At 37.7% G+C, this 541,874-nt stretch overlaps 3 protein-coding genes, 2 non-coding genes and 4 pseudogenes across 11 annotated transcripts; 4 read left to right on the forward strand and 5 right to left on the reverse strand.

Moving 5' to 3' along the window:
* Window positions 1-25,343: 25,343 nt before the first annotated feature.
* On the reverse strand, window positions 25,344-132,960 carry EPC1 (enhancer of polycomb homolog 1). Of its 6 annotated transcripts, XM_053923325.1 has the most exons (16): window positions 104,554-104,670; window positions 59,691-59,978; window positions 57,120-57,279; window positions 47,635-47,780; window positions 46,482-46,688; window positions 46,017-46,165; window positions 45,034-45,193; window positions 43,621-43,800; window positions 43,450-43,539; window positions 43,220-43,368; window positions 38,424-38,773; window positions 30,628-30,746; window positions 30,461-30,547; window positions 28,950-29,091; window positions 28,482-28,845; window positions 25,344-26,728 (listed from the first exon to the last, which is right to left on the reverse strand). In XM_053923325.1, exons 3-16 carry the CDS (start codon window positions 57,217-57,219, stop codon window positions 26,656-26,658), a joined length of 2,316 nt encoding a protein of 771 aa, XP_053779300.1. In that variant the 5' UTR covers window positions 57,220-57,279; window positions 59,691-59,978; window positions 104,554-104,670; the 3' UTR covers window positions 25,344-26,655. The 6 variants fall into 6 exon arrangements, 5 of the variants coding, with proteins under 5 accessions (XP_053779300.1, XP_024430642.1, XP_024430640.1 ...); XM_024574874.3 differs by lacking the exons at window positions 59,691-59,978; window positions 104,554-104,670 and adding an exon at window positions 132,679-132,960; XM_024574872.3 differs by lacking the exon at window positions 59,691-59,978 and having other exon boundaries at window positions 104,554-104,970.
* LOC112317789 (polyadenylate-binding protein 1 pseudogene) lies at window positions 39,782-43,011 on the forward strand (annotated as a pseudogene).
* Window positions 49,358-56,616, forward strand: LOC112317684 (small ribosomal subunit protein eS24 pseudogene; annotated as a pseudogene).
* A 5,782-nt stretch (window positions 132,961-138,742) lies between the features above and the next one.
* LOC112317898 (U6 spliceosomal RNA) lies at window positions 138,743-138,849 on the reverse strand. The gene has a single exon (XR_002976148.1). It is a non-coding gene; the product is annotated as a U6 spliceosomal RNA (small nuclear RNA).
* A 42,469-nt stretch (window positions 138,850-181,318) lies between these two features.
* Window positions 181,319-390,005, forward strand: CCDC7 (coiled-coil domain containing 7). The gene is made up of 14 exons (XM_053923457.1): window positions 181,319-181,597; window positions 182,982-183,074; window positions 209,566-209,646; window positions 221,555-221,575; window positions 221,918-221,950; window positions 233,016-233,182; window positions 236,351-236,412; window positions 237,732-237,788; window positions 266,783-266,858; window positions 273,831-273,861; window positions 282,402-282,491; window positions 295,967-296,032; window positions 327,192-327,422; window positions 389,937-390,005. Exons 1-14 carry the CDS (start codon window positions 181,319-181,321, stop codon window positions 389,940-389,942), a joined length of 1,293 nt encoding a protein of 430 aa, XP_053779432.1. The 3' UTR covers window positions 389,943-390,005.
* Window positions 244,940-245,065, reverse strand: LOC112317918 (U6atac minor spliceosomal RNA). The gene has a single exon (XR_002976167.1). It is a non-coding gene; the product is annotated as a U6atac minor spliceosomal RNA (small nuclear RNA).
* LOC112317653 (eukaryotic translation initiation factor 1 pseudogene) lies at window positions 385,954-386,300 on the reverse strand (annotated as a pseudogene).
* Window positions 390,006-438,351: 48,346 nt separating the features above from the next.
* Window positions 438,352-486,407, reverse strand: ITGB1 (integrin subunit beta 1). 2 transcript variants are annotated; one of them, XM_024574775.4, is made up of 16 exons: window positions 486,257-486,407; window positions 469,570-469,636; window positions 466,783-466,868; window positions 461,987-462,209; window positions 460,074-460,244; window positions 459,074-459,312; window positions 456,280-456,435; window positions 455,417-455,512; window positions 455,023-455,112; window positions 454,112-454,252; window positions 453,735-453,934; window positions 448,930-449,168; window positions 448,488-448,710; window positions 447,618-447,850; window positions 445,787-445,953; window positions 438,352-439,585 (listed from the first exon to the last, which is right to left on the reverse strand). In XM_024574775.4, the coding sequence occupies exons 2-16, from the start codon at window positions 469,634-469,636 to the stop codon at window positions 439,520-439,522; spliced, it is 2,397 nt and encodes a 798-aa protein (XP_024430543.1). In that variant the 5' UTR covers window positions 486,257-486,407; the 3' UTR covers window positions 438,352-439,519. The 2 variants fall into 2 exon arrangements, with proteins under 2 accessions (XP_024430543.1, XP_045039641.1); XM_045183706.2 differs by lacking the exon at window positions 486,257-486,407 and adding an exon at window positions 485,857-486,217.
* A 34,106-nt stretch (window positions 486,408-520,513) lies between these two features.
* On the forward strand, window positions 520,514-521,025 carry LOC112317739 (high mobility group protein B3-like; annotated as a pseudogene).
* The last annotated feature ends 20,849 nt before the right edge of the window (window positions 521,026-541,874 follow it).

Here is a 541,874-nt window from a genome sequence, read left to right on the forward strand (position 1 = left end):
ATAGGCATTTAATGTTATAAAGTACTTGGTAAGTACAACTTTATCTGTATGCCTCCATTTTGATATGTTTATTTTAATTTACTTTAAGGTATTTTTGATGTCATTTGTAATTTTTTTGTTTTATTCATGGGTTATTTAGAAGCCTATTGTTTAACTCCCATATATTTGAGAGATTTACAAATATCTTTCTGTTACTAATTTCTAAAATAATTACATTTTGATCAGAAGGCATAATTTATTTCTTTCCTTCGAGTTTGTTAAAGCACATTATGGCCCAGAATATAGACTTGCTGTACAGTTCAGGAGTGTTCAACCTGTCGCCTGTGGGCCGCATGCAGCCCAGGATGGCTATGAATGTGGTCCAACACAAAATTGTAAATTTACTTAAAACATTATGAGATTTTTTTGTGATTAAATGTTGTAATATCATGCAAAATAAATATACGTATACTCTCGCTATTTGTATGTATGTATGGCTTCAGTTTTACAGTGATGTGTGGCTTCCAGTGTGTTATCTTCTAAGCACAGACAGTAGAATTGACACCATCAGACATTACATGTGCTTGTGGTGACTTAGCGAGGCAGCAATTATCAATAATATTTCAATCTACCATTGCAACATTATGTGTTTAATGTTATTTGAAAGTCAGGTAAGCATTCTTATTTGATTATTAAAGGTACTTCGACGCCTCAGTGGTGCCTCACACATCACCTGCCATGCTTTACAATCAGCCTTCCACCTTGCCCTGCGTTAGCAGCTGAGAAAACAGTAGAAGGGCCCAAACCTTGCTTTCTATTTTCCTGTCAATTCATTTTGATAATAAAAGTAAATAAAGTCCCTTACCTATTATTATTTTTTAATCCTGGCATAGGTTCTACAACATCTCAAAAGAAAAAAGAACCTCCAAAAAGAAAAATTATGGATGAAGGAAGATTGTTTAATGAAAAGTGGAAAGATGACTACTTTTTTGTCGAGGCAAATAGTAAGGCACTCTGTTTAACTTGTAGGGGATTTGTGCATGTTTTCAAAGACTATAATTTGAAAAGGCATTATATGCAAAAACATGCTGCCAAATTTGATGCATATGAAGGACTGTGTTGTAAGGACAAAATAGCAGAACTGAAAAAAGTCTGTCTTCTCAACAAAATTTTTTTCAAAAAGTAACAACTCAGGCAGATTCCATTGTAAAAGCTAGTTATGTGGTAGCATATTTAATAGCAAAAAATCTAAACCATTTACTGATGGTGAGTTTATTAAGAAATGTATAGAATGCATGGCAGATATAATTTACCCTGAAAAAAAGGGGGATATTTCTAAAATCAGTTTGTCTCACAAGATTATAGCCAGGCAAACTGAAGAAATTGGAAAATCTATTGAAAGAAGTTAGGAGAGTAAAGCTGCTAATTTTAAATTTTATGCTTTGGCGATGGATGATAGCACTGATACTACACATATGACTCAATCTGCCATTTTTTATTAGAGGTATTGATAATGAATATAATGTCATTGAAGAAATGGCTTCTTTAGTACCATTAAAAACACAACTAAGTCAAGAGATTTATATGAAGCAGTAAAAAATATGTTGAAGTGACTTTCTTTGTCCATCATCAACATATCTGGTATAGTGACTGATGGTGCCTTGGCAATGGTAGGTAAAAGAGAGGGACTTGCAAAATTAACAGAAGACAATGCAATTGCTGCCCCAAACTCACATTTGATGAAGTATCATTGCATAGCACATCAAGAAAGTCTATGAAAAAAAGTTTTAAAAATGGATAACATCATGCAAATCATCATCAAGACTGTGTGTTTCATAAGAGCCAAGGGATTGAATCATTGCTGATTCCAGGAATACCTTAAAAGTATTGATGCTGACTATGACGACATCATTTACTTTTTGGAAGTAAGATAATTAAGTCAAGGCCAAATGTTGAAAAGATTTTGCAATTTCCAACATGCTATCAAGTCATTTATGGTATCAAAAAACAAATTTGTGCTGGAACTTGACAATGAAAACTGGCTTACAGATATAGTATTTTTAGTAGTTTTAAGCCCTCATTTAAATGAGTTAATCATGGATCTTCAAGGTGAAACCACTTACCAACACCATGTTCCAAACCATAACAGCATTCCAAATGAAACTGAAATTATGGCAAGCTTAAATTAAGGCAAACAATTTTGCGCATTTCAACACGTCAGCTAAACACAGTCCTCAGAACAGTGAAAAATATTCAGCCTTGCTTTTCAACTTGATACAAGAATTTGAAAACAGATTTCAAGATTTGTGGGAAAAAAAATCAATATTTTGCTATATTTGCAACTCTGTTTTTAGTTAACATAAATACGATACCTGCCAATTTTCAAATGGAGTGCATAGAGCTGCAATCTGACATTCAACTTAAAGAAAAATTTGATCATGTCTCTTAACTGGACTTTTATAGGTCCTATCCCTTGGGTAGTATGGACATTTTGATAATGTTAATTCTTCCAATCATTGAACACGGTATGTGCTTCCATTTGTATGTATCTTCCTTCGTTTCTTTTTTCAGTTATGTGTATTTTTCTGAGTACAGGTCTTTTACCTCCTTTGTTAGATTTATTTCTAGGTACTTTATTTTTCCTGTTGCTATATCAAATGGGATTTTTTTCCTGTTTTCTCTTTCTGATATGTCATTGTTGGTATCCCAAAATGCCTTTGATTTTTGAATATTGACTTTGTATCCCGCTATTTTGCCAAATTCATTTATTAGGTTGAGCAGTTTTTTGGTGGAGTCTATAGGATTTTCTATGTACACCATCATGTCATTTGAAAGCAATGACCATTTTGTTTCCTCTTTTCCAATTTGGATGCCTTTTATATCCTTTTCTTGTCTGATTGCTGTCGCCAGGACTTCCAATACTATGTTGAATAGAAGTGCTGAAAGTGGACAACCTTGTCTTGTTCTTGAACTTTGTGGGAAATCTTTATTTTTCCCCCATTGAGTATGATGTTGGCTGTAGGTCTCTTGTATATGGCCTTTATTAGGTTGAAGAATGCTCCCTCTATTCCCACTTTGCTGAGTGTTTTTATCATAAATAGGTGCTGTACCTTATCAAATACTTTTTCTGCATCTGTTGATATAATCATGAGATTTTTATCTTTGCTTTTGTGTTGGGAACCACCCTGCCTGGTTTCAGAGGCTGTAACCCCCCATGGTTAAGGCTGAGTCAGAGTTGGGATCATAAGCCACTAAGGAGACAAAGCTTATCTCCCTGGCAGGTGTGCCACCTCTGCCCACTTCACCCTGCTTGGCCCTGAGCTTGACCAGTTAGCCACTGATGGGTAAGATTCCTCAAGGGAGGAACAACCTAAGACAGGCTCTGGTCACCAGGAATAAACTCGCAGGGAAGGACTCGGGGGGCTGTGGAAAAAGGGGGTGATGGACCCTCGCCCCTCGGCTTTGAAATAGCCTGAGTCCTCATTCTGTCTGCAAGAAGTCTCCTAATCTCTTGGCTGCCTTACTTCCCTTGCCTGACTTAAGCCTGAAGCAATAACAGAGGGCGGTGCAGTCCTGTGCCGGGAGGGGCGGATTCTCTGGGGAATCAGGCCTAAGAAAAATACATACATTCCTGTGAAACCTACTTAATTTGTACCCTCAGTTTAAGAGATAAGGGTCCAGACCTCAGATGAGTCTGGTGCCTAAAGTTTTATGGCCTTCTAACTAATTGGCTGTAACTCAGAATAAGCCCTCAAAGTTCTCTGTAAATCTTGCATTGTTTAACCCTTACTGGCTGACAATGATTGATAAGCTTTATCTGTATTCCTGTGCGAATGAACCTAATAAAAGCCCCTGGAGAGAGAGGCTCTGGGCCCTTCTCCCCTTGAGAGAAGCGGCCACCTCTCCTCCCCAAGCAGATCATGTCTTGGTAGTCTTTTTCTTCATCCATGGCGGACCGGGGGGTTGCGTTAAAGCCCCCCGACAGGGGCCGAGCCACATTTCCCATGCTTGGAATTGTTCCCCACAACCTATCATGAGGAGTGGCTAGTTGAGTGAAATATCACAGTTATTGCTGTACTTCTCCAAAGGATCTCCTATTTGTTTACTAATTCTTTGTACTTTAAATCCCACAGAATACTCTCCCGCTGTCTTACTCCATTTAGCCTTCACCCTGCCCCTAATCAGTTCAGTAAGGAATTTTATTTTACTGTTTTCTCTCTCCTTTTTTTTTTCTTTCTTTTTCACCCTCTCTCAACCTGGGCTTTACTCCTTATTCTTACTAGCTTGCTTCACCCATCCTTTCAAAATCATTTTTCCTTAATGTAGACATCTCATATTTACTTTTCCACAATATTTTTATTCCCATTCCACCTTTATTAAACTTCATTCAACTGTTGTTGCTATTGACCCTGCTGTTGTTTTTCTGCAATTTTGCTCCCTTTGGTCCAGTTTCTTTTCAGTTTTACTTCAAACCTCATAGTACACTCTTCCCTCTTCTTACCCCGTTGTCTCCATCACCCTTTTGTGTTTTACTTATGTTGTAAATTTTACTCTACTCTCTCCCCGCCATCGCCTTGGTTTTGTCCCAACTCTTATCAATTCTCCTCCCTCTTACCACACACCAACATTTTCCCCCATTTAGTCATCCCATATTTCCTTTGTCATATCATAAAACATCTGCAATCTCCCTCCAACTTTATCAATCTTAGTTCAATTGCAGTTGAGACTGCTGATATGATAAGGGGTTCTTTTTGCTAGCATAGGTTTGGTTGTCTGGCAATACTGCTTTGTTAACCAACACCTGTACAACAGCATACAAGACAAGTGGGGGGTTGTGAATACCAGTAAACCCACTGGAGGGCAGAACCTACCACCAAAGGATCTACCAACAGGTAAAACCCAAGTACAAGAAGAGAGCCCACACAAATGGAGGAAAGGGCAAACCTAGAGCATCCAGACAAGGAGATCAAAGAGACCGCACCACTGAGTCCCACAGAACCCCTACCACAGAAATTCACACTATGAAGATGCCTGGCAAAGCAGAGCATCGAGAATCTCAGAGAAAAACAAAAGGAGTCACCTAAAATGGGGAGACAAAGAAAGAACCTGCAATCAAGTAATGGAAGATTCCCCACTAAAAGAGCTAAATGAAATGGAGGCAAGCAAACTATCAGATATAGAATTCAAAAGAATGGTTATAAGGATGCTCTAGGAACTCACTGACAACTAAAAGGAAAGGAGTGTGAACTACGACAGTATGAAAAAGGAAATAGAAAGTATGGAAAAGAACCAGGAAGAAATGAAGAATACAATATCTTAAATAAAAAATACACTAGAAGAAATTAAAACAGGCTGGATGAATCAGAGGACCAAATCAGTGAGCTGCAAGGCAAGGTAGAAAGAAACAACCAGGTAGAGCAGGTACACAAAAATAAACTAAAAAAATATGAAGATAGCTTAAGGTAACTGCAAGAGAACATGAAAGAGAACAACATTTGAATCATAGGAATACCAGAAGGAGAAGAAAAGGAGCAAGGGATAGAAAACCTCTTTGTAAAAATAATGACAGAAAACTTCCCTAACCAGGAGAGAAGAAAAGCCATTCAAGTTCAAAAAGAACAGAGTGTCCCAATCAAGATGAACTCAAAGAGGCCTACTCCAAGACACATCATAATGAAATGCCAAACTTTAAAGACAAAGAGAGAATTTTAAAGGCAGCAAGGAACAAACAGAGAGTAATATACAAGGGAGCCCTGATATGGCTGGCAGCAGATTTCTCAATAGAAACACTACAGCCAGAAGTGAATGGCAAGAAATATTTCAAGTAATGAAATACAAACACCTGCAACCAAGACTACCCTATTAAGCAAGGCTCTCAATTAAAAGGTGAAATAAGGAGTTTCCCAGACAAAAGAAGGCTAAAAGAATACACCTCCACCAAACCAGCTCTGCAAGAGATGCTAAAAGGACTGCTTTAAGAAGATGAAGGAAAAGAGTGAGAGATAGTGGAACACAGGTATAAAGGGGAGAAATGGCAATGATTAAGTACCTATCAGTAATAACTTTAAATGTAAAGGAATTAAGTGCTCTAATCAAAAGTTACAGGGTAGCTAAGTGGATAAGAAAACATGACTCATACATATGCTACCTTCGAGAGACCCACCTCAGAATGAAAGACCTACACAGACTGAAAGTGAAGGGTTCGAAAAAAATATTCCAAAAAATGGAGAAGGGAAAAAGTGTAGTAATGCTTATATCAGACACAGTAGACTTCAAAACAAAGACCATATAAAGGGACCCATAAGGATATTTCATAATACTCAAGGGAAGAATCCATCAAGAAGATAAAAACATTGTAAACATATATGCATCCAACATAGGAGCACTTAAATATATAAGGAAAATCCTGGAGGACTTCAAGAAAGACATAGACAGCAACACACTTATACTAGGGAATTTTAACACCCCACTGTTAACAACGGATAGATCTTCCAAACAAAGAATCAAGAAGGATATTGTGGCACTGAACCAAGATAAAACTGACAAGCCTTTACCCAGACTCATCAATAAAAAATGATAGAGGACCCTAATAGATAAAATCAGAAACAAGAGTGGAGAAATTACAATTGACAACACTGAAATACAAAGATTATAAGAAATTACTATGAAGAACTATATGCCACAGAAATTTGAAAATTAGGGTGAAATGAGAAATTTCTGGAAAAATATAATCTTCCAAAACTGAATGAAGAAGAAGCAGAAAGCCTGCACAGACTGATAAGAGCTCGTAAAATGTAAGCAGTATAAAGAAACTCCCAGCACACAAAAGCCCTGGACCAGATGGTTTCACAGGAGAATTTTACAAAACATTTAAGGATGAGCTAACCTCTATCCTTCTCAGACTATTCCAAAAAGTCTAAGAAGATGGAAAACTCCTAAACTCTCTTTATCAGGCCAGCATCATCCTAATGCCAAAGCCAGATAAAGACACTAAAAGAAACAATAATACAGATCAAAATCACTAATGAACATAGACACTAAAATCCTCTACAAAATATTGGCAAACTACATCCAGCAATACATTAAAAAGACCACACACCATGATTAAGTGGGATTCATCCCAGGGATGCAAGGATGGTACAGTATTCACATATCAATAAACTTAATACAGCACATAAACAAAAGGAAAGACTAAAAATCACATGATCATATGGATTGATGCAGAAAAGACATTTGATAAGGTACAGCACCCACTTATGATTGAAACTCAGCAAAGTGGGAGTAGAGGGAACATACCTCAACATAATAAAGGCCATATGTGAGTGACCTACAGCCAACATCATACTCAATGGGCAAAAACTTAGAGCTTTCCCACTAAGATCAGGAACAAGACAAGGATGCCCTCCCTCACCACTCCTATTCAACATAGCATTGGAAGTCCTAGCCACAGCAATCAGACAAGAAAAAGAAATAAAAGGCATCCAAATTGGAAAGGAGGAAGCAAAATGTTCATCGTTTGCAGATGACATGATGGTGTACATAGAAAACCCTACAGACTCCATCAAAAAAACCACTCAACCTAATGAGTGACTTCAGCAAAGCAGTGCAATACAAAGTCAATATTTAGAAATGAAGGCATTTTTGTACACCAACAATGAAATATCAGAAACAGAAATTAGTACAAAATCCCATTTGCTATAACAACAAGAAAATAAAGTATCTATGAACAAATCTAATCAAGGAGGTAAAAGACCTGTAATCAGAAAAGTACATAATACTGAAGAAAAAGAAATTAAGGAAGAGACAAATAAATGGAAGCATATGCCATGTTCATGGATCGGAAGAATTAACATCATCAAAATGTGTGTACTACCCAAAGCAATGTATAAATTATATAAATTCAACACAATCCCTATTAAAATACCATTGACATATTTCACAGACACATAAAAATCATTTCAAAAATTTATATGAAACCATAAATGACTCTGAAGAGCCTTAGCAATTTTGAGAAAGAAGAACAAAGTAGGAGGGATTACAAAACCTGATATCAAACTATATTACAAGGCCTTGGTAATCAAAACAATCTGGTACTGTTTTGATTAAGAACAAACACATAGATCAATGGATCAGAATAGAGAGCCCAGAAATATACCAAAGTTGACAAAGGGGGCAGAAGCAAAAAATGGCATAAAAATACCCTCTTCATCAAATGGTGTTGGGAGATCTGGACAGCTACAGTGAAGAAAATGTTGATTAGGTTCCAATGAACTCCTACTGTTCTCAACAACATGGATGGAACTGGAGAGCATTACGCTAAGTGAAATAAGCCAGGTGGTAATAGAGAAATACCATATGATCTCACCTATAAGTGTAATCTAAACAACAAAACAATGGAACAAAATAGAATCAGAGACATGGAAATGAAGAACAAACTGACAGTAACTAGGGAGGAGGGGGAGAGTGATAATGGGACAGAAAAGGGGAAGAGTCATCAAGGAACATATTTGTATGTTCCTTGTCTTTGTATGGAGAAAGGAAACAGGTTGGGGGGCACTAAATCTGGGTGGTGGGTGTGGGTAGGGCGGGAAAGAGTAATGAGGGCAAAATGGGGACAACTGTAATTGCACAACAGTACAAAATAAAATAAAATAAATTCAAAATAAAATAGGTTTAAAAACCTTAAAAAAACAAATAAAGATTTTATTTATTTATTTTTAGAGAAAGGGGGAGGGATGGAGAAACAGAGGGAGTGAAACATCAATTGGTTGCCTTTCATAGGTCCCCTGCTCGGGAACAAACCCACAACCCAGGCATGTGTCCTGACCAAATCTATTCCGTCAACCTGCAACCTTCTGGTTTCCAGGATGACACCCAATGAACTGAGGTCAGGGCTGTGTCTTTATTTCTTAAAAACATTTTTGAAGCGTTATATTGACATAGTAACATTTCTAGAGATAGTAGACCTGCTTCCTCATTTCCACCCCCTTTTGTAACACAAGTGGAAGTACCATTTTGCATTGTCACCCAACATGCATTTCATTTTCCACCTTTTCTGAACAATTCTGGGTTTGCACCTCCTCAAAATTTGCCACAAGGGGACACCAATGATTTCATCCTAGTACTCACAGTGCATTGAGTTGTCAAGTTGCCAAATTAGTAAGCAACTAACCAGTGTTTGAAGAGTCAAAGGAGGTTTTATCAGCCAGACTTTACCACCTATATCCTCCAAAGATCTGGATCTTTTGCCTCTAATTATGTCATGATAAATCCTAGAACCGCTGAGTTGGGGCCATTGATAATAATCAGAGATTTATTTGCATAGAGATGTGGGGTGTGCGGGCTTGGGCCAGACTTGGGGACTTCTGCATGAAGGATTTGGTCTGGGCTGTCCTGGGCAGAAAGGACAGCTGTGAATAATGCAGTTTTGAATAGGCTCAAACACAGGCTTGCAGGCTTGACACACTTTCCCCATCAGGTCCAAGTTTTCACATCTCTTTCCCTTGGGGTCAATGAAGAGAAATAGCACTCTTCATGTGATCTCAACACCCACACCCACCCTCCTCTCTGAGCACTATCAAAGGGGCTGGGAAAAGAAGGGCTGCCCTGTGCTGGTGACTGGTTTATTGTTCAGTGGCAGAAAGGGCCCAAATGTACATCTATGCTAGATCTAAAGGTACACTGGTATAATTTAACTACCAGCACTCCAACTCCTAGAAACAACTAGGAACAACTAAAACAAAGAAACAACTACTGTTAGTGCTTACCAGTTTCTGTGAGGGTGAATACTACCATCATGGCTGATTTCAAGCTATCAGTTTGGGAAGAAATATATAGAAGCCCACCTGTCTACCATAATAAATACAATCGATGTAACCTCAAAAGCATAGATTATAGTAAATATAACTAGGAATTGGTGAGGTTTGAGTGTTTATTGTCTTTGTAAAAAATTTTTAAGTCATGGTAAAACACACATGACTTAATACTTACCATCTTAACCATTTTTAAGTGTACAGTTCAGTAGTGTTAAGTATATTCATGTTGTACACTTAATCTCCATCCAGAACTGTTCTCATTTTATAAAGCTCAATCTCTGTACCTATTAAACAAATCTCCATTTCTCTCCTCCCCCAGCCCTTGGCAACCACCGTTCTACTTTGTCTCTATGAGTTTGATACTTTAGATACTTTATATAAGAGGAATCATACAGTATTTGTCTTTTTGTGACTGGTTTATTTCACTTAGCATTATGTCCTCAAGATTCATTCATGTAGCATGTGACAGGATGGCTTTCTTTTTTATTAATCCTCACCCAAGGATATATTGTGGGTATTTTTGTTGTTGTTTTTATTTTACTTTAGAGAGAGAGAGGAAGAGAGAGAGAGAGACAGAGAGAGACAGATATGAGAAACATCGATTGGTTGCCTCCCATATGTGCCCCTTCTGGGGATCCAACCCACAACCTAGACTTGTACCTCAATGGGGAGTCAAACCCACAACCTTTTGATGGATAGGACAATGCTCCAAACAGCTGAGCCACCCAGCCATGGCCGTCTTCTTTTTTAAGGCTTAAGAGTATTCCAGTGTTTGTATATAACACATTTTTCTTCATCTACTCATCTGTTGATGAACCTTTGGGTTGCTTCCAACTTTGGCTATTGTGAATAATGCTGGTATGAATATGGCTGTACAAATAACATTTCCAGTCTTGCTATTAATTTTTATAAATATCCAGAAGTGGAATTACTAGACATATGGTATTTCTATTTTTAATTTTGGGGGAATTTCCATACAGCTGCACCATTTTACATTGCACTAACAGTGCTCAAGGTTTTGATTTCTTCACATTCTCACCAACCCTTCCTATTTTCTGTTTCATTTTTTATATAATCAGTATCTTAATGGGTATGAGGTGATATCTCACTGTTTTGAATTTCTCTAACACTTAGTGATGTTGAGCACCTTTTCATATGCTGTGGCTATTTGCGTATCTTCTTTAGAGAAATCTATTCAAGACAAGTCACTTGCCAAATTTTTTTTTAATTTATTTTTTTATTTTATTTTTATTTTTTTAGCAACCCCACTTGCCAAGTTTTGATTGGAATATTCATTTTTTGTTGTTTCTGAGTCATGAGTTCTTTATATATTTTTGATATTAACCCCTTTTCAGATACATAATTTGCAACATTTTCCCCCATTCTATAGTTTGCCTATCACTCTGTTGATTGTGTCTTTTGATGAAAAGAAGTTTTTAGTTTTGATATAGTTCAATATATCTAGTTTTTACTTTTGTTACCTGTGCTTTTGGTGTCATATCCAAGAAATCACTGCTAAATTCAATATCATAAAGCTTTTCTGTTCTGTTTTCTTTTAAGAGTTTTATAGTTTTAGGTCTTACATTTGGTTTGGTCCATTTTGAGTTACTATTTAATATATGATGTAAGGTCCCACCAGCAGTTGCTGAAGAGACTATTCTTTCTCTCTCAAATGGCCTTAGCACTCTTGTCAAAGATCATTTGGCCATATAAACAAGTGTTTATTTCTGGACATTCTATTCTATTCCATTAGTCTTTATGTCTGTTTTTATGTCATTACCACATTTTTGATTACTGCAGCTTTGCAGTAAGTTTTGTAATCAGGAAGTGTGTTTTATTTCATATTTTTATTAAAATATAGTTAATATACAATATTGCATTAGTTTCAGGTATACAACAATTATTCAACATTGGTATACCTAATGAAGGGATCAACATGCTAAGTCTAGTAACCATTTGTTATATACAGGTTATATGATATTATTGAGCATATTCTCTATGGTGTACATTGGTGTCATCTTTAATTTCTTTCAGAAATGTTTTGTAGTTTTCAATGTATAAGTCTTTTACCTCCTTGGTTAAGTTTATTCCTAAGTATTTTATTATTTTGCATGCTATTGTAAATGGAATTATTTTTTAAATTTCCTTTTCTGTTGCACTTATTTTTGTTTGTTGGTTTTGCACCCTGCAACTTTGCTAAATTTATTAGTTCTAAGAGTTCTTTAGAGGAATCTTTAGGGTTTTCTACATATAAAGTCATGTTATCTGTGAACAAAGATAATTTTACTATTTCCTTTCTAATTTTCATATCTTTTATTTATTTTTCTTGCCTAATTGCTCTGGCTACAACTTCTAGTAGTAAGTGGGATAAAACTGGTGACAGTGAGTATCCTTATTTTGCTTCTGATCTTATAGCAAAAGATTTAAGTCTTTCACCATAGAGTATAATGTTAGCTGTGAGTTTGTCATTTAGGCCTTTATTTATTTTGAGGTCATTTCCTTCTATTTCTAGTTTGTTGAGTGTCTAATAATGAAAAGGTGTTACCTTTTGTCCAACACTCTTTGAATTGAGATGAATATGTAGTTTTTCTCCATCATGCTGTTAATGTGGTATATTGTATTGATTGACTTTTGTGTGTTCAACCATCATTTTTCCAGAAACAAATCCCATTCGGTCATGGTGTATAATTCTATTAATGTGCTGGTGAATTCTGTTTACCAGTATTCTGTGAAGACTTTGCATTGATATTAATTCAGGATATTGTTCTGTGGTTTTCTTCTTTTTATATTATCTTTATTGTTACATAATTTATTTACTTGTATGTTTATGTAATTTTCTTCTTAATAGTGGCTGTTTAATAACAGTTTATACAATTCCTGAAAATTTAACAATTGATTCTGGTGACTCATTTTGAGCTGGCTCCAGCATATTACTGGCTAGATATTGCATGGGTTTTTTTTCCTTTTGCAATTTGGATCACAGTGAATTGAGAAACTTGCTCAATTTTTTCATGATAATAGGAAAAGCAAGATATGAGTATGTCAACCTATTTAGCAAACAAACAGAAAACCAGAACAAGTATTAAGCTATGAATTATTTTCCTGGTTCCCACCTGCTTGCATCGTCTTGATAATAAAAAATTCAGTCCTTTTTAGGGGAAAGCACTATAGTCTTTCTCTTTTTTACTTTTTTAACATTGGCCTCAGTAAATACTGAGTGATCTCATTTAATTCTCCCAACAATGTAGGTACTACTATTTTCCTTATTTTAGAGATAAAGGCACTGAAGTTTAAAGACATTAAGTAACTCACACAAAGTTCATACAACTACTTAGTGGAATAGCCAGAATTTGAACCAGAGCTTCCTGGGCTTCAATTTTCATCTGGTACATGCTAGGGTATAGACTTCCTCATCTGATCCTTGGTGCTGATACATAACTGTGTCCCTCATCTAATGCAGTCTTTAAAGGTCTGGTTCAATCTGAGCTCCTTTTAGAAGCATGGGGTAAATCTCAGCTGCCATACAGTGTCTCTCCTGGACCATGACATGCTATGTAAGTATCTGAGGCATTAGCCACCTAGATATGCCACACAGTTATTTTGGGGGTGATTCCTACTTGGTCACATGTATATATTGTATATTCATATATATTGTTGTAATTGATTTGATAAAAATTTTAAAGATTTTTTTGTATTTATGTTCATTGATGAGGCACATTTGTCTGTAGTCTTCTTTTGTTGTAGCTTAAAAATATTTTTTAAAAATATTTCTTTTGGAGGGAGCTTTGGTAATTTGTGTCTTTTAAGGAATTTTCCCATTTCAACTAAGTTGTCAGATTTATTGGCATATAGTATTTAGTATTTCCTTATCATTTTAATTTCAGTAGAATCTGTAGTGATGTATTCTCTCATACTCATGATATTGCTAATTTGTATCTTTATTTTTAATATAGTTAGGCCAGAAGTTTATCAATATTATTGATTTACTCCGAGAACCAGCTTTTGATTTTATTGTTTTACTTTTTTTACATCTTCACTCAATAATATGTTTATTGACCTTAGAGAGGGAGAAGTTACCTTCTAGGCAGATGATACAGTCTGCATTCCAGTCCACTCTCCTTGGCTGCCAAGTTACATCAATGTTGCACCAATGGTTCTCATTATATTAACAATGGCTGGAAATTTTATGGGCAGGCCTTGTATAATATGGACTGGAATGTGCGTGTGTGAACAATGACCAACTCACTGCACTATTTAGTGGGAGTGGTAGATGCTGTTAAGCAAGCATGTGTACTGTGTGGCCATCACATTCATAATGACTGAGCAAGTAGAGCAATGAATCAGCAACAAATTTTGTGTTAAGCTTGAACATTCCTCTGTGGAAACTATTCAGATGATTCAGAAGGCCACAGCTATAGGCTACTGGTGATTGGCAGCTTCATCATGACAACACGCCCACTCATGCATCACGTCTCCTGTGGTTTTTTGGTGAAACATCAAATCACCCAGGTGACTCAGCCTCCCTATAGCCATGGTTTGGTGCCCTGTGACTTCTGACTTTTTCCAAAACTAAAATCACCTTTGAAAAAGAAGAGATTTTGGACTGTTGATGAGATTAAGGAAAACACAATGGAGAAGCTGACGGCAATTGGGAGAACTGTGTGAGGTCCCAAGGTTCGAAGACGATTGAGGTGTCATTGTCCAATGTACAATGTTTTTTGTATCTTGTGTCTTCTTCAATAAATGTCTCTATTTTTCATATTACATGGTTGGATATCTTCTGGAGAGACCATCTCTCTCTCTCTCTCTCTCTCTCGAAACATCACCTGACCGGGGGTTAAACCCTCAACCGTTTGGTGTATAGGATGACACTCCAACCGAGTCACCTTGCCAGGGCTTTAGGCCTATTTTATTTTGTAAAATTTTCTTGATTTTCACTCTGGTCCTCATTATTTCCTTTTTCTGTCTGCTTTAGGTTTAATATACACTCTGCATTCTCTTAGGAGTTAGTTCAGGTTATTGATTTATTTTAATTTTTTTGCTATAAATTTTCCTCTAAGATGTTTTAGCTATATCTCACAACTTTGATTGTGTACTTCCATTTTCATTTAGGTCAAAGTATGTTCTAATTTCTCTGACTTCTGCTTTGAGCATGTTATATTTAGAAGTTTGTTATTTAGTTTTCTAGCTCTCTTTCTGTTAATAATTCTAACCTAATTCTATTGTGGTCAGATAAAATACTTTGTATGATTGAAATCCTTTTAAATTGATTGAGATTTGTTTTATGGTCCACACTATAGTATAGCTTGGCAAATGGTCCAAATGTACTTAAAGCAAATGTATACTCTGCATTTGTTGGATAGAATGTTAATGTCAATTAGGTCAAGTTGATTGATAGCATTGTTCCAGTCAAGTTCTCACTCACTGGCTTTTCTGTCTACTTTTTCTATCAAGTATTGAAAAGGGGTTATTGAAATCTATAGTTGTATGGAGAACCAAGATGGCAGCGTAGGTAGACACACTGCGCCTCCTCGCACAACCAGAACTGACAGAAAATCGAACGGCAAGGAAGTCCCACACCAAGGAAATAAAAAATAAACATTCATCCAGACCAGTAGGAGGGGTGGAGACAGGCAGCTAGGGCGGAGAGGACTCACGTGGCCGTGGCGGGACCGAAACTGGCGGAGTGTGGGACGAATGGGGCAGGCAGTCTGACCACTAGCAGACCATGCAGCCCCACATTCGCGCAGATAAACCGAGAGGGCCAGACTCAGAGTGGCAGAGAACGGGGCAGGTAGAGCGGCGGGTAGCACCCCGCGGCCCCACATTCGCGCACAGATAAACCGGACAAACGGTGGGGAGCAAAGCAGACCGCATAACCCAGGCCTCCAGCATGGGGAAAAAAAGCCTCAAACCTCTGATTGAAAATGCCCGTGGGGGTTGGGGTGGCAGCAGGAGAGACTCCCAGCCTCACAGGAGAGGTCGTTGGAGAGACCCACAGGGGCCTAGGGTGTGCACAAGCCCACCCACTCGGGAACCAGCACCAGGGGGGCCCAGTTTGATTGTGGGTAGCACAGTGAAAGATTGAAATCCAGTGGAGAGTGGAACAAGCGCCAATGCTCCCTCTCGGCCCCTCCCCCAGGTACAGTGTCACAGAGCAGCGACCAGCGTTACCCCGCCCCACCCCGAGAACACCTAAGGCTCCGCCCCTTTAAGTAACAGACGCGCCAAGACAAAAAAAAAAAAAAAAATGGCCCAAATGACAGAACACTTCAAAACTCCAGAAAAAATACAACTAAGCGAGGAAGAGATAGCCAACCTATCGGATGCACAGTTCAAAACACTGGTTATCAAGACACTCACAGAATTGGTTGAATTTGTTCGAAAAGTAGATGAAAAAATGAAGCCTATGCTAAGAGAAACAAAGGAAAATGTACAGGGAATCAATAGTGATGCGAAGGAAACTGGGACTCAAATCAACAGTGTGGACCAGAAGGAAGAAAGAAACATCTGACCAGAAAAGAATGAAGAAACAAGAATTCAGAAAAATGAGGAGAGGCTTAGGAACCTCCAGCACATCTTGAAACATTCCAACATCCGAATTATAGGGGTGCCAGAAGGAGAAGAGGAAGAACAAAAAATTTAAAACTTATTTGAACAAATAATGAAGGAGAACTTCCCCAGTCTGGCAAAGGAAATAGACTTCCAGGAAGTCCAGGAAGCTCAGAGAGTCCCAAAGAACCTGGATCCAAGGAGGAACACACCAAGGCACATCATAATTCCATTACCCAAGATTAAAGAGAAGGAGAGAATCTTAGAAGCAGCAAGAGAAAAGGACACAGTTGCCTACAAAGGACTTCCCATAAGACTGTCAGCTGATTTCTCCAAAGAGACCTTACAGGCAAGAAGGGGCTGGCAAGAAGTATTCCAAGTCCTGAAAGGCAAGGGCCTACATCCAAGATTACTGTATCCAGCAAAGCTATCATTTAGAATGGAAGGGCAGATAAAGTGCTTCTCAGATAAGGTCAGGTTAAAGAAGTTCATCATCACCAAGCCCTTATTATATGAAATGTTAAAGGGACTTACCTAAGAAAAAGAAGATAAAAAATAGGAACAGTAAAAATGACAGCAAACTCACAGTTATTAATGACCACACCTAAAACAAAAACAAGAGCAAACTAGGCAAACAACTAGAACAGGAACAGAACCATAGAGATGGAGATCACATGGAGGGTTGTCAATAGGGGAATGGGAAGGGGAGAGGTGGGGGAAGGTACAGAGAATAAGTAGCATAGATGATAGGTGGAAAATAGACAGGGGGAGGGTTAGAATAGTGTAGGAAATGTAGAAGCCAAAGAACTTACAAGTATGACCCATGGACATGAACTATAGGGGGGGAATGTGGGAGGGAGGGGGTGGGCAGGATGGAGTGGAGTGAGGGGGGGGAAATGGGACAACTGTAATAGCATAATCAATAAATATATTTAAAAAAAAGAAATCTATAGTTGTAATTATATATTTGCCTATTTCTCCTTTTTACTCCATTACTTTTATTTTCTGTTTTAAGTTTCTATAATTAGATGCATATTTATAATCATTATGTCTTCTTGATGAAGTGCTCCTTTTATTATGAAATGACCTTCTTTAGTCCCTAGTAATATTCTTTGCTCTAAAATTTATGATAGTAATTTAGCCACTCTAGATTTCCTTGATTAGTCTTAACACGGTATATCTTTCTCCATCTTTTTATTTTATCCTATTTGCGCTTTTGGATTTACAGTGGGTTTCTTATAGGCAATGCACAGATGGGTTTATTCTTTTATATAATCTGACAGTCTTTGCCTTTTAATTGGATTGTTTAGACCACTAGCACTTAACATTATTACTATTGATATGGTTTGGTTTAAATTGACTATAATCATATTTGCTTTCTATTTATCTTTCTGCTCCTTTTTCTTCTCTGCTGTCTTTTGGGCCAATAGGATATTATTTATGACTTTATCTTCTTTCCTGGCTTATTAGCTATAACTATTTTGTTATTTTAGTGGTTGGGTTAGGATTTAAGTTTTCATCTTTAACTCATCATAGTTTAATTTCAAGTGATAATATACAACTTCAAGGTATTGACTAAGGCCCTTAAGCCCCCTCCTTTCCCTGACTTTTGTGTTACTATGGTCACACATTTTCTTTCTCCTTATGTTATAATGCCATAATATACTGATCTTATTTTCTGCTGCAAAAATCAATTATTTTTTAAAAATAAAATGTAAGAAAAACGTTTTTTGTATTTTATACATATTTACCATTTCTGATGTTCTTTGTATAAACCTGTCCTGCAGCCATTCAAGTCTGGGCAGGCTCACACTGGGATTCGGGCAGACGTAAGAAAATTCATGGAGCTGTTGGGATGCCTGACATGCCTTTATTCTGGGATGGGACGATCCACATGCACCACAAGCCGCGAGTTGCACTACAGGAAGTCCCAACTCCCTTATATACTAAATGTCAGAAAGTTGGCAGGGTGCCAATACTGACCTTCAGTTATGTAACAGAGCTTCAGTCTACGTATGCGGACCTTCGCTCAAGGCCACATGAACAGTACCAAGTCGCAGTCACCCGGGCATCCAGTTGAGAGATCCTGACTGACTCCATTTTCCCTACAACATCCAAAATTGAGAATAATGAAAATGGTACTACAGGATGTTTTTATGCCCAAATTGTTGAGTTTCCTGGAATGGTCAACAAGTCAAAGATATATTGCTTCACTTTATAAAAGGGAGAGCAGTTGTGAAAATTTCTTCCCGTTTCCAACTTTATATATAAAGAGGGAATATTTCTTTCTTGAAGTGAAGCCTCTTTAATTTTTAAAACTCTTAACTTTGAATACATAATCTTCTACATGTGGTCTGTATTATTTATCCACAATTGCACAATACTTTGCACTTGTTCTCACTGAAGCTAACCTGCCATTTTAAACATGTGGCCTTCATTTACCTGTGTGGACTCAGGAGTTAAAATAGCTTGGAGTTACATCTCACCTGGGCAGGTTGCTTTTTCCCTCTGATTACTCATCTATAAATTGTTTTATTGTTTTTTGTTTTTGCCATTTACATGGGACCATATAGTTAATATCAGAAAACCTGTATAACTATACCCACTGACCTTGGTTATGAGGGTTACACGAAATAGTGAAAACAGAGGTTAGAGCAGTGCTGTGCTTAATTAGTGGTTAACAAATGTTAGCTAAGATTAGGGATGGAGTAGAGAATTGTGACAAGGAAAATGGCCAAAGATGGTCTTTGTAAACCATGCGAAGACGTCTGGAATTCACCCCAAAAGCATTAGTCAGATTTGAGTTTTAGAAAGGGTACTCTAGCAGCAGAATGAGATGAGGAAAGGTTTAGAGAAACTGCAGCCATGGTCCAGAAGACAGACTATGGTGGCTTAAACAAATGTAGCAGCAGTGGATACGGAAAGCATACCAGTTGAACACATAAGAAAGTTAAATAAGCATTTTGCCTGATGGATGTGAAAAGTTAGGTAGGAGAAAAAATGATGATGACTCGGATTTCTGGCTCAGTAAGACGGTGAAGAACCAAATTGCACATGTGGGTTCTGTTTTAGTGATGAGGAGGAAGAGTTGATCTTAGCGTGGAACATGTTGAATTTGAAATGTGTTGAACACATCCAAATGGAAATGATCAATAAACAGATCATAAGAGGTCTGTCTGGAAGGTATCTAGCCATATGAAAAACAGAGGCATTTATTGAAGATACAAGAAACATTGTACATAGGACAATGATGCCTCAGTCCCCTACCAAGTAGGCACCTTGGGACCTCACACAGTTCTCCCAGCATATCTTCCACTGTTCAAAACACTGCAAAATCCTTTGTTGGAATTGCCATCAGCTGCCCTGTTGTAACCTGAATCTCATTGACGGTCTGAAATCTCTTCTCTTTCAAAGGTGATTTTAGTGTTGGGAAAAGCCAGAAATTGCAGGGTGCCACATCTGGGCTAATAGGGGGGCTGAGTCACCTGAGTGATTTGATGTTTTGCCAAAGAACTCTGCACAGGACATGATACATTAGCTGGTGCATTGTCATGATGAAACTGCCAATCACCAGTTGCCCATAGCACAGTTGCCCCAAAACAACTGTGGCTGTTTTTGTTGTATTGTATCTCTCAACTGACAAAGAATGTTGAGGTAGTATTCCTTATTAATTGTTTGGCTTGGAGGGGCATACTCAAGATGGACAACACCTTCCCAATCAAAAAAACAGTGAATGTGGTCTTAATCTTGCTGGAACTTGGCCGCACCTTCCTTTGGGAGTGGAGAACCAGGTGACTTTATTTGAGATTGGCCCTTCATTTTTGGATCATAGCCATAGACTCATGATTCATTTCCGGTTATGACTTTCTTTAGGAAATCTAGTTCATTAGTAGTTGTTTGAATCAAGTCATTAGCAACTGCGTCACGATATTCCTTGTGCTGTGGTAGCAGAAGCCATGGAACAAATTTTCCCATGAAACCTCTCATGCCAAAATCTTGCGTCAAAATCTTGGACAGTTTTTGGAATCCCTGGATCATCTTCTAGTTCTTGCACTGTCAGTTGCCAATCTTTGTGGATTGCAGCCCATAGACGTTCAACATTCTCAGGCATTCTGCTTGTTGCAGGCCTTCTAGAACGTGGATCACTTTCAACAGATTTTCAACCATCTTAGAAGTCTTTGTGCCACGTTTATTTGTGCTGCACTCATTGCATCATCCCTGACAGCGATTTGAATCATCTGAACAGTTTCTGTGAAGGAATGTTCAAGCTTAATGCAAAATTTGATGCAGATCCATTGCTCTACTTGTTCAGTCATTATGAATGCAAGGGCCATAGAGGACACATGCTCACTCAACAGCATCTACTACTCCCACTTAGTAGAACAGGAAAATCGTCATCGTTCATACATGCACATTCCAGTCCACTCTCCTTGGCTGTCAGGTCACATCAATGTTGCCTAAACCACTCGTTATATTAAAATTGGCTGGACTCTTTCTGGACTGACCTAGTATATTTATTTGGCTTTGGAACACCACTGTTTAATAGAACTTTCTGCAGTGATGTTAATGTCCTATATATGTTTTGTACAATATAATGGTCACTATGCCAAATAACTTTAAAGCATTTGAAATGTGGCTAGTGACCTTAAGACGCTGAATCTTTATTTAATTTAAATTAAGTATTCATGTGGTTAATAGCTAGCATATTGAGCAGCACAAGCTTGGGAGTTTAGAGTCAATAGGGCAAATGATAAACAAAATTTGATGAGTCAAATCAGATTAGTCCAGTGATTTTCAACCTTTTTCATCTCATGGCACACATAAATTACTAAAATTCTGCAACATACCAAAAATATATTTTTTGCCAATTTGACAAAAGAAAGTATAATTTTAATTCATTCACAGCAGATGGCTATTGTTGTGTTGGCTGTTGTCATCTTTTATTTGGCAACCAAAGGGAAAAGAGGTCAGTGCCATGGACTAGTCAGGTAGTGCATGTTTTAAAAATTCTTGTGTCACCAGTTGAAAATCGCTGTCAGTCTAATGGAAATTAGAGTTGCTTTTATGTTTACCTTGGAAGTAAGATTTATCTAAAGAATCCCTAATTTGACTATAACAACATTATCAACTTTCTTATATACATTAAACCAACAGTGAACTTTTACTTAACTTCTAAGGACTATCCATACCTTAAATTCATTTACTGTAAACTTGCATAGTTCTTACAACAATCATAAATATTTCCCCAGAATCAAAATTGTGGATGGGTGAGGAGGGAACGCTCTTGTTCCCACAATTTTGGTATTTGTTGAACAAAATCAATGATTATTCTAACTATATTCCTTGCAATGTTTTGAGTCATAGCCTGCCTCATCTTTCTAGATTGTTTTCAGGCAATCCACAATTTTCTGTGGCAAAAATATGTGCAAATGATAATCCCCAGTGAATATTACCTTGTATGGCAAACAATGATTAAATCAAGGATCTCGAAGGATTTATTCTGGATTATCTGGGTTTGCTCCACATGTAATCACATGTACCCTTGTAAGAGAAAGGCAGAGATTTCAGACACTCGGAGGAGAAGACAATGAACGTGAAAACTGTGGAGTGATGCCATCATACACTAAGGTATGTCAGGCAGGAAACGGATTCTCCCCTAGAGCCTCCAAAGGGGGCATGACCCTCCTGACACCATGACTATAGCTCATTGAAACTTATTTTGGACTTCAGAACTGAGACTAAATTTCTGTTTTAAGCCAGCACTGTGGTCATTTATTAGTGCAGCTACAGGCAACTCATTCAGGTGGTCAGAAATAGTTTTCAGTAAAGACGAATGCTCTATAACACTGATAGTCTACAGACCAACACCTTTTTGTTTTATGGAACTACAAAAGTAGGGCAGATTATTCTCTAAGACTGGATTCTCTTGCAAGATGCATGGTTTTACATTTTGCCTGTGTAATTTGTTCACAATATAATCTGGTGAGAATATACTGAAATTGTTGTCTGATCCTTGCAATAATATATTCCACAGATAATTTCCAAAGCTGGATAAATGTTATATACTTATTTTGAAAGTCTGAAGATGACTACATTAGACATTTTATGTTAATACTAATTTTAATGTTTGCATAATTTTGCCTACATTACTCTTCAGTGCATATCCTACTATCAATACAATGTCAGGTGCATGAAGGCAGGAACTTCAATTATTGCTGTCCCCTACAATAGTGCCTGGCATAGTTAATAAATATTTGTTGAATCAATGTATGATGCCTCTATTAATTCCTTTTGCTGTTACTTTCAAACATCAACATAGATTCTTTCTTTGAAAGAATTCATGTAGATCAATACATAAAATAGACAAAAGATCTACTCTACTAAGTATTAGTGAGGAATGTGAAATCCTGCTTACCTGAATGTAACTTATTACACATTAACATTGTAGCATATTCTACATTGTTATAATATTCATGGGGGGGGGGAACCCTCCTACATTTGCAATTCAGAAAACAATGTCGTTGGGGGGAAACACAGTTTATACCTAGGGTGAATTCATAGTTTGGGAGCTTTTTGGCCTTCTGCTCATGAAATGGACACTAGCATAATAACGCCAGAGTAACAGAATCAACAATACCAATTTCTTTAGGAACAAAACAGGGAAAAAGGTTACTAAGAAGTTATATTAGAAATCTGTTTCCTGGCTTACCCAGTAAGTAGGGGGATACAAATGGCAGCAGCTTTGGAATCTGGCCGATGAGTTCAAATCCTGGACTGTCAATCACTGTGTAATCAAGTAAATCTCACATACAATAGGTTGATAATCCTTAGCAGGGTGGTTGTGAGGATTAAATGAGATAATCACTATGTAGAGGATGTTACATTGTAAGTACACAGTAAGTGGTAGTTATTAACCAGACTAGATGTCAAAGTTCCCTTGATGACCTGGTTTCTCCCTTTTCCTAATATCTTAGTGTTTATTTTACTCCTTTACATTAAGTCCTTCACCTCAGGCTAATACAACATTGGCGTAGGGTGTCAAACACACAGCCCGCATGCTGCCTAGAACGGCTATGAATACAGCCCAACCCAAAACTGTAAATTTACTTAAAACATTATGAGATGTTTTTGTTTTTGTTAGTGTTTGTGTATTTAATGTGTGGCCTAAGACAACTCTTCTTCTTCCAGTGTGACCCAGAGATGCCAAAAGGTTGGACACCCCTGGTAGAGTATATGGAAAAATGGCAAGGAACTGAGACCAAAGATGCAGTTTTGAGTAAATTTCCTTATTATAATGTGAATGATACTAATTTGCATCTCAGGAGTTGGTATGGTCAAGTAAGAGAGTAAATGCTACATGGGTGTTGATCACCACTTGACTATCTGCTGCTTCAACCCTCACCCATGCAACTCATTTCAAATGGGTATGCTTGATGAGGACTCATTTTCTTGTTCCCCAATCCAGTAGGCATTCTGGGCATTTTGTGGGCCCAGGCCTGATTCTATCTGCTAGGTTTCATTTAGAAATTTTAATTCTAATCCTAATTATTTGAGTACATTTGAACCAGCAGTTTAAATTTTTAGTCACATTGATCAGTTACTATGTTCTTAAAGAACATAGAACAGAATAAACAGAAGTTATCCAAACTGTACAGGGAATTCTCTTAAAAGTGAGAAAACACTCAATCGATGACAGCTGTGTTTACTACACCAAGATTTAATCCCACTCTTGATCTCACCCAGATTCATGGTTTTTAAAAACATCTATGAAGATGACTCAAGTTTTGTCCTCCAACCCAGACCTCTCCTCCAAGTATCAAATTTATATATGCCAACTGCGTACCTGACATCTCTAGTTGGATATCTAATGGAGACCTCCAACAGCCCAAAACTGAGCTTCCTCCAAACTCACTCCTCCCACACTGCTTTCCAACTGTGGCCAGTTGCTCAGGCCAAATACCTTGGAGTCATCCTCAAATCATAGTTTTCTCATGTTCCTCACACTTAACTCAGTGAGCAAAGTTTACTGGGTCAAATTTTAAAATATAAACAAAATCCAACTACTTACCACTACTGTCTCTCACTTCGATTATTATACTTTACAACCTAACTGGGCTCCCCCTGAAGTCTGTCTGAACACCAAAGACAGAATCAGCCTGTTCAGATCCCATCATTCCTCTGCTCCAAACTCTTTTCTCAAGTAGAGGAAAACCCAAAGTCCTCAACATCACCTCCCAGGCCCTCTACAAGCAGGCTCCTGACCCACTGACTTCCTGACCCATGGACTATTCTCTTTCCTGCTGCACCAGCCACACTGCCGTTTCTTTAGTAAGCCAGGCACTCTCACTTCAGGATCTCTGTCCCTATTCTCCCTGCCTATAATGCTTTCCTCCCAATTCCAAGTCTCTGATCAAATGGAATCACCTTCCTTTCCCACCCTCCACTCCATCCTGGCACTGCTTCTCCCCCTTCCTTGCATTACTTTCCCCTTTATGCCATAATACCATTTAAATCGTACTTGTTCATTTTGGTTTTAATTACCTAATAAGATTATAAACTCCATGAGGGAGAGCAAGAAATTTTTTCACTGCTATAGGACTGAAAGTAGTCCCAAGCAGAGTAATCATTCAATAAATAATTGTTGAAAATAATAGATCAAGTCTTCACTCTTATTTGCATGCCCCCCTTTGCTGAATGTTTTTTAAATAAAAATCCTCACCCAAGGACATGCTTATTGACCTTAGAGAGAAGGGAATGGCGGGGGAAAGGGAGAGAGAAAATGTGAGAGAAAACATCGATTGGCTGCCTGTCAAATGTGCCTTGACCAAACCACAACCTAGGCATATGCCCTGACTGGGAATCAAAACCACAACCCTTTGGTTTACAGGATGACACTCCAACCAACTGAGCCACACTGGCTCACTCTGAAGAATATTTTTAAATTAAAGTCAGACAAAAGTTCTTGGGGTGAAAATAAAAGCAAAAGACCACCAGACATTAGTTTGTCAACATGTAATGCCCTGGGTTTATTTTGTGAGAATTCTATCACAATTTTTCCAGGTGGGATTAAAAACCTTAAGGATAATGTATGCCATTGGACTGGGCATTCAGACTTCGGTACTGACAAAGCACTGGTAGTAGTCTGTTAAGTACCATTCTCTTCACAGAAGAGAGGTCAAATATTTCCAAAGGAAGGCACCCGATATTTGTGGTTCTGGCCTTGCAGCCTTCTGGAGAATCTTAAAAGGAAAAAAGCTGGCTGGCTGTTTTTAGAAACTGGAATGATGATACACGTACAGCAACTACTGCATTCTTTTCCCTTATATCCTTTTTGTAAGAACAAGTAAAGAATGAAGTCTTTTAAACAATTCGACAATAAAAGAAGTACAATTTCTTTTGTGCTAAAAAAAAAAAAGGGCAAGACAACATAAACTCCAGTTGTAAGGACTCCATTTGCATACTTGATTTAACACTTTTTGGTGTAGAAGGAAATGGGACTACTGGGCTGTTTGTAGAGCAGCAACATAACATTAGTGCTTTAAGTACCAGAAACTGCCCACAGCTTTGTGGGCAAGTGGGGAAGGGAAGATTCAAGAGACTTCATTTTTAGCTTGTTACTTATCCTAATGATAGTAGACCAGGATGATCCCCATTTAATAGTACATTCCCCATTTTTTGTTTTTTTAAACACTGATGCCTTTTTTTTTTTGTAAAATTCTGTATGTATGTCACCATTTTTTTTTTCACACGATACACAGAAAACTCAGGGACCCAGAGGGGAACCAAGTTATGTTATACCATTTACAAAATACCAAGGAGTCCACAGCTACCTAACACATTTACTACAGCACAGGAACCAATGAAGGTACAGTGTACAAAAAACTGTAAACACGGCACAATAAATAGATAAAACAGCAGGTTCCGCACCATGCACATGATGTGATGACACTTCATCTCTATACAATCTCACATCTCACACTCTTTGTTGCAAGTTATTTCCCTCCCACCCCCCACCCCCAAGTGCAAAGCATCACAAATGAACATTTCTGTATTCAAGTAACATATATACAAGGGTATTACAAATATGCAGTACTGTACAGATAATTGCTGTATTCTTAATTTACAGATGTGATTTTTCCTATTAACAGTAAGAAAAGAAAAATTGAAGCATGAGAGATGAGCATTGCTGTCAAGTCCCCACAGCTGCACAGAAATTCATGTGCTGCATCCCATCATCCCCTGCATTCAGAATGCTCCTGATGCATAGCACCTAATCAAGTCCCAGGCTGCAGCCCCACTCCTGAGAAAGCTACGTCACCTCCATCGCAACTGTCTTGTCTGCTATGTTGTTCAGTGCTGGCTTCTCTGATTCATGATTTTCCCTGTTGAAATAAAGTTCAATAAATTACTTTTCTGCAACAAATCTAACAAATATAAATTAAATAAACCAAGACCATTTTCCCAATAAAAAGTTTAAATATTTTTAATAATAGAAAGAAATTTAACTCTTTTGGGACAAGATAGCATGTAGAGGAATATAAACTTTTAATTTATTATCAGAAATACAAAATCACAAGTCAGACTTATAAATTCCATGATCAACTATATTATCAACAGAACTGTAGTACTATACCACTCAAGCAACCCAGACAGTAAAAACACAAAGAATTCCCAAGCTTTAGTTTTTGGTTTCAACTTCTTCCTCTATTAAATCTTTCACAAGAGTTTAAAAAAAGGAACATACATGTCAGGACTTCAAAGGTTTTATTTACAGAGTAGAGCAGGACAGCTACTGAGCTGGGAGTCAGAAGACCAGGGTCTTAGTTGTTCCAGCACCCAGACTGCTCAGTGCACTTTGTCAATTAACTTCTCTGGATCTGTTTCCTAGCTTTAAAACAAAGGGACTAAAATAAGCTATATAAAAAGTTTTCCATACACTGCAAGTGTTCCACGGCTATACAATTCTATAGTGACAAAAGCCACATAGTATATATTTAAGAACTATATAATTGATTGACTAGCTGTGACTAAACCCAGGATACTAATAAGAATGGATTAGTATTGAGCAGACAATGACTACTAAGTTCAGAAACAGACAGGGATACATGGGTTTAGAAACTAAAGGCTACAGCCTGTTGCTAACAAACCCTGCTCCTCCTTCCAGGCCACTGCCAGCTGAGGAAGTCTAAATATCAGTCTGGCCTTTTCCTACCACTCCAACTTCAACTACGTACCTTCCCAAGCCTCTAGAAAAACTAGTTTACTTGTAAACCTCTATATACACTTATATTTCCAGAGCTCTCTGTCTTCCTCTTCTCTGCCCAACCAAGATCAAATCTAATCTTATTATGTAGAACATTGCCAGAACACTCCTGGTATGAAAAGATGTCTCCTTATATTGAAATTATAGTCATAATCTATACAATAAGCTTGACAAAGCATATAATGTTTTGTGATACTTCTAGAATTATTTTCACCTATTATTTATGATCAACATTATTTAACTTTTCACCTTTATGCTGTCTTCTAACTACACCGAAAACTTGTCTTTGTTTTTATTTTCCCATAGTACTCTGTAATTATGAGGACTTTAATTACCATTAATATTTAAAACAGAATAGAGATTGAGCAAAGATTCTAAACAGTCTATTGAAACCCAAGAAGACAAGTTAGCACAGAAAACAATGGTTTGATTAAAAGACGACCTGGCATGAAGACTGTAGGCCTTTACATTATTAAGAGCAGCTTAGCATGGTAGCCATGTGACTTCTATCAGTTCTGTCTACACAAAAGCAGTGGGAGAAATCACAGACAAATAAGTATTCAAAAGAGAACCCCATCCATCCAGAGCTAGAGGAGTAAGAACATTATAAGCTATTGTCACAGTAAGAAAGTGATGACCAAATCACAACTTATATATGTAATATTCACTATACCATTTAGTCCAAATTTTCAACAATACTGAATTATATTTATCTCTTTAGTTCTTAAATAAGTAAGGAATTCTCTTCTATACATTTTTAATGTATATAAAGAAAAGTATAAAAACCACAAAGCAATACGTAGAGAGCAATGCCTGAGACTTTAAGTTAGAATTCATTTTTCAAACATTTTAATCTTAAAATGACTGCTCACCTTGGAGCTGAATCTACAGAGGATGAAGACGAAACCTTGGAAACTTGACAGTTTGCTGTGGCAGCCAGCTTTAAGGCAGATGATGGAACAGCACTTAAAGTCCTGGGTATGTGCCGTGCATTTACGGGGGTGATAGAGTTTACAGCGGCAACTGACGAAGGGACAGTTAATCGAATGTTGTTCCCAATCAGAACCTGAGTTGTTGCAGAATTGGCAGCAGTTACTGGATGACTCAGTGCACTGTGGGAACTTGAAGTCTGTGTCATGTTTGAAGGTTGTAACAAAGTTGAACCTGCTGCTGATGGACTCATATGTACTGGTGTTGTTGGTGTAGTACTACTGAGGTGTAAGCCCTTATATACTCCTGGAGAAAAAGAGAGAAGCATCTAAACAATTTGCAACTTGGCTGTTTATTAGAGGAACGTGTTACAAATCTTATCAAAACCACTCAATTGTCTTTATCCTTACCTGAGGCTGGAAGGACGCCATTCACCCCAATCCCAAGCACCACATCATCCTTCATCTTGAATCCCATCAGTTGTTCTGATGTCACCAAAGCAGAAGCAGCAAATTGAGCACTAGCAGAATCCAAAGTCTTAGAAACAAAACCCTAAAGAGAAAATAAAAACAAATCTATTCATCATCACTTAGTTTGAAATTAATATTAAAGCTACACAGGTATAGCAAAATCAGTTTGAATATAATCAAAAGTGGCGAACCACTAAAATACTGGGTTGGCCAAAAGTTCGTTTGTTCCCCCCCCCCCCGCCAAAGATGGCTTTAGTAGCGCTTAGCTGTCTTTAACTTCATTTGAAACAATTTTGTTAGACTATACTGTGACAGCTGTCATATCAGCATGCATTTAAAAAAGAAACATTAAAATCAGTGAATTTTTGTATAGTCATTTTAATATTGAAGATGGAAGAAAATATGCAACATTTGAGGCATATTATGCTTTATTATTTCAAGGAAGGTAAAAACATAACTGAAATGCAGAAAAAGATTCGTGCAGTGCATGGAATAGGTGCTGTGACTGACTGAACATGTCAAAAGTGGTTTGCGAAGCTTTGTGCTGGAGATTTCTTGCTGGATGATGTGCCATGGGTACATCACGAGTAGATCCGTAGAAGTGGATAGCAATCAAATCAAGACATTATTTGAGATCAATGTTATAATATGTGGCAGATAGCGCACACACTCAAAATATCCAAATCACTAAAGTTATTGGTAAAAATGAAAAATTTATCTTTTCTTTTATGGAAAAAACTATACGGACCTTTTGGCCATCCAATTTCTTTCTTTTGACAAGTCATAAATATGAGAGATGTTTAAGGAGTCTTATAACTCAAGTGCTATAAATTTTGATCTTCATATGTGACAATATATAACATGGAAAAGTCAATTACCAAAATCAAACTTCTACAGTGTGGAAACAATAAACCTCCAGCATAAAATGTTGAACAAGAAATAAGCTTGTAAAACATTTCAGTGATTAGCAAGTACATATAATGAATAAATGAGTAAATAGCTTTCACCTAATTTACCATATATATACACATCACCAAACGTACCTTTGGGATAGTAAGATTACCACCCCTTTAGAATGGAAGTAACAAAATATCAGAATTTAGCCTAGAAATTATGAAGTCTCTTAATTTTTTTACATGAATTTTTCTTCCAAGATGATAAGAGGCTCAAATCTGAGTTGTTAAGCCTTAAAAGTGTTTAAATGGCAAACATTTATCATGCTTTAGGTTTAAGTGATTTTTTCTAAGAGAGGTTATTCTAGTATGATAATTTTAAATTGTAGTACTAACTAAAATAATAAGATAATGAGCTAGGTGTAGGTAAGGCTATATATTAAAGACATACATCACAGACTGTAAGTCAGACTTGAAATAGGATCTCCATCTCATTTAACTATGCTTTTTAGTTTTACTTTTTAAAATAGGGAGCAGAGCAACAGCTTCCATACTCACCTGTAATGTTCTTTCTAAACCCTGTATAGAATGGTTATGATGTAGATTCAGGCGAAAGCCACTTTTCTGCTGGTTAGATGCAAGGTTCTATGACAACAGTTGGTAATTAGAGATGAACTCTGGTGGGAAACAATGAGGGATAATCATAAGACAGACAAATCCCTCACCTGTGAAGTGTTGGTGGAGGAATTACTATTTGCTTGCTGTTGCTGAATTTGTGCAAGCTGCTGTTTCTGCATTAGTGCCAGTTGTTGTTGATGTTGCTGGTATTGTTCGGCTGTAAATGCTGAACGTAAGATGAGGAAACATTTTATAAAAATGCACAATATCATACACATGTTACAATACTAAAATTCCAGCATTAAAAAAATTGTGGAAAATTAAAGCATTTGACAAAAGCTCATGGTCCTGCCAAAGATCACCTTCAAATGAAAACTTAAGCATTTTTACAACTACATTTAATAAGAGTGGCTTAAGTATAAAGAAAAACAGTATTAAACTTCTTGAGTTAAACATAGGCAAGAGAATTGCTCACTTCACAAGTTGTGTAAAAAGGTAATACCAGATTTTTTAAAAATCTACATATTTGAAATTTAACTTTGCACTAAGCTTGAGAAGATATCTGATAATTACCATTTGGTTTTTAGTTTACTTATAATATTACTGTCCCAATGCATTCAGATGACCCCTAACATAATACTAACTGTTCTACATATTTTCTGATTTTAGCCATTATAAACATTTCCTGTATATATGAAACAAAAGGTTTGGTTTATTACTTTTTTTTTTTTTTTTAAGAACCCATCCTTTTAGTTTAACAGGAAGAAAAGAGGCTCCAAATGTTAAGATTAATTCATTTTCCCCACCCAATTAACCCACCTGGAAAAAATCCAGTCAATAAGAACGAAGTTGTTTATGTTGATTTACTGTACAGAATGATGTCTGAGGAAAGACACTGTGTTATGCTACTTATGTTTGTCTATGGAGAGCTCAGTTCTAAAAAAAACAAACAAAAAAATGTTCATTTATTACCCCCCCAAAAGTGTGTTCAGTTTTTAAAAAGGAAACCTTTTTCTTTTTTCATTTTGCCAATTAAAAAAAGAAAAAAAAAGCACATACAATCACAACATCTGACCTTAAAGGCTTCTTTAAGAAGCTGTGATGTTTGAGTAAGAATCATTGCAAAACAAAACAAACAAACAAAAAAAAGGGTTATCATGCATCCCTGGGTACCAGGGAATCTATAAATCATGATAATTTCTGCAATCTCAAGTTTAACGTTTTAAAAATACTGCCAACCTAATTTATTGTTGTCTTTAACTGCATTTTGATAATTTATTTAGAATATCACTTTATCAAATTTTGTAATTTTCACTTACAACTCCTGAAGAATCTTCACCTAACAGTATAAGCTTCCAACTTGTATAACTACAAAATGTTTAGGTAGAAATTCCACCATATCTTGAATGACTCAGAAAATTGTGAAAGAAGTTATTAGTATGTATATAGACTCTTATACTTGAGTTGAACTATGTTTTGGGGCTATAGGCGCAAAAAAAAAATCTCTTGTTGAGAAAATTCTATTGATTTTTTAAAGTTTCTGTGTTACAAATCTATTTAGTGGATATCTGTCCTTTGATGAGTTTCTTTTTCTATGTTTGAAATCCTCAGAGCTGATTTCTACAGGGAAGATTTTTATTGATAATAGGATAATCCCCCAATATTGACATAAAAAAGTAACTTTCTGTCAACATGACCATTTCCATAAAACAGAAATGTGTTGAGTCAAAACTTGAAGAAAATCTACAAAAATGTATTATGTTCTGAATGCTTATTATTGACATAATATTTCTCTTTATGTTTAAAAATACATTAAAAAAGCAGTTGTTTAAGCCTAAGGATCCTTAACTTATTAGTTTTGCTAACTTTTTTTTTTTGAGATTTACACTTTAAAATTTTCCAAGTTTCAGTGACTTGCCTAAGTCTTGCATTTCCTCATAGGGAATGCTCAGTAAATTTTTATAAAAGGGACTATTTCTGGAAGGTCAGGTCATTACAGATCTGGGAAATCAATAATTTAGCATTCACTGAAGATCTATGTGTAAAACTCCATTTATGTGAATGGAAATATTCTTTGCTGATGTTTTTCTGTGTATGTTTTTCCCTTTGTTCAATGTCTACTTTTTCCTCATCTGTATTTTTTTATTTATTTTATTTTATAAACAAGATTGTATTTATCTATTTCCAGAGAGGGGAAAGGAAGGGGAAAGGAGGGATAAGGAGAGGGAGAGAAACATCAATGTGTGGTTGCCTCTTGTACGCCCTCAACTGGGGACCTGGCCCACAACCCAGGCATGTGCCCTGACTGGGAAATGAACCGGCAACCCTTTGGTTCACAGGCCGGCACTCAATCCACTGAGCCACACCAGCCAGGGCTGTATTTTTTTAAATAATTAATTTTTTTTTTTCAATTACAGTTGACATTCAACATCATATTAGTTTCAGGCACTCAGTGGCTAGAGATTTATGGTTGTGTGTTTTAATAAAATATTTTGCAACAGTAAGTAGGAATTTGATATGTATAAAGGTTCCAAATATTTCTGCTGTATTTAAATCAACATTTTAATCCTTGGTCCCTGAGGCTCTCGTGAACTTCACTTTTTAGTAACTGTTAACTTCCTACTAATAACAGATTTAAAAGTACAAATGCAATAGGGGAATAGGGGAAGGGTTTGTGGGGAACTATTATAAAGGACATATCGACAATAACAAAAGGGGGTGGAAACAGAGGAGGGAGGTGGGGAGGGCTGGGGTGGTGAGGAGGGGTGGGGGGAAAAGGCAGAAAACTGTACTTGAACATTAAAAAAATGTTAAATAAAATAAAAATGCAGCTGACATTTTAGATCACTATGCAGGCCTATTTCTTAGATATCTCTATATTTTAGAGTCTAGTTATAACATTTTCCCTGGATATTTTTGATAAATTATCTAGAAGAATTGTACAGATAAAATGAGTTACAAGCAACAGTAGTAAAAACCATGGGTTTGGGGGCCAAGAGATCTTGTTATTTTAGTTCTGAAGACTATCATAACTAGCAGAGTATACCTGGTGGGCAAATTACTTATAAACCTTTTGGGATTCAGTACATTCATCTAAAATAAAAAAGAGATTAAATAGGTGATCACTGTAGTCCTTTTCAGCCACGAGATGCTAAAATTTTAAATTTCTACTGAGATATAAAATTCCAATCCAAAAGGCTGTGTGAATGAAAGGAAAGCTTGGTAAAGTAGTAAACTGGATCAAGTACAACCTGAACTGGGGTTTACATTATTATTTATACAGAAAACAAAGAACAGCTTGGATGCCAGTAAAATTCAAAGTGTAACCAGATGCTAAGTGGAAATAAATAAAAATGACCATATTTCCCTAAATCTCTATCAAAGTAGAAAGTTTTTAGGTTGTATGTCTATCTCCATCTGTGGTGTGGTGGTCAAGTTTGCAATTCACACAAAAATGGACAAGATGGTTTTGTAGACAGAATTAGAATCACTTCATAGAACCAAAAAATTTTAGACCAGGAGGGATCCTTAGTGATTTCCTCCTACAACCTCATAATAGAGATGAAGAGACTTTTGTCTGAGGTCTCAAAGATATTTACTAGTGGAAGGGGGGAAAACCCACCCCCAAACCAATGAGATTTTAAATAAAAAATAAACAAAAGTTTGTTTGACTCAAGTGCTTAAAAAATCTCATATATATAGCCCCTACAGGAGTCTGGAAGTCAAGAGTCATGTGAGGGACAGCATTAAAAGCTGAGAATTGTGAAGGAGCATGACAGGACTTCACATATTTGAAGGCAGGTTTTGTTCAATATATGGACAAACTTCTAAACAAGACTCCAACTGTAAAATAACCTGATCAAGAAAGTTGTTGAATTTGCCCTCAGTAGAGGAGTCTAGGCAGAAGTCATAAACTACTGTTGTTTTGATAGCTTCTTACAGTTCTCTGGGGTAGGACTTCAGATAAAATAATCTAGGATTTTACAAGCCCACTGCTTATACGAGGAAACTGCCATGGGGTGCACCAGTAGCTGGAGTAGAGTAACCGAAATGATCAGAGAAGTGCAGGTGGGGAAGGTGACAGGTACTTAGGAAAAAAATTAACAATTTAAAAATTCAGTTTGAGAACTGGATTTTAGATTACCCAAAGGTATACTTCATTAAAAAATAATAAAAACAAAAAACCTTAACAAACCCAAACACCTATTTTAAAAGACACCCCTCAATTATAAACTTCTTTGAGCAGAACACAGGCAGGAAACAATTTTAATACAGAAAAACATTAACTTTAAGTGGAGGAGTGGGGAGAAAATGCAGACAACTGTAATTGAACAATAAAAAACAAAAAAAGAAAAACATTAACTTTTAAAGAAATGAAATGATCCCTGACAGTATTAAAGTATGAATTCCTAATCAGTAAGCTTGAACTGATAGTTTAGAATGAGGTTTTTGAACATTTACCAGCTGCTACCCAGAACTGGATTCAGAAATCCAATCTGAAAATGGAAGTTTGGTGATTTACTTGATGGCACAGTATAACTGAACCTGAATTCACTTGGCTGATTTGAATATGACATTTTTTGTGGTCAAACATTCCATTTAGTGAGACCACTCCTGTATGTCACTGTAAAACTGCAGGACTACTATTAATGTATTTTACTATGGTACTACTTGAGACTGCAATTCTGAGTTCTGAAACATATTTGGAAGGATTATGGTCTCACAGATTTATAAAATCCAACAATGAATAGCTCAAATCTAAAGTTCTTTCTCTATGGTAAGATTATAATTTATGTTACAAACTGAGGTAAATTGCACTGAGTAAGCTACGGACATTGATTCTTAGAATATGTCATTCTAGCTACAAATTTCCTATTCGCTTAAGTCTTTAGTGCAGATATATGAGCTTAGAAAACTTAGAACGCTGATGAAACTGCATTGGGAACTAGGAATTCAAATCCTGAACATATAACGGTGGTTTAAAAATCACTTTTACTGTTTTCAGTCTTTCTGAATTATAAAGAATCCTTTCTAATTATGATAAAAGGTATTAATTCTGACATGTTATTTCCCAAACTCAAATACATGCAAATGATACTCAGTCACTGAATGAAGAGTAAATTTTCAAAGGTGCTTTTATAGATTAAAAAAAAAACACACTAGGATTTGGAAACTGTCCAAATCACATATTAAGTAAAGATTATTAAAAATACATAATTTATCCTTAAGTGCTAAAACCTAGTCCTGAAAATTCTAAGTACACATATAGCAAGTCCTCCCAAGTTCCTCAACATTGTATATCACTCTGCTGTGTAGTATCTAGAGGACACAGAACTCTAGCACTTGACTAACCAGATGAACTTTTTAGCCATACAACTACGCAAAATGGCCAAGATTGGGAAGCAAACACATTCTGAGCAATTGAAACAGAGGCAACAAAAGTTGCTGTGTTAAAGTTCATTCCCCTTATTAAAAATAATGGTCTCCTGATACCCTCATTTAGAATAATTCTATTTGAAAATGAGAATAAATAGGCCCTTACAAATGATTATTTAGAAAAATGAAAATTCAGTCCAGAGGGCATCACAATGTCACAGCACACATATAATATTTAAAACAATGATAGAATAATAAAAAATGGCTAAATCAAAACCCACCTATTTGGCTTAAGCAGCAGGCAAGTATATAAACTGACTCATCTATACAATGATTAAGTTCTAAAGTCAGGATAGTATAAAATAAAATAAAAAATAAATAAAGTCAGGATAGTAAAAATTAAGCCTTAAAAATTCCTTAAGAGTACATCATGTGACAAAGACCCATCTCTTTCAATAAGCCCAATACAGTCAAGTTTTTCTTCTGACATCAGACTAGATCAGAGTTTCTGTGGCTGAGTTGCAGATGAAGTAGTATTTGTGGGCCACATTATAAAAAAAATCTTAAAAACTGTAATTACACTGCCTGAGGTGAGGTGCTTAGCCTACGAATGAAGCATCAATGCTGCCAGGAGAACAATGAATATTCACTCCTCCTGCTCCCACAGAGGTCTACTCTGCAACTATATTCTTTCAGGAGAATTGTATTCAGAAGCCTGTATAACATCTGAACTACTAACTTTTAATTTTTTTCTCCAGGTGTCTACAGTTAAATTCATTTAAATGTATATACGTTGTAACTCCACTGTAAAGCACTTTACAGAGCATAAAGAGATAAGCTTTTGATTTCTGGAATATTCACAAATGTGAAAGAACAACATGCTACTCAACAGCAATCTGTAGGCATCTACTCTCTAAGCATAAGTAGGACCTAGTAAAATTGAAGGAAAAATCAAAAACAATTAAGTGCAACAGAACAAAATTGATAAACCCGGTTTTTAAAAGTTATATCACATATATAAGGGAAGGAAATAATTAAAAAGAGAATTACAGAGTTACTGTAGTTTTTTTTTTCAGCTAAACTTTTGGTAACACAGTACTGCTATTCAATGTTCACCTTTCAATATTCTTTGACCAACACAAATCAAGTTAGTCTTACAATATCAATGTTTACTTAAGTTGTACAGAAAAACAATTCTACATAAAAGATCACTACAAGATCCTAAGGATGGTTACAAAATTCAACTTCGCCATTTTAAGAGGTGGAAAAGATGGGAACTGATGAAACACGCCAATTTTCAATGAGAAGTCTCGAAGAATATTACACATCTTGAAAATCTCCATCAGGGAAAACACACTACAAGTTTATCCTTTTATAATCTCTACACTGACACTATAAATAAGTCCTCCTTCATTTTGATTAAGAGTATAAAAACAGAGACAAACTGACTCTATGATACAGATGGAAACTAATGGGATTCTAAATAATCTGTTAGGCCTCAGATAACTTAGATTATCTTCTAGTTAATTTCTAAAACATGATTATTCTTCTTATGAGCTGAAAAACTTCCACTTCATCATAGTACTTTTTTTCTAACCACAAAGTAAGTTATTTATAAAATCTTTTCTGGAGGTCTTTAAGAATAAGCAAATTTTCATACTTATTAGAAGGTTTTACGGTAGCCTTGCCAGATAATTAGGGAAACAGAATAAATATTTTTATAGTCCTTTCAAAATTTTTATTTATTTTTACAAAAATCTGTAGTAGCATAATTTTTAACAGTGGACTTCTATAATCTACATGCCTCAACACATTTATGCTTTAAAATAGATAGCTAAATTTTTAGAAATATTTTAACTAGACAGCATTTATTTCAGAAATATTTCACTAAATAGCTATAATGCTAAAATAAATATTATCTAACAATGTTTACAAAATTAAAATAATCTTTTAACCTAAATACTGTTCTATGAAAAACTAGTATGTGTCTTATAAATTATTCTGAATTACTGTGACAGATAAAGCTTTGGGTATCTACTGACTTGCTGGTCTACTTTTATGCAAACGAAGTGAAAGAGTAGAGAAGTGTCCAAACATAAAAACAGCAACATTTTATGGTCCATTTTTTTCATATTATTTTGAAAATATAATTGCTTAATCTTGTGTTTCTCAGACTGCACCCAGGAAAGAATTGTTATACATTAAATACAGGGTGGACCAAAAGTAGAATTACAGTTATGAGCATGTGAAACACATTATTCTTGTATTATTATTTATTATTGTATTATTTTCCATATGAACAACTGTATACCTACTTTTGCCCACCCTATAGTAATAAACCACACCTTTCTATCTGAGTATGTTTAAATGAAGACACATGTATGAACAGGATTCAAATAAATGTAGGTCTTTCTTTTTTTAACTATTTTGAGAGAAAATGACTCAGCTATAAGAATAAATCACATATTCAAAAAATTGATAAACCTGACATTTCCACAGCAATGTATATCACAACAAATAAACATACCAAAGTGTGCTGAACCACTGCTTTTACTTTGTGTAGAGGTACTGCATGACGGGGTCCCAGGCTGTGCTGTTCCTGTTCGAGTTATACTCCTATATAGTTTTCTACAGGAGAGTTCATCATTGTCACTGTCATGTAGGGATGGTGTCCGAGGCCTAAAATGCCGCCATCTACACGATTTGATATTGACTAGTATCTGACTGAGGTCTTTAGAGAAAGATTTGTCCGAGGTATTTGTTTCTGAGGTATTGGCAGACTGATTGACTGGAGAATGTTGTGTTGAGGACAGCAATTCCAAATCCAGATGGCGAAACACACTGTCATAGTCTGAGTAAGCTCTGTCCAGTAAGACCCTATTAAAAATAAGGCAGGAAACATGTTTGTAAAATAGTTATTCAAAAATGATATAAAAAAGGGTTTTCTTTCTCTTCCCACTCCATAAAGCCATCTCATACTTAATATTTAAATTTGACTGTTGCAGTATTTAGCTCTATAAGCTAAAATGCCAGTATCTGATAAAAGGTTCTCTTTTATGTTATTTATAATGATCTCATTTACCTCAAAGAATAAGGTAAATATTTTACAACAGTAAGAGTTGTAATTCTACCGGGCGGCCTACCAGTATAAGTTACTGATAACACATGAAAGTATTTTACTTTTTAAATTATTTTTAATATAAAGATTTGTCACTGCCATTACAAAGCACCAAAACCCTTTATAAAATGTTGCTAACATATCTGTTCTCTATGTAAAAACATCGTATTTTTTGAAGGGTGGGGAGGGATAGGAGAAAAGCGGTAAAAGATATGTTTAAAATTTCTAATAAATAAAATATTTGACATGTTACAAATATAAACTTTATAAATGACTCCATCTTAACATGCTATCACTGATTCATGCTAGTATAAAATACAATATAGCAAACATAGAGACTTCTTACTACTACTGATATCAATGTAATGACATAGGAAAAAGTGCTAAATAAAATATATTTTGGATACAGAATCAGATTTGACTTTGGGTGGTGAACACACAATGCAATACACAGATGATGTATTATATAATTGGACACCTGAAACCTATAATTTATTAACCATCATCATCCCAAGAGTTTTAATAAAATTAAAAACAATATGTATTTTGATGCCTAGATAATTCTAAACTAGTGTTTAAAGTGGTAAGAACTGTGCCCTTCTCCCTGGTGGTTAGTGCTGAGAGTGTGGAGTGTGTGCTCTGGGCTCGGAACACACATTTATTATTAAAAAAACAAAAAAAAACCAAAAAACAACCCAAAAATCTAAACAAATCTTTTAAAAAACAAAACAAAAATTTACAAAAAATCCGCGACTCCCCTGCTGGAGACTTTTATTTTTTTCTTCCTTTTTATAAAATAACCCTCAGCTGGTGAAACAGCTGAGACCCACCCACCCGCAACCTTGCAGCAGCTCCAAGGAAGAACCAGAGATCGAGGCCTTCTCGCTGCCCGGAGGGCACCGTCACCCTTGCTCCCCAGCCTCAACTGAAAGCCAGTGGCCAGCAGTAGCGGATCGACCTCGTTCTGCAGCTGTTGAGTAGTTTTCAATTCCAGTTGACTTTTGTTCCTCTGCGCTTGTCCTGGCTCCCCTCCCCCTGGCTCCAGCACTAGCTCTCCTCTTACAGAAAGGTTGCAGCTGGTGGCCCTGCGGGCAACTGTGCTGAGATGAACCCCAGTGCCCCCCACTAGCCTATGGCCTCACTCTACGTGGGGGATCTACACCCCGACATGACCTAGGCAATGCTCTTTGCTCTAGGAGAAGTTTAGCATGGCCAGGCCCATCCTCTCCATCCAGGTCTGCAGGGCACTATCTATCACCCACTGCTCCTTGGGCTACGCCCATGTAAACTTCCAGAAGCTGATGGATGCGGAGCGTACTTTGGACAGCATGAATTTTGATGTTATAAAAGGCAAGCCAGTTCGCATCATGTGGTGTCAGCATGATCTATCACTTCGCAAAAGTGTAGTGGGAAACATATTCATTAAAAATTTGGACAAATCTATTGATAATAAAGCACTACATGATACATTTTTCTGCTTTTGGTAACATCCTTTCATGTAAGGTGGTTTGTGATGAAAATGGCTCCAAGGATTATGGATTTGTACATTTTGAAACACAGGAAGCAGCTGAAAGAACTACTGAAAAAATGAATGGGATGCTTCTAAATGATCGCAAAGTATTTGTTGGACAATTTAAATCTCGTAAAGAACGAGAAGCAGAACTTGGAGCTAGGGCAAAACAGTTTACCAACATTTTCATCAAGAATTTTGGAGCAGACATGGATGATGAGCGCCTCAAGGATCTCTTTGGCAAGTTTGGGCCTGCCTTGAATGTAAAAGTAATGACTGATAAAAATGGAAAATCCAAAGGTTTTGATGTGTAAGCTTAGAAAGGAACGAAGATATATAGAAAGCTGGGGATGAGATGAATGGAAAGGAGCTTAACAGAAAACAAATTTACGTTGGCTGAGCTCAGAAAAAAGTGGAATGGCAGATGGAACTTAAGTGCAGATTTGAACAGATGAAGCAAGAGAGGATCACCAGATACCAGGGTGTTAATCTGTATGTGAAAAATCTTGATGATAGAATTGATGATGAACGTCTTTGGAAAGAGTTTTCTCCATTTGGTACAATCACTAGTGCAAAGGTTATGATGGACGGTGGTAGCAGCAAAAGGTTTGGTTTTATCTGTTTCTCCTCCCCAGAAGAAGCTACTAAAGCAGTTACAGAAATGAATGGTAGAATTGTGGCTACGAAGCCATCGTATGTAGCTTTAGCTCAGTGCAAAGAACACTACCAGGCTCACCTCAGTAACCAGTATATGCAGAAAATGGCAACTGTGAGAGCTGTGTCCAAACCCATAATCAACCCCTACCAGCCAGCACCTCTTTCAGGTTACGTCATGGCAGCTATCCCACAGACTCAGAACCATGCTGCATACTATCTCCCTAGCCAAATTGCTCAACTAAGACCAAGTCCTAGCTGGACTGCTCAGGGTGCCAGACCTCATCCATTCCAAAATATGCCCGGCCTTATCTGCCCAGGTGCTCTTAAACCACCATTTAGTACTATGAGACCAACTTCTTCATAGGTTCCACGAGTCATATCCACACAGTGTGTTGCTAACACATTAACACAGACAATGGGTCCACTTCCTGCAGCTGCTGCAGCTACTCCTGCTGTCCGCACTGTTCCACAGTATAAATATGCTGCGGGAGTTCACAACATGTTAATGCACAGCCACAATACCACGCTGCAACCTGCTGTTCATGCACAAGGTCAGGAGCCTTTCTTTAACTGCTTCCATGTTGGCATCTGACCCTCCTCAAGAGCTAAAGCAAATGCTGCAGGAAAGGCTGTTTCCTCTCCTTCAAGCCATGCACCTTACTCTTGCTGGTAAAAAATCACTGGCATATTGTTGGAGACTGATAATTCAGAACTTCTTCGTATGCTTGAGTCTCCATAGTCTCTCTGTTCTAAAGTTGATGAAGCTGTAGCTGTACTACAAGCCCACCAAGCTGAAGAGGCCACCCAGAAAGCAGTGAACAGTGCCACTGGTATTCCAGCTGTTTAAAATTGAGCAGGGACCATTAAAAGAAACTCATGCTTCACCGAAGAAAAATATCTAAGCATGGGAAAACCTTAAAATATTATGGGAAAAAACATTGCAAAATAGAAAATAAATAAAAAGAAAAGGAAACTTTTGACCTTATATACCGAGCAAATGCCAGGTCTAGCAAACATAATGCTAGTCCTAGATTATTACTGATTTAAAAACAACAACACCCCCCCCCCCAAAATAGTAAAATATAAAAACAAATTAATGTTTTATAGACCCTGGGAAAAGAATTTTCAACAAAGTACAAAAATTTAAAGCATTCCTTTCTTCAATTTGTAATTCTTTACTGTAGGATAGGTCAGAATATCAATTGTTTTAAATAACAAAATTGATAACTGAGCAAGGAATCATAATTTGGATTATAAAATTCTTGCTTTAATAAAAACTCCTTAAACAGTGGAAAAAAAAATAAAGTGATAAGAACTGTAATTAAGATTCAAAAATGAAACAAACATATGTGCAAGCCCTTAATTTATCATAAATCATACCCTTAGGTTTCTTCCTGAAAGTAACTTGATATCTGTTTTGCCTTTTACTTTTTTTTACATTTTACTTGAAAGCTTTTTTTTCCTTTGCTTTTATGTATTCTCCAATTCCCTCCCTTCCCCCATACAACTTCTCACACAAAGGCATCTATCTAGAGTATGAAGGAGTACTATTAGGTTTAAAAAAAGAAAGAAGAAAAATTTGATCCTGACAAACTGGGGTGTCAAGATTAGGTCATACATGGAACATGAAGCCTTTTCACTGATGAATTAAAGAACCCCTTATATTATATATTACATTCCTTAGCTTACTTAATCTTTTTTGTCAGTATCTTCCAGAGTTCCTGAAACAACTTTTATAGTTTACCTTAATCAATTTATGCAATCATGATTTACACTTGCCTTTACCTGGTGCCTTTTGTTAGAATTCTATCTGTAGGACAGATATGTGAGGTTTTCAAACTTGGGAAGAAAAGCAGTTCCATTAGTTATGCATTAAAAGAGGGTTGTGTAAGAACCAGGTAGCAAGACAAAAATATCAGTCAAGAAAAGCAAATGGGAACAAATGAACTGTTGAGAAGGATTACCTCAATTTAAATTTTAAATTCAATTACCCTACTGTGGAAAATATCCCTATGCTTAGGATACAGAAATACTTTACCTTCCACCACGTCCAACCCGTCTTCGTGCAAATCCAATACATCTTTGGGGTACGGTGAGGGTAGTTAAGCAGTATCTATATCGCACATCCCCTATTCCTCCGTCTTTAGGACTTGTCCAAGGCCAGTTGCCAGTCTGGTCTAAGTGAGGCTTAAAAAAAAATCCAAATTATTTTATTTGGTCAGTTAAAGGTAGACAGTTTGTGATTCAAAAAGAGAGCCTGAAACTTACAGCATAGTACTGACAGCCCGCTTTCCTACGGAAAGCAAAGGGACCATCTGGATCATTTTCTTCCTCGGCTTCCGAAGAACCAGACAAAACCTTTAAATAAAATGTAGTGAGTCAAACCATTTGACTTTTTACATTCTTCCTCTATATTCATGGAAAAATTCTTATATTTACCTGGGAGAGAGGTTCTTCATCTGAGCTGGGGAAATCATACTGATTTAAATCTTTAGCATTAAAGACCGGCAGTGCAGCAGGACCCGTCTGTTGAGGAGGAGGAGCAGTAGCAGACGATGGTAAGACTTTAGGCTTCTTTTCATATTTACGTTTAGGTCGGATAAGATCAGCTTTATCTTGCTACAATAAAGTCATGAATTAATCAAACATTAGGAAATTACATTGAACACACACAGTTTTAGGGAAGTTTTAAAAAGAAGTTTACTGTTATAATAAAGGCATTCATATTCATAAGAGATACAAAACTCTCATGTTTTGTCATCTTGTATTATAAAGTCTTAGAGTTGGTTAGTCTCTGCGAAAACATGAATATGCTCCTACAACTTAAAACACAATCTGATAAAATATTTTATTTCAATTAAAGGAAAAGAATAAAAGTCATACAGCTTCTGAAACCCTATAAATGCAATTAGTATTTACTGCTGGCTCCTGTTTCATTTTAATTTTCTATAAAAATATTGCCCTGGTTGGGTGGGGTCAGTTGGTTAGGAGTGTCATCCAGTACACCAAATGGTTGCAGCTTCAATCCCTGGTTGGGCATGTACAAGAAGCAACTGATTGATGTTCCTCACATCAATGTTTCTCTATCCCTCCCTCTCTTCATCTCTCTCTCTCTCTCTCTCTCTCAATAAACATATCCTCGGGTGAGGATTAAAAAAAATAAAAATACTAGAAGAGAACAAAAAAATGGGTATTTAGTCTTTATTCTAAAGAATTAAGAAATCAATATGGGGAAAAATAATGAAAATAACTTGACATATGTACAGAGCAGACTTCAGATTACTATTAACACAGTGGAAAATAAAGCCATAATGCTAAGGTGTTATGGAAATAAATAGTAGTAAAGATTTATTACTAGCTAAACAATGAGGGCATTCTGGAGTGGTGAATTTTGAGCAGCTTTAGGGGATAAGGATATTAACTTATTAAACAGGGGAAACGCAAGGATAAACTATACAGGCAACTTTGACTGAGTTAGAAATATGTATGGCAGGGATGGCAGAGGCCAGGATTTGATATGTAGGAAAAAAGGTAAAAAAGATTAGAGGCAAAAATGGTATTTGTTGGGAAGGAAAAGATCATGGCAAGTATCATAATTATGTAAATATGCTAAATATTTCCATCAAGTTTTACACAGTTTATGGCATTATGGTGTTTTGGGAAAAGTTAATTACAAAATTAATTATTATTTACAAGCTCTACTGTTGTATCAACAGGCATGATTTGAATCAAAAGCTGGCTTTGCAGCATATTTCATGGTAGAGTTTATATATAATTTTATGTTTCACTTTGATTCTAATGATAAAATACTACTCCATTATCAGCTATTATAATCACAAAACTTTGTATCACCTTATTAATTTTAAATTCTTTCACATCCACTGCTTCCTGATGTTTAAACTGACTGCTATTAGAAATAGGGATGATGGGGATGGCATAAGTAGGTTTCACTGGCTGTCTCTGTGCCATAACCTCAGACATAATCTCTCCATTGTAGTCACCCAAACTGTACCTGAAATTAAAAAAAGAGAGTTTAAAAAGTTAGTTCTGTAAGTACTTACACCCTTATGACTATTAATTATAAACATTGATTAGACTTGGTAAAATTATAGTTAAGGTAGGATTAATGGTGAATGCTTATTAAAATTAAAGATAACATAATTCCCTTTGTTTCTTCCTTTCACTTTTTGGCTTATACCTTTATCTTGGCACCATAAATAGATGACTGTGAAAAAAAACAAAACAAAAGAAAAACCACCAAAGGTTTGAACGTTAACTTAGAAATTTTGGTGAAAGATTTGCTGGAGATGTTGAAATTAATGCTTGAAATGATGCTGAGGAACTTTCTGCTAATTTGAATTGCCTGTGCTATAAAACTAATTTTTCTGAACTGAATATAAGAAATTTAATCGTGTTTTTTGGGGGGCGGGGATAGGAACTAAGTGATAAGGGACCAAGACTTCCAAGTTTTAATTGTGTACCTCGCTGAATGGGTGATTTGAGTGTTAAAATCATAGGCCTTACCCTCTCCCCTATAAAATAAAAACTTTACATTAACAAATGTTCTTTCTTATAGCTCTGCAAACACTCACATAAGGACAAAAGAGTAAGATTTCAAAGTGAAAATACCTAGCATATTTTAATTTTACTGAACGCAATCACTTTGAAAGAAAATGAATAGAGACATATGCGTAAAATTATACAAAGTTTATCGTGCCACACACTTAAAAGAAGGTATTTCTGGAGTTAAAGATAACTGCTTAGGAAATAAATTAATGCAGTATACAAAATGCTAATAGTACCATACTTTCTAATGCTATTAAAATGTACTGTACCTCTTTTCCATAATTTCCAGTGTTAAGTGCAATAGTTCCCTTTTACTCTTTTCTCTTCTTTTTATCATCTCTAGAATAGTAACAGCTCGACTTAGATCTCGACGCAGCTTGAGCATTTTTTCATAAGAGGCTTCATCATTTTTGCGATTCTGCAAATATAAAGTTGAAATAAGAATTCTAGTTAGTGGCATTCTGTACATAGATACTAATGTATATAAAAATATATGTATTTGAAGGGCTAGAAGAACACCAAAAGGGGGCATGGATCACTAGGAAATCAATTCTGTATATGATTTTAAATGGTTGAACATTAAAATATACCAATTTAAAATTAATATTTTTCATTTTACAGTATAGAAAGTCTATTTGAGCACAAAACACGGCCTCCAGATACTGAGGTATTCATAGCTATAAATAGTTTTTCTTACATAAAAAATGATTACAAAATTTCCTCAATTCACTTACTTTTCGAGTCTGCATTTTTTCAGTGCGTCTTCTAAAAGCCACATAAGGATCATTTGTGCTGGAACCATCTCGTTTCTCTTGTTTTACTGATGGGATAAGAGATGGCCCTCGACAGCTTTTTCTCTTTTTAATCCAGTATTCATATACTTCTCTAATTAATTCGTCGTCTTCTTTTAGCAGTAATTTGGCTTCCTGCAGACTGACTGGCTAAATGTAAAATTATTATGTCATTTTCATATAAGACATATATAAGCTTCAAAGGTACTTCCAAATTTAAATGACATCAACATAACAGTATTTACAATAGCAAACACATAGAATACCTTAGATACATTAGTCATGGAGCTAGAGGCTTTATATATTGTTTTATTTTTAATTTTCACTACAATCCTGTGATATCTACCAGCTCTATTTTACAGATGGGAAAATTGAGGCACAGAGAAATTTAAATATCTTGCTCAAAATTATACAGGTTATAGTGGGAAGAGACAGGGTAAGACTTAATGCTCACTGACTCACAAGCCTGCTTTGCTCACTTACCCCTCCCCAACACTGTACTGGATTGGCCAAAAAGTTCATTTGTTTTTTTTCCATAAGCTGGCTGTAGTAGCACTTAGCTTAACTTCATTTGAAACAATTTTGTTAGACCATATTGTGACAGCTGTCATATCAGTATGCATTTAAAAAAATCAAAATTGGTGAATTTTTGTGTAGACATTTTGATATTGAAGCTGGAAGAAAATATACAACATTTTAGGCATATTACACTTTATTATTTCAAGAAAGGTAAAAATGCAAGAAATGCAAAAAAAGATTTGTGCAGTATATGGAGAAGATGCTGTGACTGATTATGTCAAAAGTGGTCTGCAAAGTTTCATGCTGGAGATTTCTTGCTGAATGATGCTTGACAGTCAGGTAGACCAGTTGAGGTGGACAGCAATCAAACTGAGACATTAACTGAGAACAATCAATGTTATACCATACAGGAGACAGCCAACATACTCAAAATATCCAAATCAATAAAGTTATTGGTGAAAAAAGAAAAATGTGTATCTTATTTTATGGAAAAAACAGAACAGACTTTCTGGCCAACCCAATACTATTTCCATATAAATATACACAAACACTTTTTATATATACATTGAAGTTGTACCTGCTGACCACTGCCTTTTTCTAGACGGTCAATCATCTCCTCAAATTGTAATGGGCAAACGTCCATTTTCTTTTTTAATTTATTCACAAATATTTCATCTTCAGAATCCAAATCATAGTCAGGCTGCTCAGCATCCAAACTAAAAGCTAACAGAAGAAACCATAAGCAATCATTTACTGTGTGACTCCACTGACAAACCTTCTAACAGATGTCCAGATAAAAACATGACCTAGACTTTCTAAAGAAATAAGAAAGTTTTTTGATTTTGTTTTCAGATATATAATCTAAGCTTACAGATGTTCCCCACATTTAAAGTTCAAAGAAATGAGATTATCTTTACTGTTAATATAGATATGTGATAAAAGACAATGGATGTGGCCCCACTCCCAAAAGCAAATAAACTAGAAGTCCATTATTAAGAACACAGAGATTATAAAAAGTATTGGCTTGAACTATGTGAAAGTTTTATAGTTTAAAACCTGATAAATTATCAGCAATTTCAATATGGTTTGATATAATCTAAAAAGATATGATTTTTAAAATAAGATTGTTTCTGGAATATTTAAAGTTCCATTTTATAAATGCCTTAACTACTTTACCAAAAGCTTACGGAGTAGAGTTGATCTGAGGTGTTAATTAGAAGCCACTGCCAAGAGCTGTAATAATCATCACTCAGTGAGTGCACTCTGGGCTGAAGAGGTTTGTGCCCAATTACGTATTTGTGTACTCATGAGACTCACTGTCATGGTGACAGAAATGTGAGGTGTTTCCTATATTTGTCAATATTTGAAAAAAGGGGCAAGAACCACTGCTCTATATTATCAAATGTCATTTAATTACTTATCACCATGAGGGAAGGCTGACCAAGATATAGTATTAAGTAGTTTTATATCATAACTTGCCTCACATCTTTCTCTTGCTTAAATTCCTCCAACTTCCCATCACCTTAGAATCCAAATCCTTACAATTATGAGGCCCTTTTTGATCTACTTTGTACAGTCTCATTAGTACCATATTATATAACCTAGCAACATTAAATTTCATCTCTTATACAGGAAGCTATTTCATGTCTTCAAATTTTACATTAGTTGTTTTCTGCCTGCCCAATATATGATGACTATTTATTCTTTTCAAAACCCAACCTGACATCTACTCCTATGAAGTACAGCACAGGGAATATAGTCAAAAATACAGGGTAGGGCAAAAGTAGGTTTACAGTTTTTATATGGATAATTCAATAATTAATAAATAATACAAGAATAACCTGTTTCACATACTCAAACTGTAAACCTACTTTTGCCCCACCCTGTATTGTAACAACTATGTATGGTGCCAGGTGGATACTAGACTTAACCAGGGACCACTTTGTAAATTATATTTGTCTAACCACTGTGCTCTATACCTGAAACTAATATAAAATAATATTGAATGTAAACTAATTGAAAAATAAAAACAATATATTATACCACTGTTTCATTTTCTATTTTGACCCATATCACACTTCTATAACATTCTTAATTAAAGTAAATGAATATTAAGACTCCCTCATAAAAACCTATATGTTAACACATCTTTAAAAAAATTTTCCCCCTCGTCCGAGGATATTTTTTCATTGCTTTTACAGAGAGAGGAAGAGAGAGAGAGAGAGAGAGAGAGAGAGAGAGAGAGAGAGAGAGAGAGAGAGAGAGAGAGAGAAAGAGTACATGCCCAAACCAGGGATGGTATGCGCCAGGACAAGAGATGGAGCCTACAACTTAGGTACGTGCCCTGACTGAGAATCAAACTCCTAACCTTTTGGTTATGGGATGATGCTCCAACCAACTAAGCCACACCGGCATATATATGTTAACATCTTTGCATTCATGTTTCTTGCAACCACAGGCCCAATGATTTTTCATGATCTAATTATTTGTTATTGCTATGTAAACAGACCTTTTAGATATCTCAAAGTAGATTAAAACTTTGTTGGATTAAAAACACTTGTTTTTCTTGTCTCTAACCAGGATAATCCATATTTGTGTTGTTAAATAGGGTAACCACTAGCCACGTGTGTCTAATTAAATTTAAATTAATTAAATTTCAGTACCTCAGTCACATAGGCCACATTTCAAGCCACAAATAGTGACATGTGGCTAGTGCTGTACTAGACGGGAAAGATTATAGAACATTTCCCTCATATTAAAAGTTCTATTAAAGAGTGGTGATGTAGATAATTCAGAAAACCAAACTGATAAACTGGTAGAGACCAACTGGCAAATGTCCTGCCTTCTTAAGGGCATATTTTACATATTTTTAGGGTCTCATTTATACATTACTTCTGCATCCTTCACTATAAAGTTGATTTTTCCTTAGACCAAATCACATTTACAAAGCTTAATTATTCATAAAAACTAACCAAGCTCACCTAATACCAATTTACTTTTACATTATCAAAATACATTTGACATACTTCTATCATACATTTTATCATCAATGTCAAGTCACATCCAACATATCGGGCAGCAGAATCAAGACAGGAAAGGAAAATTCCCATACTAGGGATCTGAGTGTGTTTTCTAGTGAAATTAACAAGTATCTGAGAGTCAGATTGCTCTAGCCTCTGCAGGAAGCTATTCTTTTACTTGGTACAAATACATCTAAGATTTTAAATTTTATATAAAGAGAGCCAAATTTTGATCACATATAAAATACTGAAACTACAGAAAAAAGTTAGCATTAAAAAAATTCACTTTGGGACTTCATTTGACCAAAATCAAATTACAGGCAATGATTAAAGTGTAATTTAGCTTCAGCGAAACCTGTAATTCTAATTAACAGTTCAACCACAGCTGATAAAGATATATTTATCATGGTCCTAGAAATAAGAGTGTCTTCAAATTTTCTGGGCCACATTACTATGTTCCAAGTAGAAAACAGGCTATGGAGAGAATTAGGCCAATGTGTTGCCTCTTGTAATTAAGAACTGACAACTAGAATGAGACCTAGCTAGCCAATAATTATTAAATAATGGGAGCCATACTGTAGAAGCTGACTCCTTTAAAAATATTTAATAGAGACAAAGATATGCGTGTGGTTAAACAAAATGAAGTATAATGTACATATGGAGAAAATGCAATAGAAAATAAACCTAAGCAGAAAGAATACCATACCCATAAATTGAATATTCTAAATCAAGTGGTACAAGCCATGGTACTTGCACTCAGATTTAAGAGTCCAGTGATAGAGATGAAATGTATATAAATGTTTATGTAAAAAATGCCATTATTGTGGCTCACACTAACTATATACAGGTAAGTATGCCTACCACTCCAGGAAGTATTTTTAAAATACAAAAAGCAAATAATGAAATAATATTTGGGTCCATGAAATGGCACAAAATGTGGATTAGGAACAGAATATAATCCCTGATTATGAAAGACACATTAGCCAAGGTTGAGGAGAAATTTCTCAGAACAGGAATGGTAAATAGGTATCAACTCAAGTAGTAACTCTCAATGACTACTTGCAAAACTCCTGGAATAAATTCTGAGCAGCAGAAAAGACTCCACAATAGTGATATTTACTATGGAATGGCAGGTATTTGACATCTTTGCCTTTGACTTAAGACAACAAAGCTATCACTGGCTAACCAGACAAGGAACTTCTCTGAATGTACTTTGGGAGAGTAAATGGAGAAACCTGCATTTGAAAGTTCTGAAACTCTTTTTTAGCCATCACCATGGGGTGGCTAGGTCGGTTGGGTGACATCCCACAAAGCAAAAGGTTGCTAGTTCCATTCCTGGTCAGGACACCTGCCAGGGTTGCCAGTTTGGTCTCTGGTTGGAGGACAGACAAGAGGCAAGTGATTACTGTTTTTCTCTCAGATCAATGTTTTTTGCTCTCTCCTTCTCCCTCACTTCCCCTCTCTTGAAAAATAAGTAAAATAAAATTAAAAAAAAAGAAAAAAAAATCTTTTGTTGATAAAGCTCTGTGGCTCATGCAATAGATTTTTCCTGTCAGAAAGTAGTACCAGAAGAATAATGCAGGAGGAATGTATGTATAGTGGGATGTGGAGGCAGGCAAAAAGGAGAATATGCATTCTTTCAGAATGAGGGCATAAAGACAGGATACATATATATCTGATAGGCAATAAAAAAGTAAGCTGTATGTGGATCTACTTTTAAAGATATTTTAATTTATAATTAAGTTTAAACTTCTAGAAGCTGCAAAATACTACTACTACGAGAATACGTGAAAATTTTTTTACCCAAATTCACCCACTGTTAAAATATTTTTATCATTTGCATGTGTGCAAGCACTCTCTCTCCACACACACACACTTTATTTTTTGAGCCATCAGAGTAATATACATTGTTCCTTACTGCAAAATATACTTCAGAGTATATTTCCTAATAGATTACTTTATATAATCACAGTACAGTCATTAACTTCATAAATTTACATTCATACAATGTAACCTCCTGTCTATATTCCAATTTGTCAGCTAATCTAATCATTTATAATGTTCTCGCCCTCCAGCATAGGACCAGTCTAGGATTAGGTATTATTTTCCTTGTTGTCACTATAGCCAACTGTAATATGGAACCTTTCTACAGCCTTTCTTTGTCTTTAATAAAAAATGATTTTCAATCACAGTTGACACTCAATAATATTTTATATTAGTTTCAGGTATATAGCATAGTAGTTAGACATTTTTCTTAAGTTATAGTGGTCCCCCCAAAAAAGTCTAGTACGCACCTTGCACCATACAGTTATTACAATATTATTGATTATATCCCCTATGCTCTACTTTATACCCCCATGCTTTGTCTTTTAAGACACTGATATTTTTAAAGAAAATATCCCTCTTCCCAGGATATTATTTTATTTTTATTTATTATCATCACATTCCTCATTTGTGCCTGATTTTTTCCCATTGTTAATTAGTTTAGGCACTGTTGGCTGGCATACTACATACTCAACTTTCTTATCTTCCTCAGGATATCACATCTAGAGGCACATAATGTTCATCTGTTCATCATAAGTGATGATAAATTTTATTACCAGTCAAGAAATTGCCTGATTATTTCACTGTATTTTTTCCCATCCTTGTAACTAATAAAGCAGTTTGTGGGAGAGCTTAATATCCTGTGCCTCATCCAAATTTCATCTTATATTGAGCACACATTGATGATTCATATGTGATCCAATCATCATGGTGATTGTGAAAATAATTCCCCAACTCCAATCCTCTCTTCACATTCAGCACTTGGCACTCGCCTGTAAAAGCATGAGAGGTACTCTTCTCCACTACTCATCTGTTTATCATCACTTTGGACTAAAGAATTCCTACTTTTTCAATGGCTTATAATTCATCATTGTACTTATATATTCCCTTGTTTAGATTGTCCCAGAATTAGCCAATGGAAATTCCTATGTCCCTGTGAGAGCTTAATTTCTGGCATGACAAGATATTCCAGGTTCATCTTGTACCTACCCTGCCCCAGCCCTGCATCAGCCATTTCTCCACAGTCTTGGTTCCATTTAGTAGGGAATGGATTAAAAAATAGGTGCTAGGTGTGCTCATTGTGGCTGAAAACTTTTGCTTCTTGGCCCTTCCAGTGGACAGAACTAGAAATGCATGTATCTGTAACTATACATACACATATACATATATAAATATATATCAAGACCTTTAAAAAAAATGTTTCCTTTGAGGATTAACAGCAGAGCTTTGAAACCCAAGTGCATGGGGAAGAGGGAGAGAGAACAGTCTTCTGGTCAGAACTGTTTTGTCCTTTCTTCCAGTATAAATAGGAAAGGAGAAGACCTAGCTGTATAATCTAGAAGCTTTACAGGTCACCAATCTAAAGAGAAAAAAACATTAAGACTCTTTGGATCAGGAAATGATGAATAATACTCAGGAAAATAGCTTAGAAGGTACCCAAAGTCTGGAAATAAAGAAGGAGATAATGATTTTTATATGGGTTTCTTTCTTCAGAGCTCTGACTAGGATGATCTCTTTCCTAAGCCAGTTGAAGAAAAGAATAGAGTTGAGAATGTCTAAACTAATGTTGAATGAAATGTTACCAGATAACATGTAATGAATACATCAGAAAATGCTTGGCTAAAATAAACATTTTTTTTTTAGCCACAAGACTCCCAGAGCCTATAAATATAGTAATACAGGGTACAGCAAAAGTAGATTTATAGCTGTTTACATGGAAAATAATACTCTGGGGGTGAGGAGGGGAATGCAATACACAGTAATTCTAACATGTCTGGTCATTGCTTTTTGGGGGACATACTAATTATCATCTTTAAAACTCAAAAAAACAGTTTATGTCACTTGTTTAAGAGCTTCAAATAACAGAAATTTGGGGAATTGAAACGAACCACTCCATATATGTAATTTGAGGCAATTTACTAGACCACCTAGCAGTCAAGATGCAATGTTCACTTTGCAGAAATTTATTCTATAATTAGCTTCTTATTCGTTATAGTATATTAAAAGCCAATGTCAATTTTTAAATTAACATCAATTTCACACTATCTTTTCCAGGAAACAGAGTAAGAACAAATTGCTTAATAAAATTTTACAAATCCCACCCAACAATGTATAAAAAAAATAATACACCATATCCAAGTGGGATTTATTCTAGGTGTGTAAGGCTGGTTTGTGTATTTGAATATCAACAGTGTAACCTACCGTTATCAACAGGCTAAAGAAGAAAAATCACATGATCCTACCAATCGAAAAAAATGCATTTGACTTTCTTTCCAAAGACCATACTCTTCAAAGTTGTACTGATTAAAATTTTTCTTTCCAAATAAACTACAATCACACTGCCACTTTATTACTATTATTTGATTACAATGTCAGCAAAGTCAATTCCTTTATAAATTTAGTACCTTTTGACTTTTCTGACCAGAATTTAACTCATTAGTTACCAGTAAAATGTGTTGTGGAATTTAGATATTGATAAACAGTTTATATTTGTAAAACATGCAATTTTTTTCTGATAGTAATGCTAATGTAAATTGATTAATGTAATTTTATCTTACTCAATCCTACTTAAACCTAAAAGCATGCATCTGGAAGGTAATAGAGCTTGTGGCTACAGAATACAATGTGGCTTTAATAAATCAATATAGAAGATCAGATTTACAACTTTTACCTGATATGATTTTCCGGAGAACCAACTTTTAGGTTCTAGAGTTGGTTAAATTTCTATAGAATGTTTGTGTCTGTGACTTATATGTAATGAAACATGTGAGTGTGCAAGAAAACACACTTCTTTGGTTCACCTCAAAGTCAACTTTAGTAGAATGAAATTAACTATCATTTTTTTCTGAAGGAAATCAATAAAGTCAGGTACAAGTCAGAATTAAAGATAAAAAAAAAAAATCACACATTAAAAATATCAAATGCTCCCTTCCACCATGTGAGGATACAAGAAGTCTATGGTCTGGAAGGCAGCCCTCCTCACCAGACCACGCAGGCACCCGGATCTTGGACTTGCAGCCTCCAGAACTATCTCTGAGGGAATAACTAGGACCTGAAATGTTATGAATCAAGACTTGGTGAAGCAAAAGGCACTCCAGACTCAAGAAGGGAATCAGGTATATTCACTCTGACTATGATGGTTTCAGGTATAAAACATAATGAAATAGACATGAGATAGCTCTTTTCCTCACTGACTACTTGAAGATGGGCTGCCATCATAAACAACACAATAACTATCCAGACAAGGAAGTTCATGACCAACAAACTACTTCAGAGGAAACAAATGGTCATCGATGTCATTCACCCTGGGAACTATGACAAAAAGTTGGGAAAAACTAGCTAAAATGTACATGGCCACACCATGTCATCTTTGTATTCGGATTCATAACCCATTTTGGTGGTGGCAAAACAACTGGCTTTGGCATGATTTATGATTCCCTGGATTATGCAAAGAAAAATGAATCCAAACATAGACCTTCCAGACATGGCCTGTATGAAAAGACGACGTCAAGTAAACAGCAAAAAGCCCTGGCTGCGTAGCTTAGTTGGTTAAAGCATTGTCCAAATAATGCCGAGGTTGTGGGTTCCACCTCCGGTCGGGGCATATACAAGCAGCAACCAATGAATGCATAAATAAGTGGAACAACAAAATTGATGTTTCTCTCTCCCACTAAAAATCAACTTAAAAAAAAAAAGGAAGAAAAACGAACTAATTGTGTACTCTATGTGATGACACAAAATTCTTAAAAAAAAAAAAACAGTAAAAAAACACAAGAACGGAATGAAGAAAGTCAAAGAGACTGCAAAAGCCAATGGTGGTGCTGGTAAAAAGTAGGAATACATATTTTTCAGTGACTTTATTTACAGTGATTGTGCAGATTTTTCATGAGAGGATTAATAAACTAAAAAGTTTAAAAAAATCAAATGCCAATATAGTTCTGATAAGATCCAATATGGCCACCATGTTTACTTTTGGTTTTCACATTTAAGAAATAATAAATGTTTAAAATTCAGAACGGAAACTTGCTTATATGGAGAAAAAATTAAATGAGTTAGAAAGTAGTTAATGAGTTAAAAACTAGATTCTGTATGTCCTTAGAAAGAACAATAGAAACAAAATAGATTTGTATTGTCCTGAAAAATGTCTAGAAAGGCTCCTGGAAAAAACCTTAGTTATAAATGTCAATAAGAAAACAATGAAAGTTGTGGCAATTTTACCTTGTTAACTTTTCAACTATATTTTTAAGTTGTCAACCTAAGGGATTGAGACAATGAAATATACATGTACTCTTAAATGTACAAGCCCTCAGCTGTTCAGCATTATATATGATAGCTACCATAACATCATTTCTAATGAAGAACTTATCACTACCAAGAGAAACAAGTTACCAGTTAGAGCACTAAAACTAAAAAAATTAGTAGAAATACAGATCAAGGGTTGGCAAACATGGCCCATGGGCCAATACTGGGTTGCCATCTTTTTTGTCAATAAAGTTTTATGAGAACACAGCCATGCCCATTTGTTTGTATATTATCTATTGTTGACTGTGCCTTAAACAGCAGAGCTAAGTACTTGTGACAAATGACTAAAATGACTCACAAAGCCTAAAATATTTACTATCTGAACCTTACAGAAAGTTTGCTGACTGCTAACATTAAGAAGTTCTTTAAGACTGTTAACATTACCATTTCTGAACAGTAAGAAACCCGTTTCTATATCTGAGGCATATTCTTTATCTTATTTGTCTAAAGTAACATAAGATTCCATGCTGAGATGAAACCAAAAACCTAGAATAAAATGCTATCTTTTTTTGTCAGGCAAAAATCTCACGCACAATTTTAGAAGTTGAAAATGGGCTCTAATAATGCTCATTTCTTCCATGCTGGTCAACGAAATGTGTACTGAAAATGACCTTGAACAGATAGAAATCTGTCAAGAGTTAGACACAGAAAGATGATAGATATAGAAAATATAATTACTAAGAGAGTAGTTACTTACGCTGTATGTGAATGAGCTGCTTTGGCATCTTAAATTCTCCAGGATAAATAGACTCATAGTAAGCAATATTACTTTCTGCCTCTGGGACAGGTATAACCATATTATCCCTCTTCTCGCCATACACTTGCTGTGCTGAAATAGCCCGTTGAAGATGGTGTTCCTAAAAAGAGGGAAAAATAGGTAAGTTTATATATTAAAAATATAGCAAACAGAATGTATAGTCTTCTAAAGAGGTTTTTGTTCATTCGTTAAATTTAATTTTTTTCAACTTAAGAAAAAGTACTACATTGAAATTGAGAGTTAAAGTATACAAAAAAATTCCAAAAGTCGACTAAAACTGTTAAAGTTTGCATTTTACTGAGGAGATTCAAAAGAAAATGGTTAAAAACATTTGAATTTGTATGAACAAAGCAGGGTATGGATGAAAAATATTTTGCTGATTTTTAATCTATTCAGTACTTTCATACAAATATGATCTTTTCAAAGAAAGGTAGAGATTTAGCTCCATTTTTAGCTGATGAAACTGACACAGATTCAAACCTGGTCCTTCGTCAACCTTTTTAAATGAACCTCCAGACCCCTTTCAAACAGTAGTACAGACAGTGTAAGGCTTGAAAGCACAGGTTCTGGAGTTTGAGTCTCTTGGCAAGCTCCTTCATTCAATCTTCTAAATTTATTTCCTCCAATAAGAGAAAAACAGAATCTACCTGACAGGGTTGGTTGGAGATTTAAGTAAGATAAATAGAGATAAAACGTTTAGTATAATGTCTAGCGTAACAGTTGCTCAAAATAAGCTTTGATTTAGTCTGCACATAGGAAGATTTTGATAGTTTGTGATATTACCAGCTGCCATAAAAATATCAAGTTCTCTTCCAACCCTATAATCAATGAATTTGGGTTAAGTATTTTATTAAATTTAACGTTTTTCTTAAATACCATATTTTGCCATGTATAATGCACACCATTTTACCCAAATCTTTTAGGGAAAAATAAGGATGCGCATTTATACACATGTAGTACTAATTCCATATCTATATAAATGTTTTTAATTCTTTTATGCTTATGCATTAAAAATGTAACTCTAGAAAGCAATTAACAGTATTTGCATGCAAAATAATACCCTGAATACTATAATTGGTTTTGTTTCTAAACATAAATAAATGAATTGAAAATTTAAAATGAAAAATTTTTTTCCTGAAAGTTTGGGCCAAATTGTGTGCGCTCATTATATATCGTAAAATATGGTACATAAAATACAAGTTCAGGGATGAAACTTGCATGAAAACAAGTATGAAACAGTATGAAAACAAAAAAATCCCAGTCCTCATAAGCAGCCTGTATTAAATATACATGTTTATATACATTTAAATGCACATATAGTATTCTACTGTGCAACACACAGAGCTTTATCCCTAGAACTTTATCCCTTGGTTCACTTGATATAGTCTGTAGATCTTTCCATAGTGACACTTCTACTACAATTTTTACAACAGCTGCATTGTATCCACTATATGGATGGACCATAATTTATTTAACTAGAACTGATAGGAAACTTCCCCCCTGGAAACAACCTAAATGCCAATCCTTCTTCCTGAATACTGCAAAAACCACTTCTGTACTATTACATACAAGACATTTTATGTGGACTTGTGAAAGCATCTATAAAACAATTACAAATGGAAGTGCCGAAAGGGTATATATAAGGTTACAACAACATATATTCGTATCATTCCTTGTAGCAACTTAACATCCCCTTTGAATTTTAAAATCACCAATCTTGTTAATTTTTTTACAATGATGTTTAAGTTTTCCTTCCCTTAAATGTTGCTTTTTGCTCATTTTTTCTCTTGATGTTTAAATACATGAGTAACTTCCTTGTTAATAGTAAGAAAATTAGTCCCAAGTAATACATTTTACAAGTATTTTCCTGAAGTCTGACTTCTGATTTTGATTAGAATATTTTTTCCATGCAGGAAAGTTCAATCACATTTATTAATCTTCTTCTTATAGATCTGTCAGGCCTAATAACAGACACAGATACAAGTTGTATAGTCACAAACCAGGGTGTATAAACAAATACTTCCCTTTTTATACCTCATTATTATCTTTGATTCAGGTTGCCTAAGGGCCCCAGAGAGCTGGTAGAAACTAAAAGTGTAGGGCAGGGGCCTACAACCGGTGGGCCCCAGACAAGTACCAAGCTGGGCCTGTCAGGACTGGGCTGCTCACCAGGAGGTGAGCTTGAATGTTAAGATGCTTGCATCATCCCGAAACCATTATCCCCACCCCTGGTCTGTGGAAAAATTGTCTTCCATAAAACCAGTCCATGGTGCCAAAAAGGTTGGGGATCAGTGGCGTAGAGGGTGGGAGGTATGACCAGTGGCTGATTATATTTTCTCATACTTGGGTAGTTTGTTGTCCTGTCTACTGACTGACCTCCTACTGCCCACTGACACAGGATGCTTCTGTGAGACCCAGCTGGGAAGTCAGTCACATGTATATGAGGTCTGTCCAGAAAAAGTTCAGTCATTGTTAATATAATGAGAACGGTTTGTGTAACATTGATGTTACCTGGCAGCCAAGGAGAGTGGACGGGAATATGCATGCATGAACAACGACGACTTCACTGTACTAGTCAGTGGGGGCAGCAGAATTGGTTAAGTGAGAATGTATACTATGTGGCCACCACATTCAAAATGACTGAGTAGAACAATTCTGCATTCAATTTTGCATGAAGCTTGAACATTCCTCTGTGGAAACTATTCAGATGATTCAGAAGGCCACAGCTATAGGCAACTGGTGATTGGCAGCTTCATCATGACAACACGCCCACTCATGCATCACGTCTCCTGTGGTTTTCTGGTGAAACATCAAATCACCTAGTTAACTTAGCCAAATCCCCCTATAGCCCAGATTTGGTGGCCTATGACTTCTGGCTTTTCCCAAAACTAAAATCACCTTTGAAAGGGAAGAGATTTCAGGCTGTCCATGAGATTATGATGGGGCAGCAGATGGCAACTGGGAGAACTGTGTGAGGTCACAAGGTGCCTACTTTGAAGGTAACTGATAGATCATTGTCCTCTGTACAATGTTTCTTGTATCTTGTATCTTCTTCAATAAATGTCTCTGTTTTCATATTACATGGCTGCAACTTTCTGGACAGATCTTGTATTCTTCTGTTCTGATACCCTCAAAAGTCCAAAAAATTTTTCTTTGACCCATCCCCCTCATACACACACACACACACACCAAACTCAAGCAGGGAGTGGGGAAACAAGGCACATTACTCACGCTTTGCATTTTGTTCCTAATTTAGAATGCTCAATCTATTATCATTTCTTTGTGTAGGTAACACGAGAGGCATGATTTATCTTTTGAATTTTTGTTGTATAAGGAGAGATAGCGGACATAAATGTCTCATGCATAAATCATCTATTTTCCTTAATCATTAAAAATGTCCTTTTATCAGATAGTTCCAAGATGGCTATGGGGTAGCTGGAAGCTCTGTCCATTGGCTCCCAGACCCAGACCAGTCTTGAAGCTAAACCAGAGCAATCAACTCCAAAATCAAGCTACCGTGTGTAAGAGGGTGTGTGAATGAGCGGGTGTGCATATGAGTACCTGTACGCCTGTGAGAGCACTTTGGGGTGAGCAGCCCAGACTCTCCTGGCAGAGCCACTGCTACCCCCACTACAGCCACTGCCCAGCCTGGTGTTTCTGGCTGCACAAATTTGGAGCAGTAGCCATTTTGTGAAATTTACAATATTCTCCCCAGGAAGAAGCTGCCAGAGCGGCTGTGCCTCCATGCCTGGTCTTGCCTCTGTGATCGCCAACGTCCGCTGAGAACCGAGATCCTGGGGACTATAGTACTTGCCAAGGAAGGTGCTACAGCCTCCCTTGGCCCCAAGCACTGCTGGAACTGTGAATGGGACAGAGTCTGACTGAGGTGGCTATGGATCCGTGGAGGACCTGGGAACGCCAGCTGGCAGAGAGAGGCAGCTGGGACTACGGCAGAAGCGCAGTGACAGAAGCACAGTGGAGGGAGGCTGAGACCTATTGGAGGTTCATGCCACCACCCCATGTTATAGTTTTGCTGCTGGACTCTTCCCTCCCCCCCACCCTATCAGGACAATATGGGACTTAAAAGAAGGCTATTCTATTGATTTGGGAGAGGGGTAGAGGCATTGGTATGAGAGAGAAGAGTGGATAGGTGGCCTCCAGTACATGCCCTGACTAGAGATCCAACCCACAACTAGAAGCCTGCTTAAGGCAGAGGCAGGTGTAGTTGGGGTTGAGTCCCTTAGGCAGCCAGACAGGGGAAAGTTTCCACCAACAAATTGACCAATAAAAATCAGGTCCCAAATACTACAGGAGAGTCCACATAACCGACATAAAGGACATTTCTTAAGCACCCAGATCCTTTAGAAAGAGACAAAAACTGCTGGAGATAAACCCATCATCTTATTTTTTTGTTCCTTAAAGGGGCAAAGCACAGGTTGTGCGCTTGCAGCTACCGACCTTGGGTCCTGGCAAAAAGAGGGTGGCATAGATTGGAGCTGTGCAAGGACAGTCTGGAGTGGGAAGCACAGGAGAGAGTCTTGAAGCGGCTGTGAAATTTTTGGGGCCCTGAGCTAGACAGCAGCCAACATTCTTGACAAGAGGTTACCCACCCCTTGCCTCCCAGCCCAGAGGAAAAATCAATTACCTTACTTCGTGGGATACTGCTCCTTCCACTCTCTGGAAATACCCTCACCACAACCTCTGACATCCTGTTTGCTCCATTTAGCAACTTTTTTTTGTACTTTTTTCAGTTTTACTCTGCCATGGTGTTCTGTTTTGTTTGTTTTTCCTTTTCTCCCACCTTGCATCTTAAGGAAACAGCAACATAAACAGACTCGGGGTCATCAGAGACTGGTGATAGGGCACAGCCAATCCATACGCTATCCTGGGAAACAGACTGGTGATTCCCCAACACGGGAGGGTCACAGAAACACCCAGTGTCTGACACCCAAAATTTGGACACCAGAAGCCTCCTGGGGGCCCTGCCACACTGAGTAAAGGAAAATAATCCTGGACAGACCCAGGCGAGTGCCTTAGTGGAGGGGGGGGAAAAACAACAATCTTCCTTTAAGTCTGAAAGGCATCTACCATGGGAGATCCAGGAATCTCAGCCCCCTGTTTCTGCCAGAAGCCCTCTCAGAAATAGCTGGGTCTACAACTGGTATAAGATTGACAGCAGACCAGTAGACAGAGACAGGCAGAGGTGGATCCTGTGTTGAGTTGGGACATTTGCAGACACACCCTTGGACCCAGTGCTGATAAAAGCCAGCTTTGCAGAGCAGCTTGGCCCACTCTGGGAGCAGCCAAAACTGGAGGAATCAGTCACAAACTATGGATGTCCTATAGCTTCAAAAAGTCTGCCAAGGGCCAGACATGGACAGCACCTGCCACTGGCATTGGCTTACAGCAGACTAAGACACCAGAGCACTATCCAAAGGGAGAAACCAAAAGGTAAGATCTACACTTTGCTGAGACAAGCACCCTTGGATCTTTCCTCATTATCTTAGCTATTTTTAGTTTTTTCATAGCATTTTAATTTATTTTTAAATCTATTTTTTCTTTTACTTTTAGTGCTCTAATTTTTCATATCTCCTATTCTACTCTTATATGTGACTACTCTTCTGTTCCCTTTTCTCTTATTATTTTTTTACTTTTTTGTGTGTTCCTTTTCCCTGTTTTCCTATTTCAATTCATTACGAGTAGTAGTTCTCTTCCCCTTTCTCCTCTCATCATCACTTTTCATTGGTCCTCTCATATTTTTTTTCCTTTCCCCCTTTCTCTACTATTCAATTTCTCTTTCCACTTTTAATACCCTTTGCTCTCTTCTTGTTCATACTGCTGTGGTGGTCAGGGTGGCTTGATTGTTTTGGTGCTGTTTTTCTGTTGTTTTGCTTTATTCTCCCAACACCTATACCACAGCATACGGTGGTGGAGGCTGAGCCTCTCAGCCAGCCAGATGGAGTGGCGTTCCACCAACAAATGGGCCAATAGCAATCAGGACTGAAATATAACAGGCAAGCCCATATAACCAATACACAGGACATTCCTAGAGCACCCAGATCAGGAGATCAAGGAGGGTGCACCACTGAGGCAAATAGGACTCGTAACAAACAAGGCCACTCCATAAACAGAGTCCAAACACAATCTGATACATACAAAGAAACACAAAGGGACAAGTAAAATGGGGAGAAAAAGAAACCTCCAAATGAAAGAAAAGGAGGAATCTCCAGAAAAAGAGCTAAATGAAACTGAGGCAAGCAATTTATCAGACACAGAGTTCAAAGTAATGGTTATAAGGATGCCCAAAGAACTTAGTGAGAACTACAAGGAACTTAGTGGGACCTATCATCAGCATGAAAAAAGACCCAGAAACCTTGAAAAAGAACCAGATGGAAATGAAGAATGCAATATCTGAAATGAAGAACACACTAGAAGGAATTAAAGTCAAGCTAGAATAAGCAGAGAGTTGAATCAATGAGCTGGAAGACAAAGTAGAAAAAATACCCAGTCAAAACAACAAACAAAAAGAGACTAAAAAAGAATGAAGACAGTTTAAGGAAGCTTAGGGACAACATGAAATATGACCATGTTCTCATCATAGGAATTCCAGAAGGACCAGAAAGTGAGCAATGGATAGAACCTGTATGAAAAATAACTTGTTTAAGGAAAAAATCATGCAAGTCCAGGAAGTACAGAGGGTCCCAATCAAGATGAACCCAAAGAGGCCCACTCAAATACACATTATAATCACAATGTCAAAATTTAAAGACAGAATCTTAAAGGCAGCAAGGGGTTAACAGTTAGTAACATACGAGGGCAGAAACACCACAAACCACAAGGGAATGGCAGGAAATATTCCAAGTAATGAAAAGCTGGGACCTGCAACCAAGACTACTATATCCAGCAAGGCTATCATTTAAAACTGAAGGTTAAAAAAAGAGCTTCCCAGAGAAAACAAGGCTAAAGGAGTACATCTGCACCAAGTCAACACAGAAAGAGATGCTAAAGAGACTGATTTAAGAAGAAGGAGAGGGGGGGAGCAGAGACAAAAGGAGTAAAATGGTAATGAGTAAGTATCAATAATAACCTTAAATGTAAATGGATTAAATGCTCCAATGAAAACACATAGGAAAACATGACCCATATATATCCCGTCTACAAGAGACCCATATCAAACAAAAGATATATGCATGCTGAGATAAAGGGATAGAAAAAATATTCCATGCAAATGGACAGGAGAAAAAACTAGGGTAGCAATATTTATCTCAGACAAAACAGACTTCAAAACAAAAGCCATAATAAGAGACAAAGAAGTTCAATACATAATACTTAAGGGAGCAGTCCAACAAGAAGATATAACTCTTATAAACATATATGTACCCATTATGTATATTGAAGGTACATTTCAATATTATAAAGAAAACATTGGAGGGCTTTAAGAAAGAGATAGACAGCAATACAGTCAACGTAAGGGATTTTAACACCCTACTGTCAACAATGGGTAGCTCTTCCAAACAATCAACAAGGATATTGTGGCTCTGAACAACACTCTAGATCAAATGGACTCTATTGATATTTGTAGAACATTTCACCCAAAAGAAGCAAAATACATTCTTCTCTAATGCACATGGATCATTCTCAAAGATAAAGCACATGGTAGGACACAAAACAAGTCCTAATAAATTCAAGAAAACTAAAATCATAGCAAGCATCTTCTGGGATCAAACTGGATTGAAACAAACCACAAGAAAAAAAGTCAAAAACATTCCAATACATGGAGGCTGAATCACATGTTATTAAATAATGAATGCATTAACAATGAGATCAAGGAAGAAATCAAACAGTATCTGGGAACAAATGAAAATAAAACACACAATAGCCCCAAACCTATGGGACACAGTGAAAGCAGTCCTGAGAGAGAAGTTTATAGCAACTCAGGCCTACCTAAAGAAGATAGAAAAATCTCAAATAAACAACCTAACCCTTTATCTGAAAGAAGCAGAGGAACAACAACAAATAAAGTCAGAGTGAGCCCTAGATGGTGTGGCTAAGTGGAATGAGCGCACCCTGCAAACCAAAGGGTCACTGGTTTGATTCCCAGTCAGGGCACATGCCTGGGTTGCAGGCAAGGTCACCAGTAGGGGGCATGTAAGAGGCAACCACACATTGATGTTTCTCTCCCTGTAAAAATAAATAAATAAAACTTAAAAAAAACTCCAACAAACCCGAGTGAGTAGAAGGAAGAAAAATAAGAGCAGAATTAAATGGCATACAGAACAGAAAAACAATCCAAAGGATTAGTGAATCCAGGAGTTGGTTTTTTGAAAAGATAAACAAAATTGACAAACCATTAACCACATTCATCAAGAAAAAAGAGAGAGGACCCTAATAAATAAAATCAGAAATGAAAGAGGAGCAATTACAACCGATACCACAGAAATACGAAGAACTGCAAAAAATATTACGAACAACTATATGTGAAGAAATTGGACAACCTAGTTGAAATGGATAAATTGCTAGAAACACACAATCTGCCAAAACTGAATCAGGAAGAAGCAGAAACCTAAATAGACCAATAATTAGCAAAATTGAAGGACCAAACAAAAAATTACTCACACACAAAAGCCCTGATCCAGATGGCTTCATAAGCAAATTTTATCAAACATTCAAAGAAGAACTAATATCTCCCCTTCTCAAACTATTCCAAATAATTCAAGAAGTGGGAAGACCCCCAAATCTTTTTAGAAGACCAGTTTTATCCTAATTCCAAAAACAGTTAAAGACACAAGAAAGAAAATTGCAGGCCTTTATCTCTGATGAACAGAGATGCCAAAATTATCAACGAAATACCAGCAAACTGGATCTAATAACATATTAAAAAGATCATCCACCATGATCAAGTGGGATTTATTCTAGGGATGCAAAGATGGTACAATATTCACAAACCAACAAATGTGATATCTCACACTAACAAAATGAAAGACAAAAATCACATGATTGTATCTGTAGATGCAAAAAAGCATTTGATAAAATCCACCACCCATTTATGATAAAAACACTCAGCAAAGTGGGAGGAGAGGGAGCATTCCTCAACATAATAAAGACCATCTATAAGAAACCTACTGCCAACATCAAAATCAATGGGCAAAAACTAGAAGCTTTTCCCTTATGATCAGGAATAAGACAAGGATGTCTGCTTTCACCACTCTTACTCAACATAGTACTGGAGGTCCTACCCACAGCAATAGGACAAGAAAAGGAAATAAGAGGCATCCAAATTGGAAAGGAAGAAGTAAAACTGTAATCATTACCAGAGGACCTGATAGTATACAGTGAAATCTTTATAGGCTCTAGCAAAAACACTACTCAACCTAGTAAGTGAATTCAACAAAGCAGCAGAATACAAAGTCAATATACAGAAACTGATGGCATTTCGTATGCCAACAATGAACTACCAGAAAAAAATCCCTTTTACAATAGCAGCAAGAAAAGTACCTAGGAATAAATTTAACCAAGGAGGTAAAAGACCTGCACTTGGAAAACTATAGAACACTGAAAAAAGAAACTGAAGGAGAAACAAATAAGTGAAAGCATGTATCATATACATGGACTGGAAGAATTAACATCATCAAAATATCCATACTACCCAAGACAATCTACAGATTCAATATATTTCCTAATAAAACACCAAGGGCATAGTTCACAAATCTAGAACAAATACTGCAAAAATTTATATGGAACCAAAAACAACCCCAAAGAGCCACAACAATCTTGAGAAAGAAGAGCCAAGTTTGAGAGATTACAATATCCAGTATCAAAATATACTATAAGGCTACTATAATTAAAAGTCAGGTACTGGCATAAGAAGAGACACGTAGATCAATGGAACAGAATAGAGAGCACAGAAATAAATCCATGTCTCTATGGACAATTAATATTTGACAAAGTGGTCACGAGCATACAATGGAGTAAAAATAGCTTCTTCAATAAATGGTGTTGGGAGAACTGGGCTGGTACATGCAAAAAAGTGAAGCTAGACCACCAACTTACACCATACACCAGAATAAACTCAAAATGGGTAAAAGACTTAAATAGAAGTTGTACAAGTACTGTAAAAGTCCTAGTGGAAAACATAGGCAATAAAATTTCAGATATCCCACATAGCAATATTGTTCCAATATATCTCCCAGGGCAAGGGAAATAAAAGAAATAAGCAAATGGGACTATATCAAATTAAAAAGCTTGTACATGGCTATAGAAACCAGCATCAAAATAAAAAGGCAACAGACTGTATGGCAGAACATATTTGTCAATGATATATCAGACAAGGGTTTGATCTCCAAAATATATAAAGGACTCATATGACAGAAACCCAGGATGACAAAAAAAAATCTAATTTAAAAGTGGGCAAAGGACCTGAACAGACACTTCTCCAAGAAGGACATACAGATGGCCCATAGCATATGAAAAGATGCTCAACATCACTAGCCATCAGAGTAATGAGAATTAAAACCACAATGAGATATCATTCATACTTGTTAGAATGGCTATCATTGATAACTAAACAAGCAGCAAGTGCTAGAAAGGATGTGGTGAAAAGTGAACCTAGGGTTCTGTTGTTGGGAAGGCAGACTGGTGCAACCACTGTGGAAGAAAACAGTATGAAATTTCCTTAAAAAAAAAAATTAAATTTAAAAAAGGGAGTTCTGGCCAAGACGGAGGTGTAGGTAGAAACCCTTCGCTTCCTTGCACAAGCAACAGGAGAAAAACCACCAGTCTAAAGTCAATAAACAACCAGAAGTGCCAGAAAATCAAACTGCATGGAACTCCAACCACGGAGTTAAGAAACAAAGAGAACCACTAGACTGGTAAGGCAGCGAACAGAGAGAAACTGCGGTGAGGGGGCAGGCCTGGTTACCCCACAGTGGCAGGCTGTGCTGGAGGGGCTGGCTTAAGGGGAAACAGACTCAGAGGTGGTTGTGGACTACCATGGTTGCCGCAGTGGGAGAAACTCCCAGTCTCACACAGTTCATTGAAAAGTGCGTTAGAGACAGCAGGTAAAATGAATTGTTCACTCTCTGGCCCCTCCCCCACAGGCAGTGCTATACAGCACAGCAAGGAGGTTTGTCCTGCCTGGGTGAATTCCCAAGGCCCTCCTCCTTACAACTTATCAGGGGCCCTGAACAAAGAAATAGGGCCAAAGTGAAAGGACAGTGCAAATCCTCAGAAAGACAGCTAAGCCAGGAGGATATAGCCAACCTATCTGATGGAGATTTGAAGCCCTGGTAATCAAAATGCTCACTGATCTGATTAAGTGTGGTCGAAAATGAAATAACAAATGAAAGATACCCAAAATGAAATAAAGCAAAATATTCAGGGAACCAACAGTGACATGAAGGCAATCGGGACTCAAATCAACAATTTGGAACAAAAGGAAGAAATAAACATCCAACCGGAACAGAAAGAAGAAACAAGAATCCAAAAAAATGAAGAGGGGCTGAGGAATCTCTGGGACATCCTGAAATGTTACAATATCTGAATTACAGGGGTGCCAGAAGGAGAAGAGGAAGAACAAAAAATTGAAAACTGATTTGAACAAATAATGAAGGAGAACTTCCCTAATCTGGCAAAGGAAATAGACTTCCAGGAAATCCAGGAAGCTCAGAGAGTCCCAAAGAAGTTGGACCCAAAGAGGAACATACCAAGGCACATCATAATTAAGTTATCCAAGATTAAAGACAAAGAGACAATCTTAAAAGCAGCAAGAGGAAAGGAAAGAGTTGCCTACAAAGGAGTGCCCATAAGGCTATCAGCTGATTTCTCAAAAGAAACCTCGTAGGCAAGAAGGGGCTGGAAAGAAGTATTTGAAGTCATGAAAGGGAAGGACCTACATCCAAGAATACTCTATCCAGCAAAGTTATCATTTAGAATGGAGAGGAAGATAAAGTGCTTCCCAGATAAGGTCAAGTTAAAGGAGTTCATCCTTACCAAGATATTATTATATGAAATGTTAAAGGGACTTATCTAAGAAAAGGAAGACAAACCAAAAATTTGAACAGTAAAATGACAACAAACTCACAACTATCTACAAATGAACCTCAAAAAATAAAGAAAAACAACAAAAACTAAGCAAACTACTAGAACAGGAACAGAATTGGAGAAATGGACATCACATGGAAGGTTTTCAGTGGGAAGGAAGAGGGGAGGAAGAAGCGGGGGAAAGGCACAGGGAAGAAGTAGTATAATTAGTGGGCATTAAATAGATGGGGAGAGGTCAAAAATGGTATAGGAAACAGAGAACTCAAAGAACTCATATGTACAACCCATGGACATGAACTAAGGTGGGGGGGGATCCTGGAGAGTTGGGAGGTACAGAGTGGAGGGGGGATAAAGGGGAAAAATTGGGAAAACTGTAATAGCATAATCAATAAAATATAATTTAAAAAATGTAAAAGAAATTAAAAATTAAACTGCATTTTGATCCAGCGAGCTCCACGATGCTGGGAATATACCATGAGAATCCCTGAACACCAATTCTAAAAAACTTACGCACATCTATGTTCATAGCAGTGCTATATCCAATAGCCAAGTGTTGGAAACAGCATAAGTGCCCATCAGTAGATGGATGGATTTAAAAAAATGGAATACTATTCCACTGGCAGCAGAAAGAAAGGATTTCTACCCTTTGCAACAGCATGGATGGAACTGGAGAGTATTATGCTAAGTGAAATAAGCCAGGTGGCGAAAGACAAATGCTGTATGATCTCACTTATAAGAGGAATCTGATGAACAAAATAAACTACCAAGCAAAACCAAACCTGAGACATGGAAATGGAATAGATTGGCAGCTGCTACTGGAAAGGGAGGAGGGGGAGAATGGTGGAAACAAAGGGAAGGGATTAGTCAGAATGACCAAAGGGTGTGGGCATGGACTGTGGGAATGGGGGATGTGGTAGACAGAGGAGGGCAAAGGGGGAAAAATTGGGACAACTGTAATAGAAAAAGGATTACAAATAAAAAATTTAAGAAGTCCCTGTATCATAGAATAAATTCCCCTTGCACTTAGAAGTATTCCCAAGTTCTTTTTTCCTACCCTATTTAACTGTCTCCTACACCAGTATTTAATGTATTTTGAACAATGTAGTTTCGTACTACCTTTTATTATTGGGTAAGACAATCATCCTCCCACAAAATTCTTTCTCAGAACTTTCCTGGATATCTCATATTATTTTCCTAGATGAATCATTATGAAAATTATATTTTAGGTGTGAAATTGGACTCCCAAAAGTTGATTTTTACAAGCAATACTATATGGTGCTTGAGAACATGGACTTTTGTCATCAAGAGTGCCTCAGGACTTGAATGTTGTCTCCACAGTTCAGTAGCGGTATGACTTTGGGACTTGCAACAAGATTATTGTTTTAAAGTGTATTTTACTGATTGTGCTAATACAGTTGTCCCATTCTCCCTTTATCCTCCTCTGCCCTGCGTACCCTCCTCCCTCCAGCATTACCCCCTCCTTAGTTCATGTCCATGGATTGTACATATAAGTTCTTTGGCTTCTCCATTTCCTATACTGTTCTACCTCCCTCTGTCTATTTTGTGCCTAACAATTATGCTTCTTATTCCCTGTACCTTTTCCCCCCCATTCTCTCTCTTCCCACTGATAACCCTCCATGTGATCTCCATTTCTGTGATTCTGTATCTGTTCTATTTGTTTGCTTAGTTTTCATTTTTTAGGTTCAGTTGTTGATACAAGATATTTATCCCAGCCAAATTTTATTACCTGTAAATGTTCATTTACGTGAGACATACTAAATACCCAAAACATGGTAGCAAAGGAATACTTTTCAATACTAAAGAAGCTAGAGTTTTCTATATGCTCAGTCTTTCTAGTGTGAACAGTGTTCTGTAGAAAAATATTTCCTTATGTTTATATATATCTCCATAATTATGAAATCAAATGTTTTATCAATATTATAGTGAATATTTACTGGTTTAAAAAAATCTTGTTTCTTTGTTTTATAAAATATTTCACACAATTTCCTCTTATCTTTAACAGTCAAAAAAATGATTTCCCCTTAATACATGACATTTAGGGGTAAAGTGCCATGATGTGTGCACTTTTCCAATGACTTAATCAAAAGCCATTTTCTTATTATAGAATAAAAAATACTGTAAAACAGTAATTACAGAATCTAGGCTGAGTAGTTGTTCATTGTATTATTCATTCAGATTTCCTATAAGTGTGAACATTTTCTTAATAAAAAGTGATGGAATAGAGATCCAAGATGTGTACAACAGAAAACAGACATGGTTAAGTTCTTCTCTACATCTTAAAAATCATTCCTCAACAACTGGGGTATAACTATAACCTTACTTACTCCCTCCCATATATGTATGAGGACTCAATGGCTAGGAGGCCAGAGAAGACCAGAGTGGCTGGAACAAGGTAAGTGAGAGGGAAAAATGACAGACACATCTGCACAGGATGTTAGTACCAAATCATAGAGTCATGGGTCATGTTACGGATTTTTTGTTAAGAGCAACAGTGAGTGAAGGTCTTTAAAAGATCACACTGGTTGCTGTACGGAAAATGAACCATAGCTATAGAATAGGATATATGTAACCTTTAAATAGTTCAGAATAATAGTTGACAATATGAACCCCCCCCCACCAATTTATTAAGTAAAAAAAAAATCTGAAAATTGTGTGCTTAGAGTATTTGTATTTAACCTTTTTAAAAAGACACAACTGAATATACGTATACATAGAAAGAAGTTTAGAAGTAGATGTGCATATATGTAATAATCCTTTTCTTTATACTCCTTTATTCCTTTCCCTGCTTTATCATCCTGACATGTCATACACTTCATTACTGCTGTCGCCCCTCCCACCCCACCCTACCCCCCATCCCAAAGGCGCAGAGAATTTTGTCTGTTTTGTTCACTGCTGAATAGCCATCCTAAAACAGCACTGGGAACAATGCATGGTGCTCAAATATTTGTTGAATAAATGAACATGAATATGTTATCTGGGTATGTCCATATATGCATGCATGCACACACAGTTTCAAAGTACATAAACCAAAAGTAAATAGATTATATCCAGATGGTATGATTTTGAAATGCTCCTCTGTAATTTTATTTCCAATGTTTTCTAAAATGGACTTGTAATACAAAAAATCTGAATATATTTCACTACATGACATAAAATTATTTGGTTCAGTAAAACTTCTCCTATTAAGTCAGAAGCAATCTAGGTGCCCATCAATAAATGAATGAAGATGTGGTATATACACACAGTAGACTATTATTCAGCAATAAAAAATGAAATCTTGACAATTTGCAACAACATTATGCTCAGTGAATTAAGTCAGGCAGAGAAATACTGTACGATTTCACTTATATCTGCATATAAAAAAAGCAAAAAGAAACAAAAACAGACTCAGATACAGAGAATTGACAGTTGCCAGAGGGGTGGGGGTTCGGGTAAAAGATGTAAAGGGAAAATAGAAGCACAAATTTCCAAATAAAATAAACAAGCCACGGGGCTATAAGGTACAGCACAGAGATACAATCAATAATATTGTAATAATTTTGTATGGTGGCAAATGGTTACCAGACATATCATGGTGACCACCACTGTAAGGTATATAAATGCAGAATCACTATTTTGTACACCTGAAACTAATATAATATTGTATATCAACTATACTTTAGTAAAGTAAATAAACTTAAAAAGTAAATAACAAAATTAAAACATCATACTCATAGCTTTTCAGGTAAAGAAAGTATTTTTAAAACCCAAAACTATATACATCTATTTCTAAGAAATAGAACATTAAATTATATAATGTTAAATTATAAGTGAAAGAGATTTTTGCTTTGAGTAGGAAAATGTAGAAATAAATGAGAAGTTCTGAATTCAGTTCAATAATTATTTACTGAATGCCTTGACTAAATACCTGAGACAATCCAACTCCAACTTATAATTATATAAAGGCTTAGACATTCCTTCAAGATAATATTTGTCAGTGAAATTTTAAGAGTAATCAACTTGCAGCATTGAGTACATCAGCATTCCCAAACTGTATTCACTAGAATACTTAATTTCAATTTATCAACAGATAGTCCAACAAAGAGTCTGATAGTAAAACAAACAAACAAAATATCAACCAAACAAAAAACCCAGAATGCTAGATTCTGAATTTAGATTTTTCTACTTCAGAACTTCTAAGAGATTTAACATGCTAATGTAAATTGTGGTTCTTCATGAGGGAGAATATAGTCATTCCAAACCTATAATAGAATCATTTTTTTTCAGAAAACACCTATTTAATAGTTCATGGAGAACTTTTGTTACACAGTTTGGGAAATGCTGGTATAGAACAAAAACCAGAGATGCTGGAGAACATCTTGTTCATTAATTAACTTAGTCTATATTTATGGAGTGCTAATTATGTCTCTGGCATTGGGATTAACAAAAGTAAATAAAATAGACACAGTTCTTGACATTTTAGTAGGGGGAAGAGATACTAATAGAATATCCCTCAAAGTAAATTGTAAATCATGATAAGTGCCATAAAGGAAAAGTACAATGTGTCAAGGGAAATACAAATAGGAAAAAGATCTCAAGGACAGTATATATCACTTTCACTAGTACATACTGGCAGTTAATCTAAAATCTGAAGAAATGGGAGCTAGTTAAAAGATTGTTTAAGAAAAAAGAATAAGCTATGCTAAATACCACTCACTAGTTTGACACCTTGGGTAGGCAGAATTAATTTATTTATATTATAACATATTTATAATAATTAGGTTCAGTTGCAATTTAAGAGTTAATCATCAAAATACCAAGAACAATTCCAGTTTTTCATAAAATAACAGACATAAACTCTTGAATAAATCTGACAGGAACAAAGTAAATAAAATTAAACAACCAAAAGAATTCTTTCATATTCACTGTAATCAGATGAACTGTAACTTATGATTTAACAAACAACTTTAAAAGCCTCTTGCACTGCCCTGGCTGGGTGACTCAGTTCATTGGACTGTTGTCCTTTACACCAAAAGGTTGTGGGTTGGATTCCTGGCTGGGGTAAGTGCTGGAGGCAAACAATTGACCTTTCTCTCTCACATCAATGTTTTTCTCCCCATCCCCCCAAATCAATAAACATATCCTCAGGTAAACATATTTTTTTAAAGCCTCTTGCACTGAAAGTATTTACAGATGTTTTCTACACAAAGCATTATGAACAATTAAAAAGGGGGACATAAAAAAGATCAAACAATAACCTTTATGAAGTCCAGAGGCACACTTTCATGTCTCCATGAACCTTGCTAAATGGGCTCCAAAATCATTCCCTTTTATTACTTCAGCCTGCCTAGTACATTGGAACAGCATGAGCTTTAGAGACAGAGACCCTAGAAAGAATCTCAGTTTCTTCATTAGACCCCAAGTCCAGTAACTGACTTTGCTGCCTGTTTTTAAAATTGTATTATGTATATATATTTCTCACCCATCTTTCCTTCTCTCCAGCAGTTAATGTTTACTCTTTTACTGTCCTTTTTGTTACTTTTGCTTACCCTATAAAAATCTTTCCAGTGCCTTTTTATGGTCTCTTTGTTAAACACATTGGTAGTTAATGTTAAAAGATTAACTGGCTTTAAACAGGGCCTATCACTTCAATTTGAGAAATCAGAAAACATTTTTATCAGTAAGAGTGGCATTAGCTATTTGTCAAAAAAAAATCTGAAGGGACAGTATTGCAAATATGTCTTCAACATCTATTCTGTGTCTTTGCTCATAAGGAGAGATACCTCTGCTGACATTACCATTCAATGCCTCCAACCTACCATGAAAAATTGCCACTTGTTCTTCAAATTCTGGTTTAAAATGATCTTTCCTCTACTTCACCTAATTTGTCCTTCTAAAGTACATTCTCCCCTTAGAAACTGTGCTGCAATTACTTGTTTACAAGGTCCAACATGATTTGCATTCCCCTTTCACTGTTACCTGTCTGGCATCATTTACTATTCTCTTTATTCTGCTCTTGTCACACTAGGTTCCTTGTTCTTTGTCAGTTTATATGAAATAGCTTGCTAACAAAGGAAGGGAGAGAAAGGGAGGAAGGGATAGCTTGCTCCCTCACCTTTTTCAAATATTTGTTCAAAGTGATCTTTGCAGACCAACTATTCCTTACTATATACCTGACACAGTGGCTAAAACTGAAAGGCTAACATCAAATGATGGTGAGTCTGTGGAATAACTAGAACTCTCATACATTGTTAGTGAGAAAGAAGTGTGGCAGAATCTTATAAAACCAAACACACATTCCACACATGGCCTGCTCCTGGGTATTTACCCAAGAGAAATGAAAACACAGCCCACAAAATAACCTGCATAAGAATGTTCACACAGTTTTATTCATAAAGTTCCAAAGTGGAAACTACTCAAATGTCCATCAATAGGGCAGATGAACAAACTGTGATATAATAATAGAATGGAATACTATTGAGTTACAAAAAGAAATAGGCTATTTACAACAGGTATAAATTCCCAAAACACTGGGTGAGTAATAATAGCTTTATACAAGAGTTGATACTCTTTGAGTCCCTTTATATGAATTCTTATAAGCAGCAAAATTAAATTTATGGTGAAAAAATCAAAACAGTAACTGCTTCTGGGGAGTGATGGCAAGAATTGACTGGGAAGGAGAATGAATTTTCTGGGATGATGATAATGTTCCGTATCTTGATGGGGGGTGGGTTTTGCAAGTATATAATTTTGTCAAAAGTCAGTGAATATACACTAAATATCTGTTTATTTCTTTGAATGAAATTTTGTTTTGAAAACATTTACTTATTTCTAGAGAGCGGAAGGGAGAGAGAGAGAGAAACATCAATGTGTGGTTGCCTCTGATGTGGCCCCACTGGGGACCTGGCCCACAACCCAGGCATGTGGCCTGACTGGGAATCGAACTGGTGACCCTTTGGTTTGCAGCTCTTGCTCAATCCACTGAGCTACACCAGCCAGGGCTCTTTGAACGAAATTTAATCTAAAATGAATAAAGTAAACAAAACCTGAACTCAAATTAATATGGATGCTGAAACATTTAGGGAAACACGAATTGATACCTGCAATTTATTTTGATATGCATCAAAAAATGAGAGTGATTGATAGATGGAGAGATGTGTGATAAAGCAAGTAGAATCTAACCTGTGGGTATTTGGGTGGTCATGGTAAAAATCCTTGAAATGTTACTGCATGTTTGAAAATTTTCATAATAAAGTACTGCAAAAGAATATCGAATCTCTCCCATCTCAACCCTAGAACACTTATTCTCTACCCCCCCACCCTACTTTATTGTCTTCTATAACATTTACCATCTTATAGACTACAAAATTAATTATTGTTTTATTTCATGTCTGTCTCTTCTCCTGGAACACAAAATCCATGAAGGTAGAAACTTGTTTTTTTGCTTTGCTCTACCCCAAATCTAGAATTGTACATAACACATACAAGTACCCAAAAAATATTTGCTGCATAAATGAGGCAGAATAGACTGTATAAAAAACCCAAGATTAAATTTCACAAAAGCAAAGAAAAATTAAGATGAACACATTTTGGTTTTTGTATTTAAAAATCTCAGGGAAAATAGTTAAAAAATAGTTGAAGAAGGACAGAACATTTGACAAGAAAAAGAGCAATTCAATACTTATTTTCTACAAGAAATAAATGTACAAGAGCCTAAGACCATAACCCTCTACCTCTCCTCCTACTTAGAGCTCAGTACTTAGAAATTACTTTTATTTTTAGGGTAAGAAACAGTAAAGGAAGACCATTGCTAAGGTATAGGTAGAACAGTCCAGTGTTGTTATTTCTCTTCAGTGTGAAATATTTGTCAATTTAGTACTTTCCTTAGAAAATATTCAGGGCTTATAATTACTAAGTAGCATGTAAAAGGCAGGTATAGAAAAAATTAAGTTTTAATTCTGATCCTTGCCTTCTCGTGTCCTTTATTTGTACCCCTTACATCCCTTTAGACTGGGTTGTTTGAGCTTGCATGCCCAGTGTGATGTTTGGCTAAATGAAGGAAAGGGACTAATATTAGTTTCTTTCTACTCTCATAAAAGTCAATCTCATTGGAATGTTTTCCTGAAATTAAATTTAAAAAGGCTCAAAAAGGTCTTATTTTTGGTTATAATCTTTATACTAATGATTTTTACAGCTCCCTCCAATGTACCCTTAAGAACTAGACATCTGCCATTTAATACCTTTTAATTCATGCAGTCAAGTAAAACTCATACGATATTTCTGTTTTTTCGGATTCAAGCAACATCTAAAGCAACAGCACCAAATAAACTGAATATCTAATTTACACTTGTCGAAAACATGTTTAGATAATCCAATACAAACAAAGCTGTACCAAGTCTTAGGCCTTAGCCCTTGTACAATACACTCTTGCAATTTCATCCACTATCATGGCTTTAATTACCATTTGTATGCTGATGACAGGATTCAAAAATCTTAACTTCTAGCCCAGATTTCTACTGAACTCTAGTACATGTATATCAAATGATCTTTTACTATATGCTCCACAGGCATCTCTTAAAACATCAATGTTCCCATCCACTGACTCTTCAAATCTGTTCCTCCTCCCGTTTGACCCATTTCAGTTAATTGAAAACAATCATATATCTAGTCACCCAGGCCATAAGTCTTATTTTTCCACTTCCCCCTTGCTTCTTACTTCCCCATTTCCAAATTATGTACAAGGTCCTCTAGTTATCTCATTTTCTATCTAGAAATTATTCAGTGATTTTTTTTTCCATTCCATTCTCACAGTTCATGTAGCATCTAGCATTTCAATGTCATGTATCACACTATTCTCCAATTACCTTCTACAGTCACTGTCACTGGTCTTTCTAAGTTTGATCACACCAGTCTCATGCAATCTTTGGCTCTTTACTGCTTTTGTAATAAAATTCAAACTTCTGGACATGGCAAACAAGGACTTTCATGATCTAGCTCTACCTAATTCTTCTAGTCCAACACCTTACCACTTTCCACCCAGAATTTCACACTTCAGCCATAGAACTTTCTCTATAACACCTATTGGTGATGCTTCCAGTCTAAGTTTTTAATCATCTAAACCTCTGTATTCTTTGTAATTCTAAAATGTCTACTTATCTTTTAGAAAGTCTTTCGCAAATATTACATACACTACCACAAAGGTGACTTAGAAAACAGGTAGTGGTGATTTTTTTTAAATGTCTATTTCATAAAGATTCAGTTAAAATCCCCATGAAATTGAAAATGGAGCAAGTCAGAATCTAGCAAAAATAAAAATTCTGATAGAATTTTCACTTCTAAACTACCTGCCTCATACATACTAGAAGGGGCAGGGCACAAGGTGTAGGGAACAACTCCAAAAGTAAGAACAAGCTCAATAATTAAGATATTTAAAAAAGGTATTCATCTTGGATAAAGTATTAATCTACTTGGAAGAAATGACTTTATGAAGCCCCTTTTAGCTTTGGGTACTAAATCTTTAAAACCTCACTTAGGCTTTATTATAATACCTATTAATTCATCTTTCCAGGATTAAAATAATAATACCTAACATGTACTGTGCATTTATCACATGCCAGGCCTGAGCTTCACAAATCTTACTTCATTTAAAGTTTACAATACTATTACACACACATGTAGAAAGCATTGGCAACTATCATCCATGTGTCACAGATCAGTAAACTTGTCTGGGTTCATTCATAGCTAGATTCAAACCCTGCTGTGAGTATGAGCTCTTAACTTCAGTATAATGACTCTCAAAAAAATGTAGATTCCCCACAGAATGCTCCTTAGTTGTAAAGGAAAACTAGTAACAATACAGTGGAGAAAAACGGCCACAAATTGATTGGGTGATAAAATTAACATTAATGAGGAACAGATAGATATATGTGCCTCCAGATGTAATGACTTGAGAATACATCCCTTCTGTAATATTCTAGCTAGGAATGCAGAACCTGAATCTAACTGAGAAAACTTCAGACAAATCCCAAATGCTATCACTCTATTTTAAAAACAAATCAAAGGGTCTATAATCTCAAGAAATGTCTACATCATAAAAGATTAAAACCCCACTGAAGTATTTAGGGTCATGACATGGGCAACTTATTATCAAATTGTTTGGAAAAACATGTGTGGGGGAATAGCAGAAAGTGTGTGAAAAAACGTAATAAAGCCAATGGGACAAAATGTTAACAGTAGGTGTATATGGGTATACTAATCTTTTTTTTGCAGTTTTTCTGCAAGCTAAGAGAAAAAGGAAACTTAAGAAAAAATAGACTCTTTAAGCAGAGATACAAGTACTTCTTCCAGAATTGCTGCCAGGTAACTGTATAATCTTTGTAAGTCAGTTAAAGTTTCTGGCTCTTAATTTCTCGATCTAAACTAGATGGTCTCAGACTACTGTCTTCTGAACAGTAGTTCTAGGGATACCAGTAGGTGTTAGGTAAGGAGTTCTGTGATAAAATAATTTTGGGAAATGCACAGACAGAAATAAACAATGTTGAGCAGTTTTTTAATAGAATTCTCAGATTTTACAATAGTCAAAATGCACCATGACTTTCCAAAAGAATATAGAAGTCAACCTCTTCTTATTATTGACAATTATTAGTGTGATTTAATATTAAAAAACTTATTTTGTTTATGCAATAAGAGTTGTTCCTAGTTTTTCTCCTTTTTCCCTATCTTCACCCACTCCCCTCCCTCAGTCAATCTCCATATAATTGTCCATATCCATGGGTCACACATATAAATTCTTTGGTTAATCCCTTCACCATCTTTCATCCAGCCCCCAACCCTGTTCCAGCACTTGGCAAAATATTGTCCAGGTCCATCCAGGTTGTTACAAAAGGTAAGAGTTCCTTCTCTTTCACCATTGTGTGTTATTTCACCGTGTAAATGTACCACACTTTTTTATTCACTCATTTACTGATGGGCACTTAGGCTGTTTCCAGATCTTGGCTATTGTAAACAGTGCTGCTATGATCAAGGAGTGCATGTGTTTTTTGTATTGGTGTTTCAGGTTTCTTAGGATATATTCCCAGAAGTGGAATCACTGGGTCAAAAGGGAGTTCTCTTTTTAATTTTTTGAGGATACTCCATATTGTTTTCCACATTGGTTGCACTGGACTGCATTTCCACCAACACTGCACTAGGGTTCCCTTCTCTCCACATCCTCACCAACATTTTTGTTTGTTGATTTATTGATGGTAGCCATTCTGACAGGTGTGAGGTGATATCTCACGGTGGTTTGAATCTGCATTTCTCTATAGAGTACTGATGTTGAGCACTTTTTAATATGTGTATGGGCCATCTGTATGTCCTCTTGGAGAACAGTCTACTCAGGTCCTTTGCCCATTTTTTAATTGGACTGCCTGTCTTCCTGGTGTTGAGATATGTTAGTTCTTTGTATATTTTGGAGATTAAACCATTATCAGATGCATCATTGGCGAAAATGTTCTCCCATACAGTGGGTTCCCTTTTCATCTTGATGATGGGTTCTTTAGCTCTGTAGAAGCTTTTTAATTTGATGTAGTCCCATTTATTTTCTCCTTTGTTTCCAATGCCGTAGAAGATCTATCAGCAGTAATATTACTACATGAGATAGCTGACTGCCTATGTTTACCTCTAGAATTTTTATGGTATTGTAACTCATGTTTAAGTTTTTTTTATCCATTTTGAGTTTATTCTGGTATATGGTCTAAGTTGCTGGTCTAGTTTCACTTTTTTGCATGTACCAGTCCAGTACTTCAACACCATTTACTGAAGAGACTGTCTTTACTCCATTATATTGCTCGTGTCCCCCTTTGTCAAATATTGATTGACCATAGAGACATGAATTTATTTCTGGGCTTTCTATTCTGTTCCATTGGTCTATGTATGTGTTCTTATGCCAATACCAGACTGTTTTGACTACAGTCTGGTGTAGTATAGTTTGATACTATGTTATACTACGGCCTTGTAGTATAGTTTGATATCAAGTATTGTGATTCTTCAAAACTTACTTTTTAATACTGAAGGACAAATTAGAGACCTTAAGCTCAGAAGAGAGAAAACATGGCCTACTGAAGTTACATCTCTTAGTCATCTTTAAGTCTGTTCATCAAATTATTTCTGTCTTCAGGCACACAGTACAATTGTACTTTTCTGGCCCTTCTGTGGCTGGCTGCTAGCATGAGGTGACTATTTCTGGCCAATGAGCTGTGAGTCAAAGCATCTTATGTTATTCCTGGACCAGAGTATTTAATTGCTGGTAAATGATGTGAAATCCTTTAAAGCACTCCTTCCACCTGTCACCATCCTGGAGATGCTGATTGCTGCACCAGACTGGTTGGTTCCCCAGCTGACCCATGAAAAAATATCACATTAACAAGAAATAAGCTTTTGAGGTTGTTTCTTATCACATCATAACCTAGTTTATCCCAAGAGACATAAGTTGGTCACAGAAGTAAGGTACTGTTATTATACAAAGACTAAAATATGAGGTCTGTCCAGAAAGTATGCAGCCATGTACTATGAAAAATAAGAGATGATTCTTTAAGAAGATACGAGAAACATTGTACATAGGACAATGCCACATCAGTCCCCTTCAAAGTAGGCACCTTGGGACCTCACAGAATTCTCCCAATCACCATCAGCTGCTCTGTTGTAGTTTCCTGAATCTCACTCACAGTCTGAAGTCTCTTCCCTTTCAAAGGTGATTTTAGTTAAAGAAGCCAGAAGTCACACGGCGCCAATATGGGCTATAGGGGGGCTGAGTCACTTGGATGATTTGATGTTCCACCGAAAAACTCTGCCTGAGACATGATGATGAGCGGGCATATTATCATGATGAAGCTGCCAAAATCACCAGCCATTTTCATTGTATTGCATCTCTCAACCAATGAAGAACATTGAGGTAGTACTCCTTATTAATTTTTTGGTCTGGAAGGGTGTACTCATGTTGGACATCTTCCCGATCAAGAAACACAGTTAACATAGTTTTGATCTTGCTGTGACTTTGCCATCTTGTTCAGTTGTGGAGAACCAGGTGACTTCCATTAGGACAACTGGGTCTTGGTCTCCAGATCATAGCCACTGACCCACGATTTATCTCTGGTTATGACCTTCCTGAGGAAATCTGGTTCACTGGTAGCAGTTTGAATCAAGTCATTAGCAACTGTAGCACAATGTTCTTTCTGCTCTGGTAGCACAAGTCATGGAATGAACTTTGCCACAACACATCTGATGCCAAAATCCTGTGTCAAAATACTGAGGACACAGATAGTTTTTGGAATTCCTGGATCAGCTTCTCGTTCTCATACTGTCAGTTGCCAATCTTTGTTGGTTGCAGCCTGTACACGTTCAACATTCTTAGGCATTCTGCTTGTTGCAGACCTTCTAGAACGTGGATCACTTTCAACAGATTCTCCACCATCTTTGAAGCATTTGTGCCACATTTTTATTTGCGCTGTACTCATTGCATCATCCCCAAAAGCCTTCTGAATCATCTAAATAGTTTCTGTGGAGGAATGTTCAAGATTAATGCAAAATTTGATGCAGATTTGTTGTTCTACTTGGTCAGTCATTTTGAATGCAATGCCCATATAGTACACATGCTCACTCAACAATGTCTACCGCCCCCACTGACCAGAACAGTGAAGTTACCATTCCAGTCCACTCTCCTTGGCTGCCAGGTTACATTGATGTCATACAAACTGTTCTTGTTATATTAACAATGGCTGAACCTTTTCGGATCAGACTACATATATGCCATTAGTTTGGGGACCAAGGAGCAAGGAAACTTCTAAGAGGCTGGAAGATTGGCAATTCATATTAGGCAGCACAAAATATTGGTAAAAATCAGTTATGATGACTTGAAAAGCAGATAATGTATTTAACAAACCTGAGGCTTTAGAAGAGTTAAAAAAAACCTGAACATTAAAATGGTATGTTAGTTGCTCAAGAAATAAACAAATTTTAAAGACTGACCAGTTTGTAAGCAGGAATAAAAGGGAAAAGTCCAAAAACTTGGAGACTTGCAATGTTTGAAGAGTGTTCCTCAACCCAAGCCATAAGTTAAAAAATCAAGATGGCCTTTGACTAACAAAGAAAGATAAATCAACCTTGAGGGTAAGGTTCAAATGAAAGGTATGGCTATGATAGTTACAACATTGAAATGAATTAGAATCTTAGAGCAGAGACCCAGTTATATCTTCCAGTTGAACCAAATGCTCAGAGGAAAAAGACTGACAAAGACACTAAGGGTGTAGCTCTTCCAGCAAGTTAGCATTTACGAGACAGATGGACATCTAGTAAAGAACTGAGTACAGGCTACTGGCATGCTGAGCAAAATGAAACACATTAGAAGCCTACGAAGTTGTGCTGCCAACAAACACATTATCAAGAGCCCAATTAAAATCTGATTGATTTAAAAATACACTTTGATCTCCAATTTTCTACAGACAGGAAGCAGACTATAGAGCCCCCAAACCTAAAGGATATTATTTTCTAATACCTACATAAGATGAGGCTAAAGAAGCTGAAGGGAAAGGAACAATCACCTAGCTATCAATGCCCAAAGCCGTAACGAACAGTGGACCGAGGAGCCTCTCCAAGGACAGTAGACTTAGTACCTAAATAAGAATATTCCCCACATCCAGAGGAAAGGGACCCTTAGAAAATTGGCCTGGTGAGATTTTTGAGTTGTTTTGGATTAGGGACTGCTGTGTTTCCCTCAGTCTTCTGTTATCTGAAGGGAAGCGCTTACTGTGGTTACCATGTCCCTGTTATTCCAATGTATATTGGGTGTGTGTGGAGGAGAGTGGTGCAGAGATAGTATTTTCATTCACAGATCATCTCCAGATCAAGAGGAAACACATCCAAACCGGATGTAGAGAACTGTATGTATTACCTAGAAATCCTAATACTTCAAAAGCTTGATGCTATTTAGCTGGGATTTTCAGGTTGGAATCACTGGGAAGGTGAAGAGACTCTTTTGTCTGTGAGAAGGAGCGTGATCCAAATCTTTGGCTAACCAAAGGGCAGATCTGTCATTACTGCAGTTTGCCAAGTATTTTTGTTTTTTGACTTCTGGGTCATATGGTACAATTAGACCTCCTGGTTCTTTTGTCGTTAGGTGGACCTATAAAACTTTTTTTGGCTATCAAGCTCTGAGCTGAAGTGACATGTAATTTCTGAACAGATAATCTGAATAACTGATACAAGATACAAGATATTCCAGACTCTTTCCTCCATTACAATGTCTATCAGTGTTTAGGATGGAGGCTGCTCCATCAGCTGGATCCTGGAGTGAGGTCATGTGTTATCAGAACCCCCAAATTAACCCAATGGACAATGCAATGTTATCAACTAATCTGTTATAAAGCCAGTATGATTTTAGGATTGTGTGCTTACAGCACAACCTTGCCTACCCTGTCTGATAGTTGGAGGGAAACCCTTAATGTCACTGAACATTTGCGTCAGAGATAAACTTATAGATCAGAAGTTTCTTTTATAAATGATAAAAGTAAGATCTAGCAGTTAAGTGACTTGTCTAACCACACAGAAACAACATGGTAGAAGAATGTGATGGAACAATCATTGTCGTACTAAATTACAGTGGGAGTTATGCTCCAATCTTTGAACACAGCTCTGGACTGTAGTTTAAACTAAACTACATTAAACTAACACGAGTTAATTAACAACAAATCTAGTCACTCATTCAACAAGTAATAGAAGCATTAAGCTCTGAAGCTAAAGGTACTTGGTGCTTAGAGTCATGTGGTAAAGATGAATCAAATAACCACATAAATGAAAGTAACTGCTAAGAACAAGTGATTATTACGAGCATGTGACAGACCTACCCTAATGGTAGATACCTTGAGCTGAGTTCTGAAGGATCAGTGAGAAATAATGGAAGTCAACCCACAGAGGAATATTTTAGTAATGGGAATAAACAAGAATGATCCTGTGGTTTGTGAAAACTGGAAGGCATTGGAGGGAACAAAAGGAGGTAGGGGCCAGATTACATAATAAGGCTTAATATAAAAGCCACTTTGATAACATAACACACTATGCTACATATTTATATCACAAGGGTTACTCTTGCCAGGCCCCAGAAATATTTTTTAAAACTACACATATATTGGGAATAGGGGTCATTTGCTTTCATGACATTTCATATAGTAAACATTAGACTGTATTCCATTATTTCCCAACTGATAAGGCAGGCTACCTAGTGAAAATTTTCCAGATCTGAATCTTAGAAATCACAGATGTTTTTTAATCCAAATTAAAGATTTATTCCAGGAAGGATTTAAGATAGCTGAGCCCAGAAATAGAGGAACATTGTAGTTATTTAACTGGTTTCTTAGTAATACAAAGTATTAAGGCATCCATGAGAAATAATTCAGTTATAAACAAAAATTTTAAATTTTATATGAAAAATTCAATCCTAAAAACATAAATGCCAGGAAGAAATGTTAATTCTATCACAAGTATTTCTTTTTTCTGCCCCATCTTCAGAAAAATTTTTTTTCCATTACTATAAAAGTCAGGAGAAATTTCTGAAGTGTATTCTAGAAAATCACAACATAAAAGTCCAGACAAAAAATAAAATACCACTGGCCGGGTGGCTCAGTTGATTGGAGCATTGTCCTGTATACCAAAAGGTTGTAGTTTTGATCCCCAGTCGGGGTGCATACAAGAGGCAACTGATCAATGTTTCTCTCACATCAGTGTCTGTCTCTCTCCAAATCAATAAACATATCTTTGGGTGAGGATTAAAAAAAAAGATAAAATAGAATGCAATAGCTATTTTTAAAAAGTATATTGAAAAGTCAATACAAAGGAATCAAGGAATACATTTTTATGGAGTTGATTCTATGATATTTCCTGGTATACAGAAAAATATTGTTTTTAAAAATTGGAACTGCACTTTAAAGAAAAATTTAACAAGGGGGAAAAATTCATAGAAATTCTCATATATAGTGTCAAGATGTCACTTACAGTAGATGAAAAGGAAATTTCAGCCTTGGCAGGTGTAGTTCAGTGGATTGAGTGTGGGCCTGTGAACTAAAGGGTTGGCGGTTTGATTCCCAATGAGGGCACGTGCCTGGGTTGTGGGCTAGGTCCCCCGTATGGGGCATGCGAGAGGCAACCACACACTGATGTTTCTCTCCTTCTTTTTCTCCTTCCCTTCCCCTCTCTCTAAAAATAAATAAAATCTTTTTAAAAAATTTAAAAAAGGAAACTTCAAAGAAAGTAATAAAAAGGTAATTGTAACCAAAACCTTGATTTTCATAACACTTTCAGATCAGAGAGTAGGAATTTTAATATAAGAACTTTTACAGTAAAATAACTGATTTTGATTTTATGTGATTTTACTTGTATTTACTTTAAACAGGAAAAAAAAGATGACTCTTCTAGAACTTAATGTTAGCAGTTGACTTACAGAGTTATTAGACTCCAAGTGATAGCACAAACTACTGAAAGTAAAACTGGATATTTCTAATCGGGCTGAGTGACCAATAGCACATGGCAGAAGTGATGGTACGTGACTTGCAAGAATAAGTTATAAAAAACTGAAGCTTTTTTCTTAGGTGCTCTCTTAGTCACTTGTACACATTCTTTGTTTTGTCTCTTTTGCTCTGGGAAAGCCAGATGTCAAGTTCTAGGGACACACAGGCCTGTGTGTGAGTGAGCCTAGAAGCACATTCTTCAGTAGAGATGTCTCTAACCCTGAACAGTATTCTGCAGACACTGAACCAGAACCACCCAGTAAAGCCAGTTGCACATTCCTGATCCTTAGAAAATCCGAGACTGTTGTTTTATGCTGATAAGTTTGGGATAAGTAATTATGTAACAATACATAACTAACACATAAGTTGGTACTGAGAATTCTCTCTGTATAATAAAAACCTAAACTGTTGGGATAGGTTTGGAACTAGACCATGGCCCATGAGGACAGTATTAGTGAGCCTGTTAATAAAAAACTCATGGTATTTTACAAGACTGCAGGTGAGGGCAGAAAACTTAATAACACTGTTACCTTTAGTTATGTGAAAACCAGAAAATTTACTTAATGAACTGGGTGATTTTCAACCATAAACTTCAAAATGCTGCCTTATTTTTCCGCAAAAATAGTAAAAACGAGAAGAAAGAAACTGAACTGTTAAAGAGGAGTCAAGACTTGATTTTGAAAACTTGTAGTCTCTCTAGATTGCAAACAATGCTAACATTCAGCAATGGATTCTGAGCCAAGATCAAATCTTTATGTTATTGACAACAAACAAACAAACAAACAAAACGGTCCAAAAACCTAAGCTGAGGGAGTGACTAAAAATCTTCTGTTTAAGACCTCAGAAAGATCAGAGATGCGCCTCAGACAAAAGGCCTGCTAAAGAGAACTATGTGCTTTAAAACTTCTCTCGAACAATACTACTACATTTTAGGAAGCTTAAGGGTGTTGTCTCTCAGCAGAAGGTCAAGATAGTAAAAGGCTTATTTCAAAAAGATGTATGGGTGTGGTTTTCAACTAATGGAATGGACCTCAATAAAATTCATAGAAGACTCATAGTTTCTTTTTTTTAAAGAATTATATATTCAGAAACATTGCTAGCTTGAACTGAAAAAGACAAGAGATGATACAAAATATTGGGTTGGCCAAAAAGTTCCTGTGTTTTTTCTACAAAATAAAAGACACATTTTCATTTTCACCAATAAGTTTATTGATTTGGATATTTTGAGTATGTCAGCTATCTCCCACCTGGTATATCACTGGTTGTTCTCAATTAATGCCTCAATTTGATAGCTATCGACTTCAACTGGTCTACCTGATGGTGGAGCATTGTCCAGTGAGAATCTGCAGCACAAAACTTCCCAAACCACTTTTGACACATTCATTCAGTCACGGCACCTTCTCCAAACACTGCACAGATGGGTTTTTTTTTGCATTTCAGTTGTGTTTTTACCTTTCTTGAAATAATAAAGCACAATATGCCTAAAATGTATATTTTCTTTCATCTTCAATATCAAAATGACTACACAAAAATTCACGTTATGTTTTTTTTTAAATGCACACTGATATGATAGCTGTCACAATACAGTCTAACAAAATCGTTTCCAATGAAGTTAAAGACAACTAAGTGCTACTAGAGCCATCTTTCGGAAAACAAATGAACTTTTTGACCAACCCAAGAAAAAGAGGCTTTCAGAGTCCAAAATTTGGCAGGAAGGTAGCTAAGAAAACTCAATAGTAAACAAACATGTTCTACCTTCTGTGAAAAAGGTAAGGTGACTAGAGGGTAGAACCAAATGTACAAAGGGCAAAGCTGAGAACCTTGAGCAAATTATCCCCAGGAATTGATGCTCAACCAAGGAAGTACCATCATATTTGCCTGACTGTATTTCAGAAATGCTGTTTACCAGGGACCCCCTTGTGCCTACCATGCCCACCTCTGCCTTCCTTTGAACAGGAATGTTTTCTAGCAGTTATCCTAAGCCTAACCCAATGTTGTATACTGGCTTTGTTAGGTAGGTATGGGAAGATAGCTTTCTTTAGGTTTTTAGGTTGGAAGAAATTTGTACTTGGAAAGCTGTACCTACAGAACTGCATCTGAGAAGTCTCACTGTACCTGAATCCAATTTAGGTAAGATTTTGGACTGTGAGCTGGTACTGTAATGGGATGATGCTTTGGGAGGCCTGAAAACATTCTGCATGTGGAGAATGTGGTAGCTAGCCTCTAATGATCCCCATCTCTGGGCATTCACTGCCTGTGTAGTTAGTTTCCTCCTACATTTTTACCAGGGTTAGTTTGTATAACCAAAAGCATATGACAGAAGTGAAGGTATGTAACTTCCAAAATTAGGACTTTTATGTGATTTCTGCCCTGAGTGCTCTCTCACTCATGCTCTTGTTTTATCACTTCCTTGGGGTGGAGCCTGCTGTTATGTTGTGATGACAGTGATACAACAATAGAGAAGGTCATGACTAGAGGCCTCCCCTTAGCAAGGGATTGAGATTGCTAACAATGATGTGAGTGAGCTCAGAAGTGAAATTCTCGACTCAGTGAAGCCTTTTAGAAGACTGCAGCCCTTAGCACCTTGTGAAAGACCCTCAGTCACTATCACTCAGATAAGCTGCTCCCAGATTTCTAGCTCTCAGAAACTGTGTAACATAATGGAAGTGTCTTTTGTTTTACACTGGGAAGTTTGGACTAATTAATTTGTTACGCAGCAATAAATAGCTAGTATAGGGCATGAAGGTTAAGGTAAAGCCCAGATACGGAGGCCAAGGTCATTAAACCCCAGTAAGGAGATTTGCAGTTCATTCTATCACACACACAAAACCCCCACAAAAAAACAATTTAAAGATTTTTAGATTAACAAATTAACAACCAGACTCACATATTTAAAAGAGCCCCCAGATAACTTTGTGGGGGCTGGAAATGTGAAAACTAGAGTGGGGAGACCAGTTAAGAAGAATTTACAAACCTTTCAGAATAAAGAGGGTATCCTAATCTTTTTTTTTAAAGTCCTCACCTGAGGACATTTTTTGTTTTCATTGATTTTAGAGAGAGAGAGAGAGAGGAAAGAATAGAGGAAGAAAAACAGAAAAAATGATGGATGCCTCCCATATGTGCCTGTACCAGGGATCAATGCCTGGACCAAGATCTTACACATCTAGACAGGGGGTCGCAAGCGACTGTACCCAGACAGGAATCTAATCCGCAACCTAGGTATGTGCCCTGACCAGGAATTGAACCAGCAACCTTTTGGTTGCAGGAGACACTCCAACAGAGCCACACCAGCCAGGGCACAATGGGAATTCTTAGACCCAAATGCATTAATGGATTTATGTGTAGGGTAGCATTAAAAGAACTAAATATCAATGAAATGTACACAACCTCTTAAAATGTGTAGAAATTTTTTTTTTTGCATGTGACAAATTCTTCAAAACACATTTTATACACCTTAAGCAGCCATCAAGAAAGCAAGCATATTTAAGTTGAGAAAACAATCCATTTCTGTTGACATCCTTCTCTAATGAATGCCATGCCTTTTGATACTTTGCTTAATATCTTACATTCTATCATAAATACAACTAGTATGTGTAAAAATCAGTATCCACTCACTATCGAAGCACTCCAGAACGAAAATCATTTGGTAGGAAGAAAATCTGTTGAAAAATTTAAACTTGAAAGACACAATTTCTATCCTTCTAGAACTAAAAATGAAATTTACTATTAAGTTAAAAGGATTTGAGCATTTACTATATGGTAAGGCACCATGTTATATACTTTACACAGGATCTCGTTTAATTCTTACACCACACTTAAAAGAGACTTGAGGTAGGCCGCACAACCAGAACTTAATTCCATAGTTCATGGAGTTGTTTTCAACACTATCAGATCTAACGCTCCTTTCTTTTCAAATCCCTCACTATTTTACTTATACACGTTTTTCAAACAACCAATCCAAAAACTTGACTGCAAAACAAAACAAATATAAGTAATGTTTGTAAATCCTCACCCAAGGACATGATTTTAGAGAGAAGGGAAGGGTGGGAGAGAGACAGGGAGAGAACCATCAATGTGAGAAACACTTGACCAATTGCCTCTCACATGTGCCCCGACTGGGAATCAAACCCATGACCTTTTGGGTTTATGGGACAACACTCCAACCAACTGAGCCACATGGGTCAGGGCAAAAGGAAAATAATTTTTAATAAAATAGGTATTCCAACATGTAAATGCTTGGGGTATGTACTCAGAAGACAAAAGAATGTAACAGATCAAAACCCAGACTTATGCAGGCTTTTACTATGATTGAGTCAAATACCACAAATGATGCTGATGAAGTTACTTCTAAAATGGTGACATCTCCTGCAAGTTGTGAACAACAACAAAAAGAGTACAAAATTCCCTTACTTTATGTTTTGTTGCAGTCCTGGAAATTTTTGCCTATCAACTATACAAAAAACACTTTATATGTTAAATGGAATTAAGTCCTAGCCTCATAATTTATAAGTGGAAATTTCAGCCACTGGTATGTTTTACAGAATAGTTGAAAGTCATGTGGGTGATTCTTTATTTTGCAGGACCATCCTTTGCATGGTGGAACTTAACACTGCTCCTGGCCCCAACAGTGCCTCTCCCAAATTATGACAATCAAAAGCATCCCCACAGTCTTCCAGAAGTCCCGAGAGTGAAAAGAATCCATTGAGAACCACTGCAGAGAAATAAGGAGAATGTGAAGACATCCCATAGCAACCCTAAAGGTCCTGAAGCAAGTATGCTGTATAAAGATCCTTCATTGTAAAGATATTTACACAACTGTGGAGCAGAAGTAATACATACTCACTGGAGTTCATCGGGCCACCAATTTCTACCTAGTGGGGTTGTCTGTCCTTCAGGAGTGGTCCTGTACAGTTCAGAGTATCTAGTAGAACAGTATCCTGAACTGTCTGTGCATCTGAGGTTGGCTGAGTAAATCTCATCATTCCTCATATCCATTATCAACCAAGTTCAAGACTTAACAGCATCACCCTCCCTCTTATCACCATTCTCACCTCAATATTCCCTAATCTGTCCCAATTTTCTCCCTTTCCCCATCTTCCCAAATTCTTCCACTCTGTTGTCTTAGAATAAAGATGTATCAATAAAATCCTCTTTATAGTCTCAACTTCTTCCAATGCTCTCATCTTCTTGTCCTAACTGAAGCCTGGCAGTCTCTTCTAAAAACAGTACTCTCTATAGCCCTTTAAGCAGAAGCTGTTGATTTTCCCATGCCTTACATACTAACAGATGGGGGTAAGTGTTCATTCCCCTTACTTCCCATGGCTAGTTCTTTCACTGTTATTTCAAAAATCATTATCAATCAGTGTCTCTCCTCAAAGCTGTCATACACTCTCTTGTTGTTACTCACAGAACTGTCTTTTCAACTACTACTGCATTTCTGGCATTATTCTTAGTGACATTATCTACAACTAATACCATCACCTTTTTACCCACACCAATCTTTTCTCTACCTCAGCCACCACTCCTGTGGTTATACTCTAGATCTTGCTTTCCCTCTGAAATCTAAGTTCAAGCATCTTACTCTTTAACCACTAGCCCCCTCCCCTCTGTCTAGTTTCACCTATTCCTATACTCACTCCAGCAAATCTATTCCACAGAGCTTTCTGTCCCAATGAGTCCTACCACTTCCCCACATTTGTCAGCTCCTGCTGTCTTTTATCCCTGCTGAGCCAATTTAGCTCCTATGGTCTGTCATGAGTAATCTACCTCAGATACTTCAAATCTCCTCAGCACTCTCTTCCTTCTTCATACTTGTTGGGCAAGCCCTAGAAAAACACTAATATATACGTACATTGTGCTTGAACTCAGTTCAGTGCTTACATTCAACTGCCCAAGTGAACTAACTGGTTTCACTTTAAATGACCACAAATAACCCTCAACTAATTCACCAATACTTTTACATTTCTCTGGTAAGTTAGCTTCCCCACACGTACCTTTGTCTCTCCTAAGGTATTCATACTCCTCACTCTGAGGTGATGATTGCATCTCATACTTAATAGAGAAAATACCATAACATCATCCTCTCACTGCCAATTCTACCAACTTATCTACATCTTTCCTCGCTTATCTGCCTTCCTTACTTTAAAAAAGGAAAAAGTGAGAACCAAGATGGCGGCGTAGGTAGACACACTGCGCCTCCTCGCACAACCAGAACTGACAGAGAATCGAACAGCAAGGGGGACCAACACCAAGGAAACAGAAAATAATCATTCATCCAGACTGGTAGGAGGGGCGGAGACGGCACTGGGGTGGAGAGGACTCGCGTGGCTGTGGCGGGACTGAGACTGGCGGAGTGTGGGACAAATGGCGCAGGCAGTCCGAGCACTAGCAGACCCTGCGGCCCCACATTTGCACAGATAAACCCAGAGGGTCGGACTCAGAGTGGCGGAGAGTGGGGCAGGCAGAGTGGCGGAGAGCACATTGCGGCACCACATTCGCCCACAGATAAACCGGACGAACGGCGGGCAGAGAAGCAGACCGCTGCGCAACCCAGGGCTCCAGCTCGGGGAAATAAAGCCTCAAACCTCTGATTGAAAGCGCCCCTGGGGGTTGGGGCGGCAGGAGAGACTCCCAGCCTCACAGGGGAGGTTGTTGGAGAGACCCACAGGGGCCTAGAGTGTGCACAGGCCCACTTACTCGGGAACCAGCACCAGAGGGGCCCAGTTTGATTGTGGGTAGCGGAGTGAAAGACTGAAATCCGGAGGAGAGTGAAGCGGGCGCCATTGCTCCCTCTCGGCCCCACCCCCACGTACAGCATCACAGCGCAGCGACCAGCATTACCCCACCCCGGTGAACACCTAAGGCTCCGCCCCTTAAAGTAACAGACACGCCAAGACAAACAAAAAAAATGGCCCAAATGACAGAACACTTCAAAGCTCCAGAAAAAATACAACTAAGCGACGAAGAGATAGCCAACCTATCGGATGCACAGTTCAAAGCACTGGTTATCAATATGCTCACAGACTTGGTTGAATCTATTCGAAAAACAGATGAAAAAATGAAGCCTATGCTAACAGAAACAAAGGAAAATGTACAGGGAACCAATAGTGATGAGAAGGAAACTGGGACTCAAATCAATGGTATGGACCAGAAGGAAGAAACAAACATTCAACCAGAAAAGAATGAAGAAACAAGAACTTGGAAAAATGAGGAGAGGCTTAGGAACCTCCAGGACACCTTGAAACGTTCCAACATCCGAATTATAGGGGTGCCAGAAGGAGAAGAGGAAGAACAAAAAATTGAAAACTTATTTGAACAAATAATGGAGAACTTCCCCGATCTGGCAAAGGAAATAGACTTCCGGGAAGTCCAGGAAGCTCAGAGAGTCCCAAAGAAGCTGGACCCAAGGAGGAACACAACAAGACACATCATAATTACATTACCCAAGATTAAACGCAAGGACCTACGTCCAAGATTACTATATCCAGCAAAGCTATCATTTAGAATGGAAGGGAGGATAAAGTGCTTCTCAGATAAGGTCAAGTTGAAGAGGCTCATCATCACCAAGCCCTTATTATATGAAATGTTAAAGGGAGTTACCTAAGAAAAAGATCAAAAATAGGAACAGTAAAAATGACACCAAACTCACAGTTATTAACGACCACACATAAAACAAAAACGAGAGCAAACTAGGCAAACAACTAGAACATGAGGGTTGTCAATAAGGGAGTGGGAGGGGGAGAGGGGGGTAAAGGTACAGAGAATAAGTAGCATAGATGATAGGTGGAAAATAGACAGGGGGAGGGTAAAAATAGTGTAGGAAATGTAGAAGCCAAAGAACTTATAAGTATGACCCATGGACATGAACTATGGGGGGGGAATGTGGGAGGGAGGGGGGTGGGCAGGATGGAGTGGAGTGGGGGGGGAAATGGGACAACTGTAATAGCATAATCAATAAATATATTAAAAAAAAAAAGAAAATGGAGACAACTGTACTTAAACAACAATAAAAAAATAAAACGTTTTTCAATTACAAAAAAAAAAAAAAAAAAAGGAAAAAGTATGTGTGCTCTAATTAGTCACCAACCCCTGCAAAAAACTGATCCAGGAGAAACACAGAAAATAGTTTTCAGGACCAAAGTGCTTGAGTAGAAGAATACATACAGTATTTTATCCTTTTAAATGATTTCATTCCAACCATTATACTTCTTTTAGTAACTCTTATTTGTATTTATAATATCTATTTTAACCATTTTTATTTAATTCGTTTAGTTTATCTGTCTCTTTTTATTAATTTTTCCTTTAGTCATCCATTATATTTTCTATTATAGTTTCTTACATGCCTGCAATTTTTTTTTGTTGGGTCCCAAGCATTTTTGGGCTTTATTCTGGGACACTGTTAAATTACTTGAAATTAATTTGATACTTTTGAGCCCAGAGGTTAATCTTTGTTAGGAGAGTGCAGAACTTGCACTTTGCAGGGGCCCAACCTGCCTGTGGGCCACATGAGGCTCAGGATGGCTATGAATGCAGCCCCACACAAAACTGTAAATTTACTTAAAACGTTATGAGATTTTTTCCGTGATTACATGTTGCAATGTATTTAATGTATAGCCCAAGACAACTCTTCTTCTTCCAGTGTAACGCAGAGACACCAAAAGGTTGGAAACCCCTGGCTAGAACTAATTTAGCTCCACTATTAAGGAAATAATCCTTTTCAGGACACTCATCTGATGCCCCTTGAATTAGGAGGACAAGACTTTCCATTCCAGCTGTGAGGACATAACATACTGCCAGCTCTTTGTGAGCTCCCAGAACTGTTTCTCCTCCTTCCTTCCAGTTGCCTTTCCCTCAGCCTTGGGGAGCCCCTAATTTAGTTTTCAGCCAAAGACTTAAGGCACAGGTGGCAAACACAAGGGACCGTGGGCCAAATTGAGCCCTCCACCTTGTTTTATCCAGCCTGGTACCTTGTTTCTACCCGGTGGCAGCACTGAGCTCTCGCTTAACTGTTAAGTAGTAGTTACATTTATAGTCCTAAAATTGCATCCAGCCCTTTGAAGGCAACTGTGAGGCTGATGTGGCCCCCATGAAAATGAGTTTGACACCCCCAGCCTAAAGGACCCTCTCTATGCATCTCCAGTGCCCTGCTCTGAAGCCACTTCAGTGTCCCAAAACTCTGCATTCTCTGTCTCTTCAACTGGAAGAAGGCTATCAGGCTCTATTTGGGATCTTCTTTGCCTGGGAACTCTCTAGATAGTAGTGACTAGGGCATTGAGGGCTCAACTTTGCTTCCCTCCCCCTACTTCCCCTTGTTTGTGTCTGCTAAAATTTTGTAAATAACTTTAAAAAGAAATCACTTGTTGGTACTAAGCTCCCGCCTTCCCCCCCACCAAGCTCCTTTTCATAGCAGAACTATTCTAGAGTCATCCTACTTACTGTGACCCCTTCATTATTTCTTCTGTTCCAATTGGGCTTTTCTTCCCACCACTTGAACACAACAGGCCAATGGCAAACATTTACTCAAATTAAAGCTACTTTCCCCCTACTTATCTTCTCAGTGGATATAGTTAATCAACAACCATCCTTCCTGGAACACATTTAACCTCATTTTCTTCCTACTTCTCTAACAGCTCCTACTCTACCTGAGCCCCAGGGCACAGCTTTAAAAATTATTTATACACCACTTTCAAATTTATACTACCAGCCCATGATTTCCAGATTATACTCCCCTAGGGAAAACTGCTCTAATGCACTACATTCTTGCATATTGCAACTGAATATGGACAAGTAACCAGCACTTCGAACTGAACAAGTCCATCCTTTCTATACCTTCCCTCCTCTAATTTTTCCTTTCTCAGTAAGTGGCCCAATCATCTATCCAGCTGCTCAAGGTAAAAATCAGGGGTTAATCCTTATTCTTTCTCTCCATCTAGTACACTCACATCACTCAGCAAGTTCTGTTGGTTCTACCTTCAAAATATACCTCAAATCCATCCATTTCTCTTTATCTCCACCCTAATTAAAGCCATCAACTCCCCCTCTTGCCCAATATGACTCATTCTCCACATGGTAGGGGGAATAATCTTTACAAAACATAATTCAGATCATGTCACCCTCTTGCCTGTTACTAACTCTCTAATGGCTTACTTCATTTCAAAACAATCAAAACTCCCTGTAGTAAGTAGTCTATAGATATAGACCTCCTAACTTCTGCTGAGTCCTCATTCTCATACTACTCAATCCTTTTTCCACTTTTCTCTAGTCATACTGGCTTTCTGTTCCTACCACAGACTCTGCATCTTGAAGTATCTCTGCCTGGAATGTTCTGCATCCAGGTCTTGACAGAGTTGGCTCATTCCCACCATTCATATTTCAGGTGCAATGTTCCTTGCCCATCTATGCAAAGAAAACTATATCCTCCTTCCACCTGAAATTCTGTATTATCTTGCTTCATTGCCACATAAGGGTTGTGTTATATTTTTTACTTTTATTAATTTGCTTTTTGGCTTTGCCTGTGTTTTCCTATTGGAATTTGGTCATGCAATTAAACAAACACCAAACACTGATTATGTACTGGGCACCATTTCAGGCGCTGAAAACACACTGGTGAATGGAACAGACAAAATTCCTGCCCTCACAGAGCCTCCATCCTATAATGTAAGATCTATGAAAAAAGGAACCCTGTTTATTCACTATTATATCCACAGGGCCTTTTTAACAGTCCTTGGCTCATAGGAAATAAGCAACAAATATTTGCTACAGAAGTGAATAAAAATGGATTTGTCTATATTTTCTGTCTTTGCACAAGATACATCACCTCGAAAATCCCCCCTTAGCTTTTAGAATGAGCAAATTCTTCCTTTAGACTTCAAAACAGCCACATTTATAGTTTTCTCTTCACACCTCATGGGTAAAGCACAAATCTGAAACCATCACTACAAAATTCTGGCTCTAATTTCAAATTCTCGTAACACTAAAATCATTCTGTGATGACTGCACCCATTTGTATTCACTAAATCCTTTAGAACTACAGCCTTCCTAAACTAAATGGAAACCACTTACTCATGCACCCAGATTACTTTACTTTCATGTATGTTATGTTTATATAATATACAAATGAAGTCATTGACTAATTCAAGATTTAATAATTAAATAATGATAATTATGAACGCATAAAATACATTAAAAAAACTTAAATATATTGGTAACACAATATACTTATTACAACAGGAAACTATGATAGTTCTACTTCATTTTGCAGTTAAGAATACCTAAGTGAATGGGAATATGCACACACAGTTTTGGAAATTGGATGAGGTCCTTGGTCTAATAATTTCCAGTTTGATGCTTTTCCCAATTAATAATTACCTAAATTTAAATACACATCTTTTAACAAATATATCATACAACTCTTTAAGGACAGAGAACTCATCTAACACATCAGACAATCCCAAATACAAAGGATTGTATAAATACAAGTAGTTTTTGAGCATCAACAAAAAGGCCATTCTAAACATTTTATTAGTATTTAGTAATAGTGAAATTCATCAGTACAGCGTATTTACATATACTGCTATATAGTAAAGTTCATTAGTTAGGGTAACTGACTTGTCTCAGGCCACAAAAAGTCAAAGTACATTTTCGTAATTTTCTCAGAGGATATATAACGGGTACTTGTGCTCCCAAAATTTTTCAAAAATGAACCCCAAAATAACTTATTCCAATATATAAAACCACCAGAACCTATATTAAGTCGTTCACAGGACATTTAAACTTCAGGTTCTCTTTGTCCTTGAACTCATGTAAAGCCACATCCTATTTCTTTAACTGTACTTTCTCTACTGAAGGAAATTAAACCAAAATAATCCACTTTAATAATCTGTTGCAGCCTAGCTGGTGTGGCTCAGTGGATTGAGTGCCGGCCTGTGAACCAAAGGGTTTCTGGATGGACTCTCAGTTAGGGCACATGTCTGGGTTACCAGTCAGGTTCCCTGGTGTGGGGCATGCCAGAGGCAACCACACATTGATGTTTCACCTCCTTTCTCCCTCCCTTCCCCTCTGTCTAAAAATAAATATGTTGCAAAATTCAGCAAACTATGTCACCATGCATATTTGAAGTTGAACCATACTTATTAAAGATAACCTTCCTAACAACAAATAATAGAAGAAGGACTTTATCTTGTAAAGAACTGATTGCATCTGCATTCATCAAAGCTACAACTCCAGACAATGGATTACATTAGGTTTACTGACTATAACACCTTTTTGTTTCTCATATACCTACTACAGTGGGGCTGGTGCATGAAATTCACTTTTAACTAAAGGTACAAAGCTGGGTATGTTTAATACTGTAATAGCTTAAAATCATTCATATAACCTTAGATTAATAAACTTGATTAAGAAAGATCCGCCACAATTTATAAATGTGCTGAACACAACACAACTTTTCTCTAGTAAGTTGCTTAAAATATCTGAATCACCTGATTTCTTACTGATTTCCCCATAACCTTATTCTTATAGAAAAATTACTGTAATATATTTATTAATGTAAGTCACATTTTAAGGGTTCAAAAGTTTACTTTAAGACATTCTATCTAGTTCTGTCTCTGTATTTCATACTTTTATACCACTTCTGCACTTACAATTAATTTTATTCCCTAATTAAATAAAAATAAAAATTTTTTATTCCCTTGTGGGTTGACTTTTTTTAAGGAGTAAAATCAGCCTTGGCCAGGTGGCTCAGTTGTTGGTTGGAGCATCTTCCTGTACACCAAAAGGTTACGGGTTCAATTCCAGGCCAGGGCAAGGCAACCGATGGATGTTTCTCTCTCTTGCTCTCTCTCCAAAACCAATAAACGTATTTTTGGGTGAGAATTAAAAAAAAATCTTTTTTTAAAAAAGTAAAATTACACACTATAACATCATTTCACGTCATTATTGCTCCTTTTAAAATGCTACCCTCTACTTTACAGTTACTGTTTTAACCAATCACCGATAATAAGTCTCCTTAACTTTTCAGGAAAATTCAATCACATAGTCCGAATCCATACCTTCACATATACAAACAACTCCTGCCATTATGTAGGTACATACATACACATATATGTCTTCCATCTGTTTCTTTGCTGTTACTACTACTACATACCATGGACGTAATAGAATGAAAAAGATAAAACTGAAAACAAGTCCATTTTAAAGTAGTAGGAGTTGTTGGTTTAATATTTAATCATAGCAGTAAATTCATGAGCTTGTAAGTATAGGTATTATTCCTTGTTTACAAAATGTAAGCTACCCTAGATTTAGATGGTACTTTTAATTAAGTCCTATTGATTAACAGAGAAAAGGTAGTTCAGCACAAATTCCATTAGAGATCACAAAGCACCCACAAACACTGTTAGATACATAAGCCCACTAGTTTTCATTGTTGTTGTTTTATAAGAACATAAAGTCTTAGTACAAATGGTACTAAACCAAAATTTTAAATTACAAATAGTAGACTGAATCAAGAATTAATATTATCACTTTAGGCACTCGGGTAGTAGTTATTGAGGGGTTCCTTTTATAGTCAAGTCCTCAGTCTCTTCCTGAGCCTTTTTTTAATTATCTTCTTCTATTAACTCTATGTAATAACTGCCATTCTGATAAAACCAAAATAACTCCATTTGAAACTTCAAAGATCTTTAAGCTTTCTACCACACCCCTCATTATTAAAACCTTGAGAAATGGATGACAAGTATGAATTTTCTCCCTAGAAAAAAATACCATCACAGAATTTTACAGGTACATCATGGTAATCCATTATCTTTCAGAATCATTTTCATGCAACCTCAAAACCCCAACTTAGAAACTCCTATTCAAAAATATCTTGGGCAGGGTAAAAAGATGAAACTGGACTTTATCATTGCTTCTCAATTACCTGTGATTTTATTGGGATTAAAGAATGTTGGTTTACAAAATTTTAGAGGAAAGATTCATTTCTTTCAAAAGCGAGAAATCAAAAATTTAACTTATCACTTAATTTTAAGCTTATTTTTTTTAAAAAACTATTTCTATCATTTTGAAAATGTAGTGCTCAACCATTTTTTCACATATCAGCCCAATATTTCCAATTTCCCCCTAATTTAAGAAAAAACACCTGTATGCTTTGTAAGTGGTCCTTAACTTGGGCTTAATAATGGTATACTGGGCCAGTAATGAAGGATATAGTTTTAATAGGAGAGAAAATGTTGGTGTTAAGAGACTATTCCGTCTGGTTAGAATCCTATTAAAACTACGTTGGATTGTGATGGCTAGACTCTTAAGTCTCAAAGGAGGCTGTGAGTGTCATCAGTGTCACACCATCATTAAGATTATTACAATCACATATGCTACCGATCCCAACTAAGTAAGGACAAGAAAGGTTAATTCTCTGCACCTTCTAATAAACGGAGCCCCCACAGCCTATCCATCCCAATGGGAGAAGTTAAAGCACTATAGGAACCAGGTAGCTCCAATTTCTTAAATATCACTTTAAAACCAACGTTTTCAGAATGTCATTCTTAAAGTGATAAGTATCCATAAAAGAGAATTATAATTAAACATAAAGCTCCAATTTTAATTTTAAAAAGTCAATAGTACTGATATTTTAGAAAGCTACCCTTTCCATTAAAGGTAAAACGGGCACTGAACTTATTTTAACATTTCTAACTTGAAAGTTAAGACCTTAAAGATTATAATCTTTACAATCAAAATATTATATATCTGTCTCCTCCTCAAATGCTTAAATTTCTGTCCTTTTTACCCCTAATGGGACTCATTTATCTCATATTTAAAGCTGATAGTCTATTGATTTCCTAGGATTTGAAAGTTACTTCTGTAACTCATTAAGTCAAAACCTTCAAGGGTTACTTTTTGATTTAGCAAGTTACGACCTTATAGCAATTCGGACACTTAATCCCTGACACCTATAACCTCAAGCAAGTCCCTCACTTTATTATAATCTTAAATTACTTTCAATCCTACAACAATCAAAAAATTACTAAATTCTAAAGTTGATAAAAATTGATTTGAGGGGGAAGAGGGGACGGGACTTCTACATAGTTTCTTAAAAATTAAGAGGCATGCCTAATTAAGTCAGTGTGTTTAGAGTGTATTATAAAAATTGGTTAAATGGGAGTACATTATAAGTGTTATTTTCCCAGGGTTAAGATGTATAATTTGTCAAGTCTACCACAGAAGCAAAATATGGTAATAATTACCAGGTATAGCTCACTTGACAATTTGCAGATACATTTTCACCATGAAATGCTTTAATGAGAAGGTGCACACAAAATTGTCCTCATCTAAATCTGCTCCATCTTTCAGTATCAACATAGGATTTTACTTTTTCTAAACTAGACACTCAATTCAGGTTCTGGGTCACTCCAGCCTAAAAGACACGACGACTAATGTCAATCAAAGGCAAAAGTTTATTTCAATCCTTTCTCTTTATAATAAGTATATCACACTTAAGCAAATTACGAAAGTTTTTGTTTTTCTAAGGTTAACTCAGAATTCAATCACCTTGATTTATGCTTAGTATATTTTCATAATTGTGTAACACGCTACTGCCAATACTGTGATTTATACAGCCACTACTACCTGCATGAACCACAGGACTGTAAAGCAGCTGTTTATATTCTTGTATTAACTTCAGTACCATTCCTGAGGTCTGTGTTTCACTGATCAGTTTTAGTTGGACATTAAGTGAAACAAATTCTAAACAGATGACAGAAAAAAGTTTGTGTGAAAGGAAAAGCAAATCCCTTATTGTCCCTCAAAAACAGGGATGCCACATATTACAAACTTAAGATATCCACTGAAACTATGTCAAAATTATGTCAGTGAACAAAAATTATCTGTGAAATTTAACAAGCATATTGATACTTCCGTTGAGCTAAACTCTGATTTCAGGCTGTATGTATTTCTTGGGACCGCCCAAGCATTAATTAAAGCATCATTTTACTACATTTCTAAAGTGAACTGTAATGCTAATCTTGCTTGTATCAAGGCCCTCCCCTTCCCTGGCTATAACACAAGAACTACAAATTAATTTCCAGGGTAATGTAACACCAAGACCCCAAATTTAAAGTATTATCTGTAAAACTTGTAAACAGCAACAAAAATAAAACCAAAAGACAAGATTCTGCAGTCATAAGTACTTTAATTTTCATAAACAAATCACTTATTTAAAGATAAACAAATGGCACCATCCTACCGCTAAAGTTGATACAAGTAAAATAAATTAAGAGGTCCGTCTCCTGCGCTGAAAGTCAGTACTACAGACAATCTCCAATACTACATATACTTATTTTAGCTTATCTCTATAGTTTGTTTTAAGGCACTAGTCTCAAAAATTAACATTTGACTGTCACAACTGTTTTAATTTAAAAGGTAAACAACCCAAACAGTTCAAACAGCTTTATTTTCAAAATCCACATTACAGAGCATAATTTCTACATTTAAAATTCTTACAGTACCAAATAGAGGTATAACAGTACAATTTTCCACAAATTTGCAGCACACAAATCCAGCGACTCCTCGACTTCCTTGAACTGTCAATACACTGCACCTGTTTAAATGGCTGTACCTGAAAACCAAGGTATGCAATTCCTTAAGATTAGAAGTCATCAAGTTAGACTGTCAAGGATCTGGGGGAAATGAGAGGAAGATTCTATTATCCTGATGTCTGAACCCGACTTCCACGACAAGGTAAAGCCACAGCTATGATAAAATGTCTATTAGGTGTGCACACTTAAAATACTGAAACCCACCCAAGTTAGACATCTCAATGTTAAGATTTAAGTTTGGTTATGAATAACAAAGGACCCTCTTTCAAAATTTAGTTCTTTAACATGTACTTGAAGTGGATGTTTTCTCCCTCCACCCCCGTTTAGAAACTAGAAAGCAAGAGAACCTAAATTTTATTAAAAACAAAAAAACCAAAAACCCCAAAACCCTGATAACTGCAGGCTTTAGAAGAACTACATACTCCCAAATAAAAAATAAATAAATAAAATCTGCAACATATTCTCAAGGACTAAAGAAAAACTGAGGGACGGTAGTTTAATTTCCCTCAGACTACCTAGAACTGGGGAGTAATGAATGCAGAAAATAAGTCCCATCTGCTATGAAACTCAAGTCGTCCGGGCAAATATGCAGTCTTCTCAACACTTCGTTGCAGGGAGGGGGATAAAGCCTCAGAGACCGGCCATCAACACTGGAGACCCCAGGAGGCTCCACGTGGGCCCCTGGAGCTCCACAAGATTTCCAGGACACCGGGAAGTGAAACGCCCCACACTGTACAGAACCTGAACTCCAGGGCGCCGGTGGCGCGCGAAGACCGAGGTGGCCCCAGAGCGCCACCAAGCGGTCCGCAGGGCGGCCTGCAGGCGGGTCCTCCTCGGCACCAGGCGCGCCGCACCCCCACAGCCACCCAGCCCGTTCCCCTCTCCGGATGCACAAGGCCCAACTCGACAACTGAGACCACAAAATGGCTGCCGGCAGCTTCGTCACGTGACCCCTTTGTGCCTTTCGGGCTCCCGAATTCCGAGACACCCGGGTACAAGTGGCGGGGGTCGACGGGTGGCCTCAGACAAGGCCCCGCCAGGCCACGGCGGCTCGGGGTCTAGGCCAGGGAGGCGGGGTAAAGGCCGGGCCGGTGACTTAGAGTCGGCGGCAGAGAGAAGATGGCGGCCATTTTGTGTGGGTTTGGTGCTCCGCCGCCGCCGGCGGCAGAGAGAGCAGGGCCTGGCAGTGGGTCGGACAGGGGAGTTAACACGTACCGACTCCTCTTCCTTCTCCATTCCGGTGGGCATCTGCGGCACGGCCCGGTTTATCGAAGCGTATTCGTGCAGGTCGGGCAAATCCTCACAGCGGAAAACCGGCAGCGGCTTCGAGGCGTCTAGCGCCCGCGCCCGAAACGACAGTTTACTCATCTCAGGCGCAGCAGATACCTCTCCGCTCTGGGGAAACGGCCCCGGCCAGCGGGATCATGGAGAACCGGGGGTTCGGTCCCCACTCGCCTACCGCTGCCGGGGACTTGAGGGGCGGAGCGCAAGCCCACCGTCCAGGCCCTCACAGCAGCCGGGAGGGTGGGAGGCTGTGCCGCTCCGCTCCTCTCTCGCTCGCTCTCTTCAATACGCCATGGCCAACATGGCGGACATTAAAACTCCACTGTGCGCTCTTCAGCCAACCCCAGCCATTCCCCACACTGCATCGCGCAGCGGCGCGAGCACGCGGTGGGGGGGGGTGGCGCGAGCTCGAGCGGGCGCCGGCAAGGAGCGCGCGTCCCGCCAACCCCGGCGCCCGCCGGCGGCGTGGGCCGCGCCTGGCTGCTTGTGGCTCACGCCCTCGCCCCGGGGCGCGGCAGGACTGAACGAGTCTCCGGGGCTCTCGGACCTCGGGGCCCGACACCCCGGGTCGGCGCTCGCTTTCCGAACACTCTCCCTTATTCACTCTCGCTCCCTCCCAGCGCCGTTGGCGGACAGGCGAAGGTGCTGGACAGCTTTCTGCACCCGCAAAGCTTTTTGAAGGGCCGCGGCGGTACAAGTGCTGGGCAGCACCACTACCCGGGGTCGCCCCTCTTGGGGCACCTGCCCTCCCGCCCGGCCGGCGCTAGGAGCGGCGCTCCGGGGTATAGACGGTGGGTGAGACATATTCGCCAGGCTTTAGGTCTTTAAAACAGAAAATGCAAACGAAATTAGGGGCAAAATGCTGCTCATGTGAACTTTTGCCAGCAGTTATTTTTATGTCTAATGAAACTGGATTATAGGCTTCGTACCACATCATTGGTCAGCCCAATATAAAAGACTGTCATCCTACTCTGATCCAAAGTAAGGTTTTTTTTTTTATTCTGCATTTTATCAACCCATATTTACTCTTTTATTATAATTGAAGCAAAGGGAGTACTAATTATTGGACACTGTAACCTTCAGGGAAAAAATTAAAGCAAGACCTACTTCAAAATTTTAGAGCCAGTTCTTTATAGGTAGCTCATGATTTTCTGTTTGTACTGAAAGAAAATGCTACTTCACAGTTATGGGTTCACAGTATTTTTATCATTTGTTCTAAGAAAAACTAAAGTTGAATTATATGAAGACCTGTACTACCACTATCAAATCAAAAAAGAAAAAAAAAATAAAAGGAAAAACTATTATTAGAAGAGATATGGATGGATGTGATAGATTGTTAACTCTTGATTTCTATTACAAAAGAAAATAGGTATCTGCAGAGACCTCTTTCCAGTGGAATATTTTAAAAATAAGTCTGGCAACAAAATTTCAAATGTTCACTAAGATACAAAATGTTTCAAGTCTGTTCTTCTCCCTGATACCTATATAGTAAAAATAATCAATTCTTTAATACTGGGTTGGATAGGAACTGTATTTTGCTTAAGGCACAGAGGCAAACTGCTACCTTTCAGACCTGTTTACACCTTACCTGGTGGGGAGAAGACAAGGAGAACATAGTTCTCCAAAATTATCCTAAAACTATAGTATTGACAACTCACTTCTGCTGGGCAGAGGGACTTCCACTGCATTTCCTGTAAGACTATGCACTTACTCATTCAATGAACAAACATTTATTGAGTCCTCCTGGCCTCCTAAGTATGCTGCTGAGTGATTAGCACCTAGAGTTGTTTGCACAGTGGGAGAAGGACCTGTGGAGGATGGCAACTTCCGCACTAGAGGTGTACGTTTCTATTAAAGCCCAGGCTATTGTGGAAACAGGTGGGAGTGGCACTCAATCTATGGGGGGAAGGTTTTTTGGAGATGATATGTGAGTAAAAATTATGTAGGGTAAGTATGGGTTAACCTTGCAAAATGAAGAGAAGAAAGGTATCGTAGGCAAGAGAAGAGCATGTGCAAAGACTCAGAGCCTGGAGAGTGCATGTCACAGTCTGGGATCCTCAAGAATTGCCCATTGAGCTGTGGAATATGATACCTATTTAGCTAGGTTTCATAGTAGCCCTCTCCAACCTATAGTATTAGATTTCTGAAAACCCTAGTAGTAAAATTTGTTTGATTGAGGAATCCAAGACTGGATAGAACAAAATAGAGTCTTAAGTCATGAGTGAACCACCAAGGAGACAAATATGTGTGTGTGTGTATGTGTATTTATATAAACTTTTAAAACTTCATTAAAAATTGGCTATGGATAACATTTTCCACATCCTACATTAGTAATAGTGGACACTATACAACTAAGATCTTTGTTCCCTAGAAATTCTAGAATCACCTCCCACAGCAGATTGAGAGAGATGCTTATAAATTAAGCTTGCCTTTTGCCTATAATATGCCTGCTAGGAGATACTTTCTTTGTGCATGATTCCAACACAATGCCCTGGTCCTCCTGGGTTTGCAAGGACCCAAAAGCTGGAGTCCCTCTCATATTCAATTCACTTCCCTCCCTCCTAAATGGCAGGAGTGCAGCATTAAGGGTTCAGGTTTTTTTCCTCAGCTACCTTTATCCAACCAAAAGTTTCCACAAAAATGGCTAATCCTGCACATTCTTTTAACTTTTTCTATTCCCAACATCAAGTTCCCTCTTTGTCTAAGTATCCCTAACAATGGTGATGTGACATTTTCAGTGTTATAAAGGATATACATTAGTGTAAAGCTGACTGTATTAACTTTTCTGCAAATGGAAACTCTTGGTTGGGAAGGGACTCGCAGTATTTAAAATGCTTTTAATTCATGCCACAAGTATATGCTGAATAGGTTACACACAGTACCATCATCATAGGGAACAAATAAAATACTAGTAAAGAGGTACCCAGTTAACTAAAGGACCAGTATGGTGAGATGCAGTGCTGTTCAAAAAAAAAGTTGTCAGTTCTGGCTGGGTTGATCAGACATCAGGGAGAAGATAGCAGGTAATTGGGTTCTGAAAGATGGCAAGGATTCCAACTGGTAATGGGAATGAAATGGCAGAAGAAAGGGTATTCATGGAAGAGGGCAACTGTATAAACAAAAGGGTGGAAGCCGTGCTTGAAGATGAGGAGGCTTATTTGGCAGAGTTCATAGGAGATTCTGACAACAATCCAGGTAAAACCAGTAAGAACTTGGGTGAAGGGAGTAGGAGTAGAAAGTAGAAACATATGTTTTAATGACAAAAATAATTACTTATAGTATCATTACCCTGAAATGATTCATTTTGTTTCAAATACAGAGCTTCTGCTTAAACAACAAAATAGAATATCAAATGCAATGCTCTGACACTGCAGTCCACTCTCTATATAAACCTGACATATGGATCTAAATATTAATTTATGTCTAATATGTACCCAAGTCCTATTATTTCTCTGAAACTTTCTGGGATTTGCCTTATTATGTCCATTCCTATTGTCTTAACCATAGTCCCACTTAAAAACAACCTCCAATCCAATTTATTTTTGATTAATTTGTTACTTCAATAAACCTTTATGAAGATCCTACTTTATAGGAGACTGTGATGGTATTCTAATAGTGGTAGTGGGAACTCATGGTGTCTGGTAGAGGCTGTGGGTCTCAGGATGAGAAGAACACAGGTTCAAGCCATCCTTCTGGGCTTCATAGTTCATGTCACCAAATGACCATGCACCTTTCCCAAATAATTTATTTATAACTGCTCTTTATTTTGCCATTCTATATAGCCTTTTTTTTCTTTTTTGGCATGGCTGTCAAGGCCTGATAATTTTGTCTCTCTCTGTCCAACATTGCTTCTCATTACTGCCTAAGACAAGCTCTTCACTATGGCTAGTAAATCTCATCTCTTCAACATCTATAGAAATCAGAATGTCTTTCTTGCCTCCAGGTTTTCATTCATTCCTTTCTTTCTATTCTCTCTGTCTGGCTTCAGATCATCTACTTCTACCAAAATGCTACCTCACATTTTTGAGGAACATTTTGAAGATTAAGTAAAGCACTGCACGTAAAGCATTTACAATGGTCTCTGGCCCACAGTAAACATTCAATAGATGTAAACTATTGCTATCCTTCAAAATCCAACTGAAATGTCACTTCCTTCATGAAACTCTTTGAGTGCTTAACCTCTCTAAGTCCTAATTTCCTAACCTGGAAGAATGAGACTGAGTGGTTAGGTAAATTTAAAATAATTCTTAAGCTGTACCAATATTTTTCATCTCTGAGCTCCTATTATACTTTTAACCAATAACTAGCATTTAACTTCCAAAGAAGTTAAGTTCTCTTTAATGTGACAATTTATTGAACATTTCCTATGTGCCAGACAATGTGGAAATACATTTTAAATATATTGCCTCACTTAATTTTTATGACAGACCTATGACTATGGCCACTAAACTGGCAAGAGGTGAAGCTTAAGTTGATGCCAGAGTGGAGCCCCAGGAATTGGATTATAAAGTGAAGTGAGTAAACTAAAAGTGAGGAAAGAGAGAGGCCTCTTTCAAAGGCTTGGCAATGAGGGAAGGGGAGAGACAGGCAGAAAGGGGTAGCTATTCAGGGAACCAGTTTTTTTGTTGTTGAAAGGTAGGAGAGATATGGGTACGTTTGCTGAATCATGTAAATGGAATAACTTTAGGACCATCTTCCTCTGAAACAGGCAGGAAGGAGGGCAAAAATGATAGTGATCCAAAGAAGTTAAATTCTCTTTGATGTGACAACAAGATTTTTTAAAAATCGTGACATCAGTTGTGGTAGCAGGAGAGCAGATTCTTCATTCCTTCAAGCATTCAGCAAGTATTTATTGGATATTTACTAAAAGCTAGGCAAGGCATGGTCCCTATATCCTCATAGAGCTAACAATAAAGTGAGGTACTGCATTTGTATTTAATTGGGAAGATGTGAAACTAATTTCTTTAAAATGTGTGACTGCACAATGATCTCAACGTTAAAAGGTAATACAAAGCTGTAATTGAAAGCATTGTATAAAAGTACTAATACTGAATATTTTCACTAAAAGTGACCATTTTTGACTCTCTGCTTTTTACTTTAATACTAAGTTATGTAAAGAAATGGCATCAAATAATTCTTTCAGCATATCTTTAGGAAAATAAAAACTGGAAGCTTTTTATGATGTGTTGCTTTTTTTCATTTAGGAAATGTTGGGAAGTAAAATACTGCAAAATTCATTGCAGTATATTTCATAGGGTTTCTCAGTAACAATACCGAACTACTGCTTTATCTACAGAGTTGGTTTATTCATGGAATTCTATACATAATACTTAAGAACTATGTTTGATATAAAATAAAATAGTTCAGAATATTTCCAGGCAGACTTAGAGTCATTTCAGTTTAACTGTATCTTCATTATATACTACTAAAACAAATTGTACCTATCTGAGAAGGAATTAAGATTTCTAAAGATCCATGAAATGGTTCTAGCACTATTGTAACTAAAAAGAAAAAGAAAAAAAAGAAATGGAATACATTTTATTATGTAATATAAAATCCTAAATTTACAGAAAAATCCACTCTGAGCACAACAAGGAGCCAAACTTTACAACCTACTTACCCCTAAAAAGTTGATTGGGGAGTCTGGCCATTTTTAGGACTTGCCTTCCTTAATTCCCAGTTCTATAAATCATCTGATCTTTCCCTCACTATCCAAAGGTAGGTGATGAGACCTCTATGGCAGCATTTTAATAAGGACGTTGGTGGAGGCCACTGGAGAGGTGTTGGGAGGAGTAGACAGGAAATGCTTTGGAACCTGAACAATAGCAATGTAGTATTTAAGGAATGTCAGCCATTCCAGTTACATTACCATAAGAATAAAGGTCCATCTTAGAAAATAAGAAAAATTGAAGAATTCAACCATACATATTAAAAATATTTGGTAGTATTTATCTAAACTGCATTTTGTTTAATTATTGTTACCATTATTTAACCCAATGACTGGTACCCACTGACAGACTATTGTGTATAACCTGCTGTTTTAGTCCAAGGTTGTAAGGGGCAGGAGGATAAAAGGGAGATTGTGGGGAGAGAAGGCTGACAAGGGAGAGGGAAGAAAGGTAGCAACCTCTAGGTGCCTTACAATATTGAGTACATAAAACATACTACTTGAGCATTAGTGTTACTAAGCAAACATATACTACTCAGTATAGTATAAATGGTACATGAGTGGTGAAGGAAAGAAACTTAGAGGAACAAGAGAAAAACTTAATGAAGTAGAAATTTATAGTGAAAGGCTGAAGTCAAATACTATATTAGTGGGTGGTAGACAAAGATTGACAAGGAAGAGGGTATTCAAGAAAGGGTCTGGTGTGAATTGCTATTGCTTTATGACTCAAGGAAGGAAATTATTTCTATTCTGAAACTGGGGGCACAGAATTAACTTTTTTATCATCTAATAAGTTAATATTAGTGAAATAAACATTTTAACTATTTTATTCTTCTTTATGATACTTGGAGTAACATTGTGCCAAATGCTATCTGACTCCAGTTCCTCCTATCTTTCAAAGGGAAAGTTATTTCTAATCAGAAGAGTATCATTATAGGTATGAAGGATGATGATTCATAGAGGGGGAGAAGGGCATGGAGAATGGAGCCCCAGAGAACACCCACATCCAGGAGACAGCAGAGGGAAGAGAGCAGAGGAGGAGAAGCATGGAGAGAGGCCAGGTGAGGTCCGTATTTCCAGGAGGTATCAATGAAAAGGACCAAAAAGAATGAGGGAGGTCCCTGGAGATCACACCAAACACAATTTCAATAGGATGCTGTGGGTGGAAAATATCTTCTGCTGAGTTGAAACATGAATTGGAGGAGTCTCAGGCCGAGTGGTGCCTGAAGCATGTTAATCATTTACCAGGTAAGCCAAAGGCTGTAAGATTTTGCAGTAATTTCTCAAGGCCTCCAATATATTCTTCTTGGTACTTGCTCACAGGACTAAGAGCACCTTGAGGTTCAAAATCAGCTGAGCTTCAGACAGAGAGTAGCTAACATCATCAGTACCTCATGCATTAAGCATCAGAAGAAGATACGTTTTATAATTTCACAAGTCTTTACAAAATCCTGTTGATAGGAGGAAGCAAAACATATCTTCCATCTTTAAATATGCAGAAACTGGGAAACAAAAGACCAACCTGACTTCAGTTACTGACAAGTGTATAAGCCATACCAGATCTTAAGATTTCTTCTGAATTAGGTTTCCCTAATTCAAACACTAGATTTTAAGACATAAAACAAAAACAAAAACAAAAACAAACCAACAACAAAAGTATCTCTGTGGTAGCACATATATTTGGATAGATATTTTGATTTTAACTGATTTACTCATAATCAGATTAATATTTTGGTGTTTTTATTTCTTCCAGTATTTTTGGTTTTGTTTTTCACTTGTTTGTTTTATAATATTGTAATGATACAGCATATTGTTTTTGTGGTCCTCACTTCTTACTTAATATAATTTGATAATGTTCTCACCTCATTAAATAATCTTATAAGATTAGTTTTTTGCAGAGATATTATCCTATGTATATAGCATAATTTACTTGAGCACCATCTTCTAAAGGGGCATTTTAAAGACATACTGACTTTTCTGTATTAAAAAAAATATATGTAATCTTCAAAGAACATTTGAAATTAAAAATGGCTTTAAATATTCATGATTTAAGGCACAGAAAAATGTCTGCTATTCTTTGAATAACAATAAAAGTCACGTCTACACAAATGAAGGTTGGCAATTTTATTGTCAATTTGAGCTGATGGCAAAAACCTAACTCTTAAATGTCAATATTTCTTCCCAGATATAAGCTTGGTATTTTCAAAAGTATGTTCCAAAAAAAACAAAAAAACCAAACAAAATTGTTCCAGATGTTACATTCCAAAATGAATTACATAAAAAAAACAGGGGAATAAGTTAGGGGAAAAACCATAGTTAGGGGAATATTACCTATTACAGCTTTGTCTTTAAAGTATGTATAGGTTCAGACAAGTCCTGCAGCAAAGACATCTATTTACTGATACTGAGCATGGTATTTTCCAAATTTATCTGACCATGCAACCCCTTACCACATACTAGCAGTTAGCACCATTAGTTCTACAAAAAATATACTTTGGCAAATTCTAATCTATACAGTGCACAGAAATAAATGTTTCTGAACAAATTATCCATTTAATTACTTAAGATGGTCTGACATGTGAACTTTGAAAAAGCAAAAAGATGTTGTAAAGTACTATCTTTGTTCTTTTTAAGATTTTTATCCTGCGAAAAACAGTGCAAAGTAAGACATTTGAATATAAAACTGGGCAGAATTCTAACAAGCACTGTAATTTAGCAGATCACTATATGGCAATGTATTTGGTGTTTAATACAAAATTGACCAGAATGTTTAGCTACATTTTTTCCCCAAAGTGTCTTTACTAAACAGAACAAGTTGAATTTTGATTTAGAGATTTTTGCTCTAACTTAAGCTCTTGGAAAATATGATAGAATCTATCACCTAGGTTGTTATGTTGTTTCAATGAAATCATTAAAGCAGAGTTTGGCATGGACCTGAAACAAAAGTCATGCTCCATAAACGTGAGCTATTTTTAAGAGTATTTTTATTTTGTAACTTTGACTAAATCATATTATTTTTCTGAGCTTTATTTTGTATGTGCAGTGTAAAACATAACATTGATTGTAAACCCTTCAAAACTCTGAGCTAAGGAAACAAAACTAAGAAATCCTCAAATGAAAACAAAGATTAACTAGATATATAGAAAACTAGTTTGTATACATTATACTCATCTTGTGGAATCTTTTTGTTTCATTTCCATTTTGTAGTTTTGTGTCACTCCTATGTTGAAATCTACAGGGAACTCTGCTGCACTTTTCCCCTCCATTGCCAAATGATTCATCAGATGGTTCTAGAGTGCTCAATCTCTAAATCTGGTCAAGCAAGCTCCCAGGGAGTCAGGGCCTCTCTGCATAGGTTGCTACTGTTTCCCTCAAGGTGAGTGCTTTGCTGGTAAAGGTCAAATGATAAGTAACATTTTATATTCATAGTAGTAACATTATGCAGTGAGACACAGCATTATGTACTGCAAGGAATACTGGCTTCCACGACTGAAGATCTGGATCCTAATCTAATATCTACCCTTTACCAGCAGAATGACCCTATAGAAATTATTTAATTTATGAGGCTTAAGTATCTCATATGCTTGGCCTAAAGAATACTTGTTCTCCTTGTCCTTAGGCCATCGTGAAGAACAAATGAGATATTATAGTGAAAATTTTTTGACAATTGCACAGTATACAAATGTAAGGAAGAATATATTATTTTATTTCAATTCCATCATAGTAGTTAGGAAGGCATATATATATATCCCCTCAAATAACATATTGGAACAGAAAATCTATGACCTGTTTAAGTCATACAGTTGGTTACAGAAGATTTGATTGCTAGACTAGGACCCTTTGGAGATTTCCTTAAATGGGAAATCCTTAAACAGAAATCCACCCATTTGATTTATTTTTTTATCCCTTTAACTTTATCTTGCTTTTTTCTGAATTGTTCTAAAGAGTGTCTAGTACAATATAAAAGTTTGGGAAATTTATGATAAGTTTGAATTAATTTGAAATAAGAAATACACCTATATTATAATTTTTACAATAATCATATAAGTTTAATATAATTTTCTCTTAATGCCTGATTTAGGACAGAAAAATCAATAAGTGTTTTATTCCTGAATTTTCTCTGCTCACTAGTTTTTCCCCTTCAAAAAGCTGTATGCAAAGTTTCTAGCAGAGGAGCTTTAAGAAAACAAATTGCTAAAAGACAGAGTGTAATATAAGGGCTTAAAAGTGCTAGCTCCAGAGCCAGACAAAATTTAGGTTTGAATCTCAACTTTGCTCTTTCCTAGCTCTGTAAACTTGAATAAATTCTTAACTACTATGATAGATAAATAATCCACATAACCAAATTTACTGAGTTTTTTCTGTGGGCTGGGTGCTTTAATCCATTATCTCATTTAATGTCTACGAAATCCTACAAGATAGTTTCAGTGCCTCTCAAGAAAGATTACAAGATTTCAACAAGTATTAGATACTATTTCACACAAGAAGCTGAGTCTTTTTCTTAAAGGAAGATTAAGGTCTAGTTTCCAGTGTAGGATGGAAAGATGGTTCCCCCTGAATAAGCCAAACTAGGACCTCATTACCTTCACCTTAACATAAATGCTAAACTGGCTCATCAGTCCTTTCCCTGGAGCAAAAACACTAAAAACCCAAACCTTAAAGAGAAAGAAATGCTATCTGAATAAAAAGTGTTCCTTCCTGAATTATTTTTCATATTTTATCCGTTCCCCTTCCATGCACAAAGATGATAGTGCACACATACACTTCTTTACTTCAGAGGAGCAGGGGATATGGCCCTGTGTCTCTCCAGTACCTAGCTGTCCTTCTGTCTGAACAGAACTCTCTTTATCTTCATTTTCATGGGTTGTTTCATAATCTGTGCTTTTTAAAATAACCAAAATTTCATAGTCTACTTGAAAATAATGAATCTTCAGGATTAATTTTGAACTGTATTCTGTAAAATATATTTTCTTAAAATTCTCTTAATTTTCAGTAGGATTAAAAAAACAAAATAATTTTAAGTATAAATGAAAGAGTCTAACTTTATATATATAAAGGTATTGCCTCCATCATGGGAGTTTTTAAAACTATTTTTAAAAAGAAAAAGCTTTTTAAACCATGTTGCACTTTTAGAATTGCTTCATTAAAAAATACTTAATGCTTTGCTATCTCTCCTGTATTAGTTATTTATGAGCATTTTACTCTAAAAGATGTAGGTTCCAATTCTGGTTCTGCCACAACTAGCTGTATGATCTTTATCTGAATCTCTCTGGGTCTCAGTCTCCTCAACTTTGAAAAGGACTAAGGTTTGATGATTCCTTGCAACTCTTAAGTTTTATGATTATCTCCAATTTTCTATAGGTGGCACAAAACATGGGGATACCTGAAATGTTTTAAACATAAAAAATTAAAAGAATTAGATTGAAATACATGATTTCTATAGAAATTATGACTAAGAAATGCTTCACTTCCTTGCAAAACCAAAAGAAGGATAATAACCAATTTAAAAACAAAGAACAACCAGAACTGCCAGAAAAACATTTGTATAGATGGCCAACAACCAAGGAGTTAAAGAAACATTCATCCAGACCATGTGCTGAGACAAAGAAATATGGCCTAAATGAAAGAATAGATCAAAGCTCCAGAAAAAGAACTAAGTGACGAGGAGATAGACAACCTGTCTGATGTAGAGTTCAAAACACTGGTAGTCAGGATGCTCACAGAATTAATTGAGCTCTGTTGCAAAATGAAGGCCACACAAAGTGAAATAAAGGAAAATATATGGTGAACCAACAGTGAAGGGAAGGAAATTAACAATGAACAATCTGGACTCAAATTAACAATCTGGAGCAAAGGGAAGAAAGAAGCATCCAAATGAAACAGAATAAAGAAACAAGAATGCAGAATAATGAGAAGCTTAGGAACCTCTGGGACAATTTTATGCAGTCCAACATCTGAATCATGGGAGCGCTGGAAGGAGAAAAGGAAGAGCAAAATATAAAAAACTTATTTGAACTAATAATGAAGGAAAACTTCCCCAATCTGGTGAAGGAAATAGACTTGCAGGATGCTCAGAGAGTTCCAAAGAAATTGGACTGAAGGAGGAGCACATCAAGACACATAACAATTAAGTTACCTAAGATTAAAGATAAGGAACGAATCTTAAAAGCAGCAAGAGAAAAGGAGAGAGTTACCTACAAAAGAGTTCCCATAAAACTGTCAGCTGATTTCTTAAAAAGAACACTAGAGGCAAGAAGGGGCTGGAAAGAAGTATTCAAAGTCATGAAAGGCAAGGACCTGCATCTAAGATTACTCTATCCATTAAAGTTATCATTTAGAATGGACAGGCAGATAAAGTTCTTCCCAGATAAGGCCAAGTTAGAGGATTTCACCATCACCAAGCCCTTATTATATGAAATGTTAAAAGGACTTATCTAAAAAATAGAAGATCAAAAACCATGAACAGTAAAATGACAACAAACTCAAAACTATCACCAATTGAACCTATAAAACACAAACAAAAACTAAGCAAACAACTAGGACAGGAACAGAATCACAGAAATGAGATCAAATGGAGGGTTATCAGTGGGGAGGGGGAGGGGTTTAATGGGGGGGAAAAGTACAGGGAATAAGTAGTAGAATAGGTAGGTATAAAATAGATAGGGGTAGGCTAAGAATGGTATAGGAAATAGGGAAGCCAAAGAACTTAAATGTACAACCAATGGGCATGAACTGTGAGGGGTGGGGGCAGAATGCTGGAAGGTGAGGGTGGCAGTACAGGTAGGAGGGAGGTAAAGGGGAGAAAATAAATTGGGACAACTGTAATAGCATAATCAATAAAATAGAGTTTTAAAAAAGAATAGTATAGGAAATGGAGAAGCCAAACAATGTATGTGCATGACTCATGGACATGAACTAAGTGGCGGGGGGGATTCCTGAAGGGAAGGAGGATACTGGGTAGAGGGGGGCAAAGGGGAGAAAAATTGGGACACCTGTAACACCATAATAAAATATACTTAAAAAAAGAAACTATGCCTTTAAGGTATTTTCTGAAAATATTTGTCATGAGTGTGGTCAAATGTGATCTCATTAAAACTGGAAAATGAAGTTTCAGAATTAATATGAAGAGAAAAATACAAACTTCAAAATAAAAGCTGAAGCAGAAATGGTCAAAATAATGAATTCTAATAATAAAAGATCTGCAGTTAGTCTGATATTCTCATGGAAAAACAGGGAAATTTCTATGTAATCAGTTAAGAAAAGAGCACAATAGTCCAGACACTGAGAAAAATACCGAACAGCAGCAACAGCAACAATAATAGTAATAAATTAACCAGTTTACCAATGTGAAAAGCATGATGAAAGTGTGAGAAGTCCACTTAAATCTTGCCTCAAAAAACCAAGATTCTGTTTCATATACTTTAATAGGTTTTTCTAATATCATTTCATTTATTGGGTCCCACCTCTGCACAAACATTGTATTATAAACTATGGGGGATACAAAAGAAAAAGTTGTTCTTGCCTTTAATGAACTTAGTTCCTGTGAAAACAAACAGGGCGTGTCTTATGTGTATATTCTGATTTGAAAGGTAACAATTTAAATAATTTGATATCCTTATCAGATTTACAAATGATTGAAATAAAATAAACTGGAAATATTTCATTAATTTACCTTACGAAGTAGTTTATTTTCACCTCTTTTCATGGTATTTAAGAATTAATTTCCAGATTGCCTGAGGTGGTAGGGGGTGCTGGGTGGAGGAGGGCAAACGGGGTTAGAAAAGTGGGGACAATTGTAATAGCATAAACAATAAAATATAATCTAAAAAAAGAACCAATATGCAATATGCAGGTAAACTAAAACCAAAAGTTTATCCATCATTTCAGATTTTCCTTAATGAAGTTGGAAATCAATATTCAGCAATTATGGAAAAGTCAGCCATCCATTTATGTTGCCATTTAAAGTGACAAGTACAAAGTATTATGTCAATACATAGAAAGAAAGAAGAGTACACAATATGAGGAAATGAAAAAGGTAAATGAAGGAATGAAAAGCAGTTCATGAAGGGTGCCTACGCAGGATCACAATCTCCTAAACACATGTGATGGACACTGAGAGAATCATGCAGGCAAAATGAGAGGGAAAGTTTCTCCCTAAGTGGGCAGTGTGCAAGATGAAGCAGTAAGATATCATCTTCCTCACTCACTTGAGAGATTGATTTCCTGGTGGGTTTGATGTAGCATTTGCAATGGCAAATTCCAGAGCTCAAAAAGTCTACTTGGAAACTTACAATATACCACTCTTAATATCACTAATCATCTGAACTTTTAAAAGGATTGGTAGGAGGTGAATTTCACCAGAAAAGTTTGATAAAATTGAGTGTAGATAGTTTTGAATTTTATATACAAAGAAAAAATTTCATTTAAAAGTCCAAAAATTTCATAATCATAAAAAACTTAAAATTCCATGTTTGGTATGTAAAACAGAATGCACATTAAATTTTTTATTTATTATTTAACTAAACATTTTTAAACAGTTTTCCCCACTTTTCTTTTTACTAGTTCCTATAACATAGTGGAGCTGAACAAATGAACTTTAAAAAAATACAAACTCTTCAACAGTCATATAAAAGTGTGTTTTTCAATGGAAATTTATACATTTCCAAATTACATATAAACTCTGAGTTCCTTTCTCACTTGAAAAGAAATAATACCTACACAATTATTTATATGCTCTCAAGTAGCAACATCATTCTGTCATAAATCAGCCTGTTATTTCTCTTCTTTCTCTTTTTAATTTCTATTCATTTTGGGAAAAAGAATGCTAAGTTCTTATTAATATAAATAGCCTTATAGATATATACTCATAATTGTCAAGAAATACAAATATTATAGAAGCAAATCCTCTATGCATTTTTTTCAATTTTTAGGTGCCCTCATCCTGCCCCCCTGCTGTCCAATGTCTACACTTACTGAAAACTGTCCCAAAACTTTGAACCTTTTCTGCTTCTCTTACTCTCTCCAACACAACTTACCTGACCAGAGATCCAGGCCATCACCATTTTCCTCTACCAAGCAAAAGGATAAACAGGTTAACATAAGAAAGAGATAGTTCCCTCCTATTTTTCCCATCAGCATTTTCTTGCCAGTTCCAAGCATTTGAACTGGTGTTCTGTGGGTAGTTACTGACATCTGGATTCCCTAGTTCAGGATTCCAGGTCCTTACTGTGCTGGTTCCAGGCAACCATCAGGGGTTTCTCTCTCCCAGGCTCTAACCCACAAGTTATACTTTATTCTCTACCCACACAGAACTTTTAGTTGGTACTCCCAAATGCCATGTATCTTCTCTCCTTTTTGCCCATGCTCACACTGCTTTCTTTACTTGTAGAATGTCCTCTCCATTTCTACATATTGAAAGCCTTCCCATCTTTCAAAACTCTGGTCAAAATGACCTTCTCCATGAACTTTATCCCAATTTCCAAATGCTTCTCTTCTGTTCTCTCTTTAACCCTCAAAGGCTCAGCACAATATTGTTTTCTCAACATAGCAGAAGCTCATTAAAGATTTATTTAACAAGCAATAAGCAGGAAACAAAGAAACCTTAATTCTTGGAAAAGTTCTTCAATATGTTGGATTACAATAGAATACCTGGAGAGGATAATGGGAGCCTCTGTAATATTACAATATCAATACACCTACACAGGGTGATCTTTTTAATTCCCACCACACTGTGCAAGGCCTAGTTTGATCCCTAAAATCAGAGGTGTTTATGTAAAAATGAACTTAAAGCTTACATTGAATGATAATGACATGTCAGGCAATATTCTAGGTGCTTTAGATGCATTAACTTATTGTGGTCTCACAATAGCTACGTGAGGTAGGTAACATTACCTTGTTTCATAGAAGAAACTGAGGGTCTGGACTGATAAGTAATTTGGCCCACATTATACGAGGTCTGTCCAGAAGGTATCCAGCCATGTAATATGAAAAATAGACATTAATGATGATTCAAGAACCATTGTACATAGGACCATGACACCTCAGTCCCCTTCAAAGTAGGCACCTTGGGACCTCACACAGTTCTCCCAACTGCCATCAGCTGCCCCATCATATTTTTCTGAAGCTCATCAACAGTGTGAAATCTCTTCCTTTTTGAAGGTGATTTAAATTTGGGGGAAAGCCAGAAGTCGCAGGGCACTAAATCTAGGCTGTAGGCGGGCTGAGTCACCTGGGTGACTTGATGTTTAACCAAAAAAGTGTGCACAGACATGATGCATGAGGGGGGCACATTTTTGTGATGAAGTTGCCAATCACCAGTTGCCTATAGCTGCTGCCTTCTGAATCATGGAAATGGCTTCCATGGAGGAATGCTCAAGTATAATGCAAAATTTGGTGCAGATTTGGTGCTCTACTTGCGTAGTCATTTTGAACATGGTGGCCATACAGTTCACATGCTCACTCAAGGGCATCTATCACCCCCAGTGACTAGTACAGTGAAGCAGTCGTTCATTCATGCACAATCCAGTCTACTCTCCTTCGCTGCCAGGTAACATTGTTGTCACACAAACTGTTCTCTTTATATTAACAATGGCTGGACTTTTTTTGGACAGACGTCATACATGTAGTAAAGGACAGAGCTAGGAACTCCATCAGATCAGTCAAAGCTGTGTCCTACAAGTGTTCTCCTATCTTCAATAGAAATGTGCATTGAAAGACTTCTAGTTAGCTATTCTGGAAGTTAAAAACATCAACAAAGGAACCGTGTCTACAGAATAGGCTTGGAAATTGTGACCACATAAACAAAGCTGTGAGAGAGATTCAGTGTTAATTGAATATCTGTTAATATCTGCAAGAGTTGACTGTCTTACAAGAGAGAATATGAAAAATGTAGGATTCCACGAAGTTCAAAGGTCTCTAAATCTTATACTCTAACAGAGGTGTTCAACCTGTGACACATGGACTGCATGTAGCCCAGGATGGTTGTGAATGTGGCCCAACAGAAAAGTATAAATTTACTGAAAACATTATGATGCCCTGGCTGGTATGGCTCTGTGGATTGAACACCAGACTACAAACCACAGGGTCGCCGGTTCGATTCCCAGTAAGAGTACATCCTGGGTTGCAGGCCAGGATCCCAGTGGGGGGTGCTCAAGAGGCAACCACATACTGTTTCTCTCCGTCTCTTTTCCCCTCCCCTCCCCTCTCTAAAAACAAATAAATAAAATCTTTTAAAGAAACACTATGAGTTTTTTTGTGATTATGTGTCACAATATATTTAATGTGGGGCCCCAGACAATTCTTCTTCCAGTGTGGTGCATAGATGCCAAAAGGTTGGACACGCCTGCTCTAGAAGATTAAGAAATAAAAATCCAAATCTTTGTCAATTGAAGTAGCCACTTATGTGGGGCCCTAAGATTGTTTTGGCTTGAAAAAGGAAAGACATGACAATACTTCAAGCATGCAGGCTTTGGCTCAGCATGTCACACCAGTATCTCAGACGAGGACTTAGTTGTGGTCCAACCAAAATCTCTGATCATCAAGAAACCTCAATAAGCTGAGAAGGCAGACCAAAATATTCACTTGGGAAGGTAATGCAAAATTTTTTGGTAGGACATACTGTTTTCCTCATAGGTAATCTTTTAACTTCAGAAACATTTAGAATAAATACAGCAATATTTTTTAGTGTAGGTAATTGTTCTGTTTAAGAACACTTTACCTAATGGAATAAGAGGTCATCCTATTAGATTTTTAAGTAGAACTCCTACTAAGTTATATGTAGTGTTGAAACATTAAAGGGACCTTAAGATGAATCATATTTAGAAATTAAATTTAGTAGTTATGTATAACTTTCTTAATTTCTTGACAATGCTTACTAGGTACCAAAGGAGGCAATTGTATGTAGTAAATATGTGTTTAATCAAGCACTACTATAAATGAAACTAAATTTTAAAGAACCAGGATTTCAAAAATTAGTAAATGTGATAAAGTGTATAAACTAAATTTAAAAACATGAGAACTACCTTTGGATATGTAACTTAAATTAACTCTTTTCATATACAAGACTAACTCTTGAGGACATGAAGTAACTTATAACTTACAAATGGCTATCGCTGTCTTCTTTCGGGTAAAGCTGGTGTTCATTAAGCAGTCAATGCTTCACCACACAGAACTTGGTTTGATAGTTCAGTTATTCTTTCTTTTGGTTTGATCCTTCCTCACATCCTAGGAGATGGATTGTAGCTTTTGAAAGATTGAGATGAAAAATAGCAATACTAATCTACTAACCTCTCAAAGTTTAGGTTTAGTGTCTTCAATGGTGTAATTTAGCAATTCTAAACCCCAGCTGCATGTTAGAATCCCATGGACATCTTTGTAAACAAACTTATGCCCAGGTCCTATCCCAGACCAGCTAGAATCCCTGGGTATTGGGTACAGGCATTTTGTTTTTAAGTTTCTGAGTGACCCTATTTACATGCAGAGTTGAGAACTACTGGTGAAACAGTGTGAACCCACCATGGTCTGAAGCACCAGTGCTGTCCAGAAGAACTTTCTGCAATCATGAAAATTGCTATAGACCAAATATTTATGTTCCACCCAAATTCATATAATGAAATCCTAACTCCCAATGTGATGGTTTTTGGAGGTGGCACATTAGGATGGTGATTAAGTCATAAAGGTAAGAGCCCTCATGAATGGGATTAGTGCCCTTATAAAAGAGACCCCAGACTTCTGGCCAAGATGGAGGCATAGGTAGACACACTTTGCCTTCTCCCACAACCAAAGGACAAAAACAAATTTAAAAACAACGAACAACCAGAACTGCCAGAAAATCAAACTGTACGGAAGTCTGACAACCAAGGCATTTAAAAAGAAACATTCATCCAGACTGGTAGGAGGGGTAGAGACGGACAGCCAGGGCAGAGAGGATGTGAGACTATGTACCAAAGGCAGTGGCTGGAGGACTGGGCAGGTGTGGTGGTGGCTGGGGGTCCCTTATTTGCGTGTGGGTAAACTGGGAGGAACAACTGGGGAGCAAGATGGACTGTGCAAACCAGGGTTCCAGCATGGGGAAACAAAGTCTCAAAACCTCTGACTGTAAAAACCAGTGGGAATTGCAGCAGTGGGAGAAACTCCCAGCCTCACAGGAAAGTATGTTGGAGAGACCCACGGGGTCCTAGAACGTACACAAACGCATCCACCCGGGAATCAGCACCAGAAGGGCACAATTTGCTTGTGGGTAGCAGGGGAAGTGACTGAGAGCAAGTGCCGAGCAAGCAGCATTGTTCCTCTCAGACCCTTCCACCACATATAATGCCACAGCACAGTAACATGGGTTGCCCCGCCCTGGTGAATACCTAAGGCTCCATCCCTTACAACCTAACAGGTGCAACAAGACAAAGAAATATGACCCAAATGAAAGAACAGATCGAAACTCCAGAAAAAGAACTAAACAATTAGAAGACAGCCAACCTATCAGGTGCAGAGTTCAAAACACTGGTAATTAGGATGCTCATAGAAATGGTTGAATATGGTTGGAAAATAGAGGAAAAAGTAAAGGCTATGCAAAGTGAAACACAGAAAATATACAGGGAAGCAACAGTGAAGGGAAGGAAACCGGGACTCAAATCAATGACTTGGAGCAGAAGGAAGAAATGAACATTCAACCAGAACAGAATGAAGAAACAAGAGTTCAAAAAAATGAGGAGAGGCTTAGGAACCTCCAGGACAACTTTAAACGCTCCAACATCCAAATCATAGGGCTGCCAGAAGGAGAAGAGGAAGAGCAAGAGATTGAAAACTTATTTGAAAAAATAATGAAGCAGAACTTCCCCAATCTGGTGAAGGAAATAGACTTCCAGGATGTCCAGGAAGCTCAGAGAGTCCCAAGTTGGGCCCAAGGAAGCACACAGAAAGGCACATAACAATTAAGTTACCTAAGATTAAAGATAAGGAAAGAATCTTAGAAGCAGCAAGAGAAAAGGAGACAGTTACCTACAAAGGAGTTCCCATAAGACTATCAGCTGATTTCTCAAAAGATACCTTACAGGTAAGAAGGGGATGGAAAGAAGTATTCCAAGTCATGAAAGGAAAGGACCTACATCCAAGATTACTCTATCCAGGAAAGCTATCATTTGGAATGGAAGGGCAGATAAAATTCTTCCCAGATAAGGTCAAGTTAAAGGAGTTCATTTCATATAATAAATTTCATATAATTTCATTATTATATGAAATGTTAAAGGGACTTCTGTAAGAAAAAGAAGACCAAAACTATAAGCAGCAAAATGACCACAAACTCATAACTATCAAAAACTGAACCAAAAAATAAAAAAATAAAACAACTAAGGAAACAACTAGAACAGGAATGGAATCACAGAAATGGAGATCATATGGAGGGTTATCAGTATGGATGGGAACGGGGTGTGGGGGGGATGGGGGAAAAGGTACAAGGAATAAGAAGCATAATTGGTAGGTCCAAAATAGATGGGAGGAGGTTAAGGATAGTATAGGAAATGGAGAAGCCAAAGAACTTATATGTATGACCCATGGACATGCACTAAGGGGGACGGGAACGCTAGTGGGAGGAGGGGTGCAGGGTGGAGGGAGATAAAAGGGAGAAAAAAATGGGGCAACTGTAATAGCATAATCAATAAAATATTCTTTAAAAAAAGAGTACCCAGAGAGCTCCCTCCACATTCCACTATGTGAGGCCACACAGGGTGAGAAGATGGCAGTCTTATGAATCAGGAAGTGGGTCCTCACCAGACACCCATCTGCCGGCTCCTTGGGTTTGGACTTCCCAGCCTCTGAAACTGTGAGAAATAAATTCCTGTTGTTTATATGCCACTCAGTCTATAGTATTCTGTTAAAGCAGCCTGAACAGACGAAGACAAAAATGTTCCTTAAATTTTTTGTCCACTATAGTAGCCATCTAGCCAGGGTCAGGTATAGCTACTGAATTTTTAATTTTAATTAATTCAAATTTAAATTACATAGCTACATGTGTCTAGGGACTATTCTATTGAACAGCACAGTTCTGGCAGTTTTAGGCCATTTTAAATTATGTGAGTCTATTATTAAATAGGTGCTGAATGGCTGTTTTTGATACTGGACCACAGCAGTCCAAACTAACTACTCATACTAGGTTTTTGACCAGTCCTCCGGTGGTATGAAAGGAGAACTTCAAGCTGATATTGGCTTCTGGGAATGTTAAGGTCATTGAAGTTGCTGATTGTTTTTTACTCATTTATGTTGGCAGTTTGTTTCTTGGACTTCATACCTTAATGAAAACTGAGCAAAGACCTTCAGAACTAACAATTTCTTAAGTCTTAATGCAGTGAAGCAATTAAATTCTTGGAAAAGGTCCTTTTCACTTCTTGGCACACAATAGTGTTTTTCAACTGGAGATTCTGACCTCTGTCTTGGAGGATGGAGACTTTCCAGTGGATTGGGGCAGTGGCCTGGGTGTCAGAGCTAAATACAGGTCATTGGCATGGCAGCTTCCCTTTCTTAGTCTCATTGAAACCATGTCCCATTAATGAATGTAGAGTATTAGTGATTGGTGGATAAAATCTTGAGAAAAAACAGCAAAATGCCATAGATACAGATGTCTTTTTCAGATGTAATGGGCTATTGAGCACAACTAAGTACTATTTTTACTTGCTTTTAAAAATAATTTATAAATTATGGTTTGTTATGTTTTAAAAGGTTAAAACACATATGAATTGTTCGCAAATAAATCTCAAATGTGACGTTCATGCTGAGGCATAAGAAGAATCCTTGAAGTCATTGCTGAAACTCTTTCCCTTTCTTTTTTTCATCGAATGTTCTTGGGGTGACACGGTTAATAAAATTATATGGGTTTCAGGTGTAAAATTCTGTAATACATCATTCATATACTCTACTGTGTGTTCACAACCCCAAGTCAAGTCTCCTTCCATCCCTATTTATTCCCCCTTTACCCTCTTCTACCTCACCTCACCTCCTATCCCTTTGGTAATCACCATACTGTTGTCTATATCTATGAGTTTTGTTTTGTTTTGCTTAATCCTTTCACCTTTTTCACCCAACCCTTTCCCTCTGACAGCTGTCAGTCTGTTCTCCACATCAATGAGTCTATTTCTATTCTGTTAGTTTACTTTTTCATTAGATTCCACATATGAGTGAGATCATATGGTATGAGTGAGATCATTAGATTCCACATGAGTGAAATAAACCAGTCTTTCTCTGCTGGTTTTTTTTTTTTTTTACTTAGCATAATATTCTCCAGGTCCATCTCTGCTGTCACAAAGGATGGGATTTCATTCTTTTTTATAGCTGAGTAGTATTCCATTGTATAAATTTACCACAGCTTTTCAATGGGGGTGTCCTGACCACCCTATTTAATACTGCAGTATGTATTTATTTATGTAGTTGCCAAATGTTAAATGACATTCCTGAAAGTCTGGCATATTGCAAAGACAACGTATTCATCATGGCAGTACCATCTGGTTCTCTAGATCAGAGTCTGAAAGAGTGGTTCGTTGGCCAGCATCATCAGCATCACCTGGGAGCTTGCTAGAAATGCAACTTCTGAGGCCCTACTCCAGACCAGCTGATCTAGAAACCCTGGGTGTGAGGAGCAGCAATCTGTTTTAGGTGATTCTGGTACATGCCAAAGTTTGAGATCCACTGATTTAGAAGTATGATGAATGTAGAATCCCCCCTCAAATATCCCAGAGGCAAAAACATCCCAAAGTTGGTAAAGATCAAAACATTTTGTACATAAAATTGATATTGTAAGTTGTGAAACAGAAGTCAGTATTTGGACCTAGTATTATGAATCATGAATTCATCCAATTCCACAAAGCCTCCCAGAATCTCTGGTCTTTGATCTTTATTTTCCCTATAATAATTCAACTTCTGAAAGAATTTCATGAAACAGTCCTGAAGAGGTGAGATGTAGTACAAATGTGACTTTAGCAAATTCAACATACAAACATTCAGATATATGGAACTGATAAATTAGGTTATTGAATTTATAAAATAATTTACTAGAAAATTCATTGAAACAGTGATACCATCAGTGAATTTAAAATGTCAATTTACACAACATAAATTTACAAATATCTAATGTGACTGTATAGAACAGTAGGTAAGTAAACAGGCTGTTATTTCAGATTCCCCTGGTTCAAACTCTTAGCTTTTTTATTTACTGTGTAACCTGGGCCAAGCCTCAGCTTTTCATTTACAATGTAACTGGGCCAAAACTCCCTAAGCCTCAGTTTCCTCATTTATAGAATGCATCTAATAATTTTCTTTATCTCCAAAGATTGTGTGAGGATTTAAGGAGATAATAAAGGTAGCATTTAGCCCAGAGTCTGGAACATAATAATCTCTAATTAAATGTTTGTTTTTAGTTTTAGTTTTAGTTTTTTAATTAGCTGCATCTGACTGACCAGTCTGGTCTCTCTGAAAACAGATATTCATGTTTTGTCACTGAAGAATGTTTATACAAAGCAATTAAAGTATACACAAAGCAAGTAGGTGCTAACCATACTGAGCACTGAATACTCAGCAGATGTTCACCCCTCCAAGAGCTTTACCCTAGCTAAACCAATCACAGTAATTTCAACCTCCCTGTCAGTGACTGGGTTAGGTATGACCATGTCCTACAAACTGGCCAATGAACTGTAAGAAGCAGTGTGCTGTGGGCCTCTGGAGAGAATTCCTTAACTTATAAAAAAGATGCAGAACAGAAACTCTCCTCCCTTTGGAAATTGTAAGATCAGGATATGATGCTTGGAGTTGCACCAGCCATACTGTCACTATGAGGTGACATTGCTGACATTATTACAATGTAAAAGAATGAAACCTACCAAAGAACTTGATAGTGCTGTTGAGCTACTGAACTGAAACTAGAACTGTCTTGCTTCCTGATTACTAATTTAGTTGAAATAATCAATGTTCTTATTTTTTTATGCCACTATCAGGATTCTGTTAGCATGAAAACAAACTAAATGACATACCACATTTAGCTAGTATAGATTAATTGGCTCTATGACAAAATGATTTGGTGACTTTATTCTTGAGGTATCTATCTTAAATCACATATAGGGAATCCTAATGACTAGTGTCTTCTCCTCCAATTGATCTGTACATACAATACTTTCCTGCTCCATATCTGATGTGCTTAACTAATTAATCATTAGTTCAATATGTAATTAATTATATTATCTTCATAAATTAAAAGATTTGCTTTTGTTTATAAAATTTCTGGTACATATCATTAAAACTATTAGATTTCAAAATCAAATTTTAAATTCTGATAAAATCCTTTAACATTTACACTGAGATTTATTCCATGAAATGTGAGCAAAATGTACAAAATGAGGCTCTACCACATTTTTTTTAAGTTTTCATTAAATGACCTCACAAGGACATGCCCAAAATAACTACTTCCAGAGTGATCCTCTTTGTCTCTCTTTTCAAGCAAATAAGTAAATGTTTTATTTCTCACTTTACAATAGGAATTCATACTGGGTAACCATCTACTTATATAGCATTTATATGGGCCATATCAGAATCTGGGGGCTATTTCCCCCTCAATATGTGAAATCTGGTACTCAAATAATGGCCCTTCAGTAGTATGACACTTGTTAAAGTCTATTTAAAAAGAATTAAGTTAAAAATTTACTTTAGGGATCTTATTTGGCTTTTATTTCCAATGGGAACCTCTCACATCTAAGACCTTAGATTTAAAGTATCCTTAGAACTTTGAACCATACTGGACTATAAACTTCACAAGGGATCCTTTCCTCTTTTATTAATATTGTATCCTAGCATCTTTGCATAATAGCACATAACAAATAGGAGGAAAATCTAGAACCAACCAACCACTAAATAAAAATAAATGTTGAACAAATCAAGTATAAAGGACCCTTTTCATCTTTTTCATAAAGTAACCATCATTTTTGCTTTACTTTCCCTTTAGATTCTCCATTTGAGAATATTTTTGTACAGAAAAACAAAGTCATAACACAAACACCCATTTTGTCTATAATTTCCCCCTTCTCTTTGTTGGCAAAACCATGCTAAGGAGAATAGTGAATGAATCTGTATAGTAAATACTCACAAGAAGTGGGTATAACTAGGAATATACAATTTCAGATCTGTATTAAACTGAGACTTCAGAGGGCAAAAACTTAAGCTATTTTTCCTTCTAAAAGAAGGGAAAATAGCACTTCTAATAGCATTCCAAAGTATATTAGATTGGTCTTGACTGATATTTTCAGCATTTTATGTTAGGTCATCTTAATATCTTTAAAAATATTTCTTCCCTTTGTTATCTCATCTTTCCTAAAAGGTTTGGCTTCCTCAACCTTCAGCAATACCAATGAATACACATTAATAAATTAGGAAATTATGTGGGTTCATTGCATTTTATTTGTTATTGATCAGCCTCCATGATTTCAAGTTCATTTTCTTGAGGTTTATTGTTTAGAATCTGATTTACAAATTCTTCATGTCATTGGCATCACTTATGTCTTCTTCCTGCAACCTGTTTTTTCACTACTCACTGACCCTCCCTCCATCAGAGGGATGGGCAGAGTGAAAAATGATATATTTTAATATAGTCATATTTGCTACTTGTTAAAATCTCTGATAAACAGTGTGCAAGAAAGAAATAGTAATTGTTGACTAAAATGACATTTAGGATTTTAAAAAATAATTCTTTGTTCATAATCTAGTAACAGTTGCTATGGAAAACTGAGTTCTCCATATGCTACATTTAATAAAGATTTTTTCATGATAAAAGCATAGTTTATTATAATAATTCTAACCATTATCACACCAAGCTTTTGAACTAAATACCTACAAAAATGCTGTCAATGAGAAACAGACAATATCCAAAAAATCAATAGCTAAAATGAAGCACAAGGTAGATTTTTAAAATGGAGAATAATATAATTGTTTTTGCCTCATAGATTTAAACCGCTTGCCTTACATAGTGATTTAAGAATCACAGATAGAATAATATCTTTAGTAAGAATATCTATGTATGATTTTTAAAGTGAAGATTTAACTATAATGGTTACTCATAATCAGTGATGTAATAGTCAATGGTGTGGGAGAACAAAGAGCATTGCATAGCTACATATGGACTTCAGAGCATCAATTTGCTCTTTAAAAGGAGGGCTATCTTATATAAACATTTTTAGTTTTCACAAATTAAAATTTAAAATATCACCAGCTGAATAACAGAATATATTATTAGCAAGAAAAATACTGGCAAGTATGTTTTATTCAGATCAACTTTAGAGAACTAAACTCTCCATCATAACCAGAGGGTTAAGTAATAAATTTATGCCTTCAGTATTTCATTTTATAAATAATCTACAATGTCATAACTAGTTTTGACAGGGACATTCAAATTTTACAAGAGATAAAATGTTAGAATAAACATTTTCAAATTTTTACAGCATAGCATAAACAAAATATAGGCACAATACATAATTATTTTTGAAATGTAAGGAAAGGATCTTAAACAGGTAAATCATAGGGACACAAAGATCAGAAATACTATTTTTATTCATTTTCACACAGTCTTTTACTTTAGAATTTTAAATGATTAGTGAAATGAGCACTTCATATATCAAAGTGAATAAAAACACAGTAATAACTCAGAAATTTTTATTCTCTCAAGAAATAACCTATTCAATTGTATGAAAAGGTGGTCCAGGATATTTCAGTTTTTAAAATTTTATTTGGCAAAATAATATATATTTTAGGCAAAACTACTGATTCTTCCCACTTTCTTTTTGAACAAAGGACATACTATCTTCATAAACAATTAAAATGTTTACAGAGGCTAGTAAAATCTATGTCATACTGTCATATATGCTTTTGTTCTTGTGAGGCTTTGGGCCTAAATCCCATATTCTCTAACCAGATAACTCTCAATAAGGACAAAGATGGAAAATATTTATCCTGCATTTAGATATGTGATACCAATACTTTAAAAGTTAAAAGCAGTTGTATATATATTCTTTAAAAATTAGCCTTTAAAAAATATATACATAAGTGCAAGTGAAGTATCATTTCAAAATAAAACAGACAATTATGTAGGCTTCATTATATATGTCAAATTACTAGAAAATTCCCAGGAGAAAGTTACTAGAAAACTACTAGAAAATTAAATAACTAGAATAGTTATTTAGGAAATTCTTAGGTTCAACATGAAATTCAACTTTTACAATGTCCAGTGAACCAAAACTCAAACGTTTTCTTAAATTGAAAAGACATTAACATGTATGATATTGTAATATAAGGAAAAAGCAAACAGTTACTGAGGAAAGAGAAGGTAAACCAGTAGCTTTATTATTGAAGAATTCCGACTTAGAGATAATCATATCAGATAAAACACAACTGCAAACTGCATGCTTGTGTTGATGCTCCTTGGACTGGTTGTGAGGACACGTCTGCTCTCACCCACAGTTCACAGTTTACAGAAAATATTTAAAACATTCGACTGAATAATTTCTTCTGAACAAACTGAACTTTCTTTAAGGAAATAAAGGGATAAGGTAATAGATCAAATCTAGCCCCACCTCTTTTTCCTCCGTTTTTCTTTTAGTGAAGCTGACAAATTGTTGAGAAGCACTACAGCGCCACCAACACAGATCAATGCAAAACAAAAAAGATCTTTCACCGTGTGCAAAATGAAAAAAAAATTAGAAAAATGCCAAAAATTACAAAATGTCTCCCAAATGTACCTTTTTGGACAAAAACGAGATAGATCTGAGATTATCTAATGAAGAGCTTCAAAGAATTAACTATCATGGACTACAAGTTTAGATCTGATCAGCAAATACAAGATCCACTATTTAGTAACAGCCATAACTTAATATAAACCCGGTTATGTCAATCTCCACCTTCATTATACCAAGGGCAGCTTTTCTTTAGTTTGTATCCAAGTAATTCATCAAGAAACCACAATAGGCTTAAAAAAATACAAAAAGCTAACTACATCCATAGTTTGCCTGCTGATAATTTAGTCCTGGACAAATTAGGTAATACATAATTTTTTAAAGAGGATATGCACATATTTGGCATTACCAACATTGCTGGCACAAAACAAGTCCATCTCGAAATAGCTTAGTTCTTCCGTAGTTCACAGTAATTAAAACGTAATTTATATTATAAATATTCAGTTTTAATAATGAAAAAGAAACTGTTTTTTCCCCCCTGTGGTAAAAATTAACTAGACAAGATGAGGTGTATTCTGTAGATCAAAGCTAAAGAAAAATACAAAGATTTGGTTTTGTTAGAAGAAACACAATGAAAATCTTTTTTACCTGGTGGTTCATTCAAAGATTTAATGACATAAATATTTAAAATTACAAACTTACCATTAGTGAAGGCAAAGAAGAAAGCAGTCCTTGAAAAAAAATTGTAACAATATAGGCTGGATACTTGTGTCCCTAGAAACGACAGCCTCCAGGCAGCATATGGAGCTTGAAACATCTTTAAGGTTTTTGGTAAATAAAAAGTAATACTTTCTTCCATGATTGGTGGCTGAGTCGGGTGGCTTCCCCCAGAATCTGTGGGCGTTTGGGGGAGATCGGAGAAATATCCACGAAGATTAAAAGCAGAGCAGGCAGCGGCAGCCAGAAGACTCTGGGGTTAACAACTTTGCGCTGGCGAGCAGGCAGGCTCTGATTGGCTGGCAGGGCAGCGTCCCCACAGTCCGCACTATCCCCCGTCCCCCGCCCCCTGCGGCTCGGAGAGAAATGCGGTGTGTGTGCCATTTTACACCAGGCTTTTGAAAGCACAGCTGTCCAAAGAACACAAGTCTAAGCTCACTAGTAGGTGCCACTGCAAAACAATAGTACATACGACTATCTGTTAACTCAGGAAAATGTCTTTTTTAATGTCTGTAGGATCACTTGTGTTTCTCGTATGCGCCTTTTTTTTTTTTTTTTTGCGGAATGTAATGCTTTTTTTATATTAAGCAAATTTTTTTATCACTTCACAAATGTCGGTATACAAATATGGCCCTTTGACAACTATCTCCATCAAAACGTTTTTGACTTGACATCATTAAGGTACCTAAAGAAGCCAGTCACCCTTGCAGAAATTCACGACACATTTAGCTCGGGGAGCTTTAATTTCTTGAAAAAATAAAATTTGTTTGCCATAAAAACGACCATTTCTGGAAAGAATCTTAAAAATAAAATAATGGTTTCAGTGGTAAATTAAAATCAGTGGGCACAGTTTTTTTTCCCTCCTCCAAAATTCCGTTTCAAATCCCTTCGGCGGCGGACGGGACGCCAGCCCGCCGCCTCACCAACAAAATGGCCGTGCGGCCGCGCTTTCCCGGGCCCTCCCGGGTGCCTCCTCGCGGCCTGCCGGAAGTGCTAACGATCCGAAAGGCGTACGCCAGTCAAAGGACGTTGTCCGAGTCTGAACTCCAGGGAAACGTTTGATAAGGGGGTCTTAGAATGTGTTGCTTTTTATTAGTTTTTAAAAATTGTTTTGAAAAGAACATCAATCACTAGAGATTTAATAGACTGTAATTTGAACTTCCTGCTTTACATACTTATAAGGTCTTTCACCTATTTTGGCAGGCTTTCAAATTAAGTGAACTGGGAAATTTGATGCTCTGTCTCCAGTTGTGAGCCCAGTCAGGTACTTGGTGGTTACAACTGGGCTTTTAAATAAAAATGAAGTTGAAAACCTAAAAAAACAAGTTAAATGAATGCTACACTATGATATAAAATGTAAAGTCACAAAAGTCAGCAAATATCAGAATTTGTCAAATACTGCATAGTATATGTTTTAATTGAACATACTCAGTATAAAATTCTTTGCCAGATAAATTCCTAATGATCCAAGGATAGAACAGGGTTTAGAGGAAATGGATGAAGAAAGGGATGGGTGATTGCCTACATTCTTTAGGAGTCCTTCCCCCAGACATACACACACACACACACACACACACACACACACACACACACACACACACACACAGTTTGGTATTTCTGTCCTTGCCTGGCATTTGATAGGTAACATTCTTAGAGAACCCTATAGGTAGGGTGACTGTATAATTTATTGTCCAAACCAGTACATTTTTGAGATTGAAAGGGAGCATATTACTAACTATAGAATGACTGGAATAAATAGGAACTGTCCATGGCAAATCAGGAGGTAGAGCTCACTACTCCTGTGTATTCAGGGAAACCTTAAACTTTTCAATCAGGTCACCTGGTTCTAGACCAATGTACCTAGAACTTGAGCTAGAGCTCTTTTTGTGCTGTACCTACTGCCTTAGCTCTACTGTCAACTGAAGTACAAAACAACTCGAATTCAGATGTACTTAATGAACAATTATGGTAAGGAAAATATCTATATTTTCATTTTATTTTTTGGTCTCACTAATAGTGACCTTAAGACAGTAAATTTCAAGGACATTTATTTGAAATTGGGAAAACATTTTAAAGAAGTCATCTACTGAAGAGAGTGGATTAAAATTTTTCAGAAAATTTTAAAGTTTTCCTTCCAATAGAAAAATTGCTAGGGGCCATTTTCACTATATATTTTTGTTTTTCCACCCTGTTCTTTTCTCTCTCATCCCTTTCCTCATCCCTGTATATCCATTAACCCATATAGGTACATATACATATGTATTATACAAATATAATTTATATATGTACATATATTCTTTTATCTATTTTATTTTCTATAGATTACAATCTTCTGTACACTTTTTACAATATGAATATTTCTGATTACATACTTTGGGAGAATTTTCTTCAGAGATTTTGAGGCAATATTCATCATATACATGATTTGAACATCTTTTGTTTTGGTAAAGGTAAAATATAGAGTGAGATGTTTAGTCTAGTGGGAAGCCAGAGAAACAAACAAGCAAAAATATATATAATTGTCAATTATGATAAATGCTATTTAAAGAAATAAACATAGTGCAGTGTTAGAGAATAACAGGGAGGAAAATACATAGATAAAATTGTAAGGAAAGTTGTTTCTAAGCAGGTGACATTGAAGCTAGGCTTGAAGGATGAGAAGGAGCCAAACTTGAAAAATACATGAGAAATAGCGACCAGGGAAAGGTTATAACATGTGTTAAGGCCCTGAGGCAAAATGAAGCTTGGGGTACTCCAGGGAATAATATGAGGCCAATGTCTGTGCAGTATTTTGAGAGAAATAGACATTCGATAAAGTCAGAAACATAGTGACATCCTGCAGAGTGACAAGTTATAGAAAGGAGTTTCATATCTAAGCAGATGAATTGTATTCAAAGAGGAAAATGTTGGAATTTGAGATTTTGGAGTTTTTAAATAATGATAAGATACAGAGAAGCTGAGGTGAAGAAAACAACTCCATGCTAATTTTGAATGACATAGCTGTACCACAGTGTTTTGGTATTATATTTTAAAAATCCACATGTTATCTGCTCTTTATAGCCATAGATTATGATTCAGTTCATAAATAAATATGAACAAGAAACAAATAGTGAGATCATGCATCTTACTAGTAATATGAAAAGGAAGAACTCAGGCAACTACTGCTTATCTGTGGTAGCAGTGATTTTGGTATGTTTTAATTCAAAAAACCTTACATTTCATATAAGTGGAACAAAACTCAATGAACACTTTTTATTAAACCGATGAGGTAAAGTGTTTTTTAAAACCCTCATCCGAGGATATATTTTGATTTTAGAGAGAGTGGAAAAGAGAGAAACATCAACGTGAGAGAAACATAGATAGGCTGCGTCCCATATGCACCCCACCCAGGGATTGAACCTGCAACCTAGGTAAGTGCCCTCATGGAATGAAACTTGCAACTTTTTGCTACACAGGAGGATGATCCAACCAAGTGAGTCACAAGGCCAGGGTGAGGTAAACCATTATTAAAGCTAAAATTTAACTAATGGAAATAAAAAGTTTTTCTTTTTTAATTTACTAACTGGTTGTTAACAAACCAAAATCCTATGTTCACATGTGCAGAAATGTGAACAATTATGTGTTCAATTTCTTAGATTTCAAGGCTTAGAAAAACTTTAAAAATAGGCCATATCAATGCTGTGTAATCCCTTGAGTGAGCTTTGACGGTAATAAAAATTTCTTTAAAAAAATCAAATTTTGAACCAGTTAGGTAGTAGACCTTTTAAGATCTTTACCTCTCAGACCCTTGTGGTGAAGGAAGATATGTTTTTGGAATTCAGAAGCTAGTTTCTGTGAAGATTCCATTCCATCTAGATCTTTTTGTCCTATGAGAGAAAAAGAAAGCCATTAATCTGCTTAAAGCACCATTTATGGAGTCCCTTCATCATTACTCAAATGTAATTTTTAATACAATCAGTGTCAGTAATCTCGAGTATTTTCCCGGTTAAAACCATGAACTACTTAATTGCTATACAGTGGCAGGCTGAGTAGAACCGAGGGAAACTTATGAAATGCAAGTAATCTGATAATCTTAAATCTCATGATTTTAAAGTAGTAATATGATGCAGCATCCTATAATCAAATACAATAATATTTTTTGTAGTAAAATATAATCACACTAAGTAAGGTAAGAACAGACTATAAGTAGCCTCAGCTTTTGTCACCAGATACTACAACTTGTGAAAAACTTTCAATTTTCAAGGATTTTATGATTTCATAATTGTGGATAAGGGAATGTGGATCTGTAGATGTTAGCCCTTTCAGGTAGTTAAAATAATTATTGCTAGCTTAAATCAAAGCTCATAATCCTAATGATTATGAAGAAAGTTACAATTTGGAAATGGCCAGATTTCCACTAGTGGGCCCTACTGAATTCAGGTACACCCTATTATTAATTTTTTTTTAGTTATGTATGTGGCCTTAAAGAAATCTTTTTCATTTTACTTTTTACGATTTCACCAATATTTTTCTGCTTAAGAACCCTGAAAAATTATGCTTTATTTTTGGCAAACATGTTTTAAAGCACTACCTCACCAAACTTTTTCTTTGCAAAGTGTTTTAATATTATGTCTTTTGTAGAGATTGTGAGTGTTTATTTCACAATTCATCACCCATTGTGGGATGCTATAGATAGCATCTATCCGTTGCAAGCACAGTGTTTTGTTTTGTTTTGTTTTTAAGTCATTCACGGGAGAAGATTGCGACCATTGACATGGCTGAGATTGCCGAATAACCACAATTCACCCTCCCTTTCTTTCTTACTAATAAGGGAAAACATGGAAAAGTGGCGGACAGAGATAACTACACCTTCTGCTTCTTCCTTTTTGGAGTGTCCTCACCACACCTGGATGTAGTCTGGAGCTCTACTGATAACAACCAAGCATACTGTGGATAAGGGTATTCAGAACAGAAGAAGAAAAGCTAGTTTTTTGTGGAGCCTCCATTCCATCTAAACCTTCTTATTAACATGAGAAGAAAAGGTACACATTAATTTGTTTACAGTATAGTGTTATATACTCTGTTATTAGGGAAATGCAATTCCTAATATAATTAGTGCGAGTAATCTTCAAAGTATTTGTTCTGTTAAAATCAACTACTTTTAACTTGCCCTGTAGTAATGGAGGGCCAAGGGGACTGTGGAATGCAAGAAATTTTCTTAATCTGGGTTGCTGTTATCCAGACAGTCAGTCTCATTGCTGGGGAGCCTCTCCTATTGGCCAAGATGGTGGCAGGGAGAGGTTCTTACACTGAGAGCGCCCAAAGCTAGAGATGTGAATGGTTAGGACCCCCAGCACCAGCAGCTGCATCAGGAGTTTGGGTTTTGCGGTAGCAGGCAGCTGAACCTTCGCTTTTGTTCTGTTACATTGTGGTTACATGTATATGAGATATGTAACATATCTCACATATATAAAAATTAATGAGTTGTACATTGATTAGTACACTTATTGTGTTTTATTTTATGTATGTTACCCTTTAATGAAAGAAAGCAATTTCAATATATCACAGGGTGATGGGCTCTGATAATTTGAATATAGACATTGTAAAAGATCAGGAGAGACCTAATTGTTTTAAAACACATTCAGTAGTCTTTTTTCTTAAGTGCCTCAGACAACTACCCATTACTCTCATTTAAAAAATTGGGGTGCGGACAGGTAGAAGAGGATAAAGGGGGAATAAATGATGACAGACGGAGACTTGACTTTGAATGGTGAACACACAATACAATATAAAGATGATGCATTATAGAATTGTACCCTTATAACCTATATAATTTTATTAACCAATGTCACTCCAATACATTCAATAAAATTTTAAAAAGATGAAAACTTCATGCTTCTATATCTATGTTTCTCTTAATCATGTTACTGACACAGTGTTCTATCATATTCTCTCACTATTCACTCTGTCAATATTCTGTTTCTTATATATATTTTTTTACAAGGCTAAGAGAATTAATTCATAGAGTACATCTTGAAGTGTTAAGGATGTTTTTAGTTTTCAATTAAAGAAAAATATGGAACGCTTCACGAATTTGCGTGTCATCCTTGCTCAGGGGCCATGCTAATCTTCTCTGTATCATTCCAATTTAAGTATATGTGCTGCCGAAGCGAACACTCTTATATTCTTATTTGACAGCTATATACGTGCCTTCATCAGGAGCAATCATCTTTTTTTTATGAACCCTCAGTCTTGGGTGACCTCAACTGTCACTCAAGTTTTTCATTTTAATAAGAATACTAAGATCTGTAATAAATGACCTATTGTGGGCCCAGTGGACATGAAATGGTTAAGCAACAAACCCCAAGCTGGTGTTTTCCTGAGTATGATATACAACATATCATAGTATGCTCTAAAACAAAAATAAAATTTTCATCTAGTTATCAATATGAAAGTTATTTTTTCCGTAAAAAAACAGATTTAACATCATCAAAATGTCCATACTACCCAAAACGATTTATAGATTCAATGCAATCCTTGTTAAATTACCAATGACATATTTCACAGATATAGAACAAACATTTCAAAAATTTACATGGAACCATAAACGACCACGAATAGCCGCAACAATTTTGAGAAAAGAAGGACAAAGTAGGAGGGATCACAATACCTGATATCAAACTGTATTACAAGGCCACTGAAATCAAAACAGCCATGTGCCACCATAAGAACAGACACATAGATCAGTGGAACAGAACAGAGAGCCCGGAAATAAATGCAAGTCTCTATGTTCAATTAATGTTGGACAAAGGAGGCAGAAGCATAAAATGGAGTAAAAATAGCCTCTTCAACAAATGGTGTTGGGAGACCTGCACAGCAACATGCAAAAAAAAAAAAAAAAAGATTCTCGACCACCAACTTACGCCTTATACAAAAATAAACTCAAGGTGGATAAAAAACTTAAATATAAGCAAAAGTCTTAGAGGAGAACATAGGGAGGAAAGTCTCAGATATTCCACACAGCAATATTTTCACCAATATGTCCACTAGAGCAAGGGACATAAAGGAAAGAATAAACAATTGGGACTTCATAAAAATAAAAGGCTTCTGCACAGCTAAAGAAAATATCAGCAAAATGAAAAGGAAATCAACAGTGTGGGAAAATGTATTTGCAAATGATATCTCGGACAAGGGTGTGATCTCCAAAATATATAAAGAACTCACATGACTCCACTCCAGGAAGACAAACAATCCAATGAAAAAATGGGCAAAGGACCTGAACAGACATTTCTCCAAGGAGGACATACAAAGGCCCAGAGATATATGAAAGGATGCTCAGCATAACTAGCCATCAGAGAGATGAAAATTAAAGCCACAATGAGATACCAATTCACACCGGTCAGAATGACCATCATAACTAAATTAATAAACAACAAGTGATGGTGAGGTTGTGGAGAAAAGGGAACCCTAGTACACTGTTGGTGGGAATGCAGACTGGTGCAGCCACTGTGGAAAACAGTATGGAATTTCTCAGAAAACTAAACATGGAACTGCCTTTTGACCCAGCAATTCCACTGCTAGGATTATACCATAAGAACCCTGAAACACCAATTCAAAAGAACTTATGCACCCAATGTTTATAGCAGCACAATTTATAATAGCCAAGTGCTGGAAGTAATCTAAGTGTCCATCAGTAAATGAGTGGATCAAAAAGCTGTTGTACATTTACATGGTGGAATTCTATGCAGCATAGAGAAAGAAGGAGCTTGTACCCTTTGTGACAGCATGGATGGAACTGGAGAGTATTGTGCTAAGTGAGATAAGCCAGGCAGTGAATTGTTGGGAACCGCCCTGCCTGGTTTCAGAGGCTGTAACCCCTCATGGTTAAGGCTGAGTCAGACTTGGGACCATAAGCCACTAAGTAGACAAAGCTTATCTCCCTGACAGGTGTGCCACTTCTGCCTACTTCACCCTGCTTGGCCCTGAGCTTGGCCAGTTAGCCAATGATGGGTAAGAATCCTCAAGGGAGGATCAACCTAAGACAGGCATGGTCATGGAAGAGGCCTGCAGGGAAGGACTCGGGCGGCTGTGGAAAAAGGGGGCGATGGACCCTCGCCCCTCGGCTTTGAAATAGCCTGAGTCCTCATTCTGTCTGCAAGAAGTCTCCTAATCTCTTGGCTGCCTTACTTCCCTTGCCTGACTTAAGCCTAAAACAATAACAGAGGGCAGTGCAGTCCTGTGCTGGGAGGGGCGGATTCCCTGGGGAATCAGGCCTAACAAAAATACATACATTCCTGTGAAGCCTACTTAATTTGTACCCTCTGTTTAAGAGATAAGGGTCCAGAACTGAGATGAGTCTGGCGCCTAAAGTTTTATGGCCGTAACTCATTGGCTGTAACTCAGAATAAGCCCTCAGAGTTCTCTGTAAATCTTGTATTGTTTAACCCTTACTGGCTGACAATGATTGATGAGCTTTATCTGTATTCCTATGTGAATGAACCTAATAAAAGCCCCTGGGGCCTTCTCCCCTTGAGAGAAGCGGCCACCTTTCCTCCCCAAGCAGATCATGTCTTGGTAGTCTTTTTCTTCATCCGTGGTGGACAGAGTGGCTGCGTTAAAGCCCCCCGACAGTAAATGACAAATACCATATGATCTCACCTGTAAGTGGAACCTAATCAATAAAACAAACAAGCAAACAAAATATAACCAAAGACATTGAAATGAAGAACAATCTGACAGTAAGCAGAGCAGAGGTGGGAAGGGATAATGGGGGAGAAAGGGGAAAGGGTTGGCAGGAACATGTATAAGGGACACATGGACAAAGCCAAAGAGGGTTAGCATCAAGGGTGGGAAGTGGGGATGACTAGGTGGGGGGAATGGTGGGGGTAAAATGGAGACAACTGTACTTGAACAAGAATTAAAAAAATGTGGAGAAAGAAATATAAAGTACTCCTCCATCTATGACAACAATCTCTCTAACACACACGCATATTACAGTGTAGTTATGAAAAAAAATCACACTTTGACAGAGACCATACTGCTTAAAATTTCAGCATTGCATGGGTTTATGATGCAAAAGAGGAACTGGAATAGCTACAGCAATAGTAATACAGCTGGTAAAGACTCTTAAAGTATGACCCTTGAACAATTACAGAAAGAGAGATGGAAACTTTATGTAAGAGATATCATTACAACTTTCATACAACAAAGACCACTTACTGTTATGGAACATGAATCATTACTGGAACAAAAAGACAGTCAGCACTAAGAAGGGGAGTAGACCCAGCCAACACATCATCATGGAATAGTTTTATCAAAGAACAGGTGATTAACAGGACCAAGGGAGCTAGGTGACCACCCAGCAGAGGGAAGGACAGAATGCCGTGATAGCTAAGGTATCAGAAGGGTAAAGCAAGGGCTGGAAAGGCCTGAGACATACTGACTTTCCCATAAGGGAAGCTGCAGGCTCAAGTGGGAACCAGAGTCAGGAGCTGAATTTCAAACCATACTAGAGCTATTCTTGGGCAACCCGACATTTAATACTTCTAATCTAGTTATTCAGCTACTTACAGCAAAAGTTACTAAAATGAAAAAAAATTAAAGCAATTTATTACAGGGTCTCGATGGATATGAAGAATAACATGTACATGGGATTACAAAAGCCAGTGAATAAAATTCAATAAGAATTACACCCCCCCCCAAACAAAACAAAACAAAACAAAACGAAAGAGAGTAAACAAATAATTCAGGTCTAGGATGACAAAGGAAGAGGAGTTCAACAGGATCAAATCATAAATAATTTCCTTTGCTATATCTAGCTAAGGATTCTTATAATTTTTCAGTGTAGGGGGAGTGGGGATTGATGTTAATGACAGAATCTACACAGGTGGTTTATTATGTTTTAATTTTTGGTCAGTTATTCTTAATTAATCTCCCTGTCATTATATTGTGTTGCATTAAAAGAACACTTTGGGTATTGTGATAAGGTAGAGTTGGGGACTGAATAACTCTCAACTGACAATTACCATCAAAATTCTGGCGCTCACAGCAGGTGGTACAGAGAAGTAGCATTCATACAGAAATGTGCTTTTACAAGGCTTATTTCTGTCTTCCTGGGTGAATATCTTACAGGGCTACACAATGGGAAGAAGGATGCCATTACTGTTCTAGCAAGGGTGACTAGTAAAAGAGAGACAGTTCTCATGTAGCCAGATTTCCAGGGTGATGATTGCTTTCAATATTTGACTGTTGAAAGAAGTATTACATAATATATGTGATACAAATATGTATATTTATAATCAGTAGACTATCATCCAATGTCAAATCTAGCTTTCAGAACTTCTTACTGATAAAAGTAAACAATGATTTACTCTTCTTGCATACTATTCTCTTTTGTTGCATTCATTTTTCCTCACAGTGGTAAGAGCAATGTAAACTCATTACTAGTCATTTGGATAATAGAAAAATGTACAATAAAAAATACACTAACCACTTGAAGTTCCACTCCTCTGGATCTTTTTCAATGTCCTTCTGAATAATTCTTTTTTAAAGCATTTATTTATTTATTTATTCTTTTTGAAGTATTTTTATTGATATGCTATTACAGTTTTCCCAATTTTTCCCCCTTTTTCCCTCTCCGCCCTGAATCCCCCAGCCCTCCAGCATTCCCCACCCCCTTAGTTCATGTCCATTGGTTGTACACACAAGTTCTTTGAGCTATCTGTTTCCTATACCATTTTTTATCTGTCCCCATTTATTTTATGCCTGCTAATTATGCTTCTACTTCCCTGTACCTTTTCCCCCCATTCCTCCCTTCCCCCTCTCCACTGAAATCCCTCTGTGTGATGTCCATATCTCTGATTCTGTTCCTATTCTACTTGTTTGCTTAGTTTTTTTTGTTTTTTTTTTTTCTTTTAGGTTCATTTGTTGATACTTGTAAGTTTGCTGTCATTTTATTGTCTTTATTTCTTGTCATATTTTTTGATATATTTATTGGTTATGCTATTACAGTTGTCCCATTTCGCCCCCCTCACTCCACTCCATCCTGCCCACCCCCTCCCTCCCACATTCCCCCCCTATAGTTCATGTCCATGGGTCATACTTATAACTTCTTTGGCTTCTACATTTCCTACACTATTCTTACCCTCCCCCTGTCTATTTTCCACCTATCATTTATGCTATTTATTCTCTGTACCTTTCCCCCCTCTCTCCCCCTCCCACTCCCCTACTGACAACCCTCCATGTGATCTCCATCTCTATGGTTCTGTTTCTGTTCTACTTGTTTGCTTAGTTTGCTTTTGTTTTTGTTTTAGGTGTGGTCATTAATAACTGTGAGTTTGCTGTCATTTTTACTGTTCATATTTTTTATCTTCTTCTTCTTAGGTAACTCCCTTTAAAATTTCATATAATAAGGGCTTGGTGATGATGAACTCCTTTAACTTGACCTTATCTGAGAAGCACTTTATCTTCCCTTCCATTCTAAATGATAGCTTTGCTGGATACAGTAAACTTGGATGTAGGTCCTTGCCTTACATGACTTGGAATACTTCTTGCCAGCCCCTTCTTGCCTGTAAGGTCTCCTTGGAGAAATCAGCTGACAGTCTTATGGGAAGACCTTTGTAGGTAACTGTGTCCTTTTCTCTTGCTGCTTCTAAGATTCTCTCCTTCTGTTTCATCTTGGCTAATGTAATGATGATGTGCCTTGGTGTGTTCCTCCTTGGGTCCAGCTTCTTTGGGACTCTCTGAGCTTCCTGGACTTCCTGGAAGTCTATTTCCTTTGCCAGATGAGGGAAGTTCTCCTTCATTATTTGTTCAAATAAGTTTTCAATTTTTTTTTCTTCCTCTTCTCCTTCTGGCACCCCTATAATTCAGATGTTGGAACGTTTCAAGATGTCCTGGAGGTTTTTAAGCCTCTCCTCATTTTTCTGAATTCTTGTTTCTTCATTCTTTTCTGGTTGGATGTTTCTTTCTTCCTTCTGGTCCACACCGTTGATTTGAGTCCCAGTTTCCTTCGCCTCACTATTGGTTCCCTGTACATTTTCCTTTGTTTCTCTTAGCATAGGCTTCATGTTTTCATCTGGTTTTCGAACAGATTCAACCAATTCTGTGAGCGTCTTGATAACCAGTGTTTTGAACTGTGCATCTGATAGGTTGGCTATCTCTTCGTTGCTTAGTTGTATTTTTTCTGGAGCTTTGAAGTGTTCTGTCATTTGGGCCTTTTTTTTTTTTTTTGGTGCGTCTGTTACTTTAAGGGGTGGAGCCTTAGGTGTTCACCAGGGCGGGGTAACACTGGTGGCTGCTCTGTGACGCTGTACGTGGGGGAGGGGTCCAGAGGGAGCAATGGCGCCCGCTCCACCCTCCACCAGACTCCTATGTTTCACTCTGCTACCCACAATCAAACTGGGCCCCTCTGGCGCTGGTTCCAGAGTGGGTGGGCCTGCGCACACTCCAGGGCCATGTGGGTCTCTCCAAGGACCTCTCCTTTGAGTCTGGGAGTCTCTCCTGCTGCTGCCCCAACCCCCATGGTCTCTTTCAATCAGAGGTCTGAGGCGCTATTTCCCGCGCTGGAGCCACGGGTTACGCGGTCCGCCTCGCTCCGCTCCGTTTGTCCCGGTTTTTCTGTGCAAATGTGGGCCGTGGGGTGCTACCTGGCGCTCTGCCTGCCCCGTTGTCCGCCACTCTGAGTCCGGCCCTCTCGGTTTATCTGTGCATGAATGTGGGGCCGCAGGGTCTGCTAGTGGTCAGACTGCCTGCCCCGTTCGTCCCACACTCCGCCAGTCTCTGTCCGCCATGGCCATGCGAGTTCTCTCCGCCCAGGTGCCCGTCTCCACCCCTCCTACAGGTCTGGATGTATGTTTCTTTTTTATCTACTTGGTGTCGGACTTCCTTGCCGTTTGATTTCCTGTCAGTTCTGGTTGTGCGAGGAGGCGCAGTGTGTCTACCTACGCCGCCATCTTGGTTCTCCCTTTCTTGTCATATTTTTTATCTTTTTCTTAGGAAAGTCCCTTTAACATTTCATATAATAATGGCTTGGTGATGATGAACTCCTTTAACTTGGCCTTATCTGGGAAGCACTTTATTTGCCCTTCCATTCTAAATGATAGCTTTGCTGGATAGAGTAATCTTGGATGGAGGTCCTTGCCTTTCATGACTTTACATACTTCTTTCCAGCCTCTTCTTGCCTACAAGGTTTCTTTTGAAAAATCAACTGATAGCCTTATGGGAACTCTGTTCTAGATAACTCCCTCCTTTCTTCTTGCTGCATTTAGGATTCTCTCTTTATCTTTAAGTTTGGGTAAGTTAATGATAATGTGTCTTGGTATGTTCCTCTTTGGGTCCAACTTTGGGACTCTCTGGGTTTCCTGGACTTCTTGGAAGTCTATTTCATTCGTCAGATTGTGGAAGTTTTCCTTCATTATTTGTTCAAATAAGTTTTCAATTTCTTGCTGTTGTTCTTCTCCTTCTGGCACCCCTATAATTCGGATATTGGAATGTTTCAGGTCGTCCCAGAGGTTTGTAAGACTCTCTTCACTTTTTTGAATTCTTGTTTCTTCATTTTGCTCCCATTGGATGTTTCTTTCTTCCTTTTGTTCCAAATCATTGCTTTCAGTCCTGGTTTCCTTCCTGTCACTGTTGGTTCCTTGAATATTTTGCTTTATTTCATTTTGGGTATCTTTCATTTGTTCTTTCATTTTTGACCATGCTAAATCAGTTCTGTGAGCGTTTTGATTACCAGAGCTTTAAACTCTCCATCATATAGGTTGGCTATCTCCTTATCACTTAGCTCTCTTTCTGGAGTTTTGCTCTGTTCTTCCATTTGGGCCATATTTCTTTGTCTTGGTGCACCGGTCTGATTGTTCTGGTTGATTTTTTCTTTAATTCCTTGGTTGTTAGAGTTCCATGCAGTTGGTTTTCTGGCACTTCTGGTTGTTTATTGATTTTAGATTGGTTGTTATCCTCCTTTTGGCTGTTCGAGGAAGTGAAGTGTTTCTACATACACCTCTCTCTTGGCCAGAACTCCCCTGGGAATCAGCACCAGAAGGGCTCAATTTGCTTGTGGGTAGCAGAGGAAGTGACTGAAAGCAGGCAGAGAGCTGAGCAAACGGCACTGTTCTCTCTCAGGCCCCTCCCTTGTAATTCTTTATGTGTTGGCAGACTTTCAGAATACAGGGTGCCAAGTCAACAACACCCTTTGTATAACTGAATAGGTATACTTGTATATAATAGCAGTCACAAAATAACTCCAACAGAAATGATTACATAATTAACACAATTGCACCCTACTTTGATAAAGGGCAGAGATTTTGTGAGAGACATTAGAAAACTGTTTTCCTATCTAGTTCTAAATTATTTGTTAAATCGCAGATAGCACAAGTACAACTGACTTTAAGAGAAATAATCAGATTGCTTAATTGCTTCCTAATCATTTACTTAGGTCATCTGTGCTGAATGAATGGGAGTACATGGGATTGAATGTTAAAAAAGAGGGGCAACTTTGAAACACAAAACACTTGGAAACAGGGAAAGACAGCCAATGGGAAAAAATGAAGATATAAGATTCCTGGCAGGTGAGGGAGAATAATATCAGAAAGAGAGGTGGAGAATACAATAAATAGGATTGTACCATAAATAGGGTGATCAGATAATTGACAGTTAATTCCAGAACATTTGAAAGAGTGAAATGGCACTATTAATAATTGCATGGGTCAACAACCTGGGTTATACAGTGAAAGTCAGGAAATATGGTCATTTTAGATAAAGTTTACATAATAAACCTATAGCCCCAAAGACAGCTAATTGTTTGCTACCTTTATCATATATAAGTTCTTGACATTATCATCCTTAATTTTTGACTCAACATCATTTCCTTCTAATACATTTTAGTAACAAAAGGAAATGTCAGGTGGGTGCTATTTATCCTCACTGAGGGTTCTTTAAAGAGATGGCTTATGCAGGAGTTAGTGTAAAAGAGCCAAGATTAGGTTTCAGTCATCATGAGTTAGAGTCACTCCATTTTAGGGTGCAGATTTCACTCTCAGAACTGCTAGTGAAGATCTATGTTATTGGTTTTCTTTTTTTATGAAAATTTTAAGTGAAAACACAGCATGCTGGGCTCTTCTTGGTCTCTCTGCAGTGACTGTTGTAATATATTCAGTGTCATCATAGAAGTCTTTAAAATGTAATTGTCACTAACAGATATCTCAAACTGTTGGCATTTTCAAATCAATTTACTGTGTCCATTGTACATATGTGGAAAATCAATACATCAAACCTCAGTTTGCAAACCATAATTTGAGGGATACTTACAATAGGAACAAGGCTAAAAATAGCTGCTTGGGCCAGTTTTCACCATGGAATTTGAGGAAAAGGAGTTGAACTTACTGTTCACTGAGAGCTGCAACTCTTTAGGTTTGGGACTCTGAGCCAAGCTGGAAATTAGCTTTTGCCAAAAGAACCCCAAAGAAACTTCTGTCACTCTGAGACCTCTTGGGCCAGCATGTGGCATTTGGTTCCACCAGAATGCCAAATCTCTACCTATTGTTCTTTTCTTTCCCCAGTGGTCATTATTTAAATAGGACTCAATAAAACCAGAGACATTGAAATTAAGAACAGTGTAACAATAGCCAGAGGGGAGTGGGGAGGGGATAGTGGGGAGAGGGGTCTGTAGGAGCTACTATAAAGGACACAAGGACAAAATCAAGGGAGAGGGTAGAGGTGGGGGAGGGAGGTGGGACTGGCTGGGGTGGAGTGATGGGGAGAAAATGCAGACAATTGTAACTGAATAAAAATAAAAAATTAAAAAATAAAATAAATAAAAATAAATAATAAATAAATTAATTAATTAATTTTAAAAAATAGCTAGACTTTTCACCTCAAGATGTTGCCAAATGCCCAAGTATATGATAGAAAAGGCTGAAAACTTGAAAGAGTATAGACAGTTCTTGGAGACTTTCTGCTCCAGTGCTTCTTCTCTGGCAACAAACTGGGATAGGGTTGCATATTGCATTACAGAGAGGTCATCTGGTCACCTTTTTTTTAAAGAATACTCTGTGGTGGGATTTCTCAAACTGCAGACTCCAGTGTCTGTGAGCTCTCTGAGAATTTTTAAATTTTCTATTTTAATATAAATAGTAATTTAAAAATATAAGCATTTTATGGGTCATCTAAATTTAGACCTCCTTATAGCCACCCTGCAATTTTAATCTCATGTTTGTATTTATAGCTGATTTTTTAAAAACATTTTATTTATTTTTAGAGAGAGGGAAAGGGAGGGAGAAAGAGGGGGAATGAAACATCAATGTGTGGTTGCCTCTTGAGCACCCACTACTGAGGACCTGGCCTGCAACCGAGGCATGTACCCTGACTGGGAATTGAACTGGTGATGCTTTGGTTTGCAGGCCCATACTCAATCCACTGAGCTACGCCAGCCAGGGCTATGTTTGTATTTATAACTGAGTCAGCACTAAACAATTCTGCTTTATTCAGGAAGCTAATGAGAAAATAACCAAAGCAGACTTAATATGTAAATAATGCATTTATACAGTGAAGGCCACATGTATGACAACAAGCTCTATGAACAAATGGTTTCCAGTGATTTGAATAAAAAAATTTGATGGGGAATTGTCATCTCATTCTACCTGGAAGTAACTTGACTTTAATTCATGCTACAGCTAGTGATAAGGAAATAAATATCATCTGTCACCTGAAATTAAGAATTATAGTTTAAAATTTATTGGTTTTATTGTTTGATTTATTTATATTCACTTTATAGATTAGTATTTTTATAGTTACATATACTGTATAAGCATAAGGAATTTGTATCTAGTAGTATGTATGCATAAAGATGGTTGAATAACATGGACTCAGGCCAAATTTCCTGGATATCAACATTAGCACCACCACCTACTAGCACACATCAATACAGTGTAGGACTTACTGCTCTGGAAATCTATGTTATAAATTCTGCCTGGTTTTGATTTTTTATTCTATTTGGTATTTTCCCTGATTCTGAAATTTTACATATTTTATTATTTGGATTCTTATAATCTACCTCATATACATTTTGGAAAATTTTGAGCCATAAATAAAACAACCTGTGGTTATATAACTAATAAGATTCAGATCTTGACGTGAGCTTTGGCTTCATGGGGAAGCTACATTTATTGACCATCTAATAGGACCTGGTGTGAGGTAGGTCTGTTAGTGCTGTCTTTATTTTCAGATGAGGAAATTGATGCTTACAAAAGTTTTGAGACTTGCCCAAGGTTAATGAATGTTCTAATTTCTGGTCCTATAAATTGTCCTGAAACAAAAACATGAACTTTCTCTTGTAAATTCTGCCCTGTTGTTTAAGGTCAGATCTTTGTTTCCATCTCCCCACCCCGCCCCCTGCCAACCTCCCACTCCCACATGTGGTTTTTCCTCTGGTGGGTTTGCCAAGAACAAAAATTGCCATTCCAACCATCTGCCATTTAAATAAGATATTTATCATTTTTTAGCTAAAAAATACTTGCTATAACAGAAATACAATAAATATGAAGCAAAGATGGTTTCCAATTTACAGTTTCCTTAACAGACTTTCAAGGTTTCTTAGAGTTACAGTGCTTTCTGTCACTCTTGTATACTTAACGCAGGATCCACGTTTACCTTCTAGAAAGAGCCAAAAAAGGCAACACAGAGATTGATGCTCCAAGGGCGTGTTGGCATGAAAATCTATACCCCCTGAATCTGGCCAACTTGACTGTTTCTTTATTTGGGTTAGTTTCATAGTTTTTACAGAATTTGAAGACTGTCAGTTGGCCCTGTCAGCATATTTCCTGGCTGTTCCAAATTTGTGGTAAGATTACTCCCCCGTCACTCAGCAAGGAAAGTGGCAAAGTAATCTAGTTATTGACTAGATTAAGGCAGAGCAGAAAGTCTGGAATTGACTCTTGCCATTGTGACCTACATTGATAAGAAAGTGGAGGAAGTATCATTAAGTTCCATCAGAGGAAAAAAGAAAACAATATTTGAATCTCAATTGCCCTGCTGCATTTTATATCAGTGTTTATAGTGTTTCCCAAATGATGATGTTTCCCAAACTTCAGTTATTTGATTATCATAATTTTTGATATATCTTCATATCACCTTTACTATTATTTACCTAAATTTTTACCTTTAAATTAATGACACTTTAACTTAAATGTTTTATTTTTAAAAATATTTTTATTTATTGATTTTTAGAGAGAGATTTGTTTTTCCACTTATTTATGCATTTGTTTGTTGATTTTTCCTTTTAAATTACATTTTATTGATTATGCTGTGCAGTTGTCCCAATTTCCCCCCATTTGCCTTCCCCAACCAGCATCCCCCATTCTCTCAGGCAATCCCCACCCCTTAGTTCATGTCCATGGGTCATACATATAAGTCCCTTGGCTATTCCATTTCCTGTACTATCCTTTACATTCCCATGGCTATTCTGTGACTACCAATTTGTTCTTCTTAATCCCCTTACCTCTTCAACCATTCCCCCAAACCCTCCTCCCATCTGGCACCCATCAAAATGCTCTCCATATATATGATTCTGTCCCCATTCTTTTTGTTTGCTTAGTTTGTATTTAGATTCTATTGTTGATAGGTATGTGTTTATTGCCATTTTATTGTTCATAGTTTTGATCTACTTTTTCTTAAAAAGTCCCTTTAACATTTCATATAATAATGGTTTGGTGATGATAAACTCCTTGAGTTTTTTTTTGTTTTTTTTTTTGTCTGGGAAGATCTTTATCAGCCCTTCAATTCTAAATGATAGCTTTGCTGGGTAGAATGATAGCTTGCCTGTAGATCCCTGCTTTTGATGACTTTGAATATTTCTTTTTATTATTATTATTATTCAAGTATAATTGTTTTTCATCCCACCAAGTCCCCCTGCCCAACTCATCCCCACCTCCCACCCTCAAAACCTACCCGCTTTTGTTTTGTTTATGTGTCCTTCATATGTTCCTTGCTGACTCCCCCTCACCCCCCACCTACCTGTTATACGCAATTATCCCTCTACCCGCTCCTCTCTGATACGGTCAGATTGCTCTTTATTTCAATCTCTCTGGTTGTATTTTGCTTGCTTGTTTGTTTTGTTGATTATGTTCCCACTTATAGGTGAGATCATATGGTATTTCTTTCATTGCCTCCATTGTTTCACTTAGCACAGTGCTTTCCAATTCCATCCATGCTGTCATGAACAGTAGGAGCTCCTTCTTTCTTTCTGCTGCATAGTATTCCATTGTATAAATGTACCACAGCTTTTTGATCCATTCATTTACTGATGGACACTTAGATTACTTCCAGCACTTGGCTACTGTGAATTGTGCTGCTATGAACATTGCGGCACAATGAACATCTTTTGAATTGGTGTTTCAGGATTCTTAGGGTATAATCCTAGCTGTGGAATTGCTGGGTCAAAAGGCAGTTCCATTTTTAGTTTTTTGAGGAAATTCCATACTGTTTTCCACAGTGGCTGCACCAGTCTGCATTCCCACCAACAGTGCATTAGGGTTCCCTTTTCTCCGCATCCTCTCCAACATTTGTTTGTTGATTTGTGTATGTTGGCCACTCTGACTGGTGTGAGATGGTACCTCATTGTGGTTTTAATTTGCATCTCTCTGATGGCTAATGATGCTGAGCATCTTTTCATGTCTATGGGCCCTCTGTATGTCCTTCTTGGAGAAATGTCCATTGAAGTCCTTTGCCCATTTTTTATTTGGGTTGTTTGTCTTCCTGGTGTGGAGTTCTGTGAGTTCTTTATATATTTTGGAGATGAAACCCTGTCTGAGGTATCATTGGCAAATATGTTTTCCCATCCAGTTGGTTCTCTTTCAATTTTAACGCTTTTTCTTTTGCCATGAAGGAGCTTTTTATTTTGATGAGGTCCCATTTGTTTATTCTTTCCTTTATGTCCATTGCTCTAGGGGACATACTGGTGAAAATATTGCTGGGTGGAATATCTGAGACTTTCCTCCCTATGTTCTCCTCTAAGACTTTTGCTTATATTTAAGTCTTTTATCCACCTTGAGTTTATTTTTGTGTATGGTTTAAGTTGGTGATTGAGTTTCATTTTTTTGCATATAGCTGTCCAGCTCTCCCAACACCATTTGTTAAAGAGGCTATTTTTACTCCATTTTATGCTTCTGCCTCCTTTGTCCATTATTACTTGACCATAGAGACTTGGGTTTATTTCTGGGCTCTCTATTCTGTTCTATTGGTCTGTGTGTCTGTTCTTATGCCAGTACCATACTGTTTTGGTTACAGTGGCCTTGTAATACAGTTTAATATCAGGTATTGTGATCCCTCCTACTTTGTTCTTCTTTCTTAAAATTGCTGCAGCTATTTGGGTTGCTTATGGTTCCCGTAATAAATGTTTGAAATGTTTGTTCTATATCTGTGAAATATTCATGACTTTGAATATTTCTCTTCTAGCCCACAAAGTTTATTTTGAGAAGTCAGATGACAGTAGGTGACTAAGTTAATTTTCTCTTGCTGAATTTAAGATTCTCTCTTTATCTTTAATCTTTAGCATTTTAGTTATGATGTATCTTGGTATGGGCCTATTTGCATCCATCTTGTTTGGAACTGTCTATGCTTCCTGGACTTGCATGTCTACTTCTTTTACCAAATTAGGGAAGTTTTCTTTCATTATTTTTTCAAAAAGGTTTGCAATTTCTTGCTCTTACTCTTCTCCTTCTGGCATCCCTAAGATATATATGTTGGTATACTTCAAACTGTCCCAGAGGCTCCTTACACTATCCTCATTTTTTTCTGATTCTTTTTTCTTCTTGTTGTTCTGATTGGTTGTTTTTTGTTTCCTTATATTCCATATCATTGCTATGATTCTTGGCTTCATCCATTCTACTCTTGATTCTATATAAATTGTTCTTTATTTTCTTTTTTAAAATATATTTATTGATTATGCTATTACAGTTGTCCCATTTCCCCCCCCACTCCACTCCATCCTGCCCACCCCCTCCCTCCCACATTCCCCCCCTATAGTTCATGTCCATGGGTCATACTTATAAGTTCTTTGACTTCTCCATTTCCTATACTATTCTTACCCTCCCTCTGTCTATTTTCCACCTATCATTTATGCTATTTATCCTCTGTACCTTTCCCCACTCTCTCCCCCTCCCAATCCCCTATTGATAATCCTCCATGTGATCTCCATTTCTGTGGTTCTCTTTCTGTTCTAGTTGTTTGTTTTGTTTTCTTTTGTTTTGGTTTTAGGTGTGGTTGTTAGTAACTGTGAGTTTGCTGTCATTGTTACTGTTCATATTTTTTATCTTCTTTTCTTAGATAAGTCCCTTTAACATTTCATATAATAATGGCTTGGTGATGATGAACTCCTTTAACTTGACCTTTTCTGAGAAGCACTTTATCTTCCCCTCCATTCTAAATGATCGCTTTGCTGGATACAGTAAACTTGGATGTAGGCCCTTGCCTTTTAGGACTTGGAATACTTCTTGCCAGCCCCTTCTTGCCTGTGAGGTCTCTTTGGAGAAATCAGCTGACAGTCTTATGGGAAGACCTTTGTAGGTAACTGTGTCCTTTTCTCTTGCTGCTTCTAAGATTCTCTCCCTCTGTTTCATCTTGGCTAATGTAATGATGATGTGCCTTGGTGTGTTCCTCCTTGGGTCCAGCTTCTTTGGGATTCTCTGAGCTTCCTGGACTTCCTGGAAGTCTATTTCCTTTGCCAGACTGGGGAAGTTCTCCTTCATTATTTGTTCAAAGAACTTTTCAATATTTTGTTCTTCCTCTTCTCCTTCTGGCACCCCTATAATTCAGATGTTGGAACGTTTCAAGATGTCCTGGAGGTTTTTAAGCCTCTCCTCATTTTTCTGAATTCTTGTTTCTTCATTCTTTTCTGGTTGGATGTTTCTTTCTTCCTTCTGGTCCACACCGTTGATTTGAGTCCCAGTTTCCTTCGCCTCACTATTGGTTCCCTGTACATTTTCCTTTGTTTCTCTTAGCATAGGCTTCATGTTTTCATCTGGTTTTCGAACAGATTCAACCAATTCTGTGAGTGTCTTGATAACCAGTGTTTTGAACTGTGCATCCGATAGGTTGGCTATCTCTTCGTTGCTTAGTTGTATTTTTTCTGGAGCTTTGAAGTGTTCTGTCATTTGGGCCATTTTTTTTTTTTTTTTGTCTTGGTGCGTCTGTTACTTTAAAGGGTGGAGCCTTAGGTGTTCACCAGGGTGGGGTAACACTGGTGGCTGCTCTGTGACGCTGTACGTGGGGGAGGGGCCAAGAGGGAGCAATGGTGCCCACCTCACTCTCCGGCTTTCAATGTTTCACTCTGCTACCCACAATCAAACTGGGCCCCTCTGGCGCTGGTTCCTGAGTGGGTGGGCCTGTGCACACTCTAGGCCCCTGTGGGTCTCTCCAACAACCTCTCCTGTGAGGCTGGGAGTCTCTCCTGCTGCCGCCCCAACCCCCACGGGCGTTTTCAATCAGAGGTTTGAGGCTTTATTTCCCTGAGCTGGAGCCCTTGGTTGCGCAGTCTGCTTCACTCCCCGCTGTTTGTCCAGTTTATCTGTGTGCAAATGTGGTGCCACGGGGTGCTACCCACTGGCTCTGCCTGCCCCGTTCTCCGACACTCTGAGTCCGGCCCTCTCGAACCGAATCTGTGCGCGAATGTGGGGCTGCAGCGTCTGCTAGCGCTGGACTGCCTGCCCCGTTTGTCCCACACTCCGCCAGTCTTGGTCCCGCCACGGCAACGCGAGTCCTCTCCACCCTGGCTGCCCATCTCCGCCCCTCCTACCGGTCTGGATGAATGTTTATTTTTTATTTCCTTGGTGTTGGACTTCCTTACCATTCGAATTTCCATCAGTTCTGGTTGTGCGAGGAGGCGCAGTGTGTCTACCTACGCTGCCATCTTGGTTCTCTCAATTGTTCTTTATTTTCATTAGTGTATGCTCTATTTCTGTCTGGGTCTTTTTTATGCTGTTGAAGTACTCACTAAGTTACCTGAGCATCTAATAAATTGCTCATGTGTATTTTGTTTAGTTTGTTTTCTGGGGTTTTGCTCTGTTCTTTCATTTCTTTGAACATATTTATTTGCATCTTCATTGTGACAGCCTCCCTCTCTCTCTTTCTCTCTTTCTTCCTTCCTTCCTCCCTTTCTTCCTTCCTCTCTTTCTTTCTTTCTTTCTTTCTTTTCTTTTCTTTGTATTAGTTAGAGGTGCTATGACTCTCTGTAGCATGGACTAATGTAGCAGGTGGCCTGTAAGATCCAGTGGCAAAGCCTCTCCTGTCACCCAAGGTGGGAAATTGAGATGCATCCTCTGTATAGGCTGAGTACACCCTCCTGTTGTAGTTGAGCCTTGATTGCTGTTGGCATGTCAATGGGAGCTATTTAGCCAGGCCAGTCAGCAACAAGGACTGGCTGTGATCACTAACCACCGATCTCCTCCCTCTGTGGAGCATCAGCTGTGGAGGGGCATGGTGGTGGTGTTTCTACATTTTCTGTAGCTCTCCACTGGGAGTGCAGGATCTGGGGTTTCCTGGGTGGTGCAGACCATGGTCAGCCACGACCTGGTTTCTGCCCATGGCAACTCAGCATAAGCTATGAAACAATCTGCAGATGGCAGCTACTTGTGTTGAGCTTGGGGGTTCCCAGGTGAAGCTAAACTGTTATCCCCAGGTGGCTGCTACTAGTGCCAGACCTGGATCCATTTAGCCAGAGGTACAAGGGCTGGGGACTCACTGAGGCTGGTTGTTGCTTGTTTGAGAGAATTTAGGAAGATGTGAAGCTTGAGCCAAGACCAGCCATTTATATGGAAAAGCCACTGTTAACAGCTCGGGTAGGCCAAAAGTTGGGTGAAACGGAGCATCAGGGATTTTCCATGGTTGAGCAAACCTTGAGAACCAGGTTGGTAGAGTTTTAGATGTGGCACCTGCCCTCATCTGAAGGAGGATGGGGATAACCGAGGAAAAAAGGAGAAGGGGCAAGTCAAGAAACATGTACAGAGGCATGGATGATGGGGTGGGGATTAACTATGGGAGCAGGGCAAGGTAGAGCAACAGGGGGGAAAAGTGGGAGAACTGTAATTGGACAACAATAAAAAAATTAAAATAAGACCAAAAGATGAGATTTGAGCTCCAGATTTCTATATAATTGAATTTAATCTTAAATTCACCATTTTAAATAATTTTTATATTTTATTTGTTTACATTTATTTTTTTTCCATTACCATTTATTCCCCCTGTACCCTCTTCCAACTCTACCCACTGCCCTCCCCACTGCAATCACTATACTGTTGTCTGTGTCCACGAGTCCTTTTTCTTTTTTGCTTGTTCCCTTATCCTAGAACCCCTCCCCAGGGCTGTCAGCCTGCCCTCTATCTATGAGTCTGTCTCTATTTTGCTTGTTAGTTGTTTCCTCCACTAGATTCCACATATGAGTGAAATCATGTATTTGTCTTTCTCTGTCTGGCTTATTTAACTTAGCATAATGTTCTCCAGGTCCACCCATGTTGCTGCAAATTGTAAAATTTTCTTATTTTTTACAGCTGGGTAATATTCCATTGCATAAATGTCCCATTGTGTTTTTTTTTCTTTTCTTTTTTTAACCACTCATCTACTGACGGATACTTGGGCTACTTCCAAATATTGATGATCATAAATAATGCAGCAAATTAATGCAGGAGTGCTTCTTTTGAATTGGTGTTTTGGGTTTCTTTAGATAAATTTGCAGAAGTGGAAACACTGGGTCATAAGTCAGTTCCATTTTTATTTTTTGAGGTAACTCCATATTGCTTTCTACAGTGGCTGTACCAGTCTACATTTCCACCAACAGTGCAAAAATGGTTTTGTTGATTTATTGATGATAGTCATCTGACAGTTATGAGATGATATCTCATTGTGGTTTTAATTGGTATTTCTCTGATGATTAGTGATGTTGAGCATCTTTACAAAGGTCTACTGGCCACCTCTATGTCTCTTTTGGAGAAGGGTCTATTCAAGTCTTTTGTCATTTTTTTAAATTGAATTGTTTGGGTTTTTTTGATGTTAGCTTTGTAAGTTCTTTATAAATGTTGAATATTAATCATTATCAGATGTTTTGGTGAATATGTCCTCCCACTCAGTAGGTTGTCTTTTTATTTATTTTGTTCATGGTTTTGTTGGCTGTGCAAAATCTTTCGTTGTGCAAACTATGATGTAGTCCCATTTGTTTATTTTTTCTTTTGTTTTCCTACCCTAAGGAGATATATAAGAAAAAATATTGCTACGAGTAATTCTGACATTTTACTGCATAAGTTTTCTTATAGGAATTTTATGATTTCAAGTCTAACACTTAAGTCTTTAATACATTTTGAATATATTCTTTTGTGTGTCACAGAAGGTGGTCTATTTTCTTTTTCTGCATGTATCTGTCCAGTTTTCCCAATACCATTTATTGAATAAAATATCTTTATCCTAATGTATGTGCTTGTTTCCTCTGTCAAATATTGACTGACTGTAAATGCATGGGTTCATTTCTGGGCTATCTACTCTATTCCGTTGATCTGTGTGTATGTTTTATGCCAGTATCATGATGTTTTGATTGCTATTGCCTTATAGTATGGTTTGGTATTAGGTAATGTGATTCCTCCAACTTTGTTCTTCTTTCTCAAGATTGCTGTTGCTGTCAGGGTCTTTGGTGGTTCCATATAAATTTTTGAAATATTTGTTCTGGTTCTGTGAAATACATCATTGGTATCTGGAGAGGAATTGTGTTGAATCTATAGATTGCTTTGAGTAACACTGCCATTTTAATGATGTTAATTCTTCTTAACCATTAACATGGTATATGCTTCTACTTATTAGTATCTTCAACTTCTTTCTTCAGTTTCATCTAATTTTCCAAATACAGGTCTTTTACATTCTTGATTAAAGTTTTCCTAGGTATTTTATTCTTTTTGAAACAATTGTGAATGGGATTGTTTTCTAAATTTTTCTTTTTGATTGTTCATTACTGGAATATAAAAATGCTATTGATTTCTGGATATTAATTTTGTATTTGCTACTTTACTGAAATCATTTATCAGTTCTAGTAGATTCTTGGTGGTATCTTTAGGATGCTCTATGTAGAGTATCGAAGTCATTGGCAAATAAAGACACTTACTACTTCCTTTCCAAAGGATGCCTTTATTTCTTCTTCTTGTCTGTTTGCTATGTATAGAAATTTCAGTATTAAGTTAAATAAGAGAAGTGAAAGAGGATATCACTGTCAAGTTCCCGATCTTAAAGGGAAAGCTTGTGATTTTTGCCCATTGAGTATGATGTTGGCGGTGGGTTTCTCATATATGGCCTTTGCTATGTTTAGGTTATGATCCCTCTATTCCTACTTTTCTGAGAGTTTTAGCATAAGTAAGTGTTGGATTTTATTTAATAATTTTTCTGCATCAGATATAAGTGGTTTTTATCTTTCATTTTGTTTATGTGGTGTATCACATTTATTGATTGTGAATATTGCACCAACCGTGAATTCCAGGAATAAAACCACCTTAATACATCTTTTGGGTGCATTGCTGTATTCAGTTAACTAATATTTTATTGCGGATTTTAGCATCTATGTCCATCAGGAATAGTGTCCTATAATTTTCCTTCTTAGTAGATTCTTTTTCTGGTTTTGTAATTAAGATAATATTGGCCTTGCAAAATGAGCTTGAGAGTCTTCCCTCCTCTTGAATATTTTAATAGTTTGAGAAGGAGAGGTATTAGTTCTTCATGGACTATGTGGTAAAATTCACTGACGAATTCAGTCCAGGGCTTTTGTTTTTTGGGAGTTTTAAAATTACTGCTTCAATCTCACTTGGTATAATCTGTCTATTCAGATTCTCTGGTACTTTCTGTTTTAGTTTTGAATGATTGTATGTTTCTAGAAATTTATCCATTGTCCAGGTGGTCCAATTTCTTGACATATATATGTTCATAATATTTTCTTACACTTCTGTGTGTTACATTGTATTTCTCCTCTTTCACTTTTCATTTTATTTATTTGGGTCTTCCCTTTTTTCCTCACTGAGTTGGTTAAAGGTTTCTCAATCTTATTTATCTTTTCAGCAAACCAGCTCTTGAATTCATTGATCTTCTGAATCATTTTTTAGACTCAATTTCATTCTTCTACTCACTTTATGTGGTGGTTCTTTCTCAAGTTACTTTAGGTGCAAAGTTAGATTGCTTATTTGATTTTTCTTGTTTCTTGAGATACAGCTGTAATGCTATGAATTTTCCTCTTAGAATTGCATTCCCTATGTCCCACAGATTTTGGGTTGTTGTGTTCTTTTTTCACTTGTGTCAAGGTATCTTTTGATTTCTTCCTTGATCTTGCTGTTGACTCACTCATTGTTTAATAACATGTTATTTACCTTCCATGTCTTTGTGTATTTTACATATTTCTTGTTATGATTGATTTCTAGTTTCATAGCATTGTGGTCAGAGAAAATGCTAGATATGATTTCAATCTTCTTAAATTCATTTAGACTTGTTTTGTGTCCTAAAATGTGGTCTATCCTAGAAAACATTCCATGTGCACTTGGAAAGTATGTATATTCTGCTGTTCTACAGTGAAATGCTCTGAAGATATCAGTTATATGCATTTGATCTTGGGTGTCATTTAAGGCCCTGTTCCTTGTTGATTTGCTATCTGGAAGATCGTTTCATGGAATTTGACAGGGTGTTAAAATCACTTACTATGACAGTACTTCTATTATTCTCTCCCTTTATGTCCATCGAAATTTGCTTTCAATATTTAGGTGCCCCTATGTTGGGTGCACAAATTATTGGGTTATGTCTTCTTGTTGGATTGTTCCCTTAATCATTATGTAATGTCCCTCTTTGTTTCTTACTATAGCCTTAGTTTTAAAGTATATTTTGTTGCATATAAGCATTGCTACCCTAGCTCTTTTTTCCTTTCCATTTGTATGAAATACCTTTTCCCATTTCTTTACTTTTAGTGTGTGTATCTTTCATTCTGAGGTAGGTCTCTTGGAGATAGCATAATTGGGTCTTTTTTTAAAAAAAATTTTATTGTTATTCAATTACAGTTGTATGCCTTTTCTCCCCTTCCCTCCACCCCACCCCAGCTGAACCCACCTCCCTCCCCCACCTCCACCCTCCCCCCTGATTTTGTCCATGTGTCCTTTATAATAGTTCCTGCAATCCCTTCTTCCCACTGTCCCCGCCCCACTCCCCCCTGGCCACTGCTAGACTGTTCCCAACCTCAATGTCTCTGGTTGTATTTTGTTTCCTTTTTTCTTCTATTGATTATGTTCCAGTTAAAGGTGAGATCATATGGTATTTGTCCCTCACCGTCTCTCTTATTTCTATCAGCATAATGCTCTCCAGTTCCATCCATGCTGTTGCAAAGGGTATAAGCTCCTTCTTTCTCTCTGCTGCGTAGAATTCCATGGTGTAAATATACCATAGTTTTTGGATCCACTCATTTGCTGATGGGCACTTAGGTTGCTTCCAGTACTTGGCTATTGTAAATTGTGCTGCTATGAACATTTAGGGTGCACAGGTTCTTTTGGATTGGTGTTTCAGGGTTCTTAGGGTATAATCCCAGCAGCGGAAATGCTGGGTCAAAGGGCAGTTCCATTTTTACTTTTCTGAGGAAATTCCATATTGTTTTCCACAGTGGCCTCACCAGTCTGCATTCCCACCAACAGTGCACTAGGGTTCCCTTTTCTCTGCATCCTCTCCAACACTTGTTTGTTGATTGTTTATGATGCCCATTCTCAATGGTGTGAAGTGGTCTCTCACTGTGGTTTTAATTTGCATCTCTCTGATGGCTAGTGATGCTGAGCATCTTTTCATATGTCTCTGGGCCCTCTGTATGTCCTCCTTGGAGAAGTGTCAGTTCAAGTCTTTTGCCCATTTTTCGATTGGATTGTTTGTCTTCCTGGAGTGGACTTGTGTGAATTCTTTATATATTTTGGAGATTGAACCCTTCCCTGAGGTATCATTGCCAAATATGTTTTCCCATATAGTTGGTTCTCCTTTCATTTTAATGCTGTTTTCTGTAGCCATGCAGAAACTTTTTATCTTGATGAGGTCCCATTTGTTTATTCTTTTCTTTATGTCCCTTGCTTTAGGGGACATATTCATGAAGATATTGCTGCATGGCATGTCTGAGATTTTCCTGCCAATGTTTTCTTTTAGGACTTCTATGGTGTCACAACTTATAATTAAATCTTTTATCCACCTTGAATTTATTCTTGTGTATGGTGTAAGTTGGTAATTGAGTTTCATTTTTTTTGCATGTAGCTGTCCAGATTTCCCAACACCATTTGTTGAAGAGGCTATTTTTACTCCATTTTATGCTGCTGCCCCCTTTGTGAAATATTAATTGACCATAGAGACTTGGGTTTATTTCTGTACTCTCTGTTCTGTTCCATTGGTCTATGTGTCTGTTCTTATGTCAGTACCATATTTTATTGATTATAGTGGCCTTGTAATATGCTTTGATATGAGGTATTGTCATCCCTCCTACTTTGTTTCTCTTTCTCAAAATTGCTGCAGCTATTCAGGATTGTTTATGGTTCCATATACATTTCTGAAATGTTTGTTCTATTTCTGTGAAATATGTCATTGGTACTTTAGTGGAGAATACATTGAATCTATAAATCACTTTTGGTAGTATGGACATTTTAATAATTTTAATTCATCCAATCCATGAGTATGGTACATGCTTCCATTTGTTTGTGTCTTCTGTAATTTCTTTCTTCAGTGTTGTGTAGTTTTCTGAGTACAGGTCTTCTACCTCCTTGGTTAGGTTTATTCTTAGGTACTTTATTTTTCTTGTTGCTATATCAAATGGGATTTTTCCCCCTGATTTCTGTTTCCAATATTTCATTGTTAGTGTCCAAAAATGCCTTTGATTTCTGAATATTGACTTTGTATCCCACTGTTTTGCCAGATTCACTTATTAGGTTGAGTAGTTTTTTTGGTGTAGTCTATAGGATTTTTTATGTATATTATCATGTCATCTGCAAACAATGATGGCTTTGCTTCCTCCTTTCCAATTTGGATGCCTTTTATTTCTTTTTCTTGTCTGATTGCTGTGGTTAGGACTTCCAATACTATGTTGAATAGGAGTGGTTAAAGCGGGCATCCTTGTCTTGTTCCTAATCTTAGTGGGAAAGCTCTTAACTTTTTGTCCATTGAGTATGATGTTGGCTGTAGGTCTCTCATATATGGCCTTTATTATGTTGAGGACTGCTCCTGCTATTCCCACTTTGCTAAGTGTTTTTATCGTAAATGGGTCCTGTACCTTATCAAGTGCTTTTTTGCATCTATTGCTATGATCTTGTGATTTTTGTCTTTTTTTTTTTTTTTCTTGTGAGGAGCCAGAGCTCCTCTGGCCCCTTTCTAGAAAACCCAGCAGAGCAGAGAAAGTAGAGACAGGCACTAAAAGGCACTATATTCTCTCTTGCATAGCTGTTTAACATTCATTTCATATCTTTCAAGTTTGGGCACAATATGGCACCACATTTTATAATATGGTCTGTTTCAAATCTCATATATTGCTCTTCCCTCTCTTACTCTGTACTACCTCTTTCCTCCCTCTTTGTATTTTTGGTCTAAATTCTATTTTCTGTCTTGCTACAACTTGTTTCTATTCTGCACTAATGCTATTGCTTCCCTCCTCCAGCCTCTCAAAACAATTTGTCACTAGTCATCTCACATTCTTTTTTCCTATTCTTAAATAAAATAAATTAATAAAATATATTTTTTGAAAAAAAATACCCTTATTCTCTCTCTATCTTTATCAATCTTTGCTCTTAGGTTGTAGATAAGAAGGCTGTTGTTACTCTTCTTCAATCTTATTTCTAGATAGTAACTATGTTTGTATTTCAAATCCCAAATTTCACCATTTATCTCACTTACTCCATTTTGCCTTCCTCCTGCTCCTTCCTTTTTTCATTTTACATGTTAATCTTTCCCTGTCTTAGCCCTAGGCTTTTCTTCCACACTCTTATATTCTCAGTACCTCTATCCTCTCAAAATAACTTCTCTTTCCTGTAGACAACTCTTAAACTCTTCTTTCTTTCCTTTAACCCTGTTATTCCTATTCCACCCATACAAATCTTAGCTATCTGGTTGTTGATATTACAGTGGCTTTTACTACAATTAGGTCCATATTTTATATACTTATATATATACACACAGACTTACATATACACACACACACAGTTGTGGTCATCTGTTTTTTTTCTCTCAATAGATATACACATATATATACATTTTTCCTAAATTTCAGTTTTAATCTAATACTATATATTTCTCTTCTCTTATTCCATTCCACCATCCTTCCTCCCTTTTTTATTTATGAAGTAGATTTTATTTACTTTCCTTCTCTGCCTTGTCTCTATTCTCCAGTCTTATTATTGACCCTCCCTCTACTGTTGCAAAATCTCTTTTCTTTCAGTAAGTCGTCTCATATTCATTTTTCCTTTCTTAAAATAGTCTTAATCTTTTACACCTTATTACTATTGGCTCATTTGCTGTTTATAGTGTAATTATGGTGTTTATCTGTTTCCAGTGCTGTTTGGTTTTTGTTCTGGCAGCACCTGTACAACAGTATACAAGACATGGTGGGTGGAGTGACTCTCTCAGACAGTCATATGGAGGGATAAGCCCACCAGGAATGATCTAACAACAACCAAAATCCAACTACAAGCAGAGAGGCCACATAAAAGGCATAAAGAGCAGCACAAGAGGACCCAGCTGAGGTCATCGAAGAGACTGCACCATGAGCCCTAAAGGTCCCTTATCACAGAAGATCACACCATGAAGACAGGGAGTCAAAGCAGATAAATCTATCATGCTGAAACAAACAAAAAGTCATGAAAATGGAAAGACAAAGAAACAACCCCCGACTGAAACAAAATGAGGAATTACCATTAAGACTGATAATTGAAATTGAGGTAACCAAACTATCAGACATTGAGTTCAAAATAATAGTTATAAGGATGCTCAAGGAGCTCAGTGAGAACTTCAGAGAGTTCCTGCCAAGATGGAGGCATAGGTAGAAATTCTTCGCTTCTTTGCACAACCAAAAGGATGATTACAACCAATCTAAAATCAATAAACAACCAGAAGTGCCAGAAAATCAAACTGCATGGAACTCTGACAAGCAAGAAATTAAAGAAAAAGTCAAACAGAATAACCAGACCTGTAAGAACCTGTGTTGCAGGCAGGGCTGGCTGAGAAAAACTGCAGCAGGGTGGTAGACTGTGTGGGCGGGGTGGTTGAAACTGAAACTGAGACTCAGAGTTGATCGTGGACTATGGCAGTTGCTGTGGTGGGAGAAACTCCATGTGTCACACAGGAGTTCATTGGAAATTGGGTTAGAAATGAGCAGGTGAGCTGCATTGTTCCCTCTCTGGCCCCTCCCCAACAGGCAGTGCCACAGCACAGCAAGGAGGGCTGCCCAGCCCTGGCAAATACCTAAGACCCTGCCCCCTTACAATTTAGCAGGTGTGCTGAGACAAAGAAATATAGCCCAAATGAAAGAACAGAGCAAAACTTCAGAAAGAGAACTAAGCAATGAGGAGATAGTCAACTTATCTGATGGAGTTTTGAAGCCCTGGTAATCAAAATGCTCACAGTACTGATTGAGCTTGGTCAAAAAATGAAAAAACAAATCACCCAAAATGAAATAAAGCAAAATATTCAAGGAGACAACAGTGACAGGAAGGAAACCAGGACTCAATGCAATGATTTGGAACAAAAGGAAGAAATAAACATCCAACGGAACTGAATAAAGAAACAAGAATTCAAAAAAGTGAAGAGAGGCTTAGGAATCTCTAGGACAACCTGAAACATTCCAATACCTGAATTATAGGGGTGCCAGAAGGAGAAAAACAACAGCTAGAAGTAGAAAACTTATTTGAACAAATAATGAAGGAAAACTTCCCCAATCTGGTGAAAGAAATAGACTTTCAGGAAGTCCAGGGAGCCCAGAGAGTCCCTAAGAGGAACACACCAAGACACATTATCATTAGGTACCCAAGATTAAAGATAAAGAGAGAATCTTGAAAGCAGCAAGAGAAAAGGAGATCATTACCTACAAAGGAGTGCCCATAAGGTGATCAGCTGATTTCTCAAAATAAACTTTGTAGGCAAGAAAGGGCTGGAAAGAAGTCTTTGAAGTCATGAAAGGCAAGGACCTACATTCAAGAATACTCTATCCAGCAAAGCTATCATTTAGAATGGAAGGGCAGATAAAGTGCTTCTCAGATAAGGTCAAGATAAAGAAGTTCGTCATCACCAAGCCATTATTCTAAAATGTTAAAGGGACTTATCTAAGAAAAAGAAGATAAAAAATGTAAATAGTAAAATGACAACAAACTCACAAGTATCAACAAATGTACCTAAAAGAAAGAAAAACAAAGAAAATGAAAACTAAGCAAATTACTAGTACAGGAATAGAATCAGAGAAATGGACATCATATGGAGGGATTTCAGTGGGGAGGGGGGAGGGAGGAATAAGGGAGAAAAGGTACAGGGAAGGAGAATCATAATTAGTAGGCATAAAATAGATGGGGAGAGATAAAAAATGGTATAGGAAACAGAGAACTCAAAAAAACTTATATGTACAACCTATGGACATGAACTAAGGAGAGGTGAATACTGTAGGGTTGGGGCATGCAAGGTAGAGCGGGGATAAGGGAGAAAATTGGGAAAACTGTAATATCACAATCAATAAAGTATACTTAAAAAAGAAGTAAATGGAAATCACCTTGTGTTATAATGTCTTTGAAATGAAAATAAATCAGTACTTTCTGGAAAACAAACAAACAAACAGACCAAAGCAAAACAAAAACATGAGCTTCAAAGAACTCCAGAGAAGCTTCAAGAAACTTATTGTGAACTATGTTAGCATGAAGAAGGACATAGGAACTCTCAATAACAGTCAGGATGAAATGAAAAAGACAACATCTGAAATGAGGAAAACAGTGGAAGTTATTAAAAGCAGGATATATAAAGCAGAGGATCAAATCAGTGAGCTGGAAGACAAGGTAGAAAGAAATTCCCAGACAGAGCAACAAAATGAAAAAATATTCAAAAAGAGAGAAGAGGGGTTAAGGAAGTTTCTGGACACATGAAACATAATAATATCTGTACCATAGGGATACCAGAAGGAGAAGAAAAAGAGCAAAGGATAGAAAACCTATTTGAAAAACTAATGACAGAAAACTTCCCTAACTTGATGAGAGAAAAAGTCACACAAGTCCAAGAAGCACAGAAGGTCCTAATCAAGATGAACCCAAAGAGGCCCACTGCAAGGCACATCATAATTAAAATGGCAAAACTCAAAGACAAAGAGAAAATCTTAAAGGCAGCAAGAGAGAAAAAGATAGTGAAATACAAGAGAGCTCCGACAAGGCTAGAAGCTGATTGCTCAACAGAAACACTACAAGCCAGAAGGGAATGACAAGATATATTCCAAGTAATGAAAAGGAAAGGCCTGCAAACAGCATTACTCTCTACCCAGCAAGGCTGTTATTTAAAATGGAAGGTGAAATAAGGAGTTTCCTAGACAGAGGAAGGCTAAAAAAATACATCTCCACCAAAGCAAGATTGCAAGACCTGCTAAAGGGACTGTTTTATGAAGATGAAGGGAATGAGTGGGAGAAAGGGGAACACAGGTACAAAGGGAAAAATGGCAACAAATAGGCAATGAATATGCCTATCAATAATAACCTCAAATGTAAATGGAAGAAATGCTCCAAACAAAGGATATAAGGTAGCTGAGTGGATAAGACAAGAAGACCTGAAAATATGGGGTATATGAGAGACTCACCTCAGAACAAAAGACCTACATAGACTGAAAGTGAAGAGTTTGAAAAAAAAAAGTATTCAAAGCAAATGGTAAGAAAAAAAGCCAGGGTAGCAATACTTTTATCAGAAAAAATAGATTTCAGGACAAAGGCTATAAAAGAGACAGAGAAGGGCACTTCATAAAACTTAAGGGTAGAATCTACTAAGAAGATATAAATGCTATAAATACATATGGACCCAAACTAGGAGCACCCAAACATATCAGCAAAATCTTGGAGGACTTCAAGAAAGATATAGACAGCAACACACTTATATTAGGGGATTTTAACACCTTTCTGCCAACAATGGATAGATCTTCCAAACAAAGAATCAACAAGGATATTGTGGCACTGAATGACACCCTAGATCCCATGGACTTAACTGATATATACGGAGTGTTTCACCCCAAAGAAGCAAAATATACTTTCTTTTTTAAAAATATATTTATTGATTATGCTATTACAGTTGTCCCATTCCCACCCCCCCACTCCACTCCATCCTGCCCACCCCCTCCCTCCCACATTCCCCCCCTATAGTTCATGTCCATGGGTCATACTTATAACTTCTTTGGCTTCTACATTTCCTACACTATTCTTACCCTCCCCCTGTCTATTTTCCACCTATCATCTATGCTACTTATTCTCTTTACCTTTCCCCCCCTCTCCCCCTCCCACTCCCCTATTATGATCTCCATCCTATGGTTCTGTTCCTGTTCTAGTTGTTTGCCTAGTTTGCTCTCGTTTTTGTTTTAGGTGTGGTCGTTGATAACTGTGAGTTTGCTGTAATTTTTACTGTTCCTATTTTTGATCTTGTTTTTCTTAGGTAAGTCCCTTTAACATTTCATATAATAAGGGCTTGGTGATGATGAACTCCTTTAACTTGACATTATCTGAGAAGCACTTTATCTTCCCCTCCATTCTAAATGATAGCTTTGTTGGATACAGTAATCTTGGATGTAGGCCCTTGCCTTTCCTGACTTTGAATACTTCTTGCCAGCCCCTTCTTGCCTGTAAGGTCTCTTTGGAGAAATTAGCTGACAGTCTTATGGGAACTCCTTTGTAGGTAACTGTGTCCTTTTCTCTTGCTGCTTCTAAGATTCTCTCCTTCTGTTTCATCTTGGGGAATGTAATGATGATGTGCCTTGGTGTGTTCCTCCTTGGGTCCAGCTTCTTTGGGATTCTCTGAGCTTCCTGGACTTCCTGGAAGTCTATTTCCTTTGCCAGATGAGGGAAGTTCTCCTTCATTATTTGTTCAAATCAGTTTTCAATATTTTGTTCTTCCTCTTCTCCTTCTGGCATCCCTATAATTCAGATGTTGGAACGTTTCAAAATGTCCTGGAGGTTCCTAAGCCTCTCCTCATTTTTTTTGAATTCTTGTTTCTTCATTCTGTTTTGGTTGGATGTTTCTTTCTTCCTTCTGGTCCACACTGTTGATTTGAGTCCCATTTTCCTTCCCATCACTATTGGTTCCCTGTACATTTTCCTTTGTTTCTCTTAGCATAGGCTTCATTTTTTCATCTGGTTTTCGAACACATTCAACCAATTCTGTGAGCATCTTGATAACCAGTGTTTTGAACTGTGCATCCAATAGGTTGGCTATCTCTTCCTCGCTTAGCTGTATTTTTTCTGGAGCTTTGAAGTGTTCTGTCATTTGGGCCATTTTTTTTTTCTTGGCGCATCTGTTACTTAAAGGGGCAGAGCCTTAGGTGTTCACCGGGGTGGGGTAATGCTGGTCGCTGTGTTGTGAAGCTGTACGTGGGGGAGGGGCCGAGAGGGAGCAATGGCGCCTGTTCCACTCTCCACCGTACCTCAGTCTTTCACTCTGCTACCCACAATCAAACTGGGCCCCTCAGGTGCTGGTTCCCGAGTGGGTGGGCTCTTTGTGCACTCCCTAGGCCCCTGTGGGTCTCTCCAACAACCTCTCCTGTGAGGCTGGGAGTCTCTCCTACTGCCGCCCCAACCCCCATGGGCACTTTCAATCAGAGGTTTGAGGCTTTATTTCCCCACGCTGGAGCCCTGGGTTATGCGGTCTGCTTCGCTCCCCGCTGTTCTTCCCTGTTTATCTGTGCGCGAGTGTGTGGCCTCAGGGTCTGCTAGTGGTCGACTGCCTGTCCCGTTTGTCCCACACTCCACCAGTCTTGGTTCCGCCACAGGAATGCGAGTCCTCTCCGCCCCGACTGCCCCTCTCCGCCCTGGCTGCCCATTTCCACCCCTCCTACCAGTCGGGATGAATGTTTATTTTTTATTTCCTTGGTGTCGGACTTCCTTGCTGTTCAATTTTCTGTCAGTTCTGGTTGTGCGAGGAGGCGCAGTGTGTCTACCTACATCGCCATCTTGTTTCTCCGCAAAATATACTTTCAAATGCACATGGACCATTCTCAAAGATAGATGACATGATAGGACACAAAACAATCCTGAACAAATTCAAGAAAACTGAAATCCTATCAAGCATTTTCTCTAACAACAATGGCTTGAAAGTAGAAACCTACCTCAAGGAAAAAAGTCAAAAACTGTCAAATTCATGGAGACTGAATAACATGTTATTAAACAATTAATGTGTTAACAACAAGATCAAGGAAGAAATCAAAGTTTCTGGAAACAAGTGAAAATGAGCACACAACAGTCCAGAACCTATGGGACACACTGAAGGTAGTCCTGAGAGGGACATTCATGGCAATACAGGCCTACCCAAAGAAGATAGAAAAATCTTAAATAAACAACCTAATCCTGCATCTACAAGAACTAGAGGAACAACAACAAACAAAGCCAGAGCAGGTAGAAGGAAGGAAATAATCTAGATCAGAGAATAATTAAATAACAGGGACTAAATGAACAATTCAGAGGATCAATAAATCCATGAGCTGGTTTTTTGAAAGGATAAAGGAAATTGACAAGCCTCTAACAGATTCATCAAGAAGAAAAGAAGGAAGACCCAAATAAATAAAATCAGAAATGAAAGAGGAGAAATTACAACCAATACCACAGAGAAATACAAAAGTTTGTAAGAATTTACTATGGGCAACTATATGCCAAGAAATTTGAAAACCTGGGCAAAATGGACAAATTTCTAGAAACATAATTCTCCAAAAGTAAGTCAAGAAGAAGCGGAAAACCTGAATAGAATGATCATAGCTAGTGAAATTGAGGCAGTAAACCAAAAACTCCTGGCATACAAAAGCCCTGGACCAGATGGTTTGACAGGAAAATTTTACCAAACATTTGGGTAAGAGCTACCCCCATCTTTCTCAAACTATTCCACACAATCCATGAAAAGGGAAGACTGGCAAATTCTTTATATGAGGCCAACATTATCTTAATCCCAAAACCAGATGAAGACACAACAAAGAATGAAAACCACAAACCCAAATCACTGATGAACATAGATGATAAAATCCTCAACAAAATATTAACAAACCTGATCCAGCAATACATTACAAAGATCATACACCATCAAGTGGGATTATCAAATGGGATTTGTCCCAGGGATGCAAGGATGGTACAACATTCACAAATCAATAAATGTAATCCATCACCTAAATAAAAGGAAAGACAAAAATCACATGATCATATCAATAGATGCTGGAAAAGCATTTGATAAAGTACTGCACCCGTTTATGATAAAAACACTCAGCAAAGTGGGAGTAGAAGGAGCATATCTCAACACAATAAAGACCATATATGAGAAATGTACACCAACATCACACTGAATGGGCAAAAACTAAAAGCTTTCCTAATAATGTCAGGAACAATGCAAATGTGTCCTTTCACCACTTCTATTCAATGTAGTACTGGAAATTCTAGCCACAGTGATCAGACAAGAAAAAGCTATCAAAGGCATCCAAATTGGAAAGGAGGAAGTAAGACTGTCAGTGTTTGCAAATGACATGATAATGTACATACAAAACCCTATAGATCCCACCAAAATACTACTCAACCTAATAAGTGAATTTGGCAAAACAACAGGATACAAAGTCAATGTTCAGAAATCAAAGGTATTTTTGCACACTAACAATGAAATATCAGAAACAGAAATCAGGGGGAAAAATCCCATGTGATATAGCAACAAGAAAAATAAAGTACCTAGGAATAAAGCTAACCAAGGATGTAAAAGACCTGTACTCAGAAAACTACAGAACACTGAAGAATGAGATTAATGAAGAAACAGATAAATGGAAGCATATACCATGTTCATGGATTGGATAAATTAAAATCATTAAAAGTCCATACTACCCAAAGCAATTTATAGATTCAATGCATTCCTTATTTAAATGCCAATAACATATTTCACATATATAAAATGAATATTTCAAAAATTTATATGGGACCATAAATGACCCAGAATAGCCTCAGCAATTTTGAAAAAGAAGAACAAAGTAGTCAGTGGATTGAGCGTGGGCCTGTGAACCAAAGCGTTGTCAGTTCAATTCCCAATCAGGGCACATGCCTGGGTTGCAGTCCATGTCCCTAGGAGGGGGTGTGCTAGAAGCAACCACACATTGATGTTTCACTCCCCCTCTTCTTCCCTCCCTTCCTCTCCCTCTAAAAATAAATAAATAAATAAATATTTTAAAGAACAAAGTAGGAGGAATCACAATACCTGATATCAAACTATATTATGAGACCACTGTAAATCAAAATAGTCTGGTACTGGCATAAGAACAGATACAGAGCAATGGAACCGAATAGAGAGCTCAGAAATAAACCCATGTTGCTATGGTTAATTAATATTGGACAAAGGATGCAAGACCATACAATAGAGAAAAAATAGCCTCTTCAGTAAATGGTGTTGGGAGAGATCTGCACAGGCACATGCAAAAAAGTGAAACTAGACTACTAACTTACACCATACACTAAAATAAATTCAAGATTGATAGAAGACTTACACATAATTCATGATACCATAAAATTCCTAGAGGAGAACTTAGGCAAGAAAATTTCATATAAATGGGGTGCCTCTAAATCTGAGATATTCCTCCCAGATTTTACCTGCCACACATGGTTATGGGAGTAGCTTGTTCCATGTCTCTGCCCCTTTTACCAGTATCAATGTGGCTTCTTCTGGGTATCTTCAGTTATAGGACTTTTGTTCAACTAGATTACAGGCTGTTCTCAATGATAGTTTTCTTTAATTTAGTTGTAATTTTGGTGGTGGAAGGATGCAAGTCCTGCATGTACCTCCATGTTTTGTAATATTTGATTGAATACTAGACATTGTGATTTTTGCCTTGTGTGCTGGAGTTTTGGTATGCTTATAAATATTTTTAAGGTTTTGTTCTGGGTCAAATTTGTTCTCGGTCAAATTATTGGAAATATTTGTTGTTTTTCTTTTTTGGTCTCATTTTGAAGCTTTGTTTGGCACATCCCTAGGAGTGTGTAGTGTAAGACTATTTTGACCCCTCCTCAGACAAATCCCCTCTGAATACTTTTGACTACCCATGATTAAGAAACTTTTTCACAGAGAACCAAGATGGCGGCGTAGGTAGACACACTGCGCCTCTTCGCACAACCAGAACTGACAGAGAATCGAACGGCAAGGGGGACCAACACCAAGGAAATAGAAAATAAACATTCATCCAGACCGGTAGGAGGGGCAGAGACGGGCAGCTGGGGTGGAGAGGACTCGCGTGGCTGTGGCGGGACTGAGACTGGCGGAGTGTGGGACAAACGGCATAGGCAGCCTGAGCACCAGCAGACCCTGCGGCCCCACATTCGCACAGATAAACCCAGAGGGCCAGACTCAGAGTGTCGGAGAACGGGGCAGGCAGAGCCAGTGGGTAGCACCCCGTGGCACCACATTTGCGCACAGATAAACTGGACAAACGGTGGGGAGTGAAGCAGACTGCGCAACCCAGGGCTCCAGCTCAGGGAAATAAAGCCTCAAACCTCTGATTGAAAATGCCCGTGGGGGTTGGGGCGGCAGCAGGAGAGACTCCCAGCCTCACAGGAGAGGTTGTTGGAGAGACCCACAGGGACCTAGAGTGTGCACAGGCCCACCCACTCGGGAACCAGCACCAGAGGGGCCCAGTTTGATTGTGGGTAGCAGAGTGAAACATTGAAAGCCGGAGGAGAGTGAGGCGGGCACCATTGCTCCCTCTTGGCCCCTCCCCCACGTACAGCGTCACAGAGCAGCCACCAGTGTTACCCCGCCCTGGTGAACACCTAAGGCTCCACCCTTTAAAGTAACAGACGCACCAAGACAAAAAAAAAAAATGGCCCAAATGACAGAACACTTCAAAGCTCCAGAAAAAATACAACTAAGCAACGAAGAGATAGCCAACCTATCGGATGCACAGTTCAAAACACTGGTTATCAAGACACTCACAGAATTGGTTGAATCTGTTCGAAAACCAGATGAAAAAATGAAGCCCATGGTAAGAGAAACAAAGGAAAATGTACAGGGAACCAATAGTGATGGGAAGGAAAGTGGGACTCAAATCAATGGTGTGGACCAGAAGGAAGAAAGAAACATCCAACCAAAACAGAATGAAGAAACAAGAATTCAAAAAAAATGAGGAGAGGCTTAGGAACCTCCAGGACATTTTGAAACGTTCCAACATCTGAATTATAGGGGTGCCAGAAGGAGAAGAGGAAGAACAAAATATTGAAAACTGATTTGAACAAATAATGAAGGAGAACTTCCCTCATCTGGCAAAGGAAATAGACTTCCAGGAAGTCCAGGAAGCTCAGAGAATCCCAAAGAAGCTGGACCCAAGGAGGAACACACCAAGGTACATCATAATTACATTACCCAAGATTAAATGCAAGGACCTACATCCAAGATTATTGTATCCAGCAAAGCTATCACTTAGAATGGAAGGGAAGATAAAGTGCTTTTCCGATAAGGTCAAGTTAAAGAAATTAATCATCAGCAAGCCCTTATTATATGAAATGTTAAAGGCAGTTACCTAAGAAAAAGAAGATCAAAAATAGGAACAGTAAAAATGACAGCAAACTCACAGTTATTAACAACCACACCTAAAACAAAAACGAGAGCAAACTAGGCAAACAACTAGAACAGGAACAGAACCATAGAGATGGAGATCACATGAGGGTTGTCAGTAGGGGAGTGAGAGGGGGAGAGGGGGGTAAAGGTACAGAGAATAAGTAGCATAGATGATAGGTAGAAAATGGACAGGGGGAGGGTAAAAATAGTGTAGGAAATGTAGAAGCCAAAGAACTTATAAGTATGACCCATGGACATGAACTATAGGGGGGGAATGTAGGAGGGAGGGGGTGGGCAGTATGGAGTGGAGTGGGGGGGAAATGGGACAACTGTAATAGCATAATCAATAAATATATTTAAAAAAAAGAAACTTTTTCACTCAATTGGTAAGAACATAAAATATTACTAGCTCTTCATAAGCTTAAGTATTGTACCACATGATGTTTTAAGTGATTCTTTCCCTAGCCTTGGGTAGTTTCAATACATATTTATACTGATCATTAATCAGCTGTGGAGTTAAAGGGGTCCTTTAAAGATTTATAGAGCTCTCCCCATTCTTTAATATTTTATCCAGTATTCTCTCCTCTTAGCTTTAGTTTCCTTGGCCTTTGTGGACCTCTTCTTCTCCTCAACTGAGGCCTATTTTTGGAATCTGCTTGGTTTTCCTTCTGTTTGTATTATGACTGTAAACTGCTTTCTATATGAAGTAAGCTTAGGAAACCATAGGGTTCATCTTATTTGCTTACTGTTACACAAGGATCATTGTCATTCATGGTCTGATAGCCCATGTCTTGAAATTCATTATTTTATATATTTAATCTATTTGTTAGTTGTTTTAGCCAGGAGGATAAAGCCAGTGCCATTACTCCATCACTCTGGAAGCAAAAGCCTTCTCATTATCCCTCAAAGAATGATAAATGTAGTAAATGCCCATGCTAAAAAGTCTATGATCCAATTAAATTAAATTTCAGATATGTCATTAGCCAGGAGTAATGGACACCTTTTCCTATAATTACATAAGCTGCTGTGTTTCTATTTGTCAGATTTTTCTTTCCTCATTGAAGTGCATTGGCACTGTTGAAAATCAATAGAATGCACAGATGTGCCTTGTCTTATGATGAGGTTATATCTTGATAACCCCATCATAAGCTGAAAATACCATAAGTTGAAATGCATTTAATATATCTCACCTACTGAACATCATAGCCTAGTCTAGCTTTAAATGTGCCTCAGAACACTTACATTACCTTACAGTTGGGCAAATCATCTAATATAATGAATACAAGGTAGACTATTGGTTTTTTACCCTCATGATCACATGGCTGACTGAGAGCTGCACCTGTCCAGCATCATGAGAGAATATTGGACCACATATCACTAGCTTGGGAAAATACTACAGTTCAAATTCAAAGTATGGTTTCTACTTACACATATCACTTTTGAGTCATTGTAAAGTTGAAAAATTGTAAGCCAATCCATTGTAAGTCAGGGACTGTGTATGAGTAGGTGTATTTTTGAACTTTTAATTTTTTTATTAATCTCTTTGTATATATTTTGCAAAACCATACTGCCTTAATTACTATAGCTTTGTACTGGAAAATAGAAATCTGCTGTCAAATCTAGAAAATTTGAGGTTCTCTTTTTAAATTAAATGTCTCTTTTCGGATTTTAGTTGCATCTCTCCTACCCCTTAAATTTATAATGGTTTTCAGAAATTTTGAATTTAGCAATTCAATTCGTTGTAAACAATTTCCTGAGATTAAATTTATTGCCAACTTTTGTTTTGTGTTGTGTAGTACTTAATAAGTTTGAACATTATGTATATTTTCTATTATTGACATAATACATACTGAAAAAATGCACAAATGATAACTGTTAACCTTCATGATTTCTGAACACACCCACAAAGTCAGAGCAGGAGACATTTCTGGCACTCCAAAAGGCTTCTTGTCTTCCCTTTCCAGTCAATCCCAACTCTAACTGCCAATATTATACTAGAGGTTGCTTGCATTAGCTCTTGTGAGCTGATAAAGTTTCAGGAATTTGAAGAGGCTGTTCTTAAACACAGCCATCATTAATTATGAAATTACATCAAGTTGATATTTTTAAATATAAAACATTTTTTACTTTGGTCAACAAAGGTTCACTTGGAAAATGTTTTACATTAATAATTTTCAATTTTTAAAAGGCATAATTTATTCAAAGTCAAAGTACTGAAAAAAATTCTACCTTGGAAAATTGCATATGAGAGTACATGGAAACCATTGGCGACAGATTTATGTGGCACAACTCATCCTTCTAGAGCGCTTTATTGCTAAAACCTTGAAGCTGATGCAGAAATCCGTGGGAGCACACAATCTGGTAAATGTACTCCACAAAAGGTCACACTGAAAAGAGCTTTAGACAATGCAGATGAGGGCCTGGGGCTTAGTTTTTGCTGGTGATGCCCAAAGTTTTCTAAGTACCTAATGTTTCATTTCTTTTGGCTAAATGCCTGAAAGAACCCGTGCTTGCGAAGGGGTGAGAGTGCAAGAAAGAACGAGGCTGCAGTCCGTGTATTATTGTTCTTGAAGACTCCACAGTTGTCTAGATTTCTCACTTCCATTCAGAGAAATACAGGAGGCAGGGTCCTCCCTCAGCATTGGGCATTGAACTTGGAGCCTCCGAGTCAGGTGTCGTTGACGTGGCGTCAACCGCCTTGCCCTTAGGAGTGCACCCTGCCGTGGTCGCAGCCGCCCTGGGCACCGCGGCAGGCCTTTGCTTTCTACCTCAGTGTCAGTTTGTAAACTAGCTGGGCTGAAGTGTGGCAGTTTGTGGGCTTCTGTCTTGAAGGAAGTCTGGGAGGCTCAGAATTTCCAATTTGGTCACCTTGGAGCCCGCATAAACAAGAGAACTGCCCTGAAAGCTGACTCCCAATGGCCTCGGCAGGTAAACCCATTCCTCCCAGGGGAGACTGGTGAGCTTCCTCCTTCATCAGATTGTGAGAATTTTCTTTAGATTATCTGGCAAAAGCATCTTTGCTTTCCTCTTAATTTTCCCTCTGTGTGGGTACCACAGAGGAAGTCGTGCTCCTTTTGATGCAGAATTCAGGCAATTCATGCTTTTCAATAATCTTCCCCCTGCCCATTTTGTATACTGTGTTATTATGGTTTGAAATGAATATCAAATTAATCCGTGAAGGAAAACCAGAAAACATTTGTCTTTGTGGTGAAAAGTGACTGATAAACTTTGGCCAATTCATGATATATAATACCCTTCTCCTACGATTTAGGATGGTTTTATTTATTTATTTTTAAGTATATATTATTGATTATGCTATTACAGTTGTCCCAGTTTTTGCCCCCCTTTATCTCTCTCTGCCCTGTACCACCCCACCAGCATTCCCCACTCCCCTTAGTTTGTGTCCATGGTCCATACATATAATTTCTTTTGCTTCTCCATTTCCTATACTAGTCTTAATCTACCCCTGTCTATTTTGTACCGACCACTTATGCTTCTTAGTCACTGTACCTTTTCCCCCATTCTACCCCCTCCCCATCCCCCCGATAATCCTCCATCTGATCTCCATTTCTGTGATTCTGTTCCTATTCTTGTTGTTTGCTTAGTTTGTTTTGTTTTGTTTTGTTTTGTTTTAGGTTCAGTTGTTGATAGTTATTTGTTGTCGTTTTACTGTTCATAGTTGTGATCTTCTTTTTCTTAGATAATTCCCTTTAACATTTCATATAATAAAGGCTTGGTGACGATGAACTCCTTTAACTTGACCTTATGTGGGAAACACTTTATCTTCCCTTCCATTCTAAATGATAGCTTTGCTGGGTAGAGTAATCTTGGATGTAGGTTCTTGCCTTTCATGACATTGAATATATCTTTCCAGCCCTTTCTTGCCTGCAAGGTTTCTTTTGAGAAATTAGCTGATAGTCTTATAGGAATTCCTTTGTAGCTAAATGGCTTCTTTCCTTTTGCTGCTTTTAGGATTTTCTCAAATTTAATTTTGGCTAATGTAATTATGATGTGTCTTGGTGTGTTCCTCTTTGGGTCCAACTTGTTTGGTACTCTTTGAGCTTCCTGGACTTTTAAGTCTATTTCCTTCACCAAATTGGGGAAGTTTTCTTTCAGTATTTTTTCAAATAAGTTTTCAATTTCTTGCTCTTCCTCTTCTCCTGTTGGCACCCCTATGGTTTGGATGTTGGCACATTTAAAATTGTCCCAGAGGTTCCCTAAGCCTCTCCTATTTTTTTTTTTCTTCATTCTGTTCTGGTTGAATGTTTATTTCTTCCTTCTGTTCCAAAGCATTGATTTGAGTCCCAGTTTCCTCCCCTTCACTGTTGCTTCGCTGTATATTTTTCTTCATTTCACTTAATATACCCTTCACCTCTCCTGTTATTTTGCAGCCTTACTCAATCATTTCTGTGAGTGTCCTGATTACCAGTGTTTTGAACTCTGCATCTGATAGGTTGGTTATTTCCTTGTTGCTTAGTTCTTTTTCTGGAGTTTTGATCTGTTCTTTCATTTGGGCCATATTTCTTTGTCTTGGTGCACCTGTTATGTTGTAAGGGGCGGAGCCTTAGGTATTTGCCAGGACAGGGCAACCCTGTGCTGCATTGTGGCACTGTATGTGGTGGAGGGATCAGAGAGGGAATAATGCTACTTCCTTGGCACTCACCTGGCTCTCAGTCACTTCCTCCATTTCCCACAAGTGAATTGCACCCTTCTGGTGCTGAATCCTAGTGGGTGGGCTTCAGTATGTTCTAGGACCCCATGGACCCTTCTGACAGTCTCTCCTGTGAGACTGGCAGTTTCTCTCATTGCTGCAACCCCCACAGGTTTTTACAGCCAGAAGCTTTGAAGCTTTCTTTTCCTGGCGTTGGTACCCTCGGCTGCATGGTCTGTCTTGCTCCCCAGTTTGTTTCTCCTGGTTTCTCCCCACACCAATGTGGGACTGCTCACTCAGCCAGCCATTGCCTCATCTTTCTAGTCCACCACCGACTACCTTGCTGCACATCCTCTCCGCTCCAGCTGTCCATCTCCATCCCTCCTACCAGTCTGGATGAATGTTTCTTCTTTAACTCCTTGGCTGTCTGACTTCCATAGTGTTTGATATTCTGGCAGTTCTGGCTGTTTTTTGTTTTTTAAATTGGTTGTTATTCTGGTTGTGCAAAGAAGTGAAGCATATCTACTAATGCCTTCATCTTGACCTGAGGCTTCTCTAAATCTGGATTTAGGATTCTTTTAATTAAGTAAATATAAGTATTCACCACATGTGATATTTATATAAATGTGAACTTCATGGATCCATATGTGAGGTCATTTTCTAGCACCTGTCAAAGGTTCCATTCTTTTCTCACTGGTTTCTTGAAGTATCCCAGATTTCCACCTTCTTGTCTGTTATTACAGATAACTTTTCCTGTACCCATCTAAAGTGCATCAACTCATTTGTGCATTAAGACCCATTTCTTCTTGTTTACTCAAGGATATCAGCCTGGCAGTTTTCCTCTCCATCACATACATTTTGCTTTCTATTGAATCATTTCCATCAGTGTATATATAGTTTGCTAAGGCTGGCATGACAAAGTACCACAAACTGGGTGTCTTAAAACAGTGGAAAATTATTCTGTCACATTTCTTGGGTCTAGCTTTCTGAAATCAGTATATTGGCAGGGCTATGCTCCCCCCTGAAGGTTCTAGGGAAGACTCTTTCCCTGTTTCTTCCTAGCATCTGGTGGGTACTGTCAATTCTTCATATTAATATTCCTTGGCTCATAGCTGCATCACTCCAATCTCTGCCTATGTCATTACCTGGCCTTCTTCCTTGTTTGTCTTTGTGCGTGTGTCTTCACATGTCTCTCTTATAATGACACCGGTCATTGGATTTGGGCCTGTCGCAGTCCAGCCTGACATGATTACATCTGCAAAGACTGTATTTTCAAATGTGGTCATAGTCACAGATTCCAAGGGTAGGACTTCCAGATGGTAGGATTTGAACATATCTTTTTGGAGGATACAGTTCAACACACAACAATGGGACTAGTCTAGGTTTGGAGAGCTTTAGACAATAGAGAGCCAATGATTTTCTGTCTCAATTTTGCCAGTCTGTCAGATAACTCTTATGGTCAGGTATATACTTTCAAACTCTTTGGGAGGAGGCATTGTCCTGAGTCTTAATCATCTTTGGAGAGAAAGAGAAGTAGATTGAAAGTCTTAAGGCCTGCCCAGTCTATGCTTCCTTATGCCAGTATGACTTTGGTGGACCCCTTATATTACTCTGCTCATACTCTGGGCCATATTACTTCTATGAAAATAGTGATATATTTGAAGAGTATATATTAGTTTCAAAATGAAGGAAAGATAAGAATAGCATATTTTAATTCTGATCTGAGGAATGTTCATTGTTTTTAGAGAGAGAGGAATAGGAGGAGAAATTGATGTGAGAGAGAAACATAGATCGGTTGCCTTGCATACGTATCCCGACCAAGAATTGAACTCACAACCTTTTGGTGTATGGGATGATGCTCCAACCAACTAAGCCACCTGGCCAGGGCTGAGAATAATACTTTAGAGTTTTCTAAATATATTCTTTCACTGCTGCCACTGTCTTCTTCCTTCCTGTCAGCACCCATTCTAAATGCCCATACATAAATCAGCCTTCAGTTACTTCTAGGGGAGTCTTACAGTTTTGTTTTGTTTTTAATTTGATGTTAGGAATGTTTCCCTTTTTATTCTGTAATTTCTCCAGACTTGATTTTGGGATGCACCATCTTCATGGCAGTTGATAATCCCACCATTATTTTAAATCTGAAATCTTCATCTTTTCTTCACAGGGAGGACTAAAATTTTTTCACCTATAACTTAGAAGCCAAATAACAAAATGAAGCCAGTAAAACATCTGTTGTCCTCTAGTAATAAACTGGCAAATGTTCCAGAATTAAGGTACAGAAAAGGAATACTTAATTCACCATCATCACCTAAACCAAAGGAAAAACAAAGTTCAAAATTAGTACGTGATAAACTTGAACCAATGGTTTTAAGATCTCCACCAACAGGAGAATCCATTGTAAGGTATGCTTTGCCCATTCCATCAAGTAAGACAAAGGAGTTAATAGCAGAAAATGAATTGCTCAGGAAAATTACCAAGCATCTGAAGATGGTAAGTCACTTGTTGGTCCCTTTGTCAAAGGTCCTCAAGACCTTCCCCAGGTTTAGTGATTTCCTAGGTGGACTCACTGGACTCAGCATAAGTCATATTAATGGCTAAGATTTCTTACAGTGTAAGGACTTTACAAAGCAAAATTAGCAAAGGAAAAAGACACATGGGTGAAGTGTAGAGAAAAACAAGTCAAACTTCCAAGATTCCTCTCCCTTTGCAGTCACAGAAGACATACTTAATTCTTCCCATGACAAACTGTGACAAAACACATGGAATGTGTACAAGATACATTCATTGGAGACTCAGTGCCCAGGGTTTTGTTGGAGCTTGATCGCTTAGGTACTCTTTGCTTGTCATGTATCAAAATTACAGACTCCTGCCCTGGCTGGTGTGGCTCAGTGGATAGAGCACCGGTCCGTGAACCAAAGGAATGCCAGTTCGATTCCCAGTCAGGCCACATGCCTGGGTTGTGGGCCAGGTTTCCAATGTGTGTGAGAGGCAGCCACACATTGATGTTTCTCTCCCTTCCTCCTTTTCCCCTCTGTCTATAAATAAATAAATAAATAAATCCTTAAAAAGAAGAAATTCCAGACTCCCTGAAGGAAAGCAAGTGCTCAGCTTACATCATTGTTTGTACAAACAGTTTAGGGACAGTGAGCCATTAATCAGTTAGTGAATGGTGGGGACTTTCTTGAAATCCAATTCTGAGATGCAAGTGGAGTTTTCTAAAAATAGGTTTTTTGAAGGTTTTTTGACATACCTGTTATGTCAACTCTTGTTTGCACTTTAGAAACTTGAGCTCTTAGTGTTGGGACAGAAATCTCCCTTTCTCTGGGTTTCTTTTTGCCCAATAATATAGAATTGAATTTGTAAATGTAGCAAATACCAAGTGACAACGTCAAGGGATAGCACAAACATAAAAAGAATATAGTTTGTAGAACTTGCAAAATACAAGTTTGCTCAAAGTTTGAGGGTTTAGTTTAGAGAATTTGCTTTAAAAAATTGTTGCTTCTGGTCTCTCTATTTTCCCCACTCTCTTCAAACAAGAAGGTTGAGTCAGATTTTGAGGAATATGTTGGTGATAAGTAGAGGTGATGTTTCAGCAATGCATAGACAGACTCTCTCCTTTTTAGATATCTGTCAGCACAGAAGTGGAAGTGTCATAGGGCATCTCTTGCTAGAAAATAGGGTCAAGGGCTGTTGCTCATCACTTCTTCATTATGATAAAAGATGGGGAACAAAATAGAACATTTAAGTTTATGACACTGGCAGAAATAAATCTTTCTGCCAAAAGGTCCTGGTATGGTTGATTTAATATCTTTTTAAGTTTAATATAATCATTTAAACTATGGAAGTACTTAATTTACTTTGATTTTTCTCATAGGTTGTTTCTACTTTGGAAGAAACCTATGGAATTGGCAATGAAAATGTAGAAAAACCAGTTATGAAGGCCAAACATGAAAAATTCTCTTTATCTGTAAGTATGCATAACCCTAATGTAGAGACATTAACACTGAAAAGGGCTAAACTTGTTTTTTGAGTCCATGTATGTTTACAAAATGAATTTCCCATCCATTCAAATGATCCTCTGCTGGTGCCAGAAGAATGATGGTGTGAGAGATCCCCTTGGTCTTGCTGAAATTTCAATGATTTGAAGAGCTATAATTCAACAAAGGATTCACTGCTCAACATACAGGCATGCCTGAGAGATCGATGCATGGAAGCATCTAAAGGTGGGCAAACAGGAACAAATGGTAGGTGAGAAGGTTGTAAGGCTCAGACTAGCCATGGATGCAGCCCTGCATCTTAGAGCTCATGGTAGAGCACAGGCAGAAGAGGGGAGGAAACCAGGTATGGCTAGCACTCCCTTCAGCTGGAAGGAGCAGAGAAATTTGGTGGGCATTCTTGTTGGAGAGAGCAGCACAAGCTGTGGCTGAGCCTGGAGATCTGGGCAAGGACACAGCATGGATGCTGCCATGGCTGTTGGGTAGTTAGAATTCCAGACAAAGAAGGAAAGTCATGAAGACTGGTTATTCCATGAACTACCAAAAGTTGCCTTCCTTCACCCTTGGTAGTGGGTTGTGGAGCACATTATCTGTAAACCTGAGGACTGGTATTACAGAATCACTATTTCCCCAGAGCTAAGGGTATACTCTGTGACTGATTCCTGGTCCAGAGGTGGAGGGGTACCCCATAGAGATCTGAGGTTGCCATTACCAGGAGTACAAAACAAAGAAGGTGACTGGGTTTCCCCAGATAATACTACCACCAAGAATTATGCCCACGCTGATATCAGCTGTAGGGGTCAGCAATGGGATTTCACAGAGCTAAAAAAACAACAACAAAAAGAAAACAAATGTGATTCAGTGCCACCTACTGGAAAATAATAGAAAGATCTTGTCACAATAATCTGCTAGAGAAGTGCCACTAATATAGAGATTCCTAGACAGAGAACGAAACTGTCAAATACCATGCATAACCAAGAAGCAAGGCAGCTCAGAGAGAGAATGAAAAATCTAGACTTCCAGCCAAGATGGAGGTATAGATAGTTATACTTAGCCTCCTCACACAACCAATAGAAGAACAACAAAGAATGTAAATATAGAAAATAACCAGAACTGCCTAATATCAAACTGTATGGAAGTACTACAACCATGGAGTTAAAGAAGAAACATTTATCCAGACTAGTAGGAGGAGTGGAGACAGGCAGCCAGGGTATAGAGAGGATGTGCAGCAAGGTAGTGGCTGGCAGACTGGGCAGTCCCACATTTGCATGTGAATAAACTGGGAGGAACAACTGGGGAATGAGAAAGACTGTGCAACCTACAGTTCCAGCCTGGGGAAATAAAGCCACAAAACCTCTGTCTGTAAAAACCTGTGGGAAATGCAGGGTGGGAGAAACTCCCACCCTCATAAGAGAGTTTGTTGGAGAAACTCACAGGGTCCTAGAACATACACAAGCCCACCCACCTGGGAATCATTTCAGAAGGGCCCAGTTTGCTTGTGGGTATTGGGGGAAGTGACTGAAAGCCGTCTGAGAGCCAAACAAGTGGCATTGTTTCCTCTCTGACCCCTCCACCACATGCAGTGCCACAATGCAACAACATGGGTTGCCCTGTCCTGCCAAATACCTCAGGGTCTGCCTCTTACAATGTAACAGGCAGGCCAAGAAAAAAAAAAGGCCCAAATGAAAGAATATATCAAAGTTTCCAACATAGAACTAAGCGATGAAGAAGAAATAGTCAACCTTTCAGATGCAGAGTTCAAAACACTGGTAATCAGGATGCTCACAGAAATGATTGAGTATGGCTGCAAAATAACAGAAGAAGTGAAGGCTATATTAAATGATATAAAGAAAAATATACAGGAAAACAACAGTGAAGAGTAGGAAACTGGGACTCAAATCAAAGATTTGGACCAGAAGGAAGAAATAAACATTCAACCAAAACAGAATGAAGAAACTAGTTCAAAAAAAAAAAAATGAGGAGAAGCTTAGGAACCTCTGGGACAACTTTAAACATTCCAACCTCCGAGTCAGAGGGGTGCCAGAAGGAGAAGAGGAAGAAGAGCAAGAATTTGAAAACTTACTTGGAAAAATAATGAAGGAGAACTTCCATAATCTGGCAAAGGAAGTAGACTTCTAGGATGTCAGGAAGGTCAAAGAATCCCAAGGAAGTTGGACCCAAGGAAGTACACACCAAAGCACATCATAATTACATTACTTAAGATTGAAGATAAGGAGAGAATCCTAAAAGCAAGAGAAAAGGAGACAATTACCTACAAAGGAGTTCCCATAAGACTAACAGCTGTTTTCTCAAAAGAAACCTTAGAGGCAAGGAGGGACTGGAAAGAAGCACCATATTTTTTGGACTATAAAACACACTTTTCCCCCCCAAATTTGGGAGGAAAATGGGGGTGTGCCTTATAGTCTGAATGTAGCTTACCTGGCTCGCTGGGTGGGGCAGTGGCGGTAGAGTGGGGTCACAAGAGGCAGGAGCAGGGTTGCTGCTGCTGGAAGTCTTATGGTCTGGTGTGTTTTATAGTCAGAAAAATATGGTATTCAAAGTCATGAAATGTGAGGACCTAAATCCAAGATTTCTCTACCTAGGAAAGCTATCATTTGGAATGGAAGGGCAGATAAAACTTCCCAGATAAGGTCAAAAATTAAAGGACTTCATCATCACCAAGCCCTTGTATGAACTGTTAAATAGGGACTTATCTAAGAAAAAGAAGGAGATCAAAACTCTACACATTAAAATGACGACAAACTCACAACTATCAACAACTGAACCTGAAAAACAAAACAAAAACAAAAACAAAACTAAGCAAACACCTAGAACAGGAACAGAATCACAGAAATGGAGATCACATGGAGGTTTGTCAGTGGGGAAAGGGAGGGGGTGAATGGTGGAAAAGGTACAGGGAATAAGTAGCATAAATGGTAGGTAGAAAATAGGCAGGGGGAGGTTAAGAATAGTATAGGAAATGTAGAAGCCAAAGAACTTATATGCATGACCCATGGACATGAACTGAGGATGGGGAATGTGGGTAGGAGAGGGTTGGAGGGCGGAATGCATTTTAATCAATAAAATGTATTAAAACATAGAAACATAGAAATGACTCAGAGGGAAGAAGAGAGAGACTTGAGCACTATGGGATTAATCTCATTCCATCAGAAAAAACAATAGAAGACTTATAAGCACACCAGAAGAAGAGAAAGAGGAGGGAATGGAGAGCCTATTCAAACAAATAGTTGATGAGAATTCAAACCTATGGAAAGATCCAGATCACTGTATCCAAGAAGCAAACAAAATTAGTTACCTCAATCCAAAGAGGCCTTCCTCAAGGCACATTGTATTAAAATTGTCACAAATTAATGACAAAGGAAGAATTCTCAAGGCAGCCAGATAAAGAAGAAAGAAACCTGTAAAGCCCTTCAGGTTATCATTGGACTTCTCAGTATAAACTCTACAAGCCAGAAGAGAGTGGATCCAAATACAGGGTCTGGCATAAATAATTCCCCCTTTTTAATTACAAAATCTTTTATTATAATATCACAAGCATGTAATTCTGTTACATAACTATCACACTCAAGCACTACCATATGATGTTTTAAGTGAAATGTTTAATTAAAGCTATAAATTATTGCACCCATATTATTACCCTACCAACTCAAGCAGGCATTACTTTTGCTGGATCCCATATTTAAACTAGTGAAAGAGAGAAATTACCAGCCAACAATAGTATAACTAACAAAGTTATCCTTTAGATATGAAGAAGTAAGATTTCTCCAGACACAGAGAAACTGAAGGATCTTGTTACCACAAGACATCTATTGTAGGAAATACTCAAAGAGGTTATTCTACCTGAAAAAAAGAACACAAGGCCACAACACTACAAGTAAGATCATCAACAATCTTTTAGCATAAACAGAAATAATTTATGACAACAAAAACATGAAAGGAGAGGGGTAATTGTCTGATTTCCAAAGAAGGTCTGGAATTGGATGGATTCAAAGGAAAAAAAAACTGTATATACGAAACTTTCTTTTTCATAAACCCAATGGCAATTGCACACAAAATATCACATAGTTTGAGATACATAGTTTAAAAAAGAGGAAACAGAGGAAATAATTTTGGAATATCACCAAGCAAAGACCACAGACAGAAATACAAAGGAAAAGTACTAGCAGAAGCACAGAGCTACCAGAAAACAAAAGAAAAATAGCTAGAAAATACTCATACATCAATAATTACCCTAAATAGAAATGGACTGAACTCACCAATGAAGAGACACAGAGTAATGGATTGGATCAGATAATAAAACCCAACCACATGCTGCCTCCAGGAGACACATTTAAGGTGCAAAGACAAAGCTAGACTCAAAGTGCAAGTGCAAAAGAAGATTCTCTAGAAAAATAACATCCACAGAAAAGCAGATGTAGCCATACTTATATCTGACAAAATAGATTTTGAGATAATAATGGTAACAAGGTACAAAAATGGACATTTTATAAAGGGCATGATAAAGGGGATGCTACATCAAGAAGACATAAACAAATTTGATAAATAACTAAAGAGAGGAACTAAATTGATTAATAATAGAAATTAAAAATTAAGGAGGCTTGCAGTCATAACTCACTAGGTAATTTTTACTTTGTCACTCTTATTAAACCGTGTGTGTTTTAAAAATAGCCTTTTAAAAAGACAATATCTGAAATAAAATGAAACTTCAAAGAGGAAAAATGAAAGAAGACATACCACTTCTTAATATATATGTACTCAGGGACCACTGGAATATGTAAAGCTATTACTCATAGAAGTAAAGGGAGAAACTGACAAAAACACAGGCATAGCTGGGGACCTTAATACTCCTTTGACAGCTCTATATAGATCGATCAAACAGAAATTCAATAAAGAAATATTAGCCTTAAATTACACATGAGAGCAAATGAACATAATTGGCCTTTATGTTTTTTCATCCCAGAACATGATTATACATTGTCCAGTGCCCATCAAACATTCTCAAGGATAGACCATATATTGAATCACAAACCTAGCCTCAACAAATTCAAATAGACTGAAATCATACCAAGCATATTCTCTAGCCACAATGCTTTGAAATTAGAAATCAGCTACAAAACAGAAGTAGAGAAACCCAAAATTATGTAGAGATTAATCAACATACTACTAATAATGACTGGGTTAAAGAAGAAATAAAAGATGAGATCAAAAGATATAGAGAGACAACTGAGACTGACAGTATAACATATCAAAATCTTTGGGATCAGTGAAAGCAGTGATAAGGGGGAAGTTAATATCATTACAGGCATATCTCAAGAAACAAAAGAAATCGCAAGTAAACAACATAACAGAAAAAGAAGAACAAAAGCAAGCCAAAGTCAGCAGAAGAAAGGAAATAATAAAAACTAGAGCAGAAATGGATAAAATAGGGAACAAAAAGACTATACACAAAATTAATGCAACAAAGAGCTGATTCTTTGAAAAGATTAATAAAACTGGCAAACCCTTGTCTAGACTCACTAAGGAAAAAAGAAAAGACTCATAAATAAAATCAGAAATGGAAGAGAAGTTACCACAGACACCACAGGTATACAAAGGTTTATACTAGAATACCATGAATGACTATATGCCACAAAATTCAATAACCTGGAAGCAATTGATAAATGTCTACAAAAATATGACCTTCCTAGACTGAATGATGAAGAACTGGAAAATATAAATAGATTATTCAACACTAAGAAAATTGAAAAAAGATCAAAACCACCCAAAAAATTGAAGTCCAGGACCAGATGGCTTTACTAGTGAATTCTACCTATCCTTCTCAAACTCTTCCAAAAAATTGAAGAAGTGACAATACTTACTAACACATTTTGTGAGGCCATCATAACCCTGATACCAAAAGCTAGCAAGGATCACACACACACACAACTACAGATAGATATCTGATGAATACAGATGCAAAAATACTGGCAAAGTGAATACAATATATTTAAAAAATAATACACCATGAGCAAGTGGGTTTTATTCTAGGGTTACAAGCATCATTCAACATATGCAAATCAATGTCATGCACCACATTAACAAAACAAAGGATAGAAATCATATGATCTTACCAATAGATGCAAAAGAAGTATTTGATAAGGTACAACATCCAGTTATGATTAAAACAATAAAATAGGTATAGAAGGAGAGTACCTCAACATAACAAAGACCATATATTACAAAACCTCAGCCAGTATCACACTCAATGGTGAAAAACTGAAAGCTTTTACTCTAAAATCAGGAAGAAGACAAGGATGCTCACTCTCATCACTCTTATTCAACATAGTACTGAAAGTCCTAGCCAGATGAATCGGACAAGAGAAAGAAATAAAAAGCGTCCAAATTGGGAAGGAAGAAGTGAATGTGTCACTTTCTGCAGATGACATGATTCTTTATACAGAAAATATTAAAAACTTCACCAAACATTTAAGTTGCTGGATACCAGAGGGGTGGGGGTTGGGGAGTGCAGAAGTGGCCTAATATATGATGATGGGAGATGATTTGAATTTGGTGGGCACAGAATACAATATTTAGATAGTGCATCATAGAAATATACACTTGAAATCTGTATAATTTTATTAACCAATATCATCCCAATAAATTCATTTAAAAATTAAATTAAAAATTAAAAATCATGCCTTAATACCTTTATAGTTTCAATATTTTTGATTATTGATAATGTTTTTAAAAGTGTTCTGAAGAAAATAATAAAAAGAAGGCACAAAAGACAACAAAAAAATGATCCTCTTAGCGAAAATAGTATAGTGATTTTTCCATCCTCTGCCAACAACACTTATCTTAAAGTTTAATGAAAGCATATTTATATGCCTTTTAATGCTAATACTTTTATTTTTAAGCATGTGGTTGGCTGTTGGTTTGAAATGTATGTTCTTTACCATGTTAACAGTTTCTTCTATTTCTAGTTTGATAAATAACAAAACAGTAAAGAAGTTATTGAATTTAAAAAATTTTTATTGATAATATTGCAGTTATGTTATTATTAGAGTGACAATGTAGTCTTTAAAATCTATTAATGAGATGAATTATTTTAAATATTTCTTAGTAGTCAACTGTACTTTAATATGCTTTACTCATAATAGTATTTTTCTTTTATAGTTGGTTTTGTTAGGTAGAGATTCAGTTTGGCTCTTGTTATTAGAACATTTATGTTGAGCCTTTAAATCAATGAACATGATATATCTTTCTCTATTAATTTAGAGTTTATTTGATTTCTTTCATCACAATTTTGTACTTTTTTAAAGAACAATCTGACAATAACCAGAGGGGAGGTGGGAGGGGATAATGGTGGAATGGGGGAAGGGTTTTCAGGAACAACTGTAAAGGACACATGGACAAAACCAAAGGGGTGGGGAAGCAAGGGAGGGAGGTGAGGATGGCTGGGGTGGGGGTAAGTGGTGGGAGGTAAATGCAGACAACTGTAATTGAACAACAATAAAATAATTAAAAAAAAGAATTTTGTGATTTTCACCATTCAAATCTTGTACATGATTTGTTAGGTTTATATGTTAATATTTCACGTTCTTTGGAATGATTTTTAGTGGCATTATGTTTTAAAATTGTCTTCACATACTTTTATTATTTTTTTAATTAAATATTTCTTTTTATTCAGTTACAATTGTCTGCATTTTCTCCCCTTCCCTCCAGCCCACCCCAGCCAGTCCCACCTCCCTCCCCCACCTCTACCCTCCCCCTTGATTTTGTCCTTGTGTCCTTTATTGTAGCTCTTATAGACCCCTCTCCCCACTATCCCCTCCCCACTCCCCTGTGGCTATTGTTACACTGTTCTTAATTTCAATGTCTCTGGATATATTTTGTTTGCTTTTTTTCTTTTGTTGATTATGTTCCAGTTAAAGGTGAGATCATATGGTATTTGTCCCTCACCGCCTGGCTTATTTCACTTAGCATAATGCTCTCCAGTTCCATCCATGCTGTTGCAAAGGGTATAAGCTCCTTCATTCTCCCTGCTGCGTAGATTCCATTGTGTAAATGTACCATAGTTTTTGGATCCACTCATTTGCTGATGGGCACTTAGGTTGCTTCCAGTACTTGGCTATTGTAAATTGTGCTGCTATGAACATTGGGGTGCACAGGTTCTTTTGGACTGGTGTTTCAGGGTTCTTAGGGTAAACTCCCAGCAGCGGAATTGCTGGGTCAAAGGGCAGTTCCATTTTTACTTTTCTGAGGAAATTCCATACTATCTTCCACAGTGGCCTCACCAGTCTGCATTCCCACCAACAGTGCATTAGGGTTCCCTTTTCTCCACATCCTCTCCAACATTTGTTTGTGGATTTGTTTATGTTGGCCACTCTGACTGGTGTGAGATGGTACCTCATTGTGGTTTCAATTTGCATCTCTCTGATGGCTAGTGATGCTGAGCACCTTTTCATATGTCTCTGGGCCCTCTGTATGTCTTCCCTGGAGAAGTGTCTGTTCAAGTCCTTTGCCCATTTTTTAATTGGGTTGTTTGTCTTCCTGGAGTGGAGTCGTGTGAGTTCTTTATATATTTTGGAGATCAGGCCCTTGTCTGAGGTATCATTGGCAAATATGTTTTCCCATACTGTTGGTTCTCTTTGTAATTTGGTGCTGTTTTCTTTAGCCATGCAGAAGCTTTTTATTTTGATGAGGTCCCATTTGTTTATTCTTTCCTTTATGTCCCTTGCTTTAGGGGATGTGTCTGTGAGGATGTTGCTGCGAGGAATATCTGAGATTTTCCTGCCAATGTTTTCCTCAAGGACTTTTATGGTGTTACAACTTATATTTAAGTCTTTTATCCATCTTGAGTTTATTTTCGTGTATGGCATAAGTTGGTGATCGAGTTTCATTTTTTTGCACGTAGCTGTCTAGATCTGCCAACACCATCTGTTGAAGAGGCTGTTTTTGGTCCATTTTATGATCCTGTCTCCTTTGTCAAATATCAATTGACCGTATAGACTTGAGTTTATTTCTGGGCTCTCTGTTCTGTTCCATTGGTCTATGTGGCTGTTTTTAGGCCAGTACCAGGCTGTTTTGATTACCGTGGCCTTGTAATACGGTTTGATATCAGGTATTGTGATCCCTCCTGCTTTGTTCTTCTTTCTCAAAATTGCTGCAGATATTCGGGGTCATTTATGGTTCCATATAAACTAATGAAATGTTTGTTCTATATCTGTGAAATAGGTCATGGGTACTTTAGTAGGGATTGCATTGAATCTGTAAATCACTTTGGGTAGTATGGCCATTTTGATGGTGTTAATTCTTCCAATCCATGAGCATGGTACATGCTTCCATTTGTTTGTGTCTTCCTTAATTTCTTTCTTCAGTGTTGTGTAGTTTTCTGAGTACAGGTCTTTTACCTCCTTTGTTAGGTTGATTCCTAGGTACTTTATTTTTCTTGTTGCTATATCAAATGGGATTTTTTTCCTGATTTCTGTTTCTGCAGTTTCATTGTTGGCATACAGGAATGTCTTTGATTTCTGAATATGGACTTTGTATCCAGCTGTTTTGCCAAATTCATTTATTAGGTCGAGTAGTTTTTTGGTGGAGTCTATAGGATTTTCCATGTACATTATCCTGTCCTCTGCAAACAGTGACAGTTTCATTTCCTCCTTTCCAATTTGGATGCCTTTTATTTCTTTTTCTTGTCTGATTGTTGTGGCTAGGACTTCCAATACTATGTTGAATAGGAGTGGTGAGAGAGGGCATCCTTTTCTTGTTCCTGATCTTAGTGGGAAAGCTGTGAGTTTTTGTCCATTGAGTGTGATGTTGGCTGTAGGTCTCTCATATATGGCCTTTATTATGTTGAGGAATGCTCCCTCTATTCCCACTTTGTTGAGGGTTTTTATCATAAATGGGTGCTGTACCTTATCAAATGCTTTTTCCACATCTATTGATATGATCAAGTGGTTTTTGTCTTTGCTGTTTTTTACGTGATGTATTATGTTTATTGATTTACAAATATTGCACCATCCTTGCATCCCTGCGATGAATGCCACTTGATCATCGTGTATGATCTTTTTAATGTATTGCTGGATGCTGTTGGCCAATATTTTCTTGAGGATTTTAACATCTATGTTCATCAGTGATATTGGCCTGACGTTTTCTTTCTTTGTTATGTCTTTATCTGGTTTTGGGATTAGGATGATGTTGGCTTTGTAAAACGAGTTTGGGAGTCTTGCATCTTCTTGAATTTTTTGAAATAATCTGTGGATGATGGGGGTTAGCTCTCCGTTAAATGCTCTGGAGAATTCTCCTGTGAAACCATCTGGTCCAGGGCTTTTGTGTGTCGGAAGCATTTTGATTACTGTTTCAATTTCATCAGGCGTTACTGGTCTGTTCAGACTTTGTGCTTCTTCCTCATTGAGTTTTGGAAGGTTATATTTTTCTATAAATTTGTCCATTGCATCTAGGTTTTCAAATTTTCTGGCATACAGTTCTTCATAGTAATTTCTTACAATCCTTTGGATCTCGGTGGTATCCATTGTAGTCTCTCCTCTTTCATTTCTGATTGTGTTTATTTGGGTCCTCTCTCTTTCTCTCTTTTTTTTTTCTCTTTTTTTCTTGATGAGCCTGCTTAAGGGCTTGTCGATTTTGTTTATCTTTTCAAAGAACCAGCTCCTGGATTCATTGATCCTTACAATTGTGCTTTTAGTCTCTGTGTCATTTAATTCTGCTCTGATCTTGGTTATTTCCTTCCTTCTACTTGCTCTGGGTTGTCTTTCTTTTTGTTCCTCGAGTTCTTGTAGGTGTATGGTTAGGTTGTTTATTTGAGCTGTTTCTATTCTTTTTAGGTAGGCCTGTATTGATATAAACTTCCCTCTCAGGACTGCCTTTGCTGTGTCCCATAGGTTTTGGATTGTTGTGAGTTCATTTTTGTTTGTTTCCAGAAACGTTTTGATTTCGTCTCTAATCTCATTTTTCACCCATTCATTGTTTAATAGCGTGCTATTCAATCTCCATGTTTTTGAGTGTTTTGGGGTTTTTTCCTTGAGATTTGTTTCTAGTTTCAGACCCTTATGGTCAGAGAAAATAGTTGATATGATTTCAATTTTCTTGAATTTGTTGAGGCTTGTTTTGTGTAATATCATGTGGTGTATCTTTGAAAATGTTGCAGGTGCATTTGAAAAGAATGTGTATTTTGCTTCTTTGGGATGAAAGGCTCTATAAATATAAGTTAAGTCCATTTCATCCAAGGCCTTGTTCAATGCCACAATATCTTTGTTGTTATTTTGTTTAGAAGATCTGTCCATCTTTGACAGTGTAGTATTAAAAACCCTACTATAATTGTGTTGCTGTCAATATCTTTCTTGAAGTCCTCCAAGATTTTCTTTATGTATTTGGGTGCTCCTATGTTGGGTGCATATATATTTACAATGTTGATGTCTTCTTGGTGGATTCTTCCTGTGAGTATTATGAAGTGACCATCTGGGTCTCTCTTTATGGCCCTTTTTTTAAAGTCTATTTTGTCTGATATGAGTGTTGCTACCCCTGCTTTTATTTCCTGTCCATTTGCTTGGAATATTTGTTTCCATCCCTTCACTTTCAGTCTGTGTAGGTCTTCTGTCCTGACGTGGGTCTCTTGTAGGCAGCATATGTGTGGGTCATGCTTTCTTATCCATTCAGCTATTCTATGTCTTTTGATTGGAGCATTTAATCCATTTACATTTAAGGTTATTATTGATAGGTATTTATTCATTACCAATTTTTTTGTACCTATGTTCCTCTCTTTCTCTCTCTTTTCCTTTCCTGAAAGCAGTCCTTTTAGCATCTGTTGCATAGCTGGTTTGGAGGAAATGTATTCTTTTAGACTTCTTTTGTCTGGGAAACTCCTTATTTGGCCTTCTGTCTTGATTGAGAGCCTTGCTGGGTAAAGTAGTCTTGGTTGCAGGCCTCTGGTTTTGATTACTTGGAGTATTTTTTGCCATTCTCTTCTGGCTTGGAGTCTTTCCACTGAGGTCAGTTTCTAGCTTTATTGGGGCTCCCTTGTATGTTACTTCTTGTTTGTCCCTTGCTGCCTTTAAGATTCTCTCTTTGTCTTGTAATTTTGCCATTTTAATTATGATGTGTCTTGCAGTGGGCCTTTTCTGTTCCTCTTGATTGGAACTCTCTGTGTGCCCTCACTTTGTGTGACTTATGACCAATGTTTTGAACTGTGCTTCTGATAGGTCGGCTATCTCTGTTTCATGTACATCTTTTGTAGTGTTTTGTTCTGTTCTTTCATTTGAGTCATATTTCTTTGTCCTTTCAATTTGGCCATCCCCGTGTTTGTGTCTGTACATTAGGTAGAGCCTCTTTGAGTCCCTGTGTTGACGTACCTGTTAAGTTCTATGGAGCGGAGTTGAGATTTTGCCAGGGTCAGGTAACCAGGTTCACCTCTTTGTGGCTCTGTGTGTGGGGGAGATTTTAGAGAGGAGACAATGCATCTGCCTGTCTGCTAGAGGCTTGCTTAGCTCTCACCCCATTTCTAGTCACTTCACCCACTTCCTGTATGTGACTGGTACCCCTCTAGTTGTTCCCCTGATGATGGTTCCCAGAGTGGGTGGGTTTGTGCACATCTAAGACCCTGCAGGGCCCTTTAAATGGACCTCCTGAGAGACTGGCAGTTTCTTCCACTGCCGTAGTCCACACTGGTTTTTATAGCCAGAAGTTTCCCTGTCCTGGAACCCTGGGCTGCATGGTCTGACCTGGGCCTGAGAATGCTTGTTCCCCAGGTATCCCTCCTGATTTTTATCCACTACATTTGAAGATGGGACCACCGATTCCCTCAGTCACCACTGTTGCCATCACGCCACCTGCACCTTGTAGCCACCACGCTACATCCTCTCTGCCCTGGCTCCCCATCTCTGCCCCTCCTACGTGTCTGGATGAATATGGCTTCTTTAAATCCTTGGTTTGGGCTTCCATACAGTTCAATTTTCTGGCAGTTCTGGGTGTTTGTTTGTTTGTTTGATTTTTTAGATTAGTTGTGATCCTTTTTATACTTGTGCAAGTAGGCAAAGCATGTCTGCCTATGCCTCCATCTTCACTAGAAGTCTGTGTCCAAATTCTTTTTTAATGTTCTAGGGTTTTCTGAGTATAGGTCTTTTACCTCCTTGGTTATATTTATTCTTTGGCACCTTATTATTTTTGTTGCAGTAGTAAGTGGGATTGATTTCCTTAGTTTCTCTTTCTGGTAGTTCAGATTGGTGTATGAAAATGCCACTAATTTCTGAATATTAATTTTGTGCCCTCTAAAGAATTCATTTATTAGGTCTAGTTGTTTTTAGTGGAGTCTTTAGTGCTTTCTATGTACAATGTTATGTCATTTGGGAATAATGACAGTTTTACTTCCTCCTTCTAGTTCGGATGCCTTTTATTTATTTACTTTTTGTCTGATAACTGTGGCTATGACCTCCAGTACTATGTTGAATAAAGATGGTAAAAGCTGATGTTGGCTCTGGGTTTTTATATATGGCCTTTATTGAGGTATGATCCCTCTATCCCCACTTTGCTGAGAGTTTTTATCATAAATGGATGCTGGATTTTATCAAATGCCTTTTCTGCATCTGTTGATATGATCATTTTGTTGTGCCTTTTATTTTGCTTACGTGATGTATCACATTTATTGATTTGCAAATATTGTACCAACCTTGCATCCCTAGGATACATTCCATATGATCATGGTGTCTGATCTTTTTAATGTGTTTCTGGATCTGTTTTGCTAATATTTTGTTGAGGATTTTAGAATCCATGCTCATGATGGTATTGGCCTATAGTTTTCTTACTTTGTAGTGTCTTTATCTGGTTTTGGAATTATGGCAATGCTGGCCATGTAAAAAGAGCTTGGAAGTCTTCCCTCTTCTTGAATTTTTTGAATGATTGGTAAAATTCTCTTGTAAAGCTCTCCAGTTTTGACTTTTGTTAGCTAGGAGGGTTTTTTTTTTAAATTTTTATTGTTATTCAGTTACAGTTTTATGCCTTTTCTCCCCATCCTTCCACGGTGAGGGACAAATACCATATAATCTCACCTTTAACTGGAACATAATCAACAGAAGAAAAAAGCAAACAAAATATAACCAGAGACATTGAAGTTAAGAACAATCTAACAATAGGCAGGGGAGAGTGGGGAGGGGACAGTGAGGAGAGGGGATTACAGAAACTACTATAAAGGACACACAGCTAGGAGTTTTTAAAAAATATTTTATTTATTTTATTTTTATCAAGAGGGGAAGGGAGGGAGAAAAAGAGGGAAAGAAACATCAATGTGTGGCTGCCTCTTGCATGCACCCCACTAGGACCTGGCCCACAACCCAAGCATGTGATTTGACTGGGATTCGAACCAGCAACCCTTTGGTTTGCAGGATGGCACTTAATCCACTGAGCCATACCAGCCAGGGCTGGGGTTTTTTTTTGTTGGGGGGGGGGGGTTGGTTGCTGCTTCCATTTCATTAGTTGTAATTGGTCTTATCATGTTTTCTGCCCCATCCTGATTCAGTCTTGGAAGATTGTATGTTTCTAGGAGTTTATGTATTTCACCCAGTTTGTCTAATTTGTTGGCATTAGTTGTTCACTGTATTTTGTTACAATGCTTTGTATTTTTGTGATGTCTTTTATCACTTCTCCTTTTTCATTTTAGATTTTATTTATTTGAGTTCTCTCTGTTTTTCAAGTTATGTCTGGCTAAATGTTTGTCAAGCTTGTTTAATTTTCAAAGAACCATCTCTTACTTTCATTGATATTTTGTATTTTTTAGTCTCTGTGTCATTTATTTTATGCTCTGATTTTATTATTTTCTTCCTTGTACTTACTGTGGGCTTTATTTTTTGTTCCATTTTTAGTTATTTTATATATAGGGTTAGGTTGTTTGAGCATTTTGTTTTGTTTCATTTTGTTTTTGCTTCTTGAGGTAGGTTTGTAATGCAATGAACTCTTCTCTCAGGACTGCTTTTGCTGTGTCTCATAGATTTTGGGTTGTGTGTTCATTTTCATTTGTTTCCAGGCAATTTTTTATTTCTTCCTTGACCTCATTAATAACACATTCATTGTTTAGTAACATGCTATTTAGTCCCCATGTATTTGAATGTTCTTGAGTTTTTTAATCGTAGTTGATTTCTAGTTTCATGCTGTTGTGATTCAAGAAGATACTTGCTGTGATACCAATCTTGAATTATTAAGTCTTTGTGTCTTAACATGTTTATCTTTGAGGATTTTCTATGTGCACTTGAGAAAAATGTGTATTTTGCTGTTTACCTTTGAGGATGTTCTATGTGCACTTGAGAAGAAAGTATATTCTGTTGCTTTTGGATGAAATGTTCTGTAAATATCAATTAAATCCATCTGATTGTGTCATTTAAGGTCGCTGTTGTCTTGTTGATTTTTGGTTTGGAATATCTGTCCATTGATGACAGTGAGGTATTAAAATCTCCTAATTTGATTATATAGCAATTGATTTTACTTTTAAAGTCCACCAAGATTTTCTTTATATACTTAGGTGCTTCTATGCTGGATGCATATATGTTTACAAGGGTTATATCATCTTGTTAGATATAATCACTTTAGTATTATGTGGTGATCTTCTTTGTCTCTTGTTATGGCAATTGTTTTGAAGTTTATTTTGTCAGGTGTAAGTATTACTACCCCAGCTTTTTTGTTTCTTTTGAATGGAGTATTTTTTCCATCCTTTCACTTTCACCCTGTATAAATTTTTTGTTATGAGGTAGGTCATATTTTCTTATCCATTCAAGCACCCTATGTCTTTTGACTGGAGCATTTAACTCATTTACATTTAAGGTTATTATCAATAGGTACTTATTTAGTTCCATTTTCATACCTCTGTTTCTCTCTCTCTCTCTCTCTCTCATTCTTAGAACAGTTCCCTTTACATTTATTGCAGTACTGGTATGATTGTAATGAACTCCTTTAGCTTATTTTAGTCTGGGGATCTCTTTGTTTTACCTTCAATTTTAAATGAAAACCTTGCTGGGCAGAGTAGTCTTGGTTGCAGGCTCTTGTTTTTAAATACTTCATGCCATTTTTTTCTTGCCTGAAGTGTTTCCATTGAAACATTTTGTCAGCTTCATTGGACCTCCTTTGTAGTAAACTGTCTCTCTCTTGCTGCCTTTAAGATTCTCTCTTGTTCTTTAACCTTTGCCATTTCAATAATGTGTCTTGGTGTGGGTGTCTTTGGGTTCATCTTAACTGGCACTCTGTGCTTCCTGAACTGTGTGACTTTTTTTTTCCACCAGATTAGGGAAGTTTCCTGCTATTATTTCTTCAAATTGGCTCTCTATCCCTTATGCACTCTCTTCTCTCTGGTACTTCTGTGATGTGGATGTTGTTATGCTTGATGTTGTGCCAGAAAAACCTCTTAGACATTTTTCATTTCATTTTCTTCATCTTCTTTTTTTAAATGTTCTGCTTGGGCTACTGTTATCTTGTCCTCTAATTCACTGATTTGATCCTATGCTTCATTTAACATGCTGTTGATTTCTTCTGGTGTGTTTTTCATTTAAGATATTGTAGTATTAATTTCTGACTGTTTCTCTTTTGTGGTTTCTCTGTCTTTTTTATCACTTACCATCTCTTTAAGTTCTCACTGAGATCATCTGTTCTCCCCTAAGGTCCTTGAGCATTCTTGTAACCATTATTTTAAAGTCTTCATCTGATATGCTGGTTGCTTCCATTTCACTTATTTTATTTAATTCTTTTTCTGGAGGTTTCTCTTGTTCTTTTGCTTGGAGCATTTTTTGTCTCCCCATTTTGTCTCTGTCTATTAGGTAGATATGCTATGACTCCCATATTTATGATGTTGGTTTTATAATGAAGGTTCTTGTTGGGCTCAGTGGCACAATCTTTCAGATTGCCTGAGGTTCACGCTCCAGGAATGTTTCTTGTGGGTTATGTGTACTTCATGTTGTTGTTGAGGATTGAATGATGTTGCCCTTTTGTTGGTGGAGTTAACTAACCCTTCAGGCTGGGTGACTATAAGGGTAAACCTCATTTACCATGTATTAGACACTGTGTAGGAGTTGCCCCTTGAGGCGGAGTTGTTTCTAGCAAGGCCTGGGAGTGCTAGAGTCCTCCTTTGGACGTGCCACTTGTGTGGCTAGTTGGGTAGATCTCTTGTGTGCTCTAAGGCTCATCACTGGTTGTATTGGTCCTGGTTCCACTTAGGTACAAGTTGCTGTCAAGACATTGTGTGTAATCAACCTTGGGCTACCCTTGGTAGCTATACATTGTTCACTTTTTGTGTGTGCATCTATGAACCTGAGTGTGTGTGGGAAGGATAATCTGTGTGAAAGGATCAGCTTCTTCCAGGTTAAAGCTGGGAGCAGATCTGTAAAATGACTGAGGCTCCTTGTGGTCTGCCTCTACCTGTTAGCTACTCTGCCTCTCCCTGAGGTTGTATTGTTTTTCTTCTCAGCCTTTCAAGGAGAGACTGTAGGATGATCCCAGGGTATTTGAAATATGACTAGTGGGACTTATGCTTGGAGATCATGCAGTCTGGCACTCAGCAAGGGTAAGGTAGCCCCTGCTTCAAAGCTAAACAGCCCAGTCTCTACCAGAGTGTCCAACTCTTGTTCCCACAAGATGGGTTCTCTGTAGGTTCAATTTGTGCGTATTCAGCTGATACCTCTGCAGGAGTAAGCTCAGCAACCCTAGGCTCATAGGGATAGAACAAAAGAGTCTCTCATTGGGATGATACCAGCCCAGCCCACAGGAGGAGGCTAAACACTTTGTTCCAGTCCCAGACAATAGCCTCTGAAGCTCTCATACTTTGAATGTCCCTACTCTGAGCCACTCTCCTGTACTCCCATGGATATGTACCCAGAGAGGGTATCTTGAACTTGGCAGGGCTGATCCAAACTCTGTCCCATTGGGAGTGGTGTCCACGAGCTTGTGGGAGGGTGGGTGGGCACTTCTGTTCCTTCCTGGGGGTACTACAGGCTGAACTCTCAGGGGAGCTTAGATTTGCCTCTGCAAGGTAGCCACAGAGCTCAGCACTTGCCCAACTGACTCCTGGACAGAGCTTCCCTGAGAGACACAGTCTGAAAAATCTCAGCAACGTGTGGCTCTCTGTTCCTCCTGTGTTACTGAATCAAGTTGGATGGGGCTGAAGATCACCCCTGGGTAGTACTCTGATCTCTCTCATGCCACTGATCTCTACATGCCTGGTCTCAGCAGTGTAGAGACTAAATTCATAGCTTGCATGCGCTTTGAACTCAGCAGGACAGGGTAAAAGTCCCAGCCTTGCATGGCTCCTCTGTGCAGCCAAACTTAGCAGGATGGTACAAGTCAAGCGTCTCAACAGGTGATTGAGGAATACCAGCTGTGCACTGAAGGTGAAGGAGACTGACCCTTTTTCTCAAACCACGTACTTAGTCAGTGTTGGGTCTCTTCCAAAAGCCTCCCCAGAAAATACAGGGCCCCTTAAAGTCACTGCTGGGTATAGCCAGCAGACCCCTCTGCAGAACTTAAGTACAGCAGCATGGCCTCACCGGCAGTCAGAATTTGGACTGTGAACTTCCCAGGCTGGTGCTGTAACAATAGGGCATGCTTGTCCCTGGGAGGGAGCAATCTGATTCTCTCATGCAGACTGATTCCCCACTGATTCCCATCACCAGGTGCTATGCAGGCTCCTCTTCCCATCTCTGTTTCTCTGAGTTGGGGGTCCCTGCATGGGGTTGAGACCTCATGCTTCTAGGGAGAGGGAGTTTTGCAGCTGCAGTATCCCTCTGACTTCTCAGCCACCACTGCACCTGTGTGCAGGGGCTCTGCCTTTGTTTCATTCCTTCCTACCGTTCTTTATGTAGCTTTTTCTGTAATCCTTGGTTATAATAAATCAGATTAGCTAGCTTTCAGTTGGTTTTTCAGGTTGCTTGCTCTGTAATTTCACTGGTAACCTGGTTTGGGGCTAGGAGCAAGTGGGCATAGCTTCCACCTACTCTGCAGCCGTCTTAGAATCTCTATATGCTACTTCTTTGAACTACCTATGACTGTGTATGTACTGTATGTCTCTTTGAAATAGTATATAGGTGAATTTCACTTTTTCATCCAGTCTGACAATTTGTCTTTTTTATTTTTTTTAAGATTTTTAAATTTTATTTATTTTTAGAGAGAGGAGAAGTGGGGGATAAAGAGAGGGAGAGACACATTATTCAGTTGCCTCTCCCATGTGCCCCAATGAGTGATGGGGCCTGCACTGCAACCCAGGCATGTGCCCTGACTGGGAATTGAACTGGTGACTTTTCACTTTGCAGGATAATGACCAAGCAACTGAACCATGCTGGCTATTACCAGTCTGACAATTTGTCTTTTAATTGGTGTGTTTAGTTCATTTATGTTTCATTGATACAATTAAATTTTATGTAATTAAATGCATTATAATAAAATGTGAATGACATTGTGAAATATGTTTACTATCCTGTTTTCTGCCTTTTTTGATCCCATATGTTTTTTGTTCTTTTACTTCTTCATTTTATTTTGAGTTATTTGTGTAGTTTTTTGGCTTTGTTGCTAGGGATTCAATATGTATCTTAAACATCATAATCTATCTTGAATAGATCATATACAACTTCACTTTTAATGTGAAAACCATGTGGCAGTATAATTCTATTTACCTCACTAATGTCTTTGTGCTATTTTTGTTATATTATTGTTTTCCCCACCTATTTTTTTTTCTGACTGCTTTAAAGATTTTTTTTATCTTTGTGTTTCAGCAGTTTGATAAAATATACCTAGGTGAGGTCTCCAGTGTATTTATTCTGTTGGAATCCATCAAGCTTAGAGATGATGTTTTCATCAAATTTGCAAAATTTTATTCATTACCTCGAGATATTTTATTGCCTCTCTTCACTCTTTTTTATGACACCCTAATTACACATATATTAGGCTTCTTGATTTCATGTAAGAAAGCACTCACACTGTTTATTTCAATGCATTCTCTTTCTGTGCTTTAGTTTAGACAACATACATTACCCTATCTTGAAGTTCACCAATACCTCTTGTGGTGTCTATCAGTTGTTAAGCTCTTTTCAATGAAATTTAATTTCAAGTATTGTAATTTTCACCTTTAGGATTATCTTTGATTCCTTTCTAGTGTTTTAAAAATACACCTCCTGTTATCTATCTCCTTATCTTTTCCTGCAAATTCTTTCATCTTATCAATAATAGAGTTTTAAATTTTTGTCTGGTAATTCCATATCTGGGTCATCAGTGTGCTCGCTTCTACTAACTATTTTTCTGTTGATTATATATTATATTTTCTTGGTTATTCAGATGTTTTATAATTTTTTATTTTATCCCAAGCATTATATTTAGAAGAACACTTGAAATTGTGGTATAATATTTTGTTTTCTAGAGAATGCTTGCTTTTTCCATTCTTGCATTTAGGGTGAAAGCCAAATCATTGTCATTCCTCTCAGAATTAAATTGAACAGGAACTGATCCATATGTTTAATTAGGTTGAGTTCTTTTATGTGATGTCTGATCCACAATCTATCTTATGCTGCTTCTCCTGTGGTGACAATTTCTTTGATCTTGCCAGAATTTTAGCTGACAGGAGTTTGGACTTTAAATTTAAATGGTTTTGGTGCACATTTTGATTCAGTCCTGGCAGAACTTCAAAATACAGTTACCACAAGAACATGCAGTATGAAATTTCTTTGCTTTTTAGCTCCTCTTTTTTTATAGTTGTGTAACTGCCACCACAGTCAGGCTATTAATATAAAACATTTTGATTAGTTCCCAAATCTCCTTTGTAACCCTTTCCAGTTAATTTTCCTCTACCCTGGCTCTACACAATCACTGATCTATCACTATTGTTTCGCATTTCCAAGAATTTCATATAAATAAAATCAGATGGTATATAGCTTCCCACTTCTGATGTTTTTGAGATTTATCATTTTGTTCTATATTTCAGTAGTTGTTTCCTTTTATAGTGAAGAAGATTCCACTTCATGGCTCTCCCACAATTCATTTATTCTTTCACTAGTTAATAAACATTTGGGTTATTGGACCCAGTAGCTATTGTGGCTATTATAAATGAAATTTTTATGAACATTTGTGCATAAGTATTTATGAGGACATACGTTTTCATTAATCTTGGATAATTACTTTGAATAGGATCAGTGGGTTATATTTTAAGTATATACATTTAACTTTTTGAACAATTGCCAAGCCTTTTCCCAACATGAGAAAGTACCATTTTGTGTTCCTACCAGCTTTCTATGAAAGTTCCAGTAGCTCCATATTCTTATTAAAATTGATACTGTCAGCACTTTTAATTTTGACCATTGTTAATGGGTATGTAGTCCTCATTTTCTGCCACCTTCCAAGCAAATTTCAGATAGAGAATGGTTTGGTGAGAGAAAACTGGCTGGTTTGAGTGATTTGCTTTAGCAGTTTTTCTCATTCCAGTCTCTCTGTGAATCTAAATGGCTGTTAAAGGCCCAGCTGGTTTTTCTTCATCCTCTAAATTCTGCTTCTCAATGGCAGGCCTGCTTTTTGACTGCACACATTAGGCTAAGTGCTTTCCTCCCTTGGGCACACCCCTTTTAGGTACGGATAAGGCCTTGGCTCTTTGCTCATCTACAAGTGTTCTCTGGAATTTGATTCATCAAATTTTCCTTGTTAGATTGTTCTTAACTTCAATGTCTCTGGTTATATTTTGTTTGCTTTTTAGCCAGGGGGAGTGGGGTGGGAACAGTGGGAAGAGGGGATTACAGGAACTACTATAAAGGCCACATGGACAAAATCTAGGGGGAGGGTGGAGGTGGGGGAGGGAGGTGGGTTCAGCTGGGGTGGGGTGGAGGGATGGGGAGAAAAGGCATACAACTGTAATTGAATAACAATAAAAATTAAAAAACATTTTCCTTGTGTTCTTTCCTTTTCAGTATCCTCAAAGAAAAACATGATAATTGTTTTATATATTTTTTCTTTTAGGGATGTTAACACCGAAGTGATGGCCTCTCTGTCTTTTTACATCCTAATCATGAGTGGCATTTTTGCCTCGAGACCACCTTTAATGATCTTTTTAGAACTGCTGTGCAACAATATTTTTTTCTCTCATTGGCCTAATTGAGAAGTATAGCTACACAATTAGTGAAGAAGACTGGAAATTTATTATTACTGTTATTATTATTAGCTATGTACATTGCTATCCTAACAAAATAGAGGTCCTGCCAATAATATTTTGTTAGGGGTTTTAGCATTTATGCTCATCAGAGATAGTAGCCTGTAATTTCCTTTTTTTGTAATGTCTTTATCTGGCTTTAGAATTAGGGTAGTGCTGGCCTTGTAAAATAAACTTGGGAGCTTTCCCTCCTCTTGAATATTTTGAAGTACTTTGAAGAGGAGAAGTGTTAGCTCTTCTCGGAATGTTTGTTAAAATTCTCCTGTGAAGCCATCTGGTCCAGGGCTTTTTTTTGTTGGGTTTTTTTTTTTTTGATTACTGCTTCAGTGTCACTAAGTGTAATTTGTCTATTCAGATTCTTTGATTCTTCCTGATTTAGTTTAGGAAGATTGTATGTTTCTAGGAATTTATCTGTTTCATCCAGGTTGTCCAGTTTGTTGGCATATAGTTGTTCATAAGAATTTCTTACCATCCATTGAATTTATTTGATGTCATTTGTTATTTCTCCTCTTTCATTTCTGATTTTATTTATTTGGGTCCTCTCTCTTTTTTCTTGATGAAGATGGTTAAATGTGTGTCAATCTTGTTTATCTTTTCAAAGAACCAGCTCTTGGATTTTTTGATCTTTTGCATCTTTTTTAAAACTCTTTTCTTTTATTTCTTCTCTTATCCTAATTATTGCCATCTTTTTACTCACTTTAGGCTTTGTTTGTTGTTCTTTTTCAAGTTCTTTTAAGTGTAAAGTCAGTTGTTTATTTTGGATTGTTTTGTTTTCGTTTTAACTTGTTTCAAGGTATCTTTTGATTTGTTCCTGGATTTCATTGTTGACTCCTTCATTGTTTAATAACATGTTATTTAGCTTCCTTGTCTTTATATGTTTTTCAGTGTTCTTCTTATGACTGATTTCTAGTTTCATAGCATTGTAGTTAGAGAAGGTGCTTGATATGATTTCAGTCTTCTTAAATTTATTGAAACTTGTTTTGTATCAGAACATGTGGTCTATCCTAGAAAATGTTCCATGTGCACTTTAAAATCATGTATATTCTGCTGTTCTGAGATTAAATGTTCTGAAGATACCAATTACATCCATTTGATCTAGTGTGTTGTTTAAGGCCACTGTCCCCTTATTCATTTTATGTCTGTAAGATCTATGCATTTAAATCATTGGGGTATTAAAATCCCCTACTCTGACTGTTTCTGTCAATCTCTCCTAATGTCCATAAAGATTTGCTGTAAATATTTAGATGCTTCTGTGTTGGTTGCACAAATGTTTACTAGGGTTATATCCTCTTGTTGGATTGTTCCCTTTATCATTATGTAATGTCCTTCTGTGTCTCTTACTATAGACTAGGTTTTAAAGTTGATTTTGTCAGATATAATGCCCAGATTTGTCATATATTTTGTCCATATTATTTTCCCTTTTCATTTTCATGAAATATATTTCTCCATTCCTTTACTTTTAGTTTGTGTGTATCTATTGATCTGACGTGTGTCTCTTGGAGACAGCAAATATATGGGTATTGTTGTCTTATCAATTCAGAAACCCTATGTCTTTTGGTTGGAGTGTTTAAGCTATTTACATTTGAGGTGATTATTGATAGATACATATTTGTTGCCATTTGATTTTTAAACTATATTCTTTTGTTTTTCTTTTTCTTCTTCCCTCTTTAAAGCAAGCCCTTTAACATTTGTTGCCGTACTGGTTTGGTGTTAACAATCTCCTTTAGCTTTTTCTTGCATTGGAAGCTCTTTATTTTTCCTTCATTTTTAAATGGTAGCCTTTCTGGGTAAAGTAGCATTGGTTATAGGTCCTTACTTTTTATCACCTTGAATATTTCATGGTAATACCTTCTAGCCTGAAATATTTCTGTTGAAAAATCAGATGACAGTCTAATTGGAGCTCCCTTGTAGGTACCTGCTTTTCTCCTGCAGCATTTAGGACTCTCTCCTTGTCTTTATGTTTTTCCATTTTAATTATGATGTGTCTTGGTGTAGTCCTCTTGGGTCCATCTTGTTTGGGACTCTCCATACTTTTTTGGACTTGTGTATCTTTTTCTTTCACCAGAATAGGGAAGTTTTTGGTCATTATTTCTTCAAATAAGTTCTCAATTCCTTGCTCACTCTATTCTCTGTTATTCCCATGATGCAAATATTGTTATGCTTCATGGTGTACCAAAGGTTTCTTAAGCTGTTCTCATTCTTTTTAATTCTTTTTTCTTTTTGCTGCTCTGTTTGTGTGTTTTTCTATCTCTTCCAAATCACTGATTTGATTCTGCTTCATCTAACCTACTGTTTATTCCTTTCAGTGTATTATTTATTTCAGATATTGAATTCTTTATTTCTGACTATTCCTTTTTATTGTATTTTTTTTTCATGGTGCTGAGTATCCTTATAATCATTAATTTAAACTCTCTATCTGATAAATTGCTTGCCTCTGTTTCATTGTTATTCTTTTGGCATATTCTCCTGTTTTTACATTTGGAACCTGTTTTGTTTTGATTTGTTTTGGTCTTCCCATTTGGCTGCCTCCTTGTATTTATTTCTATATATTAGGTAGACCTGCAAAGGCTCTGGTGCAGCCCTTTGTCAGTCACTGCCTATGATATGCCCTGGCAACCTATTTTCAGCTATCAGTAATCCACAGTTTTTGGCTCCCTCTGTTGGGCCTGGGTGTGTGCAGAAAGAATGAAGCTGCACAACAAGGCCGACTTTTACCAACACATACCTGGGGGAGGGTCAGCTAATGTCTCAGGTCCTCCAGGGGTCTGTCTTACATATTAAACTTAATCACTGATATGATGTCAAGCTGAAGTCAGCAGCCCGGATTAAGCTCTACAGTGTGGGGCAGAGTAATTCTTTTGGGCAGGGGTATTGCTTCCCCTCAGGGAAATGACACTTGGAGGGGAGTGCTCTGCCTGAGAAAGATAGCCTCTGCAGTATGGGGAGTTTTTTACCACAGGGATCCTAGTGGCTATTCTTTCAGCTCTTTTCTTAGACCCACAGGCCACAGAGTCTCATTATCAACTGTCTCTAGTCTGCCATGACCTCCCTCTGCCAGAGCATAGGGTAAGTGGCTGCAAATGGAATTTTGTACATTGGCCCTTTAAAGAGGCTCTCTGTGTCTCTGGTATCTCTCCCCAGTGGCCAGAAATGCCACTGCTTTTCACAGTTGGATGCTATCTGGGTTCCTTTCCCAACTCTAGTGCTGGGTTCCTTTCCCAGGTTGGGGAGCTCAGCTGGGGGTTTCGACCCCACACTTCTCAGTGGAATCCCATGGCTGTTGAAATATCCTTCCAGAACTTCAGTGGACTACCCCCCCCCATTGGAACCTAGTCAGTCCTCTTGCGTCTCCTCCTCTTTTTCCACCAGTCAGTTGGTGAAGTGGTTTCTTCTGTCTGTCCTTGGTTATAAGGCTTCTGTCCAGTTAGTGTTCAGTTAGTTATTCAGAAAAATTTCTCTAAAATTTAGTTGTAATTCTAGATTGGTCCTCTGAGGAGGTTAGTGCAGCCTCCATTTACTCCTCTGCCTTGTTGGGTCTCCACATTGTAACACTTAATCTGGGACTATTATTTTCTCAAAGTTTTCCATTGACTGTTAAGTGAGGGTGAAAGACTACAGCTCTTGGAAAATATACCCTATAATCAGAAGTCATACTTAGCATTCATTTTTAACACAAAGAGATATTTATAATGTCTACACATAATGATTACTTTTTTGTGGCCACCGATAGCATTTCAGGAATTTAAGGCTGGGATGCTTAATTTTCTACAACTATGCCATTAATGAGCCACTCCTGCAATGTACTTCTACATTTTCTTTCTGGGAGAATTTGCTAGTATAGAATTTGGAGCACAGTTTCCTGTCTTATATGTTTGAATGAGTGTACTGTATTTTGCCATGTAAAATGTGCTCTCATGTATAATACACACCCATGTTTTTGGTCCAAACTTTCAGGGAAAAAATCTTTCATTTTACTTTTTAAAATTCAATTATTTATTTATTTATTTAGATACTTGTTTTTTTTTGTATTATAAAGGAATTTTAGCATTTACTTTTGAACATATTATGCTACAAAAATTTTTATATAAAAAATAATTGCAAAACACAAGAACAGGCACAAGGTTTATAATGCACACCCTTATTTTCCCACAAAAAAGTGTGCATTATACACAGCAAAATACGGTAAGTTACACACACAACATTATTTTCAAAACTAGTTAAATATACTAAAATACAGATGAATATACATATAGATTCTGAAATAAAAGCACCTTTCTGTTTTGTTATTTTCAAAGGTTGGGGATGATCTGAATTCATTCATGGTATGTTCACAGTTTGCAGCTCAGTTAGAGGAAGCAGTTAAAGAGGAACATCATGTATGTATTCACTGCAAACTGCTAAGAATAAAATATTGCCCACTATTTTAATAATTTAAAGTTAATAATATCAATAAAACAAAATTATGTAATTAATTATTATTAACAATAATTTTAGCAATACATTATTTAAAGAAAGTTATATTGGTTATTTGACTCAAATGTGATTATCTGGTTAGCATTATTAGCCTAGATACAATGCCTTAAGTAGTTATAAAGAGCATTAGAAAGTATTATTTATTTTTCTTCATTCCCAACATAGGCTTTAGATCTGTGAGTTTTCCTTTAAGTAAAGCATGGATTGGGTCATTCATATTTACATATGTAGTATCTATATTTTGTTGTGTTTTTTATAAGTTAATATTACTTACTTATGTTAAAAATGTATGTTAAAAGTAACATAATTAATGAAGATTAAAAATATGAAGACATGCAAAAAAGAGAAAATAGAAATTCCTATACATAAAATGTATACATAACATATCATAAAATGTATGTTAAAAAGTGTGTTAAATGTATGTTTATGTTTTAACATAAATGTATGTTAAAAGTAACAATTAATGAAGATTAAAAATATGAAGTCATGCAAAAAGAGAAAATAGAAACTCCTATAATTTTATTTCCCCAGGGTAACCAACTCTTCTAAATATATATTTGTTCACCTTCCCAGTTTTCCTTAGTTATATATACACACAGACACACACATATACATATTTCTTTAAAAATGAAATTATATTTTACATACTATTTGCTAATCACTTTTTATTTTCTGAGTTTTGAAAAATAACATGTTTTACATGATTATAAAAGTATTCCTGTGGAATATTTGGAAAAGTGAAAAAAGTAAAAGGGAAAAAGTTATATGTAATCTCACTCTAATATACAAGTATCATTGATATTATAGAATAAATTTTTAGAGTTTTGAAGTATATATATATGCACATATATGCATGTATACGTGTATATGCATTTATATGTACATTTATAGATACATTTTTTCAATCTTTATTGTGGTTTATTTATTTATAAAATAAACATAACATAAAATTAACCATTTTTAAGAATACAGTTCAGTGGTACTAAGTACATTTATATTATGCAAGCATCACTACCATTTATTAGAACTTTTCACCTTATGGAACTGAAACTCTGTACCTATTAAACAATATTGAACTCTCTATGACTTCCTCTTCCTGGACACCAGTAACCACCATTCTAATTTGTTACTATGAGTTTGGCTTTTTTCTTTTTAGGTTCCACGTATAAGTTAGATCATGCAATATTTGTTTTTCTGTTTCTGGCTTATTTCACTTAACATGTTTTCTGTATTTATTTATGTTGTCACAAAGGGCAAGATTTAATTTTTTATAACTGAGTAATATTCCATTGTATATACAAGATCTGTCTGGGAAAAGCCCAATCATTGTTAATATAACAAGAATTGTTTGTGTGACATCAGTGTAACCTGGCAGCCAAGGAGAGTGGGCTGGAATGCACATGTGTGGGCAAGGATGACTGTATTGTACTAGTCAGTGTTTGATGGCAGTGTTGAGTGAGCACAAGTACTGTGTGGCCATGCATTCAAAATGACTGAATGCATAGTGCAACAAATTTGTGTCAAATTTTGCATTAAGCTTGAGCATTCCTCTCCAGAAACTATATTCAGATGATTGAGAAGACTGCAGCTATGGGCAACTGGTGATTGGCAACTTCATTAAGACAATGAGCCCACTTATTGCATCACGTCTGGTGCAGAGTTTTTTGGTGAAACATCAAATCACCCAGGTGACTTAGACCTGCTACAGCCCAGACTTGGTGCCCTGTGACTTCTGGCTTTTCCCAAAACTAAAATCACCTTTGTAAGGGAAGAGATTTCAGACCATCAATAAGATTCAGGAAAATAATACAGGGCAGCTGATAGCGATTGAGAGAACTGTGTGAGGTTCCAAAGTACCTACTTTGAAGGAGACTGAGGTGTTATTGTTCTATATACAGTGTTTCTTGTATCTTGTATCTTCCTCAATAAATGTCTCTGTTTTTCATAGTATACTGCAGGATAATTTCTGGACAGACCTGATATTTACCATGCTTCTTTATCCATTCATCCATCAGTGGATACTTACATTGTTTCCATATCTTGGCTGTTGTGAATAATGCCGCAGTGACTGTGGGAGTGAAGAGAGATAACTCTTTGAAATACTGGTTTTGTTTACTTTGGATATACACCTGAAGTAGGATTGCTAGATCATATGGTTATTCTATCAATATTTCAAAATTTTTGAGGAACCTCCCTATGATTTTTCATAATGGCTGTACCAATTTATCAAAGGGTTCTTTCTACATGTTCTCACAGACACATTCTCTCGGTCTTTGATAATAACCATTCTAACAGGTGTGTTTTTTAATTGTTGTTCAAGTACAGTTTTCTTCCTTTCCCCTCCACCCCTCCTCACCACCCCATTATTCCCCACCTCCCTCCCCTGTTTCCACCTCCTCTTGTTATTGTCCATGTGTCCTTTATAATTGTTCCTGTAAACCCTTCACCCTTTTCCCCCATTATCCCCTCCCCTCTCCCCTCTGGTCACTGTTAGCCTGTTCTCAGTTTCAATGTCTTTGGCTATACTTTGCTTGCTTGTTCATTTTGTTGATTAGGTTCCTGTTAAAGGTGAGATCACATGGTATTTGTTTCTCACTGCCTGGCTTATTTCACTTAGCATAATGTTCTCCAGTTCCATCCATGCTGTCACAAAGGGTAGGAGCTCCTTCTTTCTGCTGCATAGAATTCCATTGTGTAAATGTACCATAGTTTATTGATTCATTCATTTACTGAATGGTACTTAGGTTGCTCAGGGCATTTTATTTAATTTTTTTAAAATCACTTTTATTTTTCGATTACAGTTGACACACATTATTATATTAATTTTAGGTGTACACCTCACTGATTAGGCATTATATAATTTACTAATTGATCATCCAGATGAATCTCACACCCATGTGACACCATAGGTAGTTATTGGAATATTATTGATTATATTCCCTAGGCTGTACTTCCCATCCCCCTGACTAGTCTTCCCCCCAACCCCTGCCATCCCCACCTCCCTCCCCTGTTTCCACTCCCCCTTGTTTTTGTCCCTGTGTCCTTTATAGTTGTTCCTGTAAACCCTTCACCCTTTCCCCCCTATTATCCCCTCCCATCTCCTCTCTGGTTACTGTCAGTTTGTACTTAATTTCAATGTCTCTGGTTATATTTTGCTTGCTTATTTGTTTTCATGATTAGGTTCCACAGTTAAAGGTGAGATCATATGATATTTGTCTTTCACCCCCTGGCTCATTTCACTTTAGCATAATGCTCTCCAGTTCCATCCATGCTGTCACAAAGGGTAGGAGCTAACAGGTGTGGTTTTGATTTGTAATTCCCTGATGATTACTGATGTTGAGCAACTTTTTATGTACCTCTTGGCCATCTGTATGTCTTTTTTGGAAAACATTTTATTTGTCCTATTCTTTGCCCATTGTAATCAGGTTATTTATTTATTTATTTTCTTGCTATGGAATTGTATGACTTTCTTATATGTTGTGAATATTAATCTCTTATAAATATATGGTTTGTGAATATTTTCTTCCAATCAATAGATAGCCTTTTCTATTTTGTTGAATGTTTCATGTATTGTACAGTATCTTTTTAGTGTGATGTAGTCTCATTTGCTTATTTTTCCCTTTTGTAAAAATTTATTTTATTGTTTATGCTATTACAGTTGTCCCCACCTTTTGTTATGCCTGGACTTTTGGTGTCATTTTAAAAAAATCGTTGCCAAAATCAGTGTCCTAAAGCTTGTCCTTTATGTTTTCTTTCAGGAGTGCATTAGGATTAGATCTTACATGTTGGTCATGGATTCATTCTCAGTCAATTTTTGTACATATTGTAATGGGAGATTCCATCTTTATTCTTTTGCATGTGGATATCCAGTTTTCCTAGTACTCCTCATTGAAGAGTTCTTTGCCATTTTGTTTTCTTGATACCCTTGTCAAAAATCATTTTTCTATATGTGCAAGAGTTTATTTCTGAGTTCTCAATTCTGTTTAATTGTTCTATGTATGTATCTTCTTAATTATTGTTTTAATTTTTATTTTAAAAATAGATATAATTAATATATGATACTGTATTAGTTTAATTGTATTTTTTTAATCCTCACCCCAGGACATGTTCATTGGTTTTAGAGAGAGAGGACAGGAGAGACAGAGAACGAGAAGCATCAGTTGGTTGTCTCTACCCTCTGCCAGGGGAGCAAACCTACAACCTACATATATGTCCTGACCTGGAATTGAAGCAGCAGTCTTTTGGTGTATAGGATGGTGCTCCAACCAACAGAGCCACACTAGCCAGGGCAATATGTATCTATCTTTGTGCCAGCACAATACTGTCTTAATTACTGTTGCTGTTGTATATTTTAAAATCAGGAAGTTTGAGGCCTCCAACTTTCTTTTTCTTTTTCAAGATTGTTTTAGCTGGTTATATTTTGTTTGCTTTTTTCTTTTGTTGATTATGTTCCAGTTAAAGGTGAGATCATATGGTATTTGTCCCTCACTGCCTGGCTTATTTCACTTAGCATAATGCTCTCCACTTCCATCCATGCTGTCACAAAGGGTATAAGCTGCTTCTTTCTCTCTGCTGCATAGAATTCCATTGTGTAAATGTACCATAGTTTTTGATCCACTCATTTGCTAACAGGCACTTAGGTTGCTTCCAGTACTTGGCTATTGTAAATTGTGCTGCTATGAACATTGGGGTGCATAGGTTCTTTTGGATAGGTGTTTCAGGGTTCTTAGGGTAACTCCCAGCAGCAGAATTGCTGGGTGAAAAGACAATTCCATTTTTAGTTTTCTGAGGAAATTCCATAGTGTTTTCCACTGTGGCCGCACCAGTCTGCATTCCCACCAACAGTGCACTAGGGTTCCCTTTTCTCCACTAACTCTCTAATACCTGTTGTTTGTTGATTTGTTTATGATGGCCATTCTGACTGGTGTGAGGTGGTACCTCACTGTAGTTTTAATTTGCATCTCTCTGATGGCTAGTGATGCTGAGCATCTTTTCATATGTCTCTGGGCCCTCTGTATGTCTTCCTTGGAGAAGTGTCTGTTCTTGTCCTTTGCCCATTTCTTAATTGGGTTGTTTGTCTTCCTGGAGTGGACCTGTGTGAGTTCTTTATATATTTCAGAGATCAGGCCCTTGTCTGAGGTATCATTGGGAAATATGTTTTCCCATACTGTTGGTTCTCTTTTCATTTTAATGCTGTTTCTTAGCCATGCAGAACCTTTTTATTTTGATAAGATCCCATTTGTTTATTCTTTCCTTTATATCCCTTGCTCTAGGGGACATATCGGTGAAAATATTGCTCCATGGGGTATCTGAGATTTTCCTCCCTATGTATTCCTGTAGGACTTTTATGGTGTCACAACTTATATTTGAGATTTTTAAGTACCTTGAATTTATTTTTGTGTATGGTGTAACTTGGTCATCGAGTTTCATTTTTTTTGCATGTAGCTGTCCAGCTCTCCCAATACCGTTTGTTGAAGAGGCTATGTTTACTCTATTTTATGCCTCTGACTCATTTGTCCAATATTAATTGAGCATAGAGACTTGGATTTATTTCTGGGCTCTCTGTTCTTTTTCATTGGTCTTTGTGTCTATTCTTATGCCAGTACCATACTGTTTTGATTATAATAGCATTGTAATATAGTTTTATATCAGGTATTGTGATCCCTCCTACTTTGTTCTTCTTTCTAAAATGCTGTGGCTATTCAAGGTTGTTTGTGGTTCCATATAAATTTTTGAAATGTATAATGTTTATCTGTCAAATATGACATTGGTATTTCACCTCTTTGGTAAGGTTGTTCCTAGGTATTTTGTTTTTCTTGTTGCTATAGCACATGGGATTTTTTTTCCTGATTTCTGATTCTGAACTTTCATTGTTGGTGTATAAAAATGCCTTTGATTGCTGAATATTGACTTCGAACCCTGCTGTTTTGCCAAAATCACTTATTAGGTCAAGTAGTTTTTTGGTGGAGTCTCTACAGTTTTCTATGTACACTATCATATCATCTACAAACAGTGACCGTTTTACTTCCTATTTTGCAATTTGGATGCCTTTTATTTGTCTTTCTTGTCTGATCACTGTGGCTAGCAGGCTCGATGAAGCAGAGGATAGAATTAGCAAACTGGAGGAAAAGGTAGAAAAAAAAACACCCAAAATGAGCAAGAAAAGGAAAAGAGGCTCAGAAAGAATGAAGAGGGATTAAGGGAAATGCAGGACAACATGAAACGTAATAATATCTGTATAATAGGGATACCAGAAGGAGAGGAAGAAGAGCAAGGGATAGAAAACTGGTTTGAAAGAGTAATGATGGAAATTTCCCTAATCTGATGAGAGAAAAAGTCACACAAATCCAGGAAACACAGAGAGTCCCAATCAAGAGGAACCCAAAGAGGCCCACTGCAAGACACATCATAATTAAACTGGCAAAATTCCAAGACAAAGAGAGGATCTTAAAGGCAGCAAGGGAGAAACAGGAAGTAACATACAAGGGAGCCCCAATAAGGTTAGTAACTGACTTCTCAATGGAAACGCTCCAAGCCAGAAGAGAATGGCAAAAAATATTCCAAGTAATGAGAACCAGAGGCCTGCAACCAAGACTACTTTACCCAGCAAGGCTCTCAATCAAGATAGAAGGCCAAATAAGGAGTTTCCCAGACAAAAGAAGTCTAAAAGAATACATTTCCACCAAACCAGCTCTGCAAGAGATGCTAAAGGGACTGCTGTAAGGGAAGGAAGGAAAAGGGAAAGAGAGAGGAACACAGGTAGGAAAAAATGGCACTGAATAACTACCTGTCAATAATAACCTTAAACGTAAATGGATTAAATGATCCAATCAAAAGACATAGAATAGCTGAATGGATAAGAAAGCATGACCCACACATATGCCGCCTACAAGAGACCCATGTCAGGACAAAAGACCTACACAGACTGAAAGTGAAGGGCTAGAAAAAAATTTTCCAAGTGAATGGACAGGAAAAAAAAGCAGGAGTGGCAATACTCATATCAGAGAAAATAGTCTTCAAGAAAAGGGTGATAAAGAGAGACCCAGATGGTCACTTCATAATACTCACAGGAAGAATCCACCAAGAAGCCATAAACATTATAAATATATATGCACCCAACATAAGAGCACCCAAATACATAAAGAAAATCTTGGAGGACTTCAAAAAAGAGTCAGGAGCATAAAATGGAGCAAAAATAGCCTCTTCAATAAATGGTGTTAGGCGATCTTGACAGCTACGTGTCAAAAAATGAGAGTTGATCACCAACTTACACCATACACAAAAATAAATTCAAGGTGGATAAAAGACTTAAATATAAGTCATTACACCATAAAAGTCCTAGAGGGAAATATAAGCTGTAAAAGCTCAGACATTCCACACAGCAACATCCTCATAGACATGTCCCCTAAAGCAAGGGACATAAAGGAAAGAATAAACAAATGAGACCTCATCAAAATAAAAAGCTTCTGCATGGCCAAGGAAAACAGCATTAAAATGTAAAGAGAACCAACAGTATGGGAAAACATATTTGCCAATGATACCTCAGACAAGGGTCTGATGTCTAAAATATATAAAGAACTCACATGGCTCCACTCTAAGAAGACAAACAACACAATTAAAAAATGGGCAAAGGACTTGAACAGACACTTTCCCAAGGAAGACATACAGAGGGCCCAAAGACATATGAAAAGATGCTCAGCATCACTAGCCATCAGAGAGATGCAAATTAAAACCACAATGAAGTACCATCTCACACTGGTGACAGTGGCCAACATAAACAGATCAACAAACAAATGTTGGAGAGGAAGCGGAGAAAGGGGAACCCTAGTACATTGTTGGTGGGAATGCAGACTGGTGCGGCCACAGTGGAAAACACCTTGGAATTTCCTCAGAAAACTAAAATTGGAACTGCCTTTTCACCCAGCAATTCTGCTGCTGCAAAAGAACCTATGCACCCCAATGTTCATAACAGCACAATTTACAATAGCCAAGTACTGGAAACACCCTAAGTGCCCGTTAGCAAATGAATGGATCAAAACCTATGGTACATTTACACAATGGAATTCTATGCAGCGGGGAGATAGAAGGAGCTTATACCCTTTGTGACAGCATGGATGGAAGTAGAGAGCATTATGCTCAGTGAAATAAGCCAGGTGGTGAGGGACAAATACCATATGATCTCACCTTTAACTGGAACACAATCAACAAAAGAAAAAAGCAGACAAAATATAACCAGAGACACTGAAGTTAAGAACAATCTAACAATAACCACAGGGTAGGTGGGTAGGGACAGTGGGGAGAAGGGTTTTCAGGAACTTGCATAAAGGACACATAGACAAAACGAAGGGGGAGGGTTGAAGCAGGGTAGGGTGTTCGGTTTTTCTTTGGTGGGTTTAGGTGTGGTGAGAAAATTCAGACAAGTATAAATGAATAACAATAAAACAATTTTTGCAAAGATGGGTAAAAGAGTTAAATATAAGTTGCAACATCAGGAAATTCCCAGATGATTACATATGCACGAAAATCTCAGGTATTCCATATAGCAGTATTTTCATGGATATGTCTCCTAGAATAAGAGACATAAGGGAGAGAATAAACAAGAGGGAGTGCAGCAAATTAAAAAGCTTCTGCATGGTTAAAGAATACATCAGAATGAAAAGGGATCCAACAGTATGGGAAAATATATTTGCAAATGATACCTCAGGCAAGGGTTTGATCTCCAAAACATATAAAGAACTCACATGATTCCACACTAGGAAGACAAACAATCTAATTCAAAAATGGGCAAAGCATCTGAACTTACACTTCACCAAGGATGTCATACAGAGGAGCAAGAGACATATGAAAAGATGCTCAGCATCACTAGCCATAAGAGAGATGCAAATTAAAACTACAATGAAATACCACTTCACCCCAGTCAGAATAGCCATCATAAATAAGTGAACAAGAAGTGATGGTCAGGTGGTAGAGAAAAGGGAACACTAGTACACTGTTGGTGGGAATGTAGACTGGTGCAATCACTGTGGAAAACAGTATGGAATGTCCTCATAAAATTAAAAATGGAGCTACCTTTTAACCCAGCAATCCACTGTTGTTATTATACCCTAAGAATGCTGAAATATGAATTCAAAAGAACTGAAGCACTCCCATGTTCATACCATTACAATTTATATTAGGCAAGTGTTTGAAGCAACCTAAGTGCTCATCAGTAAATGAGTGGATCAAAATCCATGGTATATTTACACAATGGAATATTTACACACTGGAGAAAGGATCTCCTATCCTTTGCAACAGCATGGATGGTCTGGATAGCATGATGATAAGTGAAATACACGTGCTGGTGAAAGAGAAATATTTGTAAGTGGAATGATCTCACCTATAAGTGGAACCTAATCAACAATACAAACAAAGCAAGGAAAATATAACCGGAGACATTGAAATAAAGAACAAATTGACAGCAACCAGAGGGGATAGGGGAGACAATAACAGAGGAAAAGGGGAAGGGTCCTCAAGGAACATGTATAAAGGACACATGGACAAAGCCAAATGGGGGTAGCATGGAGGGTGGGGTGGGGTGAAGTGGTGGGGGGAAAATGGAGACAACTGTACTTGAACAACAATAAAAGAGGAACATTTTTAAAAACAAAACAAAAAAAAGAAGATGGGCTAGGTATCACAGTTGGGTGCACTAGGAAGTGGGTTCAGGTCCCACCTACCTTGCTGCCATCTTTTGTACCCCCCCCCCCAAAAGGTGTTTTTTTGTTGTTTGAGTGTAGTTTTGGCTAGTCAGGATATATTTCATATATAACCAAAGGTTCTACTTACAATTTAAGTTGACTGATATTTTTTTATTGTTGGTGCTATTACAGATGTAGCCCCATTCCTCCCCTCCTTTACCCATCTCCACTCAGTCCTCTACCCCAGCCTTTATCATAGTGTTCTCTGTGTTCATGGGCTATGCATACAGGGCTGATCTCTTCTAATCCCCTTCTTTCCCCTGAAACTTGTCAGTCTGTTCCCTGTATCCATGCCTCTGGTTTTATTTTGTTCATCAGTGTATTTTGTTCATTAGATTCCACATATGAGTGAGATCATGTGATATTTGTCTTTTTCTCTTACTGGTTTATTTTGCTTAGCATAATAATCTCCAAGCTCACCCATGCTGTCACAGAGGATAAGAGTTTCTTTTTTATCCACCCATCTACCAGTTGGCACTTGGGCTGTTTCCAGGTCTTGGCTATTTTAAATAATGGTGCTGTGGACATAGGGATGTATATATTTTTTCTGATCTAATCTATTTTTAGTCCAGTTGACCTGTCTTAAACTGTTTTAAATAGGTGATTATTATGTTACTTGTTATATAGGTATTCCTAAATGTTATGTCTTCATTGTGGAATGCTGTTTGGTTTAATATTTATTTTGGTTTTGCAGTTGCAACTTCTACTTCCTTTTTTTTCCTGTATTTTTAAAATTGTTATTCAGTTACTGTTGTCCCTGTTTTTCCCCCATTACTTCCTCCTGTCCTACCCACCCCCACCTCCCACATTCAATCCTCTCCCAATCCCTGTTGTCTTTGTCCATGAGTCCTTTATACATGTTCCTTAATGACCCTTCCCTGTCTTTCTCCCATTGTCCCCCTTCCCGCTCCCCTCTGGTTACTGTCAGTTTGTTCTTTATTTCCATGTCTCTGGTTCTAATTTGCTCACTTGTTTATCCATGCTTGCCTATACATGCTATCATGAAGGGTATGGTAAATATGTATTTATCATTTTATTTTGAATCACTGCATTTAAAGTGTGTCTTTTGTGTATGTATGTATGTGTGTATATATATATATCTCACAACATTCATTGCTTTATGAATCAATTTGAAAATTATTTTCTTTTAATATGTAGTTTATGCCCATATTGATATGCATGATTCTCAAATGTTAACATGCAAAGGAATCAAGTGGAGGGCTAGTTAATACATATATTGATGACCCTACTCTCAAAGTTTTTGATGTAGTGGGCTGAAGTGAGACCTGAGAATCTGCATTATTAACAAATCTGGTTGTTTATGTCATGGGATTATTACACTTTTTGAACCATTGGTCTAGAGTTAGTGTTACAGAAGGAAAAGTTTAGACTAGCCTGATTTTTATGTTAAGTAATTTTTTTCTTTCTGAATGCATGTAGTAATATTTTTATTTAATAATTTATTTCAAAACTTTTATCTAGATGTGATAGGACTTTCTCGTGCCAAGTGTAATCATTTTAACATTAAATTTTCTAAGTAGTAAATATTGAATTTTGAACTATGTGATTGGTTTTTGTATATTTAGTTTCTCTCACAGGCTCCTGTATCAGATCTTTGCATTTTCTGTTAAAAATATCAAATAGCAGTATAATATTTTATTTTTTGATTATTAGACCCTTTACCAGAGCAAAGTTGTATTGAAGAAGTAATGTTTGGTAAGATAATGCTTTTCATTATTGTACTTTCTGCTATATGAAAAAGTAATGCTTATAAGAGGAATTTAAATTTTATTTCTTACTTATATTAAGAAAATCTATGAAATTATATATGTAAATTATTTTGGGGTCTCTGTTGATATAGACCTATAGAGATGGAAAATTTGTTCTTCTAGAACTAAGTTGTTTATGCAAGATGTACTAAAACTTACCTGTAAATTTTTAAATTATAATTTTATTTTAATCAATTTTACATTTTTGTGGTTGTAAATTATAAGAGACCTGAATTAAATATTTTAATCATAGACATTATAAAAAATTTTATTTTAAAATGTTTAATTAAATCTTTATTTTACAGATTTTGGAATCTCTTTTTAAGGTATGTTCAAAATATTGCAGTTTAAATGTACTGAAATTTAATACAGAAGAAAATGTAAATAAGATGTTTCTAAGTTTTGAGGAAGTAAAAAGAAGTCCCAAAATTGCTACTAAATATATTTAAAAATTTTATGTTACAGTTGTATGTTATATCATCCCCATCCTGAACCCTATGATAGATGATATTTGATTCAGAAGTAGTATTTGATGTATGAAAATTCTCTCTCTCTCTGTCATACACCCCCCCACACATGAACACACATGTGTACTCTTTTACTTTACTTCAGAAATTGAACTTGTCAATAACTTACTTTTCTGTTCCTTTTTCTTTTCTCCAAAATAGTGGTTTCAGCGACAGGTTAATCAGTTGGAAGAGGTAAATATAACATTTTTAATTGTTAATTAAAATAATATTTCTTCTCATTTGCAAACCAATTTGAAGCATGTTAAAATTTTTTAAATAACCATTGGTTATAATTCTGATTTAGATAGAGAAGGAATGAATAGATAGAACACAAGTGTCTCAGTTGTTTATATAGTACATTCCTGTGTATATCTGGTATACTCTGATTTTGGCACATTGTTTCATGTAAAATTGAACAATAGAAACTTTATTATTCTCTCCTAATTTGCATAAAAGAACAAGTGACAAGAGAAAAGAACAAGTGAATTATCAACTTAAAAATTATCCTATATTTTATTTAATTTTAATTTAATTTAATTTTATTGTTGTTCAGTTATAGTTGTCTGCATTTTCTCCCCACCCCTCTACCCCACCCCAGCCAAACCACCGCCCTCCCCTGCTTCTACCCTCATCCTTGGTTTTGTCCATGTGTCCTTTATAGTAGTTCCTGAAAACCCTTCTCCCCATTGTCCCTCCCCCCCTCCCCTCTGGTTATTGTTAGATTGTTCTTAACTTCAATGTCTCGGGTTATATTTTGTTTGCTTTTTTCTTCTGCTGATTATGTTCCAGATAAAGGTGAGATTATATGGTATTTGTCCCTCACCGCCTGGCTTATTTCACTTAGCATAATGCTTTGCAGTTCCATCCATGCTGTTGCAAAGGGTATAAGCTCCTTCTTTCTCTCTGCTGCATAGAATTCCATTGTGTAAATGTACCACAGTTTTTGGATCCAATCATTTGCTGATGGGCACTTAGGTTGATTCCAGTACTTGGCTATTGTAAATTGTGCTGCTATGAACATTGGGGTGTATAGATTCTTATGGATTGGTGTTTCAGGGCTCTTACAGTATAATCCCAACATCGGAATTTCTGGGTCAAAGGGCAGTTCCATTTTCAGTATTCTGAGGAAATTCCATAGTGTTTTCCACAGTGGCTGCACCAGTCTGCATTCCCACCAACAGTGCACTAGGGTTCCCTTTTCTCCGCATCCTCTCCAACATTTGTTTGTGGATTTGTTTATGTTGGCCATTCTGACCAGTGTGAGATGATTCCTCATTGTGGTTTTAATTTGCATCTCTCTAATGGCTAGTGATGCTAAGCATCTTTTCATATGTCTCTGGGCCCTCTGTATGTCTTCCTTGGGAAAGTGTCTGTTCAAGTCCTTTGCCCATTTTTTAATTGGGTTGTTTGTCTTCTTAGAGTGGACTCATGTGAGTTCTTTATATATATTAGACATCAGACCTTTGTCTGAGTTATCATTGGCAAATATGTTTTCGTATACTGTTAGTTCTCTTCATTTTAATGCTGTTTTCTTTAGCCATGCAGAAACTTTTTATTTTGATGAGGTCCCATTTGTTTACTTTTTCCTTTATGTCCCTTGCTGTGGGGGACACATCTGTGAAGATGTTGCTGCATGGAATGTCTGAGATTTTCCTGCCAGTGTTTTCCTCTAGGACTTTTATGGTGTTACGACTTATATTTAAGTCTTTTACCCACCTTGGATTTATTTTTCTATATGGTATAAGTTGGTGATTGAGTTTCATTTTTTGCACATAGCTGCCTAGATCTCCCAACACCATCTGTTGAAGAGGCTATTTTTGCTTCATTTTATGCTCCTGCCTCCTTTGTCAAATATTAATTGACCATAAAGACTTGGGCTTATTTCTGGGCTCTCTGTTCTGTTCCATTAGTCTATGTGCCTGTTTTTATGCCAGTACCAGGCTGTTTTGACTACAGTGGCCCTGTAATACAGTTTAACGTCAGGTATTGTGATCCCTCCTGCTTTGTTCTTCTTTCTCAAAATTGCTGCAGCTACTCGGGGTCGTTTATGGTTCCATATAAATTTCTGAAGTATTTGTTCTATATCTGTGAAAGAAGTCATAGGTACTTTAATAGGGATTGCATCGAATCTATAAATCGCTTTGGGTAGTATGGCCACTTTGATGATGTTAATTCTTCCAATCCATGAACATGGTACATACTTCCATTGTTTGTGTCTTCCTCAATTTGTTTCTTCAGTGTTGTGTAGTTTTCTGAGTACAGGTCTTTTCCTTCCTTGGTTAGGTTTATTCCTAGGTATTTTATTTTTCTTGTTGCTATATCAAATGGGATTTTTTTTCCTAATTTCTGTTTCTGATGTTTCATTGTTGTTATCTCCGGGGGCTTTAATCCAGCACCCCTGTCCGCCACAGATGAAGAATAAGTCTACCAAGACATGATCTGCTTGGGGAGGAGAGGTGGCTGATCTCTCAAAGGAGAAGGGCCCAGAGCCTTTCTCTCCATGGGCTTTTATTAGGTTCATTCGCATAGGAATACAGATAAAGCTCATCAATCATTGCCAGGCAGTAAGGGTTAAACAATACATGATTTACAGAGAACTTTGAGGGCTTATTCTGAGTTACAGCCAATTAGTTAGAGGGCCATAAAACTTTAAGCGCCAGACTCATCTCAGGTCTGGAGCCTTATCTTTTAAACTGAGGGTACAAATTAAGTAGGTTTCACAGGAATGTATGCATTTTTCTTAGGCCTGATTCCCCAGGGAATCCGCCCCTCCCAGCACAGGACTGCACTGCCCTCTGTTATTGCTTCAGGCTTAAGTCAGGCAAGGGAAGTAAGGCAGCCAAGAGATTAGGAGACTTCTTGCAGACAGAATGAGGACTCAGGCTATTTCAAAGCCGAGGGGCGAGGGTCCATCACCCCCTGTTTCCACAGCCCCCCAAGTCCTTCCCTGCGAGCTTATCCCTGGTGACCAGAGCCTGTCTTAGGTTGATCCTCCCTTGAGGATTCTTACCCGTCATTGGCTAACTGGTCAAGCTCAGGGCCAAGCAGAGTGAAGTGGGCAGAGGTGGCACACCTCTCAGGGAGATAAGCTTTGTCTCCTTTGTGACTTATGGTCCCAACTCTGACTCAGCTTTAACGATAGGGGATTACAGCCTCTGAAACCAGGCAGGACAGTTCCCAACATTGGTATACAAGAATGCCTTTGATTTCTGAGTATTGACTTTGTATCCAGGTGTTTTGCCAAATTCATTTATTAGGTCGAATAGTTTTTTGGTGGAGTCTATAGGATTTTCCATGTACACTATCATGTCATCTGCAAACAATGACAGTTTCATTTCCTCCTTTCCAATTTGGTTGCCTTTTATTTCTTTTTCTTGTCTGATTGCTGTGGTTAGGACTTCCAAAACTATGTTGAAAAGGAGTGGTGAGAGAAGGCATCCTTGTCTTGTTCCTGATCTTAGTGGGAAAGCTCTTAACTTTTTGTCCATTGAGTATGATGTTGGCTGTAGGTCTCTCATATATGGCCTTTATTATGTTGAGGAATGCTCCCTCTATTCCCACTTTGTTGAGAGTTGTTATCATAAATGAATGCTGTACCTTATCAAATGCTTTTTCTGCATCTATTGATATGATCATGTGGTTTTTTTGTCTTTGCTTTTGTTTATGTGGTGTATTATGTTTATTGATTTGCGAATATTGTACCATCCTTGCATCCCTGGGATGAATCCCACTTGATCATGGTGTATGATCTTTTTAATGTATTGCTGGATGCGGTTAGGAAAATAATTCTTGAACTAGAAATTTCTATCCTTTAAATTATTATTTTAAATAGTGCTATGGCCACAACTTGATATTAAGACCATTAGTTCATTTATTCCTCTACCTTCTTGCAGTCTTTTTACTCATCTATCTTTTCCGCTTGGAGTGTATATACTTGGTAACAGTGAATTTCATAGCTTCTGAATCTCCTTTGACTCTTAACTTTTTGTTGTTGTACTTGTCTAACAAAACACAACCCTGGATTAATGCAATTTTTATTTACTCTTTGGGCTTAGCTGTGAAGCATGGCCGAAGAAAGTGACATACACAATTACTCCAAGTATAGGTGGGCAGTTCTACTGCATCTGAAATTAATTTCAACCCTTTTCACCCATCATCTCAAATTCATCCATTTTGCCCTATTTTAATTTTCACTTTCACTCAGTCACTTGAAATACTTGAATTACAAGGCACCATTTAAAACTCCTCCAGTTCCTGCCTCAAAAAAACCCAAAACAACCCAAAAACCAACCAACCATATTTACATCCATACTCATTCTATCTTCCTTTCCTCTTGTTAATCAGAGTTCATTGCTTTCCTTCCTAACTAAAACTCATTCTTTTACCTCTGTTTGGATCTCATCTTGAGTTCTGAAGAAAATTGATCAAACATTCTCTCTTTTAAAACTTATTGTTATTTTTTACACTATTACAGATGTCCCTATTTTATCCCCCTTTGTCCACCTCCACACAGCCACTGCCACCCCATCCCTCTGGCTATCACCACACAGGTGTATGTGTATCTATGCATTATGCATATATGTTCTTTGACTGATCCCTTCACCATTTTTCATCCAGTCACCCCAAACCCTGCTCCTCTGAAATCTGTCATACTGTCCCATGTATCTATCCCTGTGTTTCTATTTTGTTCATCAGTTTATTTAAGTCCATTAGATTCCATGTATAAGTGATACCAAATTGTATTTGTCTTTCTCTGAATGACTTATCTCACTTAGCATAATAATCTCAACATCCATCCATGGTGTCTCAAATGGTAAGTTTTCCTTCTTTTTTACAGCTACATAGTATTCCATTGTGTAAATGTACTACAGCATTTTTATCCACTCATCTACTGAGGGGAACTTGGGCTGTTTACTGATTTTGGCTACTGTAAATGATGCTGCTATGCACATAAGAGTGTGTATATGCTTGGAAATGGTGTTTTGGGATTCTTGGATGTATTCACAGAGATGAGATTGCTGGGTTACAAGGCAGTTCCATTTATAATGTTTTGAGGAAATTCCATACTGCTTTCCACAGTGGTTGCCAACAATCTGCATTCCCACCAACAGTGCTCGAGGTTTCCCTTTCCTCCACATCCTCTCTAGTGCTTGTTATTTGTGGACTTATTAATGTTAGCCATTCTGACAGGTGTGAAGTGGTATCTCATTGCGGTTTTAATTTGCATTTTTCTGATTATTAGTGATGTTGAGCATCTTTTCATACCAAAATATATAAAGAACTAACACGACTCTACTCCAGGAAGATAAACAACCCAATTAAAAAATGGGCAAAGGACTTGAACAGACAATTCTCCAAGGAAGACATACAGAGGGCCCAGAGACATATGAAAAGATGCTCAGCATCACTAGCCATCAGAGAGATGCAAATTAAAACCACAATGAGGTACCATCTCACACCAGTCAGAGTAGCCAACATAAACAGATCAACAAACAAATGTTGGAGAGGAAGCGGAGAAAGGGGAACCCTAGTGCACTGTTGGTGGGAATGCAGACTGGTGAGGCCACTGTGTAAAACAGTATGGAATTTCCTCAGAAAACTAAAAATGGAACTGCCTTTTGACCCAGCAATTCTGCTGCTGGGATTATACCCTAAGAACCCTGAAACACCAATCCAAAAGAACCTATGCACCCCAATGTTCATAGCAGCACAATTTACAATAGCCAAGTACTGGAAGCAACCTAAGTGCCCATCAGTAAATGAGTGGATCAAAAAAACATGGTACATTTACACAATGGAATTCTATGCAGCAGAGAGAAAGAAGGAGCTTATACCCTTTGCAACAGCTTGGATGGAACTGGAGAGCATTATGCTAAGTGAAATAAGCCAGGCGGTGAGGTACAAATACCATATGATCTCACCTTTAACTGGAACACAATCAGCAGAAGAAAAAAGCAAACAAAATAGAACCAGAGACGTTGAAGTTAAGGAGACTCTAACAATAGCCAGAGGGGAGTGGGGAGGGGACAGTGGGGAGAGGGTTTTACAGGAACTACTCTAAAGGACACATGGACAAAAGCAAGGGGGAGGGTGGTGGTGGGGGAGGGAGGTGGGTTTGGCTGGGGTGGGCTGGAGGGATGGGGAGAAAATGCAGACAACTGTAATTGAATAACAATAAAAATTGAAAAAAAAAACAAATTGGTTGCCTTTAATTTCTTCTTGTCTGATTGCTTTGCATAGCACTTCCAGTTCTATGTTAAATAAGAATAGTGAAAGCAGACATCTGTGTCTTGTTCTTAATCTTAAGGGAAATGCTTTTAGTTTTACTTATTGAGTATAATGTTTCCTATAGGTTTTTCATTTATGGCCTTTATTATGTTGAGATATGATACCTCTACTTTACTGAGAGTTATCATAAATGGGTGCTCGATCTTATCCAATGCTTTTCCAGCATCTATTAATATGACATGGTGTTTTTATCCTTTATTTTGTTTATGTGATGTTTCACATTTATTGATTTGTGTATATTATACCAACCTTTCATCATAGGATAAATCCCACTTGATTTTAGTGTATGACCTTTTTAATGTATTTCTGTATTTTGTTTGCTAACATTTTGTTGAGGATTTTAGTATCTATGTTCATCGGGGTATTACTGGCCTATAATTTTCTTTATTTTTTGTAGCATATTTATCCACTTTTTCAATTAGGATTATGTTGGCCTAGTAAAGTGAGCTTTGAAGACTTACTTCCTCTTGAAATTTTTGGAATAGTTTGAGAATGATAGATGGTAGTTCTTCTTTTTATGTTTGGTAAAATTCACCTCTGAAGACATCCAGTCCAGGTTATTTGTGTTTTGGAAAATTTTTGATTAGTGCTTCAATTTCAGTCTTTTCAAGTTTTCTTATTCTTCCTCATTCAGTTATAGAAGATGGTATATTTCTAGGAATTTATCCATTTTGTCCAACTTGTCCCATTTCTTGGCTTATAGTTGTTCATAGTATATTCTTACAATCTTTTTTATTTCTTTGATGTCTGTTGTTAGTTTTCTTCTTTCATTTCTGATTTTACATTTTAGGGTCCTCTTTTTTATCTTGATGAGTCTTGTTAAATGTTTGTCAATCATGTTTATATTTTGAAAGAACCAGGTATTTGTTGTATTAACTTTTGTATAGTCTTTTTGTTCTCTATTTTGTTTAATTATGCACTAGTTTTTATTATTTCCATTTTTCTGCTGACTTTAAGTTCCTTTTGTTCTTCTTTGTCCAGTTCTTTAAGATCCAATATTAAGTTGTTTACATGGGATTTCTGTTGTTTCTGAGGTAGTCCCGCAATGATATAAACTTCCCTCTTACTACTACTTCTGTTGCATCCCAGAAGATTTGATATGTTGTATGGTCATTTTCTTTGTCCCTATATATTTTTTGATTTCACCTCTTATATTTATTTACACAGTCACTTTTTAGTAGTATGTTATTGAATGCACACACATCTGTGGGATTTTTACTTCCTTTTTGTAGTTATTTCTCATTTTCATGAATGTGTTGATGCTAGATTTATAAACCGACATATGGTCTGTTCTTGAGAAAGTTCCTCGTGCAGTGTGGAAGAATGTATAATGTGATGTTCTTTGATGAAAGGTTTTCTAAATGTATATTTTGTCTATTTGGTCTAAGGTGTCATTTAAGGCCAATATAATTTTTTTTTTCCTGTTTGGACAATGTGTCTAGAGAGGTCAATAGACGAGAGTGGTTTTTTACTATGGATGTGCTTCTGTCAGTTTCTCTCTACAGATTTATTTAGTAGTAGGTTTATATATTTTATGCTTCCTTGTTGGGTACATATATATTAAGAAGAGTTATATCATCTTGATGTAGTGTCCCCAATATTTTTATAAAATATTTATCTTTGATTCTTGTTACTTTAGTTGTCTTTAAGTCTATTTTGTCAGTATAAGTATAGCTACACTTGCTTTTCTGTGGATATTTTCTTGGAGAATGATTGTCCGTACTTTCACTTTAAATTTAGCTTTGTCTTTGCACCTTACACATGTTTCCAGAAGATACCACATGCTTGGGTTTTTTTAAAGATTTTAATTATTTATTTTTAGAGAGAGGGGAAGGGAGGGAGTGAGAGAGAGAGAGAGAGAGCATAGATGTGTGAGAGACACATCAGTCGGTTGCCTCTCATAGGTGCCCAGACCAAGCACCGAACCCGCAACCCAGGCACGTGTTCTGACAGGAAATCGAACGAACCAACGACCTTTCAATTTGCAGGATGATGCCCAACCAACTGAGTCATACCAGTAAGGGCTGGGTTTTGTTTTTTCATTCAGTCTGTCACTCTGTGAATTCACCTCTTTATTGGTGAATTCAGTCCATTTACATTTATGATGTGTGAGGATTTCCTATAGCCATTTTATCTTTTCTTTTCTAGTAGCTCTCTGCCTCTATTGTTTCTTTTTCTTTGTGTTTTTGTGTGATGTATTTGTTTGATGGTATTCCTAACTTCCATCCTCTATTTTTTCTTTTTGTACACTACGTGTCTCCGTTTTGTTTTGTTCTTTTGTCTGTGGTTACCATTGGGTTTATGAAAAATTAAGTTTCATGTATACAGTAGTTTTCTTGATGCATCTTATGCATCATCAAATGATGCATCATCATTTTTTGGTTAATTCAGATATTTCTTCCTTCTCCTTTTATGATTTTATTGTCACAAATTATCCCTTTTTTTTTGTGCTCTAAGTTTCTTGGTCATCTTGCTCATAGATTTGTTACCTTTTGTTCTTTATTTTGGGTAGAATAACTCTTTTGAGTATTTTCTGTAGTGGAGGTCATTTGTTAATGAATTCCCTCAGCTTCTGTATGTCTGGAAAATGCCTTTATTTCTCCTTCATATTTAAAGGATAACTTCGCTGGATATATTACTCTTGGCTGTTAAGTTCTCTCTTTCAGTTGTTTGAATATTTGGTTCCACTCTCTTCTGGCTTGTAGAGTTTCTGCTGAGAAGTTTGATGATGATCTCATGGGCTTTCCTTTGTAGGTTACTTTTTTTCTTTTCCCTGGCTGTCTTGAGAATCCTATCTTTGTCATTAATTTTTGATAGTTTTAATACAGTGTGTTTTGGAGAAGGCTTCTTTGTACTGTGGTCACTAGGTGTTCTGTTTGCTTCTTGGATTCGAGGATCTAGTTCTTTCCACAGGTTTGGGGAGTTCTCATCTACTCTTTGAATAGGCTCTCGGTTCCCTTCTCCCTGTCTTCTTTTTCCAGTATGCCTATTATTCTTATAAAGCTTTTACTGATAAAATCAGATAGTTCTTGTAGAGCTCTTTTTTTTTATGCTCAGATCTCTCTCTTCTCTCTGTGTCATTTCTAGATTTCTATCTTTGATATCACTGATTCCTTTACCCATTTGTTATGCCCTGTATCCTATGCTCACTAGTTCATTGTTGATCTCTTTTATTGAACTGTTCATCTCCAATATTTTTGCTTGTTTGTTTTTTGAAGTTTCAGTCTCTTTGGTGAAGCACTTATTTAATTCGTTGTTTTCTGAGCTCATGAAATTGCCTGTTTGTATTTTCTTGCATTTCGTTGAAAACTTTCAGAACTCCAATCTTGAATTCTCCTCCATTTATGTCACATATTTCTGTGTCTGTAAGCTTGTTTGTTTGGAGATTTTTCATATTCTTTCTGAGCTGCCTTGCTACCTTGGTTATTTATGGTATTTGATGCATTTCTTCTTTGTCTAGGCGTCATCAACTTGTGAAGGGAATTTCTCTAGCAGATTAATATGAAGAGGTCTTTATTATATTTTCCAGTAGGGGGGGCACTAGATCGTAAGTTGTTTGTTTGTTTGTTTATTTGTTTGTTCGTTTTAGCTCTGTGAAATCCCAAGGTAGCCCTCCTGTCTCTGGCTGCCCTCGGTGTACCCATGATGCATTGAGGTTGGGAGAGCCTGGGGGAATGCGCCGGCCTGTTTTTCTGCCCTACTGGTAATGGCGACCTTGGTCCTCCGTGGGATGCTCCTTATGCCCCCATTTTCAGGAGTAGTCACGGAGTGTGCCCTTCGCTCAGGGAGAAATGCAATTCTGTCGTGCTAGTTCTGGGGCTCACAGATTATGGTCTTTGTAACCGAACACCAGGGGAAAAGGGAGGCACATTCTGGGAGGCTAAGGGTAAGCTAAGTGGAGGTGGTCAGGCTCGTGGCTTTGTTTCTCCATCTGAGATGCCCGCCGCCCCAAAACCCCGGCCCCACTCCTGCGCTGAGTCCTTTTCCAGGTCCCTCAGCTCAGCTGCAGCTCCTGCAGGAGTGCCCACTGAGTCTCTTTGTTCCTCCTGGCTGAAGGGGGTGTCAGCCACCATCAGATTCCTTCCCTCTCTGATTAAGAGTCCAGCCTTGAGCTCCTGGCTACGGGGCTGCATCCTTGGCTCCTGCCAGCTCCACTCCCCCTTTCGCATCTCCCTTTTGCTCCACTTGCCTACTTTAGATGTTACAATACGCAGAACTCTCAATCACGTTTGTCCATTGAGCGGGGAATTCTTTGTTGAGTTAGAGCTATTCAAATATTTGAAACTTCAAGGGGAGACACCAAGGGGGGTCGCTCACATTGCCATTCCTCTGAAGTTACCGGGGGGCACTCATTCTTGCTGACCTTTAAGTAGGGTTGTTGCCTAGAATACCAATTATGGTCTGTCATCTTATATAGTAGATTTTGCTAATTCTCCCTACTTCTCATTACTTTGTAGCTTGGTCTATTCCAAAAAGCTTGAGACACTCAAATGGGTCTTCCATGCAGACTGAGGAATGCCAGCTCTGTAGACCTTTATATATTAATTTCTGGGGGTTAGTATTAGAAGATATTTGCCTTTGAGAGCAAATTAGCATTTTTCCATAATTTATCACAATACGAGTATTCTTAGAATGGGTTTTGAGGAAGCAATTACTTTAAATTCTCTTGTGAATAATTTGAGTTGCATTGAATGCTGCTATAATTGTTGTCGCACTTGTTTAAAATTAGTATGTGTTAAAATAATAAACAGAAGATTTGCATTTGAATTTTGACTTGTAAAAGTCAACACTTAGCTATAATTCTGTTGGTAGGCAATTGCTCATATACGTATATTTGTATATTTGGCTATAACTGTATAAGAAAAATATAAAATTATTTAGATATGATATATGAAACAATGAAAGTTCTTTGAAGTAGGGGAACAAAATGGGTATTTCCTAAGTACCTTGCTAACTTTAATTGTTTTAGGTAAGTAAAGATCAAAGTCTTTCAGAAGCACAGTTGCTGGCCCCTGATAAAGCAGCCACTTTAAGTGTCACACAAGCAGTGAAGCACGTGCAAAACCTTGAAGAGCTGAAAAGTCACCTTAAAGATGGATCTGAAAGCTCTGCTAAAGTCATGTTATATAAGCCCGAGTAAGTAAAATATGAGTTCATAGAATAAAAACATAAGTGGGTATGTAACTAGTAATGAATGTGAGATAATGGTTCAGATATTACACTACACATGGAGCTTCTAGGTCAAATCAGAAGGTCCAGTCAGCTTGTTTCTATTGGAAAACTTTAATAGTTTGAAGTGGCACTGTTTAACACAGTAGACACTAGCCATAGTGGCTATTAAAATGAAAATGAACTCAATTTAATTTAAAAAACAATTTCTTAGTTACATCAGCTACATTTCAAGTGCTTAGTAGCTATGGCAACTGTTGGAAAGTTCTTTTGGACATTGCTGGCTTTGGAATATCTGACCTATAAACTTTTTTTAGTATGATTGGGTAGTCTTCATAATAAATAGGAAACTAAAGTATGATTAAATATTTTATTGTTCATGAACATCATTATTTAAAATTGCATAGGGGCAGGGATATGTTCCAAAGAATAAATTTCTCCTTTTAGTTGAGAAAAGCCTTTCTTTTTTTCCCAGTGGGTGGAGATTCAAATGAATGATTATAGTGATACTCCCATTATCTGTTGATGTTCATTTTTGATATTTGAGGATTACCTGTCTTGAAATTAAGTAGATGAATAAATCATCATTATAGACTATCTTCCATGATTTCTTCCCTCTTCACAGAGTTACTATTTGTGTGCATGTTGTGAGAACACTTCAGATCCACTCTCTTAACAAATTTCAAGAATATAATACAGTAGTGTTATTAACTGTAAACACCATGATGTACGTAAGATCTCTAGAATGTATTCAGCTTATAACTGAAAGTTTGCACCATTTGACCAACATTGCCCCATTTCCCCAATCCCCCAGACCCTGGAAACCACCATTGTACTCTCTGGTTCTAAGGCTTTGACTTTCTTAGATTTCACATATAAGTGAGATGATGTGTCTTTCTCTGTCGGGGTTATTTCACTTAGCGTAATGTCCTCCAGGTTCATCTATGTTGTGACGAATAACAGCATTTTGTATTTATGGCTGAGTAATATTCCTTTTGTATATATTTACCATGATTGCTGTATCCATTTATCCATTCACTGTAAGTTAAGTTGTTTCCATATCTTGGCAGTTATCAGCAATACTGCAGTAAACTCTCTTTGGAGATACACATTCCACTTGGGTTTTTTTTTGATAAATACTTGGAAGTGGGATTGCTGGGTCATATGGTGGTAGTTCTTTTTTAAATGTTTTTTGAGGAACTTACTGTTACCCGTTAAGGCTCTAAAATTTACACTGTCAACAGCAGTATACAAGTGTTCCCTCTCTCCACATCTTCACCAACACTTACCTGTTGTCATTTTAGTAATGGCCATCCTAACAGGTGTGAGGTGATACATCATTGTGGTTTCGCTTTGTATTTCCCTGATGATTAGTGATGCTGAGCACCTTTTTATGTACCTGTTGGCCATTTGTCTGTCTTCTGTGGAAAATGGCTATTCATTTGTCCATTTCTTTCCCCATTTAAAAAACTGGGTTATTTATTTTTTGCTTTTGATTTGTATAAGTTGCTTATATGTTTTGGATATAAATCCCTTATCAGATATATGGTTTGCAGATATTTTCTCCCATTCTATAGGTTGCTTTATCATTTTGTTGATATTTCCTTCATTGTACAGAAACTGTTGTATTTGATGTAATTTCATTTGTTTACTTTTGCTTTTGTTGACTGTAATTTTGGTGTAGCATCTAACATGTCATTGCCAATACCAATTTCAAGGAGTCTTTTTTCCTAGTTTTTTTTCTAGGTGTTTTATGTGTTCAAGACTTACACTTAAGTCTTTAATTTATTTTGAGTTGAGTTTTTGTGTGGAATAAAATGATGATTTTATTTTGCTCTTTTACATGCAGACATCCTATTTTTCCAGCACCATTTATTGCAGAGATCGCCCTTCCTTTCTTGGCATCCTTGTCAAAGATGAATTGATTGCATGCATGAGGGCTCTCTTTTCTGTTCAGTTGGCCTATGTGCCTATTTTTATGCTAGCACCGCAATGTATTGATTCATATAGCTTGAAATCAGGAAGTATGATTTCTCCAGCTTTGATCTTTCTGAAGGTTTCATTGGCTATGTAGGCTTTTATATGATTCCATATGAATTTTAGTATTGTTGTTCTATTTCTATGAAAAGTGTCATTGGAGTTTTGATGAGGATTGCATTGAATCTGTAGGTCACTTGGGGTAGTATGGGCATTTTAACAATGTTAATTATTTCATTCCGTGAATATGGAATATTTTTTCATTTGTTCCTGTATTATTCTGTTATCTTTGTACAGATCTATTATAGCACCTAAGTAAAATTTTACATTTATAAGCAAATTTTAATTTATATTAAATATATACTAAACCTCTTAATTTTATAGTGTCAAAATAGAAAGTACCCATAATTGGGAGGGAGAACTGTTTATTATGCAAGTACTTTATTGATAGCTCCATCCATCAGTGATTAGACTTTAAGGGATGAAAGGAGAGGTACATGAGTTGGCTCCTACAGGAGTTTGAAAATAGATCCTTGGTTCAGAGGTCCAGATATATTCCTTTCAGCTATCTGTGGTGAGAGGTATGAAATTAGTTTCTAGTCATATTTTAATATTAGCTCCTGAAATTTTATTGTCTGATGTACACTAGATATTTTCCTTGTAACTTTTCATGTATCCTGTGATCCTTGGGAGTGCTTAACAAGTACTCTAGTAGCTTAGTTTTAGTAGATGAAGAAAGTGAAGTTCAGAGAGGTTCAGTAACTTAAGTACCAAGGTCACATAATTAGTGAATGGGTAAAACAGGTTTTGGACCAGGTACTCTGACTCTAGAACTTGAGCTCTTAATGCATACACCATTAATAATACATTGGTAAAAAGATATCTCATGCTTCTACCCTATTTACTTCTGCTATTTTTGTTGTTAATGTTATTGGTATACATAATTGTATTCGTGGAATATATAGAATTCATAGAATCACATTATTTGCCTTTTAAACTTTTTTGCTCACTAATAATTTATTGTCAGTGAGTAAAGGTTAAAGAACATGTTAGATTTTATTTTAAAAACTGAATATGTATAGAGTGTATATTCTAGTTCTTATCTAAGAATCTTATTCTTTGATAATAAATATGTTTTATTTATTGGCATTTTAACAGGAATAGTGAAAATCTACCAGAAGCAGTACAAGGTGATGAAAATGTACTGCAGAAAATTGAAGGTGATATTTTATATATGTTTGCCTTTATAAGGTTACCTAAATACATTAATATTTTGAGATGTACAGTTTAAGGGTTTATAGTCATAAAATTATACAATGGCAAATTTAAAAAGGTGTTACCAGAGGGAAAGAAGGCTATGGGGAAGGTAGTAAGAATAAAGGGGGTCCAATATATGGAGATGGAAGTAGATTTGCCTTTGGCTGGTGAACACATAATGCAATGTATACATGATGTATCATAGAACTGTACACTGGAAACCTGTAAAATTTTATTAGCCAATGTCACCTCAATCAATTTAATTAAAAAATATGTAATAGTGAGTTTGATATTTTCAATAAAAGGTCTCATTATATTGCAGATTCTGAGAGTATAAAATGACTAAAATTTGTCTGTTACCCCCATAAACCCCAAAATTTACTAAGGGCACAAACACATGATATATCATTTTTCATAGTGTAATGCATGATAAATATTTGTATTATTTGTAGTGAGTCTACAGAAAGGAGCCAATTTGTTCAATTTGAGGGAGTTGTAACATTTTATGCAACCTTAAAACATGAGTAGGACTTAGTTAATTTAAGAAGGGAGATGTTTGGTACTTTAAGAGGAAGATCAAGTATGAACAAATAGCATGAATGGGGAATTAACAATTGGAATGGTATTAGACTGTAAAGCAATAGGTGGAGATATGGTAGGGGAGAACCTCATCAGAGGCACTAGATGCTGTGCTAAGGAACTTTAAAAAAATTAATTAACTAGTTAGTTAATTCATTTATTTATGTTATATAATAGGGAATCATTGAGGGTTTTTTTTTTTTTTTTTTTTTTTGTAGGGGAGTGACATCATTGTATTTTATTTTTAAGATTATTCTAGCCACATTGTAGAAACTAGATTTGGGGCCCAGCAGTAGGAAAGAGAAGTTTTTCCTGTATCTTATCTGTGTAATAAGTGCCTATATTAAAGCACAAGTAAAAGAGAAGGGGGCAGATTTGAGAAATATGTATCTTGTCGAATTGGCAAAACTTGGTGACTATATATGAAAGGAAGGGAGATTAAATGATGGTAAAATTACCTAAGAGAGTATAAGAGAAAAACAACTTTTTTGAAAAAATAATGAGTGCACATCACATAGCTGTTATGCGTATTCTTTCAGATATTACTATTGTTGCTTAATTGGGAGCATCTGTGGGTTGCAAGCTCCATTGTTTTTCTTAGAATTTTTTCCTCTTGAATGAGTTATTTACATAAAAATTGTATAATTTAAACTCAATACATATCATCAATATTTGAAACTTATAACTTTCACTATTATTTCAGAATTCATAAAAACCCACTCAGCTGTGGGACTCTCAGATATTTCTGACACTGAACCACGTAAGTTTTCAGTCATTTAAGTATTATTGTGTTAAAAACCTTTGTTGAGGGGTCTTAATTTCTATAATTTTCTACAATTTTAAAGCAGTAATTTTTAAGTTACAACATAGATTCCCTGAATTTTGGAGTCATACAGTTGAGCTGGGTATTAAGCAAGTATTGAAACTCCCAGTTGAGGCTACATGTTAGTAAAAATAGACTCATTTTCAAGGAGGAACATGTTATTCTTTGTAATGGAGGATTTTTAGTTGTGATTAGATTATGCTAATGAAATGTTGCAGGGGTGGCATGACTTTAAGATGTAGCAGTAAGGAAATTAAGAGATCAGTTGTAAATTTTGTTACTCTTCATTACACATCATCTCATAAACAGTAATGCTGCTGGTAGGCACCCAGGTGTAGTCAAAGCTGCTAGAACCAGTATGTTAAAGTTCTGACAACTTGTCAATGGGAAGGAGAAATGTTGCTTATGTTTTAATACTGGACAGAATTTATAACAATCATGTGATGTACACTGTGGAATACAGTTTATAAATAAGCAATAGATTTGGTCAGAAAAAAATCAATTGGTATCCTTATCCTCTTTCAGCATCAGCTTTAAACCCTAATGTTGCCTTGTTTAAAACAAGGGCAGATATACCATATTTTTCAGACTATAAGACACACCGGATCATATGACCCACCTAGGTTTTAGAGGAGGAAAATAGGGGAAAAAATTTTGAAGCAAAAAATGTGGTAAAATATTTAATATTTTAATAATTATTAATATTTAATAACATTCTTTAAAGCAGAAGTCCTTTTGTGCTTTGACATCTTTCCACAATCACAGTAGATTCAGCAGGAGACTATGGTACACTATCGTATCTTTCTACAACAAAATACAGTAATGACAGAACTATCAACACTGTGTCCTTCATAGTTATGTAGGCACTGTAACTGAGAACATCAGTGGATGATGCACTGTTATGAGGAGATCTTCTGCTGACACTGTTATGGGGAGATCTGCTGCTGGAGGGCCACAGGTTGTGCAACACTCATGTATGGGGACAGCAGTTTTGCACAACCTGTGTGGCTCTGCAGCTGTTGCCAAATTACAGCTCACATCATCCAAACCTATCCAAGCATGACAGGAGTTGTAGTGTTGCAACAGCTGCAGGGCCACATTGACAGGTGACCCTGCAGTGGAATTTGCCTGTTAATATTAATGGGGGACACACCAGTCACATGATAGAGGCACGTATGGGCACCACAGGCTTTCTTCTCCTAACATGCCTGTACCACCTGTACTCTCCTTCTTAGCACTTTAGTATGCCACAGCAGGGACTCCACGCCTGCCTCCCTTGCTTCGCACAGCAAGCAAGGAGCCTCCCTTGCTGTGTGTCTTATAGCCTGAAAAGGTGCATCTTATAGCCTGAAAAATATGGTACATTCTACAGTACTCCAAGGTTCTATAGAGACTTTTGATCCAAGAGATTCCTGTCTAGGTAGGATGGAAATGTATGTAGAGCTTTGGAGTGGATAGTGAAAGCCTCTTTCTACATCAAACCCCAAGCACATCTATGGGGCTCATGCACTCTCAATCTCTAGTACTGTGCCCTGTTAATTCTAGGTGTCAAAACTCTAAGCTTTCTCTCTGAACTCCAGGAGACTCTTTTTGGGTTCCTCTTCCTTATGCTGTAGCCTAGAAACTTTAGGCAGTAAGCTGGGGTGGTCATCATAGGCATTTTTTCTTTGTTTTTCTTCTGTCAGGGATTACGGCCTTGCACTTTCTGTTTCCCAGTGTTTCATTGCTGTTTTATTTATTTTTGTCCAGTTTTTTCTTTTTAATCATTTTTATTAATGTTTAAATACAGTTGCCTCCATTTCCCCCCCATCACTTTTCCCTGCCCCACCCTCCCCTCCTCCCACCTTAAATCCTACCCCCCCCCTTTGCTTTGTCCATGGCTCCTTTATATATGTTCATTGACAAATCTTTCCCTTCTTTCCCCTGTTATTTCCGCCCCCCCCTCACCTCTGGTTACTGTCAGTTTGTTCTTAATTTCAATATCTCTAAATATACTTTGCTTGCTTGTTTGTTTTGTTATTTAAGTTCCACTTATAGGTGAAATCATATGGTGTTTGACTTTCACAGCCAGGCTTACATAGCTTACCATAATGCTCTCTAGTTCCATCCATGCTGTTGAAAAGGGTAGGAGCTCCTTCTTTCTTTCTGCTGCATAGTATTCTATTGTGAAAAGGTAACGTAGGGTTTATTTTAATTTTATTTTTCTTTTTAATTTTTATTGTTATTCAATTACAGTTGTCTGCATTTTCTCCCCATCCCTCCATCCCACCCCAGCCAATCCCACCTCCCTCCCCCTTGTGTCCTTTATGGTAGCTCCTGTAAACCCCTCTTCCCACTGTGCCATCCCCAGTCCCCTCTGGCTATTGTTACATTGTTTTTGATCCAGTCATTTACTGATAGGCACTAGGTTGCTTCCAGCACTAGGCTGTTATAAATTCTGTTGCTATGAACATTGGAGTGCATAGGTTCTTTTGAATTAGTGTTTCAGGATTCGTAGGGTACAATCCCAGCAGTGGAATTCCTGGGTCAAAAAGCAATTCCATTTTAGTTTTTTGAGGAAATCCCATACTGTTTTACACAGTGGCTGCACCAGTCTGAATTCCCACCTACAGTATACTAGGGTTCTCTTTTCTCCACAACCTCGCTAGCACTTAATTGTTGAATTGTTTCTGATGGCCATTCTAATCGGTGTGAAGTGGTATCTCATTGTGCTTTCAATTTGTAACTCTCTGATGGATACTTATGCTGAGCAACTTTTCATATGTCTCTGAATCCTTTGTACGTCCTTCTTGGAGAATTGTCTGTTCAAGTCTTTTGCCCATTTTTTAATTGGGTTTTTTGTCTTCCTTGAATGGAGTCATGTGACTTCTTTATATGTTTTGGAGATCAAACCCTCATCCGAGGTGTCACTGGCAACCATGTTTTCCCATATTGTTGGTTCCCTTTTCATTTTAATGCTGTTTCTTTAGCCTTGCAGAAGCTTTTTATTTTTATGAGATCCCATTTGGTTATTGTTTCTTTTATGTCCCTTGCTCTAGGTGACTTATCAGTGAAAATATAGCTGCATGGAATAGCTGAGATTTTCCTGCCTATGTTCTCCTGAAGGACTTTTATGGTGTCATGACTTATATATAAGTCTTTCACCCACCTTGAACATTTTTTTCTGTATGGTGTAAGTTGGTGATCGAGTTTCATTTTTTTGCATGTAGCCGTGCAGCTCTCCCTACACCATTTATTGAAGAGCTATTTTTTACTCCATTTTATTCTTCTACACCCTTTGTCAAATATTAGTTGACCATAGGGCCTTGAGTTTATTTCTGGGCTCTCTACTCTGTTCCATTGGTCTGTGTGTCTGTTCTTTTGCCAGTACCAGGCTGTTTTGATTACAGTGGCCTTGTAATACAGTTTTATATCAGGTATTGTGATCCCTCCTGCTTTGTTCTTTCTCAAAAAAGCTTCCACTATTCGGGGTTGTTTATGATTCCATGTAAATTTTTGAAATGTTTGTTATATATCTGTGAAATGTGCCATTGGTACTTTAATAGGGATTGCATTGAATCTATAAATTGCTTTGGGAAGTGTGGACATTTTGATGATGTTAATTCTTCCAATCCATGAACATGGTATATGCTTCCATTTATTTGTGTCTCTCTGAGTTCCTTTATTGTGTGTTGTGTAGTTTTCTGAGTACAGATCTTTTACCTTCTTGCTTAGGTTTATTCCTAGGTATTTTATTTTTCTTTTTCTATAGAAAATCAGATTTTTTTCTAAATTCTGTTTCTGATATTCTGTTGTTGTTGCACAAAAGTGCCTTCTAATTCTGAAGAGTGACTTTGTATCATGCTGTTTTGCCAAATTCATTTATTAGGTCAAGTAGTTTTTTGGTGGAGTCTATAGGATTTTCTGTGTACCCTATCATGATTAGGATGATAATCATGATAGTGTATACTATCATGATACCCTAATAAATGATGATCACCCTAATCATGATAATCACCCTGTCTATCATCTGCAAACAGCGACAGTTTTGCCTCCTCCTTTCCAATTTGGATGCCTTTTATTTTTCTTGTTTGATCACTGTGTCTAGGACTTCCAATACTATGTTGAATAGAAGTGGTGAAAGTGGACATCCTTGTCCTTTCCCTTATCTTAGTGGGAAAGCTTTTAGTTTTTTTCCCATTGAGTATGTTCCTGGTTGTAGTTCTCTTGTATGGCCTTTATTATGTTGAGGAATGCTCCTTGTGTTCCCACTTTGCTGAGTGTTTTTATCATAAATGGGTGCTGTATCTTATCAGCTGCTTTTCCCACATCTATTGATACATTCATATGATTTTTGTCTTTCCTTTTGTTTATGTGATGTATTACTTTTGTTGATTTGCGAATATTGTACCATCCTTGCATCCCTGGGATGAATCCCACTTAATCATGGTGTATGATCTTTTTGATGTATTGCTGGATGTGGTTTGCCAGTACTTTGTTAAAGATTTTAATGTCTATGTTTATCAGCGATATTGGACTGTGGTTTTCTTTGTTTGTTGTATCTTTGCCTGGGTGGAGAACAGTATTATGCTGATCTCATAAAAAGACTTTGGGAGTCTTCTCTGAGAAGTATAGGGGTTAGGTCTTCCTTAAATGTTTTGTAAAATTCTCCTGTGAATCCATCTGGTCCAGGGATTTTGTGTACCTGGAGTTTTTTGATTACTGCTTCAGTATCATCAGCTGTTATTGGTCTGTTCAGGCTTTCTGCTTCTTTTTCACTCAGTTAAGGGAGATTATATTTTTCTAGAAATTTGTAGATTTCACCTAGGTTTTCAAATTTCTTGGCATATAGTTCTTCATAATAATTTCTTACGATCCTTTGTATTTCTATGGTATCATTTGTAATCTCTCCTCTTTCATTTCTGATTGTGCTCTCTCTTTTTTCCTTCAAGAGTCTACTTAAAGGCTTGTTGATTTTATCTTTTCAAAGAACCAGCTCCTGGATTTATTGATCATTAGAATGGTGCTTTTAGTCTCTATGTTGTTTAATTCTCCTCTGATCTTGTTATTTCCTTCTGTCTACTTGTTCTGGGCTGTCTTTGTTGTTGCTCCTTCAGTTCTTATATATATATTGTTAGGTTGTTTATTTGAAATATTTTTATCCTTTTTGGTAAGCCTATATTGCTATGGACTTCCCTCTCAGGACTGCCTTCACTGTGTTCCATAAGTGGACTGTTGTGAGTTCATTTTCATTTTTTTCCAGAAACTTTTTGATTCCTTCCTTGATCTCATTCTTGACCAATTCATTGTTTAATAGCATGCTATTCAATCTCCATGAGTTTGAGTGTTTTTGAGTTTTTTCCTTGGGGTTGGTTTTTAGTTTCAGTCCCTCATGCTCTGAGAAGATACTTGATATGATTTTAATTTTCCTGAATTTGTTGAGGCTTTGTGTTCTATCATGCAGTCTATCTTTCAAAATGTTCCATGTGCATTTGAAAAGAATGTGTATTTTCCTTCTTTGCGTGAAAGATGCTATGTACATCAGTTAAGTCCATTTGAGTTAGGGCATTGTTCAGTGCTGCAATATCCTTGTTGATATTTTGTTTGTAAGATCTATCTATTTTTGACAGTGGGTTGTTGAAATCCCCTATTATTAGTGTGTTGCTGTCTGTATCTTTCTTCAAGTCCTCCTAGAATTTCCTTATATATTTGGATACTTCTATTGGGTGCAAATATGTTTACAATATTTATGTCTTATTGATGGAATCTTCCTTTGAGTATTGTGAAGTGTCTTTCTTGTCTCTTTTAATGTCCTTCATTTTGAAGCCTATTCTGTCAGATATAAATATTGCTACCCAGGCATTTTTTCTTGTTTCTTTGCTTGGAATTTTTTTCCAACCCTTCAATTTTCAGTCTGTGTGGGCCTTTTGTTCTGAGGTGGGTCTCTTGTCAGCAATATATGTGTGGGTCATGATTTCTCATCCATTCACCTACCCTATGTCTTTTGATTGGAGCATTTAATCCATTTACACTTGAGGTTATTGTTGATAGGTACTTATTCACTGACATTTTACTCCCTTCATACCTGTGTTCCTCTCTTTCTTGCTGTTTATCTTCCTCTCCTTAAAACAGTCACTTTAGCATATCTTGCAATGCATCTTTGGTGGAGGTGTATTCTTTTATCCTTCTTTTGTCTGGGAAACTCATTATTTCACCTTCCATTATAATTGAGAGACTTGCTGGATAGAATAGTCTTGGTTGCAGGCCTTCGCTTTACATTACTTGGAGTATACTTGCTATTCCCTTTTAGCTTGTAATGTTTCTGTTGAGAAATAAGCTGCTAGGCTTTTCAGGGCTTCCTTGTATGTTAGTTCCTATTTCTCCCTTGCTGCCTTTAAGATCTCTCTTTGTCTTGGAATTTTGCCATTGTAATTATGATGTGTCTTCGAGTCAGTCTATTTGGTTTCTTCCTGATTGGGACCCTCTGTGCTTCCTGGACTTGTGTGGCTTTTTTCTCTCATCAAATTAGGGAAGTTTTCCATCATTACTTTTTCAAAGAGGTTTTCTATTCCTTGATCCTCTTCTCCTTCTGATATCCCTAGCATATGGACACTATTCTGTTTCATGTTGTCCTGCATTTCCCTTTACCCCTCTTTGTTCTTTCTGAGCCTCTTTTCCTGTCCTTGTTCTTTCTGGGTGCTTTTTTCTACCTTGTCCTCCAGTTTGCTGATCCGATCCTCTGCTTCATCGAGCCTGCTTTTGATTCCTTCTACTGTGTTCTTCAGTTCAGAAATTGTATTCTTCATTTCCTCTTGGCCCTTGTTGATAGTTTCTATTTCCTTTTTCATGTTGATATAGTTTTCAGTGAGTTCACTGTAGTTTCCCTGTGGTTTTTGGTAATTCTCTGTGAGCTCATTAAGCTTCCTTATAACTAATGCTTTGAACTCAATATCTGATAGTTGGCTTGCCTCTATTTCATTTAGCATTCTTTCTTAGGCTTCCTCCTTTCTTTTTATTTGGGGTTTGTTTCTTTGTCTTCCCATTATTTGTGGGACTCTTCTTGTTTGCTTCTGTTTCTTAAATTGATCTGTTTTGACTTCCTGACTTTGTAAAAGTGTTGATTTGATGCCACAAAGTAGATGGCAATGCTTTAACTGTATGCATGTTGTTAGGCCCAAGGACCTTATCCATCCTTGTTAAGGGGATTGCTAACCTTCTCTCCTGTCATACAACACTATTTTTGTCCAGTGTTTTAATTAGTTTCAGGTGAAAGGGTAATTCTTGTCCCTGACGTTTTCTCATGGACCAAAAAAAAGAAGTCTGTGCCTACTCACATGCCAGTGGGACACATCCTCCAACCAAAAAAAGTTCCAAAAAATAAAATATTATAGAAGAGATTTAATGAGTGATTTTTAAGGGAAGCATAGGACAATGTTACATTGCACGTTATGGTGTTAAAGCTTTTGCAAGTTTATATCTTTTCCAATGGCAGCCGCTTCAGTCTATGAGCTCTATTGGTATATATCGACTTTCAATATTATTTTGTGTTACTTGTGTTTCTTGTGTTTATAGTGTTTCTTTCCTTTATCAGGTTAGGGAAGTTTTCAGCCATAGTTTTTTCAAATAATTTTTCAATTTCTTGGTCTCTGTCTTTTCCTTCTGGCACCCCCATGATGCAGATGTTTTTAAGCTTTGTATTGTCCCTGAGATTCCTTAGAGTATCTTCATTTGTTAAATATTTTTGTGTGTGTGTGATTGCTCTGAGTGTGTGTTTTCTATTACCTTGCCTTCCAAATCGTTGATTAGGTCCTTTTATCAGGTAGCTTGCTGTTGATTCCTTCTAGTGTAGTCTTCATTTTTGATATAATTTCTTTATATCTAACTGGTTCTTTTTTATGGTTTCTATATCTTTTTTCATGCTGTCGAAGTTCTCACTTAGTTCCTTGAACATCCTTATAATTAATGTTTTGAGTTCTGTATTTGGTAGCTTGCTTGCCTCCATTTCATTTAGTTACTTTTCTGTGGATTTTTGACTGCTTTTTCATCTGGGGCATGTTTCTTTTTCATATAAGTTTGGCTGCCTCTCTATATTTGTGTCTGTGTATTAGTTTGTTCTGCTATGGTTTAGTATAGTGAAACATATGGCTTGATGTGCTGTCTCTGCCTTACCCCAGTGTGTGTGGGAGAGGCCCAGTTGCTTACCAAGGCAGTTTTCACCAGCCCTGAGCCTATGGTCAAGTTAGCAAAAGGCCCAAGGTTTCCAAGATCTGCCTTCACTTTTTAACTGTCTGTTAGGCTCAGTTACTGAGCGAGCCTCTGGCAGTATGTGAATTGCTTGAGGGAGGTTCTTAGTTTGTTAGTAGGTAGGGTCAAGTGGTGTCCACCAGATTGATACAGATTCAATCTTGGTTCCAGTTGTGAGTTTGAAGCCTCAGCAATAGTCTCAGTGTACACCAAGGTCAGCTACCACATGCCATGTGCCTGTGGACCTTTGTGTGTAGGCCAGGTTTCAGGTATTCATCATAGTGAGTCAGCAGTGTTCATCAGGTCCACACAGACCGGACCAGTGTTTGCCAAATGAAAGGAGGGCTTTGCTCAGGAACAGTGGTGCTTTTCTGGAGTGTGTGGAGAAATGGCTCCCCCAAAGAACCATACAACTTATTTTTTTCCCCAGAGTCTTCCCAGATATCCTGGAAAGTTTTCTGCACTGGGGAATTTGATTAACAGTAGTAAGGAGCACAAGCTCAGCAGGGTGGGGCCACCAGGAGTCAGGAAGTTGGACCTAATAGTTCTTCCCTAATGGTGTTACTGGGTCTCCTGTTGGGGGTGGTTACCAGAGGAGGGGTGCAGTGGGCCACTCTGGGTGGCTCTGCTGCTACAGCTACTTGGGTTGGGGCACACTGGGCAGGCAGGTGACTGTGTTGGGCTGGGTGCTGTGAGCTGGAAGGTGGCACTGTTGCTATGGCTGTGCAAGACAGGGCAGTTGGGCCAGCATTGTTCTGGGATTTTCTGGCCTGCAGTGGGTAGGGAGGGAAAACAGTTTCTGCTACAGAGCTACACAGCTCTGTCTCTGATTCTCTTTGGGTTTTTCTTCAAGATCCCTTCAAGAAAGTGTATACCACAGGCTCAGGAAGTAGACTTCTTTGCAGGGCATGAGCTTGGGCAAGGCTACAGGGGCTGGGGGAGTGGGGCTTGTGCAGTCCCCTAGACCAATGAAGATTAGAGGGGAGTGTTTGCCCCAGGAAAGATGGCATTTATGGGCTGTGTGAGAAAGGGACTCAGCACAAGGGACTTGGTGGCCATCCTTTCAACTCTCTTCCTGGAACCACATAGCCCAGTCTGTTCCTGCAAGACTCTAGTCCACTGCAACCTGCCCACCCTCTGCTGGATCCCAGGGCAAATAGCTGAAAAGGAGATTTTGAGTACTGGCTTTAAGAGGGCACTTGGGTTTTTAACAGTCTCTCTTCTCTCCCTGTTGGACAGAATCCCTGCTAAACTTTACCACCAGATGTTATATGGACACCTCCTGCTGGCTGTGTTGCTACTAGCTAGGGATCCTGATGTGGGGTTAAGACCTCACATTCCTCAGGGGTAAACATTGCTGCTAATATATCCCCTCATATTCTCAGTTGATGCACATGGGTGCAGGGCCAGCCTACCTTGCATCTCTACCTTTCCTACCAGTCTTGATATAGCTTCTTCTATAAATCCTTAGTTGTAAGACTTCTGTCCAGTTAGTCTTCAGTTAATTATTCTGGTCAATTGTTCTATAATTTAGTTGTAGTTCCACTTAGGATCTGGGAATAGGTGAGTATAACTTCCTCCTGTACCACTGCCATCTTCTGAATGTCTCTATTTGAGATATTTTTTTGTTGTTGTTTCTTGAGGTAGGCCTGTAATGCTATGAATTTCTCTTTTAGGATTGCTTTCTCTATATCCCATAGATTTTGGAACATTGTGTTTTCATTTTCACTTGTTTCAAGGTAACTTTTGATTTCTTCCTTGATCTCATTGTTGGCCTATTTATTGTCCATGCCTTTGTTATTTTTTCAGGATTTTTTTCTTGTAATTGACCTACAGTTTCATAATGTTGTAGTTAGAAAAGATGCTTCACATGATTTCAATCTTCTTAGTTTTATTGAGCCTTGTTTTGTGTTCTGACATGTGATCTTTCCTAGAAACTGTTCCATGTGCACTTGAAAAGAATGTGTACTTTGCTGTTTTGTGGTGAAATGTTCTGAAAATATAAATTAAATCCATTTGGTCAGTTGTGTCATTTGAGACTGCTATTTCCTGTTGAATTTTTGTCTGGAAGATCTACCTGTTGATGTCAATGGGGTATTAAAATCTTCCAATATGACTGTGTTACTGTCAATATCTTAATGGCCATCAAGATTTGCTTTATATATTTAGGTGCTCCTATGTTGTGTGCATAAATATTTATTTACAATGCTTATAGCCTTTTATTCTATTGATGTAATATTTTTATTTGTTTCTTATTATAGCCTTTGTTTTAAAGTCTATTTTGTCTGATATATGTCTTGCTCCCCTTGCATTTTTTTGTTTCCATTTACATGAAATATCCTTTTCCATCCGTTATTTTCAGTCTGCGTCTTTTATTCTGAGGTGAGTCCCTTATAGAGAAAATATATATGGGTCTTGTTTTCTTATCCACTGACCTACCCTATGTCTATTGATTGGAGTATTTAATTCATTATATGTAAAGTTATTATTGATAGGTATGTATTTATTGCCATTTTATTTTTCATTACTATGTTCCCCCTTTTCTTTTTCTTCTTCTCATAGGAGACCCTTTAACATTTGTTGTAATATTGTTTGGTAGTGATGAACTCCTTTAGCTTTTTATTTTGTCTGGGAAGCCATTTTCACCTTCAATTTTTAATATTTGCCTTACTGGGTAGAGTTGTCTTTGTTGTTGGTTCCTGCCATTCATCACTTTGAATTTTGTATGTCAGTTTATTCTACCTGCAGAGTTTCTGTTGATAAATCAGCTGGCAGTCTTATGGGATATCCCTTGTAACTTGTTAATTGTCCTTACTCTGTTTTTCAGATTCTCTGTCTTTAAACTTTGCATTTTAATTATTATGCATCTTATTGTGGGTGTCTTCGGGTTCAACTTGTGTAGGATTCTCTGTGCTTCCTGGACATGTGTGTCTTCATTTACCAGGTTTGGGAAATTTTTAGCCATTATTTTTTCAAATAGGTTCTCAATCCCTTGCTGTCTTGCTCTTCTTTTTCTGGTATGTTTATGATATGGTTATTGTCATGCATGTTGTACCAGAGGTCCCTTAGACTATCGTTCTCTTCTTTTTAATATTATTTTTATTTTCCTTTTGTCCAAGTACAGTTGTCTACATTTTTCCCCACCACTCCGCTCCACCCTAGCCATCCCTATCTCCCTCCTCTGATTCCACCCTCCTTGGTTTTGTCCATGTATCCTTTATAGTTGTTCCTGAAACACCCCTTGCCTTCCTCCCATTATCCCATCCGCCTCCCTTCTCGTACTATCAGATGGTTCTTAATTTCAATGTCTCAGGTTATATTTTGCTTTTTTGTTCGTTTTGTTGATTAGGTTCCACTTAAAGGTGAGATCATATGGTATTTTTCCCTCACTGCCTGGCTCATTTCACTTAGCATAATGCTCTCCAGTTCCATCCATGCTGTCACACAGGGTAGGAGCTCCTTCTTTCCTTCTGCTGGGTAGAATTCCATTGTATAAATGTACCATTGTTTTTTGATCTATTCATTTACTGATGGGCACCTAGGTTGCTTCCACCACTTGGTTATTATAAATTGTGCTGCTATGAACATTGGGAAGAAAAGGTTATTTTGGATTGGTATTTCAGGGTTCTTAGGGTATAATCCCAGCAGTGTAATTCCCAGGTCAAAAGTTCCAGGAGGCTTCGGAAGTTCAGGCCGAGATGGAGGTGTATGTAGAAACCCTCCGCTTCCTCGTACAACCAAAAAGGAAAACAACCAATGTAAAATCAATAAAAAACAAAAGCACCAGAAAATCAAACTACATGGAACTCTGATAACCAAGGAATTAAAGAAAAAAATCAACTAGAACAATAGTATGGGTAAGGCGGGAGACCTCCTGGGCTGACTCAGAAAAACTGCGGGACACTGCAGACTATGGGGGCAGGGCTTGCTGCTGAGCTTGGTGGGCTGGGAGGGAGGGACTGACTTAAAGGAAAAACTGAGACTCAGAGCTGACTGTTGGCCATGGCTGGGGTTGCCTTGGTGGGAGAAACTCCGAGTCTCACACAAAAGTTCCTTGCAAAGTGTGCTAGAGGCAACCAGGCAAGACCCATCATTCCCTCTCTGGCCCCTCACCCACAGGCAGCATGGCAGTGCAGCAAATGGGGTTGCCCTGCCTTGGTGAATACCTAAGGCTCTGTCCCCTATCAGCTGCACCAGGACAAAGAAATATGGCCCAAATGAAAGAGCAGAGCAAAGCCTAAGAAAGAGAACTAAGCAAGGAGGACATCTCCAGCCTATCTGATGGAGAATTTAAAGCCTTGGTAATCAAAATGCTCACAGATCTTATTGAGCTTGGTCAAAAAAATGAAAAAACAAATGAAGGATACCCAAAATGAAATAAAGCAAAATATTCAGGTAACCAACAGTGACAGGAAGGAAACCAGGACCAAAGCAACGATTTGGGACCAAAGCAACAATTAGGAACCAAAGGAAAAAATAAACATCCATCCAGAACAAAAGGAAGAAAAAGAATTCAAAAAAGTGAAGAGAGTCTTACAAACCTCTGGGACAACCGGACACATTCCAATTATCTAAATTATAGGGGTGTGAGAAGGAGAAGAACAATCTCAAGAAATTGAAAACTTATTTGAACAAATAATCAAGAAAAACTTGCCCAATCTCACGAAGGAAATAGACTTCCAGGAAGTCCAAGAAGCCCAGAGAGTCCCAAAGAATTTGGACCCAAAAGGAACACACCACGGACATCATCATTAAGTTACCCAAGATTAAAGCAAAGAGAAAATCCTAAAAGAAGCAAGAGGAAAGGAGACAGTTACCTACAAAGGGGTGGCAATTAGGCTATCAGCTGATTTCTCAATAGAAACCTTGCAGGCAACAAGGGACTGGAAAGAAGTATTTGAAGTCATGAAAGGCAAGGACCTACATCCAAAATTACTCTATTCAGCAAAGCTTTCATTTAAAATGGAAGGGCAGATAAAGTGCTTCCCAGATAAGGTCAAGTTAAAGGAGTTCACCACTACCAAGCCATTATTCTATGAAATGTTGAAGGGACTTATCTAAGAAAAAGAAGATCAAAACTATGAACAGTAAAATGACAACAAACTGACAACTATCAACAAATGAGCTTAAAAGAAAAGAAAAACAATCAAAACAAAAACTAAGCAAGCAACCAGAACAGGAACAGAGTAAGAGAAATGGACATCACACAGAGGGATTTCAGTGGGGAGGGGGAAGGGAGGAATAGAGGGGGAAACGTACAGGGAAGAAGAAGCATAATTAGTAGGCACAAAATAGATGGGGAGAGATAAAAAATGGTATAGGAAACAGAGGACTCAAAGAACTTATATGTACAACCCACGGACATGAACTAAGGTGGGGGGATGCAGGAGGGTTGGGGGGACAGGTTGGAGGGGAGATAAAGAGGAAAAATTGGGAAAACTATAATAGCATAATGAGTAAAAATACTTTAAAGAAAAGGCACTTCCATTTTTAGTTTTCTGAGGAAATTCCATACTGTTTTCCACAGTGGCTGCACCAGTCTGCATTCCCACCTACCATGCACTAGGGTCCATTTTCTCCACAACCTCTCCAACACTTGTTTGTCACTTTGTTTATGATGGCCATTCTGACTAGAGAGAAGAGAAATCTCATTGTGCTTTTTATTTCCATCTCTATGATAGCTAATGATGCTGAGAATCTTTTCATATGTCTCTGGGCCCTCTGTATGTCCTCCTTGGAGAAGACTTTGCCCATTTTTTAATTGGGTTGTTTGTCTTTCTAGAGTGGAGTCGAGTGAGTTTTTAAAATATTTTTGAGATGAGACCCTTGTCCAAGGTATCTCTGGTAAATATTTTCCCATATAGTTGGTTCTCTTTTCATATTAATGCTGTTTTCTTTAGCCATGCAGAAGCTTTTTAATATGATGAGGTACCATTTGTTTATTCTTTCCTTTATGTCCCTTGCTCTAGGGGATATATTAGTGAATATATTGCTCCATGGGATATCTGAGGTTTTCCTGCCTATGTTTTCTGCTAGGACTTTTATGGTATAATGATTTATATTTAGGTCTTTTATCCACCTTGAATTTATTTTTGTGTATGGTGTAAGTTGGTGGTCGAGTTTCATTGTTTTGCATGTAGCTGTCCAGTTTTCCCAACACCATTTGTTGAAGAGACTATTTGTACTCCATTTTATGCTTCCGTCCCCTTTGTCAAATATTAATTGATGGCAGAGACTTGGGTTTATTTCTGGACTCTGTACCCTATTCCTTTGGTTTTTGTGTCTGCTCTTATGCCAGTACCAGGCTGTTTTGAATACAGTGGCTTGTAATACAGTAAAATATCAGGTATTATGATCCCTCCTACTTTGTTCTTCTTTCTCAAAATTGCTTCTGCTATTTGGGGTCATTTATGGTTCCATACAAATTTTTGAAATGTTTCTTCTACATCTGTGAAGTATGTCATTGGTACTCTAGTAGGGATTGCATTGAATCTATACATTGCTTTGGGAAGTGTGGACATTTTGATAATGTTAATTCTTCCAATCCACGAACATGGTACAACATGATACATGCTTCCATTTGTTTGTGTCTTCCTTAATTTCTTTCCTGAGTGTTGTGTAGTTTTCTGAGTACAGGTCTTTTACTTCCTTGGTTAGGTTTATTCCTAGGTACTTTATTTTTCTTGTTGCTATATCAAATAGGATTTTTTAAATTTCTGATTATGATCTTTAATTGTTGGTGTGCCAAAATGCCTTTGCTTTCTGCATATTGACTTTGTATTGCATTGTTTTTCCATTTAATTTATTAGAACAGTAATTTGTTGGTGGAGCTTATAGGTTTTTCTTTGTACACTGTCATGTCATCTGCAAACAATGACAGTTATGTTTCCTCTTTTCCAATTTGAATGTCTTTTATTTCCTTTTCTTGTCTGATTGCTCTGGCTAGGACTTCCAATACTATGTACTATTCAATACTATGTTGAATAGAAGTGGTGAAAATGAACAACCTTGTCTTGTTCCTGATCATAGTGGGAAAGTCTTTAGATTTTGCACATTGAGTATGATGTTGGCTGTAGGTCTCTCATATATGGCCTTTATTATGTTGAGGAATGCTCCCTCTATTCCCACATTACTGAGTGTTTTTATAATAAATGGGTGCTGTACCTTGTCAAATGCTTCTTCCATACCTATTGATATGATCATGTGATTTTTGTCTTTGCTGTTGTTTATGTGATGTATTATGTTTATTGATTTGTGAATATTGTACCATCCTTGCATCCCTGGGATGAATCCCACTTGGTCATGGTCTATGATCTTTTTAATGTATTGCTAGATGTGGTTTGTCAATATTTTGTGAGGATATTACCATCTATATTTATCAGCGATGTTGGCCTGAAGTTTTCTTTCTTTTTTGTGTGTTTATCTGGTTTTGGGATTAGGATGATGGGGACATGATCAAAAGAGTTTGGGAGTCTGCCATCTTCTTGGATTTTTTGGAATAGTCTGTGAAGGATAGGGGTTAGGTCTTCCTTGAATGGTTTGTAGAATTCTCGTGTGAAACTGTCTGGTCCAGTGCTTTTGTGTGTTGGGAGTTTTTTGATTACTGTTTCAATTTCTTCAGCTGTTATTGATCTGTTCAGGCTTTCTGCTTCTTCTTCATTCAGTTTTGGAAGATAATATTTTTCTGGAAATTTGTCATTTCACCTAGGTTTTCAAATTTCTTGGCATATAGTTCTTCGTAGTAATTTCTCACAATCCTTTGTATTTCTGTGGTGTCAGTTTTAATCTCTCCTCTTTCATTTCTGATTGTGTTTACTTGGGCCCTTTCTCTTTTTCTTGCTTAAAGTCTTGATGATTTTGTTTATGTTTTCAAATAAGCAGATCCTGGATGTATTGATTCTTAATATTGAGCTTTTAGTCTCTATATCATTTAGGTCTGCTCTGATATTGGTTATTTCCTTCTTTCTACTTGCTCTGGGCTGTCTTTGTTGTTGTTGCTCCAGTTCTTATAGATATACTGTTAGGTTGTTTATTTGAAATGTTTTTATCATTTTTAAGTAGGCCTGTATCACTATGAATTTTCCTCTCAGGAGTGCCTTTGCTGTGTCCCATAAGTTTTGGATTGTTGTGAGTTCATTTTTGTTTGTTTCTAGAAACTTTTTGATTTCTTCCTTGATCTCATTCTTGACCTATTCATTGTTTAATAGCATGCTATTCAATCTCCATGAGTTTGAGTGTTTTTGAGTTTTTTCCTTGAGGTTGGTTTTAGTTTCAGTCCCTCATGGTCAGAGAAAATTCTTGATACGATTTCGATTTTCTTGAATTTGTTCAGACTTCTTTTGTGTAATATCATGTGGTGTATCTTTGAAAATGATGCATGTGCATTTGAAAAGAATGTTTATTTTTCTTCTTTGGGATGAAAGTGTCTATATACATCAGTTAAGTCCTTTTGTTCCTGGACATTGATCAATTCTACAACAACTTTGTTGATATTTTGTTTGGAAAATCTATCCATTTTTGACAGTGGGGTGTTGAAATTCTCTACTATAATTATGTCACTGTCAATATCTTTCTTGAAGTCCTCCATTTGTCTTTATGTATTTGAGTGTTTCTATGTTGGGTGCATATATATTTACACTGTTTAAGTCTTCTTGGTGGATTCTTTACTTTAGTATTATGAAGTGACCTTCTAAGTCTCTTTCTATGACCTTTTTTGAAGTCTATATTGTCTGATATGAGTCTTGCTACCCCAGATTTTTTTCCTGTCCATTTGTTTGGAATTTTTGTTTGTAGACCTTCACTTTCATTTTGTGTAGGTCTTTTCTTCTGAGGTGGGTCTCTTGTAGGCAGCATATGTCCGGGTCACTATTTCTTATCCATTCAGCTATTCTATGTCTTTTGATAGGGGCATTTAATCCATTTAAGTTTAATGTTATTATTGATAGTACTTTTAATGTTATTATTGATGGTACTTTTTCACTGCTATTTTTTCGTACTTGTGTTCCTCTGTGTCTCTTTTTTTTTCCTTGTCATAAAGCAGACCCTTTAGCATCTCTTGTGGAGTTAGTTGGAGGAGATGTATTCTTTGAGGCTTCTTTTGTTTGGGAGACTCCTTATTTGTCTTTCGATTTTAATTGAGAGCCTTGCTGGATTGAGTAGTCTTCATTTTAGGCTTTTGTTTTTCATTGCTTGGAATAATCCTTGGTGTTCCCTTCTGGCTTGGATCATTTCCATTGAGAAATCAGCTGCTAGTATATCGGGGCTCCCTTGCATGTTCCCATTTCTCCCTTGCTGCCTTTAAGATTCTCTCTTTGTCTTGGAATTTTGCCATGTTAATTATGATGTGTCTTGATGTGGACCTCCTTGGGTTCCTCGTGATTGGGACTCTGTGTTGCCTGGATTTTGTGAATTTTTCTCTCATGAAATTAGGGAAGTTTTGCATCATTACTTTTTCAAACAAGTTTTCTGTTTCTTGCTCTTCTTCTTCTCCTTCTGGTATCCCTATTATATGGACATTATTATGTTTCATGTTGTCCTGCATTTCCCTTACCACATCTTCATTTTTTCTGATTCTATTTTCCTTTTCTTGCTATTTCTGGGTGTTTTTTTCCTTTTCTATCTTGTCCTCCAGCTTTCTGGTTTGATCCTCTGCTTCATCTAGCCTGTTTTTGATTCCTCCTTCTGTCTTCTTCAATTCAGAAGTTGTATCCTCCATTTCCTCTCAGCTCTTGTTAATAGTTTCTATTTCCTTTTTCATGTTGATATAGTTTACAGTGAATTCATCATAGTTTCGCTGTATTATTTGGTAGTTCTCAGTGAGCTAATTCAGCTTCCTTATAACTATTGCTTTGAACTCAGTATGTGATAGTTGACTTACTTCTATTTCATTTGGCATTCTTTCTGAGGCTTCCTCCTTTCTTTTCATTTTGGGTTTGTTTCTTTTTCTTCCCATTGTTTTTGACACTCTTCTTGTTAGCCTCTGCTTCTTAAATTGATCTGTTCTGTCTCCCTGGGTTTGTGGTGTGGACTTCTATGGTAGAAACCTGTGAGATTCTGTGGTGCAGTCTCCTTGATTTCCTGAACTTGCTGGTCTTGGGCTGTCGTTTATGTTGACTGTCTGCATGTATTTGGGTTTTGATTGTTGTTGGGTCTTAGTTTGGTGGGTCATTCCCTCCAGCTGGTTTACTGAGGGTCACTCTGCCCACCACATCTTGTATCCTGTTGTGCAGGTGTAGACAGTTTGTGTCAAAGCTGGTTCTTCTATCTGTCTGAGGTAATGAGGCTTCTCTCTTGCTATTGTTATTGTTCAGTTGTGTATTGTTGAACAATGCTATTGTTCAGTTGTTTTTTTCTGGATAATTTCTCCACCATTAGTTGTAATTCCAGATTGGTCCTGGATTGTGGTTAGTGTGGCTTCCACTCCCTCCTTTACCTTCTTCTGTTGTTATCTGTTAGTATTCCTTTGTTGGTGGGTTCTCTCCTCCAGCAAGTGTATTGGTGTTTGTAGCTCCCACCAACTCTTTTATGTGATCAGTTTGGAGGGGGAAGGCAAAAAGGATTAAGTCAGTGGGAGTGTATTATATGGGATTTAAAGTACCAACCCATAGAGAAGAGTTAGGAGATCCTTTGGATAAGTATAGTGTTAACTGTGATGTTTCACCCAAATAGCCACTTTTTAGAAAGGGTGAAAAACACATAAGACTTGTTAGGAAGGATTGTGAGTTGAATCTAGAAATCAGAGCTTGAGGGAGGAAAGATTATGAGATATATTGAGAGTACAGGTTAGAAAATAGGCATAGTATGTGAGAGAGTAGAGTTAACCACAGCAGTAATAAAATTCTAGAAGATATTGAAATGGGCTAAGAGCTAGGAATGGTGCTGTGTAGTATTTACAATTGTATGGAACACCACTTATTTACAATAATACTGAAAGAACAATCATATGACAGAAACTATATGATCTGAATAACAAGAATAGTAAGTACATGACCTAGAGTAGTGTGCTATTGGAACACAAGTGAAGTGAAAGTAGGTAAATTAAAATACAGTATGAAAGAGAGAACAAGAAAACCAATCAAACAATGGAATTAAGCAAACAAATAAAATGAAGAAAACTAAACAGAAAGAAGAGAAATAAAAAATACCAAAAAATCAAAGAAGTAGAAAAAATGAAAAAATAATACAAATAAACAGTAACATGCAGGTTCTCTGGAATAGCAAAGTGAAATTTATCTCAGTTTCTCAGTTGTTGGGATTAGTCTTGTGATCCCTTTCTGGGTCTGACTCTGGTCCTTTCACAGCTCCAGGTTTTACTGTCTCACTTATGGGGTGGGGGTGGGGAGGAAAAGCTTCCTGCTGAATTTAAACCAGCAAAAGAAGTTCTGCTGGTGTTCCTAGCTTTTGCGGATTGAGGGGGTTTGGGCTTCACTCTTCTCCTTTCCTATAGTTTTGGGAGGATAGGGACCAGATCTGGGCCACACTCTTCACAGTTGCCCAGCCCCCCGCCAAAGTCCTCCAGGCATGCATGTGTGTTGGCTATGGGAGAGGTGCCTAAATAGCAACCAAGAGCCTTTTTTGAACAAAATACTTCTGCCACTCCTACCAAGTGCCCGGCTTCTCACAGAGCCCAACTTTCCAACCAAACTGGAGGCTATCCGGGTCAGGGTCTGTCATGGCCTGACTCTTCTCCCTTCTCCAGGCATCATTCGACTCCCCAATTTCTCTGGTAATGACTCAGCCAGAGTCCCCAGTCTCAGCAGGTGAACCCTGCCCCTGTGCATCTTCTACTTTGTTTTTATTCCCCCGAGTGATCCAAGCATCCAGGTCTATCCTGGTGCCACTCTATCCTCCCTGTTTGGCAGGGGAGGGAGATGTTAATTTGGCTCTTGTCCAAGGGTCCTGTGGCAGGGTCCAGGAGGGAACGGTCTGGGGCTATAGCAGCCCTAGTCCCTGCAGTGGTCCCAGGGAACTTACCATGCCAAAGCAATCTCCTTACCATTTGTTTTTCAGTGTCCTCTAGAATTTTGGCCTCCAACTTTCATATATGCTGGGATACTGATGGCTCTTCACTCTGTTCCTTAGAAGATCAGCTAGGTATTCCACTTGTGCACGGGGGGAAGTGGTCTCCACTCCCACCTACCTTGCTGACACCTCAAAGAATGCCTATCCATGTTTTCTAAATTTTTTTTTCATAAATTGAGAAAGACACAAACAAATGGAAGCATATACCATGTTCATGGATTGCAAGAATTAACATCCTCAAAATGGCCACACTTCCCAAAGCAATTTATAGATTCAATGCAATCCCTATTAAAGTACCTATGACATATTTCACAGATGTAGAAGAAACATTTAAAAATTTATATGGAACCATAAACAACCCTGAATAGCTGCAGCTATTTTGAGAAAGAAGAACAAAGTAGAGGGATCATAATACTTGATATCAAACTGTATTACAAGGCCAGTGTAATCAAAACAGCCTGGTACTGGCATAGGAACAGACACATAGACCAATGGAACAGAATAGAGAGCCCAGAAATAAACCCAAGTCTCTATGCTCAATTAATATTTTACAAAGAGGACAGAAGCATAAAATGGAGTAAAAATAGCCTCTTCAACAAATGGTGTTGGGAGAGCTGGACAGCTAAACAATGAAACTCGACCACCAACTTACACCATACACAAAAATAAATTCAAGGTGGATAAAAGACCTAAATATAAATCATTACACCATAAAAGTCCTAGCAGAAAACATAGGCAGGAAAACCTCAGATATCCCATGGAGCAATATATTCACTGATATATCCCCTAGAGCAAGGGACATAAAAGAAAGAATAAACAAATGGGATCTCATCAAAATAAAAAAGTTTCTGCATGGCTAAAGAAAACAGTATTAAAATGAAAAGAGAACCAACTATATGGGAAAACATATTTGCCAGTGATACCTAAGAGAAGGGTTTGATCTCCAAAATAGACAAAGAACTCACACAACTCCACTCTAGGAAGACAAACAATCTAATTAAAAAATGGTCAAAAGACCTGAACAGACAAGTTCTCCAAGGACATACAGAGGGCCCAGAGACATATGAAAAGATACTCAGCATCCCTAACCATAAGAGAGATGCAAATTAAAACCAGAATGAGATACCACTTCACACCACCATAATCAAATCAATAAACAACAAGTGTTGTAGAGAATGTGGAGAAAAGGGAACCCTAGTGTACTCTTGGTGGGAATGCAGACTGGTGCAGCCACTGTGGAAAACTGTAGGAATTTCCTCAGAAAACTAAAAATGGAACTCCTTTTTGATCTGACAATTCCACTGCTGGCATTATACCCTGAGAACCCTGAAACACCAATTCAAAAGAACCTGTGCACCCCAATGTTCATAGCAGCACAATTTACAATAGCTAAGGGCTGGAAACAGCCTAAGTGCCCATCAGCAAATGAATGGATCAAAAAAACAGTGGTACATCTACATGATGGAATACTACCCAGCAGAAAGAAAGAAAGAGCTCCTACCCTTTGCAACAGCGTGGATGGATCCGAAGACCATTATGCTAAGTGAAATAATCCAGGCCATGAAAGACAAATACCATATTATCTTACCTATAAGTTCCACCCAATCAACAAAATAAACAAGCATGCAAACTATAACCAGAGACAGTGAAATTAAGAACAAACTGACAGTAACTAGAGGGGAAGTGGGAAAGGATAAAGGGGGTAAAAGGGGGAAGGGTTTTCAGAAATATGTATAAAGGACACATGGACAAAACCAAATGGGTGTAGGATCAAAGGTGGGAAGTGGGTATGGCTGGTGTGGGGGTAGTGGTGGGGAGAAAATGCAGAAAAATGTACTTAAACAACAATAAAAAAATAAAAATAAAGGACACATGGACAATACCAAAGGGGGGTAAATGCAAACTATGCTTGATCAACAATGAAACAATTAAAAAATAAAATATTTTTCCTCTTCTGATTGGGTATTTTCTGCCTCTTGTCTTTCAAATCACTGATTTGATCCCCTCTCTTATCTACCCTGCTCTTGATTTTTCCAGCGTATTCTTCTTTTCAGATATTGTATTTTTTAATCTCTTACTGGTTCTTTTATGGTTTTATGTTTAAAGAATGTTTTTTCTCCCTTTCTGTAAGTTGTCACTGAGTTCATTCTTCCTCTCATTTCCTTGAGCATTCTTATAACCATTGTTTTGCACTCTGTATCTGGTAGCTTGTTTATCTCCATTTTATATAATTTTTTTCTGGGGATTTATCTAGTCTTTTCTTTTATTGGGGCATGTTCTTTTATCTCTGCATTTTGGCTGCCTCTCTGTATTTGTGTCTGTGTTTTAGGTAGACCTGCTGTCTCTCACAGTCATAGTATGGTGCCCTTATGCAGTAGATGTATACTGGGGCTTAGCAATACAGTGTTCCTTATCACCTGAGCAAGTGCTCCAGGAATTTCCTTTGTGTTGGTTCTATGGGTCCTCCTGTTATAGTTGAGTCTTTTTATCTGTTGGCTCATCTGTGTGTTGGGTTGTCCCTCTGGCTGGCTATGAATATTTACCCCAACTCACAACATATGAGCTCTGTTTGCTGATCCCATGAAGCAGATTTTGCGCCAGCAGGGGCTGGTGTTTGCCAAGATTTCCTTTTGTGTGTGCCATTTGTGGCATTAATTAGGTCATTCTGTGATATGTTATTAATCTCACCACTGAGTGTATTGGTTATGGGGCTACTTTGGAAGTACTGCAGTGCAGGCCAATTTCAGGTGCTGCCTGTGACAGGCTCCGTCTTATCTGTTTGAAGTTACAAAGTGATCCACAGTTTGTGGCTGCCTCTGCTGGGAAGGGCCAAACTGTGCACCAAGACCAATATTCATTAGTACTAAGCCAGAGGGCAGGTCAGCAAAAGGTCTGAAGCTTTCCTAAATGCTCCTCCACCTGGTAGCTTCTGTTCGATTCACTCACTGAAAAAACCTCTGTCAGTATGTGAAGTGCATGAGTGATACAGGCACCGACCTGCAGTGTCCATGGTGTTGTGGCTGAGATGAGACAAATTCACACAGACTACCAAGTCCTTTGGAGGAAAAGGGATAGCACAGCCACTCTCTCAAGAGAAGAGTGCCCTGATCCTTGCCTTGACAGGCTTTTATTGCTTTTCTGGGCCTATTACATTGAGGATGGTCCTCATTTACTATGGACAGGTTCACTTTGGGTGGTTACAGGAAACAAAGGAGAGGATGTTGCTAATTACATCAAAAAGGAAGGATATTTGCAAATGTAAAGGGAAAAGTGGTTAAACTGGTTACACTCATCCTTGCAAGGTTTAGCACAGATTTTAGGAAGTTACTTTAAAGATATGTAGTAAACATCTGCTGCCTCGAGAACCAAGATGGCAGCATAGGTGGACACACTGCGCCTCCTCACACAACCAGAACTGACAGAAAATTGAACGGCAAGGAAGTCTGACACCAAGGAAATAAAAAATAAACGTTCATCTAGACCGGTAGGAGGGGCGGAGACAGGCAGCCAGGGAGGAGAGGACTCGCATGGCCCTGGTGGGACCGAGACTGGCGGAGTGTGGGACAAACTGGGCAGGCAGTCTGACCACGGGCAGACCCTGCGGCCCCACATTCGTGCAGATATACCGAGAGGGTCGGACTCAGAGTGGCGGACAACGGGGCGGGCAGAGCGGCAGGTAGCACCCCGCGGCCCCACATTCGCACACAGATAAACCGGGAGGAACGTGGGGAGCGAAGGAGACCGAGCAACCCAGGGCTCCAGCGTGGGGAAATAAAGCCTCAAACCTCTGATTGAAAATGCCCCTGGGTGTTGGGGTGGCAGCAGGAGAGACCCCCAGCCTCACGGGAGAGGTCGTTGGAGAGACCCACAGGGGCCTGGGGCGTGCACAGGCCCACCCACTCTGGAACCAGCACCAGAGGGGCCCAGTTTGAATGTGGGTAGCGGAGTGGAAGACTGAGATCTGGCGGAGAGGGGAGTGGGCGCCATTGCTCCCTCTCGGACCCTCCCCCAGGTACAGGGTCACAGCGCAGTGACCAGCATTACCCCACCTGGTGAACACCTAAGGCTCCACCCCTTAAAGTAACAGATGTGCCAAGACAAAAAAAAAAATGGCCCAAATGACAGAACACTTCAAAGCTCCAGAAAAAATACAACCAAGCGAGGAAGAGATAGCCAACCTATCGGATGCACAGTTCAAAACACTGGTTATCAAGATGCTCACAGAATTGGTTGAATCTGTTCGAAAACCAGATGAAAAAATGAAGCCCATGGTAAGAGAAACAAAGGAAAATGTACAGGGAACCAATAGTGATGGGAAGGAAAGTGGGACTCAAATCAATGGTGTGGACCAGAAGGAAGAAAGAAACATCCAACCAAAACAGAATGAAGAAACAAGAATTCAAAAAAAATGAGGAGAGGCTTAGGAACCTCCAGGACATCTTGAAACGTTCCAGCATCTGAATTATAGGGGTGCCAGAAGGAGAAGAGGAAGAACAAAAAATTGAAAACTTATTTGAACAAATATTGAAGGAGAACTTCCCTCATCTGGCAAAGGAAATAGACTTCCAGGAAGTCCAGGAAGCTCAGAGAGTCCCAAAGAAGCTGGACCCAAGGAGGAACACACCAAGGCACATCATCATTACATTACCTAAGATTAAACAGGAGAGAATCTTAGAAGCAGCAAGAGAAAAGGACACAGTTACCTACAAAGGAGTTCCCATAAGACTGTCAACTGATTTCTCCAAAGAAACATTACAGGCAAGAAGGGGCTGGCAAGAAGTATTCAAAGTCAGCAAAGGCAAGGACCTACATCCAAGATTACTGTATCCAGCAAAGCTATCATTTAGAATGAAAGGGCAGATAAAGTGCTTCTCAGATAAGGTCAAGTTAAAGGAGTTCATGATCACCAAGCCCTTATTATATGAAATGTTAAAGGGATTTATCTAAGAAAAAGAAGATAAAAAATATGAACAGTAAAAATGACAGCAAACTCACAGTTATTAACAACCACACCTAAAACAAAAACAAAAGCAAACTAAGCAAATGACTAGAACAGGAACAGAACCACAGAAATGGAGATCACATGGAGGGTTGTCAATAGGGGAGTGGGAGGGAGAGAGGGGGGGAAAGGTACAGAGAATAAGTAGCATAAATGATAGGTGGAAAATAGACAGGGGGAGGGTAAAAATAGTGTAGGAAATGTAGAAGCCAAAGAACTTACAAGTAAGACCCATGGACATGAACTATAGGGGGGGAATGTGGAAGGGAGGGGGTAGGCAGGATGGAGTGCAGTGAGGGGGGTGGGAAATGGGACAACTGTAATAGCATAATCAATAAATATATTATGAAAAAAAAAACATTTGGTGCCTCAATTCAGGGTGAGGGAGTTTAAGCAAAAAGCAAGTCCCAAAGCGGCCTCGGTACAACGCAGGCCTGATTCCCCACGGGAGAACTGTGGGCGTGGTTCCTGTGTGCTGCACCTCACTTTCCACTGGCCTTTCTGAGTGGGAGCTGGGCCCACGCCAGGCAGAATGGTCTCCTATACATGAAGTAGTTTCTCAGTTACACACCACCTAAGGGCAAGTGGTGTTCACCAGACTGATATAATTTCAAACTCAGTTACAGCACTGGTCTGAGGCCACTTACCAGAAATCTCAGGGTGGAGCCACCTAATTCAGCTTTTCTGAGTCTGTCTGGACTGCCTGGAGAGTCTTCTGCACAGTGGGACCCGGTCGACCAGGGCCTGCTGACAATATTGCAGAGTGCAAGCTCAGGTGGGTGGTTGCCACTGGGAGTCAGCAGGTGGAGCTTGTGGTTCTCTGTGATGGGGCTGTTGAATTTCTTGTGGGAGTGTGAGGTGCCACTGTTTTGGCACTCCTGGAGGGGGTAGTGCCTGCTGATCTGTTCTGAGGGACTCATTCTGCTGCTCTGGTGCTTGCGGATTGCAGGCTGCTGTTCTGGCCCACAGGGTTCTGCTGCTCTGGTGCTTGTGGTGCATGGCTCTGGCACACAGATGGTATTGGCACTACTGCTGTGGCATGGCCAGGTGAGGGGAAATTGCCCAGCCCCAGAGTCACACAACTCAGTCACTGACTCACCTTCAGCATTTTTTCAAAAAAATGGACACCACAATCTTAAGCAGCAGACTCCTTGAAGGGTGTAAGTTTGGCAAGGCAGGGCCAAGGATTTGGGAGGGTGGGGCTATTGCATTCCCCCAGTCTGATGCCATATAGAAGGGATTACTTGATCCAGGAAGGATGGTGTGCATGGGTGGTGTGGGAGAGTGACTAGGCACAGGAACACTGGTGTCTGTTCTTGTGGTACTCTCACTGTAGCCACACAGCCCAGTCTGTCTTCATAAACTCCATTTTGCTCTGATCTGCCCTCCCTCTGTCAGGATGAGTGCCTGTGTTTTTAGCAGACTTAAGAATAAGTAGTTTCTGACAGAGGTTCCTGTTTCTCTCCCTGACATACAGAATCCATGCTGATTATCACAGCCAGATGTTATGTGGATGCCTCTTCCAGGCTCTGGTATTTGGACTATGGAGCCCGGAGTACATTTGAGATCCCACATTACTTGGGATGGGGGGAGGGGAGTGCGGGGGAACCTTTGCAGCTGAAATATCCTCCGTGGGGCCAGTCTTTTACACATCTCTGCCCTCCCTACTAGTCTCCTTTGGCTGCTTCTGTAAATTCTCTTACAAGACTGTTGTTTAGCAAGTCTTCAGTTGGTTATTCAGCTTGATTTTTCTTTTACTTTTAAAAAAACTTTTAAAAGATTTTATTTATTTATTTTTAGAGAGATGGGAACCGAGGGAGAAAGAAGAAACATCAATGTGTGATTGCCTTTCATGCGCCCCCTACTGGGGACCTTGCCTGCAACCCAGGCATGTGCCCTAACTGGGAATCTAACCAGCAACAGTTTGGCTCACAGGCTGGCACTCAATCCACTGAGCCATACCAGCCAGGCCTTTACAAAATTTTTCTATTGTTGTTCAATTGCAGTTGCCCCTATTTTTTCCCCCATTGTTCTCCCCTGCCCTGCCCATCCCCCCTTAGTTTTTATTCCAGTTTGGTCCTGAGACAAGGTGAGTATAATTTTCACCCACTATCCTGCCATCTTTTCCTCCATCCAGGTGTTTGCTTTCTTATTGTTGAGTTTTAAGAGTACTTTGTATAGTGCTTTATCAAATGTGTTCTGTAAAAATTTTCTTTTAGTCTGAAGCTTTTCTTTTTATAGTCTTAGCAAGTGTCTTTTGCAGAGCAGAAGAAACATTTTTAATTGTTATGCAGTTGAATATTTTAGTTTTTTCCTGTCATGAATTGTGCTTTTGAGTTGTATCTAAAAAGTCATTTTCAAATCCAAAGTAACCTATATTTTATTCTATATCATCTTCGAGGAGTTTTATAGTTTTGCATTTTACATTTAAATCTGTGACCCATTTTGAGTTAATCTTTGTAAAAGATGTAATGTCTCTGTCTGGATTATTGTTTTTTGCATGTGGATGTCCAGTTTTTCCAGTCTCATATGTTGAAAAGATTAACCTTTCTCCATTAAGACTAACCTTTTTGTCTTCTTTCTTTCGCCAAAGATCAATTGACTATATATGTGCAGATTTATTTCCGGGATCTCTATTCAGTTCTTTGATCTGTTTGTTCATTCTTTTGCAAACTGTCTGAGTTACTTTAGGTTTATGTTATATCTTAAATTTGGATAATGTTCTCTTACTTTATTCTTCTTCCTTCAATACAGTGTTGCCTCCTCTTGATCTATCACTTTTCCACATAAAGTTTAGAATTTAGATTGTTGATATACACAAAATAACTTGCTGGGATTTTGATTGGGATCACATTGAATCTAAAGATCAAATTGACAATAACTAAAAAAATAAAAAATAAAAAAAATGATTAGATTTTAAACATCTGAAAAAAATTGACAATAATGACATCTTAACAATATTGAATTTTCTTATTGCAGTTTTCTGTATATACAAACAATGAACAAGTAGATTTTGATATTATACATGTACCATTTGCATAAGCACCAAAAGCTCAATACTTACATATAAATCTAATTAAATATGTACAAGGTCTATATGAGGTAAAGTGCAACATTATGATGAAAGAAATCAAAGAAGACATAGATGAATGAAGAGAGGTTTTATGTCCATTGATAGGAAGGAATTGTGTTATTTAACATTTTCTTTTCGCTTACTATATTTTGTTGATATCAAAAAACTTGGTGCAGGGGCTGTCTTCTGTCATATAATTCTTGTGTACCAAGATGGAAGAGTTTTGTGTTACTATCATAAGAAGGGCACAGACACTGGACCTCAGTCCAGTTTTGTCACTTAATAGATGAATAGTTTTGACCATGTTATATAACCTCTCTGAGACTCAATTTCTTTATTTGAAAATGATGATTGTATCTTCTTTTTTGGTTTATTTTGAGGAGTAGGGGAATGTAAAGTAGTATAGTGTCTTGTACATGGTGGGCATTTTATAAATGGAAACTATTTTTACCTTAAACATTTTGTTCCTTGAGTACTGACATGACCCTTCTATCTCTCTCTCTTTTTTTGTTTGTCTAGTTCTCACCTATATAGAAGTGAGATATCAGGATGTAGGTATAACCAGCTATTTGTAACACCTTTAAATATTTTTCTTTCTTTTTTTTTTGGGAATAGAAATTACTTATTTAGTACCTAATCAATTGAATGCCATGTTGAAAATATTTGAGAAACAGTCAAATATGTTGGACAGGTAAGCTTTTAAAATAATTTCTTTTCCAAATTATAAAATGAATACGTATATATTTTAGAAAATTTGGAAATATAAAGAAGAAAATAATACCACTGTAAAAAAATAAGTGTTCTTACATCAATTTTTATGATATATATAATTTTAAAGCTTAAAATTATAATCACATTTTTACATTCTTTTTTACATAAAGAATATAAAATTGTATAGTTACAATGAGAAATAGTATGTCAGTTCCTCAAAAAATTAAAAATGTAATTATCAGATGGTTCAGCAATTCCATTTCTGGGTATATACCTCACAAACTGAAACTAATGTCTTGAAGAGCCATTTATATACACATATTCACTGTAGCATTATTTGCAAAAGCAAAGAATTAGAAGTAACCCAAGTGTCCAATGAAGAACAAATAGATAAAGAAAATGAAACATATACATACAATGGAATATGATTCAGTCTAAAAAAGGAAGGAAATTGTGACATAGGGTACAACCTGAATGAACATTGAGGACACCATATTAAGTAAAAGAAGCCAGTCACAAAAAGACAAGAATTTTATGATTTCATTAATATGAAGTACATAATGTAGTCAAATTCATAGAGACAGAAAGGAAAATGGTGGTTGCCAGGGGTTTGGAGAAAGTGGGGGATGGGGAGTTGTTGTTTAATGGAGTTCTAGTTTTGCAAGATGAAAAGAGTTCTGGAGGTTGGTTGCACAATAATGTGAATGTGCTTTAGTATGGACTTAAAAATAGTTAAGTGGCAAATTTATGTTATGTACATTTTACAATTTTAGAAAGTAAAAAATGATGTTCATATGAAATGTTATATATATATATATATATATATATATATACTGTTCATATACTGATAATTCTTTGTAAACTCATAATTATTTTTAAGTGTTTTAAAGTAAAACATATTCAGAAAGTTCATATCACTCATTGTTTTAAAAATATTTAGGTTCAACATTGGAAAATTTTACATGATCAGATTTTCTATTTATCAAATCCAGTGATCAAGAGATCATAGAAAAGTGTAAAGAGAGTTCCAGTCAAGGTAGAGTCATAGGTATACATGCTTTGTTTCCTTGTACAACCAAAAGAAGGATAACAACCAATTTAAAAACAAAAAACAGCCAGAAATGCCAGAAAATCAAACTGTATGGAAGTCCTATAACCAAAGAGTTAAAGATGAAACAGTCATCCAGACTGGTAGGAGGAATGGAGACTGGAAGCCAGGGCAGTTATAATCCATGGCAACGCTGTGGCTGGTGGACCAGGTAGTCCCACATTTGAATGCTGATAAGCTGGGAGGAACAACTGTGGAGCCAGACAAACTGCATAACCTAGGGTTCAAGCATGGGGAAATAAATCCTCAAGATCTCTGGTGGTAAACACCTGTGGGGTTTTGAAGGTGGGAGAAACTGCCAGTCTCACAGAAGAGTCCATTGGGGGGACCCATGGGATCCTAGAATGTATACAAGCCCACCTACCCAGGATTCAGCACCTGAAAGGGCACAATCTGCTTGTGGGCAGAGATAAAAGTGGCAGAAAGTGGAATGAGAGTTGAGAAAGCATATTTGTTTCCTCTATGACTCCTCCCCCACAGACAGTACCACCACTCAGTGAGGTGGGTTGCCCCACCCTGGTGAATACCTAAGGCTCCACCCTTTACAATGTAACGGGTGCACCAAGACAAAGAAATATAGCCTAAATGAAAGAACAGATAAAAACTCCAGAAAAAGAATTAAGCGACAAGGAGATAGCCAACCTATCAGTTGCAGAGTTCAAAATACTGGGAATTGGGGTGCTCACAGAAATGATTGAGTATGGTCACAAAATAAAGGAAGAAATGAAGGCAATGGAAAGTGAAATACAGGAAAATATACAGGGAACCAAGAGTGAAGGGAAGGGAGCCAGGACTCAAATCAACAATTTGGAGTAGAAGGAAAAATAAACATCCAGCTGGAACAGAATAAAGAAACAATTCAAAAAAAAAAATGAGGAGAAGCTCAGGAACCTCTGGGACAATGTTAAACATTCCAACATCCAAATCATAGGGGTGCCAGAAAGAGAAGAGGAAGAGCAAGAAATTGAAAACTTACTTGAACAAATAATGAAGGAGAACTTCCTCAATCTGGTGAAGGAAATAGACATGCAAGTCCAGGGTGTCCAGAAAGTCCGAAAGAAGTTGGATCTAAGAAGAAACACACCAAGACACACTATACTTAAATTACCCAAGATTAAAGATAAGGAGAGAATCTTAAAAAAAAGTAGCAAGAGAAAAGGAGGCAGTTACCTGCAAAGGAGTTCCCATAAGCCCATCAGATGATTTCTCAAAAGAAACCTTACAGGCTAGAATGGGCTGAAAGGAATTATTCAGGGTCATGAAATGCAAGGACCTATATCCAAGATTACTCTATCCAGCAAAGCAATCATTCAGAATGGAAGGGCAGATAAAGTGCTTCCCAGATAAGGTCAAGTTAAAGGAGTTCATCATCACCAAGCCCTTATTATATGAAATCTTAAAGGGACTTATCTAAGAAAAAAAAGAGGATCAAAAATATGAGCAGTATAATGACAACAAACTCACAACTATCAACAACTGAACCTAAAAAACAAAAACTAAGCAAACAACTAGAATAGGAATAGAGTCACAGAAATGGAGATCACATGGAGTTGTTCACATGGAGGGTTATCAGCGGGGTTGGAGAGGTAAGAGAATGGGTTAAAAAAGGTACACAGACTAAGAAGCATAATTGGTAGTCACAAAATAGACAGGGGATGTTAAGAATAGTATAGGAAATGGAGAAGCCAAAGAAATTAAATGTACGACCCATGGACATGAACTAATGGGGAGAGGTATGCTGGAGGGAGCAGGGCAGGGGGGGGGCGGTAAAGGGGAGAAAAAAGAACAACTATATAATCTTAATAAAATAAGCTTAAAAAGTGTAAAGAAAATGTAAAGAAAGTTATGTCTGGGGAAGCTGCTAAAAATGGAAATAAAGGACTTATCGCTTGTATTCATTAATGGCCAGGTATTTGGTATGTGATTAATTTAGGCCCTATTTGTCATTTTCCCTTTTTATCTTTTTGGAATCATTCCTACTAAAGGTTAGGGTCAGAATTTTCACAGCCTTGTCAGATGAAAGCTCATTGGAGGGGCATTCTTAAAGATGGAGGTTAGTTTCCATGACAATTTTATCCATTGGACCCAGGGTATTAAAGCAGTCACTGATACTATTCAATATTACTTACTGTAACCCCTCGTATGAGGCTATTGGTGCTAGTTACTGCTGGTTTTAGAGTTCCTGGATATAGCAGAACGAAGTGGGAAGGACTAGTTTAAAGGATTACTATAAAGGAGAGGATTTCCAACTTGAATGGTTGTATGCTCAAAGTAAGCTTTGTACAATTGTCTGGCTAGAATATGTTTTGCACATTTCTTTGCATATCAGGAAGTATCTTGAAAGTCACTGAGGATTAACTACAGTTTTTTGTGGTGCCTAAGGTTATATTAGTTATACAACTGGTAGGTTGAAAAAGCGTATTTTGTGGAATGAAATCACAAAAGCATTTTTTTGATTCTTTGTGTTTATATTTGCTAATTGGGGCTAATGTTCCCTTTGCTGCTGAATAAAAACTAGGGCTTTTCTGATTACTCTTAAAGAACAATTAATTAATTTATTTAAAAAATTTTAAAATTTCTCTATTTTTATTTTTTCAATTTTTAATGTTTTTTATTGTCATTCAAGTATAGTTTCCATATTCCACCTGCCACTCAACACTGCGCCAAGGACCACCACATCCCACCCTCAATCCTAACTACCATTTGGCTTTGTCCAAGAGTCCTTTATACATGTTCCTTGATGATCCTTTCCCCTTCTTTCCCCTTTATCCCCCATCCACCTTCCCTCTGGTTACTGCAAGTTTGTTCTTTCGTTGGTTATATTTTTGCTCCTTGTTTATTTTGTTGATTAAGATTCAATGTAAGTGAGATCATATGGTATTTGTCTCTCACCGCCTGGCTTATTTCACTTAGCATATGCTCTCCAGTTCCATCCATGCTGTCGCAAAGGGTAGGAGTTCCTTCTTTCTTTCTGCTACATAGTATTCCATTGTGTAAAGGTACCACAGTTTTTGATCCACTCATTCTCTGATGGGCACTTAGGTTGTTTCCAGCACTTGCCTAATGTAAATAATGGCGCTATGAACATTAAGGTGCATAGGTTCTTTTGAATTGATAGTTCAGGGTTCTTATAGTATAGTCCCAGAAGTGGGGTTGCTGGATTGAAAGGCAGTTCCATCTTTAGTTTTTTCAGGAAATTCCATACTGTTTTCCACAGTGGCTACACCAGTCTACATTCCCACTAACAGTTTACTAGGGTTCCCTTTTCTCCACAACCTCACCAGCACTTACTGTTTGTTGATTTGTTTATGATGGCCATTTTGATTGCTGTGAAGTGGTATCTCATTGTGGTTTCAATTTGCATCCAATGAACCGTGGTGGGACATATAGGGTTTTCTATGTACTCTATCATGCCATCTGCAAACAGTGACAGTTTCACTTCCTCCTTTCCAATTTGGATGCCTTTTATTTGTGTTTCTCATCTGATCACTGTGGCAAAGACTTCCAATACTATGTTGAATAGAAGTGGTAAAAGTGGATACATTTTTTTGGTGTCTGAACTTAGGGGGAAAGCTTTTAGTTTTTACCTGTTGAGGATGATGTTGGCTGTAGGTTTCTTGTATATGGCCTTTATTATATTGAGGTATTCTCCCTCTACTTCCACTTTGCTGAATTTTTTTTATCATAAATGGGTACTGTACTTTATCAAATGCTTTTTCAGCAGCTATTAATATGATCATGTGGTTTTGTCTTTCATATTGTTTATTTGTTGTATTTCATTTATTGATTTGCAAATATTGTACCATCCTTGCATCCCTGGGATGAATCCCACTTCATCATGTTGTTGATCTTTTTAATGTATTGCTGGATGTGGTTTGCCAATATGCTGTTGATGATTTTAGTGTCTATGTTCATCAGTGTTATTGGCCTGTAGTTTTCTTTCATTGTTGTGTCTTTACTTGGTTTTGGAATTGGGATAACACTGGCCTCATAAAAAGAGTTTGAGAGTATTACCTGTTCTTGGACTTTTTTGAATAGTTTGAGAAGAATTAGAGTTAGCTTTTCTGTAAATGTTTTGTAAAATTCTCCTTTGAATCCATCTGACCCAGAGCTTTTTTATGCCAAGAGTTTATTGATTACTGCTTCAATTTCACTAGCTGATATCAAGCTATTCAGGCTTTCTGCTGCTTCTTGACTCAGTTTTGGAAGATTATATGTTTCTAGAAATTTGTCCACTTCACCCAGGTTTTCAAATTTATTGGCATATAGTTGTTTATAGTAATTTCTTACAATCAGTCGCAATTTCTCCCATTTTGTTTCTGATTTTATTTTGTTGGGTTATTCCTGTTTGTTTCTTGATGAGTCTGGTTAAAGGCTTGTCAATTTTGTTTATCTTTTCAAAGAACCAACTCCTGGATTTATCGATCCTTTTGATTGTTCTTTTAGTCTCTGTGTCATTTAATTCTGCTTGGATTTTGATTTTTTCCTTCCATGTACTCACTCTGGATTGTGTTTGTTGTTGTACTTCTAGTTTTCATAGATGTAGGGTTAGGTCATTTACATACCAGACAGAATGGCCATCATTAATGACTCATGAAACAACATGTGCTGGTGAGGTTGTGGAGACAAGGGAACTCTAGTACATTGTTGATGAGAATGTAGACTGGTGCAGGCACTGTGGAAAACTATGGAATTTCCTCAAAAACCTGAAGATAGAACTGCCTTTCCATCTAGCAGTCCCACTGCTGGGACTACACCCTAAGAATCCTGAACCACCAATTCAAAAGAACCTATGCACCCCATTATTCATAGAAGCACAATTCACAATAGGCAAGTGTTGGAAACAACTTAAGTGTCCATCCATAAATGAGTGGGTGAAAAAAGTGGAACATTTACACAATGGAATACTATGCACCAGAAAGAAAGTAGGAACTCCTACCCTTTGTGACAGCATGGATGGGACTGGAGAGCATATGCTAGTGAAATAAGCCAGGTGGTGAAAGACAAATACCTTATGATCTCACTTACAAGTGGAACCTAATGAACAAAACAAACAAATGAGCAAAATAGAACCAGAAACTTGGAAATAAAGAAAAAACAATCAGTTACCACAGAGTGGTGGGAGAGAGATATGGGGGGAAAGAAGAGGAAGGGACAAGCAAAGGAATATGAATAGAGGACTCATGGACAAAGAGAATTGGGGGGATTGACTGTGGAATTGGGGGTGGCAGGTATTGGGAAATGGGGGAATAGGTGGGACAGCTGTAATTTAACAATAAAAAGTAATCTACAAAAGATACAGAGAATAAAGTTTGAAAGGATTAAAAATGAATAAAAATAAAATAAGTAAGCAAAAAGCATAAAAGACACATGGACATGGACAACAGTGGCAATTGCAGAGTAGGACAGTATAAAGGAACTAAATGGTAATGGAAAAAATATAATAAACATTATATATTTTAAAAATAATAAAATGGAATAGATCTATGTTTACCAATAAAAATAGTTCTCAGAAACTCTGTTAAGTGAAAAAAAATTGAGAACCATATATACATTGATGTCCTGCATGTGGAAAAAATACAACAAACATCCAACCCAATACAAAAATTTCAGAATTGAATTGGTACATGCAGCATTATATAAATTCATGGAACAAGTTCTGGAAAGGTAGGCAGCAATATAAAATTGTCTCTGGGGAGATAATTGAGTGTTGGGGATTGTAATCAAATTGTACTCTAATGTTATATGTATTTTAAAATTTTTTACAAGGAAAATGTGTATGTCACATAAATAAAAATATAAATAAAATTATAATACAGTACAGATATTTTTGATATTTTTCAGAGCTAAGAATGATCAAATTCTGTTAGAAACTGTAAGTATAGCACTCTTAGTTTGAAATTGCACTTTGGTCTTGTTAATAGATTCTAGATATAGTCAGAATACATAATGTTTTTTCTGTTAAATATATGTTTTATATATTTATTTTCACTTATTTTATTGTTGTTCAATTACAGTTGTCTGCATTTTTTCCCCACCCCTCTACCCCACCCCAGCCAAAACCACCTCCCTCCCCTGCTTCCACCCTCCTCCTTGGTTTTGTTCATCTGTCCTTTATAGTAGTTCCTGAAAACCCTTCTCCCCACTCTCCCTCGCCCCACCTCTGGCTATTATTAGATTGTTCTTAACTTCCATGTCTCTGGTTATATTTTGTTTGCTTTTTTCTTCTGTTAATTATGTTCCAGTTAAAGGTGAGATCATATGGTATTTGTTCCTTACCGCTTGGCTTATTTCACTTAGCATAATGCTCTCCAGTTCTATCCATGCTGTTGCAAAGGGTATGAGCTTCTTCCTTCTCTCTCCTGCATAAAATTCCCTTGTGTAAATGTACCATGGTTTTCTGATCCACTCATTTGCTGATGGGCACTTAGGTTGCTTCTAGCACTTGGCTATTGTAAATTGTGCTGCTATGAACATTGGGGTACATAGGTCCTTTTGGATTGGTGTTTCAGGACTCTTAGGGTATAATTCCAGCAGTGGAATTGCTAGGTCAAAAGGCAGTTCCAATTTTAGTTTTCTGAGGAAATTCCATACTGTTTTACACAGTGGCCTCACCAGTCTGCATTCCCAACAACAGTGTACTAAGGTTCCCTTTTCTCCGCATCCTCTCCAACATTTGTTTGTTGATTTGTTTATGTTGGCCATTCTGACCGGTGTGAGATGGTTCCTCATTGTGGTTTTAATTTGCATCTCTCTGATGGCTAGTGATGCTGAGCACCTTTTCATATGTCTCTGGGCCCTCTATGTGTCTTCCTTGGAAAAGTGTCTATTCAAGACCTTTGCCCATTTTTAAATGGGTTGTTTGTCTTCCTGGACTGCAGTCGTGTGAGTTCTTTATATATTTTGGAGATCAGGCCCTTGTCTGAGGTATTATTGGCAAATATGTTTTCCCATACTGTTGGTTCTCTTTGTATTTTAATGCTTTTTTCTTTAGCCATGCAGAAGCTTTTTATTTTGATGAGGTCCCACTTGTTTATTCTTTCCTTTATGTCCCTAGCTTTAGTGGACATGTCTGTGAGGATTTTGCAGCATGGAATGTCTGAGATTTTCCTGCCGATGTTTCCCTCTAGGACTTTTATGGTGTTACAACTTATATTTAAGTCTTTTATCCACATTGAATTTATTTTTGTGTAAGGCTTAAGTTGGTTGTCGAGTTTTATTTTTTTGCATGTAGCTGTCCAGATCTCCCAACACCATTTGTTGAAGAGGCTATTTTTGCTCCATTTTATGCTCCTGCTCTTTTGTCAAATATTAATTGACCATAGAGACTTAGGTTCATTTCTGGGTTCTCTGTTCTGTTCCATTATCTATGTACCTGTTTTTATGCCAGTACCACGCTGTTTTGACTACAGTTGCCTTGTAATACAGTTTGATATCAGGTATTGTGATCCCTCCTGCTTTGGTCTTCTTTCTCAAAATTGCTGCAGCTATTCAGGGTCGTTTATGGTTCCATATAAATTTCTGAAATGTTTGTTCTATATCTGTGAAATATGTCATGGGTACTTTAATAGGGAGTGCATCGAATCTATAAATTGCTTTGGGTAGTATGGCCATTTTGATGATGTTAATTCTTCCAATCCATGAACATAGCACATGCTTCCATTTGTTTTTGTCTTCCTTAATTTCTTTCTTCAGTGTTGTATAGTTTTCAGAGTACAGGTCTTTTACCTCCTTGGTTAGGTTTATTCCTAGGTACTTTCTTTTTCTTGTTGCTATATCAAATGCGATTTTTTTCCTGATCTGTTCTGCTGTTTCATTGTTGGTATACAGGATTACCTTTGATCTCTGAGTATTGACTTTGTATTCAGCTGTTTTGCCAAATTCATTTATTAGGTTGAGCATTTTTTTGGTGGAGTCTATAGGATTTTCCATGTACACTATCATGTCATCTGCAAACAGTGACAGTTTCATTTCCTCCTTTCCATTTTGGTTGCCTTTTATTTCTTTTTCTTGTCTGATTGCTGTGGCTAGGACTTCCAATACTACTTTCAATAGGAGTGGTAAAAGAGGCCCTCCTTGTTTTATTTCTGATCTTAGTGGGAAAGCTGTAAGTTTTTGTCCATTGAGTATGATGTTGGCTGTAGGTCTCTCATATATGGCCTTTATTATATTGAGGAATACTCCCTCTATTCCCACTTTGGTGACTGTTATTATCATAAATGGGTGCTGTGCCTTGTCAAATGCTTCTTCCGCATCTCTTGATAGGATCATGTGGTTTTTGTCTTTGCTTTTGTTTATGTGGTGTATTATGTTTACTGATTTGCAAATATTGTACCATCCTTGCATCCCTGGTATGAATCCCACGTGATCATGTTGTATGATCTTTTTAACACATTGCTGATAGAGTTTGCAAATATTTTGTTGAGGATTTTAGCATCTATGTTCATCGGTGATATTGGCCTGAAGTTTTCTTTCTTTGTTATCTATCTGGTTTTGGGATTAAGATGATGTTGGCTGCATAAAAAGAGTTTGGGAGTGTTCCATCTTCTTGAATTTTTTTGAAATAATCTGTGGAGGATGGGCGTTAGCTCTCCATTAAATGCTCCGTAGAATTCTCCTATGAAACCATCTGGTCCAGTACTTTTGTGTGTCAGAAGTTTTTTGATTACTGTTTCAATTTTGTCAGCTGTTATTGGTTTGTTCAGGCTTTCTGATTCTTCTTCATTGACTTTTGGAAGGTTATATTTTTCTAGAAGTTTGTCCATTACATCTAGGTTTTCATAATTTATGGCACATAGTTCGTCGTAGTAATTTCTTACAATCCTTTTTATTTCAGTGGTATTAGTTTTAGTCTCTCCTCTTTCATTGCTGATTGTGTTTATTTGGGTCCTCTCCCTTTTTTTCTTGATGAGTGCTTAGAATCTTGTTGATTTTGTTTATCTTTTCAAAGAACCAGCTCCTGAATTCATTGATCCTTAGAATTGTGCTCTTAGTCTCTATCATTTAATTCTGCTGTAAGCTTGGTTATTTCCTTCCTTGTACTTGCTCTGGGTTTTCATTGTTGTTCCTCATGTTGTTGCAGGTGTAGAGTTAGGCTGTTTATTTGAAATGTTTCTATTCTTTTTAGGTAAGCCTGTATCCTTATGAACTTCCCTCTCAGGACTGCCTTCGTGGTGCCCCATAGGTTTTGAATTGTTGTGAGTTCATTTTCGTTTGTTTCCAGGAACTTTTTGATTTCTTCTCTAATCTCATTCTTGACCCATTCATTTTTAAACAGCATGCCATTCAATCTCCATGAGTTTTGACTGTTTGGGAGTTTTTTCCTTGAGGTTTGTTTCTAGGTTCAGTCCCTTGTGTTCAGAGAGAATGCTTGATACAATTTCAATGTTCTTGAATTTGTTGAGGCTTGTTTTGTGTTCTATCATGTGGTCTATCTTTGAAAATGTTCCATGTGCATTTGAAAAGAATGTGCATTTTTCTTCTTTTGGATGAAAGGTTCTATATATACCAGTTAAGTCCATTTTCATCTAGGGCTTTGTTTAATGCCATAATATATTTGCTGATATTTTGTTTGGAAGGATCTATCTATTTTTGACAGTGGGGTGTTAAAATCCCCTACTGTTAATGTGTTGCTGTGAATATCTTTCTTGAAGTCCTCCAAGATTTTCTTTATGTATTTTGATGCTTCTATGTCAGCTGCATATGTATTTACAATGTTTATGTCTTCTTGATCAGTTCTTTCTTGAGTATTATGAAATGACCTTTTGGGTCTCTTTTCATGGCCGTTTTTGAAGTCTGTTTTGACTGACATGAGTATTGTTCCCCCGAGGTATTTTTCCTATCCATTTGCTTGGAATATTTGTTTCCAGCCCTTCACTTTCAGTCTGTGTAGGTCTATTGTTCTGAGATGGGTCTCTTGTGGGCAGCGTATCTGTGGGTCATGATTTCTTATCCATTTAGCTATTCTGTGTCTTTTGGTTGGAGCATTTAATCCACTTACCTTTAAGGTTATTGTGATAGGTATTTGTTCATTGCCATTTTTTCATACCTGTGTTTGTCTCTCTCTCATTCTTTTCCTTTCTTTTCTTAAGCAGTCCCTTTAGTATCTATTGCAGAGTTGGTTTGTTGGAGGTGTATTGTTGTACACTTCTTTTGTCTGGGATGTTCCTTATTTGGCCTTCCATCTTAATTGAGAAACTTGCTGTGTAATGTAGCCTTGGTTGCAGGCCTCTGGTTCTCAATACTTGGAATATATCTTGCCATTCTCTTCTCGCTTGTAATGTTTCCATAGAGAAGTCAGCTGCTAGCTTTATCTGGGCTTCTTTGTATGTTAATTCCTGTTTCTCCCTTGCTGCCTTTAAGATTCTCTCTTTGTCTTGGAATTTTGCCAGTTTAATTTTGATGTAGCTTGAAGTGGGCCTCTTTGGGTTCCTCTTGATTGGGACTCTCTGTGTTTCCTGGATTTGTGTGACTTTTTCTCTCATCAAATTATGGAAGTTTTCCATCATTACTTTTTCAAACATATTTTCTATCCCATGCTCCTCTTCTCCTTCTGGTATCCCTAGTATATGAATATTATTATGTTTCATGTTGTCCTGCATTTCCCTTTACCCCTCTTTGTTCTTTCTGAGCCTCTTTTCCTGTCCTTGTTCTTTCTGGGTGCTTTTTTCTACCTTGTCCTCCAGTTTGTTGATCCGATCCTCTGCTTCATCGAGCCTGCTTTTGATCCCTTCTGCTGAGTTCTTCAGTTCAGAAATTGTATTCTTCATTTCCTCCTGGCCCTTGTTGATAGTTTCTATTTCCTTTTTGATGGGATATAGTTTTCAGTGAGTTCACTGTAGTTTCCCTGTAGTTTTTGGTAATTCTCTGTGAGCTCATTGTGCTTCCTGATAACCATTGCTTTGAACTCAGTATCTGATAGTTGACTTGCCTCTATGTCATTTAGCATTCTGAGGTTTCCTCCCTTGCTGTCACTTGAGGTTTGTTTCTTTGTCTTCCCTTTGTTTTTGTCACTCTTCTTGTTGGCCTCTGCTTCTTAAATTGATCTGTTTTGACTCCCTGGGATTATTGTGTAAACTTCTATGGTAGGAAACCTGTGAGATTCCGTGGTGTGGTCTCCTTGATCTCTTGAACTTGCTGGTCTTGGGCTGTCATTTATGTTGGTTCTCTGGTTGTCTTTGGGTTTTGATTGTTCTTGGGTCTTTCTTTGGTGGGTCCTTCCCTCCAGCTGGTTAACTGAGGTTCATTCTGCCCGCCACATCTTGTATTCTGTTGTGCATGTGTGGACAGGTTGTGTTGCAGCTGGTTCTTGTGTCTGTCTGAGGTTTTGAGGCTTTTCTCTCGCTATTGTTCAGTTGTTTTTTCTGGATAATTTCTCCTCCATTTAGTTGTATTTCCAGATTGGCCCTGGATTGTGGTTAGTGTGGCTTCCACTCCTTCCTTCACCTTCTTCTGTTGTTATCTGTTCATTGTTCCTTTGTTGGTGGGTTTCCTCTTCCAGCAGGTATCCTGGTGTTCACAGCTCCAACCTACTCTTTTTTGTGATCAGTTGGAGGTGGAACACAAAATGGTTTAAGACAGTGGGAGTGTATTCCATGGCATTTAATGTACCAGCCCATAGAGAAGAGATAGGAAATCCTTTGGATATGTAGAGTTAACCCTGATATTTCATCCAAGTAGCCACTTTTTTAAAGGGTGGAAATAAGATAAGATTCTTGTTAAGGGTGGGGAAGGATTGTAAGTTTGATCTAAAAAAACTTGAGCTTTTGGGGGGTCAGTGTATGAGGTAAAGTGAGAGTAAAGGATAGAAAATAGGTGTAGTATGTGGTAGAATACAGATAACCACCAAGGTAATAAAGTTCAAGAAACAGTGAAGTTAGCTAAAATTCAGGAGTCTTGTTATGGAGTATTTACGATTGTATGGAACAGCAGTTATTTACAATAGTAATGGAGCAACATTCATAACAGTCAAACAATGCAATTTAACAAACCAAGTGAAGAAGACTAAACAGAAGGAAGAGAAACACAAAAATACTAACAAAATAAAAGATGTAGGAATAATGAAAAATAATTATAATACAAGTATACAATAACTTGCAAGTTCTCTGGACTAGCAAAGTGAAATTTGTCTCACTGTCTCAGTTGTTAGACCCCTCTTTGGGTCTAACTCTGGTCTTTTCTCAGCTCCAAGTTGTATTGTCTCATTTGTGGGAATAAAAAAAAAGGGAAGCAAGAAGGAATAAAAAATGAAAGGAAAGAATGAAGGAAGAAGGAATAAAAAAAGAAAGGAAGAAAGAATTTAAAAAATTTTAATAAAAATGCCTTCTGCTGGCTTTAAACCGGCCAAGCCAGTTCTGTTGGTCTTCCTGGCTGCAGAAGGCTGAGGAGGGATTTGTTTTACTTTTCTCCCTTCCTGAGCCACACTTCTGCTGTTGCCCAGCCTCCAGCCCTCAGTTCCCCAGTGCCCTTCTGCACCCAGCTTACACATTCAGTCCACCAGTTGCTCTGTCCTTGAGGTGCACCAATTAGGGGCACCCCACACACCCCCTTCACTCTTCTTGCTGTCCTAGATGCTAGGGACTCTCAGGGCCCCTTCAGCGTAGTTCTGCCCCACCACTGAGTTAAGTCTTTCTGGGGATTGCTGACTCCCTTAGCCTTTCAGCTTTCCTCTGTGGGGTGACTTCACCTCCCTCTTAGACAGCCAGTCCACCCTGCAGGGCCCTGGGCGCAGGGGCCAGGTGGGAGGTGCCTCTGAGTGGTGGTGTCAGGTGCACTCCATCCCCTGGGCTTCGGGCCTGACCTGAGCACTTGGCCTCGCTGCTGGGGTGGGAGAGGCGGCCGTCGGGTAACACTGTCTGGTGTGCACTGTCCCTAGGGCTTTGGGTATGAGTGTGGACGGGCAGCTGCCAGGCTGTGGGGTCTAGTGGGGGCCATCCCCAGGGTTATCGGCATGAGCTTACCGCCAGGAGTGGATACGGGTGCAGGAAGTGGGGGCCATTGCTGGGGAGAATTCCCCTAATAGCTGCTGAATGCCTCTGTTTTCTCTTCTTTTTTTTTTGAAAAATTCCTGCTATCCAGGCCTGGCCTTTCACACAGCCCAACTCTCCACCCGGAGAGGGGACTGACTAGGTTAGGGTCTGTCACTGCCCAAAACTTCCCAGCCAGTGTCCACAGTCTCAGTGGGTGCACACCGTCTCTATGTATTTGCTACTTCTTCCTTGTTCCCCCCCTGCGACTTCAAGAATCCAGGTCCCTCCTGGTGCTGCTCAAACCTTGTTTGGCAGAGGAGGGTGCTGTTGGCTTGGCTCTCTCCCAAGAATCCTGCAGCAGACCGTGTGGTCTGGCCTGGGGCCTCAGCCGCCCCAGTTCCTGAGCTGGTGCCTGAGCTGGTCCCAGGGTCCTTCTTGTCCTGAAGCACTCTTCTTACCATCTGATTTTTCAATGTCCTCTATAATTTTTGGCCTCCAATCTTCATATATGCTGGGATACCATTGGCTGTTCACTCTGTTCCTCAGAAGATTGGCTAGGTATTTCACCTATGCACAAGGGGAAGTGGACTCTGCTCCCACCTATCTCACATTCATCTTCCCTGTGGCTAAATTAATAAAATCTTATGAAAAATAAAGGGTTGTCGAATTTGTTTATCCTTTCAAAGAACCAGCTCCTGATTTATTGATCCTTTGAATTGTTCTTTTAATTTCTATGTCATTTATTTCTGTTCTGATCTTTAATATATATACATATATTATATATATATATTTAATACATATATATATATATTTAATATATATGTATATATATTAAAATTCTGTTCAAGTAAAGTTGTCTCCATTTTCACCCCCATCAGGCCCCCCATCCCAGGCATCCTCACCTCCCATCCCTGATCCCATCCGCCTTTGTTTTGTCCATGTGTCTTTTATACTTGTTCCTGAAAACGTATCCTCTAATATTTTAATATATATTAAATAAAAATATTAATTTGATAATATTATTCCATTATATATTACATGATATGTGATATGTTTATTATATAATGTTATATAAGCTTATATGATTAATATTAATATAATATTTATATACTCTAGAAGTATACATAGTTACATGTTATATAATATTACTATATAATGATAAGTTGTAGTAAAACATATAAATTTCACTGTAACTTATTATCATTCAATTGTCCTTCACTTTATAAATACTGAACTGTAGTATCCCTCAGTCTTCTAAACTTTAATTCATTGTCACTTCTAGTTCCTTTGCCTTTTCCACCTCAATTAAACTTCACAGTACAGATTAGTGCCAATGGTTTATTATTTTCATGAGACAATGAAGACTTTCTTACTTTAACCAAAAGTAACCTACTATATTGAGACTTTTGCTTTTTATTATTACTAAAATTATGATGTTTTTCTTTAGAAATACAAAAGGATGGAAAATGATTTCCAGATTTTGTCAGAGGAGAAATCAGTGTTGGAAAATGAACTCCAAACCTTGAGAAACAAAGAGGTTAGTTAAATTTTAATGACTGAAAATGGTAAGAGTACCTTATTATACGGTATTTTAAATATTCTTATTATATTAGGATAGCAATCAAGTATATATTTAAATGTTTTATTATACATTTTCTTTTTTTTACTTTTTAAAAATATATTTATTGATTATGCTATTACAGTTGTCCCATTTCCTCCCCTTCGTGCACTCCATCCTGCCCACTCCTTCCCTCCCACATTCCCCCCCTATAGTTCATGTCCATGGGTCATACTTATAAGTTCTTTGGCTTCTATATTTCCTATACTATTCTTACCCTCCCCCTGTCTATTTTCTACTTAAAATTTGTGCTACTTATTCTCTGTACCTTTCCGCCCTCTCTCCCCCTCACACTCCCCTGTTGATAACCCTCCATGTGATCTCCATTTCTGTGGTTCTGTTTCTGTTCTAGTTGTTTGCTTAGTTTGCTTTTGTTTTCATTTTAGGTGTGGTTGTTAATAACTCAGAGTTTGCTGTCATTTCTACCATTCATATTTTTTATCTTCTTTTTCTTAGATAAATCCCTTTAACATTTCATATAATAAGGGCTTGGTGATCATGAACTCCTTTAACTTGACCTTATCTGAGAAGCACTTTATCTTCCCTTCCATTCTAAATGATAGCTTTGCTGGATACAGTAATCTTGGATGTAGGCCCTTGCCTTTCATAACTTGGAATACTTCTTGCCAGCCCCTTCTTGCCTGTAAGGTCTCTCTGGAGAAATCACCTGACAGTCTTATGGGAACTCCTTTGTAGGTGACTATGTCCTTTTCTCTTGCTGCTTATAAGATTCTCTCCTGTTTCATCTTGGGTAATGTAATTATGATGTGCCTTGGTGTGTTCCTCCTTGGGTCCAGCTTCTTTGGGACTCTCTGAGCTTCCTGGACTTCCTGGAAGTCTTATTTCCTTTGCCAGATGAGGGAAGTTCTCCTTCATTATTTGTTCAAATAAGTTTTCAATTTTTTTTTCTTCCTCTTCTCCTTCTGGCACCCCTATAATTCAGATGTTGGAACGTTTCAAGATGTCCTGGAGGTTCCTAAGCCTCTCCTCATTTTTCTGAATTCTTGTTTCTTCATTCTTTTCTGGTTGGATGTTTCTTTCTTCTTTCTGGTCCACACTGTTGATTTGAGTCCCAGTTTCCTTCGCATCACTATTGCTTCCCTGTACATTTTCCTTTGTTTCTGTCAGCATAGCCTTCATTTTTTCATCTAATTTGCGACCAAATTCAACCAATTCTGTGAGCTTCCTGATTACCAGTGTTTTGAACTGTGCATCCGATAGGTTGGCTATCTCTTTCGTTGCTTAGTTGTATTTTTTCTGGAACTTTGATCTGTTCTTTCATTTGGGCCATTTTTTTTTTTGGTCTTGGCAGGCCTGTTATATAAAGGGGCAGAGCCTTAGGTGTCCACCAGGGTGAGGTAACGCTGGTTGCTGCACTGTGATGCTGTATGTGGGGGTAGGGCCGAGAGGGAGCAATGGCGCTTGCTCCACTCTCTGCCGGATTTCAGTCACTGCCTCCACTACCCACAATCAAACTGGGCCCCTCTGGTGCTGATTCCCAAGTGGGTGGGCTTGTGCACACTCTAGGCCCCTGTGGGTCTCTCCAATGACCTCTCCTGTGAGGCTGGGAGTTTCTCCTGCTGCCACCTCAACCCCCATGGGTGTTTTCAATCAGAGGTTTGAGGCTTTATTTCCCCATGCCGGAGCCCTGGATTGTGTGGTCTGCTTCGCTCCCCCGCCATTCCTCCAGGTTTATCTGTGCACGAATGTGGTGCCACAGGGTCTGCCAGGCACCACCTTGTGGGGTCTGCTAGCTGCAGCCTGGTCTGCCCCATTCCACAACCCACCACCTTGCTGGGTCCGCCACCTGCTACCTTCCCACGAGTCCTCTCCACCCTGGCTGCCTATCTCCTCCTGTCCTACCAATCTGGATGAATGTTTCTTCTTTATCTCCTTGGTTGTCCGACTTCCAGACAGTTTGATTTTCTGTAAGTTCTGGTTGTTTATTGTTTTTAAATTGTTGTTGTCCTTCTTTTGGTTGTGTGAGGAGGCGAAGTGTGTCTACCTATGCCTCCATCTTGGCTGCAGGGATTGAAATGAAGAATATAATTTCTGAATTGAAGAACACAGTAGAAGTAATTAAAATCATACCAGATGAAGCAGAGGATCGAATTTCATTTGATTTCGGATTTGATTTCTTCCTTGATCTGATTCTTGAACTGTTCACTGCTTAATAGTATGGTATTCAATCTCCATGAGTTTTGAGTGTTTTTTTGTTTTTTCCTTGAGGTTGGTTTCTAGTTTTAGTCCATTGTGGTCAGGGAGAAAGCTTGATATGATTTCAGTTTTCTTGAATTTGTTGAGGCTTGTTTTGAGCCCTATCATATGGTCTATCTTTGAAAATGTTCCATGTACATTTGAAAAGAATGTTCATTTTTTTCTTTTTTGGGATGTAAGACTCTATAAATATATCAGTTAAGCCCATTTGACCTAGGGTATTGCTCAATGCAACAATATTTTGTTGATATTTTGTTTGGAAGATCTATCCATTTTTGACATTGAGGTATTGAAATCCTCTATTATAATTGTGTTGCTGTCAATGTCTTTCTTGAAGTCCTCCAAGATTTTCTTTATGTATTTAGGTGCTCCTGTGTTAAGTGCATATATATTTACAGTATATGTCTTCTTGATGGATTCTTCCCTTGAGTATTATGAGGTGACCTTCTGGGTTTCTTTTTATGGACCCCGTTTTTAAGTCTATATTGTCTGATATGAGTATTGTTACCCCAGCATTTTTTACCCTATTGTTTGGAATATTTATTTCCTACCCCTCACTCCCAGTCTGTGTAGGTCTTTTGTCCTGAGGTGGGTCTCTTTGTAGGCAGCATATCTGTGAGTCATGATTTCTTATCCATGGAGGTATTCTATGTCTTTTGATTGGAGCATTCAACCCATTTACATTTAAGGTTATTATTGATAGGTACTTATTCATTGCCATTTTTTCGTTCCTGTGTTCCTCTCTCTCTCACTCTTTTTCTTCCTTGTCGTAAAGCAGACCCTTTAGCATCTCTTGCAGAGCTGGTTTGGAGGAGGTATATTCTTTGAGGCTTCTTTTGTCTGGGAAGCTCCTTATTTGGTCTTCCATTTTAATTGAGAGCCTTGCTGGATAAAGCAGTCTTGGTTGCAGGCCTTTGGCTTTCATTACTCAGAATATTTCTTGCCTTTCTCTTCTGGCTGGGAGCATTTCCACTGAGAATTCAGTTGCTAGTCTTATCGGGGCTCCTTTGTGTATTACTTCCTGTTTCTCCCTTGCTGCCTTTAAGATTCTCTCTTTGTCTTGGAGCTTTGCCATTTTAATATGATGTGTCTTGAAGTGGGCCTCTTTGAGTTCCTCTTGATTGGGACTGTCTGTGATTCCTGGATTTGTGTGACTTTTCCCTTCATCAAATTATGGAAGTTTTCCATCATTACTTTTTCAAACAGGTTTTCCATCCCTTGCTCTTCTTCTTCTCCTTCTGGTATTCCTATTATATGGATATTATTATGTTTCATGTTGTCTTGAAGCTCCCTTACCACCTCTTCATTCTTTCTGAGTCTCTCTTCCTTTTCTTGCTCTATATGGGTGTTTTCTTCTACCTTGTCTTCCAGCTCACTGATTCGATCCTCTGCTTCATCCAGCCTGCTTGTAACTCTTTCTAGTATGTTTTTTATTTCTGAGATTTTATTGCTTATTTTTTCCTGGTTTTTGTTTATAGTTTCTATTTCCTTTTTCATACTGCTGTAGTTCTCACTCAGTTTCTTGTAGTTGTCTGCGAGTTCCTTGAGCATCTTTATAACAATTATTTGAATTCTATATCTGATAGTTTGGTTACCTCCATTTCGTTTATCTCTTTCAGTGGGGAGTCTTCCATTCCTTTTGATTGCAGGTTCTTTTATTGTCTCCCCATTTTATGTGACTCTGTTTGTTTCTTTATTTCCTGATATTTTTCTCTACTAGCTGTCTTTGTAAGTTAAACTTCTATGGTAGGAATTCTATAATGTTCACTGGTGTGGTCTCTTTTATCTACTTGTCTGGATGTTCTAGGTTTGCCCTTTCTTCTGTTTGTGTGGGCTCTTTTGTTGTACTTGGGTTTTTGCCTTTTCGAGGTTCCTTTTTTTATGGTTTCTCTCTTCCAGCAGGTATAGTGATGTTCACAGCTCCTCCCTATTCTTGTATGTGATCAGTGGCAGGTGGTAAGGAAAATAGATTAAGACAGGGGGAGAGCATTTTATGGGATTTAAAGTACCAGCAAGTAGAGAAGAGGTAGGAGATTCTCTGGAGAACTATAGCGTTAACTGTGATATCTCACCCTATTAGCCACTTTTTCTAAAAGGTGAGAGATAAGACTCTTGTTAGAGAACAGGATGATTGTGAGCTGAATCCAGAAAAAAGAGTGCTTGTGCAGGGTTAGATGATGAGATATAGTGAGAGTAAAGGATAGAATGTGGGTGTAGTATGAGAGAGAATAGAGTTAAGCACAACAATAATAATGCTCAGGAATAAAGTGAAGTGGACTAAGATCAGGGAGGATTGGGTGTAGTATGTACAATTGCATGGAACAACAATTATTTACAATGGTACTGGAACAACAATAATATGACAAGAAATATATGGTTTGGATAACCAGAATAGTAAGTACCTGATGAAGAGTTGGGTGTTATTGGAACACAGGTGAAGTGAAGGAAGGAAAATTAAAATACAATAAAGAGAGAAGCAGAAAAACCAGTCAAACAATGGAATTAAACAGAAATAAAACAAGGGAAACTAAACATAAGGAAGAGAAATAAAAAAATGCTAATAAAATAACAGTGGTAAAATAATGAATGATAATAATACTACACATAAACAATAAAATACCAGCGCTATGGGATAGCAAAGTTGCATTTGTCTCAGTTTCTCAGTTTTGGGGGTTAGCCTTGTGCTCCCTCTTTCAATCTGTCTCTGGACCCTTCATAACTCCAGGTCTTATTGTCTCACTTGGGGAAAGAAAAAAAAAAAGGAAAAAAAAAGAGAGGAAGAAAAAAGTAAGAAAAAAACTAATAAGCCTCCTGCTGACTTTTAACCTATTCAGAGAGTTCTGCTGGTCTTCCTAGATGTCACAGGAACAGGGGGGCTGGACTTCACTTTTATCCCTTCCTACAGTTTTGAGAGGTTGGGGACCTGGTCTGGGTTGCAATATTCACAGTTTCCCGGCCTCCACCAGCCCAGGTCCTCTGTGAGTTGCCAGGCTCAAATCAGCCACTCAGTCTGTTGGCGCACAGCATGAGTCAATCCCAGGGGCAGAGCCTGAGACAAGTGGGGCACTCCTCATTTTTCTGCTCAGACATTCAGTCTCTGGGCGTATGCAGCTCAAATCACCCTTGGGGCGAGCCAGCCACTGCTCGAGAGTTCCTTACAAAGCAGCTGCCTGCCGTTCTTAACAAACGCCCAGCTTTTCCCACAGCCCAACTTTCTAACCAGTCTGGAGACTATCCAAGTTAGGGTCTGACAAGGCCCAACTCCTCCCTTCTCCAGGTTTCACATGGCACCTTGATTTCTTTGGTGCTGGCGTCTGCAGTCCCAGAGGATGTGTACTGCCTCTGTGTGTCTCCCATTTTGTCTCTATTCCCCTCAGCAACTTCTAGCATCCAGGTTCCTCCTGGTTCCGGGATGCCCTCCCTGCTCTGGTAGGGGAGGGAGCTGGTGATCTAACTCTCCTCACCGTATCCTGTGGCAGGCACTGGGCCAGGAGCACAGCAGCCTTGGTCCCCATGCAGATCCCAGGAACCTTACCATCCCAGCACAATCCTCTTACCATCTGTTTTTCAATGTCCTCTGCAATTATTTGCCTCCAAATTTCATATAAGCTGGGATTCTGTTGGCTGTTCATTCCGTTTCTCAGAAGATCGGTTAGGTGTTCCAGCTGGGCACAGGGAGAACTGGGATCCACTCCCACCTGCCTTGCCACCATCTTCCTGATCCCAATATAAACAATCTTGAAGGACAAGAAATAGCTATACAGGAGAGAAAATATCACAAATCATGAAGAAGACTGCATGAAATTAGTCTTGGTAGCATGTAGTATTTACACTGTTATTTCCTCCTGCATCCACCTCTGGCGATGTCAGATGGTGTCCCCACCTGGCTCTAGGAAGCCTGTTTGAGACTTCCAGGGATCTACAGTCTCTGGCAGACTCCTTCAGTTGTAAATCTAGTCACTGTAATCAACAGTCAGGCTTAAGCACAACAGGGTTGGGCATAGTAACTCCTGGGGGTGGGGCTATTGCTTCCCTTCAGGGTGATGCCACTTGGAGGGGAGTTATCTGCCTGAGCAAGATGGCTCCTGCAGTATGGGGGGATGACTCAGCACCAGAATCTTGGTGCTGCTCTCTCAGTTCTCTCTCCAAAGCCACCATCCCCAGTCTCTCCCCAAGTGTCTCTAGTCCGTCAGCCTCCACTTTGTGAGAGCCCAGGGTAAGTGGCTGCAAATGAAATTTTCTGTGTTGTCTATTTAAAAATCTTTCTATGTCTCTAGCTGTCTGTCCCTGGCAGAGAGAAACCCTGATGCTTTTCTGAGCTGGATGTTATCTGGGTTCTTTTTGGGTTCTGGTGCTGAAGGTTGTGGAGTCCCGTGTGGGGTTCAAATGACACACTTCTCAGAGGGGTTCCTCTGGCCACTGAAATATTCCTCTGGCACTTCAGCTGTCACCCGTGGGAGCTGAGCCAGCCCTCTCATGTCTCCTCCACACTCCATATCAGTCACATTATGGTGAAGATGTTTCTCCTGTCTGTCTGTAGTTATCAGGCTTTTTGTTGTTCAGTTGTTTATTCCAGAATATTTCTCTGTAATTTAGTTGTACTTCCAGATTCATCCTGGGAGGAAGTTAGTGTAGCTTTACTTATTCTTCTGCCATCTTTGATCCTAGAAAAAAATTCACCTAGTGTGTAATTTAAGGCTACCATTTGCTTATTTTCTGTCTGGAACATCTATCCATTGATGTCAATGGAGTGTTAAAATTCTCTTACTAAGATGCTATTACTATCAATCTTTCTCTTTTGTCCATCAAGATTTGCTTTATGTATTTAGGTGCTCCTTTTCTGGGTGCATAAATGTTTACCAGAGGTATAATTTCTTATAGAATTGGATCTCTTACCATTATTTAGTGTTCTCCTTTGCTTTAAAGTCTATTTTTTCAAATATATGTATTGCTACTTTAGTGGGTTTTTAAAAATCCCCATGACCGTGAAATATCTTTTTCCATTACTTTCAATCTTTTTTTATCTTTCGTTCTGAGGCAGGTTTCCTGTGGACCCATATATGTGGGACTTGCTTTCTTATCTACTCAGCTACATTATGTCTTTTGATTGGAGCATTTAAGCCATTTTTTTTTTACTTAAAGTGATTAATGATAGGTATATAATTATTGACATTTTCTTTCTTTCTTTCTTTCTTTCTTTCTTTCTTTCTTTCTTTCTTTCTTTCTTTCTTTCTTTCCTTTCTTTCTCTTTCTTTCTTTCTTTCTTTCTTTCCTTTCTTTCTCTTTCTTTCTCTTCTATGTCTTAAAGCAGGCCCTTGAGCATATTTTGATGCACTGCTTTGGTGGTATCAAGCCACTTTAGCTTTTTTTCCCTGGAACCTCTTTTTAAAAAAATATATTTTATTGATTATGCTATTACAGTTGTCCCATTTCTCCCTTCTTTATCCCCCTCTGCCCTGCATACCTCCTCCCACCAGCATTCCTCTCCACTTTGGTTCTTGTCTATGGGTCATACATGTAAGTTCTTTGGCTTCTTCATTTCCTATACTATTCTTAACCTCCTCCTGTCTATTTTGTACTTACTATTTATGCTTCTTATTCCCTGTACCTTTTCTCCCATTCTCCCTTCTCCACCTCTCCACTGATAGCCCTCCATGTTGTCTCCATTTCTGTGATTCTGTTCCTGTTCTAGTTGTTTGCTTAGTTTGTTTTTGTTTTTGTTTTTTTAGGTTTGGTTGTTGATAGTTGTTTGTTGTCATTATACTGTTCATAATTAAGATCTTCTTTTTCTTAGATAAGTCCCTTTAACTTTGCATATTGTAAGAGCTTGGTGATGATGAACTCCTTGAACTTGACCTTATCTGGGAAGCACTTTATCTGCCCTTTCATTCTAAATGATAGCTCTGCTGGATACAGTAATCTTGGATGTAGGTCCTTGCCTTTCATGACCCTGAATACTCCTTTCCAGCCCCTTCTTGCCTGCAATGTTCCTTTTGAGAAATCAACTTATAGTCTTATGGGAACTCCTTTGTAGCTAACTGTCTCCTTTTCTCTTGCTGCTTTTGAGATTCTCTCCTTATCTTTAACCTTGGGTAATTTAATTATGAGTTGTCTTTATGTATGCTTCCTTGGGTCCAACTTCTTTGGGACTCTCTGGGCTTCCTGGACTGCCTGGTAGTCTATTTCCTTTTACAGATTGGGGACGTTCTCCTTCATTATGTTTTCAAATAAGTTTTCATATTCTTGCTCTTTCTCTTCTTTTGGCACTTCTGTGATTCAGATCTTGGAACGTTTAAAGTTGTCCAGGTGTTTCCTAAGCCTCTCCTCATTTTTTTGAATTCTTGTTTCTTCATTCTGTTCTGGTTGAATGTTGATTTCTTTCTTCTGGTCCAAACTGTTGATTTGAGTTCCCAGTACTGTTGATTCCCTGTGCATTTTCCTTTATTTCACTTTTCATAGCCTTCACTTTTTCCTCTATTTTGCAATCATACTCAACCATTTCTGTGAGAATCCTGATTACCAGTGTTTTGAACTCTGCATCTGGTAATTTGGCTACCTCTTCATCACTTAGTTGTATATTTTGTTTTCAAACTGTTAGCAAGTTAGGAGCTTTGATCTGTTCTTTCATTTGGGCCATTTTCTTTCTCTGTGCGTGGCTATTATGTAGTAAGTTATGGAGCCATAGGTATTTGCCAGGGCGGGGCAACCGACCTCACTTCATTGTGACACTGGATGTGAGGGAGTGGTCCAAAAGGGAACAGTGCCGCCTGCTGGGCTCTCAGCTGGCTTTCGGTCACTTCTTCTGCTACCCACCAGCAAATTGGGCCATTTTGATGCTGATTCCGGGGTGGCTGGTTTTGTATATGTTCTCGATGCTGCGGGTCTCTCTAACATACTCTCCTGTGAGGCTGAGAGTTTCTCCTGCCACCTCAACCCCCACAGAATTTTTTCTGTAAGAGGTTTTGAGGCTTTATTTCCCCATGGTTGAACCCTGGGGTGGTGTCTTCTGTCTCGCTCCCCAGTTGTTCCTCCAGGTTTATCCACATGCAAATGTGGGACTGCCTGGTCCACCAGCCACTGCCTGGCCATGAGTCCCTTCTGCCCCAGCTGCCCTTCTCCATCCCACATACTGGTCTGGATGAATGTTTCTTATTTAACTCCTTGGTTGTCAGACTTCCATAGTTTGATTTTCTGGCAGTTCTGGTTGTTTTTGTTTTTAAATTTGTTGTTGTCCTTCTTTTCATCGTGCGAGGAGGCACAATGTATCTACCTAAGCCTCCATCTTGGTTGGAAGTCTTGAAACCTCTTTATTTCTCCTTCAATTTAAATGATAACTTGCTGGGTAAAATGGCCTTGGTTGTAGGTCTTTGCTTTTCATCACTTTGAATATTTTATGGTAATCCCGTCTATCCTGAAATGTTTCTATTGAGAGATCAACTGACAGTCTTATGGCAACTCTCTTGTAGGTAACTGTCTTCCTCTTGCTACTTTAAGCTTTTTTGCTTTATCTTTAACCTTTGGTATTTACATTATGATGTGTCTTCCTGTGAGCCTCTTTGTGTTCATCTTGTTTGGGACTCTCTGTGCTTCCTGGACTTGTGTATCTTTTTCCTTCACCAGGTTAGGAAAGTTTTCAGTCATTATTTCTTCACATAAGTTCTTGATCCCTTGCTAGCTCTCTTCTCCTTTTGGTACCCCTATGATGTGGATGTTGTTACACTTTATGTTGCATCAAAGGTCTCTTAAGCTACCCTAATTTTTAAAATTCTGGGCTTTTTTTTTTTTTTTCTGCTTTGGTTGGGCATTTTGTTTTTATTTACTTTGTCTTCCAAATCACTGATTTAGTCCTCTGATTCATCCAACCTACTTTGTATTCCTTCCAGTGTATTCTTGATGTCAGATTGTATTCTTCATTACTGAGTGGTTCTCTTTAATGTTTTCTATGCTGTTCTTTTCATGCTGTTATTGTTTTCACTAACTTCTTTGAGCATCACTTTAACCATTTTTAAAACTCTATATCTGGAAGACTGCTTGCCTTTATTTAATTTAGCTGTTTTTCTGGTGATTCCTTTTGTTCTTTTATTTGGGCCATTTTCACTCTGTCTTTGTGATTCTTTCTGTGTATTAATGTACTGGCTGGTGTGGCTCAGTGGATTGAGCACTGGCCTGTGAACCAAAGGGTCACTGGTTCAATTTCCAGTCAGGGCACATGCCTGGGTTGTGGGCCATATCCCCAGTAGGGGGTGTGTGAGAGGCAACCACACATTTATGTTTCTCTCCCTCTCTTTCTCTTTCCCTTCCTGTTTCTCTACAAAAATAAATAAATAAAATCTTTAAAAATATATACTGTAACCTCCTGTGTTAGTGGGGCTGCCTTATGGTGTAGGTGATTTGTGGGACTCAGTTTTATTATCTCCTTGATCTCCTGAGCTGGGTGCTGTAGGAAAGTCCTTTGTGTGGGTTATGTGGGCCCTCCTATTGTATTTGAATCTTGATTCCTGTTGGCTGGTTCGTGTGTGAGATCAAACCTCAGGCTGGCTGAGTATGAAGCTTAGCCCTGACCACAGAGTACAACCTGTTAAGCAGGTGCTTAGCAGAGTTTAGTACTTGCTGCAGTCTCTCTTTGGATATTCTGTCTGTGAAGTTTGTTGGATCCTGCTCCAGTATTGTGTGCATCTGGCTACTTGGTGTGTTGGTCCTGAGATTTTTGGGAGGGACTCTGGTTCAGGCCAGTGTCAGATGGTGCCCATGCCTGGCCCTTGGCAATCTGCTTAAAGCTTTAAGTGATCCACAGTTTGTAGCTGCTTCTGCTGGGCCTGGTTGCACATGGGAAAGACCAAGTTGTGTCCAAAGTCCAGCTTTTATGAGCACCAGGCCTGGGGGTGCATCAGCAAATATTTCAAGGTGCTCCAGAATTTGCCTCTTCCTGCCTCTGCCTTCTGGCTGCTTATCAAACTCAGTGACTGATAGAGCTCCTGGCAGAATCAGGAGGATGAGGTTAGTGGATCTCCTGTGAGGGGAAGGTATCATCCAGACTTCAGGGAAAGTGGTGATTATGATCCCCTACTTCAGAGCCACACAGCTGTGTCTGTTCCAGATTTTTCTCTGATCTCTGCAGGGCAAGCCCCTAGTAGGCAGGTGGGTGGGGGTCTCTGGGGCCTGGTGGGTGGGGTTCTCTGGGGCCCAGTGGGTGGGGCTTCCAGAATCCAAGAGGTTGTCTTTATCAGATCTCCTATAAGGAAGAAACATCAGTCATGTTCACAGGGAAATAGGGAAAATGGTCCTGACTGAAAACACTTTTTGAGTCTGCCCAGACTACTATGTCCTGACTTATGCTGCTGACTCCTCAGCCAACCTTAAGATTTGCTATGTGTGGCAAGAGGGATTTCAGAGGGTGGGGAAATTGCTTTCCTCCAGGCTGATGCAGCTTGGAGGGGATTGCTTTTGCCCAGGAATGATGGTGACTGTGGTATCCAAGAATGGCTCAGTACAGGAATCCTGGTGGCTGTGTCCCCACGTCTCTTTCCAGAGTCACAAACCCCAGACTCTCCTTAGGTAACCCTGTCTACACTGACCCCCAACTGCTTGAGCCCAAAGCAAGTGTCTATGAATTGTTTGTGTGACCCTTTAACAGAGTGCCTGGGTCTCCAATGAATTTTACTTCTCCTTGGCAGACAGAATCACTGCCACTTTTCACAGCCAGATGCTATCTGGGAACCTCTTCTTGGATTTGATGCTCTGGGCTAGGAAGCCTGGCCTAGGGTTCAGGCCCTGTTCCTCTCAGGGGGATCCGTCTGCAACTGAGATACCCTTCTAGCACCTCAGCCACTGCCTGTGGGAGTAGGGCCAGCCCTTTTTGCATTTCCTCTCTTCCTACCAGTCTCAATGTAGATTCTCCTCAGATCCTTGGTTATAAGACTCCTTTTCAGCTAATCTTTAGTTGATTATTCATGTGATCATTTCCTAGTTTAGTTGTAATTTCAGTTTTGTCCTGGGAGGAGCTAAATGCAAGATATACCTAATCTGCTGCCGTCTTGAAAAGCGTTAAAATTTTTAATGCTAATTCTAAAATCTGGACTATGCTGTGATCACTCTCTGTAGATTGTCTTTTATCTTAAGAGTAAGAATCATTTATTGTTTCTTCAAATGTCAAATAGTTCTAAATTGTATTCTAGATATTTGGAATATCATGTTGAAACTCTAAATTCTGCTATATTCTTCAGATGATTGGTATTATTTTTGTTTGGGTTTTTTTGGTTTAATACATAACTCACATGGTTGGATGCAAAATAAAAATACTGTATTTAGGCAGGAGCTCAAATGCAATTTTTTAAAGCCTTTGCTAGGCTGATTAGAGTCTTCTCTATGCATGTGTGGTTTTGGGATCAGGGGGAGATTTGGGAAGAGATTATAAAGTTTGCAGTTCCCGGTCTCTGGTTCTCTAATTTGTGTGATTTCCCCCTAACTTTTCCAGTGGCTATATTGCCCTAAACTCTGTTACCTGTTTTTTATGATTTAAAAACCCAGGCTTACTATTAGTTATCAGATTCTTGCCTGGTTCAGATAGGGCTTGCCCTCAGACTAGGAGCCAAAACCCAAAAATCTTATTACTCTTAGTCACCTTCTTTCAAGAATCTAACCTCTCTTGGTTGCTTTGAAATATTGATATTTGTATTTTGTTCATAGTTTATGGTAGCTCTGTGTGGCTGGGCTTATTCAGTAGGTATTTGCTATATTATACCAGAGGAGAAAGGGGGACTTAAGGTATGGTTCCTCAAACTGTCTTTCATCTGGTGAACAATTTTAGAACTCTTTAATTTGTAATAGAATCTACCTTTACTCACAAAGTCTGAACTATACTTTGTGTTAAGAAAAAAGTTGCTTCTCTTAATAAAATTTTAAATGTTCATTTTTAAACTAGAAATGAAATGTTTAATTTCCTTTAGTTATAATTTGCCAGATTCAAAGTCAGTTTGCATATGAAAAATCAATAGGAAGGTTTAGCTACAGAAATGTTACCCCATTATGCCTGAGAAGTATGCAGTAAATGTTTATGCTTAAATCATCATCTTGGCTCTACATATGGAGTTTAGAAAGGTAATAATTGTAATAAAAATTATTAAAAACAGAAGTACCAAAACAAACACTCCCCCACCCCTTCTTATGTTACATCCTAGAAAATAGCCTGCACTCTGGAAACTGAGAACAAAGTCCTTCATGAACAACTGAAACAAGCTTTACAGGTAAAGGACATCATGTTCTTTTCAAATTGTTAGCAAGTGAAAGAAATATCAATAAAGAGCTTTTAAAATTAATAATATTGAAATTGTTAAAAGAAGTATATAATATTCTACCAAGGTTAAAGTATATTGATTTTATGCACTAGGAATATATTACTAGAATTTAACATTCATTTTTTTTCAATACCTAGACATTTTACTTTAAATTAAATTTATTGGGGTGACATTGGTTAATAACATTACATAGATTTCAAGTGTACATCTGTATGGCACATGATCTGTATACTGCATTGTGTGCCCACCACACGAACTCAAATAATTTTGTGTCACTGTATATTTGACCCCTTTTATTGTTTTCTACCCTCCACCCCCTCTCCTCTGGCAACCAACATACTGTTGCCTGTGTCTATGAGTTTTTGTATGTTTTCCTTGTTTGCTCATTTGTTGCTTTCAGTTTTATAATTCACATATAAGTGAAATCATATGGCAGTAATCTAGAAAGAAAAGTAAACATTCTTAATCAAACAAAAGGTATTTATTTCAAACTGACACAATATTATAAGTAAAATTACAATACTTCAGGCATTCAAATTAAACTCAGTTAAACTGGGATAAAGGAAGAAATTGAAGAAGATTCAAATAAATAGAAGAATATACCATGTTCATGGATTGGAAGAATTAACATCATTAAAATGTCCATACTATATATATAGCAATATATAGATTCAGCACAATTTCTACTAAAATATCAGTGGCATATTTCACAGATCTAGAACAAAAACTCCAAAAATTTATATGGAACAACAACAACAACCCCCCCCCCTCAAAAAAAAACCCCAAATAGCCTCAGCAAGCTTGAAAGAGAAGAACAAAGTTGGAGGTATCACAATGCCTGGTTTCAAACTATACTACAAGGCCAGTGCAATCAAAACAGTCTGGTACTGGCATAAGAACAGAAATATAGATCAATGGAACAGAATAGAGAGCCCAAGAGTAAACCCATGTCTCTATGGTCAATAATATTTGACAAAGGGGGCACTAGCATGCAATGGAGTAAAAAGACAACCTCTTCAACAAATAGTGTTGGGAGAACTGGATTGGTATGTGCAAAAAAATGGAACTCAATCACCAACTTACATCATACACAAAAATAAATTTAGGGTGGGTAAAAGACTTAAATATAAGTGGCGATACCAGAAAAATCCTAGTGGCAAACATAAATAGTAAAATTTCAGATATCTCACATAGCAATATTTTTGCCAATATATCTCCTAGGGAAGGGAAACTAAGGAAAAAAAATAAACAAATGGGACTACATCAAATTAAAAAGCTTTTGCGTGGCTCAGGAAACCTTCATCAAAGTGAAAGGGTACTGACTGTATGGGAGAACATATTTGCCAATGATACATTGGACAAGGTTTTGATCTCCAAAATATATAAAGAACTCATATGACTCAACACCAGGAAAACAAACAATGCAATTAAATAATAGGCAGAAGACCTGAATAGACACTTCTCCAAGAAGGACATACAGATGGCCCATAGACATATAAATAATGCTCACTAGCCATCAGAGAGATGCAAATTAAAACCACAATGAGATATTACTCACATCAGCCAAAATGGCTGTCATTAAATCAACAAACAAGTGCTGACAAGGCTATGTAGAAAAGACAAGCAAAATGTAACCAAAAACATTGAAGAACAAACTGACAGTACCAAGAGGGAAAGGGGGAGAGGGATAATGGGGGAAAATAGGGGAAGGTGCATCAAGGAATGTGTATAAAGGATACTTGGACAAAGCCAAAGGGGGTAGGTTTGAGGATGGGAGGCATGGATGGGTGGGGTGGGAGGTCATGGTGGGGTGAAAATGGAGACAACTGCACTTGAACAATGATAAAATTTTTTGTTTTAAATGAAAGGAGACCCTAGTGCACTGTTGGTGGGCATGCAGACTGGTGCAGCCACTGTGGAAAATAGTATGGAGTTTCCTGAAAAAAATAAAAATGGAATTAGCTTTTGACACAGTGATTCCACTGCTGGGAATATACCTTAAGAATCCCCAAACACTAATTCAAAGGAACTTATGCACCCCTATGCTCATAGCAGCACTATTTACAATAGTCAAGTGTGGGAAACAGTCCTAGTGCCCATCAGTACATGAATGGATTAAAAAATATGGTATATTTCAGGGGGAAAACCAAGATGGAGGCATAGGTAGACACATTGTGCCTCCTTGCACAATGAAAAGGACAACAACAATTTAAAAACAAAAAACAACCAGAACTGACAGAAAATCGACCTGCATGGAAGTCTGACAACCAAGGAGATAAAGAAGAAACACTCATCCAGACTGGTAGGAGGGGCAGAGACGGGCAGCCAGGGCGGACAGAAGGAGTGGCGAAGTGGCTGGACCCAGAGACTTGGTGGATTGTGGAACTAATGGAACAGGCAGTGTGACCGCTAGCAGACCCCATGGCCCCACATTCACACATAGATAAACCGGGAGGGCCAGACCCAGAGACTTGGCAGATTGTGGAACTAACGGGGCAGGCAGTGTAACTGCTAGCAGACCCCGTGGCCCCACATTCGTGCATAGATAAACTGGGAGGAACAGCGGGGGAGCGAAACAGACCACACAACCCAGGGCTCCAGCATGGGGAAATAAAGCCTCAAACCTCTGATTGAAAACACCCATGGGGGTTGAGGAGGCAGCAGGAGAAACTCCCACTCTCGCAGGAGAGGTCGTTGGAGAGACCCACAGGGGCCTAGAGTGTGCACAAGCCCACCCACTCAGGAACCAGCACCAGAGGGGCCCAGTTTGATTGTGGGTAGTGGAGGCAGTGACTGAAATCCGGCAGAGAGTGGAGCAAGCGCCATTGCTCCCTCTCGGCCCTACCCCCACATACAGCATCACAGTGCAGCAACCAGCGTTACCTCACCCTGGTGAACACCTAAGGCTCCGCCCCTTTACATAACAGGCACGCCAAGACAAAAAAAAAAAAAAAGGCCCAAATGAAATAACAGATCAAAGTTCCAGAAAAAATACAACTAAGCAGCGAACAGATAGCCAACCTATCGGATGCACAGTTCAAAACACTGGTAATTAGGATGCTCTCAGAATTGGCTGAATTTGTTCGAAAAGTAGATGAAAAAATGAAGGCTATGCTAAGAGAGACTGTACAGGGAACCAATAGTGATGTGAAGGAAACCGGAACTCAGATCAACAGTGTGGACCAGAAGGAAGACATAAACAGTCAACCAGAACGGAATGAAGAAACAAGAATTCAAAAAAATGAGGAGAGGCTTAGGAACCTCCAGGACATCTTGAAACGTTCCAACATCCAAATTATAGGGGTACCAGAAGGAGAAGAGGAAGAACAAAAAACTGAAAACTTATTTGAACAAATAATGAAGGAGAACTTACCTAATCTGGAAAAGGAAATAGACTTCCAGGACATCCAGGAAGCTCAGAGAGTCCCAAAGAAGCTGGACCCAAGGAGGAACACACCAAGGCACATCATAATTACATTACCTAAGATTAAAAATATGCAGAGAATCTTAGAAGCAGCAAGAGATAAGGACACAATTACCTACAAAGGAGTTCCCATAAGACTGTCAGCTGATTTCTCCAAAGAGACCTTACAGGCAAGAAGGGACTTGAAAGAAGTATTTGAAGTCATGAAAGGCAAGGACCTACATCCAAGATTACTCTATCCTGCAAAGCTATAATTTTGAGTGGAAGGGCAGATAAAGTGCTTCTCAGATAAGGTCAAGTTAAAGGACTTCATCATCACCAAGCTCTTATAATATGAAATGTTAAAGGGATTTATCTAAGAAAAAGAAGATAAAAAGTATGAACAGTAAAAAGAACAGCAAACTCACAGTTATTACAATCACACCTAAAACAAAAACAAAAACAAACTAAGCAAACAACTAGAACAGGAACAGAACCACAGAAATGGAGATCACATGGAGGGTTATCAAGAGGGGAGGCGGGGAGAGGGGGGGAAAGGTACAGAGAATAAGTAGCATAAATGGTAAGTAGAAAATAGACAGGGGGAGGGTAAGAATAGTATAGGAAATGTATAGGAAATGTAGAAGTCAAAGAACTTATAAGTATGACCCATGGACATGAACTATAGGGGAGGAATGTGGGAGGGCGGTGGTGGGCAGGATGGAATGGAGTGAAGGGGGGGAAATGGGACAACTGTAATAGCATAATCAATAAATATATTTAAAAAAATATGGTATATTTCCACAAAGGAATACTACATAGGTGAATAAAAGAAGGAAATCCTACCTTTTGTGACAGCATGGATGGAACTGGAGACTATTATGCTAAGTGAAATGAGCTGGGTAGGGAAAGACAGATACCATATGATCTCACTTATAAGAGGAATCTAATGAACAAAGTAAACTAATGAGCAAAATAGATCCAGAGGCATAGAATCATGGAGTAGTAGACTGACAGCAGTAAGAGGGAAGGGACAAGTTTGGGACTGTTTGAAAGAGGTTGAAAGGAATAATCAAAGAACATATATGAAGGACCCATGGACATGGTGTGGAGATTGACTATGGAAGTGGGTGGTGGGCTGGGCAGAGGGGGCAAAGGGGGAAAATTGAGACAAATGTAACAGCATAAACAATAACTAAAAAATTGTCAGTGGGCAGTAAAAAGAAAACAGATATTGGCTCTTGCTGCTGTTTTCCAAATTGTTACTAAATAATATAAAAATAAAAGAAAGCGGGTACATTTTTGTAAATGGACAGATAAAAGTAGTATTACTTACTATATAGTTTTCTTTTGGAAAATATAAGATAATATACATGAATTTGTTATTAATGATAAAGTTCAAAAAGGTAGATGGGGACAAAATAGATACAAAAACCAACCAGTTTTCTTCTCATCAGAAGCAATCATTTGGCCATTTGGGGGCTGACTCAGTACCAGATTCCCTGTGGCTACTCTCTCCACATTCTCCCCAAAGGTTCCATCCTCAGTCTCTCCTCAGATATCTCCAGCCCACTCTGCCCCCACCTAGCTGGAACCTCAGAGAGGGAGGAAGATACAAAGAAACAGAGAGACAGAGAGAAAACATCGATGTGAGAAAGAATTTTCATCACTTGCTTTTTCTATACCCTCCCTTATCATGGATTGAACACAGAACCTAGTTCTGGAAGCTTGAATTTTGAGATCAGGTTGTGGGCTGGATTGTTTTTTCCTGAGGACCTTTTCCTTGTCTTGCTGAATAGGTGGGAGCTGCTAATATCAGTATACCTACTGGAGAAGAGAAACCACCAACAAAGGAATCACCAAAAGGTAAAAACCCAAGTACAACAAGAGAGTCTACACAAACAGAAGAAAGGGGAAAACTAGAGCATCCAGACAAGTAGATAAAAGAGACACTCCACTGAATCTGAGAGAATTCCCACCGTACAAGTTCTCCTTCAAAGACAGCTAGCAAAGTGAAACATCAGGAAACGCAGAAACAAACAAAAAAAGTCACATAAAATGGGGAGACAATAAAAGAACCTGCAATCAAAAGGAATGGAAGACTCCCCACTGAAAGAGATAAACGAAATGGAGGTAACCAAACTATCAGATATAGAATTCAAATAATTGTTATAAAGATGCTCAAGGAACTCGCAGACAACTACAAGAAACTGAGTGAGAACTACAGCAGTATGAAAAAGGAAATAGAAACTATAAACAAAAACCAGGAAAAAATAAGCAATAAAATCTCAGAAATAAAAAACATACTAGAAAGAGTTACAAGCAGGCTGGATGAAGCAGAGGATCGAATCAGTGAGCTGGAAGACAAGGTAGAAGAAAACACCCATATAGAGCAAGAAAAGGAAGAGAGACTCAGAAAGAATGAAGAGGTGGTAAGGGAGCTTCAAGACAACATGAAACATAATAATATCCATATAATAGGAATACCAGAAGGAGAAGAAGAAGAGCAAGGGATGGAAAACCTGTTTGAAAAAGTAATGATGGAAAACTTCCATAATTTGATGAAGGGAAAAGTCACACAAATCCAGGAATCACAGACAGTCCCAATCAAGAGGAACTCAAAGAGGCCCACTTCAAGACACATCATATTAAAATGGCAAAGCTCCAAGACAAAGAGAGAATCTTAAAGGCAGCAAGGGAGAAACAGGAAGTAATACACAAAGGAGCCCCGATAAGACTAGCAACTGAATTCTCAGTGGAAATGCTCCCAGCCAGAAGAGAAAGGCAAGAAATATTCTGAGTAATGAAAGCCAAAGGCCTGCAACCAAGACTGCTTTATCCAGCAAGGCTCTCAATTAAAATGGAAGACCAAATAAGGAGCTTCCCAGACAAAAGAAGCCTCAAAGAATATACCTCCTCCAAACCAGCTCTGCAAGAGATGCTAAAGGGTCTGCTTTACGACAAGGAAGAAAAAGAGTGAGAGAGAGAGGAACACAGGAACGAAAAAATGGCAATGAATAAGTACCTATCAATAATAACCTTAAATGTAAATGGGTTGAATGCTCCAATCAAAGGACATAGAATACCTCCATGGATAAGAAATCATGACTCACAGATATGCTGCCTACAAGAGACCCACCTCAGACAAAAGACCTACAGAGACTAAAAGTGAAGGTGTAGAAAAAAATATTCCAAGTAAATGGACAGGAAAAAAAAAAGAAAAGAAAAGCCGGGGTAGCAATATTCATATCAGACAATATAGACTTCAAAAAACAGGGGGCCATAAAAAGAAACCCAGAAGGTGATTCATAATACTCAAGGGAAGAATCCACTAAGAAGACATAAATATTGTAAATATATATCCACCCAACATAGCAGCACACAAATACATAAAGAAAATCTTTGAGGACTTCGAGACATTGACAGCAATACAATTGTAATGGGGGATTTCAACACCCCACTGTCAAAAATGGATATATCTTCTAAACAAAATGTCAACAAAAATATTGCAGCATTGAACAATATCCTGGATCAAATGGACTTAACTGATATATATATAGAATCTTTCATCCTAAAGAAGGAAAATACACATTCTTTTCAAATACACATGGAACATTTTCAAAGATAGACCACATGATAGGGCTCAAAAAAAGCCTCAACAAGTTCAAGAAATTTGAAATTATATCAAGCATTTTCTCTGACCACAAGGGACTGAAATTAGAAACCAACAGCAAGGAAAAAACTCAAAAACATTCAAACTCATGGAGATTGAATAACATGGTATTAAACAATAATTGGATCAATAATGAGATCAAGGGAGAAATCAAAAAGTTAGTGGAAACAAATCAAAATAAACTCACAACAACCCCAAACTTACAGGATACAGCAAAGGTATTCCTGAGAGAGAAATTCATAGGCACACAAGCTACCTAAAAAAGATAGAAACATCTCAAATAAAAGACCTAACCCTACACCTACAAGAACTCAAAGAACAACAAGAAAGATACCACCTTTTACAGCAAGTAGATGGAAGAAAATAACAAAGATCAGAGTATAATTAAATGACATCAAGATAAAAGCACAATTCTAAGGATCAATAAATGCAGGAGCTGGTTCTTTGAAAACATAAACAGAATCAACAAGCCTTTAAGCAGACGCATCAAGAAAAAAATGGCCCAAATAATCAGAAACCCTCAATCAGAAATGAAAGAGCAGAGATTACAACTGAAACACAGAAATACAAAGGATTGTAACAAATTACTACAAAGAACTATATGCCAAGAAATTTGAAAACCTAGATGAAATCTACAAATTTCTAGAAAAATATAACCTCCCTTAACTGAGTGAAGAAGAAGCAGAAAGCCTGAACAGATCAATAACAGCTGATGAAATTGAAGCAGTCATCAAAAAACTCCTGACACACAAAAGCCCTGGACTGGACAGTTTCACAGGAGAATTCTACAAAGAATTTAAGGAAGAGCTAACCCTTATCTTTCACAGACTATTCCAAGAAATCCAAGAAGATGGAGGACTCCCAAATGCTCTTGATGAAGCCAGCATCTTCCTAATCCCAAAACCAGATAAAGACAAAACAAAGAATGAAAACTTCAAGACAACATTGCTGATGAAAATAGATGTGAAAATCCTCGACAAAACATTGGCAAACTGCGGCTAGCAATACATTAACAAGAACATAAACCATGATGAAATGGGATTCATCCCAGGGATGCAAGAATGGTACAATATTCGCAAATCAATAATTGTAATACACCACATAAACAAAAGGAAAGACAAAAATCACATGATCATATCAATAGGTGCGGAAAAAAGCATTTGATAAGGTCCAGCACCCATTTATGATAAAAACACTCAGCAAAGTGGGAATAGAGGGAGCATTCCTCAACATAATAAAGGCCATATATGAGAGACCTACAGCCAACATTATACTCAATGGGCAAAAACTAAAAACTTTCCACTAAGATATAAGACTTTCCCACTTATGTGTAAGTCATGACACCATGAAAGTCCTTCAGGAGAACATAGGCAAGAAAATCTCGGATATTCCACATAACAATATTTTCACTGATATGTCCCCAAAGCAAGGGACATAAAGGAAAGAATAACAAGTGGGATCTCATCAAAATAAAAAGCTTCTGCATGGCTAAAGAAAACAGCAGTAACACTAAAAGAGAACCAACCATGTGGGAAACATATTTGCTAATGATACCTCAGACAAGGGTTTGACCTCCAAAATATATAAACAACTCACATGACTCATCTCTGGGAAGACAAACAACCCAACTAAAAATTGGGCCAAGGACTTGAACAGACATTTCTCAAAGGAGGACATACAGAGGGTCTAGAGACATATGAAAAGATGCTCAGCATCACTAGCCATCAGAGAGATGCAAATTAAAAACACAATGAGGAACCACTTCACACCAGTCAGAGTGGCCAACATAAACATATCCACAGACAAATGTTGGAGAGGAAGCGGAGAAAAGAGAACCCTAGTGCACTGTTGGTGGGAATGCAGACTGGTGAGGCCACTGTGTAAAACAGTATGGAATTTCCTCAGAAAACTAAAAATGGAACTGCCTTTCGACCCAGCAATTCTGCTGCTGGGATTATACCCTAAGAACCCTGAAACACCAATCCAAAAGAACCTATGCACCCCAATGTTCATAGCAGCACAATTTACAATAGCCAAGTACTGGAAGCAACCTAAGTGCCCATCAGTAAATGAGTGGATCAAAAAAACATGGTACATTTACACAATGGAATTCTATGCAGCAGAGAGAAAGAAGGAGCTTATACCCTTTGCAACAGCATGGATGGAACTGGAGAGCATTATGCTAAGTGAAATAAGCCAGGCGGTGAGGTACAAATACCATATGATCTCACCTTTAAGTGGGACAAAATCACCAAAACATACAAGCAAGCAAAATATAACCAGATACACTGAAATTAAGAACCATTGGGTAGTAACCAGAGGGGAGATGGGAGGGGATAATGGGTGGAAAAGGGTGAAGGGTTTTCAGGAACAACTGTAAAGGTCACCTGGATAAAACCAAAGGGTGTGGAATCCGGGGAAAGAGCTGGGGATGGCTGGGGTCAGGGGTAGAGGTGGAGAGAAAAGGCAGAAAACTGTACTTGAACAACAATAAAATTTTAAAAGTAAATAAATTATAAAAAAGAAGTGATCATTTAATCATGGTCCTGTACACCTGAAACAAATATAATTATGTAAACTGTAAATCAAAACCAAAAAGAAATATAAACCAATTAAAAATAATAAAATTAAAATGAGTTGTTATTTGGAAAATATAGATGAAATTTTATATTCATAATATTAGGATAGCATATTTAACAAAAATACATAAATTTCTACATGAAGAAATACACTTACTGAGGGATATATGTGAAGAGTGAAGAAACAATGTATATTTTTGGTTTTAAAGTCTCAGTATTATAAATAATTTAATTTCTAATTTCTTCAAATTGGTATACAAAATTAATGCAATTTATTTCTAGATATAAGTGAAAATATATTTTAGCTTAACAAAACTATTGTAGGATATATTGAGATAAGAAATTGGTGAATACATGAAAGGACAATTAAGGAAAGTTTACTCACTTACAAATCATGTAAAGTTTATATAATATAAATCTGCAAAACTAAAGCAATGTGGTTCCAGACTGATGAAAAGTTTAGAAACAGATTCAAATGAATGTAATAATTTAGCTTTTTGTAGTTTCAGTTATTAACTTCTTATAGGTTATAATAGTCACAAAAAGTAAACTATTGCTAAAAAATAGTTCTGTAGTTCATGTAATATGCCAAAATAAGTTGCCTATTGATGCAAGATTTGAATGTAATAAGTGCATTTTGAAGATATTAGAAGAAAGGGTTGATAGCAATTATCTGGCTTTGGCTAGAGCAAGGCTTTCTAAGCATTGCACCACAAAGAAATATGTTATTATATGGGAAAATTGGACAGATAAATGCAGAAAAATGAACTAGACCACCAACTTACACTGTACCTAAGAATAAACTCAAAGTGGATAAAAGACTTAAATGTAAGTTGTGAAACCATAAAAATCCCAGAAGAAAACAAAAGCATTAAAATCTTAAACATTTCTGGTAGCAGTATTTTTGCTGATATATCTCCTAGGTCAAGGGAAATAAAGGGAAAAAAACCCAAATGGGACTACATCAAACTAAAAAGCATGCAAAGAAATCTTTCTGCACAGCAAAGAAATCAACAAAATTGAAATGGAACACACTGTGTGGAAGAACATATTTGCTAGTGATACCAGGTGGGACCCCACAAACCCAGAATTATCTTCTGGAGGGCAGGCCCCTTGTAGTACAGGCTTCTCACACTAGTGTTCTGGGAACCCATCTGCATCAGCTGGCATTGTTGTGAGAGGCTGCACTACACTTCAGTGAATTTTTTTAAGACTGTCTCAACCCATTTGCCCATTTCATGATGACTGATTTACGAGCTCACCTGCTCACACTGTACTGAATGTTTAGCAGTTTTTGACCAAATATGGCAAACCCCCATGCAACCAGCTTCTCTATTTACCTGATCTTGCCTTGAGCAACTTTCTTTTTGGTTCCCCAGATCAAAAAAGTCCTCAAACAAACATTTTACCAATGTGGAAGAAGTGAAAAAAAAAATGGCAGAAGCACTAAAAGGCATCAAAATGGATGAGTTCAAAAACTGTTTTGAGCAGGGGAAAAAATGTCTTGATAGGTGTACTGCATCAAATTAAGAGTACTTTGAAGGTGACTGAATTTTAAACATGGAAGTATAAATACACAATTTTTAATAAATAACATCTGGGGGTTTTGGGTACTCTCATATATCTGATAAGGGGTTAATTTCATAACTATATAAAACTTATACTACTCAACACTAAGAACACAAATTAAATTTAAAAAATAGGCAAAAGACCTGAATAGACACTTCTCTATAGGTCATACATATGGCCAAGAGACATGAAAAAATGATTGTCACTAATCATCAAAGGAATGAAAATTAAAACCACTTTCCTGCACTAGCTGGTGTGGCTCAGTGGATTGAGTGCTGGCTTATGAATCAAAAGGTTGCCAATTCGATTTCCAGTCAGGCACATGTCCCTGGTTAGGGGCTCGGTCCCCCGTTGTGGGGCGCACAAGAGGCAACCACACATTGATGTTTCTCTTCCCCTCTTTCTCCCTCTCTTCCGCTCTCTAAAATCAAATATTTTAAAAAACCACTTTCCTATTTAAAAAATCTTCAGAAATGCCCTATTTTATGAAATGAATATTTCTTTAGCACAGCATCCAATCCCTCTGACAAGGATCCCTCCTACTTTACCCCACATATTGCTTTACAGTCTAATGCTATTCCCCATTCCAGTAGCAATTCCCCATTCATTCTATTTATTTATGCTTTATCTTCATCACTAAACTATGTCTTACTTATGTTTTAAGGTTGCATAAAATCTTCCTAACTTTCTCAAATTGAATAAATTGGCACCTTTCTGTCAACTCACAACAAATTACACAAACATTTATCATGTATTACACTATGAAAAATGATATATCATGTGTTTGTGCCCTTAGTAAATTTTGGATTTTATGGGGTAACAACCAATATGTCTGTCCTATGTTTTTTAAAAGATTGTGTTTATTAATTTATTATTATTTTTTTTTGTCTCAGTTGCCTGCTACATAGTAAGGGGTAGAGCCTTCGGTGTTCACCGTGGTGGGGCAACACAAGTCAGTTCATTGTGACTCAGTATGTTGGGGATGGGTCTGAGGGAGAGCAGTGCCACTTGCTCTGCTCTTTGCTGGTCACTTCCCCTGCTACCCACAATCAAATTGGGCCCTTCTGGTGCTGATTCCGGGTGGGTGGGTTTGTGTACATTCTGGGATGCTTATTTACTTTTAGAGAGCAGATATGGGAGGGAGAGGAATAGAAACATAAATGTGTGAGAGAAACATTGCTTGGTTGCTTCTCACACACCCCCAACCAGGGACCAACTTGCAACCCAAGCATGTGCAATGATGGAGAATGGAACTGGTGAGCTTTCACTTTGGGAAATGATGCCCAACCAACTGAATTATGCTAATCAGATGATTACCGTAATCTAATCTCCCTTTCTTTCATATATAGTCACCAAGTTTTGCCAATTCGACAAGATACATATTTCTCAAATCTGCCCCCTTCTCTTTTACTTGTGCTTTAATATAGGCACTTATTACACAGATAAGATACAGGAAAAACTTCTCTTTCCTACTGCTGGGCCCCAAATCTAGTTTCTACAATGTGGCTAGAATAATCTTAAAAATAAAATACAATGATGTCACTCCCCTACAAAAAAAAAAAAAAAAAAAAAAAACCCTCAATGATTCCCTATTATATAACATAAATAAATGAATTAACTAACTAGTTAATTAATTTTTTTAAAGTTCCTTAGCACAGCATCTAGTGCCTCTGATGAGGTTCTCCCCTACCATATCTCCACCTATTGCTTTACAGTCTAATACCATTCCAATTGTTAATTCCCCATTCATGCTATTTGTTCATACTTGATCTTCCTCTTAAAGTACCAAACATCTCCCTTCTTAAATTAACTAAGTCCTACTCATGTTTTAAGGTTGCATAAAATGTTACAACTCCCTCAAATTGAACAAATTGGCTCCTTTCTGTAGACTCACTACAAATAATACAAATATTTATCATGCATTACACTATGAAAAATGATATATCATGTGTTTGTGCCCTTAGTAAATTTTGGGTTTTATGGGGGTAACAGACAAATTTTAGTCATTTTATACTCTCAGAATCTGCAATATAATGAGACCTTTTATTGAAAATATCAAACTCACTATTACATATTTTTTAATTAAATTGATTGAGGTGACATTGGCTAATAAAATTTTACAGGTTTCCAGTGTACAGTTCTATGATACATCATGTATACATTGCATTATGTGTTCACCAGCCAAAGGCAAATCTACTTCCATCTCCATATATTGGACCCCCTTTATTCTTACTACCTTCCCCATAGCCTTCTTTCCCTCTGGTAACACCTTTTTAAATTTGCCATTGTATAATTTTATGACTATAAACCCTTAAACTGTACATCTCAAAATATTAATGTATTTAGGTAACCTTATAAAGGCAAACATATATAAAATATCACCTTCAATTTTCTGCAGTACATTTTCATCACCTTGTACTGCTTCTGGTAGATTTTCACTATTCCTGTTAAAATGCCAATAAATAAAACATATTTATTATCAAAGAATAAGATTCTTAAATAAGAACTAGAATATACACTCTATACATATTCAGTTTTTAAAATAAAATCTAACATGTTCTTTAACCTTTACTCACTGACAATAAATTATTAGTGAGCAAAAAAGTTTAAAAGGCAAATAATGTGATTCTATGAATTCTATATATTCCACGAATACAATTATGTATACCAATAACATTAACAACAAAAATAGCAGAAGTAAATAGGGTAGAAGCATGAGATATCTTTTTACCAATGTATTATTAATGGTGTATGCATTAAGAGCTCAAGTTCTAGAGTCAGAGTACCTGGTCCAAAACCTGTTTTACCCATTCACTAATTATGTGACCTTGGTACTTAAGTTACTGAACCTCTCTGAACTTCACTTTCTTCATCTACTAAAACTAAGCTACTAGAGTACTTGTTAAGCACTCCCAAGGATCACAGGATACATGAAAAGTTACAAGGAAAATATCTAGTGTACATCAGACAATAAAATTTCAGGAGCTAATATTAAAATATGACTAGAAACTAATTTCATACCTCTCACCACAGATAGCTGAAAGGAATATATCTGGACCTCTGAACCAAGGATCTATTTTCAAACTCCTGTAGGAGCCAACTCATGTACCTCTCCTTTCATCCCTTAAAGTCTAATCACTGATGGATGGAGCTATCAATAAAGTACTTGCATAATAAACAGTTCTCCCTCCCAATTATGGGTACTTTCTATTTTGACACTATAAAATTAAGAGGTTTAGTATATATTTAATATAAATTAAAATTTGCTTATAAATGTAAAATTTTACTTAGGTGCTATAATAGATCTGTACAAAGATAACAGAATAATACAGGAACAAATGAAAAAATATTCCATATTCACGGAATGAAATAATTAACATTGTTAAAATGCCCATACTACCCCAAGTGACCTACAGATTCAATGCAATCCTCATCAAAACTCCAATGACACTTTTCATAGAAATAGAACAACAATACTAAAATTCATATGGAATCATATAAAAGCCTACATAGCCAATGAAACCTTCAGAAAGATCAAAGCTGGAGAAATCATACTTCCTGATTTCAAGCTATATGAATCAATACATTGCGGTGCTAGCATAAAAATAGGCACATAGGCCAACTGAACAGAAAAGAGAGCCCTCATGCATGCAATCAATTCATCTTTGACAAGGATGCCAAGAAAGGAAGGGCGATCTCTGCAATAAATGGTGCTGGAAAAATAGGATGTCTGCATGTAAAAGAGCAAAATAAAATCATCATTTTATTCCACACAAAAACTCAACTCAAAATAAATTAAAGACTTAAGTGTAAGTCTTGAACACATAAAACACCTAGAAAAAAAACTAGGAAAAAAGACTCCTTGAAATTGGTATTGGCAATGACATGTTAGATGCTACACCAAAATTACAGTCAACAAAAGCAAAAGTAAACAAATGAAATTACATCAAATACAACAGTTTCTGTACAATGAAGGAAATATCAACAAAATGATAAAGCAACCTATAGAATGGGAGAAAATATCTGCAAACCATATATCTGATAAGGGATTTATATCCAAAACATATAAGCAACTTATACAAATCAAAAGCAAAAAATAAATAACCCAGTTTTTTAAATGGGGAAAGAAATGGACAAATGAATAGCCATTTTCCACAGAAGACAGACAAATGGCCAACAGGTACATAAAAAGGTGCTCAGCATCACTAATCATCAGGGAAATACAAAGCGAAACCACAATGATGTATCACCTCACACCTGTTAGGATGGCCATTACTAAAATGACAACAGGTAAGTGTTGGTGAAGATGTGGAGAGAGGGAACACTTGTATACTGCTGTTGACAGTGTAAATTTTAGAGCCTTAACGGGTAACAGTAAGTTCCTCAAAAAACATTTAAAAAAGAACTACCACCATATGACCCAGCAATCCCACTTCCAAGTATTTATCAAAAAAAAACCCAAGTGGAATGTGTATCTCCAAAGAGAGTTTACTGCAGTATTGCTGATAACTGCCAAGATATGGAAACAACTTAACTTACAGTGAATGGATAAATGGATACAGCAATCATGGTAAATATATACAAAAGGAATATTACTCAGCCATAAATACAAAATGCTGTTATTCGTCACAACATAGATGAACCTGGAGGACATTACGCTAAGTGAAATAACCCCGACAGAGAAAGACACATCATCTCACTTATATGTGAAATCTAAGAAAGTCAAAGCCTTAGAACCAGAGAGTACAATGGTGGTTTCCAGGGTCTGGGGGATTGGGGAAATGGGGCAATGTTGGTCAAATGGTGCAAACTTTCAGTTATAAGCTGAATACATTCTAGAGATCTTACGTACATCATGGTGTTTACAGTTAATAACACTACTGTATTATATTCTTGAAATTTGTTAAGAGAGTGGATCTGAAGTGTTCTCACAACATGCACACAAATAGTAACTCTGTGAAGAGGGAAGAAATCATGGAAGATAGTCTATAATGATGATTTATTCATCTACTTAATTTCAAGACAGGTAATCCTCAAATATCAAAAATGAACATCAACAGATAATGGGAGTATCACTATAATCATTCATTTGAATCTCCACCCACTGGGAAAAAAAGAAAGGCTTTTCTCAACTAAAAGGAGAAATTTATTCTTTGGAACATATCCCTGCCCCTATGCAATTTTAAATAATGATGTTCATGAACAATAAAATATTTAATCATACTTTAGTTTCCTATTTATTATGAAGACTACCCAATCATACTAAAAAAAGTTTATAGGTCAGATATTCCAAAGCCAGCAATGTCCAAAAGAACTTTCCAACAGTTGCCATAGCTACTAAGCACTTGAAATGTAGCTGATGTAACTAAGAAATTGTTTTTTAAATTAAATTGAGTTCATTTTCATTTTAATAGCCACTATGGCTAGTGTCTACTGTGTTAAACAGTGCCACTTCAAACTATTAAAGTTTTCCAATAGAAACAAGCTGACTGGACCTTCTGATTTGACCTAGAAGCTCCATGTGTAGTGTAATATCTGAACCATTATCTCACATTCATTACTAGTTACATACCCACTTATGTTTTTATTCTATGAACTCATATTTTACTTACTCGGGCTTATATAACATGACTTTAGCAGAGCTTTCAGATCCATCTTTAAGGTGACTTTTCAGCTCTTCAAGGTTTTGCACGTGCTTCACTGCTTGTGTGACACTTAAAGTGGCTGCTTTATCAGGGGCCAGCAACTGTGCTTCTGAAAGACTTTGATCTTTACTTACCTAAAACAATTAAAGTTAGCAAGGTACTTAGGAAATACCCATTTTGTTCCCCTACTTCAAAGAACTTTCATTGTTTCATATATCATATCTAAATAATTTTATATTTTTCTTATACAGTTATAGCCAAATATACAAATATACGTATATGAGCAATTGCCTACCAACAGAATTATAGCTAAGTGTTGACTTTTACAAGTCAAAATTCAAATGCAAATCTTCTGTTTATTATTTTAACACATACTAATTTTAAACAAGTGCGACAACAATTATAGCAGCATTCAATGCAACTCAAATTATTCACAAGAGAATTTAAAGTAATTGCTTCCTCAAAACCCATTCTAAGAATACTCGTATTGTGATAAATTATGGAAAAATGCTAATTTGCTCTCAAAGGCAAATATCTTCTAATACTAACCCCCAGAAATTAATATATAAAGGTCTACAGAGCTGGCATTCCTCAGTCTGCATGGAAGACCCATTTGAGTGTCTCAAGCTTTTTGGAATAGACCAAGCTACAAAGTAATGAGAAGTAGGGAGAATTAGCAAAATCTACTATATAAGATGACAGACCATAATTGGTATTCTAGGCAACAACCCTACTTAAAGGTCAGCAAGAATGAGTGCCCCCCGGTAACTTCAGAGGAATGGCAATGTGAGCGACCCCCCTTGGTGTCTCCCCTTGAAGTTTCAAATATTTGAATAGCTCTAACTCAACAAAGAATTCCCCGCTCAATGGACAAACGTGATTGAGAGTTCTGCGTATTGTAACATCTAAAGTAGGCAAGTGGAGCAAAAGGGAGATGCGAAAGGGGGAGTGGAGCTGGCAGGAGCCAAGGATGCAGCCCCGTAGCCAGGAGCTCAAGGCTGGACTCTTAATCAGAGAGGGAAGGAATCTGATGGTGGCTGACACCCCCTTCAGCCAGGAGGAACAAAGAGACTCAGTGGGCACTCCTGCAGGAGCTGCAGCTGAGCTGAGGGACCTGGAAAAGGACTCAGCGCAGGAGTGGGGCCGGGGTTTTGGGGCGGCGGGCATCTCAGATGGAGAAACAAAGCCACGAGCCTGACCACCTCCACTTAGCTTACCCTTAGCCTCCCAGAATGTGCCTCCCTTTTCCCCTGGTGTTCGGTTACAAAGACCATAATCTGTGAGCCCCAGAACTAGCACGACAGAATTGCATTTCTCCCTGAGCGAAGGGCACACTCCGTGACTACTCCTGAAAATGGGGGCATAAGGAGCATCCCACGGAGGACCAAGGTCGCCATTACCAGTAGGGCAGAAAAACAGGCCGGCGCATTCCCCCAGGCTCTCCCAACCTCAATGCATCATGGGTACACCGAGGGCAGCCAGAGACAGGAGGGCTACCTTGGGATTTCACAGAGCTAAAACGAACAAACAAATAAACAAACAAACAAACAACTTACGATCTAGTGCCCCCCCTACTGGAAAATATAATAAAGACCTCTTCATATTAATCTGCTAGAGAAATTCCCTTCACAAGTTGATGACGCCTAGACAAAGAAGAAATGCATCAAATACCATAAATAACCAAGGTAGCAAGGCAGCTCAGAAAGAATATGAAAAATCTCCAAACAAACAAGCTTACAGACACAGAAATATGTGACATAAATGGAGGAGAATTCAAGATTGGAGTTCTGAAAGTTTTCAACGAAATGCAAGAAAATACAAACAGGCAATTTCATGAGCTCAGAAAACAACGAATTAAATAAGTGCTTCACCAAAGAGACTGAAACTTCAAAAAACAAACAAGCAAAAATATTGGAGATGAACAGTTCAATAAAAGAGATCAACAATGAACTAGTGAGCATAGGATACAGGGCATAACAAATGGGTAAAGGAATCAGTGATATCAAAGATAGAAATCTAGAAATGACACAGAGAGAAGAGAGAGATCTGAGCATAAAAAAAAAGAGCTCTACAAGAACTATCTGATTTTATCAGTAAAAGCTTTATAAGAATAATAGGCATACTGGAAAAAGAAGACAGGGAGAAGGGAACCGAGAGCCTATTCAAAGAGTAGATGAGAACTCCCCAAACCTGTGGAAAGAACTAGATCCTCGAATCCAAGAAGCAAACAGAACACCTAGTGACCACAGTACAAAGAAGCCTTCTCCAAAACACACTGTATTAAAACTATCAAAAATTAATGACAAAGATAGGATTCTCAAGACAGCCAGGGAAAAGAAAAAAAGTAACCTACAAAGGAAAGCCCATGAGATCATCATCAAACTTCTCAGCAGAAACTCTACAAGCCAGAAGAGAGTGGAACCAAATATTCAAACAACTGAAAGAGAGAACTTAACAGCCAAGAGTAATATATCCAGCGAAGTTATCCTTTAAATATGAAGGAGAAATAAAGGCATTTTCCAGACATACAGAAGCTGAGGGAATTCATTAACAAATGACCTCCACTACAGAAAATACTCAAAAGAGTTATTCTACCCAAAATAAAGAACAAAAGGTAACAAATCTATGAGCAAGATGACCAAGAAACTTAGAGCACAAAAAAAAAGGGATAATTTGTGACAATAAAATCATAAAAGGAGAAGGAAGAAATATCTGAATTAACCAAAAAATGATGATGCATCATTTGATGATGCATAAGATGCATCAAGAAAACTACTGTATACATGAAACTTAATTTTTCATAAACCCAATGGTAACCACAGACAAAAGAACAAAACAAAACGGAGACACGTAGTGTACAAAAAGAAAAAATAGAGGATGGAAGTTAGGAATACCATCAAACAAATACATCACACAAAAACACAAAGAAAAAGAAACAATAGAGGCAGAGAGCTACTAGAAAAGAAAAGATAAAATGGCTATAGGAAATCCTCACACATCATAAATGTAAATGGACTGAATTCACCAATAAAGAGGTGAATTCACAGAGTGACAGACTGAATGAAAAAACAAAACCCAGCCCTTACTGGTATGACTCAGTTGGTTGGGCATCATCCTGCAAATTGAAAGGTCGTTGGTTCGTTCGATTTCCTGTCAGAACACGTGCCTGGGTTGCGGGTTCGGTGCTTGGTCTGGGCACCTATGAGAGGCAACCGACTGATGTGTCTCTCACACATCTATGCTCTCTCTCTCTCTCTCTCACTCCCTCCCTTCCCCTCTCTCTAAAAATAAATAATTAAAATCTTTAAAAAAACCCAAGCATGTGGTATCTTCTGGAAACATGTGTAAGGTGCAAAGACAAAGCTAAATTTAAAGTGAAAGTACGGACAATCATTCTCCAAGAAAATATCCACAGAAAAGCAAGTGTAGCTATACTTATACTGACAAAATAGACTTAAAGACAACTAAAGTAACAAGAATCAAAGATAAATATTTTATAAAAATATTGGGGACACTACATCAAGATGATATAACTCTTCTTAATATATATGTACCCAACAAGGAAGCATAAAATATATAAACCTACTACTAAATAAATCTGTAGAGAGAAACTGACAGAAGCACATCCATAGTAAAAAACCACTCTCGTCTATTGACCTCTCTAGACACATTGTCCAAACAGGAAAAAAAAAATTATATTGGCCTTAAATGACACCTTAGACCAAATAGACAAAATATACATTTAGAAAACCTTTCATCAAAGAACATCACATTATACATTCTTCCACACTGCACGAGGAACTTTCTCAAGAACAGACCATATGTCGGTTTATAAATCTAGCATCAACACATTCATGAAAATGAGAAATAACTACAAAAAGGAAGTAAAAATCCCACAGATGTGTGTGCATTCAATAACATACTACTAAAAAGTGACTGTGTAAATAAATATAAGAGGTGAAATCAAAAAATATATAGGGACAAAGAAAATGACCATACAACATATCAAATCTTCTGGGATGCAACAGAAGTAGTAGTAAGAGGGAAGTTTATATCATTGCGGGACTACCTCAGAAACAACAGAAATCCCATGTAAACAACTTAATATTGGATCTTAAAGAACTGGACAAAGAAGAACAAAAGGAACTTAAAGTCAGCAGAAAAATGGAAATAATAAAAACTAGTGCATAATTAAACAAAATAGAGAACAAAAAGACTATACAAAAGTTAATACAACAAATACCTGGTTCTTTCAAAATATAAACATGATTGACAAACATTTAACAAGACTCATCAAGATAAAAAAGAGGACCCTAAAATGTAAAATCAGAAATGAAAGAAGAAAACTAACAACAGACATCAAAGAAATAAAAAAGATTGTAAGAATATACTATGAACAACTATAAGCCAAGAAATGGGACAAGTTGGACAAAATGGATAAATTCCTAGAAATATACCATCTTCTATAACTGAATGAGGAAGAATAAGAAAACTTGAAAAGACTGAAATTGAAGCACTAATCAAAAATTTTCCAAAACACAAATAACCTGGACTGGATGTCTTCAGAGGTGAATTTTACCAAACATAAAAAGAAGAACTACCATCTATCATTCTCAAACTATTCCAAAAATTTCAAGAGGAAGTAAGTCTTCAAAGCTCACTTTACTAGGCCAACATAATCCTAATTGAAAAAGTGGATAAATATGCTACAAAAAATAAAGAAAATTATAGGCCAGTAATACCCCGATGAACATAGATACTAAAATCCTCAACAAAATGTTAGCAAACAAAATACAGAAATACATTAAAAAGGTCATACACTAAAATCAAGTGGGATTTATCCTATGATGAAAGGTTGGTATAATATACACAAATCAATAAATGTGAAACATCACATAAACAAAATAAAGGATAAAAACACCATGTCATATTAATAGATGCTGGAAAAGCATTGGATAAGATCGAGCACCCATTTATGATAACTCTCAGTAAAGTAGAGGTATCATATCTCAACATAATAAAGGCCATAAATGAAAAACCTATAGGAAACATTATACTCAATAAGTAAAACTAAAAGCATTTCCCTTAAGATTAAGAACAAGACACAGATGTCTGCTTTCACTATTCTTATTTAACATAGAACTGGAAGTGCTATGCAAAGCAATCAGACAAGAAGAAATTAAAGGCAACCAATTTGTTTTTTTTTTCAATTTTTATTGTTATTCAATTACAGTTGTCTGCATTTTCTCCCCATCCCTCCAGCCCACCCCAGCCAAACCCACCTCCCTCCCCCACCACCACCCTCCCCCTTGCTTTTGTCCATGTGTCCTTTAGAGTAGTTCCTGTAAAACCCTCTCCCCACTGTCCCCTCCCCACTCCCCTCTGGCTATTGTTAGAGTCTCCTTAACTTCAACGTCTCTGGTTCTATTTTGTTTGCTTTTTTCTTCTGCTGATTGTGTTCCAGTTAAAGGTGAGATCATATGGTATTTGTACCTCACCGCCTGGCTTATTTCACTTAGCATAATGCTCTCCAGTTCCATCCAAGCTGTTACAAAGGGTATAAGCTCCTTCTTTCTCTCTGCTGCATAGAATTCCATTGTGTAAATGTACCATGTTTTTTTGATCCACTCATTTACTGATGGGCACTTAGGTTGCTTCCAGTACTTGGCTATTGTAAATTGTGCTGCTATGAACATTGGGGTGCATAGGTTCTTTTGGATTGGTGTTTCAGGGTTCTTAGGGTATAATCCCAGCAGCAGAATTGCTGGGTCAAAAGGCAGTTCCATTTTTAGTTTTCTGAGGAAATTCCATACTGTTTTACACAGTGGCCTCACCAGTCTGCATTCCCACCAACAGTGCACTAGGGTTCCCCTTTCTCCGCTTCCTCTCCAACATTTGTTTGTTGATCTGTTTATGTTGGCTACTCTGACTGGTGTGAGATGGTACCTCATTGTGGTTTTAATTTGCATCTCTCTGATGGCTAGTGATGCTGAGCATCTTTTCATATGTCTCTGAGCCCTCTGTATGTCCTCCTTTGAGAAGTGTCTGTTCAAGTCCTTTGCCCATTTTTTAATTGGGTTGTTTGTCTTCCTGGAGTGCAGTCGTGTGAGTTCTTTATATATTTTGGAGATCAGGCCCTTGTCTGAGGTATCATTGGCAAATATGTTTCCTCGTACTGTTGGTTATCTTTGTAATTTGGTGCTGTTTTCCTTAGCCGTGCAGAAGCTTTTCATTTTGATGAGGTCCCAATTCTTTATTCTTTCCTTTATGTCCCTAGCTTTAGGGGACATGCCTGTGAGGATGTTGCTGCGTGAAATGTCTGAGATTTTCCTGCCAATGTTTTCCTCTAGGACTTTTATGGTGTTACGACTTATATTTAAGTCTTTTATCCATCTTGAGTTTATTTTCGTCTATGGCATAAGTTGGTGATCGAGTATCATTTTTTTGCACATAGCTGTCCAGATCTCCCAACACGATCTGTTGAAGAGGCTGTTTTTGCTCCATTTCATGATCCTGCCCCCTTTGTCAAATATTAATTGACCATAAAGACTTGAGTTTATTTCTGGGCTCTCTGTTCTGTTCCATTGGTCTATGTGCCTGTTTTTATGCCAGTACCAGGCCGTTTTGATTACAGTGGCCTTGTAATACAGTTTGATATCAGGTATTGTGATCCCTCCTGCTTTCTTCCTCTTTCTCAAAATTGCTGCAGCTATTCGGGGTCGTTTATGGTTCCATATGAATTTCTGAACTGTTTCTTCTATATCTGTGAAATATGTCATAGGTACTTTAATAGGGATTGCATTGAATCTATAAATAGCTTTGGGTAGTATGGCCATTTTGATGATGTTAATTCTTCCAATCCATGAGCATGGTACATGTTTCCATTTGTTTGTGTCTTCCTTAATTTCTTTCTTCAGTGTTGTGTTGTTTTCTGAGTACAAGTCTTCTACCTCCTTGGTTAGGTTTATTCCTAGGTATTTTATTTTTCTTGTTGCTATCTCAAATGGGATTTTTTTCCTGATTTCTGTTTCTGCAGTTTCATTGTTGGTGTACAGGAATGCCTTTGATTTCTGACTATTGACTTTGTATCCAGCTGTTTTGCCAAATTCATTTATTAGGTCTAGTAGTTTTTTGTGGAGTCTATAGGATTTTCCATGTACACTATCATGTCATCTGCAAACAGTGACAGTTTCATTTCCTCCTTTACAATTTGGATGCCTTTTATTTCTTTTTCTTGTCTGATTGCTGTGGCTAGGACTTCCAATACTATGTTGGAATTTCCAATACTATGAATAGGAGTGGTGAGTGAGGGCATCCTTTTCTTGTTCCTGATCTTAGTTGGAAATCTCTCAGTGTTTGTCCATTGAGTATGATGTTGGCTGTAGTTCTCTCACATATGGCCTTTATTATGTTGAGGAATGCTCCCTCTATTCCCACTTTGCTGAGTGTTTTTATCAGAAATTGGTGCTGTATCTTATCAAATGCTTTTTCTGCATCTATTGATATGATCGTGTGATCTTTGTCTTTGCTGTTGTTGATGTGATGTATTATGTTTATTGATTTGCGAATATTGTACCATTTTTGCCTCCCTGGGATGAATCCCATTTCATCATGGTTTATGTTCTTGTTAATGTATTGCTGGATGCTGTTGGCCAATATTTTGTTGAGAATTTTAGCATCTATGTTCATCAGCGATATTGGCCTGAAGTTTTCTTTCTTTGCTGTGTCTTTATCTGGTTTTGGGATTAGGATGATAGTGGCTTCATAAAATGAGTTTGGGAGTCTTCCATCAGTTTGGATTTTTTTGAATAGTGTGTGAAGGATAGGGGTTAGCTCTTCTTTAAATGTTGTGTAGAATTCTCCTGTGAAACCATCTGGTCCAGGGCTTTTGTGTGTTGGGAGTTCTTTGATGACTGCTTCAATTTCGTCTGTGGTCATTGGTCTGTTCAGGCTTTCTGCTTCTTCTTCATTCAGTTTTGGAAGATTATATTTTTCTTGAAATGTGTCCATTTCACCTAGGTTTTCAAATTTCTTGGCATACAGTTCTTCGTAGTAATTTCTTACAATCCTTTGTATTTCTGTGGTATCAGTTGTAATCTCTCCTCTTTCATTTCTAATTGTGTTTATTTGTATCCTCTGTCTTTTCTTCTTGATGAGCCTACTTAAAGGCTTGTCGATTTTGTTTATCCTTTCAAGGAACCAGCTCCTGGATTCATTGATCCTTAGAATTTTGCTTTTAGTCTATGTCATTTAACACTCTCTGATCTTGGTTATTTCCTTCCTTCTGCTTGCTCTGGGCTGTCTTTGTTGTAGTTCCTTGAGTTCTTGTAGGTGTAGGGTTAGGTTGTTTATTTGAAATGTTTGTATCTTTTTTTAGTTAGGTCTGTATCACCATGAACTTCCCTCTGAAAACTGCCTTAGCCATAAGTTTTGGGTTATTTTGAGTTCATTTTGATTTGTTTCCAGAAACTGTTTGATTTCTTCCTTGATCTCATTCTTGACCTGTTCATTGCTTAATAGCATGGTATTCAATCTCCATGAGTTTTGAGTGTTTTGTTGTTTTTTCCTTGAGGTTGGATTGTAGTTTCAGTCCATTGTGGACAGAGAGAATGCTTGATATGATTTCAATTTTCTTGAATTTGTTGAGGCTTGTTTTGTGTCCTATCATGTGGTCTATCTTTGAAAATATTCCACGTGCATTTGAAAAGAATGTGCATTTTTCTTCTTAGGGATGAAAGGCTCTATATATATCAGTTAAGTCCATTACATCTAGGGCATTCTTCAATGCCACAATATCTTTGTTGATATTTTGTTTGGAAGATCTCTCCATCTTTGACAGTGGGGTATTAAAATCCCCTACCATAATTATGTTGCTGTCAATATCTTTCTTGAAGTCCTCCAAGATTTTCTTTATGTATTTGGGTGCTCCTATGTTGAGTGCATATATATTTAGAATGTTTATGTCTTCTTGGTGGATTCTTCTTTTGAGTATTATGAAGTGACCATCTGGGTCTTTCTTTATGGCCCTTTTTTTGAAGTATCTTTTGTCTGATATGAATATTGCTACCCCTGCTTTTATTTCCTGTCCGTTTGCTTGGAAAATTTGTTTCCAGCCCTTCACTTTCAGTCTGTGTAGGTCATTTGTCCTGAGGTGGGTCTCTTGTAGGCAGCATATGTGTGGGTCATGCTTTCTTATCCATTCAGCTATTCTATGTCTTTTGATTGGAGCATTTAATACATTTATGTTTAAGGTTATTATTGATAGGTACATATACATTACCATACCTGTGTTCCTCTCTCTCTCTCTCTTTTCCTTCTTTCCTTAAGCAGTCGATTTAGCATCTGTTGCAGAGCTGGTTTGGTGGAAATGTATTTTTTAGACTTCTTTTGTCTGGGAAAGTCCTTATTTGGTCTTCTATCTTCATTGAGAGCCTTGCTGAGTAAAGTCGTCTTGGTCATATGCCTCTGGTTCTCATTACTTGGAATATTTTTTGCCATTCTCTTCTGGCTTGGAGTGTTTACATTGAGAAGTCAGCTAGTAACCTTACCAGGGCTCCCTTGTATGTTACTTCCTGTTTCTCCCTTGCTGCCTTTAAGATTCTCTCTTTATCTTGGAATTTTGCCAGTTTAATTATGATGTAGCTTCAAGTGGGCCTCTTTGGGTTCCTCTTGGTTGGGACTCTCTGTATTTCCTGGATTTGTGTGACTTTTTCTCTCATCAGGTTAGTGAAATTTTCCATCATTACCTTTTCAAACAGGTTTTCTATCCCTTGCTCTTCTTCCTCTCCTTCTGGTATCCCTATTACACGAATATTATTATGTTTCATGTTGTCCTGCATTTCCCTTTACCCCTCTTTGTTCTTTCTGAGCCTCTTTTCCTGTCCTTGTTCTTTTTGGGTGCTTTTTTCTACCTTGTCCTCCAGTTTGCTGATCCGATCCTCTGCTTCATCGAGCCTGCTTTTGAACCCTTCTGCTGAGTTCTTCAGTTCAGAAATTGTATTCTTCATTTCCTCCTGGTCCTTGTTGATAGTTTCTATTTCCTGTTTGATATTGGTATAGTTTTCAGTGTGTTCATTGTAGTTTCCCTGTAGTTTTTGGTAATTCTCTGTGTGTTCATTGTGCTTCCTGATAACCATTGCTTTGAACTCAGTATCTGATAGTTGACTTGCCTCTTTTTCACTTAGCATTGTTTCTGAGACTTCCTCCTTTCCTTTCTTTTGGGGCTTGTTTCTTTGTTTTCCCATTGTTTGTGAGACTCTTTCTGTTAGCCTCTGCTCCTTAAGTATCTCTATTCTGACCCCCTGAATTTATAGTGTAAACTTCTGTGGTAGAATACCTGTGAGATTCAGTGGTACAATCACCTTGATCTTCCAAGCTTACTGATCTTGGGCTGTGGTTTATGTTGGCTCTGTGTATGTCGTTGGTTTTTAGTTATTGTTGGGTCTTTCTTTGGTGGGTCCTTCCCACCAGCTGGTTATCTGAGGGTCAGTCTGTCCCCCACCTCTTGTTTTCTGTTGTGCATTTGTGGGTAGGTTGTGTTGGAGCTGGTTCTTCTGTGTGTACATGGTTTTGAGGCATTTCTCTTGCTCTTGTTCCATTGTTTGTTTTGTTTCTCCACTTTTTAGTTGTATTTCTAGATAGGTCCTGGGTTGGGTTAGTGTGACTTCTGCCCTCTCCTTCACCTTCTTCTGTTCTTAGCTGTTGTTGGTTCCTTTGTTGGTGGGTTTCCTGTTCCAGGAGGTATCCTGGTCTTCACAGCTTCTTCCTATTCTTTATTGTGATAAGTTGTAGGGGGAAGGTGAAATGGTTTATAAGAGCAGGAGTGTATTATATGATATTTAAGGTACCAGCCCTTAGAGAATAGATAGGAGATCCTTTGGGTATATATAGTGTTAACCATGGTAATTCACCCACCTAGCCACTTTTTAGAAAGGGTGGAAAGAAGATAAGACTCTTGTTGGCAGGGGGGAGGGTTGTGAGTTGGATCTAGAAAGCTGTGAGCTTGTGGGAGATCAGATTATGAGGTAAAGTGAGAGTAAAGGGTAGAAAATATGTGTAATGTGTGACAGAATAGAGTTAACCACACCAGTAATAAAGTTCAGGAAACAGTGAAGTGGGATGAGATCTGGGAGGGGTTCTGTGTAGTATTTACAGATGTATGGAACAGCTATTATTTACAATAGTAACGGAGCAACAATCATTTGACAGAATATGATCTGGACAACTAGAATAGGGAGTATAGGTCCTAGACTAGTGTGCTAATGGAACCCAAGTGAAGTGAAAGACAGTTAATTAACAATACACCGTGAAAGACAGAACAAGGGGAAACCAGTCAAACAATGCAAATTAATCAGTCAAGCGAAGAAGACTAAACAGAAATAAGAGAAATATGAAAATACTAATAAAATGAGTGATCTAAGAATAAAGAAAAAAATGATACAAATATACAATATCTTGCAAGTTCTCTGGAGTAGCAAAGTGAAATTTGTTTCACTGTCTCAGCTGTTGGGATGCCCCCTCTTTGGGTCCAACTCTGGTCTTTTCACAGTTCCAGGTTTTATTGTCTCACTTGTGGGGATTTAAAGAAAAAGTCAAAAGAAGAAGAGATATAAAGGAAGAGAAAAAAGGAGTAGAATAAGAAAGAAGGAAAGAGAGGAAGAAGGTTGTAAAAGAATGAAAAAATAATAATAATAAATTACTCTTAAAAAAATAGAAAGTAAAGAAAACAAACCTGTTGGCTTCAAACTGGCCAAGCCAGTTTTGCTGGTCTGTTTGGCTGCAGCCAACTCAGGGGCCTAGCCCAGCTCTTCTCCCTTCCAGACCAGCACTCAGGCAGCCTCCCGCCCACCTCTCCAGCAGCCCCCAGACCCACTGATTCAGGCACTCACCCTCCTCAGGTCTCCCAGGTGCCTGTGGTCTCAGTTCCCACCCCCCCCGCCAGGTGTGCACTATGTCTGATGCCTCAGATGTGTGCCTGGAGGCCCTCCAAGGTGCGCACTCTCCCTGGTGCTTTGGATTTGGGTTTGATGTCCCCCACAGCCCCATTGGAGCTTCAAGCAGCTGGGTGGAGAGGAGGCTGGAGCTGCTGCTGTAGGAGAATTCCCCAAACTGCCCCCGTATTTCTTTTTCTGTTTTAGAAAAGCCTCCTGCTCAATCCTGGCACTCCATACAAGGAAGAGCCTGTCTTCTCACACAGCCCACCTCTCCAGCTAGCCTGGTGACTGTCCGGGTCGGGACCCCACATGGCCCAACTCTCAACTCTCCCCAGCCCATGCCCACAGTCTTTGTGGGTTTACCACTTTGTCCTTATTCCCCTCCTTGCGATTTCAAGCTACCACATTTCTCTCAGTGCTGCTCAATCCTTGTTTGGCAGGGGAGGGAGCTGTTAACCCAGCTCTCTCCCAGGTGTCCTGCTGCAGGCCTGGCGGGTGCAGGCCTGGGGCTGCAGTCACCCTGGTCCCTGTGCTGATCCCAAGGACCTTTTTGTCCTGAAGCAATGCCCTTACCGTCTGTTTTTTCAGTGTCCTCTATACTTTTTGGTCTCCTATCTTCATAAACACTGGGATACTGTTCGTTGTTTGCTTTGTTCCTCAGTAGATCGGCTAGGTGTTTCACCCATGTGCAGGGGGAAGTGGACTCTGCTCTGACCTATCTCACCGCCATCTATTTTAATAGTTTTAAACTTTACATATATATATGTAAAAATATATTACTATTTTACATATATATGTGTAAAATATATATGTAAAATATTTTACATATATATTTGTAAAGTTTTTTGTATGTATTTTCACATATATATTTTACACATATATGTAAAGCATTTTAAGGGTAAAAATGATATATAAAGATAAAAATGAAAGCTTTTATAAAGTATTTTATGTGAAGATATTTTAAAAGTCCAAAAGAAATATGGATAGCCCTCTTTCCAAATAGACAAAGGACACAAATAAGGAAGTCATAATTTAGAAACACTCATGCCCAATAAATGAACACCAGTATATTCAGCCTTACTCTTTTCAATAAATACAGTTAAAAATTACAAAATATATGATGATGGAAGATGATTTGATTTAGGGAGTTGGGCAACCAAAGCAATATACAGGTAGTGTATCATAGATATGTACATTTGAAACCTATATAATCTTATTAACCAATGTCACCCCAGTAAATTTAATAAAATGAAACAATGGGGTAGATTTTTTAAACTACTATTTTGGTAAAAGTTTAATAAGAAGAAATATCTAATATTTTGTGACCATATGCAGAAAACAGAAATCATTCACATGTTTTTATTAGTAGTATGAATTGATTTTTTTCCTCAAATACATAGCAAAAGTCTTTTAAAGACATATCCTTTTCATTGAACAATTACACTTCTAAAAATTTATTGTTAAGAAGAAAATGTGTACAGATTTTTACACAACTATATATACATATATATTTTAATAGCAACATATTCTATTTTTAATTAGTTGTTGTTGACACTATTACAGATGTCCAACTCCAATCTGTCCATTGATAAAAAATTTGCTAAATAAAGGTGTATTATTAAATGAATTCTCTTAGGTATTCTGACTTATGTGTTTATTTATTGTCATGGAAACATATCTATGACAGTATATAATGAAAAGTTCATATTATGTGAGCATGTATAGTATGATCCAGTATAAATATTTTAAAAATACATATATGTACTAGTTATATTTAGAAATCATTAAAAATTATATACATCCAAATGTTAAAAATCAGTTTTCTGTTGTGATGAGATTATTTATAAAATTAATTTTGTTAATTAATATATTCTTTCATACAAAATAATATTTTAAAGAAAAATCTTATTTTTAAAAATCTTATTCTAGGAAACATTTAGTTTGAACAATTTATTTTTTATTTTTTATTTTTTATTTTTTATTTTTTATTTTTTATTTTTTATTTTTTATTTTTTAATATACCTTTAATTAACTTTTATATTGCCTATGTAATAATTATAACCTTTAAAAAAATAACAGCTGGAGAACCTCCTGGGTATAAAAATTGTCTTCCAAGTGGAAGAAGATTTTTGTCCTCAAAGTTTTTAACTTTGAGGATCTATTAAACTATCCATTATACCAGTGGTTTAACTGAGTTCCTCCAAAGTAATATTGGTATGAATATATGCAGATTTCTAAAAGTTGCAATACTGTCAGGAAAATGTCACAAAAATAATACTTCAAAATGGTTAATTTTAAAAAAACAGGAAACTGAAAAAACTAAGCATCAACTAAAGTATTTCCTAAATCAAAGGGAGTTACTTAAAAGTGATGGGAAGACCAAGGCCGTCAAGGAGACAGTCATGGAAAGGAGAATAAGTAAAGTGGAAGTAAGTGAAGACTCACAATCTATACCTTTGGAGAAAGAAACAAGAAAAGCACAAGTTGCAGATTCAAGGGGACAAAAGATGAATGGTAAAATTCAAGAACATTCACAGGTAAGGAAATAATCAAATATAGTAATATGTGCTGTTACAACTTAATCTTTTATACTACAATCTGCCTTATTTTTATATATTATTAACAGACTGCTCTATGCTTTTTTTGCTTGGATTTTTCTTTTTGTCTTCTAGGTACAATAATTCATTATTATCTTGAATGTAAATGAAGCAAATAAATATGTATTGATTTTGTGACTGATATTTTTAGACATTCAAATGTTGAAATTTTATCTTCAAGATAGCTGTTTGAATACAGACTTGTCAGATATAAAATAATGTTTTTATATATATTCATTTGTTATTTATTAGTTATAATCAACATGTATAAGTTTTAGATGTACTGAACTAATATATAATAAAATACAATGGTTTGACATTTGTATATTTTACAAAATTGTTAGGACAATATGTTGAGTTAACATCCGTCGCCATAACTAATTACATAATTTTTTCTTATGATAAAACATTTAAGATGTTACTGTCTCAGCAACCTTCAAATATGCACTATAGTATTATTAACTATAATGACCATCCTCTACATTATATCCCTTGGATTTATATACTTTATAACTGAATTTTGTACCTTTTGACTTTCTTCACCCATTTTAACTACCCTCAACTGCTACCTCTGACAACCACCAATCTGTTTTCTGTATCTAACATTTCGAATAAATAACCTAACACTACATCTACAAGAACTTGAAGAACAACAATGACAGCCCAGAGCAAGCAGAAGGAAGGAAATAAACAAGATCAGAGCAGAATTAAACAACATAGAGACTAAAAGCACAATTCTAAGGATCAATAAATCCAGGAACTGGTTCTTTGAAAGGAGAAACAAAATTGACAAGCCTTAAGCATACTCATCAAGAAAAAGAGAGAGAGGACCCAAATAAATACAATCAGAAATGAAAGAGGAGAGATTACAAGCAACACCACAGAAATACAAATGATAATAAGAAATTACAATAAAGAAGTATATGCCAGGAAATTTGCAAACCTAGGTGAAATGGACAAATTTTTAGAAAAGTATAATCATCCAAAACTCAATAAAGAAGCAGAAAGCATGAACAGAGCAATAACAACTGACAAAATTGAAGCACTAATCAAAAAACTCCCAACACAAAATGCCCTGGACCGGATGGTGCCATAGGAGGATTTTACAAAGCATTTAAGGAAGAGCTAACCCCTATACTTCACAGACTATTCCCAAAAAGACAGAAGGCTCCAAAAATTCTTTTATGAAGCCAGCATCACCCTAATCCTAAAAACACATAGAGACACAACAAAGAAAGAAAACTTCAGGGCAATATCACTGAGGAACATAGATGGAAAATTCCTGAACAAAATATGGGCAAACCGCATACAAAGACACATTAAAAAGATCATATAACATGAGGAAGTGCAAGGATGGTACAAGATTCGCAAATCAATACATGTAATACACCACATAAAAGGAAAGACAAAAATCACATGATCATATCAATAGATGCAGAAAAAGCATTTGATAAGGTACAGCACCCATTTATGATAAAAATACTCAGTAAAGTGGGAATACAGGGAGCATTCCTCAAGATAATAAGCACCATATATGAGATACCTACAACCAACATCATACTCAATGGGCAAATACTAAGCTTTCCCACTAAGATCAGAAACAAGACAAGGTTGTCCACTTTCACCCCTCCTATTCAACATAGTATTGGAAGTCCTAGCCACAGCAATCAGACAAGAAAAAGAAATAAAAGGCATGCAAATTGGAAAGGAGGAAGAAAAACTGTCATGGTGTGCAGGTGACATGATAGTATACATAGAAATTCCAATAGACTCCACCAAAAAACTACTCAACCTAATAAGTGAATTTGGCAAAACAGCAGGATACAAAGTCAATATGCATAAATCAAAAGCATTTTGGTACACTACCAATGAAATATCAAAAACAGGAATCAGGAAAATTTCCCATTTTTCCTTGGTATAGCACCAAGGAAAATAAAGTACTAGGAGTAAACCTAACCCAGGCGGTAAAAGACCTGTACTCACAACACTGAGTACACAACACTGAAGAAAGAAATTGTGGAAGACAGAAACAAATGGAAGCATGTGCCATGTTCGTGGATTGAAAGAATTAACATTATCAAAATGGCCATACTACAAATGGCCATGAACAAAGCAATATATAGATTCACCACAATCCCTATTAAGGTACCAATGACACATTTCACAGATATGGAACAAACATTTCAAAAATTTATATGGAACCATAAAAGACCCTGAATAGGAGCAGCAATTTTGAGAAAGGAGAACAAAGTAGGAGCAATCACAGTGCCTGATATCAAAGTGTATTACGAGGTCACTGTAATCAAAACAGACTGGTACTGGCATAAGAAAAGACACATAGATCAATGGAACAGAATAGAGAGCCCAGAAATAAACCCAAGTCTCTATGCTCAATTAGTATTTGACAAAGGGGGCAGAAGCATAAAATGGAGTAAAAATAGCCTCTTCAACAACTGCTATTGGGAGATCTGGACAGCTACATGCAAAAAAAATGAAATTCAATCACCAACTTACACCACACACAAAAATAAAGTTCTAGGTGGATAAAAGACTTAAATATAATTCATGACACCATAAGAGTCCTAGAGTAAAACATAGGCAGTAAAATCTCAGATATTCCACACAGCAATATTTTCAGATATGTCCCCTAGAACAAGGGACATAAAGGAAAGAATAAACAAATGGGACTTCATAAAAATAAACAGTTTTTCCATGGCTAAAGAAAATATCAGCAAAATGAAAAGGGAACCAACTGTTTGGGAAAACATATGTGCCAATGATACCTCGGACAAGGGTTCTATCTCCAAAACATATATAGAACTCACACAACTCCACTCTAAGAAGACAAACAACCCAATTAAAATGGCCAAAGACTTGAACAGACACTTCTCTATGAAGACCATACAGAGGGCCCACAGACATATGAAAGAATGGTCAGCATCCCTAGCTATCAGAGAGATGCAGATTAAAACCACAATGAGATACCACTTCACACTGGTTAGAATGGCCATCATAAACAAAGCAACAAACAAGTGTTGGAGAGGTTGTGGAGAAAAGGGAAACCTAGTGCACTGTTGGTGGGAATGCAGACTGGTGAGGCCACTGTGGAAAACAGTATGGATTTTCTTCAAAAAACTAAAAATGGAAATGCCTTTTGACCCAGCAATACTACTCTTGGGATTATACCCTAAGGATCCTGAAACACCAATCCAAAAGAACCTATGCATCCCAATGTTCATAGCAGCACAATTTACAATAGCCAAGTACTGGAAGCAACCTAAGTGCCCATCAGTAAATGAGTGGATCAAAAAAACATGGTACATTTACACAATGGAATTCTATGCAGTAGAGAGAAAGAAGGAGCTCATATCTTTGACAACAGCATGGATGGAACTGGAGAGCATTATGCTAAGTGAAATAAGCCAGGCGCTGAGGGACAATACCATATGATCTCACCTTTAACTGGAACATAATCAGGAGAAGAAAAAAGCAAACAAAATATAACCAGAGACATTGAAATTAAGAAAAATCTAATAACCATAGAGGAGGGGATAGTGGGGGGAAGGGTTCTCAGGAGCTACTATGAAGGACACATGGACAAAATGAAGGGAGAGGGTGGAAGCAAGGGGTGAAGATGGATTTGGCTGATGTGGGGGGGAGTGGGGAGTGGAAAATTCAAACAACTGTAATTGAACATCAATAAAATAATTAAAAATAAATAAATAAATACATGTAAATAAACTTTAAAAAAATGGGCAAAAGACCTGAACAGACACTTCTCCAAGGAGGACATACAGAGGGCCCAGAGACATATGAAAAGATGCTCAGCATCACTCGCCATCAAAGAGATGCAAATTAAAACCACAATGAGATAACACTATGCACCAGTGAGAGTAGCCATCATAAACAAGTCAATAAACAAGTGTTGGAGAGGATGTGGAGAAAAGAGAACCCTAGTGCACTGTTGGTGGGAATGCAGACTGGTGCAGCTACTGTAGAAAACAGTATGGAATTACCTCAGAAAACTAAAAATGGAACTGCCTGTTGACCAGGCAATTCCATTGCTGGGATTATATCCTAAGAGCCCTGAAACACCAATCCAAAAGAACCTATGCACCCCAATGTTCATAGCAGCAGAATTTACAATAGCCAAGTGCTGGAAGTAACTTATGTGCCCACCAGTAAATGAATGGATAAAAAAAAAAACAATGGTATATTTATATGGTGGAATACTATCCAGCAGAAAGAAGAAGGAGCTTCTACCCTTTGCGACAGCATGGATGGAACTGGAGGGCATTACGCTAAGTGAAATAAGCCAGGCAGTGAGGGACAAATACCATATGATCTCACCTATAAGTGGAACCTAATCAATAAAACAAACAAACAATCAAAATATAATCAGAGACATTGAAATTAAGAACAATCTAACAGTAACCAGAGGGAAGCGGATAATGGGGGATATGTCATGAAGGGTTTTCAGAAACAGTTATAAAAGACACATGGTCAAGACCGGGGTGGGGGGGAATCAGGGGAGGTAAGTGGGGATGGCTGGAGTGGGGGTGGAGTGGCGGGTGAAAATGGAGACAATTATACTTCAACAATAAAAATAAGTAAATAAATCTATGAAATATATCATTAGTATTTTAATAGGGATTGCTTTAGAGCTATAGATTACTTTCAGTGGTATGGACATTTTGATGGTGTTAATTCCTCCCATCCATGAACACGGTATATGCTTCTGTTTATTTGTACTTTCCTAAATTTCTTTTTTCAGTGTTCTGTAGTTTTCTGAATACAGGTCTTTTACCTCCTTGCTACATTTATTCCTAGGTAGTTTATTTTTCTTATCGTAAGTGGGATTTTTCCTAGTTTCTCCTTCTGATGTTTCATTGTTGGTGTAAAATGAACTTGATTTCTTAATATTGACTTTGTATCTGACTTTTTTTTCCAAATTCACTTCTTAGGTTGAGTAGTTTTGTGGTGTAGCCTCTAGGGCTATTATGTACACTATCATATAATCTGCAAATAATGAGAGTTTTACTTCCTCCTTTGTAATTTGGATGCCTTTTATCTTTTTCTTGTCTGATCATAGTAGCTAGAATTTCCAATACTATGTTGAATAAAAGTGGTGAAAGTGTACACCCTTGTCTTATTCCTGTTCTTTGCAGGAAAGCTTTTAGCTTTTGCCTATTGCGTATGATGTTGGCTGTAGGTATCTCATATATGACCTTTATTATGCTGAGTTATGCTCTCTCTACTCCCACTTTGCTGAGGGTTTTTTTTATATAATGAATTGGTGCTGGATTTGGTCAAATGCTTTTTCAGCATCTATTAATACGATCATGTGATGTTTGTCTTTCATTTTCTTATGTGGACTCCAAACAGCGGTGTCCGTGGTGTTGTGGGTGCGACAAACAAAATCACATGGACTGCAGAAGTCCTGTGGAGAAAAGGGACAGCATGGCTACTCTCTGTGTGCAAGAGTGCCCCGACCCTTGTGTGGAAAGGCTTTTATTGCTTTCTGGGAGCATTATATCAAGGAAGGTCCTCATTCATTATGCTCAGGTTTGATTTAAGTGATTATTCCTTACAGATAAAGAAAAGAATGTTGCAAATGCTAGGGAATGATGAGAGTGATTGATCTGGTTACATTCTGTGCTTGGAACCACTTAGCACAGACTTAAGGAGTTATTTCAAAGGTATACATTAAATATCTGCTGTCTTAACTCAGAGTGAGGGAGCCTTAGCAAAAGCAAGCCTCAAGGCAGCCTAAATATAATATAGGCCTGGTCCTCCATGGGAAAGATGATCTGTGGGCCTGGCTCCTGTGTGCTGCCTCACATCTGTCTGTTTTCCAAACCTGGGCTGAGCTACATTGGCATTTGCCATGCAGACTGGTTCCCTATACCTCCCCATTTGTTTTTAGTTAGGACTGCTACAGTAGTGAGACCCACAAAGCTTGCTACTTGCTGGTCTCTTATACAACCCTGGGAAAATAATTTGCAAATGCAGCAAAGTACACAAAGCATTATTAGAATCACTAAGCAACCAAGCGGCTCCAAGGACCCACACTCTCAGGTTATGTTCATCAAACCAATTTTTCTGGTTTAGCCAGCCGAGATTATCATGGGGGGTTTGGAAAACCTCTTGCGTGGTCAAGCATTGAATGTCCTGTAACTGCTGATGCAATTCTAGCTGCAATTTATCAATTTGTCCTTTTAAACTGGTAGAAAAATCCCCTCTTAGGCAATGTTGAATATTGTTCCAGGAGTTCTGGCTGGAGTTCTACAGGAGCAGGTTGACACCCAGCTTGGAGAATCCAGGATGACAGGTCAGCTGTTGGCGGGTCACTAGTGCGTCCTGGCACTCCACGATCCAGTCAAGTGCTGATTTAACTGAAGAAGGGGATGTCAGGATCTCTTGATCAATTTGGGCCTGTTGAAGCATTTCTAAAGTAGCATTGGTTAAGAGAACATCAACAGTATGTGCAGTTTGAACTCAGTCAAAAAGGGCAGCAGTGCCGTGGCAGCAGTAGCTGCGACAACTATAGCAGAGACAATGAATGCAATTAGGATGCTGATGAACCATCCAACTCGTAAGGAAGCCAGTGTGTTGTTAAGCGCTCCTATGCCATTGGGATCCTCTCATTCCCTGGTTACATCAACTGGCACACATACTTGAGTTTGTCTTCTAACTATATAAACCATAGTGAGGTTTAACTGAGTAATATTGAGATGGGTAAGGCAGCTAACATACATAGAGCTTGCAGGGACATGCAGGGAATAAATTTTTGTTGATTCAGTATAAAAGACCTGGGCTGTCCCTGGGGTTGCTAAAAATAATAGGTAAGGCTGAGGTATAAACTGTGACCCAACCTTGTTTTGGAGGGTCATTCTGTTAGAAACATCCTAGAACATTTTTAGGGTCACAACCAATTTTATATACAAATGTTTCCTAGTAATAAAAGGCAAGCCCATTTTCCAAGAGTTATAATGACAAGGGCTAATGTGGTTAGGAGAAACAATTCTGATAATAGGTGCTCCACTGCCAGGCTCCTCCCACCACATATTAGCATACAGTTGTTGAGGCTGAGCAGGAACTATTGTTGTGTCAGGCTTAGCTAATATTCTCTAGTTAGCTCCCCAATTCTCCACTGCAAAAGGATGTTTGGGGAGAAAAGCAATGGTGCCATTTGGTCCTTGCCACAAAGACCAGAAGACTTGAGTCATTATGGCTAGTGTCTAAAGTACAAGGAGGAACCGGAAGGGAGTTGAAAGTATGGTAAACTCCCTTGTGAGTATGCAGGCCTACGATGGCTACCATGGAAAGATGATAATAATCTCTGTGTTGCTCCATGTTTACAGCATAAAGTTTCTCTTTTAAAAGAAAGCAAAAAGTGTTTCTTAGGACAGAGAAACAAACTGATAAGTGTTCAGCAACATAAACAGTATTTTTTGGCACCAGTATCCAGTGTTTGTTTTCTTCTAGTGGGCCATCAGAGGGCATCCACACTCCTCCAGTCTACTGAGAATTGTTAGTGGAAAAGGGAGGTTCAACATGCTACCAGGTATGTAGCTTAACTGGTGGATCAATAATGTGGCCCCAATAGATATAGGAGGAATTAACCTCAGTAGCTAGGCCCTTCCCCTCTAGGCAAAGTATAATGGCAATTAAAAGCAAAGTTTTAGCTGAATTGGCTGACAGCACTGCTAGGTAAGCATAAAACCTATTTTCTGGGGTGTCCTCTACTCTTGTTTCAGCAAGAATTTCCTTGGCTCAAGTATTAAGAGCCTTGATGTCTCCCCATGTGGTGGGACACGCCTAAAGGGAACATTATGGGACATTGGGGGGTTATTGCCCTCTGCAGGAGGTGCTTGAACTTCGGCCCCTGTCAGTGGGGCAGGTCCCCCCTCCTCCATTGGTGGACCCAGACCTGTGTTATGTTGTGGGTGTCTGTGTTCCTTCTGGTTTTTCAGTGTCAGCTGGGCCACCTGGTCTGCTAGTTAATCAGTTCTTGCCTCTAGGTAGTGGAGCTTGATGTCTATTCCACTCATAATAAGGCTTAGCTCTTTTGGCTGGGAGCCAGACAGGACCTGTAAGAATGGAAACACGTGCATACCCTCTTCCCCATGTAAAGAGGTCTACAGGGCCCTGCCAGGAGCCATCTCCTAGAGGATCCCTACATAAAACATGAGGGTAAGGCAGTTTTGATTCTTTTGTCTGAAAATGCTTGTCAATTGGAGTACAGAGTGATTCATCACAATCTAGAGAATTATAGGTAAACATGGCTAACATAGTCAAATTTTGGGGGGAGGACTCGTGACTCCCCCTTTTTTATGTTTTAAGATTTTTAAAGGTATGATGAGCATGTTCTACAATTGCCTGACTGGTTGGATTGTAAGGTATTCCTGTTTTATGCTGGATAGTCCAACACTGAAGGAAAACCTGAGTAGAATGGGCAAGGTATCCGGGGCCATTACCAGTTTTAATTTTCTGAGGCTGTCCTAAATGGCTAAAGACCTCAAGCCAGTGGGCCTCTATATTTTTAGCAGATTCTCCTGTTAAAGCAGATGCAGGTAAGGTGCCAGAATAAGTATCAGAAGAAGTGAATGTATTTGAATTTTCCAAAGAGAGAGTAATGAGTGACATCCGTTTGCCAAATTATTTGAGAACCTAGTCCTTGAGGATTGACTCCTGTAGATGGAGGTGACTTGGTAAGGGCTTGGCAGTCAGGACATTCTTTAATAATTTGTTTAGCTTGGGAGCAAGGAATGTTAAATTGCTTTCGGAGTGCCTGGCTGTTCTGATGAAAAAATTGATGAGAAGCTGCTGCTTGTTGGAAGGCAGTAAGGACACTAACTAAGACATCTGCCTTATTGTTACCATCCACCAAGGGGCCAGGCAATCCTGAATGGGATCAAATATGAGTAATGAAGAGGGGGTATTCTCACTTGTCAAGGAGGGACTGTAGGGTTAAAAATAAGTTAAGTAGATTGGAGTTAATAGAAGTTTTAATTAATGCCTGATCTAGATGTAAAATAGTATAAACAGTATACCTGACTCACAGACTATATTCAAAGCTCCCTGGGGCCATTGCGGCAGGACCATGATAGCAGTGAAAAGCTTGGGATGTCCCAAGGAGACAAAATTTTTCTAGTTTTTGCCTTCTTGCCAGGCAATAGTGGCCCATCTGGTTTTTCTGGACCCGTCAAGCAATATAGTTCTTGCCCCAGTTATTGGTGCCAGTCTGATGTTTTCTACTAGCCTTATTTGAAGGAATGGACTGTTTTGAAGCAATCTGTCTGAGGGCAGATTAATTTCTAGTCCTCCTACAAAGTCAGATCTGGCACACTGAAATTCTAAAGATTAAGTTGTTAATTGTTGTAAATAAACCTGAGTTAAGGGGACGTGAATAAAGGCAGGATCAAATAACTGCTGTGTTCACTCACACACTTTCATAATAAGATGACACAACGCAGTTACATAGGTGGTAATAATGCATTGTGGCTGATGAGACAGGAAAAGCCTCTCTATCATAGTTAAATGGGGTGATAGCTGTCCTATAAGACCCATTGGGGTGCCTAAGGTCGGGAAACAGAAAAGCCAGACAGGAGACTGTGGATCAATTCTAGTTAGTTGCTGCTGCTGAATATGTTGATTTACTCTAGTTAATTCTTGTAGAGCCTTGGGGGATAATTTTCTGGGGGGATTAAGATCAGGGTTCCCTTTAAGGGTACTAAATAAATGAGTTAATTGTTGGGTAGGGATTCCAAGGTTGGGTTGCACCCAGTTGATTACTCCTAGGAGTTGTTGGAGGTGATTGAGAGTTAAATCCTTGGGTGGATTAATTTGAAGGACTTGAGAACGAATTGTCCTATTAAAAAGGATATAGCCTAAATATTTCAAAGGCTCTCAATGCTGGAGTTTTTTCTGGAGCAGTTACTAGTCCAGCAAAGGCCACAGAATTTTTAAGAAAGGAGGTAGTTTTTGCTGGAATATCTTGTGAGGGAGCTGTCATTCATATAATGATAGATAATTGAATTAGGGAATTGATCTCTTACTGGCTGAATGGCCATATAAATGAAATGTTGGCAGATAGTTGGACTGTTAAGCATTCCCTGAGGTAAAACTGTCCACTGAAACTTCTGTAAAGGCTGAGAATTATTAACGGCTGAGAGGGAAAATGCAAAATGCTCCCGATCCCTTTCTGCTAAAGGGATTGTAAAGAAACTAGTCTTTTAGGTCAATAATTAAAAGCAGCCAATCTTTGGGAATGCAAGATGGATTAGGGACTCCCAGCTGTAGGGGGCCCATGGGCTGGAGAGATTTGTTGATTTTTCTTAGATTGTAAATAAGCCTCCATTTGCCATATTTCTTTGGTACGACAAAAATAGGCATATTCCAAGAGCTGCTAGAGGATTCAATATGACCTGCTTCTAATTGTTGTTTAACTAAAAGGTAGGTTTGTTCAAGTAGGTCTCCTTTAAGTGACCACTGATCAACCCACACCGGCATATTGGAGAGCCAGATAAGGGGTAGGGGTTATATGAGCAGTGGCCACTAGTGAAAAGGTGGCAAAGAGATTTGCATTCCCCACTGACTGAGGAGATCATGGCCCCAAATATTAAGGGACATAGGCAATATATATGGTCGAATTCTCCCTACCTGTCTTCCTTTCCCATAACATTTAAGAGCCATACACTGACTTGTGGTTGAGAAACTCCCCCAATACACATGACAGGCATTCTGCTGTCTGTTAAAGGCCATTCAGGAGGCCAAAACTGATTTGAGATAACAGAGATGTTGGCTCCCGTATCTGTGAGGCCACGGAAAGTTTTATCTTTCATCTTTATTTGTAAGATTGGTTTATTTAATTTAATTGATTCTGTCCAAAAAACTGATTGATTGTCTGTACTACCAAAGCTTCCTTCTCCCCTCATTGTATTTTGAGTCTTTGAGATTATGTAGGGGAGTAGGAGTAGCTGGGCAATGTGCATTTGGGCAGGAATAATATGATAGCCAGATGCTTTAAGCATGATTTGAATTTCCCCTTGATAGTCTGAGTCAATGACCCCTGACTGAACAAAAATGCCTTTGGTAGTAATACTGGATCTCCCTAAGATTAGACTGACTGTTCCCGGGGGTAGAGGTCCCCCGACACCAGTGGAAGCTACAATTACTTGATCCTGTTCCTTTAAGATCAGCTTGTTGGTGGTGACCAAGTCAAGCCCTGCGCTTCTGCGGGTGGCTGCACGAAGGTTGGAAACTGAATTTCCTTGAATTCCCTGATATTGATTGCTGTTCTGTAAGCTCTGATTGGAGGTGGGGGTGCTGGAGTGGGCACCCCCTTGGAAGTTTCCCTGAATGGATTGGCCATTTTTGTCAACTTTAGAGCAGCATTCCTTTGCCCAATGTCTGCCTTTTCCACAGCATGGACAATCCTTGCGGGGAAGCTTGCCATTACCTTTTCCCCCTCTCGATGTGGACAGATAGTCCTTGCACAGGTGACTGGGGATTTCCACAATTATAACATTTTGAATCTCCCTTTATTCCAGTGGCTAAGAAAGAGGCCTTATGCTGCTCTGTGCCAACATCTTGGCAAGCCTTGATAAACTCACTGATTTTTCTGGTGGTAGCTCGCAGGGGTCCTATAATGGCTCTGCAGTCTTTGTTAGCATTTTCATAAACTAACTGCCATGAAAGAGTCTTGGCTGCTTTCTTACTATCTATTTGCCTTTCAGTGGCTCCTTGGAGCCAATCATTAATGTCAATATGCCTCCATAGCACCTGGACAGATAATGATGAAGGAAGAACTTTCCTTGACCTGAGGATCGGGCATGGCTTTCATGGCTCTGAGAGCAATTTGAACACTTTGAGTAAAAGCCTGAACATTAAGCCTGGCTTGATCCTCAGCTGTATCAAAATTACCAAACCCGAGCAGCATAGAAAGGGTAACAGGATTATTTGCTTGTGCATTTTCAGCCTCTTGGTTGCCAGTCTGCTGACAATATTCAGAATGCCAGACAGCAAATTGAGCAGGAGTTAAGACAGTCCTGGTGAGGGCAATCCAGTCACAAGAGGCCATTTTATAACTGTCAGTGATGGCTTGAAATAACCCGCTAATATAAGGAGACTGAAGCCAATTTTCTTTAATCCTCTTCTTTAAATCCTTGTAAAGGAGAAAGGGAAGGGTCTCATGGACATTTCTTTGACCCTTGACTATAATGGGGAAGGACAAAAGGGCATCTAAATCCCCAACCTCCACTGCCTTCTGTAGGCACTGTCGCATAGCTCTGATGTGATATCTGTCTGAATTTTCTGGCTTTCTTCGTGGTGACCCACCCTTCGAGGAGGAACGGTCCCAGAGTTGAGGTAAGGAGCAGCGGCTATGAGGCAGGTCCTGAGGTGGGGTGCAGACAGAACTTCTGTGGCCATTTCCCCTGCTACATCATATATGGCTTCCTCCTCTGAACTAGAATCATCCTTTTCTATGACTAGCTCCAGTTTTTTATTCCATATAGACATGACAGCAGTCCTGACTAGTCCCCAAGTTAATAAGTTTTGAACTCTGATAGAAACACCAGTGTTCTGTAAAAATTTTAGCTTGTCACCTACCCTTTCCCAAACCTCAATATATAAGGTCCCCTTGTCAGGAAAAGCAGGGTAGTAGTTCTATATAGTTTCTAAAAGCCGGATGAGATGCTGTTCCTTTACCTTACATCCTGCTCCCTGGAGGAGCTGCTGTAACACATGCAGGTAGACTTCCTGTTCTTTAGATAAACAAGAGCCAATTCTTGTTAATAAGAGGGCCCTTTTCACCTTTGAATTCCATCTTTTCAGACTCCGTTGCCTGTGTTGAACCCTAGCTAGCTAGCTATTGGGGGATATAGTGTGGTGGGTCAAAAATGACCTGTTGGTGGAAGACAATCAGAGAGGGCTGCCAGATATTCTGGGTACCCTAATCCCACTTATGGGTCTTGCTTTCTCCCCCAGGAGTCTAAAACTGCAAAGAGGGGCTCAAAGCATTAGGTGACCAACCTTTATATTGCACATTCCCAGACAAGCCAGAAGTTATATTAGATCATTTTGGAGGTCCCTATAAGACCCCTGCACATCTCAGGAATTGATCCCAGATACCCTTGCAAGGTTCTGACTCACATGGGAACACCCGATTTCTTGAGCGGCAGGGAAGAAGTACCTTTTGTCTTCAGAGCTTGGCAAATGCCAAATGTTCTCATGCAAAACCTGTGACTAACATTAATTTCTTCTGAAAACCAATCTTCGGAGTCCAGTCAAAACTATAACACTCATTCACTATCCACTTTTGCTTATGCAGGCAGGTGGAGGGAAAAGGCAAAATCAAAAGGATTGCAAGTGGTGGCCTGAAAGAAAGAGTTTACTGAGACACTTGTAAATGACCCTGTAACTAGTTGTTGTTTTTTTAAAACTGTTTAAAGGGAAAGTCTTTGCTCCTTCTCCCAATCCTAAACCTATTTGGACAACCTGTGTTGTGGGAATAGGTTTGTGAGTGTTTTTACAGTGTGCATCTCATTGCGTGGACTTTTGCTTGTGCCTGGTAGGAAACCTAGTGTTCTGTTTTAGTCCAAGTTCCAGCTTATCCTTTCATGGGTGTCTTCTAGTGGCTAGCAACCTAGTGCCTTTTAACTACTCTACCCATGCCCGTGGGGTGTGGCAAATGCTTGGGAGAGAGCAAGACTCTTGCTTACTAAAGAGGGTGCAGATGCAAAACAGCTGCAAAAGAGGGCAACCTTGGAAGAAATCCCTTTTTCTCTGAAACCCAACATACCCAACGACCTTATTGAAAAGCACTCATTGTCACCTGCCCTTACCTGGGTTGATGCGCGCACTCCAACCAAGTTGGTGTGATGTCCACAGCATGGCTCGTAGCCTTGGGCCCCACGTTGGGCGCCAGATGATGCGGACTCCAGCCAGCAGTGTCCATAATGTTGTGGATGCAACGAACAAAATCACACAGACTGCAGAAGTCCTGTGGAGAAAAGGGACAGCATGGCTACACTCTGAGTAAGAGAGCACCCCAACCCTTGCCTGGACGGGCTTTTATTGCTTTTTGGGAACATTACATCAAGGAAGGCCCTCATTCATTATGCTCAGGTTTGCTTTATGTGATTATTTCTTACAGATAACAATGAAAAGGATATTGCAAATGCTAGGGAATGATAAGAGTGATTGATCTGGTTACATTCTGTCCTTGGAACCTCTTAGCACAGACTTAAGGAGTTACTTCAAAGATATACATTAAACATCTGCTGTCTTAACTCAGGATGAGGGAGTCTTAGCAAAAGCAAGCCTCAAAGCAGCCTAGATATAGTGCAGGACTGGTCCCCCACGGGAAAAACAATCTGTGGGCCTGGCTCCTGTGTGCCACCTTGTGGCTGTCAGTTTTCCAAACCTGAGCTGAGCTACATTTACCATTGCCACGTGGACCAGTTCCCTATAATTTTGGTGTGTGGTGTATTACATTTAGTGATTTGCAAATATTGTACCATCCTTGCATTTCTGGGATGAATCCCACTTGATCATGTTGTATGATCTTTTTAATGTATTGCTGGGTCAGGTTTGCCAAATTCTTTTGAGGATTTTAGCATCTGTGTGCATCAGCAATATTGGCCTGTAGTTTTTTTGCTTTGTTGTGTCTTTACCTGGTTTTGCTATTAGAATAACACTAGTCTTATAACAAGAGTTTGGCAGTTTTCCCTCTTCTTTATTTTTCTGGAATACTTTAAGGAGGATAGGAGTTAGCTCTTTACTAATGTTTGATAAAAGTTGCCTGTGAGGCCATTAAGTCCAAGGCTTTTGTGGACTGAGAGTTTTTTCATTACTGCTTCAATTTTGCTAGTTGTTATCAGTCTATTCAAGCTTTCTGCTTCTTCTTGATTCAGTTTTGGAAGATTATGCGTTTATAGAAATGTGTCTATTTTGCCCAGGTTGTCAAATTACTTGGCATATACTTGTTCCTAGTAATTTCTTACAGTCCTTTATATAAGTTTTTATATCTCTCTTAAGTTCCTGGTTTTATTTCTTTGGGTCTTCTCTCTGTTTTTCTTGATGAGTCCAGTAAAAGTGTTGTCAACTTTGTTTATCTTTTCAAAGAACCAGCTTTGGATTTATTGATCCTTTGAATTGTTCTTTTAGTCTCTACGTCACTTAATTCTGCTCTTATCTTCATTATTTCCTTCTTTCGATTCACTCTGGGCTTTGTTTGCTGTTGTACCTCTAGTTCATGTAGACATAGCATTAGCTTATTTATTAGAGATTTTTCTATCTTTTTTTGGTAGGCCTGTATTACTAAAAACTTCCCTCTAAGGACTGCCTTTGCTGTGCCCTTTAGGTTTTGGGCTGAAATGTCTTAATTTTCATTTGTTTCCAAAAACTTTTTCATTTCTTCCTTGATTTCATTGTTAACTCATTCATGATTTAGTAGTATATTGGTCAGTATCCACGTATTTGAATGTTTTTAATTTTATTCCTTGAGGTTTTCTAGTTTCAAACCCTTGTGGTCCAAGAAGATAATTGATATGATTTCAATTGTCTAGAATTTGTTGAGGTTTTTTAGTGTCCTATCATGTGGTCTGCCTTTAAAATTTTTCCATGTGGAATTTCCTCAGAAAACTAAAAATAGAAGTTCCTTTTGACCCAGCAATTCCACTGCTAGGTTATATCCTAAGAACCCTGAAACACCAATCCATAAGAACCTATGCACCCCAATGTTCATAGCAGCACAATTTACAATAACCAAGTGCTGTAAGCAACCTAAGTATCCATCAGTAAATGAGTGGATCAAAAAACTATGGTACATTTACACAATGGAATATAATGCAGCAGAAAGAAGAAGGAGCTCTTACCCTTTGTGACAGCATGGATGAGCCTGGAAAGCATTATGCGAAGTGAAATAAGCCAGGCAGTGAAAGACAAATACCATATGATCTCACCTTTAAGTAGAACCTAATCAACAAAATGAACATGCAAGCAAAATATAACCAGAGACATTGAAATTAAGAACAATCTGACAGTAATCAGAGGGAAGGTGGGAGGGGATAATGGGAGGAAACGGGGGAAGGGTTTTCAGGAACAACTATAAAGGACTCATGGAAAAAACCAAGAGCGGGTGGAATCAGGGAAGGGAAGTAGGGATGGCCGGGGTGGGGGGCAATGGTGGGGGGTAAATGCAGACAACTGTACTTGAAAAACAATAAAATAATTTTTAAAACTAACAATGTTCTATGTGCACTTGAAAAGAATGTATATTTTGATTCTTTGGTTGAAGGTTATATATATATTGATATATAAATTGAGATATATTAATATATATTTATATATCTCAATTAATATCAATATCATATGTATATCTAATTTATATTGATATCTATGTATATATAAATTAAGATATCTATCTATCTATATATATATATATATATATGCCAATATCAATTGACCTAGAGTGTTTTTCAGTGTCACAATGTCCTTGTTGATTCTTTGATTAGAAGATGTATCCACTGTTGACAATGGGGTGTTAAAGCTTGAAGTCTTCCAAGATTTTCCTTAAATATATATGTGAGTACTCCTATGTTGGGTGCATATGTGTCTACAAGGATTATATCTTCTTCAGATTATTCCATTTAGTATTAGGTGGTGTCCTTCTTTATCTCTTTTTATGGCTTTTGTTTTGAAATCTATTTTGTCTGATACAAGTATTACTACCCAAGCTTTTTTTTTTTTTTTTTTGGTCTGTTTGCTTGGAATACTTTTTTCCCATCCCTTCACTTTCAGTCTGTATATACCTTTTGTTCTGAGGTGGGTCTCTTGTAGAGAGCATATATGCAGGTCATGCTTTATTGTCCATTCAGCTACCCTATATCTTTTGGTTGGAGCATTTAATCCTTTTACATTTACAGTTATTATAGATAGGTACTTATTCCTTGCCATTTTTCCCTTTGTACATGTTTTCCCCCGCTCTCTCTCCCTTCCCCCACATCCTCTTTTTTCCTTCATCTTTTTAAAGGAGTCCATTTAACATCTTTTGCAGTGCTGGTTTGGTGGAGATGTTTTCTTTTAACCTTTTTTTTTGGTCTGGGAGACTCCTTATTTCACCTTCCATTTTGAATGAGAGTCTTGGTGGGTAGAGTAGTCTTGGTTGCCAGCCTTTTTATTTTCATTACTTGGAATATTTCTTGCCATTGTCTTCTGGCTTGTAGTGTTTATGTTGAGAAAAGAGCCTTACCTGAGCACCCTTGTATGTTACTAGCTGTTACTCCCTTGCTGCCTTTAAGATTCTCTCTTTGTTTTTAAGTTTTGCCATTTAATTATGGTATGTCTTGGAGTAGGCCTCTTTGGGTTCATATTGATTGGGACCCTTTGTGCTTCCTGGACTTGCATGACTTTTTTGCTCATCAGTTAGGGAAGTTTTGTGTTATAAGTTTTTCAAACAGATTTTCTATCTCTTGCTCTTCTTTTTCTGGTATCCTGATGATACAAATATTATTACATTTCCTGTTGTCCTGCATTTCTCTTTGTTCTTCCTGAGTCTCTTTTCTGTTTTAAGGCTCTTTCTGGGTGTTTCTTTCTACCTTGTCCTCCAGCTTGCTGATCCGATCCTCTGCTTCATCAAGCCTGTTTTTGATTCCTTCTACTGTGTTCTTCATTTCAGAAATTGTATTCTTCATTTCCTCTTGGCCCTTGTTGATAGTTTCTATTTCCTTTTCCATGTTGATATAGTTTTCAGTGAGTTCATTGTAGTTTCCCCGTAGTTTTTGGTAATTCTCTGTGAGCTCATTGAGCTTCCTGATAACCATTGCTTTGAACTCAATATCTGATAGTTGACTTGTCTGTGTTTCACTTAGCATTCTTTCTGTGTTTTCCTCCTTTCCTTTTATTTGGGGATAGTATCTTTGTCTTCCCATTGTTTGGGATACTGTTCTTGTTAGCTTCTGCTTTTTAAATTGAGCTGTTCTGACTCCCTGGGTTTCTGGTGTGAATTTCTATGGTAGAAGACTTGTTAGATTCAGTGGTGCCGTCTCCTTGATCTCCTGAGCTCAGAGATAGGAGATCCTTTGGATATATATAGTGTTAACTGTGATATTTCACCAATGTATCCACTTTTTAGAAAGGGTGGAAAAAAGATAAGACTCTTGTTAGGGGCAGGGAAGGATTGTGAATCAGATCTAGAAAGCAATGAGCTTGTAGGGGGTCAGGTTATGAGGTAAAGTGAGGATAAAGGATAGAAAATAGGTGTAGTGTGTGACAGAACAGAGGTAACTACCACAGTAATAAGGTTCAGGAAACAATGAAGTGAGCTAAGATCCGGGAGGGGTGCTGTGTAGTATTTACAATTGTGTGGAACAGTAATTATTTACAATAGTAATGAAGCAACAATCATATGACAGAATCTATGTGATCTATATAGCAAGAATAGGAAGTACAGTACCTAGAGTAGTGTGGTATTGGAACACAAGTGAAGTGAAAGATGGAAAATTAAAAATACACTATGAAAGAGAGAAGAAGCGAGACCAGTCAAAGAATGCAATTTAACAAAGTGAAGACTAAACTGAAAGAAGAGAAATACGAAAATACTAATAAAAGATATAAGAATAATGAAAAATTAATAATACAAATATACAATAACTTGCAAGTTCTCTGGAGTAGCAAAGTGAAATTTGTCTCACTGGCTCAGTTGTTGGGATGACCCCTCTTTGGGTTAAGTCTGGTCTTTTCACAGCTCCAGGTTTTATTGTCTCACTTGTGGGAATTAAAAAAAGAGAAAGGAAGGAAGAAGGAATAAAAAAGGAAAGGAAAGAAGAAGGAATAAGAGAAAGAAAGAAAAAGGAAGGAAGGAAGGAAGAAGGAATTAAAACACAATTTAAAAAGATACCTGCTAGGTTTAAACTGACCAAGTTCTGCTGGTCTTCCTGGCTGCTGCAGGTCGAGGAGGGATTTGTTTTACTTTTCTCCCTTCCTGAGCTGCACTCTTCGCAGTTGCCCAGGCTCCACCCCAGTCCCTCAGTTCACTGAGGGGCCCCCAGTGCCCTTTTGCGCCCAGCCTATGCCTTCAGTCCACCAGTTGCACTATCCTTGAGGTACACCAATTAGGGACAACTCCCATACCACCTTTTTGCTCTTTGCTGTCCTCGATGCTAGGGACGCTCAGTGCCCCTTCAGGGTAGTTCAGCACCCCCACCCTGCACTGAGTTAAGTCTTTCTGGGGATTGCTGACTCCCTGAGCCCTGTAGCTCTCCTCTGCTGGGGTGTCTCCACCTGCCTCTTAGAGAGCCAGTGGGCCCTTCAGGGCCCTGGGCCCAAGGGCCAGTTGGGAGGTGCCTCTGGGTGACGGGGTCAGGTGGGCTCCCTCCAGGGGCTGCAGGCCTGAGTACTTGGCCTCACTGCTGGGGCCAGACGTGCAGCCACTGGCTGCGTGGTCAGGTGCACGCTGTCCCTGGGACTGCCGGCATGAGCACGGACGGGCAGCTACTGGGCCGTGGCATCTGGTGCACACAGTCCGAGGGGCTTTTGGGTCTGAGCGTGCAGCTGGGCCGGGGTAGGGGCTCAGGAGGCAGGGGCAGCTGCTGCAGAGAATTCCCCAAACAGCCACTGAGTGCCTCTTTTTTCTCTTTTTCTTTTTGAAAATTTCCTCCTATTCAAGCCTGCCACTCCAAACAAGTGCCTGGCCTTTCACACAGCCCAACTCTCCAACCAGACAGGGGCTGATTGGGTCAGGGTCGGTCACAGCTCAACTCTTCCCAGCTGGTGTCCAGTCTCTGAGAGTGCACACATCCTCTGTGTGTTTGCCACTTCATCCTTATTCCCCCCCTTGCCACTTCAAGCATCCAGGTCCCTCCTGGTGCTGCTCGAACCTTGTTTGGCAGGGGAGGGAGCCGTTGACCTTGCTGTCTCCCAAGAATCCTGCAGCAGAACCTGTGGGTGCTGGGCCTGGGGCTGCAGCCACCCTGGTCCCTGAGCTGGTCCCAGGGACCTTCTTGTCCTGAAGCACTCTCCTTATCTTACGTCTCCTTACTTCTGATTTTTCAATGTTCTCTACAATTTTTGCTCTCCGGTCTTCATATATTCTGGGATACCATTGGCTGTTTACTCTGTTCCTCAGAAGATCAGCTAGGTATTTCACCTGTGCACAGGGGCAAGTGGACTCCGCTCCCACCTACCTTGCTGCCGTCTTCCCTTTTGTGGTTTTGGTTGTCGTTGGTTCATCCTTCTGTCCAGCTGGCTGACTATGCATCACACCACCCACCATGTCTTATATGCTATTGTAGAGGTGCTGTCAGAACAATATCAAACCGCCCAGGCTTAAGTTTTATAAATTTATTTGGGCTTGTTTTGTGGCCTAACTTGTGGTCTATCTTTGTAAATGTTCCATGTGCTCTTGAAAAGAATGTATATTCTGCTCTTTAGGGGTGAATCACACTAAAAATATCAATTAAACCCATGTTGTCTAATGTATCATTTAAGGCTGGTGGGTTTTTTGTTGATTTTGTTTTGGTCTGGCAGATCTATCCATTGATGTCTATGGGTTGTTAAAGTCCCCTGCTATGAGTGTATTACTGTTGATTACTTCCTTTATGTTAATCAGAGTGTGATATATATTTAGGTTCTCCTGTGTTGGTTGCATAAATATATGCAAGGCTTATATCCCCTTGTTGGATTGATCCCTCAAATTATGAAATTTCCTTTTTTGTCCTACATTATATCCTTTGTTTTGAAGTCCATTATATCTGAGTATTGCTACACCACCTTTTTATTAACCCATTTGTATGAAATAGATTTTTCCATATCTTTGTTTTCTTTCTGTGTGTGTATATCAATCCAAAGTGGATCTCTTGTAGACAGCATATCTATGAGTGTTGTTTCATCATCCTTTCAGCTATGCTATAACTTCTTATTGGAACACTTCAAATGACTATTGGTAGGTATATAGTTATTGCCATTTTAATATTCTTTTTTTTCTTTTTATTTATATTTTATTGTTGGTCAAGTACGATTGTCTCCATTTCCCCACCACCACTTTCTGCAGCCACACACACCCACCTCTGATCCTCAGTCCTACCCCACTTGGACTTTGTCCATGAGTCCTTTATACATGTTCCTTGATGACCCTTCTCCTTCTTTCCCCATTATTCCCCTCCCCTTGGCACCTCTGGTTACTGTCAGATTGTTCAATTTCAGTGTCTCTGGTTATATTTTTGCTGGCTTGTTTGTTTTATTGATTAGCTTCCACTTAAAGGTGAGATCATATGGTATTTGTCTTTTACCACCTGGCTTATTTCACTTAGCTCTCCAGTTCCATCCACACTTCGACAAAGTCCTTCTTCTTTTTGCTGCATGGTATTCCATTGTGTAAATGTACCATAGTTTTTTTGATCCACTCATTTACTGATGGGCACTTAAGTTTCTTCCAGCACTTGGCTAGTGTAAATAACAATGATATGAACATTGGGGTCCATAGGTTCTTTTAAATTAGTGTTTCAGGATTCTTAGGATATAGTCCCTGCAGTGGAATTGCCAGGTCAAAAGGCAGTTCCATTTTTAGTTTTCTAGGGAAATTCCATACTGTTTTCCGTAGTCGCTTCCCCAGTCTACATTCCCACCAACAGTGCATTAGGGTTCCCTTTTCTTCACAACCTCACCAGCATTTTTTGTTTGTTGATTTGTTTATGATGGCCATTCTGACCAGTATGAAGTGGTATCTCATTGTGTTTTAATTTGCATCTCTCTGATGGCCAGTGATGCTGAGCATCCTTTCTTATGTGTCTAGGCCCTCTACATGTCCTCCTTGGAGAAGTGTCTGTTCAGGTCCTTTTCCCACTTTTTCATTCAATTGTTTGTCTTCCTGGAATAGAGTCCTGTGAATTCTTTATATATTTTTGAGATCAAAACCTTGTCCGAGGTATCACTGGCAAATATATATTACCATACGGTTGATTCCCTTTTCATTTTGCTGATGTTTTCTTTAGCTGTGCAGAAGCCTTTTATTTTTATGAAGTTCCATTTGTTTATTCTTTCTTTTATGTCCCTTGCTCTAGGGGACATATTGGAGAAAATATTGCTGTGTAGAATATCTGAGATTTTCTTGCCTATATTCTCCTCTAGCACTTTTGTGGTATCACAACTTATATTTAAGTCTTTTATCTATCTTGAGTTTATTTTTGTGTATGGTGTAAGTTGGTGGTCGAGTTTCATTTTTTTTTTTTTGCGTGTACTTGTCCAGATGTCCCAACAACATTTGTTGAATAGGCTATTTTTACTCCATTTTATGCTTCTGCTGCCTTTGACAAATATTAATTAACCACAGAGGCCATTTTAACTACTATAGCCTCATAGTATAGTTCCACATAAAGTAGGGTGATACCTCCAACTTAATTATTCTTTTTCAAGATTGCTGTGGCTATTCAGGGTCCTTTCTGATTCCATATAAATTTTAGAATTATTTGTTCTAGTTCTATAAAAAATGCCATTGGTGTTTTGATAGGAATTGCATTGAGGGGGGAGAGGGATAATGATGGAATGAAGGGGAAAGGACTAGTTAAAAAACCTGTATGAATGACTCATGGACTTGGACAACAGTGTGGGAATTGACTGTTGGAGTGGGGGAGGCGGAGGAGGGCAAAGGGGGAAAATTGGGACAATTGTAATAGAATAATAATAAAAAAAATCTGTAGATTGCTTTGGGTAGTATGGATATTTAAATGATGTTAATTCATCCTATCCATGATCACATATATGCTTCCATTTATTTGTGTCTGTTTCATTTTTTTCTTTAATGACACAATATCCTGAGATCTTTTACCTCTGGTTAAATTTATTCCTAGGTGTTTCATTTTTTGATGCAATAAAATGGGATTGTTTTCATTTTTAAATTTAAAAGTTTATTTTTATTTTTTACTCTTGACATTATTACAAATGTTTCCCATTTTCCCCATCATTGACTCCCTCCATCCTGCACCTTCTCCCCATGCCCCCCACTGTCAACCTTCACCACAATCTTGTCTGTGTCCATGTGCTATGCATGGACATATATGCTTATATGTTCTTTGGTTAATCTCTTTCAGTCTCTCCCACTCTACTCCCGTCTGAGATCTGTGGGTCTGTTCCATGTATCCATGCCTCTTGCTTTGTCAGATTATTTTGCTCGTTAGATTTCACATATGAGTGAGATCATATGGTATTTGTCTTTCTCTGACTGGTTTATTTTCCTTAGCCTATTATTTTCCAGGTCCATCCATGTTATTGCCAAGGGTAACTTTTTTACAGCTACATAGAATTCTATTATGTAAATGTACCACAGGTTTTTTTTATCTGCTCACCAACTGATGGACACTTGGACTGTTTCCAGATCTTGGCTATTGTAAATAATGCTGCTATGAAATAAAACTGCCATTTGGCATTAAAAAAAAAAATCTCTTTCTGGTAGCTCATTATTGGTGTGTAAAAATATAACCAATTTCTGAATATCGATTCTGTATTCTGCTACTTTACTGAATTCATTTATCACTTTTAATAGTTTTATGTGGAGTCTTTAGGGCTCTCTCTATTGAGTGTCATGTCATCTGTAAATAATGATTGTTTTTCTCTTCCCTTCCAATTTATATGGTTTTTATTTCTTCTTTTTGTGATTGCTGTGGCTAGGACTTCCAATATGCTGATGAAGAGTGGTGAAAGTGGATGTCATGTATTTCTTCTGATCTTAAGGAAATAACTTTTAGTTTTTCCTGTTGAGTATGATGTTAGCTGTGGGTTTGTCATATAGATGGTTTTTATTATGTTGAGGTATATTCTTTTTCTAACCCCACTTGCTGAGAACTTTAGTCAGTAATGGATGTTGGATATTTTAAATTAATTTTCTTGATTTATTGTTATGAGAATATTTTTATTGTCATTTTTATCACATTAATAAATTTGTGGATATTGAGGAAAGCTTGTATCATAGGAATGAATTTCACTTGATTATGGCATATGATCTTAATGTAGTTTTTGAATTCCATCTTTGTTAATATTTTGTTGAGGATTTTTGTGTCTGTATTCATCAGGGACATTTCCTTTAATATTTATTTTTTTTGTAATTTTTTTTGTCTGGTTTTGGAATCAGGATAATTTGTCCCTGTAAAATGAGCCAAAGGCTCCCCTTCTCTTGAATGTTTTGGAGAAGTTTGGAAGGGATAGATGTTAATTAATCCTTGAATATTTGGTAAAATTCACTTATGAAGTTATCTGGCCCCAAACAATAGTTTGTTGGGAATTTTTTTATTGTTTATACTTTTACAGTTTTCCCCACTTTTTCTCCCTTTGTCTAATTCCACCAAAACCTCCACTCAGGCAATCCACACATTGTTGTCCATGTTCACTGGCCATGCATATATGTTCTTTGGTCAATCCCTTCACATTCTTTCATCCAGGCCTTCTCCTCCCCTTGACAGCTGTAAGACTGTTCCATGCATCTGTGCCTCTGTTTCTATTCTGTTTGTTAGTTCATTTTGTTTATTAGATTCCTCATATATGTGAGATCATATGGCATTTGCCTTTCACTGATTGGCTTATTTCACTTATCATAATAATTTCCAGGTCCATCCAGGTGTTGCAACAAGTAAGAGTTCTTCCTTTTTTACTCTTGTGTAGTATTCTATTGTGTAAATGCAGCACAGCTTTTTTATCCACTCATCTACTGATAGGTACTTAGGCTGTTTCCAGGTCTTAGCCATTGTAAATAATGCTGCTATGAACATGAGGGTGCATATATTATTTTTGATTAGTGTTTCAGAATTCTTCAGATATATTTCCAGAAGTAGTCCTATTTGTTTATTTTCTCCTTTGTTTCCACTGCTCTAAAAGATATATTGGCAAAATATCCATACATGAGGTATCAGAGATTTTACCACCTATGGTTTCTTCTAGGATTTTTGTGGTTTTGGAGCTTACATTTAAGTCTTTTTCCATTTTGAGTTTATTATTGTATATGGTATAATAAGATGGCCTTATTTTTTTAAACATATACCAGACCAGTTTTTACAACACCATTTATTGAACAGAATTTCCTTTGTTGTATGCTCTTGCCTACTTTGTCAAATATCAATGGACCATAAAGGTGTGAGTTTATTTCTGGGCTCTCCATTTGTTCCATTGATCTATATGCTTGTTCTTAATGCCAGTACCAGACTGTTTTGAATATGAAACTGGACAGCCTGGGGTCTGGCCACTTGCTACCAAGCAAAGCACAAAGATTTGGGGGGAAGACATGAGGTTTTTTAGTAACAGGGTACCCAATTTGGGAGAGCTGAGAGCATTCCTGCTCCAAGCCAACCACTTCTGCAAAGCACAGAAATTCCCAAGTTCCCAGTAACACTGAAATCCAAATCCATGCTTAGAAGTTCCTCATTATTGCTTATATGCCCTTTTGGAGCTCAAGATGACTACCCAAATGGGTCTCCATCCTCAGGCTCTCTCTCCCTGGTACACACTTGTGGGTTTTAGCACCACCATCATCTCATTTCTTTCTCTCTCTTTTCTGGGGCCTGGATGGGCTGCGAAATCACTCCAGACAGTTGTGCCAGGGAAAGTCCATCTGTGGTGCAATGGTGCCTGATGCTGCCTGCACCCTTGGGGCCAAGAAACTCCCCTAGCCCATACCTCTTTTAGGTCAAGAGAGTGGAAGCTGTCTAGGACCTGTGCAGTGTGTTGCACTACATCCCAAGGACTGGAGCCTGGTGAGGCACACATTCCAGTGCAGGGCTCTGCCTCTGTGAGCTGGCCTCTGACTGTACAAGGACTAAGCTTTGAATGGTCTTGGCATCTGGTGATCCCATGAGCACCACTCCCACAAGCACTTTCCAACTAGTGGTGCAAAGCAAGGAAAAGAAGGCAAGGAAAAAGGCTGCTTGATTGCCAGGGTAAGCATGTTGGAGTGCTGGTTTGTTTACATTTGCCTCAGGCAGCCTCCTGTGTGGTGGCACCTCCATTTTCTTGCTGCTATTTCAATAGGCCACCTTGGGATTTATCCCCACCTCCTACCTCCTCCTGGTAGGAAGTGACAGCCTTTCCATCAGGATTGGGGTTCCCCCCATTCTCCTCAGTAATTTAGCCAGACTCACCGTCTTACAATTACAGTGGTCTTATCATATAGTTTGATATCAAGTATTTTAATATGTACAACTTTGTTCTTCTCAAATTTTTGAAGCTATTCAGGGTCTTTTGGGGTTCCATAGAAATTTTTGGAATATTTGTTCTAGATTGTGAAATATGCCATTGGTATTTTAATATAATTGCATCAAATCTACAGATTGCTATGGTTAGTATGGACATTTTAATGATGTTAATTCTTCCAATTCATGAACATGGTATATGCTTCCATTTATTTGTATCTCCCTCAATTTCTTTCTTTAGTGTCCTATATTTTACCAAGTAGACGTCTTTCACCTCCTGGTTAAATTTATTCCTAGGTACCTTATTTTTTTGTTGTTGTTGAAATAGAAAAGGGATTCTTTTCTTAGTTTCTCTTTCTGAATAGTTATTATTGGTGTATAAAAGTGCCATCTATGTCATAGTATTGATTTTGTATCCTGCTACTTTTCTGAATTCACTTATTAGGTCTAGTAGTTTTTTAGTGTTGTCTTTAGGGTTTTCTATGTATAATATCATGTGATCTTCAAATATAACATATTTATTTATTCTTTTCCAATTTGGATGCCTTTAATTTATTTATGTATTTATGTATGTATGTATGTATTTATGTTTGTCTGATTGCTGTGACTAGGACTTGTAGGACTAGGTTGAATAAGAGTGGTAAAAGTGGAGATTCCTGTCTCATTCCTTCTTTTTTTTTAAAGTGCTCACCAGAGAACACGCTTATTGATTTTATTTTTATGATGTTTTATTGTTTATGCTGTTTCAGTTGTCCTAATGTTTTCCCTTTTGCCCCCCTCCACCCAATTCACCCCCCACTTCCATAGTCAATCTCCACACCATTGTCCATTTCCATTAGTCCTTTATATATATATATTCTTGGACTAATCCCTTCACCTTCTTTCAAACAGTCACCACTTCCCTCCTCTCCTCTTATCCCTCTTCATCTCTTCTTAATTCTAGGCTTCTGATTCCCTTTTGCATATTAGTTTCATTTGCTCATCGTATTTCTCTTCTAAGTGAGATCATATGATATTTGTCTTTCACCAACTGGCTTGTTTCACTTAGCATAATAGTCTCCAGTTCCATTCATGCTGTTGCAAAAGGTAGGAATTCCTCTTTATTCTGCTGCATAGCATTTCATTGTGTAAATGTACCAGAGTTTTTTAATTCACTCAGCTACTGATGGGCACTTAGGCTATTTCCAACTCTTGGCTATTATAAATAGGGCTCTTTGTGAACAGGGGTGTATAAATTCTTTGGAATGGGTGTTTAGGGATTCTTAAGGCATATCCTCAGCCATGAAATCACTGGATCAAAAGATAGTTCCATTTTTATTATTTGAGGAAATTCCATATTATTTTCCATAGTGGTTGCATCAGTCTGCATTCCCACCAACACTGTACTAAGGTTTCTGTCTCTCCACATTGTCACCAGCACTTGTTGATTTATTAATGATAGCCATGTTGGCAGGTGTGAGGTGATATCTCATTATGGTTTTATTTTGCATCTCTCTGATGGCTACTGATGTTAAGCAATTTTTCATGTGTTTATGGGCTACCTGTATGTCCTCCTTGGAGAAGTGTTTATTCAGGTCCTTTGCCCATTTTTAAATATGATTATTTGTCATGCTATTGTTGAGTTCTGTGATTACTTAGTGTATTTTGGAGATCAAACCCACATTTGATGTATCATTGGCAAATATGTTCTCCCATACAGTCACTATCCTTCTTAGTTTGGTGGCTGTGCAGAAGCTTTTTGTTTTGATCTAGTCCCACTTGTTCATTTTTGCATTTATTTCCCTTGTCCTAGGAGATATATCAGCAAAAATATTGCTACATGAGATATCTAAAACTTTATTTCCTATGTTTTCATCTAGGATTTTTATGGTATCATGACATATTTAAGTCTTTTGTCCATTTTGAGTTTATTCTGGTGTATGGTATGAGTTAGTCATCAAGTTTCATTTTTTGCATGTACTTGTCCAGTCTGCCAACACCATTTATTGAAAAGGCTATTTTTATTCTCTTGTATCCTTGTGCCTACTTTATCAAATATTAATTGATCATAGAGACATGGGTTTATTTCTGGGTGCTCTATTCTGTTCCATTGATCTATATGTCTCTTCTTATGCCACTACTAGACCATTTAATTACAGTGACCTTGTAATATAGTTTGATATCAGGTATTGTGATCCCTCCAATTTTTTACTTCTACTCAAGACTTTTGAGGCTATTAAAGATCTATTTTGGTTCCACAGAAATTTTTGAAATATTTGTTCCAGATCTGTGAAATATGCCATTGTTATTTGAATAGGAATTGCACTGAATCTATAGATTGCTTTGGGTAGTAGGGACATTTTAATGAGGTTAATTTTTCCAATCCATGAACATGGTATATGCTCCATTTATTTGTACCTTCCTCAATTTCTTTGTTCAATGTTCTATAGTTTTCTGACTATAGGTTTTTTACTTGATTAAATTTATTCCTGTGTACTTTATTTTTTTAAATAGTAAATGGGATTTTTCCTTGGTTTCTCTTTCTGATAACTCATTGTTGGTGTTAAAATTGATTTCTGAATATTAACTGTGTATCTCACTACTTTGCCAAATTCACTCATTAGGTGGAGCAGTTTTTTGGTGGAGCTTAAAGGTTTTCTACATACACTGTCATGTCTTCTGTGCATAATGACAGTTTTACTTTCTCCTTTCTAATTTTGATGACATTTATTTCTTCTTCTTTTCAGATCACTATGACTAGAACTTCCAGTACTACCATGAGTAGAAGTGATGAAAACAAACACCCTTGTCTTGTTTGTGTTCTTCAGGGAAACGCTTCTAGTTTTTTCCCATTGAGTATGATCTTGACAGTAGTTTTTTTCATATATGGTCTTTATTATGTTGAGGTATGCTCCCTTTGTTCCTACTTGGCTGAGTGTTTTTATCACACATAGGTGCTGGATTTTATCAAAAGCTTTTTATACATCTGTTGATGTGGTCATGTGATTTTTTCTTTCATTTTGTATGCTATGTCTTATGTTTATTAATGTGAATATTGTATCATCCTTACATACCTGGAATAAATTCCACTTGATCATGGTGTATTATCTATTTAATATATTGTGGATCCAGTTTGCCAATATTTTGTTGAGGATTTTAGCATCTGTGTTCATCAGATATATTGGCCTGTAGTTTTATTTCTTTTTTGTGTTGTTACTTGGTTTTGGCATTAGCATAATACCAAAACTAAAATCACCTTTGAAACAGAAGATATTTCAGACTATCAGTGAGATTTAGAATAATACAACAGGGTGAACTGATGGAAGTTCCAAGACAAGGATTTTGCAGAGTGTTTTGAATAGTGGAAGAGTGCTGAGAGAACTGTGTGAGGTCCCAAGGTGCCTACTTTGAAGAGGATTAAGGCATCATTGTCCTATGTACAGTATTTCTTGTATCTTGTTCAATAAATATCTCTATTTTCATATTACATGGCTGGTATCTTCAGGACAGACTTCATATGCAAGTGTTGTATATCATTGTTAGCATAATCCCTATAATATTATGTAGTGTCCTTCTTTGTCTCTTGTTATGTTTTTTTTGTTTGTTTGTTTTGAAGTCCGTTGTTTCAGATATAAGTATTGTTACCTTCTCTAAGTTGTTTTTCTGTTCATTTGCATGGGATATTTTTCTCTATCCCTTCACTCTCAGCCTGTGTAAATTTTTTATTCTGAGGTGTATCTTTTGTAGACAGCATGTATATGTGTCATATTTTTTGATCCATTCAGCTACCCTATGTCTTTTGATTGGAATATTTAATCCATTGATATTTAAGGTTATTTTTTAATGTATTTATTGATTATGCTATTACAGTTGTCCCATTCCCCCCCCACTCCACTCCATCCTGCCAACCCCCTCCCTCCCACATTCCCCCCCTATAGTTCATGTCCATGGGTCATACTTATAAGTTCTTTGGCTTCTACATTTCCTACACTATTCTTACCCTCCCCCTGTCTATTTTCCACCTATCATCTATGCTACTTATTCTCTGTACCTTTCCCCCCCCTCCCCCTCCCACTCCCCTATTGATAACCCTCCATGTGATCTCCATCTCTATGGTTCTGTTCCTGTTCTAGTTGTTTGCCTAGTTTGCTCTTGTTTTTGTTTTAGGTGTGGTCGTTAATAACTATGAGTTTGCTGTCATTTTTACTGTTCATATTTTTGATCTTTTTTTTTTCCTTAGGTAACTGCCTTTAACATTTCATATAATAAGGGCTTGGTGATGATGAACTTCTTTAACTTGACCTTATCTGAGAAGCACTTTATCTTCCCTTCCATTGTAAATGATAGCTTTGCTGGATACAGTAATCTTGGATGTAGGTCCTTGTGTTTAATCTTGGGTAATGTAATTACGATGTGCCTTGGTGTGTTCCTCCTTGGGTCCAGCTTCTTTGGGACTCTCTGAGCTTCCTGGACCTCCTGGAAGTCTATTTCCTTTGCCAGACTAGGGAAGTTCTCCTTCATTATTTGTTCAAATAAGTTTTCAATTTTTTGTTCTTCCTCTTCTCCTTCTGGCACCCCTATAATTCGGATGTTGGAATGTTTCAAGATGTCCTGGAGGTTCCTAAGCCTCTCCTCATTTTTCCGAGTTCTTGTTTCTTCATTCTTTTCTGGTTGGATGTTTCTTTCTTCCTTCTGTCCACACCATTGATTTGAGTCCCACTTTCCTTCGCATCACTATTGGTTCCCTGTACATTTTCCTTTGTTTCTCTTAGCATAGGCTTCATTTTTTCATCTGGTTTTCGAACAAATTCAACCAATTCTGTGAGCATCTTGATAACCAGTGTTTTGAACTGTGCATCTGGTAGGTTGACTATCTCTTTCGTTGCTTAGTTGTATTTTTTCTGGAGCTTTGAAGTGTTCTGTCATTTGGACCTTTTTTTTTTTTTTTTTGGTCTTGGCACCTCTGTTACTTTAAGGGGCGGAGCCTTAGGTGTTCACTGGGGCGGGGTAACACTGGTAGCTGCGCTGTGACGCTGTACGTGGGGGAGGGGCCGAGAGGGAGCAATGGCGCCCGCTCCACTCTCCTCCAGATTTCAATGTTTCACTCTGCTACCCACAATCAAACTGGGCCCCTCTGGTTCTGGTTCCCGAGTGGGTGGGCCTGTGCACATTCTAGGCCCCTGTGGGTCTCTCCAATGACCTCTCCTGTGAGGCTGGGAGTCTCTCCCGCTGCCGCCCCAACCCCCAAGGGCGTTTTCAATCAGAGGTTTGAGGCTTTATTTCCCTGAGCTGGAGCCCTGGGTTGCGCAGTCTGCTTCGATCCCCGCTGTTCGTCCGGTTTATCTGTGCGCGAATGTGGGGTTGTGGTGTGCTACCCGCCGCTCTGCCTGCCCCATTCTCTGCCACTCTGAGTCTGGCCCTCTCGAACAGAATCTGTGCACAAATGTGGGGCCGCAGGGTCTGCTAGTGCTGAACTGCCTGCGCCGTTGGTCTCACACTCCGCCAGTCTCGGTCCCGCCATAGCCACGTTAGTCCTCTCCACCCTGGTGCCTGTCTCTGCCCCTCCTACTGGTCTGGATGAATGTTTATTTTTTATTTACTTGGTGTCGGACCCCCTTGCCATTCAATTTTCTGTCAGTTCTGGTTGTGCGAGGAGGCGCAGTGTGTCTACCTATGCCGCCATCTTGGTTCTCCCTAAGGTTATTTTTTATTTTTTAATTTTAAGTGTATTTTTATTATGTTATTACAGTTTTCCCAATTTTTCCCCTTTTATACCCCATCCACCCAGCACCCCCCAGCCCTCCAGCATTCCCTCCCTTAATTCATATCTATGGGTTGTACATATAAGTTCTTTCTGCTTCCTACACCATTCTTTGCCTCTCCCCATCTATTTTCTGCCTACCAACTATGCTTCTTATTCCCTGTATCCCCCCCCCCATTCTGACTGGTTTTTGTTTATGACTTCTATTTCTTTAAAATATATTTTATTGATTATGCTATTATAATTGTCCCATTTTACTCCCCTTATTCCACCACCCTGCACAACCCCTCCCATCTGCATTACACCCCCACCCCAGTTCATGTCCATGGGTAGTACATATAATTTCTTTGACTTCTCCATTTATTATACTATTCTTAACTTCACTCTCTCTGTTTTGTACTTACCATTTATGCTTCTTATTCCCTCTACCTTTTCACCCATTCTCTACCCACCCCATCCATACTGATAACCCTCCATGTGATCTCCAATTCTGTGATTCTGGTCCTGGTCTAGTTGTTTGCTTAGTTTGTTTTTGTTTTTGTATTTTTAGGTTAGATTGTTGATAGTTGTGAGTTTGATTTCTTTTTACTGTTCATAGTTTTCTATCTTCTTCTATTTCTTAGATAAATCCCTTTAACATTTCATATAATAAGTGTTTGGGGATGATGAAGTCCTTTAACTTGACCTTATCTTGTAAGCATTTTATCTGCCCTTCCATTCTAAATGATAGCTTTCCTTGATAGAGTAATCTTGGATGTAGGTCCTTGCCTTTCAAGACTTTGAATACCTCTTTCCAGCCCCTTCTTGCCTGCAAGGTTTCTTTTGAGAAGTTATCTGATAGTCTTGTGGGAACTCCTTTGTAAGTAAGTTAAGTGTCTCCTTTTCTCTTGCTGCTTTTAAGAATCTCTCCTTATCTTTAATCCTGGGAAATTTAATTACGATGTGTCTTGGTATGTTTCTTCTTGAATCCAACTTCTTTGGGACTCTCTGAGCTTCCTGGACCTCCTGGAAGTCTATTTCCTTTGCCAGATTAGGGAAATTCTCTTTCATATGTTTTCAAATAAGTTTTCAATTTCTTCATCTTTCTCTTCTCCTGCTGGTACCCCTATGATTCTGATGTTGGAACATTTAAAGTTGTCCTGGAGGTTCCTAAGCCTCTTCTCATTTTTTTAATTCTTGTTTCTTCATTTTGTTCCAGTAGAATGTTTATTTCTTCCTTCTGCTCCAAACCATTGTTTTGAGTCCCAGTTTCTTTCCCGTCACTGCTGGTTCCCTATACATTTTACTGTATTTCACTTTTCATAGCCTTCCTTTTCCCCTCTATTTTTGTGATCCTACTCAACTGTTTCTGTGAGCATCCTGATTACCAGTGTTTTGAACTCTGCATCCGATAGGTTGGCTATCCCTTCATTGCTTAGTTGCATTTTTTCTGAAGCTTTGATCTGTTGTTTCATTGGGGCCTTTTGTCTCAGTGCACCTGTTATGCAGTAAAGGATGGAGCCTTAGGTGTTCTCTGGGGTGGAACAACTCATGTTGCTGCTGCATTGTGGTGCTGTATGTGGGGGAGGGGTTCAGGAGGGAACAATGCACTTGCTCGGCTCTCGGCTGACTTTAAGTCACTTCCTCTGCTACCCACAAACAAATTGGGCCCTTCTAATGCTGATATCCAGGTGGGTGGCCTTGTGTACATTTTAGGATGCTGTGCGTCTCTTCAAACTCCATTGTGAGGCTGGGAGTTTCTCCTGCTGCTGCAACACCCACAGGTATTTTCAGCCAGATGTTTTGAGGCTTTATTTCCCCACTCTGGAACCCTTGGTTGTGTGGTCTGTCTCGATCCCCATTTGTTCCTCCTAGTTTATCCATACACAAATGTGGGTCTTCCCCTCTGCCAGCTGTCACCTGCCCTGGTCCTCCAGCTGCCATATTACCATAAATCCTCTCCACCCCAGCAGCGGGTCTCTGACCCTCCTAGTGGTCTTGATGAATGTTTCCTCTTTAACTCCTTGGTTGTTGGACTTCCATACAGTTCTATTTTCTGGCAGTTCTGGTTTTTGGTTTTTTTCCCCTTAAATTTGATGTCCTTCTTTTGGTTGTGCAAGGAGGCACAATATATCTACCTACACCCCCATATTGGCCAGAAGTCTGTTAATGACTTCTATTTTTGAATTTAGTATCTCTTTAAGTTCTCACTGAGATCATCCATTCTTCTCCTGAGGTCCATGAGCATGTTTATAACCAGTATTTTAAACTCTGCCTCTGGTAGGTTGCTTTCATTTCATCTATTTCTTTTAATTCTTCTGGGGGATTTCTGTTTTTTTTTTCTTTCTTTCTTGGGATTTTTTTGTTGTTGTTGCCCCATTTTTCTCTCTGTGTTAGGCAGATGTGCTATATTTCCCAAATTTATTTTGATTGTTTTATGATGAATGTGTCTTGTTGGTGTCAGTGGCACAATATTCCAGAACACTTGAGCTCTGTGGTCCTGGAGTGTTTCCTGTGGGTTATGTATCCCATCTGTTATAGTTGAATTTTGAATTCTGTTGGCTCTTTAATGGGTAGAGTTAACCCTTCAGCTGGGTGGCTGTAAGGGAAACCCTTGACCACCATGTGTTGGGTGATGTGCAGGGGTTGACTCTTGAAGTGGTGGTGTTCCCTACAGTGTCTGGAGCCTGCAGGAGTCTCCTTTTGGGTGTACCAATTGTGTGGCTTGTTTGCTTGATTTCTGGTGTGTTATGAAGACCACCATGATTTTGTTGGTTCTTTGTCCACTTGGGTGGAGTTACAGACTTTGTTTATAACTGGCCTTGGGCTACCTGTCTGTAGCTACTGTGCTGTTTACTGCTTGTGTCTGTGTCTAATGGAACTATGTGTGTGTGTGAGGGGCAAATCTGTGTAAAAGAGTCCGCTTCTTTCTGCTTAGAACTGGAGGAAGCTCTGTCAAAGGCCAAGGCCCCTTGTGGCCTGCCTCCACCTTCCATCTACTCTGCCTCTCCCTGAGGTTGCCTGGTCTTCCTCCTACCCCATTTGTTGAGAAATTGTAGGATGAACCCAGGACAATAGGTTAGTGGGTCCCCTATTTGCAAGTCATGCAGTCTGTAGGGCACTTAGTGAGGGGAAAGTAGCCCCTGTTCAAAGCAAACCCTTTAGTTTTGCCAGAGTCTTCAGCTCTCGTTTTTTCAGGGGGGCTCACTGTTGATTCAGGATGCGTACAGATAGCTCTCCTCTTTGCAGGAGTAAGCTCAGCAGCCTTGGACTTCAGGGGAAAGATATAAAATGTCTCCCATTGAGGTCGATGCCAGCCTAGCCCACAGGGTGAGGCTAAGCTCTTTGTATCATTCCCAGACCTTGGGAGGAGACAATATCTCTGTCTTATTTCCAGCAATAGCTTCCAAGGGTCTCACACTTTGAAGGTACCTTTTCTGAGCTGGTCTTCTTCCCCCCGTGGAAATGCACCCAGTAGGGGAATCTGGCTAGGCAGGGCTGATATAAACAGTTTTCCATTGGAGGTGGTGCCCACAAACCTGTAGAAAGGATTCTTTTCTTTTCTGGGCATGTGCTGAGACTGTATTTGCCTCTCTGCAAAATATCCAAGCAGTTCAGCCCTCACCATCTAACTCTCAGACAGTAGCCTCCCCAGAAGGCACAGTTCAAAACTTTTGGCTCCATGTGGCACCTAGCTCACTGCCAAACCAACCTAGGTAGGGTCCAAAGTCCCCACTTTGTGTAGCAACCCAATCTCTCCATGGGGAAGGTCTCATCAGGCGAGGCCCAAAACTCTTAGGTAAGCATGGTGCAACTGCAAAAACTTCAGGATTGGCTAAAAATTCCCAGCTCTGCATTGCTCAACTGCATCTTCAAACTCAGCAGAAGTGACCTATAGGTAGGGATCAGGGTGCTGCCTGTATGCTCAAGGAGTAAGAGACCAGTCCTCTTTTCTGATCAGTTAGTTAAGTCACTGTCTGGGTCTTCATCCAAAGTCTACCCAGATAATAGAGGGCCCTTTAAAGTAGTGCTGACTGTAACCTGCAGGGCCCTTCATGGAACCCACGTGCAGTCGCATGACCTCTCTAGCAGCCTGAGCCTGCATCATGAACTCTCCAGGCTGGTGTTGCAACAATAGGAGTGCTCCACACTGAAAGGTAGAACACAGGCATGGTGTATCTGGCTGGTTCCTACTGCCAGATGCTATACTGTCTCCTCTTTCTATCTCTATTGCTGTATATATTTTTTAGAATAAGCATAATTTAAGGAATAATTTTCTGTCATGAGTTATCACTTCTTTGCAATAAAACATTTCTCTGTGTGCATGCATGGAAAAAGTTTCTGTAAAAGAATCCAAAACTTGTAAGAAACAGAAGATAAAGTATTACCCCCCAAAAACTTCTAACTTCTTAGAGGGTTTCATATAATATTTGATAATATATTGAATGTCTATTTGTGAAACATTTAATAGCAGAGATTGCAGGAGACATCTTATTTATTAACCATTAACTCTACTTTTAAAAATAAACAGCAATAAATCATTAGGTTGGTGTTGTTCACTGATATATCCAAAACACCATAACATTGTGTGTAATAGTTCAATAAATAATTGTTGAAATAGCCATATGATTAGACTCTGTACACAAAGGCTGAGGTGAATTAAGGTAATTTAAAATGGAAACCACTAGATAATAAAGCACATAGTGTGGCCTTAATTATGTAGTTGTTCCAGAATTGAAAATGGATGAAAGAACTGAAATAGTTCGATGGTCTGGCCACTGGGCTACTTGGGTGGCCATGGGCTTTTTTCTTACTCCACTGTGAATTTTGGAGCAAACACAGGCTAATTAGACATGGAGCAGATGCTACAAAATATTGCTATGGTGAATGAAAACATTTTATATAGCAATAATGTTTCATAGCAATTAACAGTGATTTTCAAATACTATGACAATAAAAGTTAAAGTTGCATGATTTCATTGGCCTGTCCAATGAAGGCATAAATAATTCATTCATATTTATTTATCTAGATGATTCTTATTGAACACAATGAGCATGTCTATCAGTTATTTCTCATATATAGTGTGTCAACTCAGGAAGATTCTACATATTAAAAGTGTAGCCACTCTGAAACGATTTCATTTAAACAAAAATCTTGTGTAAAAAATGTTTTGTAAGCAGCCTTTCCCTATGAGGTTTAGGTTATCTTTCAGGAATTAGAAATGGATAGATAAGAAATATAATAACACTTTGACTTTACAAATTATTATTTATTATTTATTATTATTTTTCATTGAATTTAGTGGTGTGACATTGGTTAATAAAATTACATAGGTTTCAGGTATGCAATAATACATTACATCACCTATATATTGTGTTGTGTGTTCAACACCCCATGTCAAGTCTCCTTCCATCACCATTTATACCCTTTTTAATATCTTCTACCTGCCCCCCACCCCTACTTCTTTGTGGCAATCACCATACAGTTATCTCTACCCATGAGTCTTTCTTCTTTTTCCTTGTTTAATCCCTTCACCCAGCTCCAAACACCCTTCTGACAACTGTCAGTGTGGTCTCTAACAATGCATCTGTCTCCACTTTCTCAGCTTATTTTGTTCATGAAATTTCACATATAAGAAAAATCATATGGCACTAGTCTTTCTCTGACTGGCTTATTTCACTTAGCAAAATAGTCTCCAGGTCCATCATGCCATCACAAAAGGTAAGATTTCCTTCTTTTTTATGGCTGAGTAGTATTCTATTGTATAAATGTACCACTACTTTTTAATCCACTCATCTATGTGATAGCCATTTGGGCTAGTTAAAAATCTTGGCTATTGTAAATAACACTGCAAAGAAATAGGGGTGCATATATTCTTCAAATTATTATTTTGGGTTTCTTTGGATATATTTCCAGAAATGGAATCACTTGGGTCATAAGGCAGTGTCATTTTAAATTTTATTTAGATAACTCCATACTGCTTTCCTCAATGACTACACCAGTCTGCATTCCCACCAACAGTGCATGAGAGTTGCCTTCTCTCCACATCCTAGCCAACACTTGTAGCTTGTTTATTTATTGATGATAACCATTCTGAAAAGTGTGAGGTAATATCTCATTGTAGTTTTAATTTCCATGTCTCTGATGATTAGTGATGTTGATCATCATTTCATGTCTACTGCTATCTGTGTCTTTGGAGAAGCATCTATTCAGATCCTTTGCCCATTTCTTTTTTTTTAAATTATTATATTGTCATTCAAGTACAGCTGTCTGAATTTACCCTCCACCACTCCCCCCAACCCCAGCCATCCCCACCTCCCTCTGCCCATTTCTTAATTGGATTATTAATTTTTGGTTTTGAATTTTATAAGTTTCTTATGAATTTCAAATATTAACCACTTATCAAATGTACCCACTGAGATATTCCTCCATTCAGTGGGTACCATTTTCATTTTGTTGATGGTTTCCTTTGCTGTGCAAAAACTTTTTAGTTTGGCATAATCCCATATGTTTATTTTGTTTGTTTGTTTCTCTTGCTATGAGAAATACCAAAGATTATAATGCCTATATTTTCTCCTATGATTTTTATGGTGTTGAGTCAAACATTGAAGTCTTTCATCTATTTTGAGTTTATTCTTGAGTATGGTGTAAAAAAGAGGTGTAGTTTAATATTTTTTGCATGTATGCTGTTTTTTCAACATCATTTATTTAATAGACTATCTTTGCCTCCTTTGTTGTATATTAATTGACTATAAAGCCATAGATTTATTTCTGGGCTCTCTATTCTTTTTCTAAAGATTTTATTTATCTGTTTTTCACTTGTACACCAAAAATGAAATAGCAGAAACAGAAATCAGGAAAAAATTCCTATTAACTATAGCAACAAGAAAAATAAGTACTTAAGAATAAACTTAACCAATGAAGTAAAAGACTTGTATTTGGAAAACTACAGAATACTGAAGAAATAAATTAAGGAAGACACAAATAAATGGAAGCAGATACTATGTTCATGAATGGGAAGAATTTACATCATCCAAAAGTCCATACTACCCAAAGCAATTTGCAGATTCAACACAGTCCCTATCAAAATACCAATGACATACTTCACATAGAACAAACATTTTGAAAATGTGTATGAACCATAAATGACCCTGAATAGCTGCAGCTATTTTGAGGAAGAAGGCAAAGTAGGAGGGATCACAGTACCTGGCATCAAACTATATTACAAGACCACTGTAATCAAAATAGTCTGGTACTGGCATGAGAACAGACACAGATCAATGGAACACAATAGAGAGCCCAGAAATAAACCCATGTCAATGTGGTCAGTTAACATTTGACAAAAGGGGCAGGAAAATAAAATAGAGTAAAAATAGCCTGTTCAATATTTGGTGTTGGGAGCTCTGGGCAAGTACATGCAAAGAAACATTAAACTAGACCACCAACTTACACCATACACAAAAATAAATTCAAGATGGATAAAAGACTTAAATATAAGTTGTGACACCATAAAAGTCTTACAGGAAAACATAGGCAGGAAAATTTCAGATACCCCATGCAGCAATATTTTCACTGATACTTCCCCTAAGGCAAGGGATATAAAGAAAAGAGTAAACAAATGGGACTACATCAAACTAAAAAGCTTCTGCATGGTTAAACAAAACATCAACAGAATGGAAATGGAACCAACCTTAGTGGAAAACATATTTGCCAAAGATACTTCAAACAAGATTTTAGTTTCCAAAATATATGAAGAACTCACATGACTCCACACCAGGAAGACAAACAGTCCAGTTAAAAAATGGACAAAGGACTTGAACATATACTTCTCCAAGGAGGACATACAGAGGGTCCATAGACACATTAAAAAATATTCAACATCACTAGCCATCAGAGAAATGAAAATTAAAACCACAATGAGACACCATTTCACACCCATCAGAATAGCTAGCATCAATATCAACAAACAAGAAGTGCTGGCAAGGTTGTGGAGAAAAGATAACTCTAGTGCACTGTTGGCGGGAATGCAGGCTGGTGTAGCCACTGTGGAAAACAATATGGAATTTGCTCAAAAACCTAAAAATGGAACTACTTTTTGATCCAGTGATTCCACTGCTGGGACCATACCCTCAGAATTCTGAAATTCTGATTCAAAAGAACCTATGCATCCCAATATTCATAGCAGCACAATTTACAATACCCAAGTACTGTAAACAGCCTAAGTGCCCATCAGTAAATGGGTGGGTCAAAAAACTGTGGTACATTTACATGATTGAATACTACGCAGCAGAAAGAAAGAAGGAACTCCTACCCTTGGCAACAGTGTGGATGGAACTGGAGAGCATTATGTTAAGAGAAATAAGCCAGGTGATGAAAGACAAATAGCATATGATCTCAAGTATAAGTGGAACCTAATCAATATAATAAACAAATGAACAAGATAAACTAGAAACTTGGAAATAATGAACAAAAGGACAGTAACCAGAGGGGAGGAGGAGGGGAATAAAGAGGGAAAGAGGGGCATGGGCAAGCCAAGGAAGATAAAGTGGACTCAAAGGCAGGGACAATGGGGGGTATTGAGTGTAGGAGTTGGGTGAATGGGTAGGGGAGAGCAATGGTGGAAAAGGTGGGATAACTGTAACTGAACAATAAATAAATAAATAAATAAATATTTGTTTATTTACATTTAGAGAGAGGGGAAGGGAGGTAGTAAGAGAGGAAGAAAAACATTAATGGTCAAGAGATACATGGATCACTTGCTTCTCTCCAGTTTCAGACCTGACCCACAACCCAGGCATGTGCCCTGACTGGGAATGAAACCGGTGAGCTTTTGGTTCACAGGCCAGTGCTCAATCCACTGAGCTACCCCAGTCAGGGCTCAGCTCTCTATTCTATTCCATTGATTTCTACATCTGTTTTTATGTCAGTACCATGCTGTTTTGATTACTTTGGAACTTGTAGACATCAGGCAGCATGATTCCTCCAACTTTGTTCTTTTTTTTCTCTCTCTCAAAATTGCTGTGGTTATTTGGGGTCTTTTGTGGTTCCATATAATTTTTTTGGAATGTTTGCTGTATTCCTGTGAAATACTTTATTGGTGTCTTGATAGGAATTGTGTTGAATCTATAGATTGCTTTGGGTAATATGGACATTTTAATGATGTTAATTTTTCCTATGCATAAACATGGTATTTGCTTCTACTTATTAGTATCTTCAATTTCTGCCTTCAGTGTCTTATAATTTTTTAGTACAGGTCTTTCACATCCTTGGTTAAATTTATTCCTAGGTAATTTTTTGAAGCAATTGTAAGTGAGATTGTTTTCTTAGTCTCCCTTTCTGAGAGTTCATTATTGGTGTATAAAAATGCAACTGTTTTTTGGCTACTTATTTTGAACCTGCTACTATACTGAATTCATTTGTCAGATCTCATAGTTCTTTTGTGGATTTTTTTTTTTTTTTAGATTTCTCTACATGCAGTGTTATGTCATCTGCAAATAATGACAGTTTTAATTCTCCAAATTAGGTGCCTCTTACATCTTCTTTTTGTCTCATTGCTGTGGCTAGTATTTCCAGTACTACGTTGAATAAGAGTGGTGAAAGCAGACATCCTTGTCTTTTTCCCAATCTTAAAAGAAACACTTGTATTTTTTGCCCATTGAGCATGATGTTGGCTGCGGGTTTGTCTTAAATAGACTTTATTGCATTCAGTTGTGTTTCCTCTATTCCTACTTTGACAAGCGTTTTTAGCCTAAATAGGTGCTAAATTTTATTGAATGCTTTTCTGCATCTATTAATATGTAATGTGATTTTTATCTTTGATTTTATTTACATTTATTGATTTGTGGATTTTGTACTCACCTCGTGTCCTGATCATAAATGCTACTTGATCATGACATGTGATCTTTTTAATATATTGCTCTATCTGGTTTGCTAACATTTTGTTGAAGATTTTAAGATCTATGTTTGTCAGGGATATCAGTCTATGATTTTCTTTCTTTGTGGTGTCTATAACTAGTTTGGAATTAGAATAGCTTGCTCCATAAAATGATCTTGGGAGTTTTGCCTCCTCTTGAATTTTTTGGAATAATTTGAAAGGTATAGGTGTTAGGTTTTTTTGATTGTTTGGTAAAATTCACATGTGAAGCCATCTGGTTTAGGACTTTTATTTGTTGGGAGTTTATTTTATTACTGCTTCAATCTCACTAGGGGTAATCAATCCATTAAGATTCTTTAATTCTTCCTGATTTAGTTTTGGAAGATTTTTCTAGGACTTTATCCATATTTTTCTAAATTGTCCAATTTATTGGCATATAGTTGTTCATAACATTTTCTTAAAATCTATTGTATTTTTTGTGTCAGTTGTAACTTTTCTTCCATTTCTGATTTCATTTATTTGGGCGCTCATGCATGTGTTCTCTCTCTTTCTTTCTCTCTCTCTCTGTTGATGACTCTTATAGGAGTGCCAATCTTGTTTGTTTTTCTAAAGAACAAGCTCTTGGTATCACTGATGAAAAACACGTCTGAACACAATTCAATGTGTTCAAAGACACATTGTGTTTTTAAAAAATAATTCTTAGATTGTTCTTCACTTCAATGTCTCTGGTTATATTTTGTTTGCTTTTTTCTTCTGTTGATTATGTTCCAGTTAAAGGTGAGACATATGGTATTAAGAAAACTTTCAAATTACATTAAAACAATATAAAAATGCAAAAAAAATAATTCTTAAAAAATAATTCTCACTGGAGAATATGATGTCTTATTGACTTTTTTTAGTGAGAGAGGACAAAGGAAAGAGAGAGAGAGAGAGAAATAGAGATACATCAGTGTGAGAGAGAAACATTTATTGGTTGCCTCCCATACATGTCTGACCTGGTATTTAACCTGAAACCTAGGTGTGTGCCCTGATCAGGGATTAAGCCCTCAACCTTTTTTTGGTGTATGGGATGATGCTCCAACAAACAGAGCTACCCAGCCAGGGTGATCTTTTGTATCATTTTTTAGACTATATTTTGTTTATTTTGCTGAAATCTTTATTATCTCCTTCATTCTACGTACTTTGGGCTTTTTTGTTGTTGTTGTTGTTGTTTTTTCAGTTTCTTGAAGTATAAAGTTACATTGTTAATTTGAGTTATTTCTTGTTTCCAAGGTAGGTCTGTAATGCTGTGACTACTTTTGTTGTGTCTCTTTGATTTTGAGTTGTGTTTTTGTTTTTATTTATTTCAGTGTAACTTTTTCTTTTTTGCAGTTTAGCACCTTATTTTATTTTCTATTGTTTATGCTATTCAAGTTGTTCTTTCTTTTTCCTCCTTTGCCCCCTCTACCTAGCCCTACCCTCTCCCTTCCCTCAGTCAATCCCATATATTTGTCAGTGTCCATGGATCATACATTTAATCTCTTCACTTTCTTGCATCCAGTCCTTCCCCTCCCCTCTGGCAGATGTCAGTCTGTTCCATGTATGTATGCTTTGGTTTCTAGTTTGTTCATTAGTTTATTGTGTTCATGAGATTCCACTTATAAGTAAGATCTTGCAGTATTTGTCTTTCACAGACTGTTTTATTTCACTTAGCCTAATACTCTCAAGGTAATGTTTTATAACTTCTTTGATATGGTTGTTAACCCATTCGTTATTTAGTAACATGTTATTTAGCCTCCATGACTGTGTGTTTTTCACCTTTTTTTCTTGTGGCCGATTTCTAAATTCATACCATTATGTTCAGAGAAGATGCTTGATATGATTTCAATCTTTTAAAATTTATTGAGACTTGTTTTGTGTCCTAACATGTGGTGTATCCTAGAAAATGTGCCATGTACATCTGCAAGGAATGTATATTCTGCTGACTTGGGATGAAATACTCTGAATATATTAATTAAATTCGTCTCACCTAGTGTGTCATTAAAGGCAACCATTTCCACTTGATCCTTCTCTGAAAGATCCATACATTGATGTCAATAAGGTGTCAAAATCTCCTATAATGACTGTATTACTGTCAGTCTCCCTTTATGTCCATCAAGATTTACTTTATATATTTAAGTGCTCCTATGTTGGGAACATTAATGTTTACCAAAGTTATATTCTCTTATTGCATAGCTCCTTTTATCATTATGTAGTGTCCTTCTTTGTCTCTTATTATAGCCTTTGTTTTAAAGTCTGTATTGTCGCAAATTGTAAGTATTCCTCCCCTAGCTTTTTTTTTTCCATCTCCATTATCTTTTTCCCATCACTTTACTTTTAGTCTCTGTGTATTTTTTTTTCTGAGGTGGGTCTCTTATAAACAGCATTTATATGGGTCATGCTTTCCTATCTATTCAGCCATGCTATGTCTTTTGATTGGAGCATTTAAAACATTTATATTTAAAGTGATTGGTGATAGGTACATAGTTATTTTCATTTTATTTTTTTATTTCTTTTTTTAGTTTTATCCTTATTCTACTTCTTAAAGCAGGCCTCTTAACATTTCTTATAATGCTGGTTTGGTGCTAACAAATGCCATTAGATATTTTTCAGGAGGGAAGCTCTTTATTTCTTCTTCAATTTATTTATTTTTTACATATTTCAAAAAGTTTAATATAAAATTATTCTTTTTATTTTCTCAATATGATTTTTATATTTATTTTTTACTTTTATTCTTTTATCATTTTTTATTGTTGTTCAAATAGAGTTGTCTCCATTTTCCTACCACCACTTTTACCAGCCTAACCCCCCCACCACCTCCCACCCTCAATCCTTCTCCCCTTTAGCTTCATCCATGGGTCCTTTATACATGTTCCTTGAACCTTCCTTTCTTTCACCCATTATCTCCCTCACCCCTCCCCTCTGGTTACTGTCAGTTTGTTCTTCATTTCAATATCTCTGGTTATATTTTACTTGCTTGTTTGTGTTGTTGATTAGGTTCCATTTATAGATGAGATCATATGGTGTTTGTCTTTCCCCACCTGCGTTATTTCACATAACATAATGCTTTCCAGTTCCATCCATGCTTTTGCGAAGGCTAGGACCTTCTTTCTTTCTGCTTCGTAGTATTCAATCATGTAAATGTACCACCATTTTTTGACCCACCCATTTACTGATGGGCACTTAGGCTGTTTACAGTACTTGGGTATTGTAAATTGTGCTGCTATGAATATTGGGATGCATAGGTTCTTTTGAATTGGTGTTTCAGGATTCTTAGGGTATAGTTCTGGCTGTGGGATCACTGGATCAAAAGACAGTTCCACTGTTAGTTTTCTGAGGAAATTCCATACTGTTTTCCACAATGGCTGCACCAGCCTGCATTCCCGCCAACAGTGCACTAGGGTTCCCTTTTCTCCACAATATCGCCAGCACTTATCGCTTATTGATTTGTTTATGATGGCCATTCTCACCAGTGTGAAGTGGTATCTCATTGTGGGTTCAATTTTCATCTCTCTGATGGCTAGTGATGCTGAGCATCCTTTCATATGTCTCTGGTCCGCTGCATGTCCTCCTTGGAGAAGTGTCTGTTCTGGTCCTTCTCCCATTTTTTTTACAGTTGTCCCATTTCCCCCACTTTATTCCCCCCCTCCTGTGTACTCCCTTCCACCTGCATCCCCCCCCCCCTTTAGTTCATGTCCATGGGTCACATATATTAAGTTATTTGGCCTCTACATTTCCGATACTATTCTTAACCTCCCCCTGTCTATCTTCTACCTACAATTTATGCTACTTATTCTCAATACCTTTTCCCCCTCTCTCCCCACCCGCTCCCCCACTGATAACCCTCTATGTGATCTCCATTTCTGTGATTCTGTTCCTGTTCTAGTTGTTTGCTTAGTCTGGTTTTGTTTTAATTTCAGTTATTAATAACTGTGAGTTTGTTGTAATTTTACTGTTCATATTTTTTATCTTCTTTTTCTTAGATAAGTCCCTTTAACATTTCATATAAGTGCTTGGGAATGATGAACTCCTTTGTCTTATCTGGGAAGCACTTTATCTGCCCTTCCATTGTAAGTTATAGCTTTGCTGGATAGAGTAATCTTGGATGTAGGTCCTTGCCTTTTGGGACTTGGAATACTTCTTTCCAGCCTCTTCTTGCCTTTAAGTTTTCTTTTGAGAAATCAGCTCAATGGGAACAGTCTTATGGGAACTCCTTTGTAGGTAACTGTCTCTTTTTCTCTTCCTGCTTTTAAGATTCTCTCCTTACTTTTAATCTTGGCTAATGTAATTATGATGTACCTTGGTGTGGTCTTCCTTGGGTCCAACTTCTTTGTACTCTCATCTTCCTGGCCTTCCTGGAAGTCTATTTTCTTTGCCAGATTGGGGAAGTTCAAATAAGTTTTCAATTTCTTGCTCTTCCTCTTCTCCTTCTGGTACCCCTATGATTCAGATGTTAAAATGTTTAAAGGTGTCCTGGAGGTTCCTAAGCCTCTTCTCATTTTTTTGAATTCTTGTTTCTTCATCCTGTTCTGGTTGAATGCTTATTTCTTCCTTCTGGTCCACACCGTTGATTTGAGTCCTGGTTTCCTTCCCTTTACTATTGGTTCCCTCTACATTTTCCTTTATTTCACATAGCATAGCCTTCATTTTTTCATCTAATTTGTGACCATATTCAACCAATTCTGTGAGCATCCTGATTACCTGTGTTTTGAACTGTGCATCTGATAGGTGGCTATCTCTTCATTGCCTAGTTGTATTTTTTCTAGAGCTTAGATCTGATCTTTCATTTGGGCCGTTTTTTTTTGTCTCGACATGACTGTTACGTAGTAAGGGGCAGAGCCTTAGGTATTCACCAGGGTGGGGCAACCCACATTGCTGCGTTGTGATGCTGTATGTGGGAGAGGGGTTCAAGAGGGAACAATGCTGCTTGCTCCACTCTTTGCTGGTTTTCAGTCACTTCCTCAGCTATACACAATCAAATTGGGCCCTTCTGGTGCTGATTCCCAGGTGAGTGGGCTTGTGTACGTTCTAGGACCTTGTTAATTTCTCCAATGAACTCTTCTGTGAGGCTGTGAGTTTCTCCTGCTGCCACCTCAACCCCCACAGGTGTTTTTAATCAGAGGTTTGAGGATTTTTTTTCCCCTTGATGTGGATCCCAGCCAGCAGGATTGTGGCAGCAATAGACAAATACACACGGACTACAAAAATCCTGTGCAGAAAAAGGGACGGTATGGCCACTCTCTAAGTGAGAGAGAGAAAGAGGGCTAGAGAGAGCCCAAGAGAGAGAGCCGACCCCTGCCTGGACAGGCTTTTATTGCTTTTCTGGGCACATTACATTGAGATGGTCCTCATTTACTATGCACAGGTTCACTGTAGGTGATTACCTTTTACAGACAACAAAGGACAGAATTCTGGTAATTACTTCAAAGAGAAGAATGTTAGAGCTCAAGAGGGAAAGTCATTGAACTGGTTACACTCCATACTTGGGAGGTTTAGCACAGACTTTAGGAAGTTAAAGATGCTCAGCAAACATTTGCTACCTCAATTCAGGGTGAGTTTTAGCAAAAGCAAGTCTCATAGCAGCCTAGGTACAATGCAGGCCTGATTCCCCATGGGGGAACCTGTCTATGGGTGTGGGTCCTGCCTGCCGAACCTTGTTCCCACTGGCTTTTCCAAGTGGGAGCTGGGCTACATTTCCCACGTGTGGAACAGTTCCCTATATCCCCTCACTGGAACCCTGGGTTGCACGGTCTGTCTCGCTCCCCATTTATTCCTTCTGGTTTATCTGCATGTGAATGCGGGAGCACCCAGTACACAATCCACCTCCTCCTGGGGTCCATCAACTGCCACCTTGCCATAGTCCTCTACTCCCAGCTGCTTGGCTCTGCCTCCCCTACTAGTCTGGATGAGTGTTTCTTCTTTAACTCCTTGATTGTCAGACTTACATACAGTTTGACTTTCTTTCAGTTCTGGTTGTTTTTTGTTTTTAAATTATTTGTTGTCCTTCTTTTGGTTGTGCAAAGAGGCACAGTGTGTCTACCTATGCCTCCATCTTGGCCAGACCTTCTCCCATTTTTTAATTGGTTTGTCTTCCTGGAATGGAGTCTTGTGAGTTCTTTATGTATTTTGGAGATCAAACCCTTGTCCGAAGTATGATTTGCCAATTTGTTTGCCCATACATTTGGCTCTCTTTTCATTTTGCTCATGTTTTCTTTAGCTGTGAAGAAGCTTTTTGTTTTGATGAGGTCCCATTTGTTTATTCTTTCCTTTATTTCCTTGCTCTAGGGAACATATTGGTGAAAATATTGCTACATGCAATATCTGAGATTTTCCTCCCTATGTTCTCCTCTAGGATTTTTATAGTGTCATGACTCATGTCTACATCTTTTATCCATCTTGAATTTATTTTTATGTATGGTGTAAGTTGGTGATTGAGTTTCATTTTTTTTTGCATGTAGCTGTCCAGCTCTCCCAACACTATTTGTTAAAGCAGCTAGTTTTATTCCATTTTATGCTTCTGCCCCCTTTGTAAAATATTAATTGAGCATTGAGACTTGGGTTTATTTCTGGGCTCTCTATTCTGTTCCATTGGTCTGTGTGTCTGTTCTTATACCAGTACCATACTATTTTGATTACCATGGCCAAGTAACATGTTAGATGTTAAGTATGGTCACCCCTCCTACTTTGTCTTCTTTCTCAAAATTGCCATTGCTATTCATGGTCGTTTATGGTTCCATACAAATTTTTGAAATGTTTGTTCTATGTCTGTGAAATATGCCATTGGTATTTTGATAGGGACTGCATTGAATTTATACATTGTTTTGGGTAGTATAGACATTTTGATGATGTTAATTCTTCCAATCCATGAAATAGTATATGCTTCCATTTATTTGTGTCTTCCTTAATATCTCTTTTCAGTGTTATGTAGTTTTCTAAGTACTGGTCTTTTACCTCCTTGGTTAGCTTTACTCCTAGGTACTTTATTTTTCTTGTTGCTATATCAAATGGGGATTTTTTTCCTGATTTCTGTTTCTGATATTTCATTGTTGATGTATAAAAATGCCTTTGATTTCTGAATATTGACTTTGTATCCAGCCATTTTGCCAAATTTATTTATTAGATCAAGCAGTTTTTTGGTGGAGATATAGGATTTTCCATGTACACTATCATGTCATCTGCAAACAATGACAATTTTGTTTCCTCTTTTCCAATTTGGATGCCTTTTATTTCTTTTTCTTGTCTGATTGCTGTGGCTAGGACTTCCAATGCTATATTGAATAGAATTGGTGAAAGTGGACATCCTTGTCTTGTTCCTGACCTTAGTGGAAAACTTTTAGTTTTTGTCCATTGAGTATAACGTTGGCTGCAGGTCTGTTATACATGGCCTTTATTATGTAGAGGAATGCTCCCTCTTTCCCACTTTGGTAAGTGTTTTTATCATAAATGGGTGCTGTACCTTATCAAATGCTTGTTCCTCATCTATTGATATGTTCATGGGATTTTTCTTTCCTTTTGTTTTTGTGATGTATTAGGTTTATTGATTCACAAATGTTGTACCATTCTTGCATCCCTGGTATGAATCCCACTTGATTGTGGTGTATGGTCTCTTCAGTGTGTTGCTGGATGCAGTTTGCCAATATTTGGTTGAGGATTTTAGGATCTGTGTTCATCAGCAATTAGCCTGAAATATTTCTGTGAGTAATCAGATCACAGTCTACTTGCTGCTCCCTTGTATGTAACTACTTGCTCTTCTCTATCAGCTTTTAGGATTCTCTTGTTGTCTTTAGCCTTGTCGTTTTAATTAGGATGTGTCTCAGTGTAGGCCTCTTTGTCTCTAACATGTTTGGGATTTTCCACACTTCCCTGACTTGTGTCTTTTCCTTCACTAGATTAGGGATATTTTCTGTCATTATTTCTTCAAATACGTCCTCAAAACCTTCCTCGTTCTCTTCTCCTTCTAGTATTTCCATGATGTGGATGTTGTTATGTTCATGTTGCCTAAAATATTTCTTAAGCCCTCCTCATTTTTTAAATTATTTTTTCTTTTTCTACTCTACCTGGGTGGTTTTCTTTACTTTGCCTTACAAATCAGTGTTTTGATCCTCTGCTGCATCTAAGCTACTGTTTGTTTCTGACAGTGTATTATTTATTTCAGATATTGCATTTTTTATTTCTGACTAGTCCTTTTTTAAAGTTTCTATGTCTTTTTTTCATGCTGTTAACTATCCTTATAATCATTACTCTAAACTTTCTATCTGATAAATTGCTTGCCTACATAACCTCTAGTCTTTCTTCTGGAGAATTTTCTTATTTTTTCATTTGGGGTCTGTTTCTTTGTCTTCCCATTTTGGCTGTTTTTTCATATTTTCTGACTTATTTGTTAAACTAATCTGTGATACAGGCTTAAGTTTTAATCAGTTGCCTCACTTAAGCACCACAGGGTAGGGCACAGTAATTCCTGAGGACAGGACTATTGCTTCCCCTCAGGATGATGCCACTTGGGGAGGAGTGCTCTGTCTGACAAAGATGGCTCCTGCATATGGGGAAGGACTCAGCACTGGGATCCTGGAAGCTGTTCCTTCAGTTCTCTCACAAGAGCCACCTATCCCATACTTTCCTCAATTGTCTCTAGTCCACTCTCCCTCTCTTTTCCTGAGTCCAGGGTAAGTGTCTGCAGACAGAATTTTGTATGTGGGCCTTTTAAGAGGCTCTCTGTGTCTCCAGCCATCTATCTCTCCCTGGAAGACAGAAGCTCTGCTTTATTTTCACAGCTGGATGTTACCTGGGTTCATTTCTTCCTCTTGTGGTGTAGGCTGTGGAGCCCAGCTTGGAGTTTAGACCACACACTTCTTAGGAGTTAACCCAGGCCACTGAAGTATCCCTCTAGAACTTTAGCCACCACCCATGGTAGCCCAGCCATCCCTCTTGTGCCTCCTCCACTCTCTATACCAGTCTCATTGTGGTGAAGTCATTTCTTCTGTCTGTCCTTAGTTATAAGGCTTCTTTCCAACTAGTGTTCAGTTGGTTAAGGATGCTTTCTCTCTAATTTAGTTGTAATTGCAAATTGGTCCTGGGAGGAGGTTAGTATCACTTCCACTTACTCCCTCACCAACTTGGATCACAAATGTATCTCCTGTGAGTGTTATGTGCCAATCAGGCTTCAGGGAAGGTGGTGAGTGTGGTCCCCAACCCAGAGCCACAGTATTAAATCTGTCCTGGATTTTTTTTTTACCCTGCCAGGGTGGAGCCACTAAGAGTCATGTGGGTTGTGCCTCTGGAACCTGGAGATTTGGTCTGCTAGAAGCTGGAAGGGTGGTTTTATCATATCTCCTGTGAGGCGGAAGTACCAGCCATTTTCATGGGAATGTGGGGTAATGGTCCCTGCCCCCAAAACCTGAAAACTCAGTCACTGACACTCACTTAGTGTGCTCAGATGTCTACACCCTGGCCAAGGCAGCTGACTCCTCAGCAGAGCATAAAGCTAGCTATATATGGTGGGGCAAGAGGGAGTCTAGAGACTAGGGAAATTGCTTTCTTTCAGGCTGATGCTACATAGATTGGAGTGCTCCACTTAGGAAAGATGGCATCTTCAGTAAGGAAGAATAACTGCACAAGGATCCTGTCAGCTTTCTCCTCAGTTCCCTCCCCAGAGCCACAAACCCTTGACTCCCACCTGACTCTAGTTTGCCCTACCCTGTCTCTGCCAGAGCACAGGGTGAGTGTCTGCCAATAAAATTTTGTACATTGGCCCTTATAGAGAATTCCTGTGTCACAGCTTGTCTCTTGGAGACAGACACCCAGCTGCTTTTTGCAGCTGGATGCTCTGTGGTTGCCTCATCCTGGCTCTGCTGTTCTGGGCTGAGGCACCTGGTCTGATGTTTAGGCCCCATACTTCTCAGGGGGAATTCCTTGTAGCTGATACATTCTTCTGGATCCTTAGCCACTGCCCATGAGAGCAGAACCAGTAATTTTTGTATCTCTGCCCTTCCTATCAGTTTCTATGTGGCTTCTTCTGTAAATCCTTGGTTATTCAGAATGATTAGTTTATAAATTTAGTTGTAATTCCAGCTTGATTCTTGGGAAGAAGTGAGTGTAGCTCCCCTCTACTCCACCTCAGTCTCATAATCTCCAAATTTTTTTTATTGTTGTTCAGTTTCAGCTGACCCACCATTTTCCCCCATTACTCTCCCCTACCCCACCACCCACCACATCCACAGTTAATCCTCCCATTTTCTGTGCCCATGAGTCCTCTATTCATGTTGCATGGCTTGCCCATTCCTTCTTTCCCCCGTTACACCGTCCCACTTCCCCTCTGGTCACTGTCAGTCTGTTCCTTGTTTCCATGCCCCTGGTTATATTTTGCTTGCTTGTTTGTGTTTTGTTGATTAGATTCCACTTAAAGGTGAGATCATATGATATTTGTCTTTCACCATATGGCATATTTCACTTAGCATAATGTTCTCCAGTTCAATCCATGCTGTCAAAAAGTGTAGGAGTTCTTTCTTTCTGCTGCATAGTATTCCATTGTATAAATGTACCACTGCTTTTTGATCCACTCATTTACTGATGGGCTATTTCCAGCACTTGGCTATTGTAAATAACACTGCTATGAACATTGGAGAGCATAGGTTCTTCCGAATTGGTGTTTCAGGATTCTTAGGGTATAATCCCAGCAGTGAGATTGCTATATCAAAAGGCAGTTCCATGTTTAGTCTTCTGAGGAAATTCCATACTGTTTTCCACAGTGGCTGCAGCAGTCCACATTCCCACCAACAGTGCACTAGGGTTCCCTTTTCTCCACAACCTCTCCAGCACTTCTTGTTTCTTGATTTATTAATGATAGCCATTTTGACAGGTGTGAGGTGGTATCTCATTGTGGTTCCAAATAATTTTTTAAATCACTTCTAATTGTAATAGTGGCTGGTTAGTCTGTTGGGAAACCTGTAAGAAAGGTAGCAGGATGTTTTTACAAGGGGCCTCACTGGCTCCATGAAATCAACCTTTGTTGCTTAAAACTGTCTGGTTGCATCTGATTCTATTCATATCTTTCTCAAATATGGCATTTCAGTCAAAGCCTTGGTTAAATAACCAATGTTTTCAATTATGGTTTTTTGTATATATTAGATCTGGAAGAACTGAGGAACTCTTGTTTTTTCCTACTGTATTTTGTTAATTTTCCCTCTTACCTCTATTATTTTCTTTCTTCTATGACACAGATCCTGTCCTGCAGGATCCTGTGTTGTGGCAGCAATAGACAAATACACATGGACTAACGAGTCCTGTGGAGGAAAAAGGATGGTGCAGCCACTCTCTCAAGAGTAGAGCACCTCTGAGTGCCTCGGCCACTCTCTCAAGAGGAGACTGCCCTGACCCTTGCCTTGACAGGCTTTTATTGCTTTTCTGGGCACATTACATTGAGGATGATCCTCATTTACTATTCACAGGTTCACTTTAGACAGTTATAGAAAACAAAGGAGAGGGTGTTGCTAATTACTTAAAAGAGGAAGGATATTTGCAAATGTAAACGGAAAAGTGGTTAAGCTGGTTACATTGGTCCTTGGAAGGTTCAGCATAGATTTTAGGAAGTTACTTTAAAGATATGCAGTAAATGTTTGCTGCCTCAATTCATGGTGAGGGAGTTTCAGCAAGAAGCAAGTCTTAAAGCGGCCTAGGTACAATGAGGGCCTGATTCCCCATGGGAGAACCTATCCGTGGGCATGGGTCCGGCCTGCCGAACCTTGCTCCCCACTGGCTTTTCCAAGTCGGGGCTGTGCCACATTTCCCATGCTTGGAACTGTTTCCCATACTTCTACTCACTTTGGCTTTATTTATTGTTCTTTTACTAGTTTCTTTAGGTTTAAGGTTAGATTCTTTATTTGAGATTTGTCATGCTTTGTGAGGTAGTTTTGTACTGCTATGGATTTCCTTCATAGAACTGCTTTGCCTTCTTTGGCTATATTGTGGGTTGTTTTGTTCTTTATTAATTTTCTCAATATATCTTTCTATTTCTCCTTGATTTCATGGTTTAACTCATTAATTCTTTAGTAGCATGTTCTTTTGTCACCCCACAATTGTGTGTTTTCCAGTTTTTTCTTGTAATTTTATACCATTGTGATCAGAGAATATCTTGATATGATTTCAGTCTTCCTAAGTTTGTTGAGACATGTTTTATGGCCTAACCATTTGGTATTTCATAGAAAATCATCCATGTACCTTTGGAAAGAATATATATTCTGCTACTTCCATGGAAATATTTTTAAAATATCAGTGAAATCCTTATGATCTAATATGTCATTTAAGGCCATTGTTTCTTTGCTGGTTTTCTCTCTGGAAGATTTATCCATTGATGTCAATAGGGTATTAAAGTTCCCTACAGTGACTGTGTTACTGTTGATCTGTCTCTTTATTCCCATCAATTTTTACTTTATATTTTTAGGTGCTCTTATTTTGGGCGTGTAAATGTTTACAAGGGTTATATCCTCTTGCTGGATTGATTTTTTTATTATTATATGACATCTTTTTTTGTCTTTTATTATAGTCTTTGCCTGAATTTGATTTTGTATAATATAAGTCACCCCAGCTATTTTTAGGTTCCATTTGCAAGATAAATATCTTTTTCCATCTTTTTACTTTCAGTCTATATATGTCTTTTGATTATAAGTAGGTCTCATTAGGGATATGTTTTTGTGCATGTTTGTAAACTTGTTTACTGGAGAAAATGTTTTTAAAATAGCCCTGGCTGGTATGGCTCAGTGGATTGAGAGCCAGCCTGCTAACCAAAGGGTCACCAGTTCAACTTCTAGTCAGGGCACATGCCTGGGTTGCAGGCCAGGTCCCCAGTAGGGTGTATGTGAGAGGCAACCATACATTGATGTTTCTCTCCCTCTCTTTATCCCTCCCTCCCCTTCTCTCTAAAAATAAATAAATAAAATCTTTAAGAAAACTTCTTAAAATAATTAGAAGGAATGGTAAGACCTATTATATCTATGTATCAGGAATTAAACATCATTTTCTATACAATGTTTAATGGGGAATGATAATACTTTCAAAAAATGCTGTTAGGGTACAGTAAGATAATATTTAAGAACTCCTTTTGTATATTGTGAAGCATGATGTGATTGCTAGTTTCCATCATCATTTAGCTTTCTTCTAGTTATTTACATAAGCCATGTGAAAAACAGTGGTGACTCTTACGTCACATAGGCCAAAAATGTATAATGGCCACACACAATAAAACCTTATATACTCAAGTAAATGATCCCAGGAAGTTCAGGTCATTTTTTGTATTAGGGATCATGTTTTACAAAGTCATTCATATATCCAGGCATATGGAGGCTTTACGATGTGGGGAACCATTCCAAGCGTGGGAAATGTGGCTCAGCCCCCACTTGGAAAACCAGTGGGGAGCGAAGTTGGAAGGCAGGACCCACGTCCATGGATAAGTTCTCCAGTGGGAAATCAGGCCTGCATTGTACTTAGACTGCTATGAGACTTGCTCTTGCTAAAAATCTCCCTCACCCTGAATTGAGGAAGCAAATGTTTACTGAGTATCTTTATCTTTACAGAATCTGGGCTAGACCCCCAGGTATGGGACATAGCCTTTTCACCATTTCTCCATTTACATTGCAAATGTCCTCCTTTGATGTACTCAGTGACTTCCTCTCCTGTGTCTGCAAAGATAACCACCCAAAACAAACCTTTGTATAGTAAAGAGGACCTTTGATGTTAAGGGCCTCAAAAACCTATAAAGGCGGGTCACCCCAAGGCTCGGGGCCCTCCCCCCTTGAGGGAGTGGCCGAGGCACTGAGAGGTGCTCTCCTCTTGAGAGAGTGGCCGCACCGTCCCTTTTCCCCCACAGGACATCTAGTCCTTGTGTATGTGTATTGGAATACTGAAACCTCAACAGCAGATCTTGCGGGCCGAGATCCGAGTCACTTTACTATTACATTTGTCTTCTGGGCCATGATGAGTATTGACATTTAGCCCCTGAAAAAGAACGTGGAAAGTCAAACATCAGTCATTTTCATTGACTGGGCTGGAAGTGGTGCACATTATTTTCTTTCATGTTTCATTTACCACATTTAACTGAAGAAGGGACTTAGAAATGTAGACTAGTGATGTGACTAAGAAGAAAATAAAATTAGTTTGGTGAAGCTCTAGGAATCTTTGCCACAGGTGGATAAGGATATAACCAGCTAATCTCTATATAAAATAAACTGACTTAGGTAAAATTCAGACCTGGGATAAAATCTAGAATCAACAGTTATGCTATAAGGAAATATCTATCTTTCTAAGAGGTCAATTATTTAAGAAATCATACTCTTTTAAAAAATTTTATATTTGTTTCAGGTGTAGAGCATGCTGGTAAGACAATTATAATTAAAATCACACTCTTTAGGTCACTGGTTTTCTGATATTTGTTACCACAAACCAATTAATCATATTTTGAGCATGCATTCTCAACACATTTTAAAATCTTATACATTAAGAGTACTACCATATTAAGACAAACAACCCAATTAAAAAATGGGAAAAGGTCTTGAACAAACACTTCTCCAAGGAGGACATACAGAGGGCCCAGAGACATATGAAAGATGCTCAGCATCCCTAACCATCAGAGAGATGCAAATTAAAACCACAATGAGATACCAATGAGATACACTGGTCAGAATGGCCATCATAAACAAATCAACAAACAGCAGGTATTGGAGAGGATGTGGAGAAAAGGGAACCCTAGTGCACTGTTTTTGGGAATGCAGACTGGTGCAGCCACTGTGGAAAACAGTATAGAATTTCCTCAGAAAACTAAACATGGAACTGCCTTTTGACCCAGCAATTCCACTGCTGAGATTATACCCTATGAACCCTGAAACACCAATCCAAGAGAACTTGTCCACCCCAATGTTCATAGCAGCACAATTTACAACAGCCAAGTGCTCGAAGCAACCTAAGTGCTCATCAGTAAATGAGTGGATCAAAAAGCAGTGGTACATTTACACAATGGAATACTATGCAGCAGAAACAAAGAAGGCGCTCCTACCCTTTGTGACAGCTTGGATGGATCTGGAGAGCATTATGCTGAGTGAAATAAGCCAGGTGGTATAAGACAAATACCATATGATCTCACCTATAACTGGAACCTAATCAAAGAAACAAATAAGCAAACAAAATATAACCAGAGAGATTGAAATTAAGAACAAACTGACAGTAACCAGAGGGGAGGGGGGAGCAGATAATGGAAAGAATAATGGTGAAGGGTTTTCAGGAACAACTGTAAAGGACACATGGACAAAACCAGCAGGGGGTGGAATCAGGGAAGGGAGGTGGGGATGGCTGAGGTGTGGGGGGAGTGGTGGTAGAAAAGCAGACAACTGTACTTGAACAACAATAAAAAAATTAAAAATTTTAAAAATGGGCATATTAAAAATAAAAAATTAAAAAGTTATAAAAATAAATAGTTCAAAATATTCTTCCCAAAAAATAAAAATAAAAAATAATAATAAAATTAAAATGTTTGTAAATACTCTTACCAGTCAAAAAAAAATATTACTTGATTCCTCCAGCTATTTTACCTATAATGGATGTTTTTCTAACTGTTATGTGGCTGTAGTTAATAAACTCCTGAGGAGAAAAAAAAGAGAGTACTACCATATTGGTGTGCTATTGGCATTTGAAGTATAAATACTTCAAAAGAATATTAAAATATTAAATAATTATGTAATAGATGTTTAAAATAATTTTTATTTACTATTGTACAAAACTCTCTTTGCTCTCATTTAGAAATATAATATTGGTAGTAGTTCCCATTTATAATGTCTCTTCTAATGCTACATATGATTTTTTTTTTTAGCTTTTGACACTTTTTATTTCTGGTAAAATGTTTTATTTAATTAAAGGTTTAAATACATTGTACATTAAAACTGAAGGGAAGAAATCCCAAAAATGAGTTTGTTACTTCACGTGGCTCTGGGCAGCTGTTACTAGTAAGTTGCAAACTCTACAGCTAGCTACATGACGTACACATCAGTTTGAAATTTGTTCCCTTGTTAAAAGTTTAATTCTGTTAGAAGCTTGGCTTCACATTCTGGTGTTTGGACATCAATTAGCTAGGTTATATTTTGTCAAAAAGACCTTGGTGGCAAGCCACTTGTCCTTATCACCTCACTAGAAAGAAGGTGGCAATGCTAAGCTCCACCCACCTGGTCAGGTTTGAGATCTTTGACTACTGAAGGCTCCTTCTAGTGGTACAGATGCCATTGCTGTCTTATCCATCCCCTCCTCTTAACTTCACTGAAGGCTGCTCAGGTGGTGACATTCTCTGAGGACAGGGAACTCTGGCTAGGGAGAAGCTTCTAGCCAGACATAGCTGCATGTGATCTTGGATTTCTGGGTTTGGTTGTTACCACTTTATTGCTTTGTTTCAGGCTGGACACTGCCTGGGGCCTATTGCTTTACCTCTATTTAAATGAGGGACTTCAACGTTAGACAGCATGGTTCTTTTCAATTTACTGAAGAAGTTACAGCATGAAGAAGTTACACTAGTCTAAGTTAAAAGCAGACCCCAAATGATTACATTATACAATACAAGCTGCGAGGTTTTTAAACTTGTGATAAGGAACAGAGGGGAAATTCTACTCATTGCAAGGAAGCCTTGACTTAAGCTTCATTGACAGAAAGAGCACTTAAAATCCATGAACCTTCAGCTGGTCATCCTTAGCTAGTCCAGTCTCTACAGCCCAGTCTCTACAGAGGTATATCTTGCACTGGTCACTGTGTTGGTGAATTATTTCTCCATATTCTGGATACTCAATTACAGTACCATTGCAAGCAAATTTCTTCTTAAACTCCTTCACTAGTTTCTTTTTTATAGTAATCATCAGCAATCCCTGGGGCAGTAGTAAGGGTCTTCTGGACCATTTATTTGTTAAATTCTTATATAGACATAATCCTTAGTGCCAGCTGAAAGAGTATCACCCCTACTTGCATCAGGAAAGGGGTCTAAATAGTGGATGTTCTGAATAGTGGACATTTGATACATTCCTTTTCCTCAGTGGGAAACGGGGGCCTATGGAAGGCTGTGGTGCAAGACAGCTTGGAGCAAGGATGGGGTGAGGAGGAAGGAGGATCTCAAGGCAGAGGTTGCTGAGTCCTGGCAGTGGCTTACTAAGTGACCAGTTTTTGACACCTTAATCTTAAAAGTTAACATATTTTAAAAACTGCTTTGAATGGTATTTTAAAAAATGATTTAACACATTATGTGCATATTTGCTGTATTTGAATTTAGTATTATCTTCATCACAGATCTCAGTTGTCCACAGTGGAAGCCCAATTGAAGACAGGTAAAACATTTAATTAATTAATTAATTAATTACATTTTTTTATTGTTGTTCAAGTACAGTTGTCTCCATTTCCCCCCACACACTCCTCCCCACCTCAGCCATCCCCACCTCCCACCGGCAATCCTACCTCCCTTTGGTTTTGTCCATGTGTCCTTTATAGATGTTCCTGAAAACCCCTCCCCGTTTCCCCCTTTATCCCTTCCCACCTCCCCTCTGGTTACTGTCAGTTTGTTCTTAATTTCAATCTCTCTGGTTATAAATTGCTTGCTTGTTTTGTTGATTAGGTTCCAGTTATAGGTGAGATCATATGGTATTTGTCTTATACCACCTGGCTTATTTCACTTAACATAATGCTCTCCAGTTCCATCCATGCTGTCACAAAGGGTAGGAGCTCCTTCTCTCTTTCTGCTGCATAGTATTTCATTGTGTAAATGTACCACTGCTTTTTGATCCACTCATTTACTGATGGGCACTTAGGTTGCTTCGAGCACTTGGCTGTTGTAAATTGTGTTGCTATGAACATTGGGGTGGACAAGTTCTCTTGGATTAGTGTTTCAGGGTTCATAGGGTATAATCTCAGCAGTGGAATTGCTGGGTCAAAAGGCAGTTCCATGTTTAGTTTTCTGAGGAAATTCTATACTGTTTTCCACAGTGGCTGCACCAGTCTGCATTCCCAAAAACAGTGCACTAGGGTTCCCTTTTCTCCACATCCTCTCCAATACCTGCTGTTTGTTGATTTGTTTATGATGGCCATTCTGACCAGTGTATCTCGTTGGTATCTCATTGTGGTTTTAATTTGCATCTCTCTGATGGTTAGGGATGCTGAGCATCTTTCATATGTCTCTGGGCCCTCTGTATGTCCTCCTTGGAGAAGTGTCTGTTCAAGTCCTTTGCCCATTTATTAGTTGGGTTGTTTGTCTTCCTGGAGTGGATTTGTGTGTGTTCTTTATATATTTTGGAGATCAAACCCCTGTCCAAGGCATCATTTTCAAATTTACAAAAATTTTTAATGCTTATAATTGAACTGATTCATCCACCTGAATCCTTTTTTAGAAAGTCCATTTTATTCTTTTTTTGAACAATTATTGGTATTATATTATGTTTGTTTTCCTAAAGTGAATCTGATTGATTAACATATTATTGATTCACAGACCTATTCTGGAACAGCAAATTCTGTCAGTAAGAGTTAAGTTACTCTCCAATGAGAATAACCTGTGTCAGTGTTTCATTTTTATATATTGTCTTGAATTATGGAGAATTCAAATTCAATGTACATGAGGCACTTATTCCTTAACTATATACAGCTTAATATGTAAAATTTTGGCTTTGATTGCCACACAGAACAGAGGAAAGAATTAATTAGAAGTATACATTTCTCTGCTTCATTACTATTTTTAATATTTCTGGATTATAGACTCAGATGAATTAGTAAGAATTAGGTGATAAATACAATGATTAACGGCCAGCAGTTTTTAAAAGGTCAATTTTTAATATCTGTTGTGAATATTATATTTTAAAAGTATATTTTTAATATCTCCAGAGAAAATTAGTTATTGTCTTAATTATTTGTTGCTTTGAAAACTTATATGTGTATTTCTTGTCATTAATTTCTTTACATTATAAATATATATGGTCAGTATTGTGAATATTTGATGTTCTATTCAATGTTAGTGGGACTCTTAGCTAACTTATGAATTGAATCAAAATTGAAATGAATGAAGCCTAATAAGCATATATTCATGTTAAGATTATGGTAGAGCACCTTATACTACTATAGTTTTTCTGTGAAACATAGGGATGTACAGGCTTTGAAAATGCTAGGAAAGCTAATAACTTTATTATCTTAAAGAATGTGAACTAATAAATCTTGATATAAGTTGTTTTAATATTGAACATTCAGTTGCTGGTAATAAATTTGATAGACTCCATATATTTGGCGAATCTTAGAAAGAAACACTTAAAATTATTTTTATTTTATTTTATTTTATTTTTTTAATTGTTGTTCAATCACAGTTGTCTGCATTTTCTCCCCAGCCCTCCACCCCACCCCAGCCAAACCCACCTCCCTCCTCCCCCTTGATTTTGTCCATGTGTCTTTTATACTAATTCCTGAAAACTCCTCTCCCCACTACACCCTCCCCAGTGTGGAATTTCCTCAGAAAACTCAAAATGGAACTGCCCTTTGACCCAGCAACTCTGCTGCTGGGATTATACCCTAAGAATCCCTAAACACCAATCCAATGGAACCTATGCACCCCAAAGTTCATAGTAGCACAATTTACAATAGCCAAATACTGGAAGCAACCTAAGTGCCCATCAGCAAATGAGTGGATCAAAAAACTATGGTACATTTACACAATGGAATTCTAAAATTATTTTTAAAGGGAATCTTTAGTCTCTATGAAGACATAGTAAAGCCATCTCGGTTACTTTGCATCAACTTTTGGAAAAATCTTGAAAAGTGATTCTGGTAGTGTTAGTGTGAGTTGCTGCTTTTGCCAGTCTCCACTCTACTTGGCTGAGAAGCTACAGTTAAGAGTGATAATGGGAAGTGCACCAGTCGAGGGAGGTTGTATGACAAACAGCAGACTGAGAACAGCGGGGAATATAAGGCATCAGTAGAAAAGGATTGTTGAATGGATAAAAATAATTCCTCTTTAAATGACTTTTTTTCTAGAAATGTTTATAGATCTAATGCTCCCTGACTCCAAGAAGAAGATTATTTAAATAATCTTCTTCAACTCAATTGAGTTCAAATAGGGAAATATGGACTGAGTGTCCATTCTTTGCAAGGTACTGTGCTAGATAATATGGGGAGTATAAAGATGACAACTATACGGTTCTTGCCCTCAATGCTTTAACATTCTAGTAAGGAAGACAAGACATGCAAAAAAAAATAAGTAAAGTATAATGCAGAAGATGCATTCTCTACAAAGCTACCAAGAAGCTGCACCAAAATGGAGAAGTTGTTAGCTGAATTGAGAATAGCATGGCATTTAAGAAAGACAGTTTAGTTGGATTTTAACTGGGGAATATAAATAAAAGGTGTTACCAGTGGACCAAACAGTTGAAGCAAAGACAAGGGTGTTTAGAATCTACACAGTGTGCCAGGGAAAAAAATCCAGTAATTTTTCTTTTGGAGTTTAGACTGAGGAGAATAATAGAGGATATGAGATGAAATAGGTTGTTTCAGCTTGACATAATAGGTTGTATATAATTGCCCTTAACAACTTTAGCTTGAATATTGCTAAATATAATAGAAATTCAAACTATTAAGCATATGGCACAATATTTTTCATAAAACTTCATCTTGGGTTACTTCTTAGATCTGAATGGAACTTCTGAAATACATTGGAAAGGTCTCCTGAACCTTCAGAGAGTAGATGGGAGTGAAGCAAGAAGATCCCGCCTGAACAGACACGTGGTGCTGCTTACAATAAAGTACATTTTTCTGCACTTTACAAAATTGGTGATTTATTTTGACTTAGGAAATGAGTTAGTGGCAAAATTTAATCAAACACAATCGATATTAGTAATTTAGTGTTACATATCATATGCATCATTAGCTTTTCTTAAATGATTAACAACATTGAAATTTACACCTTTTAGAACTGAAAATGTAAACTATTTCGTGATTTTAAGAGTTAAACATTCAGCCTGCTTCTTTCTAAATTCCCCTTTTAAACCTAATACTAATTAAGTTTGTTGTAAAGCAAACAGTCTATACAAAAGAGGAAGTGTATTAATACATGTTCATTTTTTCTCCATAGATAAGATGATTAGCTATTAAATTTACTCATTCATATATTCACTAAAATTATTCATTCAACAAATGTTTTTGTCACATTCATATCCCAGGTACACTTCTGGGCATTGTGTTTTACCTATAAATAACACAAATGAGATCTCTTTTCTTGTGATGTTTATATTATAGTGGGAAAGATGGGAAATAACCAAGTAAAATATATGAACAAGATAATTTTTGAAATTAATCAATGAAGACAACATAACTCCCTTTATAATAGCAAATCACAGGAAAGGAGAATTTAGATTGGATGTTCAAGGAAGGTATTATTATCTATCATGAAATGGAATCATGAAATAAAAACTATTAAAATTATGAAATAAAAAACTATTAAAATATTTTGTCTCTTTCTAGTTTTTACCAGAATAAACTACAGATGGAAATTTACCTTACTAAAAACTCGAGAGGAGATTTTATAATTTTCTCACTTAACTGTTGTACAAAGAACATATTTCTAGTGACCCAAATTGTAGGCATAATGTAGATTTTATAGAGGAAATCTTACAAACTAAGGCATAGTAGTGGGTACAATATCCCCTGAGCTATCATTATTCCATAGAAAGATGTGCTTAGACTGAGCATAGCTGAATTCACCAGGACAAAGTGCTCAGAAGGACTTTCTCCTCATATAACACTTCATAAAATTACAGGGGCAGTGGAAGGGGATAGAGAATACCTTGTCAACCACGTTAACAGAGATTCCTGGATGGGGCAATGGCCTTGTTAGAAAAAGGGAGCATCTGGAGGAGGAGGCACTTTGTATACTAACATAACTGGTGTCAGTGAGAGGTGTTTTTCCACTGAACTGTCCTGGTGAGACTGCTTTGCCAAACATCCAAAATGGGGAGGAGGGAGGGTCATCAGAGCCATCCATAGACAAAGATTTCTCTCTCCTCTGTCCACCTTTGGTTTTGGAGTCTCATTAATATAAGTCTCTCAATTAGCTCCGGCTAACACCTGATCCTGATCATAAGAATTCCACAGTATTCCCTGGGAGAAGGATGTCAGTAAGGTCCCCAGCTGAGTTAATAAATTGACATTGTTAGCTCTACTTCCTGGACAGCAACAAAGACTTTTGGAATTTCTGTCCAATATCTGCAATAAGAAAGAAATTTGTCATCTCTCTTGAATTTGTCATTTCCCCTCCATTCATCTCCCAGGGCCAGATATTCTATGCTTGATAAAATGAGATCTGTTATTCTTCCCTGGAGGTGAGCCAGAACTCATTTTTCTAGAGTGATAATTTCAGCAAGAACCCCAAAGTTACCATTTTGCCTCATAAGTTACCTGCAGGATCAAGAGAGGATGCCTACTGAACTATATGATACAAAGACTATGCCCATCTTTTAAATAAGCAATATGTTGATCTTCCCATGAACTGAGGTTGAAAGAGGGGGTGTAAAAAGAAGGCAAATATATTGTTGCTCTTAAAATAATCTTTCCCCATACTCACTAATTCCAAGGTGCTTTGGAGTTCAACCAAAGCACAGTGGCCCTTGGCAGGTATGGAGGCCTATAACTGATAAACAACCAGAGAAAGCTGGACCAAAAAGCATTGTGGAAGTTGTTTTATTTATTTATTTATTTTTATTTTCTTAGTTCTTATTTATTAATTGTTTTATTATTGTTCAAGTACAGGCATTGTCTGCATTTATGCCCCACCATTCCATACCACCCCAGCCATCCCTCCCTCCCTACCCTGAATCCAGCCCCTCTTGGTTTTGTACATGAGTCCTTTATAGTTGTTCCTGAAAACTCTCCCTGCTTTTCCTCCCATTATTCTCTTACACCTCCCCTCTGGTTACTGTCAGTATGTTCTTAATTTCAGTGTCTCTGGTTATATTTGGCTTGCTTGTTTGTTTTGTTGATTAGGTTCCACTTATAGGTGAGATCATACGGTATTTGTCTTGCACCGCCTGGCTTATTTCACTCAGCATAAAGCTCTACGGTTCCATCGATGCTGACACAAAGGGTAGGAGCTCCTTCTCTCTTTCTGCTGCATAGTAGTCCATAGTATAAATGTATCATAGTTTTTTGATCCATTCATTTACTGATGGGCACTTAGGTTGCTTCCTGCACTTGGCTATTGTAAATTGTGCTGCTGTGAACATTGGGGTGGATAGGTACTTTTGGATTGGTGTTTCAGGGTTCATAGGGTATAATCTCAGTAGTGGAATTGCTGGGTCAAAAGGCAGTTCCATGTTTAGTTTTCTGAGGAAATTCCATAGTGTTTTCCACAGTGGCTGCACCAGTCTGCATTCCCAAAAACAGTGCACTAGGGTTCTGTTTTCTCCACAACTTCTCCAACACTTGCTGTTTGTTGATTAGTTTATGATAGCCATGCTCACCAGTGTGAAGTCATATCTATCTCATTGTGGTTTTAGTTTGCATCTCTTGATGCCTTGTCATGGTGAGCATCCTTTCATATGTCTCCAAGCCCTCTGTATGCCCTCCTTGGAGAAGTGTCTGTTTAGGTCTTTTTCCCATTTTTTAATTTGATTGTTTGTCTTCCTGGAGTGGAGTTGTGTGAGCTCCTTATAATTTTGGAGATCCAATCATTGTCCAAGTTATCATTGGCAAATATGGTTTCCCATACAGTTGGTTCTCTTTTCATTTTAATGCTGTTTTCTTTAGCTATGCAGAAGCCTTTCAATTTGTTGATTTATTTTGTTTAATCAACAAATTGCTTATTCTTTCCTTTATGTCCCTTATATGCTTTAGGAGACATATCAGTGAAGATGTTACTGAGTGGAATATCTGAGCTTTTACTTCTTATGTTCTCCTCTAAGACTTTTATGGTGTTACAACTTATATTTAAGTCTTTTATCCATCTTGAATTTCTTTTTGTGTATAGTGTAACTTGGTGATAGAGTTTTGGGGTTTTTTTTTGCATGTAGCTGTCCAGCTCTCCCAACACCATTTGTTGAAAAGGCTATTTTCATTCCATTTTATGCTTCTTCCCCCTTTGTCAAATATTAATTGACTGTAGAGACTTGGGTTTATTTTTGGCCTCTCTTCTCTGCTCCATTGGTTGATGTGTCTGTTCTTATGCCAGTACCAGGCTGTTTTGATCACAGTGGCCTTGTAATACAGTTTGATGTCAGGCATTGTGATCCCTCCTGCTTTGGTCTTCCTTCTCAAAATGAATGCGGCTATTCAGGGTCATTTGTGGTTCCATATGAATTTCTGAAATGTTTGTTCTATATCTGTGAAATATGTCATGGTATATTAGTAGGGATTGCACTGAATCTATAAATTGTTTGGGTAGTATGGCCATTTTGATGATGTTAATTCTTCCAATCCATGAACATGGTACCTGCTTCTATTTGTTTGTGTCTTCTTTAATTTCTTTCTTCAGTGTTGTGTAGTTTTCTGATAACAGGTCTTTTACCTCCTTGGTTAGGTTTATTCCTAGGTATTTTATTTGTCTTGTTGCTATATCAAATGGGATTTTCCCCCCTGATTTCTGTTTTTGATATTTCCTTGTTGGTGTACAAAAATGCCTTTGATTTCTGAATATTGAATTTATATCCCACTGTTTTGCCAAATTCACTTATTAGGTCAAGTAGTTTTTTGGTGGAGTCTATATGATTTTCTATGTACACTACATGTCATCTGCAAACAATGACAGTTTTCCTCCTGTCCAATTTGCATGCCTCTTATTTCCTTTTCTTGTCGGATTGCTGTGTCTAGGACTACCAATACTACATTGAATAGGAGTGGTGAAAGCAGACATCCTTGTCTTGTCCCTGATCTTAGTAGGAAAGCTTTCAGTTTTTGTCCATTGAGTATGATGTTGGCTGTAGGTCTCTCATATATGGCCTTTATTATGTTGAGGAATACTCCCTCTATTCCCACTTTGCTGAGTGTTTTTATCAGAAATGGGTGCTGTACCTTATCAAATGCTTTTTCTGTATCTGTTGATATGATCATGCGATTTTTGTTTTTGGTATTGTTTATGTGATATATTATGTTTATTGATTTGTGAACATTGTACCATCCTTGCATCCCTGGGATGAATCCCAGTTCATCATGGTGTATGATCTTTTTAATATTATGCCGGATGCAGTTTGCCAATATTTTCTTCAGGATATTCACTTCTATGTTCATCAGTGATATTCGCCTATAGTTTTCTTTCTCTGTTGTGTCTTAACCTAGATTTGGGATTAGGATGCTGCTGGCTTCATAAAATGATTTTGAGAGTCTTCCCAACTTCTTGGATATTTTGGAACAGTCTGTAAAGGATAGAGGTTAGTTCTTCTTTAAAGGTTTTGTAAAATTCTCCTGTGAAATCGCCTGGTGCGTAGCTTTTGTGTGCTGGTAGTTTTTTGATTACTGCTTCAATTTCATTAGCTGTTATTGGTCTGTTCAGCCTCTCTGCTGCTTCTTCATTCAGTTTTGGGAGATTATATTTCTTGTAGAAATTTTTCCATTTCACTGAGGTTTTCTAATTTCTTGGCATATACTGCTTCATAGTAATTTTTTACAATCCTTTTTATTTCTGTGGTATCAGTTGTAATCTCTCCTCTTTCATTTCTGATTGTGTTTACTTGGGTCCTCTCTCTTTTTTTCTTGATGAGTCTGCTTAAAGGCTTGTCAATTTTATCTTTTCAAAGCATTAGCCCCTAGATTTAATGATTCTTAGAATTGTTCTTTTAGTCTCTATGTTGTTTAATGCTGCTGTTATCTTGGTTATTTCATTCCTTATACTTGCTCTGGGCTGTCTTTCTTGTTGTTCTTTGAGTTCTTGTAGGTGTTGGGTTAGTTTGTTTATATGAAATGTTTCTCTCTTTTTTGGGTATGCCTGTATCACTATGAACTTCCCTCTCAGGACTGCCTTCACTGTGTGCCATAAGTTTTGGACTGTTGTGAGGTCATTTTCATTTGTTTTCAGAAACTTTTTGATTTCTTCCTTGATCTTCTTGTCCCATTCATTGTTTAATAGCATGCTACTCAGTCTCCATGAGTTGAGTGTTTTGGGGTTTTTTCCTTGAGGTTTGTTTCTAGTTTCAGTCCTTTATGGTTAGAGAAAATGCTTGATATTATTTTAATTTTCTTGAATTTGTTGAGGCTTGTTTGGTGTCCTATCACATGGTCTTTCTTTGAAAATGTTGCATGTGCATTTGAAAAGAATGTGTATTTTGCCTCTTTGGGATGAAAGGCTCTATATATATCAGCTAAGTCCATTTGTTCTTGGATATTGTTCAATGCCAGAATATCTTTGTTGATACATTTTTGGATAATCTATCCATTTTTGACAATGTGGTGTTAAAATCCCCTAGTATAATTGTATTGCTCTCAATATATTTCTTGAAGTCGTCCAAGGGTGCTCCAATGTTGGCTGCATATATATTTACAATGTTTATGTCTTCTTGATGGATTTTCCCTTGAGTATTATGAAGTGTCCTTCTGGTTCTCTTTATGGCTCTTATTTTCAACTCTATTATGTCTCCTATAAGTACTGCTACTTCAGCTTATTTTATGCTGTCCTTTTGCTTGGAATATTTGTTTCTAGCACTTCACTTTCTGTCTGTGTAGGTCTTTTGTTTTGAGTTGGATCTCTTGTAGGCAGCATATGTGGGGGTCATGTTTTCTTATGCACTCAGCTACCCTGTGTCTTTTGATTGGAGAATTTAATCCATTAACATTTAAGGTTATTAACGATAGGTATTTATTCACTTTTTCCCCTTTGTACTTGTGTTCCTTTCTTTCTCACTCTCTTTCTTCCTCTTCTTATGGTAGTTCCTTTACCATATCTTGCAGTGCTGGTTTGATGGAGATGTATTTTTTCAGTCTTCTTTTGTCTGGGAAACTCCTTATTTCACCTTCAATTTTTAACTGAAAGCCTCACTGGGTAGAGTAGTCTTTGTTGTAGCCCCCTGGCTTTCATTACTTGGAATATTTCTTGCCATTCTGTCCCAGATTGGAGTGTTTCTGTTGAGAAATCAGCTGCTAGCCTTATAGGAGCCCCTTTATATGTTACCTCTTGTGTTTCTCCCTTGTTGCTTTTAAGATTCTCTTGTTGTCTTTAAAACTTGGCATTTTAATTATGATGTGTCTTGGAGTGGGCCTCTTTGTACTCATCTTATTTGGGACTCTCTGTGCCTCCTGTGCTTGTTGGTTTTTTCCCTCTCCAGGTTCAGAAAGTTTTCTGTCATTTTTTCAAACAGTGTTTCTATCCCTTGTTCCTTTTCTTCTCCTTCTGGTATTCCTATGATTTGAATGTTGTTGTGTTTCATGTTATCCTGGAGTTCCCTTAAGCTATCTTCATATTTTTTGAGTCTTTTTTCATGCAGCTGCTCTACCTGGCTATTTCTTTCCACCTTATCTTCCAGCTCAGTAATTCAGTCCTGTGCTTTGTCTACCCTTTTTGTAATTCCTTCTAGTGTGTTTTTTATTTCCGAAATTGTATTCTTTATTTCTTCATTATTTTGTTTATAATTTCTATTTCCTTTTTCATACTGTTGTAGTTCTCACTCAGTTCCTTGTAGTGGTCTGTGAGCTCCTTGAGCATCTTTATACCCATTATTTTGAATTCTGTATCTGATAGTTTTCTTACTTCCATTTCATTTAGCTCTTTTAGTGGGGAGTGTTCCATTCCTTTTGATTGCAGGTTCTTTTTTTGTCTCCCCATTTTAGGTGACTCGTTTTTTTTTTCTTTCCGAGCTTCCTGATGTTTTGCTCTGCGAACTATATTTATAGGGTGAACTTCTATGGTAGGAATTCTGTGGGGTTCAGTCATATGGTCTCTTTGATATCCTTGTCTGGGTGCTTAGGAGTTGCCCTTCCTTTTGTTTCTGTGGACTCTCTTATTGTACTTTGGTTTTTACCTGTTGGTGTTTCCTTTGTTGGTGGGTTCTCTCTTGCTACAGGTATATTAATGTTCACAGCTCCCTCCTACTCTTGTATGTGACCAGTTGCAGTGGGGAGGCAAAATGGGTTAAGACAGTGGAGAGTATTCTATGGGATTTCATGTACCAACAAGTAGAGAAATGATAGGAGATCCTTTGCATAAGTATAGCGATAACCATGATATTTCACCCACCTAGCCACTTTTTATAAAAGGTGAAAAAGAGATAAGATTCTTGTTAGAGGAGGGAAGGGTTGTGAGCTGAATCCAGAAAACAGAGCATTTTTGGGAGGTCAGATGATGAAATACAGTGAGAGTAAAGGATAGAAAGTAGGCGTAGCATGCGAGAGAATAGAGTTAACCACAACAGTAATAAAGCTCAAGATGATAGTGAAATAGGCTAAGATCAGGGAGGGGTGCTGTGTAGTATTTATAATTATATGGAACAAGAATTATTTAGAATAATACTGGAACAACAGTAATATAACAAGAAATATATGACCTGAATGACAAGAATAGAAAGCACATGACCAAGAGTAGTGTGCTATTGGAACACGAGTAAAGTAAAAAAAGGAAAATTAAAATAAATATGAAAGAGAGAATAAGGAAGAATCAGTCAAACAATCCAAATGAAGAAACAAATAAAACAAAGAAAACTAAACAGAAAGAGGAGAAATAAAAAAATTACTAATATGTAAAAATAATGAAAAAGTAATAATACAAATAAACAATAACATACATATTCTCTATAATAGCAAAATGAATTTTGCCTCAGTTTCTCAGTTGCTGGTGTTAGCCGTGTTTTCCCTTTCTGGGTCTGTCTCTGGACCTTTCACAGTTCCAGGCCTTATTGTCTTACTTTGGTGGGGTGAGGGGAAGCCTCCTGCTGACCTTAAACTTTCCAAGCAAGTTCTGCTGGTCTTTTTGGATGCCTAGGCAGAGGGGTGCTGGGCTTCCTTTCTACCTTTCCTATGTTTTTTCGAGGATGGGGGCCAGCTCTGCACTCTTCAGAGTTGCCCAGCCTCAAGCCCAGGTCCTTTGTGCACTGCAGGTTCCCCACTGTCCATCTGTGCCAGGCCAGTGCCTTTAATCCACCAGCTGTGCGGTCCTTGAGGTGCACTAATTAGGGGCAACTCACATACCACCTTCTCCCTCTTCACTGACCTAGGTGCTATACACCCTCAAAGTCTCTTCAGTGTAGTTCAGCTCCCCCACTGAGTTGTCTTTCCAGCAACTGCTAACTCATTGAGCCCTGCTGCCCAATTCTGAACAGTCCCTGTGGGGTGCCTCCTTAGTGAGCCAGCTGTGCCAAAGCTGGGGTGGCCAAGGCAGTGGTGAGGGGTGGCCATGGGGAGAGTCAGCCACTCTGCGAGAGTTCCTTAAGTAGGGACTGAGAGCCATTTTTTTTCTTTTTTTAAAATCCTCTTGTTTAAACCTGCTGTTCTTAACAAGCGCCTGGCTTTGCACACAATCCAACTTTCTAACCAGACTGGATACTGCCTGGGTCGGGGTCTGTAATGGCCAAACTCTTCTCCCTTCTCCAGGTGTCATCCAGTTCCCCAGTTTCTCTGGTAATGACCTAACCTAGTCCCAGCATGTGAACATCGCCTCTGTGTGCCTCCCAATTCATCTTTATTCCCCCCAGTGACTTCAAGCATCCAGGCCCGTCCTGGTGCAGCTTTGTCCTCCCTGTTTGGTAGGGGAGGGAGCTGTTGATTTGGCTCTCCTCCAAGGATCCTGTGCAGGTGCCAGGCTGGGGGCCACAGCTTAATCCCTGAGCTGGTCCCAGGGACCTTACTGTCCCAATGCAATATCCTTACCATCTGTTTTTCAATGTTCTCTACAATTTTGGCCTCCAAACTTCATATAAGCTGTATTCCATTGGCTGTTCCCTCTGTTCCTCAGAAGATCGGCTAGGTGTTCCAAGCTGTGTGCAGAGGGAAGTAGGTTCCATTCCCACCTACCTCGCCACCATCTTCTATATTCCCCATTTTATTAAGCTCAATGGCTAGTTCCCTTTGCTCCCCTCTTCTAGCTAAATACTGATGCTAACAAGTAGAGTCAAAGATTATTTTCTAACAGATCTCTAAAGTCACAATTTTTCCTCATTGGATATCCTTTATTTTTATTACTTTATTTTCCAATTACTGTTGATGGTTTTATTACTTTCAGCTGTACAACATTGTAATTAGACATTTATATAACCCACAAAGTTAACTCTTTGATAAGTCTAGTACCCATCTGGCACCATACATAGTAATTACAATATTATTGACTATATTCCCTATGCTGTACTTTACATCCTTGTGACTATTTTATAACTGCCAATTATACTTCTTAATCCCTTCACCTTTTCACCCAACCCTCATCCCATCTTGCAACCATTAGTTTGTTCTCTGTTTTTCCATGTTCTCCATGAGTTTGGGGTTTTTTTAAATTTTTTTGTTTATTTTGATTTTTTATTACAGATATAAATGACATCATATGATATTTTTCTTTCTCTGCCTGACTTATTTCACTTAGCATAATACCCTCTAGGTCAATCTATTATCACAAATGGTAAAATTTTATCCTTTCTTATTATGGATGAATAATATTTTTATTATGGTCTGGATGTTTTATTTTGTTAAAAGTTTATTGTGAATTCTTAATCAGCAGTTGAGCTGAATTTTATCAGTTGGCTAAAAATATTTACATTGTGGTAAACTATACATACTGTAAAATTTACCATTGTAATAATCTTTATCTATACAATTCAGCAGCATTATTTACATTCACAATGTTGTTCAACCATCACTTCATCTAGTTACAAAACTTTTCAGCACCCCAAAAAGAAACTCACTACACATATATCTTCCCTTTCTACCTCCATCCAGCTGCGGTTAATGTCTTACTTGTTTTTGGTTTTAATGAGCATATCTATTACTTTCATATAAGTGGAATCATATAATTTTTGTTCTTTTGTGTCTGGACAATTTACTTAAAATAGTGTTTTCAAGGTTTGTCTGTGTTGTAGCATATGTCAGAATCACATTTTTATGTTAAATATTATTTCATTGTATGTATATTCCACATTTTGTTTATTCGTTCATCTGCTGATAAACATTGGGTTGTTTTTACCCCTTAGGTATTGCAAAAAATGCTGCTGTGAACATATTGTATAGTATCTGTTTAAATCTCTGTTTTTAATTGTTTTGGGTAGAAGCGTAATTGGTGGATCATATGCCAATTATTAGTTTAGCTTTTTGAGAAAGTTCCAACTATTCTTCACAGTGACTGTACCATTTTATATACCCACCAGCAATGTATAAGGATGTGTATCCTTTGTCAACACTTGCTTTCCTTTTTCTTTACAGTCATTTAGTAGATTTGCAGTGTATCTTATTATGATTTTGACTTGCCTTTTCCTAATTACTAAAGGTGTTAAGTATCTTTTTGTGTGCTTACTGGACATTTGTGCACCTTCTTTGGAAAATATCTATTCAGCTCCTTCACCCATTTTAAACTGGGTTGTTTGTCTTTTTGTTACTGAGTGGTAGAGGTTTTTTATATACTTTGGATGATAAACCTTTGTCAGATATATGATTTACAAATATTTTCTTTCATTCTGAATGCTATCTTTTCACTTTCTTGATAATGTCTCTTTATGCATGGGCATTTTTAATATATGAAGAATCCAAATTTATTTATTATGATGTTGCTTATGCTTTTGATATCATATCTGAGAGTCCATTGCCAACTCTAAAGTAATATTCATTATTATGTTTTCTTCTAAGAACTTTATGGCTTTAACTCTTTTTTAGTATATTTTATTGATCATGCTATTACAATTGCCCCAATTTCCCCCCTTTGCTCCCCTCCACTTGGTACTCCTCTTCCCTGCAGCAATGCCCCCAGTTCATGTCCACAGGTCATGTGAGTAAGTTCTTTGGCTACTCCATTTCCTATACTATTCTGAATATGCTTCTGTCTATTTTGTTCTATGCTTCTTGATCCCTACACCATTTCCTCCTTCCCCCTCCTACCCTCTTCCAGCTGATAACCCTCCAAATAATCTCCATATCTATGATTATGTTCATGTTCTGGTTGGTTGTTTTGTTTGTTTTCTTTAGATTCAGTTTTTGATAGTTGTGAATTTATTGCCTTTTTAATGTTCATGGTTTTGATCTACTTCTTTTTCTTAAATAAGCCCCTTTAACATTTCATGTAATAATGTCTTGGTGATGATGAACTCCTTTATCTTTACCTTGGATGGGAAGTACTTTATCTGCCCTTCCATTCTAAATGATAGCTTTGCTGGAGAGAGTAATCTTGGATTTAGGTCCTTGCCTTTCATGATTTTGAATACTTGCCAGTCCTTTCTAGCCTGCAAAGTTTCTTTTCAAAAATCAGCTAATAGTCTTATGGGAACTTCTTTGTAGGTAACTCTCTGTTTTTCTCTTCCTGCTTTTAAGATTCTCTCTTTATCTTTAAACATTGGCATTTTAATTATGATGTGTCTTGGTGTGTTCCTCTTTTGGTCCAACTTGTTTGGGACTCTCTGTGCTTTCTGGACTTGCATGTCTATATCCTTTGCCAAATTAGGGAAGTTTTCTTTCATTATTTTTCAAATAAGTTTTCAATTTCTTGCTCTTCCTTTTCTCCTTCTGAAACCCCCATGATTTGGATATTGGTATGTTTAAAGTTGTCCCAGAGGTTCCTAAGTCTATCCTCAGTTTTTTGAATTCTTCTTTCTTCCTGCTCTTCTGGCTGAGTAGTTTTTCTTCCTTGTGTTCCAAATCATTGATTTGATTTTTGGCTTCATTCTCTCCACTGTTGGTTCCCTGTAGATTTCTCTTTGTTTCACTTAGTGTAGCTCTCACTTCTTCTTTTATTTTTTTGCCATATTCAATGATTTCTTTGAGCATACTGACCACCAGTGTTTTGAACTCTGCATCTGATAGGTTGGCTATCTCCATTTTGTTTAGTTCTTTTTCTGGGGTTTTGTTCTGTTCTTTTATTTGGACCATATTTCTTTGTCTCCTCAATTTGGCAGAATCCTTGTGTTTGTTTCTGTGTATTAGGTACAGCTGCTTTGATTCCCTGTCTTAGAAGTGTGGCTCATTGTAGAAAAGGCACTGGTAAATTGTGTGAGGTGGAGTCTTAGGTAATTGCCAGGGTGGGGTAACCTGCTTCACTACTTTGTGTCTCCATGTGTGGGGGAAGGCTCAGAGAAGGGACAGTCCCACTGCTTGATTTCTGGAGGTTTTCCTGGCACTCACTCTATTTCCAGTCACTTTTTCCAGTATATGACTGGTGCTCTTCAGCTGCTGCCCTAGTTGTGAATTTATTGGGTGAGTTTGTGTATGTTCTAAGTCTGTGTGGGCCCTTTAAGCAGCAAAAATCTGGTCATTGGTCAACTGTGAGTTAATTTTTGTATGTGCTGAGAGGTACAACGGATTCTTCTGCCTGTGGAAATTGAGTTCTCCCAAATCATTTGTTGAAGAGCCTCTTATTTCCCCACTATATTGAATTGGAACCCTGCTTTAAAATCAGTTGGCCATATGCATAGGTTTATTTCTGTGGCCTTAATTATGTTCTATTGCTGTATATCTCAATCCATATGCCACAGGTTTGATTTACTGCAACTTTGTACATAGTATGGTTTGAAATGGAAAAGTTTGAGTTCTTCTCAAAGTTTGTTCTTTTCAACAGTGCTTTCGCTATTTAGGACCCTTCATTTTACATGAATTTTAGGATTAACTTTCTTTTTCCTTTTTTATAATTTTTTTATTATTGTTCAAGTACAGTTGTCTCCATTCACCGCCCCCACTCCGCCCCCACCCCAGCCATTCCCATTTCCCAACCTTGATCCTACCCAGCTTTGGTTTTGTCCATGTGTCCTTTACACATGTTCCTGAAAACCCTTCCCCATTCCCCCCCACCACCAACTATCCCCTCCCACCTCTCTTCTGGTTACTGTCAGTTTGTTTTTAATTTCTTTGTCTCTGGTTCTCTTTGATTGCTTGTTAGTTTTGTTGATTAGGTTGTACTTATAGGTGAGATCATATGGGGTTCATCTTTTACCACCTGGCTTATTTCACTTAGCATAATGCTCCACAGTCCAATCTATGCTGTCATAAAGGGTAGGAGATCCTTCTCTCTTTCTGCTGTGTAGTATTCCATTGTGTAAATGTGCCATGGCTTTTTGATCCACTCATTTACTGATGGGCACTTAGGTTGCTTCCAGCACTTGACTGTTCTAAATTGTGCTGCTATGAACATTGGGGTGCATAGGTTCTTTTGGATTGTTGTTTCAGGGTTCTTAAGGTATAATCCCAGCAGTGGAATCGCAGGGTCAAAAGGCAGTTTCATTTTTAATAGGTCTTTGAATTTGATAGGTAATGAACTGGATCTGGGTGCCAGAAGGAAAAGAGGAATAACAATAAACTGAAAACTTATTTGAAAAAAATAACGAAGGAAAAATTCCCCAACCTGGTAAAGGAAATAGACTTCCAGGAACTCCAGGAAGCTCAGAGAGTCCCCAAAAAGTTGGACCCAAGGAAACACACATCAAGGGCACATCATAATTACATTACCACGATTGAAGGTAAGGAGAGAATCTTAAAAGCAGCAAGAGAAAAGGAGACAGTTACCTACAAAGGAGTGCCCATAAGACTATCTACTGATTTCTCAAAAGAAACCTTACAGGCGAGAAGGGGCTGGAAAGAAGTATTCAAAGTTATGAAAGGCAAGGACCTACATCCAAGATTACTCTCTCCAGCAAAGCTATCATTTAGAATGGAAGGGCAGATAAAGTGCTTCCCAGATAAGATAAAGGACTTCATCATCCCCAAGCACTTATTATATGAAATGTTAAAAGGACTTATCTAAGAAAAAGATGATCAGAAATGTGAACAGTAAAATGACAACAAACTCATAACTATCAACAACTGAACCTAAAAAGCAAAAGCAAAAACTAAACAAACAACTAGAACAGGAACAGATTCAAAGAAATGGTGATTGCGTAGAGGATTATTAGTGGGGATGGAGAAGGGGAGAGTTGGGGGAGAAGGTAGAGGGAATAAAAATCATAATAGGTAGGCACAAAATAGACAGGGGGTGGTTAATAATGGTATAGGAAATGGAGAAGCTAAAGAACTTATATGTAGGACCCATAGAAATGAACTAAGGGGAAGAGGGAATACTGGAAGGTAGGGCGTGCAGCCTGGAGGGGGATAAAGGGGAGAAAAAAACTGGGACAACTGTAATAGCATAATCAATGAAATATACTTTAAAAATGGTATTACTGATATCCATTCTTCCCCTGAGGTCCTTGAGAATCCTTAAATCCATTGTTCTAAACTGCATCTGGCACCTTGGTTTCTTCCATTTCAGTTGCTTTTCTCTGGAGATTTCTTTTGTTCTTTCATTTGAACCACATTTCTTTGTCTCTATGTATTAAGTAGATCTGCTATGACTCCCAAATTTGTTTTGATAGCTTTATGATGTAAGTGTCTTGTTGGAATCAATGGCATACTCTTTCAGATCACCTGAGGTCTGTGTTCCAGGAATGTTTTTTGTGATTTATGTGTATCTTCATCTTGTTGAGTTTTGAATGCTGTTGACCCTTATGTGGGTGGAGTTAACCCATCAACCTGGGTGACTATAAGGATAAACCTAGTCCTAGACCATCATGTATGAGATGCTGTGTAGGGACTGCCTTTGGAGGAACAGTTGTTCTCAGCATGGTCTAATTCCCCCTTCTGGTGTGCCACTTGTGTAGCTAGTTGGGTTAAGCTCTGGTGTGGTTTGTAGCCCACCACTGGGTTGTGTTTGTTCTGGGTACAGGTTAATGTCAGACATTGTGTGTGACTGCTTTGGGGCTACCCATCTGGATCTACCATGCTATTCACCATTTGTGGATGCATCTACTGGGGTTGGATGTGTGTGAGAGGGGCCAATCTGTGTACAAGTATGGGCTTCCTCCAGCTTAAAGCTGGGGGAAGATCTACAAAAGGTTTGAGGCTTCCTGAAGTCCACCTCCACCTGTCAGCTACTTTGCTTCTCCTTCATGTTGCCTAGTCTTTTTCCAGAGCCTTTCAAAGAAAGATTAGAGTGGGCTCAGGGTGGCCACAATTCATAGACCCTTCCACAGATTGCCATCTTGGTAGGGTGGGTGACTGGTGTTGGGAGGATGGGTGCTCCTCCTTGGTGGCTACCCAGTCAGGCACTCAGGTAAAAGTGGTCCTAATCTAGAGCCAAACCACTCAGTCTCTGCCAGTCTCCAACTTTAGCTTTTCAAGGAGGATGAGCCACAGCTTTAGATTGGAAACAGCCTTCCCCTCTGCAAGAGAAAACTCAGCAGGGTGGAGCCACTGGGTCTGGGAAAACAGATCAATAGAGTCTCTTGTTGGGGGCGGTTCTGGCCAAGTCTGCAGGAGGGGGTCAAGCACTTTGTTCCAGTCCCAGACAATGGCCTTTGAGGGAGGCACACTCCAAATGTCTGTGCTCCAAGCAGACCTTTGTTTACCTCGCAGAACTGAGCTCAGCAGGGCAGGGGCACAGGGCCTTGGGAAGGCAGATCCAAACAGTGTGTAGGAGTAGTTGTGGGTACTCCTCCCCCTTCCTGGGATAGTGTGGGTTGAGCTTGCAGGATAGACAGGAGCGGTCCCCTTGTAATGTAGCCACACGGCCCAGCACATGTCCATCTGATTCCTGGATAAAAGCCTCCACAGGAGACGGTGCTTTGAAATTTCCAACTTTGCATGGCACTCTGATTCCCCTGCATAACTGAACTCAGCAGGATGGGACCCACAGACTGGTAGGGCAGGCTGAGTGATTGAACATGTGGGAAGGGCACTGGCTGTGGGCTGGAGGTGGGGAAGAATGGTCCCCTTTCCAAAGCTACACAGTTCAATCACTGAGTCTCTGCCAAGAGCTTCTCCAGAAAAAGAGCACCCCAAACGTTGCTGCTGAGTGTAGCCAGCATATCCCTCTGCAGGACCCGAGCACAACAGAATTGTGTCACCCATAGTTGGAGGACCAGGCAGTGTATTCCTCAGGCTGGTGTGCTTGGACCTGGGAACCTGGAAAGGTGGCATCTTGGTCTCAAGTAGATGCCTTTCCCTCCCCACCACAGTACTGAATCCCCACTGATTTTCACCACTGGATGAGGTGTTAGCTCCTTTTTCTGTCTCTGTTGTTCTGGGTTTGGGTCCTTCCATGTGGTTGAGACTGCATGGTCCTGTTTGGGGAGAGGGTGGCTTTTGTAGTCAAGATATCCCTCTGGCTTCTCAGCCCTTCTTATACCTGTCTCTATATGGCTTCTTCTTTCCTGTCTCTATTTGGTTTCTTCTGTAAATCCTTGGTTATAATATTCAGTTCAGCTAGTTTTCACTTGGTTATTCAGGTTGATTGCTCTATGATTTACCTGTAAATACAGTTTGGTGCTGGGAGCACATGAGTGTAGCTTAACCGACTGTGCAGCCATGTTGGAATCCCCTTGTGTATGCTTGTTCTAAATGTGAGACCTACATATTTCACAATAGATTTGTTTTTCTATTTAGACTAAATGCATCTTCTTTAGGTAGCTCATGATAAAGTACCAGATGAAAACCTTATGCTTGAGAATTAAACTGTCAGAACAACTCATGCAAATGGTGCAACAAAAAAACATCTAGAATGAACAGATGCAATGGTAAGTAGTAATTATAGATATGTTTAAATTACCTTAAGTTCACCAAAATATTTTGGGGGGTTTATGAATATTTGCTTAAGCCCATATTTTGTAGAAATTTTACATTTTGATGTAAGTGTGTATAACCTAAGATAACTAGAGAACTAAAGTGAAAGAAAGCTTTGATACCTTTTGCTTGGTATTTGCATGTTCAACAACAAATATGCATTCATACACACTCATGAAAACTATTCACTCAAATTTCTCACTTCATTTTCATGGTCTATTTAAATAAATACTTCATCTCTGTAGCTTTGCAGACTTATTTTAATTTTGCACAAATGAGAAGAAGTTTTGCTGACGAATTGGCACATCCAGAAATTCTATAAGATTTTTTTTTCTATTTAGCATTTTTCTGTAACTCGGGAAAAGGATATGGTATCTAATGAAAATAAATTGCCTGAGGACATGGATTTATCTTTACAAAATCCATCTCAAACCAAGACAACTATTTTGTTTATATTTCTAGGTATTTATTGATGATTTATCTCTTTCTTTTATAATTCCTGTATTTGATTCTTAAATTTCCTGCTATGATTATTGATTTCTTGATTTCTTGTTATATCATTTTGTTTTACAGCTTGGTACTTTATTCATAAAATACATACAAATTTAAATTAATAATTTTTCTAGAAGACAAGGTTTTTTGCCCTAGTTAAAGGACCCACTTTATTATTTTCATAATTTTTGTTTGCCTTAAAAACTACCATGCCTGTTGTTAATTGTAGCTCCATGAACTTCTGATTGGCATTTGCATGATACACATTTTTCTGTCTTGTTGTTTTAATATTTCTATACCTTATAATTTTTCCGTATGTCTTGTATGAAGCTTATAGTTGTGTTTTCTTCAAATACCCTCTGATATCTTCACCTTTTAAAATTGTATCTCATTGTTCATGCTATTACAGTCATTCCCACCTTTGCTGCTTTGTCCACTTCCATCCACTGTGCCCCCATTCAGGCAATACTCATACCATTGTCCATGTCCATGAATCACACATATATGTTCTTTGTCTAATTCCTTCACCTTCTTTCACACTTGTCAGAATGGCTATTATCAATAAATCAGCAAACAACAAGTGCAGGTGAAGATGTTAAGAAAAGGGAAAAGTAGTGCACCGTTTGTGGGAATACACTGGTGCAACCACTGGGGAAAATAGTATGGAGTGAACTAAAAAAATTAAAATGGAACTCCCTTTCCTTTTTAATTTATTTTTATTTTAATTTTTTAATATATTTTATTGATCATGCTATTATAGTTGTCCCAATTTCTTCTCCACTTTATTCCGCTCCACCTTGTAATCCCCCTCCCATCAGCATTCTCCCACCTTAGTTCATGTCCATGGGTCCTACATATAAGTTCTTTGGTTTCTCCATTTCCCATACTATTCTTAACTTCCCCCTGCCTATTTTGTACCTACCATTTATGCTTCTTATTCTCTGTACATTTCCCCCTCACCCCCCACACTCCATCCCTGCTGATAACCCTCCATGTGATCTACATTTCTGTGAATCCGTTCCTGTTCTGCTTGCTCACTTAGTTTGTTTTTTTTGTTTTAGGTTGTTGATAGTTGTGAGTTTGTTGTCATTTTACTGTTCACATTTTTGATCATCTTCTTTTTCTTAGATAAGTCCTTTTAACATTTCATATAATAAGTGCTTGGGGATGATGAAGTCCTTTATCTTATCTGGGAAGCACTTTATCTTCCCTTCCATTCTAAATGATAGCTTTGCTGGAGAGAGTAATCTTGGATGTAGGTCCTTGCCTTTCATAACTTTGAATACTTCTTTCCAGCCCCTTCTCGCCTGTAAGGTTTCTTTTGAGAAATCAGTAGATAGTCTTATGGGCACTCCTTTGTAGGTAACTGTCTCCTTTTCTCTTGCTGCTTTTAAGATTCTCTCCTTACCTTCAATCGTGGTAATGTAATTATGATGTGCCCTTGATGTGTGTTTCCTTGGGTCCAACTTTTTGGGGACTCTCTGAGCTTCCTGGAGTTCCTGGAAGTCTATTTCCTTTACCAGGTTGGGGAATTTTTCCTTCGTTATTTTTTTCAAATAAGTTTTCAGTTTCTTGTTATTCCTCTGCTACCTCTGGCACCCCTATGATTTGGATGTTGGAGTGTTTTAAGTTGTCCCAGGGGTTCCTAAGGCTCTCCTCATTTTTTTGAATTCTTACTTCTTCATTCTGTTCTGGTTTAATGTTTATTTCTTCCTTCTGCTCCAAACCATTGATTTGAGTCCCGGTTTCCTTCCCATCGCTATTGGTTCCCTGTACATATTTCTTTATTTCACTTAGCATAGCCTTCACTTCTTCTTCTATTTTGTGACCATATCCAACCATTTTTTTGAGCATCCTGATTACCAGTGTTTTGAACTGTGCTTCTGATAAGTTGGCTATCTCTTCATTGCTTAGTTGTATTTTTTCTGGAGCTTTGATCTGTTCTTTCATTTGGGCCATATTTTTTTTTGTCTCAGCACTCCTACTACATACTAAGGGGCAGAGCCTTAGGTATTTGCCAGGGGGGTGCAACCCATGTCACTGCGTTGTGGTGCTGTATGTGGGGGAGGGGGTCCAAAAGGGAACAATGGCACTTTTTTGGCTCTCAGCCAGCTTTCAGTCACTACCCCCCCTACCCACAAGCAAATTGGGACCTTCTGGTGCTTATTCCCAAGTGGGTGGGTGTGTGTACATTCTAGAACCCTGTGGGTCTCTCCAACAAAATCTCCTGTGTGGCAAAGAGTTCTCCTGACACCACAGCCCCCACAGGTTTTTACAGCCAGAGATTTTATTTAATTTTTAAAATTATTTTATTTATTTATTGTTAGAGAGAGGGGAAGGGAAGAAGAGAGAGAGAGAGAGAGAAACACCAATGTGTGGTTGCCTCTAGTGTGCCCCATACTGAGGACCTGGCCTGAAACCCAGGCATGTGCCCTGACTGGGAATCAAACCGACAACCCTTTGGTTCACAATTTGGCACTAAATCCACTGAGCCACACCAGCCACAGCACAACCAGAGGTTTTGAGGCTTTCTTTTCCCACACTGGAACCCTGTGTTGCAAGGTTTGTCTCACTCACCAGTTGTTCCTTCTGATTTGTCTATATGCAAATGGAACTGCCAGCTGCCTACAGCAGAATTATTTACAATACCTAACAGGGGTGTCCAACCTTCTGGCATCTCTGGGCCACAGTGGAAGAAGATTTATCCTGAGCCGCACATTAAATACACAAACACTAACAAAATTTAAAAAAAAAGTCTCATAATGGTTTAAGTAAATTTACAATTTTGTGTTGGGTCACATTCTTAACCCTCCTTCACTGCATGTGTCCTAAGGGCCACGTGTTGAACATCCCTGTTAGAGCATATTCTGTAGAATTTGTAATGGCACAAGTACAAGTGCTAAGAAATTTAAAGACATAATTCTTGTCAATCAATATTAATAACATAAAATATTATTTTTAACTATATTTTTACTGTACCCTAGATAGCATAAATATTATTGGATGAGATTGTCTTAAATACAATCTGGATTATCACTGACATAGATATTTAAATTTATATAATCTTTTTGTACACTGAATGTTAGTATACTTCTCCAGCAAGGATTAGATCAATGAACAGTAATATTAATCTAAGTATTTTAGACATCTAATTTATGTACAAAAATAAGAAAATTGGGTTTCTAAAGAAACAATATAAGTAAAATAAAATTAATGTAATAATGGCTATTATAGGAGACTGTTCTGCGTGGTGTGGGCCCAGCTCCCACTCAGAAAGGCCAATGGGGAGTGAAGTTCAACACACAGGAACCACACCCACAGATAGATTCTCCCGTGGGGAATCAGGCCTGCATTGTATGTAGGCCACTAAGAGGCTTGCTTTTGCTAAAACTCCCCCACCCTGAATTGAGGCAGCAAATGTTTACTGCGTATCTTTTTTTTTAATTTTAATTTTTTATTTTTATTCAATTACAGTTGTGTGCCTTAAAGTAACTTCCTAAAATCTATGCTAAACCTTCCAAGGATGAGTGTAACCAGTTTAACCACTTTTCCCTTTACATTTGCAAATATCCTTCCTTTTTTATGTAATTAGCAACACACTCTCCTTTGTTTTCTGTAACCTCCTAAAGCAAACCTGTGCATAGTAAATGAAGACCATCCTCAATGTAATGTGCCCAGAAAAGCAATAAAAGCCTGTCAAGGCAAGGGTTGAGGTTCTCTCCTCTTGAGAGAGTGGCGGTGCTATCCTTTTTCTTCCACAGGACCACAGGACTCGGTAGTCTGTGTGAATTTGTCTTGTCTCAGCCCAACACACAGATCCCGTGGGCCAGGATCCACATCAGGCTATGCTCTATAATCTCTCATTGTAAAGCTATAATTTATATTTTATATAGTAGTAAAAAATGTACAATTTATAAAAGTAAGAAATCAAGAGTTGTGGATTAATAAAGTATCAATCAAAAGAAAATAGAGTAATTCTTTACTAATGATTGATTATCTGTTCTTTGAAACTGTGAAGGATCCCAAATGTAATATAAAGATAAAATGTCAGAATAACTCTTTTTAGGGCTTTGAGGGTACATATGCAGAAATGAATAAGAAAATTGTTATTGCAATTTGCCCATAATTGAGTTGTAAGCAAGGTAAATTTTATGTTTTCCTCTAGACTTATTTTCAAGGTTTAGCTCAGTACAGCAGTCTGCCCCCATGAATAGTGATTGCTGGGGTTATCTAAACTGGATCCAATCCAGCTTTTCTGTTTGTTCCCATGAACCACCCTGATAACAGTGCTACTTCTATATTAATCATGGGATCTTTTGATTAAATGAGCTAATACATGTGCTAAATCAGTGCTTCTCAAGCCTGTGTACAGGATTCATTTGAGGTGCTTTTAAAAAGCACTAATTCTCTGCCTCCATATCCAGATCAATTAAACCAAATTCTCTGTAGAAGTGCAGCCAGAGTTGGGAACTATGGTGCTTATTATTTGAGGATATAGGAGAAACCAACTAATATCCAAGCCCACATACGAATTGTTGCAACTGATTTTTTAATCTGGATCTTCTTTTTTTGTAGAATGCTTTTTAAAAAAATGTAATGGGGGTTCTTTATGGTTAAAATGAAATGGTTGGGGTGAGGAAAATATATTTTAAAATAATAGGCAGTTTAATACTGTATGAATGGATAGTGAGAAAAATGCAGTGAAGAGAATAAAACTCAAAGAGGAAAAAGTATTATTTTTTGTTTCTGCTGCTCTGATTGGTTGTTTTCTACTACCTTGTCTACCAAATCATTGATCAGTCCTCTGCTTCATCTAATCTGCTGTTGATTCCTTCCATTGTCGTCTTTATTTCTGTTATTCTACTTTTCTGACTGGTTCTTTTTTGTGGTTTCTGTACCTTTTTTTATGTTTCCTATCTCTTTGTTGAAGTTCTCACTGAGTTCATCTATTCTTCCCCTAAGTTCCTTGAGCATCCTTATAACATTGTTTTGAACTCTGTGTCTGGTAGTTTGCTTGCCTTCATTTCATTTACCTGTACTTTCTTTGGTGGTGGTGATGGGGGGTTCTCCTGTTCTTTCACTTGAAACATTTCTTGGTCTCTCCATTTTGGCTGCCTCTCTGTGTTTGTTCTATATGTTAGGTAGATCTGCTATGTCTCCCAGTCTTGATAAGGTAATCTTTGGGGTCCAGTGGTAGTCTCCCTGATCCCCTGAGCCGGGTGCTGCGGAAATGACCCTTGTGTGGCTTATGTGGGCCCTACTGTTGTAATTGAGCCTTGATTGTTGTTGGCATGTCTGTCGGTGGGGCTGACCCTCAGGCTGGCTGGGTGTGAGGATTGGTCATGACCAAAGTATATACACAGCTATAGAAGGGTGACCCCGCAAAGTGGAATTCACCCCATCAGGGTCTTGTACCTACTGAGATCTCCCTTTGGGTGTGCAGCTTGTGAAGCTAATCAGGTCATGCTCTGAAGCCATGACCTGAAGCTTGTGATCTGAAGCCAGCCATGAGTTATATTGGTTTGGGGGCTTCTTAGGAGGAACTCCAGTGTAGGTCAGTGTTGGACACTGCCTGTTAGGAACTATAAAGAGATCCATGGTTGGTAGTTGCCTATGCTGGGCCTGGGTTTACATGGGAGAGGCCAAGCTGCATAGCCATGGAGGCTTGCTGCCACCAATAACAGGTCTGGGTCAGGTCAGCAAAAGGCCCAAGGTACCCTGAAACCCACTGTTGACTGCCAGTTTCCTGTTAGACTGAGCCACTGAAAGAGCCTCTAGTGGTACGTGAGTTGCATGAGGCAGGTTCTCAGGGAGTCATGAGGAGGGGGAGTGGTGTTTACAAGGTTAATACACATTCAAACTCAGTGTTAGTGCTGGGTCTCAGGCTACTCAAGAAAAGTTTCAGGGTACACCTAGGCCAGCTGCCAGCTGCCTGGGGTTTGTGGACCTTTGCAGTGGGGTAGATTTTCAGAGAGTCTAGTTCTCAGGGAGCTAGTAAAGCTCAACATGTGTACCTAGAGCATTAACTCTAGGAATTTCCATTCAATGGCAAGTTCATTAATTCCTATATTTTCTATAGCAAAGAATATTAAAAGAAAAGGCAGAAGTGTTTCCATACTCACTTAAGGAAAAAAGAATCATCATAGCTCATTCAGCAATAAAGCCATAGCAAAGAAAAAGGCAATGTTCATACCTAGGTCAAAGTATTTTTGTAGTTTCTAATACAAACAAAGTGAAGGTTAAAAGGAACAACGGCATGAGGAAGGAGGTGGCCTATATAGCAGCCCATGTCAGAGAACTAAAAAGTCTGACCTTGCTGGAATGTATCAAAAAAGTCCTTACTGCATGTCAATGAAGCCTTAAGAGGATACCAGTATGTGTCCTAATGAAGCATCATCCTGACAGAGAAACAAAGAAGGTACCACAATTGTTATGTGCCCACTGTATGTCAGGTCCTGTGCTTGCTGGTTTACATATATGTGATCTCCCTTAATATTCACAAGATACTATGTAGATGAGAAAATGTAAGTTCAAATAGGTGAAATATCTTGCCCAATTCCGCCACCTATTATCTATGTACACATCATTAAACTTCCGACCCAACTATATTAACTCAGCCATACTTCTTTAACCACAATTAAGAAAACTATTGAACACTTAAAGTTGAAGATGGCTAGAAGACCTTCCTTGAACTCTGATTATAATCTTACTCTTGTGATTCATGAAACTTCTGGTGCATTATCAGAAAAGTCCTCTATATTCACAGCTTCTCTGAATGTTTCTTTTATTTATCACCTCTGAAACTTGGCATTTTCCTGAAAAGATTATTTTCTTTTTTCTGCTGTCATCATAAATGGCCACTGCTTTGTTTTCCTTTCATAACTCAAAAAGTGCTGAAATTGGTATCCTCCTTGCTGCCCAATGTTGCTTACAGATTTTACTCCCCCTTTCTCATGCTAAAAACCCTGTTTCTGTTAGATCACATAGTCATTGTAGTTCTCATTTTTTTAATACCAGCATTAACCAGGAAAGAGTCAAATCAAGATGATCAATCTCTTGCCCAGCAGAAAAGCATCAAGCAACCACATAGATTGGTATATATAACCCTATATGCATGATCATGTAAATCAAATGAACCAGCTATTTTTAATCCTCACCTGAAGATGATTTTTACTGCTTTTTTTTATAGGGAGATGAAGGGGGTAGAGAAAGTGAGAAAGAGATGAGAGAAAAACACTGATTGATTGCCTTCTGTACAGTCCCCAACCAGGAATCAAACCCACAACCTTTTGGTATATAGGACAATACTTCATCCAACTGAGCCACCCAACCAGGGCCAAATCCCAACAGTTTTTACAAATGTCTAAATTTTGCTTTCTTACTCTCTGAAATCACTTTTTAATACCTTATTTATTCTTCCTAAATATTGAAGCTATCCATCATTGCCCTATAAAAATAATAGAACCTATTAGATGGGAATTGCCACATCATCAAGACAGAAAATACATAGCGGTATATTCTTCTACCTTTGCCTTTTCTCTCATATAACGAAGAAGAAATTCCAGTAAATACATTACCCTCAAACCAGTTTCCATAGGACAATGAGTCAAATATAATCCACAGATCAGAGGGAAGGCTTAACACAGCAAAGGTGGCACCTGTTGGGAATGTGGGAAGACATCCCTTAACCTAAAGCCACACAACTCAGTTTCCTCCTGTGTATCTCTGCCTCTTGCCCTACCCCCAGCTTGCGGGGAATCTCCTGAAACTTTTTAAACAGACTGCAGTGTGGGCCCAGGAGGGTTGCTGTTGGCAGAGCTTCCAGCTATGAGCAAGATGGGTAGGTGGGGCCTCTGGGAGTCATCAGGGTGGGGCTAGTATAGGTCTCCAGCTAATGCCCTGAGGGGGCAGTTCTTGACCCAGAAAAGATGGTGTCTGGGCAATACAGAAGAGGGACTGACACAAGAACACTTGTGTCTGTCCCACCAACCCTATTCTCAAAGCCACAATAACGATTTCTCCCTGTATGACTCTGGTACCTTCCAAGCCACCATCCCTCCCCCAAGCCCTGGCTGAGTGCCTGCAAGTTTGTGCATTGGCCCTTTAAGAGGACACCTGAGTTTCTAGTAGCCTTCTCTCTCACCTGGGCTCTGGGCCGGGGAGCCTGGGGTGGGCTTGAGACCCCACGTTCCTCAGGAAGAGTGTTTCCAGCTGAGATACCCTTCTGGATTCTCAACCACCACACATAGGCATGAGGGCAGCCTGTTGCCTGTCTCTGCCTTCCCCACCAGTCTCAACATAGTTCTTTAGTATGTCCTTAGTTATGACTCTATTCTGCTAGTCCCCAAGTGGTTCTCCAGGTTGATTGTTCTATATTTAGTTGTAAGTTTGTTGTGATCATGGAAAGAGGTGAATACAGCTTCTATCTTCTCAGCAATTTTGTATCCTATCCTTTACTGGCAGAAGGGGCCCAATGAACAGACTCAATCTGTCTTGGCTTCATTTGAATGTTCCTCCTCTTTGACCATCTCTCTCACAGCACTCACTCCCTGGTATAATTTCCTGTAATAATGAGAATGTTCTATATCTGTGCCCTCCAATATGGGAGCTATGACCCACATGTGGCTATGGAGCTCCTGAACTGTGGCTAGTGTGATTGAAAAAATTTAGATATTTAATTTTAATTAGTTTAAATCTAAATAGCTACATATGGTTTGTGGCTCCTATACTGGTCAGCACAACTCAGGAATTATCAATGATTGAACAGTCAGAGAGTACCTGGGAAGATAATGAGCTGTTCAGAGGGATATATATGAAAGCTTTCTGCTGATTAATAACTGGTACAACTGAAAACAGCTGGAGATGTTGGAGCAGGAACAGTACTTCAACAAACGGTTGGGTAAGATGTAATGCTTCTTAGGATATAATGGCCTTGCTATTGAGCAGATGATGTCAGTTTCAATCCAGATTTCTCACTAGTTCAAATTAGGCCAAAGTGACTGGGATCTATGGCTTTTGGAAGGCTTTGACTACTGCCTAAGATAAGACAAATGCTGTACCTTCCTGAAGAGATCAGATAATGAGATAGGCCATATATATAAGAATATATAGCTAATAGATCCTGAAAATTCAAAGATTTCTTTGACTCTGTTGTGAGTTGCTCAAAGGCTAAAATCTTGCTGGATATCCTAGGAAAGCTTTAAGTAAACTAAAAAAGGCCCAGAGAGCATTTCTCTCATCTTTTGAATACATTTTTACTATGGTTGTTCGAAAGATGGTACTACTAAAAGATGTGGACTATCTAAGCCAAAGTTTTATATGAAGTCTGCTTTGGTGTGTAAATTAAGATATCATCTTCATAACCAAGCTCTGTCCTGGAAGAATAATTTTTTGTTCATAAAAAGTATGGAATCATTCATGCTGCGGAGGCTTATTCAGTTGGCTAGAGTGCCTCTAACATTCTGTTTTCTATTTGTCACTGTTTCCAAATTGAAATCAAATTGGAGGTGTCCTGAAAAACCAGTTCCAAAGTGTGTCATAGGAAATTAGAGGTCAACAGGTAATCATGTGATACCTTACAGGGGTGTTCAACCTGAGGACCACAGGCCTCATGTGGCCCAGGATGGCTACGAATGCAGCCCAACACAAAATTGTAAATTTACTTAAGACCTTTTTCTTTGCTCATCAGTTTTCACTAGTGTTTGTGTATTTAATGTGTAGCCCAAGACAACTCTTCTTATTCCAGTGTGGCCCAGAGATGCCAAAAGGTTGGACACCCCTGCAAGGCTTAGTACTTTGTGAGAGACCAAAAAAACCCTTAATTTTCTTCTTCAAGAAGAACATGTGATTATTTGGGAAGGGGTTTTAAAGGAACTTATTTCCTCCCTCTAAATACTAGTGGGTAACATTTTGCACAGGGCTCATGGTTTCATTTGCAGAGAGAGAATAGATTCACTTGGAGCTTCCTAGGTACCAGTTGATTACACAGTTGCATTCATGATGCAGGGGCAATATGCAATTGTTTTTGGATTTAGTTAATAATTCTCAGTATCTTGTGCTCTTATATATATCAATGAGCACTGGGGTGGCAAGTAAAATGAAAATTTTAATAGGCTGTGAGCCATAATTGTTACTTACAGGATATGAATTTTCAACAGAAATGTCTGAGTCATGGGTCAAGAAATAGGGGTATTGGTCACTGGAATATGGGGTATTAATGTCTTCTAATTGCATGAAATCCTGGTCCATGCAGTTACCTAACACATTAAGTCTATTATTATTTTAATATAATGACAGAAACACACACTCAGTTTCACCAAGACATAATCTGCAGTTTCTGAATCCACAGACTGGGAAGAGTAAAAATATTGTAATTGTTCCCTCTCTTGTACTTTTTCTACCCTTCTGTCATCTGCTTGGCCAGCAGGTCAGGTGCTCGAGTTGCAGATGGTAAGCCTACAGTCTGGGTTCGCATGGTCAATATGTCTCAACGCCCCAAATATAAGCATAATTCCTAACCTAGAAATACAGAATTCCCAGACCCTTCTAGTGTGTAAAAGCAATTAAATAAAATTTGTGCTCTGCATGTTTGGATCTAATGCAATAATTTTGGATTCTGAAAAAGTCTAATACATAAGAGCATTATCTCATTTAATTTTATTTCATTTGGGTTTTCAAGTAGATAAGGAACCAAAATATTACTTAAATATTTATAAATATTAGAAGTTGATAAAATATTCTAAAAATAAATTTTGAGATCTTCACATAAAAAGAGGCATATAACTTGATGATGATAATAATGAGAAGCCATCAGTCTTAGGGCCAAAAGAGAAACAATACAACATGAAAATACTAGACTGCTAACTCATTCAGTATTTACAAGATTTTTTGCTCTTTATCTTTGCAATGTCCCTTTTAATACTAGTATTAATTAAACTTGATATTTATTAATAACATTCCCATACAGAATTAGTTGAGTTTATAAATATTTTTCATAATTCAGTTAGCACTAGTACTGAGATTTACTCACTAGGTTTATTAAATATTATATAAATAAGAAAGACTATTCTGATATCTTCAATGAATTTTCAGTTTTAATATGAAAAAACTGAAGGATGATATTTTCTTTCCTAAATTCAATTTCTTTACATGGGATTGGAAAAAATGTACGGAGGCTTACATTAATAGAGTACTGCTTTAGTGGAAAAAAATCAAAAGGTATTTAAATTTCTACATTTAATAATTTAATCTTTCACATATAGCTTAGCATATGTGAGCTCAACATATAACATACAGCCATTGTGGATCCCAGAGACAAACTAGATTCTTTGATACACCCTTGGTACCTCTCAGTTATACACAAATTTTTTTTTATACACAAATTTTAAATTGAAGTACATACATACTCTATCAGCATAGTAATTTGTTTTGAAAAATGTAAGAGTAGGTGAAAGATAACATTTTATCCCACTTTATCTATCTTCATTCTATAGAATATTTAAACAATGCTAGAGTTTACAGCATGAGTTGTAACAAGTCATAGAATGTTTAATTCTACTTTATGTAGAATTCCTTTTACTTGCTACTTAAAAGATGATCATTTGGTCTCTACTGAAGTACATCCCCTTCTAGTAATCTTACTCTCTCAACCGTACAAAGTCTGTCACTGTCAGAGATGGTTATTTCTACAGCTGAAGCTAGAATGAAATTGAAAAATATTTTAAAGGAGATTAAATACGATGATAAAAGTAGAGTTCTGGGACAGTGCCTAGCACCAAAATTTTTACCTAATTTTTATTCAGGAGCCTTGGAAATGCTTTGTGAGAATTATTTCTATGGATGTAATTAAATAAGATGATATATTTAATATATGTGAAAATGACATTACTCAGTGGATTAGAGCAAGTTTTACTTAGAATCAAGAGACAGAATTCAATATATCTATGATACTACATAACACTCTTGTTAATTAAGAATAATTCTTAAATGTTTTAAGAATATAGTATTGATTTAAAAAATTGAATCACACTGGAAACTGAGATTCGAGACAAAAATAATGTATATGGACACTGAACTCTAGTCAATAAATTTGTTTCTTACAGAAGTACAGGCTTATTATTCTGAATATACTTTATATGCATAGTGGGATTGAACAAATAAATACAGTTATGATGGAGAGTGGGAGTTAGGAGCTAGAGATAAGCAAGATGGGAATCCCAGAATGAACTCCATAATGGGTTTATGAAATCTTTAATTTTTGTAACTTTTCTATAAGTCTAAAATTACTTTAAAATAAACATTTTATGGAGGTGGAAAAAAGTATAGGGGGATAAATGGTAATGGAAAAAAGACAACAAAAATATTTTAAGTAACCACCCAGATGGCATTTATATAATCAAATAAGAGGATGAACAAGAAATCATCAATTTAAAAATTTGGACAACACTGGTTTTGTTTTGATAATATATGTTTGGCTTTCATAATTTAACCATTATACTGCAAGGTTATGTTTCCTATTTCCAAAGTGTGTGGAGCACATCATATTTGCATCAGAGGGGAAGAATAAAGTGATTAGCCTTAAAGAATCAAATAGGGGATTTCACAAGATGGAGGCAAAATAGGTGGGAGCGGAGTCCACTTCCCCTCAACGCCAGTGAAATACCTAGCTGATCTGAGGAGCACAGCGAACAGCCAACAGTATTCCAGCATATATGAATATCAGAGACCAAAGACAGAGGACATTGAAAGATCTGACGTAAGAAGAGTGCTTAAGGACAATACGGTCCCCAGGGTGGCTGAAGCCCTGGCCCGGGCGCAGGGTCTGCTGCAGGGTCTGCTGCAGGATTCTTGGGAGAGAGACAGGCTGAGCTGTGAGCAGCCAGGTGCTTGTTTAGACCAAGGGGGCTTGAATAGGAAGAATTTCTCAAAAAGAAAAAGAAAATAGAGGCACTCAGGGGCTAGCTAGAGAAGTCTCCACAGCAGCCTTGGCCTCTGGCTCCCCTCCCCCCTCAGACCCTGGACGATGAATGCGGGATAAGCAGCCCTGGCGCTCACCTGAAGTCCGGTTGCACGCACGCAGATTAGCGGACTGGGGGCCCACACCTGAAACCTCAGGTGGGTGCGCATCGGGAGCAGAGGCTAGCTGCCCCACCCACAGGACCAAAACAGCGGACCCGAACGCTGCTCGACTCAGCCCCAAAGCGGCTGGATCGGCCAGCCACGCGTGACCGAGGCCCAAAGCAGCAGATCCGCTGATCAAACACCTGGCTGCCTGCGAGGGACCACACCTACAACTCCTACCAAACGCCTGCGCACAGAGCCCTGCAGGGCCTACTGGCTCTCTAGGACACAGGCAGAATGCCCAGCAGAGGGGAGCTGCAGGGCTAGAGGAGACTGCATTCCCCGGAAAGACTCAACCCAGCAGGGGGCTGAACTACCCCATAGCAGCACCCAGAGCCCCTAGCATCTAAGACAGCAAAGAGCAAGAAGGTAGAGTGTGAGTTGCCCCTAACTGGTGCAACTCAAGGACAGCACAACTGGTGAACTAAAGGCCTAGTGAGGAGAAGAAGGACCGTGAGGAACTGGACTGCAGGCTGAACAACAGCGAAGAGTGTGGCTCAGGAAGGGAGAAAAGTGAAACCAATCCTTCCAACCATCCCCTCCCGTTCCACAGACAGGACGACCAGCAGAACTAACCTGACTGGTTTAAAGCCAGCAGAAGACTTTTTTTTTTTCTTTCCTCCTTTCCCCCTCAATACCTTCTTCCTTTCTGTCCTTCTTTCTTTTTTTTATTCCTTCTTCCTTCCATCCTTTACCTTTTTTATGCCTTCTTCCTGCCTTCTTTTATTTATTCCTTTGTTTTAATTTTTCTTAAAATTCCTTCTTATCTTGCCTCCGATCTTTCTTTATTCCCTCTTCCTTCCTTTCTTTTCTATTCCCTTTTTCCCTCCTTCCCTTCTTTTTTTTTCTTCTTCCCCGCTTTCTCTTTTTCCCACAGGTGAGACAACAAAACCTGGAGAGCTGAAAAGACAAGAGTTAGACCATGCTAGACCCATAAACGTCAGGTCAAGACCAGTGAGCACAGGAGATTAAGGAGACAGCACCACTGAATCCCACTGGCATTCTGCCATAGAAGTTCATACCATAAACCCAGAGAGTCAGAACAGATCAATTTAAGAAGCAAAGGCAAACAAGAAGAGTCTCACAATGGGAAGACAAAGAAACAATCCCCAAATGAAAGGAAAGGAGGAAGCCTCAGAAAGAATGCTAACTAAAAATGAGGCAAGTCAACTATCAGATACTGAGTTCAAAGCAACGGTTATCAGGAAGCTCACTGAGCTCACAGAGAACTACCAGAAACTACAGGGAAACTACAATGAATTCAAAGCAAACTATATCTACATGAAAAAGGAAAAAGAAACTATCAACAAGGGCCAAGAGGAAATGAAGAATACAGTTTCTGAACGGAAGAACACAGTAGAAGGAATCAAAAGCAGACTTGATGAAGCAGAGGATTGGATCAGCAAGCTGGAGGACAAAGTAGAAAAAAACACCCAAAAAGAGCAAGAAAAGGAAAAGAGGCTCAGAAAGAATGAAGAGGTAATAAGGGAAATGCAGGACAACATGAAACGTAACAATATCCATATAATAGGAATACCAGAAGGAGAAGAAGAAGAGCAAGGGATAGAAAACCTGTTTCAAAAAGTAATGATGGAAAATTTCCCTAGTCTGAGGAGAGAAAAAGTCACCCAAATCCAGGAAACACAGAGAGTCCCAAGCAAGAGGAATCCAAAGAGGCCCACTGCAAGACATATCGTAATTAAAATGGCAAATTTCCAAGAGAAAGAGAGGATCTTAAAGGCAGCAAGGGAGAAACAGGAAGTAACATACAAGGGAGCCCCAATAAGGTTAGCTAGCAACTGACTTCTCAATGGAAACTCTCCAAGCCAGAAGAGAATGGCAAAAACTATTCCCAGTAATGAGAACCAGAGGCCTGCAACCAAGACTACTTTACCCAGCAAGGCACTCAATCAAGATAGAAGGCCAAATAAAGAGTTTCCCAGACAAAAGAAGTCTAAAAGAATACACTTCCACCAAACCAGCTGTGCAAGAGATACTAAAGAGACTGCTTCAAGGAAAGGAAGGAAAAGAGAAAGAGAGAGGAACACAGGCAGGAAAAAATGGCAATGAATAACTATCTTGATAATAACCTTAAACGTAAATGGATTAAATGCTCCAATCAAAAGACATAGAATAGCTGAATGGATAAGAAAACATGACCCACACATATGCTGCCTGCAAGAGACCCATGTCAGGACAAAAGACCTACACAGACTGAAAGTGAAGGGCTAGAAACAAATTTTCCAAGCAAACGGACAGGAAAAAAAAGCAGGGGTAGCAATACTCATATCAGACAAAATAGACTTCCAAAGAAGGGTCATAAAGAGAGACCCAGAAGGTCACTTCATAATACTCAAAGGAAGAATCCACCAAGAAGACATAAACATTGGAAATATATATGCACCCAACATAGGAGCACCCAAATACATAAAGAAAATCTGGGAGGATGTCAAGAAAGATATTGACAGGAAAACAATTATAGTAGGGGACTTTAACACCCCACTGTCAAAAATGGACAGGTCTTCCAAACAAAATATCAACAAGGATATTGTGTCACTTAACAATACCCTAGAGGAAATGCAATTAACTGATATGTATAGAGATTTTAATCCCAAAGAAGCAAACTACACATTCTTTTCAAGTGTACATGGAACTTTTTCAAAGATAGACCACATGATAGGACACAAAGCAAGCCTCAACAAATTCAACAAAATTGAAATCATATCCAGCATTTTCTCTGACCACAAGGGACTGAAACTAGAAACCAACCCCAAAGGAAAAAAACCAAAACACTCAAAATCATGGAGACTGAATAGCATGCTATTAAACAATGAATGGGTCAAGAATGACATTAGGGAAGAAATCAGTTTCTGGAAACAAATGAAAATGAACTCACAACAATCCAAAACTTATGGGACACAGCAAAGGCAGTCCTGAGAGGGAAGTTCATAGCAATACAGGCCTACCTTAAAAAGATAGAAACATTTCAAATAAACAACCTAACACTATGCCTACAAGAACTCCAGGAACAACAACAAAGACAACCCAGAGCAAGTAGAAAGAAGGAAATAACAAAGATCAGAGCAAAATTAAATGACATAGAGACTAAAAGCCCAATTCTAAGGATTAATGAATCCAGGAGCTGTTCTTTCAAAAGATAAAATTGACGAGCCTTTAAGCAGGCTCATCAAGAAAAAAAGAGGACCCAAATAAACACAATTAGAAATGAAAGAGGAGAGATTACAACTGATTTCACAGAAATACAAAGGATTGTAAGAAATTACTATGAAGAACTATATGCCAAGAAATTTGAAAACCTAGGTGAAATGGACACATTTCTAGAAAAATATAATCTTCCAAAACTGAATGAAAAAGCAAAAAGCCTAAACAGACCAATAACAGCTGATTAAATTGAAACAGTAATCAAAAAGCTCCCAACACACAAAAGCCCTGGACCAGATGACTTCACAGGAGAATTTTACAAAGTATTTAAGGGAGAAATAACCCTCATCCTCCACAGATTATTTCAAAAAAATCAAAAAGATGGAAGACTCCCAAAGACTTTTTTTAAAACCAGCATCATCCTAATCCCAAAACCAGATAAAGACACAATGAAGAAAGAAAACTTCAGGTCAATATCACTGATGAACATAGATGCTAAAATCCTAAACAAAATACTGGCAAAGCACATCCATCAATATGTCAAAAAGATCATATACCATGATCAAGTGGGACTCATCCCAGGTATGCAAGGATAGTACAATGTTAGCAAATCAATAAACATAATAAAAACATAAAACAAAAGACAAAAATCACATGACCATATCAATAGATGCAGAAAAAGCACTTGATAAGGTCCAGCACCCATCTATGATAAAAACACTCAGGAAAGTGGCAATAGAGGGAGCATTCCTCAACATAATAAAGGCCATATATGAGAGACCTACAGCCAACATCATACTCAATGGACAAAAACTTAGAGCTTTCCCACTAAGATCAGGTACAAGACAAGGTTGTCCACTTTTACCACTTCTATTCACCATAGTATTGGAAGCCCTAGCCACAGCAATCAGACAAGAAAAAGAAATAAAAGGCATCCAAATTGGAAAAGAGGGGGAAAAAACTGTCATTGTTTGCAGATGACATGATAGTATACATAGAAAATCCTATAGACTCCACCAAAAAACTACTTGACCTAATAAATGATTTTGGTGAAACAGGTGGATACAAAGTCAATACTCAGAAATCAAAGGCATTCCTATATACCAACAAAGAAACATCAGAAACAGAAATTAGGAATAAAATCCCATTTGATATAGCAACAAGAAAAATAAAGTACCTAGGAATAAACCTAACCAAGGAGGTAGAGACCTGTACTCAGAAAACTATAAAACACTGAAGAAAGAAATTAAGGAAGACAAAACAAATGGAAGCATGTACCATGCTCAGGGATGGGAAGAATTAACATTATCAGAATGGCCATACTACCCAAAGTTATTTGTAGATTCAGTGCAATCCCTATTAGAGTACCCATGGCATATTTCACAGATACAGAAGAAACATTTCAGAAATTTATATGGACCCATAAATGATCCCAAATAGCTGCAGCAATTTTGAGAAAAAAAAAAAACAAAGCAGAGGGATCACAATACTGGATATCTAAGTGTATTACAAGGCCACTGTAATCAAAACAGCCTGGTACTGGCATAAAAACAGGCACATAGACCAATGGAACAGAATAGAGAGCCCAGGAATAAACCCAAGTCTCTACAGTCAATTAATATTCGACAAAGGGGGAAGAAGCATAAAATGGAGTAAACATAGCCTCTTCAACAAATGGTGTTAGTTACATGCAAAAAAATGATACTCAATCACCAACTTACACCATACACAAAAAGAAATTCAAGGTGGATGAAAGACTGAAATATAAGTCATAACAGCATAAAATTCCGAGAGGAGAACATTGGCAGGAAAATCTGACATTCCACGCAGCAACATCTTCACAGATATGTCCCCTAAAGCAAGGGACATAAAGGAAAGATAAATAAATGAGACCTCATCAAATTAAAAAGCTTCTGCATGGCTAAAGAAAACAGTATTCAAATAAAAAGAGAACCAACTATATGGGAAAACATATTTGCCAATGATATCTCGGACAAGGGTTTGATCTCCAAAACATATAAAGAACTCACACATCTCCACTCCAGGAAGACAATCCACCCAATTAAAAAATGGGCAAAGGATAAATAGCAACCATCTGCAAATTGCTTTGTAGCTTATGCCAGTTGGCTCCAAGCAGAGCACAGATGGCAGGTAACCTTGGCCTGCACTACCCAAAGGACCCAAGAGCCAGCATACCTGGTAGATAGCTTCAGATCACACCTAAGCACCACTCAACCACCTACACAAGGAACATACTCAAGGTTCAGACTCACCAGGAAATGAGCTCCATTTAAGTAAGTTTTGCTCTGTGGGTTGAGCCTCTGCAGAGTGGATCCTCCAAAGTAAGTAGTCATGGCCAGTCCTTACAGCCGATCAACCCCGGGGGGTAAATCCCTCCCATTGACTTGCCAAGAACAATCAAGGCTCAACTACAACAGGAGGGTGCACACAGCCCACAGGAAGGGGTTGGGGACAGGGAAGAGCACCGGAAGCACCCAGCTCAGGTGACCTGAAAGGCTGCACTACTGGGCCCCACAGAAAACCTACTCTTGGTTTGGCCAAAAAGTCTGTATGGTTTTTCTGTAAAATAAAAGACACATTTTAGTTTCACCAGTAACTTCATTGATTTAGATATTTTGAATATGTCGGCTCCCTCCTGCTATTGGCTTATGGTGGGTAGAGGCCAGGGATGCTGCTAAACATCTTCCAATGCATAAGACAGCTTCACAGAAAAGAATCATTTTGCCAAAATGTCAATAATACCAAGAAACTTCGCAAACCACTTTTGACACATTTGATCAGTCACAGCACTTTCTCCATACACAGCAGAAGTCATTTTTTGCATTTCAGTTACATTTTTACTTTTCTTGAAATAATATAGTATAATATGCCAAAAATATTGCTTATTTTCTTCCATTTTCAATATTAAAATGGCTGCACAAAATTCACCCATTTTGATGTTTTTTTTAAAATGCACACTGATATGAAAGCTGTCACAATACAACCTAACAAAATTGTTTTGAAGGAAGTTAAACTTTTTGTCCAACCCAATACATAAATCCATTCTACCAAGACTGGGAGACACGGCAGTTCTAACTAATACACGGAAACAAACAAGGAGGCAAATGAGGAGTCAAAGACTCATATCCAAAATGAAAGAACAGAAAAAACTCGAGAAAAAGAACTAAACAGATGGAGACAAGCAATATAGCAGATGAAGTGTTCAAAACACTGGTTATAAGGATGCTCAATGAACAGGGGAAGAGTAAAGGAACTTAGTGAAAACTTCAACAAAGGGATAGGAAACATAAAACTAGAGATATAAAACATAAAAGTGAACCAGTCAGAAATAAAAACTGCATTTCAGGGAATCAAAAGTAGAACTAATTAAGCCAGGAATTAAGTGAGCAACTGGGAAGAAAAGGAAGAAGAAAGCATCCAATCAGCACAGAAAACAAACAAACAAAAGAATCCAAAAATAGAGGGCAATGAAAGGAGCCTCTGGCTGAACTTCAAGCATACCAACATTTGCTGGAAAGACAAGAGGGAGCAAGAAATTGAAAATTTACTTGAAAAAATAATGATTGAAAACTTCCCTAACCTGGTGATAGAAATAGACATACAAGACCTGAAAACACAGACTCCCAAAAAAGATGAACCCAAATATCCCACACCAAGATACATACAATTAAAATGCCAAAGATTAAAAACAAACAGAATCTTTTTTAAAAATTTAATCTTTACTGAATTCCTTAAAATTACCATTTAGTCTGCTTAAACCCACCTCCCTCTAGAATCACCACACTGTTATCCATGTCCAATAGTCCTTTTTCCTTTTTACTCAGTCCCTCCTTCCCCCAAGCTGCCCCCTAAAATAGCTGTCATCCTGCAACCCTACTATGACTCTCCCCATTTTCCTTGTTCAGTTTGTTCATTAGATTCCACATATGCATGAAATCATGTTATTTGTCTTTCTCTGACTGGCTTATTTCACTTAACATAATGTTCTCCGGGTCCATCCACACTGCCACAAAGGATAGAATTTTCTTTTTTATGGACTTGTAGTATTCCATTGTATAAATGTCCCATTGTGGTTTTTTCCACTCATTTACTGATAAACACTTGGGCTGCTTCCATATATTGGTGATTGTAAATAACGCTGCAATGAACATAGTGGTGCTTATGTTCTTTTGAATGTAGTGTTTTTGGTTCCTCTGGATATATTCTCAGAAGTGGAATTGCTGCGTCAACAGAAAGATCCATTTCTAATTTTTTGAGGTATCTCCATCCTACTTTCCACAGTGGCTGCATCACTCTGGACACCCACCAACAGTGGAAAAGGGTTCCCCTTTATCCACATCCTCACCCGCACTTGTTGATTTATTGATGACACCCATTCTGGCAGGTGTGAGATGGTATCTCATTGTGGTTTTAATTTGCATTTCTATGATAATTAGTGGCATTGATCAACTTTAATATGTCTACTGGCCAACTGTATGTCCTCTTTGGAGAAGTGTCTATTCAGGTCCTATGCCCATTTTTTAAATTGGGTTGTTTTTTTGGTGTTGAGTTTTGTAAGGACTTTATACATTTTGGATATTAATCCCTTATCAGATGTGTTGGCCAATATGTTCTCCCATTCTGTGGGTTGTCCCTTAATTTTGTTGAATTCCTTTGCTGTGCAATAGCATTTTAGATTGATGTAGTCCCATTTGTTTATTTTTTCTTTTGTTTCCCTTACCTGGGGAAGATATATCCAATGAAAAGTTACTATGAACAATGTCTGAGATTTTGCTGTTTTCTTCTAGGATTTTTATGGTTTGGGGTCTAACATATAAGTCTTTGATCCATTTTGAATTAATTCTTGTGTGTTGTGTAAGAACATAGTCTAGTTTCATTTTTTTAACAGATCTGTTCAATTTTCCCAACACCATTTATTGAAGAAACTATCTTTAGCCCATTATATGTGCTTGCTTCCTCTACCAAATATTGACTATAAAGTTGTAGATTTATTTCTGGGCTCTCTATTCTGTTCCATTGATCTATGTGTCTGTTTTTATGCCAGTACCATGCTTTTTGGATTACTATAGCCTTGCAGTATAGATTGATGTTAGGTAGTGTGATTCCTCTTTTTCTTTCTCAGGATTGCTGTTGCTATGCAAGGCTTTATGTAGTTCCATACAAACTTTTGAAGTATTTGATCTAGTTCTGTGAAATACATCATTGGAATCTTGATGTGAATTGCACTGAATCTATAGATTACTTTGGGTAGTATGGACATTTTAATAATGTTAATTTTTCCTATCCATGAGTACAACATGAGTTTACACTTATTTGTATCTTCTTCACTTTCTTCAGTGTCTTATAACTTTCTGAATAGAGGTCTTTTATATCCTTGGTTAACCGGGTTTATTCCTAGGTATTTTATTCTTTTTGAAACAATTGTGAATGGGATTGTTTTTTTTTTTTATTTCCCTTTCTGTTAGTTCATTATTGGCATATAAAAATGCAACTGATTTCTGGATATTAATTTTGTATCCTGATATTTTGTTGAATTCATTTATCAGTTCTAGTAGTTTCTTGGTGGAATCTTTGGGAATATCTATGTATAGTATCAAGTCATCTGCAAATAAAGACAGTTTTCCTACATCCTTTATAATTTCGAAGCATTTTATTTCCTCTTCTTGTCTGATTGCTGTGGCTAGGACTTCCAGTACTATGTTGAAAAACAGAGGTGAAAATAGAAAACACTTTTAGTTTTTGCTCCTTGACTATGATGCTGGCAGTGGGTTTGTCATATGTGGCCTTTATTTTGTTTAGGTATGTCCCCTCTATTCCCACTTTCCTGAGTTTTTTTCATAAATGGGTGCTGGATTTTATCAAATTCTTTTTCTCCATCTATTGATATGATCATGTGTTTTTTATGCTTTATTTTGTTTATGTGGTGAATCACACATCTTGAATTCCGAGCATTGTACCAACCTTTCCTTCCCAGAATAAATCCCATTTGATCATCCTGTATGGTCTTTTTGATGTATTGCTGTATTTGGCTTGCTAATATTTTCTTGAGGATTTTAGCATCTATGTTTACCAGAGCTATTGGTCTATAATTTTCTTTGTAGTGTCCATCTGGTTTTGGAATTAGGATAATGCTGTGCTTGTAAAATGAGTTGGGAAGTCTTGCCTCCTATTGAAGTTTATGAAATAGTTTGAGAATATGTGTTATGTCTCGGAATGTTTGGTAAAATTCACCTGTGAAGGTACCCAGTCCAGGGCTTTTGTTTGTTGGGAGTTTTTTGATTACTGCTTCAATTTCGCTAGATGTAATCTACTAACACTCTCTGATTCTTCTTAGTTTTGGAATAATGTATGTTTCTAGGAATTTATCCACTTCATTCAGTTTGTCCAGTTCGTTGGCATTTAGTTATAAGAAAATATTAATTTTCTTAACAATCCCTTGTATTTCTTTGGTGTCAGTTAACTTCTCTTTCATTTCTGATTTTATTTGTGGCCTTTCTTTTCTTTTCTTGATGAGACTAGTTATAAGCTTTGTTCATCTTGTTTATCTTATCCAAGAACCAGCTCTTGGATTCATTGATCCTTTGTATCATTTTTTAAGACTCTATTTCATTTACTTCTGATCTTTATTTTCTTTCTTCTACTTGCTTTTGGATTTGTTTTTCAAGTTCCTGTAAGAGTGAAGTTATATTGGGTTTTGAGCTTTTTCTTGTTTTTGAGATAGGCCTGTTGTTGAATTTCCCTTTTAGGGTTGCTTTCCTGGTGTCCCACCATATTTTGTATTGTTCTGTCCTCAGATTCATTTGTTTCAAGGTATCTTTTGATTTCTTCCTTGATCTTGTTGTTGACCCATTCATTGTTAAATAACGTTTTTTTAGCTCATGTCTGTGTTTTTCAGGTTTCTTCTTGTGATTTCTAGTTACATCACATTGTGGTCAGAGAAGATGTTTGATATGACTTCAGTCTTCTTAAATTAATTGAGTCCTATCATGTGGTCTATACTAAAAAACTTCCATGTGCACTTGAAAAGTATATATACTGCTCTGGGGTGAAGATATCAATTAAATCCATTTGATCTAGTTTGTCATTTAAGGCCACTGTCTCTTTGTTATCTCCCTGGAAGATCTATCCATTGAGGAAAATGGGGTGTTAAAATCTCCAGCAAAGAATCTATTTCTGTTGATTTCTCCCTTTATGTCCATCAAGATGTGCTTTACATAATAGGTGCTCCTATGTTGGATGAGTAAATGTTTACTAAGGTTACAGCCGCTTGTTGGATTGTTCCCTTTATCATTATGTAATGTCCTTCTTTGTGTCTTACTATAGTTTTGGTTTAAAAGTCTATTTGGTCAGCTGTAAGTACTGCCACCCATTTTTTTTTTCTTTTCCATTTGTGTGATATATCTTTTTGCATCCCTTTAATCTTAGTTTGTATGTACCTTTTGATCTGAGAAAGGTCTCTTGAAGGCAGCATATATATGTGTTTTTATCCACTCAACTATTCTATCTTTTGCTTAGAGCATTTAACGTGATTATTGATAGATATCTATGTAGTGTATTTTATTGTTAGACTAAATTACTGCGGGTTTTTTCCCCCTTTTTTTCTTCTCTTCTTAGAGCAAGGCCTTTAATATTTGTTGGAGTACTGTTGTTAAGAAACTCCTTTAGATTTTATTTTTTTAAATCTGGGAAGCTCCTCATTTCTCCTTCAATTTTAAATGATAGCCTTCTTGGGTAAAGCAGTCTTCCTTGAAGGTCCTTGCTTTTCATCATCTTGACTATTTCCCGCCACTCCTTTATGGCCTGAAATGCTTCTGTTAGTTCATCAGAAGGCAGTCTAATTAGTGCTCCCTTTTATCTAATTACCTGTTTTTTCTCTTGCAGTTTACAATTGTTTGTCTTTAAGCTTTGTCATTTTATTATTTTTTGTTTTAATTATTTAAATATATTTTATTGATTATGCTATTACAGTTGTCCTATTTTTTCTTTTCCTTTATTCTCCTCTGCCCTACACCCCACCTCCCACCAGCATTTCACACCCTAGTTCATATCCTGGGGTCATGCATATAAGTTCTTTGGCTTCTCCATTTGCTATACAATTAACCTCCCTGTCTATATTGTATCTACCATTTATGCTTCTAATTCCCTGTACCTTTTCCCCTGCTCTCCCCACTCCTCTCCAATGATAACCCTCCACGTGATCTCCATTTCTGTGACTCTGTTCCTTTTCTAGTTGTTTAATTTGTTTTTGTTTTCGATAGTTGTGTTTGTTGTCATTTTATTCTTCTTATTTTTGATCTTCTTTTATTAGATAAGTCTCTTTAACACTTCATATATTTAAGTGGTGATGATGAAATCTTTAACTTGACCTTATCTAAGAAGCACTTTATCTGTCCTTCCACCCTAAATGATAGCTTTGCTGGATAGAGTACTCTTGTATGTAGGTCCTTGCCTTTCATGAGATCCTTGAATACTTTCCAGCCCCTTCTTGCCTGCAAGGTTTCTTTTGAAACATCAGCTGACAGTCTTATGGGCACTCCTTTGTAGGTAACTGTCTCCTTTTCTCTTCTGCTTTTAAGATTCTCTCCTTATTTCAATCTTGTAATATCTCATCTTCAATAATGTAATTATGATGTGCCTTGGTACACACTTGGGTACAACTTCCTTATGTCCAAGGAAGTTGTACCCAAGTACAGACTCTGAGCTTCCTGGACTTCCTGGAAGTCTATTTCCTTTGCCAGATTGGGGAAGTTCTCTCTGATTATTTGTTCCAGTAAGTTTTCAATTTCTTCTTTCTCTTCTTCTGGCACCCTTATGATTCAGATGTTGGAATATTTCAAGTTGTCCCAAAGGTTCCTAACCCTCTCCTCATTGTTTTGAATTCTTGTGTCTTTATTCTGTTCTGGTTGAATGTTTACTTCTTCTGTCTGCTCCAAATCATTAACTTGAGTCCTGGTTTCCTTCCCATCACTGTTGGTTCCCTTTGTATTTCTGTATTTCACTTTGCAGAGCCTTCACATTTTCCTCTATTTTGCAACCATACTCAACCATTTATTTGAAAATCCTGATTACCAGTGTTTTGAACTGTGCTTCTGGTAGGTTGGCTATGTCTTCACTGCTAAGTTCGATTTTTGGAGCTTTGATCTGTTCTTTCATTTGGGCCATATTTCTTTATTTTGGGGCACCTGTTATGTTGTAATGAGTGGGACCTTAGGTATTCGCTAGGGCGGGGCAACCCATGCCCTTGGGCAGTGGTGTTGTATGTGGAGGAGGGTTTAGAGAGGGAACAATGCCTATTGCTTGGCTCTCTGCCGGCTTTCAGTCACTTCCCCCACTACCCACAAGCAGATCAGTTCTTCTGATACTGATTTCCAGATGGGTGGTCTTGTGTACCTTCTAGGACTGTGTGGGCCTGTCCAATGAACTCTCCTGTGAGGCTAGGAATTTTTTCCAATGCCGCAACCTCCACAGATTTTTACAGTCAGAGGTTTGGAGACTATATCCCCGTGCTGGAACCCTGGGTTGCAATGTCTGTCTCACCCTCCAGTTGTTCCTCCCAATTTATCCGCAAGCAAATGTGGGACCACCTGCTCTGCCAGCCACCACCTTGCCCACCTGATCCTCTAGCTGCTGTCTTGCTTGGAGTCCTCTCTGCCCCTCCTACCAGTCTGGATGTTTCTTCTTTAATCCTTGGTTGTCAGACCTCCATACCTTTCAATTTTCTGGCAGTTCTGGTTGTTTTTTGTTTTTAAGTTTGTTATCCTCCTTTCGGTTGTGCGAGGTGGCAAAAATCTATCTACCTACACCTCCATCTAGGCTGGAAGAGGGATTATAAACCTTGTCATTTTAATCATGTGTGTCCACGTAGGCCTCATTGGGTCCAGCTTGTTGGGGACTCTTCTGAGCTTCCTGGACTTGTGTTTCCTTTTCATTCACTAGTTTAGGGAAGTTTTTGGTCATTATTTCTTCAAATAGATTCTTGATCCCTTGCTCACTATTCTCCTGATATTTCCATGATGCATATATTGTTATGCTTCATGTTGTCCATGTTTCTTAAACTCTCCTTAGCTTTTTAAATTTTTTCTTTTTGCTGCTCTGCCTGGGTCTTTTTTTCTACCTTGTCTGCCAAATCACTCATCTGGTCCTGTACCTCATCTAATCTAGTTTATTCCTTCCAGTGTATTGTTTATTTCAGATATTGCATTCTTTATTTCTGACTGGACCTTTTGTACAGTTTCTATGTCTTTTTTCATGCTGTTGAGTATCTTTATAATCATTACTCTAAACTCTCTATTTGGTAAATTGCTTGCCTCTATTTCATCTGTCTTCTAAAGAATTTTCTTGTTCTTTAATTTGGTACCCATTCCTTTGTCTTCCCATTTCAGCTCCTTATTTGTATTTTCCTCTTTAATTGCTAAACTAATCAGTTGTTGATCTAATCTATCTGTAATCAGCAACCTGGCATAACACTGGGTGGGGCATGTAATTCTTGTGGGTGGGGCTAATGCTTCCCCTCAGGCTGATGCCATTTGCAGGGTGTGGTCTGCCTGAGAAAGATGACTTCTGCAGGGTGGAGAACAACTCAGCACAGCAATCCTGGTGGCTGTTCCTTTAGTTGTCTCCTCAGAGTCACCAAAGTCTCCTCAAGTGTCTCTTCTATTCTTCAAATGAAATTTTCTGCATTGGCCCTTTAGGAGGCTTTTTGTGGGTCCAGTTGTCTCTCCCTAGCAGACAGAAACCCTGCTGTTTTTCATAGCTAGATATCATCTGGGTTCCTTTCTGGCTCTGGTGTGTAGGCTGGGGAACCCAGCTTGTAGTTTAGACCTCACTCTTCTCAGCGGGAACCCCCCAGCTGTTGAAATATCCCTCTGGAATTCAGCTGCTGCCTGTGGGAGCTGAGGCAGCCCTCTCGCACCTCTTCCACCCTCTCTATCAGTCTTGTGGTGGTGAAATGGTTTCTTCTGTCTGTCTGTGGTTATAAGGCTTCTCTCAGCTAGTATTCGTTGGTTAGTTGGGATGATTTCAGAGAGAATCTTAAAAGCAGCAAGAGAAAGTTACCTGCAAGGGAGTTCCAGTAAGACTGTTAGCTAATTTCTCAACAGAAACTATTCAGGCCAAAAGGGACTGGCATGAAATATTACAAAAAAAGAAAATCAAAGACCTACTACTAAGACAGTTAAAAGTGAACGTGACATGAGAGTTTCCCAGACACGAAAAAGTAATGGAGTTCATCACCACCAAACCAGTTTTATAAGAAATCTTAAAGGGTCTTTAAAACGAAGAATAAAATATAGATAATATGAATAACAGAAAGGTAATAAATGCATATCCATCAACAATTACTTCAAAGAAATTAAATGCTCCAATCAATAGATAAATGGTGGCTGAATGGATAATGACCATTACATGTGTCACTGTGAGAAACGCACTTCATATTGAAAGACACCCACAGAATGAAAGGGATTGAAAAAGATACTTCATAAAAATGGTAATAAGAAACTGCTGGTGTAGCAATACTTACACCAGACAAAATAGACTTTAAAACAAAGGGTATAACAAGAAACAGAAGGACTCAGCAATTTCATACCTGGGTATTTATCTGAAGAAACCCAAAACACTAAAAAGACATATATATACATATCTCCATGTGTTTACCCACAGCATTATTTACAATTGCCAAGATATGAAAGCAACCTAAGTCTCTATCAGCAGATGAATGGATAAAGAAAAAATGATGCATATATACAATCAAATATGATTTAGCCATAAAAATGAAATTATACAATCTGTAACAACATGGATGGACCTAGAGCGTCATGGATTGAGTGAAATAAGTGAGACAAATAAAGACAAATGGCAGATGATTTCACTTACATGTGGAATCTAAAGAACACACACACACACATGCACAAAATGAACAAGCAGAATAGAAAAAGACTCAGACTCATAGATACCAAGAGCATTTGAGGGAGGGGGTGTAGAGAAGTTGGTTGAAAAGGTAAAGGGATTATAAAAAGTACAAACTAGTAGTTACAGAATAGTCACAGGGATGTGAAGTACAGCATAGGAAATATAGTCAATAATTTTGTAAAAACTATATATGGTGTCAGATGGGTACTACATTTCTTGAGGTGATCGCTTTGTAAGTTATATGTCTAATCACGTGGTTGTACACCCGAAAGTAATGTAATATTGTACATCAATTTTAATGGAAAAAATTAAAAATATTTTTTACAAAAAGGAAAAACCAGAAAAAAAAGATAATTCTGCTTAATATAGGGATGAAACCTATCTCCTAGTGTAGTGCAGATGGGGGAGGAGGAAGAGATAAAGATTTACCCAATATCATTTAGAGAGCTCAAAGATAGTCTGAAAATGTACTTTACCATATTACTCATGTCCACAGTACACCTTTTTTTTGATATATTTATTGATTATGCTATTACAGTTGTCCCATTTCCGCTCCTTCACTCAACTCCATCCTGCCCACCCCCTCCCTCCCACATTCCTCCCCTATAGTTTGTGTCCATGGGTCATACTTATAAGTTCTTTGGCTTCTACATTTCCTACACTATTCTTACCCTCCCCCGTCTATTTTCCACCTATCATCTATTCTACTTATTCTCTGTACCTTTCCACCCTCTCTCCCCCTCCCACTCCCCTGTTGATAACTCTCCATGTGAGCTCCATTTCTGTGGTTCTGTTTCTGTTCTAGTTGTTTGCTTTTGTTTTTGTTTTAGGTGTGGTTGTTAATAACGGTGAGTTTGCTGTCATTTTTACTGTTAACATTTTTTATCTTCTTTTTCTTAGATAAGTCCCTTTAACATTTCATATAAGGGCTTGGTGATGATGAACTCCTTTAACTTATCCTTTAACTTGACCTTATCTGAGAAGCACTTTATCTGCCCTTCCATTCTAAATGATAGCTTTGCTGGATACAGTAATCTTGGATGTAGGCCCTTGCCTTTCATAACCTGGAATACTTCTTGCCAGCCCCTTCTTGCCTGTAAGGTCTCTTTGGAGAAATCAGCTGACATTCTTATGGGAACCCCTTTGTAGGTAACTGTCGCCTTTTCTCTTGCTGCTTCTAAGATTCTCTCCTTCTGCTTAATCTTAGGTAATGCAATTATGATGTGCCTTGGTGTGGTCCTCCTTGGGTCCAGCTTCTTTGGGACTCTCTGAGCTTCCTGGACTTCCTGGAAGTCTATTTCCTTTGCCAGATGAGGGAAGTTCTCCTTCATTATTTGTTCAAATAAGTTTTCAATTTTTTGTTCTTCCTCTTCTCCTTCTGGCACCCCTATAATTTGGATGTTGGAACATTTCAAGATGTCCTGGAGGTTCCTAAGCCTCTCTTCATTTTTCCAAGTTCTTGTTTCTTCATTCTTTTCTGGTTGGATGTTTCTTTCTTCCTTCTGGTCCACACTGTTGATTTGAGTCCCAGTTTCCTTCGCATCACTATTGGTTCCCTGTACATTTTCCTTTGTTTCTCTTAGCATAGGCTTCATTTTTTCATCTAGTTTTCGAACAAATTCAACCAATTCTGTGAGCGCCTTAATAAGCAGTGTTTTGAACTGTGCATCTGATAGGTTGACTATCTCTTCCTCGCTTAGTTGTATTTTTTCTGGAGCTTTGAAGTGTTCTATCATTTGGGCCATTATTATTTTATTTTTTATTTTTTGTCTTGGCACATGTTACTTAAAGGGGCAGAGCCTTAGGTGTTCACTGGGGCAAGGTAATGCTGGTAGCTGCGCTGTGACCCTGTACCTGGGGGAGGGGCCGAGAGGGAGCAATGGCGCCCGCTCCACTCTCCACCGGATTTCAGGCACTGCCTCCGCTACCCACAATCAAATTGGGCCCTGCTAGTGCTGGTTCCCGAGTGGGTGGGCTTGTGCACGCCTTAGGCCCCTGTGGGTCTCTCCAATGACCTCTCCTGTGAGGCTGGGAGTCTCTCCCGCTGCTGCCCCAACCCCCACGGGCACTTTCAATCAGAGGTTTGAGGCTTTATTTTCCCGCACTGGAGCGCTGGGTTACGCGGTCTGCTTCGCTCCCCGCCGTTCGTCCTGGTTTATCTGTGTGTGAGTGTGGGGCTGCAGGGTGCTACCCACTGCTCTGCCTGCCCCGTTCTCTGCCACTCTGAGTCAGGCCCTCTTGGTTTATCTGTGAGCGAATGTGGGGCCGCAGGGTCTGCTAGTGGTCAGACTACCTGTCCTGTTCGTCCCACACCCCGCCAGTCTCAGTCCCGCCATGGGCACGCGAGTCCTCTCCACCCCGGTGCCCGTCTCTGCCCCTCCTACCAGTCTGGATGTATGTTTCTTTTTTATCTACTTGGTGTTGGACTTCCTTGCCGTTGGATTTTCTGTCAGTTCTGGTTGTGTGAGGAGGCGCAGTGTGTCTACCTATGCCGCCATCTTGGTTCTCCCCAGTACATCTTTTTTTAAAGAACTATGTTTTTAGCTTCTTAAGTGAAATACCCACTCACCAGTAGTGTTTTATACCGAAACTCTTTAAGCTATAAAATTTTCATGCAAACACACTGACAAAATATACCAATATAGAATGAAAATATCCAATTTGTTATTTTAGGTCTTTTTATTTAATAAATAAATTCAGTAAACAGCATTGTAAAAAGTGAACTATTAAAATTAAAAGGCACTTAAAATAAGAATATGATTGATATGAAACAAAATGGGTAACTCAAACTGTGAGGAATAAGTACACAGTGGTCTGTTACATAGCACTGACTGAAAGTAAGGCTGGCATAGTGATAGTAATTGCATAAGTCCCAGTACAACTTCACATATTCATTAGGCAAATTTACAGCTAAAACATCAAAGAAAAAGTACTAATTAAAGAAAAGCCTTACCCCCAAATTATAGATACATTAAATGATTAGAAGTGGTGATGAAAAGCACCAGGCTTTAAACAAAACACAATAAAATAAACTCACCCAAAGGTCCCAATTCAGAATATACTATGTAAATTAAGACCTTTATGTATATAATGCTAAATTAATGATTTTTGCCTAAAATTTCCCAATATTTTTATCCAAGGTTTGACTTTATAAAGAGAAGGCAATAAAAGTTGCAAGATTAAGTAACTCTTAAAATGGCACACAGGTTTTTATTTAAAGCTGTTTCCCCTTCCTAACTGACATTTTCCCATCGCTTCTATAGATCAAATATTTCAAAACTATTTTACACAACTAACTCCTAAAACACTCATCTTTCAGATATGTCATCAGTCATGTCTAACAGTCAAGTAGCAAAAAAAATTTAAAACAATTCTAAGCTGGCTAGCAATACATTTACCTTTGACTTTCTTATAACTGAGAAGTAACATATCTGTAAAGCTAAAAATAAGTTTGAATACTTCATACTGAGAAACGCTCATCATTCTCACTACTTTAAACTATTGCCCTTTCAATCATCCTAAAAACATCATTTAATCCAATAAGCACTTGATTCAAATAGTCCAGGAGGAAAAGGATAAAAAGGCACAACATGACTTTAGCTGACAAGAATAAGTATCCTGTCTCAAGTCTTGTGTCAGTCCCTGGCATTGATTATAACATTATTTTCAAAATAATAGAAAAAATTTAAGATTATACATATTGTACATCTTTAAAACCTGCACATGAGTAAAACCCATGGTGACATTGCCCTAAAGCTACCTTATTCTGTGACTATGAAAATCATCACTACTTTGCATTCAGTGTTGTGTAATCTGTACAGGTAGTGCTCATTTTCCCTCATACTTCGGATTGACAACAGTTGTCACAGCACTCTTATAAATAGGATTTTCACCCTAAAAAAAAAAGTGAGAAAAATTATCAGTTACTCTACTAAAATCATGTAATATTATTTTATAAAACAATATTAAAAGCTACAGTCATTTTTGGAAGTTATTTATATCTAATTGGTCTAGATATCACACTCCATTTTTCAAAAACATATTAAAAGTTTACATTAATATGAAAAAGGGAAGTTTTACTCAATAGGTCTAAAGCTACCCTGTAATCTGGCATTATTCATTCATGAGTCCTTCCTCCACTGCAGAGTTCATTCAAGAACATCCTCCATGGCAGAGTGTTTCTGCTCTGGTTTCTCTCTTTTAATTAGCTTTGAATGCCTGTCTTAAGAAAGAATTAACTCTTTTGCCATCAACTGCCTAATTCTTAAGCCTTTACTGTGCACAGAGGATGCCTGCTAATTAAAGGGAACCCTTGGCTTTCATTTCTGTGAGGGAGGGAGGTGTTCTGAGGTTCTTCCACAAAAGTTGCTAATTTAGAGAGTTCTGGGGTAAGGTTTTCAGTGTCACTGAGGGCACTGAGACTCCACCAAGTCACTACATAACTAAATTTGCTTATAATGTTAACAAACATAATTACCACTCTTCATAAAATAATATTTATTATTCAATATGGTATCAGTAATATGTTTTAATTTTATTGTAACACTGTATTTTAATAAACAGTACTGAAATTAGGTCCAGTAAATGACTCAAGCCATAAACACAAGAATTCTTTCAAGATCCAGAAGTATACTGAGTAATATTTTAGGCAGAAAAATAACTAAAAGAAATATTTTTAAAAAATAAGAAAAAGAAAATGGAAAAAGGAAAAATTCACGATAGGCGGCTCAGGTAAAGAAAAATTTTAAAAAATTAAAAAGGGGAAAATAACATACAACCTCATACTTCCACTTTCTGAAAAAAGTCTCATGCTAATTGATACATTCAAATATCTGCTATAGCATTCTCTTTCCTCCTGGTCTTACAGACTGAAAGTAGGCTTGAAAGCCAAGTGAGAAATACAGCCCAATAATTCTCCATCAGTGAGAATTATTAAATTACAGTGAGTACAAATCAAATATTAAATAAAAACTTAAAACATTGAGGTTTTAGACAAAAATTATGATTTTAAAATGTTTCATTATATTTCACTATATTACTATTTGCAGTTAGTTTTTAAAAATATTTATAGAAAGCATATAAACTAATTTTTGCTGTTAAATTTTATTCACACTTCACTACAGAGTATATTTGGATCTGGCTTTCACTGCCACAATTTCTGCACTCTAGAAGGACACAGTCTGGTGGATGACAAACATGAACATAAGTCACTTTAATGTAGTACAATACAAAGTAGAATTATGTACACAATAGAAAATAGTGTAAGAAAAAAGGAATTGACTTTGAGATCAGAAACACTGTCATAGTGAAATTGAGTACAGATAAAAATATTGAAAGGTAAATAGAAATGTACGCAAATCAAAGTTCAAGGTGGAGGAAAAGGAATAGCACATTTATGCACAAATATCTATGGCTCAGAAGTTCTTAAGGGTGCACGTGGGAGTGTATGTTTTGAGGAGTGGGGAATGGAGAAAAGACAAGAAAGATGACAGTGCCAAATCAGGCAGGGTCCTCTATGCCATGCTAAACAGATGGGATTTTATCCTGTAGACAGGAAATCACTAAGGGGACATATAGCATATAAGGGCTAGGTCCTGAGAGACACCAAATAAACCACTATGATTTCAGCAGTTAATCTGAATACCAATTAAAACATGATGACATGCCTTAGCCCCAATCCCATGTCCCCCCATAGTGTAAAATACAGCTTGATTGGTCATTTTTTTTCAGAAATATGGAGGAACTAAGGATCACTCAAAAAAATAATATGGATGATAAAAATCATATATCAAATTCTGAGCTCTAATCCCAGCTGAAGACAATACATTATCACAAACATATTATAGCAGACATTTCACAATGGAGACAGTAAACTGGACCCTAGCAACTACATTCATAACAAGTTATAGAGTACAAATAAGTTATACTTGTTATTTCCAGCTATAGTACTGCCCATTCTTTCACATATGCTAGGAAAATAAATTATCACTTACTTAAGTTTATTTAAAATAATGCTTTAGGTAAATCTAATATTTAATCCTTAAGAATTATAAAGGAGGTAAAAAAAAAAAAAACAAAAAACCAGAAAACAAAAACCAAAAGAAGAAAAAAAAAAACACTTGTTATTGACAAGCCCACAGTACAATTTATACGGCAGAACTTACCTTTGGAGGAAAGTTTCCCTTTCATATATACAAACATTTACATTTATTATTTCAAAGTCCATTCAAAAAAAATTCAACATGCAAGGTTAGAGGTAAAATGAAACTATCTACATTAAGCATCATTTTGATAAACAAATATAATTCAGATTAGTTTTCAACATTCAGAATGCAACCCACCTCTATTCCCAACAAAAAGCAAAGCCTATTTAAATCAAGAGAATAGGATTATACTGAGAAATTTACTCAATAAAATTTCATCTTTGTGCTCACTCTGGAATAGCTAACAGGGGTAACTACAGAATCACCTCTACAAAATACATTACATATACAATGCATGACTGTGGGAGATTAGGAATCCATTTATTTTTACATAACAGCAGGGGAGAACATACTAAAGAATTTTTTAATCCACTTGAACAATTACAAAGTTGATAATCTGATTTTTCTAATGTCCCTACATGAGAGTCTTATGAGCTGAAATAATTACAGTGGTTGCTCATTATCCAAAATATGTTAATAATATAACTGATTGGCCCTGGCTGGTATAGCTTAGTGGATTGAGCGCAGGCTGTGAACCAAAGTCACTGGTTCGATTCCCAGTCAGGGCACATGCCTGGGTTGTAGGCCAGGTCCCCAGTGGGGGGTGCACAAGAAGCAACCACACACTGATGTTTCTCTCCCTCTCTTTCTCCTTCTGTTCCCCTCTGTCTAAAAATAAAATAAATAAAATCTTTAAAAATAAATAAATAAAAGATGACAAAACTCAAAATATATATATTTTATTATACATATATAGTTTATATATATGTGTGTGTGTGTATATATATAAATATATATAAATAATTTATATATATAATCAATCGACAAATTTTGGTCCCATATCAGAAAATGCTTCATAAGCCATGATTTATTTTAATTTCTTGATATTCATTCATTAAATTCTATTTTTCATTTACAGTTTAATTTTTCTTGACAAACCAACTCAGAATAATCTGTAGCAACTAGTTTGTCTGGATTTCACTAACGAATAGACATTTTTACATTTGCTGCTTTAATTATCCAAAATGCTTATTTTGGCTGAAAAAGTAACATTTCAGCCAAAAATTAAAAATTAAGTTAGCAATACAAACACTGAGTTTCCTTCAAAGTATAATTCAATACATGGTAAAGGTAAAGATTTTACCTTTTGGACATACAGAGTTTTTTCTTCTATGAGAAATAATCCTATGAAATTGTCAGTATTTGACTGCTTTGACATACCACAAAAAAAGAAAGAAAGAGTGAGGGAAAGTTCTGAGGAAGGAAGGGAGGAACAAAGAAGTGAAGAAAGAAACTCCAAGCAAATCAGTTTCCTTCTAAAAATCACTTTCTGGAAAGTACTATGTAAGAAAAAGAATGTGGCAAGTCTTAGACTAATATGAAAATGGAGCAACCTGCCTATATTTGAATCTATGTTTTTCTGCCGTGAATTTAACTTTGCCATTTCAAGCCTCAAAATCTGCTTAGAAATAAAAGGAAAATGGGACCAGTAATGGATTCTAATATTAATAATATTCCCTATACATCTAAAATTACTAACATTCTTGTATTAAGATCTTAGTTGCTATTATTTTAGAAGCAAAACTACAGTTTTGGTTTCTATGTAATAAAGTGATTTCCCTTTTACAATGTTTGTCCAATATAAGTTACAATAAATGTCAAAAGCTATAATGCTCCATAAAGACTGATCTATCTTTTCTTAATCAGGTAACAGAGTCTCCTGAAGAATATGTGATTGCTACCAGTGTAAGGTAGTGGATAACATGGAAATGGAGCCCAACTGCCTGGGTTTGAATCTCAGCTCTTCCACTGACAAGTTGTGAACTTGGACCAAGTTACCTAATCCTTCTTGTGCCCCAGTTTTCTCATGTGTGAAATCAGTAGTTGGGAAAGGAAAGAAGAATTCTATATGACCAGGAAGGAGAAATTGTTCTAATCACAATCTTTTTATCACAGAGTTTTAGGGGCTTATACTAAAATATTCTAGAAGCACTTCATGAAAATTCAGATATAAGGAAGAATCCTGTCCACTACTGGGAAGACAATGATAAATTTATCATCCAGATAAAACATAGGCCCACCAAAATAACTTGTCCTAGCTTACAGAAGAGGATAAGTGAGCCTTATTACAACTATGAAATTTTCAACTAAGTTTTTATTTAAAACTATAAACTTTTCTCTTTAAAGTCTTGGTTAGTTTTTTTCTAAAAAGTTCAATATTAGATTTGAATATTATACTCATTCAATGATTAACAAGAATTATATTTATATATACAAATAAAAGGTCTTCTGGTTTTTAATAGAATTTCAAATTGCAATCAAGATAAAGAATCTCAAAATAGTTCTGGAATCAACAAATGTTATGCCAGGTTACATCTATTTTGTCCTATTTTGCAATTTAGATTTATATTCATTTTTCACTATTTCACCCTAAAAATTACACATGGAAATTTTTTCTCTAAGGATAATACCATCTAAAGCACTGGTCTATAGTGAGGGTTATGACTGACATGCTGATATCATGTCAGTAAAAAACAACACCACGCATTAGACATTCTGAGTGACTCATTGTTAAAGATATGAAAAACTAAAGCTCTGGAAACTGAGTGGCTCAATGCTATTCTACTTAGTGGAAGAGCTGGGATTTCACCCTAGTCTGTCGGACCACAAAGCACATTCTCTTTGTACTACAACACAGCTGCTGCTTCTAGGCCATTATTTTAAAGCCCTCCTAAACACTAACTCTAAATTAACACACAAAAAAGAAAGGCCATAATATAATCATATAAATAAAGCCAGATTAAAAAAAATAGCAATAGTGATAAAGGACACACAGTGCAGTCAAAAAGGATGACAGTTCACATGCAAAGATAGAAAATGAAAGAAAATACGAACGGCACTTAGAGACCAGCTTTACGTCCATAGTTTGGATTCTTGAAATTATTAATAGGACTCCTGTAAATCGGATTCTCTTGCTAAAGTAAAAGAAATAATTTCTAATGATTTCATCAAGAAAAATGGACATGTATAGTGTTTAAACACTATAAAAAAGAATTTTTACTATTTCACTAATTTTACTGTTTCTATAATTCTAAAATTCATTATTTAAAAAAAAACCAAGCAAACTGTACTAAAATGCAAATGACTAAAATTCATTTATAATTTAAAAACACTAAAAATTGTCACAGCCTTCCTGTATTACAAGATGACTACATGAGGGCCAACACCTGGCCACCCCACCTGACTGCAAATTTCAAAGCCCTGAACACCAGCACAAAGTTTCAGCCACTAACATTTAAAAACATTTTTTTATATAAAGCAAGGTTATTTGCTTTATATATAGTTTATATATCCTTTTTAAGTACAGTTCCATGAATTCTCAAATTTATAAACATATCCACAATCCAGGTCATCCCTAAAAGATGCCTCATAACCCTTACCCCCACTCCAGCCCCTGAAAACCACAAATCTGATTGCTGTCCCTCTGGTTCTGCCTTTTCCAGAATGTCGTATAAAAGAAATCATACAGTATGTAGCCTTTTGAGTCTGGGTGCTTTCCACTTAAGGTTCTTTGTTAGAGAGAGAGAGAGAGAGACAGAGAGAGAGAGAGAGAATCTTTCCATTGAATAGGACTCCACTTTACATGAGATGAAAAGGCAGAAAAGCTGATTTAAGATCAAAATTATTAAGGAAATAAAAATAGTGACCACAGTAACCAGAAGTTACATTCTTACAGCATTTCAATAAATATATTTAAGATGTTTTGTTTTTTACAAAATGCAACACTTAATGAGGACATTAATAATCAGTTTTAGAGTTAATATAAACAAGTCTCAGAAGCATTACATTTACTTTATGACCCACCTTACTTCTTAGATGTTTTGCAACTTACCGTGTCCCATTTGGCATTCATTTTTTCCTTTTCAAATTTGGCAAATTCCCTTCGGTCATGAATTATCATCAAAAGCTTCCAAATCAGCAGCAATGCAAGGCCAATCAGAACAATTCCAGCCACCACACCAGCTACAATTGGAATGATGTCTGGACCAGTGGGGCACTCTGTAAAGTATGAAAAAAAAACTGAGCACACAAGGGATTAATGTGCACACAGTACAGCTAAAACTACAAAGAACTGGACAGTCTCTTATAAAAAGATAAGTGAATATAAACTATCCCCAAGAATCTATAAAAGACACTAGAAGTAACAAGTGACTTACAAGGCCACAGGTTACATGATTAATAAATAAAAAACTATTATGTATTTATATGTTTATACAAAAATTTATTTTTACACATTGGGAACTGAATTTTAGAATAGTATCCTCTGCAATAGCTTCAAGAGTCATGAAATAGTTATGTATAAATCCAACAAAATATGTGCAACATTTGCATGCTAGGAGTTACTAAACATTGCTGAAAGAAATCATTCCATGTTCACGAATTAGAAGACACAGTATTTTAAAATGTCAATTCTCCTCTAATTTGATCAATGCAATCCCAAATCAAAATCCTGGCAGGATTTTTAGAGTTATCAGCAAGTTAACTCTAAAATTTACAAGGAAAGCAGAAAACTTGGGAAGTGTTTGAAAAATACTTTTGGAAAAGAACAAAGTTGAACAACTCACATTATCAGACTTCAAAAATAGTATAAAGTGGCAGTAATTGAAACAGTGTAATATCAGCTAAGATAGTTGCAGAGATTAACAGAATAGAATATAGACTCAGAAATAGGCCCACACATATGTTATCTCATTTCAACAAAGGTTAAGTAAGGTCAGTCTTTTATACAAATGATGCTAGAACTACTGGACATTCATATGCAAAAAACCAGGAAGTCACTCCATATGCTAAGATTAACTCAGATGGGGTAAAGACCTAAATGAAAAACCAAAACTATAAAATTTCTAGAAGAAAAACACAAGAGAAAAATCTTTATGAACTCGAGTTAGACAAAGAGCTCTCAGATGAAATAACAAAAGCAAGATACATAAAAGAAAAACTTGGTAAACTGTAGTTCAATTAAAATTAAAGCTTCTGGTCTTCAAAATATCTTGGTAACAAAATGAAAAGACAAGGAAGAAAACACTGGGAGGCACTATTACAAAACACAAATCTGAATAGGCAAAACAGTACAGAGACTTTAGAAACCAGTTTGGCTCTTCCCTGTAAACATATGCATCCCTTATGGCACCAAATCCTTTTTTTTTTTTTACTTTTTTTTCTTGATTTAATTTTCATTGTATTTTTTTTCCATTACCAAATTCATTCCTACTATTTATCCAAGAGAAATGAAAACTTACATTCCCACAAAAAACCAAATATACAAAAAAGCACATAGAAACACCAAGCTCCAAGATAAATATCATCAATAACGATATATAACTCTTACTAAGTGTCAGGCATTGTGTGAACTACTTTGTGTGGACTACCGCACTTAATCTTCAAACTCTCCACTCATAAAACTTCATCTCTTATACTGTTCTGTTCTTTCTCTTCCTCATTTCTTATACCGTTACTCTTCCTCATTTCTTATACTGTTACTCTTCCTCATTTCTTATAACATTACTTAACTACTATTTTAAACTTTGAGACTAAAAATTGTCCCAACCTTAAACTAAAATAATCAAGCTGGAGGCCATCCCTGGACACCAGAGAAACACCTAAGGAGCAGAAACAAGACATAACAGAAAATGAAAGGCATTTTGAAACTATCAGATTTATACCTGGGGTCTCTACAACGTGTACAATGGCCTCATTGTTCCCATTCACTGAATATGTGAAATAGAACCAGCAATCATCAACATCCTTCTCCTTGCAGTGGGACAGGGGATCGACCTGCCCTGGTTGGGGTAATTTGTCCCGACTTTCAACTTTGGTAATGTTAAAATGGGAACATTCCTGTGCACATATGTCTTTCTTTTCTCCTTTATTGAAGGCTCTGCACTGAACACATTCTCTGTTAAAACACAAATTATTACATTTAAAATTTATTATTTATAATTGCTTAAAGGTTATTTTGTGGGCTAGACTCAAAATTTGACCACATTAAACCAAAAGCAATGAAATATTTGAATAGAGAGGTATACAATATTTACCAATGAGAAACTAAATATAAAGATGCTAGTTTCCCAAGTGATGTTATAATTTATTACAGTTCAAATTAAAATCCTGAAACAGAAATAAGACTAGTAAAATAAAACTAGCCCTATCATATATTAATTATATAACATAAAACCAAAGTAATTTAAACAATGTGTCGCTGATATAATAACAGTTCAAGAGGCAAAACCATCAATTGTGCTTGGTCAAAAGGTAGTAATTCAGCAATTGGTAATGCTAATTTAACAAAGGTTACTATACAGATTTAATTATATAACAAATTCAGATTAAAGTAATAGTACCACTCTCATATGACATGTTTCAATACCATGAGGTATTGAGAAAGATTATTTTAAGATTTAAAGATTGGGCTTCTGTGTTGCATATAATTTACAGTGGTACTTTTTACAGTGGTAATTATTGTAGGTACTCTTGTAGATTTAGTGATAATACATAGGGCAACAGACAGTAAGTATCAACTATTCTGAACTTACTTATGTTCAGCACAGACACCGAGGCAGGTCTGACACATCTCACAAGTTGGCCCCTGAAACTTGGGATCTGTGCACTTGCAGGCGCCGCACTCACATACGCCTCGGCCATTGCAGATCTGTCCGTTTGTGGCCATGCATGACGTTGTGTCCAGAGAGCAGTCACACGCACTGCCTGTGTAGTTGGGGTTACATTCACACACACGGCATTTGCAAACACCATTTCCTATAATTAAAAATATCATTTCTTGTAACAATGGTTAAACATATAAAAAACAAAGCATTAACTTAAAAGTAAAAATAAGCAATAATGAGGAAGAAAGTATATCTAGAAGATGAATGGACCCTCAATGCCATCCTCTCTCTATCACCAAGCAAACTCCAAAATCTTTATTGTATTAAATGACAATCACATTTTATAACCATTTTCCGACCACTTTCTCACCTCCACAAATTAAGCCGTTGGATCTATCACAGTTGAAATTATCACACTCGCAGAATTTGCCAGAATAAATTTCATTTGTATTATCCCTCTTCCTACAAACACACTGCCCACAGACACACTCTCCATTGTTGCTGCAGATCTCGGAGCTGTTTTCTTTCCTGCAGTACGCATCCATGTCTTCGCTGTTCACTTCATCTGTGCTGCATTCACAGTGTCTGCCAACGCGCCCCTCATTGCACCTAACGAGAGAGTCCAATATTTCAATCCAATAAAATAACAACAAAATAACTAGTTATGATCCTGCAAAGAATGGGAGAGGAGATAAGACTGAACAATGTCTACACTACGATTACATTACATGGAGTGTTCGTGTACACAAAAGTATATATATGCACACAAGACCAGCCATTCCAGTTCATACAGAATGTATAGATGCAAGGGCCTAGGGAAAAAAATCTTTCCTAAGGAGAGTAACCTTTTAATTACGATGAAAAACTGTAATCTAGTAATTAACAGGTAAATAAAACATTTACAAACAGAATAAATTTATTTTTAAAGAGTATGTTTGCAAATGATACCTGTTGGGAACCGCCCTGCCTGGTTTCAGAGGCTGTAACCCCTCATGGTTAAGGCTGAGTCAGACTTGGGACCATAAGCCACTAAGGAGACAAAGCTTGTCTCCCTGGCAGGTGTGCCACTTCTGCCCACTTCACCCTGCTTGGCCCTGAGCTTGGACAGTTAGTCAATGACAGGTAAGAATCCTCAAGGGAGGATCAACCTAAGACAAGCATGGTCACGGAAGAGGCCTGTAGGGAAGGACTCGGGGGGGCTGTGGAAAAAGGGGGTGATGGACCCTCGCCCCTCGGCTTTGAAATAGCCTGAGTCCTCATTCTGTCTGCAAGAAGTCTCCTAATCTCTTGGCTGCCTTACTTCCCTTGCCTGACTTAAGCCTGAAGCAATAACAGAGGGCAGTGCAGTCCTGTGCTGGGAGGGGCGGATTCCCTGGGGAATCAGGCCTAAGAAAAACACATACATTCCTGTGAAACCTACTTAATTTGTACCCTCAGTTTAAGAGATAAGGGTCCAGACCTGAGATGAGTCTGGCGCCTAAAGTTTTATGGCCCTCTAACTAATTGGCTGTAACTCAGAATAAGCCCTCAGAGTTCTCTGTAAATCTTGTATTGTTTAACCCTTACTGACTGACAATGATTGATGAGCTTTATCTGTATTCCTATGTAAATGAACCTAATAAAAGCCCCTGGAGAGAGAGGCTCGGGGCCCTTCTCCCCTTGAGAGAAGCGGCCACCTTTCCTCCCCAAGCAGATCATGTCTTGGTAGTAGTCTTTTTCTTCATCCGTGGCGGAACCTGGGCAGCTGCATTAAAGCCCCCCGACAGATACCCTATTACATTTGCTATTATAGGTGAAGTACCTGTAAATTTAATGCAGTGGTCCAACTGTTAATCAAAAAAAGCACAATAAACACACTCCTAAAGTGCATGGAAGCTGAAGAAAAACACTGAGCATTATCACTTGAAAACAGAAGTAACATACTGTTTAAAAACACATGTATCCCATCCTGACTGGTGTGGCTCACTGGGTTGGGTGTCCTCCCACAAACCAAAAAGTTGATGGTTCAATTTCCAGTCAGGACACATGCCTGTGTTGCAAGTTCAGTCCCTGCCAAGAGGTGACCGATTGATGTTTCTCACATTGCTGTTTCTCTCCCCCACTTCCCCTTTCTCTAAAAATGAATAAATGAAATTTTGGGGGAAAAAATGTATCCTATGGGCCCAGACTTTTCAGACTCCTTGTATACTTTTAAAACACCTGATGCGAGAGAACCAAGATGGCGGCGTAGGTAGACACACTGCGCCTCCTCGCACAACCAGAACTGACAGAGAATCGAACAGCAAGGGGGACCAACACCAAGAAAATAGAAAATAACCATTCATCCAGACTGGTAGGAGGGGCGGAGACGGGCACCGGGGTGGAGAGGACTCGCGTGGCTGTGGCGGGACTGAGACTGGCGGAGTGTGGGACAAATGGCGCAGGCAGTCCGAGCACTAGCAGACCCTGCGGCCCCACATTTGCACAGATAAACCCAGAGGGCCGGACTCAGAGTGGCGGAGAACAGGGCAGGCAGAGCAGCGGGTAGCACATTGCGGCACCACGTTCACCCACAGATAAACCGGACAAACGGCAGGGAGTGAAGCAGACCGCGTAACCCAATAAAGCTTCAAACCTCTGATTGAAAACGCCCGTGGGGGTTGGGGCGGCAGCAGGAGAGACTCCCAGCCTCACAGGAGAGGTCGTTGGAGAGACCCACAGGGGCCTAGAGTGCGCACAGGCCCACTTACTCGGGAACCAGCACCAGAGTGGCCCAGTCTGATTGTGGGTAGCGGAGTGAAAGATTGAAAGCCGAAGGAGAGTGAGGCGGGCGCCATTGCTCCCACTCGGCCCCTCCCCGAGGTACAGCGTCACAGCTCTGCGACCAGCATTACCCCGCCCTGGTGAACTCCTAAGGCTCCGCCCCTTAAAGTAACAGACGCGCCAAGACAAAAAAAAAAAAAAAAAAAAAAATGGCCCAAATGACAGAACACTTCAAAGCTCCAGAAAAAATACAACTGAGCGAGGAAGAGATAGCCAACCTATCGGATGCACAGTTCAAAGCACTGGTTATCAATATGCTCACAGACCTGGTTGAATCTATTCGGAAAACAGATGAAAAAATGAAGCCTATGCTAAGAGAAACAAAGGAAGATGTACAGGGAACCAATAGTGATGAGAAGGAAACTGGGACTCAAATCAATGGTGTGGACCAGAAGGAAGAAACAAACATCCAACCAGAAAAGAATGAAGAAACAAGAACTTGGAAAAATGAGGAGAGGCTTAGGAACCTCCCGGACGCCTTGAAACGTTCCAACATCCGAATTATAGGGGTGCCAGAAGGAGAAGAGGAAGAACAAAAAATTGAAAACTTATTTGAGCAAATAATGAAGGAGAACTTCCCTAATCTGGCAAAGGAAATAGATTTCCGGGAAGTCCAGGAAGCTCAGAGAGTCCCAAAGAAGCTGGACCCAAGGAGGAACACACCAAGGCACATCATAATTACATTACCCAAGATTAAACGCAAGGACCTACATCCAAGATTACTGTATCCAGCAAAGCTATCACTTAGAATGGAAGGGAAGATAAAGTGCTTCTCAGATAAGGTCAAGTTAAAGAAGTTCATCATCACCAAGCCCTTATTATATGAAATGTTAAAGGGAGTTACCTAAGAAAAAGAAGATCAAAAATAGGAACAGTAAAAATGACAGCAAACTCAGTTATTAACGGCCACACATAAAACAAAAACAAGAGCAAACTAGGCAAACAACTAGAACATGAGGGTTGTCATTAAGGGAGTGGGAGGGGGAGAGAGGGGAAAAGGTACAGAGAATAAGTAGCATAGATGATAGATGGAAAATAGACAGGGGGAGGGTAAAAATAGTGTAGGAAATGTAGAAGCCAAAGAACTTATAAGTATGACCTATGGACATGAACTAAAGGGGGGGAATGTGGGAGGGAGGGGGGTGGGCAGGATGGAGTGGAGTGGAGGGGGAAATGGGACAACTGTAATAGCATAATCAATAAAAATATAAAAAAAAGAAAAAAAAATTAAAAAAATAAAAAATTTAAAAAAATTAAAAAAAAAAAAAAAAAACACCTGATGCTTGCTTATACACACTGAATACACTAATTCTGTAGTATCTGCTAAATATGTAAAGGGAAGGAAGGCAAAACATATTCAAGATAACCTGTTTAGTTAAATGATATTTTACTAAAAATGCATCTATATGACTCAGGATATGTACATGAAAAATAAACACCTTAATTGCTCTTTAGAACAGACAGTTAATAACTGATGGTGAAATACAGTCATTTCTTTTTCTCATGATTAAAACCCTTAAGAAGCTAGTCCTTTAGGACTGACATTTAATTAAAATACTCTCCCTCCTATTACAATTTTAAGGGGAAAGCTGTATTCAGTGTATTTTTAATTGTAATTTTTTAAAGATTTTTTTAAAGTTTATTTTAATTTTAGATAGTGGGGGAGGGAGGGAGAAAGAGAGGGAGAGAAACATCAATGTGTAGCCACCTCTCATGCACCCCCAACTGGGGACCCGGCCCGCAACCCAGGCATGTGCCCTGACTGGGAATTGAACCAGCAACCGTTTGGTTCGCTGGCTGGCATTCAATCCACTGAGCCACATCAGCCAGGGCATCAACTGTAATCTGTAATTAAAAAGTAACCACAGTGTAGAAATGCAACTTAAAATAATTTGATTCTAAGTTCTGAAATACTGTTTTCTTAATTTTGCAAAATATATTCATTTAAAAGAATTATTTCAACAATGTAGAAGTATATACAGTATAAGGTGAACATCCTTCATTGCTTCCTAATTTCATTTCCCAGATAAAATCACCATTATAAGTTTGATATATTTTTACAAAAAAGTATTAATAAACATATTAGTATAAGCATACTTAGCTCTAGAAAACTTGGATCACTATTAAATGAGAGAAAAAAACCAAATGCTACCTTAATAGTTTGTTAAATGAAAATAAAAACTTTATTTTAAAGAGCAGTCTTAAGAAAAAAAGGCAAGGAAGAACTTTCTGTAAATATCACACACAAGATCATACTGGTTATAGAGATCCATATAGAGATTTTTCACTGGATGTCCCAAAACATAGCCTGCCTATAACTTTCCAAACCAATCAATGCCTCTCTGTGTCCTTCTCCAACAACCTCCAGCGTACCTGCACGCGCCACACTCAAACGTTCCATTCCCTTCGTGACACTTTGGACTGCCAGGGATGCCTTCACTTTGGCACTCACACTCACAGATGAACTGAAGAATAATCTCTACTTCTTCAGTGAAGCCCAGAGGCTTAATTTTAATGGTTTCAGAATTCTTATTTGGACATTTATTTGAAGTTATGCTAATTTCAAATTGAACCTTAAAGAAAAAGAACAAGATTAAATTTTAAGTTAACAACTAGGCAATTTAAATCTACTAAAAATATTTCAAAAAGCTACTCATTTCCTTTATTTTCACATTACAAACTAGATTGCTTATATAAAGAAACAACTTTTTCTTTTCTTCAGAAAATGTTTCCTTGTTCAGATAACCTACCTCATCTCCAATGGAAATATTGGAGCATTTTCTTCCATTTTCCCCTGTTCCATTCACCCCATTCTTACAGTAAGATTTATAATTTATTGTTACTCCTTCTGGCAATTTGCTGTTTTCCAAAATTACTTCTGAGGAAAGGGACTAAAATAAAGACTAATTATACACAGGAAAGGCAAACAAAATGCTACTATAAAATAAGTTGAATGCATAAAACCAGTTAAGTACACTAAACTGTTAAGAGAACAGTATCATTTAAATAAAATAACCGAAACCAAATCCCGAGTGCCTAGAAAACACAGAACCTAGAGAAGCAGACTCTAATTAATTAGGATCAACCAGTGTCACCCCCATAAATTCAAGATCAATTCTTCAAAATAAGGTACATGATTGAAAAGAGTATTGTTTTAATTACTGAGTTAAAATAATGATAATCGTATGGCATAGAAGCTAGATATTAATTTTGAGGAGTCCTAAGAACTTAGAACCAACATCATCTTTCCCCATTGGCAATGCGGCCCTATGATCTCAACTAACCTGGGACAACTTGGCTGAGAAACTAGGTTAGCCCTGGCAAAAACAAAAACAAAAACAAAAACAAAAACAAGTGAAAAGGTTCCAGCCAGTGCTTTTTAAGAATCTCAGACCACTCAGGACAAATACAAAAGGCTGCCGCATAAAAGGCATCCCTGTAGGATGGTAACTTATGCTGTTAAGATGGGGAACGACTATGGGGAACACATGGAACTACTGGAATCTTGAAAATTGTTGTAAAAATCTCTTTTTTTGATTAGAGTCATCCTAAAACATTTTGGGAACCCCTGAATTATGTTATGAAGGGAGTTTTACTTTCTTTGAGCAAAGCATTCACAACAGGGTATTGTCCAAATAGGTATTATTTAAAGTGTACTCACATTGTATGCATCAATGATCAATTGAATTACATTGCTAGAATTTGCAGATAATGTTCCTACTGCTGACTTAGGGATCAAATTTTTCAGTTCCTGCAATTAAAAGATAAACATACAAAATACAAATATATTAATTTGACCATAAGCACCTACTGAGCATCTATTACTTCTTTTTAAATACCAGTTCCCTATACATTTTCTAAATAATATATAAGTCAGAACTGAAAAAAAAACACCTACTTTTATAAAATGTATTAAAAATATAACATACTTTTGTAAAATCTAGTCTGTCTGATATTTTTCCACACTTAATCTGAGACATATGATTTTGCTTCTAAGGACTAAAGAAAAAGAGTCTAGAAGTTTTGTTCTTTTTATCTTGCACATATATAGTTACCTTGTAAACGGGCTGAAATTCTTCAGTAACTGCAAAAATCGTCTGAATGTTATTTTCACTTAGTTTCTGGACAAGGTGAGCAATAGAAGGATAATCCTAAAAAAATAAGTAGTAAAATTTTAGTATATAATTACATCCAATCAATACATTTTGCAGTTTTTTAAGAAAATCATAATAATTTGCATATATAAGTGGATTACTTACACAAGAAGACACTGAAGTAACACAAATAATTGCTGAAGTGGGTGGTGTTACATGTGGGTTTCTAATCCTCTTCTCGCTTTATATATATATATATACATATATATATATATAAATTCCCATAATAAAAAGGGTTTATAAAGCAAGGTTCTCTTTGTATATTAAATGTCAGAACAATGAAATTAAATTATTGCCAGTAATTAAAGGTTGTATTATCTATCACTTAAGAAAAATACCAAGACTCACCAAGGTTTAAGTTTCTTCCAGAACCTAAATACTTTGCCAGTCTTTATTTTTAGTAGAGGAAGGGTGTTTATTTTAAAACTGCATAAATTACTTGTTTAGAAATAATACCAAACTTGCTAACGAATGATCCATGCAAGTGAAAGGAGAGGCAACTATGGCCAAGGCATGCAATAACTGTCTAAGTAGCTCCTTTCATCCTACTGAGGCCCTTTGTCTAAGTGAAGGAAGCAAGCACAAAGCCACATCTTTAGAAACAGCAATACCAGCTTTCCTGCACATTAGGTCAGGACCTGAACTTACCAAAATAACAAAACCTCAAACCCTGAAACACCCACAAGCCTGTCAGCCACAATACTCAGTATGAAACACTAAAATTCAACAAGAATCCATTCAATGTGTAAAAATTAAGCACTTACATAATAATGGCTCATTGTGTATACATTATTTTCCAGGTGACACTGTCCATCATTTGGTAAAACAATGCCACCAAGTTTCCCATCTCCAGCAAAGTGAAACCCCGCGTCTGTAGAAAACACCAGCAGCCGTGTAACATTCCTCCAGCCAATCAATGACTTAAAAAGAAAAGGATTGTAATTTTAAAATACTACTTATAATAATTCATACAGACTACCACAATACTTTTAACTTTATTCTGTATCTTCTCTTTTCACAATGCTAATCCTGTTACTGCTGATAAACACACAGAGCCCGCTGAATAAAGCTCCTCCACCCCACTGTAAACTGCATCTTGCCTGGCTGTCCATTTCTCTCAGCTCCTTTTTAGAAACTGTATCTTTTAAAATCAATGTCTGTCTCCCGACTAGAAAGTAAGCTAACTCACTCTATGTGTGGCAGGGACCACATCTCACATCTCGTGCTGCTCACCTTTTTATCGGTAACGGCTCACACAGTGCCCAGCATACAGTAGGTACTTTACATGTAAATAAAAATGTCTCAGCTCCTACCTTTACTTTACCGTCCTGCTGCTGTCTGTCCCCTTGCATCCCTGCTGTCTTCTACAGCAAGAACTCCCTTATTGACCCTCATAGTAGGCCTTCCTTCCTTAATTACAGAACAAATGATCTTCTCCAAAGACTTGCCCTGCTTAATTACACCATTCTAACACATCAATAATACTTATGTTTTCATTTATTTTATTCTCTCCCTTATTCAACAAAGAATTTAATGTAGCAATAAAATCCTCTTTTATTTTGGTAATTTTGTAATTATATCTGTCTAGAGTTAGTCAATACATCTGTTTATATCCTCACGAGACTGTAAATTTCTTGAAGCAGAAATTAAGGTTATTTATGCTGGCATCTCAGTGGATCTAGAGAAGTAGGTGGAACAGTTGATCTCAATCAGCCCAACATTCAAAAAGACAGCAGTGGCCATGGGTGCTATAGACTGTTTCAATCCCACAGGTGGAGGCACAGTTACAGGGAGCCTAGAATGTCCTCTTGATGGTGAGCTACTAACAGGATCACAAACGAATGGCTGGAAAGAAAAAGGGTGTCGGGAGGCACTACCTAGAATATTAATCTTTCTTCCTCTTTAAAAGCCGACTATCCTCAAATTGCAACTACCCAGAGAGAAGTTAAAAGTAGCAATAATATAGTAGTTAATATCTGCTGAGTGCTTAGTAGCACTTTATAAGGATTACTAAATATAAACTTCATAATAGCCCCATGACATATAGCTACTATTATCACTTCCTAAGGAGAAGGAAACAGCCCTCTTGAGTGGCAAAGTAAATTGCCTAAGATCAGTGGTGATGAGAAAATTTAAAGCCATGTTCTAATAGTAAAAAGACTGTTCTCTTAACTACTAAAGTGTAATACAATATTATTATCTTGGGTATCAGTTAGCACCTTAGCAAAAATTGGTTGAAAAGTAACCATTTCAAAACATCTGTAATCAAGGAGGAATTTTGAGGGAATAGGGGTACTACAAGGAAAAAAAGAAGGAAAATGATATAGTAGCAGGTACTCAAACTTTACCCAAGTGCCCATGAATAGACAAATAGATAAAAAAGCCGTGGTACATATATACAATGAAATACTTAGTTGGCCATCAAAAAGAATGAAATCTTACCGTTTGCAACAGTATGAATGGACCCAGAGGGTATTATTATGCTACATGAAATAAGTCACACAGAGAAAGGGCAGGTACCATATGATTTCACTTACATGTGGAATCTAATGAACAAGATACGCAAACAAACAAAATAAAAACAGACTTGGAGAAACAGAGAGCATACTGGTGGTGGCCAGAGGAGAGGGGAGTTGAGGAGCTGGGTGAAAAGGTGAAGGGACTAAGAAATACAAATGGTTAGTCACAGAAGAGTCACAGAGATGTAAACTGCAGCACAGGGAATATAGTCAATAATATCATAATAATTGTGTGTGGGGCCAGGTGGGTACTGAAGTATCAGGGGACCACTCTGCAAAGTGCATGACTGCCCCTATGCTGTGCACCTGAAACTAATACAGAATAATACTGAATGTCAACTGTAATCGGAAAAGACAAACTGTATCTACCTCACAATGTTTTCTGGTTTCTGCTACAGCATTACAAGGTCAGGTGGTAAGTGGATCCTAAATTCTAACCATTGGTCCAATGGACACGAGCTTGCTACTACTGAAAATCTGGTAATTAAAATTACAAATATTGTATGTCTTCTCAAAATACATGTTCTCAGCTTATAAATTAGGACTTAAAAAAGTTCTTTCTTCCTGAATTACAAAAACACAGGGAAAACCATGCTTAAAGATGATGAGCAGAAGAAAAGTGACCAGAGGAAATGACGCCTGAAGCCACTCTATTTGAGTTCCTGCAGTACCTCAGACAACCTCAGTTCCACCTCCACACAAAGCCAGAACATCAGAACACCTGGGCCTCTCTAAAAAGCTGGAACAACAGCTCAAGTACCGCCAGTGTACCCCACTGTTTCAAATAGTAAGCATTCTGAATTTTTAAAACTCAGTATAAATGAACTAAGTGCCTGGTTCAAATAGAGACAAAATGATTACATATGCTTTTATAAAGTACTTGTGGTCAGATGGAATTTAAGGGACTAAATTCTGCATCTCTCTGGCATAATTGAGTGTAATATGGTAACAAAGGTAATTTTTTTCTACTAACTGAGAGTAGAATCACACTTAAAATTCATACAAATAACATCCCTTTGTAGAAAATGAATGTACTCACCCCACAAACTGCAACTTGCATAATTGCATCAAAGCCACCTTCTGGAGAATCCAAATTTCCAGATATGCGTTGTTTTCCAACAAGTTCGTTAAATACCTCCCCTTTATCAGTAAGACTGAGAACATTTTTGTAGCTAAATGGGCTGGTGCAGTTCTGATCACCTGTGCAAGGGTTCCTGAGCTTGGCAGGTGTTGTACTAATATAAGGCATTACAGTCTTCTCCACAAATGAGCCAAACCCTGTGCAGGAAAAAGGGCACAGAGACAGGTGGATGGATGAATGAATAAACTTGCATTAGAAATAAATCAAGAATCTTACCACATGTGAGTCAACTTTATTCCTTAATGAGAAACAATAAGGTTTGGAAAGGAGATCATTAAAACATGAAAAATTCAGATCTGAAGTCGGATTGGGCTGTACTGACCGATGCAGTCATATTAATTAGTAACGAAATAGAATCTGAATACTCAACATGTTTATAAAATCCTATGAACATAAGCATTTCGTTACCTATTTGGTAGACTATCAAGCCCTCCATATCCATGGGTTTTGCACCCTGAGATTCAACCAAATGCAGACCAAAAATATTTTTGAGAAATCTCAGAACATTCCAAAACGCAAAATCTGAATTTGCCATGCACCAAGCACTATGATGAATCCATGTGAATAAAGTGATGTGTAGGCAGACCCTGCTGTTGCCTAAATGCACATATTCTATAAAAGGGACTTGAGTATCTGTGGATTTTGGTATCTGCAGAGGGTGTGGAACTAATCCCCTGTGGATACAAGGGACAACAGTAATCTGTATCAAGTAACATGGTAGCACACACAACAGAGAAACAAGGACATGGAGAGATTATTAGATATGTGACAAGACTTATCAGTCCTCTTTGAAAGAAAAAGCTAAAACTTCACCTCTTTATCTCACAAGTATATAGTGAAAAATAAAACTGTCAAGGTTTATACAAATGAAAATTATTAATTTTCTCAATATTCCCACCTATCCTGAAGTCTGAAGTAATCCTCTTCATTTCATTCATCAGATCCGTTCCAAGACTTTTTACATTCTCCAAATCATCTTTCATAGAGTAGGAGAGGTCCATTAAGTAGTAGAGATCAATGGGATAGTCTTCAGCTCTCTTGAATTTTAATGCAAATGTCTGTGGCTCCCCTAATTAAACAGATATTAGAAAATGAAATCAGCTTGTCAGCAATAAAAAGCAATGAAAAAAAAAACTGTATTTACCAAGTAAACACCTTAAAATGAAATGTATTATTGCTCTGTAGTATTTTGCCGTGCAATATGCACCTACGTCTTTGTACCGTTATTATGCCCACAGTATGTAATGACTATACCATGTATAATGCGCATCCTTATTTTTCCCTCAAATATCTTTTTGGGCAAAAATGTGTGCATTATACACATAAAATACGGGTAACTTTTACAAAACCTATTGGAATTCCATAAGTAATGCAGAGGTTGTGTATTCACTTTCATTCACAAATGTGCAAAACGTCAGGCACTGGGAATGCAAGATGAAAAAGACAACATCCACAGTGGATAAAACAGTCAAAAATGGTCGACTCAGAACTAGCACAGAAGAAAAACAAGTAGATGGAACAACATAAATGAGACTGGGGTGTGTGAGGAGGGCTTTTTATAGGGTACACCTGACTTTTTAAAGTTCTAAGTCAAGACTGTTCTCTGTTTCTTTTCTTTCCCCTGGAAAATATTTTTTATTGATTAGAAATAGCCTATGTTCTCTGTTTAATAGGATTCTACTACATGCAAATAACAAATTCTGGTTTTTACTTTAAAAAACCTGGTAAAAAGTTTTAAAAATGACTTATAGAGCCAAAGAGACGTGTTAAGAAACTATAGCAAAAATCTAAGAGATTGATGAAGATCTGAATAAAACAATGAGGAAGAAGATGAGAGATGTGTAAGAGGTGTTTCGTGTAATTCACTTAGGAAATACATGAGAAATAGAAGGTTTGGGTGAAAAATCATTAAATTCTTGACTTGTAGATTATTTCTATATAGATTTCTAGTAGGCAGGTCACTAAATGGATGTAAAAGTTAAAAGAGAAAACTGTGTGTGACAATATACAAATGGTTTTAAATCTACAAGAGGAAAGTCAACAATTAAGTGGACTGCAAAGAGAAAGAAAAAGACACAAAAAAAAGACTAGACAGCAATGTCAAAGTGATCAGAAGAAAAACTAGGAGCAGATACCACAGAAACCAAGAGAAAGAGCATTTCAAAAGGCTCAAAGGCACGACTTGGTACCAAAAGGCAAAAAGAAAAAAGGGTCTCCAACAAGGATCCACTAGGTTCAGTGGTTCATGTGATGGTAGAGCTTTGCCAGGTCAGGTGTGAAGCAGAAGCCTGACAGCACCAGGGTGAAGAGTGAATGGGAATGTAAGTCACACACAAGGAATGTGCACTACACTTTTGAGAGAAAAGGGATGGAAACTGGAAGGAGCAGGAAGAGGGCTTGTTTTCTTTTTTTTGTTGTTTTTTAACTATGAGATTGCCACAGATTCTTACAAAAACCTTAATATTTTCACAATACTAAACAAATGCAAGGGAAAATATAAGTTAAAATATTGTCTTTATATTGTGTAATTATGCCAGGGGATGGACACTTTTATTTTTAAAACCCATTAAATATAATATTTTCTTAATCTTTAACAGAATTTACCTTGAACATTAGGTAATATTTTTATTTCAAGTACGTATGTCTTACAAATCTGAAAAAAAGTCTAAAATTTAATGTATTCCATGTTTTTACCTGAGAGCCAGTGCATGCATGAAATAAATCCTCAACAGAAACTGGTGAGAGACTTGCATAAAGTTGTCAGAAAGCTCAAATAGAAACAAAGGTATTCACAGAGTAAGATTTCTGTACCTGATCGTAACTGCAAAACCAACTGCTGTGGTTGGATCTGTGTGATATCTTCTGGCTGGAGCTTCTCTACTGTTCCTTTGCTACGGTTGGTTACATTTTTATTTTTCTTTATATCTTTGGAACCTCTTGGATTTTCTATGTCATCTGGATGACACCCCTTCTTTTTTAAGGCTTCTAAATCATCACATCGTGCAGAAGTAGGCATTCCTTCTTGTAAAAATGTCTAAACAACACATAAAATATAGGTGTAAATAAAAATAATGGTCACATCTTTTACCTAATTGTAAATACACAATTAAATTGCAAAAATCAAGGGACAAATCTAATGTTCTTAATTTCTAGTTTTTAAACAAAATGTTTCCTTCATGCAAAACACAGTAATTGCTCTTATATATAAATAAAAGACTTTCTTGAAAGAAATACCTTTTTTACTAATACATTATTAGTAATTTATTATTTTAATAATACTTAGGACTAATCCAAGTGCACACATTTTAACTGGCCTGCCTTCAAGTTCAGACAAAGAAATTTCTTTGTCTGAAAAGAAATCAAAGAAATTTCTTCAGTGAAATCACTTATTCAGCATGGTTAACAGCCACTAATCATGTATAATATACCCAATTAGCAATACTTTTCCCAAAAATTTCCCTTAGAAAAATGCTTAAAAATCTCTCATATTATGTAGCATTCTCAATCACAATATCTTGTACAACTCAATGTTTACAGAAAAGATATTATGCTAAAAGCATCTCGATTAATGATGTTATTTTTAGAAAGAAGATCAAGAAATTTAGCACAAATTTAGTATTCCTGGGGATTTGGAAAAAATTTCAACTATTGGCTATTACTGTAAACAAGACTTTTAAAATTTATTTTAAAAACAATACAGTAAGTGATTACATTACATATCTGTATGTAGTAAATTTCCATAGGGTGAATTTAAAAAATAAAAAAGGTCTTAATGGTATGTAGTACCTGTGGCTTAGGGTAAAATTTCCAGTAGGGACATGATTTCAAAATGTGTTATACTTCAAACAACGTTGATGGAAATTGAAGATTTTATCAGATGAACAAAGAAATACCTTACTAAAAACAAAAATACTGCTTTTAAGATGTATATAAAGATTTTGAATAAAAGTTTTTCATTAAATGTGACTGGGAGCAAAAAAAAAAAGATTACATATATATATACAGATAATATGGCATATATATGTGTATATCATTTTAAAATGTGTACATAATAACTAAATCAGTTATTATAACAGACATTTGACATATATCCCTCAAAATATTGTATTTAGTCGGCCAAAAAATTTTTAACTTCAACATCATTTAGGGTCACTTATGTTCACTTTTATATGGTATTCCATTACCTACGAATTTCATAGTGCTGTATAAGTGAGAATATTTCAAAAATACACAGTGGTTTTGAGCAGTTATTTTTAAAGGGAAACATAACCCTAAATTTCTGTCATTAGAGAAACAACTGGAAAGCAACACCATGGACCAGATGGTTCAAAGCTGCACTGTCGTTATATATTATCAAACCTAAAATACTAAAGCACAGAAAAAAACTGCCCAGAACATTATTTCTTTCCAAGTATTAGCCAATATAAGAAACTTCACAATCATAACATGCAAGTAAAATTTCACTGAACATGAGGTATATCCAGAAGGTATCTAGCCAATAATATGAAAAAAAGAGACATATATTGATAAAAATACAAGATACAAAAAACATTGTATATAGGACAATGACACCTCAGTCCCCTTCAAAGTAGGCACCTTGGGACCTCACACAGTTCTCCCAGTCCCCATCAGCGGCCCCATCGTATTTTCCAGAACTTCACCGAAGGTCTAAAATCTCTTCCCTTTCAAAGGTGATTTTAGTTTTAGGAAAAGCCAGAAGTTGCAGGGCACCAAATCAGGCTACAGGGTATCTGAGTCACCTGGGTAATTCAATGCTTTGCCAAAAAACTCTGCATGAGACATGATGCATGAGTAGGCATATTGCAGTGATGAAGCTGCCAAATGCTAGTTGTCCATAGCTGCAGCCTTCTGAATCATCCAAATAATTTCCATGGAGTAATGTTCAAGCTTAACACAAAATTTGACGCAGATTCATTGTTTTACTCAGTCATTTTGAATGTGATGGCCACACAGTAAAAATGCTCACTCAATGGCGTCTACCAACCCCACTGACTAGCACAGTGAAATTGTTATTGTTCACATGTGCGCATTCCAGTCCACCACTCTCCTTGACTGCCAGATTACAACGTTATGCAAACTGTCCTGGTATTAACAATAGCTGGACTTTTTCTGGACAAACCTCATATTCAAAATTAACCTTTAATAACTTAAGAATTATGCCAGAAAGATCAAAAGGCTAAGCTATTTAAATAGTTGTCTCCAATTTAATTCCAGAATAACATTTTAATTTTTTATTTAATCTGTATTATATTTTTTCCATTACCATTTATTTCCCTTATACCCCCTATGCCCCAGATATTACGAACTGTTGTCCACGTCCATTGAGTCCTTTTTCCTTTTTGCTCAACCCCTCCACTCCCTAACCTCTGTCCCAACTAGCTGTCATCCCTCTATGAGTCTTCCCCTATATTGCTTGTAAGTTCAGTTTGTTCATTAGATTCCACATGAGTGAACTCATATGGCATTTGTCTTTCTCTGACTGGCTTATTTCACTTAACATAATGTTCTCCAGGTCCATCCACACTGTCACAGAGTAAAATCTTCTTTTTTATGGCCGGGTAGAATTCCATCGTATAAATGTCCCATAGTTGTTTTATCTACTCACCTATTGATAGACAACTGGGCTGCTTCCATATCTTGGTGATTGTAAATAACACTGCAATGAACATAGGCATGCTTATGTCCTTTTGAATTCGTGTTTTGGGTTCCTTTGGATATTTTCCCAGAAGTGGGATCACTGAGTCAAAAGGCAGATCCATTTTTAACTTTTTGAGGTATCTCCATACTGCACATTGCACAGTGGCTGCACCAGTCTACATTCCCACCAACAGTGTACTAGGGTTCTCCTTTCTTTACATCCTCGCTAGCACTTACTGCTTGTTGATTTATTGATGATAGCCATTCTGACAGGTATGAGATGGTATCTCATGGTGGTTTTAATTTGCATTTCTCTGATGACTGGAGATATTGAGCACCTTTACATATGTCTATTGGCCATATGTATGTCCTCCTTGGAGAAGTGTCCTTTGCCCATTTTGTTTTTTTGGTGCTGGGTTTTGTAAGTACTTTATAAATTTTAGATATTAACCCCTTCTCAGATATATCAGTGAATATGTTCTCCCACTCTGTGGGTTGTTTTTTTATTTTGTTGATGGCATTCCTTTACTATGTGAAAACATTTTAGTTTAACAAAGTCCCATTTGTTTACTCTTTCGTTTCCCTTGTCTCGAGAGATATATCACGTAAGACAATGCTACCAGAAATGTCTAAGATTTTACTGCCTATGTTTTCTTCTACCATTTTTATGGTTTGGGATTCAATATTTAAGTCTTTAATCCATTTTGAATTTATTCTTGTGTGTGGTATAAGAAGATGGTCTAGTTTCATTTTTCTGCATACATCTGTCCAGTTTTCCCAACACCATTTATTGAATAAACTATCTTTAGCCCATTTATGTGCTTTGCTTCCTCTGTTGAATATTAATTAGCTATGAAGGCGTGGATTAATTTCTGGGCTCTCTATTCTGTTTCTTTGATCAATGTGTCTGTTTTTATGCTGGTACCATGCTGTTTTGATTACTGTGGCCCTAGAGTATAATTTGATATTAGGTAGCATGATTCCTCCAACTTTGTTCTTCTTTCTCAGGATCACTGTTACTATATGCAGGGCCTTTTGTGGTCCCATATAAATTCAGAATACCATTTTTAGGAGAACAGAAATTACCATTAGAAAAACTTTTAAATAACAATAGAATAATCTCTCATTTTGTCTTTCACATGGTCAAACCACATTTAACCAGTTATGTCAAGCAAGTACTTTGCTGGGGGAGGGAGGTATCAAATGCCTGAGTAAAAACAAATAATAAGCTTTTAACCTTCTGGTATTATTCACGCTGTGGATAAATTATATATCTTCAAAATGACTGCCTTCACCTCCTGTTCTAACTTGTTCATTCATTCAATATTCAGTAACCTTTGTAGAAGGTACCATGTTACACAATGCACAGAGATGACAAAAATAAATAAAATTTAAACCCTAGCTTAAATGGGTTTTTATTAGGATGCAAATAAATTTATTAGTTTAACTCAAATATAATTAAGAAGGTTAATTTGTATGTCTCCCATCAAAAAAGGGGAAAATCTAAGACAGTGAAAATTAAATGGCTAGAGTTTAGGGGAAACCTGTATAATAGAAATATTCCACAAAGGTGAGCTATGTATATGTATTTGTATATGTATTTGTGTGTATGTATTTTTTAACTATCTAGTAATTACATTAAAAGAAAAAACGTGAAATTAATTTTAGTAACATATAATACTAGCATTTCAACATTATTAATAATTTTGAATCATTAAGCCTTCAAGCTTTGGTATTTATTTGAGGCTTACCACAATTCTCCATTTAGACCATCTACACTTTCAGTGCTCAAGCCACATGTGCCCAGAGGCTACTGTTCAACAGCACAACTCCAGACCAGGACACACTGTACACAGAGCTAACACTTACTCAATAAACAATGATTTAAGTGGAAATTCATATCTAACTCATCCCCAGGATGCAGTTTTGTGTAACACTAAATGACTTACTGAATTTGTACACCATCCACAATTTGGCCCTGCTTGTATACATTCTCCACATGATTTGGCATTTGCTTTTAGACATCTATTTTCATCTGTCAGGAGAGAAAAGAATAGACCACTTTACTCAACATTTCAAGACAGAAAATAATAAAAAATCAGGATCATGATGATAAATAATATAATATATATGAATGGTAAATATGAATACTATGATCAAGCCCTGCCCCAAAGAGGGCTCTAAGAGAGGTGATTCTAGATTACCTTGACACACAGCCATACTTTCTTTTTTACTATAGCAGAGACTAGGTACCATTAATCTATATACACATTTACCCTTTTTGTCAAAGGCATAATTTCAGGATCCATCATGATGGATGGTCATAATTGTTGGGAGTTTTCTAACAACTGGGCAAAGTATTATTTCTTTTCATTTAACTCATACTACCACAACCACAGCCCATAAGTATCTCAAGCAATTTTCCCTTCATTTTTATGTTAAATACTTGAAAAGTCCATATTCAACCAATCCGCAATCCCATGATTTTTTTTGACTATGTGTTCAATGTATGTCTCATTGGAATATACCTAAGCATCAGCATGCCTCTAATGTGGAAAGCACTGACATGGACTGTTTCCATTGTTTTTTTTCTGATTATGCTCACTATAGAAAATTTGAAGAATACATAAAAACATGAAGAGAAAAACTAAAAATCACCTGTTATCTGCCTATAAGAAATAACTACCATTAACAATTTATGTATTTAAGTCCTTTTTTACACAGATCAAAATATTAGCAAGGAAACATAAATATACTGACATTATTTAAATGAAATTGGGGATATACATCTTGCATACTACTTTTTTTAAACAGAAATTATCACTTTGTTTATTTCTACCATAAATCAATGATTTTTAAAAATCCACAATTAAACAAAGAGATATAATTTTAAGAGAACAGTGAATTGAGACAACTCATACTGTTTTCAAAAATTACTTCCTAAAGATTCAGAATAAGTTAGGTCCCAGATAGGTCTTCCTGTCATTTATTTTTATGTATTTATTTATTAATGACTTTTTTAAATTGTTTTTCAAGTACAGTTGTCTCTATTTTCCCCCATACCCCCCCCCACCTCCCACCCTCAATCCTATCCCCCTTTGGCTTTGTCCTTGTGTCCTCCTTATATGTTCCTTGACGACCTTTCCCCTAGTTATCCCCCCCCTACCTCCTCTCTGGTTACCATCAGTCTGTTCTTTATTTCAATGCCTATGTTTATATCTTGCTTGCTTGTTTGTTTTATAGATTAAATTCCACTTATAGGTGAGATTATGTGGTATTTGTCTTTCAACCGCTAGCTTATTTCTCTTAGCATAATGCTCTCCAGTTCTGTCCATGCTGTTGCAAAAGCTCCTTCTTTCTTTCTGCTGGGTGGTATTCCATTGTGTCAATGTACCACAGTTCTTTAATCACTCATTTACTGATGGGCCATTTAGGTGGCTTCCAACACTTGGCTGCTGTAAATTGTGCTGCTACTTCTTATACTTTACCTTAAGTGTTTCATTATAAATTCTTCAAAAATATGGCTTTTAATTATTGTGTATTTCCTTATACTATACCCTATTTAGTATTTCATCACACCTTCAACAGTGCAAAGTAATTTTTTAATATAAATTTTTTTACTCATTTAACAGGTATAAATTAGAATATCAACTCAATTGTAAGTTATTTAAGGTTTCATTTTTTTCATATTTTTACTGATGATATCTTTTGTAAATTTTCTGCTTTGTCTTTTGCAAATTTTTCTATTATGTTCATCTGTTTTTACTAGGCCTCTACACATGATAATGAAATCAAACCTTTAGTTTCTTATTGTTGATGGTGCTTTGACATATAGATATTTGGGGTTTTATGTTGTTGGTTTTATACAATTGAAATTTATCAATATTTTCTTTATAGTTTTTTCTTCATTTTTCTGTGTTGTAAGTCCTCATCCTGAAATCAAGTAATTGTTTTATGCAGTTTATTTTTTAAGATTTAGAGAGTAGAACTGTATATTCCATTACTTCAAATGCGGATGCACTATGGTTTATAAGAGGATTAAATACATTTTGGCTTGATTTTTCATTTCTCTTATAACAATGTAAACATTTTGCAAGACTTTGTGCAAGAGTAGGAACATCTTCTAGAACAGGGTGTCAAACTCATTTTCACCGGGGGCCACATCAGCCTCACGGTTGCCTTCAAAGGGCCGAAATAATTTTAGGACTGTATAAATGTAAGTACTCCTTAACTGTTAAGGAGTTGAAATTACATTCGGCCCTTTGATGGCAACTGGGAGGCCGATGCGGACCCCGGTGAAAATGAGTTTGACACCCTTGTTCTAGAAAGTCAATTGTTTCTGGTTTCATTCTTTTAGATTGTAATGGATAATTCATAATCCACAACTGTATACTTTTTACTTTCTTTTCTTCTAAATATATTATATCCCTTTGCTTTCTTAATGCTCACTCTATTACATTCTCGAAAGCTCTTTCTGTATAGCACTTTATCCTATCATTTTAGCACGTCACTGGCCAATGAAGTATCATCATTCAGAGTGGCAGAGGCCAGGCACCTGCTGAAGAACCCTGAAAGCCAGCCACTGTAAGGACCTTGCCCTTTATTCTGAGTGAGATAATTGCAGGGATTTCAGAAGGATCAGCACGACTGGATGTAGGTTTTCCTGGAATCGAACTGGTCAAAAAGCAATACAAGAAAATGAAATGAAAAGACAAACACGATATTTTTTTTCTTACCTGCTTGGCCAAACACATAGCAAATTGAACTGACCAGTTTAATCCAGAAAATCAGTTGTAAATTCATCTGAAATATAAAATGTATAACACTGTATTAAAAAAAATAAAACAACAAAATACTTAAAACATTCCCACACACCTTATCTTCTGTTGATTTTACAAGCATAGTACCCCTCAAACCACTTTTTCTCCAACCTTTCTACACCCCTATCATCCGCCTTTCCTCCTAAAGTACATCTTTCACCAACATTAACTTTCATACCAGATCTCCAGAATCTGTTGTTTTCCAAATCGAATGTATTTTAACATTTAATTAACAATGCTTCAAAAAAGAATAACAGTGTCAAGTATTCACTAACACCATAAAAGCTAGTTTAGTTAACAGTCTTTGTTCCATGAAATCTGTTATCTCCCGTGGCTGCTGGGGGACCAACACATTGCATCAGTACAGGTCTTTAGAGTGAACTCGACAAAATCCTGACTGTGCTATCCCCTTCCTTACAATTCTTCAAGTGTTTATTTCTCCTCAGGCTGAGACCAATATCCTGTACAAGACCCTGACTCAATTTTTGAGTGTGATCTTTTGTAATTTTTCTCTTTTTAAAGAAAATCAACTCTTATGCATGGAATTAGTAAAATATTCTGTTTAATTTCCTACAATTTCTAGATCTACAAACTAGACCAAAAAAAGGTGGGGGTGGGGGACATAAGAAGATCTAAAAAAGGCTTCCATGTCTTCCAGAATCTCTAAAGAAAAATTAAGTAATATTCTTTATATTAAGAATACCCCAAACCATTAGATATACACAGCTATCTTCTGTCAATCAAAGTTTTCACTACATTACTCTATAACTTTCCAGAGTAGGTCAAAGGTGGCCACAGCCACATGTCATTGACTCTATCCCTTAACTACTTACTGCTTTTGGACTAGCAGTCAGTGGAATGTTATGAAAAAGGAGAGCTTTACTAGTTATCAAATAAATACAAATTAAAGCAACATAAGTAAATTAACAACCAAAAAAAAATTTTTTTAACCTAGCACAACTTACTGCAGAATGCTAAGAGGAACTAGATATGGCTCTGTAAATTAGTATAATTTGGGGGGAAATAATTTAACTTACATCAAAAACCATTTAAAAAATGTTTCTACCTTCTGACTTAGTAATCTAGCTACTGGCAACTCATCCTGAGGAAATAATTAAAAATATAAGAGGTTATACACACTCCCATACACATTCAGTACAGAACTCAGGGGTGGGCAAAAGTAGGTTTACAACTGTTCATATGGAAAATAATAAAATGATCAATAAATAACAATACAAGAGTAAACTCTGTTTTGCATTCTCACAACTGTAAACCTACTTTTGCCCACTGCTGCATATTTATAATAGGTAAAAGTACAAACATCCTTTATCCAAAAATAAGGAATGGCTAACTACATTAACTTAATGAACCCATTAGAGTTGTAACAATAATAAAATGAAGAAACATCAAAAAGTTTGTAGAGTAATTTTGGATGCAAGGTACACATGAAGATGACAAGTATGTTAATAACAGTACACAAAGTAACTATAAAGATCTGGAGATGACAAAGAATTATAGGCAGACAATGGGTTTTAAAAACAATCATGGCAGGGTAACTGTGTGGAATTATTCACTTGATAAATTTCCTTCATTTAGCTAAAGTATGTCTTTTAAAAATCTCTGTCTTCAAAGCTTCCATTCAAGAATGCCATTCCCACAGCTCCCAGACAGTAATTCCAGTATCTCAGAGCACCTGGATACTTCATTTCCTCTGTGTCAAAGGCTATGCTCACCTTTTCTCTTGTGGCTTCCAGAGAAAAGCGGTAACAATGTGCACAGTCAACCACTTTGCAACTGTGCTCAGACCAGCCAAGTTCTGTTATGCCAGGAGCTTACAGTTTTTTATGTATCACTGTGACTGCATCCAAAAAGACCAAAAAAGCTGTCATGGAAGTGTGAGAGCTTGAACAATTCACCTTTTAAGGCCTATCTAAAAGGTGTAATGTGTAATAAATCCACGTAGACCATAATTCTAAGCAACCCAAATAATGTTATCAATTCCAGAGCTGTGACGAAAAGGACCTGGAACATTAAGACTCCAGAGGAAATGTAAGACTGTGACTAATGGAGCTCAAGGGCTGTTTCTGCACAGAGGCCATATATGGACTGATACGCGTTTCATAGGGAAACGTCTCAGGCTATTTCAAGGACTTCTAGATTACCTTGAGAAACATCTTAAAATATTACACAATTCAGAAAATCACCACGAAGATAAAGTTATTAGGTAACAGAAAATGTTTTCTAACACTCTTAGGTTATGTAGTTTTAAAATATTACTTGCATTGCCACTGTCTTTTATAAACCTTAACAAGTCAAACATCAGCCTTCTGAAACCCTCAGATCTCTGGAAGAGCTCCAAACCCAGAATCAGGCTAATCAAGGCTTTAGTGTTGAAGGACAGCTGACAGAGCCAGGGCAACAGCAGGAACAGCTCAAGGAAGATGTCAGCTCTCCCAGGACTGGTCAGCACACTGGTGAGAACAGAGGCACAGGCATTGGCTGATGATGTTGGAAAAGGCTAGGATTTCTGTTAGGGAAACAGAGGCCACAGAAGATGATAGAAGATAGCATAAGGAATAAGAAAGAGCTGCCCTGGCTGGTGTGGCTCAGCTGATTGAGTGTCAGCTTGTGAACCAAAAGGTCGCTGGTTCGATTCCCAGTCAGGACACGTGCCTGGGTTGCAGGCCGGGTCCCTAGTTGGGGGCACGTGAAAGGCAACCATTTGGTGTTTCTCTCCCTCTCTTTCTCCCTCTTTTCCCCTCTCTCTAAAAATAAAATAAATAAAATCTTAAAAAAAAAAAAAGAATAAGGAAGAGCTATGAGAACAAAGTTTCAAAGACAGTACGGTTAGAAGTAGCCACCAGAAGTCAGAAGAGAGGCGAGTAGGGAAGTGGAAAGGGCAGAGAAGACTAGAGAGCTGCCCTACCCAATCCTGAGTCTTTACAGGTACCACTTCTTTCTGCATGTGTGTGGGGAAGAAGGGCACACACACCAAGAGCTTCCTATATTTCAAACCTTCAAAGGCAGCACTTCTCCAAGTGTGATAGGGAACAGCTGCATCAGATTAACCTGGGTGTCCACCCTAAGCCTAAAACCACCATCTCGGGAGCTAAGGCCTGTACTGTACTCCCAGGGATATGCTGAGAAAAGGTGCCCTAAGGAGTTTTCTACCAATAACATTCCACATAGAACAGTTTACATAAGGGGCCAACAGGGAGAGATGCCTTCAGGTATTGTCCTAATGCTACCTTTTGTCTCCTCTTCATAATCAAAGGTCTTCTAGTTGTCTGTGCTGGTCTCCATTTCATAGCCTCCTACTCCCTCCTCAAACTGCTGACACTGGTGTCCACATGTTATGCATGTAAAACTGCTCTTCAAAAAGAACACTTTCCCGGCCTTACCTTACTCTCTGCACTCATTCATTCAAACATTTCTTGACTGACTACAATATGCATTTGGGGAGATACAGCACCTCGCCCCCCCCCAAATTTACACAAAGCAACATTTTAACACATTTCACCATTCTTTCTTCAAATACTTCATTCCCCTGTACTACTGGTTTCTCTACAAGTTCTTCCTCAGACAACTATGTTAGGTTTTGTGCCCTATCTGGAGATACAAAGTCACTATCTCAAAGAATTTTCAGTTCAAAGGCAAAAATTCAAATAATTACAACATGATATGACGGTTTCTGTAATAAAGATAAGAACAAAGTGCACTGAGGACCCAAAATTTGCTTCACGGGGACAGCAATGTTTCATCAAGAATTGCAGACATACCAGGAAGTGGGTTAGCAAATGGAGAAAGATATTCCAGGCAAAAGGTTTCAAATGCAAAGCCATAGAATCCTGAGAAGAATTACAATTACTTCCTTTCGATCTTGTTTCTAAACATACATGTTTGATGACTACCCACCCACCCCCCAAATGGAACTGTCTCACTCTTTCTATCTTTAGAGGAAAAGGAGTAGAAAAAATACATTTATATGTTATTTATAGTTGAATCTGGTTGGTGAGATGAATGACTGTTTTACCCCTATAATTTTCTACAGTATCAATTATATTAAAATCTTAAAATACAGGAAGGCCAAATAAATCCTTAAAGTACTTAACTGTTTCTGAGGCTTAAATATAAGTGGGAAATAACAGAAACTGACAGTAACAAACAGGGAGGGGCTGGGTGACAGAGAGCCTTCAGAACCTCTACAAGAGGCTACAAGAGTTTAGATACTATTCCACACATAGCAAGGAAACTGAAAAAGTTGGGGCAGGGTAGTGACAATATATACATGGCGGAAAATTAGTCAGGTAAAGGATGAGGTAGAGGATGAATGTCACGAGAGCCACAAGACAAGTACAAAATTTACTGCCAAGGTTCAAGCAAGAGGGGATAAACATCTGAATTCCGACAGTAGCAATGGACAAGAAAATAAATGAACAACTAGAAGGTAGCAACAGTAGGATCTATGGTTGTTAGATAAGGGTGAGAGAAAAAAGCAGTCATCACTTTCAAATGAAGAAGACAAAGAAGAATGAAGTCAAGGAACAAAATGGTAACTTGGTTTCAGAAATGTGCACTGTGAAGTGCAAGACCAAAACCATGTTAACTGTGATTTTTGATAGGGAAGGTGTTGTCTATCACTAATACACCCCTCCAGGCCAGACAATTAATAGGAAGTACTGACTCAATGTTCTTCATTGGTTGAGAGATGCTATATGAGGAAAATGGCTGCAGCTACAGGCAATTGGTGACTGGCAGCTTCATCACGGCAGCACACCCACTCATGCATCACATTTGGTGCAGAGTTTTTTGGTGAAACATCGTATCACCCAGGTGACTCAGCCCCCCTACAGACCTGATTTGGTGCCCTGCGACTTCTGGCTTTTCCCCAAACTAAAATCACCTTTGAAAAGGAAGATATTTCAGACCATCAATGAACTTCAGGAAAATACAACGGGACAGCTAATGGCAACTGGGAGAACTGTGTGAGGTCCCAAGGTGACCAAGGGGACCAAGGTGTCATTTTCCTATGTACAATGTATCTTGTATGTTCTTCAATAAATGTCTCTATTTTTCATATATATGGCTGAATACTTTCTCGAAGAACCTCATACACTATGAACTACAATTAATTTACACAGACAAGTGAATACAAATATAGGCACTGAAATAATTAGTATAATCCACATGTTGATTGCTATTACAAATTATTAGCACAAAGGAACAAAATTATTTTTAAAAATTTTGTAGAAATGCTCAAGTCACAGAGACTACTTCCCATGGGTTCTCATATGCCCATCTGAAATCAGTGAATTAACCCACTGGTTTACAAAGCAGGCGCAGAGGGGTGGAGATGCACCAGGAAGTGGAGCTGACAAAAGTTAACGACAAACAGGACAAAGTGAAAGGACTAGAAGACCACACAGGGTAGTTAGGGGAGAGAAAGGGGCTCATGTGCTGACAGAGGGGGAAACAGCAGGAAAGTAAGCCAGAAAGTGTAAAACGTTACAGACAAGCCATTTTGGCAAGGTCTAAGTGAGGCAGGAGTTAAGGGTACTTGTTTAAGCCGAGGTTTTAAGCAATGTATTCAGAAGATGACCCCAAGGAAACCGGTAGTGAAGAGACTAAACAAAGAAAAGAGAAAAAGCGAACTCTAGGATACCTGATTTACTGTAGTGGGTGCCTGGGGACTCGATCTTGCTGGGAAGTTTTGAGAAGTGTATAAAAAGTCTTTCCACAGGAGGGTCAATGTGCATTTTATCAATTCTAGTCCCCACTGGTAAATCTGTGCCAAGGGAGGTTAACTCCAAGAACTGTACTTCCAAGAACTACAGTGCATTTGACCAGAAGGCTGCTACAGAAGGCCACAGGCAAGAGAATTTGCTAGAGAAGCCCCAGGGGCTGAAAGAATGGAGGCACATGAGGCAAGATGCAGTCTACCAGCAGTGAGTCACAGAACTGTTCCAGCAGCAGTGGCTGGAATCAGAGGGGAGGCCAAGAGGATGTGAGGACAGCAGTGTTTTCTACTACAGGACTCAGAGGCCACTAGAGTCGATTGGGCCAAGAAAATGGCTAGACAAGAGTATGAGAAGTTATCACCTGCATAAACTCTTTAAGTCCCCCTAATGATAAGAACTGGAGAGCTGACTTAAACCCGGTGACTCACATAAGCATATATACATATGTTAAATAGAAACAATCTTTGTTTAAAAGAGTTGGTTTTTAAGACATATGTAGCTCTTACCCATCTACAGATGTGTACAGTTGACTTGCCTTGTGAATTGTCATCTAGAAGCCATTTCTTCATGTCCCCTTTATTTAGAACCAGTAGCTTAATATTTAATAAATGAAGAAACTATAGATAAAGCTAACTGGAGATCTTCTGAGGTCTCAAAACAAACAAACAAACAAGGGCATGCGATGTATTGTGCCCACCACTGTATGACAATTCATGGCACAGAATTAAGACTGTAGACCAAAGATTTTCAACCGGTGTGCCGTAAGAATTTTTAAAACATGCAATAACTGACTAAATAACTTTTTTCCCTCAAATTGACAAATTAAAAAAGTGACAATGGCAACGTAACAATAGCCGTCTGGTACGAATGAATCAATATTATGCCTATTTTTTGGACATATCTGCAAAAGATATATTTCTTTGGTGTGCCATAGAATTATAGTAATTAGTCTATGTGTGCCATGAGATAAAGAATGTTGAAAATCGCTGGTGTGTACTGCGGAGCCAGATGCCTGAATTCAAATCTCTGATCAACTACTAACTAGGTAGGTGATACTGGCAAGATATTTCATCTGCGCCTCAGTTTTCTCTGCAGACAACAGTCCTTATGTTATAGGGGTTATATGAAGTTTAAGTTGATAAAATGAAAACAACTTCTGGCAGATTGTAAGCACTAAGTATTACTTGTTATCACTATTGATACACATTATAGCAGGAGCTCAACAAAAACTGAATAAAGAAGTAATTATGTTTGAATGTTTGGTGCCTTTTTTAAAGTTATAATTATAACCAGAAAACTTTGGATTGATCTATTTTAAGGGATACGCAAGATATGGAAGACAGAATAAGTATATGGGTTAGAAATAACACAACTGCAAACAATAATGTTGATTATTATTGCCACTCATATAGTACTTATTGTGATACAACATCACCTTATTATAGTGCATAATAGGGTTTAAGCAGATGCTAATTATTATATTAATTAGATACTAATTATTATATTAACAAGTATAATCAGATACCTATTTTAGGTTTCACACCTAGATAGGATTATTCTACTTAGCGTGCTTTCCTGACAATTAAGATTCCTAACAATTTGTAAGTAAAATAAATAACAGCAGCAAAGCCTGGGTGTTTTGTGTGACTGAATTGGGACAAAATACAGGTATTTCTGAATGTTAATATCACAGACCACCTTAAAAAAAAAGATCAGGGTGGCAATAACATACCTAATGAAAAAAATAAAATTAAAAAGGAATGATTTGAGTCTTCTTCTTTCATGAGGAAGCAAACATAGAAGAGGCTAAAAATAATAAAACTGCCCTCGAAAAGGACATCTAACTAGTAGAAATTTGAATCAGAATGCTGTGCACTATTTGATTTCATCCAGGGACTGCTGACTGCTAAGGATTACTAGAACAGGAAGATCTATTTGTTCCCTAGAGGGCCAGACTAGGCATACACCAGGCACAGACAGGAATATGCTGAGTTTTGTACCAGAAAGTAACATCCCTTTTACTTCAGCACCTTCAAATGACTATAACACTAACAATAACACTAAAAATAATAACAGCTAAAAATTTCCTCCAAGTGAGATCGCAATGATATTATCTTTGTTTTACAGATGTGGAGCCAAACCAAAGAAAGGTTAAATAATTTCTCCAAAGTTACACAGGTGAAATTGAAACCAGACCATCTGAATCTAGAAGTTGTGACCTGACCTTATGCTTCATTGAACTACAATTTTTTGAAGGCCTACTTGGTCACTATTTTAAAAGAACATCCTTCTAATGTTAAAACTGACTCAGAGCACAGAAATGAAAGGACCTATGTTTTATGAATTTATCTGTTAGGCTTTCAGACTGAATGGAGGCCAAGAAAAGTCATTTTAATTATTAAATCTCATGAGTATGCTCACAGGTTTTATGTCTCATTCATACAAAAGCATTTTTACCCTAATATCATATTTTCCCATTTTCAATTTTACCTAAGGGGTCAGAATGCATTCCTTTAACAATAAATAATCTTAAACACCTCCCCCAAGTGATCTCATTTCAGGGGTTAACAGCCACCAATATGTGCACTTGTTCCCACTGTCAAAAATCGTAACTGTTTTAATTTCCATTGTAAACTCATCTCTATAAATCAAGGTTACATATGTCCTGTTCAAACTTTAAAATACACACTTATTAATGTGTTTTATAATGTCACTAGTAATTCATTTGGCATTTTCTTTAACATTTACAGATAAAATTTTTAAAAACTTTATATGCACTACATTTGTGGAAATTAAACAATTACACTTCAGGGAAAATTACTTTAGAAAAATGTGGTGTTATATTTGTTTCCAGTTTTAAAATAAGATGCCCAAACGCCAACTAGTACAAAAAGGAGTCATCCATTAAAGATTTCTGCCTTTAAAAATCTTTGCACAAGGGCACATTTTAATTCAATACAACTAATTAAATTCAAATCAATAAATATTTATTATGTGTCTACCATGTATCAGACATACAGGCGTGGCCAGAAGTAGGTTTACAGTTGTTCGTATGGAAAAAAAATAACAAAAATAAATAATAATAATACAAGAATAAACTCTTGCGTTTTGCTCACAACTATAAACCTACTTTTGTCCACCATGCATTAACAAAGCTGGGATGTGAACCCAGTCCTAATTCAAATGCCCAAGCTTTCAATGTAAGTAGGTTTCTAATGAGAAAAGTTGTTTGGGAACCTCTGTTGCTACTCACCCTTCCAAATCCTATTCTCTGAGCTGGAGTATAACAGAAACTCCCTTAGCCAGGGCACAGGTAGCGAGGGGCACTCCTGGCACTAATCTGTGACTCAACTATCATTTTCAGGTGCAACTGTTAATTTCCCTTATTTTGTGGAAAATGCCTCTGTTCTATTTATCTGCTGTTACATACAAACTGCTCCAGAATTAAGCAGCTTAACACAATATGTGTTATATCCTGTAGTTCCTGAGAGTCAGGAGTCTAGGAACATCTTAGCTGGATGGTTCTGCCCCAGGGTCTGTTCCAGATTTCAGTTACCTGAGGCCTGATGGATCTGCTTTCATCCCACTTTACCACACAGGAAATAATTGGATGGGAGAGCGAAAGTGGAAGGATCTCTGTGAATTCTCCCCATCAAATGTGAGGGTGAGAGCTGGGGGTGAATTCATCCAGGGCAAGAGCAGGTTTCCAAGAGCAGGAAGAACAATTAAAACTCAAGCTTGTTTTTCCCCTTTGTCTGGCAGGAAATACTATGTGGTGTGTGTTTATAGCCCAAACAATAAGTTAGAATTAATAATTAATAAAAACTTATCAGAAAGGATAAAGAAGGAAGGGAAAAAATAGAGAACGGGAAAGAGAAGAGGCTACATATTCCAAGGCAAAGATGCAACTAACATCTCATCTGAAGTACTTTTCCACCCACTGTATATCAACAGAACAGTGCCCTGAACTAGAAAACTTACTAAAATTCACTATTACCACCCACAAGAAAAAAGGCTTTTTATGAACAGACCCCTTCGTACCCAGTGGTAACGTCAGCCTGAGACTAATGAGCTACAACAACAATGGTTTGAGCATATGGAAGATCAATCATCCTCACCCACCACCCAGTCCACAAGTGCCAGGGAAAGATAAAGAATGGATATACTGCATATTGGCAAATAAAAAGCCTCCAAGACAAGTAAACTGAAAGTGGGGGGAGGGAAAGGCATGAAACTTAACTAGGAAGAACTTCAACAGGACAAAAAGTGAAAGAAAGTGAAGAATCTTCTCTGAAAATAGGAGAAAATGTAGATGAATTCATATGCTCGTTGAAGAATTTTAGAAAATCTCAAATAGGTCTTACAGTGATCAAAAACAGAAAGACCACAAAAGTAGGGGAAAAGTTGTACAGAGAAGGAAACTTCCTTTGAAATCCTGTTAGAACTTATAAACACAAGGAACACAACATTACAGGAAGAGCAGACTTAAGAAGAGCTGTACAGAATTCAAAGTAATACAAAAACAATTAGATACATTTTGATACTATCGATGGTGATCTAATAAACAGACAAGTGGAATAACCACAACCAGTCCCAGAAAAAGGAGTGTTATCTTAAAAAACAAAACATTAAACAAAATTGGTGGAGGGGCACAAAATAAACTCCAAGACTGCAGAAGGACAGACTGCAGAAATACAAGCAGAAAAATAAAGACTTGAAACAAAGCTATGAGCCATTTTATTAAGGGCTGATCCCAAATGAGCATGAAAAGTTGTCTGAAGGTAATTCTTCCCAGCTCCTCCTTCCACTCAAACCAGCCTAGTGAGCTGTTCCTTCTTCACATTTGCTATGTCTGTAAGTGTTGCCTTTTCCTTGAGGGGAAAAGTAAAGGTTAGTAACCATTTTGGTTGGAAAATTTTACTCTGAGGCAAGTTTACAAAAATAACTGTGAATGGAGCTAGCAAAAAAAAAAAAAAAAAAAAAATCCATCCTGATTAGTGGGATCAGGAAGCACTTGAAAGCAAGATTTCTTTCACATAATTTCAGTTAAGGAGAATTGTAAGCTATGTTCCCAAACTGTGTAATTTTATCCATCCTTTAGGCAGATCCCTCCAAAATTCTTACTTGATCAGAATTTTAGTAAGTGTTGACTATATCGTTTGTCGTATCTCTTTGCCCTGCAGGGGAGTAAAACAAGCAGTGCTGGCTACCAATTAAATGTATAACAAATGTTTTAAAATCTAACAAAACACAGGGAGAAATCACTTTCTCATTTTACTCAGCACTAAGCTGGGAATAATATCTACCTCAAAATTGTTTTAAGGGTAAAATATGACCATGAATGTGAAATCTCTTAGCAACGAATATCTGTATAGTGATATACACATCACAGTTTACCTGATTATTGAATTTTCTTCTTAGTTTCCAACTCGTTCACTGATCATAGACTTCTAAAAGTAAGAACCTCAGTGACTACTTAATAAATGGTTCTTAATCTTTTAAAACCCATGTTCCTTTATTAAGTACAAAGCCATATGCTAGTGTTTTTTGTTGTGTTTTCCTAATACAACATTAAATGTACTTTCTCAAACTACAACCTCCTCCTTCAATAACCATTAGATGACCCACCACCACCCCTTTTAAGAAGCACTAAAATCATAATTTGAAATAAATCATACATAAACTATGAAATATTGGAGGTAATAAATTACTATTCCTAATTACATAGAATATCAAAGCTAAATTATTAACATATTCATTCCATAAATGTAGACACTGACATGTGAGATGCATACTTCAATTAGTACGTTCTCAACAACTTCGTGCAAATACTTTCCTCATCACCCCATTGAAACTACATTCCCTACAATAAAATTAAATACTAATTTTTCTTCTACCTTTCTGGCTTTGTTTGTTTGTTTGTTTGTTTTGGCCTTCATCAGCTCTTCATCAACCACAATAAAGCAGAATTAACTTCTCCTTTCTTTGTGGTCTCAAAACATCTTCTTTGTAGTGCCCAGCACAGTAAATGACAAACTTTTAGTGATGGATGCTCCATAATAAAGTGTTGTTTTTAATTCTATTATAAAAATTTCTATTGTAACTAATTGTGTTTATGTCTGTGGACCTCACCAGACTAAAGCTGGAGAGCAAGAATCCAGGTCTTCAATTTTAAAAGTAGTCAAACAATATTTGCTAAATAAGACTGGATTCTGCCTTATAACTAAACTGTCTTTTGAATATGTGACCCATCTGCTATCCATACCTTTGCTTATAGCATTTCAAGCTCCTCTACAAAGCCTTCTGAAAGCACTGACTTCAGTGCTGATCTTTTTCTCAAAGTCTATTACAGAATATTACTTGGATGGTATATGGTGTAAAATATTCTTTGGTACTTGCTGTTTCCCTAGATTGGACACAATTTGTCCCAACTCCACAATATATTCAACAGCAAGGTAGATGTCAATTTCTTCCTCTACACCCACTCAAGCACAACATTTTTCAGATAACTGGCATTCAACAAACAGGTAGATTAAAACATAATCCTGACAAAGAGCTAACAGTAATAGATTTGGCTGGTTAGCATTGACAGATTTTCCCCACTCTCTGGTAATGATACACGAAAATGGTTGTTCCTGGGCGAAGAGAAGAGCTGCACTCCGCAGTGTTCAGGCCAAGCAGCAGCCACCCTTCAACTCACAGAATGAGGGAAAAGTGGAGACCAGTACTTTCTAGTGTAGATGCAGAAAGCAAAACCTTAGAAGGGTGCACTAAAACCCAGGTTTCCCACCTCCCAATCAAGAAATCTTTACTGCATCAAACTGCTTTTCTAATTGTCTCAAAAAAGACTATTAAGTCTGTCTTTACCTCATACATGCCAAGCGAAGGCAAAACCCACAAATACCCAAGTCACTCACTAAACTGTGACACAAAGGAATTAGAAACTGGGAAAGGGAAATGCTTTTTTAGACTCCTTTGCATCTACTCAGACCTTGACTGCTAAGTGTTCCCAGGTTCTCCTTGGCCCCTTTTCACTCTACACTCTTCTTTGGTATTTTCATCTGCAGCTTATTGCTTCGTCTATCACTTACAGATTAAGAATTCCCAAATCTACATATCTCATCCAGACTTCTTTTTCTTTTTCTTTTTTTTTTTTTGAGCGCTCACTCCGCACTAGCTATCTCTACCTATCTACGCCCCATACTCACCTTAAAAAAAAAATCCCATTAGTGTTATACATTCATCATTTCCCCTTCCTCCATCAACCAGCACCACCTCCTTGTGGTCAAATTGCCTACCCTGGCAAATGGCAACGTCTAACCAGAAACCTGTGTCACTTGGATTTTTCTCACCTCTCTCAACTCAGACACCAAGTTTTATCAAATCTCCCTCCTAAATACAGTAGTTCTTGTACTCCCAACTAAATCACTCCTATACATACACCAATGGTTTCCAAAGCTTTTTGATCACTCACCTTTATTATTCAAAAAATTTTGAGCATATATGCACCCAAAATATATGCATATTAACTTAATTAAAATACATGCATGTCTACAGCAATATAGTAAGATATCATAAATCATAACAAAAATTGTCTTCCTACACTCCAGTGAGTCACTTTACACATCCCTGAGGCTCAGGGATCTACACTTTGGAAACTGTATAATGAATGGCATTGGTTCTACAGTAAGAAATAAATGAATGTGTCTGTATGGTTATTTGAAGCAGTTTCCTTTTACTCACACACAGATATTTCACGATGAGATGATAAACCCATGCTTTGTCATATTGCTAAATATAGTTAACCTTATCTCCTATCGCCACAAAAAGTAAATTTTAAAGGTAGTAGACTTCTAAAAACCCACACTGTGTTATTTTATTAATAAAACTTAACTATGTAAAAGTCTTAGAATTAGCCATCTTAAAAAAGATGACAAATTTACCAAGTATAGTGTGACCCCTTTTGCACATAGCTCCTGAAAAAGAGGTATCACTTTTTTTTCACTTACCTACTGAAATATTTTAAGGCTGCTAATGTTCTGGGTTTTATGGACCGCACCTCCTTAACTGAGGTACGTACTGTAATATTTTTTTCAGTTTTCTACATCTATAGATACTGCTACTATTTCAGGACCCTTTACACTAAGGTACTCTTCCCTACCTTTATCCCTGTCGACACACCTTCCTTATCCTAAGCCTCCCACCTCTGCAACACCACCAAAGAAACAAAAATTCCACAATACATAACTAAAGTCAGACTTGAGCTACTAATACAAGAGATGTTTACATATTTGCACATTATAACAATGCTCTAGGATTTTACCCATACCCTGACAGATCCTCATTTTCCAACAGTCCATGTGAATCTTCTCAGATAAGTTCAGCTTGTTTCACATTCAGAAATTTAAATTCTCAGATCTCAATGAAGTGCTGAAATTTTTAGCAGTTAGATGTTTCATCTCATTACTTTGGCCGTGAAGAGTAAATAGTAAAGAAAACTTTTCCTCTGATAGAATATCATACTACTCTCCCATTTTGTGACCCACAATTTATTTGGCAAGAAGCCAAACAATAAAGATATTAAGCATTCCATGGCAAGGAGTCCATGAAAACCAGCCATGTTTAAACTTTTGATTAATTTTAATTTTATACAGTGACCAGATGTCCATACCGAGTCACTCCTACAGTTAGGAATTTATTGACAACAACATAGAACTACATATCCATTCAGTGATGGTAAATTGGGGCAGATTTTAATTAGTGACCAAAAAGTTGAGAAGAAAGCTTGTTAAAATTACTTAATTCTGTGACTTTCATTATTATTGATTCTATACTTTTCATGTGAAGACAGCTGAGGGAGAATAGAAAACAATCTTAGTATAGAACTTAATATTCTTTTTAAAAGAACATTAAAAAAATCAACATTATAAAAACATAAAACCTTAGGTCTGTGAAGTCAACATATATGACTTAAATTAGAGTTTACTGCTTTTTATTTACAGAAGTATTAACCATATCCCATCTTTTAAACTAGCATTCTAATAACATCTTCCATTTTATACTGAACTTTAGGGTAAGGAAAATGGCTTTCTCCTCAAATGCCTGTAACCAAAATGCTGCTGTTTCATGTTTCCTCTTTAATAACTCATCATCTTCAGTCACTCATTTAATATTGATGAACCAAAATTATTTGAAAATATCAACATTACAGTGGGATTCTTAGATGAGTCTTGTCCCCTTTAGTCCACAAATGTAGACTAGGTAACTTCCAACTCAAATTCATTAATCATTCCTAAAAGCGATCAATTGTACAAAATAATAATACCAACAACAACAATAATAAAGGTTGTATGTAGTTTAAGAAAGATGACTAGTCAAAATTCATTTAGCATGTATTTCTCTGCCATCAAAACTGTCAAAAACAACTCAGCAATTCTATGCGCCTAAATATTTAAGCAGAATGCAGACCCAAAGAAAACGTACCAGTGAGTTTATCAATTACATTCTGAGAGTTTTAAAAATCTTTTTGATATACCAAGAAGGAATAAAAAGAAGTAAATTTTTGAGCATCGACTCCAAGTGTTTAACATTTGATTTTCCTAACTACACTGTAGTTATTGAAGGTAACCTGTGATTCAAACATGGGCTCTGGAGCTAGACCCCATGGTTTCTCCACTTACTAGCGGGATGACCACATGCAAATTACTTATGTTCCCTGTGCCTCCGTTTCTTCATTTGTAAAATCGGGATAAACAGCACCTACCTCATTAGATAGGTCCCGGGATTAAGTGGTATACTACATATAAAGTGCACAGAGCTAAGACGTGTTATATATGTTTACTATGTTATTATAGTAATTGTTGCTTTTTATTGTTAGTGTAGGTATTCGTCTTCCCATTTTAGAGATGAGAGAACAGCAGCCAAAGGAGTGTCATCATTCAACCCGTCATCACACCAACTACTACTAGGTTTTGGCTCAAAAGGAAAAGTTTTATATAATAAAAACTGCTTAGTCATTAAATACTGACACTGTTTGAAAACACCCTTTGTACACTATGAAACCTAAGAAGGCACACGTATAAAGGGGATCAGGGCCTTGTCCGGCATTAAACCTCCATGAGACCGAGAGGGGCGCCTACCGCCGGCCACTGGCCGCGGTAGCACCCAGCGCTGCAGTGCGGCTTTGGTACACAATTCTGGACACGGAAAGCCTTGCGCCTACGCTGCGCACTCTCCGGACGCGCAACGCCGGCCCGGCCCAGCCCACACTCCCCGTCGACAGCGAAGGCCTGCCACGACTCGGCACTTTGGGAGGATGAACAATTCCCTTCTCGTGGAAGTTAAGCCCCGAGCTCAACACTGCCTAAGGAAGAGCAGCGGGCCGCACATCAGAGCAAAAGACGCGGTCGGGACCGGTCAAAGTCCCAGCGAGGGGGTCGCTAAGTGGCCTCCACTCTCTTCTCACCTGCCCGCGCCCAGTGGGTCGGAGGAACTCGCTCGGCCCGAGGACCCTCGTTCACTGGAGCCCGGGTCGCGCGTCGGGCGACGATCACTTTGAGTGGCGCGTGTTTGAGCGGCCGGGGTGGCTCCCTGGTACTTCGCTAGCAACCCCAAACCCCAAAGTAACAGCGCCCAGGCCGGCAATCCTCCTATCCCCTCCAGCCGCGGCGGGGCGGGTTCTGCGCCCTCGGGCAGCAGGGGCCGACGAAGCGGGGGCGGCGGGGAAGCTCCGGGAGGACGCTGGCGGCCCGCACTTCCGCTCCCGCCCGTGCAACCACTGGATCCTCTGTCCCGCACAAACGTCCCGCCGAGCTGCGGCGCACGGGAGCCCGAGGCGGCCGTTCCCCTTCTCCTCAAGCCCCTACCTTCACTGGACACAGTCCCACTTCGCGCGGTCGGCTCAGGCCCGTTGCTCCGCGGCTCCCGCCTGGCCTCTCCCGCTGGCTGGTGCGGCCTCCCAGTGTCGGGCGCGGCTGGGGGTGGCTCCTCCTTCACAGGGGCGGAAGGCGGGGACTCGCGACCTGTGGCCGCCTCCCAGTAAGAATCAACCCCCGCGGCCCTGCCTGGTCCGCGTGCCCCACCAGCTCCACCCGCTTTGCAGCCGCCCGCTGCGTCCGGAAACGCATTCCTCCTCCGTAGCGTCAGCCGCGCCCCTTGCAGGCAGGGGCGGGAGAGGAACAGGCAGGAAACCCGAGGCCGGGACAAAGGAGACGGCCTGGTCAGGAGCGGCCCGGGGCCTGGGGAGGGGCCGGGACTCAGCAGAGATCAGCGTGGTGCCTCAGTTTCCTCTTCTGCTAGGGGCAGGCAGAGGTGTTGGGTGTGCACCGAGGCTCCGGCGAGCCTTAGTGCCCTTCCAAGAGAGGAGATTGAACTCTGCTTTCCCGCCGGTCTTAGGTTCTGTCTCCCCAGGGCCACTGTTCTGTCTGAACAACCGTCTCTTTTGCCCAAGACTGTCCCGTGAGCCCCTTTAGTCCCGGGCACATCGAGATAGTCCCCTACCCTGCAGTGCTCCGTGGGCCCCCAAACGTTTTCCTTTTGGAAGGGAATTAGCTAAAACCAATATTGTGTCGCCAGAGTGATAGTTCTCTTTACTTGCGTCTATGAGAAAGGTGAAGACTTGGGAAGGGGATCGGTCCGAAGTAAGATAGAAATGAGGAAGGTTTTAGAGAATGCTGAGCTGGGGAGCTGCTCTTGTTAGCCTGGCGGTCCACTTGGGGAAAACGGATGAGAAGGGAAAATTTCATCCTTACAGTATACAGTTTCCATTTATCCTCACTTTTGTTAGTAGGTGGAGATGGAACATTTAAAAGAGAAGGGTAACATTCATTATGAGAATGCTGGGCACATTTTGATAAGAGGAGTGAAACCTATAGCAACCAATGTCATACTGAAACCCAGTAATTCAGAAAATGATCCGGACCAGCTGAAAGTGTGAGCTGCCACCTGGTGAGCTGCAGCACCCTCTGGGAGCAGAGCTCACATTATGAAATCTGTGACACCGAAAAGTAGTGGTTCACTTGCGGGAGTTTAGAAGCTGGGATGCTCATTTGGCTGCCACTCTTCGGTAAGAGAAAATAAAGTAATCCCACCTGTGGAACATTTGCACATTGATCATTAGTAAAGTCAAATCTGTCGGTTAGATAATCTCTAAAGATCTCTGAGAAATGAGCATGATTTTTGCTGCTTCCTTCATGGTCGACTAAGCTTAAGAGTAAGAGACTCAATAAATGTTTCTGTATTAGTATCCCAAAGGTAAAGTCGCCACGAGACCTCGGCATTCTTGAATTTAAAGGTATTGGCTATACCACTCTTCAAAATTAATCAGGATGACCTGGTGTCAGCATAAGAAACCAGTTCAAAAAATAAAGCATAAGTGATCCATGGTTGATTTGCACTGTATTTCCCAGAATTTTCTTCCCTGTATGTGATTCGAGGAGGCAATCTTTGCCAGAAGAACATTATGACGTTTACATTCGCACAACCCTAAGCAAAATTAGTTCAAGGACAGTTTTATCATCTTTTTAATCCCAGAGTCTGACTCCATTCCAGGACACATAATATGGTCTCAGCCAATATTTGATAAATGAATAAATGGGTCCTTTTGCTCTTCTGGGACCAGGCCAGAACATTTGGCTAAACTGAAGTGTAAGTAGCAATTTATGTACAGAAGTCATGACCTTTTGGGGAAAGACAAATTAAAGAAATACATTCTCTAAGAAAAGCAGTGATTGGTCAGGAATATGACTCTACTTGTGATTTCATAGAAATGTTAATGATGGACAGTTAGCTAACTATAAAATTTATGAACAGTCTGAGAAAGGATTAGTCAGACTTACCAGGCTAAAGAAGAAATCCTAGTAAGAATGAAAAGTGCAAGTCTCATGGCTAGATCATAATAGAATATTTGTTAATACCTTAATTTAAGACAAATCATATTTTACCTATACTGTGTCCCAATTATTATAGTTTCTTCTGCTACTTCATAAATCATTATGCCAGATATTTAAAAGTTGGCCTTTCCATTAGATTAGGCACCATACCACTATGTGCTCTTCAAAATCTATCTTTATTCACCTACCATTTTCCAAGGTAAAATTTCAAAGTTGCTCACCAGTAAAGACTTTGTTGGATGCCCAGTTTCATTTCAATGAGTATTTAATTCCTACTTCTATTTATAAGTAAAATATATGCTTATATAAATGAAAGGAGCTACTAATATTTACTCAGGTACAAAACAACTGAAGTCTTCTCTGGAAACCTGATTTTCTCTTTTAAACAGTGGAGTCACATTTTGATCACTGACCTTTAGAATCTAGCAGGTTGTATTTAATCTCATGACTATAGGATACAGGATTGGGAGTGAAAGTGAGTCGGTGTTGGTTTCAGGTTTGGATAGCTGTCTTTCTCCTGTGAGGGGTTTTACTCCTCTTGGCACTTAGCCTTTCAAATATTACTTCATTCAATTAGCCACATATCATCCCATGATAACTTGAAGGCTTTTCAGTTTTTGAGAATGGAAACAACCCTAACCAGTATAAACTTGTATGGGCAAATATTTTAGTATGTATGGATTTTTAAATCATTTTAAGCACAATAATTGCCAGAGGCAAGACCCCATGGCATTAGAACAAAGGATTGTGGGGGTCTCCCCCCGCAGGGCCCCACCTGCAGGGCCTCCCTGTCTGCCAGGGATGAGAATAAGTCTATAAAGACATAATCTGCCTGGGGAGGAAAGGTGGCCGATCTCTCAAAGGAGAAGGGCCAGGAGCCTTTTCCTCAATGGGCGTTTATTGGGTTCAATTTGCACAGGAATACAGGTAAAGCTCATTAATCACTGTCAGGCAGTAAGGATCAAATAATAGATAACATACAAAGAACTCTGAAGGCTTATTCTGAGTCAGGGTCAGTTAGCTAAAGGGCTATAAAACTTTGGGGAACAAACTCATTTCATGCTTGGCCCCTTATCAGAAAACTGGAAGCAGCCTAAGCGCCCATCAGCAAATGAGTGGATCCAAAAACTATGGTACATTTACACAATGGAATTCTACGCAGCAGAGAGAAAGAAGGAGCTTATACCCTTTGCAACGGCATGGATGGAACTGGAGAGCATTATGCTAAGTGAAATAAGCCAGATGGTGAGGGACAAATACCATATGATCTCACCTTTAACTGGAACATAATCAACAAAAGAAAAAAAGCAAAGAAAATATAACCAGAGACATTGAAATTAAGAACAGTGTAACCATAGCCAGAGGGGAGTGGGGAGGGTATAGTGGGGAGAGGGGCCTATATATAGGAGCTACTATAAAGGACACATGGACAAAATCAAGGGCGAGGGTAGAGGTGGGGGAGGGAGGTGGGACTGGCTGTGGTGGGGTGGAGGGATGGGGAGAAAATGCAGACAATTGTAACTGAATAAAATTAAAATTTAAAAATAAAATAAATAAATAAATTGAGGGGAAAAAAGAAAATTGAGGGCATTCTTAGCAAAGCAGGTTTCACAGGGTTTTATGTATTCTTTCTTAGGCCTGATCGCCCAGGGAATCCACACTTTCCAGCACAAGGCTGTACCACCCTCTGTCATTGTTTCAGGCTTAAATCAGGCAGGGGAAGTAAGGCAGCCAAGAGATTAGACTTCTTGCAGACAGAATGAGGAGTTAGGCTATGTCAAAGCCGAGGGGCCAGGGTCCATCACCCCTTTTTCTATAGCCCCCCAAGTCCTTCCCTGAGAGCCCCTTTGTGGCCATGCCTGTCTTAGGTCATCCCTCCCTTAAGGAATCTTACCCGTCATTGGCTAACTGGTCAGGCTTGGGACCAAGCAGGGTGAAGTAAAGTGGGCAGAGGCAGCGCCCCTGCCAGGGAGAAAAGCTTTGTCTCCTTAGTGACTTAGGGTCCCAAAGTCTGTCACTCAGCCTTAGCCATGGGGATTTACAGCTTCTGAAACCAGGCAGGGCAGTTCCCAACAAAGGATGAATGCCTGCATTGTGAGAATAGAAGTGTATTCTCAAGACCAAATTTTTCTTGATGTTGGCCATTGACTGGCACAACCCATACCAGATCATTTTTAAATAAACACAGTGACTTTGTGTCACACTTTCCCCAAGATAGCCCCAGTTTTGTCTGCTGTCCAAGCATAATTATTAATAGCACTTCTTTTCATTCTCAAAAGTACATCCTGATACTGGATGATAGATTATATGGTCATCCTATAAATAAGAGGCTACAGATAATGAGGAATAAGGAGAGTGGTTTTAGAAATTCAAAAGGGATACATAGGAACACACTGCAAATCAAGTTCCAGGTTTGCAGTTAAAGACCAATTCCAACATTGATAAGGAAAAAAAATGTGTGAAGATTGATGTGCTGAATTGGGCAGTTCCTGTATGATAAAAATTCCTTACTAGGAGATTTAATTAGGGAAAATCCTTGAAAATAGCCTGGCTGACTAATAAGACTTAGTTTTTATATACCATTGGAAATGTATGTGGTGGCTTCCAGAGCAAACTGACTGACAATGGCTACATAAGTCTTTAGCTATTTTTCTAAGAACTGTTTCTACAGAGTGACTAGAAGTATTTTTCTCAACTGCTACCTCCAGCTACTTAGAACACAACTCCTTTAAACATTAAAAAAAAGAAAAAGGTGAGTGGCTGGCGATGGAAGGAATAGAAGTCTCTGGTAATGTCTTCTACTGATATGGAAGTGCCTCTGGATCATAAATAATCCCATTCCTTTTTTTTTTAAAGAAACTAAAATCACTCTGTTAAATGTGAATCTGTGTGCCTTTGTAGGAAAAAAAAAAAAAAGCAGCCCTGGGAATCATTGACATTTTTGAAGAACATGAAAGGGTGAGATGATCAATCCTTCCAGTTCCTCCTCCTTCTGTCTCCAAATATACAAATAACATGCACATAATCATAATGCAGAGAAACTGGAAGTTTGTTTATTTTGCAACGTTCAGTTTTTGGCTTGGGAGCTCTGATTTAGTGAACACTTTTCAATACTCTGTTATAATCACCAGAGGACCCATGAAAAATTCAGTTTGCTACAGGGCAATGGGAAGTCTCAGGGAATTTGACTACCCTGTCCTGAGGCTTCAGACAGTACTTTATTCCTTTGCTTTTTTAAAGTAAAGTGGAAAATGTCAGAACAGTCTGGACTGATTTGCCATGTATCCCTTATGGCTTAGTCTAACCATCAAGTCTTTTCCTTTTCTAGATAGTTGGTAGTTGCTGGATTATGACTTTGAATATGGGTGATATGAGTAAGGCTTCCTGAACTGATTCTGCTTTCTGTTCTCCATATATAGCGGCTCCCTTCCCTCCTGTCCAGTCCATGGGAGTGTGAGGACTCTCTGCCAGCATTCAGATGCTGTACATTCTTTAGAGCCCAGAGGAAAAGTGTTTTTAGGCAGCTCTTTTCAGACACTGAGTTTCTTCAGCTGGAGAAGGGAATGTGCCTTCCTAAATAAGAATGAAGAATATGCCAAATATAAGCAGTTGGATAGCACTGGAATTATTTTTAGAAACCAGGGTCATTCAGTACAGGAAACGATGGTGCTACCACTGGCTTGTGGCTAGTGACTATAAAACAACATTATTTCTTTACTCATTTAACTACTTCTGAGTATGTTGAGAAAATTTAGCAGTTTGAATTAGAAGATTGATTTTAAGACAGATTCATTAGGGAGAGGGAAAGCTAGGTTAGTTAAGAGGTATGTTTGTAAAATTAATCCCTACAACATATCCTCTAAGACAGAGTTTTTGATGTGAACCTATGCATGGGAAACCCTAAGTCCATAGATACCCTAAAATTGTAGACAAAGTTTCATTTATACATATAGATTTGCGTTTTGGCAGCTATTTCTGGTTTTAATGGGATCTTAACTCCAAAACATTAAGAATCACTATTTTATTTTTTTGATTAAATGTATTGGGCTGACAATGGTTAACAAAATTACATAGTTTCAAGTGTACAATTCTATGATACACAATCTGCATATTCCATTGTGTGCCCATCACCCCAAGTCAAGTCGCCTTCTATCACCATATACTTTTATTTATAGACCAAGAGCCTACACAAATTCTTGTTATTGTTGCTCTGGAATTTTGAGGTATATATTAATTAGTTTTATCCAGAACAATTTTTAAACATCAGATAAACTTCCAAATATTTTGTTATAGTGAGATTTTCACTGCAGTGTTATTTAACTGTAGGAGGTAGAACAGAAAAAGTAAATCTTTTGTGATCAAACCACACAATTGAAGAGTGTGCTATTTGTGTTTGCTTTTTAAGGTAAAATAAACTTCAGAGGGAAACTAGAGCTTTTTATTTCAAATTTCCAATTTACATACCAGGACATAAATGCCTTCAAATCACATCTAAAAATCACCCTGTTTAAAGTAAAATTTTAATTAGATTGAGGGCAATTGTGAATATATTTTAATCGTATTTCCTAAGAATATTTTCCATGTAGCATTGAGAAGAACAAGGCCTGTGGCTCTGCTAATTTAGGATTTCTGCATTGTTGTTGGCTGATGTCATAGGCTTTTTACTCTGTGATCACAAGAATTCCCTATTTAAGACTGTTAAAGGGTGTCACATGCCTAAAATATCAACTAAACTGTTTTCTCTTACAGTCAGAACATTGCCTATGACAAATGAAGCACTTCAATTATAACTTCTCCAGTAGGGAGAAAATATTTGCAAGATATATCTGATAAAGGACTATTATCCAAAATACACAAAGAACTCTTAAAACTTAACAATGAGAAAACAAACAACCTGATTAAAAAATGGACCAAAGACCTTAACAGATACTTCACCAAAGAGGATATACAGAAGGCAAATAAGCATATGAAAAGATGCTCCACATCATATGTTATTAGGGGATTTCAAATGAAAACAACAGTGAGATATTACTACACACCTTAAGAATGGCCAAAATCCAGAACACTGACAACAACAAATGATGGTGAGGATGTGGAGCAGTAGAAACTCTCATAAACTGTTGGTGGGAATGCAAACTGGTCCATCCTCTTTGGTAAACAGTTTGGCAGTTGCTTATAAAAGTAAATATACTTTTAGCATATGATCTAGTAATTACCCTCCTTGGTATCTACTCAAAGGAAACATATGTCCACAGAAAAACCTGCACACAGATGTTTATAGTAGCTTTATATATAATAGCCAAAACCTAGAAATGCCCAAAATTTCCTTCAGCAGGTGAATGGATAAACTCTGATACATCCAAACAGTGGAATATTATTTAGTGATAAATAGAAATAAGCTATCAAGCCATGAAAAGGAGTGGAAAAAACTTAGATGTATATTACTAAGTGAAAGAAGCCAGTCAAAAAGGTTACATTTTGTATGATCCCCACCAGATAATATTCAGGAAAGAGCAAAATTGATGAAATAAATACATCCATGCAATAGAATAACCAACTTTTTTTAAACTGAGTTATTAAACTGATGGGACTTTGTGTGTTTTAATGTTGACATTGTGGCACAGGCCCTTCATAAAGCTAGTATGTGCCTTTGGTGTATTTTTTAAAAAAAGAAAAGAATGTGTTAGACCTGAATGCAGTGGCATGGAAAGACATTTGATATACAAGATCCAGTCATTGTTTATAAAGCGAGAACCATTTGTGTGATATCAATGTAACCTGGCAGCCAAGAAGGGTGGACTGGAATGCACATGTGTGAACAATAGTGACTTCACTGTACTAGTCAGTGAGGGCAGTAGATGCACTGAGTGTACTGTGTGGCTGTCACATTCAAAATGACTGAGTGAGTAGAGCAATGAATCTGAATCAAATGTTGCATTAAGTTTGAACTTCCTCTGTGGAAACTATTCAAGTGATTCAGAAGTCCACAGCTATGGACAACTGGTGATTGGCAGCTTCATCACAACAACATGCCTGCTCATGCATCTCATCTCATGCAGAGTCAGTTGGTGAAACATCAAATCACTCAGGTGACTCAGCTCCCCTAGAGCCCAGATTTGGTGCCCTGCAACTTCTGGATTTTCCCAAAACTAAAATTACCTTTGAAAGGGAAGAGATTTCAGACCATTGATGAGATTCAGGATGACAGGGCAGCTGATGGCAATTGGGAGAACTGTGAGAGGTCCCAAGGTGCCTACTTTGAAGGGGACTGAGGCATCATTGTCTTATACACAATGTTTCTTGTATCTTTTTCAATAAATGTCTCTATTTTTCATATTACATGGCTAGATACCTTCTGGACAGACTTTGTATATTATGTGTGTGTGGAGGACAAGTTATAGAACACATTATGGTATACTCCCTTGTATGGAGTAGTATTACTGTGATCAACACTTTATAGGTAAGGAAACTGAGATCAGAGGTTACACGAACAGAACCAAGATTTGAACCTAAGCAGTCTGGCTCCAGAGTCCAGATGTTTACTTATTAAACTTTATTGCCTCTGACCCCTTTGAAATTTTACAGAGACATTTTCTGCCTTTTTCCACTTCCACTGTGACTAGACAGATAAGTCTGATATTCAAGAATAAGAAATCAATCTGTCTGCAAACTTGTCATATTCTCCAATACCAGCATTTTCAATAATAATAAGGTGACATTTTCACCTCCATCTGTGTTACTCCTATCTCTTAATTAATGTATCTATCCTCTATCTATGTATCAAAAGGAAAGGATGACATGTGATTATAATTGTTACATTATCAGTGTGAACAACCATATAGGCATGGTTGTGATTATTGAGTCAAATCATTCCAAAGTTGGTCAGTTTAAGTTTCTTTCTTAAGGATAGTGATCATATCATATGTGTCTGTATATCCAACGTGCTTTACATATGTGGATGGAAAAAGAGCCACATACTAAACCTGACAAGCTCAAGGGAGGCCTGCATGGCAGCCTTACAAACTCAGAGATGTAAAATAACCACAAAGGGTGGTCTGAAATTAAAACATTAACCAAAAGCAGTTCATGGCAGGTAGTCATGTTCTAAGCTTAAATCTTGCCTGGCACAAGTCAATTTTTACCTTAATTAAGCCTGTATATTGTCTTTTTCCATATATGATAACATGCCTTTGGAATGTCAAAGTAATTTCTTTTTTCTGGACCCCTCAAAGCACAAATACCTCACCAGAGCACCAAAGTGGAGACCACAAATTCTCACTGTTTTTGAGTTAATTGTTGACTGTTGACTCTCCTGTACCCACCTATGTAAAAGAAGTATGTGTCTATTATTTTACTTTTTACCCAATCCCAGAAGTTTCCCCACTTTGCTTTCTCCTGCTTTCCTAATCTATCACCAATGGATTTCATGTAACCCACTTATGTCTTCTCTTTTGACTGTAATATGTAAAATAAGGTGCAAACTGCCAGTTTGTGGAGCATTTTCTCAATCTGTGGAGGTTTTGCTTCTTAGCAATTGTTAGGTTGGCTCAAATCCACTCAGAAAAAGTCTTACGAGTTTGGATGTTTCTATGTTGACACACATATATAATTATATTGCTTCTCAACACTTAAAACAAAATCATCACCCCTTTTCTTCGACCTCATCTTAAATCATCTTCCCCTGGCCCACTATACTTCAGCTTCATTGACCTTCTCTATATTCCATTACTTTATCAAATTTGTTCCTAACTTGGGGGTTTTGTCCTTTTCATTCCCACTGCCTGAAATCTTCACATGTCTACCTCCTTCTTGCCAATCAGATCTCTCTTTAATTATCAACTCTTCAGGAAGTCTTGCGTACTCCCAACCTATAATATTCCCTCAGACAGTCTGTATCACATTGCCATATTTTAATTCGCTGCACGACACCAGTCACTATCTGATATTTTTCTCTATGTTTTTCCTTTGATTATTTACCAACTTCCCCCACTAAAAGGCAAATTCCATGAGAGCAGCTGCTTTGTTTACCTAGCTCAGCGCCTAAAGGTGCCTGGCACATGTAAAGAGCAGAGAAATAGTTATTGAATGAATTAATAATTACTTGTTCACTATTTAATAACAGTTATGATGGTTATTTCAATATATTGTGAAGATTACAAAGGAACACTAAAATAAGATCTTAGAGGAGGGATCTGGTCAAGATGGTTGAGTAAATGGGTACTGCATTCACCTCCTCCCATGACTACATCAAACTTACAACTAAATTATAGAACAATCAATCTGGATAACCATCTGAAGACTAGATGAACAGAAGTCCTATAACTAAGGATATAAAGAAGAAGCCATATTGAGACTAGTAAGAGGGTTGAAGATATGAAACAAGGTAGTCCCACATCCATGTGTATGGTTGAGAATCCAGAGAGAAATCTCAGTTCAGAGGTCCCCCCTTAACGTAAAGGGTCTCAGCCCCATGCCAAGCTCTCCAGTTAGCAATAACAGTGTTGGGAAGATGTACCCACATAGCACCTGGCTATGAAAATTAGGGGAATTCCATAACTCACCATCCAGGTGAGACTGAAGGCTGCTGGAAGCCCAGGCATCCTCTTAAAGGGCCATCATACAAACACTTGTTTATAGACACTCACCTGGTGAGTCTATAGGCTCTGGTTCAGGGACAGACAGTGGCTCAAGGACACCAGAAATATACAGGGAAAAACTGAGTCATATAGCTTCAGGGCAAGGACTAGAAGGATGGCCACCATTGTTCCTGTGTTGAGCTGTCCTCCAACGTGGTCAATACATGGCAACTTTCATGGGTTGAGGCCTATCCCAAAAGGGCCCAATCTGAATCTATATTAGCCAGGTGAGCTCCACTAGCTCCACCCTGACAACTACCTGAGACCCACGGTGTACAACTCATGCACAACCCAAGGCTCCCTCAACACCAAAACGTCCAGGCCTGCATTGCAGTCTTTCTTGAAAAACTCTCCAGGAATTTTAGTCAAGCTCAAGGTGGTGCCAGAGACATACAGAGAGAAACTAAATTGTGTGACTTCGGGGTGAAGGCTGGAAGAATGGCCACCATTGTCACAATGTTCAGTCCTCCATCCCCATGGGCAAATTTGGATCTGACCTAGCCTGATGAATCCACTAGCTCCACCTTGATATCTCCCTGAGACCCCACCCTGGCACATAGTGGCTGGTTTGGGGAGCCATGGATCATTTAATGACCTGCCCCAGGTTCATTAATGGTAGCAGCTAGAGTCGGTATCCAGATTGTCCCCCATCAAACAAAAACCCAGCAAAATCAGCTACTGACTGTGGATTACGATGTAACTCCTAACAGGAAGCCCCAGGTTGGACACAGGCAATGTCTGATAAGAATTTGCACCAGAGTCCATTTCAAGAGGTCCCTGAACCAGTACACCTGGTGGCCAGCTTCAGACCACAACAGAGTACCACCCGATTAGCTCCATAACCGGCATATCCAAAGGGAGGTTTTGGCTGGCACCAGAACCTGCAGGAGCAAATCCCACTCTGTGAGATCAGACCCCACAGAACAGCTTGTATGCTGTGGTTGTGGCCAATCCTCACAGCAATACAACCTGAGGGTCACTGCCACCCACTGATGTGCCAACAGCAATCAAGCAAGAAGTTACTATAGGAGGGCACAAATAAATAACACATGGGACACTCTTGGAGCACACAGCTAAGTAAATCAGGGAGATGGTGACACTGAGCCCCACTGGACACTTACTACATAAGGCCATCCTTCTAACACTGGGAGAAGTAGCAGATCTAATATGGAAACAGAAGCATCCAAAATGGAGAAACAAAGAAACATGTCCCAAATGAAACAACAGGAGAAATCTCCAGAAATAGAGCTAAATGAAATGGAAGCAAGCAATCTACCAGACATAGGATTTAAAACACTGGTTATAAGGAACTTAGGAGGAGAATGAATGAACTCAGTGAGAAATTCGAAAGAGATATTAAGTATAAGTTCTTTATACATTTTGTATATCAAACCCTTGTCAAATGTGTGACTCAACACCAGGAAGGCAAACAATCCAAGTAAAAAATGGGCAAAGGATCTGAATAGACACTCTCCAAGGAGGGCATACAGAGGGCCCAGAGATATATGAAAAGATCTCAACATCACTAGCCATCAGAGAGATGCTAATTAAAACCACAATGAGATATCACCTCATGCCTGTCACAATGGCCATCATTAATTTATCAACAAACAACAAGTGCTGGTGAGGATGCGAAGAAAAGGGAACCCTAGTGCACTGTTGGTGGGAAGGCAGCCACTGTGGAAACAGTATGGAATTTCCTCAAAAAACTGAAAATGGAACTGCCTTTTGACCCAGAAACTCCACTGCTGGGAATATAACCTAAGAATCCTGAATCACCAAATCAAAAGAACCTATGCACCCCAATGTTCATAGAAGCATTATTTACAATAGACGAGTGCTGGGAACAGCTTAAGTGCTCATCAGTAAAGGAGTGGATCAAAAAACTGATACATTTACACAATTAAATACTATGCAGCAGAAAGAAAGAAGGAGCTCCATGTCTTTATAAAAAAAAGTAAATTATAGGCCAATATTTCTGATTAACATGGATGCAAAAATCCTCAACAAAATATTAGCAAACTGAAGTCAGCAGTACATTACGAAGATCATATACCATGATCAAATGGGATTTATTATTGAGATGCAATATTGGTTCAATATCCACAAATCATTTAACATGTTCCATTACATAAACATAATGAAGGATAAACATACAATCAATAGATGCAGAAAAACATTAGCCAAAATCCAGTACCCATTTACAACAAAAACTCTCAACAAAGTGGCAATAAAGGGAACATACCTCATCATAACAAAGGCCACATATGACAACATCATACTCAATGGAGAAAAGCTAACAGTGTTTTCTGTAAAATGAGAAACAAGATAAGATTGTCCACTTTCACCACTTTTACTATTTTTTAAGAGATTTTATTTTTATTCTATTTTTTGAAGAGAGGGGAAGAGAGGGAGACAGAAAGGGAGAGCAATATCAATGCATGGTTGCCTTTTGAGCACCCCCTACTGGGGACCTGGCCCAAAACCCAGGAATGTGCCCTGACTGGGGATTGAACCAGCAAACCCTTTGGTTCACAGGCCAGCACTCAATCTACTGAGCCACACCAGCCAGGGCCACTTGCACCACTTTTGTTCAAGATAGTTTTAACAATCACACTAGAAGAAGAAATAAAAGGAATCCAGAGTGGAAAGGGAGAAACAAAACTGTCATTATTTGCAGATGGCATGATACTATACATAGAGAACCCTAATGATTCCACCAATAAACTACTAGAACTGGTGAATGAACTCAGTAAAGTAGCAAGACACAAAAGAAATATTCAGAAATTAGTTACATAGTTATAAATTTAACCCGGTAAGTGAAAGACCTGAACTTGGAAAATTATAAGACACTGAAAAAAGAAATTGAAGAAGATACAAATAAATGAAAATATAAGAAGTATTAACTTCGTTAAAATGTCTATACTACCCAAAGCAATCTATAGATTCAATGCAATCTTTTTCAATGCCAATGACATTTTTCACAGACATAGAACAAAGAATCCTAAAATTTATATAGACACTCAAAAGACCCCAAATATCCACATTAATCTTGAGAAAGAAGAACATAGGTGGAAGTATCATACTACCTGATATCAAATTATACTACAAGGCTATAGTAATCAAAACATCATGGTACTGGCATAAAAACAGACACATGGATCAATGGAACAGGATACAAAGCTGAAAACAAAACAACAACTCATGCCTATATAGTTAAGTAATATGTGACAAAGGAGGCAAGAACATACATGGCATAAAGATAGTTTATTCAATGAATGGTGTTGGAAAAATTGTACAGATAAATGTATAAAAATGAAACAGACCACTAACTTACACCATACACAAGAATAAAGATGAAATGGATTAAAGATTTAAATAAGTCACAAAAAAATAAAAATCATAGAAAAGAAACATAAACAATAAGCTGTCTGCCATTTTTCTTCCTTATATTTGTTCTGATATAGTTCTGCATGCAAGGGTAACCAAAGAAAAAATAAACAAACAGGACTGCATTCAACTAAAAAGTTTTTGGATGGCAAAGAAAACCATTAACAAAATGATAAAATGACTACTCTATAGGAGAAGACATTCATCAGTGGTATATTCCAATGTGGGCTTAATATCCAAAATTTGTAAGAACTAATGTAACTTACCACCAAATAAACAAATAATCTAATTAAAAACGGGCAGAAGACCTGAATGGACATTTGTTTGAAGAGGACATACAGATGACCAATAGACATATGAAAAGATGCTCAACATCACTAATTGTCAGAGCAATAAATATTAAAACCACAAGGAGATATCACCTCGAATCTGTCAGAATGTATTTCTTAAGTAAATCAACAAACAAGTGTGGCAATAATGTGGAGGAAAGGAAACCCTTGTGCACTGTTGGTGGGATTGCAAATGGACTGCATCATTGCAGCCATTATGGTAAATAGTATGGAGGACCCTTAAACAATTAAAAGTGGAACTACTTTACAACACAGCAATTCTGCTTCTGGACATATACCCAAATAAATCCAAAACATTAATTCAAAAACAATACAACCATGCCTATGTTCATTGCAGCATTATTTACAATAACCAATACATGAAAGTAACCCAGGTGTCCATCAACAGATAATTCAATAAAGACGATATGGCGTGTATGTAGAATGGAATATTAATTTGTTATAAAAGGGAATGGAATCTTACCATTTTTGAAAACATGTGCACACCTAAAGGGTATTATGCTAAGTGAAATAAGTTAGTCAGAGACAGACAATTACCATATGATTTCACCTGAAGGTGGAATCTAAAGATCAAAATAAAGAAACAAACAAAAAAACAGAAACAGACTCATAAATAGAGAACAAACTGAAGGTGGACAGATAGGAGGGGTGGGGGGATTGGTGAAAAAGATAAAAGGATTAAGAAGTAAAAATTGGCAGTTACAAAATAGTCATAAGGATGTATAGTAGAGCATAGGGATTATAGTCGATAATATTGTAACACTATGTATGGTGTCAGGGTAATAGAATTATCAAGGGGATCACTTCATATATTATATAATCATCTAACCACTGTGCTGTACTTCTGAAGCTGATATAAAATAATATTGAATGTCACTGTAATTTAAAAAATAAAAATAGAACATTTTAGAAAGCAATTTTCCAGTGCAGCTTTTATTCTTAATCTTGCTCTTAAAATATTCCACTTAATTTATTATAAAGCATTCAATTAAATCAGGTATAGAATGAAACTACCTCAAAATGATAAAGGCTATATGTGAAAAACCCACAACTAACTTCATGCTCAAGAGTAAAAAACTGATCTCATTTCCTCAAAGATCACAAATAAGAGAAGGATGCCCATTTTTACCACTACTATTCAACATAGTACTTCAAGTCTTAGGGCAATTAATCAAGAAAAAGAAACCAAAGACATTCAAATTGGAAAGGAAAACTTAAATTATGTCTGTTTGTAGAGGACATGATCTTGTTTGTAGAAAACCCTAGATTTCACACACACACACACACACACACACACACATACACACACTGTTAGGACTAATAAACAAATTCAGCCATTTGTAGGACACAAAAGAATACACAAAAATTTGTTGTGTTTCTATACACTAGTAATGAACAATTCAAAAAGGAAATTAAGAAACTCAATTTTATTTGTAGTAGCATCATAAAGAATAAAATATTTAGGAATAAATTTAACCAAGGAGGTGAAAGGCTTGCACACTGAAAAGTACAAACATTGCCAAAAGAAATTTTTTCCCTAAAGAAATTAAAGAACACACAAAGAAATGGAAAACAATCACATGTTGGTGAATTTTAAAACTTTATATTGTAAGACTTGTATTGTGAAGACTTAAAATATTACCCAAAGTTTTCTACTGATGAATGCAATCCATATCTAAATCTTAACATCATTTTTTTGCAGATATAGAAAAGTTTACCCTAAAATTTATATTGAATCTCAAGAGACTCTGAATAGAAAAAAACAAACGTGAAACAAGAAAAATAAAATTAGAGATCTCACTCTTTGTGATTTTAAAATGTATTACAAAGCTACGATCACTAAAACAGACATATAGAACAATGAAATAGATTAGAGAGCCCATAAATCCTTACATATATGGTCAAAGGATTTTTGACAGTGGTGACAAGACTATTCAATAGCAAAAGCACAATCTCTTTAACATATAGTATTAGGAAACTGGATTATTTACAAGCAAAAGAATAACGTTGAATTTTTACCTTATACTATATAAAAAAATTAACTCAAAATGGATTAAGGACTTAACCATAATACCCCAAACTATAAAACTCTTGGAACAAAACATAGAGAATAGTTTTCACAGCATTGGAGATGCAAGGATTTTAAGGATATGACAAAAAATCACAGGCAACAAAAGTAAAAACAGACAAATTGGACTTGATCAAAATTTAAACTTGAGTGCTTCAAAGGACACAATCAACAGAGTAGAAAACTAAAATATGGCAAGGAAGACAATATTTGCAAATCATATACTGATAAAGAGGTAATATCCAGATTGTATAAAAAATTCTACAACTCAGCAACAAAAGAACAACTCAATTTTAGAAAATAAGTGAAGACTTGAAAGGAAATTTTTCCAACAAGATAATATACAAATAGCCAACAAGCACGTGAAAAAATGCTCAACCTTACTAATCATTAGGGAAATGCAAATCAAACTCAGAGTGGGGTACCACCTTATATCCACAAGTATTGAAGAAGGTGTATAAAAATTGGAAACTTTAGCTATTTATAGAATTGTAAAGTGGCACAGTCATTTACATGGAAAAACTATGGTGGTTCCTCAAAAAAATTGATAATAGAATTACCACATAATACATATTTCTATTTCTGGGTATATTGAAAATTGAGTCTCCAAAAGATATTTGTATAACCATGCACGTAGCAGTATTATTTACAAAAAACAAATAATGGAAAATTCCAGTGTCCATTGGTGGATGATTGGATAAAGAAAATATGATATATACATACAGTGGGAATATTACTTCATCTTAAAAATAAAATTCTGACATGTTTACAATATGGATGAACCTGAGGACATTTTGCTAAGTGAAATAAGCCTGTCACAAAAAAGACAAATATTATATGATTTCACTTATGTGGGGTACAAAGAATGGTCAAATTCATAGACAGAAAGTGGAAGTGTGGCTCCCAGAAGCTAGGGGGCTGGGAGAGTGGGGAATTGTGACAATAAATGGGCATAGAATTTCAGTTTTGCATTGTGAAGACTGTTCTATAGATTGGTGGTACAACAATGTGAATATAGTTAATACTACTGAACTGTATATTTAAAAATGGCTAAGATGGTGCCCTGGCTGGGTAACTCAGTTGGTTAGAGTGTCATCCTATGCACCAAAAGGTTGTGGGTTCAATTGCCAGTTAAGGCACATACCTAGGTTGCAGGTTCCATCTCTCACTGGGGCATGTGTTCGAGGCAACTTATTCAATCTCTCTGTCTTTCTCTCTCTCTCTCTCTCTTCCTCTTTTTTGAAAATCAATAAAAAACATATCCTTAGGTGAGGATTAAAAAAATGGCTAAGATGGTAAATGTTATGTGTATTTTACCAACATTTAAAAAAAATGCATAGTTCCTATTTCTACACAATAAAAAACCTTAAAAATAATAAAAACCTAGAGGCAATAAGCACCCCTACTGTTCACCCCAGGTTTTGTGCATGCTACTAGAAACCTCCCCTAATTATGTGCTTGAAAAGTTATTGACCCCAAACCTGGAATAGAAAATGTAAAAATGGATTAGGATTGTGTGTGTGTATATGCCAGAAACCAAGGAAACTCCAAAAAACTAATTGGATTATATCAAAAAGACAGAGGGTCCATCTTGAAAAACCTGTCCAAGTTGGAACAATTTGAACATCAACAGGAAAGATGACTACAATTGATTCAAACACATTAGATTTATAAATTTTTTTTATCATTTTTGTTATTGTTGTTCGAATACAGTTTTCTCCCACCACCACTTTCCTCCACCCCACCCACCCCCACCTCCCACCCTCAATCCTACCCTCCTTTGGTTTTGTCCATGGGTCCTTTTTACATGTTCTTTGATAATCCTTTCCCTTCTTTCCCTCATTATCTCCCTCCCTCACCCCTCTGGTTACTGTCAGTTTGTTCTTAATTTCAATGTCTCTGGTTATATTTTGCTTGTTTTTTGTTTTGTTGATTAGATACCACTTATTTGAAATTATTTGAATTATTTGAATTTTTTATTTTATCAAAAATATCCAAATTATTTGAAATGTTTCCATATTTTTTAGATATGCCTGTACTGCTATGACCTTCCCTCTCATGGTTGCCTTTGCTGTGTCCCATAAGTTTTGGACTGTTGTGTGTTCATTTTCATTTGTTTCCAGAAACCTTTTGATTTCTTCCTTGATCTCATTATTAACCACATTCATTGTTTAATGGCATGCTATTCAATCTCCATGAATTTGAGTCTTTTTGAGTTCTTTCCTTGAGGTTGGTTCCTAGTTTCAGTCTTTTGTGGTCAGAGAAAATGCTTGATATGATTTTGATTTCCTTGAATTTGTTGAGGCTTGCTTTGTGTCCTATCATGTGGTTTATCTTTGAAAATGTTCCATGTACACTTGAAAAGACTGTGTATTTTGCTTCTTTGGGGTGAAAGGCTCTCTATATATCTGTTAAGTCCATTTGATCTAATGAGTCATTCAGTTCCACAATATCCTTGTTGATATTTTGTTTGGAAGATCTATCCATTTTTACAGTGGGGTGTTAAAATCTCCCACTATAATTGTGTTCTGTCTACATCTTTCTTGAAGTCCTCTAAGAATTTTGTTATATATTTGGGTGCTTGTATGTTGGGTGCCTGTATATATATACAATGTTTATGTCTTCTTGATGGATTCTTCCCTTGAGTATTATGAAGTGTCCTTCTGTGTCTCTTTTTATGGCCTTTGTTTTGAAGTCTACTTTGTCAGATATAAGTATTGCTACCCCAGATTTATAAAAATTGTATGAGCTCATCAATTTTAAGAAGGGAAAAAACAAATGTTTTTAAAAAGTGAGCAAACTATTTTTTTAATAAAAGAAAGAAAATCCTTTTTGGTAATCATTGGAGGTGGCCAGGGCTCTAAATTTCTTATTCTTGAAATAGTAATTAAAGGGAAAAAAAATTTCCTCTCTTTTTTGTACAAATTGTTTGGCAAAGTATCTAACTAGATGTATTTGATTAAGTAAAACTCTTCTTTACAGAAGAATTGTAGAAAAATGATAAAAGTAGAAAATTATTATTTAGCAATCTCTGTTGAAATAATTGATTATTCTATAAACTTTTAGGATAAAGTTTAATGGAGAGCTACACAATAGGGGATTGGACTGCTCCCTTCTGAACTTACAATCTATCTTAGCATCACTGATAGTCTTTCAACTAGACATGCACTTCTTGCCATGATGCATTGTGAAGTACAAAACATCATCAGTAAAATATTTATGCAAAAATTAAAGCAGAATATAATCAAGCATTTAACTCTTACATTAAGTTAATAAAAAATACACAGGATAGAGGAACAATTTAAATAATGCCCCAAAAAGGCACCAAAAAAAACCAGAATGTGGGTTATTCTGCAGGCCCACTGAAATGATTTTTACAAATAAAAATCTTGAAAAGAAAACCTGAAGAGAAGAAAGAATTTAAGAGATATAACTATCAATTACAATGAGTGGAACTTAATTGGATTCTGACTTGAATAAACCATATATAAAAAGACATTTATGGGACAATTGGGAGAGCTTTTGATATGGACAAATATCTAGATTACATTAAAAAAGTATTACTTTTTAATTTTATTTTATTTTATTACTATTGGTATTGTGATTATGTAAGAAAACATTCTTATCTTTTGAGGAATGTGTAAGGGTGATGTGGCATAAAAAATGGTGACATTAAAAATTTTGAAATTCAGGGATTCGCTTTAAAATACTACAAGAAAAAAAGGATAAAGTAAGCATGTGAAAAATATTAATAACTGCTGAATATAATTAATAGACATACCATGGTTCATTATATTGTCCCTACTTTCATATGTGTTTATAAGTTTTTATGAAATAGAGTTAAAATTATGTATTGCAAATGCTACATTGTAAAATGTGTACAAACTAAAACATACTCTACAATTCCACCATTTCAACAAATAAATTCCCTTCATATTTCAGAATTTTCCTCTACTCTAGCTCTAAATTTATGCCTTGAGTAGATTTGTCTACTAAACTTAATCTTTTCTATTATTTTTTAATGGATGGATATACTAAATAAATGCTATAATTGAACCATAATCAGAGTAAATAAATATTAATGAAAGTAATAAGGAAGGCAATTTAGATGCTTTTAAATTTAGTTGTTACAATTACACATTTATAAAAATATTAAATGGAGAGTGACATCACCAATACAGTGATATAGATTGTTCCTGACTTTGTTCCCCTTCGCAACTAAAAACTATTCAAGAACTAAACACCACTGAGAATATTCCAGAAAGTGGAGGTGGGGCTGAAGCAATACCTCCCCCCACCCACCCGAACACTACAGTAACCAAGACCTTCTGCATTAGAAGGGTAAGAGAAGTTGCTACACATTTATCACATTGTTTCTCCTCCAGGCCAGTGTGACACCACATAGAAAGATTCCCCCTGAGTCTACAGCTTCTCCAGCGGAAAAAGAAAACCCAAGGGAGACAATCACCACCTCCCCCCAGTATTGTGGGTCACTTTGTGGGAGCCCACAGGGATAGCAAGGGAATCTTCAGAGCTCAACTGCTAGGAATCTGACTGTGATAGAAAACAGGGTAAGGGCTTGCAACAACCAGCACAGAGATCTTGACAGACAGAGTTCATATCTGCAGTGCCCAAGTAGTAATCCTAACCAGAAGCTTCATTAATCTGCAGAAACAAGTTGGCACACTCTGGCCAGAGAGCTCAGCAGGGTATAGATCTGCCTTATTTGGATCCTCAAACAAGGGGTTTTACAGCCTCTACAGCTTGGGTTGCCCATGCCCAAGCAAGTCACAGTCTTACCTACTGCAGAGAGTGTCTCCCTGTGACATCTGACCAGACAGGCTGGCAGGAACCCCTGTAATCTCTATAGCTCAGCAATGCTTGATCCCAAGAGGTGAGCAGGCAGAACTGATCGCCCCTGGAGGAAAGTCAGTACAAGGCACAGAGAGTTCTGCTACACATAGGCAGAGGGAATTAATTAGTAGCCAAAGCTGAGAGTAGCTGCCAGCCCTTCCCAAACAAAGAGCCTGTTGGAAAATGGAGAGTTTTTTTGAGTCATCCCTTACCTTCCTGCTGAGGCAAAGGAACTGAGACATAGGTCCACCCACTGTGGCTCCTGACCCCATCTGATCAGAAGCACTGACCAAAATGCCTGAAAGCTGTGGCAGTCTAGCTGAGCAAAGGGCAGGCAGAGCCAATAGTTTGTGGAGAAAAGCCAGTAGATTTCTTTGGCCAGGGAAACTTGAGTTAAGGCAACAAAGTGCTTCATCAGTTTTAGAGCCGTGTCCAGGCAGAGACACTAATTCTTAGCCCCCTTATTTCTGGATACAATATCAAGCCTGTCCAACATCCAATAGTCATGCTTACAGTGGCAGTTTAACAAAGAGCACAACCTGCAGCTTTTACCATCTGCAGAGAAAAATTGGTGCCTTCACCTGACTAGGGTATTCACTGTGCACTCTCGTCTGATTCACGTTACCAAAGTGAGCCATACAGGCCCTTGACCTGTCCTGCTGCCCTCAAATGAAGAAATAGATGTCTATTGTCAGACAAAGAATTCAGAATAATTCTCTTTAAAAAGTTTAATGAACCACAAAAACACACGGACAACAATGCACGAACAAAGTGAGAAGTTTGACCAAGCAGTGGAAAAAAAAAATAAAAATTCAGAAATCCTAGAGTTGAAAAATACAACAATTGAACTTATAAGTTCAATGGAGGTTTTCAAAAGTAGACTTTATCATGCAGCAGAAAAAATATCTGCAACGTGGAGGATAGAACATTAGAAATTATTTAGTGAGAGGAGTGAACAAGAAAAAGAGTAACAAAAATTTATGAGACTTATGACACACAATGAAAAAAGAAAAGAATATTTTCATATAGGAATTCCAGAAGAAGAGAAAGGGACAGAAAGTATAGTAAAAGCAATAATCATTGAAAATTTTCCAACCCAAGGGAGGGAAATGAACATCCATTCCTTGAGGTCTAAAAGGCCTCAAAGGCCACAAATAGGTTGAACCCAAAAAGGACCACATTGAGAAATATTACAATTAAATTGTCAAAACTCAAAGACAAAGAAAGAATTTGGAAAGAAATGAGAGAAAAAAGAGAGGTTACATACAAGAGAATTCCCATAAAACTATAGACAGATTTCTCAACATACACATTTCAGACGAGGAGAAAATGGGATAAAATATTTAAAGTATTGAAAGAAAAAGATGTGTCAACCAAGAATAATATATCCAACAAATATGTTCTTCAGCAATGAATGTGGGATAAAACCAAACAAAAGCTGAGGGAATTAATCGCCACTTCACTTGCTTAACCAGAAATTTGACAGGATATTCCTTGAGTGGGGGTAAAAAATGCTAATTAACAGCATAAAAACATTAAAAGTTAGTGTAAAAATCACTAAGAGTACATGTATAAAAATTTAGATCCTGTAATTTAGTAATGGCAGTGGATAATTCATTTACAACTCAGCTTAAATGTTAAAAAATAAATGTAGTATAATAATTATAACTATAATAATGTCATTAGTTATGCAGTATAAAAATTATATAAATTGTAACAGCAATAACCTTAAATGTGAAGGGGAGGAGAAATAAAAGTGTAAAGTTTATGAATTCTATTGAAGTTGAATTGTTACCAGCTTAAAACAGGATGTTATCATTTTAAGATGTTTCACGTAAGCCTCATGGTAACTGCAAGGGAAAAAACAGTATCATTACACAAAAGAACATGAGAAAGGAGTCAAATTATACCAAAACCAAAAGACATCAACACAAAAATAAAGATAGCAGGATAACCCTTGTTGGGTGGCTCAGTTGGTTGGGGTGTCATCCCGTACACCAAAAAGGTTGCAGTTTCAATTCCAGGTCAGGGTATGCACTAAGGCTGTGGGTTCAAATCTGGGTCAGGGTGCATATGGGAGGCAGCTGATTGGTATTTTTCTTTCACATAGATATTTTGCTCTCTCTCCCTCTCTCTCTCTTTCTCTCTCTTTCTCTCCTTCCCTCTACTCTCTTTAAAATCAATAAACATATCCTTGGGTGAGGATTTTAAAAAAAGAGAGAGCAGGATAAGAAACAAGGAACAAAACAACCAAACACAAGTAACAAATGATAATAGTAAGTCCTTACCTATCAATAATTACTTTAAACAGAAACAGATTAACTTCTCCAATCAAAAGATATAGAATGGCAGAATGGATTTGTTTTTTGAGTTTTTTTTTAAATTTCTATTGTTATTCAATTACACTTGTATGCCTTTTCTCCCCATCCCTCCACTCCACCCCAGCTGAACCCACCTCCCTTTCCCACCTCCACCCTCCCCCTTGATTTTGTCCATGTGTCCTTTATAGTAGTTACTGTAATCCCCTCTCTTTACCGTCCCCTCCCCACTCCCCCCTGTGTATTGCTAGATTGTTCTTAACTTCAATGTCTCTGGTTCTATTTTGTTTCCTTTTTTCTTCTCTTGATTATGTTCCAGTTAAAGGTGAAATCATACGGTATTGGTCCCTCACTGCCTGGCTTATTTCACTTAGCATAATGCTCTCTAGTTCCATCCATGCTGTTGCAAAGGGTATAAGCTCCTTCTTTCTCTCTGCTGTGTAGAATTCCATTGTGTAAATGTACCACAGTTTTTGGATCCACTCATTTGCTGATGGGCACTTAGATTGCTTCCAGTACCTGGCTAATGTGAATTGTGCTGCTATGAACATTGGGGTGCACAGGTTCTTTTGGATTGGTGTTTCAGGATTCTTAGGGTATAATCCCAGCAGTGGAATTGCTGGGTCAAAGGGCAGTTCCATTTTTAGTTTTCTGAGGATATTCCATACTGTTTTCCACAGTGGCCTCACCAGTCTGCATTCCCACCAACAGTGTACTAGGGTTCCCTTTTCTCTGCATCCTCTCCAACATTTGTTTGTTGACTTGTTTATGTTGGCCACTCTGACTGTTGTGAGATGGTACCTCATTGTGGTTTTAATTTGCATCTCTCTGATGGCTAGTGATGCTGAGCATCTTTTCATATGTCTCTGGGCCCTCTGTATGTCTTCCTTGGAGAAGTGTCTGTTCAAGTTCTTTGCCCATTTTTTAATTGGGTTGTTTGTCTTCCTGGAGTGCAGTCGTGTGAGTTCTTTATATATTTTGGAGATCAGGCCCTTGTCTGAGGTATCATTGGCAAGTATGTTTTCCCATATGGTTGGTTCTTTTTTCATTTTAATGCTGTTTTCTTTAGCCATGCAGAAGCTTTTTATTTTGATGAGGTCCCATTTGTTTATTCTTTCCTTTATGTCCCTTGCTTTGGGATGTGTCTGTGAGGATGTTGCTGTGTGGAATGTCTGAGATTTTCCTGCCAATGTTTTCCTCTAGGACTTTTATGGTGTTATGACTTATATTTAAGTCTTTTATCCATCTTGAATTTATTTTTGTGTATGGCGTAAGTTAGTGATCGAGTTTCATTTTTTTGCATGTAGTTGTCCAGATCTCCCAACACCATCTGTTGAAGAGGCTGTTTTTGCTCCATTTTGTGCTCCTGCCTCCTTTGTCAAATATTAATTGACCGTAAAGACTTGGGTTTATTTCGGGGCTCTCTGGTCTGTTCCATTGGTCTATGTGCCTGTTTTTATGTCACTACCAGGCTGTTTTGATTACCGTGGCCTTGTAATACAGTTTGATATCAGGTATTGTGATCCCTCCTGCTTTGTTTTTCTTTCTCAAAATTGCTGCAGCTATTCGAGGTTGTTTATGGTTCCATATGAATTTCTGAAATGTTTGTTCTATATCTGTGAAATATGTCATGGGTACTTTAATAAGGATTGCATTGAATCTATAAATTGCTTTGGGTAGTATGGCCATTTTGATGATGTTAATTCTTCCAATCAATGAGCATGGTACATGCTTCCATTGGTTTGCATCTTCCTTGATTTCTTTCTTCAGTGTTGTGTAGTTTTCTGAGGACAGGTCTTTTACCTCCTTGGTTACGTTTATTCCTAGGTACTTTATTTTTCTTGTTGCTATCTCAAATGGAATTTTTTTCCTGATTTCTGTTTCTGCTGTTTCGTTGTTGGTATATAGCAATGCCTTTGATTTCTGAGTATAGACTTTGTATCCAGCTGTTTTGCCAAATTCATTTATTAGGTCAAGTAGTTTTTTGGTGGAGTCTATAGGATTTTCCATGCACACTATCATGTCATCTACAAACAGTGACAGTTTCATTTCCTCCTTTCCAATTTGGATGCCTTTTATTTCTTTTTCTTGTCTGATTGCTGTGGCTAGGACTTCCAATACTATGTTGAATAGGAGTGGTGAGAGAGGGCATCCTTGTCTTGTTCCTGATCTTAGTGGGAAAGCTCTAAGTTTTTGTCCATTGAGTCTGATGTTGGCTGTAGGTCTCTCATATATGGCCTTTATTATGTTGAGGAATGCTCCCTCTATTCCCATTTGCTGAGTGTTTTTATCAGAAATAGGTGCTGTACCTTATCAAATGCTTTTTCTGCATCTATTGATATGATCATGTGATTATTGTCTTTGCTGTTGTTTATGTGATTCATTTCGTTTTTTAACATCTCTTCTATGAGCCTTAGCTTTCTTCTACCTTTTCAGGGTTCTTATGGACAATAAAGTAAATGAGACAGTATATGTATTGGTAAAAATTAAGTGAAATACTACATTAATGAAAAAATTAGTGCTAGTAGATATTTTTAACAAATATCTTTATTTATTATAAATAAATAAATATCTACTTCCAAGCATTGGAAGCTGTTTAACTTGGTAAAAATTCAGAGAGGGACCACAGAGAAGATTAAAGGACAGGAGATTAAAAACTAAGAGAAAAAAACAGAGCAAATGGGATTATTGAATGGGGAGGAGTGAAGGCTGGTTACTGATAATGGCCTTCAAGGGCCACTGGACTATTATGAAAGTAGGGCCCTTCAACTATTTTCACTTTGGCCCTCTGAAAAATGTTCACTCTGCCATGGTACACTTGGGACCAACACCCTACCGATCAAAATTGGCATGGGAGGAGCAGGTCTTTAAAGAGATTTCACTTGAATATAATCAAGAAGCAAAAAATAAGGGAGAAAAGAAAAGAAGAGGGAACACATTTTTTATGGCTTTTAAAAAAAGTTTATTTATTTTTGTATTTTTTCCATTACCACTTATCCAGTTTTTACCCACTTCCACCTCCACCCCTCAGGACCTAAATTGTTTTTGCTTTTTAGAGCTGCCCTAAGTTGTGAGGGGAATTTGATTCCAGAGGTGTCTGAAGTCATAACGTGTAAAGCTTTCATTACTTTTAGGAAATAAGAGTAGAAGTGGAAATAATTGACATCTTTGCTGAAATGTGATTAAGATCCTTGCAGGTCAGTGCCCAGGATGGAATCTCCAGCCACAGCTCCAGACAACCTGAATGTTCTGTCTTTGTCATTGAAAACACTAACTTGAATAAAGTGCAAAAAAAACCCGCATTATTTTTATGTGAAAAATATTTCACCTTTAAGGAAAAAAAATGTGGACTTTTAGTGCCTGTGATGAAGATGACGAGGTCTCAAAAACAATAGCTCTGAGACAGGAAATGGAAATTCACAATAAATTAAACATGTGAATGTAAAATTGTTGGTGTGTATGTGGTGGTGGTGTAGGGGGTGGGAGGTTGTTCTGTAGAGAAGCAAATAAAAGTGAGAACTCCAGCCAGTGTAAAGCTTCAGGGATGGTTGAATAGTGGTGGTTCTGTGTTTCTGTGCACAGAAAACACTTGGCACCTGATGGAAGTCCAATACTTCAGCACTGCTGGAATACCTAGAGCATTTCAGACATATGCCTTGTGAATGTCAAGTGTACTACAGTGATTTCATGGGTGATGTCAATTCTTCTGCTTCACAGTGGAGCAAAGTTAGCATATGCCCAGCCCTTGGGTCTGGTTAAAGAAAAGGAATTATTGAGTAGGAATTAGTCACCGAAGTTGTGGAATAATCAGATTTTTACAAAGAGGCTATATCTTAATTTGTCACTTAACCAATTTGGTTAAGTCATACTAGTTTAGCTAATTCATACTAGTTTAGCTAATTCATACTAGTTTAGTTAATTCAAGCATGGGAAACATGGTACATAATTTCTCATTCCTCCCTAGACTTTGATTTTCAGAACTATGGGTGCTGTTTTTCTGGAATATTAAGGAGAAATATTTTGACCAGCAGTAGGCTGACAAAGTAGAAAGCATTATCTTTTCAGAAATAATTAATAGTATTATAGTCATAAACAGTTACATATATTTTAGGCAACAGCTTTACAACAGGAAGATAGGCCTGCAAAGACAATATTGCCTCTATTCACAAGTATTGTAGATTTGCAGTTTGCTTTTAATTCTGCACTTACTACATTGCCAGTGTAGAATTAAAAGAATATTCAACTCCAAATTTTATTATAAAATCTTTAGTTGTGTTTTCCAATAAATATGGATATATGATTACAAACTTTTCCAGCTTATCAGTACACCAGTTCTAGTTATTTATAAAATTATTAAAAGTCTTTTCTAGATGTTATTGTCTCTTCACTCACAAAGCACAACCTTCAGTATCATTCTAGTTTTATTTTCTTTAGAGAATGTCTGTCTGATAATGTTTTCTTTCACAACTAGAAACATGTACTGACAATGCTTTTCTTTCCCAGTTTATGACACTTGGAAGATTTGAAAGTCAAATATGGTGGAGAGAGAAGTTGTCCTTAGAGTGAGACTGGAGAGAGGGGAAATGAGAATGTGAGCCATCCAAAGAGAGGACATGAGAGTGACAGGCAAAACAGAAGGCAGAAAATACATGCAGGTCAACTCAAGAGAGAACTGACTAGAAGGTGAAAGGTGAAAGGACCAAGGAAAAGGAAGACTTTTAGAGAATCACTTAGACTTGAGGTCTGTGGTTGTGACTCCAGAATTACTCCCAAATCCTAATCAAGTTGGAGGGGCTGAAAGAGAGAGCTGGGCCAGATTCAGGTTAGAAGAAAACACACACACCCCTGTACAGACAGGCAGAATCTAGCACATTTTAAAGATGTTGTTAATGATTTCTTTCTACAAGGGGACACTGGAATTAAATCAAGAGTGTTGAGGGTTTGTTCCCAGGTCCAAGAAGGGACTGTCTCTGAATTTTAAAATCAGAAAGAACTTTTAGGATCCTGGCTTTAAATTTCTTCTTTTTATACATGGATGCATAAAATAAATTTAATCTAGAAAAATTGATCAGATAGTCTAATTTATTCTACTTGCAGCCAAAACTACATTTTACCAGTCATCTATATCATTATAAAATAAATACCTTTAAAATCTTAGGACTTCTCAGAGTACTAAACTGCTTTAGTATTAGCCAGGTTTTCTGATAATATTAGAGCTTCTGTAAAGTAGATTTGTAAGGTAGATATTCTGATACTGTAAATACTGTAAATTCCCAATCATTATATCATATTCCTCCTGACATAATGTAGAGAAATGGTATAATCTATCTTCCTGGAAAAAAAATGAAGTAAATATGAATAAATTCAGTTTTCATTTTCAAGAATCCCTTTTTAAAACAGTGAGAACATTGACTGATATTAAAGTGCTTTAAATTTAGTTAATCATTTAAAATTTCAAGTATATTTAAAGTAGAGAACAGAAGTACAGTAAAATTTCATATTCTCATCATCAGAGTTACCAGTTACGAGGCTTTTGCTACTTCATCCATCCAGGTTTTCCTTTTTTGGAAGTATTTGAAAGCAAAATCCAGTCATCAAGAACCCATTTCACACTTGTGTTCTTCAGTACAGTTTTTTTTTAAACTATGGCATTTTCTGGTGTCATAGTTTTAAAAAACTGTACTGAAGAACGTAAGTCTCTGAACTGGAAAGCATCATGGTAAGTGAAATAAACCAGCTAGTGAAAGACAAATACCATATGATCTCATGTATAAGTGGAGCCTAATCAACAAAACAAACAAGCAAGCAAAATATAAACTGAGACATTGAAATTAAGAATGAACTGACAGTAACCAGAGGGGAGGTGGGAGGGGATTATGGGGTGAAAAAGGGGAAGGGTTTTCAGGAACATCTATAAAGGACACATGGACAAAACCAAGGAGAGAGATTGGGATCAGGGGTGGGAGGTGGGGATGGCTGGGGTGAGGGGAAGTGGTGGGGGTAAAATGGAGACAACAGTACTTGAACAACAATAAAAAATAAGTAAAAAAAAAGGAAGTAAGGATGAAGAGTGTGATCCCAGGGTCTATCCCTGTGTAGTGAATGAAAGCACACTCCCCATGCACATATCTATCTGCACACACCCCTCAAATGAGGCAGGCTGAATAACTTAAAAAAAAAAAAACAACTATGGCATTTTCTTGCACAGTTGCAATGCCATCATCACACTCAATAAAGATAACATTTTTCCCTTAATATTATCTTGTATTCACCCATAATCAAATTTCTCTGGTTGTCTCAAAAATGTATATTCTTACAGTTGGTTTGTTAAATCCAGAGCTCCCAAAACCCCCTATACAATCTATGATTACCATGTCCTGTAACTCTTTTTAAATTTCTTTAAAATTTATTGATTTTATAAAGAGAGGAAGGGAGGTAGAGAGGGAGAGAGAGAGAAACATTGATTCATTGTTCCACTTATTTATGCATTCATTGGTTGACTCTTGTATATGCCTTGACCAGAGATCAAAGCTACAACCATGGTGTTTCGGGACGGCGCTCTAACCAACTGAGCTACCTGACCAGGGCTTTCTGTAAATCTTTTATAATCTACAGCAGTAATTCTGCTCCATTTTTTACCCTCTACCTACTAGCTTGCTGAAAAGACTGCCCATTATCCTGTAGAAATATTTGAAGTATATAGTTTAAAGTCCATAGTAATGTAGTCGCATGTAAACTACTCAGTATCTTACTAAATAAATAATTGAACCCCTAAAGGATTTTGCTTCCTCTCATGAAATTAACACTTTTGAGTATTTATTTTACCCCAATTTACAAATGAAATAAAATAGGCCCCTCGTGAATTTGCCAAATTTATCTCTACTTTCCCTTTATAATAAGATTTTTTCCCTTTAATAGAACTATACAGATTTAGAAATCAGATATAAATGATATTTGAGTATTATCATTAGGTTTAACAAATGTTCATATTTTGGTGGACTGGCTGATTAAGCAGTGGGTGAACTAACCCCTACATACTGTTCTTCCTTCATCATTATTGCTACTTTTTTTTGTTTTTTTAATTCAATTTTTAAATTATTTTATTGTTGTTCAATTACAGTTGTTTGCATTTTCTCCCCACCCCTCTACCCCATCCCAGCCGAACCCACCTCTCTCCCCTGATCCCAACCCCTCTCCTTGGTTTTGTCCATGTGTCTTTTATAGTAGTTCCTGAAAACCCTTCTCCCTACATTTTTGTTACTTTTAACAATAGTTCTCATTTCTTTAACCCATAGTATATGGTTGCTAAGCACTTTTTCTGTATCATCTCACTAAATCTTTAAGGAAGACATTGTCAATGTCATTTGATAGAAAAGTTTGAGCCCAGATTTGTGTAACTGAAAGCTCATACTCGTAATCAATTCAAGTTATCTGCCTGCGTGCCGCTTTGTTATCTGTTTCTTGTACTACTTTACATCTTGTCCATTAATGTTCCTTTTCCTCTGTCCCAATTGTTTTAGAAGCCAGAACTTTTCTTCTTTCCATTTTTATACCACTGCTTCATTCCTCTCTGATAATGGAGCTGATATGGAGACTTTTAAACAATATCAACTCAACTAGTGAGAAATGATTGACTTTATATTTTCATTGTTTTAGAACACACAATGTGTCAATGTACTGATTTTTCTCTATACTCAATTAAATAGTTTTGACTTTTCATTTGACTTTCACACATTTTTTCTCCACTAGTTTATTTTTATTTAAGATTTCATATGGAAGATATTTATGGTTCACTTATTTGACACAGATACTATCTTTCTGATGTGTTTGAGTGTTGCACATTTCCATGTCATAGCTGAAAGGCCAAATAATATTTACATTAGAATTTTTTATCTGATATAAATAATCTATGGTTGGTGTTTTAAAACTATTAATATAATTATATTATATTAAATGATATTTAATATTTATATTGGGATATAATTTGATATAAACTTAAATTTGATATAAATCTGCACTCTGAGGATTTAATTTTACTATGATATTTAGCCATGTCTTAACTGCTGTTTTCATGAGGCCACTTTTCTTCATAATTTTGAGGATATTACTCAGGGCTACAGTCATCACACAAATCTTGCAGATATTTGTCATTCTCCTTTCTTGTGTTTTTGGTGTTTTGATTTCAGCTTGGGCCAGGTTCAGTTAAATACCCTGAGCAAGCAGACTGCATCTTGTTTCATGTTAACATCATGATTTAAACAGTAGATACTCCGGAAGCCTTTGAATATTGCCTGAAGGTTGTTGAAAGCTGTTGCTGTGATTCAGCTGCATCTTCTGATCTTCTTCGTGTTATGTATTATATGAATTGTCTGGCTGGTAGCATTACAGGCCAGCACCAGCCTCTTTAGGGCCTCTTAATCCCACTCCTAAAACCGTATGGGTGATATCACCAACAGACTAAATACATAGTTATTAAATGTGTTACTTTAACAGTGTTTTCTCAAATTAATTTAAGTGAGCATTACAAGGAATTGTCTTTAACTTCTGGGCCACAATTGAAATGTTGGTGATAATGTGCTCCCTTCTTTCAGAGAGGAAAATTGATGTTCTTACTGTTTATTTTTAGTGATATTTTAGGTTTATGCTTATACAGAGCAAAACAGAATGGCAGGCTGAGTTCAGAATGTACTTTGGTGTGACTCAGGGCTTAGCTCAGGCTAGTCACTTACCCCTTTTGAAACATCACTGAAAACACTAGAATTCTGGGATGTATCTTCCAAGGAGCAATTTAGCTACCCAAAGAGATAAGGATAAATGAACTCATGTGGACCTAGTTATGAATACTTGAGATCTCTACTTTTTATAACTATTTCTTCTGTCTTACTAAGCCCTGTTTCTGACACAGGCTGTGAATAAGAGTTCCTCTGGGGCTCTGAGTTCTTCAGCGCTCATATGATATATGAGAACTAAGCAGTTAATGTGCTAAGCACTTTATCTACATTATTTCACCTGATTTTTCACAACCACTATAGGAATTATTTCATAATCTATAAATGTGAGGCCTTAATGGTGGCCTCACATTTATAGATTATGAAATAAAAGCTTAGAGTAGGATGACTTAAAGTGAGATCCACGAATTGTTAACTGCCCTCCATGAAGTTAGAACAGAAATTGAGAATTACATCCAGGAATGTCTGTGACAATTAGACATTTTGACATAAGATTTCCCTGTAGTATTTTGTGATAGTATTTGTATATAGTATATTGGAAGTGATAAGAATGAAAGAAAGGGAGGGAGGGAGAAAGGAAGGAAGAAAAAGAAAAAAATTGATCCTTCACCATAAACAGGTAAGAGATTCAGGCTTAAGACATTTAATGATTAGTTCACAGCTGCACACGAGGTAAGGGTTAGAACCAAGATTCACATACTACCCTGGCTTCAAAACCTTTACTCTTCAGCATGACAGTCTCCTATCTCCCAATTTGGTAATGATGATGAGTCAAGGAAGAAACAACCAGTAATCTGATGACGATTTGTCATTATCCTTAGGAGACTCAGGAACTCAAACTTCAGATTTTGGGGAATTCAAGTAAGAAGAGAAGATTTTATACTAAAGCTAAGGTTCTTACTCCTGAGTAGTCACCCCACCATCATTTTTTTTAACATAGTTATCATAATTATTACTAATTGAGAGGCAAGAGCCAAGAACTCTTCCATGTGCTTAATGTGAATTATCCTGTTATTCCCAGGATGGTTCAATGAGGCAGGCACTATTTGGCTTTGCAGTCAGTATCAGAGCCAGGACAGCAAAGCAAATGTGCCTGACACCAAAACCTATACTTTTACCACCTATTCTACATGATGAATTCCCAAGGATGTCTAAAAGGGCACTAGAACTTATTTGTTAATACTGGGGACTTGGATCAGATTAACTGGGTTTGAATTTGGTTCTAGAGCTGTGTAATCTTAGACATATATTTTAACCTCTCTGTGCTTAAATTATCATGTCTATAGAATGGAAAAAACAAGACTTGCTTCAAAAGCTTATTACAATATTTTTTTACTATGTTAACACAATGGGTGGCACATAGTGTTCAGTAAATTGTAGCTATTGCTAATATTATTAATATTAAAATTATATATCAGTACCTTTTGGCTTAACACAAGAGTAAAACAAAAACATGTAGTATTATAGTTTGTGTGTATTGACTTTCAGTTAAAATTTAGTAAATTTTGCTTTTTGCAGTAATGTGTGGCTTTAAAGAATTCCATCTAACATGCTAGCTAAAGTGAAATTAACCTTAAATGTCCTTCCTATTTTCCACAATCTTTAGTTCAGGTAATCTCACTTGATTAAATTGCTTCTCTTTTAAATATTGAAATAAGCAGAGCCCAATAAATGGCAGGAAACTTTTACTCCTGGAAAAGGAAACATTTATTTTGTACTATTCATTAATCAGCAGTAATGTTTAATTTATGATTGCCATTCTAAGAATGTAAGCTCTAAAAACCAAAGCAGAGGTGGCTCTCGTGGAGACTGCTAGTACAAAGCTGGGCAGCTCTGAGCCTTGCATCCTGCTGTGTGCTGCCCACACTAGCAAACAATACAGTCAGGATGGCTGAAAGTGATCCCAAGAAGCCAAAGGGCAAGATGTCTGCTTATGCCTTCTTTGTGCAGACATGCAGAGAGGAACATAAGAAGAAAAACCCAGAGGTTCCTGTCAATTTTGCAGAATTTTCCAAGAAGTGCTTTGATATTTGGAAGACAATGTCAGGGAAAGAGAAATCTAAATTTGATGAAATGGCAAAGGAAGATAAAGTACGCTATGATCGGGAAATGAAGGACCCATTAAGGGAAGCAAGAAGGACCCCAATGCCCCCAAAAGGCCATTGTCTGGATTCTTCCTATGCTGTTCAGGATTCCACCCCAGGATCAAATCCACAAACCCTGGCATCTCTATTGGAGATGTGGCAAAGAAGCTGGGCAAGATGTGGAATAACTTAAGTGACAGTGAAAAGCAGCCTTACAACAATAAGGCAGCAAAGCTGAAGGAGAAGTGTGAGAAGGATATTGCTGACTATAAGTCTAAAGGAAAATTTAATGGCGTCCTGAAAGAGTCCTGCTAAAGTTGCTCGGAAAAAGTTGGAAGAGAAGAGGAGGAGGAGGAGGACGAATTAAAAAAAAAACCTGTTTATCTGTCTCCTTGTGAATACCTTAGAGTAGGGGAGTGCCGTAATTGGCACAGCTTTTATTTGAGAGGTGTCTGTTGCCCTCATTAGGATTAATTACACAATTGGATCATGATCATATGCAGTCTTTCAAGTGCTCTAAAAATTTTCAGTGGTTTACATGTAGTGGCAATGGGTGTCTGGAGCACCCTGAAACTGTATCGAACATTCTTAAAATGAAAGGGCTATCATGTTCTCCTCACTCTGTGCACTTTGCTGTTGGTGAGACAAGGCATTTAAAGATGTTCTGGCATTTTCTGTTTTTAGTCTGTAAGGTGGTGTTAACTATATGGTTATTGACTAGAAATCCTGAGTTACCAACTATGCATATCTATAGTTTGTGAAAAGAACAAAACAACTGAGACAAGCTCCTGATGCTCTTTGCTTGGCGTTGAGGCTGTGGGGAAGATGCGTTTTGGAAGGGCCATAGCTCAGGATGTGCACTGTGAGGCTGGACCTGTGGACACCACAGTGGGCATCCACTTAGCTTCAGGTTGTCTTGTTTTTGTATGTAGTGACACAGCATTCTGCCATTCTTAGCTGTGGAAAAAGTGGGGGAGGGTATCAGCTGGCATGAGAAATGTTTGGATCTCTTTTAGTTAAGGGCAGTAGTTTTAAACTGTTTGTTTTTAAACAAACTGTAGAACTCTTCATCATCAGCAAAGCAAAGAGTTGCTGCATCAATGAAAGTTGAAGAACAGAGTTTGAAACATTTTGTTGTTTTTTGTACGTTTAAAATGCCACAATGGTTCTGAAGTTAAATAAACAGTATTACACTTAAAAAAAAAAAAAACCCACAGAGAACAGTGCATAGTGCATAGTAGGCACTCAATAAATATCTGTTAAATTAATGCATGCTACTGGAGAACTCAGTCACTGCAATTTATATTCCTTTGAATAGTATTTAAGCCTGCCTTTTTAAAAATGTATCATTAAATAAAAATTAACCTCAGCTGTCTCTAAAAAAGCTGTGTCACCACGGAAGCTGGGGGTGGGGGAGGAGGATTAAACCACCTTCTACATTTACCTACATTGAAGAGAAAATGTGGCTCCTGGCTACTGGCTTGAGCTCAGCTATAGGTGTGTTGCTGGAGTGCAAGCTGGTTCACCAGGCCTGGGGGCCTGCTAGAGCCTGCATCTGTTACCATCTTGAGGGTGTGCTGGGTTATGAGTTCAGTGTGGGACATTGTCCAGCCTGAGTCATTGTTACATCGCAGTGAGTCAGACTGTCTGGCACTGGACCCATTAGTCAGATCCTGGGGCTGCACCGTTGTTGCTGGGTGGTGTGGCTAGCCCCTGCAGTGCCTCAGTGATGTCTGTGTGTTGGGGCGGGGCTGGGGCAGGGTTAATAGTGTCTTTCTTCAGACAACCCTTTGGGCTCCTTATCTCCTTACAGGATTCAGGAGTCTCAGCAGTGCCTCTCTCCCAGCGTTACTGACCTTTTTTGGATAATAAACTAAAGAGAAGTTGATGTTTGAGGAAATAAAATGTATTATTCTCTGACAAAATCTGACTATGTTCCTCTAGATAAGTCTGTGGCCATTAATTTCTTCACCTGTGAAATAAGAAGTTTTAGACCATTGTTTCTAGCACTGGGACCCTATACCCCGAGAATCTATCTGGTCTGGATAGGGCCTGGGAATTTATATTCTTAAAAACTCCCCATGTCATTTGGATGGGCAGCCAGGTTTGCCCATCATCAAACTACACGATGTCCAAGGGCCCTTCTAAACCTAAAACTCTGTAAATCATGATCTATTTTCCAACCAAGTTCCTTTGAGCCAAAACCAAAAATTTATTAATTGTCTAGTGTTAGATGAACTACAAAAAGGAAGATTCTTATCATTTAATTTTAGTAAAAATGAAATACTTATATCTTTTCTTTTTTTTCAATATATTTATTAATTATGCTATTACAGTTGTCCCATTTCCCCCCCCACTCCACTCCGTCCTGCCCACCCCCCTCCCTCCCACATTCCCCCCCCATAGTTCATGTCCATGGGTCATACTTATAAGTTCTTTGGCTTCTACATTTCCTACACTATTTTTACCCTCCCCCTGTCTATTTTCCACCTATCATCTATGCTACTTATTCTCTGTACCTTTACCCCCCTCTCCCCCTCCCACTCCCCTATTGATAACCCTCCATGTGATCTCCATCTCTATGTTTTTGTTCCTGTTCTAGTTGTTTGCCTAGTTTGCTCTCATTTTTGTTTTACGTGTGGCCATTAATAACTGTGAGTTTGCTGTCATTTTTACTGTTCCTATTTTTTATCTTCTTTTTCTTAGGTAACTCCCTTTAACATTTCATATAATAAGGGCTTGGTGATGATGAGCTTCTTTAACTTGACCTTATCTGAGAAGCACTTTATCTTCCCTTCCATTCTAAATGATAGCTTTGCTGGATACAGTAATCTTGGATGTAGGTCCTTGCGTTTAATCTTGGGTAATGTAATTATGATGTGCCTTGGTGTGTTCCTCCTTGGGTCCAGCTTCTTTGGGACTCTCTGAGCTTCCTGGACTTCCCGGAAGTCTATTTCCTTTGCCAGATCGAGGAAGTTCTCCATTATTTGTTCAAATAAGTTTTCAATTTTTTGTTCTTCCTCTTCTCCTTCTGGCACCCCTATAATTCGGATGTTGGAACATTTCAAGGTGTCCTGGAGGTTCCTAAGCCTCTCCTCATTTTTCCAAGTTCTTGTTTCTTCATTCTTTTCTGGTTGGATGTTTGTTTCTTCCTTCTGGTCCATACCATTGATTTGAGTCCCAGTTTCCTTCTCATCACTGTTGGTTCCCTGTCCATTTTCCTTTGTTTCTCTTAGCATAGGCTTCATTTTTTTCATCTGTTTTTCGAACAGATTCAACCAAGTCTGTGAGCATATTGATAAACAGTGCTTTGAACTGTGCATCCAATAGGTTGGCTATCTCTTCGTTACTTAGTTATATTTTTTCTGGAGCTTTGAAGTGTTCTGTCATTTGGGCCATTTTTGTTTGTTTGTCTTGGCGCATCTGTTACTTTAAGGGGCGGAGCCTTAGGTGTTCACTGGGGCGGGGTTGCTCTGGTCGCTAAGCTGTGACGCTGTACGCTGTACGTGGGGGAGGGGCCGAGTGGGAGCAATGGCGCCCGCCTCACTCTCCTCCGGATTTCAATCTTTTACTCCGATACCCACAATCAAACTGGGCCACTCTGGTGCTGGTTCCCGAGTGGGTGGGCCTGTGCACACTCTAGGCCCCTGTGGGTCTCTTCTGTGAGGCTGGGAGTCTCTCCTGCTGCCGCCCCTACCCCCAGGGGCGCTTTCAATCAGAGGTTTGAGGCTTTATTTCCCAGAGCTGGAGCCCTGGGTTGCAGGGTCTGCTCGCTGCCTGCTGTTCGTCAGGTTTATCTGTGGGCGAATGTGGTGCCGCGGGGTGCTACCCGCCACTCTGCCTGCCCCACTCTCCGCCACTCTGAGTCCGGCCCTCTGGGTTTATCTGTGCAAATCTGGGGCCGCAGGGTCTGCTAGTGCTCGGACTGCCTGCGTCATTTGTCCCACACTCCGCCAGTCTCAGTCCTGCCACAGCCACGCGAGTCCTCTCCACCCCGGTGCCCATCTCCGCCCCTCCTACCAGTCTGGATGTGTTTATTTTCTATTTCCTTGGTGTCAGTCCCCCTTGCTGTTCGATTCTCTGTCAGTTCTGGTTGTGCGAGAAGGCGCAGTGTGTCTACCTACGCCGCCATCTTGGTTCCCCCTCGAAATACTTATATCTTTTCTTAAAAAATCAAGTTCACCTGGGCAACTGCAAAACGGTTAACATTTACATTCCCTTTTGTAAAGATGAAATTCTATCTTGAAAAATTCCAGGTTGAATAGAAATCCCGTGTCTGAGCCCATTGCTCTGTGGCCGTTCACCACTGGGCAGGCCCTGGGTCCCTGGAGAGAATAGGCTAGCTGGGTCAGCAATATCTCAATGCAGGCACTTCATTTACAGCTACAACCAACAAAGTTCACTGTGATCAGCACTTCCTGCCTTGTTCTAAGCCACAAACTGCATCAGGAAATAAAGTTTGTCAAATTTTATTTTCTGACTGAGCCCTCTGTTGAAATAGCTACATTATCTATGACATCAGTGATAAGGCCAAAGGTGAGAAAATACACAAGAATTTATTCCCTCAAAAGTCTTTGGAAAAAGGCAGGAGGCCAGATGTTTCCTCTTTAAGTGACAAAGGGTGGCATGGGAACAAAAGGTAGGAGGAATAATTTGGAAGATCCACTTGGACTACTTTCTTAGTTGCCTGAGAAGATTACTAAGTTCATTGAGGGCATCACACCCTGGATCCTAGCACGGGGCATGGCACAAAAAAGATGTTCAGTGTGTATTAAACAAACATGTGAATCAGACAGTTACGAAAATCTCACGATCTTTGTCTACTGAGAGTTAACTCAGGAAAAACCCTATGAAATTATAAGTTCAAAAAGACAGAGAGTGTGTCTTACTCATCTTATGGCACTTGACAAAATTATCAGTAAATAGTATCTGATGAAATGAGTTGGCCCAGAGCTCTTCTAGTTGGAGAAAAAAGGGAGGCAATCAATGTAGGAGCTGGTCATAAAGGTTAAAAGAGTCTATATGCTTATTACAAATCAGTATTTCTTGAACAATCATTGATCTATTGATGTCATGTGAGCAAACATAGCAACATCTTTAACTGGTAATGATAACACTTATTTCAGTGAAATAGCATTATTCAAAGCAATGGGTTTATGGACATTAATTTGGCAATTTTAGGACAAAACACTGAGTCACTCAAAATAGCAAAAAATCAAATTGCCCTAAATGTCTAACAATAGGGAACTTGTTAAATAGACTATGATGCAGTCATGCAATTACGTTCCCAGTTAAATCATGTTTTTAAAAAATATTTATTGCCATGGAGAAATTTATGTATGTTAAATCAAAAAGATGTAGTAGCAGAAACTATTGGTTTCCTACCCATACCTATTTGCTACAGTCTTCTTACACATCCCATTTCTTTTCTCCTTCCTAAGAGCGCAATTTTTTTTGAGGTTTCTATCTTTTTCTGCATAGTTGTGTGCTTTAGGGGAGACAGGGGCCAGGCCTGACCTAAGAAAGGAATCCATGGTCACCATGAGTTCCCCTTGCCAATGTTAGGTTGAGGCATGGCTAGGTATGTGGTTTATTTCAGGCCAGTGAGATCGTTTGGAGTAGAAAGGCTTCTGGAAAAATTTTTCTCCATCTTCAAAGAAGACACAGGGAAGCAAGGTCCTGCTTCTATTAAATGTTGGTGAGTCGGCAGGTGATTTCTGCACTGTGGCAGCCACCATGCCACAGGCCTGGAGCTGAGCTGGCATGCAGGAGAATGCGAAAAGATGGAAAGGCCAATGATGGTTGGTGCTGCTGATGTGTTGATCTTGCAGTCATTGGCAGTAGGTCAGTGGCCAAAAGTCAATTCACCAAAGGCCCCCCACTCTAATTAGTTCCTCATATGGCCAGCTTTCTGAATTTACTCATTTATTTTAACTTTTAGATACACCTGTCTGATTTCTCTTTTTTAAAAATATATTTATTGATTATGCTATTACAGTTGTCCCATTTCCCCCCCCCCAGCCCCACTCCATCCTGCCCACCCCCTCCCTCCTACATTCCCCCCCTATAGTTCATGTCCATGGGTCACACTTATAAGTTCTTTGACTTCTACATTTCCTACACTATTTTTACCCTCCCCCTGTCTATTTTCCACCTATCATCTATGCTACTTAATTCTCTGTACCTTTACCCCCCTCTCCCCCTCCCACTCCCTTATTGACAACCCTCATGTTCTAGTTGTTTGCCTAGTTTGCTCTCATTTTTGTTTTACGTGTGGCCATTAATAACTGTGAGTTTGCTGTCATTTTTACTGTTCCTATTTTTTATCTTCTTTTTCTTAGGTAACTCCCTTTAACATTTCATATAATAAGGGCTTGGTGATGATGAGCTTCTTTAACTTGACCTTATCTGAGAAGCACTTTATCTTCCCTTCCATTCTAAATGATAGCTTTGCTGGATACAGTAATCTTGGATGTAGGTCCTTGCGTTTAATCTTGGGTAATGTAATTATGATGTGCCTTGGTGTGTTCCTCCTTGGGTCCAGCTTCTTTGGGACTCTCTGAGCTTCCTGGACTTCCCGGAAGTCTATTTCCTTTGCCAGATCGAGGAAGTTCTCCATTATTTGTTCAAATAAGTTTTCAATTTTTTGTTCTTCCTCTTCTCCTTCTGGCACCCCTATAATTCGGATGTTGGAACATTTCAAGGTGTCCTGGAGGTTCCTAAGCCTCTCCTCATTTTTCCAAGTTCTTGTTTCTTCATTCTTTTCTGGTTGGATGTTTGTTTCTTCCTTCTGGTCCATACCATTGATTTGAGTCCCAGTTTCCTTCTCATCACTATTGGTTCCCTGTCCATTTTCCTTTGTTTCTCTTAGCATAGGCTTCATTTTTTCATCTGTTTTTCGAACAGATTCAACCAAGTCTGTGAGCATATTGATAACCAGTGCTTTGAACTGTGCATCCGATAGGTTAGCTATCTCTTCATCGCTTAGTTGTATTTTTTCTGGAGCTTTGAAGTGTTCTGTCATTTGGGCCATTTTTTTTTTTTTTTTGGTCTTGGCGCATCTGTTACTTTAAGGGGCGGAGCCTTAGGTGTTCACTGGGGCGGGGTTGCTCTGGTCGCTAAGCTGTGACGCTGTACGCTGTACGTGGGGGAGGGGCCAAGTGGGAGCAATGGCGCCCGCCTCACTCTCCTCAGGCTTTCAATCTTTCACTCCGATACCCACAATCAAACTGGGCCACTCTGGTGCTGGTTCCTGAGTGGGTGGGCCTGTGGGTCTCTCCAACAACCTCTTCTGTGAGGCTGGGAGTCTCTCCTGCTGCTGCCCCAACCCCCACGGGCATTTTCAATCAGAGGTTTGAGGCTTTATTTCCCCCGTGCTGGAGCCCTGGGTTATGCAGTCTGCTTCGCTCCCCACGGTTCATCTGGTTTATCTGTGGGCGAATGTGGTGCCGCGGGGTGCTACCCACTGCTCTGCCTGCCCCGTTCTCCACCACTCTGAGACGGGCCCTCTGGGTTTATCTGTGCAAATGTGGGGCCGCAGGGTCTGCTAGTGCTCGGACTGCCTGAGCCATTTATCCCACACTCCGCCAGTCTCGGTCCCGCCACAGCCACGCGAGTCCTCTCCACCCCGGTGCCCGTCTCCGCCCCTCCTACCAGTCTGGATGAATGTTTATTTTCTATTTCCTTGGTGTTGGTCCCCCTTGCTGTTCTATTCTCTGTCAGTTCTGGTTGTGCGAGGAGGCGCAGTGTGTCTACCTACTCCGCCATCTTGGTTCCCCCGTAGAAGTGAATCTGATTTCTCTTCTTAATAGCACTCTCAGAAATATTAAATTTGTCTCAGTCCCCGTTCCTTGTTGCTATAACTTAACACTGACTTTTGATGAATTGTTCTGCTTGAGAAGTCACCTTATCTCTGGATTTACGTGATACAATTATTTCTTATTGTTTAAGCCAAGTGAATACCGAGTCCATATTTTTTGTGACTGGCAACTAAAAGCATACTAATACATGTAGGCTGAGTAGGTTAGAGGAAGAGAGAGAGAGAGAGAGAGAGAGAAAGAGAGAGAATAATCTCTAATTTATTATTTCTGCATTATAGGAATGGGAATATGGCTGATTTGTACATTTATTATGTTCCACTTTTACTTTACTATATTTTCCACTTTTAAAAATAATGAACATGTATGCCATTATGAATAAAGTGGAAAGTTATTTTTAAAAACTGGGTTAAGTTCTATAAATGTTGTCAATACTAATCTTAAAGGATTGTAAGATCATTGAGAATTAACATCCAGTTAAGTTTAGTAAAATGTTAAGTGGGCAGAGAAAAGCTCCCAGAGGAGAAACAGTTCAATTAATTCTGGAAGAGTGAGTATGCATAGAATGAGTTGGAAGAAGTGAGGGTCAGGACTTCTCAATCCACTGTTTCTGACTGAGTTGAAGAGGACTTGAGAAACACTTTTGTTAAGATTTTATCTCTTCTTTGCTTTATGCATTTCAAATGTAATTTTTCATCATTGCAGCAATCTTGGAAGCAGGTATTATTATCTCCATTTGTAGAGGTAGTAAAGGAACTCAAAAGCTCACACAATCAACAAATAACTGGAACTGTGATTCTAATGCAGGTCTGACGTAAAACACCCCATGCCACAGGTCTCACTGGTGAGCTTCCTGGGAGTGAAAAATCATGGGACATTATAGCTGGGGAGATCAGACAAAGACCTGTCATGACTGTAAGTGATCAATACCCAACCAAAGGACATAAGCAAAACTGGGAATACATTGCCTTTTGTGGCTGGGAAGTAATAGAAAACAACATCAGGCTTTGCAGCCTGTACAAAAGGTGCTAAAACATTCCTTCTACAAAGGGAGGGAGTGTCCTGAGCCTGCAAAAGGGAGCCTAGGAAATGCAACTCCATGATGCTGCTGCCCACCTCCTGTAGTCTTCAAACCTGGGTCCCAAAGGTGCAGTTTCTTAAAGTAAAAGTGTAAATAAGGTAAACTTTGTCCAAAACCCCATCAAAAATTTTGTGAAAATATGCAACATTTTGTTATTTGCTGCTTATATATTATTGTTTGTATATTATTGCTGTTTGTCCTTAAAATACCATGTTGCCTAGGCAATCGGGACACAACTAGTTGTCATCCAGAGTAAAGGGCACACTGGCCAGAGGCTGACCTTTCAGTGTAAGGCTTTAATTAGCATTATGCTAAATTCCTGTTTTCCACCCAGGGTAGAATAGTAATATTTTAGAACTTACTGCTTATTCAATGACTGAAAAAAAGGGGAGCATCTATTTTCTTTTGTCTCTACTTAGTCCCTAGATCTGGAGTGGGCAAATATTTCTGCAAAGGATCAAATAGGACATATTTTTGGCTTTGCAAACCATATGGTCTCTGTAGCAACCACTCACCTGTGGCTTTTCTCATAGTGCAAGAGCAGCCATGGACAATAGGTAAACAGATGAACATGGCTGTGTTCCGATAAAATTTTATTTTCAAAAACAGGAAAGAAGTAAGGTTTGGTGTGCAGGCTTTGGTTTGCCAATCCCTGCCCTAGATCACTTTTTTAAAAAAATCTGCTGATTAAAAGCACCATTAAAACAAAACCATGACAGAGCAAGAGAATTTCAGATTTAAAAAAAATATGGGTATATTCCATGTTAGTGGTTTTTGATGGTTGCCAAAATAATCATTCTGAAATAGGAATTATTGTTACCTGTTTTGTGCTTCTGTTCATTACAGAAGAGGAATAACTTTATCAAAACAAGCTTAAATATTTTAAGTTAATAAAACTATTTCAATAGAAAAGTAATTCAATGTTTTAAAATCTTGCATTTTAAATGTAAATTTGATTAATAAAAGAGCTATGAAAACTGACCTGTGACTAGATGAAGGGATCATAAATTTAGGGAACCAGAAAATTATATTCTCCTTACTGTGTGGTGGGGAAACTTATGAAATAATAGAGTAGCCACTATTTTAAGTCTCTGGGAATTTCTGTTCAATGACAGATGTGGAATTCAAAAGTTGATTACAGATGGTACGATTAGTTTTTTTTGAGGGGGTAGTGGTGATACTTTCTTTTTAGACATTAAAAATAACTGGGTTAACAGTTGTGGTTGGTGTGGCTCAGTGGGTTGAGCGCTGGCCTTGGAACCAAAAGGTTGCTTGCTTGATTCCCAGTTAGGGCACATGCCTGGGTTGTGGGCCAGGTCCCCAGTAGGGGGTGTGTGAGAGACAACTGATTGATCCATGTATTTCTCCCACATCAATGTTTCCCTCTCTTTCTCTCTCCCTTCACCTATCTCTAAAAATAAATAAATTAAAAAATATATATCTGGGTTAACATAAAATTTTGACATTTTAAAATATAGAGCTTTAAATGTGCATACCATTTTTGTATACTTAAAATAACTCAGTTTTGGTGATAGCTATTATCATTCTTTTATACCAAGGCAAAATATCTTCAAAATATGTAAGCTTAACTCATATGTGCATGGTAACCTTGGAAACCAGATGTGTTGGGCATTATGATCCTTACTTTCAGAAATAACACAACATAGAGATTTGGAAGGTTGCCTGATTCTTCCCAAGGCCAGTGAAGCTAGAACCAGAATCTAGATTTTCGGACTCTGAGTCTAAATTCTTCTATTGTGTCATCTTTATCCAGCTGCCCTCTTACACATGTAAACTTTTCCAATTCTCAATTGCTTTTCAGATTTAAAAGACTGAATAAAAGAACAAACTATGTCATTTTCAGTTGTGACTTAGAACTATTTTTTGAAAATCACAATTAAAAAATTACATGAATTTTGGGCAGATCACTTGAGGATTTCTAAAAGCTGAGGTAAATCTCAGAAGTCAAAAGTCCTTGAATATACTTAAATCTTCCACAATGGATAGCATGTTTTGGACCCAATAAAGAAAATTCAGACTGTTCAAAAAGGCTATGCACCAGTTTTAATAATTTCCTTTGTTACAGTAATGATTCCTATAGACTTTTTAAAAAATTTTATTGTTATTCATTTACAGTTGTATGCCTTTTGTCCCCATCTCTCCACCCTACCACGCCGAACCCACCTCCCTCCCCCACCACCACCTTCCCCCTTGATTTTGTCCATGCATCATTTATAGTAGTTCCTGTAATACCCTCTCCTTATTGACCCCTCCCCACTGCCCCCTGGCTATTGTTAGATTGTTCTTAACTTCAATGTCTCTGGTTATATTCTATTCGCTTTTTTCTCCTGTTGATTATGTTCCAGTTAAAGGTGAGATCATATGGTATTTGTACCTCACCGTCTGGCTTATTTCACTTAGCATAATGCTCTCCAGTTCCATCCATGCTGTTGCAAAGAGTATAAGCTCCTTCTTTCTCTCTGCTGCATAGAATTCCATTGTGTAAATGTACCACAGTTTTTGGATCCACTCATTTGCTGATGGGCACTTAGGTTGCTTCCAGTACTTGGCTATTGTAAATTGTGCTGCTATGAACATTGGGGTGCATAGGTTCTTTTGGATTGGTGTTTCAGGGTTCTTAGGATATAATCCCAGCAGCGGAATTGCCGGGTCAAAGGGCAGTACCATTTTTAGTTTTCTGAGGAAATTCCATACTGTTTTCCACAGTGCCCTCACCAGTCTGCATTCCCACCAACAGTGTACTAGGGTTCCCTTTTCTCTGCATCCTCTCCAACATTTGTTTGTGGATTTGATTATGTTGGCCACTCTGACTAGTGTGAGATGGTACCTCATTGTGGTTTTAATTTGCATCTCTCTGATGGCTAGTGATGCTGAGCATCTTTTCATATGTCTCTGGGCCCTCTGTATGTCTTCCTTGGAGAAGTGTCTGTTCAAGTCTTTTGCCCATTTTTTAATTGGGCTGTTTGTCTTCCTGGAGTGCAGTCATGTGAGTTCTTTATATATTTTGGAGATGAGGCCCTTGTCTGAGGTATCATTGGAAAATATGTTTTCCCATATAGTTGGTTCTCTTTTTATTTTAATGCTGTTTTCTTTAGCCTTGCAGAAGCTTTTTATTTTGATGAGGTCCAATTTGTTTATTCTTTCCTTTATGTCCCTTGCTTTGGGGATATGTCTGTGAGGATGTTGCTGTGTGGAATGTCTGAGATTTTCCTGCCAATGTTTTCCTCTAGGACTTTTATGGTGTTATGACTTATATTTAAGTATTCAATCCACCTTGAATTTATTTTTGTGTATGGCGTAAGTTGGTGTTGAGTTTCCTTTTTTTGCACTGAGCTGTCCAGATCTCCCAACACCATTTGTTGAAGAGGCTGTTTTTGCTCCATTTTGTGCTCCTGCCTCCTTTGTCAAATATTAATTGACCGTAAAGACGTGGGTTTATTTCAGGGTTCTCTGTTCTGTTCCATTGGTCTATGTGCCTGTTTTTATGTCAGTACCAGGCTGTTTTGATTACCGTGGCCTTGTAATACAGTTTGATATCAGGTATTGTGATCCCTCCTGCTTTGTTCTTCTTTCTCAAAATTGCTGCAGCTATTGGGGGTCGTTTATGGTTCCATATGAATTTCTAAAAAGTTTTTTCTATGTCAGTGAAATATGTCATGGGTACTTTAATAAGGATTGTACTGAATCTACAAATAACTTGGGGTAGTATGGCCATTTTGATGAAGTTAATTCTTCCAATCCCTGACCATGGTACATGCTTCCATTTGTTTGAATCTTCCTTGATTTCTTTCTTCAGCATTGTGTAGTTTTCTGAGTACAGGTCTTTTACACCCCTGGTTAGGTTTATTCCTAGGTACTTTATTTTTCTTGTTCCTATATTACATGGCATTTTTTTCCTGATTTCTGTTTCTGCAATTTTGTTGTTGGTATATAGGAATGCCTTTGATTTCTGAGTATTGACTTTGTATCCAGCTGTTTCGCCAAAATCATTTATTAGGTCAAATAGTTTTTTGGTGGAGTCTATAGGATTTTGTATGTACACTATCATGTCATCTGCAAAAAGTGACAGTTTCATTTCCTCCTCTCCAATTTGGATGCCTTTTATTTCTTTTTCTTGTTTGATTGCTGTGGCTAGGACTTCCAATACTATGTTGAATAGGAGTGGTGAGAGAGGGCATCCTTGTCTTGTTCCTGATCTTAGTGGGAAAGCTTTAAGATTTTGTCCATTGAGTATGATGTTGGTTGTAGGTCTCTCATATATGGCCTTTATTATGTTGAGGAATGCTCCCTCTATTCCCACTTTGCTGAGTGTTTTTATCAGAAATGGGTGCTGTATCATATCAAATGCTTTTTCTGCATCTATTGATATGATCATGTGATTTCTGTTTTTGCTGTTGTTTATGTGATATATTATGTTTATTGATTTGCGAATATTTGTCCTTGCATCCCTGGGATGAATCCCACTTGGTCATGGTGGATGATCTTTTTAATGTATTGCTGGATGCGGTTTGCCAATATGTTGTTGAGAATTTTAGCGTCTATATTCATCAGCGATATTGGCCTGAAGTTTTCTTTCTTTGTTGTGTCTTTATCTGGTTTTGGGAATAGGATCATGCTGGCTTCATAAAAAGAGTTTGGGAGTCTTCCATCATTTCGGATTTTTTTGAATAGTCTGTGAAGGATAGGGGTTAGCTCTTCCTTAAATGCGTTATAGAATTCTCTTGTGAAACCATCTGGTCCAGGGCTTTTGTGTGTTGGGAGTTTTTTGATTACTGCTTCAATTTTGTCTGCTGTTATTGGTCTGTTCAGGCTTTCTGCTTCTTCTTCATGAAACTTCTTCTTGAGTTTTGGAAGATTGTATTTTTCTAGAAATGTGTCCATTTCACCTAGGTTTTCAAATTTCTTGGCATACAGTTCTTCGTAGTAATTTCTTACAATACTTTGTATTTCTATGGTATCAGTTGTAATCTCTCCTCTTTCATTTCTAATTCTGTTTATTTGGATCCTCTCTCTTTTTCTTCTTGATGAGCCTACTTAAAGGCTTGTTGATTTTGTTTATCTTTTCAAAGAACCAGCTCCTGGATTCATTGATCCTTACAATTGTGCTTTTAGTCTCTATGTCATTTAGTTCTGCTCTGATCTTGGTTATTTCCTTCCTTCTGCTTACTCTGGGCTGTCTTTGTTGTTGTCCCTCCAGTTCTTGTAGGCATAGGATTAGGTTGTTTGTTTGAAATGTTTCTATCTTTTTAAGGTAGGTCTGTATTGCTATGAACTTACCTCTCAGGACTGTCTTTGCTGTGTCCCATAAGTTTTGGATTGTTGTGAGTTCATTTTCATTTGTTTCCAGAAAGTTTTTGATTTCTTCCCTAATCTCGTTCTTGACCCATTCATTGTTTAATAGCATGCTATTCAGTCTCCATGATTTTGAGTGTTTTGGGTTTTTTCCTTTGGGGTTGGTTTCTAGTTTCAGTCCCCTGTGGTCAGAGAAAATGCTTCATATGATTTCAATTTTCTTGAATTTGTTGAGGCCTGCTTTGTGTCCTATCATGTGGTCTATCTTTGAAAAAGTTCCATGGACACTTGAAAAGAATGTGTAGTTTGCTTCTTTGGTATGTAAAGCTCTCTATATATCAGTTAATTGCATTTCATCTAGGGTATTGTTAAGTGACACAATATCCTTCTTGATATTTTGTTTGGAAGACCTGTCCATTTTTGACAGTGGGGTGTTAAAGTCCCCTGCTATAATTGTGTTGCTGTCAATATCTTTCTTGAAGTCCTCCAAGATTTTCTTTATGTATTTGGGTGCTCCTATATTGGGTGCATATATATTTACAATGTTTATGTCTTCTTGGTGGATTCTTCCTGTGAGTATTATGAAGTGACCTTCTGGGTCTCTCTTTATGGCCCTTCTTTTGAAGTCTATTTTGTCTAATACGAGTATTGCTACCCCTGCTTTTTTTTCCTGTCCGTTTGCTTGGAAAATTTGTTTCCAGCCCTTCACTTTCAGTCTGTGTAGGTCTTTTGTCCTGAGGTGGATCTCTTGCAGGCAGCATATGTGTGGGCCATGTTTTCTTATCCATTCAGCTATTCTATGTCTTTTGAATGGAGCATTTAATCCATTTACGTTTAAGGTTATTATCGATAGGTAGTTATTCATTGCCATTTTTTCCTACCTGTTTTCTTTTTTCTTTCTCTTTTCCTTCCTTTCTTTAAAGCAGTCCCTTTAGCATCTCTTGCAGAGCTGGTTTGGTGGAGCTTTATTCTTTTAGACTTCTTTTGTCTGGGAAGCTTTTTATTTGGCGTTCTATCTTGATTGAGAGCTTTGCTGGGTAAAGTAGCCTTGGTTGCAGGCCTCTGGTTCTCATTACTTGGAATAGTTTTTGCCATTCTCTTCTGGCTTGGAGTGTTTCCATTGAGAAGTCAGTTGCTAACCTTATGGGGGCTCCCTTGTATGTTACTTCCTGTTTCTCCCTTGCTGCCTTTAAGATCCTCTCTGTCCTATGGACTTTTGTTGGAAAAAATTTACTTTGCTAAATAATTTACTAGGCTAAATCATTTTTCTTCCAGCTTTCATATTTTCTTGCACTCTGATTTAAGAATCAAATCTCTATCTGAATATAAAAAAGTGTGCAATGATAATAGCAAGAAATTATATTGTTTCAATAGAAAAATAAAGTTTATTAATCTTATTGATAATTTTAATAAATCTATCTTGCATCTGACCCACAAGCTATTGCATAGTGTTAGAGTAACTTTAACATGTGTATGTACTTAATAAATATTAAACATTGGTTGAATGAATGAATGACTAAATGACTACAGACTTTAAGGTTCTAGAAAGTAGATTTCTAAGGCCCCAGAGATGGGTGTCATGCAAGAACATCGTCAGATGTGGCTCTGGGGCCAGGCTTCCATTCTTATCCAATGTTCTTTCCTTTAATGAATAACTCTTTTTATTATTGTGGCAAAATATGCCTAACATAGTGTTTACCATTTTAACTATTTGTAAGTGTTCAGTTCAGTGGCATTAAATAGATATGTGCAAAGATCACCACTATATATCACCAGAACATTTTGTTCTTTTTCATACCATGGCAAAAATATCCTTAAGCCCTGGGTGGCATGGCTTAGTGGATTGAGTCCTGGCCTGCGAACCAAAGGGTCACTGGTTCAATCCCCAGTCAGGGCTCATGCCTGGGTTGTGGGCCAGGTCCCCAGTTGGGGGTGTTTGAGAGGCAACTGATGGATGTTTCTCTGGCACATCAATGTTTCTCTCCCTCTCTTTCTCCCGTCCTTCCCTTCTTTCTAAAAATAAGTAAAATCTTTTTTAAAATCCTCAAATATATAAGCTTAGTCATACGTACATAGTAACCTCGGAAACTAGAAGTGCTGGGCATTATGATGAAACAGTAAGTCTCTATTTTTCTTCCTTCCAGCCCCTGGAAATTAGTAGTCTATTTTCTGTGTCTACAATATGCCTCATAAAAGTGGGATGGTACAATATTTGGAATTTTCTATCTGGCTTATTTCACTTAGCATATTCAAATTTCATCCTTGTTGTAGTGTGCATCAGAATTTCATTTCTTTTTAGGGCTGTATGCCATTATATGTATATACCACATTTTGCTTATCCATTCATCCATCAATGCACATTAGGTGATTTCCACATTTTGACTATGTGAATATCTTGGTGAGCCTGTCTGTACATATATCTGTTTCATGCTTGCTTTCAATTCCTTTGGGTAGGTATCCAGAAAAAATTGTTGAATCATGTGGTAATTCCATTTAATTTTGTGAGGAATCATCATATCGTTTTTTATAGCAGTGTACCATTTTACATTCCCACAAGCAATGCACGAAGTTTTGCTCCCTTCTTCCTTCACCTTCTCATGCATTTGAAAACTAGTAAGGCTGTTACTGAACAGCAAGTGGGGTCCTGCCTGCTGCCCTCTAAGGAAAATTCTGGAGGCAAAACTTTGGTGATAATGGAAGAGAGTCGTTAGCCCTGGCTGGTGTAGTGCAATGAGTTGAGATCTGGCCTGCAATCCAAAAGGTTGCCTATTTGATTTCCACTCAGGGCATGTGCCTTGGTTGTGGGCTAGGTCCCAGTTGGGGGTGTCTGAGAAGTAACCAATGGATGTTTCTCTGGCACATTGATGTTTCTCTCCCTCTCTTTCTCCCTCCCTTCCCCTCTCTCTAAAAATAAATTTAAAAATTCTTTTTAAAAAGGAAAGGAGTCTTTATTCAAAAGCCATACAATTTTGGAATAACTGCTTTCCACATGCATCAATCACTTAAGGCTAAAAAAATCTAACTCCTGAGTCCCGCTATCATTCCCCCTGCTAGTTTTTAATTCTCTTATTTCTATAGGATTAGTTTACAAACTAAAACAACATAAGATACAAAAGCTGCTCAGTTTTGGAAGAATGGCAGGTTTCTGCCTCAGAGCCTATCCCCTCTAGGACATCCAAAGAAGAATAACCCTGCCACCCTATGCCAGGCCAGCCCTATCTTAGGCTGCACCCAGAATTTCTTCTCCCATCCAAAATTCATCCAAAATACCATCCTTTGGTAAACACAGGCAGCTGCAGGACAAACATCCAGGCATCCTTGAGGAATAAACAATTAAAACAAAGAGCCAATCTCTGACCTTCTTTTATTTTAAAACTTCTGGCCATAATTCCATGAGCTCTGGGCACTTTCAGCTTCTCAGCCAATCCCATCCTAGGCTGTTTATCATTGCCTCTGGCAACCTCCTCCTACGGCCCCTCCCTCCTCCTCCCCAGTAATCTGATCAGATCTGTGTCCAGACCACACCCATTTGGAATGGGAGATCTTGGAATCATTCTTAGAGGGACATTGAAACCAGAGGGAGTGCTTATTGAAAATAAAAAGACAAGTGCAGGTGAGGATATGGAGATATTGGGATAGTCACTCCCCCTGACTGCATTTTATAAGAGACTATTGCAGCAGACCAGAAGGAGATTGAAACTCAGAGAAATTTGCTTCCACTAGCCTGGAAAGAATTGAATAGCTGTATTGTGAACTGCTTTGGGGGGCCATGTAACAAGAGACTGCAAGAGGCCTTAAGAACTGAGAGTGGTTCCCAGCAAAAAAACAGGGACCTTGGTCATAGGCTACAAGGAACAGAGTTCTGTGAAAAAGTTGAATGAGCTTGCGAGAGGACCGAGAGTGCCATATAAGAACTGCAGCTGGGGCAGATATCATGACTGTGGCCTTGTGAGACCTGAGCAGAGGATGTGACTAAGCTTTGCCTGGACTCCTGACCCAAGGAAATTGTAACAAGTATGTGTTATTTCAAACCAATAAGTTTGTGGTAACTTGTTAATGCATAATAGAAAAGCATTACAGAGATTGTGCAGGTGAGAGTCAGATTCCAAGGAAGATCATCTGGTCTCTCTCACCTAATGGGAAGCCCTTGGACTCCATGGTCACAAGAGTTGTTTGAGGGAGTATTCTCATTCTCTTAAATCTCTCTAGTGGGCCAAAAGAGTTGATCGAACCCCAGTATTTTTTTTGACCCCACCACTTCCTGCCTTGATTAGGAGGAATCAGCATGCTAGACTATTTCCTCCAGTGCACCTAGAAGGGCACTCACCCGGAGTCATCTAACAAAAGGCTCGGTCACTTCTAGTTGTCAACTCAGAGACTATTTCCTCTTGGGAAATCCCAGAGCCAGAGCTCTATGTAAGTACTAAAGGACTCACTCCAGCTAACAACACTAAATAAGTGAGGCAGAAGCAACAAATCACTAACCATATAAGTAAAATCATTTGGTCAAAAGGAGAACACCAAGCTGACAATTAAGGACAAATGAACCTCTATAAAATAAGAAGCAGGAGAGAGTTTGGAGGAAAAATTCTAATTCATATTCACAATGAGGTTTGAAAGGATATTGCATCAATTAAAAAATGAAAACAAAGCCCAAACAGAGCCAGGCTTTTATGAAAAATAAACAACCTGAAAACAAGAAATAATTATTTGAAGAAAACTTAAACCACCATTGACAAAATAATCTAAATAATGACAATGAATAATAAACAATTAAAAAGATTGAATGATATGGACAGAGCAAACACACAAGAGTGAGAGAGATCATGAGAAAAGATATGTGTCTTGGAGAACAGATTTGGAAGTCTAGTTTAAAAATAACCAGAGTTCTAAATGCAAAAAAAGAAAACAATAAAGGACAGTTAAAGAAATAATGGAAGGTAATTCTACAGAGTTAGAGAAAAAATTTTGTCTCCAGATTAAGAAAGTTCAACAACTAAAGACATTATTTTTCAAAAGCCCACTTCTAAAATCAGCAACTGATGGCTGTGAGGTTTTATTATAATTACAAGTTAACAAGGAAAAGGATTATAACTCTGGATCCTAGATATTCAAAGAATCAGAATGTAACAATGTACCAATCAAACACACTTTTGGGATAATTACTTGTGAAAATAATTAGTTACTGTATTTTGCCATGTATAATGCACAGGAATTTTTTGCCCAAATTTTTGAGAGAAAAATAAGGATGCACATTATACATGGGTAGTACTAATTCCATATCTATTAAATGTTTTAAATTCTTGTGTTTATACTTATGTGTTAAAAGTGTAACTCTAGAAAGCAGTAACTATATCCATATGCAAAATAATACCCTGGAATATGATAATTGGTTTTATTTATAAATATAAATAATTAAAAAATGAATTAAAAAATTAAAATGAAAATTTTTTCCCCTGAAAGTTTGGGCCAAAAATGTGAGTGTGCATTATACATGGCAAAATATGAGTAAATAAAAATTGAATCAGAGTAAAAATCACAAGAAAGGAAAAGACACAATATATAAGAAAAGGCAGTAAACAGCAAAAATTCAACACAATTCAGAGTTAAATTGAAATAAATTTTGATAAATAATGTGTGATGCAGTTAAAAGTAATCCAGAAAAAAATCATATTGTCAGAAAATAATTATTAAAGCATATGGAAAATTGGACACATTATTGAGGAAAATGTGGGAAAGGAAAGAAGAAGGGAGAAGGGAAAAGTAAAAGCTTGCCAAAGATTCCAACCAAGATAGAAAAGAGAGACCATAGTTATAATGTAGATTCAGAATTCTATGTTAAAATATAACAATGACCAAAGAGAATTAAAATAATATGTAGACCTGACTAGTTAATAAGGAAAAAAAAAAGAACATATGATAATTGGTCTAATGGAAGATAAAGAAAGAGAGAAGGAAACAATAGTACAGGAGGGAGAATTTCTGCAAAGTTCCTCACACTAATCTGACTTCAACCCTACCCTTTCAAACTTCCTGTCCAGAGGAACTGGCTTTGCCAAATGTACTTATGGATAGAAGCACTGGGTGTTAAAAGAGGTGGACCCATGGTTGACTCCATCTCATCCATCTTTCTTTTTGTCCTGCCTTGTGTAGGTAAACTGACTCTGGGTAGGAGGCCGTGCCCACACTCTCTCTGCATGCACTACTGAGCATGCTCATCACTGTCTCAGGAGAGTCAAAAGCAAGCAGGAATCCCACCATTCAGATCTGGGCATGAGGGGAGTGGGTGTACTTTCTGTACCTCATGTCCAAACTGTGTTCTGGATATAATTTTTCCAGAGCTTTGTATTTAGGTCCATGTGTAGCTAGTAGTAAAGTGGACACTGTTTTCTGTTTGCCTGCGGCACACAGCCCATGGGAAGATGGACTGGTTGGCTGGATCAGATGATACATTTGGGGTTCTTTTATCATAATAACATAATGGTTAGACTGATAAAATTTAAAACATGTCTTCACAAGAATGGTTTCAGCAGCAGAATCAACACCAGCAGAAAGTGCACATGCCTTGGCTGTGTCACAACATAGTAGGTGGTGCAATAAGTGTTTTTGGGAGGAGGGAGAGCAATTGAAATGATCACAAAATTTAAAAAGGGTACACACTCTGATCCAAAAATTTCTCTTTCTTAATTTACCTTTGAGGGAATACTTGGTCCTGGGCATACAAACATTCAAAATGTTCACCACAGCATTTCTGCAATAGGGAAGCGTCACTGGGTCAATGCTAAGACTTCATGAAAAGTGGACACGTTACAAAACCAAAGTGGGGATTTGGCTGCCTGCTGTCACCAATAGGCAAATTCTAGACACAGAGGCTGGTGAGAGAGGAAAGAGGTTTTAAACAAATGCTACAGGATCTGGGAGAATGGTTGACTCTTTCTTGTCTCAAAGCCCAT

This window comes from Desmodus rotundus, chromosome 4 (genome assembly GCF_022682495.2).
Source record: "Desmodus rotundus isolate HL8 chromosome 4, HLdesRot8A.1, whole genome shotgun sequence".
Taxonomy (NCBI): Eukaryota; Metazoa; Chordata; class Mammalia; order Chiroptera; family Phyllostomidae; genus Desmodus; species Desmodus rotundus.

Bases quoted from the DNA above. Each gene is read 5' to 3' on its own strand.
- EPC1 (XM_024574872.3), bottom strand. From the start codon at position 104,706: ATGAGTAAACTGTCGTTTCGGGCGCGGGCGCTAGACGCCTCGAAGCCG. The intron at 46,166-46,481 runs GTAAGTGAATTG...TTATATTTGCAG, and splicing joins AAAAAATGCAGACTCGAAAA to AATCGCAAAAATGATGAAGC. The intron at 29,092-30,460 runs GTGAGTATGGAA...TTTTCTCTTTAG, and splicing joins GTTTAGAAAGAACATTACAG to GGTTTTGTTTCTAAGACTTT.
- CCDC7 (XM_053923457.1), top strand. From the start codon at position 181,319: ATGAAGCCAGTAAAACATCTGTTGTCCTCTAGTAATAAACTGGCAAAT. The intron at 183,075-209,565 runs GTAAGTATGCAT...TTATTTTCAAAG, and splicing joins ATGAAAAATTCTCTTTATCT to GTTGGGGATGATCTGAATTC. The intron at 221,951-233,015 runs GTAAATATAACA...TAATTGTTTTAG, and splicing joins AGGTTAATCAGTTGGAAGAG to GTAAGTAAAGATCAAAGTCT.
- ITGB1 (XM_024574775.4), bottom strand. From the start codon at position 469,636: ATGAATTTACAACTGATTTTCTGGATTAAACTGGTCAGTTCAATTTGC. The intron at 453,935-454,111 runs GTAGGTTATCTG...TTTTTCTTTAAG, and splicing joins ATATTTCCATTGGAGATGAG to GTTCAATTTGAAATTAGCAT. The intron at 447,851-448,487 runs GTAAGTTCAGAA...GTGTTTTAACAG, and splicing joins GGTGTCTGTGCTGAACATAA to AGAATGTGTTCAGTGCAGAG.